Genomic DNA, 576,716 nt, shown 5'->3' with positions numbered 1-576,716 from the left:
GAGGGAACTGAGAAAACCTTATATGAGAAAGAGGGGGAACTGAATCTGAAATTGGAATTATACATAGAAGGGCAAGAGCAGGAAGTTGAACCACCAGACTTAGGCGAAGTTATGAAACGCAGTTAAAAACTTAAAGAAGAGTATAGCAACAGAGGAAGACGGCATAGAGCCCAAAATATTAAAATTAGAGTGAAATAAGTTGGAGATGGCTGTTAATGAACTTATAAAGGAAATATGAGTAAAGGAAGAAAGCCTAAGGATTGGAGCATAGGAATAATCGGCCCATTACATAAGAAAGGTAATAAGGCAGAGCGCAACAATTACCACGGGATCACTGTCTCAAACACAATGTATAAAGTGTTTATTAAGATTTAAGACTCTCTGTTGAAATACGGGGAGATTACCAGGATGGATCTAGGAGAGACAGATCATTGAGACAATTTCTAGAGATATTTTACGAATACAGAAATTAACTGCATAAGTTTTACATTGATTTTAAACAAACTTACGACAGCCTAGTCGGGAAAAGATTCTTCAAAGTATGAAGGATTTTAGAATATCTCCTAAATTAGTGAGGATGCCCGAGATGACAACGAAAGCAACAATGAAAGCAGCAGTTTGCAAGGTCAGAATAACGCAAGAGTTGTCAGAGGAGTTCCACATGGGGACGGGACTGCGGCAGGGTCTTGCAGATGTGATCACTGCGCAGCTCTTTAATTTAGCACTAGAAAAGGTAATCCGCAAAACGCCAGTAAGCCAAGGATCAAAAATATTTAATTGGCAGGTTCAGGTGGTGGTATACGCTGATGATGCAGCTTTAATTGCGAGGAATAACAGAGCTTCGAGGTATAATTATGTTGCACTGGAAGAAGCAGCTCGGAATATAAGGCCGAAAGTGAATATATAGAAAACAAAGCAGATGACGATGAGAGGGCCTAGTGGGGATAGAGGAGGGACCTTAATAAAAATAAATGGGAAATAATACCAAAGACTGGAAAAGTTTCAATATCTAGGATCGATAAGAGCAGAATATAGGACAGCAAGACAGCAGCAGAGACTCAAGATAGGGTAGCAGGTGTAAACTACTACTGTTACCTCTTACAGAATACATTCAAGTCCGGACATGTTAGTTGGGATACGAAAATTAAAATTTATTTTACTTTATTACTATCTATAGTAGTGTATGTATCGGAAAGCTAGGTGATGACCACAAAGGAGGAATACTGGTTATTGAGATGGGGGGGGGGGCGGATTCTGAGATAGATATTTCTGGCAGTGAGAGAGAAAGGAAGCTGGAAAATAAGGACCAGGGCAGAATTATAGACACTTTTTGGACAGGTTAATATAGATGCAAAAATCAAGCAAGGAAGAACAAATGGGCTCGCCATATGAATGACAGAAAGTAGAAGCGTTAAAAACTGGAACGAAGACGGAAAGCAGGAAGACCCACGAAGATAAGGAGGAGGATCCCAAAACAGTGAGAGTCAGGAACTGGAGGAGGAAAGCGATATACAGAGAGGAATGGAGACCAGGACTGGACAAGGGCTGCAGCGCCAACCAGTATTTAAGTAAATAGCAAGAACGAATAAACATTTATTAACCAACGAAGACAGAAAAGATACTTGGTCAGACGTGGGATTAATTAGCATTAGAGAAGAATTTGACAAGAACTGTCTGCAGTTGCCAAGATATTGTCATCATGTTTGACATTCACGGAATAGCGCACTGCACGGGGAGAAGAAAAAAAGCACCTCTGATGGCCGGTACACGAACTCTCTGACAGATGAGTAGTGCTTTCCATGGAATTAATGGTTCCACAGCAACAGGGCTATTGTTTGCCGTAGAGGGTATCTGCGCAGTCTAGGGCACCTTGCCACGGTTCGCGCGGCTCCACCCGTCGGAGGTTCGAGTCCTCCCTCGGGCATGGGTATGTGTGCTGTCCTTAGCGTAAGTTAAGTCGTGTATAAGCCTTGGGACAGATGACCTCAGCAGTTTGGTCCCACAGGAACTTACCATCACCACCACCACCACCACCACCATCACAGCTAATGCATCTTTATATACGAGTATACGAGGTGTTTCCAGTGAGTAATGCAACACGTTTTTTTCTAGGCAAATTTCGGTTAAGAAACTCGGGAATTGTTATCGTGCATCGTGGATTATTTCCGCTTCAGACTCTACAGCTTCATGAAGTTCCGACAGGTGGCGGCGCTATACGTAGCTTTGAAAATGGCGAGTGTAACGGCTGTGTGTTCCACGCAGAGGGCTGTCATTGAGCCCAACAGAACGTTTAAAAACCTGGCACTGAACAAAAGCACGGTGAGTCGTTGGGGGAGGCGTCTGTCATCATCGCAACAAACTCGCACAGACTGCTTCTAACACCCGTGTGCCGGCCGGTCTCACACAGCTGTGACTTCTGCAACGCTGGAAAGTGCATGCACTCATTCAACATGATCGACGGGCCACAATAACCTCGCTACTGAACTGTACGACTCTGTTGGTAGTGCTGACACACTCGTCCATCAGCTGAGGTACTCGATGGTTTGTGCCCCGCGGAATTGCTTGCGTGTTGTGAGGTTGATACAGGCGATGAAACATGGATTCATCGCTTCGAAACGGAACTAAAAAGCCAGTTGGCAAAATGACGTCACACTATCTTTTCTCCGAAGCCGGTAATGTCATGGCGACGATCTTCCAGGACTCTGAAGGGATTATTTGGTTTGATTTACTCCCCCTTGGTGCAACGATCAACACTAAAGTGAACTGTCCTACCCTCAGGAGCTTGAACAAAGACTTCATCGTGTTCGTCGCAGTGGCGGATACAGAAGAACCTCAAGGAGGAGGCGCTAAAGATGTCTTGAGCAGCCGGCCGCAGTGACCGTGCGGTTCTAGGCGCTGCAGTCTGGAACCGCGAGACCTCTGCGGTCGCAGGTTCGAATCCTGCCTCGGGCATGGATGTGTGTGATGTCCTTAGGTTAGTTAGGTTTAACTAGTTCTAAGTTCTATGGGACTAATAACCTCAGAAGTTGAGTCCCACCGTGCTCAGAGCCATTTCAACCATTTGTCTTGAGCTACATTTACTTTTGCCGTAATAAAAAATAATCAAGTCACATACAAAGTTAAAGAAAGTTTTATTTAAACTGATTATACACATATACAAGACAATGCCATTTGATGATATAAAAAAGTTACAATTGTGGCTCTCTTCCTTAAATGATGAATTCTGTGAGCCTATTCTTCCTGGCAAAATGGTTAACTACGTCGTCAATAGGGCAATCAATGTGAAGGTGAGTGTTCAGCAGAGCTAAGAGATTAAGTCGATCCTCCTTCATTGTCGACCTGAGCCATGTCTTTGTACGCCGCAATGTAGAAAAAACTTCTTTCTACTGTAGCAATAGACGCAGTTACACAAGCAAATATTTTGTACAGCGTGTGCAAAGTAGGATAGTCGGATCTAGAACAAACAGACAACGCTTTCATAATAGAATCACGATTACTATGGGCGTTCATGCTCGTTTGGTTGTATGGAAGATTCTCTCCCATTAGTCTCTTTCTAATCACAAAACAGTAGAATATTCGCGACTTTTTTCGTACAAATTCCTGACAGAATAACGTATCGAGTTCACTAGAATGGTCTCAACTTTCGTCGTAGGTATGTGTTAGCTATCTTTGTGCCAGACAGAAACGTATAAAAGATGAAGACGCCGACGGGTGTGCTACACAGGAAAGTGCAACTACTCGATAACTCGATTCAGTCGAATCGACTGACGAAAGAAACGCGTGCGGACTGACTGGCGGGGGCGGCGCGGATGGCAATGCTGGCGGCCCCCCTAAGAGGTGAGGGGGTCGCACCCCCCCCCTCCACCCCTTGCGTCAGCATATGTATCCGGTGCCGGTTTGTCGACACAAAAATGAAAACGAACTATTCCTTTTCTATGACAACTTACGTTCTCACGCAAGTCTTCACTCCAGAGAGAGCTCACAGTACTTCCTTGGACTGTTCTTCCTCATTAACCCTACAGCCCGGATCCCGCTCCTTCGGTCTTCCATGTGTTTGGCCTAATGAAGGATGGACCCCGCGAGAAGCACTACGCGGATAATGGGCAGGTTACTGATGCAGCGCGACGCTGGCTCCGACGCCAGCCAGTAGAGTGGTACCATGCTGGTATACAGCCCCTCCACCCTCAGTAAGATGGATTAAGCCCGTCGCGAAGAACGAAGATTATGTTCAAAAATAGCGTTCTGTAACCAAACGAGTGGTGTATTGCAATTCTCAATAAAACCAACCTGCCTTGAGGGGAACAAAAATGTTGCATTACTTACTGAACACACCTCGTACCTGCTTTTCTAGCTTAAATTGTGGGTCCCTCTCTGAACCGCTCGTTCTCTTTCAAAATACAGTAACCAAAAAAAGTTTTCCGTCACCCCACTTCCCAGAACTCATGAAGATACACGTTGACTGTGGATATCGTGTAACAGACACAGTTCCTTTGACTGTTTAGAGATATCACTAAACTCACCCAAAGATGTAAACAGCCATGCATGAGCAGCGCCTATTAGACATAGGGGGTCCGACAGCCGATGAGTACCAGTCATTCCACCAGCAAGGAGGTACACGGCTCGTGTTGTCTGTAGTTGAACCACGCCTAAACGGTCGTTACCACGGTTCGACTGCGTCCACATTGTTACTTCGTTCCAGGAAGGGCTCTCAACCAAGGAAGTGTGCAGGCGTCTCGGAGTGAACCAAAGCAATGTTGTTCGGACATGGAAAAGATACAGAGAGACAGGAATTGTCGATGACATGTCTCGCTCAGACCGCCCAAGAGCTACTACTGCAGTAGATGACCGCTACCTACGGATTATGGCTCTGAGGAAGCCTGACAGCAACACCACCTTGTTGAATAATGCTTTTCGTGGAGCCATAGGACGTCGTGTTACGACTCAAACTGTGCGCAATAGGCTGCATGATGCGTAGCTTTACTCCCGACGTCCATGGCGAGGTCCATCTCTGCGACCACGATACCATGCATCGCGGTACAAATGGGCCCAACAACATGCCGAATGGACCGCTCAGGATTGGTATCACGTTCTCTTCACAGATTAGTGTACCATATGCCTTCAACCAAACAATCGTGGGAGACGTATTTGGAGACAACTCGGTCGGGCTGAACGCCACAGACACAATGTCCAGCGAATGCAACAAGGTGGAGAGTCCCTGCTGTTTTGGGGTAGCATTATATGGGGCCAACGTACGCCGCTGGTGGTCATGGAAGGCGCCGTAACGGCTGTACGATACGTGAATGCTATTCTCCGACCGATAGCGCAACCATATCGGCATTAAGATTTTAAACATGGCTGGAACAGCAACTGTTGAAATTCTTCACGGTAAATGATAACAGCTAAACAGTTGTAGGATAAAGATTTATTAAAATTCTTGACCACGGTTTCGGTATACCTAAATACACTAAAATCACATCCTGCAGTGGAGATATATAAAACAATTGTGCGAAAGGCGTCGTCGTAGTTAACCGTGAAAAATATCGGCAAGATATTGGCGAGGCATTCGTCTTCATGGGTGACAATTCGCGCCCCCATCACGCACATCTAGAGAATGACTTCCTTCACGATAACGACATCGCTCGACAAGAGGGGTCAGCATGTTCTCCAGAGATGAACCCTATCGAACATGCCTGGGATCGATTGAAAAGGGCTGTTTATGGACGACGACATCCACCACCACTATGTGGGATCTACGCCGAATCGCCGTTGAGGAGTGGGACAATCTGGACCTACAGTGTCTTGATGAACTTGTGGATAGTATGCCACGACGAATACAGGCATGCATCACTGCAAGAGGACGTGCTACTGGGTATTAGAGGTACCGGTGTGTACAACGGTCTGGGCCAATACCTCTGAAGGTCTCACTGCATGGTGGTACCACATGCAATATCTGGTTTTCATGAGCAATAAAAAGGGTGGAAAGGGTGTTTATGTTGATCTTTGTTCCAATTTTCTGTACAGGTTCCGGAACTCTCGGAACCGAGGTGATGCAAAACTTTTTTGATGTATGAAGCTAATTTGTCGTGCTACAACCTCACACCACCACTGCGCTCATAATTATCTAAAAATTTAACTTGTCTATCTAATTCAAATCGACTGCGCGATTTAGCCGCGCAGTGTGAATCCTGCTCTGGATAGTCGATGGGGACTAGATCCTGAGATTCGCTTCTCTGACAGTGATAAACGGCTGCACCATCCCACCCAGCGGACGAAGCAGCCGGCTGCTTGGGCGAGGGATCTGTAGGCAGATGGGTTCGAATTCGCAGAACTAATGACGTCCGTTCTCCAGCAACCCCGAGCCGACGTCCCTGCGGTCTCCTGTTTCCTGGAATCCGATAAGGCAGCGGCCGCGACTGAAAATACGATCCCTGGTTTCGCTGACGAAAAATAAAGAATCCTACCTCTCTCTTTCAGTCGCTACCGCAGAATTTCCAGCGCCGGAGCTCTGTTTTCTTCACCAAAAATAGAATAAAAGACTGTCTGCAAGCGCTGTTCGCCACAGGCGTGCCGTTTTGTAATTTATGCCTTCTCGAATTCGGCCAACAGGCGTACGCTTACTGCCTTTTCATCATATCGCAGAGGGTCTGTGGACTGTCGTAGAATGAAGGTATGTATGGATTTAATAACAGCTATTAAATGTCTGGAATATTTGATGAACTTACAGTTGTTTTAACTCTCATGACCCTTTTAAAACAAAAGCTGATCCCTCTAGATGGATGCTCTACACATAATAAAAGTCTATCTAATAACCGGAACCTTAGGCGTATGATTTGAAATATCAGGGTGCCATGTAATTTTCTGTAAAAGAAATAGCCGGCAATATGAATGTAGCTTAAAGATATTCACGGCAAATTAAACATATAACTCAGGGAACTATATTGAAATCTTTCCTCAAATGAACAATATTCTGCATCGGACACACGTATAATCATATGAAACGCCAACTTTCACAGTTCACAATACAACAGTGGTTGGATTTTTTTGTACTCACTGACGATGGCCAGACGGGAAGAAATGATAATTTAACGAAGAGCCTGTAGGTCGAGGATGGATTAAGTGATCATTATGCTCAATAGTAAACTAATTTCTTATCGAAAATAGCAAATCACTGGGACCCCGAATGATCAAATGTATTCATTATCATGTAAATTCCACAGGGAAATACATTGCGTACGTTAGAAAAGAAATCCATTTTCTTATAAGGTCGTTGTGGTAAAACTCGCTATATGTCTGTCCTTAGACAGGGAAGTCGATATAAGCTGACGAAAACTTCACATGCGCCGCGTAAGATGTGGTCGCAAGCAGACACATGGGCTTGGCCCGTATAGGTACAACTTAATGCTTTATCCTTTCTCTCCCGCCGCAACCTCAACAGATTCTCACGCGGCAACGATGAGATCCGTTTCGAAATGCAGCTCTCATTCCAAACATAAGCATAATGTTCCATCCCACACCAGCCTTGCATTCATTTCCTTGTCCTTCCCCCCCTCGCCCACTTACTCGACTTCACTGACTTTCGGCCGCTACATGCTGTTCCACAGGACGCCATAGTAGTACTTATCATTCCACCTCCACCATGACCAGGATCATTTTCATGGACCTCAGGCACTCCTGCTACACTATAACATCATTTGCGTTATCATTACTGCTCATATTTTTACTGAAATACAAAATTGTCAAAATAGTTTTAAAATTCATAAATATTGTTCACTAACGTCTTTATCTTTTTAAATCATTTAATATCATGTATTTTTAAGTAAAAATCTTAAATATTGCCCTCCATTCTGTTCTTTAAGAGAAACGATCCATTATTGTAATCTCTGTTGATGTATTTTAAAAAATCTTTTCGATTTATCTTTCCTTCGTCTGAACGGTTTTATCCGATGCCACCGGCTCCTCTTTGGGAAATTTAATTACGACGAAAACTCTACTTCGTATCGTGCTGTTCTTTAGTGTATACCTCATTGACACTCTGTATATCGGACCGGGCTGCTTATTGGATTTCACTTGAACAACTCTTTGGAATACAAATACACGGAAGCTGAAGGACTTGCGTGACTACAGAATATGTATTCACTTGATGTGTGTCTTTGACCTTAAGACGACGCAGTGCGAAACTTTCTTGTGAACTGTCAATCAATAACAGAGTCAATGCTTACTGTTTAATAAAGAGCTTTTATTGCGCTTTAGCAGGTGAAATAAAATCCAATGAAAAAAAATGGCTCCGAGCATTATGAGACTTAACATCTGAGGTCATCAGTTCCCTAGAACTTAGAACTACTTAAACCTAACTAACCTAAGGTCATCACACACATCCATGCCCGAGGCAGGATTCTAACCTGCGAACGTAGCGGTCGCGCGGTTCCAGACTGAAGCGCCTAGATCCGCTCGGCCACTCTGGCCAGCAAAATCCAATGTAATCACGGTTCCTTTTCAAAAAGTGAACTTTCTCAACTTTTAAAGTAAACCAAAAATGTATGATGTTTCTTTCTTGTTGCCTAAACATGTAGTAGCAACATCTTTGACTGGTATAATAAGTTTTAGTGCTCAGTCATATTTTACTGAAAGCTGGGTCGATTATCGTCTAGTACCTCCCGCCGCGGAAGTCTAACACGCGCCAGAACAAATGGACGTGGCCAGCCCATAGAGGGCTCCACGTTCGCGGCAGCTCTTCCGCGCAGCAGCTCTGGCGAAGCAAGGGCGTCACCGCTACACCATGTACAGACCATGGCCTATAGCCGCTTCCTCCGCTTTCGTATATAGGGACCCACTCTGCCGTAGTCCAGTCATCTCCGGCGGTACCTCGCAATGAGTACCGCCCTTCGATTCGTGCCTGTCACTAATCGAAGTGTTAGGATTGCAGATGCCAGCCAGCCAGCCAGCAGCAGTCCAGCAAGCCAGCGGCGGTCAAGCTGAGCAGCAACAGCAGCGGTAGCAGCGGTCCAACCAGCCATCCAGCCAGCAGCAGCGGTCCAGCCAGCCAGCCAGCAGTGGTCCGGCCAGCCAGCAACATCGGTCCAGCCAGCAGCAGCAGCCCAGCCAGCAGCAGTGGTCCAGCCAGCAGCAGCGATAGCAGCAGCAGTAGCAGCAGCGGCCCCAGCCCCGTCCGTAGCAGCAGCAGCAGCTGCGGCGTTCCTGCCAGCAGTCGCCAGCGCCAGCGCCGGCAGCGTGGGACTTCGGCCCCCGTCTTGTCCGTTTTCGTCCGCCTTCGTCCGTCTTCGTCTGTCCCCGTTTTTCCTCCCTCGTTTATCGTCCTGTACTGTATTAGTTCCTACCTGTCATCATGTGGCCCCCCGCCCCCACCCCCACCACCGCCACTACCACTACTACAACCACTGCCATAGTTTATACTTCCCCCTCCGCCGCCGCCGCCACCACCATTACCTGGTGTGCCCAGTCCCTCCCCCTTTCCATCCCTCCTCTTCTAACTCTCCCTTCGCCCTCGCTCTTCATCGGCCCCACTGCAGCTTCTTCCTCCAACTCCACCACCTCTGATCCTTTCCCCCCACTCCCCCAGCCTGTCACTGCAGCTCCAGCTAGGGTGGTGGCCCGACAGACTGCTGCCCATTCCCAGCTCTCCCCATCGCCATCGCTATCGCTTTCGCCATCACCGCCATCGCTGTCGCTGTCACCTTCACCATCACCATCTCTGGCGCCGACTACTGTGTCCACACCGGGACCTGCCACTTCCCGCCACCTCACTGTAGCTCCCGTCCCTCATGTCACCATTCACACTTCCACTGCCCTTAAACGCCCTAGTGGCACCACCACCTCCTCCGCTCCCAAAAAAGGCCCCACCCCATCATTCCTCCCCCCTCCAGGATGCCATGGATGTCTCCCTGCCTGGCCCTGCTCGCTACACCTCCTCCTCCTCCTCCCCTCCCTCTTCCCACAAATACCTCCCCTCTCATCCCGATCCTTCCCTCCTCGAGGCCCAGAACCTCTCCCTCCTTCTCCGCCAGCTCTTTCCTGGAGCCCCCATCTCCCTCCTCACTCCCAGAAGAGACTCAGTACTCATCTCCTCCCCCAGACCCACCCTCCATACTGACATCCTCTCCCACATCCCCATCACCCGGTTTGGCCCTAATGCCTCCCTCACCCCTGCTACTTCCCCATCTCCTACCCACCAACCCCAACCCCCGCATCACCCAACGACCCTCACCGCCGTGATCACTCGGCTTAGTCCGACGATCACGGAGGAGGAGGTGTTGGCGGAGTTCAAGGCGCATCCCTCGCTGGAGGTGTGGGCGGTCCGCCGCATCTTTAACTCTGCCGGCCCCAGCCGCCTTATGCGGGTTTTCTCAGGGGACGCCCCCTCCATTGACCACCTCCTGAAGGAGGGTGCCCTCCTCTTCAACCAGCGATACAAGGTCGACCCCTCCAGTTCCCCTCCTCAATCTCTCCACTGCCAGATGTGTCTGCACTACAATGCACACACTACAGCTGAGTGCGGCGAGGCCCCCACCTGCCTGCATTGTAAGCAAGTGCACTTACTCTAGCAGTGCCCTAACCTTCAGTCCCCCTCCATCTTGTAATACCTGCAATCTCCCGCATCCCGCCTACTCCCAAAAATGTAAAGCCCGACCCCCCCTGACTACTCCGGAACTCACCATCCCTGTCCATCCTCTGGATGCCCCAACTGCTCCTGGCAATTCCCTTCGTCCCCCCCCACCACTGAGGACATCATCAGGTTCCTCAGAATTGTCCTGCAAAATGGCCACCCTTTCCAGCGCCCTCACACCCCCATCTCTCGAACCCCCTTCTGTCTTCCACCTAAAAATGTATGCCACCTACTCCCACAGCCTGGCCCATTTCACCTTCTCCCGTCTCGACACCCTTGTCTAAATCCTGTCATGGCACAACAGCACCGTATCCTGATCAAAAACATCCGTTCCCTTCCTGCCAGATAGAACCTCTTCATGCACACCCTAGCCACCCACCATGTGGATGCCTTCCTCCTCAATGAAACCTTTTTCCAGCCCCACCACATCATCCACACTTCACCCTACCTCCTTCACCGCTCCGACAATCCCTTCCTGATAGCGCATGGCGGAGTTGCCATTGGTCACCACCACCAGATCCCAGTTCGGCTCCAACCCCTCCTTCCTGACCTCACCAAACACCTGATCCTTAGTCTCTTCTTCCCTGGCCTTGCCATCACCTGCGCCACCATCTATGTCCGCCCTAACACCCCTATTCCTTTTGACTTCCTCTCCCACATTGACTGTACCTTCTCCTCCTATGTGATTGCCGCCGACCTCAACATCCATAGTCGTTCCACCACCCAGTTACAGCAGTGGCATCGGTTCCTCTCCTCCCTCCAAGACGACCTCGTCCCCATTCTCCAGCACACCCACCCTGAATCCAACTCCACTCCTGATGTCGTCCTCTCCTCCCTTAACCTCCTTGGCCACATAACGGTGGATGTCCTGGACCCCATTGGTAGTGACCATCTCCCTGTCCTCATTTCAGACAGTCATCGCCCCTGCCCGGACCCCCATCATGACGCTCCCCCAAAGTACATCGATGATTATTTCCGTGCTGACTTGAGTGCCTACCAGGATACCCTCTCCACCCAGGTCGATGGCCACCCCTTCACCTACAACCACCCTGACGATATTACCCATGCCACCTCCTTTCTCCAGCAGACCTTGTTTGAGGCTGTGGAGGCCCATGTCCCTTCTGTCGCCATCCACCCCCACCATCCTACCATACCCCCACAGGCCATACTCCTACTCAGTGAATCTCGCCATCTCTACCGTGCCTTTGTGACCCGGACACACTACGACGCCACCGGCAACTCCAGAGACACATCCGTAACTTGCTTGCGGCTAAGAAACACCGGGACTGGCGACAGACATGCACCCGTTTAAACGCTACCCTTCCTATCATCTCGTCCAAGTACTGGTCAGCCTTCCTCCGCCTTACCGGATCTAAACCCCACCCCTACTATCCTCTCCTTCATGACAACCAACCCTTCCCTGACGCCATTAGTAGGCCCAATCACTTTGCCTCCTACCTCTCTGATGTCTTTACCATCCCTGACGATCCACAGTTCGATTACTCCCACTTCCCAGATGTCTGCAATCGAGCCGACACCTCTGTCCCTCCCCTCGCACCTGGTTTCCAGTACTTGGACAACATTGCACACCCAGAACTCAATGCCCCTGTCACTACACAGGATCTCATCGCTACACTCCGCATGAAATGCAACACCGCTCCTGGTCACGATTGTGTCACCTATCGCCACCTTCATGAAGCTCCTGCCTCATTCCTCTCCACCCTGGCCAGGCTCTACAATGTAGTCCGTCCACTGGCTACTACCCCAACCTGTGCAAAACCTCTCATATCCTGATGTTCTTTAAACATGGTAAACTGCCATCCTCTGTCACGTCCTTCTGTCGGTCTTACCTCGGTCTTCAGCAAGGTCCTGGAATCCATCCTCACCCGACGCATCCACCAGCATCTCTGCCAGCACCGCCTCCTTCTCATTACCCAGTGTGGCTTTTGGCCGTCCTTCTCTTCTGATGACCTTCTTCACCTCACTCATCTCCTTTCCAAAAAGCTTAATTCGCATCGTTCCGCTATCTTCCTCTCCCTTGACCTTGAACGAGCCTATGACTGTGTGTGGCATGCCAGTCTCCTCTTCAAGCTCCAAACCTTCGCCCTTCCTATTAACTACGTCCGTCTGATTGGCTCCTTTCTTTCCCAACATCCTTCCTACATCACCATCCACAACACAGATTCCTATACCAGCTGGCTGCGATGGTCTCGCGGTTGTAGGTGCTCAGTCTGGAGCCGTGCGACTGCAACGGTCGCAGGTTCGAATCCTGCTTCGGGCATGGATGTGTGTGATGTCCTTAGATTAGTTAGGTTTAAGTGGTTCTAAGTTCTAGGGGACTGATGACCACAGATGTTAAGTACCATAGTGCTCAGAGCCATTTGAACCAGCCATTTCCTACAGCTTTTTCCCCTCCACTGGAGTGCCCCAGGGTTCCGTCCTCTCCCCTCTTCTGTACCTCTTGTATACGGCGGACATGCCGCAGCCTTCACCCCCCATTCACCTTCTCCAGTACGCCGATGACACTGCCTTCCTTGCCTTTGCCCCCACCCTGCAGCGCTCCAAACACCTTCTCTAATCCCATCTTGACCGATTCACCGCTTGGTGCAACCAGTGGTTGCTTAAGGTCAATCCTGCCAAAACCCAGGCGATCATAGTAGGCAAAACCTCCCCTTCCTTCCACCTCTTCGATTTCTACATCATCATCTATGGCCGTCCTATCACCCTCACCCCCACCCTTAACCCTTTCATGGATAAAATTCATTTTTTACAGATTTTTAAAATATTAAGGTGATAACAGTTTCTTTTCAGTCCCATTATTATATTTTCACCACCAAAATATTTTTTTGTGTTCTCCATTTTTTCACAACAGGAAGTGGGACACACATGTCCCATGAACCAATGCAAGATACCTTTTCTGCTGACTGACTGATTTTATAATTTAGTTTTATAGCCATAAACAGGATTTTGCAGAGAATAAAATAACTACAAATTATACATGGATGTAATATTTTTATTTGTGTAGAGCCAATGTAAAAAATATTCATTACATTTCAGTTTTCATGATATGTGATCAATACTTACAAAACTTTACATGCCATGAAACTTGGAAAAACATGGTGTGGCACAGAGTGGTACACCACAAGCAGTGCAAACAACTTTTGTTCTCTTCTCTTTAGAGTTTGTGCTGCAGAATCTGTATAGCTTCCTAGTGCCACTGTCTTTCGGTACATGTTTGCCTACATTCACGAGCCGGACGTCATCTGGCACACTAGAGACTCCTCTCTTTGCTGGGAAGAAAGTGGGCACTGCTCCCCTCTTTTTCCTGGATGAATACACATTAATCAATTGTCTTGATAATCTTTATGTCTGCTGGGACACATGTGTCCCACTAATTTTATTTCGATTATAAGATAGTAGAGTCGCTGAGAAGTACATTCCACACTGTATTTGTACTAAAAAATGATTATTAAGTTAATAATAAGATGAATTACTTACTTCAAACATCGCTGGAAAGTGAAAAATGATGAAAACTGAAGAATGATACAAATAAGTGGCGTTGCAGCGACCATATATACACGCCAGTCAACAGAAGTAGTCACCGCTTCTCTATTGCCTTTGCAGTGCAGTCCCGATTTTTTTCTTAGGTTCAGTACAGTCGTCCCTAGATGACAGCACTGTGCAGAGCTGGGTAATATGTATCCCGACACTCGAACTGGCGCTCAAAGTTAGTGGGACATATATGACCCATCAACCACGAAAGGGTTAAGTACCTTGGTGTCATCGTCGACCGTCGCCTCTCCTGGACCCCCCACCTCCGGACAATTCAAGCCAAGGCACGCTCCCGCCTCTGTCTCCTCAAACTCCTTACCGCCGAACTTGGGGTCTGGACCCCTCCACCATCTTCCATACCTATAAATTCCTCACTCGCCCTATCCTTTGCTACGCCCACACTGCCTCCCCCGCTCCCCGCTCCCCCTACCTTTTACAAATCCCTTCATATCCTAGACTACCGTGTTCTTCGCCTCGCCTATCACATCCGTCTCCCCTCCCACACGCGGATTCTGTATGACCTAATTCCTTTCCCCCACCTCCTCCTTTTCCTCGAACAGATACGGATCCTCTACACCTCCCGCAAACTCGATCCTCCTCATCCGCTTGTCTCTCCCATCCTCTCCCGCCCCCGACCGCTGCCGTGCCTGTACTTCCATGTCCCACCTGCTCTCCATCTCTCCACTCTCCATACCCTCTCCCAAGGTGGCTTCCGCCAGCTACCCCTCCCTGATGATGCCCTCCTCCCCTCCATCTACCCCTCCTACCAACTTTGATCCTCCCTCCCTCGTCCTGTGTTTTATTCCTATGTGCACCCTCTCTCCCTTCTCTCCCTCCTCCCTCTCTCCCCACTCCTCCCCCGGGCTTCCCCTACCCCCATTCCTCCGCTCCTACTCCCGTCTCCTCTGCCATTGGCATCTTTGCTCACCCCTCTCCCTCCCCTTCCCGCTTCTTCCCCTCTTGGCAGGTCCCCGGACTCGTACACGCTACGTAGACATTCGCGCGTCAAAGATCACCGCCGTCAGTTTCTCGTGTGTGTGCCGTCGTGTTTATGTTAGTGTTCACCGTCACACTCCAACGTTCACCTGTGCCAACGAATCATCAGTGTTTGTGCGCCGTGCCAACGTGTTTCAGTGTAATTTTAATCGAGTGTGAACGGCTCTGTGTTTTGTATTTCTGTGTCTACTGTTTTTTACCCGTCAGTATATCTATTATGTATCTTCTTCATGTTTTTCTCATTGTCCACTCGAAGGCTGAAGAGCAGCGTAGGTTGCTGCTGCCAGCCTACCTATGTATAGGTATAAAAATTACAATAAAGGAAAAAAAACCTAGTCCAGTCAGTCTGGTACTCGCTCTGGATGGCGTGTGTATCTCGGCGGTACTGCGTTCTGGTCGTTGCTCGTTGTTGACATTTGTCTGGCTCTGGTTCCGAGTGGATTTAGTGTTGGTGTTTGGTGTCGTGGTTTCTACAAGCCTCCGTTGTTTATCTCTTCCTTGTTTTGTCGGTCATAGTCGGTCGTTGTCGGTTGTTGTCGGTTGTCGTTGGTCTGTCGTCCGACTCGTCCTTGTGTTTACCCAGTGGTGCGTGCTCCACCACCTCCGGCTTCCCCGCCTGGCGGCTCCGATCCGCAGCCCAAGGCTTTCCCGCGGTTGGTTTTGGTTATTACATATCGTTTCCTATTTGCACGATCTACAAAAATACAAATAAAAGGACGGTGTTTGTTCTGGCCAGAATTTCGCTGATATTATAGTCAACATCCAAATGTCTCCTTTAGAAAGAAAGACAAACTTGTACTACGAACCAAGGAATTGATATGTTTAGAGCTAAAAAATGGCGAAATGAGATAGTATGACAATGCTGTACGCCTCATGTCATAGCATATTCCTCAAAATGGTGGTAAATATTAACGTCAGATAATCTGCTATTTTAGGGCGTGGGAACACTACAAGAAACGTTAGTTTTCTAGGCGAACTTTGTTTGTTTGAACCTAAAAGTGGTAGCTACTATTTGATGGCTTGTGTATCTAGTAGCCAAGCACTAGGGATTTTCTGTAAGCACTCCACAAATATCGAGAGGGTGTAACACATTTAATGAAATATTCGTGTTCTGTGAGTATGAGTTAACAATTGGTTATGCTGTAATATGTTGGGTAGCGACCGCCTGTTGCCATATTACAATGGAGCTCTCCCTGTATATGGTAAAGCGCCAGTCGTTCATACATGAATCAATGTACGCACCTCTCCTGCAAAGGGAATCCTTTTCCCTGTTGTTTGCACCGACAGACCAGACTGCTTCCATATCACGAAACAACAGCAGTCGTATTCTTTCTTTGCAGCCGAGCGGGATTAGCCGAGCGGTCTCAGGAGCTGTAGTAATGGACTGTGCGGCTGATCCCGGCGGAGGTTCGAATCCTCCCTCGGGCATGGGTGTGTGTGTTTGTCCTTAGGGTAGTTTAGGTTAAGTAGTGTGTAAGCTTAGGGACTGATGACCTTAGCAGTTAAGTTCAAATGGTTCAAATGGCTCTGAGCACTATGGGACTCAACTGCTGAGGTCATTAGTCCCCTAGAACTTAGAACTAGTTAAACCTAACTAACCTAAGGACATCACAAACATCCATGCCCGAGGCAGGATTCGAACCTGCGACCGTAACGGTCTTGCGGTTCCAGGCTGCAGCGCCTTTAACCGCACGGCCACTTCGGCCGGCAGCAGTTAAGTCCCATAAGATTTCAGACATTTGAACAACATCTTTCTTTGCAGGACTCGGTGAGACAATGCAATAATTGGTATGCGCAAGCTGACGATTGCATTATCTGCACGAGTAGGGTGGGACATGCATGCCGATGCTGGATATAAATAAGTCATATACTGGGTGATCAAAAAGTCAGTATAAATTTGAAAACTTAGTAAACCACGGAATAATGTAGATAGAGAGGTAAAAATTGACACACGTGCTTGGAACGACATGGGACTTTATTAGAACAAAAAAAACAAAGTTCACAAAATGTCCGACAGATGACGCTGGACAGCAAAACGTCAGTGACTGCGCATGACAATCGTGCATAAAAGGAGCTGTAATGAGAGAGAGAGAATCAGATGCGCCAGCAGTCGCAGAATGTTGACGTTACCTGAAAAGGCGCTTTTAGTGAAGCTGTATTATCAGAATGGGAATGTGCTAGTTCAGCGTTACGATCCTATCGCCATAGGAAGGTGAATCGAACGGGTAAGCTGTGACGAGAATGATTTCGAATTTCGAGGCCACTGGGTGTTTAGATGATAGACCCCGTAGTGGCCGACCGAGCACAAGGCGTAATGCTGCTGAGACAGTTCAGGAAGAAATGGAGACAGTACCGGGTTCGTCGACGCACGGGGAAGTCAGTGCTCGTACAATCACACCGGCATTTCATACACTACTGTTTGGTTGGCAATGAGGCGTACCCTCCGATTCTATCTGTACAAAATCCATCGGCATCATGAACTGTTATCTGGCGATTTAGTGAAGCGGAGGGCATTTGCGGTGTAGGCGTTTCAAAAGATGGCGGAAGATGACGATTGGTTGAGTAACGTGTTGTGGACCCACGAAGCTCATTTCGCGCCCCGAGGGGTCTGTCAGCGCCTGCAACTGCAGAATTTGGGCTACCGAAATTCGTAGAACTGTCGTGGAAACTCCATGCACGACGAGAGTCACGGTATGGGTTGGATTTACCACATCTGCCGTTATCGGGCCTTTTTTCTTCGAGGAAATGGGTAATTCTGTTTTGTAACTGCTACCGTGACGGGTGAGAGGTACGCCGATATGTTACAGAATCGCATCATCCCCAGCCTAGCTGATAAACACCTGCAGGAATGTACGATGTTTATGCAGGATGGCTCTCCACCCAGGTGAAAGATCCCTTGCGCGCGTCGTTTGGTGATGATCGTGTGCTCAGCCGCCACTTTCGTCATGCTTGGCCTCCCAGGTCCCCAGACCTCAGTCCGTGCGATTATTTGCTTTGAGATTACCTGCAGTCTCAAGTGTATCGCGATCGACCGACATCTCTAGGGATGCTGAAAGACAACATCCGACGCCAATGCCTCACCATTACTCCGGACATGCTTTACAGTGCTGTTCACAACATTATTCCTCGACTGCAGCTATTGTTGAGGAATGATGGTGGACATATTGAGCGTTTCCTGTAAAGAGCATCATCTTTGCTTTGTCTTACTTTATGGTGCTAATTATTGCTATTCCGATCAGTTGAAGCGCCATTTGTCGGACATTTTTTGAACTTTTGTATTTTTTCGGTTCTAATAAAACCCCATGTCATTCCAAGCATGTGTGTCAATTTTTACCTCTCTGTCTACATTATTCTGTGATTTATTCAGTTTTCAAATTTATACGGACTTTTTGATCACCCGGTATATATGAAGATGGTCCGAAAGAACAGGTACGATCTTCATATATAGTTAGGCTCACCGGCCATTGACCATCTTCTTCTGTGCGGATGCATCAGCAGTAAAGACGCGAGTAATGAGTGTAATGGGCAGGGGCACTATGACTACAGTGCGGGACAATAAGTTGCGAATGTGGGTCTCACGGGAGGCGTGCCAGAGATAAGTTCCTGCAGTTGCGCTATCCTCTGTGTCCTCGGTAGCTGAGCTGGATAGAGCGTCTGCCATGTAAGCGGGAGATCCCGGTTTCGAGTCCCGGTCGTGGCACACTTTTTCAACCGTCTCCGTTGACTTATATCAACGCCTGTAAACAGCACATCCAGGCTGGGCGGCACACCGGCCTTTGTCGTTAATCCGCCGGGCGGATTCGATCTGGGGTCGGCGCGCCTACCCGAGACCAGGAAGCAGCGCGTTAGCGCGCTCGGCTAACATGGTGGGTCCATGATTTTCCAATCGTCTAGGGTAAAATTAAAGTAGGCACGAGCCCAGGCGAATCGCTGCAGGCGACGTCGTGCAATTAACAAAGGCATTCTCGTCGGCCGTCTGCTGCCACAGTCCATTAACGCCAATTTTCGCCGCACTGTCCTAACGGATTCGTTCCTTCCCACATTCATTTCTGCGGTTATTCACGAAGTGCTGCTTGCCTGTTAGCAATGACAACTCGACACAAATGCCGCTGCTGTTGATCGTTAAATGAAGCGTCGACCATTGCGTTGTACGTGGTGTGAGGTAATGCCCGAAATTTGATATTCCCGGCACATTCCTGACACTTTGGATTTCGTAATATTCAATTCCCTAACGATTTCCGAATTGGAATCTCCATGTGTCTAGCCCCAACAACCACTCTACATCTACATTATACTCCGCAAGCCATCTAATGGTGTTGCGAATAGTACGTGGGAAGAATGATTGTCGGTAAGCCTCTGTATTGGCTCTAATTTCTCGAATTTTCTCATCGCGGTCCTTACACGAGATATATAGGGGGGGGGGGGGGGGGGGAATAATATGTTGTTTGAATTCTCCTTAAAAGTGTTGCCCCAAAATTTCAATAGTAAATCTCTCCATGATGCACAACGAGTCTCTTGTAGCGTCTGCCAGTGGAGTTTGTTTAGCGTCTCCGTAACGCTCTCTCGCCAGCTAAACGATCCCGTGACGAAACGCGCCGCTCTTCGTTGGATCTTCTCTATCTCCTCTACCAGTCCCACCAGATAGATGAACAATACTCACGAATCGGGCGAACAAGCGCCTTATAAGCCACTTCTTTCGTGGATGAGTTACATTTCCTTAAGATTTTTCCTATGAATCTGAGTCTTGTGTCTGCTTTTTCCACTATCTGTTTTATATGGTCATTCCACTTAAGATCGCTCTGGATAGTTAGGTCCAGATATTTTACGGCAGACGCTGTCTTCAGCTTTTTGTCATCAGTAGTGTAGCTACATAGTAGTGGATTTCTTTCCCTATGTATCCGCAATAATATTTCCTTTCAGGGTCAACTGCCAGAGTCTGCAGCATTCATCAATTCACTGCAGGTCGTTCTGCAAATTCTTACAATCTTTTGGCATTGCAACTTTGGTACAAACAACTGCATCATTTACGAATAGCCTTAAAGAACATCCAAAGCTTTCTACTAGATCATTTATATATATTGTGAACAGCAACGGTCCTACCACACTTCCCTGTGGTACTCCGGATGTTACCTCTACATATGTCGATTTAGTTCCGTTAAGAGCAACGTGTCAGTACTATCTGCAAGAAAGTCTCGAATCCAATTTCAGGTCTGCTCCGATACTCCGTAAGCTCGTATTTATTTCATTAAGTGGCAATACGGGCCTTACTGAAATCAAGGAACACGGCATCAACGTGAGCGCCGTTGTGCACTGCTCTGTGGATTTCATGGAGGAACAGAGCGAGATGAGTTTCGCAGGATATCTGTTTGCGGAATCCACGTTTATTTTTATGGATGTGATGTTCGTTTCCCAAAAACGTCATAATTCTTGAGCATGTTCCGTAATTCTACTACAGACTGACGTCAACGATATAAGTCTATAGTTGTGTGGTTCTGTCTTAGGCCTTTCTTGAAAACGGGAATGACATGCGCTTTTTCCCAGCCGTTGGGGACCTTACGTTGCTCAAGCGATCTATGTTAAATTACTTCTAGAAGGGGAGCAAGTTCTTTCGCATAATCTGTATAGAATCTTGTAGGTATCTCATCTGGTCCTGAAGCCTTTCCGCTACTAAGCTATTGTAGCTACTTTTAAATTCCGCGATCGGTTATCTCAATATTTGCCATTTCGATGCTCGCACGACGATTGAAAGGAGGGACAGTTTTACGATCTCCCGCGGTGAAACAACTTCGGAGGACAGAATTCAGTATTAACTTCCGTTTCGTTGCCGGTATGGTCGCTGGGAGAATGAATACACGATTTTGACCCACTTACTGATTTTACATACGACCAAAAGTCTCAGGATTTTTGCTTAGATCGGTTGACAACGTCTTACTTTCGAAATCATAGACCACTTCTCTCAATGCTCTCCTTACGCTCATTTTCGCTTCGTTCAGCTTTTGTTTGTCAGCTACGTTTTTACTTGTCTTGAATCTGAGATGATGTGCTCTTTGTTTATGTAGCGGTTTCCTATCACGTGTATTAAACCATGGTTGGTTTTTCCCACCCCTTAAAACCTTGCTCAGAACATACTTGTCTAGGGCATATTGAATGATGGCTTTGAATTTTTTCCATTTGTACTCCACATCTTCCACCCCAACAAAGAATATTTGATTCTGACTGGTGAGATATTCTGAAATATGTATCCTATCACCGTTTCTGAGCAAACGTAACTTCCTACCTTTCTTAACTTTCCTTGTAGGACGTAATCATAGATGCTGTCACAGCCTTATGATCACTGATACGTTCCTCTATGTTAACTGATTCGATAAGTTCAGGTCTGTCTGTTGCTAGGAGGTCTAACACGCTACCCTCACGAGTTGATTTTCTAACTATCTGCTCAAATGGTTCAAATGGCTCTGAGCACTATGGGACTCAACTGCTGAGGTCATTAGTCCCCTAGAACATAGAACTAGTTAAACCTAACTAACCTAAGGACATCACAAACATCCATGCCCGAGGCAGGATTCGAACCTGCGACCGTAGCGGTCTAGAGGTTCCAGACTGCAGCGCCTTTAACCGCACGGCCACTTCGGCCGGCTAACTATCTGCTTAAGGTAATTTCTGGACAAGATATCCAGAACAGTGCCACACGATTGCCTGTCTCTGGCACCAGTTTTTATGGCATAACACTCCCAATCTATACCTGGCAAGTTGAAGTGACCCTCTATTACAACGACGTGATGAGGAAAATTACTAACGATATTCTGCAGGCTCTGTCTGAAGCACTCTACAACTACAGATCCTGACCCAGGTGGTCTCTAAAAGCATCCCAACACCATTTTTGACCGTTCTTTGATATTCAATTTCAAGCGGATTAATTCACATACGGAATCCGTGATAATCTCGCTAGATTTTATCGAATTTTTTACTGCAATAAACACGCCGTCACCATTGGCGACTGACCTATCCTTACGATAAACATTCCAGTCTGAACATAGGATTTCGTTGTCATTGACTTCCGGTTTCAACCAGCTGTCTATTCCCAATACTATCTTTGCAGTAGAATCTTCAATAAGCGATACTAATTCCGGGGCCTTTCCTTGGATGCTTCTACTGTTCACTACAATCATATTAATCTTTTCTGTATCTGATCTGCGAGTACCTAGATTCTCTGAGGTCGCTGTGGCCGATTTAACAGGCAAATCGTGTTTGCTCCCGAGGGAGGGTCCTCTAACTTACTCTGCCACCGCAGTAGCCGCTTCCTCCGTATAGTGAACAACTGACCTATTAAGGGGAACCCTACAATTCTGAACCCGGTAGGGGAGGTCGATAAATTCGCATCGGATGCCATCGCAGAGCCATCTGAACCTCTGGTTTAGACCTTCCACTCTGCTCCAAACCAGAGGACCGCGATCAAACCTGGGTACGATGCTACAAATAAACAATGTAGCCTGCAAACCCCGTCCGTTGCTACTTGCCTTCACCAAATCAGCCAGCCGCCGAAAGGAGCTGATGATGGCCTCAGAACCCAAGCGGCAGGCGTCATTCGTGCCGACATGTGCCACTGCATGCAGCCAGTTCGTTCGCATTAGAAGTCTGTTAAGTCGTCTCCTGAAGCCATACTAAAGTCGGAAATCTTTTCACATGAATCACCTGAGTACAAATGACAGCTCCGCCAATGCACTGCCCTTTTATATCTTGTGTACTTGATAAGCCGGCCGGAGTGGCCGTGCGGTTCTAGGCGCTACAGTCTGGAGCCGAGCGACCGCTACGGTCGCAGGTTCGAATCCTGCCTCGGGCATGGATGTGTGTGATGTCCTTAGGTTAGTTAGGTTTAATTAGTTCTAAGTTCTAGGCGCCTGATGACCTCAGAAGTTAAGTCGCATAGTGCTCAGAGCCATTTTGTACTTGATACTACCGCCATCTGTGTATGTGCATATCGCTATCGCATAACTCTTTCACCTCACTAATAAGTTATTGGTTCAGCGTGGCTATACTCATCTCCATGCAGGACGTCAGCAGCTCCGGACGATTAGTGCCACAAGAGACAGAAGTGCAGTTCAGTCGGCCGTGGATTATACGCCAAAGTACCTTGAGTCAGGAAATTGGTTGTTTTCAGCAAGATAAGCTATCAACACTCACCGTGCGATGAAGTCTCGAGCACCCCGCACTGTCCGCAAGGTGAACGTTGCTTCGACTTCCCTTGATGTAGCAGCAGAAAAAGGTGCTCCGACAGTGGCACACCTAATGACAACACAGGGCTGGCAACATGCCGCCTCTTCAACGAGTAACGGTTTGGTGTACAGCATGACGGTGGACCTGGATGTGTGCGGATCCTTTGAGGAGTAGAATCGTTGGCGGATTGAGTACGTCGAATGGTTCAAATGGCTCAAAGCACTATGGAACTTAACTTCTGTGGTCATCAGTCCCCTAGACTTAGAACTACTTAAACCTAACTAACCTAAGGACATCACACACATCCATGCCCGAGGCAGGATTCGAACCTGCGACCGTAGCAGCAGCGCGGTTCCGGACTGAAGCGCCTAGAGCCGCACGGCCACAGCGACCGGCTCACCTCTTGTTGGCATAGTGTTTAATTAGGACGGCTGCCATTACATTTCTGATAGGTTACGGTTATGCCGTATCTCCGACGTCTCTGTAAGTTATTATTATTATTAACATTATTACTTCCACAAGTTAACGACAGGCTGCGTGTTACATCCTGTCCTGCCTCGATACAGAGGCTGTTCGACAGCTGCCCCATCCTACACTTTCTCCAGATCTCTTACCTGCTGTAATTATCTGGTCATGGGCTGCCATCACTAGTGATGAAATCTGGCATTGAAATGGAGTATAAGGTTACCCAACCTAAGTGTGACCGAGCGAGTTGGCGCGGTGGTTACCACACTGGACTCGCATTTAGGAGGACCACGGTTCAAACACACGTCCGGCTATCCCGATTTAGGTTTTCCGTGATTTCCCTAAATCGCTTCAGGCAAATGCCGTGATGGTTCCTTTGAAAGGGCATTGCCGACTTCCTTCAGAATCCTTGCCTAATCCCATGGGACCGATGACCTCGCTGTTTGTCCCCTCCCCCAAATCAACCACTCAACCTGAGTTTGATGACCATCCGGACTAAAACCATTTTGCTGGCAGCGATGATAGCTCTGTATGGTAAATTTGGCATCATGTAGTTTCACAAATCACCTAAAAATTTAAACTAGCTTTCCTACAACTTTTCCATACGTACACAATTAAAATTTCGTTATTTGCTATCCATGGGCTCTTAGTGCTCATAATAATTGGTTGCGGGTGAAATGTGGCAGGCCTTAGCCAGTATGACGTTTCATTCTATTTCACTCACCACACGATAGGTCCAATTAATCGATAAATTTCGATGTACGCGCAAAGAACGGTACTATCCGTAAGAGTGTGTGATGACTGTAAAGAATTTCCTTCAGTTTCTATTAATGCTGAAATGTATGTCAAATTTATTCTTCTGGTATTTAGCGGGGAGTGAAAGAAAGGCCTGTGCAGCTTCAACTCACCTCGGCCTGCCCTCAGCGAGCGAGGCGGGTGACCGGACGTGCACGCCAGCGGGTAAAGACTGGACGCCAAAGCCAGTGTAAGCAGCCGCTCCTATCGCATTCATTGCGGCAGACTATGGCGTGCGCCTTTGACAAGATTAGGTACGCTCGAGGAAATAAACAGTTGTGTGCTGAGTTCCCTGAAATCGCCCAGTCCTCACCGTAGTGGCGAAAATGAACGCTGTGTATTCTTCGACGGGACAGACCACTAATTCAAATAGCGTGTCCCATACAATAGTATCGCACTTTTCTGAAGTGGCCACGGGTTGCTTTCACAGACCAGTTTTTGTCTCTTGTGACGGGCCTCTGGCGCCGCGAGCGTAAACATTAAGGAGGCAAAGTAACAGAAAGCTTTGGCGGGACGCTCTTTGATAGTTCGGGGCTCGCAATCTTTGGGAGTGACGATTTGCCATAGGGTGGCTTTTCGAACCAAGAGTCGGGATGATCGGTATTGGAAATCTTCCGAAAAGCAACGCCAAAATTTTCAGAAGGAAATTTGTACGCGTTTCTGGATAGGAGAAATAAAGTACACGATCTCAGATTGGCCAAAATGGCAGTTTTGGCTAGCTCACACCGCGATGGAGCAGCAGACCGTAGTAGCAGACATTTATTCACCGGGAGCCGTAAAAAGGACACTTCATCTTCGCGTGGAGGAGGCAGAGAACTTCTTGGCAGGCATTAGTAGGGGAGGAATGGATTTTGGATTTAGAGAGGAGCTGTCGATGCACGAATGGACGAATCGCGCCACGATATCGTCCTCCTCGGTCTGCAGCTTTGCCATGCCTTATCTCCTGCAACTGATGTACGTTTCGCAGCTAGACAGCATACGAGTTTGTACAGGATGGTAGGCGTGTGGTATCAAATTATTCAGTCACTGTATGGTGATCTCTGGGCCATGATTTTACTCTTTGAGATTTTGTCTCTTTATTCACATACCTCCCAATGCAATCACCACCACCAGTTGAGTTTCACGGTAAGCAGTCAGCTGATATTTCTTGTCCGTTTGATCTATAATATCAGAAATTTTCCGATCATTGGTTTCCGACGTTCCACAGTTATCACAAGTTCACATGTTTCTGTTTATTCATTCTCCCATGAGAGTATTTAATCCCATATGTTCTCAGTAATCATTGAATTTGGAACCAATAAATGTGCGTGATTTGTAAATCACGATACATTACAATAACTGACAATCCCCCATCACTATTTAGTAACATTAATGTTTAATTAGATAATATAACTATGGCCCAATTATCACAGTGGACAATTTCCTTGCACACAATTCCTTTCAATACAACTGGATTGTAGCGATGGACTTGCACCTTGAGCGGGGATACTCAGTGCACGACAGTGACAAATCAGATTGACTAAGTCAAGCCCAGTGGCGTCTTTCAATTGTTGTAGTGTACTCTTAGAGTCTTCATTCAAATCTGGTTCTTGAAATTTTTTAGTAGGCTTCCTCGGGTTATTTTCCGTCGATCTTCGGCAGTGTGACTATTTCTTTCAAGGCTTCCGTGTCACTCTCCCTAGGGCTAGACAAACCTGTGACCATTCGTCGTGCCCCTATCTATATACGTTCAGTATCTCCTGTTAGTCCTGTTTCGTATGGGTCTCATCCATTCGAACAATATTCTAGAATGGACCGCACGAGTGATTTGGTTTGCAATCTTCTTTGCAGACTGATTGCACTTTCATAGCATCCTACAGATAAACCGAAGTCTGTCACCTGCTTTACCTACCACAAAGAATATATGATCCTACCTTTCATGTCCATAATACCACCCAGTCATTTGTATGAGTTTACCGATTCCAACTGTGATTTGCTGCTATCATATTCACACTACCCATAGGATACTATATGTTTTCGTTTTGTGAAGTGAACAGTTTTACATTTCTGACGTGATAGTAACGTGACAGGGGCTGTCATTAACTTACTTTACATGCTGTATTAATGTTCACGTTAAAACTAATTGTATATAGTGCTGAATCATAACTTAATTTTTGTAGTTGTTATACTTCACAGTTGCAAAAAAAAGTTGATACAAATCTTAATACCTAGTACAGAAACAATTCCGACTTTTTAAATTTCTATTTTTCAGAGCTTTCACAGTGAAGCTCCGTTAATTCCCCAGCAAGTAAACAGTGGTAAGTCAGCGCTAACACATGTTAAGTACACTCAATTTGCAAGTAAGCAATGCTATGTACCTATTTACAAATGTTTAAGAACGAAATTTTTTGTTGAACGTATCATTTCAAAAATACATCGTTATTGTACACATACTTGTGAATACAATGACTTAACTGAATTTTTAAAAAAGGGCACAGACATTGAATATACTAGAAATACCTTATTTCTGAGATTTTATTAAATCTTCACTCCGCAATTTCTCAAAACGAACCTCAGCTGTTCACAACTGAGGTCTTCATGTATGTTTAAGGCACATTCAGAGCATCAGGATGTAACAGAATTTTCTTTCCTTTATTTGTCAACTCCATTTAGTGGTTCAGTTTGAAACATTTCGCCGTATACGCAAAAGTTCTGTAATCGTAACTAGCAGCACTCTCTGACCTATAAAAAGTAGAGTGAGTATGAAGAAAGGAAATATATGTGTACATATTTTTTTAACATGTCAAAGAGAACTGCATTGGATAAACTAAAGAGATTAATTACTGTTAAAACGATAGAGCAGTAGCAGTCTGTGACTGACTGTCAGTGTGTGTGTGTGTGTGTGTGTGTGTGTGTGTGAATACGGCTGTGAACTCTCGTGTTGTTCGGAGGAAGGCAAGTGACCTAGTGCAGGTCTGGTGGCTGTATGTACTGAGACGTCGGAAGAAGAGATTTACCACTATGAATTATTTCACGTAAAACAACCAGGGAAAGACTGAGGGAGGAAGTGACAAATGCAAATCTGCCACCGAACTGGTGATGTCAAGTACAACAAGCTTAATATGTGTAAGGTTTCTCAACGACTTTTTTCATACTCTTTTTGACTTTGCATACTTAAAAGTCAGTTCAACGAACTAGCTTTTTTCTTATCATTTCGTTTACAACCTATCATCATAAAGGAAAGGTAATTATTATTTGAACTGAAAAGATAAGTTTGATACAATGGTAAAATTGTGGCTAAGGTATTACATGTTGTTTCACGAAAATCTCTCAGGTAATATTTCAAAAGCTATTGCAGTAAACAATAGGTTTATTTCAGCTTGCACAGTATCTTTTATATGATGAACTCCAATGTTGTTTAGTGCTTGATAAGTAATGTAGTTTGCACGTGTGGGTGTGTAAGTACTCGATTCTTATTATGGCATATTCTTACCTCGTGATAAAGTGCTTTACGGTATTACACCATTAGCAATACCTATCTTGGCCTTCAGTTATCACCAATATTTTCTTTCTTTGTAATTTCAGTTTCTCGATTTATGCACATAGAGGTAAAATACTATTACCACGTATTCGTTATTAATTTTTGTTGTAACATGGCGTTGGGCGTGCGATGCTCAAAGTAATTTTTCCATATTAGAAGGGTAATTAAACAGTATATCCAGACGGCCGCGAAGCAACTGCCACGAGAAATACTTCAAAACATCATGGACTTTCTTTCATAATCATATACGTCCATTGTTAGACTGAAATGGAAATGGTAACGAACCTATTTTCGTTGCTATTTATTGTTATGGTTTCCTCCCTATGTCTCTTGTATCGTGAAAAAAATGAACGACGGGTGTTACAACGAAAAACAGTCGCCCAGCCTTATTTGCGGATCAACGATAAGTGTTTAAGGATATACACGTGTAAGGATACATTTGTCAGTTTAATATATACCTGCTTTTCTTTTGATTTGTTGGAATGAAAGGAAAGTAGAAGAAGCCCACAAGCTTCTGGTGCCGGACGTAGCCAGCTATGTTGAAATCATGTGGATGCGATGGTCATACTGCGAGTGCGAAGCCGACCGCTGCACGCTTCGCCGAAGGTCATCTAATAAAGTAATTACCTCCTTGAAAATACTAGTAGTGCTGTTCCTTGGTTGAATTTTAATTGTTTCTGATGTACGGAACGGATTTAACGGCAGTTGCATGACGTTGTTGCACAAGGTCGTTGATTAAGACCAGTTGCATAAGAGAGTTATGAGTAAACTGGCTTTACAGAACTGATTAAAGTCGTAACTGAAAGGTTGTCACGTCAGTTACAGGCATTTTCTCGACTGCAAATATTACTGTTCTAACGAGTAATCTAAATATTATATTCTCCATTCACGAGGCAGTAGTAGATGAACAGTATTCGACTTACTTGACCCTTTAAGGGTCACGTAATAGGAAGGGCACTCGGTTGAGAAACCGGTGTTGCTCTTAAACTGACCATTCCATCGGCAACAACTCGAATTCAGTTATCAGTTGGGTGTGGAATAGAAAAAAAAAATTGTGGTCGGTGCTAGTTACGATTAATTTCCGATGCGAAGTAGTTGGCCTGTGTGGAATCGCATCGATTGAGACATGTTTCTGTCTTTTGGGAGGCATTTGTTGAGTAGCCTTGAGTGCTCATGGTAGATTCGAAAAGGAAATTCATTGGTGTTACAAGGCCTACTGTTGATCGACAAGGGAGGTTGCGTTATTAACCGACTATACTTTCCATTAAACTAAAATTTTAGTCGACGTAATACTTTATTAATTTGGTGCTTATATCGAACCAGCGTTGGTAGCCATTTACTACTAAGATGACTGATGTTTTCATCCCTATTGTAACATATACTGGGAGGAGTATTTAGCTAGAAGCCAATTCCTGAAGGTGGGGGAGGGGGGAGGGGGTGGAGGGATTTGTTTTAATAGTTTAATTCACAAGGATGAAGTGGCAGTGGCGTTGGTACATTTTAATGTAGGCAATGTCATGTTAGGATTGTATCTCAATGCTAAAGATATGAGAGTTTTTAACTAAGCTTTCAGTTAGTTAGGAAACCCATTCGGAATCTTAAATTAGACATTATCCGATAAAGGAATATATTGAGTCATGTAAAATAAAACCATATTGTTATATACATCAAAAAGTTGATCAATCTACATCTACATCTACGTGATTACTCTGCTATTCACAATAAAGTGCCTGGCAGAGGGTTCAACGAACCACCTTCAAGCTGTCTCTCTACCGTTCCACTCCCGAACGGCGCGCGGGAAAAGCTAGCACTTAAATTTTTCTGTGCGAGCCCTGATTTCTCTTGTTTTTCATGATGATCATTTATCCCTACGTAGGTGGGTGCCAACAAAATGTTTTCGCAATCTGAGGAGAAAACTGGTGATTGAAATTTCATGAGAAGATCCCTTCGCAACGAAAAACGCCTTTGTTTTAATGATTGCCACTTCAATTCACGTATCATGTCTGTGACACTATCTCCTCTATTTCGCGATTATACAAAACGAGCTGCTCTTCTTTATACTTTTTCGATGTCGTCCGTCAGTCCCACCTGATGCGGATCCCACACCGCACAGCAGTATTCCGGATTAGGGAGGACAAGCGTGGTGTAAGCAGTCTCTTTAGTAGACCTGTTGCACCTTCTAAGTGTTCTGGCAATGAATCGCAGTATGTGGTTTGCTCTACCCACAATATTATTTGTGATCGTTCCAATTTCGGTTATTTGTAATTGTAATCCCTAAGTATTTAGCTGAATTTATAGCCTTCAGATTTGTGTGACTTATCGCGTAATCGAAATTTAGCTGATTCAGGGTCAATTGCCACTTTTCGCACCACACAGATATCTTATCTAAATCATTTTGTAAGTCGTTTTGATCATCTGATCAAGGCGGTAAATGGCAGCATCATCTGCAAACAATCTAAGATGACTAATCAGGTTGTCTCCTACGTTGTTAATATAGATCACGACCGGCCGGCCGAAGTGGCCGTGCGGTTAAAGGCGCTGCAGTCTGGAACGGCAAGACCACTACGGTCGCAGGTTCGAATCCTGCCTCGGGCATGGATGTTTGTGATGTCCTTAGGTTAGTTAGGTTTAACTAGTTCTAAGTTCTAGGGGATTAATGGCCTCAGCAGTTGAATCCCATAGTGCTCAGAGCCATCACGACCAATAGAGGGCCTGTAACACTTCCTTGGGGAACACCGGATATTACTTATGTTTTATTCGATGACTTTCCGTCTATTACTACGAACTGTGACCTTTCTGACAGGAAATCACGAATCCAGTCGCACCACTGAGGCGGAACGGTGTCGAAAGCTTTCTGGAAATCTAAAAATATGGAATCAATTTGACATCCCCTGTCGATAGCACTTATTACTTCAGGAGTATAAAGAGCTAGTTGTGTTTCACAAGAACGATATTTTCTGAAACCGTGCTGACTATAAGTCAATAAATCGTTTTCTTCGAGGTACTTCACAATGTTCGAATACAGTATATGTTCCCAAACCCAACTGCAAATCGACATTAGTGATATAGGCCTGTAATTCAGCGGATTACTCCTACTTCCCTTTTTCGGTATTGGTGTGACTTGAGCAATTTTCCAGTCTTTAGGTACGGATCTTTCTGTCAGCGAGTGGTTGCATACAATTGCTAAATATGGAGCTATTTTTTCAGCATACTCTGAGAGAAACCTGACTGGTATGCAATCTGGACTGGAGGTCTTGCTTTTATTAAGTGATTTAAGCTGCTTCGTTACTCCGAGGATATCTACTTCTATGTTTCTCATCTTGGCAGTTGTTCTTGATTGGAATTCAGGAATGTTTACTTCGTCTTCTTTGGTGAAGGAGTTTCGGAAAACCGTGTTTAATAACTCTGCTTTAGTGGCAGCGTCATCAGTGGCTTCACCGTTGTTTCGCGCAGTGAAGCTATTGATTGCGTCTTGCCACTGGCGTGCTGTATGTATGACCAGAATCTCTTTGGGTTTCTGCCAGATTTCGAGACAGTTGTGGAAATTATTAAAAGCATCTTGCATTGAAGTACGCGCTATATTTCGAACTTCTGTAAAATTTTGTTAATCTTGGGGATTTTGCGTTCTTTTAAATTTGGCATCCTTTTTTCGTTGCTTCTGCAACAACGATCTGACCCGTTTTGTGTACCATGGGGGATCAGCACCATCACTTATTAATTTATGTGGCATATATGGTATATATCTCTCAATTGCTGTCGATACTATCTCTCTGAAACATTCCACAACTTTTCTACAGTTACATGATCAGATGGGAAGGAGTGAAGACTGTCTCTTAAAAAGGCGTTAAGAGCATTTTTATCAGCTTTTTTAAACAGATATACTTTGCGTTTCTTCTTGATGGTTGTAGGTGTTACGGTAATCAGCCTAGCAGCAACTGCCTTGTGGTTGCTAAGCCCTGTATTCGGCACAATACTCGCTATTTGTCCAGGATTATTTGTTCCTAAAAGGTCAAGTATACTTTCGCAAACATTTACGCTTCGAGTGGGCTCATGAACTAATTGTTCAGATCTTATGTTAGTAGTTATCTCTGACCTTTTTTGGCCAATACTGAGCCCACTCGATAGCTCTTTCTTAGCCTAATTCGTACTGAAACGAAAAAAAGGGTAAATACCAATATTTCTTAAATTTCGTATTTTTATAGGGAAAAGGTTTGGTGTAACTTCATTAACAGGACAATGCTATACGATAAAACAAAATATACACCGTTGAACCAAAACATTACGACCACCTGTTTAGTGGCGTGTTGGTCCACTTTTCGAACACAGTAGAGCAGTGATTCTGCTTGGAAAGGATTCTACAAGTGCTTGATGGCGTTCCATAAGTACATAGCACCAAATGTCTACGCACAGGTCAAGCAATTCCCACAAGCTACGGGTTGGTTGTTTACGGGCACGCAGCTGGCGCACGATACGCGTTCCAGTAGGTACAGATGAGGCACTTTGCTGGCCAAGACATCAAAGTCCACTACAATGCCCCTCAAATCCCTGTAGCACTTTTCTGACCTTGTAACATGGACAGTTATCCTGCAGGAAGATATTCCCATGGGACACACTTCGAGCGTGAAGCGATGCAGGCTGTCCGCAATAATGTTCACATAGTTCACTGATATCATGTTGCCTTCGATTACCACTACAGATCCCATGGAAGGGCAACTCACTCATGGCATAAATCTGGCCTCACTAGCCTGCACCTGTGTCGCGATGCATGTTTCCTGCAGCAGTTTGCCTGAATGACGGCTTGTAAGGACCCAACCTTCGACCAGCTGCGTGTCCGTAAACCCGATTCATTCAACAGGCGATACGATTCTACTGATCCACGGTGAAGTAGTGTCCACTGCTAAAATGAAATGATCGTGTGGCTTTGAAGGCCGGGCGGCCCCAACCGGTAAATTTCGGTCGCCGAGTTGGAAGTCGTATTTCAGACGACGGCTCGGTGGGCGACTTGCGTGTCGGTGATGATGATGAAAGGTTGATGAAGATATCACAACACCCACTACACGAGCGGAGAAATTCTCCAACCTAGCCGGGAATCGAATCCCGGCCCGGGCAGACTCAGCTAAGAATGCGGATTGTGCCCAATGCAATCATAAATGACGATGCCGATGGGTCAAGAAAGGAACACGTAGGGGTCGTGTGATGTGGAGCTCCATATTTAACACTTTTGTTTGCACGAACATAATACCCTGTTGTCAGATCTGTCACAAATGGCAGTCTATCGTGCATTAAACAGGTGGTGATCTTCCGACCGCTACGTTTTGTGATGAGACGTGGACGACCAAAACAATACGATCTAATCGTAATTTCACCATCTTCAACCACTTTCAATGGGTGCTCACGATAGTGGAAGGCGAGTTACCGATCAGCTCCGCCGTGTCAGAGATTCTCGTTTCCAACTGCAGCGTCACAGGTATGTGCCCTTTCTCAAAACTGCTTATATCAGTGGATTTCCGAATGTGCGGCCCGTATCTCCGCTATAACGACTACCAGTTCCTCTCTTTTTCGGTAATATTCTTTTTCCTTTCCTAGCCAAGTGCCACCAGCACCATCAAGTGCCATTCAACCTTGCGGCTGGCAGTGGTCATAACGTTTTGGCTCATCACTGTATACAATTTATAATAAGAGAATCAGAACTACTAGCTATTCTGATTTCATTTAATATACGATACGCGATCATTACGCAAATACAATTAATCTTCTTTTGCTTTTGTGCAACCCTGCAACGATTATAGATAAGCAAATTGAATAGAGGTCGATTTCAGTTCATATCTATATCAGACAGTCTAATATAGCAATACGACACCATCATTGAGTGTGACAAGCCAGAATTTGCTACGTATAGATTGCTTCTATCCTATATACAACAACTGTATACTGTTATGTGAAAAAATTTTGGTAAGTCGTGCCAGGGCTTACCACGGACCAATACACGCTCTGTTATAATTTTTATGTTTTTCTTTTATAATGTTAAGCGAACGGAATTGCTGACGAGCCTCTTTTGATAACGTTAACCCATGTTTATTTTTCCAATTTTCTCTGTCCATCTCTTTTCTTATTGTTAAGCTTATCCTATTATTCTTTTAGTGCGCAAACATATTTTAGATGTGGAATCACATACAAAATACAATATATGTGTAAGATAGTGCAAACACATTTAGGATTATACGGGAAAGACCTGCTCAGGAAAGGAAAAAAGGAGCTCCCTGCATAATAAATAGTTACGTTAAGTTATGGTACCCGCCGGAGTGGCCGAGTGGTTCTAGGCGCTACAGTCTGGATCCGCGCGACCGCTACGGTCGCAGGTTCGAATCCTGCCTCGGGCATGGATGTGTGTGATGTCCTTAGGTTAGTTAGGTTTAAGTAGTTCTAAGTTCTAGGGGACTGATGACCTCAGACGTTAAGTCCCATAGTGCTCAGAGCCATTTTTTAAGTTATGGTCATATATCTAGAAAAGAGAGAATGGTATTTATCCTCCTATGCTCCTGAAAGTGTGAAATTAGTATTTAAGCTTTCATTTTGAAACACATAGCTGCTTCTCATTGTTTTGTACTTGTATTTTACACTGTACGGTCTTCTGATACGTCAGTTCCATTGTAGTCTCTAAGACAAGAAAAACGACGCACACGAAGAATTTATCCGAATGGAACGGAAATCGATAGATGTGCTTTATGTGTACAGATAAAAATATCATTACAGTTTCAGAAAAATTTGATGATTTATTGAAGAGAAAGAGATTCACAAACTGAGCAAGTCAATAAAGCGTTGATCCACCTCTGGCCTTTACGCAAGGTGTTATTCGTCTTGGTATTGATTGATAGACTTGTTGGTTGTCCTCCTGAGGGATATAGTGTAAAATTCTGTCCAGTTGTTGCGTTATAGCGTCAGAAATTACTGTTTTCTGGAGAGCCCCGCACATGGTGCTCCAAACGTTCTGAATTTGGGAGAGTTCGCCGACTTGCTGGTCAATGTAAGGATTGACAATCACAAAGACAAGCTGTAGAAACTCTCGTGGTGTGCGGACGGGCATTTTGACGCTGAAACGTAAGCGCAAGATAGCTTGCTATGAAGGGCACCAAAACGGGGCATAGAATATTGTCGTACCGCTGTGTTGTAAGGGCGCCACAGATGACAATCAGAGGGGTCCTGCTATCAAAAGAAACGGCATCCCACACCATCACTACCTGTCGTCGGGCGTTGGCGTTCGACAGCCAGGGTGGTATCCAACCTCTGCCTGGGGCATCTTCGCCTTGGAAGCACGTTGACGGGAGTCGAGTCCCACTTCGAACTGAGTCGCAATGACCAGCAAAAAAGTGATTGGAGACCACCTGGACAGCAGTGAGATACCAACCTGACTGTCGCAGGCTTATAGCTTGACAATCAGGTGTGATGGTCTGGGGTGCCATTTCATTCCATAGCAGGACACCTTTGGTTGTCATCCGAGGCATCTTTACCACACAGCGGCTCGTCGACGGTATTCTACGCTCCGTTGTGTTGCCTTTCATGGCGAGCTCTCCTGGGCTTACATATCTGCAAGGTAATCTACACCCACATACGGCGACAGTTTCTACCACTTGCTTCGTGATAGCCAGACCCTACTTTGACCACCAAGGTTGACGGTTCTCTCCTGAGTTGAGAACATTGGGAACGTTATGGACATGGCCCTCCAACCAACTTGGGATTTTGATGATGCAACTCACAACAACAGTTGGTCAGAATTTGGCACGATATCCCTCAGGAGAACATCCAACAAATCTGTCAATCAGTGTCAAGCTGAATAGCTGCTTGCATAAGACCTAGAGGTGGACCAACACGTTGGTGACTTTCTCAATTTGTGAAGCTCTTTCTCTTCATTAAATCATCCAGTTCTTCTGAAACTGTAATCATTTGTTTGTCCTTACACATATATCATATCTACCTATTTTAGAGTGAATCGAATAATACCTTTGTGGTGCGTAGTCTTTTTTTTCCCTTAGTGTGCATATACTCGTAGCCTCTACAGCATTACGCGTTAAGCGACGACCAAAATCCTCGCACTGTGTGCGTTCGTGCAGTACAAATAGTCCGTCCCATCGTTAGAGCAATTGTGAGCGGCGCATGTGAAAGGCAGAACAGCTCTGTGCGTTGTTTATTACTGTTGCGTGTGTCTGACACTCAGCTTGACAGGAACGAATGACTCGTCAACAGTCTCATCACCCTCTGCGCGATCTGTCAACTGGGTTACCCTGCGCGGCAGTCTCCGTCGAGCTTGAAATTGTCCTTGTTAAACGTGAGAACGGTTCACATGAATGGAACCTTTAACTACAAAACGTCTGGTAGGTTAGAAGTAGGAACTATTTCCGACTGACTAACTGTATTGCATGTAAATTAGTGGCAATTCGTTGATAGATACACATGTATGGTTTCAGCTAACTATGGAGACGAAACAGGGCATTTACTTTACGTTAAGTTGCCTGGATCTGCTACAACGTTCATGGTATGTTACATGTTGCCACACATCGTAAGATTGAAAGCTAACTTTCATTAGTTTTCTCCACACTGATAAATATTAAATACAATAAAATTTCCACTTTTTATTTCAATTTGCATTATTGATGAGATTCGAGAACATAACAGTTTTCAAATAGAAGCATGCACACACACCATGATAAGCCGCCTCCATAGTTCAGAGTCCTGGACTTACACAATTTACACATATAGCAGATTAAATATGAAGAGTCAATTATATAATCACACATCTATTTTTACATTAAAACTGGTAACAGCACTTTCTATCACTGAATAAAATTTTGTAACAAACTGCCCAAGGTGATGAAAAAACTTATTACAGTTTGTCTGTTTCAAAGGCGGCTAAAACATACTTCATATGTAATCCATTCTACACAGTTAAAGTTTACTTAGAGAACTCAGCGTACAGGTTAATAACAGTAAGGGGCGAAGTGCAACAAACTGTCACATTACAATACAAGATCACAATATAACCTTTTTTTTTCAAAAAAGTCATTTACTTAAGATCTGTAGCACGTAATACTGATATGCAGTCATTACTTAAGCTTAACATCTCACTCATAGTGGGGGAGTACTGACTCAGTTTTACCAGGAGGACTGAAGGTGGGACACGCAGATATTTAGGGTGCACAGCAAAAAATAAGGACGTGGAGACAGTTTCCCAGACAGACTGAAATCAGTGCTAGGAACACAGCAACACGTTCTTCATCCTGGATTCAACAGAGAGTGTTTGTAGTATGTGCTGTGATAGTTCAGAGAGATGGGAGCAAACAGTCCAAAACCATTTTTAAATTTTTTTTGTGTAAATTGTACACAAACACAAGAACATTATACAATAAGGACCAATCGAGAGAGGCAGTACAATTCTTAAGACGCTGACCTCATATTTAGGAGGATGGAAATTGTTGCTATTGGCTGTCCTGATTTACCATGTCTGTTGTTTTCCTAAATCATTTGAGGCAAATGCTACGATGATTCCCTGAGCAAGACCACGTCCGACCATCTGTCCTATCCTCGCAAGAACAATCTTTATTCGTAGAATGAGAATTTCACTCTGCAGCGGAGTGTGCGCTGATATGAAACTTCCTGGTAGATTAAAAGTGTGTGCCGGACCGAGACTCGAACTCGGAACCTTTCGCGGGCAAGTCCTATACCATCTGAGATACCCAAGCACGACTCACGGCCCCTCCTCACCGATTCACTTCTGCCAGTATCTCGTCTCCTACCTTCCAAACTTCACAGAAGCTCTCCTGCGAAGTTTCAATCTTTATTTCTTCTACGTGAAAGTACAGTTAACCTATTTATTGTCATTGCATTGAGACGAGAAATCCTGCATCATTATTATGCTTATCTTGGATCAATAAATAAATGAAATAAACAAATAAGTAAATAAATAAAGATTCATTCCCTGCCTGGTGAAAAGTATTTTCAATACCGCTGTAATTCAACTCCCCCCCCACCCTCCTTTAGTTAACGATGAGTGGGGAGTGGGAGGAAATTTGGTTATGGTGGTGTGACGGACTGTCCAGATGGCTTGGAGTAGGCGAGGTACGGGTGCAGCAGAAAAAGGCAGCCCGTGGATACAAATGCCCATCATTGTTTACTAGCTGTTACCGCAGCAGCTTTCGCGTATCAGCAGCACTGTCACGATGAGTGATAGTGAATAAGTAAGGCATTGTACGTACTTTTTATGTAGTTTCTTAACAGTATAACTTCTTTGAAAGTATTATTCAACTAAGTAACATTAACTGAGATACAATTAAAATCGGTTGTTTCATAAGAAATTACAGTTATAGTTTTGAAGATAATAAATGACTGATTACACCAAATGTGATTTGTGATTCTTTTCAGATTCAGTATCAAAATTCCGCTTGAGAAATGTAGTTAGCAGTACTTGATAGCAAATCATTGCTATCTTGTTAATTACAACAGGAATTTTGACGCTAACATATTTTTGAATACTTCACATAAAGTGGAAACAGATATTGAGTTTCAAATTTTGCATAATAATCTCTTGTTTAGTAAATGATCGAAATGATAGTTTGTATATGACAGAAGGTTCTAGAACTCGTATTTACAGAATTAACAGCAATGATTTGAGTTTTTATAGAAAAATAATCTCTTCAGAGTGAACGTAACTTTCAGTGCATAAGTTAGCCAGAAGTCTACCCAAAACATTAATTTTCACATTTTATGAACTAACTGAATTTTGATAATTTTCCGTTTAGTGACTGAAATGATCTTAATGCTGACGCTTCTACGTACTATTGTCTGATAGCTACACAAATGAAATAATTAGCTTTTCTGTAAATTTCGTAAAACTGATGATCACAGTAAGAATTTTCCACTAATTAGAAATTGCAGTTACATGAACTGTAAATGACTAGATGGGTGTGTTACATTTTCTATACCTCGTGTATAATGCTACTTGGTACAATACAGAACACCAACAGCTGTATTTTAACATTTTCTATAATGTTAAATACGTATCATATAATACGTAACAGAGTGGTACCGAATACGTCGTATAAGGGTCCCCATAGTATGTCCTATTACAGGGGGCTATTTAAGTAACTATACATTACACAACGTGCACAATACGCACCAAATCTAATAATTTTTAATATGGTTTATGTTCACTGGTTAAAAAAGTAAATACACTCCTGGAAATGGAAAAAAGAACACATTGACACCGGTGTGTCAGACCCACCATACTTGCTCCGGACACTGCGAGAGGGCTGTACAAGCAATGATCACACGCACGGCACAGCGGACACACCAGGAACCGCGGTGTTGGCCGTCGAATGGCGCTAGCTGCGCAGCATTTGTGCACCGCCGCCGTCAGTGTGAGCCAGTTTGCCGTGGCATACGGAGCTCCATTGCAGTCTTTAACACTGGTAGCATGCCGCGACAGCGTGGACGTGAACCGTATGTGCAGTTGACGGACTTTGAGCGAGGGCGTATAGTGGGCATGCGGGAGGCCGGGTGGACGTACCGCCGAATTGCTCAACACGTGGGGCGTGAGGTCTCCACAGTACATCGATGTTGTCGCCAGTGGTCGGCGGAAGGTGCACGTGCCCGTCGACCTGGGACCGGACCGCAGCGACGCACGGATGCACGCCAAGACCGTAGGATCCTACGCAGTGCCGTAGGGGACCGCACCGCCACTTCCCAGCAAATTAGGGACACTGTTGCTCCTGGGGTATTGGCGAGGACCATTCGCAACCGTCTCCATGAAGCTGGGCTACGGTCCCTCACACTGTTAGGCCGTCTTCCGCTCACGCCCCAACATCGTGCAGCCCGCCTCCAGTGGTGTCGCGACAGGCGTGAATGGAGGGACGAATGGAGACGTGTCGTCTTCAGCGATGAGAGTCGCTTCTGCCTTGGTGCCAATGATGGTCGTATGCGTGTTTGGCGCCGTGCAGGTGAGCGCCACAATCAGGACTGCATACGACCGAGGCACACAGGGCCAACACCCGGCATCATGGTGTGGGGAGCGATCTCCTACACTGGCCGTACACCACTGGTGATCGTCGAGGGGACACTGAATAGTGCACGGTACACCAAACCGTCATCGAACCCATAGTTCTACCGTTCCTAAACCGGCAAGGGAACTTGCTGTTCCAACAGGACAATGCACGTCCGCATGTATCCCGTGCCACCCAACGTGCTCTAGAAGGTGTAAGTCAACTACCCTGGACAGCAAGATCTCCGGATCTGTCCCCCATTGAGCATGTTTGGGACTGGATGAAGCGTCGTCTCACGCGGTCTGCACGTCCAGTACGAACGCTGGTCCAACTGAGGCGCCAGGTGGAAATGGCATGGCAAGCCGTTCCACAGGACTACATACAGCATCTCTACGATCGTCTCCATGGGAGAATAGCAGCCTGCATTGCTGCGAAAGGTGGATATACACTGTACTAGTGCCGACATTGTGCATGCTCTGTTGCCTGTGTCTATGTGCCTGTGGTTCTGTCAGTGTGATCATGTGATGTATCTGACCCCAGGAATGTGTCAATAAAGTTTCCCCTTCCTGGGACAATGAATTCACGGTGTTCTTATTTCAATTTCCAGGAGTGTACATTCCTTACTTCACCCTCTTACGTGTCAGATTTATTCTTTCCTCTTTTCTTTCGTTTTTTTTTCTTTTTTTCTACTAATTAGCCTATGCTTCGGGCTACCTCCATGCCACGTTTCATCGAAGTCGTTTCAGCGGTTTAGAAAACGTAACAGACAGAGTCACGTCAGCATATGTAATATTAATATGGATTATTTACAAATTATCTGGTCTCTTTGAATATAAATATAGCCAAGTCTAAGTCCTCGCAATCCTGGCAAATGGGCGTCCCAACGACTCCCGGCACGCTATCCTCGTAGCGCCGTCTTGGTCAGCAACAGCGCATATCGAGCTCCGTTGATGCTGTGTCAAGTCCCGTAGACGTATCGTTTAACCGAATCTGTAGGAGACGTGGCCGCGGCGCCTGTTATGGCCAAGTGACGGTAAGACGACCCACATCTTAAACCCCGCGCTGAAGGATAGGCGGCTACTGCAGGCTGTGTAAGGCACCAGCGGCGAAAGCCAACGCCCCCCCCCCCCCCCCCCCCCGCCCCCTACCAGCTTAGTTTGAGAGAGAACTGAATTTCAGATAGCAGGCCAGCGATTGAGGCAGATCTCATGACCCCCTAGGGCATAGGCGCTCAGACAACAGTCGAGGGTTTGCAGCTGCCTCATAGGTGCGTAGTTGTCTTCATGGCACTGTTGGCCACAGGTTGGGCATCGTAACGAATCCCAGCTGTCCAATGAGTACTCGCTAGCCCCGCGAAGCATAAATACTCTTGTAAGGAGGCTGATTAGCCGGAATAGATAGCACTGCCGAATTCTTCCGTAACGTGGAAGCTCCATTTGGAGAGTGTTCAGTGACTTAGGACTTGGTCAAGACCTGACGAAAGCAGGTGCGAGCGCTGAAGAGTCTCGCTGCTGAGGTTGCTGTGTCAGCACGTGTCGTTGACTGCGGCAGCCAGTGCCCACGAAGCTGTGGCTACGGACACTGTGTGATTAATTATAGTCGGTAGCCTTCGCACAAGCTTCAATTTCTCTGGTATTCTTATTTTGGTCATTTCATCACGTTTAAGTGGCAGGAAGTTCCAGCTGTCCGAACATTGTTCGACCTGTGCTATTAGATTATAATAATATACCTGAGCCGTGGCTGGCTCGCGTCATGTCTTTTTTTTTAACTATCATGGTTGCAGTCCTGCCGGATCTTATTTCTTCTTCGGTTACCACCATAAACTTGCTGTCTTCTCTCCGTGAGTGGCAGCAGCAGTGTGTATCGATACTAATACTGCTGTACTATCTTTGGGGTGGCGTATATATTTTCCGGGCAGTCTTAGCTGTAACGTGTTGGGTGAAATTCCTCTTTTGCTTAATGATGTCACGCAGCATCAGGATCAGGACCCTATGTGGCGCCCGATTAAGCAACGCCTTTTGACTGGGGGACTGTCGGGTGACAATATTATTAAGAGTGACATTCTGTGTAACAGGGTGCATGCGAAGCAGCTCAAGATCTGTTTGCCAGTAGCTCTGGTGCGTCCGGTTTTTCGTTACTTTCATGATTCATTGGTGGGTGGTCACTTAGGAACTTACAAGGTTCGGCAAAATATCAAGCAGCATTTGACTTGGCCCTCCATGAACCGGGATGTCAGAGAGATGGTATCCCAATGTCAGTTGTGTAATGTAGCCAAACCCAAGAATGCTCTTCAACAGAGTTTACTGAGCTCTGAGCGCGAGTCCCGTCCTATGCACAAACTCTATATCGATTACCTAGGACCCTTACCTCGTACTAAGAAAGGTCACCGATACGTGTTAGTTATTATTGATGCGTTCTCCAGAGTCACTTGCTCCATCCAAGCCGTAACGTCACTGCTACCACCACTATTGCTCATTTAACTAATGTTTCCAGTGTTTTTGGCCCACCTAAACAAAGTGTTAGTGATAATGCGCCAGCCTTTCTTTCGGCTCCTTTTAAGGCGTTCTATTTTGAGAACGGTCCCAAGCATATCACGACTATGCCGTATTATCCGCAGGGATTCTTTGCGGGGAGAGTTAACCGAAATCTTCAATCCGCTTTGATTATTTATCATCAGAAAACGTCTAGTAAGTGGAACTCGTCTTCCTTGGATTAGTTTTGTCTTTAATACTGCCAATCATGAAGCTTTGAGAGCTACTCCCGCCTCTTTGATGTTTCCCTATCCTGTTAATTCCCCTCTTTCGAACTTGTGGAGGATTCAAGATCTAGTTCCGGCGGATATTACTCCTCAAGTCATCAAGGAAAACTGGAACCGTGCCAGATGTAATATACTCAGAGCCCATAATAAACAAGCTAAGCGTTAAATCGTAATCGGCGAACCTTTACAGGGAGGCCAGGAGATCAGGTTTATATCTGTAATTACCCCAGGAGGCAGGTGCCTGTCGGAAATCTGAGTAAATTTACTCCTCGTTTTCCCGGGCCTTGCACCATTGTACGCATTTTAGACCGGGTAAATCTCCTGGTTACGGATAACCGCTACGGTAAGCAGTACCAGTTTCACCTTCGCGAGTTTAAATCCAGTTAGTCTGATGAGTGAGTCACCCCCCCCCCCCCTCGCCGCCCACGGCATTGTGTTTGAGGGGGGCGGGGGGTGGAGGTTGAGCCGTGGCTTTCTCGCGTCATGTATTTTTTTTAATTGGTTGCAGTCATGTCGTATCTTATTTCTTCTTCGGTTACCACCATAAACTTGCTGTCTTCTCTCCGTGAGTGGCAGCAGCAGCGTGTATTGATACTACTACTGCTGTACTATCTTTGGAGTGGCGGATATATTTTGCAGGTGCGTTAGTGTTACTTCCCAGTCCGATCCTTGGAACCTTCTGAGCGCCGCTCCTTGTGTTTCACATAGTGACTTCGTTTTAGTCTTCTCTGTGTGGCCTGCAGCTGAGTCTTAGCTTATTAAAATTTTTTTTTTTCTCTTTAGGCCTTAAGCCGTGAAATTGTTTTCTCGATGGTGTGTGGCCTTCAGCCGAGTTTTAAGCTCTGTTGAACTGAAAATTCGAAATCTTGCTCTTGCCCTTAAGTCACAACATTGTTATGTTTTTGAGTATGGGGCATTCAGCCGAGTTTGCATGAAATTTTTTAAACTAAGGTCCTCAGCCTTTTCAATTTGAAAGCTCTTCTTTCTAGGCCTTAAGCCGTAAAATTGTTTTGTCATGGTGTGTGGTTTTCAGCGGAGTTTTAATTTCTCTTAAATTAAAATTTCAAAATTTTTGTCTTTCCCTTAGGTCGTAATATTGGTATTCTTTAGTATATGGCCTTCAGCCGAGTTTAAACTCTCTTAAATTAAAAATTCCAAATTTCTTCTTGCCCTTAAGTCATAAGATTGTTATTCTTTAGTATGAGGCCTTCAGACGAGTTTTAATCTCTCTTAAACTAAAAATTTAAAATCTTGGTCTTGTCATAAGTCATAACATTGTTAATCTTTAGTATGAGGCCTTCAGCAGAGTTTGCATGAAATGTTTTAAGCTAAGGCCCTCATCCTGTTAAATTGAAAGCTCTTCTTCCTAGGCTTTAAGCCGTTAAATTGTTTGGTTGATATGCGGCGTTTAGCCGGGTTACAGCCTATTTAGAATTGACATTCAAAATCTTTGTTTTGACCTTAAGCCGTAACACTGTTATTGCTTAATGTGTGGCCTTCAGCCTATTTTTATTGAAGTAAAAATATTTTCTTTGGAAAGATGTGAAACTTTCAGAAGAACTCTTGTACCTCAATTCCTTGCTTAGGCCTTGGCACCGGATTTTCGTATGTGGCATTCAGCCGATTTAAATCAAATCAAATTAACTCTTTCGTTAAAACCTTGAGAGTTTTAAATTCTTGTTCATGTTATTGTGTGTTTTAACTAATAAAATTTATATGTTGAGTGTAACTGACAGCAACTTATTTTAGCCCCTTTCCACAAATACAACCACAGCCGCTCCGTCGTGCTAGTCCAGGAATTACAATACCTGCATGTGTGGGGTGCACAACGCCTCTGTTGTATCGTCTGACAATGGCATTCGTTCAACTTCTCCGTCATGTCCTCGTGTTTACGAAAGTAATCCAACTTGGTAACGCTCCAAAACTGATGAGCAGTGCTCCCGTGTATGTAGACGAAGTGTTTCTAAACTATACCTTTTGTGGATGAATAGCATTTCTTTAAGTGTTACGATCCATATCCGCAGTCAGTACCCGCGAATTTCAATTCCGGCTCAGCGAGTCCAGGGTGGTGCGCGTGCGACGTTAAGTAAAGGTGGATTCACACTTCATAGAACTTCACCATCACGTTCGTTATGTCAAAAGTTTCTCCTCTGTGGTTCACATGGTGACACTCTCATACGCCGTTGACGGAACGTTATCGACAGGTCACGTAACATCAAAATTTCTCGGGAAGAATGTTTCGACGGGCCATAGTGTAGCCTACTAGAGTGAACTTACACGAAAGTATTCCCCACTGATTGCTATTGCGGAAAGGTCTTATTATGCACTGGAAGCCCATAATAATGCCTTTCATATGATATTCTGAAAGAGAACATTGCAAAATAAACGATACGTACCTTGTTCAGTATGCTTTACACACGATTTTCCAGTGGAATAGAAAAAAAGGAAAGCTGGGAGTAAAGCTGATGCGACATGCAGAAGTTTAAAATAAGATTCGCAATAAATGAACTACGAAGAGCGGGTAGCAGGAATATATGGAAACGTAGTTCAAGTATACCAAAACGGCCCATTTACAGATAACGTAAGCAAACCATATTGGACGCCTAAATCTTGAATTTATCTTCGTGTTTTTAGTTTGTATCCTGCTTAGCAGGAAAAAAGTAGTTGTTTAGACATTGTCAAACATTTATAGAACAAAAACTTCTCTTCCAGCTCCTTGTAAAGAGGATGGAACTCTCCTTCACTGTCCCAAGTTTTCAACATTTTTCTAATACAGACCCTTTTTGCTCTCCGTTCCTCATCATCAGGTGCAAAGGCAGCAAACGCCTTTAAACTAAATTTCGGCATTTTATAACGATCTATCATGAACTACTAAATAGCGCCTCTGATGAGTATTTTATGAATCAGCTGTAGCGTCACGACGTTCTTTCGACGCTGACGTATCTAATAGTGTGATTGCTCAGGAGTTCCCCTCGCCGTTGACGTTCGAAAACGTGACGGTCACATTCCGGCTACTGCGAATCCACCATAATGGACACGGCGGTCACAAGTGCTGGGAGGGCACTTTGCGGACTGGACGAGCACCATTGCACTGACGTGGACGGAAGCATGTTATCTATGGACCGATCAACTTCGACATATCGCCAGAATTAGGACGACGGCGCGCCCACACCTGGCTATATGTTGGTTTCCGACAGCGAGTGGGTCCGGTACATTTTATTGTGAGAAAGGCTTGGGAGCAGATTCAGTGCAACATTCTGATTTACTGACATTGTGTTTAATCAGGAGGTGAACGTACTACGTTCCATTTTTTGCTATTTATGAGCAAGTGAAGTTATAACATTTTGTAATCTAGCTGGTGAGACATGCTCAGTTCAGTTAATATTCTCCAGTCCCAGTACCGGCTAAAGATGATTTATTTTTAAGAATACTTATGCGTGTGAAACTATTTTCTTTATGAGTAGGAAGTTCTCTATCTCCCAGTTGGCCAATTTTTAAGAACGTTCTTTGACGCCATTTCAATGACTCTGGGCCCTTTGTTTTTTAATTATTGATACAGTACAAGGTTAATCTGGAGTTCACGCCTCCTGGTAGAGAACGTGCGTTTAAGATTGTTGGGAGCAAACAAGGAAATGTTAAATTATTGTCAAACACACCTCTTGACTCTACTACCGCCACTCCTAAAACCGGTACATTAAGAATCTGATCTATCTGGTATTTCGTAAAATATAAAGTATGAGATTTAATAAACAAATATTATACTAAATTTAGTCCTTTTGACGTTATTATTATGACCGCGACTGCTGAAATTACGATATACGACAATTTGCTCTCTCCTCAACATTGCCACTGTCCAGCATTTTATTCTTCGAACAAGGAAGTCTGAGAGGATTAGTAGTGAATATTAATGATAGTTTATTTACCTTTTCTTTATTATTCTTCTGAGGACTCAAAACTGTCGATTGCGAACACACTCATATACGGTGCTCTTCTAAGCTAAATACTTTAGAAGCCGCAGTAATAATAAATCGTATTATCCCTGACCGAAATGATGTCTGAGCTTATTGAAAAATACTTCAATGTGCTGCGGATAGTTAACCATAACTAATGTCCGATAAAGTACCCGCCTTCCTGGACAGAAAAAAAATTGACCTGTCAGAGAGTTAAAAGAAAAAAATACCTCGATGCCTTGCTTACAATCGCAGAGGGCAGTGTATTAAAATATAGCGCCAAAAAATTCCTTTTTCTACACGCGAGTCTTTAAAATAAACTCGACGTGTTGTACTTTCCTAAATCTACTCGTAGTTTTAAGTGGTCATTGCACTCGCTTAATCATTAATAGCCTCATGGGAAATTTGCGGGTCTCTTTGGCTATTTATGCCCAATACGTTACGTCAATTTTAGTTGAGGATCACCTACATTCACAGCTCCATTCCTCGAGCCTCTGCATTTTCTTATAATATTCTGACTTGCAACCTTCTTAGGGATGTCAGCGTCGTCCGCGAAATGCCTCACAGAGCTTCAGAGAGAACGGCTTAATAACATGTAATGCCTAGTACAGCACTGTGAGATGCATGGACGACTGCTGTGGTGAACATTACTTCAACTGCCTGTGGCTAGCTACCCAAGAAAACCGCTTTCTATAGTAACTGAAAAGAAACGCGATATGATTATTACTGACAATGGTTAATGTATTTTACAACCTCTTTGTATGTTTCTCTTAATCTACCTTCACATGGTGCCACTCAATACTGCTTACCACAACAAAACTGTGTGCGAAACGTTTACTTACAATTTAGGAGCCACAGGATAAGCGTTAGTTATGTTGTCCCGCAAAGCAGCACACATTCACTTCCCTCCGTTTAAAAATCACCTATAAAGAGATTCGTCAAGTACACTGTCTCCGTAGTTTCGTATTTCTTCTGTCCATTATCACACTAATTACGTGTGTTTACATAATCTCTGGTGCAATTCCCGTCTTTCATTCATCCTTCAGATACACAACATTCAGGTGTTGGACATACTTTCGTATCATTATTTCTCACACGCTCAATAATTTTTAGTTTATCATTCACAAAACATAGGTTTCGTTTCTACGACATTGAAATACCAGTCTGAAATATGGACTTTCAATAAATTATCCATTGTGCGCATTACGTTGGTCCTCATTCCAGTCATTATCACGTATTGTTATCTAATCACTTTGTTCACTTCATCACAAAACACAGCCGGACGTGAAGAAAACGGAAGTGGAAATAGCTGATTAAATGCCTGCGGAAATTAAATGCAAATTGTTCACAGTGTGCCAAAAAGATATGCAAGAGATAGTTAAGATGAATAGTGTAAAAAGTAAGAGACTTGTAAAGGTCGAAGTATGGCCCAGCAGCCTCTGCACGGACTACTGCTGCCTGCCTAATACTTATGAGCATTTAAGACTCGTTAACACCCCAGCATATCTTATATCTTTGAAAATAGTGTTTTGCCTCTACGCTCAATGGTTACCCGTGTCAATGAAGAAAACATCCTAGATATGCCGTTAGCTATACTTATCTTTCAAGGTCACCTAACCATAGGGAAGTTATACGACATTAGGAACCTCAAAATGTAAGTTATTTGGAGAATACAGCACTTTTATTTCATTTAATCAGGTTAACAACTGACAATAAATATCACAGAACAGTATTCTGACAATTGTTACAATCTAAAACGTAAAGACTCTAGACTCTGTGGGACCCAAGTTTAATTGGAAAACTACAGGAAGCGAAGATGAGTAAGATATTGCATTTGTGTCGCTTGCGAAAGCAAAGTAAATGAGACAAGTATTCAACACAGAAAACTTAACATAGAATGTGGATAGCTGAATGAGTTAGTTATGAGCTATTCATAAGATGGATTGCGATGTCAAAATCCAGAGCCCCCACAGTTCCCAAGCTCTGCTTGGGAGGCAAATTGCTGCTACCAATGTGACGAAAAATATACAGGGGAAAGGAGCAGGAATCTCCAACTCATACTGTGCAGAAAATATCATTGCAATTCATGAGACAGGTACTGGTTTCGAACAGTTTCCTTACATTAGCCAGCACCGACCAAGCCGTCTCTGGTGGTGGCGGTGTGGTGGAGGAGGGGAGGGGGGGGGGGGATGGGGCTTACAGTCTATAATTTGGGAGGAAAGCAATTAATTCTCACACAAGGGAGGCACCATAAGGTGGTCTCCTCTCTGAAACGCGGACGGGAAAGCAAATTTCACCTCAAGCACACACAGGGGAAAGCTGCGAAAGTTGGGCATTCCTGCGAATTAGCTTCAGGAACTGTCCATAACAAGCATTTCTGTAAACGGGCCCAATTCCGTGAAAACTGGTTACTACCCACGAGGTTCGCGTCTCTGCTTTTGAGACACCGTGGGGAGCCTTCTGCCCATTTCACTAGACTGCAGAGCTACCTGGACTCACTCTCTTTCGACGAGATATCGAATACTTGGCACTCCCAGCAAAAATGTACCAATCTCACGCAATTAAGAATTGTGTAATCGCGACAGAACTAGCAAAGCGCTCTGTGACTCATGTCACAAAATAAATGTTTAGTTTAATTGCACATGTTCCTTTCGGTTATTGTTTCCAGGTTTGGAAGGCTACACAGGTAAGCTATTACTACGTAAAGACTGTATGCAGACCGTCAAAAGGGTTCACTCTGCATTATATCCGAATCTCTTGTATATCGCACTGCGGTGTATCGTGCTTTTAGTGTACTTTATGATATCAAAGGAAACTTTTATAAATTAGCTGACCTAATGATTTACTGAACTTAATCGTAAGTAGGGAGTATTGTGTACGATTTATTGAATCATGTGAGTTGTAAAGGTCCCTCCTCTAAATATGAAGTAAATATTGGTCCTAAATATTGAATTATTTCGTTTGCTATCGTTTTACTTAGACATCGGGCTTTTGCCTGTCACCGCATTGCTAAATAGCTTTACTCCCATGGTACATGAGTCGCAGTAATAAAATCATTAACAGTATGCCTAAGTGACACGAATCCTATGAGCTTCTTAATGTCACTACTCCAAGCAACTACTTACGTAATACCATAAAAATGAAGGAGAAAGGTCTCTTGAAATAAGAAAGAGTTTAAGGGGGACGTATGCAAAATTACGCTCCTGAAATAAATCATTATAACATTAACATATTTTCAGATTAATCAATGAATTTTGGCACACATACCTAGTAATTGGTTCCTTATGTATCAGACAGTTATCAAGTAATCAGTCTTACATTTTCCGATGGCGCGTACCTATCAAATGTACCGTTTATAGAAAACCACCACACCGTGACATAGTAAATTATTCATAAGCAATGTACATAGTGGTTTGAAAACAAGTGGAAAACAAATTTTACACATGTACACTCCAGGAAATTGAAATAAGAACACCGTGAATTTATTGTCCCAGGAAGGGGAAACTTTATTGACACATTCCTGGGGTCAGGTACATCACATGATCACACTGACAGAACCACAGGCACATAGACACAGGCAACAGAGCATGCACAATGTCGGCATAAATTATTCATAAGCAATGTACATAGTGGTTTGAAAACAAGTGGAAAACAAATTTTACACATGTACACTCCAGGAAATTGAAATAAGAACACCGTGAATTTATTGTCCCAGGAAGGGGAAACTTTATTGACACATTCCTGGGGTCAGGTACATCACATGATCACACTGACAGAACCACAGGCACATAGACACAGGCAACAGAGCATGCACAATGTCGACACTAGTACAGTGTATATCCACCTTTCGCAGCAATGCAGGCTGCTATTCTCCCATGGAGACGATCGTAGAGATGCTGGATGTAGTCCTGTGGAACGGCTTGCCATGCCATTTCCACCTGGCGCCTCAGTTGGACCAGCGTTCGTGCTGGACGTGCAGACCGCGTGAGACGACGCTTCATCCAGTCCCAAACATGCTCAATGGGGGACAGATCCGGAGATCTTGCTGGCCAGGGTAGTTGACTTACACCTTCTAGAGCACGTTGGGTGGCACGGGATACATGCGGACGTGCATTGTCCTGTTGGAACAGCAAGTTCCCTTGCCGGTCTAGGAATGGTAGAACGATGGGTTCGATGACGGTTTGGATGTACCGTGCACTATTCAGTGTCCCCTCGACGATCACCAGTGGTGTACGGCCAGTGTAGGAGATCGCTCCCCACACCATGATGCCGGGTGTTGGCCCTGTGTGCCTCGGTCGTATGCAGTCCTGATTGTGGCGCTCACCTGCACGGCGCCAAACACGCATACGACCATCATTGGCACCAAGGCAGAAGCGACTCTCATCGCTGAAGACGACACGTCTCCATTCGTCCCTCCATTCACGCCTGTCGCGACACCACTGGAGGCGGGCTGCACGATGTTGGGGCGTGAGCGGAAGACGGCCTAACGGTGTGCGGGACCGTAGCCCAGCTTCATGGAGACGGTTGCGAATGGTCCTCGCCGATACCCCAGGAGCAACAGTGTCCCTAATTTGCTGGGAAGTGGCGGTGCGGTCCCCTACGGCACTGCGTAGGATCCTACGGTCTTGGCGTGCATCCGTGCGTCGCTACGGTCCGGTCCCAGGTCGACGGGCACGTGCACCTTCCGCTGACCACTGGCGACAACATCAATGTACTGTGGAGACCTCACGCCCCACGTGTTGAGCAATTCGGCGGTACGTCCACCCGGCCTCCCGCATGCCCACTATACGCCCTCGCTCAAAGTCCGTCAACTGCACATACGGTTCACGTCCACGCTGTCGCGGCATGCTACCAGTGTTAAAGACTGCGATGGAGCTCCGTATGCCACGGCAAACTGGCTGACACTGACGGCGGCGGTGCACAAATGCTGCGCAGCTGGCGCCATTCGACGGCCAACACCGCGGTTCCTGGTGTGTCCGCTGTGCCGTGCGTGTGATCATTGCTTGTACAGCCCTCTCGCAGTGTCCGGAGCAAGTATGGTGGGTCTGACACACCGGTGTCAATGTGTTCTTTTTTCCATTTCCAGGAGTGTATTTTTATTCGGTTTAAATATATATTCAAATCTGATAAACAAAATTTTAGATAGTTTTCCTCAACATTTTAGTCACAACGGACCGTCAGTCTAATTTCTCATGCAGCTAAAGTCTTGCTGAGAGTGTTGAATAGAAGGTTATATGGCAAACTGGATAGAGGGATTGGAGAGGAGCAGTTCGGATTTAGAAGAGGAAAAGGAACAGGAGATGCTATTGGCCTGCTAAGAACTATAGGTGAAAGATATATAAAAAAGGGTATAGAAATCTTTGCTGTTTTTACAGATTTAGAAAAGGCTTTTGACAGAGTTCCGTGGAACAGGCTGATGGATATTTTGAAGAGGAAAGGAGTAGATTGGAAAGAGAGACGACTGATACAGAGTCTATATTTACACCAGAAAGTAAGGACAAGGGTTGGAAATGAAATGTCAGAAGGAAGCAGCATTGGAGGTGGTGTTAGACAAGGTTGTTGCCTTTCCCCACTGTTGTTTAACATGTACCTTGAAGAGATTATTGCGAAAAGCTAAGATGGTAAAAGAGGAATATGTATTGGTGGAAAGGGAATAGAATGTATAAGATTTGCTGATGACTTGGTATCAGTGGCAGAAAGTGAGCGGACAGTGAATAACATGCTCAAAGATCTGAATGAAGCTTGTGTGGAACATGGGATGCAAATAAACATAGCAAAAACAAAGAGTACGGTCATCAGTACAAGACGCAGACTGTCCAATATTAAAATAGGACACTGTACCATTAGCCAAGTAAGTGAATTTAAATATCTCTTAAGCACAATAACTGAAGACTTGAGATGTCACCAGGAGGTGAAAACTCGAATTGTCATAGAAAAGGAGGTATTCAACAGAAAGAGGAGACTCTTATTTGGCAAATTTGATAAAGGACTAAGGAAAAGGCTTGGCAAATGTTTTGTCTGGAGTGTGGCACTATATGGGGCAGAAACATGGACGGGAGACGAGGGGATGGAAAAAGGTTAGAAGCATTTGAGATGTGGATGTGGAGGAGAATGGAGAGAATAAGCTGGACGGAAAGAGTGCGTAATGAAAGAGTATTGGAAAGGGTTGGTGGGAGAAGATGTCTGCTGAAGGTTGTAAGAGAAAGAAAAAAGAACTGCTTGGGACATTCATTGAGAAGGGAGTGCTTGCTAGTAGATGCTTTGGCAGGATTGGTTTGTGGGAGAAGACTGAGAGGAAGAGGGAGATACAAGTTGATAGACGACATAAAGGGAAGAGGAAATTATGCAGACCTGAATAGGACGGCAGAAGACCTGGCAGCCTGGAGAACTACCATGTGAAAACCTACCTTTTGGCAGAACACTGATGATGATGATCAGTCACAACGTTTATAGCATAAACTTTCACGAAAAATAGCATCAAAGATGTCGGACGTCGTAGGGCCGTCTGACTGATAAAACGGGACAGGCGGTGAACTGTGATGGAACTAACAGGCTTGATTGCTGGGCACATTACCAGTGTGTTTGAACATAAAATGCACCGGACACTTTCCACTGATATGCCTCCGTAGCCGACGACCCTTACAAGTGCCAATGTTAACGCCACGATATCGGTTACTACAACTGAAATGGGGACGTGACAGTCGGCACTGGATGTTGACCCAGTGGCAAAGCGTTGCATGGTCTGATGAACCCCGATACATTCTTGATAATGCCGATGGGAGGGCGCGAATCCGTCGTCTTCCAGAGGAACAGCTCCTTGACACCTTTGCTGCGGGGCAGAGACAAGCTAGCGCCGGCTCCATTACGCTCTGGGGAAAGTTCACTTGGGCGTCACGTGCAGGGCACCATGATGGCCTAGGAGTATCGTACACTGGTTGCGCAACACGTGCACCACTTCATGACGATCATGTTTCCCGACGACAGCGCCATTTTTCAACAAGATAATGCGCCATGTCACAAGGCCTGGTGTGTGATGGAGTGGTTCGAGGAACACAGTGACGAGCTCCCGTTGATGTTCTGGTCCGCCAGCTCGGCAGATCTGAACCCGATCGAACACGTCTGATACGACTGAAACACTGATATAATCGCAATTTATCATGGTACCTGGAAATATCGAACGGCGGGACGTGATTCTTAATAGGATGTGTGATCACCACAAACGTCAATGCATGCTTTGGAGCGTTCACCCGTGCTGGCCACAAAGTTCGTAATAAGTTTCAGTACTTTCCAATCCTCCACCATCATGACTGACAACTGCTGAATGGTCGTTGGTGCTTGTGAACATGCTTCAATACGTCTCTCCAACGCATTCCACACATGCTCCATGGCACAGAAGTCTCGGGAATGAGCAGCCAGCCCTCTCGCCGAATCTCGTTCCAAGAGCTGCTCTACCTTCGCTGCTCGATGCGGTCGCGCATTATCATCCATAATAATCAGTTCAGGGTCGAATACACCTCTAAAATGACGTACTAGGGGGAGTGTACAGTGTCACAATAGCGTTGATCCGCCAAGATTTGGTCAGAGCACACATGCAACATTATGCCTCCACATCCGATGACCTGGCGTACCAAAACGATCATCTTGGACAACGTTCCTCTGTGTACACTACTGGCCATTAAAATTGCTACACCACGAAGATGACGTTCTACAGACGCGAAATTTAACCGATATGCAAATGATTAGCTCTTCATAGCATTCACACAAGGTTGGCGCCGGTGGTGACACCTACAAAGTGCTGACATGAGGAACGTTTCCAACCGATTTCTCATACACAAACAGCAGTTGACAGGCGTTTCCTGGTGAAACGTTGTTGTTATGCGTCGTGAAAGGAGGAGAAATGCGAACCATCACGTTTCCGACTTTGATAAAGGTCGGACTGGAACCTATCGCGATTGCGGTTTATCGTATCGCGACATTGCTTCTCGCGTTGGTCGAGATCCAATGACTGTTAGCAGAATATGCAATCGGTGCGTTCAGGAGGGTAATTTGGAACGCTGTGCTGGATTCCAACGGCCTCCTATCACTAGTAGTCGAGATGACAGGCATCTTATCCGCATGGCTCTAACGGATCGTGCAGCCACGTCTCCATCCCTGAATCAACAGATGGGGACTTTGACAAGACAACAACCATCTGCACGAACAGTGCGACGACATTTGCAGCAGCATGGACTATCAGTTCGGAGGCCATTGCTGCGGTTACCCTTGACGCTGCATCACAGACAGGAGCGCCTGCGATGGTGTACTCAACGACGAACCTGGGTGCACGAATAGCAAAATTTTATTTTTTCGGACGAATACAGGTTCTGTTAACAGCATCACGATGCTCGCACTCGTGTTTGGCGACATCGCGGTGAACGCACATTGGAAGCGTGTATTCCTCATCCCCATACTGGCGTATCGCCCGGCGTGGTTGTATGGGGTGCCATTGGTTACACGTCTCGGTCACCTCTTGTTCGCACTGATGGCACTTTGAACAGTGGACGTTACATTTCAGATGTGTTACGCCCCGTGGCTCTACCCTTCATTCGATCCCTGCGAATCCCTACATTTCAACAGGATAATGCACGACCGCATGTTGCAGATCCTGTATGGGCCTTTCTGGATACAGAAAATGTTCGACTGCTGCCCTGGCCAGCACATTCTCCAGATCTCTCACCAATTGAAAACGTCTGGTCAATGGTGGCCGAGCAACTGGCTCGTCACTATTCTTGATGAACCGTGGTATCGTGTTGAAGCTGCATGTGCACCTGTACTTGTACACGCCATCCAAACTCTGTTTGACTCAATGCCCAGGCGTATCTAGGCCAGAGGTGGTTGTTATGGATACTGATTTCTCAGGATCTATGCACCCAAATTGCGTGAAAATGTAATCACATGCCAGCTCTAGTATAATATATTTGTCCAATAAATACCCGTTTATTATCTGCATTTCTTCTTGGTGTAGCAATTTTAATGGTCAGTAGTGTATTACGTGTTCCTACCTCTCGCAATATAAGACGTGCAGTCGAAGAACAGATCGGAAACATGGCCATCTTATCAGCACACCCCATCAGAAAGCAGCGTCTGGCAGACAATGGTTCGTAGACTAAACATTTCTTAAATGGACTGGACTTACAAGAGCCACGTCCCTAATGCAACGAAAAACATTTGTGATGAGTTGGAATGTCGACTTCTGTGGTTTGGGCTCGTGAAGAATAGTATCACACCTCTATTGCCATTAAGACATATCACTGAATGTGTCCGCAGCAAAATTCAAGCCACTTTCAAGGCGCATGCCAAGCACTCGCCGCATTAGTGTCCACAGACATTGTCGAACATGGTTGTTTTGGTGGCCCGGGCGTTATGGTCTCGGGAAGATTAATATTGAATGGGTGTATTGGCCTCCAAATCTCTGAACATGGTACACTTACCGGTCAACGTTCTTGTGACACTGTACTCCTACCCCACGTGCGTCTTTGCACGTGTACATTCGGCCCAGACTTTATTTTTATGGATAATAACGAGCGTCCGCATCGAATAGCACAGTTGAAGGAGCTCTTGGAATGATGGGATATTCGAGAAATGGACTGGCCTGCCTGCTTCTCTGACTTAATGCCATCTAGCACGTATGGGCTGCGTTGGGAAGATTTATTAGAAAAAAATGGCTCTGAGCACTATGGGACTTAACATCTGAGGTCATCAGTCCCCTAGACTTAGAACTACTTAAACCTAACTAACCTAAGGACATCACACGCATCCATGCCCGAGGCAGCATTCGAACCTGCGACCGTAGCAGTGGCGCGGTTCCAGACTGAAGCGCCTAGAACCGCTCGGCCACCGCAGCCGGCTGATTTATTAGTACACTTTCATATGTACCGATGACTCATCCCGCTTTTGTTAACCGTGGAGGAAAAGGATGTAATACCATAAGAAATCCTTACCAACATTCTGGCCAGCACTGGAACACGTTGCAAACCATTCGTTGCTGTCCTTTGTGATCGCAGACGCCTCATCAAGATTTATGTCCCATCGTTTTTAATATCCAGGGGATAATCAGGAATCACCGTGACTTCAGTGTAATTATTGACTCTGAATAAAAGCCTCATTTCTATTCGTCTCGTTGCGTATTTCTTTCAATTGCCTTCTATATGGAAAAAAATGGAAATGAGCGAAAGGCATTTCTGGCCGGGAGGCCCCTATTCGGGGAAGTTCGGCCGCCAAGTACAAGTATTATTTCATTCGACGCCACATTGGGCTACTTGCCCGTCGGTAATAAGGATGAAAGGATGATGAAGAGAACACAACACCTAATCCCCGAGCGGAGAAAATCTCCAACCCGCCCGGGAATCGAACCCTGGCCCGCTTGCATGAGAGGCGAGCACGTTACCACCCAGCTAATCAGGCGGACTCTATACTGTATTATACTATACTGTGCTATAGAGGTTCTATATATGGTCCACGTTTAATCGAGCTGTGTAGCTTAAAGTGACACAGCGAGCGGAAACTACTTTCGTTCTCAAGTGCTGCGCACCATTGTAGATAATTAGGGACGAATTTCGTTGTTAGAGTAATTAGAGAGACATGCAGCACTAAAACCAAAAACTTGGAGACTACGTGGAAAGAAGGAGTTGAGTCCACGTTTTAGATTTTACAAGGGAGCACTTTTAAAATATGAAACGTTACGGTTCAAGTGTCTATCGAAATGTGCTTGTGTAATTTATACGGTTGAATAACCATTCCTTGGCATTCCTTATAAGTATTAAAAGTGTTTTGAAAAACTGGACGGTAAGTTTCTGTTTGTTCCAATGTTAGTTTTTATGTTTCTTAGTATAATCCTCAAATCAGATTACGAAATTCAGAAAGTAATTTGATATTGAGGTCATACTTCACTTTATAATCTCCAGACAGCTTCATGTCTGTGCCTAGTCATCTATCACACAGGGTGTTCAGGACTAACTGGGTTTTAGGAATAATCTTGTTTATCAGTTTTATGTCTTTATTTTCAGTGGTCTTTGGTAGATTACAATGAACAACAAGTAAGCAAGGTATTTTAGTGTTTCAGCTTTTTTATCGTTATTAAATCACTTTTTATTACTTCCAATTGCCATTCAGTGTGTGATTACAACACATGATGTTTTGCTATGCTCCTACTAAAAGGTTATGAGCTTGGTTTCTGAGTTTCCCTCGCTTCTCAACTGGAGATATGCATTCTTTTGTTAAGGAATTCCTAATAGCTTCCCATCTTTTCTTTGATATCCTATACAGTGATACGAACCCCTTCTGACGACTGAGCGAGGTGGCGCAGTGGTTAGCACACTGGACTCGCGTTCGGGAGGACGACGGTTCAATCCCGTCTCCAGCCATCCTGATTTAGGTTTTCCGTGATTTCCCTAAATCGTTTCAGGCAAATGCCGGGATGGTTCCTTTGAAAGGGCACGGCCGATTTCCTTCCCAGTCCTTCCCTAACCCGAGCTTGCACTCCGTCTCTAATGACCTCGTTGTCGACGGGACGTTAAACACTAACCACCACCACCACCACCACCCTTCTGACGAAGAGTGAATTCTGTCATAGCATTATCTATAATTACTCTTACCTTATAACGGAATGTGTAATCTCGCAAAGTAGCTACTGTCTCGGCTCTGCGAGGCCTTTGGCATTGATTATTATCGGTATAGATCAGACTTCTCAGATGACAACTTTGTTCATTCCAGTCCTTCAGTAGATTTAAAATAAGCTATGAGTTTAGACTTCCCTGCATCAATTAGCGAATCAGTACATTTCTTCTTGCAGTAGCAATCCTTTTCTTTTTCAGTGATATTGTTCTTGCTTTTTAGACACTTCAGATTGCTTACCATATCTCTGATTTTTTCTTGACTTACCACTCCTGCTTGGTTCTGGGTTTCCCATTATCATTTAAAATACAGACCGCAATTGACCATTACACGAAATTCATTTCCGTCACACTAGAAAACAAAAACGATTTTCTCATCTTTGCTCCCTATTAGCAGAAATCACAAACTTCGATGCTACAAAGCAAAAGTCAGCAATGAGATTGACTAACAGTGTCAACAACGAAACTTTCATAAAATCAGAAAAATAAAAAATACAGCTCAGAAATCCACACCTTGCAGGACTTCCTTCCTGTTGTCCGTGTTTTGGATGGACTTGACCCGTTTTCTCAGTGTACGTCTCTTTTTATCAGACTATAAAGCTGAGACAGAACCTACAATATCAAGTTAACTTGATGCAGCTGAAAGTATGTCTGATGAACCACATAATGACGCAAATAATTCATTTTCGTCAAATTTGGACTTAACACCTTCTTTCCGTTTAGTGTTCAAATACTGTACTAAAAGCAACAAAATGTTCCCTCTGCTGGACAAATGATAAAGCTGAAATGTCGGAGAAAATTATTCCCGAGCAGAACTAAACCTATGCTGGTAGCTGAAATAGGAAAGGAAACTCCAGAAGCAACAGCTAGTTGGGGGCGTGCAACAGTGTAGGAAGACTGCACACTGTGTTAACTCCCTAAGGCAGTGGTTCGTATCCTGGTGATAGCTATTCCCTCGGGGTAAAATTAAATTCGCTGAGGGATAAAAAAGGGTTAGACAGCGTTTTGGTCACGAAAGTAAATTGTTAAAAATCATTATTACTGTCACTGTTTCGTTAGACTGTAATACTGATTATGTAAGTTACCAATAATTATATTTTTTTGAAACACTAGCATTAACTCGTGACACAGTGTGGTGAAAGTTACAGCTTGTAGAACAAATATATGTACAGCTTCTTCCTGACGCAGTCTATCCACTGTAGACATACTCTGTAGTTTGGACCATGTTTCTGTGACAACAAAAGTGAGACATCACACGTCTTATGAAATTCTATGTCCGTGTTACATATAGTTTCTGCACCGGACCAGAAATTAGTTCATTATTTACTTCGCAACACATAAAGGATTAATTGCCAGAAGATCACAACAATAAATATGTAATAACTTCCACATTGTAGTAGTTTTTGTATAGTAATTGCTTTTAATATTATTATCATTAGTGGCAGTAGTTACATACAAAACATTGTCAGTCTTAAATCCTCCAGCTTCTGCCAGTTTAGAAGGAAGGAGTCCAGCAATCAAGTGACTTACTAACTATGTATAGTAAATACACATTAACTTGGCTAATTTGAAATGGGGATATAGGGTCTGGGTGAAAAAAGTGTTTCTGCGGAGAGCAGTGCTGCAGAATAGCATGTTTTGTAAGAAGTGTCTGTTCTCCATGTGGACAGCTAGATTCCTTTCTGAGAAAGAGTTTTACGTAACACTCGCGACACAGTCAGAATTGCTTCATCACTCTATAGAAGAGGGTTGTTGGAAATCCCCAGTAGTAATCATCTCTCTGAGTCATTAGTTCATAGCGTAATGAAACACTATACAAACTAGATGTGATATCTTTTTCATTTTTAAATAATACCTGTCAAAAAAAGTCTTTAGAATATAAAAGTTAGGTACTAATGTTTATTATGGTGGGGCCAGGGAATACCATCTGGCATCTGATTGGTAAAGGTCTCAGAAAAATTGGGTGCCACTGCTCTAAGGCAAAAAAATCTTCGACCCCCAACACTAATTTTGCCACTGGCTATTAAAACTTCAACGTCATGAAGACCGCGTGGAATATACGTGAAATTGGCATGAAATATGCGAAGTGCTTGGACTTGCAGATGATTAGTAAGGGCTTCAGCACATGCACTAAGTAGGTAGCCATAACGCCATCTAGATTCAGCATGTAAGGAAGGATTACGAGGCGAGTTTGTCAGGCAGAAATCGCTTTTGAGTGGTGGTTATTTTTTGAGAAGGAGGAGCATCTACGAGGGTATTAAATTCGTCAGTGGTCGGAATGTGACATATTAGAATTGCGGTTTAACGTTCCGTGACGTTGCTGCTCGCGCTGTTCGGGATCCCACGACTGCCGTATGAATATGGAATCGATGGGTCCAAGGAGGTCACACTGAACGCCATGCACAATGTCATCGTGTCGAATGACCGGAGTACAAGAGCAGTGACGTTCTGATAGCTCGACCATGCACGACAGCAGAGACACGTTAGTAACTTGAGTTAGGAAGTCGATAGGTTTGCAAGGAGGCGAGGGTCCACGCGGGTAGTGAAATGGAAATGAGCGTTTGGCGTCATTGGCCAGGAGGCCCCTTGTTGGGCAGATCCGGCCGCCTTGGTGCAGGTCTTATTATATCCGGCGCCACATTGGGTGACCTGCGCGCCGGATGGGGATGAAATGATGATGAAGACAGCACAACACCCAGTCCCTCAGCGGAGAAAGTCCCCGACCCAGGCGGAGGAGGAGGAGATTAGTGTTTAACGTCCCGTCGACAACGAGGTCATTAGAGACGGAGCACAAGCTCGGATTAGGGAAGGATGGGGAAGGAAATCGGCCGTGCCCTTTCGAAGGAACCATCCCGGTATTTGCCTGAAGTGATCTAGGGAAATCACGGAAAACCGAAATCAGGATGGCCGGACGCGGGACTGAACCGTCGTCCTCCCGAATGCGAGTCCAGTGTGCTAACCACTGCGCCACCTCGCTCGGTCGACCGAGGCGGGAAATGAACCCGTGCCCGCTGGACGGCTATCCGTCACGCTGACCACTCAGCTATGGGGCGGACCACATGGGTAGTGTAGCGACGTCTGGAACACCGCGAACTCTCAGCATAGAGACAGTGGACAGTTGCTACGGCCAGTCCTCATACAACGTAGCGAGGCGCGCCAGCCATGATAATCCCAACGACCCCACTGGGCACAGGAGTTGCACGACGTTGTCTTCCCAGACGATTCCCAGTTGTACGTACACCTTAATGCAGGACATATCTGTGAGTGTTGGCTACAAGGAGAAAGGAAGTTGCTACACTGCATTTGTGAACTTTATTTTGAACCATTTTCTGCCATGATGGTTCGCAAAGCAAGTAATCTGTACAGCTGGCGATACATCTGTGACGTGCTAAGACCGACGGCTGAGACTTGGGTTTCTAGGCGTTCGGCTTTGTACCGAACTGTTCGGTATTTCACGCCCGTGTTAGGTGTTTGGTACCAAAGTATAATACTTTCATTATTTTTAGACTAATCTACGCCGACGGAAAAATATCTCAACACCCAAAGGGAGTCGTGAAACATAAACGAAAGTTGGTAGGCCTGTTTCTACATCTGAAAGATAGTGTCTATCCAGAGTTCGTGCCAGTCGCATAGGAGTAGCTATAGTAGCGGCACGATGAGGACGCAAATCAGGTTAGCTTTAAGTAAATGCTATAACCATCGTGAGCGTTCTTATCCTTGAGATTGGACGTTGTGAGTTGATATTATTCAAGAATGCTCCTAAGGCGACAAAGACGCCGACATCAACAATTCAGTTTGAACGAGGTCGTGTAATAAGGCTACGACGAACTGGATATTGCTTCAGCTATATTGCAGAAAGACCTGACAGCAATGTAGCCACTATACATGACTGCTGGCAGCAGTGGTCACGGCAATATACGGTTGCAAGAAGACCGGGTTCCAGACAGTCTAGCACTACTTAGAAGGAAAACCATCGCGTTCGGTGTATAGCTCTCGTGCATGCAGCAGTGATCTCAGCAGCAGTTGCCACCAGTGACACAACGAACCTTTACAAACCGTTTACTTCAAGGACAGGTCCGAACCAGAGGCCTTGTAGCATGTGTTCCACTGATCCCAAACTACCGCCATTTGCGATTTCAGTGGTGTCAACCGAGAGCTCATTGGAGAACAGGGTGGAGATCTGCTGCGTTTTATGATGAAAGTTGGTTGTGCCTCGGGGCCAGTGATGGCCGTGTGTTGGTTAGAAGAAGGCCAGTTGAGGACCTCGAACTAACCTGTCTTCATTATAGTCACACTTGACCTACACCTGGAGTTATGGTCTGGTTACCGATTTCCTATGACAGCAGGAGCACTCTCGTGGTTATCCCACCCACCTTGACTAGAGATTTGTACGTCAATCTGGTGATTTGACCTGATGTGCGGTCATTCATGAACAGCATTTCAGTGGATCTTTTCCGACAAGATAACTCTCGCCCACGTACCACTGTTGTTAGCCAACATGGCCTACAGAGTGTCGACGTGTTGCCTTTGCTTGTTCGATCACCAGATCTGTCTCCAATCGAGTACATAGGTGATGACATCATGGTATGAAACTTCAGCGTCACCCACAAATAGAATCAACCGGCCCTGTGCTGACCGCCCATGTGCCACAGGCATGGAACTCTATCCGACAAACTGACATCCGGCACTTGTACAACTCAATACATGCACGTTTGCATGCTTACCTTCAACGTGCTGGCGGTTACCTCGGTTATTACTGTACCGGCATTTCGCGTTTGCAATGGCTTACCTCGCGCTTACGTTAACCTGTTACCTTGCGATGTCAATCAGTTAAATACGTTTCCTAAACAAATGCACCGCCTGAAATTTCATTACTCAACATTAATTACTATTTGCTTTTGTGATTTTTTCCGTCACGGTATTTTTGATTTGCATAATCAAGTCAATAAGAAATCAGTGCGCTGTTTATAGCCGGCGAGTGCTGCATTCGTGCCCTTGTCTGATCGTTGTCCGTGTCTCTCCTACGCATTCGGCTGCTTCCGTCCCCAACCGCTAGTCTATACCGCGTACCGGTTAACAAGCTGTAGCTCAGAGTTGAACACAGTTACGTTTTGACTTTATTGTGTGCTGTGTTTCGCGCGTCTAATCAATTTGTGAATAAATAAAACATAATAGAAAGGAAGATTTCTACAGATTTATTTAGTTAAAAATAGTGTATTACAATACCATTTTAATCGTATATATTCCTACTTTACGGCCAACAATTGTTTAGGTATATCTACCGCCTTAGAAACATATTGTTGTGGTACGCTACGTTTTATTAGTTTGATTCTCACAGAAATATTTCAAAGAATATTACGTACTGAACATAAAATGTCGATTCCCTGTCCAGGACAATAAAACGTCTTCGTGTTTCTTGTGGTTTTAAGCAGAACTGGTTACAAGGTGAAGGGTTCACCAGCTGGATTAGTCAAGCACACGGCGAACACCAAGACAGATGTATGGTTTGTTCGTCTTCTCTCAATGTAAAGAATAATGGGGTGAAGGTTCTCATTCAGTACAGTAATGGCAAGAAACATCTTTCAGCGATGCGATCAAAAAATGTTTCTATCAGTGCTGAAAGACTGGAGATGCTTAATGAATGCGTGGCTTTTGTTGATCAAGATTAACGTATTATGCTTCTACATAAAAAATTTTGGTCGAAGTTCACTGTCAGCTGTGGAAGGGCTTTTCCTTGATTGGAAGGCGATCAAGATATTACCGTCGGTAGTGTAAGAAAGAGTACAATAAGCTTACTTGTTTTTTTGTCGCCAATGAAGGAAGTGGATTGCTGGAGCGCTACCTTTATCTCGAACGTCATTCCTTAAATTTATTTCACAAACGTATTAAAGTTGAGGAATATGAATACATAAAACCTACAGTATTATCCAGTTTTACGATCACCTTAAAAGAGGCTATTCAGTCAGACTAAAATGATTTGGTCTTCGGAGCAAAAGATAACCAAGAAATGCTAAAACTAAATGAGACTGAGCGACATACATTCAAGAACGAACTTCTCATTGCATACCAATGAACAAACGAGTATCTTAAAAAGTAGTTTGCCTAGGAAAGTCTTCCTTTTAAGATTTTCAGTGACATGGATGTAGGTAAAGTAACTCCTACACACGCAAAATATGCACAAGCATCAGAGGTGGTGGGAATTGAGGAAGACATTGATAAAGGCATTTCATTAGAAGAGATCCTTATACTTAATAAAACTCTGGAATGATTGCAAAGTTAGGGTTCTACGTTGACAAACTCATTTTCGTGGAAAACGTTTTTAAAAGGAGCGGAATAGCCAAACATAATGAATTACCAAAGTGATAGTGGCGGTTCCATGCAGCAATGGCTTTGTGGAAAGAGTCTTCAGTCACGTGAATGATTTAAGGTCTGACGCTAGAAACAAAGTGAATGTCCATATGATAAAAGGAGAGTTATGCATTAATTGTAATATGATGTTTTTAACGTGCTACGACTGCACCAAAAAGTTAAAGGTAGAAAAATGTTAAGATGTGTAACTAGCAATAACAAATGTAATTCTTTATGTTTAACAAGTGTTTTATTGCATTCATCCTCAGCTTTTACCTCAGGGAATGTTTGGTAGTTTTGTCAATTTAATCTGGCAAATCTATATGTGCCCTGCTTACAAGACTTTCGTGACGTTTTCAACAAGTTAACACAAACACACATGTTATCTGTGCTGCTTTGAACTACATTGATAAAGAGAGTTTTCGAATGTTGCCCTACCTAGCCCATTCCCCACATTTTCACATATTCAAAACATCAGATCACGAGCTACCGAGCAGCTGATAAGCCACTATTCGCCAGCCACTACGATCGTTGAACTCTGGCGTGAACATGAAATTGCACGGAATATTCTCGCTTCTGTCATCGAAGCTCATTTCGACTCGATGTCCAGCTATGTTAATATCTTTGCTGCTGCCAGAGGTCATACCTCTGTCTACCACATCCTGTACACCTCCAAACCACTGACAAGTTTAATCGCATATTCTTCCAACTATTCTGTACGTGAATAACTACTTCGTTATTGGTTATTCTTCCTGGTGATGCCATTTTGTTTACCATCTGTGCATATGGATTTTATGGGACAGAGAAAGCGATAGAAAAATCAACAACAACAAAATAGTTTCTTATTATATGGATGCTGGTGGCCACATAGTTACTGAAAGCCATGGAGTAAACGTCTTTCTTTTTGGTGGTGGGGGGGAGGGGGGGTGGGAGTATCATCAGCCTTCTGACTGGTTTGAGACGGCCCGCCACTAATTCGTCTCCTGTGTCAACGTCTTCATCTCAGAGTAGCACTTGCAACATACGTCCTAATTATTTTCCAGATGTATTCTCTACAGTTTTTGCCCTCAACAGCTCCGTCTGGTGCCATGAATGTCATCCCCCTGTCCCTTCTCGTTGTCAATATTTTCCACATATTCCTTTCCCCTCCGACTCTGCGGAGAACCTCATTCCTTACCTTATCACTCCACCTAATTTTCAACATTCGCCTATAGCACCACATCTCAAATGCTTCGATTGTCTTCTGTTCCGGTTTCACTACCATACAATGCTGTTTTCCAGACCACATTCTCAAAATTTCTTTCTCAAATTAAGGCCTATATTTGATACTAAAAGACTTCTCTTGGCTAGGAATGCCCTTCTTTGCCAGTGCTAGTCTGCTCTTGATGTCCTCCGCGCTCCGTCCGTCAGTGGTTGTTTTGTTTATTAGCAGATTTCCTTAACTTCATTACTTCCTGACCATCAATCTTGATGTTAAGTCTTTCGGTGTTCTCATTTCTGCTACGCTCGTAACTTTCGTCTTTCTTCGATTTAATCTCAATCCATATTCTGTACTCGTTAGATTGTACGTTCCATTCACTGTATCTTGTAATTCTTCTACATTTTCAATCAGGATTGCAATGCCATCAGGGAATCGTATCATTGATATTATTTCACGTTGAATTTTAGTTCCACTCCTGAACCTTGCTTTTATTTCTATCACTGCTTCTTCGATGTACGTGTTGAACATTAGGGGGGAAAGACTACATTCCAGGCCGGCCGGTGTGGCCGAGCCGTTCTAGGCGCTTCAGTCTGGAACCGCGCGACCGCTACGGTCGCAGGTTCGAATCCTGCCTCGGGCATAGATGTGTGTGATGTCCTTAGGTTATTTAGGTTTAAGTAGTTCTAAGTTCTAGGGGACTGATGATCCCAGACGTTAAGTCCCATAGCGCTCAGAGCCATTTTTGAACTACTTTCCTGCCTTACATCCTTTTTAACCCTAGCGCTTCGTTCTTATTATTATTCCCTCTTGGCTCTTGTGCATATTTATACTATCCGTCTCTCTCAATAGCTTACCCCTATGTTCCTCAGAATTTCGAACATCTGTCACCATTTTACATTGTCGAGCGCTTTTTTCTAGGTTGACAAAGCTTGTGAACGTGTCTTGATTTTTCTTTAGTCTTGCTCCCATTATCAACCGCAACGTCAGAATTGCCTCTCTAGTGCTCTTACCTTCTAAAAGCCAAACTGATCGTAACCTAGCACATCCTCAATTTTCTTTTCCATTCTCCTGCATATTATTATTGTCAGCATCTTGGGTGCATGAGCAGCTAAGCTGACGGTGCGATAACTCTCTCACTTGCCAGCTCTTGCAGTATTCGGTACTGTATGGATGATATGATCCCTAAAGTCAGATCCTATGTCGTGAGAGTCACACATTCTATACACAAACGTGAATAGTCGTTTTGTTGACACTTCCCCCCCCCCCCTCCCCCCCCCCCCCCCCATGATTTTAAAGATGCTAACGGAATGTTATCTATCCCTTCTGCCTTATTTGATTTTAAATCCTCCATAGCTCTCTTACATTCTGATTCTAATTCTGGATCCCCTATCTCTTCTAAATCGACTCCTGTTTCTTCTTCTATCACATCGCACCAATCTGCCTCCTCACTGAGGCCTTCAATGTACTATTTCCACCTATGTGCACTCTCCTCGGCATTTAACAGTGGAATCCCACTGGGCTACGAATCTGTAATCACTGCAAGAATGCGCCTGTGGCGTGGTGGCGGCGACATCAGACATTGATGCACCGACAACCAGATGTTACATCATCTGTAACACGCAGCCGCCAGTGGAGGAGCAGTGAAGGAAATACGAAGAAATTGCACACTCCTGTTACGAGTGCGTCAGGTGACACTGGTTTTGACTTGTGAGAAGTTTCAGCTGGCCAAGAAGAAGCTTCTGCATGGTAGTAGCTTTCGGCGCACAGTGTCTGTCGAAGTGTCTGAGTGCTGACCGTGTGCGAAATGCCGACAAGTTTACGACAATGGTCGCTCGTAAACTCCGAGGCCTTCCAGAGATCTCCATTTACGACCTGTCAGAAAGTTCGGCGTGTTTTGCTGGTTCGTCCATTTGTACTACTTATCAGTTCCAGACACAAGAACCCGGAAACAGTGGAACGCAATAAAACGTTCGTGATAGCTCCGAAACTTCCAGCAGGAAAACATATCTGAATTTACGGTTCTTCGTTATTTGATGCCCTTACACGGCGCAGAAGCATCACAAGTCTTGTTGAAACCTGCGCATAGGTAATAATTTTCAGTTTCCTAGGGCATATCATTCAAAACCTCTCCAGTTGTGTACAAACATAAAGTATGTCGAATAGGATGTGTGGCTTGCTAGTCTGATAAATAAGCAAGAAGAAATGTTTGTGGAGGTATGTTGCGTCTTTATTGCCATACACGTTTCGCTTCTTTTATCTGTGAAACATCTTCAATGGCCTGTAATACATATTTTTCTTTACACTATTATGCAACTAAAGCTACTAAGGAACGTCGTAAAACAGAAAAAAATTTTACGGGTAATGTTTGTTTTAAGCAGCTCACCGTACTTCTCGACACAACTTCCTGTGAGGCCTATACTCGCACGCTTGATTCAGAAATCCTGCAGCTTCTTTATCCCACAGGAAAAATAGGTTCTGTCAAAACTCTGCAAAATACTCGTTCTCTTCCACCATGACTTCTTAATTTGATGAAAATTTCTTCCGACAAGCCAACTTTTCAATTTCGGGAACAGGAAGAAGTCACTTAGGGAAAGTCTGGTTAATAGGATGGATGAGAAACCAAATCAAAGCCCAGTTCACCCACATTCGATATTTTTATCGCTGATGTGTGGGATGGTGCATTATCCTGGTGAAAGATCCCCTTTTTGCGTGCCAATTTCGGTCTTTTTTCAGTCAATGAAAGTTTCAAACGATCCAGCAATGAAGCATAATAGTTATAGTGTTTTGGAAGGAATCTGTGAGTATTATTCCTTGAGATTCGCAAAAACATTGGCCATCGCCTTACCAGCTCACAAAGTGATCTTTGCTCTCTTCGGTGGACCTTCACCAGGCTTTTTCCCATGTTTTGACTGCCGGTTTGAATCTGGCATGTAATGATGGTTCCAGGTTGCACTAAATCACAAATCAGCCCAAAATGTCTTGCCGATTGCGATTAAACGTCACTAGGCATTGTGTTCAAATGTTGTGCCGGAAGCGCTTTCTGTCGACTGTCGTCAATCACGTCACCATCTCGCCCACAGCTTCTTCATAGTCAATTCTCTGTGCAGGATATTATGCAATCGCTCATTTAAGATGCCTACGCTCCAGGCAATCTCACTAATTCGTATTCGGCGGTCTCGCATTACCGTATCATGGATATCCTTAATGGTTTCCTTTGTGGTGGCGTCAATTGGACGACCAGATCGCGCCTCGTCTTCGGTGCTTGTGTGACGATGTTTAAATTCATTAACCCATGGTCTTGAGTCATGGTGCAGAGGCGGCGAAAGAGGTGTTTTCATTTGTGCGGCAGTCCAACCCTTCAAATAAAAATCTGTAACAAGAACTCGAAACTCAGTTTTGTCTATCTCACCAATTCAGATGGATTACAACAATGAACTGTACGCTGCATATTGTTGAATTTCTTTAGATCATCGTTGAATAATTAAGCTTAACAACCCTGAAAGTGCAACAAAAAGGTTGCATCCCTTCATGGAAATTTAGCACGCTTATAAGACAACCTCGTAAAGACTGTAGTGATCTCACAGTTAAAGAGTAATATAGTATTACAGAAGCGATGTTGAGAACGGTTTTCAAAATATGCGCTCATCAAGAAAAACTTAGAAGAAATCATGGTTCGCTGAAAGATCGAAATTTGTGTCAGAAAAACCTGGACGGTGTGCCAACGTGTTATATGTTTTCTTTTCTGAATATTCTTTACTTCATATCGACAACGTACCACATGTAGAACACGCACTGGCAGTTAGTTAAAAAGTTGCCAAAGACTATCTAATTACGAGCTTCCGGAATGCACGAGCTCCGACATTACAATGCGCAAAACGCATTCTCTGGAAATTATTTCGAGCAGTTAGTTCATGAGCCCACGCGAATAGTAAACGAATGTGAAAACACACTTGACCTCTTAGCAACAAATAATCCTGAGTTAGTAACGAGCATCAAAACCGATTCAGGGATTAGTGAACACAGGGTTGTCGTAGCAAGACTGAATATTGTAATCCCCAAATCCTAGAAAAACAAGCGAAAAGTATACCTATTCAAAAAAGCAAATAAAAATTCACTTGACGCATCCCTGAGAGACAACCTCCACTCATTCCAAATTAGTAATATAAGTGTAGACCAGATGTGGCTTAAATTCAAAGAAATAGTCTCGGCAGCAATTGAGAGATTTATACCAAATAAATTAACAAACGAAAGAGCTGATCCTCCTTGGTACACAAAACGGGTTAGAACACTGTTGCAGAAACAACGAAACAAACATGCGAAATTTAAACAGGCGCAAAATCCCCAAGATTGGCGATCTTTTACAGAAGCTCGAAATTTAGCGCGGACTTCAATGCGAGATGCCTGTAACAGTTTCCACAGCAAAATTTTGTCTCGAAACCTGGCAGAAAATCCAAAGAGACTCTGGTCGTATGTGAAGTATGTTAACGGCCATAAACAATCAATGCCTTCTCTGCGCTATAGCAATGTATTATCGAAGACAGTGCTGCCAAAGCAGAGTTTCTAAACACAGCCTTCAGAAATGCCTTCACAAAAGAAGACGAAGCAAATATTCCAGAATTCGAATCGAGAACAGCTGCCAACATGAATAACGTAAGAGTAAATATCCTCGGAGTAGTGAAGCAACTTAAATCACTTAATAAAAGCAAGTCTTCTGGTCCAGACTGTATACCAATTAGGTTCCTTACGGAGTAAGCTGATGCATTAGCTCCATACTTAACAATCATATACAACCGTTCGCTCGACGAAAGATTCGTACCCAAAGACTGTAATGTTGCACAGGTCACACCAACATTGAAGAAAGGTAGTATGAGTAACCCACTAAATTACAAGTCCATATCGTTAATGTCGATATGTAGCAGGATTTTAGAACATACATTGTGTTCTAACATTATGAATTACCTCGAAGAAAACTGTCTATTGACACACAGTCAACATGGGTTTAGAAAGTAACGTTCCTCCGAAACACAACTAGCACTTCATTCACATGAAGTGTTGAGTGCTGTTGACAAGGGATTTTAGATCGATTCTATATATCTGGATTTCCGGACGGCTTTTGACACTGTACTACACAAGCAGCTCATAGTGAAATTGCGTGCTTATGGAATATCGTCTGAGTTATGTGACTGGACATGTGATTTCCTGTCAGGTAGGTCACAGTTCGTGGTAATTGGCGGAAAGTCATCGAGTAAAATAGGAGTGATTTCTGGCGTTCCCCAAGGTAGTGTTATAGGCCCTTTGCTGTTATTTATCTATATAAATGATTTGGGAGACGATCTGAGCAGCCGTCTTCAGTTGTTTGCAGATGACGCTGTCGTTTATCGTCTAATAAAGTAATCAGAAGATCAAAACAAACTGCAAAACGATTTAGAAAAAATATCTGAATGGTGCGAAAAGTGACAGTTGACACTGAATAATGAAAAGTGTGAGGTCATCCACATGAGTGCTAAAAGGAACTCGTTAAACTTCGGTTACACGATAAATCAGTCTAATCTAAAAGTCGTAAACTCAACTAAATACCTATGTATTACAATTACGAACAACTTAAATTGGAAGAAACACATAGAAAATGTTGTGGGGAAGGCTAACCAAAGACTGTGTTTTATTGGCAGGACACTTAGAAAATGTAACAGACCTACTAAGGAGACTGCCTACACTACGCTTGTCCGTCCTCTTTTAGAATACTGCTCCGCGGTGTGGGATCCTTACCAGATAGGACTTATGGAGTACATCGAAAAAGTTCAAAGAAAGGCCGCACGTTTTGTATTATCGCTAAATTTGGGAGAGAGTGTCACTGGCATGATACAGGATTTGGGCTGGAAATCGTTAAAAGAAAGGCGTTTTTCTTTGCGACGGAATCTTCTCACGAAATTCCAATCACCAATTATCTCCTCCGAATGCGAACATATTTTGTTGACACCGACCTACATAGGGAGGAACGATCACAACGATAAAATAAGGGAAATCAGAGCTCGTACGGAAAGATATAGGTGTTCATTCTTTCCGCACGCTATACGATATTGGAAAAATAGAGACTTGTGAAGGTGGTTCGATGAACCCTCTGCCAGGCACTTAAATGTGTTTTGCAGAGTATCCATATAGATGTAGATGTAGAAAAGTACTACCTACGGGAAGTTCAGTTTTGTGGTCCGATCAAGCACGCAATTTTTATTTGCCTCCAAGATGCTTTACACCATACGGTATAAAACGTAGTGAGGATTCGATGTGGAAACCACGCATCGGTTGTGGTTCGGCTATTGTGAGTCACTTCGTATCGTCTACGCTATTTGGGGATCACTTTCTTTAGAACTTGTAGAAAACGTACTGTCAATTTCAAATCGGCTGTAGTGCCTGCTCTTACACATAGTAGTGACGATATTAAAGCAGGTGTACTTCGCAGTAGAACAAATTACCATACAATGCAGGCTTGCAACGATTGCGTACGCATTACAAGTGCGTTTTGTTATTGAGAAATTTGTGGGGATAGAAGACGTGTTTCTGTGCGTACGTACCAAGGACCAGCGCTTACCACAGCAAAAATAATAGTTCATATGGCTCTGAGCACTATGGGACTTAACTTCTAAGGTCATCAGTCCCCTAGAACTTAGAACTACTTAAAGCTAACTAACCTGAGGACGTCACACACATCCATGCCCGAGGCAGGATTCGAACGTGCGACCGTAGCTGTCGCGCGGTTCCAGACTGTAGCGCCTAGAACCGCTCGGCCACTCTGGCCGGCTTACCACAGCAGGAGGAAACAAAGTCCCTTACGTATGCGGTCAAGTGTACATTGAAAGAACTAAAGACGCATTATCAGCCGGCCTCAAGGAAACAGCAGCAGACTGCCAATCTGGACTAAACGGGTAACTGGTAGTAAGAAATCATGCACTGGAGAAGAACAGCATCAAAACCATTTCTCTGACACTGTGGTTGTATCAAAGCCTGTCATTCAAAAATACAAAGACAAACAAAATGGATTGAAATTAATCATCCTGTTGGCCCTAGTGCTAAACAAAGCACTTTCTTCCACTTCCACATACACTCTAGGACAGGCATGGCCCAGTTTTGCTCTCCCGGGGAGCGCTCGCGGTCCTTGAGTGCAACCGAGTCTGCTCAGGACTCCGGTTTTCCCCACCACTGCGATATTCGGAGCACGTGTGCGAGTGAGACGGCTATCACGCAGGAAATTGAGGTAAACGTGTTTGCCACACAGTCTAACTACTCCTAGCAGGCGAATATTGCACCACACCTTTATAACGATGATTTTATCACTAATGTTCTTTTTCAAATTTTTATTTTTGTATCGAAGCAAAAACTTTACTACTTAATTGAAAAAGTTAATTAGACAATGCTAATACAGTGATCAGAACTACGAATGCTCTACGTACAGGTATCTGACATTATGTTAAGATGTCTATGAATTTACAGACATTTCAATTTTAGGGTACGTAATGTACAGCGTGGTCCATTGATAGTAACCGGACCAAATATTTCACGAAATAAGCATCAAACGAAAAAACTACAAAGAACGAAACTCATCTAGCTTGAAGGGGGAAACCAGATGGCGCTATGATTGACCCGCTATATGGCACTGCCACAGTTCAAACAGGTATCAATTGCGATTTTTGAAAATAGTAACCCCCATTTTTATTACATATTCGTGTAGTACGTAAAGAAATATGAATGTTTTAGTTGGATCACTTTTTTCGCTTTCTCATAGATGGCGCTGTAACAGTCACAAACGTATAAGTACGTGGTATCACGTAACATTCCGCCAGTGCGGGCGGTACTTGTTTCGTGATACATTACCCGTGTTAAAATATTGTTGTTGATGTTGTTCAAAATTGGCTCCTAGCACTATGGGACTTAACATCTGAGGTCATCAGTCCCCTACAACTTAGAACTACTTAAACCTAACTAACCTAAGGACATCACACACATCCATGCCCGAGGCAGGATTCGAACCTGCGACCGTAGCAGTCGCGCGGTTCCGGACTGATGCGCCTAGAACCGCTCGGCCACACCGGCCGGCTGTTGATGTTGTTGTGGTCTTCAGTCCCGAGACTGGTTTGATACAGCTCTCCATGCTGTGCAAGCTTCTTCATCTCCCAGTACCTACTGCAACCTACATCCTTCTCGATCTGCTTAGTGCATTCATGTCTTGGTCTCCCTCTACGATTTTTACCCTCCACGCTGCCCTCCAATACTAAATTGATGATCCATTAATGCCTAAGAACATTTCCTACCAACTGATCCCTTCTTCTAGTCAAGTTGTGCCACAATCTCCCGAATTCTAATCAATACCTCCTCACTATTTATGTGATCTACCCATCTAATCTTCTTAATGAAACTGAAATTACATTCAGTTTTATTAATCATTTGCAGCTAGTAATTGTTTAAATGTCGTGGAAATGACATTTATTTTGTGTAATTTTTTAAAGAAGCTCTTAACTTTACTTGATATTTTGGGATACGGATGTAAGTTGCTAAAAGCATCCATATATATTATAAACACAGATGTACGAAAAATACATGTATGTATGTACGTATGTATATATGTTCGCATACCTCCCTAAACTACATGAACGATTTCGACCAAACGTGGTACACGTCTAGCGAGTATCGTGTTGGGGGTGAGAACCATGTGTCTACGAAAGGGGCATGGGTGGAGGTAAAAAGCAGTCTAGCTTCATCCACTATTTGAGACTGAGAATACTTAATGATTGCAACACACTTTACCCATAATTTCAAATCATTACGAGACTTTTTGTCGCTGACAAACCCCCAAAATGATGAAACGAAAAAAGTTTTCGCTTCTACACTTTCAGTCTTCATGCAGTAAAACTGCCAGATCAGGTATGACATTTTAATTGATTACTTCTTTACTACTACTTATATTCACGATATATTTTCCATAGAGTATTCACGTATACCACTGAATGTATCTGTAAAATTGTACCATTGTGCGCTAAGCAGTCCAGTAGATATTACTTCACGAACAATGAGATGTGTGAATACTGCCGCATCATGCATGCCGATAAATCTTGTTACTTCTTTCCTGCTAATACTATTCACAACAAAATTCGAAGTAGTATCCACATATACCTCTGAATGTACCCGCAAAATTGTAACATTGTACGCCACACACTCCAGGAGGCATGACAGCATAGAAACTGGAGAAGAAATTCGCTACAAATTCAGATGAAATGTGTTAAATATAAGTAAAATGTGACATGTGAGCACTCTGGCACAGACGAAGCTAAAAATCACCTCCTAAACCCGTGGATCGATTTTTGCCAAGCATGTTACACGTATTACTATCTGGGACGAAGTACTGTGGGGGTGGTGGTGATAATGTGGTGAGAGAAGAGATGAGGAAGAAGCGGATGGACAGAGAGGGAGAAGAAGAACATGGATGCAAATATGAGGTAAGAGGGGATGGGTACAGTGAGAGAGGGGGGAGAGGCAGGACTGAGAAAGGGAAGAATAGGAGATGTAAGGAGAGAGACAGAGGAGGGGGGGGGGGGAAATCAGGTAAGAAAGGAAAGAAGAGGAGTCAGTGAGGGGGAAGGAGAAGATGGGCAGAGAGCTCTGGAAGAAGAAATAAACAGAGACAGGTAAGAGGAGATGGACAGTGTGAGAGCGGAGGAGGATATGGATGGAGGGAGGAGTAAATGGACAGAAAGAAGGTGGACAAAGAGAAAAATGAAGAGGAGATGGAAGGGCAGGAGGAGATTGACTCAGAAGTAGGGGGGGGGGGGTGAAAGAGATGGAAAGAGAGGGCAGGAGTAGATGGACAAAGAGTGTGAGGAGTAGCAGATGGAGAGAAAGAGAGGCACAGGAGTCGATAGACGGTGGGGGTGGAGTGGAGGGGGTGGCACGAGAGAGGGGGAGGTGCGAAGGAGATGGACAAAGAGAGGAGAGAGGAGGAGATGAGTAATGGAATTGGAGTACATACCTGTCAGGACAATGCGGTTTACTCAGCTAGTATTATGACTGAGAATCATAGGCTGCATGAACACCTGATTCGAGCCTCATGTGTTCCGACGATCACTGTGCTAGATGGAATGTCGACGACCGCTCTCTGTTGGCTCCCAAAGACTATAGACGTTGACTCGAATACACCTGCATCCCGCATCGTCATACTTGTAGATGTTACCCGTTTGACCCTGTACGTGGACAGTTACACTGACCCTGGACGAACTTTAGATTGCTGCGAAAGCTAGAGACCTCTCGCCCTCCACAGACTTTCTAGCGAACTCTGTGTTCCTATGACGACGATCCCTCAACACTTTTCTCTTATAGCGACGTCCTCTGCAAGTTTATCTTCGCGATGAGATGGTCCGTTCTGTCACTTGCTGTGATAACCTCTTCAACAGGTAGCGTGTTCTTTCCTTAATACAACCTTAATAATTAAAAAGCCTCTGTATCTTCAGTATTTCGCAGAGCCAAGCCGCTGTATTCAGGTTATAATAAAACGTTGCACTTTTCTGTCAGAGGTATCAACACTTAATTAAATTTCTTCACAACTCTTTCCAGTAACATAAATGATTGGGTGTATTGGAGGGACCGTATTCACACGAAAATTTCTTCGAAGGTGATATGATATGTCTCTTTATTATGTTCCTATTTTTTTCTATCTTAATTATACTGCTATTTCTGTTTACAAGTACATATCAGATTCGTTTAGTCTGCCTAGTTCAGAAGGGACTGGCCGGCCTGAGTGGCCGTGCGGTTCTAGGCGCTTCAGTCTGGTACCGCGCGACCGCTACGGTCGCAGGTTCGAATCCTGCTTCGGGCATGGATGGTGTGATGTCCTTAGGTTGGTTAGGTTTAAGTAGTTCTAAGTTCTAGGGGACTGATGACCTCAGATGTTAAGTCCCATAGTGCTCAGAGCCATTTGAACCATTTGAGAAGGGACAGTCTTTTAAATTTGTAGTAAATCGTTTCGTCTTGAAAGAATTGTTGTTTCGTTTCACTGAAACAGTGACACATCAACTTGATAAAATTCTATCGACCACAGAAATTCTTTAATAGTTCTGGTGCGTATCGCTAAAATACATCCCGTTCGATTACTTTCTTCTTAAATGTCAACTGAAAAATGAAATGATCGTATGGCATTTTTGGCCGTGATGTCCCATTCAGGTACGACACCCACGCGCAAGCCTTATTTCAATCTGCGCCACATCGGGCGACTTGCGGCCCATAATGAGGGTGAAATGATGAGGACAACACAACACCCAGTCCCCAAGCGGAAAAAACCTGAGCTTGGGGGGGGGGGGGGGGCACTCACGTTACCAGTGAGCTAAGCAGGCGGACAATGTCAACTGATGACTGATAAGAAACTGTAAGAATCATTGCTCTTCTAAATTCCTACGTTCACTTTCCCGTCAAGTACTTCTTTAATCTAAAATGGTTATCGCTAAATCTCACAGATTTTAACACAAGGTGAAAGTTTGCTAAGATGTTGCAGTGACCACCAAGACGAAATTTGAAGTCAAATAATAACAATAACGGAAATTATTTCGTGCACAGTTAAAAGTACGTCAGTTTAAAGGAAGACAATGTTCTCAGTGAGATATCACTTCCCAAATCTGATTCAGGCACTTTTCGCAAATCTTAAAATCTTTTACTATATTATCGATCGCGCGTTAATTTACAAAATTATCTCATCCGTTAATAACTTGAAAATTGGTTTCAGTAGCCACCACCAGATTAAGTATCAATCAGATTATCTTGAAAGAAGTCCAACTTCATTAACATCAGTAGGGTTTATTGGTACAATTACCACGCTTATCAATAAACGTAACTGAGACATCTTCAATTAACATTCGGTTTATTTTACAAACGTTGGTGACATACAATCGTCATACAAGCTCAAGACTTGATGTAGAACTGATACATTTTCCCGTATTCATTCACCATTGTACAAGTCCGCCCCCGGAAGCTGAGTGGTTAGCGCGACAGAATGTCATTCCTAAGGGCCCGGGTTCCATTCCCCTGATGGGTCGGAGATTTTCTCCGCTCAGGGATGGGGTGTTGTATTGTCCTAATCATCATCATTTCATCCCCATCAACGCGCACGTCGCTGAAGTGGTGTCAAATCGAAAGACTTGCATCTGGCGAACGGTCTGCCCGACGGGAGGCCCTAGTCACACAACATTTACATTTACCATTGTACAAAGGTGATGCTGACAATGGTCACCCGATGGTCTTGCCACCGTGCGTTTTCGACGCTCTTGTGATTACTGACCTACACCGCCAATTTGCTGCGCCTCTAAAACACCGATGAACATCTGCCAGGATATCGTTAGTGCAACAGACAAAAAGATAGCATCATTTTAGTGCACAAATCATGTAAGTATATTTACATAGCTGAAGCATATACAATCAGGTATGGTTTACTGATGCTCAAGCGGAGAATAAAGACGGTGCTGCTTACTACATTTAGAGCAAATGGTTCAAATCGTTCAAATGGATCTGGGCACTATGGGACTTAACATCTGAGGTCATCAGTCCCCTATAACTTAGAACTACTTAAACATAACTAGTCTAACGACATCACACACATCCATGCCCGAGGCAGGATTCGAACCTGCGAACGTAGCGGTCGCGCGATTCCAGACTGAAGCACCTAGAACCGCTCGGCCACAGCGGCCGGTACATTTGCAGCACCATAGGTTTAGAATGTAGACACCAAAAAGTCACAGACCATCGTTTTCAGTTTCGTCACAGGCCATTCTTCGCCTTATGCATACACAAGGTGTTTCTTAAAGAATGGACTGATTTTCGAATTAGAAACTTGGCAGGGAAATGTGTGTTGTTTGAATGGACGTGGCAGAGAGTTTCAGAAAATCACCGTTAGATGTCAGTCAATCCGTCTTCTCATCTTTCAGTCAGTCAGAAGTAAGATGAAGTCCACTCAGCAGAAGACATTTTTTGTGCTTCAGTTTGCAAAGAGTCAGTGATTTTGTTCCAGCGTGCTTTTGGTTAGCGTTCTGCATTGAACCGCCTGCACCCAAAAACATTCGTCGTTGGTAATGCCACTTTGATGAGACACGATGCGGTTAATTTTCAATGATGAAGCACAATTTCCTGTTTACGTTAAAGTACGCGAACATATCGTATGCATACGTCGACTCTAGAACCCTGATGACATTATTGAGTATGTAAGAGCCTCATCTTAAGTGAACGTTTTTGTGTCATTTCTCGTAAAAAAAAGTGCATGTTCCCTGGAATTAGCTATCTTGCAATACTGCAGAACTGGCTTTTTCCACAACTTTAGGAGGACTCCGATGACTTATTCTCGAACAGGATGGAGCTCCGCCGCACTGGCACAACAACGTACGTCATTTTGTCGATAGGGCGTACGGGAACCCGACCCAGTGCCCTGTATTCTTGGCCTGCAATATCGCCAGGCCTGAACCCATGTGATTTTTTCATCTGGGGTTATGTATAGGGGCGTGTTTTCATCTCTCCTATAATTCATGACATAGAAGAAGTGAAGAACAGAATAAGAGCCGCTATAACGTCTGGATAGGATATACATAGTGTAAAGTTCGTGACGAGTTTAGCTATCGTTGAAAGGTATGTGCTAAGGTCTGACCAGGGTAGATACAGAAAATAAAGTCGGTAGTTGCACACCGCAAGGTGGAATGAGAATAATATCTTTTACTAGGAGGATCTTTGATGGTTAAGAGAGCCGGGCGCGCGCAGTAAAAAACTCGTGGGTCGCAGCTAGGTGCCCGGAGGAAGCAGACGTGTGGTGACAGCTTTTACACTACTGGCCATTAAAATTGCTACACCAAGAGGAAATGCAGATGATAAACGGGTATTCATTGGACAAATATACTAGAACTGACATGTGATTACATTTTCACGCTATTTGGGTGCATAGATACTGAGAAATCAGTACCAAGAACAACCACCTCTGGCCGTAATAAAGGCCTCGATACGTCTGGGCATTGAGTCAAACAGAGCTTGGATGGCGTGTACAGGTACAGCTGCCCATGCAGCTTCAACACGATACCACAGATCATCAAGAGTAGTGACCGGCGTATTGTGACGAGCCGGTAGCTCGGCCACCATTGACCAGACGTTTTCAATTCGTGAGAGATCTGGAGAATGTGCTGACCAGGGCAGCAGTCGAACATTTTCTGTATCCAGAAAGGCCCGTACAGAGCCGGCAACATGCGGTCCTGCATTATCCTGCTGAAATGTAGGGTTACGCAGGGATCGAATGAAGGGTAGAGCCACGGGGCGTAACACATCTGAAATGTAACGTCCACCGTTCAAAGTGCCGTCAATGCGACCATGAGGTGACCGAGACGTGTAACCAATGGCACCCCATACCATCACGCCGGGTGATACGCCAGTATGGCGATGACGAATACATGCTTCCAATGTGCATTCATCGCGATGTCGCCAAAAATGGATGCGACCATCATGATGCTGTAAACATAATCTGGATTCATCCGAAAAAATGTTGTTTTGCCATTCGTGCACCCAGGTTCGTCGTTGAGTACACCATCGCAGGCGCTCCTGTCTGTGATGCAGCGTCAAGGAAAACCGCAGCCACGGTCTCTGAGCTGATAGCACATGCTGCTGCAAACGTCGTCGAACTGTTCGTGCAGATGGTTGTTGTCTTGAAAACGTCCCCATCTGTAGACTCAGGGATCGAGACGTGGCTGCACGATTCGTTACAGCCATGCGGATAAGACGCCTGTCATCTCGACTGCTAGTGATACGAGGCCGTTGGGATCCAGCACGGTGTTGCGTATTACCCTCCTGAACCCACCGATTCCATATTCTGGTAATAGTCATTGGATCTCGACCAACGCGAGCAGCAATGTCGCAATACGATAAAACGCAATCGCGATAGGCTACAATCCGACCTTCATCAAAGTCGGAAACGTGATGGTACGCATTTCTCCTCCTTAGATGAGGCATCACAACAACGTTTCACCAGGCAACGCCGGTCAACTGGTGTTTGTGAATGAGAAATCGGTTGGAAACTTTCCTCATGTCAGCACGTTGTAGGTGTCGCCACCGGCGCCTACCTTGTGTGAATGCTCTGAAAAGCTAATCATTTGCATATCACAGCATCTTCTTCCTGTCGTTTAAATTTCGCGTCTGTAGCACGTCATCTTCGTGGTGTAGCAATTTAAAGGTCAGTAGTGTATATGTATTTCAACAAAGAGAATAATTTCGTCACATTCTCTACTAGTCAAGATTCAACGTGCGAAAACAGCCATGTAACATCTGGTTGCAGTGGATGTTTACATTAGTGAGAATACTTGCCTAGGTAGCGTGCCGGATTCGACCTCTCTGAGAGTCAGGTTGTGGTATCGGCGTGGCGGTGGACCACATTACAGAAGAACCAATCCCTTCCCAGGGTGCAGCAAACTTTGGTGTATTCGCAGTCGGAATCCGGCACGCAGCACCTGCCTCGATAGCTGCGGGGCGTAATTTGTAATCCGGACTGCGGTAGCACATCGGTTTCTGTTTCAAGTGTCTGGCACCGGTTAGGGCGTCTCAGGCAGAGATAAGCAATTATACGGGATGCCGGGCAGCTGAACTGCGCTGCGGTCGGCCCTGTTTCAGAGCAGAAATACGTTTCCTCGCGAGCAGCCATTTCCATTACTGCAGCTACATGAGAATCTGCGTTACTGGGCAGCTGCCGCACGCCTGCGGGGCTACGCGTCCCAAAAGAAATGGCTGCCGATCACGAGAGGAAAATTACTGAACGAATATTTATGTAAGTTTCGATATACAGTACAGCACCAGCTAAACAGAAGTTACAAAGGAAGGTATGAAAAAAACAACAGAAAATGCTGCAGCTCCGGAAAAAGCAGCACAGAGGATCAGCTGATAGAATCTACTGCAATTTGCTGAGCTAAATATACCAGTTCGATACTGTCGACCAGAGATTATAACAAAGAACAGTGAATATTATTCGCCAATATATTGCGCTGAAAAGAAACACTCTTTTGTAACCCCATAGTTAACTCCCATTGAGACGCGTAAGTTTGATATATGGCTATAAACATTTGCCTACCACCTTCCTTTGCTTCAATCAGCAAGGTGTCGACACCTCCGAAAAAGCCGAAACAGATAAAAAAGTTCATATGAGATGTGCCACTGGCACCAAATGTCACCACAATTCTGCTGAACGCCATCGTGGACGTTTCATACGATGGACGGTCTTCACACCCCCTCTTACTCACATTTCACCCCGCCTTTTGACGCCTGAAATGGTGGTCAGAACCGTGACACCTAGCGCTGAAATGGGTGGCTGAGGACACCATTTCAAATTCTAGGCGACTGATGACCTCACAATTTAAGTCGCATAGTGCTCAGAGCTATTTGAACCATTTTTGAAACCATTTCAGATACACCGCTGAAAGAATCGACACGAAAAACGTTCTGGAGGTGTCCTACAGTGCGTCATGAAAACTAACACTTTAGCTGGGGCGTTGGTTCCCCCACAGTTAGTGGTCGAAAACGGCAGTTCGCAATGCGATGTCCAAGAGGACGACATTCCTGAGAACGTTGGAACTGCTGACAAGCAAAAGACGACAATCATTCTCTAAGGACATCGTGGCGCTGCTGTCACACTGGACATGATGTGGCCCCTTTGGGGTGTAGTGCGACCACAGTTTTTGCTGTGGCTTACAGAGTAGAGCCGCCAGCAATCGACGAGTTCTAGACGTAATCTGAAGCAGCAAAGATTGTTTATGCGTTTTCAGATATCCTGTTGCATGCACTTCTATAGTGTGAATAAAACGGCAAAGGGCCCACTAAGAACTCCGAGTTCAGCGGCAGCTTCGATGCCACTAACCCACCTTCGTTGAGCACGTAATAGGTCTACCTGTCAGGGCCTTTGACCACCATTCAGCTAGGTAGTGTTCCACTGCTTCTCCAGCATCTGAGCCAGGCAACTCCAACTAACGGATATCGATGGAGTTTCACCATCTTAGTGCTATTAAATTCCTGGAAAAGCAGTTGACTACTCACTATCCAACGTTCTATGATAAAATACAGGCCTAATATCTACAAAGAGCAGCCCAGCTACACATACATAACAAGAACATTATTTTCAAAGTTGTTAAGCAAATGCAACCTACCTGTATATACACGGCAATGCTGCAAATCCCATCAACGTAGCGCAAATTTCAGAACTGAAGAGATACTCCATATATCCCAAAACAACTCTCAGCACTCCTAGAGGGAGTTTACAGAATTTAAGCTGTGGAACAAAAGAAAACCTTTCAATGAAACACGTCTGAACAGTCAACGTTTCTCCTCTTCTATACATACCGCTCTCTTCGAGTAAACGTAACATTCAGTAAGAAACGTTGCAAAGTAGTAGTGAGATTTTCAAAAGAATCGTTGACAGTCAATTTTACGAAGGCTGTTGCTTAGAGATCCATGAAACATTGAATAGAAGAAAAAATTGGTACAAATGTTCAGCATGTTCTTGTAATCAAGAACGAATTTTCACTCTGTGGCGGTGTTGGGGGATGGGGGGCGGAAGGTGTTGCGAGAGCGCGTAAAATGAGTCGGCAAAAAAATTACCCATGAAACGCAAATGTTTGTGTTCGTGTCACAATCCAGCACACTGTTTCAGTCGTCACTATATTTGTCTTGAAAGTTTATGATTTTATACATGGCTTCGAACTAGATTTGGAAAGGTTTCTCACTTCAGTGGTACCTCCAACACTTACTTTTGTAATGATTCAACAGCCTCTTCATGTGGAAAAAATTAAGGTAAATACGGGTAATAAGACAATAATGCTATATTTTTTTCATAAAATCATCAACTGCTCAAATATACTGTGTGATATCCAACTTCGTCATGATAAAAAATCTGGCCACCCTTTCGGTTGTCTACTTGATTTCATTGGATGAGTTATGGCAAAAGAAAAATAGATGTATGTGCTGCTTAAAGTTTTCCCGATGAGACAGTTGTAATGAACTGACCGATATCTTCAGGTGACCAACAGACAGCTTAGGCAGTCCTACAGTCTCCTGTTTGGGCTGATAATTATACAGATGACCATCACGCTACAATTCACAAACGCACTACGGTATATCGTAAGATGCTAGTAATATACTGAATAAGATATTTTCTGTAACATAATACTGTGTTCTGTTTTGTTTTATTTCAAGAATTGCCCCCATTTGATTGTTAATTGTTCATTTATTTCACACAACCATGATTTCTCAGGTGCATGTTGAACTGGAAATTAATGAAGCAGGGCATAAATGGAGGCTGTTATTGCATATCAGAAGAAAAAAATGGTTCAAATGGCTCTGAGCACTATGGGACTTAACATATGTGCTCATCAGTCCCCTAGAACTTAGAACTACTTAAACCTAACCAACCTAAAGACATCACACACATCCATGCCCGAGGCAGGATTCGAACCTGCGACCGTAGTGGTCACGCAGTTCCAGACTGAAGCGCCTAGAACCGCACGGCCACACCGGCCGGCATATCAGAAGAAAATTACTGGCATGTTAAAATATGTCTGTCCTGTCTGCGGCATGTTATCGTCGAAAAGAAACGTTGTGATATTACAGGAGGGGGGTGGGGGAGAGAAGTTGGCGGTGAGGGGAGTGACAGGTGACAGAGTGGCAGGGTTATGGGTTGGGGGGAGAGAGGACAGTTGAGGGCGAGTGGGAAGTGTTGGGACGGCTTAGGGATGGAATACATTTGGGAATGTGCGTGAGGAGAAGTTGTAGTGGGCGAGGTGGATAGGCAGAGCATGATACTTCTGTGTGTAATGTTAGATGCCTGACCATCTACTTCAGTATTACACGAATGTCCATTTAATTGGTACTGATGTACTCCCACCACTTATAGCATAAGAAGACCTGAGATAAACATAATAGATTCTACATACATTTCCAAAATGATACATCATTATGCTATGTTATGTACCTAAACTATACACTGTAATATTACATGAATATTATTAGTTACATATTACTGCAGTCGAGCAAGAAGCCCGAAGTCATTTTCACTCAATCGACAGCCACGCATGGGGCGGAGTAGATGTTGACATTGTAGCCATTTCCTGTGCATATTATTAAAATATGAAATTGCATCGTTGTTACTGAAACGAAAGATGTTCAGTATGTAAAATGAAGGCAGTCTATGTTCGTATTCAGTCACAAACACCGAATGTCAATGTGAATGGTTGACACAAGTGGGCATCTGTAATGGAACACAACTGTAGGCATATTAAACATCGTGACGGATTCGTTGTTGGTAATGAATACACCTGGGTTCATATGCATCTACATCTACATCTAGATCGATACTCAGCAAATCACACTTAGGTGAAGGGCAGAGGGTTCATCGACCACCTTCACAATAATTCTCTGTTATTCCACTCTCAAACAGTGCGCGGATGAAACGAACACTCGTATCTTTCCTGTATCTTTCCACGCGAGCTCCGATTTCCCTTATTTTTATTGTGATGATCGTTTCTCCCTATGTAGGCTGGCGTCAAGAAAATATTTTCGCATTCCGAGGAGAAAGTCGGTGATTGAAATTTCGTGAGAAGTTCCCGCCACAACGACAAACGTCTTTGTTTTAACGATGCCTGCCACAAATTGTATATCATGTCCGTGACATGATCCTTTCTCTGAACTTTCTCGAACGACTCCGTTAATCTTATTTGGCAACGATCCCACGCCGGGCAGCAGTACTCCAAAAGAGGACGGAAAAGCATAGTTTCGACAGTCTTCTTAGCAGAACTTTTGCATCTTCTAAGCGTTCTAACAGCCTTCCTGACAACATTTTCTATGTGTTCTGTCCAGTTTAAGTTGTTCGTAAATGTAATCCTAGGTATTTAGTTGAATTTACGGCCTTTTGTGAACTTAATTACCAAAGTACTGTAACGTAGCAAGTTATAGCGAGATGACATTTTTTAAAACCATGTTAGGAACGAATACAGATTGACTTGCATTATCGTTTGTAGCCATTCCCAAGTTATCAGTGCATAGCAAATCAGTTAATTAGAATTTTGTTTTTTAACACTTTTGTCACTGTGCATTACGTAATACAAAAATCGATCAAAATTATTATTTGATTATATTTTGTTGTGTGAGGGCGTGAGAATGATTGAGAGGATGTACGTGGCACATACGTTAAAACTTAATACATCATTTTTCATAAAACCTTGCACAAATAGACCGTGGGAAAGTTATGGTGCAACCGTGATTCAGATGGCGTATGGCGGTGTGAGCTTGCTTTTGTATAAAAGCAGCAAGAATGAAAGTTAGAGTTTGGAGAATAATTCGTATTTCGCTTATTTTGATTATACAATAGACTAGAAATTGAAATTTTAATTACGTTAATTACTAACAGATTATTGATTGCATAAGAGAATGATCTGGAAGCAACGTTCTCGTTGGTCGTTTGGATCAACAGCCAATCAGAATAAAGCTGTTCCCGCATGAATATAGTGGAATGGGCAGTGAGTAGAATAGTTCGAGATAGTCGCTTGCTAACCGGCCTACGGATAGATAGCTCCGTACAAATATTCTGAAAAATGAAAAAGTTGTGAGTTAATTGCGGTTCGAATACCTCGTGACTGAAGCAACTGGAGTTTCTAAACTTTTAATGAAAGTTTGGTGTTTCTAAATTAAATAGTTTGAAAGTTATGAGCATGTTAACTTTCTGGTCGTAGTAACAATTCAAATCTACATCTACATCTACATACTTACTCTGCAATCCACCATACGATGCGTGGCGGAGGGTACCTCGTACCACAACTGGCATCTTCTCTCCCTGTTCCACTCCCAAACAGAACGAGGGAAAAATGACCGCCTATATGCCTCTGTACGAGCCCTCTCTTATCTTATCTTTGTGGTCTTTATGCGAAATGTAAGTTGGCGGCAGTAAAATTGAACTGCAGTCAGCCTCAAATGCTGGTTCTCTAAATTTCCTCAGTAGCGATTCTCGAAAAGAACGCCTCCTTTCCTCTAGAGACTCCCACCCGAGTTTCTGAAGCATTTCCGTAACACTCGCGTGATGATCAAACCTACCAGTAACAAATCTAGCAGCCCGTCTCTGAATTGCTTCTATGGCCTCCCTCAATCCGACCTGATAAGGATCACAAAAGCTCGATGTGTGTGAAATCATAAGGTCATCAGTCCCTAAGCTTACACACTAATTAACCTAAATCATCCTAAGGACAAACACACACAGCCATGCCCGAGGGAGGACTCGAACCTCCGCCGGGATCAGCCGCACAGTCCATGACTGCAGCGCATGAGATCGCTCGGCTAGTCCCGCGTGGCGAAACGTTTAGTATTACGTTAGGTTAGGTACACATGGTATATTTTGACACAGAGCTTTATGTCTACGTTGTATAGCTCACGAGCACCCTCCACGTAGAAAGGTTTACCTTATACACGGCAACCAGTTTTCTTTCCGCCGTCGGGATGGCTCAGATGTGTTGTCCTCATTGCCACTGCTGATATTAAATACACCAGTGCGCTGGTTTTCAACTTGCTGCCGCAAGTAGGTGAAGAATATCTTAAGGACGTGTTGCTTAAATCTGGCTATGCTAAAGCGTTTCCCTGGGAATGCTGGTATTGCCAACATCGACTTCAGTGCTATAGTGGTATAGGTTCCGTAGAGGTATACATTAAAATGAACAGCCCGTCCATCTTCAGATTTGTGGTTATTGGGTCCATGTTACTTATTGTGGTCAGGTGGGGAAATGCTTCTTGTGTAATGAGAGTGGTCACCAGCCTCTCGATTTCCCGAATTGGGTATTTGTTCCCAAATATTCTCTTGAACAGTGACATAAATTGAAGGTAGCAGATCCCGTTGGGCCTGATGCTAACTGTAGTGGCAATCTGCAGTTTGATTTCAGTTAATCCGCTGGTAATTTTTCGCCGTTAAAACCGAAGACGGATTCTGAGCCGTCTGCTGCCCGTTCCGATGCTCTCAGATACTCAGCTGCTGCAACGTAAGTGACGTCTTACCCAGGCTGCAGATGTTTCAGGCGTGACAGCTCCCGTATAGTTTTCTTCCGTGTCAAGTGTCTCACTTGGTAATACAGAATGCGTAGTAGCCTCCCGGTCTTCCGTGGAGGCTGGGGGGGGGGGGCTTCGTTCGGCCTCTGGCATCGGTCATATACAGTCTGACGAGAGTGACGACTCCCTCTCTCCTTGTCGACTACTGTCGACTATGCTGCGGTTTCGCAATCTTCGTAGCTTCCGCCATTTAATCTTGTAGTGTCAAAAGTGGCCCCAGCTCGTTTGTCTTGTCGCCTGCTCTTCCTGTTGTTCCCGCCCTATCTGTCATGCCGGATTACCATGTGTAAACTTACTCCCTTGCTTTTTCCTGACTCAGTGTACCTTCTACGTTACTCTCCGACTCAGTGTACCTTCTACGTTATTCTCCGAAAGAGCAGAAAAAAATGTAAAAATATAAACTCTCTCAGTAAAATGTTCGTAGGAGGAGGGTTCACGACTCCCATGATCACCCATCTCTCCTTCCATGCGTTCTGCCCTGCACTGTAGAACCGGTAAATGTAAAGAGCCTCATCTACTCATTCATTCGTCACAACTGACTCAGTCCACAATCATGACCCTCCTGTATAACATCGCACAAATTATAGTAAATCTGAAGAGCATTTTTTGGATATGTACCATAGTTCTACAGGCATTAACACTGACAAAATTCGTGAATGCAAAAACAGCGCGCCACACAAACTAATAATTTCACAGAACAATCACATACAAAGAGCCAAAACACAAGCAAGGAGAATAAATTAATACACAGCTCTCAGTACTAGATCTCTGTTGTGTGACCTCAAAGACCTTTCAGAACATCAGAACACAAATAATATCAAATATAAATAAAGTTATCGCTTTCTCTCTCCCTGTCTCAAAGCCTGCTGCAAACCAAAGGTCGAAATACACGCCTACAACACACAAAACTGAGAACAGCTGATTGTTCAGCAAACGGTGCTTGTGTTGATGGTTTCGAATAAAGATTAGAGTAACCTGACAATGTGGCAAACACGAAAGGTAAGAAAATTCATTAACATGCACCTCCCACTCCGATGAATTTACAAAGGCCGTCACGAGTACTGTGTTTCCAACAAAGAGGTACACTCATTTCATAAACATGTAAAATAAGCTAGTAAAAAGTGGTAAGCATAATTAATATGCCAGTAGTGATAGCATAAATTAATAATCAAACGCTACTAATACGGAAAATAACATTAAAGAAACGCATTTTTACTAAAACATTATTCACTCCATATGAAGCACGATGCTTTAGAGAAATCCTTACTGGCTGCAAATGACAAACCGTACCGAAATATCAGCTTTACTGCAGCGTCAGGAACAGTAGTGTGTTGTCATGAGTTATCTTCTCATATATATTTATTAAAACGTTTTGAGCATAATGACTAAAATTCCTAAATTATGTTATCTCATATAACATTTTACTCTTTTTGGGACAGAAAAATAAAGGAAACGCGCTAATGATGATGAGTTCTGACCTAAACATGTGTGAGAGGAATAAGAAAAAAAATTGCTTAGCTCAATGCAGAAACTTTCCATATCGGTGTTGCCAACAACTGACAGTAGCCACCCTATGTATAGGGCTACATATGAAACAATCGAAAACCGATATTCTAATAGCGCATAGAAAATGCTTTAAACAAATTTGTGCTTTTTTCTGTTCGTGAAAGCTCAACATAGTGAGATGTTGCCTGTTACTACACAGGTCATCAAAGTGAACCATAAAGCGGACATTTTAGTGCTACTTCCCAGTTAAGGTACACAAACTATAATATTTACTTCAGCAAAATCTCCAAATATTGTCATGTAGCCTCCTAGTGTTAAATAAAACATGCATCACGGATCCCTGTAAGTGTATTTTATATGATGCACTATATGTTTGTATGTGAAAAGTAATAGTTGTAAATAATGCAGATAATTACACGAGTATACGTCTATATGACGTGCATTTCCGTTCATGGCGATTGAAACAATTGTTTGCACATAGCTCTTTGACGTTTATTTGGTTCCAATACTACTTTTTGAAACATCACCTTCAAAATTTACATTGCAAAACAACAAAATTTACAAAACGTGTAACTTATGAATCTATCCTCACTTGATCAAACATTTAAAGTAAATGAGAACATTTATTCTACTTAGTACAACTTTTTAATGAAGACTTCAGTGAAAACAAATAATACATATTTGGAACCTGTAATTTTAATACTTTAGTAGCCAAGATTTTATGTTTTAATTGGATTTAAATTTAAAATCTGTCATCCTAGAGTTTGTAGGTTTGTTTACTTTAAAATTTTTGTGACTGTCCAATTAATAACACATTTTTCAAGGAAAATAGTTATCTTATTTCATAAAGTAAAAATAGTTTCAGTTTGAATAATAAACATTATCAAAAGAGTTAGATTCACTAATCAAAATAAAACTAAATTTCACTCAAAATATGGAATACTTAATCCTCTTTTAGTAGTGAAAAAAATAAAAGATGTACCCATTCCACGTAGTGCAAAACTGGTCTCTTTTTATGTTAGTAGTCTGTTTTCTAATATTCCTGTTCCAGAGGCAACGGAAAATTTAATAGAAGTTGATACATAAGACAAGAACAAATTCAGCGGAAACACGCATAATGCAAAACCGTTTCCAATTCAACAAGCTCTGTAGAATCAGATGGGTGAGCAAAGAGGTCACCACCGAGTCCATTATTAGCTGAATTTTTTTTTTGATAAGTTTGAGCAAACATTTTAGGTAAATATACCCTAAGCTCCAAAATACAATATTGGACTAGGTATGTGGATAATGTACTTTGCCTCTGGACGGGTTCCCACAAAATAAGTAAATACCTTTTTTTCAACATTTGAATTCACGCCACAGTAACATCAAGTTTACACTGGAGTAGGCAGGAGGCTCTACAAACTTTTTAGGCCTCATATTGAGATACTCAGGAAACTAGCCTCAACAGAAATGGTAATACTGCTCTGTTCCTGCCAGCCCATCACACGAAAACATACCATTTCCACTCCATAGTGCACCATCTACTATCTGTATCACACACCAAACCAGACTTCAAAAATGATTAGAAAATAATTGGGAAAATAGGATACAGAAATGGTTATAGACCTACATTAATTGACAACACACTCAGGAAAATGAAGAAACATAGGATAACGGCAGTTCTGTATCCACCTCAGACAGCACAAAACCACACTGACAACAAATGGGCCCTCATGGTATACTTGGGTTCTTGCCAGAAAACTAAGCTCCAGGAAATATACTACAGCTGTTTACACTAGGAATATTGTTGCCCTCCTTCTGTTCAGTAGCAGAGATAAGATTCCACCTTTAGAATAGAGTGGAAATTATAGAATTTCTGGCAGTCAGGTAGGGTTGGTTGGTTGGTTCAAAAGAGGGCAGGGAGGGGGAGGGGGGGGAAGAGACCAAACTGAGAAGTCATCGGTCCCAGTCAGGTAGGGGTATAGCTACTAGACTGACAGAGCACTGAAGGAGCTGAAGACTGAAAAAGAAACATTCCACCTTTGATGAACAAGCTCTGAATGAATGTCATTCATAAGATGTGAAATCTGATGTCCTCCATGAAGAAACTTAAGGCAGAAAACTGGCGTTATTTGAAATTCTGGCCCTTAATAAACACCAATCGAAAAATCCTGATTTGGTCCTTCATCACCAAATGCAGTTACATTACTCATGCTTGTGAAAGTAACAGCCAGTTATTATTTCTCTCACCATTAGATAATAAGCTCGTTATAAATGTCCCACACCCACATTCCACACACTATTTTCTCCCCCTCCCTTTATTATATCTATTTGTCACAGTCAACAGTTTGTCCATATAACATAGTAGCCTGTGCCATTACTCAATTGTACAGCATTTTTGGCTTATACATTCACATAATTTTAATATTTGAATATATTATAACATATTTGTTCAGAGTCTCTTTAGGTATTACATTACGCTTATGTTTTGTATCAACAAAGCCACAAAATGTCACATATCTTTGTACAACAATCTTTGTACAGCTATAAATTCCCTCTGAAGTTACGTGAACTATGTGTTAAGTGTTAATTTAGCTGAAATCTGCTTCAGAACAAATAAATATTGTTGAGGAACATTAATACTTTTTATTCAAGTTGTTGTTGTTGTTGTTGTTATGGTCTTCAGTCCTGAGACTGGTTTGATGCAGCTCTCCATGCTACTCTATCCTGTGCAAGCTTCTTCATCTCCCAGTACCTACTGCAACCTACATCCTTCTGAATCTGCTTAGTGTATTCATCTCTTGGTCTCCCTCTACGATTTTTACCCTCCACGCTGCCCTCCAACGCTAAATTTGTGATCCCTTGATGCCTCAAAACATGTCCTACCAACCGATCCCTTCTTCTAGTCAAGTTGTGCCACAAACTTCTCTTCTCCCCAATCCTATTCAATACCTCCTCATTAGATACGTGATCTACCCACCTTATCTTCAGCATTCTTCTGTAGCACCACATTTCAAAAGCTTGTATTCTCTTCTTGTCCAAACTGGTTATCGTCCATGTTTCACTTCCATACATGGCTACACTCCATACAAATACTTTCAGAAACGACTTCCTGACACTTAAATCTATACTCGATGTTAACAAATTCCTTTTCTTCAGAAACGATTTCCTTGCCATTGCCAGTCTACATTTTATATCCTCTCTACTTCGACCATCATCAGTTATTTTACTCCCTAAATAGCAAAACTCCTTTACTACTTTAAGTGTCTCATTTCCTAATCTAATCCCCTCAGCATCACCCGATTTAATTTGACTACATTCCATTATCCTCGTTTTCTTTTGTTGATGTTCATCTTATATCCTCCTTTCAAGACACTGTCCATTCCGTTCAACTGCTCTTCCAAGTCCTTTGCTGTCTCTGACAGAATTACAATGTCATCAGCGAACCTCAAAGTTTTTATTTCTTCTCTATGGACTTTAATACCTACTCCGAACTTTTCTTTTGTTTCCTTTACTGCTTGCTCAATATACAGATTGAATAACATCGGGGAGAGGCTACAACCATGTCTTACTCCCTTCCCAACCACTGCTTCCCTTTCATGCCCCTCGACTCTTATAACTGCCATCTGGTTTCTGTACAAATTGTAAATAGCCTTTCGCTCCCTGTATTTCACCCCTGCCACCTTCAGAATTTGAAAGAGATTATTCCAGTCAACGTTGTCAAAAGCTTTCTCTAAGTCTACAAATGCTAGAAACGTAGGTTTGCCTTTTCTTAATCTTTCTTCTAAGATAAGTCGTAAGGTTAGTATTGCCTCACGTGTTCCAACATTTCTGCGGAATCCAAACTGATCTTCCCCGAGGTCGGCTTCCACCAGTTTATCCATTCGTCTGTAAAGAATTCGCGTTAGTATTTTGCAGCTGTGACTTATTAAACTGATAGTTCGGTAATTTTCACATCTGTCAACACCTGCTTTCTTTGGGATTGGAATTATTATATTCTTCTTGAAGTCTGTGGGTATTTCGCCTGTCTCATACATCTTGCTCACCAGATGGTAGAGTTTTGTCATGACTGGCTCTCCCAAGGCCATCAGTAGTTCTAATGGAATGTTGTCTACTCCCGGGGCCTTGTTTCGACTCAGGTCTTTCAGTGCTCTGTCAAACTCTTCACGCAGTATTTTATCTCCCATTTCGTCTTCATCTACATCCTCATCCATTTCCATAATATTGTCCTCAAGTACATCGCCCTTGTATAAACCCTCTATATACTCCTTCCACCTTTCTGCCTTCCCTTCTTTGCTTAGAACTGGGTTTCCATCCGAGCTCTTGATATTCATACAAGTGGTTATCTTCTCTCCAAAGGTGTCTTTAATTTTCCTGTAGGCAGTATCAATCTTACCCCTAGTGAGACAAGCCTCTACATCCTTACATTTTTCCTCTAGCCATCCCTGCTTAGCCATTTTGCACTTCCTGTCGATCTCATTTTTGAGACGTTTGTATTCCTTTTTGCCTGCTTCATTTACTGCATTTTTATATTTTCTCCTTTCATCAATTAAATTCAGTATTTCTTCTGTTACCCAAGGGTTTCTATTAGCCCTCGTCTTTTTACCTACTTGATCCTCTGCTGCCTTCACTACTTCATCCCTCAGAGCTACCCATTCATCTTCTACTGTATTTCTTTCCCCCATTCCTGTCAATTGTTCCCTTATGCTCTCCCTGAAACTCTCTACAACCTCTGGTTCTTTCAGTTTATCCAGGTCCCATCTCCTTAAATTCCCACCTTTTTGCAGTTTCTTCATTTTCAATCTGCAGTTCATAACCAATAGATTGTGGTCAGAATCCACATCTGCCCCTGGAAATGTCTTACACTTTAAAACCTGGTTCCTAAATCTCTGTCTTACCATTATATAATCTATCTGATACCTTTTACTATCTCCAGGATTCTTCCAGGTATACAACCTTCCTTCATGATTCTTGAACCAAGTGTTAGCTATGATTAAGTTATGCTCTGTGCAAAATTCTACAAGGCGGCTTCCTCTTTCATTTCTTCCCCCCAATCCATATTCACCTACTATGTTTCCTTCTCTCCCTTTTCCTACTGACGAATTCCAGTCACCCATGACTATTAAATTTTCGTCTCCCTTCACTAGCTGAATCATTTCTTTTATTTCGTCATACATTTCATCAATTTCTTCATCATCTGCAGAGCTAGTTGGCATATAAACTTGTACTACTGTAGTAGGTGTGGGCTTTGTGTCTATCTTGGCCACAATAATGCGTTCACTATGCTGTTTGTAGTAGCTAACCCGCACTCCTATTCTTTTATTCATTATTAAACCTACTCCTGCATTACCCCTATTTGATTTTGTATTTATAACCCTGTAATCACCTGACCAAAAGTCTTGTTCCTCCTGCCACCGAACTTCACTAATTCCCACTATATCTAACTTTAACCTATCCATTTCCCTTTTTAAATTTTCTAACCTACCTGCCCGATTAAGGGATCTGACATTCCACGCTCCGATCCGTAGAATGCCAGTTTTCTTTCTCCTGATAACGACGTCCCCTTGAGTAGTCCCCGCCCGGAGATCCGAATGGGGGACGATTTTACCTCCAGAATATTTTACCCAAGAGGACGCCATCATCATTTAATCATACAGTAAAGCTGCATGTCCTCGGGAAAAATTACGGCTGTAGTTTCCCCTTGCTTTCAGCCGTTCGCAGTACCAGCACAGCAAGGCCGTTTTGGTTAATGTTACAAGGCCAGATCAGTCAATCATCCAGACTGTTGCCCCTGCAACTACTGAAAAGGCTGCTGCCCCTCTTCAGGAACCACATGTTTGTCTGGCCTCTCAACAGATACCCCTCCGTTGTGGTTGCACCTACGGTACGGCCATCTGTATCGCTGAGGCACGCAAGCCTCCCCACCAACGGCAAGGTCCATGGTTCATGGGGGGTTATTCAAGTTACAATAATAATATTAATCCGAATCATTTTAAATAAAATGTTTACAGTTTTGTAAATTTGCACATTATTCATTTACTCACTGCATATTTTACAGACTGTATACTACGAAAATAGGGTGTTAAAATGTTAAATAAATCTCTTTGTTTTAAGAACCTCTTGCACTTAAAATAAAAGGTAAAATGACGCAAATTTAATTGGAATATATTATCCATAAATACACAGGGTGATTCAAAAAGAATACCAAAACTTTAAAAATGTGTATTTAATGAAAGAAACATAATATAACCTTCTGTTATACATCATTACAAAGAGTATTTAAAAAGGTTTTTTTTTTCACTCAAAAACAAGTTCAGAGATGTTCAATATGGCCCCCTCCAGACACACGAGCAATATCAACCCAATACTCCAACTCGTTCCACACTCTCTGTAGCATATCAGGCGTAACAGTTTGGATACCTGTTGTTATTTCTCGTTTCAAATCATCAATGGTGGCTGGGAGAGGCCGAAACACCATATCCTGTTTCCATTTTAGCAAGGATAAAATCACAGAAATCGATTCTTTTAATCTTATCAGCTGCAGACAGTGCTTGAACCAATCTCAGACGATAAGGTTTCATAACTAACCTTTTTCGTAGGACTCTCCATACAGTTGATTGTTGAATTTGCAGCTCTCTGCTAGCACTGTGAGTCGATTTTCCTGGGCTGCGAACAAATGCTTGCTGGATGCATGCTACATTTCCATCACTCGTTCTCGGCCGTCCAGAACTTTTCCCTTTGCACAAACACCCATTCTCTGTAAACTGTTTATACCAACGTTTAATACACTACCTATCAGGAGGTTTAACACCATACTTCGTTCGAAATGCACGCTGAACAACTGTCGTCGATTCACTTCTGCCGTACTCAATAATACAAAAAGCTTTCTGTTGAGCGGTCGCCATCTTAGCATCAACTGACGCTGACGCCTAGTCAACAGCGCCTCAAGCGAACAAATGTACAACTAAATGAAACTTTATAGCTCCCTTAATTCGCCGACAGATAGTGCTTAGTTCTGCCTTTTGTCGTTGCAGAGTTTTAAATTCCTAAAGTTGTGGTATTCTTTTTGAATCACCCTGTATTATGCATAACAATATACCCAAGAGATATGCTTCTGTTAACTCCGATTCATAATACTGAAGTGATTTCTTTTATATTATTAAAAGTATCACGTTTAACACCTATACCTTTGTATGGTTATGTCTAGAGGAAACCTGTATCGATTGTTTCATTAGTGGGATTTTACCCCCACAATGATATATGTTAAGCTACACTCATCAGTTTAGAGAAGAATTTATGTGAAAGATTCATATTTATGCATACTTAAGTGTTTGCATCAATAACAGTGACACTTCTGACTTGCAACAGACATCAGCGCTGCACAGATATTACAGTCGGTTCCTTTCATCCCCAAAATCTGTGCCAGCCTGCACTTAATAAGCTGTCTTAGACATGATGTACACTGCATCAGAAACACCTTGGAGACGTGTTAGTTTTGTAGATAGGCTTACCACAGTTCCGAGTGTTACCCATTCACAGACGCCCATGCAGTTCGAAGGATAGAAGAGGATTCTATTGTGTCTCGCGCTCACCTGCTCTCCCTATATGAAAACGATGAGTTTTTGTTATGGCTAAGAATGCATACCTGGGCACTCATTGTAGTTTACTTATAAATAAGGCTTGTTTATAAAGAGTGGCGTTTTTCGTCTTTGGATAAAATAATTTTTTTTTGCCTGAGGCGTTGATTTTAGCAGTTGAATTCCGGATGCTAATTAGTCTGTCACTGAGCAAGCAGTCAAGGAAACTTAGGCAGTATTTGGAAAGGGAATGAACGGTTCGCTGTCTTCACATTATAATTTTGCAGAGCGACAGTAAATAATTTGGAAGTACAACTGAAGGGAGCGGTTAGTCTCTTCAAAAGGGACTATAAGCCAAACATCAACAAGAGTAAAATAAGGGTAACGGAATGTAGACAAACTAAATCAGACAATACCAACGAAATTAGAGTGGGAAAACAAAAATTAAAAGTAGTAGACCAAATTTGCAGTTTGGGCAGTTGAGTAACTGATGATGGCCAAAGTAGAAAAGTTATTAAATGCAGCCTGAGAATTGCAATAAAAGCGTTTCCAAAATGAGAAATTTTTTAACATTGAAAATAAATTTGTAAGTGAAACGTCCCCTTTGTACAATTATACAGGACTATGCTTAAACTGACACACAATATTTTTTTAGCGCAACGCAATCTGACTTTCAACTTTCAAAAATCCCGGCAGGATCGCCATATGAAACGTCCCCTTTGTACAATTATACAGGACTATGCTTAAACTGACACACAATATTTTTTTAGCGCAACCCAATCTGACTTTCAAAAATCCCTACAAAAGAATGGCCCTGACTCACATTAACCTATACCTTTCACAAATCACTTACCTCACAAAAATCGTTACTCGAACTACTGCAATACAGCGAGCGCCACTACTGCCAGCTAAATAAAAGATTCAAACTACTGAAGGCACTAACTACTGATAGGCATAGTTAGCAAATGAAAGATTTTAATAGAGAACAAACAATGTATTTACCTTAATAGTCATCAAAAGTCATAATATATACAGCAGTTCATGACATCCATTTTTACAAATTTCAAAACTCCGCCATTTCTCTCCCCACATCCACCACTGCTGGCGGCTCACCTCCAACTGCGCAACGCTACGCGCTGTTCACATCCAGCTGCCGCTGCCCAACACTACAATGGCAGACAACAATGCAAACTAGCCACAGACTGCACACAGCACAGCCAGTGATTTTCATACAGAGCGCTACGTAACGTTGCCAATAAGAAAACATAAACAGCCTACTTACATAAGGAAATTTTTTCTGAAGCAATTTGTCAAGAGTGTAGAACAGTATGGAAATGAAAGATGGACAAAAAGATGGAGAATTAACAATAGGAGAAAGTCGACGATTAGGTGGGTAGTTCAAATAACAAATGAGGAGTACACAGCTGAATTAGTGAAATGCGAAATTTATGTAACAGCTGAACTAAAAGAAGTTATCACATGATACGTCACATCCTGAGACATCAACAAATTGTCAGTTTGGTAATAGAAGCAAGTGTGAGTGGTAAAACTTTTAGAGAGGCCAAGGGTTGATAGCAGTAAGCAGGTCCAAATGGATGTAGGGTGCGATAGTTATGTACAGCTAAAGTAGTTTGTACAGGACAGATTAGGGTGATGAGCTACGTAAAACTAGTTTTCGGAAAGAAAACCATAAGAGCAACCACGCTTTATAGATGGGAGGAAAGCCTGTGTTAATCACTTCTTATGAACAAAGAGTAATAGATTTGCTAATAATTGTTAAATGAGTTATAGGGACGAGCATGCCCAATAAATTTATTGCTTCTATCCGAATTGTATTTACGACTGCAGACCCCTAAGATAAATCTGCAGTATGGGCACCACTAATAAAGTTTTACTGTGATGAAAGAGTAAACTCGTTAGAGAAATTTTCGAAATGTAAGTGAGTAGTAAGATATCACTTCAGATTTATAAATTAAACTAATAACATGTGAATATGCAATGTATGATTTAATTAACTGATATTAAAAAAATCAGAAAAATTGAAATCATCTAGTACTGAGCACAACATATTAAATCGTTAAGAACTACTGTATTTTATAAAATAGAGAACAAAAGATTTATATTCCTGCTCATGCAAAAATCAGTCTTGCAATTAAAAAATAAAAAGTAAGTTTTTAATGTTTTTATACAAACACAATGCGTTCCACCATTACCTGAGTAAACAATGAAGATACTTGAAAGTGTGTGTCACCAGCATCAAGAGATCAAAACTCTGTGCACTTCAACAGGAAGTAAAATGATTCTAAGATTTCTTGCTTGGCTTAAACGAGGTACGGAAGAAATCAAATTTCCAGGATATGAAATCCTCTTGAAACTGCCAAAATTCCCTTAACATTTTCTTTAAAAAATCTTCGTGATTTTGTCAACTGACATGCCACGTCCTTGATCGTTCGCCAAAGAAAAATTAAGGTGAGGAGACACGGGCTTTGAAAGGTGAATGTTGACTTAATTAATATCAGCCTGAAAAGAATCAATTGAATAAGCCAGTACCAAATAATTAGCTCCACGTCTTTTACGTTTATAAGAGAACGTCATTGAAAGTACTTAAACAAGGTTTTTTATATTAAATTTTTGTGACACGGGCCTCTGGTGTGCACGTAAATTCTGCCCTTCTCCTACTTATTCCGTTACCAGACTAGACTGAAAACCCAGTGGCGATGGATTGTGGCTAGATACGGTAACCTTATTTCCTTTTTACGTAAAATAAGAAGCTTATCTGCAGACATCCATATTAAGTTATATGCGTCTCAAATCACGTAAAAATAATGGACGTCAATTTTACGATGCAAATAAAAATACTGCTCTACATGCTAGTTTAACCATCACGTACCACTTAAACTAGTCGTGAAATTACATTAAGAGACAGCGGTTGTGACCTGTGAAATGATATCATTTCAGTGAATACAAGTAATTAGCGTAATTGCAAGAGTACACGCGACCCATTTAAAACGAAACACAACAACAACGGAGAGGTCTACGTCACTCACACACATGGAACTCAAACTGCAGATTGACCCATGATACTACGAATCTGTTCCCGTATTGGGAGCAGTGGCAAGGGCTTTCCTCTTCTTCCTTCGGGAACTGAGGAGCTGTCTAAATGGGGAACAGCGCATGCGATATTAACTGGTGTGAATCAGCGTAGTTGCTTACTGTTGGCGAAACTAAAGCGTGAAGGAAACCGACAGTCTAAACGAGCCCTCACATCGGAGATTTAGGGGTGATTCTAAGAAATTTATTATATCACATGAAAATCGTCAAAGTATCATGATAACGGTTAAGAAAACATTCTCAATGCAAACATGATTGTATACGAATAGAAAGTACAAATTCTGAAATCAAAACCACTTGAAGGAGATGACAGTGAGAGCAGCTCTTAATCTCACCATTCGCTTACCAACTATTCCTATTCTTGTTTGTATTCATTTTCTACGTTTTCGCATGAGGGATTCCTTAATTCTGTAAAGGTATGCATGCTCGTTCTTCTTCGAGCTCGAATTCCCAGCTGAACGTATTTCTCGTAAATATCGTATATTTGTTTGATGCTTCTGCTCCCTGTTTTCCTTCCTAAAACAAAGAGCCATACAATTCTCACGAACGCCCTCCTTATTTGTGTTTGGTTGATGGTAATCTCATTCAAATCATACCTGTTGCCACGCGCTGTTTACGCCTCGCGTTACCACATAACACTTGAATACATGGACACCTGCACAACACTCCCACACAGCCCTCAACTTCCGCTTAAGAACAAGCAGAGAAAGAAACCTGATACCCCGATCACTCGGATATAATCACGTGTTAACCTATTCTCCCTTGCATGGAAACAGCATCGTTGGCAGTGAATCCTCAGCTACGTTAACGACTCATATTTACCCTTTGAAAAGTCTCTTTAAAATGCATCCCAGATTCGGCACTAAACATCAAAATGTCCTTTAAATCCGCGACAACAGTCTGTAAAATTTTACGTAAAACCTAAACCGGACTAAAATCGACTCAAGAGTTCATCACTTGTCCCAACTGCTTAAATCTGTAGCAGTTACATCCTGTTTTCTTTCGCAGCTAAAATATTAATTACAAGTTTAAACCTAGCACGAATAATTTTTAACGTTTTCTGAGTAATCGGAGTAGGACGGCACGTACCAATAAAATCGTTTATTGAAAATCTGTTGGAAGCACGAAACATCGCATCCCATAGGACGGAGCACCTTGAAGACCAAAATATATGTAGCGAAAACGCAGAGTAGTGGTCGCGGAACAAGAGATACGGCGACCAAAGACAGTCCTTGTCTTTTGAGGAACGAAGACTAAAAAGTAATTGTACTGAGTCAGTCGTTGTATTGTATTCTTTCACAGTTGTCCAGATTATCATTTCGCCAAGCTTCTGTACATATAAATAATCTATCAAATTTCAGTTACTATTTAAATAATACAAGGCGCACTTCCTGTAACTTTTATCCAGAGTATAGTCGATATCATTTTCCTCAGACTTTCGTTTCTTTCAGCAGGTGTTTATACGAGAAAATTGGTTTGTCTTATGCGATATGTTACAAAAACAGCTACCAGCCACTAAATTAAAAAATGAAATTATAATGAAATCCAGCTCTTTAGCTGCTTACAAACGTTGATAAATATCATAGGAGACAGTTGAAAAATGTGTGCCACTACCGGGACCCTAACCCGGGACTTTCTGGTTACATGGCAGACGCTCTGTCCGGCTGAGCCATTGAGGACACAAACAATAGTGCGACTGTAGGAATTTATCTCTGTCACTCTCCCAGTGAGACCCACACTTTACAAGTTTCTGTCGACACACTGCTGAATCCCGTGAGAGTTCGGGCAATGTGAGTGCATCCGCACTGAAGATCATTGGCCGGTTAGCCTTACCGATATGAAGCAACAACAGCTAAAGGTCTGGATTTCATTACAATTTCATTCTTCGAGAGCTGCAAGATCACCAATGGTATCTTTACAGATACCAGCTTCATACTAAATTAAAGAGTTGTAGTTTCATACATGTTATTCTTCCTTACCATTACAGTTTCGAACTTCTGTTCTTCATCAGATTTTAAATTACAGAACGCAGTCTTCATCAGATGTTGCGCGTTTGTCGTGGCATGGTGACCTACAGTAAAAATTTAGTAACTGATAAATGTTCAGAACGGAAATGAAGATAAATGAAAGTTGGCAACTGCAAAATTTGTGTACAGCACAAATATGTAAAGTGAACGTGTCGTAATTGCTTTGAATTTTTTGCGTTTTTATTACTTATCGTGTACCGCGCAACATTATCGAGAAAAACGTATCCCACTGCTATAAACACAAACTAGAAATCAAAAAGTTAAAGGTAAAGGTAAAGTGTCACCACAGGCATTTTTATAGCGGATAATGTGATTTCACATTAATTTCAAGTGGTGTACATGCACTGATGTTTCACAAAGATACTACAAAGCCGAGATACATTGTTTGCGTTATCTGTCACAAATGTTTCAGACAACAACAAACAAATAATGCAATGTGCAGCAAAAAATTATGAAACATAGTAGCTCTTTAAAAGTTAATGTGATAATCTTTTTGCTTCGAGAAATAGTTCTTATTATTTTCAAGTATTACATGCAGAACTTCATACAAATAAGTGAGACATTTATTTGTGTTAGCGCCTGGCGAAATTTATTTTATTTCCTGTAGGAGAGTAACTCTTGGAAGTTGTTAAGAAAAGTGTTGTTAGATAGTTAAGTCTGTTATTGAGGACGTTGAGATATGCTACGACTTTATTTGCAAATATCTCTGTTTCTTCAAGAATATTTATAATAATGGCCTTATCTGTGTAGTGATGGATTCTATTTTGTTTTCAGTGTTTTTAACAGAACGTTTCTCTTCAGAAGTATGAGCAACATAAGGGGACTTGTTTAAATTGTTTAACCCAATTGCACTGAGGTGCTCCCTAAATTTTATCTTGAAGCTTCAGTCTGTCTGCACAATGTAGAATTTTGGGCAAGAATATCGTACTAGTTTGTATATGCCCGATTTATTATAGGGGTGGATATTGTATTATAAATAGCTCACTGTTGCAGTTTGCTATTTGTGAAGTATAGAACAGACACCGCTCATTCACATATTTGATTCATCTTGATGATGAACAATGAACCCACCAACCTCCATGCGGATGCTCATTTACGTTCAACCTCCAGAGGGAGCGTAAAATTAGCGACACTGAGAGCATGGACGGCCACTGCGGACACGTAGCACCAGGTTGGAATGTGAGTCAGCTGGGGAGCGTGACGAGATAGTCCGCGCATTTGCGATAAACACTGTGTCTGGGTGGCATACTGGTTAACGCAGCTGCCTTGTAAGCGGGAGATTCCTGTTTCAATTCCCAGTCCAACGCGCATTATCACTCGTCGACGCTGATTCCGCACAAGGTCCCTATGCAGCTGATATCATTAGTTCTTCCCCTGTCCTTTTCTTTCTACCCCCTTCTCCTTCAACTTACACAATATTATTCTATTTGTGCATTTTCTCTGGTGTTTCGGCAAATATTTTAAATTTCGTCTTCTTATAGGACAGGCTTCCCAGAAAGGGCGTAGCAGCATATTTGGTGGTGGATTTAGTGGCTTGCGTTGGCAACAAGGAGATGATAAACGTACTGAGTTTAGTACTTCTCAATGCTAGTAACGGGCATAATATTAATTTCTTTTAGTTTCTCTGTTTTATCAACTCTGAAATATACTGTTTTATACCGATCTGTGTGACAAGAAATATTCTTCATGCTTCAGTCAGAGGTTTTTGGTTTACTTTATGTATCAAACTATTGTTCGATTAATTTCTATAATTGCAACGTCAAGGTAATTCCTTTTCCTTTTGTTTTTATTAACTTTTCCGTTTCAGTAATAAATTTTACAAACAGTAGAATGCCTGGCCATGGGTAATAGACTAACTCTATTTTATGATGGTATGCATACAAACAGAGCAGCAATTTTTTCAGCTAATTGACAGCTTAATGAAAAGGATTCTCCTAAGAGTCTTCATTATTATTTTCTCTGATGTCTCGTCATGTATTATGAATTCCGTTTTTGCAACGTTTCGCTGAAGTCATCCCAAACAAATACTGCTCTTCACGTCATTCAAGCGACGCCGGTGTCGACGAAAGGTGTCGATTTGTATCTCTTCAAGAATAAAATGGTTTTTAAAACTAAATGTTATGTGCCTATTCGATAGAGCAGCCCCGAATTAATATAGTGCGACATTCGTTGTATCCATATGAACTAACATGAACAGCAAAATACGATGAATAAACGAGCACTTCCGAAGCTACCGAGCAGCGACGCTGCGTGGCAGTAGCAGATAGTGCAGGTCAGGCTGTTGCCGTCGCTACTGCAGTACAGGTTATTCTTCGTATTTTATTGTCCTTGTTAACACATATCGATAAAACGGATATGGCACTAGACTAATATGGGACTGCTCTATCAAACAGGTGCGTAAAATTACACTTTAAAAATAATTTTATTCGTACCAGGAAACGAACCAATGATTTGTGTCGACACTGGGGTGTCGTAATGACATTATGAGCAGTACTTATTTGGGTTGACTCCAGCTACACGTTGCATAAGCCAAATTTCGAGTGTCTGGCGAAGCACCAGAGAATATGTGCCTGACGACTCTCAGGAGAGACACGCTGTATATACAGGAAATATGTGGCTGATACAATCATTCTCTTCAATAGTTCAAGTTAAGAAATAAACGTGCTTGCAAATAATCTCAGCAACACCCACAAACATACCACCCACACCGTATAACATGAAAATAAGAAAACCAAAAATTTCCTCGAGATTACAAGCAACAATTAGAAACGCCGGTTTCGCCCTGGTAGTGTCAACTACTGACAAAACATCTTCGTTTGTTTTAGTTTCAGTCAGTTTAAGTGATACACAATTTTTAATTCCAGTGACTGAAATTGTGAGAACTATTTACTCTTAGCTTTATTACGGACTATCCTTTTGTATTCGCAGCAAGCGGATCATTAATTATACAGTCAGATTCGTATTCTATAGTCCCAGACATAACTTTTAGGTTCGTTAAAAAATACCTCTAGAGATATTATTTTAAGATACTAATAGTTTACTTAGAAGATAAGCTTTAGCTGTCTGCTATATCCTAAGAGACTGAAGTTTGATGTACACTCAATTAAGCTTAATCATTCTTACAATGAGAAGAACCGCCACAAACTGTGTGATAAATAACGACCTTCTGATATGTTACTAGCGTGGAAATTTTCTAACCTAAACACAATTCTCTCTTTTAAGCGTCCAGAATCATCAACACCAGAATCCTGACATGAAATCTGCTAAAACTTTCAAGTACGAAATTATCGATGCTGTCTTTATAAATGTTTTCTTCGTCTCAAGCGCAATTTTTCGACTGATTTGCTTAAACAATTACAACATAATAAAATAATAAAAAACTATGTGTTCATGCGGTGCATCGTGACTTGTGTTAACACTTTGTGCTGCATTTTAATCACAACTACAACTTGCGTTTATTTGTTTGGTTTGCATCGAAGTTAATTAGGGGTTCAATCGTCTATTAAAATACTGTTATGTTCTTTCTATTGACAGTGAGCAAATTATTATAATTTCGGCGTTTGTACAAGTGTCATCTGATAGCGCTACTTGCCCTGCTTTATACCTTATAACGTTTACCGGTAACGAATTTTCTACTTATTATTTTTCGATCTTTCGACTCTCAGATCTCCTAACTATAGTAATGTAGGTTGTCGGCTGTATTTAACAGTCGATGCATTATCGTTATAATACATCAACGTGTTCGTTTGTAATATGTAATGCCGAGGTTGAATCATCGTTGTGCAAAACGTATTGACTTTGTAGCCCTCTCCAGAGCAGTAATTCGCAGTATTATTCGTATGTCCGTGTTTCGATAGCGTTGCGGCTTTGCACCCGTGTACTGATTTAATGAGTAACCGCTCTAGTTGCTAAATAAATCTTAGCGTTTATACTAAAGTCTTTTTCTAGTGGAATTTGAAAATGAGACTGTAAATACCACAAAACGTTAATGAATATCACATTAATGTAGATAATTGGAATGCAGGAGTTTCTACACGAAAAATCTTTAAGTTTACACATAGTTTACAAATAGTGTAGTTTACATTGTGCTGTGGGGAATCAAAGTCAAATCATTAAGAAAGTAAAACTGTCTTCGGAAAAACCGGATTGACACGATTATAAAAGCTGCACATTTCGACAAATTAGAAGTCATGGCGTGCTTCAGCATTGGAAGGACTGTATTTTGACTTGCTAGATATTTTAAATTGCGTGCCTTGCTAATCAAAAAGGAGAGGAATTCGTTTTGGTTTAACGAAATTGTAATATATGGGGGGCAGTCAAATAAAAACCGAATACCTTTCACAATGGGATCGTAGAACGGTTCTCTTTGAAAGTAAGAACCTTACACGTTAAGACATTTATCCCACTGGGAGACAAAGACAATCAATTCCCGTTTCCTATAGCAGTACCCGAGATCCAGGAGTAGTACCTTTGATTAGTAACCTAAACAATCTTGGTCGCGGTTTCGAAACCCGCTGCTGCTTAATTTTGATTAATAATCAGCTTCACAAAAGCTGGAAAGAAAAACATACGTTCAAGGAAGGTAACTGCGAAGAAACAATGGGTAACAGAAGACATATTTCAGATTATCGATGAAAGAAGGAAATACCAAAATGTTCAGGGAAATTCAGGAATACAGAAATACAAGTAGCTGAGGAATGAAATAAATAAGAAGTGCAGGGAAGCTAAGACGGAATGGCTCCATGAGAAATGTAAAGAAATCGAAAAAGAAATGATTGTCGAAAGGACTGGCTCAGCATATAGGAAAGTCAAAACAACGTTCTGTGAAATTAAAAGCAAGGGTGGTAACATTAAAAGTGTAACGGGAAAACCGCTGTTAAATGGAGAGGAGAGAGCGGACAGGTGGAAAGTGTACACTGAAGGCCGCTGTGAGAGGGAAGATTTCTCTGATGTGATATAAGAGGAAGCAGGAGTCGATATAGAGGAGACTGGGGATCCAATTTTAGAATCAGAATTTAAAAGAGCTTTGGGGAAATTACGATCGCATAAGGCAGAAGGGATAGATAACATTCCATCAGAATTTCTAAGATCATTGGGGAAAGTGTCAACATAACTACCATTCACGTTGGTGTGTAGAATGTATGAGTTTGGCGACATACGACCTTCCTTTTGAAAAAATTTCATCCACACAATACTGAAGACTGCAAAAACTGACAAGTGCGAGAATTATCGCACAGTCAGCATAACAGCTCATGCAGCCAAGTTTCTGACAAGAATAATATCCAGAAGAACTGAAAAGAAAATTGAGTGTGTGTTACATGACGATCAGTTTAGCTTTAGGAAAGGTAAACTCACCAGAGAGGCAGTTCTGTCACCACGGCTGATAATGGAAGAAAGACTAAAGAGAAATGAAGACACATACATAGGATCTGTCGACCTGGAGAAAGCATTCGACAATGTAAAATGGTGGAAGATGTTCGAAATTCTAGAAAAGTAGGGATAAGCTATAAGGAGAGGCGGGTAATGTAGAATATGTACAAGAGCAAAGAGAGAATAATAAGAGTGTACGACCAAGAATAGGGCGCTCGGATTAAAAAGGGTGTAAGACAGGGATGCAGACTTTCGCCCCTACTGTACAATCTGTACTTGAAAGAAGCAATGATGGAAATAAAAGAAAGGGTCAGCGGTGGAATTAAAATTCAAGGTGAACGAATATCAGTGATACGATTTGCCCTTGACGTTGCTGTCCTGAGTGGAAGTAAAGAAGAATTACTGGATCTACTAAATGGAATGAACAGCGCAATGAGAACAGAATACTGATTGAGAGTAAATCGAAGAAATATAAAAGTAATGAGAGGTAGCAGAAGTGAGTACAGCGAGAAACTTAACATCCGGATCGATGGTCACGAAGTAGATCGAAATTAAGGAATTCAACTACCTAGGCAGCAAAATAACCAGAGATGAACGGAGCAAGGAGACATCAAAAGCAGACTGGCACTGGAAAAACGGGCATTCCTGGGCAAGAGAAGTCTACTAGTATCAAACACAGGCCTTAATTTGAGAAAGACATTTCTGAGAATGTACGTTTGGAGCACAGCGTTGTATGGCAGTGAAACATGGACTGTGGGAAAACTGGAAAAGATTACTTGAGTTGTGGTGCTACAGACTAATGTCGAAAATTTGGTGGACTGATAAGGAAAGGAATGAGAAGATTCTACGCAGAATCAGAGAGGAAAGGAATAAGTGGGAAACACTGACAAGGGGAAAGGACAGGATGATAGGGTATCTATTAAGGCACCAGGGAATCACTCCCATGTTACTAGAGGGAGCCGGAGAGGACAAAAACTGGACAGGTAGGCAGAGATCGGAATACATAGAGCAGATAATTGAGGATGTAGGTTGAAAGTGCTATTCTGAGATGAAGAGGTTTGCACAGGGGATGAACCGCACGAAACCAGTCTCTAACACCGATTACTCAGAATAAACCAACGCGGACGGTCGCTGACGTATCCTAACTACACCCCCCTCTGCACTCCCTCATCTGACTGAAACCGAAGTCCATGCATATATTTCTTAAGATAGCAAACGATGCAAGCAGTGAACGATCCGGGCAGCACATACGATTGTCTCATGTTTCCCAACCAAATTACTGAAGTGTATCCCTGGTCCAGTTGGCTGTGTGCGGGGCGGATGTATCATACAACAGGATTTTTGCGTCCGACAGCATTATGGTAACCCCAGAGCAAACGGAGCTGCCTTAAGGCAAACTGAAAAGCCAACAGTGGAAACATCCTACCGCTCACCCCGCCAAAGAAATTCAAAGCTGTTCACATACGTTCCAGTAAGTTTACGATGATCTCCTTCTACTTCAGGGGCTCTTTCCACGTCGAGTTCCTTGAATGTGAAACCACAAACATTGTGCAGCGCTATGAAGACACACTTCAGAAATTGCGACGCGCCATCAAGTCAATACATCCAGGAATCTGTCGGGCGGAATTATCCCGCTACATGATAATGGCCGCCCCACACTGTACACCGGACGAAGGCAGCGTTTCAGCGATTTGATTGGGAGACTCTGCAACATCCTTCGTACAGCCCCGATATTTCGCCGTGTGGTCTTCACTTTGTTAGCGGTCTGAAGAAAGACATGTGAAGACTTCGGTTTCAGTGGGACAAAGAAGTGCAGGAGTGGGTGAGGTTTTGGATCCGTCAGCGGCTGACCGCTTTGTATGAAACAGGCACTGATCTTGCCGTCTCCCGGTGGGATAAATGTCTTAACACGTGTGGTAATTACTTTTGAATGGAAACATTTCGCGGTCCCGTTGTGGTGGGTGTTCGGTTTTCATTTTACTGCCCATCATTGTTACAGTGGACGTTCCGTTCAGGTCAAGCATAAAGTTACGTCCTCTAGCATGGGTGAGCGTAAGTTATAAAACAAGGAAACGTAGAGTCCACTGGCGTTATGACGCAGCGTGGACTGCTTGCAAGGTAAGGGTGTGTTTACTAACACCTGAGAGCAGTGAGGAAATTGCGGAGTGACCTTAATGGAAGCTGGAAGTTACGATACGTCATGAAACCATCCAGGAAAAGCTCGTTGGCTGTCTTTTCTCTGGATTTTTACAGCTGGGTGAGAATTTCTATTTCTATTCATATGTCCAAAAAGCTTCCTTTTTACGCCGTTTGAAGGATTACGAGGTTAAACTTTACTAGATCAATGTTAGAATAAGGAAATGCTCAAATGCATCATGCTTAACACAGAGAGGATGTGACGCACCTCGGGTAAGAAATGAATGTATACGAAAAAATAAAACTGGAAGCTGTTAGGCAGTAAAACAAGTAATTTCTAGGCATAAAAAACTTATTAGTTCTGAAATACAGCCTGCAAGTATATAGGAGAATATCGTTCAAAATAACTTTAAATTCTACGTCGGAGTCGTTAACAGTACCAAAAACACTACTTGTTTCAAACACAGTCTTTGTTTTCTGCGCCGACCGGGGTGGCCGAGCGGTTCTAGGTGCTACAGTCTGGAACCGCGTGGCCGCTACGGTCGCAGGTTCGAATCCTGCCTCGGGCGTGGATGTGTGTGATGTGCTTAGGTTAGTTAGGTTTAAGTAGTTCTAAGTTCTAGGGAACCGATGACCTCAGAAGTTAAGTCACACAGTGCTCAGAGCCATTTTTCATTTTCTGCACTCAGCCCGTATTGCGAAATAAATAAACTAAAAAAGATCATACTAAAATGAATGCCTTCATGTAACAGATATTACAAACGTATTGTTTTTATTCTTGTATTATTCTGTGACTCACAACAAGATATCGACCAATTCGAACATTCCTTTAGTAAAATGCACATTACCATTACTTTTACTGTTGAACACCATGTGGATAACAGCATTACATTTTTACATCGTTTTATTGCCATGAATAAAAGAAAATGTTTTTTAGTTTATCATAAACCTACGTCCTCCAACATTATTCAGTCTCATCGTGCGTTCTGATCAATAAGAAAAACCTTTCCTTCGATCGGCAACAAACAGACTCCTTAATGTTCTACCGTAAGCTGATAAAGTTGAAAAGGAATTTAACCTGCTGCGAAATGTCAGTCAGAGTAACGAATTTTCGTAATTTCACGAAATCTACCTGCGGCTAGGTTTCACATATATAGAGCAATCATTTTTTTAAAAGTGATATGGACGCGTGGCATAAACTGCAAACATTACTGCAACGTCGTTTCTAGACGTGTCTGGACAAAATCACACAATAGTACACCGTCTCACTGTCTGGATGATGAAAATCAGTCCTTACAACTGTCGAGTAATTCACTTACCTACCACCGTCAAGAAGCAAATGTGCCAACTCATTATTGGAGACAAGTAATTTACTTGGTGTGAATGTCAGATAGCTTGGACATCTTCTAGATAAGAGATTAACTTCGATATCGCACACAAGCAGTGTCGCCAAGAAGACTTGTGACCTGATTTATTAACTGTACCTGCTCTTTAAGAATGACTGACAATCTGGTGCGCCAGCATACTTCTGGTCAAGTTTGGTGGTACTGAAGTAAGGTTACTTGCTACCGACTCTTATATGTAACTTTTGAAAACCATCATCATCATCATCATCATCGTCATCATCATCATTTAAGACTAATTATGCATTTCAGCGTTCAGTCTGGAGCATAGTGCCCCTTATAAAATTCCTTCATGATCCTCTAATTCAGTGCTAACATCGGTGCCTCTTCTGATGTTAAGCCTATTACTTCAAAATTATTCTTAACCGAATCCAGGTACCTTCTCCTTGGTCTACCCCGACTCCGCCTACCCCCTACTGCTGAACCCATGAGTCTCTTGGGTAACCTTGCTTCTCCCATGCGTGTAACATGACCCCACCATCTAAGCCTGTTCGCCCTGACTGCTACATCTATAGAGTTCATTCCCAGTCTTTCTTTGATTTCCTCATTGTGGACACCCTCCTGCCATTGTTTCCATCTACTAGTACCTGCAATCATCCTAGCTACTTTCATATCCGTAACCTCAACCTTATTGATAAGGTAACCTGAATCCACCCAGCTTTCGCTCCCATACAACAAAGTTGGTCAAAAGATTGAACGGTGCACAGATAACTTATTCTTGGTACTGACTTCCTTCTTGCAGAAGAGAGTAGATCGTAGCTGAGCGCTCACTGCATTAGCTTTGCTACACCTCGCTTCCAGTTCTTTCACTATGTTGCCATCCTGTGATAATATGCATCCTAAGTACTTGAAACCGTCCACCTGTTCTTTGTTCTTCCTATTTGGCACTCAATCCGTTTATATCTCTTTCCCACTGACATTGCTTTTGATGTTGAGATGCTAATCCTCATACCATAGTCCTTACATTTCTGATCTAGCTGTGAAATATTACTTCGCAAACTTTCAATAGAATCTGCAATCACAAGTAAGTCATCCGTATATGCGAGACTGCTTATTTTGTGTTCACCTATCTTAATCTCACCCAGCCAGTCTATTGTTTTCAACATTTGATCCACAAATAATATGAACAACAGTGGAGACAGGTTTCAGCCTTGTCTTACCCCTGAAACTACTCCGAACCATGGACTCAATTTACCGTCAACTCTAACTGCTGCCTGACTATCTATGCAAAGACCTTTAATTGCTTGCAAAAGTTTGCCTCCTATTCCATAATCACGTAGAACAGACAATAACTTCCTCCTAGGAACCCGGTCATATGCCTTTTCTAGATCAATAAAACATAGATAAAATTCCCTATTCCACTCGTAACACTTCTCCATTATTTGCCGTAAGCTAAAGACCTGGTCCTGACAACCTCTAAGACGCCTAAACCCACACTGATTTTCATCCAATTGGTCCTCAACTAATACTCGCACTTTCCTTTCAACAATACCTGAGAAGATTTTACCCACAACGCTGATCAAAGAGATACCTCTGTAGTTGTTACAATCTTTTCTGTTTCCATGTTTAAAGATTGGTGTGATTACTGCTTTCGTCCAGTCTGGTGGAACCTGTCCCGACTCCCACGCCATTTCATTTATCCTGTGTAGCCATTTAAGACCTGACATTCCACTGTATTTGATGAGTTCCGATTTAATTTCATCCACCCCAGCCGCTTTATTGCACTGCAATCTATTGACCATTTTCTCCACTTCATCAAATGTGATCCTATTTCCATCGTTCCTATCCCATTGTACATCGAAATCTGAAACATTACTGATCGTATTTTCACCTACATTGAGCAACTCTTCAAAATATTCCCTCCATCTGCCCAAGGCATCAACAGGATTCACCAGCAGTTTTCCTGACCTGTCCAAAATACTTGTCATTTCCTTCTTACCTCCCTTTCGAAGACTGCTAACTACACTCCAGAACCGTTTTCCGGCAGCTTGGCCCAAGGTCTCCAACCTGTTTCCAAAGTCTTCCCAAGATTTCTTCTTGGATGCTGTAATTATCTGTTTGGCTTTGTTTCTTTCTTCAACATAACTTTCTCTGTCTACCTGAGTTCTAGTATGTAGCCATTTTTTATATGCCTTCTTTTTCCTTTTACAGGCTGCCTTGACTGTGTCATTCCACCAAGCTGTTTGCTTCATCCTACCTTTACACACTACTGTTCCAAGACATTCTTTGGCCACTTCTAGTGTTGTGTCCCTGTACCTTGTCCATTCCTTTTCCAGTGACTGCAATTGACTACATTCAACTAACTGGTACCTTTCTGAGATCACTGTAATGTACTTGTGTCTGATTTCCTTATCCTGAAGTTTCTCGACTCTTACCCTCCTATACATGGACCTGACCTCCTGCACTTTCGGCCTCACAATACCAATTTCACTGCAGATTAAATAGTGATCAGTGTCATCAAAGAACCCCCTGAACACACGTGTGTCCCTCACAGCCTTCCTGAATTCCAAAAAAAGTGATTCATGTTACAACTAAGGCTGCCAGCCATATTCTCAACACTGCCATTAGGCATTACTTAGAGGCAGCGTCGATCTACCAAACACTCAGGAAAAATTCATTCTACATTGCATGAAAACAAATTTTTCGGCTACTAAACGGCTAAGCGGTCACCCAGGCACCTACTTTCCGTCGCCAGTTGCCTACACAGCACCACACCTCTTTTCTGTTCAGCATTGCAGAAGTCATAGGCACCAAGCGAGTGCAGGATGCAACCATACCGATTACAGCTACATCGTTGTTTATCCATTGGCAGACAGACCAGGCTCGGTACCACGAAGCTGGCAGTGCAGCAGTATAGCAGGAGCCTCACACAACGACTCAAGCGGTTTCTCCACCGACAGGTCGCGGAAGTTTCACGAAAGTTGCTAGAAACGGGGCATCGCTATAACAGACGAGCTGTGACTTTTTAGCAGAGCGAGCCGTGCTGCGGCTCGCGTTGGTTCCGTTTGTAGGTTTCCGCCCTCTGTTGGAGGCCAGACCGTATCATTTAGTTGGCATGGTTGCGGTTCCAGATTGAGATTTTCACTATGCAGTGGAGTGTGCGCTGATATGACACTTCCTGGCAGATTAAAACTGTGTACCGGACCGAGACTCGAACTCAGGACCTTTGCCTTTCGCGGGCAAGTGCTCTACCATCTGAGCTACCCAAGCACGACTCACACCTCGTCGTCACAGTTTAGAAAGTAGGAGACGAGATACTGGCGGAAGTAAAGCTGTGAGGACAGGGCGTGAGTCGTGCTTGAGTAGCTCAGAAGGTAGAGCACTGGCCTGTGAAAGGCAAAGGTCCCGAGTTCGAGTCTGGGTCCGGCACACAGTTTTAACCTGCCAGGAAGTTTCATGGTTGCGGTTGTTTGTCTTCTTCTCGTCTTGACTGGCGCCATTCATTTCGCAAGCGTTGCCTGTCTGATAGTGGCAGTAGCGGCGGTTATCGATATGTAGTAACTGTTGCCCGATCCTTGGGCCGACGTCCTTGTTTTTCCGTGTCTTGTGAGTGTGGTAGTTCGGCTGGGGACTCAGGAGGAGCCATGTCCGCGCAGTGCGCGGACACACCGGGACTGCTGGCGGCGCTCATGCACTGATGGATGGAAGGTCTGTGGTCACGACGGTGCACGACCTCGTCGTAAACGAGATCCTGCAGGCTTTAAGATGAGTTCATTTCAATTCAAGTAGATAAACCTCCACCATAGTGACATCTCGCGATTCTCCAGTGACTTAGGTTCGTGTTGCTGCTCGCAGTGTCGCCGACGCGAAGAGCAGCGAGTGGAGTGCTTGCGGAAAGAGGATCTGATTAGCTTTCCTCGACTTCTCATTACTGTTTACTGCGTTCAGCTTGTTACAATGTCTTACGTTCAACCAGCGGTACCTTTTGCCTGCTTGGTGGCAGCTAACGCCTCACTTACCTGCCCTGGGGGTTAGTGTATGTAACGGTAGTCTACGTTTCCTCGCATTGCCGCTGCTGTCCGGTAAGGCGCGTAGTTTTGACAGCTTTCTTGATTGTAGGCCGTTTGTGATTCTTCTACTCTGGTGATAGTGATTCCTTTCTCGTTCCAGGCGTCTAAGCACAGTATTTTGGGGGCATAGTGAAGCCTGCCAGTTCCGGCTTTGGCGTGTTGTTTGCATTTGGTTATTGGACGTCAGGTAGCTTCAGCAAGATTATCATTGGTCATTCGTTAGACTGCCAGTGGTCTGAGTTACCATCTCGTCAAGTGAATGCAACTCGTAGCTGCCTATCTCAATACTCGCGAAAGTATTTGTTGCCGGACATTCTCAGAGGTCGATTCCTGGAGCACTGTCTGTGACTGGTCCTTGTGTTTTATTATTGTATTATTTATTGCCATACCTTGTAATGCCTACATCAAAGGTTATGTACGTCTAGTTAATAGTTCCAGTCACCTCCTGGAATAAATGTAGCAGTGTAAGGGTTGTCTTGCAAGGTTTCTATCATCTTATTTCACCGGTTTGGTGGCCAGTTGCTTGTTTCTTTTAATTAACCTTTGCTTGTATTTGCTGGTTTACAGAAGATTTCTAATTTTTTTTATATAATTGCCGTCCCTGTCGTGTAAGGCCTTCAGCCGTAATTGCGGTCACTTGCTTTAAAAAAATAATTCGATATTTGTATTTTAGCACGCCTTAAACCCTTATTTACTGACATTCCTGGAGTCTGATACCTTCTGCTGTGTTTGTGGCCACTTACGTTTTAATATTTCAACATATGTAAGTTGTAATTGCAGCGAGTTCTTAAACATTCTTAATTTATTTGCCATTCTTGGCGTGTAAGGCCTTCAGGCGTGATCACAGTTGCGTGTTTTTTTATCATTATCTGTAACTGTATTTTATGGTGATTTGCTAAATTGTAGCCGGCCGGTGTGGCCGAGCGGTTCTAGGTGCTTCAGTCTGCATCAGCGTGGGTGCTACGGTCTCAGGCTCGAATCCTGCCTCGGGCATGGATGTGTGTGATGTCCTTAGGTTAGTTAGGCTTAAGTAGTTCTAAGTTCTAGGGGACTGATGACCTCAGATATTAAGTCATATAGTGCTCAGAGCCATTTGAACATTTTTTTTTTTTTTTGCTAAATTGTAACGCACTGAAAACACTATTATTTACACAGTTCTTTATTCCTTCATTAATAACGTGTCGTATTTTTTATTTATTGTTGAGCCTCGAATTACTGTTTTAAAAATAAATGTGTGTAACTGTAAAAATCAACCAATAGTAACTGACTACGGCCCCGTCCACAATCATAGCCGAATCCTGCCTTCCCTTGGTTACCTGGTTTCACAGAGATATATACCGCCTGGAAGACCTAGGATAACGGGGGTTTTACGACGAGCACTGCTGCACCTTTTCACCATTGGTCCGAATGAAAGCACCATGAGCCCGGTCAATTGCCACTGCTGCAATATCTTCCAGCACCTAGCCCTCCTTCTGGGACTCAGTGCTTTTCCGTTCATGCGCAACTTCCATGCTCTCTCCAGCAGCAGCTCCTCTGCTGTCCAGGATGCAGGGGGTCAGCACTGAGTTGATAAAGGCACTCTCACTTCTACGTTGTTGTGGGTGCCGTTGCACCTCACACCTGCCGCTCGTAGAGACGGGACATCCCACAGGGAAGCTGGCTCCCTCTACATGTGTTCTGGTACCATTCACACGCAGTGCGGCATTCCTAACTGAGTAAAGTGCTGCTGTCTGGATGCAGGTGTCAGCAGTCTGGGGTGCATTTGTTAGCACCTGCTGGCTGGCCTGCAGCCAACACCAGATGCGCGCCTACTATGCCACAAGTCACGAGGGGCATGGCCATCACATTCCGACTGCAGGGTGTATATGCATGGCTTGTAATAAAGTGATTGCCTTGTTAATGTTGTTTTACTAAGCTGCCACTGGTCTGCATCATCGCCACGACCACCGACCCACTGCCTACTGCCCAGTCTTGTGTAGAAGCGGCCTAGCACTCCTGGGTTGACTTCATTCCTATAGGTTTCCATGGAAATGAAAAATAACTGGTTTTCATCACTTCATATTATTGCTGACTTGGCGTAAAAGTTAAAGTCCTGTCATAATCTGTTTAACAGAGATACAACCTTACGTTAAAAGTTTAACAAAATAAGTCAAATGTTAAAGTTTACAACTGTATATATGTCTTGAGGCATGGAAACCCATGGGACGCAAATTATCCCCAATATATTCATCCAGTATTTGAGTATGAGAACACTTGGCGACTTCCAACAAACTTTACACACCTTTTCAATCATTTCAGATTTTTTTTCCTTGCATACACCCCCACAAAACCTATGAACAGAAAATGAAAAATTCGCCTACTCCATTTTTCCTGTTCAGGAAGTAAAACTTCAGCATCAGGAATGACATTTTAATTCATCACTTTTTTAGTACTAAATGTATTTGATTCACGTTTTGCAGACGGTATATGTTATAACGGTACAGCCTCCCCCAGGACACATATGAAATGGTCGATACCACATTTTTTATGCACCCGGATAGTTATCGGACAATTCAGTGCTTCCTAAGGCCTTGTATGTGTGTCTTTATGTATATCATTCTGCCCTGTTTGATAAAAAACTTGATATTCATTGTGAAGGCATGTGGAATGTTCTAGAAGGACGTGCGTTGTCGTAATTATCAGTGGATTGTTGTCACTAATAAAATTATGTACATATACTAAATTAAGTAACTAATCAAGAAATTGAAGTAATAAGTCCTTAGCAATAAGTAACTAGAGACTGCAGAGATGTTAGCATGAAAAATCAATGCTTCTAAGTAACAAAATGGTAATCTAATAATCCAGTAACAGAAGACCTCACTGTCTTGAGAAATAGCTTAAAAGCTTTTACCAAGCGATGTGTTTTCATTTGTTATTTATTTTTATATCTTCATCTGTAATTAATATTCTTTGTAATTACATTTCTAATTAACTCTCCAGTTGTTTACATCTCACAGTTTTCCGATTTCCATAACTTGAGGCCTTATTTATGTATTTTATGTATGTAATTGGATAAAGCACGAGCTCTGTACTACCATTAAATATTAGCAACCAAATCCAAAGTGTAATTAATTACATAACTAAAATAATACAAGAGTCATTATTGTAATTAAAGTTCAGAATGATTTTCTTATGGAAAACTAAAGATATTACTATAAAAGATTGTCATTCAGTATTGTATTTTATACCTTGTTTGATTGTAACATCAGTTTTTCTTACGTTTTGTAAATTTTAGTTGTAACAACAAAATTGTACAAAATTAATAATGCGTTATTTTGGAAGTTATTGTTACAGTTCTATGCAAAGTAATGCAGCAATGCTGCAAGGTGTCAGTTCTGAAGTTACTTTTGGAAGTCAAAGTGATCAGTGAAGTCTGTATGTGTTTTGTTTTCATGACGAGTGTGCAGTTCGGAGCCGACCGGATTGGCCGAGCGGTTCTAGGCGCTACAGTCCGGAACCGCGCGACCGCTATTGTCGCAGGTACGAATCCTACCTCGGGCATTGATGTGTGTGATGTCCTTAGGTTAGTTAGGTTTAAGTAGTTCTAAGCTCTAGGGGACTGATGACCTCAGAAGTTAAGTCCCATAGTGCTCAGAGCCATTTGAACCATTTTGTGCAGTTCGGATGTCAATTAACGCGAATAAATTTTGTGAAGCATGAAAATTTCCCATTCATTCATCGATGAACCAGGTAGAAGAAATTTAAGTAACGTTCTACATGAATCATTACAATGTACTGAATAGTAGCATTGTATAGACATATATCTCAGGAGATGTGACGTCATCATCTGTGAGATGTGTGAAAAATTAGTGGTTCTTGAAACAGAGTAGAAAAGTGCACTGACTGTATCAATATAATGTAAGAAGCTGTTTTAATATACACTGAACCACCAAAGAAATCGGTATAGACATGCGTATTCAAATGCAGAGGTACGTAGACAGGCAGAATACGGAGCTGCGGTCGGCAACGCCAATATAAGACAACACGTTGCTGGCGCAGGTATTAGATCGCATACTGCTGCTACAATCGCAGGTCATCAGAATTTAATTGAGTTTGAACGTGTTGTTATAGTCTATGCACGAGCGATGGGATGCAGCACCTCCGAGGTGGAAGTGGGGATTTTCCCATGCGGCCATTTCACGAATGTACCATGAATATCAGGAATCCGGTAAATTTCAAATCACCGACATCGCTGCGGCCGGAAAAAGATCCTGCAAGGACAGTACCAACAACGACTGAAGAGAATCGTTCAACGCGACAGAAGTGTAACCCTTCCGCAAACTGCTGCAGGTTTCAACGTTGGGCCATCAGCAAGTGTCAGACAGCGAAACATTCAACGAAACATCAACGATATGGGCTTTCGGAGCCGAAGGCCCACTCGAGTACCCTTGATGACTGCACGACACAAAGCTTTACGCCTCGCCTGGGCCCGTCAATGCCGACATTGCACTGTTGATCACTGGAAACATGTTACCTGATCGGACGAGTCTCATTTAAAATTATATCGAGAGGATGGACGTGTACAGGTATAGAATCAACCTCATGAATCCATGGACCCTGCATGTCAGTGGGGGCTGTTCAGCCTGGTGAAGGCGTGCGCAGATGGAGTGATGTGGGACACCTGATACGTCTAGATACGACTCTAACAAGTGACAAGTACGTAAGCATCCTTTCTGATCACCTGCATCCATTCATGTCAATTGTGCATTCGGACGGAGTCGGGCAATTCCAGCAGGACTATGCGACACTCCACACGTCCAGAATTCCTGCAGAGCGGCTCCAGGAACACTCTTCTAAGTTTAAACACTTGCGCCGGCCATCAAACTCCCCAGACATGATCATTATTGAACATATCTGGGATGCCTTTAATGTGCTGATGAGAAGAGAACTCCACCCTCTAGTACTCATACGGGTTTATGGACAGCCCTGCAGGATTCATGGTGTCAGTTCCCTCCAGCACCATTTTAGACATTAGTCTGACGTGTTGTTGCGGCACTTCTACATGCTCGCGGGTGCCCTGCACGATACGAGGCAGGTGTACCAGTTTCTTTGGCCCTTCAGTGTATATACTCTATGACAAAAAATAAAATAAAATAAAACACGCACAAGAGAGGAATCATCTAAATGAGATGGAAATCATTAGGCGTGATGTACATGTACAGACAAAGAGATCATTACAATTTCAGAAAGACTGAATGATTCTTTCAAGAGAAAGAGTTTCCCAAATTGAGCAAATCAATAATACGCTGGTCCACCTTACACAAGCAGTTAATCATACTGGCACTGAATAACAGAGTTGTTGTATGCCCTTCTGCGGGATATCGTGCGAAGTTCTGTCAGACTGACGGGTTTGATCGCCATAATCCCGAGCTGGCTGGAGGGCCCTGCTTATGATGCTGCAAATGCTCTCAATTTGGGAGACATCCAGCAACCTTGCTGGCAAAATTAAGGTTTGGCAAGAATGAAGAAGGCAGTAGAAACTCTTGCCATTTGCAGGCTGCATTGTAATGCTGAATTGTAAGCCCACGTTGGATTCCGACGAATGGTAACATAACAGGGTGTAGAAATTCGTCGACGCACCACTGCTATAAGGGTGTCATGGATGTCAAACATCATTCCTGGTTGTTGGGCTATATGGCAAGTAACAGTCAGGTTTGTATCCCACCGCTGTACGTGGGGTCTCCAGACACGCCTTCAGCCAGGAATCTCATTGACTGGAGTCGAACTGTCTTCAGTGACGAGTCCTGCTTTGCACTGAGCTCTGATGATTAGTGAGGACGAGATTGGAGACGCCCAGGACAGCGGTGGGGTAGCAACGTGACTCTCGCTGGCCATATGGCCCGTCAGCCATGAGTGATGGGCTGGGGTGCCACTTCACTTCGTAGCAAGACTTCTTTGGTTGTCGTCTGAGACATCCTTACAGCACAGCGGTCCGTCGACGATATTCAATGCATCGTTCTGTTGTCCTTCATGACAAGCGATCCTGGGCTTACATTTCAGAAGGTAATGCCCGCCTGCAGACGGCGAGAACCTCTGCTGCTTGTCTTCGTGATTGCGAAACCATACTTTGGATTAGAAGACTGACGGATCTCCCTCAGTTGAGAACGTTCCAAGCACTATGGGCAGGGCTCTCCGACATCTCTATAAATCAATGCCAAGCCGAATAACTGCTTGCCTAAGAGTCAGAGATGGACCAACGCGTTATGAAATTGCGCAATTTCAAAAGCTCTTTGGATTAAATAAATCATGCAGTTTTTCTGAAATTGTTAGCGTTTATTTATCTGTATACGTGCAATACATCTAGCGGTTTACACCCCCTTCGGATAATTCCTTCCTGGTGCGTTGTTTTTCGTATTGGATAGTATATACAGCAGTTTCATAAAATTCCAAAGATGATCGTCATAACACACTTTAGGGACTGATACTCATTTACAGGTTACACAAATCGTATCCTCTCATTTTTCTTATCAACTATAGCACAGAGAGAAGTTATCAGGGGCAATTCCTTATGGAGCTTTCATTAAAAGTACTAACATATCCCTTTTAGCTCGCTCAGCAATTTTGCTTCGTATTGGAAGATGGAAAGCAGCTGGAAAATCGAAATATTGTTCGAGATTGATTTGGAGATCAGCCTCCAGAAACAACAAACACACCACGCATGGATTCATATTTCATTTTATCTTTAGCCATATATTCCGGCAGTCACTGCAACTGTGAAAATTTGTTTTCCACGCTGCAGTTTCCCTCATTCAACCGTCCTGTACCTGAGTGTTCGAAGCGCTGAGCTCGTCCGGGCACCTTCGCTGTCGTTACGTCCTCTTGGCAGCTCCGAGCTCCGCTGCCAGATTGTTCGCTCCATTCCGCACAGCCCGCTACCTCGTCGCCTCACACTTGGCGCTATGAGCTACGTGCTGAGTTCTCTGTGCTAGGTAATCCTCTACCAGTCATAAAGGGAGACCGATATCGTGTAAGCTAGTATTTTGTTCACTACGCGACTGTACGGATATATGCTATTTTGTCTAAAACTGACATGCTGAGACCGTGGCTGTGTACAATTAATTGTACGGAAATACATACAATTCTACATCTACACCTTCATCTACATGATTACTCTACAATTCACATTTAAGTGCTTGGCAGAGGGTTCATCGAACCACCATCATACTATCTCTCTACCATTCCACTCCCGAACAGCGAGCGGGAAAAACGAACACCTAAACCTTTCTGTTCGAGGTCTGATTTCTCTTATTTTATTTTGATGAACATTCCCATCTATGTAGGTTGGGCTCAACAAAATAGTTTCGCATTCGGAAGAGAAAATTGGTGACTGAAATTTCGTAAATAGATTTCGCCGCGACGAAAAACGTCTTTGCTTTAATGACTTCCAACCCAGCTCGCGTATCATATCTGCCACACTCTCTCCCCTATTACGTGATAATACAAAACGAGCTGCCCTTTTTTGCATCCTTTCGATGTCCTCCGTCAATCCCACCTGGTAAGGATCCCACACCGCGCAGCAATATTCTAACAGAGGACGAACGAGTGTAGTGTAAGCTGTCCCTTTAGTGGACTTGTTGCATCTTCTAAGTGTCCTGCCAATGAAACGCAACCTTTGGCTCGCCTTCCCCACAATATTATTTATGTAGTCTTTCCAACTGAAGTTGTTCGTAATTTTAACACCCAGGTACTTAGTTGAATTGACAGCCTCGAGAATTGTACTATTTATCGAGTAATCGAATTCCAACGGATGTTTTTTTGGAACTCATGTGGATCACCTCACACTTTTCGTTATTTAGCGTCAACTGCCACCTGCCACACCATACAGCAATCTTTTCTAAATCGCTTTGCAACTGATACTGGTCTTCGGATGACCTTCCTAGACGGTAAATTACAGCATCATCTGCGAATAACCTAAGAGAACTGCTCACATTGTCACCCAGGTCATTCATATAGATCAGGAACAGCAGAGGTCCCAAGACGCTTCCATGGGGAACACCTGATATCACTTTAGTTTTACTCGATGATTTGCCGTCTATTACTACGAACGGCGACCTTCCTGACAGGAAATCACGAATCCAGTCGCACAACTGAGACGTTACCATAGGCCCGCAGCTTGATTAGATGTCGCTTGTGAGGAACGGGGTCAAAAGCTTTCCGGAAATCTAGAAATACAGAATCAACTTGAGATCCCCTGTCGATAGCGGCCATTACTTCGTGGGAATAAAGAGCTAGCTGCGTTGCACAAGAACGATGTTTTCTGAAACCATGCTGATTACATATCAATAGAGCGTTCCCTTCGAGGTGGTTCATAATGTTTGAATACAGTATATGCTCCAAAACCCTACTGCAAACCGACCTCAATAATATAGGTCTGTATTTCGATGGATTACTCCTACTACCCTTCTTAAACACTGGTGCGACCTGCGCAATTTTCCAATCCGTAGGTACAGATCTATCGGTGAGCGAGCGGTTGTATATGATTGCTAAGTTCTAAGGACTTCCGGAAGTCGTGGAATGCTGCGTCAACCTGGGCACCGCTGCCCTCCGCTTTCTGAATATTATTTACGAAGAGAACAAGATACGTTCTCACAACTGCTCATCAGCCGCAATGTCAGTCTGACGCAAATCTCCATTTGTGTCGCTTGCCAGCTGTCCTCCAAAAAAATTTCAGCATAATAGCTGTATTTTACGGTATCCACGATATACTTTAGATATTAGTATCTAAGAAGATCATAACGCGTGATCCTAGAACGTGTCCCATAATTCCACAATCTGCTGACGACACCGATATGTAACTACAGTTACGCGTTGTCCACGTCCACTCTTAGTAACTAGAATGACCTTTGTCCTTTTTTTCTTAAACGTTCTTTATTTCAGTGAACTAAACCTGCTAATGGAAATGGATCATATCTACTCATATAATCGATACAGAGATGGTCACGGATACCACGTGGTCGAGTTTCTTGTTGTTTACTGAGTGATTATATTTGATTTTCTGCTCCGCGATACATATCTCAGTATATCTCTTATTTCGCCATCATACGTCGACGACTGAAAGAATGAACTGCACTACCATATTATTCACCGAAGAAATTTTTAAATAACGTAACGAATATGCACCACTTCTTCCCAGTGTCTGAATACCTAATTTTCATTCTTTTACTGTCTTTATGTTGCAATCAAAAATTATTGTAATTTTTTTGTCACATCAGGAAGCATTTTATTGCTTTTAAATTCATTGAACACATCTTGCATTCGATTCCTTACGCCCCTTCTGACATTTCTCAGCTTTTGTTTCTCAACAAGAGTTTGTTAAAATATTTGATGAAGTTCTCCTTGTTGTCGAAGCAACATCGAATGTTTCTTATTCTCCAAAATCTTCATAAGTGTGCATTAGTTTTGGATTGCCAATCTAAGAATGTTTTAAACTCTATTGTCATGTAAGAATATTTATTTACAGAAGTAAAAATATACCTGTGGGATAAGCTTAAGGAAGAAAACCTTACAAACACGCTGTAACTGCATCACACTACAGGATCCGTTTCATAATTAGTTGAAAGTAGATTATACGCAACATGAGTAAGATGTCTAGTGATAGGTTTTTTGAGCCCTTTAGTAACGTTTTCTTTGGCATTTAAAACAATATTGCCAAGAGTTTCAAAAGGATATTATTCTCGTTGTCTCCTTTGTTTTACGGCCTCTTGTTTCCACAGTCGCAATATTACAAGTTATATAGGTTATACCGTCTTTTGCTACTGTAAGTACAAATCTTATTAAGATCTAACGCGTTTCGCGTTATTCTGAGACGTCTTCTGTAGTAACACTACAGCTTTACTTACTATTTCGATTGCTGGCATAATGAACAGTTTTCATTCTTTCACCTACCTTTATAAACAATATGATATTATTATATTTAGTTATTGTTTTTTGGTTTCTTACGTCATTCTGCAAGTTCTTCTGCATATATCTTATACACTTTTAAACACACAGCACTTTTTCTAACACTAAGCCTACTCATGATTTTTGTTGTAAAGCTCCACTGCCATCCCGCCGTTTCGTGTATTTTGTTTTGATATTGCGGGATGCGCTCGTCTTTCTTTTTTCGTAGCAGGAGGAGCGTCTGCTACTTTTATGTGTGCGTTTACAGAAAAGCCATATTGTTACAGTGACAACTGAAGATGATTTAGAATAAAGCGAAACGCGTTTGATCTTAATAAGAATTATTTACAGTCGCAAATGCGGTGAACATCTATAACTCGGATATTTTTCTGTTCGTCATTTAAAAATATATATGACTATTAGAAATTAATCACTAAATTATTAATCATGTTGTGACAATTGTGTACAAAACGTATAATCATAAGTTACAAAAATTAAAACAACAGTGCAATATCCGCAGGCGAACATTTGCAAATTTCAGTACTTGTAGCTCTCACTACTTTGTCCACAAAGAACTGTGAGAGACGCAGAATATTACGATGTGCGACGGCTTAACAGAATCATGATCAAATTCTTTACGTCCCTCTGTGGAACCATAGTGGTCATTTCTTATAACAGGATGCAAGGTGATATACCATATAAATGACACAATTTATATTCTTGTAGATGTTTAGATGTTATTACATCAGTTCACATGTCTTTGTCCACACGGTGTGATGGGTTGCAGCAATAACAATAATTCTACAGACAAAAACTTTGTAAAAGCAGCGTAGCGTTCGGAAAGCCAAACAGAGCGACATCGATACGTTGCCGTAATTCAGCGTAATGTTACGGTTGCCGTAACGGGGCACTGCAGGCAAACTCATTAGGAGAGCCAGCGCAAAAAAACTGTCCGAGTGCCTCTCGTTCAACAGCAAAGCGCATTACTGAGCTACTGCAACTCCGACCATCTCAGGATGAAGTGACTGACCAGCACACGAGTGGCTAGCCAGCGGAATCATAAAGTGACTGACCAGCAATAGCCAAGGCTCGTACGTCATCCGGTCAGCCTTGCGTGTAACGGCGCCGACACTGACCGCACAAGCGCAACGAGAGCTGACCTCGAAACGCTTGGGTCACGCGCGGTGTAAACGTAGACTCGGCAGTTCAGTTCAGGTACCCATGCTGACCATTAACATTGAATACCATTAGGGCGCGTTGCAGCGAGCTTAAAATTGGTCTACGCAAATAATTAGCACTTCAGCACAACCACACAAGTCACGTAAGAGAAACACCGTCTACGTTCTGTATGTAAGGAATTATTACGCTGCTCGTTTCTCTTGGTATGTGAAAAGATCGAGTGAAAACTCAGAGAAAAGGGAGAAATTTCCTGCAGCACAAGTCGGAATTCAGCAGAGGCAGGGTCATGGCTTATGGACCCTTTGGTTCATAGGTCCACAATGTTACTGCTTGCACTGGTCAGGATCTAACAACTAACACACCTGTATCGAATATATGCATTCTGCAGGGCCCTCATGACGTATGTGGTGCCACGAAATTGGCTTCATTACAGCAATATTGTCACGGGCTGTGAGATGACGCGTGGAACATCCATGACTGTCAGCATTATCACAATTGTCGCAGCTTCTATTGATGTGGAAGCAGGGTGGACGACTATCGACATTGGTATGCTCAGCGAATGTAGGACAGACACAAGTCAAATTTCACTTCTATATATAGCATATCTACGATATATTTGTTTGTGGAAGCTCAGAGGAGAGCCAACAGCATGAGACTGCATCGAACGTTGTTACACTGGTCCAGAACCTGTTGTGATTGTGTGAGTTCCACAGAGTACATATAACGAACATTTCTGGTTGTCATAGCTGGTAATTCGCACAGCAGCCATCATACTTTTGACGTGTTCATGTACGGTGATGCGTCTTATCTTTGAGGTCTTCACGAAGTTATTTTCCAACAAGACAACGCCATACCGAACTTTTCCCACGCTGCCCTGATCTACCTTATTACAAGGGTTATGTTACCGTTTCCCTGCCGGCCGTTGTGGCCGAGCTGTTCTAGGCGATTCTGTCCGGAATCGAGCTTCTACTACTGTCGAAGGTTCGAATCCTGCCTCGGGCATGGATGTGTGTGATGTCCTTCAGTTAGTTAGATTTAAGTAGTTCTAAGTCTAGGGGACCTAGGGGACTTATAACTTCAGATGTTAAGTCCCATAGTGCTCAGAGCCATTTGAACCATTTGAACCGTTGCCCTGGCAAAAATGTTCTACCACCAATTGAAGCATGCCAAGACTAACCAGTGCCTACAATTGATGCAAACTGGCACAGAATGACTCATCTATCTGAAATCAAGCTCAGATAATACTGAGATGTCTAAGAGTCATGTTTGCTACAAAAGGTGGCAGGCCTGTGAATTAAATTTTACGTTTTACACACCCCAAATCACCAAACAAATTGAATCCTGTTGAAATGGGGCAATTAAAGCCACTTTATAAAAGAGTAGGCTTGGAGGGTGAGCGCACGAGAGATTTAATACCAACTGTTACTTAGTTGAGACGGTAACAAGTCAAGCTGTAATATAGAATCATTTGTGTTCGCGTATTGTCTACTAGTTCTACTTTTTCTTCTGACTGATTTCGTGAGAAGCTATGAGCACTTGGTCATCTTCGCTACTGTGAAACACATCTCCTCTATTGAACAACTGCTCATAGCTCTTAAGGTATGCATTTAGAGCCCATGTATACCACACTTTTTGTTTTGTTTTGGTCTTTACAACAACTCCTGAAAATTGTCTACCCTACAATTCTGGCAACAACAACACCGGTACATGTATTCCACTGCAGAGGTATCAGAGCCATTTTCGCTAATAACTTTTGACAGTTTTGTTTGCGGACCAGGTTCCCTTACCTCAGATTCATACAGTTATACTTCCATGTCGTCCCTGAATGTTTATACGAGATCCCCTGTATATACAGACATATACAGGCGCCTAGTACTTCGACGCTCTGTAGCGTCGTTGGATGATGTTTCTGGTCACGGGTTCCTATCCGCATTTTGTTCCTCAAGGCACTTTCTACATCCCCTAGAGTTTCGTCGGTGTAATTTTGAAACACTCTGTATATCCTATCGTAATTAATATTAATTAACCAGATTTAGAATGTGATAGCAATTCAGAGCTTCGTCCGTTAGCCCATACCCCCACATGCTGCTAATGTGGGACTGAGACTCCCCACAGATAATATATGTGCGCTCTGCCCTTGTTTCTTATCCCTTCGCAGCCCTCCTTTTCGAATCTTAAACGAGATGTGTCTTCTGAATATAGAAGGTGTGCTTGAACCATAGCATGTCTTCTGTCTCTGTTAGTTGTTGCGTTACAAACTTATTCACATCGTAGTACATAAATCGTTATTCAGACTGAATGCCTGTATCCGTGGAGAACTCTCCTATTGCTAATTTTTAACATACTTTACATAGGCTACAATCCGACCTTTATCAAAGACGGAAACGTGATGGTACGCATTTCTCCTCGTTACACGAGGGATCACAACAACGTTTCACCAGGCAACGCAGGTCAACTGCTGTATGTGTATGAGAAATCGATTCGAAACTTTCCTCACGTCATCACGTTGTAGGTGTCACCACCGGCGCCTACCTTCTGTGAATGCTCTGAAAAGCCAATCATTTGCATATCACAGCATATTCTTCCTGTCGGTTAAATTTCGCGTCTGTAGCACGTCCTCTTCGTGCTGTACCAATTTTAATGGAATGTAGTGTAGTTTGCATTCAAACGCGCATCAGAAACACCAAGATTCCAAAATAGGACGCAAAAGGATCTCTCTCTCTCTCTCTCTCTCTCTCAATCTCTGAGTGTACGTATGTGTGACGTAATTCAAGTAAATTCGTTCAATGGAAAGACGGGCAACAGTTTCATCTACCACTTACTGCCACTACGATATACACTGAGGTGATAAAAGTCATGCGATACCTACTAATTCGTGTCGGACCTCCTTTTGTCCGGCGTAGTACAGCAACACAATGTGACATGGACTCAACAAGTCGTTGGAAGTCTCCCGTAAAAATATTGAGCCATACTGCCTTTACAGCCTCCCATAACTGCGAAAGCGTTTCCGGTGCAGAATTTAGTGCACGGACTGACCTCTCGATTAAGTAGCATAAATTCTCGATGGGATTCATGTCGTGCGATCTGGATGACCAAATCATTCGGAAGTTCTTCAAACCAACCGCGCACAACTGTGGCTCAGCGACGTGGTGCGTTGTCATCCATGAAAATTCCATCGTTATTTGGGAACATGAAGTCCATGACTGGCTGAAAATGGTCTCTAAGTAGTCGAACACAGCGGTTTGCAGTCAGAGGACCCACTCGATTACATGGAAACACAGCCCATACCAGTATTGAGCCACCACCAGCCTGCACAACTTGGGTCCATGGCTTCGTGGGGTCTGCTCAACACTCGAACCCTACCACCAGCTCTTACCAAGTGAAATCGGGACTCATCCGATCAGGCCACGATTATCCAGTCGTCTAGAGTCCAACCGGTACGGTAACGACCGCTGGAGAGGCGCTGCAGGCGATGTCGTGCTGTTAGTAAAGGAACTCGCGTCCCTCGTTGGCTGCCATAGGCCATTAACGGCAAATATCACCGCACTGTCCTAACGCATACGTTCATCGTACATCGCAGCGGGTATTTTACAGATTTTTGCTTGTCTGTTAGCCCTGACAACTCTGCGCAAACGCCGCTGCTCTCGGACGTTAAGTGGAAGCCGTCGGGCACTGTGTTGTCTGTAGTGAGAAGTAATGCCTGAAATTTGGTATTATCGACACACTATTGACACTGTGGATCTCGAAATATTGAATTCCCTGACTATTTCCGAAACACAATGTGTCCCATGTGTCTAGTTCCAAGTACTATTTCGTATTTAAAATCTGGTAATTCCCGTCGTGCGGCCATAAACACGTCAGACTCCTTTTCACATTAATCACCCGAGTACAAATGACAGCTCCGCCAATGCACTCCCATTTTCTACCTCGTGCACTCGATACTCCCGCCATCTGTTTATGTGCATATCGCTATCCCATGACGTCTGTCACCTAAGTGATGAGAGAGCGAATGAATAGCCTCCGTTACCTCAAGCCATGGTGCTGTCAAGCATTTTCTGAAAAATGAGGAAGGTGGCTTGCAGACAATATTTCTCCATGGATACAGGGATTCGTTTGGAGACAGAACCTTAATACACTACAAAATGCATAGCAGCGATGCGTAAAAGCTGCAAATTCAGGGCCATGTGGATATAAAATGGTCGAAGGTGGCCATGTAAAACGCAATGTATTCACTCAACACAAAGTTGTCCACACATTACTTGGATTGTTAAGTCAATTCATTTAATAAATGACTGAGCTCACAGTGCTGAAATCAACGGAATCTGGCCATGTGGGTGATGATTCAAGTCTGAACATTCTAATGACCACAGACTTACTATACACTGCCCTCCATAAAGTCTGGAAACACCATGCTGCGTATTACAACGGAGCAAGATGGAAGTGATTTATGTCAGTTATTGCTTAGAAAACGGAATAGCAAGCTCAATTAACGGTTAATAATGACACAATATTGTACAGTTAGTTATTGTACATATACATACATATTGTAACATACTAGTACAGCTCCGTTTTATGTAAACCGACGTACCTGTCCAAGCAGTTCTACTAAACATCCCCCGGATGGCGCGAGTAGACCACATGACTATGTAGACGTACGATGTTTACATTTCTGTTCACTTGCACTTGCGTTTGCGTAAAGGTACAACACGCCGCGAAAGTAATTGAAAATGGCCACAAAGTGACAGATTATTTATGAATCACGGGTAATGATAATCACTTTGCACTAAGAAGGCAACAGTGTCCGACAAATAAGAAAGAAACTGATGATTTCCATCAGCGGAGTTGTCACAACCATACACCAGCATCGAGAAACAGGCTGATATGGAGTTCGTCCTCGCTTCGGAGCACTCAGGAAAAGATCAGAACGCCAGGAAAAGTGTTTGGTAGTGACCAGTAGACGTAACAGATTAAAAACTGTCCGTGAATTGACTGCTGAACTAAACGCAACGAGGGATACACCGGTGAGTGAGTCAACAGTGAGACGACGCCTGGCAGACAACAACCTCCGAGGTTATGTAGCAACAAGGAAACCACTGTTGCGCCCTGTTAAGAAGAATAAAAGGCTTCAGTGGGCTGAGACACACCAACATTGGACGGCGGCGGACTGGGAAAGAGTCTTATTCACTGATGAATCCAAGTTCGAAATATTTGGAAGTAAACGCCGTCAATTTGTACGCCGTTTACCCCATGAACGCTTGAATCCTCAGCGCGAAATTCTAACTGTAAAGCATGGAGGGGGTTCTGTGATGTTATGGGGATTCTTTGGAGGGAATAAAGTCGGAGATTTGGTGAAAACAGATGGAAAACTGAACCAAAATAATTATCATGCCATTCTCCAGGGACATGCTAAGACATCTTGTTTGCGTCTGATTAGGAAAGAGTTCGCCTTGCAGCAAGACAACGACCCGAAACATACGTCTCGCTTGTGTCAGAACTATGTGAAGTCTCTAGAGATTCGTAAAATATTGAAAAACATGGAATGGCCGCCCCAATCCCCTGATTGTAACCCAATCGAGCTTTTATGGGATGAATTGGACTGGAGGATCCAAAAACGGGAAATCATGAGAGGGTCACAATTGTGGGAGGGTCTGCAGCAAGAATGGAGATTAATTCCAACTGAAACCTTGGCAAAACTGAAGCAGCGCATGCCGAGAGTGTGCAAGGCAGTGATGAAAGCAAAGGGTGACTATTTTGAGGAATCGAAAATTTAATTGTTCCTTCCTCCTGTGTATTATTTGAGCTTAATAAAAGTTTGGCAAACAACAAAATGATTTTTATACTATATTTCCTTTCCATTGTCTATAATTACTAGGTGTTTCCAAACTTATGGAGAGTAGTATATGTCACAAAATTATACAAATGGACCATTATATGAGATATCTAGTTTCCCTAACGTAACTAATGCTGCAACAGACCAGACTGAAGGCTCCTGAAAGTTAAATTAGTGCACTGAAATACCTCTATCCGTACACGAACCCCACAGCTCAGCAGAGCATAACGTTCACGTGCCCAGGGGCATTCAGAGTGATGAGAATGGCGCTTAACCGAAAAACGGCTCCGTTTTCAAAGCAAGTGGAGAGGAGAGAAGTTCCACTGTGTCTGCCAAACAGCCACGTGACAAAGATATTGTTTACTATTGGCTCTGCTCTTAACTCACGTTTTGTGCTAAACTACTCCACCAGGTTAGGTTGGAATGACTCCACGCCAGACATTCCTGTGAAAACACTTCAATTCCACACACACATATTCACTCATTCATGATCAGTTGTGGGATACATAGGAACTGGAAACAAAATTTATAAGCAAAATAAATGAAGAAACTGGCTCCTCCCTTCTTCAGAGGCCAACCACAAACACAATAAAGTAGCGCGTCCGTTACAGCTACAGCGCTATAAGGGATTATTCAGGGATCAAATTTTGTTATAAAACCTAGAAGGAAGGTTTTTTGAATTTAAAAATGACATTTTAATTTTAAATAGGAATGAATTTGTCGTAGGCACACACGTCAGGATGAGACGATAACACGTGGTTCATTATTTGATACTCTCTTGTGGTAATAAATTAAACGTGTGGTACCTCCTCACAAGAGAAATTATTTATACTGAAATCACATATAGATTTAAAGTCGGGTCTAGCCTCATGTATGGATCTGAGATACAATGTGGATGCTAAGACGAAAATCAGGTTAGTGAATCGCTCATTCTATAAATCCTAGACACGTCGAGGAAAGAGGCAGCATTCATTTCCACAACCCACTAAACTATTCAGAAAACAAGTAGTTAGGGCAAGGACGTGTATCACGTATCACTAGCGGTCGAGATGACAGGCATCTTATCCGCATGGCTGTAACGGATCGTGCAGCCACGTCTCGATCCCTGAGTCAACAGATGGGGACGTTTGCAAGACAACAACAATCTGCATGAACAGTTCGACGACGTTTGCAGCAGCATGGACTATCAGTTCGGAGACCATGGCTGCGGTTACCCTTGACGCTGCATCACAAACAGGAGCGCCTGTGATGGTGTACTTAATGCACGAATGGCAAAACGTCATTTTTTCGGATGAATTCAGGTTCTGTTTACAACATCATGACGGTCGCATTCGTGTTTGGCGACATCGCGGTGAACACATATTGGAAGCGTGTATTCGTCATCGCCATACTGGCGTATCATCCGGCGTGATGGCATGGCGTGCCATTGGTTACACGTCTCGGTCACCTCTTGTTCGCACTGAAGGCACTTCGAACAGTGGACGTTACATTTAAGATATGTTACGACCCGTGACTCTACCCTTCATTCTATCCCTGCAGAACCCTACATTTCAACAGGATAATGCACGACTGCATGTTGCAGGTCCTCTACGGGCCTTTCTGAATACGGAAACTGTTCGACTGCTGCCCTGGCCAGCACATTCTCCAGATCTCTCACCAATTGAAAACGTCTGGTCAATGGTGGCCGAGCAACTGGCTCATCAAAATACGCCAGTTACCACTTTTGATGAACTGTGGTATCGTGTTGAAGCTGCATGGGCAACTGTAGCAGTACACGCTATCCAAGCTCTGTTTCACTCAATGCCCAGGCGTATCAAGGCTGTTATTACGGCCAGAGGTGGTTGTTCTGGATACTGATTTCTCAGGATCTATGCACCCAAATTGCGTGAAAATGTAATCACATGTCAGTTCTAGTATAATATATTTGTCCAATTAATATCCGTTATCATCTGCATTTCTTCTTGTTGTAGCAATTTCAATGGTCAGTAGTGTAAATCCAGATAGCCCCTCGTTAATGTTATATCAAGGGACTTCTATATGATAATCATTTATTATCATTCACTCTTATTTACACTATTAAATTTGTTTAATTGACCTATTTCAGAGAACTGTTGATGACAATCCTATGTGTCACTTTAATAAATCACCTCGGTTCATAATGAAATGATCTCAGTGATTCCGTGAACAGTTTGCGACCATTCATTCCGTTTTCCATTCTCGCATATGCATTTCCTTCTGAAGGATCAATGGGCAGGAAATATTACAGATGATTTAAATAAAGAATTGAGGACAGTGAGAAATGTAGAGTATGATATACAGGGTGTTTCACAGTTCATGTCACGCACTTCTAGAGGGTGTAGAGGGGCTTCGTAGTTCAAGGTTTACATGGAAACGTGTATATATAGGGTGATTGCCTGACGATGTTACGAACTTTCAGGTATGATGGAGACAAATAAATGTACCAATCTGAGGCAAGGGTGCCTGGTTCGGAAACGAATCAATCAAAGTTACAAGTGAAAATCATTCTGATACCTCTGTCAGAGGAATACATGTATCGGTACTGTTTTTCCCAAGAATGTAGAGTAGGCAACTTTCAGAGGTGACAGTATGGACCAAAAAAAAGGTTCAAATAAACATGGACTCTAAAAATGGTCCAAATGGCTCTGAGCACTATGGGACTTAACAGCTGAGGTCATCAGTCCCCTAGGACTTAGGACTACTTAAACCTAACTAACCTAAGGACATCACACACATCCATGCCCGAGGCAGGATTAGAACCTGCGACCGTAGCGGTCATGCGGTTCCAGACTGAAGCGCCTAGAACCGCTCGGCCACTCCGGCCGGCTATGGACTCTAAAACGCATATCAGAGGAATTATAAGTACTTGTTCATCTTCCCCATAGTGCGAAACACATCTCCTCTATTGAAAAAGTGGTCATAGCTCTTAACGTACGCATTTGAGCCCATATTTGCTAGATATTTTGTCTTGTCTTAATCAATATCTCTGAAAGTTGGCTATCCTTCACTCTTAGCAACAACACTACCGTTACATGTGTTTCACTGTCAGTGGTATCAGAATGAGATTCGCTTGTAACGCTCGACTCGTTCGTTCCCGAACCACGGACCCTTACATCAAATTAAAACATTTATTCGACAACGCCATCCTTGAACGTTTGCGTGATCACGGAATCACCCAATAGATACATATTTCTATGTAAAACTTGATTACTAAGTTCCCCATACAACCTCTAGAAGTGTGTGATATGAACTGTGAAATACCCTGTACATCATACTCTTACATTTCTCGCACTTCTGTTTTCTTTCTTTACATCTTCTATAATATTTCCTGCGCATTGACCCTTCGGAAGGAAGAGCGTATGCGAGGATGGAACACAAGCTTTAATAAAAACGTTTTGGTTAGCGTTAGTGTTTTTAACGTCCCCTCGACAACGAGGTCATTAGAGACGGAGCACAAGCTCGGGTTAGGGAAGGATAAGGAAGGAAATCGGCCGTGTCCTTTCAAAGGAACCATCCCGGCATTTGCCTGAAACGATTTAGGGAAATCACGGAAAACCTAAATCAGGATGCCTGGAGACGGGATTGAACTGTCGTCCTCCCGAATGCGAGTCCAGTGTGCTAACCACTGCGCCACCTCGCTCGGTGCAAATTTAGTATTACAGTCGAATTAGGAGGTCAAAATGAATCGAATAACATAACTACACTGCTCTGAAAAAATTAAAGATCAGACAGATAAAGTAACATAATATGTACTCCCCAAGGGACACCGCCTTGTCGAAGTACTTACCACGCGCATGGAGAGGGTAGCATGTTCGTGTGAAACTAGGGGTATGCTAGTTGTAGCACAGCTACTGGCACCGTCTCCAGTGATGGACAGGCCTCAGCGGATGAGTCAGACGAAGTGTGTCCTACAACGACACATCTCTCCCATATGTACCTCCAAATGTCCTTCCCCAATGCCTCAGATACCCATCGCAAGGTGTAATACAACCTGGGGCTAGGGATGGTGTCATATGGGTAGATGTGCAATTGACGGAGCCTTGGGGATACCAGGCGACCTCCCTGAGTAATTAGCCTTGGGAAGCGTGGGGTTCTGTGGTAGCGACTGAACAGATTCCCATTTCTCATTGGGCAAAAATGGAGAACACGGAAAATAAAACATAAACTTGGTGATTTGATGAGGCCTCAAACACTCAAACATCGGGGTTTGAGCCATTGGGGCAGTCTCTGCAAATGGGTCGGACGACAGGCCAGTCCAAAAGCGGAAACTTTTGCTGAGAAGTTGGACCACGTCAAGAATAAACCCTCAGAGGAGGATAAAAAAGGAAGGTACGGAATGGTTTCTTAAACATAAATGGAGGGAAATAACAGATCTTGAACCTAACTATACCAAAATAAGACTCTCTGAAATTGAAGGGAGTAATCAGATACTTTCTACAAGAGACCATGAAAGTGGTCTCCCACTTCTCAGGATAAAGCGATCCAGTGAAAACTGAGATAGAAAATAAGAAAACAGACCTATAGTAATGCAGTCTCGATTTTCAAGGTGGAGATTACCCAACAGTGACATCCACTGGTCTACATCGCTTCGCACCAGTGGAACTTCTTCAGTTACCTCTGTTTGAGAAGACTGATGGTACCAGAGTCTGGGACCAAGTTTCTCTTACCTTTGGCTGTGAAGAGATGGGAATACCTGATTTCCTTAAAGGAGATGGTGCCCAAGTTATCTCTGTGGGAAGAGGCGAAGCTGCTGGTCCAGACAGCAGTTGAGCTCTTCAAAGCCGCAAAGGTTTCAATTTGGCTACACAAACTTCTTAAGGATATTCGTCCAAAGAGAGAAGATAAGGGCTAGCAACAAGAATGTTTCGACAGATGATTGGAGAGTAATAAACTGAAGAATGTGCTATATGGCCAAACTGTTGTGGCGGAAAGTGAAGAAAAGTTCTTGATGGCAGTGCGAGAACGGGACCTGATATTGTACATGGCGTTCTAGTAGGTTGCCATCAGGATAACCAAAGACGTTGGAAGTGACCATGGCGGCAAGTTGGAGGCTGCAAGTGTTGCAGATAAATGTGGAACGCGGTAAAGGGGCGACAGCCACCAAAAGTCGTCTTCTAGGAAGACAGAGGGTGGCTATGGCCCTGATCCACGAATCCTACTTTTATAGAGGATGCGTCTCAGATCTCGGAGGAACAGAGGTAGTTTTGTTTGTGCTATAATTCTAAGGAAGGTAGCTTACTGGCTAACGCGCCGGCGTGGTTGAATTCCCAGACTTCATTCAAATTTTCACTCGGCGTTTCAGTCTGTCTATATATCATATCTGTATGAGAACAGTAAACTCTCTGAAATTGTGTCATTTTATTATTATAAGTACTTGCACCTGGGTTTCAGGCTTGATCCCCGTATTTACGTTCGATGCTATTCCAGAATATAGAGAGCCTCAGCAATTCTTTCATGTGTAATGGCGAATTCAGAGTAGACTGGAGTGGCAACGAGAATTATGATCGTGGAGGGTGGCGTGCCAGGGTTATGAGTGCAGTTGTACGAACCGCTGTGCCAAAGCAGTTTAGTGGCTAGCGCATCTGCCGTCCAATTCCCGGCCTTGGTACAAATTTTCACTCGCCACTTCAGACTATATACATAAAATCATATTTGTACCAGACCAGTAAAGTCTCTAATACTGTGTCATTTCATTTCCACAAGATATATTTACGCTAATAACGGAATTTCATTCAAGCCGATGGCAGACTACTGTTCCAGGGACTTACATGACTGTCAGGAACAAACTACATGAGGAAGAAGGCACTAGAGAGAATTTCATTAGCCTCAGCGTACCTTTCTTATGAGCACAGTACTCCTTCTTCGCAGCAGAATAAACAACAACTGGTGGTTGTGACGCCAGTCCCCTTAGCCTGGTGTGGGAAAGCAGCGGCACCAACAGCAGAGGTGAGCACCTATTTGAATATCTGCTAGGTACTGACTGAACAGGCGTAGGAAATCTACCTTCAGTAGAAGACGGGAAGAAGAAGGGTTTGACGTAACTTGCGGATCCCCTCTAATGGGTAGTTACGTCAAGCTGTAGCATGTGGCGATGGAGCCATCGTTATCGGCCTACATGTATATTAAATTAGAGATTGAAACATATGTTAAACGGATCATGGCCTTAGGAACCCTAGGAATACAGACTAGGACTCATTTAGGAAAGAGCTAAAAATCACGCTTGTCTGAACTCACAACTTAGATAAGAAATCCAGTAGATTTTGAGGAAATAGTGGACGCAATGGCATCTGCATTTATGCTCTGATATTCATAAAATAGCACAATCACCAGGAAGTGCACAAACAGAAATGTATCATGGTGGAACAACTATCAGGAATTTCAGGGGAAAATGTTCAAACGTGTGTGAATTCCTAAGGGACCAGACTGCTCAGGTCATCAGTACCTAAACTCACACACTAGTTAAACTAACTTAAATCGACTTATGCGAAGAACAGCACACACCCCCAAGTCCGGGGGAGGACTCGAACCTCCGGCAGGAGGGGCTGCGCAATCTGTGACACAGCGCCTCAAACCACGCGGCCACTCCTCCCGGCTCCAAGTTCAAGGGAAACTGGGATAAAGACCATTCAAAAAAGGAAGGAAAATGTGAAAAATATCGGGAGGCTCTTGCTATCAAGTAAGCGAAGCTATCTTCCTGGAAGGTATTCTGCAAGGAAGTATGAAATACATATACTTGCGCTAGACTTAATAAAATCCTCACCAGAATACCAACTACTCCCGGAGGTATTCTAAGAAAAGAAGATGGGGGTACACAAGGACAGCGAGTGAGACACTGGACGCGATCCTCAAAACTGGCTTCCCTCAGTGCACTCTGGCAGATAACACTGACCAAGAGGCAGTCCCTCAGAGATACTCGTTTATAGGTAACCAAAGGGAAAACTCGCTATCCGACAGAGAATATGTTGATTTAAAAAAAATCCATTTGGCTGAAGAAATGTTTAAACCATTCAAGAAACCAGGCCGAGATACTATCTTCCCAGTTCTTTAGCGACAAGCAGGAGACGATTTAGTTGGATTCCTACGTAGAATGTTTGGCGTCTTCATAGCAACAGGAATTATTGCTAATGCTTTGAGGACAGTGAGAGTAGCCGAGCGATTCCAGGCGCTACAGTCTGGAACCGCGCGACCGCTACGGTCGCAGGTTCGAATCCTACCTCGGGCATGGATGTGTGTGATGTCCTTAGCTTAGTTAGGTTTAAGTAGTCCTAAGTTCTAGGGGACTGATGACCTTAGAAGTTCAGTCCCATAGTGCTCAAAGCCATTTAAACCATTTGAATAGTCAGAGTTGTTTTCATTCTGAAGCCAGGGAGAACCGATCATGTAATGGTTAAAGAGAGGAGACCGATCAGGGTGTCCTCCTTTCTTGTAAAGACATTACAAAAACTGGTTAATGAGCACGTTAGGGAGGAAATGTTAGCTCAGGTTCCTTTACATGTAAACCGACATGAATATCAACCACGTAAATCAAGTAATACAGCAGTTCACCAACTTGCTGGGAAGTTGGGAAACGCTCTCAACTTTCAGAAAATTAATCTCTTCATCTTCCTGCTTATCAAGAGGGCTTCTAGCAATACGATCTTCAAATCCATGGTTAAAGCTGCAGAAGAGAATGACACGGATACCACCATATGCAGATGGATTAAGACTCTTTTAAGTCGAAGAAAGCTAGAAGCGAGCATGAGAACGAGAAAGTGACGATCAACACCACATGGCGATGACTGCAATTAGACGTAACGTTAGCAACAGCCCCGGACGGTGCACAAGTCACGCCCAATCACCCCCCTCCACACCAATCCATATCCTAAGCTCCGCCCATGGTCTGCTGCATGTTCCAACATCAAAGTTTTTCGTATCACAGATATGCCAGTCATAACAAAGAAGAAAATCAGTAGTTAGTACAAAAAACAGTTTTTCCGGTACCATTGTGAAAAGAATTAAAAATATGTTCATTGAATATGCGAGCTGAAAAATCATCAATAAGAAAGAAAAATAACAATGGCATCCACACTGTCTTTTTTATTTCATGAGCTTTCATGTGCACTATATCAAAAAATCTGATATTTGTTAACTGCAGTGGGCGCAAATTTCCGTCACCTCGCGTAGTGTAAGAAATTCTGTTGGGAAATATTAATTGGTAGTATTGCCAAGGATGCTGTCCATTATCTCGATTGTCTAAAGTCAATGCTGTGCATAAAAAGGGCAAAGTCGATGTCTTGGTTTGTTTCTGATTACCGCATTAAGACTAAAGAATGTAAGAGTGGGATAATGTAGAAATGCGTAACGCAAGCAGGCAGATATTTATACACTGACATTCTTCATTAATATTTGCCTGTGTAATGGGTGAATTTTTAATTGCGAACTCTTATGATTGCTTGCTTATAGCAGACACGAGATTACTTTGAGTTCTTCTACAGTGTTTGAGAGCTTTAGAGCTGCCTATTGTTAAACATATGTACACAATTTCGTCAGTGTCATTCTAACACATCTTATCGTACTTTAATGTCTGTTAGATATCAGTTTTGACAGCAGTTGGCCACAGCAGTCAAGATTAAGTACCTTGTGTATGATAATTTTTTTGAGAGTGCATATCTATGTTTCATATTGACAGTATCACACAAACTGCTAAGAAGTACTAACAGCACAAGACTGCTAAAATGAGCAACCGCGGTAAAACAAAAACCGACGAACAAAAACACGACAGCGACGAGGACTGCCAAAGACCATATTGATGCGCTCTTGGTTGGTGTGGCTGGGGGTAGGTGTGGAGGGGGGTAAATGGACGGGACTTGTGCAAATGTTTGGGGCTGTCGCTAACGTTTCCTGCAATTAGATGATTTCTCCCACTACTAAGGAACCAACTGGTGAACGAACTCATTGAAGAGTGAAATAGCAGAGGCTACTTTTGCCTACAATATGCGAATGATTTAGGCACAGTAATATGTGACAAATTTGCTAGTAATGTTAGATAGATGCACAGTATGCACTAGACTTTGTTGAAAACTGGTGCAGAAAACAAGATCTAGGGGCCAGTCCCAGGAAATGTGTTGTAGGATCATATACAAGAAAGCAAATCCAGCACAGATACTGGACTCTGAAGCTACCCAATGAAACTCTACCAATAGAGGGGGTAGTGAAGTATCTACAGGCAGCGGTGGATGCAGAAAAACCTTAAGGGTGGGGCGCTAAAGATACCTTGGGCTACCCTTACTTTTACCTTAATAAAACATAATTAAGTCACACGCAAAGTTTAAGAAAGTTTTATTTAAACTGATTATGCACATTTACAAGACAATGCTATCTTAAGATAAAAAAGTTATAATTGTGGTTCTCTTCCTTAAACGATGAATTATATGCGCCTATTCTTCCTGGCAAATTGGTTAATTACATCGTCACTAGGGCAAATAATGTCAGGGTGAGTGTTCAACAGAGCTAAGCCATTAAGTCGATCCTCCTTCATTGTCGACCTCAGCCCTGTATTTGTACGCCGCTATGTTGAATTCATTTTACTGTAGCAATAGATGCAGGTTGACAAGCAAATGTTTTGTACAACGTGTGCAAAGTAGGATAGTTATATCTTTTGTCGTAGGTATGTATTAGCTATCTATGTGCCTGAAGGAAACGTATAAAATACGATGACGCTACATAGGAAAGTACAACTACTCGATTAACTCGATTCAGTCGAGTCGACTGACGGAAGAATGAACGAAGAGCGTGCGGGATGACTGGCGGGGGCGGCGCGCGTGGCAATGCGGTTGGCCCCCAGGGAGGGGGGGGGGGGGTGGAAGTGGGGCAGGCGGGGCGCGCCCCCCATGCGTATTCGCTACTGTCTACAGGTAATCCAAAATGTGAAAGTACTATGGACCCCGCGTTTAAATAATATATGTTCCTAGACAAACAGTACTTTTATCCTGTAGAACGGCCTGCGGTGATAACCCGAGGAGTATGTACACGCATACACCACTGTGATAAGATCTGTGATAATTTATGGGGCTACAGTATGGTGGAATAAAGGAAAACAGAATGCGGCTTTTACGGTGCTTGGCAAGGTGCAAAGTCTTGCCTGGTTAGCCATAACAATCAGAATTAGTAGCATACGACTGCTAGACGGGGCCCCATCACACCTTTAAGGCCGGCCGCGGTGGTCTAGCGGTTCTAGGCGCTCAGTCCAGAACCGCGTGACTGCTACGGTCGCAGGTTCCAATCCTGCCTCGGGCATGGGTGTGTGTGATGTTCTTAGGTTAGTTAGGTTTAAGTAGTTCTAAGTTCTAGGGGACTGATGACCACAGATGTTAAGTCCCATAGTGCTCAGAGCCATTTGAACCACCTTTGGGCTAGAATAGATGCAGTGGCAGGAGCAAACAGGCTAAAAACTGGAAATAACTGGATTCCTTTAGCAAATATGATGTACCCCGATGAAGTCAGTGTGGTAAATACAGAAATGGTCGCCAGCCGGAGTGGCCGTGCGGTTCTAGGCGCTACAGTCTGGAGCCGAGCGACCGCTACGGTCGCAGGTTCGAGTCCTGCCTCGGGCATGGATGTGTGTGATGTCCTTAGGTTAGTTAGGTTCAATTAGTTCTAAGTTCTAGGCGACTGATGACCTCAGAAGTTAAGTCGCATAGTGCTCAGAGCCATTTGAACCATTTGAACAGAAATGGTCGGTAAAATATCGGCTAACCACACAATAAACCTTTCAGTGTAATATTTAGAAGGATGGAGCAGTGGAAGAAGGAATCATAACACCATTCAGGAGATAAAGTCAGGTTTACTGACAGGCTGATAACAGATGAGAGCTCTGGGGCCGGATTATACATGATACAGCCTAGACTAGAAAGAGCAGTCTGAATGGGAAAGTTGGCTGTAGTATTTCAGGCGGAAGTAACCACAGAGAGTACAACAAGGAGAACATTGTAACGTATTACAAAGATGGTAGTATCTAAATTTATTCAGACAGCCAAGCAGCTCAGAAATCTTTACCAGCCCTTCAACGAGGTCAAGGCCCGTTGCAGACTGCCATGCACCTGTGGAAGGTTTAACTCGACTAACATCCATGTCCTACATTTTCGTTGATAATCGTAATTTGACATTGTCGGGTGAAGCCATCTCTTCTAGCTGGTGCGGTTCTTGAATTGTCAATAATTGCTTAGATTTAGACTATGTGGTATACAGATATCCTAAGAGAACCAATCGTCCTACTCAGTACTGAAGTAATTTACTTGTACCCTGCCCAACTCACTCTTGAGGTTCCAATGCCTTTGTGATTCCACGTTCCACTCGTTGTCAAACTTCTTTTAAGTTCTCGCGAGTTGCTTCGCATGTTCGCCCTGTGTTCAAATTTTTTGCTGTACTAAATCAAAAGGTGACGGCATCTTTCACCCATACACTACTTCGTTCAGTGAAAAACGACTACTTGGGTGGCATTTGTACGCACTCACCTTGTAGCCGAAATAGTCATCCAATTCTAAATGTTGACTGTACAGAAAGTGGCTTATCATGTTCACTGTTGTACGGTGGACTCATTTCCATTAAGAACTTTCAGCATTGCAGCGCGTCAGCAATCGTAAGTGTCGAAATAATTATGAAAAATCCACCTCTATTGCACAAACTACCTGTTGTTTACCTAGGTTGAGATAAGTAATATTATTGACTTGGTGCATATGAACCGTGTATTTGTAAAAAAAAAATTATGGGGCCTTGCCACTGTAGGGGTTGATTTTAGCCTTTGACTATGCCTATTTAGGCAAGCAGTTTTATATTTGTTCTGAAGAAGGCGTTGAAAGGTGGCTATACTGAGCCACAGCGCCAGAGATTGCGCCAAAGAGTATTATTCAGCCGCCTCCACTGGCAGTTCTGGTCGAGATGTGGTAGTAGTCAGTGCTTGCTGAGATGTCGTAGTGAAAAGTTCTTGTCGAGAAGTCGTGGTGGAGAGTGCTTGTCGAGATGTGGCAGTAGTCAGTGCTTGTGGAATAGTAGGAGTGAGTCGGTGTTGAGATGTTGTGGCAGGGAGTGCTTGTTCCATGTTTTATGCAGTTGTTTAATGGGCAGATGTTGTTCGAATGGAGATATTGTAATGATCAGAGTGCTTTTCGTCAATATATATGAAGGTAAAAAAAAATCCCTTTTCTTTTTATTATTTCAATGTCTTAAATAATGCGTCATTACAGGTTCAGTCAACAAAGCATCTGGCTTGTGTTCTTGTATTAGAGTGTAATTCTGGTTTCCTTACGCAATTATAGTATTTATATTTTTAATTACTTCAGTATAAATGGTATTTAAAATTTCTTGTCTTATTGACGAAGAACCGTGCCAGATGTGTACGTTGAATCACACTTCCACACACAGAACAATGACACTTGTGTTTTGGTTTCGTAGGTTTTATAGTTGCTGGGGACTTAATTAATTAATTGTGTTAACGGAAATTTCATTTCATTCTTTGTTGTTATTCTATGCAGTTAGATTGCGTACTAAAACTAGTCAGGGCCAACCGTTGACGAGACAGCGTAACCGGACAGACAACTACTAAAAATTAAAAATATTTGCATTAAATTTATAATTAAGCCCTCATGCACGTGGCGACCGCTGCTTCGGATCGTCCCTTCGAATTCTTCTGATTGTAAAAATAACAGACAGTAGTATTGTTGTACTAATTTGTAGTTTAGTAATTGTAGTCTATATTGCATGTGTAGATTTGGTAATTGTCTTTCTTCTGATGGTATTTTTTTGCATAATTTAATTTTTGTTGCCTTGTCTACGGGTTTGACAATTTAGTGCAATTATTTCAATTGTTCGTTAATCGTGTTTGAGGGAAACATTTCGTGTGAATGGTATTGTTGGAGATAAAGAGTCATTGTGTGTAATTTGCGTACAGTGACGAGTTTTGTATGTTTTGAAAATGATTACGCGATCGATGAAAAAGGCAAAAATGATGAATAGTGAGAATGACGAAATTGTTAACATGGCGAACTCGCCAACACAGGAGAACAGGATGATGAATAATGAAGTTGAAGACAATCTAATAAGTCGGGAAGATAGTCCGGAACCATTTCAAAATTTTTCTCAATCAGAAAATTCACAGAATACGAGATTAACGATAGAAGATTCTGGAATAGTATCGAACACAGATAGCTTTACAGCTATGACGAAGGAAACTGGTTTTGCGGGAAATGTTAGGGGCGAAAAGAATTTCGAACAAGTTAATATGGAGCAGTTGATGAATGCAATATTAAATTTTCGATCTGAAATTAAAACTGGTATGGGAACAATGGAAACACGGTTAGACTCACTGGGATCACAAATAGGAACAATTAAAACTGGTATGGGAACTTTGGCAACACGCTTAGACTCACAAATAGGAACAATTAAAACATAGATGGGAACTTTGGCAACACGTTTAGAAACTGATATGGGAACAATGGAAATACGGTTAGACTCACTTGGATCACAGTTAGCATCTGAATTAAAAACAGAGATAGGAACAATTAAAACTGAGATGGGAACAATGGAAACACGGTTAGACTCATGAATAGGGACATGTTTCAAAAATATGAAAGATGAATTAAAGAAAGAAATCAGAGAAGAAGTACAACCGATTTTGAATTCTCACAATAATAGATTAATTGCAGTATAGATTAGACAAAAGGAACAGGATAGAGAACAGGAAGAAAGAGATCGCGTGATAGTACAAAAATTTTCAGAGTTAAATTTACAACGTGCTCACGATAAGGAAGAAATATTTGAGAGAATCGAGGAATCCGTACCAAATGACAGAATAAATAACCTAACACAACAATATGAACAGTTAACTACCAAATGTGTTAATACCGAAACCCGAGTCGCGACACTTACGGAAGACGTAAATAAACAGAAAGAACAAATAGGTGATTTATCGGAAAGAGTTGAGAAGATTTCAGACAAATTGGCAAGTCTTAGTTTAATTGGGGACAGAGATTCAGATGATACAGCACCATTGCCATTTGCAGAAACCGAAGAGTACCAGAACATAAATAAGCATGTTGAAAATCAGGGAAAATTTAATGAACGCGTCAAAAGGGAATTTGAGGCATTATGAAAGCAAGTCAAACAAATTGAAGGCGAAATCGTAGGTAAAGACAGCAGAAGAAATTTAGAATCACAGATAGCAGAGGGGTTTGAAGAAAATAATTTGTTTCATTTACGGGATGCAACAAGAGAGCGCCATGCGCGCGAACCTGACAATAATCGACAATCGGACTGGGACAGACGCGGTAGGTCTTTGTCGCCACGAGGAGAAAACTTTGACTATAAACACTTCTTAACTGTTCGGAAATTTAAGATCTTTCGCAATTCTAAGAATGACATACATCCATGTTCATGGTTAGATCAATTTATGTACGCACTTCCACCAAATTGGCCACTAAGTCACAAACTGGAATTTATGTGTGGATATTTAGAAAACGAACCGGCGACGCGCATGCGCACATTAATTAGAGATTGTAATAATCTAAATGATTTTTATCATGCATTTCTATCGGCATATTGGTCCGAAAACACGCAAGACAGAGTCAAACACAGTCTTATTATGCAGCGTAATTTTAAACAGTCTGAGTTCCGCACGCCAGCAGATTACTTTGAAGACATGATTCGAAAGAATCAGTTCCTGTCCAACCCTTATAGCCCGACTGAATTAATTCGCATTTGTTTAACCAAGCTGCCACAATCAATAAGACAAACTGCTTTAGCCAGAAGATGTAAAGACGACATTGAGACTTTTAAGACTTTGCTACAAGAACTTGAGTATGACAATAGATTTTCAGAGAAAAGGGATAGTGATCGGAACGGACCTTATAGCGGTAATTTTGAGAATGACAGACGAAACAGACAGGACAATAGATACCAGCCTTATGACAATAACAGACGTTCTAACAGAAATTACACAGACTATTATAATAACGGTAATTCCTACCGGAATGATCAATCATACGGAAACAGTAATCGGTATCATCAAGACAGAAATTATTCATACAATAATAGAAATTCTTATTACAGAAATAACCAGGGTAGTAGGTCTAACAGTAACTTCAGAAGTGACAGTCGAAATTACACAAGAAGTAGTCGTTCAGATAGACAGGAAAATAGAAATTTTAATAACAGACACAACCAAGAATTTACATCTAACAGACAGGAGAGACCTAATTGGCATCCTCCACGTGACAGAACTTCAGAAAGACACGTGCAAATCGTAGAAATTGATCCGCAAAATGACGCGAATAATTAATGTCCTCAGGGGATTCACTACACTAAGTGAATATGTGCCATAGAGTGCATAGGGCCCCGAGCTGTAGTGGTGCTATTTCCCTTTTAGTTTTCTGCACCGATGCCTACTCTCTTTGCATCTGTCAAAACAACTCTTCGACTATCAATCTATCTAGAGAGACGGTAAACAATAACCGGATATGACTATTTTACCTAAAAGTGATTTCGGAAATTACCATTTGGACTTACTATATCTTCTGCAGAATTCATTCGTAGTTTAAACGAAATTTTACCTGTTTATCTTCGTGACAATATTACTTCATATGTTGACGATATTCTTATTGCGAAACGTTCTTGGAGTGAGCATAACAAAATTTTGGATTCATTATTACGTATTTTTGCAAGAGTTGGCATTACAGTGAACTTGGAAAAATCTGAATTTGGCCGTTCTCAGGTGAAATTTCTCGGTCACATTATTTCTACAGAAGGTATTCTTCCTGATCCAGAGAAACTAGATGCTATTCGTAATTATGCTGTACCTACCACAAAACGTGACGTTCGTAGTTTCCTTTTTGTCTCTAATTTTCCTAGACGCTTTGTTAGATTGGACAATTTGGCCATACCTCGTTTTTGCGAACTATCTGGAAAGTTCTTTCTAAAACGAAAATCGGTGACAACTCTGTTTGGTTAGTTTGTATTCCTGATGAGTGTGTCAATAAATTGATTTGGTACACACATTTCAGTTATGCACACTTTGATCCCAGAAAATGCTTCCATAAATTACGAGAAAATTGCTACTTCAGTAATATGGAAAAACGCATTCGATCTGTTCTTGCCAAATGCAGATTATGTCAAAAGGCTAAGCCGCCAACTATTTCTCACAGAGCACCGTTGTTTCCTATCATTCCAGCGAAATTAAAGGACATGGCTGCAGTCGATTTGTTCGGTCCAGTGGTTCGTTCTACTAATGGTTTTGCGTACATTTTAGTAGCAGTGGAATTGACATCAAAATATGTATGTTTTACACCTTTACGCAAAGCAACAGCTCGTTCAGTATCTAACGCTTTCATCAAACATTTTCTTAAAAAAGTGGGTCATGTTGATAAAGTTATATCAGATAATGGATCACAGTTTCGCTCTAAAATTTGGCTTCGTACTCTACGGCGTCGTAAGATTAAACCAATTTGCATTTCACTTTTTCACCCTCAATCTAACGCTTCAGAGAGATGGATGAAGGAAATCAATAAATTGTGTCGTCTTTATTGTCATCAGAATCACAGAACGTGGGATCAGTATCTTCATATTTTTCAAAACATTCTGAATGAACTTCCTAATGACTCAACTTCTTTACCGCATATACTGATATTAAAAAACAAATCGCATTTCTGAAATCGCTCCTTTTCCACCATCACGAAAACTGCGGCATTCTGAAGTTGTCAACCTGGTTCTACGAAATATTGCATCTGCGGCTGCTAGAAGAGAGAAATTAGCTAAACGTCCCGGTCGTTTAAAAATCTTGTCAGTTGGTAAAAAGGTGTTAATTAAGTCCCACCGTTTGTCTCACAAAGGAAAGGGATTGTGTCGCAAGTTTTTTCTGCTTTATAACGGTCCATAGGGGGTTCGCAAATTATTCATGATAACACTGTCGAAGTAGAAACTCTTAAATCTCGGCGCTCTAAGGGAATACATCATATATCGAACGTTAAAATTTTTGTGGAATGACATGCTTTTGAGACATCAACAGTTATACGTAAACACACGGAGAGTATAAGGATACCGCGCCGTGTTTTGGCGGCGGCACATACACAAAGCAACAATCAAGTCTGCGCGCCGCACAAGGCAGTCGTTGACCACAAACAATTACTTCCTACGTCACGCGCCTACAGCTGATCGAGCGCTCAGTGCGAATGCGCTGACAGCCGTAAACAAATACACAGTTTAATTTCTCTGATTAAATTCAGCATAAAGCTACAGTGACTTGATGAATTATGTTATTAACGTTCAGTATTTTTCAGGATACGGTTGTATAAAATATTTAAGAACTTCAGGTAAATTCTGTGTGTGTCCGACGTTAAGACGACTTGCTATAGAGAAAATTTCAGGAAGAATGTAATTTCGAAGAAGAAACTAATAAACTAAAAAGGTAACTGTTAATTGAGTTTATTTTTCAGGTAACATATTTCCACTTAGGTACGTACTTTAGACGTAATTTGCTGCTCGCGATTACGTGATTTATACTTTGTGCTAAATTTTATGTTCTATGAATTTACTTGTGAAGCGACGTGCTTGCGTACATTAACTGATTTTGACAATGTTTTATTAATGAACAGTGTTATTACTTGCGTATATTATGCATCGCTTGGCTGCTATGCTTTTTCACTGCTGTCATATTTTTTTATTATGTGCCTGATGTGCTTATTTATTTAAATTGTAATTGTCAACTGATTAATTGTGCTGACTGTGGTTATGTATGTAGGTTATACTTTGTGATTTATCTGCTTGATCCTTCATGTTTACTTATTAAGATGACACACGAACATTTATTTGCTTATGCTGATATGATGATAATTACCTGTTTATTATGTGAGATATATATTTGTTGCTTTGCGTATGGATTGCATATTTATACATTTCTGTTTGTTGTCATAACTACTCTTTAATTTGGTATATAGAAATGCTGATATACTGTCTACAAACATAGAGTTTAGGTCACACTATGGTATTAATTATAGATTGTTTGCTTGGCAGAGTCTCGTTGTAGGAATTGTGCTGCATCCACTTGTTGACATTCTGTTCTCTACTGATATACTTACTCGCTATTGCATGTTTTGCTTACGCTCAGTGCCTGATATTTTTAAGATAAGAAAATGAACTGCTATAATTCGACGAACGACATTAGTACAAGAAACTTCATTGAAGTCACATGAGCTGGAGGTTTTATGGAAGCTGTATAAATTTATGCTAATAGGAAGGAAGCTAAAGACATGACATACCAACACTAGGTGTAGACCATTTACAGTTGTTACACTGCATTCTTCGTGAACAACTGAAATAGGAAGTGACACTTGACACAAAAAATACTCCACATGTTTGCTTCTGCCATGATTCTTGATGTGCTGTACACACTGTGAAATATTATGATCATTCACACTCCATAATCGTACTTAATTACTGAGAGTTATTCGAACTAAAGTCTGTTAGAGGTCATGTATGCATTTCTTTTATTTAATGATGGGCAAGGTAACCAAAATGTATTTTATAATTCATAATGAGTAGAAGATATGGGTCAGATGGATTACACAGAGGTTGTGTGTGGACATTGTGTCTACGGATTGTATGGGATGATGAAGTTTGCACTAGGATTTTATCTGTACTTGTTCGAGGAGACTGACTAGAGGAAAGAGTTGTTATGGAAGTGAAATGATATTGGTAATAAGGTTTATATGTATCGACGTATTGAAGAGGTATTATTGAGGTATTGAGATTATGTGAAGTTGATGATTATTGGAGTTTTGGTGGACAAGAGGTAAGGTAAATGATATTGATCATAAGGTTTATATGTATCGACGTAAGAGGTATTATTGAAGTATTAATATTATGTGATGCTGAAGATTATAGGAGTTTTGATGGATAAGAGGCAAAGTAAGTGAGGAGCATTTTTTTTTTTGTTGGTTTATATGGAACAAGGAAGATGAAGTTGGCAGACTAGAACACTCAAGTAGAAGGAAGACAGTCTACACACACACTTTGTTAAATCACTAAGCAGTATATACTTTTTTTTTGAGAGAGGAAGCATTTGCATATCTTGGCTCACTGACAATTGTTCAGCAACCATACATTTGATCTGGCTTGGCAAACATTGGTCTTGACATGATGACTATGACGTTGACTAACTATTATTGACTGTTATACATTGCTGCCACTACTACTTGATACACATGATGAACATCAAATTTTGACAGAACTGCATTTACACAGTTAACACTATTCAATTACACAGTAGTACTTAAATGTGGAGGAAAGATGAGTGAGTGTGTTTTGTGTGTTTTCCCTTCCTAGACCCAGATAAGTGGTACCGACTTGTCTCCTAAATATTATTTTACTTGTTTGTTGTGGCTTGCACTGACACCCATAAATATTATAGGTTTACTGATATTTGTGTGTTTGTAATAGTTAATATGACAATTATCTGACATCATTTGTGTGTTTGTTATAATTTGTATGTTTAGTGTAAGAGCATTGATAATAATTTTGTAAAAGCAATTGTGTGTGCATTCAAACTGTTGTTCATGCCTGCACTTGTTCAACATTGATGTGTGACACTTAGAAATGTTTAATTTCTGCTGATGAACTGTCTGATTAGTGATGGTGAATATTATGGACTGTTACCTGCATTTGTTCAACATAATGCATGCCACTTAGAAATGTTTAATTTCTGCTGATGAACTGTGTGATTAGTGATAGTGAATATTATGGACTGTTACTTGCACCTTTTCTACATGATTGGTGCCACTAGGACATGTTTAATTTCTGCTTATAAACTCTGATGAACAGTGTGATTAGTGATAGTGAATATTATGGACTGCTGTCTGGACCTGCTCATCATTGCTAGGTGCCACTGATGAACTGCTTCTACTGACATGATGTCACTTGTTGGTGTCTGCACCTGCTCAACATTACTGGGTGCCACTGATGGACTGCTTCTACTGAAATGATGTCACTTGTTGGTGTCTGCACCTGCTCAACATTACTGGGTGCCACTGATGGACTGCTTCTACTGAAATGATGTCACTTGTTGGTGTCTGCACCTGCTCAACATTGCTGGGTGCCACTGATGGACTGCTTCTACTGAAATGATGTCACTTGCTGGTGTATGCACCTGTCAACATTACTGGGTGCCACTGATGGAACTGCTTCTACTGAAATGATGTCACTTGTTGGTGTCTGCACCTGGTCAACATTGCTGGGTGCCACTGCTGGACTGCTTCTACTGAAAAGATGTCACCTGTTGGAACTGTTTCTACTGAAATGATATTACTTCTTGCTGTTTGCACCTGTTGACCATTGCTGGGTGCTACTGCTGGAACTAGCAACTACTTGTTTTTTTTTTTAATAATTAAAAGCATTTTATGTGAACATTTGTATAAACTGATTTTTTGTGTATTGTGTAAACTATTATGTAAAGTCACATGTATGAAAGAAATTGTATTGCTTACTCTATTTTATATATTAGGTTATTGAAAGGTCAGTACAAAGCCAAAATTTTATCTAATTATGTGATATTTACGTATTAATATTGTCTTTTATTTTTGTCTGTATTTTTGTGGACGAATTTGGTGGTATTTTCACCACCAATGCTGGCAAAACTACCATCAAATTCTGGCCCGTGGAGGAAGGGCATATTAAAGGTGGCTATACTGAGCCACAGCGCCAGAGATTGCGCCAAAGAGTATTATTCAGCCGCCTGCACTGGCAGTTCTGGTCGAGATGTGGTAGTAGTCAGTGCTTGCTGAGATGTCGTAGTGAAAAGTTCTTGTCGAGAAGTCGTGGTGGCGAGTGCTTGTCGAGATGTGGCAGTAGTCAGTGCTTGTGGAACAGTAGGAGTGAGTCGGTGTTGAGATGTTGTAGTAGGGAGCGCTTGTTCCACGTTTTATGCAGTTGTTTGATGGGCTAGACAGCAGATGTTGTTCGAATGGAGATATTGTAATGATCAGAGTGCTTTTCGTCAATATATATGAAGGTAAAAAAAATTCCCTTTTCTTTTTATTAATTCAATGTCTTAAATAATGCGTCATTACAGGTTCAGTCAACAAAGCATCTGGCTTGTGTTCTTGTATTAGAGTGTAATTCTGGTTTCCTTACGCAATTATAGCATTTATATTTTTTTAATTACTTCAGTATAAATGGTATTTAAAATTTCTTGTCTTATTGACGAAGAACCGTGCCAGATGTGTACGTTGAATCACACTTCCACACACAGAACAATGACACTTGTGTTTTGGTTTCGTAGGTTTTATAGTTGCTGGGGACTTAATTAATTAATTGTGTTAACGGAAATTTCATTTCATTCTTTGTTGTTATTCTATGCAGTCAGATTGCGTACTAAAACTAATCAGCGCCAACCGTTTACGAGACAGCGTAACCGGACAGACAACTACTAAAAAAAAATGAAAAGTATTTGCATTTCATATCTATATAATTAAGCCCCCATGCTGCGTGCTTACCCACGCTGAAACCTAGGTAAACACCATGTAGATTGTGCAATCGAGGCAGATTTTTCGTAATTATTTCATTTCCATTAGTTTGTTGGTGGAATGAACTGGTACCCAATTTCTTTATTTTCAGTTGGTGACATGACTGTTTCATCAGATCGAACATGCCGCTTCGGGTAGCCGCGCGGTCTGGAGCGTCTTATGACGGTCCGCGCGGTTTCCCCCATCGGAGGTTCGAGTCCTCCCTCGGGCGTGTGTGTGTGTGTGTGTGTGTGTGTGTGTGTGTGTGTGTGTGTGTGTGTGTGTGTGTCGTCCTTAGCATAAGTTAGTTTAAGTTAGATTAAGTAGTGTGTAAGCTTCGGGACCGACGACCTCAGCAGTTTGGTCCCATAAGACCTTACCACAAGTTTCCAAATTTCAGATCGAACGCCGTGCGGAGTGACCGTGAGGTTCGAGGCGTCATGCCTCCCTCGGGCATAGGTGTGTGTGTTTGGACCGATGACCTAAGCAGTTTGGTCCCTTAGGAATTCACTCCCACTTGAACACTTCAGATCGAACATGAAATTTTTTCCTTTATCTGTGACTATAGTTTCTGGTGCACCAGACTTTAGTACCCAGTTGTTAATCATAGCTTCAGCTATAAGGCTCCCATTTTGATATGTTATTATTGTCATTACAACGTATCTTGAAAGACGATCCATCATCATCAGTTCATATTTACCCGCTGAAATTCTATTAAAGGATCCCAGTTCCTATCACCTGAAAAGGTATTTCTGATTCTGGTATCTCTGAAGTGTATGAGGAGCGTTTAAACAATAAGTAATCTGACACTTATTTCTGACAATTGCGTATAAAAGAGTGCGGAATTTGTTGTGTGACATCGTTGTATATCATGGCATAAGCCCCCGCAGTTTTGTGAAGATCCGGTAGGAACTGACGCTATATGTCGACTTCAAAGTGTCTCTGTAGCGGAGCAGGGTTCTAAGCAGAGCTGTCATTGAATTTATTTTGACACAAAACCAAATCATCACAGTTATTTTAGGCACTTCCAGAAGATCGCGTAAATTTGTCCGGTCTCTTGCATGCTGGCCTGCTGCACACAGTTGTGACTCCTGCGACATCGGAACGTGAGGGCACTCTCAGTCAGGGTTCTCAACAGATCGCGGTCAAACACCTCTCTGCACAACTGCTCATCTATACTGGTGGTGCTGACACAGATATCTGCCTGATAGGGTACTGGAAGGCATGTACCCGCTGATTTCCTCATCGGCTAACAGAAGACCGTAAAGTGCAACCTGTTTGAGGTTTCTTGTGCGTTACGAGGCTAACTGAGACACTGTAGACAATCCGGCTGGAAAAAGTAGTATAGCCATTAACAAGAGACGTCGATCTAGTGACGGCAGTAGCACAGATGAAGACGATATCAACCTGTCGCTGAAAGCTGTAGGTGAACTTCAGAAAACAGTACTGGAAACTACTGTTTCAGACAATATTGTCAGCATAGATTCAAACTCTGAGTCAAGTACATCAGTAGACAAATCTAATACGCCACCATCACCCGAACAGGTCGAAGTGACATCACAGTCCCATTCTGTAGCGCTGTACGCGCCAGTAGATGGCAATGCGCAGCTCTTGGTGACGCCACAACCCCGCGCTGCAGTACCCGTACGTCAATCAATGCAGTCAGATTCACTCGCGGATGCAACTGAAAGCAAACATGACGAGGTAGCGAGTGATTGTTAACAACAGACCACGTCACAGCCCAAATCCCAAGAAGCGGAGTTTTACAGCAATAACACAAAAACTGCAAAAGAAAGTGATCATAGAAGTGACGGGGCACTGGACGAATGTTTGCAAACTGCGTCTGCGCCGCCTTTGGCAGACAAGATGGTGCCACACGACTGCCTCTCAGATTCACCGACGCCGCCCTCGGTGGAAAACTACTCAGGGGGTGGGCGGAGCAGACATTCGGTGAAGGCCAGTGTCAATGCAAACCGCAAGAAAAGTAAAAAGAAAGGTTCTAATGCAAACCAGGACGGTGGTCGCCAGTTAGATTCTCAGGAAGTATCCGGCATGGATTGGCATGAAATGATAGACTAGCGAGAAAAAAGGTCACTCCACTATGTTGCAGTCATATACGATTACCACGTTAAACATTAATCGGATATAGTTGGATGTTAAAATAGCTGCTTTGAAACAATTTCTGTATGAGCCTGCGACGGATATTGCTCTCCTACAGGAACTGGTATTCCCGTAATTAAATTTTTCTAATTGCGTTGATTTTTACAATATTTCCACTGAAACGAGTGTTGGCACGGCCATTTTGGTTAGAGAAGGCATCCCCGTACATAACGTTGATAAATTAGAATCGGGGCTAGGTATTGGCATAAATGTAGCAGGAGTTACTATAGTCCATTTATATGCTCCTTCTCGCAGCAGTAACAGAGCTGCAAGAGCCACATTCTTTAATGAAAGCGTTATTTATTTACTGAGGAAAAACCCCCTCCAACTTATAATAGGGGGAGATATTAATTGTGTATTGAGTCGAAAGGATCAAATCCCCAACCTCAATTACTCAACTGACTTGGGACGCCTTGTTGTTGATTTAAAAATAAAAGATGCGTGGGAAATAAAATACCCAAGAATGGTGAACTTCACTCATATTGTTGCGAATTCCTGTAGTAGAATTGACAGAATTTACGTATCGGAAAATTTTGCGGATAGAGTACTGAAAACAGAAACTGTTCCCGTTAGTTTTTCCGATCACAGTGCGCTGTTGACCTGCGTAAATTTAACACCACAACGTACCCGAAGAGTAAGAAGCCAGTGGAATCTAAATATGTTGTTATTATCAGAAGAAGACTTAGAAGCTGCCCTAACCAGAGCGTCAGGGGAAACAAACGAAGAAGAATATGATGAGCTCTTTGGTACATGTCTTCCACGAATGTCGCGAGATGATGATGAGAACATTTCTTCGGACATCACCAAGGAAGGTGCATTAGAAATCGTGTGCAGCTCCCCGGTAGGAAATCTCCGGCCCTGACGGACTGCCCATTGAATTCTATAAACGATTTTGGACCCTATAGGAGAAAAGTTCACAAAAATTGTCAATGAAGTCTTACAGGGAAAGCCAGTGCCTGCAGAGTTCAAACAATGCAAAATCGTGTTGATCCCGAAGAACAGAGACTGCAAAAAAATAAACAACCTACGGCCGATTTCGCTTTTAAATTTGGATTATAAAATTATAGCTCGAGTAATTAACAAGCGCTTTACACCATGCACCGCTGATATCACAGGCCAACAGCAGACTTGTGCTTTTAGAAGGACGATTTTACAAACTGCGGCTTTGTATCGCGATGTCATTGCGATAGCGCAGGCCAGTAACATAAAATGTGGAATGCTTTTCATAGACTTCCATAAGGCATTTGATCAAATTAATCACATATACCTATTAGAGACAATGCGCCGAATGGACTTCCTGCCAAAAATCAGTGACATCATCAAGAACGTGGCAATGGGTGTTAGTGCACAAATCTCCGTTAACTGTCAACTGACAAAGCAAATTGAAATAAAGAGGGGTGTTACCCAAGGAAGCCCCTTATCCATGCTCCTGTTCGTTATATCGCTGGAACCTTTCCTGAGACAGCTACAGCACAGGCTGACAGGCATTATCATTCAAGGAACAAAGACCGTGGTAGGTGCTTACGCGGACGATGTAGGCGTAATCATCAGAGACCAAACAGATGTGACACAACTAGAGACGGTACTTGCAAAATACTGTTCCGCATCAGGTGCAAGGGTAAATGAAAACAAAAGTAAATTTTTAAATATGAAGTGGCTTGCTAACTTGCGCATTGAGTGGGCGAACCATGTTAATGAACACAAAGCTCTTGGAATGGCATTGACAACTCCCCTTTTAAAAATGATAGCAATAAATTGGCGGGAGGTGGCAAGAAAAATCAAGGGAGCTTTGATTGAAAACTGTCAACGTAGCATAGACCAGTTCCAGAGAATACTGTTTATCAACACGTATACTTTATCCAAGGCCTACTACATAGCACAGGTTCTCCCATCAATGGTGGCAAAGACGATCACGTCCACCTTAGCAAAGTTCTTGTGGAAAGGGGAATTGTTTCGAGTGCCGGTGAAGAGAGCAATTTTGGATCCAAGCACTGGAGGAATGGGTCTAAGCCACATCAAGTCTAAAGCGATGGCATTGTATGTCAAACGAACATGGAGCATAATGTGTAATGATCCAGGGTGCCTTACAGCAAAACTATACGATATTCCCAGGCCTGAAAGTGTAGAGCCGCCGATAAATATACAAAAAATAAGTTTTAAGCTAAAACACATTGGGGAATATTATCTTGAACTAAGTCATCTCAGCAAAAACCTTTTAAATTCCAAAAATGTTACAGCAAAGGCGATTTTAGCTGAAAGACGGAAATATGAAAGGAAAAATAACATAGAAACTAAATATTCTGGAATAGCATGGAATGTGGTCTGGAAAAACATCAGTAGTGATGTTCCTTCGTCTGACATGAGAACAGCGTGGTACAAAGAAAGTCAATAACATCATCAGCACTAATTAGCGTCTCTTTGCCATCGGTTTAAGTGACACTAACCTCTGTAGTAGATGCAACCTCGTTGATAGTGTGCCTCATTGTTACACATGTGGAGATCGGATTATCAACTGGAGGTGGACCAGGGAAAAAAATGCTCAAATAACAAGACCTTCAACAAACAATGTACCGACTAACATTTTCTTCAGACCAGAGGAAAGTTACTACCCTCAGCCAAAAAATAACACAGTGATTTGGTTAATGGGCAAATATAGAAGTTATGTTTTTAACAATATTGGGAAAGATTAACATATTGAATACAAGATGTATATGGAAAATTAATTCGAGAAAATACTCAAATATCAGAATCACAATAAGAAATATGGTAACATGTTCCGAATTGTCTTCAACAGAATGGGTATAGGTTAGGAACTTGATTCCTAGTAGAGAGGGAATGTGTTGGATCACGTTCCCGACCCTAACCTCACCTGCACGTCACACATGAAAAATAAATCAGTAGTACAGCAGATAAAAGAGTATGGCGACAAACATCTGGTGTCTGATATAAAGAAAGATCTTGAACTTCCTATGGATGCGTTTAGAAGGATGGAACTGACAAAAATAACAAGGCAGTGAAGGATTTTGTGATGTCTCCTTTCGAGACTGCTCTTCTGTCCACATAATTTACCCTGGAAGGAACATACATCAAGGATTTACTGAATGAGTAATTTGGGTCTGGGAAATGATGATGAGGAACCTTAGGCTGATGAAGAAGGAAAAGTGCATGCTGAACTGCCACCGGTTGAAGGTGACAGTGAAGGTGCTAAATTGTGCTACTGCTTGTAAGTAGGCTGTTTAGATTTTTTTATTGGTAACGCCATCTCTGTATAAAAATCACAGGCTGTGCTGTGTGCAGTCTGTGGCTAGTTTGCATTGTTGTCTGCCATTGTAGTGTTGGGCAGATGGATGTGAACAGCGCATAGCGTTGCGCAGTTGGAGGTGAGCCGCCGGCAGTGGTGGATGTGGGGAGAGAGTTGGCGGAGTTTTGTAATTTGTCATGAACTGCTATGTATATTATGACTATTAAGGTAAATACATTGTTTGTTCTCTATTAAAATCTTTCATTTGCTAACTATCCCTATCAGTAGTTAGTGCCTTCCGTAGTTTGAATCTTTTATTTAGCTGGCAGTAGTGGCGCTCGCTGTATTGCTGTAGCTTGAGTAACGAAGATTTTTGTGAGGTAAGTGATTTGTGAAAGGTATAGGTTAATGTTAGTCAGGGCCATTCTTTTGTAGGGATTTTTGAAAGTCAGATTGCGTTGCGCTAAAAATATTGTGTGTCAGTTTAAGCACAGTCTTGTATAAATTGTTCAAAGGGGACGTTTCATATGGTACCATATTTCTCTAACACACAAATTACACAGCTATCTGATCATTTAACTGAGAGATAAACATTTTTTTTACTACATCAGTGACACATGTTTACGCAATTACACAGTTGGATAACTTCACACTTACGAAATTGTATTTTGTCTGTACTTTGTGAACTGTTCATATTTTTTTGGAACCACTGTGATACTATGAGAGCTTTGAATGATGTATTTGGTAAGGGAGCATGATTTTAAAGTACGTTTGAGGTAGATGACACTATTGAAATGAGCAGAGAATATTTTTTAGGGTTTGAAATTATTGCATAAAGCTACGACGTTTTTGAGATTTGACTGAGGTGTTTTGATGTTATTTTTACGACGACGAATATGTATATGTGTAATAAGGTAAGAAATAATGAGTAGTGGTTAGGGACGCTGATTTGTGAAAAAGGTTGTTGGAAACCAAGAATCGTACTTTAAGAGTTATGAAACGTGTGTAAATGCATGAATGTATCACAATGCCGACGAAAACGTTTTGAACACTGTTATATTCATAGGATTTTGTTTCTACACATTTGCAACGCAAATTCTCGACCGGTGAAATTTTTTATATGACACTGTCACTGTAATCCAAACTGGTGTCGTAAATATTTCGGTAAGAAAGTTAAGTGACAACCTGCACGTAATGCGTCGTGGGCACCCAGCTGGGCGACAGTCGCCTGAAAAAAAAAAAAAGCCGTTAGCGTGTGTCTTTCAGAGGTACAGGTGGAGAAAAAAAAAGGGAGGCTATTATCCTCGCTATCAACATTCCTTTGTAGAAAGCATCGTAAATACGACAGCCTCAAACTTGAAAACATGATTACACTGTAGAGTTCTTAATTTATGATATTTACTGAAATGAAATGATGAGAAACATTTTATGTCTATTGTCTTGTTAGTTGAAAGATTGTTTACTGCATTATGAAATGCCATATGGCTAGTGAATGACGTTTGACGCCTTGCTTTGCCTATTTTTTTTATATCTAGTTTCTAGTTGCACTGCAGCATTTTTTAAAATAGAATTTTATAGATGTACTAATATAAATATTTTCTGTCTACAGATCCAGTAAATACTAATTTTGTAATACATTTCCCAAAAATGGGGGAGCACAAAGACATTTCCCTTCACAGGAATTGCATACGGAATTTTCTTTTCAACTACTTGGTAACTTTTTTGGTAGAATAACATCTTGTGGTGCACCACTTTAATTACTTAGATATTAAGATGTGATTATACATTTCCCTTATCTGCATTGTTATCTTTAGTGTACTATTTTTTTCTGCTTGAGCTTTGTCATGCTGAGGTATATGTTATAGCATTTACTGCTGCTGTTTGCCAGGCATAGTGTTACTAAATTTCACTTTGTATTACTCTGTTAATCTAGTTTTACTATTGCTTTATTTTTCTTGTTGCTGCACATTGGCTCATATTAGTTGTAATGTTACATTGATGGTAATTTAGATTTACTGCAGCTTGCTTTGACAATTTCCATTTTTTTTCATTGCTGTTTGTATTAATTGTTTTATGTGCTGCTGCATTGCCTCGTCCCTTGTTATATATATCTGAGCTCAGTAGATTTAAGTTAGCTTAAGAGGGGGTAGACTATATAAGAAACTAACTATGATGAATTGGAAGAAATGCATTGAGAAGATATAAGAAACAGATTTGGCGAAAATGAGTATTTTGCACTGAGAAATAATTATTTTGAAAGAAATATGAATAGAATACAGAAAGCAGGTATAGGTAGGATTTTCTTGGAAATAAATAATGAGGTAAGAAATATGTGAAATAAATACAGAAAGCATGCTTGAATGGAATTTTTTGGTGGAAACAAATGTTGAAATAAGAGGAAAGATATATAGAATGAAGTTCTGGGTTGGACTGCAGTACCAAATGTTACACTGAAAACAAACCCTGTCCTTTCCTTTTGTGTTATCCCACTATGTGTTTGTGTTCCCTTGTGTATTTGTGTTCTTCCTGTCTTTATGTGTTTAGCTAATACGATTTATGTTGTGGAATTTTTTTAGTACTAAGGTACATTCACTGTGATAAGGAATACTGTTATCCTCAAATATAATTTGCATGAATAATATGTTATTCACTTTCTAAAGATGAATAGACATTATTAATTCTGTTCTGTTTCTATGCTCAAGTGTGAAATTAATGTTTCGAAAACTATTCTCATTATTTTATATATTTACTTATGTCATAATTCCTGTAACACTGATGTATATGTTATTTCGATTCTTTTGTAAAGCCTGTGTTACTACAAATGTTATCTGTATTGTTATGTTCTTTAATGATGTATTTTGTACCTTTGTTATTGTATTCTTATGTTATAAAATTGTAATTGGTACCAGGTCATCAAACTAAGTAACTTGTAAGTTCCATTTCACTGCACACATTTCTGTTGCTCATAGTACATGGACAATATGTGAGAAGTTGGGACTGTTAGTGTTTGCACGTGTGTTAATAATTCAGCAAGCGACTGGATAACAGCATTGCTGGTTCTAAGGACAATTCCAAAAACTTTGTGAGTGCACAAGTGGTGGTTATGGACTTGCTATTTTGTCCGCAAGACTCTTCGATGGTGATTGTGCACCTGCACATTTGCAACAGACAGCTGCTGGCCGTCTCTACAAGGACTACAGTGGGTTTGCATCTTTGATGGCCCACCAATTTCTACAAGGACTGCAGTGGATCTGCACCTTTGATGACCCACCAATACCATTATTTCTACAAGGACTGCAGTGGGTCTGCACCTCTGGTGGCCCGCTAGTACCGTAATCTCTACCAGGACTACAGTGGGTCTGCTCTGTGATGACCTATCTACCAATTTTCTTCAAAACGTCGACTGACTGTGCTGTGGGTTTACTCTGTTGTGGACCAATACCTGTCTGCATGTCAAGAGTCAGCACTGTCTTTCCATTGGAAGGACAACACTACTTCTTCAAGATTGCATGGAAATCCACTAATTCCGTGTGCATTTTCTTTTACTGCTCAGACTTTGAGAAAAACACTGCAACGTTACTGTGATGAACGATTAGGACTGTCCTTATGGACTGTGAGAAAGTTTAGCTTTTGACCAACATTGTATCATTAAGTGTGTGCATTTGATATCTTTGTTATTGTAATTATGAAAAATTTTATCAAATCATTATTGGCCACTGCCCAAAACAATTTGTAAAATTTTTTGTGGGGAGCATGGGGGCTATGTAAGTGGGCTGTTTAGGTTTTTTTATTGGTAACACCACCTCTGTATAAAAATCACTGGCTGTGCTGTGTGCAGTCTGTGGCTAGTTTGCATTGTTGTCTGCCATTGTAGTGTTGGGCAGCTGGATGTGAACAGCGCGTAGCGTTGTGCACTTGGAGGTGAGCCGCCAGCAGTGGTGGATGTGGGGAGAGAGATGGCGGAGTTTTGTAATTTGTCATGAACTGCTATGTATATTATGACTATTAAGGTAAATACATTGTTTGTTCTCTATTAAAATCTTTCATTTGCTAGCTATCCCTATCAGTAGTTAGTGCCTTCCGTAGTTTGAATCTTTTATTTAGCTGGCAGTAGTGGCGCTCGCTGTATTGCTGTAGCTTGAGTAACGAAGATTTTTGTGAGGTAAGTGATTCGTGAAAGGTATAGGTTAATGTTAGTCAGGGCCATTCTTTTGTAGGGATTTTTGAAAGTCAGATTGCGTTGCGCTAAAAATATTGTGTGTCAGTTTAAGCACAGTCATGTATAATTTTCCTAAAGGGGACGTTTCATGCTAAAGACTCATTCTTTGAATGCTGTAATTTATGACTTCAATTATCTGTCACTTATTTATGTCATTTCATTGTAGCCATTTTTGTTACTGTTTTTTTGGAATAAAAAAAAATGTGGTCAGCGCGGCAGAACGTCAATCCTAAGGGCTCAGTTTCGATTCCCGGCTGGGTCGGAGATTTTCTCCGCTCAGGGACTGGGTGTTGAGTTGTCCTGTTCATCATCATTTCTTCCCCATCGACGAGCAAGTCCCAGAAGTGACGTCAAATCGGAAGACTTGCACCCGGCGATTGGTCTACCCGACGGGAGGCCCTAGTCACACGACATTTTGTTTTATTAACCTCAACGGGTAATGTTATAGCGATGGTCTTCTGGGATTCTGGAGGGGTTATTCTGCTTGATATTCTCCTTCATGGGTGTGGGTTTTCACATTAAAAATGAGTCTGGTGTGATGTGGCCCTCAGCTAAGTACCCTCTGACTGAGAGTTCAAATATTAAAAGTTTTGGCTGGTTTCGTTGTGTAGGGGCTAGGATAAGTAGTTGCCAGATTACAGGGCAAATAGCAGTATACAATATGAATACACACATGAATCAAATGGTCGAAGGTTCCTATCACTCGGCAATTGCCAATTAATATAGAAATATGTACATGAAAGATTGGATTTAAATAAAATCTGCAGGTACTATTTTAAAGACTTTAAATGATGAGTACAATAGCAGAAGCACTTTTGAGAATGCCATATATTTCTGAAAAACACTTATTGGTGTCGATGGTCCAGCAATTATATAAAATATAAGTTGAATAACAGGGAAACAATAGATTCCTACTGCACGTAATTAGTTATGAACAACAACATAGCTCGCGAGATATTCACTTCTGAACGCACACTACGTCTCCACTGTAGAAGCCACGGAAATCTCACAAGTACAAAATTCGCACTCCAAAGTATTTCTATCCGTTGTGACCGTGCGCAAACCGCTCCACACTCTCCCAGTCTCTTCGCGTCTCTGCGTCCGTCACGCCGTCGCGTCCAGTCTCCCCGTGTCCTGTGCGACTGTCCCTTTGGTAGTCGCCTCCCTTAGTAACGAACGCTGTGATTGGCAATAAGGCTCCCGTCATGTCTTCAAGCCAACACATTCTCACAAACATTTTGAAACACTTTAAAAATAATGGATTTATATTTAAATAACTTGAAATTAATTAAATATTCCTACAGCTGGACCATAAACGCGCTCTAACACACAATATTAAATACATAAACGAATTAAATAAACACGTATGAAAGGAATAGAACAGAAGTAACCCAGTAGCCAGTGTCTCAGTGCTTTCTAAAACACAGTAAATAATTGACCACTTTCTTCATGAACAGCATATATCGGATATAAAGAAAGACATAGATGAATAAATATATTTGTAAGCATGCTGCTACCGTTTCTGCGTGTAACAGTGGAGTACTTACGGCCTGACGCGATCGATAGTAATCGGCTACTTTGACCTCCAATAACTCATGTACTATTCAAGGTACATGCCTGTAATTTATACCAATGTAGGTCTACACTAATAACTTTTTAAAAACACGTCGATCGACAAAATCTGAGGAACCGTTTAGATTTTGGAAATTCGTTGCTGGGTGTTACTTTTATAATTTGTCAGATACTAGACTTTAAACTAATAAAGATATTGAAATCTGATTGCACCATCATAATCGTCGTGCAAATAATGGCAGTGTACATGTTTCTTTTTGAGGTATCATGATTCATCTGGCTGCTATTAATTTCTATACGAACTGTGAAATGTCTGCCATAAAGGTTTCACAAAGTCCACCATCTTTGGCACTCCCGGCGTCTCTCCTTCATCAACTCTACGTCGCCATGTAAGTCCCAGCCACGCGGCTGGACCGGCCGTTGAGCAGCATCCTGCGGTTGCTAAGCTAACGTTCGGCACCACGTGGCTGCTGCCGGGCCGCGACCCGCCGAGAGGTCTCAGCTCGGCAACGCCAACTCCCAACTTAGAATATTTTCAGGGTGCCACGACTCGGCCGTTACCTCACATGGTGCAACGATCAGCTCGGAAGTGTATTGTGCTACCCTCAGGAAATTGAATAAACAACATCAGGGTGTTTAACGCCAGAAAAATGCAGACGGATTTCTCGTTCTCCATGACAAAGCAGAGCCTCATAGCAGTCTGCACGTCAGAAGTCTGCTCACGAAACAGCACTGGGATGTTCCTCCTCATCAACCCTACAACACGGATTTGCAACTTCCGAATTCCACGTTCGGCCCGAGGGAGGATGCACTCCGCAGGAAGCGATACGTGGATGATGTGGAGGTTACTGATGCATTAGTACGTTGGCTCTACAGTCGACCATTAGAGTCGTGCCATGTGGGCGTACAGACCCTCCAAGTAAGTTGGCTTAAGGCCGTCGCATTGACCGGATATTATGTTGAAAAATAGGATTTTGTAGCCAAAATGGTGAGGAATAATAGGGTGTAGTGGAATCCTGAATATAACGACACTACTTTCAGAAAAAGGTGCTGCATTACTTATTGAATGCGCCTCGTACCTTTGGGTGACTCAAATCTGTTGTCCACAAGGAATGCCATTTTCTACATATTGCTCCACGTCACCACATCATGTTCACCACCAAAATCGTTTTGCGACTCATCTGTCAGCAGCTCTCCTTCCTACATATCCTGATCCAAAATGTTCATTCAGTTGTCGCAACTCTTTGGTTCGTAGCGCCATAGGAACAACGATGTGTGGTCCACATTTAGCAGACTTATACAGGGTGTTACAAAAAGGTACGGCCAAACATTCAGGAAACATTCCTCACACACAAATAAAAAAAAAGATGTTATGTAGACATGTGTCCGGAAACGCTTAATTTCCATGTTGGAGCTCATTTTAGTTTCGTCACTATGTACTGTACTTCCTCGATTCACCGCCAGTAGGCCCAACTGAAAAAAGGTAATGTTGACTTCGGTGCTTGTGTTGACATGCGACTCATTGCTGTACAGTACTAGCATCAAGCACATCAGTACGTAGCATCAACAGGTTAGTGTTCATCACGAACGTAGTTTTGCAGTCAGTGCAATGTTTACAAATGCGGAGCTGGCAGATGCCCATTTGATGTACGGATTAGCACGCGGCAATAGCCGTGGCGCGGTACGTTCGTATCGAGACAGATTTCCAGAACGAAAGTGTCCCGACAGAAAGACGTTCGAAGCAATTGATCGGCGCCTTAGGGAGCACGGAACATTTCAGCCTATGACTCGCGACTGAGGAAGACCTAGACCGACGAGGACACGTGCAATGGACGAGGCAATTCTTCGTGCAGTTGACGATAAACCTAATGTCAGTGTCATAGAAGTTGCTGATGTACAAGGTAACGTTGACCACGTCACTGTATGGAGAGTGCTACGGGAGAACCAGTTGTTTCCGTACCGTGTACAGCATGTGCAGCCACTATCAGCAGCTGATTGGCCTCCAAGGCTACACTTCTGCGAATGGTTCATCCAACAATGTATCAATCCTTATTTCAGTGTAAATGTTCTCTTTACGGATGAGGCTTCATTCCAACGTGATCAGATCGTAAATTTTCACAATCGACATGTGTGGGCTGACGAGAATCCGCACGCAATTGTGCAATCACCGCATCAACACAGATTTTCTGTGAACGTTTGGGCAGGCATTGTTGGTGATGTCTTGATTGGGCCCCATGTTCTTCCACCTACGCTCAATGGAGCACGTTATCATGATTTCATACGGGATACTCTACCTGTGCTGCTAGAACATGTGCCTTTACAAGTATGACACAACATGTGGTTCATGCACGATGGAGCTCCTGCACATTTCAGTCGAAGTGTTCGTACACTTCTCTACAACAATTTCGGTGACCGATGGATTGGTAGAGGCGGACCAATTCCGTGGCCTCCACGCTCTCCTGACCTCAACCCCCTTGACTTTCATTTATGGGGGCATTTGAAAGCTCTTGTCTATGCAACCCCGGTACCAAATGTAGAGACTCTTCGTGCTCGTATTGTGGACGGCTGTGATACAATACGCCATTCTCCAGGGCTGCATCAGCGCATCAGGGATTCCATGCGACGGAGGGTGGATGCATGTATTCTCGCTAACGGAGGACATTTTGAACATTTCCTGTAACAAAGTGTTTGAAGTCACGCTGGTACGTTCTGTTGCTGTGTGTTTCCATTCCATGATTAATTTGATTTGAAGAGAAGTAATAAAATGAGCTCTATCATGGAAAGTAAGCGTTTCCGGACACATGTCCACGTAACATATTTTCTTTCTTTGTGTGTGAGGAATGTTTCCTGAAACTTTGGCCGTACCTTTTTGTAACACCCTGTGTAGTACACCTTCTTGCATAAGATACTATGGTTGTTTACTGTACACTTAGTATTATGTATCCACTGCTTGTGTATTTTTATAGTCTAGAACTTGCAACACTGCAGTTTCCCACTAAACGTGTCCGAATTTGTGTGCTCGGCACCAGCCTTCTGAACTACTTCATATTGAAATTCAGTTTCAGTACCCAGATTTTAATCGACTATGGGATTAAAAAACCTAATAACCACTTAAAGGATGGAAGATCCAGAACGACTTTAAAATTATGGTCTTATAAGTAGCAACGGAAATGTTCATTCCATATATCAAAGCAAACATTTCCATAGCTGTAGTAGAATAATTGTGCTAAGCTTTATTCAGCTTGTGAGACATACAAGCTACCAGGAGTTGTTGTTAATTTAAATTATGACTTAAAATGAGCCCAAAGTTGTATTACTTGGATCACTTGATTGTATAATTTCTTTAGCAAAATCAGGAGAAATTAATAGAGGATCTTAGGTCAGTATATGTTGCAAATTTTGAAACGCTGGTTAATATTCTGATATCTACTGAAACATAAACTCCTTATTCAATAATTTAGTCAACGGTTGTGCAATTTCTACAAAGGCTTTGACGAATTTTCGGTAATAGTTCGCCAGTCCAAAAAGTGATTGTAACTGCCTAAGTGTTTATGGAACTGAAAAATCATATATAACCGAAATGAGACAAGGATCCATTCTACAATAAGGCATACAATTCGCTATCTTCAAACATTCTCGATGGCTTCCCGCTCTCGTCATTTCTCACGTGAAAATCACGACTTTGGAATTTTTTAACCACTCTAAACACTGCTTTTTCCCAAGAGCATGTTCGCCTAAAGCATTCGATGCGATTCTGCAGCAGTTTTATTCAAATGATAATAGAAAACCAGTGCTGTTCGCAAATCGTAGTTCGCAGGCACAAAACTCGACATGTTTACAGGTTTGGAACAGACACCGGTGTATGGAAATTGCGTTACTGTATGTTGACATCCGTCGTCAGCCGGAAAGCAGATGGCGCTGTAGACGCGGTCTCACGGGCTCTACACTGCCAGCTAGCGCCATCTATAGGGAAATTCAGGTTTCACACTTCTACACGGGTAATAACTGTTTTCAGCCTAACTTCTGGACACACTTCAGTCTGGTAATACCTACTCTTTTCATATATCACAGGAAATACATTACAGTGCCCCAGTTTATTCAAAGTTTCAATTATATTTGGAATCAGATACGCATCAGTTACTATATGTTCATTTAGAAGCCTAATATTGCAACATAATCTATATTTACGTGTTCTGTCAGATGACCTTTTCGATATGATTACTGCATTTGCTGATCAAGGACTATCACTATGCTCTTTTATCTCTGTTATGCATTCTTTAAGCTATTGATATACACGTTCTGTTAACAGATGGGCATGATTTGGTAACCTACACTGTTTATAGTGCACGGCTGCTTATTTGAATGTGATGCTGTGTTACGTGTGTGGCTGTTAAAGGACCTTCTGAATCAAACAAATCTCTTTACTGATCTAACAATGACTCCATCACAGATCGAGCATTACCCTTTAAGTGAAAAACCCTGTTATGTAATGCAGACAAGCTGACGTGTTGCTTGACATTGACCTCTATCTCTGACTCACAAATGTCTCCTTTATTAAGTACCTATAGTGTAGCTAATACCAAGTATTAGGAAGACGTAATTCCTTCGTTCTGAATTAAATGGAACTTTTGCCGCCATAACCTGGCCATTTATTTCCCTAGCATGTGCTCTACTTCTTCGTGTAAACCATTGCTGCTCATCCAACTTGTGATGATTCGACAGATATTCTATCAAACATAAAGCTTGTTGAGGAACATCGACATCTGTCATAACCCAAATTAACTCTCCTCTACCTGCTGGTATTCTGTGATACAAAACAACTTATACTGTACTTGCAGACAGTTTGGTTGGTACTACCTTAGCAACGGCTATAACTTTTGACACAGAAACATTTGCTATTGTTGGACCTATTGGTATCGAATCCCCACTGAGTTCCACTGTTCGTTGCCAAAGGTAGATTTTAGCGTGATGCCTAAACCAGAAAGTTTAATCTGAGAGTATTGCAGAAAATGCATGCCCCGCAGTTGGTAACACTTCCAGTTGTTCATGGAAGCACCTGTATCCTACCCTAAAATTGAGTTATGCTGTCCCCACTGAGTCTATTTTGTTATCTCCTATTGCCTGCAGTCTTTATCTCAGTGTCTTCAGTGTCGTCTTGTCCATGAGATCCAGAGTCACAAATGTTACGTTTGCCGCAGGATCTACTAAAATCTTATACTCCCTTTCATTTATACAAGCTCTCAAGCAAAAATCTGCTCTGTGTATGTTTTTACAGTGCTACGGTTTATAAAATGCTTCCCGACGGAAACAACATTCCAATTGCAGTTTAACAGTTTCTTTCTTGCACTGTACTTGCCCTGATTTCTAAATTCTCAACCAGAACCTTATGCTCGAACAGTTGACAATTATAGCACTTTGGTTGGCGACACTGTGGTTAAATGCCCCTGCTGACCACAACGGTAACATTCCTTAACAGATCTGAATATCTTAGGTTCAGTACACTTCCTAGTTGCAACATACGCATCTTGTAAATCCGTAGCAACACGAAGTGCTGCAACTAAATCCTCACTGTTTCCCATTCGCACCTGTCGTGAAAAATCTGGATGGATTTCTGTGAGAAATAAGATCGACACTCTATTTTCCGCTTATTTGAGCAAGACTTACTGCATCTTGTTTGTATGTCAGGTCATACATCTTTACATTGCTTTTGCGTTTCCTGTCGGAAAATGATTCCATTGCTTTATTCGCGCTCCGTGTTAAGCTATTGAGTTTCTCCCTAAAAAACCGTGTACCGTTCTGTTTTCTACGTCTCTGAAGCAAACTCTCCGCTAATTCGCTGAATGTGGATAGCTTATTAAGCGCTTCATGATAGGCCATACAGGTTATTGCACCATACGCAACTTGGTCACCCACAAGCATGTTTCATCTGACCAGCCACATAAGACGGCCCTGACTAACACATCGTCTATATTTATCGACTCTTCCATTACTTCTTGGTTGAACAATTCCATATTTAAGGTTGAATAACAAATACACTGTTTCCGTTCTCTTGATTTTTGTTATTTTCGAAACAGTTTTCGGGTTGTTTGAGCATCTTCAAGAAACAACTTACTATCGACTGGAAGGAACACTGGTTCTTGGTAACCAAACATTGTAGGCGAAGATACAGTCACTTGCAAAGATTGTGGTGCTTCACGTTTGTTTCTTAATGTTGAAATTTCACTTTACGCAATAGCTAGTGTTAAGTACAATAAATAATTAACTTACACAATATCACACGTTAAATCAACTTTTCTTTTATGTATTTATTTTTTTGAGATACTGTTAAACTGAGTACTCTTCATTTGTGTTGTGTAACAAACATATTTTTTAACATAGTAAACTACACTTCAGGTAATGGACGTACTATAAACAATAACTAGAATACATAATCTTGCATCGTGACAGGCTATATGGTTATGATATCACAGATTGTAAGGTTCAGGTTGTGACACTGGTTGAGAACTATCTAAAACAGCACTAATAACATAAGAAGAGAAACAAACATGTTTTACATTGTAAATAACTTTTTTATGCAGTGGGCAATATCGAATATAGGGAGTGGTTAAAATATTCAATATTGAAGTATTACAAGTTACATTGTTAAAGTTTGTCTGATAAGGAATACGAAATTCTGTTGTGTTTTGTTCTAGTTCGAAGTAAACAAAGAAACAGTAGAACAAAAACCGGGTACGTGTGTAACCACGCCAAAGTCCTCTGTGGCTTTTCCTCAAGGTTCGCGGCTGAAGGATCAAGAGATGAAGGGGGGGGGGGGGGGGGGAGACATTTACAACTTTTTTAGCTTCATTAACACCTGAGTGTGGCTGCTGTTCTGCCAATAAAGATTGAAACTGATGACTTAGCTATTTATTAAGTGCTTCCTGTTGCTCATTATCTTCTAGCAATTTGGAAACTTGTTCAGCAAGAGCGTCTATCGTCTCGTTAGTGCCATTTTTCTGCAATTTTTCTTTCTCTCTTCTACACTAATCAATCTAGTATGACGATAACTTAGTAGCCACAGTCGCAAAATCTGATTCCTATGCATAATCATTAAACCACGACGCTCTGAACAATCGTCTGCTAGCCGGCCAGAGTAGTCGGGCGGATCTAGGCGCTACAGTCTGGAACCGCGCGACCACTACGGGCGCAGGTTCGAATCCTGCCTCGGGCATGGATGTGTGCTATGTTCTTAGGTTGGACCTCAAATCATCGAGTAAAACTGAAGTGATATCAGGTGTTCCCCAGGGAAGCGTCCTGAGACCTCTGCCGTTCCTGATCTATATAAATGACCTGGTTGACAATCAGAGCTGTTCTCTTAGGTTGTTCGCAGATGATGCTGTAATTTACCGTCTAGTAAGGTCATCCGAAGACCAGTATCAGTTGCAAATCGATTTAGAAAAGATTGCTGTATGGTGTGGCAGGTGGCAGTTGACGCTAAATAACGAAAAGTGTGAGGTGATCCACATGAGTTCCAAAAAAAGTCCGTTGGAATTCGATACTCGATAAATAGTACAATCGTCAAGGCTGTCAATTCTACTAAGTACCTGGGTGTTAAAATTACAAACAACTTCAGTTCGAAAGACCACATAGATAATGTTGCGGGAAGGTGAGCCAAAGGTTGCGTTTCATTGGCAGGACGCTTAGAAGATGCAACAAGTCCACTAAAGGGACAGCTTACAGTACACTCGTTCGTTCTCTGTTAGTATATTGCTGCGCGGTGTGGGATCCTTACCAGGTGGGATTGACGGAGGACATCGAAAGGGTGCAAAAAAGAGCAGCTCGATTTGTATTATCACGTAATACGGGAGAGAGTGTGGCAGATATGATACGCGAGTTGGGATGGAAGTCATTAAAGCAAAGACGTTTTTCGTCGCGGCGAGATCTATTTACGAAATTTCTGTCACCAACTTTCTCTTCCGAATGCGAAAATATTTTGTTGAGTCCAACCTACATAGGTAGGAATGATCATGAAAATAAAATAAGAGAAATCAGACCTCGAACAGAAAGGTTTAGGTGTTCGTTTTTCCCGCGCACTGTTCGGGAGTGGAATGGTAGAGAGATAGTATAACTGTGGTTCGATGAACCCTCTGCCAAGCACTTAAATGTGAATTGCAGAGTACTCATGAAGATGCAGATGTAGTTAGGTTTAAGTGGTTCTAAGTTCTAGGGGACTGATGACCTCAGAAGTTAAGTCCCATAGTGCTCAGAGCCATTTGATACAGCCGTCTTCTATGTGACCGTATTTTCTACACGCAGTACATGTTGCTGGTACAAATTTCTCACATCGTGCCCTATGTCCTGTTCAGTTACATTTCACAAAGTGTCGGAACATGATACTCTTTCTAACTATTATCCTTGGCTGCTATAAATCTGTCGATTCACTTGGTATTTACAAGTTCAAAGTCTGTAAGTCCTCTCCTGGCTGTAGTAAAGACTACCTTATTTTTCTTTTGAGAACAAGTAATAATGCCTTCTCTTTCACTCAGCCTCTGTGACATTTGTCGATGTTGGTGTGCCGGATCGTTCCCCTCCGACTCTTAACTGGTGTTGGGCTGGAGCACTTCTGATCATCTATTTGTAGGGGTTGCCCACTATCCGGCTGGAAACCCTTAGAGGTATGTCAGGATGCAGATCGAGCACTGGTGTGGCGTCGATAGACACAGTAAAACGGTATTCAAAATTGTTCCAAGCCATTTCTGTAGCTTCTGTGAGGGCTGGTGTCTACGTAATCAGTAGAGGAATAAGCTGAACCCAACAGCGGACTCACGCCTGATGAGTACGTTGCAACAGCTCGGAACGGGAGTCGATGACACACTGGTGCGACAGATTGCCACCTGTTGGCAAGGTGGGCACGCACCATCGGTAGCCCTTCTTGGATATGGCAGAGACTGTAATGTGTGTGTGTATGATTCAAATGCTGTTTCGGGGAGCACTTAATCCCTCCCAGATCACTACTCCTGCTGTCCCCTCAGTTGGACCACGATGTCAGATGTGGTCATGTGCTGAATGCTGAACCATTACGGTAGATATGCCCTCTAGCATTACAGCTGACTGTAAAATATTTCTGTTTGCTGATGACTCTAATTGGTAGTAAATGATGTTGTACGCAACACTGGCACAGTTTCAAATAGTGCTGCTCACGACATAAATTCATGGCTTGTAGAAATTAAACTACCGCTAAATCACAGTAAGATTCAGTTTTTACAGTTTCTAACACACAATTCAACAGAACCTGACGTTTCAATTTCACAGAATGGCCATATGATTAGTGAAATTGAACAGCTATATTTCTAGGTGTTCACACAGATAGTAAACTGTCGTGGAGATCCCACATTCAGGGTCTTGTTCAAACAGTTAATGTTGCCATTTTTACTGTTCGAACAGCATCTGAAGTAAGTGATAGTTCGACACGAAAAGTAGTCTACTTTTCTTATTTTCATTCGCTTATGACGTATGGTGTCATGTATTTTGAGGTAACCATTCACATTCCAAAAAGGATATTTTTGGCTGCGAAACAGGCGGTTCGGGCAATAAGTGTTGTAAGTTCCCGAACCTCTCGTCGACCTCTGTTCATCAGCCTCAGTATTCTGACACTAGTCTCTCAATATATATATTCTTTACGGTCGTTTCTTGTTAACAATATTAGCTTATTCCCAAGAATTAGCAGCGTTCACTCAGTTAATATTACGTAGAAATCCAATCTGAATTTGGATAGCACTTCCTGATTCTTGTGCAGAAAGGTGTGCAGCATGGTGCTTCATCCATTTTCAGTAAGCTAGCACAAGAATTCAAAAAGTTATCAATAACCCACAAGCTTTCAAATCGAAACTGAAGAGTTTTCTCGTGCGTCACTCCTTTTATTATGTTATTACTTTTATGTTGTAATTTCATGTGCTGACATGTTCCATGACCGTGAAGATTTAATCTTCAATGTGGTCCAACGGAACTAGACATGTAAACTAAAACAAAACAAAAATAGTGCGACTCGGAGTCTCAGGGTAGCTTCTGTTCTGGCTCGGAGCCATGCTGGTAGACATCTGGACTATCCATCAGTGCTGGCTACTACGCTGACTTCAGTGCTGGATGCTGGAGTTCATTACCCACACCTATAGATGTCTGATCTTCTGTGAGACAGAAAGTGTAAGACCAACACTACAAGATTCTCTAACACAAGATGTTACCATATCATAAGCACAGAACTGAGTGTAAACGGAACGAACGTCATCGATCACACAAATCGAGTGCTCTTAATCTGTGAGAGAGGAGTATTTATGACGTCAATGTGAGACTCCGCTCTACATCATTCTTAATGACCGAATCGATTTTGCTCTTCTCAATTTGTCAGCAGTCTTCCGTTCCGTTACATTTGCTTAACTAATTTGTTCCTGTGTCTTTACTGCTCATTTAAACTCCTGCTTACCGTCACTGGAGTAACGAAGGCAGCTGGATCTGTGCTCTTCTATGTTCTGTTGAGCTCGCTTAGTCGCACACAAGAGTGTCGAGGTTACTGTCTTTCTGACCGAGTAACGGCGCTGAAAACTCTACGCTTCCCGGCTGACGGCTACTTCAGCGTGGTTGAGTAACACCGGGCAGTCAAACTCAGAAAATTATACTCTCCCATTTCGTTACTAATTTGTCGCCTAACATAATGAACAAAAAAGAGGAGGAATCCGTGTACATGTTATAGACTTTCAGGGATGGATAAACGGAAATGCCGTGCGGCTAGGGCCTCCCGTCGGGTAGACCGGTCGCCTGGTGCAAGTTTTCAAGTTGACGCCTCTTCAGCGTACGGCGTGTCGATGGGGATAAATGATGATAAGGACAATAAAACACCCAGTCCCTGAACGGAGAGACTCTCCGGTCCAGCCGGGAATCGAACCTGGGCCGTTAGGTATAACATTCCGTCGCGCTGACCACTCAGCTACCAGGTGCGGACGCGTTCAAGGATGATGGATAAGGTTAACTGTATCAATATGAGGTAAAAAACCCTGCTCCGGAAACGACCGTGTCGAAAGTTAGAAGAGAAAATCTTTCTGATACCTCTGACAGTGGAATACATATACCCGTATTTGTGCTAAGACTGTAATGTAGGCAATCTCGTCGAGCATCAAGCCAGTGTAGATGGCGTACTGTGTACTGACATGAGCAGTCCTGATGTATTACGTGTGTACCGTAGTAGCATACAGTCTGTGCTTGCAAGATGAAGTACTAACGTCGACTAGCACTAACAAACTAACATGTACCTTATGAAGGGAGGCATGGCAGACCAATTAAACTTCCATAGATGGCACATGTGAGCCTAGTAACTGCTGAGTTTTAGTTGGATTACTCATATCATTACACAGAAACATCTAATACTTTCCAGTATTTCTTAAAGGAAAATTATATAAAAAAGTGACAACACGATGCAACGGTCAGCTGTATTCTAAGGCAGACTAATTAATGCACATACCACAGTGGCAAAAGGAGACAGAAAGAGGACCACTTGCACTACTGGATTGTTCTGTCTCAACTTGATACCCATTGGGCTGAGAAATGCCACACAATCCTGGAATACATTTATCCACCTCGTGGCTTCAGAATGAAAACAAATCTCACTGTTCTCAAAGCATTAACAATAATTCCTGTTGCTATGAAGACAGCAAACATTCTACATAGGAATCCAATTAAACAGTCTCCTGCTTGTCGCTAAAACTGGAAACATACCATCTCCGTCATGGTGACTTGAATGGTTGAAACAAACCTACGGCCAACTGGATTTCTTCTTTTTTTTTTTAAATCAACACATTCTCTGTCGGTTACCGAGTTTTCCCTTTGGTTACCTGTAAACCAGTACCTCTCAGGGACTGACTCTTGGTCAGTGTTATCGTCCAGTGTCTCACTCACTGTACCCGCTGTCCTCGTGTACCCCCCCCCCCCCCTTTTTCTCCGGCATTTGTTGGTATTCTGGTGAGGATTTTATAAAGTCTAACTTCCTTGCAGAATACCTTCCAGGATGATAGCTTCGCTTCCTTGATCGCAATGGCCTCCCGATATCTTGCACATTTTCCTTTCTTTTTTGAATAGTCTTTATACCTGTTTCACCTGAACCTGAAGCCGCGCGGAGTGGCCGCGTGGTTTGAGGCGCTGTGTCACAGATTGCGCGGCCCCTCCGCCGGACGTTAGAGTCCTCCCTCCGGCATGGGTGTGTGTGCTGTTCTTCGCATAAGTTAGTTTAAGTCAGTCTAACAAGTGTGTAAGTCTAGGGACCGATGACCTCAGCAGTTTGGTCCCTCAGGAATTCACACACATTTCAACATTTACCCCCGAACTTCCTGTTTGTTGTTCGACCAAGGTAGATTTCTATTTTTGCTCTTCCTGGTGATTGGGCTATTTTATGAATTTCAGGGCATAAGTGCAGATGCCATTGCGACCACTATTTCCTCAAAATCTACTGGATTCCTTATCGAAGTTATGACTTCAGACAAGCGTGTTTTTAGCTCTTTCCTAAATGAGTCCTAGTCTGTATTCCTAGCATTCCTATAGGCCATGGTCCGTTTAACATATGTTTCAACTTAGAATTTAATATACACATAGTAAGATAACGATGGCTCCATCGCCACATGCTACAGTTTGACGTAACTACCCATTATAGTGGATCCGCAAGTTACGTTAAATCCTTCTCCTTCCCGTCTTCTACTCCTGAATGTATATTTCCTATGCCTGTTCAGTCAGTCCCTAGCTGAAATTCAAATAGGTGCTCCCCTCTGCTATTAGTGCTGCTGCTTTCCCACACCAGGCTAAGGGGATTGGCATCACAACCAACAATACTTGTTTATTCTGCTGTGAAGTAGGAGTACTGTGCTCATAAGAAAGGTACGCTGAGGCTAATGAATTCCCCCCCCCCCCCCCCGCCTTCTTCCTCACGTAGTTTCTTCCTGATAGTCATGTAAGTCCCTGGAAGAGTAGTCTGCCATTGCCTTGAATGAAATCCATTATTAGCGTAAATATATGTTGTGGAAATGAAATGACACAATATTAGAGACTTTACTGATCTGGTACAGATATGGTTTTATGTATATAGTCTGAAACGGCGAGTGAAAATTTGTACCAAGGCCGGGACTTGGATGGCAGGTGCGTTAGCCACTAAACTGCTTTGCCGGCCGGGGTGGCCAGCCGGTTCTAGGCGCTACAGTCTGGAACCGCGCGACTAGTACGGTCGCAGGTTCGAATCCTGCCTCGGGCATGAATGTGTGTGATGTCCTTAGATTAGTTAAGTTTAAGTAGTTCTAAGTTCTAGGGGACTGATGACCTCAGAAGTTGAGTCCCATAGTGCTCAGAGCCACTAAACTGCTTTGGCACAGTGGTTCGTACGACTGCACTCATAACCCTGGCACGCCAACCTCCGCGGTCCTAATTCTCATTGCCGCCGCAGTCTACTATGTATTCGCGCTTACACATGAAAGAACCACCGAGGCTCTCTATGTTCTGGAATAGCACCTCAGCATCGACGTAAATGGGGGATCAGGGCTGAAACCCAGGTGCACGTACTTATAATAATAAAATGCGTCAGCCAGTAAGCTACCTTCCTTAGAATTCTAGCATAAACCAAGCTACCTCCTGTTCCTCCGAGGCCTGAGAGCATCCTCTATAAAGATATGGTCCCTGTAGGTAGGCACATGTGAGCCTAGCAATTGCTGAGTTTTAGCTGTATTACTCATATCATTACGCAGAAACATCTAATACTTTCCAGCATTTCTTAAAATAAAAATTACACAAAAAAGTGAGAGCACGATGAAACGGTCAGCTGTATTCTAAGGCAGACTAATTAATGCACAGGCCCCTTGTGGTAAAAGGGGACAGAAAGAGGACCGCTTTCACTATTGGATTGTTCTATCTCAACTTTATTCCCATTGGGCTGAGAAATGCCACACAGTCCTCGAAAACGTTTATCCACCACGTGCTAAGAGGCCAGCCTTTTTTATTCTGCTATGTGGATGAGATTCACGTTTTATCGGCTACCCCTGAAGAATATGAGGCAAATCTACGAACGCTCCAGTGATGTCCAGAGGCTTAAGGATTTTGGGGCGGTGATTAACGAAGACAAATCTCTTTTTGGCAAAGGTAGCATAAGGTTTCAGGATTTCACCATTTTGTCAGAAGGTCAGACTCCAAACCCTGGCAGGGTAGACACTATTCACGAATTTCCTGTTCCTATATGCTTCAAGAAATCGCAACAATATTTGAGAAAAGTAAAATTTTACCGCCGCTATCTTCATCTTCCAGAAGCAGCTGCGAAACAGACGTCGTTGACAGCACTTCTGAGACGCATATTCGCCTCAGGAGACAGAAAGCTACCTAGGTCTGAGAGACTGTTGGAGGTCTTCAACGAAGTAAAAGATGCCATGACCATTGCAGTACTGTTACATCATCCTGTTCATAACACCATATGCACAGTCATGGTCACTGCATGTTAGGAGGCAGCTGTGGTGGCCTTACAGCAGAGGGTCCACGACCATTGGCAACATTAATAATTTTTTTCTCGTCTCCTCACGAACGCACAGCGTAAGTGAAGTGCCACCGATCCAGAATAGCCTGTCATACATGCAGCAGTAAATTTCTTCTAAGAGTCTCTAGAGGGTAAGCATTCTACTGTCCACGCTGACCATGTATCGCTTAAGAAATTTCTTTTTTTTTTTTTTTCAGAAGTATCAACTTGATTTCGTCACGACAGTGTCGTTTGGTAGAATGTGTTGCGCAATACTACACGTGTGTCAGACACATTTGTGATATCAACAACATGGTGACTGATTAATTATCATTTAGTTGCGTCAGTATTAAAGCAGTCTTCTGGGCATGGATAGCGCAGGACCAAGAAAAGGACGCGATGTCATCACACTATGAGCACTATTCCGAACGAAAATGAATGAAATAAATGAATGAATGAAAACGGAAATGCATAGTGAAAAAATAAGACTTACGTTTTGCTGTTTTGCAAGTGACAAGTTATAGATTGTGTAGCAGACTCACATCTACCAGCATAAACTTTTAATAGCTTCATGTAATGTATGTAAACAAATGTACACATCTACCCTTTTTCCAAATAAGCTATAAAACCAGAACTATGGACATAATGTAATAAACAACATTCACTGAAGAGCCAAAGAAACTGGTACACCTGCTTAACATCGTGTATGGCCCCCGCGAGCACGCAGAAGTGCCACGAAACGATGTGGCATGGACTCGACTAATTTCTGAAGTGGTACCGGAGGGAGGTGACACCATGAATCCTGCAGAGCTGTCAATAAATCCATAAGAGTACGAGTGGGTAGATAATCTCTTCTGAACAGCACGTTGCAAGAGGTGGGCAGTGGAAGTGTTTATCTCAGAAGTGTGTTCGTGAAGCCACTTTGTAGCAATTCTGGATGTGTGGGGTGTTGCAGTTTCCTGCTGGAATTACGCATGTCCGTCGAAACGTACCATGAACATGAACGAATGCCAGTGATCAGACAGGATGCTTACGTACGTCGCACCAGTCACAGTCGTATCTAGACGTATCAGGGGTCCCACATCACTCCAGCTGTACACGCTCCACACCATTACAGACCCTCCAACATCTTAAACGGTCTCCTGATGACATGTAGGGTCCATGGATTCTTGAGGTTGTCTCCATACCCGTACACATCCATTCACTCGATACAAATTGAAACGGGACTCGTCCGACGAGTTTCTAGTCGTCAACAGACCAATGTCGGTGTTGACGGGCCCAGGCGAGGCCTACAGCTTTGTGTCGTGCAGTCATCAAGAGCACACGAGTGGGCCTTCGGCTCCGAAAGTATATATGGATGATGTTTCATTCAATGGTTCGCACGCTGACACTTATTGATGGCCCAGCACTGAAACCTGCAGCAACTGGCGGAAGGTCTGCACTTCTGTCACGTTGAACGATTCTATTCGGTTGTTGTTTATCCCGTTCTTGCACGATCTTTTTCCTACCGCAGCGATGTCGGAGATCTTCACCGGATTCCTGATATTCACGGTATACACTCGTGAATTGGTCGTACGGCAAAATTCCCACTTCATTGCTCTCTCGGAGATGCTGCACCCATCGCTCGTACGCCAACAATAACAACACATCAAACTCAGTTAATGCTTGATAACTTACCATTGCAGCAGCAGTAACCGACCTAAAAACTTCGCAAGGCACTTGTTGTCTTATGTAGGCGCAGTCCACCGCAGCGCCGTATTCTGCCTGTTTACATACTCTGCATTTGAATACGAGTACCTACATCAGTTTCTTTAGCGCTTTAGTGTCCACTGCATCAGCCCAGTAATACACATCTCAGCTGTGAACTATATATAAACCACGTCTAACATTTGAAAACAATCATTTCATTGACAAATGTAAATATTTTGTACCAAATGTTTTCTCTGAACGTTAATATGCAATAACAATTTTACAGAAATGAAATAAAGTAACCCACCAAAGAGAGCACTAAAAAGTGCTGAAACATGTCTTGGTAAAACAAAACTCCAGAAGTGTGTTGCCTAAGGCGGGATTCCTCATCCAGTATTTTTTAGCAAGCACAGAAATAAAAATATCTGCTACAGAACGAGATGACTACTGATTGACATTTTGAAAATACCGCGTGGGTGCTTCCGGCACTTACAGGTAGACCTTGTGAGACTGCTGCCAGAGATGGAGGTCCACAAATACCTTCTCTCCAAAGTCAACAGTTTTTCATGCTGGGTAGAGGCTATCTCGCTGGATTCCGCAGCTAAGGCATAATCACGGTCTGGATTTCTCTTTCCTGTTGTCCGGATACTAAAGCTATTGACCAGGAATGCCAATTTTAAGTAAGCACTTCTTACTGCCTTTTGTAACCTGTATGGCATTTCTCGTCATCGGACAACAACGTACCACACTCGAAGCAATAGCTTAACAGAGAGATGGCACTGCATAATGAAGACGATCATAGAGGCACTTGGAGCGAAGTTCTCCTGTGGGTAACCTTGGTAAACAAGCAGTGAGAAAACAAGTTCTACAGGCGTCGTTGGCAGAGATTATGGTGAGACTCTAACGCTGCCAGCCGCATTTGTACTACCAGCATCCTTGACAGACCCTTCGGATCTCCTGACAATAGTACAATGTGTCATGAACCATATATACAATTTGCATGTACTGCCTCCAGTGCCATATACTTCACTCAAATAATTCGTACATCAATTCCACACAAGTCACTCTCCTTGACTATACGAACCAAATGACTTAACAATCACCATACAAGGGCCAGTTCCGTGCCCAACGAGGGAACGCATACCTTTGATACTGATATCAACGGAAACACCACAACGATCTCAATCGATAGACTGATGCTAGCATGAACACATATCACTAACGATGACACAAATACCCTACAGAATTACGATGACCCAGCTGCCTCTCGCCATCGTACAATAGTACACCACCCTCAAAGCGATGGCTTGACAGAGATGGCACTGCGTAATGAAGAAAGGCATGAAGGCATTTGGATCGAAGCTCTCCTGTGGGTAACATTGTCATACAAGCAGTATGTAAAGAGAAACAATCACGATCAACGTACAAGGGTTTCATTCAGATGAAATTACAGTCAAGTTAGAAGACGACGACGTATGCATTGGAGCGAAACAATCGCTCTGGAGATCACGACAAAGACGATCGGCACGAGTCATATACGGATTTTCCACGTTCCGCCGATGGTAGATTTCGCAGCAGTGTCTTCCCACTTCTTGCTCATGGGTGAACTAACAGTCTGCCTGCTACCACTACAAACAACGCGATTATACTGGATGTCCATACCGACCACTCCACAACAATGTACAATTTAACCCAGATGTCAGCAATCTAAGAGCCAAAGCCAACGGTGCCCCCTTCTTGCTATGGTCTACCAATACGTCATCTCCATGATTCTCGCCGTAACAGATGTATGCCATCACCACGCTCCAACAAACACCATCGATCAACATATCACACACTTCACAGGCGACGATCTTCACCACACTCTCTGTTCCTGTGCATACTCCGGCAGGGTGGGACGGGACGGGTGGTAGGGCGCGGGGGGGGGGGGGGGGCTGGTGCTCTGCGGGCACATTAGGAAATCGATACAGTAGAAGTCCGATAGTCCTGCACGTTTGGCACCGAGTTCGTTGTTGCTTGGCATGAAAGTTATTTCTAATGCTACGTAAATAAATAATTTCAGAGGCACTATAATTAGCATTACATTCAGCAACAGTGATGAATTTATTCAGGGACGCTGCTGCTTCTGCTCAGGTGATTCTATCCTTTCCTTCCGTTTCTTCATCTGAGTGTCTCTCTTCAAGACTGAGTATGTGTTGAGGGCTCACTACACTTTACATAATGGCCGCATCGCGCATCGGTTAGCTCGTGGTCAATAGGTTCAATGTTATTCACTTGCATCCTCTCTGCAAATTCTTCTTCAGATACGTATTCCAGACAATAGTTGTTGGTCACACTTCTTACCACATCCAAAACTTCGCACACTGATTCGAGATGTTCTTCCTTCTCAACAGTCTGTGGTGTTGAATTAAATGTAGGATCTGCACTTGGCCAAAATTTTCTCCGACACCGTTGTAAAGTAACTTTCTGTACTTGAGCCAAAAACAGTGCGTCATCACTGAAGGCGAATTGCACATTAACCTTTTTTTAAAGTCAGTTTCATTACACTCAGCGTTTAACAAGCCGTGAACGAAAGGGCCCCTTCTCCATTAGTTGAATCAGCGTCGTAACTTCAGGTTTTACGAGTGTAACAAGCATTAAAATTGTAGAACTGCGGCAAGTCACATGTAGCTTTTTCCAGAAAATGGCTCAGCTACTGGCGAATGTACTTTACATTTGTCCAAAAGAAGGATGGACTTCTTGTCTTCTGTTAGACAACGGGGTATCAGGCTTGTTTTGATTTGTGGCACAAAATTATGAAAAAAAATTAAATGAGTGGCGGTCTCCCATGCGTTTGAATGGCAGTCGTAACGAACAGGCAAATTCGCAACACTCTTAAATGTCCGAGGTTTTAAAAATTTACCAATCGCAAAAGGAGTTATTCGGTCTCTTCCAGATCCATTAGCACTTAGAAAAACAGTAAATCATTGTTTTAACCTGTAGCCGCCTTTTCGCCTCCCCCAGATGTTGGCAAGCAGCGCTATAGTAGATCAGCTTCATCGGAACTTTGAATCTGATCAGCTGTGGCCTTATTGTCTGCGATTCTGAGCCAACCATCAGCAAAATTGCATTCACTTTCTGCAACACCAAAATCTTCTCCAAATTCGTTTGCCTTTTCCATAACCAGGGACCCCGTTCCTGCCTTTCCTTTGGAGCGCACTGCGCTGAACAATTTGTACAATAAGATATCTATTCGTTCCAGTACTCGTTCATTTTAAGTTTGTCTGGAAACCAATTTTTCATTTGTTACCGACTGGGAAGGAAATTTCATTATTCCATCTTTTTGTATTTTTATGACGTAAAGTGTTGAGGAGCCATTTTTAAATTCATTCATCAAAATATTTCTATTGTCACCTCTCTCTTGGCGTTCGATAATTTCTAGTTTCTGCTGCTACGTGCTCCAGTCTCTCTCCTTTTTTTGAACTTGAGGAATGTTCCGGTTTCGGGAACATTGTCACTGTCAAAATATCAGTAAAACTCCGACAGGTTAGCATCCTAGTTCGCAAGAAAAGATGGCTAAAACGGCTCTCAATCTAAACAATGAATTGAATCTGTGTGTACTGACAGCCGAGATCTGGCGAATGAAGTATGAATACTTCCGATTGATTCCGAAGAATTCCGATTGTGTCCAGCAATGAAAGGCACGTAGTGGACGCCTCCGAGTAATTCCGAAATTGGGATGGTGCCGGACCATCGGGTGTTCCGGACTGTTGGATGCCGGCCTAATGGAAGTCTACTGTACAAAGAGAATCGCTGACCAGGTCAGCGGATTGGGGATGGGGAACCTCTGCGACGAAGACGCCAGTTCGGACGGAGCGATCGTGATGGTAGTCACCTCGTGTATTCTCCTGTGCCGAATAAACGTTTATGTCGGATTAACATTGTTTGTATATTATTCTCACGTCACCTGTTACAATATGGAGGTGGACTTCCAGAATCCAGATGACCTATGGGACGCCTTATTACTTCGTAATAAAGAATCCAGGATTTTCTGAAAATAATAGCCAACACTTCCCTTTTGAATATAAATCGGCTTGCATTCTTCAGACAATTCTTTCCCTGCATAAACAGGAACACATTCTGGCTTTCATTGTGTAGTATTAATGACCCAGATTTCCCTGAGATCAAAATTTCTGGAATGACGAATTACAACAATGCCTTGATTTTACAAAGACTCTCTCTTTAACAAATCGATTCAATACTCCGACGTCTCGCACAAAAGTGTCCACTTCATTCCAGCGAGCTCCTAACATTAGTAATTCACTGAATACCGCTGCAAGTCTAAGAACGCTGAGCAGGCGTTTCTCTTTGATTGTGAGCTAGCTAAAAGCTCAATGACCTTCAGCTACAGTGAAAACATCTCTTTTTTAAGCTGATTTTTGCCTCGCTACGCGAGAATGAACGTCATTTTTAATTTCAAGATGACAAAAAAAACAACATTCTAAATTACCGTCTTATTTTTAAACTCTTCACTCGCTCCAACAAGTTACCGGTATAAGCGAATAGTAATTCCCTTTTCTTTATGTAAGCTTCATAGTTTTATGCTGCCACTAAATTATACTTTATTAACATAACTAGCCATTAATACTGATAATTTTTCTCCAATGTAATTAATAACTCGAATCATGTAATGTGCAGGGGTTCACTGGCTTTCATATCTTTTTACTACATTACTTGCGAGTCTAGTTTCTGAATACCCCTTCAAAATTTGTTATAGTTCTCTGTGTTCTGTCGCCCAACGTCAACTATTTCTTGTTCCTCCTCTTTCCTTCAACATTCTTTTCCAACTTCATATACACGTAGTTTGTGAGCTCCGCTTCCTTCTGCAAGCTTTCCGCCAAATAATTGATTCTAGGGTGGGCATTTCCTGTAGTAAGATTTATTTTGTCTTGCCAACCTCCAATAGCATTCGTTTCTCGAACGCTTTATCCGTAGCAGTTCCACACTGCAATGGGAACGTCCTCATTCTGTAGTGAGATATCCACAAAATAGTCAAAGACACATTTTAATGTCCTGTCCAGATCTTAACACACTGCGCCTCGATCTTAACCTGCCTAATACTTTAGATGCCATTTTAGCGGATGACCCACGAGCAGCTGCTCGTGTTCTTTGTTTTATCAATTTGACAAACCTTGCTAAGGACATTTGATGTTTTTTAATCCTATGCCTGTCAGTCTGTCTTTTATTGTGTTTTCCCTTTTAGTTGTTGTTGTCAACTTGTGCCTCGCGGTGCATTCTTAGAGTAGTCAGGGCGCTAATGACCATTGAAGTTGTGCGCCCGAAAACCACAAAAAAAAAAAAAAAAAAAAAATAGTCAAAAAACTGAGATCTAGTCGTTAGTTACCAGGAGCGTGGACGTGAATCTCGAACTATCCGTTATTTACATACTCTGGTTTTAAAAATGACAGCGCAGCGCACATACTGACGGCATATCTTCGTTCTGTCTTTGTTCTTAGGGAGTAGGACAAATACAACAGGAAGAACTTTTGTTTCGTCGCTCGGGCCTCCTCAGTCAGCATGTATGGTGTAGATTTTTGTAAACCGCCTGCATCATCTCTTAAATTTTCCGTCCATAAAAAGAGAAAGAAATTGGAAGACGTTTTCAAGCCTTCTTTTTCTTTGCTTCCACCAAGAATAACCATCCCTTCCTCTAATCTGTCGTCTTCTAGAAGAAACAACAGCAGTTTTTGAGCTCTCGTTGGTTCCCACATGCTTGACTCTGCTGACAACGGTAGTTGCTCTTCCTGTTACCTTAACGAGATCATGCTCTCCCCATTTCATATACGTGTATCTCGGATAACGTGCAACACTTTATCAGCGTTGAATTATGTGTCCGTATTAACAATGCGAGTTCAATCTCTCAGGTCACTTGAGAGCCCACGTGTATTTGTGCGCATTCGTTAGGCGGGTGCGACCACTCTAGGCAACTAGCTGTTTGTAGCTTAAATCGTACCACTTATGCCGCTACCGCCCTGCATATTGTTACGTAAGATGTCCGAAAATGTCAACTGTCTACAGTCTCCCTGTCTGTAATTCCCGCGACCTCTTGTTTCTGGACAGCGAACGGAGTACTCCTATTACGAGGGGTCTTACAAATAATGTGATCTCTCTCACTGGCTTTTTAATGCGTGCATCGAAGAAGCATTGACGGAAACAAAGGTTTAGGAGTGAGACTAAAATTCAAGATTAAAGACCATCAGTGATAAGACACGCTATAAGAAATTGCTATCCACATTGGAAGTGAGGAAAAAATTAGATGACCTGTTGAGTGGAATGAACAGTTTAATTGATACAGCATTTGGATTGAGAGTAGCCTGTAGAAAAACGAAAGGCGTGAGGAACAGCAGGCATGATATTAGCGATGAAACTCTGGAACACGATATGCCGGCCGGTGTGGCCGTGCGGTTCTAGGTGCTTCAGTCTGGAACCGCGTGACCGCTACGGTCGCAGGTTCGCATCCTGCCTGGCGCATGGATGTGTGTGATGTCCTTAAGTTAGTTAGGTTTAAGTAGTTCTAAGTTCTAGGGGACTGATGTCCATAGATGTTAAGTCCCATAGTACTCAAGAGCCATTTGAACCATGTTTTTTGAACACGATATAGACCAAGTGACAGAATTAAGCTGCTTTGGATGGCAAATAACAAATGATGGTCAAAGTAATGGAGAGCTACGCTGTAGGCTAGAATAAGCAAAGAGGCTATTTATTACTTGCTAAAGTAAGTCTACTAGTGTAGAGCATGAGTCTTAATTTGAGAAGGAGATACTCGTATAAAATGCGACAAATTTCTGCGAATGTACGTTTGGAGCACAGCACTGTATGAAAGTGAATCACCGACTGGGGGAAACCGAAGAAAAACGAGAGTCGAAGTCTTTGAGGCGTGAAGTAACTCAAATATGTTGGAAGTTAGTAAGAAATGAAGAGGTTCTTCGCAGAATCGGTAAGGAAAGGAACATGTGGAAAGTAGTGACAAGAAGATAGAGCAGGAGGATAGGAAAGATGTAAGGCGTAGGTGAATAACAACTACGGCACTAGAAGGAGCTGTAGATGATAAAAACAAGAGATGAAGGAATGGAGGAAGTTGTGTGTAAATGATAGTGATGGTAGTTGTAGTAGGAGGAGTAGGAATAATAGATATTGCGGGCCGCATCAAACAAGTCTTGACTAACGACTAAAAAAATGGAAATTGAGAACCAAATTCGTAAAGAGAATTTAGACGGCAGAATATCAACCACAGCTCCGAACTAGTCCTCACTACTTGCAAATGACACGTGCTATGAGACACTCTGCAAAGATCCTCAACAACTACGTAGCGACGTCGAGACTCGCCTTAACCGAACCACATCCATCCGCCATAAATTTACAACAGAAAATTTTTCTAAGAAATAAGTACTAACACAAAATGCTATCAGTCGTCACTGTGTATCCATCACAAAACGTAAAGAAACGTGGACTATGTTTCTACATTATAAATGCTTATGATCACGACAAAGATCAATTTAATTCAAGAGTAAAACTTGACGAAGTAGAGAATAGAATCGATATATTCATATCAATCAAATTTTCACTGACAGTAATAAATAGTTCAAAACTAATTCACTGTCATTGAAGTTTTGAAAGACCAACAGTATGCAGTTCAGGATCTGCAAGAGATTTCCTTCCAGCATTTGTATAACATATGAAGGCATGCAAATAGAAGAGGTTGACAGTGTTAAATATCTGGAATTTCAAATCGATAATAAAGTCAACTTTTAGGGCATACAACAGAACTGATGAAGCCCCATAACAAGTCTGTATTTGCAATGTGAGTGAAGTCAGGTGGAGGAGATATAAATATAAAAAAAAACTTACATGATTTGCGTACCATCATTCTGCTATGTCATACAGGAACATATTCTTGGGTAACTCATCAAACGGAACAAAAGTTTTTGGAGTGCAAAATTGTGTAATAATACTCATTTGTGGTGTAAATTCAGGAACGTCATGTAGAAACCTGTTCAAAGCACTAGGTGTTATAACCACTGCTTCTCAGTGTGCTTATTCCTTAATGACATTTGTTGCAAATAATGTGTCTCAGTTTCGAACCAATAGTTCAATACGTAGTATCAATACTAGGAATAAGAACAATCTACATGAAGACCTAAAATACTAGAAATAAGAACTATCTACATAAAGACCTAAAACCACTTACCTTGTTCCAAAAAGTGGTCCAAAATTCAGGAGCAAATATTTTCGATGAACTGCCAGCAACCGTCGAAAACTTGGTCCAGATAAAGGATAGTTTAAAAAGAGTTTGAAATACTTTTCGTCTCCATCACCTCCACAGATCTATCTCCTTAACAGGAAGTGTTAGACCAACTTGAGTATAATTGTCTGTTAGCTTTCAGTTTTCACAGCACTTGTTCGCAACTGTCAAGTTCGGGTATTCTGAGTATGATAAATTTATTAAAAGTGCGTTACTATGTTTCATTCTGACACTTATTAATTCAGTAATTATTAGCAGTTCCAGGTTGCTGCAATTTATTTATGTATCTTGACAGTCTCTTGACAAATGATCAGGGAAATGACTATTATATTTAAATGTTCTATGTTTTTATGAGATATTTTCTAACATGTTCCACACCCACGAAAATCGTATCTTTTTTGGGTCTATGGAATGAAAACTGAATCTAATCTAATCTAATATTATCCAACTACACAATGACAATAAGAAATTAGCGCACGGGTGTACACGGATATAGGACCAACGTAGCTCAGTCCTGCCTTACTTTAATTCCTTTCCAGGTACACGTATACACGTCTGATTTATTTCTGGAAAAAACATCTAATTTCACTTCCCTGTTTCATTATACAGTATTCTTACGATGTTATGTTACCTCCCTAGGACGAGACATTGTTTCTGATACTTGACACAGAAGGTTATCGCAGACAAAAACATTTCTCCGAGGATACTGTATTGTGAAGTGGAAACCGCGTTGCCAGCACTCAACAGGTTCTCTGCACGCTCCCTTAGCGATTCATTTACGTAGAGGACGCGGCGACGAGACGGGGTGGCTGGCGGCCCCTTTATTCTTTTTTAGACTAAGCGTTTGTGTTCAGCGGGCTGTGTTATTTCAGGGGACCTCCGCTTCCACCACCCCTCCCCTTTTCCGTCCAACCAACCACAAAGAGCGACGTTTGCGTGCGCCCGGAGCACCTCTTTTTTCCTCATAAAAGCGAACCGCACCTTTTCTTCTGGTGGCTCAAAGAGAGCAGTGAAAATTATGGCGCCACCAACAGACGCTTTTATCATAGAATGTGTATTGTCTAGAACAGTCGTTTCTCGCTGCGTGTGTGAAGCGTGAGTTACAAGAGCCGCCGGCATATTTGGTTGCATAATTGAAAGTACGCGATGCAGGCGTACATATGTCGGTGATACGAAAGAGACATTTACAAAAACGTAACGACGTTTCTTACCCGCCCGGAGAGCGGTGAGTTTTAAACCGGTGCTTCCGGGACGGGGAATTGCATGATCGGACCAGCCCGGCGGATTGCCAATGGGGGTCGGTGTGTGGGCAATCTTGGATGTGGTTTTCAGGCGGCTTACCACGACCGTCTTGATGAATATCAGGTTGGTGTCCAAGTCCCACGTCAGTTACACGATTTGCAAACATTCTGAAAACTTTCACACTCCTTCACATCAGTAACACACTACGCAGACGGTTGGGGTACCCATATATTCTGTCACTGGGGTAACGGGGTGCCAACAAGAAGGTCATCTGGCCTCCGCTTAGATTAATCATGCCAAGTTCGATAGCCGGCCGGAGTAGCCGAGCGGTTCTAGGGGCTACAGTTTGGAACCGCGCGACCGCTACAGTCGCAGGTTCGAATCCTGCCTCGGGCATGGATGTGTGTGTTGTCCTTAGGTTAGTTAGGTTTAAGTGGTTCTAAGTTCTAGGGAACTGATGACCAAAGCAGTTAAGTCCCATAGTGCTCAGAGCCATTTTTGAACCAAATCCGATAATGACTATGCTGACCCTGCTCAGATGTGGGAGAAAGGCACAGGAAAAAGAAAAATAGATCGTTGTACTATTATTACCATCCTGTACGGTAAGGTAGCAATGCTTATAAATATTTACTTACTTACCATGCACTTCTCCTGAACGCTACAGCCCGCGAAGGCCTTTGCCTCCTGGACAATCTCCGCCTACTCTTCTCTGCTGGCTGCCTTGGCTCTCCATCTTCTAATTCCCGTTCTTCTCAAGTCCTCCTCCACGTTGTCTAGCCATCTGGTCATTGGTCGGCCCCTTATAAGGCCTCCACCTGGTTTTTCTTGGAAAACTTTCTTGATTGTGCTGCTCTCCACCGTTCTGTCCATATGTCCCAACCAACGTAGTCACTTACTTTTGATTTCTGTCACGATATCTGGTTTGTTGTGCAACTGCCTGATCTCCTTATTGTTTCTGATTCGTCAAAAACCCCTGCCGTTGACCGGCCCGATGATTTTCGTAAGTATTCCTTTCCCATCTCTGCAACAACTCCTCATCATTTTGAGTCATTGTTCAAGCCCCCGAACCTTACCGCACGACAGGTCTCACTATTGTACGATACACTGCCAGCTTAAAATTTCTACTATGGGTTCTTCATTATATACTTTAATCAGTGTGACTCTGAATAGGAAAGAATTGAAAAGCTATGAGAGCTTGAACTTTCTTGGGTCACTGGTAGCTGAAAACAATGATACGAGAGAAGAAATGTTTATCAATGCCATGTAGAAATTAATGGAATGTCAGAATTCAGGTATCCCAGCCGATACCATACGGATTCGAAATTAATTAATTAACCAACGTGAAACCTGTAATTTTTGCTTTTTGCTGACTATCACTTTGCTCGAGATATACTGCTGTTTCTGATTTTCATATGAATGTAATTATCAATAAAGCAATTCCTAGCTCAAGGAGACAATGCTTGGTCACAAAATTAGTTACGCATATGGCATGAAAGGTGCATGAATTTAATCTGATCAACTGTCAAACATATAACTTGTTGTACTGATCTCACAGAGCGACAATCAAAGATACGTACTCGAAGGTAGTCGAAAAAGAGTGCCTCCTAAGCTACGCTTTCCCCATCGTCTACGAAGGAAAGACATAGGCAAAACGTACAGAAGACAGAGAAAGAAGCCTTAAGATTCGTAACATTTCAGTTGTTTGGTTGAAAATGCCTCCTGACCCTCTCGGCTATAGTAAAATTTTGATTGTGGGCGGCAGTATCCTGTGTGCTGGTAGCTGTCACTTTTGTGAAATGTCCCGGCATTGCCTAATCTCTCTCCCCAGAACTGATCAGGAGAGAGTTGTTACTCATTATAGCAGTTATTGGGCACTGTTCCGTCGCGGCTTCAATCTTTCTTCACTGAAGCGCCAATGAAACGGGTATACGCATGCGTATTCAAATACAGAGATATGTAAACAGGCAGAACACGGCGCAGCGGTCGGCAACGCCTATGTGAGAAAACAAGCGTCTGGCGCAGTTGCTAGATCGGTTACTGCTGCTACAGTGGTAGGATATAAAGATTTAAGTCAGTCTGAACGAGGTGTTACAATCGGCGCACGAGAGATGGGCTACACCATCTCGGGGGTAGCGATGAAGTGTCTATTTTTCCGGTCGACCATTTCACGAGTGTGCCGTGAATATGAGAAATCCGGTAAAACGTCAAATCTCCGACACCGCTGAGGCCGGAAAAAGATCCTGGAAGATCAGGACCAACGATGACTGAAGAGAATCGTTCAACGTGACAGAAGTGCAACCCTTCCAGAAATTGGTGCATGTTTCAGTGCTTGGCCAGTAATAAGTGTCATCGTGCGAACCATTCAACTAAACATCACCGTTATGGTCTTTCGCAGCCAAAGGCCCCCTCGTGTACCCTTGATGACTGCGCGACGCAAAGCTTTACACCTTGCCTGGGCCCGTGAACACCGACATCGGGCTGTTGATGATTGGAAATATGTTCCCTGGTCGGACGAGTCTCATTTCAAGTTGTATCAAGCAGATGGATGTGTACGTGTATGCAGACAACCTAATGAATCCATGGATCCTGCACGTCAATGGGTTCTATTCAAGCTGGTGGAGCCTCTGGAATGGTGTGGGGTGTGTGCAGTAGGAGTGATATGGGACCGCTGATACGTCTAGATACGACTGACAGGTGACGCGTACGTAAGCATCCTGTCTGATCATCTGCATCCATTCACGACCATTGTGCATTCCAGAGGTCTTGGGCAATTCCAGCAGCACAATGCCACACCCCACACGTCCAGAACTACTACAAGGTGATTCCAGGATCAACACTTCCGCTGGCCACCAAACTCCCCAGACATGTATATTACTGAGTGTATCTGGGATGCGTTGCAACGTGCAGTTCAGAAGAGACCTGGACCCCCATGTACTCTTACGGATTTATGGACAGCCCTGCAGGATTCGTATCCTCAATTCTCTCCAGCATTTCTTCACACATCAGTCCATGCCGCGTCGTGTTGCGACACTTCTGCATGCTCACGGGAGCCCTACGCGATATTAGGCAGTTTCTTTCGCTCTTCAGTGTAATATCCCACTGTGGAGAGTAGAGAACTAGCGGCTCCTCGCCACAGAGAGCGCAACTAGTTGTCAGCGGTGGTGTGGATTGCGGCGTTAATTCGGCGTCGGCCCCGCTCAGAGTGGTGCTCTGTATGGAGACCGTGTTTGGTCACGTTGGCCGTTATTAATGGTACGACGCCCGTTGAACAACGGCTCTCCGGTGTTACTGCCCAGTGCTCACTAGTGTAGCATTTCCTCTCATTTCGGCATTCAGTTTGTATCGATTAATTTAAGGAGAGCCTGGTATTTCGGAGAGTCTGGTATTTCGGAGAGTCTGATTCATCAGATGACTTGGCCTGTGGGTTAAGAGATCACTGTGCTGTGCCTTGATCCATTGAGCCTGTAGTTGGTTAAGCACGTTGTAGGTAAGCAGCCTACTCACGCTGTAGTAAATTCACATCAGTTTCCATTGTGTGCCAGCCAGTCTGCTGTAACTAGCTCTGACGTCATAAATGTTGCGCAATACCTTAAAAATCAAGCAAATGAACTAAAACTCTTCTAGCATGTCAAAAATAATACTAAATTAATGTGTGTTAAATATCAGTTCGATAACTTCAGCCATTTCCGAAATTTGGACGTTTCTCTGGAAAAATCATTGGCGCAACAGAAAAGAGCTAGAGACTTCAAAATTTATATTTAGATTCATTTTTCATAATGATTTAATAAAAACAGTACTTTGGATTTCACATATTAAGATTTTAGTGGAAATTCATGATTTTGTGGTTTTCATCTCAAAACTGAAGGAAGCAAGATAGATTAAGTAGGCTAGTAAATAAGGCTAGGATGTTTAGATTTAAATAGGTTGGAGGTCCGCTATGATTATGAAGATGTGTAAAGTTTCTTTTTAATACCTATAAAATTATAGCGATAGCGGATCTCAAAAGGGACAGTTCAGAGCTCATCTGCTGCGTGCAGGGTAATTTAATTAATTCTCTCGCCCAAAGTATTTAACTTAGCCACGTCAAAATTTTATTATCAATACTTACCTGCGTGCTGAATGCACGTTTAAATTAAGAGCTTCTTCGGCCATCAGCCAAAGAAGCTATAAATTATTATGTAACTTGGTGTGGTGCGTTACTAGCCCAGCGGCTAGTCGAGAGAGCCGGAAAGATCAGGCGTTCCCTTCGCCGTCCGCACCGCGGCTTTATATATAAGAACACTGCGCGAGGAAGCAAGGCCCCAGTTCTCTCCAGACGCTGAATGACACGCCATCTTTGTCGGTAGTCTCGTCGCATCAGTGTATCTGCTACAAACGGCCTCGGGTGCCGTATTAAGTTACTAGAGATACGCGGAACCATGAAGACATTTTATGTGAAGTGTTAATTCTGGGATGATTTTCATTAACTAGCTTCAGTTTGCGTATTGTCGTATTTTCACGTGCCGTCGCGGGACAGACATTCTACCAAATATTTAGCGTGGCGTTTGATGAAATATTTTCATCAAATTATGGCGAGCATTCTTTTTAACATTTAATTCGGACATTTATAGTTGCATCAGCGTATTAGACTCTGAACTGCTCTGTTAGTTAGGTTGTAGGGATACTTGTGTTTTTTATCAGTGAATTTCAGAATATACTCAACTATTTTGGAAAACCGTTTTTGATTAGAAATCCCGGACAATCTCCTAATTCCTCAGAGCTATAAGCTGCAGCTATAAGAACATTCTCAGGTAAAGTGGGCACTAGGATATCTATTTACAGGCTCCAAGTTTTATTAAATCACTTTCTGGGGGCCACGAAGTAAATAGAGAGCCAGTGTTGAGAACGGCAAAAGACAGCATTAACAACATTCTAAAAGCTAGAAACTGATTCAACACGCAAGCATATATCCAGCAATAGATTAATTAGATTTTGTACAAACTCATCCGCCGCCCCACATATGGTGCATCGGCCGGGAAACAACTAAGTGAAAGTGATTTTTAACTATTCGGATTCGCGAGTGAAATGCGACACGCAACTGAGTATAGAACAGTGAATGTGTTACGTGTGCATGTGGACGACGCAATTGGATTAACAACGCATCTGGATTGACGGAGCTGGCACTGAGTCTAGCGGTGCTGCCGGCATCGCGAGAAGCCAGTCTCGCCGCACCGCAGTCGTCCCCTGGAGCAGCCGGCGCAGAGCCTGCTTTTGCGGGCCACGCACTCACACAACATTCGTCGGAGAGCTGTCTGCAGTTCAACGTGCCACGTCGCATCAGGAATCCTGGTACGCCGCGCCGGCAACGCCATACGTCGTGCAGAAGGAACTAAGTTAAGTGAAAAGCTGTTAAAAATTTTACTAACCTGCACTAAAAGACTGTCGGCGATGGAACCGTCAAAAGAAACTGAGGTTAAACTTAAATCAGAACCTATGTCTGTTGAGGGAACTGTAAATCCAGACAACGGTTCGAGTGTAAATATGCATGAAAGCAGTAATGTTAAAGTGAAATATGAAGTATTGTCTCCTGACAGTAGTGTGCGAAGAGGCAATGATTCAATAATAGAGACTCCTGTAGTAAAGCGGAAAGTAGAAATGGTAAATTTATTGGATGACAGTTTCTCTGATGAATTAAAAATGAAACAGTCTTCAGAGATGGTAGAGTTTAAGAAGGAGAAGTTAGATATGACTAATCAATCAGAAGTTTCAGTTAGTTTTGATGATTCTGGTGTTGGAGCTAGTTTTTCGTCACCTGAGTGTGATAAAAAGCCAGCTAGTGAGCAACCCAAAAATGCTGGGGCTGTTGATTTAAATGTTATATTACAAGCAATAGCTGCCAGCAATGCTGAATTAAAGTCTGAAATGGTGGCCAGTCAAACAAATTTTAATAAACGGTTTGAGGCAATGGACAATAAATTAGAATCCAATAATGCTGAATTGAAGTCTGAAATAAGTGAACAGGTCAAAAGCAGTAATGCTGAATTAAAGTCTGAGATTGTGGCCAGCCAAACAAATTTTAATAAACGATTGGAGGTAATGGACGATACTTTCAAGGCTGGTTGCAATAAGTTGAAAGAGGATCTAGACAGTTTGAATTATAAAATTGATTGCAATCATGAGGATATTAAGAAAAAGGTTGCTCAACAATTTTCTGAAATGTATAAGACAATAAAATCCGAAGTCGCTGAGGTTCGCAAAGACTTCCAAATGGAAGATGTGAAGCTGGAGCACAAGTTAACAGAAAAGATCGAGGCGGAGTCTGAACTGTGCTCAGATAGATTTAAAGATGTTAATATAAAAGTAAACATATGTCAAGCAGAAGTAGAAGCAATCAAAACTGACACTACTCATATTGTGCAAAGAGTAGATAATGTTGAAATGAAAGTAGAAAATATAAGTACTAACATTGCTAACATTGAGAGTAAAGTAGCTTCAGTAACTTCTGGTAATGGTAATGTACAACAAGTTGTAGCTGCAAACGCCGCTTTTATCGGGTGTCGGCAGTTCTTGCGGTTCGATCCAGATAAAAATATCCACCCGCTAGATTTCTGGAACGATTTTGAAGATGTGATTCCACCAACTTGGTCTGAGCGAGAGAAAATCTCATTTATTAGAAGCCATTTAGCAGGTGACGCCATGCGTTGGTCAGCTGATGTTATGTTGAAATGTAAAACATTAGCGGAATTTAAAACAGCTTTTATTAATGAATATTGGTCTAGCAATAAGCAAAATGAAGTGTTGAGAGAATTTTGGAGTGGAAAACGCTTCAATGCAGGCAAGGAATCTATTAAAGAATTTGCTAGTTCATGGATTTCACGTTTGTCACATTTGGCGGAAAAGCTAAAACCAGATATGATTATACTAGGTCTGGAAGCCAAACTGCCATGGTACTGGCAAACTAGAATTATATCAGCCCCTAGAGACAATCTGGATCGTTTCATTGAATATTTGGAACGTGTAGAACGTGTTGCTGCCAATGAGGAGCAAGCACGTAATAACCGTAATGCCAATAATAATAATAGTAATTTTAGGAACGAGCAAAATGGCAATGTAAACATCAGAACAGTAGGTGTTCGTCATCCTAAGAGAGATAGGAATTGGGGAAATAATTATCAGAACCAACAATGGCGTCCAAGGGATAATAATTTTGTTCCAAACAGAAATATGCATGTAAACAACAGTACGGAAAGTAAGGCTATGCCAGCTAACTATAATGAAAATAAAGGAAACAGTAGTAGACCTAGGCAGGAAAACTAGTTCCCGTCTATGAGGACACTGGCGCTCACCAGGCGGTTACTTTTCCTAAGCCAGTAGTTAAGGGAATTGGTAAGACAGATCAGAATACTCAAACTGAACAGATGGATGAAATGTCGGTAGCACCTAAGGATACAACAGAAATATTAGATCACTCACAGTATTTGATAGATACCGTGTTAGAGACGCTTTCTAAGTGGGAAGAGAAAGAAAAGGCGCAGCAGTGTAACGATAGGGACGAGCTACAAAATACTGAATTGACAGGTGAAGAAGCAGAAGAAATTCATGCTTATATTTACGATGAGGATGATGTGCTCTTATCTAAAGTGCCTGTGCAGGATGTTGATAATGTACTAATAGATTTAGGACAGGAGATAAGTGAGAATGTAGAGGGTAGGTTGTTGAGGGTCGATGAACCTAGTAGCTGTGACCAGTTGTCACTTGAGAAGGAAACCGACGATAATGGTAAAAGTGGTTTAGCTGTAACTAGTATTATGCCCTGTCTGGAGGCGCAGAATCGCTCAGACTACAGTAATTTGGGTTATGTTCAGCAAACTAAATGTAATGAAGTCGTGCGGTGTTTCGATTTAAAATTAATAGACCGACTGGAAAAGGCAGCTGAAAATGTAATTCAGGAAACCCCTACACACTGTGACCTAAATGTAATGAAGACAGATGTCGATCACTTTAGTTGGAGACAAATCCAAAAGGAACTACTAGATGAATCTGAGGAACCACCTGTACAACCTAGAATAAGCCACCCTATAATAATAGTGAATATGTTGGGTATCAATGTACGTTGTCTCTTAGACAGTGGAAGTGAGGTGAGTGCAATATCTCAATCCTTCTTTGATGCATTACCTGGTAAAGACAAACTTACTGTAATGAGGGTATCAGGACTAAGAATAATTGGTGCTACTGGCAAGGTGTCAAAAACGGTAAAGCAAGAAGCTTTACTACCCTTTAACATTAATGGTAATTTAATTGATCATCCATGTTTAATTGTAAACAATCTCAGTATTGAGGTTTTAATTGGCATAGATTTCTTGTCAAAATATCAGAGTGTTGTTGACTTTGTAAGAAGCCAGTTAAAAATGGTCTTGCCAATAACCGGAGTAATTATAGTACCTTTTAGTGATAAACATGTAGTAACTGATCATGAAACTTGGGAGCTGCCTATACGAGTTCTGAAAAATAGGAGGTATTGGGACGAAGGTGTTAATCTTAATAACAATAAGCTGAATACAGAAGAAGAAGAAGAAGCAATTATTTTAGACAAAATAGAAACTAAATTGCAGGAAATCGATAGGATTTCAGCCAATCAAAAGGAAGAACTGAGACAGGTTCTAAAAAGGCATCACAAAGTATTTTCGGATCGACCTGGCATAGTCAAGGGTTATGAATGTAAATTACAAGTGAAACCCGGCCAAGTGTTTTTCAGGAAGCCATACCAAATACATGTAGCAAGGAAGGAGGCGGTTCGAAAGGAGATACAGAGAATGCTGGAGTGGGGTGTGATTGAGAAAGCGGTCAGTGAATACAATAATCCTCTTATTGTTGTACCAAAAAGAGACGGGAGTGTCAGATTGGTCTTGGACGCTCGTTGGTTGAATGAAATAGTGGTTAGGGAAAGTGATAGACCGCAGAACATGGACGAGTTACTGCAAAAATTCCGGGGAGTAAAATTCTTAACGTCTATGGACATCACGTGTGGGTATTGGAATTTGCCACTGGCGGAAAGTTCAAGGAAGTACACAGCTTTCTTGTACGAAGGAGTTTGTTACCAATACCGTGTGGTACCTTTCGGACTTAATATCTCTGTTTGTGCCTTCGTACGTGTGATGTGCCATGTTTTAGGACCTGCTTTAAGCAATAAAATAACAGTTTACGTAGATGATCTGTTAATAGCAACTCCTACCTGGGAAGAACACATAGCTTTATTAGAGGAAGTGTTAGAAGCTATTGAGAAAGGTGGCATGAAACTAAAGATTGAAAAGACAGAGTGCGTTAAAGAGGAAATAGGTTTCTTGGGATATAGGATAAGTGGAAAAGGTATTCTGCCTGACCCAGGCAAGCTAGCAGTAATTGAAAAATTTGAGGCTCCCAGAAACAAGAAGCAGTTGAGATCAATGTTCGGTCTTTTCGGCTTCTATAGGCGTTTTGTTAGTAATCAGGCTTTTAATGCTCCCTGTCTTCACCTCCTGCTGAAAAAGAATACCCCTTGGGTTTGGACAGCAGAATGTCAACAGGCGTTTGAGGTGCTTAAACAATCGTTAATTAATAGTCCAATTTTGCATCATCCTGACTTTGAAAAACCTTTCTGTATCTCTGTTGATGCTAGTGGCTATGGTATAGCTGTGGAGATATTCCAAGTAGAAATAGAGAACGAACAAGAAGTGCACAAGACTATAGCTTTCGCCAGTCGATCTTTACAGGCAGCAGAGAGAAATTACGGCATCTCAGAACTGGAAACATTAGCAATTGTATTTGGGGTACAGAAGTTTGAGCAGTATCTATTAGGTCACAAGATAATAGTTTACAGTGACCATAAGGCATTGACCTTTTTAAAGACCTGTAAATTGAGGAATGCTCGTTTGATAAGATGGTTATTGTATCTCCAGCAGTTTGACCTTGAGGTTAAATATATTCAAGGGAAAGACAATCTAGTAGCTGATGGGTTATCTAGGAGTGCGGAGCTCTGTGATGACGCAGGAATTACAGCAACAGACCCAAATGAAATTCGAATGTTTGCATTGCACGAAGTAAAGGAAGAAAGTGCATTAAAGAGGGTGATTTAGAACTTGAGACGTGAGCAGAATGCAGATGACCAACTGAAATTAGTGAAGAGCTATTTAGGAAATGCGAGCTATCCTAAGGTTTCGCAATACTATTGTTTGCATAAAGGTATTCTGTTTAGGAGGAAAAAGGTAGGTGTTTCTGAGTGGAAGCTGTGCTTTCCCTCACAACATGTAGACTTACTAATCGACTATGTACACCTGAGGTATGGGCACTACGGTGCAAAGAAGTGCATTGCAAAATTACAAGAGAAGGTTGTATTTGACAACATGTACCGCCGTGTGGCCAAGCGTCTAGCATCGTGTGTAGTGTGCCAAAAGGTCCGTGCTGCCAACACCAGAATACAAGGGGATATGCATTCAGTAGAGCCAACTGAAACCCTAGAATTACTGGCTTGTGATTTGTTTGGCCCTCTTCCTGTTTCGAGAGGTGGTTGCACCCATGTTTTTGTTGTGGTGGATGGATTCGGTAAATATGTTAAGCTATACCCAATTAAAAGAGCAAATGCAAAAACATTGGTTGAAAAGTTGGAAAAAGATTTCTTCGTGAACGTTGGCGTTCCGAAGAATTTGCTGTCTGACAATGGACCTCAATTTACTTCTGATAGATTTAAGGAATGTCTAGATAAGGCAGGCGTGAAACATCTGAAAATATCTGCTTATTTCCCCCAAGGAAATATGAGTGAACGTATTATGAGGGAATTGAATAGGCTTTGCAGAACTTATTGTGCTCGGAAACACTCAAGTTGGGCAGAGCACATTAAGTATTTTGAGAATGTAATTAACAACCTAAGACATGATGCAACTGGTTTTGCACCTTGTGAATTGATGTTTGGCCAAGAACCGCACAATGTGATTGCAGATATGGTAGAATTCCCTATTCTAACGCAAATATCCACAGACGAGAAGAAACTAAAGGCTAGGGCTAATATGAGAAAAAGAGCGTTGGAAAGGAAGAAGCGTCATGACACAAAAGCTGTACCTACTAGCTTTGAAATAGGTCAATTAGTCCTGGTCAAAACCAAAGAAAAATCAAAGAAAGTAAATGCGGAAACAAAGAAATTCATGTTTGTATACCAAGGACCTTTCAGGATAATAGGAAAACCACATGCCAATGCATATAGGCTAGAGTACCCTAAAAGTAAGAAGCACTTAGGTCTCAGGAACGTGATTGACCTAAAGAAATTCATAGGTAGCCAATGAATGCGGTAAGGAGGAGGTTGTTCTTTAACCTCTACACAGTGTGGCAGCTGTGCAGTCCCAGCTGTGTGAGATCTTCTTTCCATTTCAGGTCTCACTCATTCTTCCTCTTTCCTGTCCACAAAAATTTCGACCTCTTCTTTCCAGACATGAAAATTTTCTGTCATGGCTATGAAGCCATGAGTTATGTAACCATTCTATCTACCGATTAGTGAAGAAAAATACCTAATGTGACAAACCTAATAGTGACAAACAATAGAGAAGTATGACGTAATGAAGATACAAATGTATTTGAGTAACAATTATGTATAGTACCCTGGTAATATAATAAATACAATGTGTTGTTTTATTGGAAATGGTCCACCAACAGTAATTTAAAAAGATATATGAATTCATGTACAAGCAGGATCGGAAGTGGTAGTGAAACCTAGTGTATGCTGTAGAGCTAACTAATTAATAATAAAAGAGATTGCTTAGTGTTATGAAAAATATGCAGATAAGTTGTAAGGATAAACTCACCTGGTATAGCAAGGAAAGGCAGTGTATGGAATTGAGCAGTGTTTGTGGTTGAGACGTGAAAGACACGTCCCTGAAGTATTTATACGATTGGAGTTGGCCATTATTTTTAGTGTAGTGTGTGACAGGATACACCTACACATATTGAGGTTATGAGTTGGAGGCGTGAATGCGACCATAGGTACCCTTATGTTAGATGAGACAGAGCAGCTCATGGTGTCCTATAGGTTTAAGGAATTTAGCCTTACGCTCGTCCATAATTATTTGATGCAGTTTAGTGGTAGGTCTGAGAGAGACTACCTGAGGTTTCAGCGTCCGATCGAGTGGAAATGGATTGCCACGTGAGCAAACTAATCAGCTGCAATACACTATGAATATGAGATAAATGTGCTTTCCTATGCTTTAAATATTAATAGAGTGAGTGTTAAATAAGTACCTACACTAGCAAAATAAATAAATAACATACTGACAGAAGTGAAACATTATTTTAGCTCAGCATAAATACACTTCAAAGTAAGTAAGTACCTAATTGCAGATGTGGAACTGGCAACAGCAGAGGACCAATAAGTGGATTTTATAGTCAACTAAACGTAGTGTGTTTTGAACACTCACAACTGTACTATTACCAAAAGTTACTCACATGTACATGGAAGCTGAGAAAACAAACACTAATCATACTCATACTATCTCTAAGAATAAAGTAATCAAAGATGAGTCAGTTAAGTAAATAAGATGCAGATTTGTCAGGAATGTACCGAGCATTGGTTCAGTGTTCCGGCCCAGAACTAATAAATTCAGATTAAATAGGATTTATGATTATATGCCTTGAGCATAAAATTTTTTCTAATACATGACTAAAGGCGTTTTGAGCCATTTGTTTAACGATTTTATGACAGTTAAGTAACCGCGAGAGTAATACTGAAAAAGTTCTGTTAACTTTGTTCCAGCAACATACTGAAGGATAAAATGTATATATCCCCATTTCATTGTGACCCACCCTTAGATATTAAGTGAACAGAGTCTGAGGCACTCTTTTTGTTTGTTCTACAGGACAAACCAGATAATGGCAGCCTGGTAGCTGCGTGAAAGCGTGGAGTGATTTGGACACAACTCACAGTGACCCCTCCCCTTTCTCCCATGTAATTTAGAGTGAACGTGAAGGACGCACACCATAGCAACTTCCCCTCCTCTACCCTTGTGAATGGAAGTGTAGGACGCCAGCCAAAGCGGCTACAACCACGTGTGTAAAAAAAATTATTTGTGAACTTTTCTTTCAGGTTTAGAAAAGACTGCTAAGAGATAATCATCTGTTTATGTATCATGTTAATTTCTTTGAATTTGTGTATGTAAAAATGTATTTAATGGATCTAAGATTTTCATAATTTTTCAATTTTTTATGTGTTTGTTTGTCTAAGGCAATATGTATGCCAAAATATTTCATTGACTTTGCTTAAAATTTTGAGTAATGACATTGTTTAAAAGGCAGTGAACATGCCTACAATTTAAATAATTAATGTAGGTAATCAGTTTTTTTTCAATGTTTCTACAGGTTTATATTTCAATTTTGATTTTTCATAGAGAGTTAAACTGTACTCTTGCTTCCCTTTTTGTAATTAAATTTTTTTTTCATTCATTAACATTCATAAACAAAAAAAAAATTTAAGTAGAGGGTGATGTAGGGAAGCAGCCTACTCACGCTGTAGTAAATTCACATCAGTTTCCATTGTGTGCCAGCCAGTCTGCTGTAACTAGCTCTGACGTCATAAATGTTGCGCAATACCTTAAAAATCAAGCAAATGAACTAAAACTCTTCTAGCATGTCAAAAATAATACTAAATTAATGTGTGTTAAATATCAGTTCGATAACTTCAGCCATTTCCGAAATTTGGACGTTTCTCTGGAAAAATCATTGGCGCAACAGAAAAGAGCTAGAGACTTCAAAATTTATATTTAGATTCATTTTTCATAATGATTTAATAAAAACAGTACTTTGGATTTCACATATTAAGATTTTAGTGGAAATTCATGATTTTGTGGTTTTCATCTCAAAACTGAAGGAAGCAAGATAGATTAAGTAGGCTAGTAAATAAGGCTAGGATGTTTAGATTTAAATAGGTTGGAGGTCCGCTATGATTATGAAGATGTGTAAAGTTTCTTTTTAATACCTATAAAATTATAGCGATAGCGGATCTCAAAAGGGACAGTTCAGAGCTCATCTGCTGCGTGCAGGGTAATTTAATTAATTCTCTCGCCCAAAGTATTTAACTTAGCCACGTCAAAATTTTATTATCAATACTTACCTGCGTGCTGAATGCACATTTAAATTAAGAGCTTCTTCGGCCATCAGCCAAAGAAGCTATAAATTATTATGTAACTTGGTGTGGTGCGTTACTAGCCCAGCGGCTAGTCGAGAGAGCCGGAAAGATCAGGCGTTCCCTTCGCCGTCCGCACCGCGGCTTTATATATAAGAACACTGCGCGAGGAAGCAAGGCCCCAGTTCTCTCCAGACGCTGAATGACACGCCATCTTTGTCGGTAGTCGCGTCGCATCAGTGTATCTGCTACAAACGGCCTCGGGTGCCGTATTAAGTTACTAGAGATACGCGGAACCATGAAGACATTTTATGTGAAGTGCTAATTCTGGGATGATTTTCATTAACTAGCTTCAGTTTGCGTATTGTCGTATTTTCACGTGCCGTCGCGGGACAGACATTCTACCAAATATTTAGTGTGGCGTTTGATGAAATATTTTCATCAAATTATGGCGAGCATTCTTTTTAACATTTAATTCGGACATTTATAGTTGCATCAGCGTATTAGACTCTGAACTGCTCTGTTAGTTAGGTTGTAGGGATACTTGTGTTTTTTATCAGTGAATTTCAGAATATACTCAACTATTTTGGAAAACCGTTTTTGATTAGAAATCCCGGACAATCTCCTAATTCCTCAGAGCTATAAGCTGCAGCTATAAGAACATTCTCAGGTAAAGTGGGCACTAGGATATCTATTTACTGGCTCCAAGTTTTATTAAATCACTTTCTGGGGGCCACGAAGTAAATAGAGAGCCAGTGTTGAGAACGGCAAAAGACAGCATTAACAACATTCTAAAAGCTAGAAACTGATTCAACACGCAAGCATATATCCAGCAATAGATTAATTAGATTTTGTACAAACTCATCCGCCGCCCCACAACGTTAAATGGGATAAGTGAGGAGAAGGCGATATTGGTGTATGGGTTTGTTTCCTGTCCCGGTATCTTGCCTGATGGTTCTGAGCAGAATCAGGAGGCCCCGATGCCAAAGATGTTGTCCTAGCAAGCGAATGTTCACCAAGAAACATGACAGGGAAAGTAGGCCTTAAAACTGTATAACTTACTGGTGATTCAGTGGGCGGAGCACCACTATCGTGTAGGTCGCGCCTGCTAAGGGAACCTCTTCCAGACTGAAAACCCGACCAAGGGAGATCGTGAAAGGGGCTAGGGGTGCTGCGTCTTAGGCGATCCTTTAGTTCGTTCCTGTCTTACGCTTGTTGTGACACACTCAGAGGACATCGAACCTGATGACCTCATAGTTCTCTTGTGGACCTGCAGACTGTGTGGGTCGACTGCCGACATTGTCTTCGCCGAGCCTACCGCCACCTGCATCACTTCACGTGCAAGGAATGAAGCTATGGACCCTTATTAGAGGCTACTGCTGTTACAATTGTAATATTCTGTTTTATTCTCCTGTTTTACGAATGAGACATCATCCTATCTCTTCTTTTAATTAACGTAAGTTTAAAGAGTTTCACTCTATTGGGATAGTGCTTTGCGGGGCCTGAACGGCCGTTGCCCAAGTTGTTAAATTACGTTAAAATTTCTCGTTTTGCGCTGACTAGGTTCAAATTTCTGAACAGTTGTGATTGGCCGTTTCTCAATTTTTAAAGTTTTTGTTAAAGTTTTGTTATCTGGCTCTGTCCAAGTTTTAATTAAAGGGGATTTTAGATGTAGGGGTAGAATGTTAATATGGATGTATTTGTAAATAATTGTCTTTATTATCCATCATGTCCCTGGTTTCATGTTTTTTTTTTCTTTATTGTGATTTCATTCCCCTGCCCCATATGGGCAGGGGAGGGCTGTCAGCAGCACAATCCGCCGCTCTTCAGCCGAGTGACATGACAACTAAAACAAGAATAAAATAATACATACATAAGGAGGTAAAAAAGGGGAACATAAAACAGACTAAGGGGAGAAAATGGAGGTAAAAATTCACTGACATGTAGACGTTCATTGGGGACAGTTAAAAAAGTCACCAGAAAGTTAAAAAACACAGTTGGCGGTTCTTAAAACACAGAGAAGACACTGGATGCGCATGCACAGGTTAAAAGTTGGCCACAGTATTAAAAACACTCCGAAACAACACACTTAAAACTCACTTGGAGCACACACGACGAAGAATAAAACTACCGGGTGGGACCTGCCGAGGGAAAGGTCAGAGAGGATGGAAAAGGAGGGGAGAGCATGGGGCAGCTGGGGAAGCGGCGGGATGAAGAGAGGAGGGGCAACCATGGGTTCACGAAGAGGCAGGAGACACATGGGGCGGCAGAGGAAAAGGGAAGACAGGGCAGGAGGGAGCACAGAGACACTGAAAGAAGGCACAAGAGATGGAGGGGGAGTAGGAGGGGAAATCCGCACAGAAGGAGGGAGGGGGAGGAGAGGGAGCCCTGAGGAGGAGGCAGGAAGAGGGGGTTAGAGTTGGTAGGAAGGGTGGATGTCAGGGCGAAGCTCATCATCCGGGAGTGGTAGACGGTGGAAGTTATGTTGGGAAAGGAGATGGAGGGTGTGGAGATGGAGAGAGGGAGGGACACAACGGTAAAGGCGCGGCAACTGGTTGGGAGTGGAGAGGAAGGGAGACACCAGGGGGTGATGGGGATCAAGGCGGTGGACAATATATAGTGTGTGGATGTGTTCAAGGAAAAGGAGAAGGTGGGGGAAAGGGATGAGGTCATAGAGGATGCGCGTGGGGGACGGAAGGCGGATGCGGAAGGCGAGGCGGAGTGCATGGCGTTCGAGGATTTGGAGGGCGTTATAGAAACGGGCAGGGGCGGAAATCCAAGCGATGCTGGCATAACAAAGGATGAGGCGGATCATGTATTTGTAGGTGTGGAGGATGGTGGAAGGATGCAGACCCCACGTCCAGCCAGACAGGAGTTTCAAGAGGCGGAGGCGGTTGTGAGCTTTGTTTTGGATGGTAAGGAGATGGGGAGTCCAGGTGAGGTGGCGGTCGAGGGTGAGTTTCATGTTCGTTCGGATCCCGTTTGTAGATTTCAATTGCAATATAAGACGCAAGAACACCAGCTGGTCCTCTTTATCAGAATAGTTTCGCCACACTATGGCATTGATATTCTATTTACTTTCGCTGTTATTTCTTGTACAAGTTTTATTTAATGGGTCTGTGGGCTTGTTTTTAAAATGTTAACGAACTGTGGTATCGATAGCAATGATGCCACGGCTTAGGTGCAAGATATTGAGTTGGCACTACGACACCGACACCGAGACAGCGCCCTCTAGCCAGTGCTGTGGAGCTCTACGAGCGCCGCTCCAGATTCAGCCCCTTTTCATCTAGAGCAGACGGCCGGGATACTTCGCACCTCATTGCAAAGTTACGTATTCTCCTTGCTAGAGTAAAGGTGATTTAAATTCATACTGCAGTATCGGCGTGTTTTGCCTTTTCCTGCGCCTCCTCACTTCCTTCATTTGCCCAACCTTTCAGTTTACCGGAGCAGACCCACGCACCACCTTCCAGACTGGATACAAAAAGAACCTTTTGAATTAACTCTATTTTAAATTTATTAGGCAGCGATAGCTGTTGGGTATATGCTGAAAGTTTACTTAATCTGAAACTGGCCATTCGCACCTTATAATCAGTTTACTTAATGTGATACTGGAAATTTTCACCTTATATTCTTTGGTAATAAATGTTTTACAACTGGTAAACGATGTTTACCCGAAACACGGTCCAGTCCTTCCGCGTAATTTTCACTGAGCACCTGGATGGCATTTGACGCACCTCCTGACTTTCCAGACATAAAACTTTTCGTAGCTCATTGACTGTGGCAATTAAGTATTTTGAAAAAGCATGCTTGTACCTCCAATTGTACAGCTGTACTTTTATTTCTACCGGTGCCAATTACAACTGTTGTCCATAAAGTAATGCACCGTCTTTTTTTCTTCAACAACTCTTTACTGAATATAATGAGAATTACACACACGAAAGAATCGTGTTTTATCTACACACCGTATTTTTCCACGCAATCTCCATCCCGTTCTACGGCCTTCCGCCAACCCGAAACAAGGGCTTGTATGCCCTGTCGGTACCAGTCCTTGTCCTGGTGGCGGGGCCAGTGGTTCACTCTGTGAATCACCTCCTCATTGTCCTCAAAATATCTTCCACGAATGGCATCCTTTAATGACCCAAACAAGTCCGAGAGGGCTAGGTCAGGGCCGTCAGGTGTGACAGCCGTGGATGGTCTCCCCGCCTTCTGAAAACCTCACTCTCTGCGCCCAGCGAAAACTGTACTTCTGTCGACAACTGATGCTTCTTAGACTTTGCACAAGCACTTGTGAATATTTCCCACAGTTTCTTCCTCGGCAGTGAGAAATTCAATGACGGCACGTTGCTTGTAACGTACGTCACCTACAGATGCCATTTTGAAACTGCCCTGCAGCTACGCTATCTGTTGTCAGTGACGGAAACTTGACGAGCTCACTCAGGAGACTTCAAATAATACATACGTAAAGTCTCGCATTCGTCGCTTTGGTCTAGGCTGAGAAAAGAAATAGGGTGCATTACTTTCTGGGCAATCCTGTTATTACAGACATCTTCACAGGAGAAAAATGGTGTACACTAATAGAACAAAATTACATTTTCGTCAAATATACCGCAACCAAATGTATAGCATACATAACTGTCGAAACAATCTGACTAAAACAGTCCACGTAAACGAGCTGTACCATGACACAATTACTGTAATGTAGACTTCGTGACACGTCCACTCCCTGTCCTCTCGGGGGTGGTCCTTTCTAACTGGTCTTTATACCCTCAGTACAGTGACGCCACCTACCTTGAATTACTAAGTGTGGAGTCAACACACAGTGTAAACCACTGTATAGCTGTACAGCACGTTTATGTAGACTGTGTTCAGACAGACTGTTATGACAGTTAAAAGTATAAGGAAAAAATAGACTGCTGCTCACCGTAAAGATGACACGTCGAGTTGCAGACAGGTACAACGAAAAGACATTTCACCATTTACCTTTTGGCCGAAGTCTTCTTCAGAAATGGAAACACACAGAGACACACACACACGCACATACACACACACACACACACACACACACACACACACACACACACACGCCCTCACGCACACACTTTCATTCACACGAACAAGCGCACCTCACGCGTATGGTACATGGCCGCCATTTCTGGTAGCTCGGAGAGCTACGGTACTCTGAAGACGTTTGTAATAATTGAAATAGATAGAGAATAAACGTACAATTGTACAGCTGATGGCACTAATTAGCTTTCTCTTCCCGAAATATTTCTGGGGTCTCCTATACTAATGTCGTTTCTGACTTTCTTGCTCTCTTTAATTGTTTGGCGAAATTTCGTCCTCACTATCGGAAAGACTACTAGGTTCTCTTCAACACGCGTGACCTTGACTCCCTCATTCCTTTAGGGGACTTGTGGTCGCCGAGCTTCATCGGATGTCTCTGGAATAGGTGCAGCTGCATTTTGGTCGCTTGCAATAGTAATGTGATTCACGAACTCCTGGTCAATGTCACGATGATTAAATACAAGCAGTTGGCTGTACAACGATCATTTGGTCTTGCTGAGAAACCATTCGGCCGTCTTCTCGACATGCAATGCGCTACTCAGTATGCTCGTGCTTCCGAAGCAAGCAGTGACCGCTGCAACCCATAGTGATGATCACCTCGCAGTAAATTGTATCTGCGAAGTCTTGAGGGCGTATTGAAAGATGGCTGACGCATATCATTCATATATGTCTCCGTTACGAATACCTAATCATTCTCTTTGTTTGAGGTTCTTAATGTGTCTACCCAGTGGACCTGTAAGTCGGATCCTCATAGCACATTGGGTGCTTTTAGTTCTTCACAGTTGAGAAATTGTTGGGGAGCCTTTGTTGTAAGATTGTCGAGACTCTCGATGCCTAGACTTCCCGCGCATAAAGAGCATGTTGTCACTGTATACGCTAAATGCACTGTTACAGCTACAGTTTGTAAGCACATGTGCAAGATGAGAGTTAAAGAGATTCATTTTCCACATGTCTAAGCTGAAGTGCTCAGTGATACAAATTTACGTCTCCAACGATAGAAATGTGGTGGAAATGCATTCAGTAACAAATCTGAAGCACTCAGTTATGCAAGTGTATGTGTGCAATGATGTGAAGGCGGCGAAGACTACAAACGTTCTCTGCTGGACGAAAACTATGAAAACAAGTACTCCAAACCGACATTTCACGATAAATAATCAGTAAAAAACGCAGCACATGTTGTAATAAGAGCATCAAAGCCGTTTGACGATGAATCGTAATGATTCGGAACCGGAAACAGTAACCTTTGAACAAAGGAACTTAAAATAGATTTGTGGCTGGTTGCTGTCTCAACACCATCAACATTTGTCTTCAAATAACAGCCACGGTCTCCAACCATGTCATCATATGACAAAATCGCATAGTGTTTCTTATATCCTTTACAATTTCGCGGAAATCCATTATATATATATATATATATATATATATATATATATATATATATATATATATATATACACTCCTGGAAATTGAAATCAAAACACCGTGAATTCATTGTCCCAGGAAGGGGAAACTTTATTGACACATTCCTGGGGTCAGATACATCACATGATCACACTGACAGAACCACAGGCACATAGACACAGGCAACAGAGCATGCACAATGTCGGCGCTAGTACAGTGTATATCCACCTTTCGCAGCAATGCAGGCTGCTATTCTCCCATGGAGACGATCGTAGAGACGCTGGATGTAGTCCTGTGGAACGGCTTGCCATGCCATTTCCACCTGGCGCCTCAGTTGGACCAGCGTTCGTGCTGGACGTGCAGACCGCGTGAGACGACGCTTCATCCAGTCCCAAACATGCTCAATGGGGGACAGATCCGGAGATCTTGCTGGCCAGGGTAGTTGACTTACACCTTCTAGAGCACGTTGGGTGGCACGGGATACATGCGGACGTGCATTGTCCTGTTGGAACAGCAAGTTCCCTTGCCGGTCTAGGAATGGTAGAACGATGGGTGCACCTTCCGCCGACCACTGGCGCAACATCGATGTACTGTGGAGACCTCACGCCCCACGTGTTGAGCAATTCGGCGGTACGTCCACCCGGCCTCCCGCATGCCCACTATACGCCCTCGCTCAAAGTCCGTCAACTGCACATACGGTTCACGTCCACGCTGTCGCGGCATGCTACCAGTGTTAAAGACTGCGATGGAGCTCCGTATGCCACGGCAAACTGGCTGACACTGACGGCGGCGGTGCACAAATGCTGCGCAGCTAGCGCCATCCGACGGCCAACACCGCGGTTCCTGGTGTGTCCGCTGTGCCGTGCGTGTGATCATTGCTTGTACAGCCCTCTCGCAGTGTCCGGAGCAAGTATGGTGGGTCTGACACACCGGTGTCAATGTGTTCTTTTTTCCGTTTCCAGGAGTGTATATTGTGTGGATTTACAGTTATACTTGGCAGCGTAGATATTCGTACTGGTGTTAGTTATTTGAGTCTGAGCGGAGCGTCATATTCCGGTGCCATTTACTTTTGCAAAAATAGGAGGCAGCAGTTAATTAAGCGTTTCAATCTAAACACTTTAACTGTTTCATGCTTGTCATATGGCTTTACTCCAAAGGCTGTTTGAATGCAGCTCTCCTCGCTAGTCAAGCCTATTCAAACCTCTCTGCATAAGAACTGAAACGTCCCCTTTGAACAATTTATACAGGACTGACCTTAAACTGACACACAATATTTTGTTAGCGCAACGCAATCTGACTTTCAAAATTCCCTACAAAAGAATGGCCCTGACTAGCATTAAACTATACCTTTTACAAATCACTTACCTCACAAAATCTTCGCTGCTCAAGCTACTGCAATACAGCGAGCGCCACTACTGCCAGCTAAATAAAAGATTCAAACTACTGAAGGCACTAACTACTGATAGGGATAGTTAGCAAATGAAAGATATTAATAGAGAACAAACAATGTATTTACCTTGATATCATCATATATAAATATACCAGTTCATGAAAAATTACAAAACTCCGCCATCTCTCTCCACACATCCACCACTGCTGGCGGCTCACCTCCAACTGCGCAACGCTACGCGCTGTTCACAGCCAGCTGCCTAACACTACAATGGCGAGTATTACAACAATGCAAAGCAGCCACAGACTGCACACAGCACAGCCAGTGATTTTCATACAGAGGTGGCGTTACCAATAAGAAATCCTAAACAGCCTACTTACATAAGAACCTCAACAGCCTACTTACATAAAGATAACATAAACAGCCTACTTACATAGCCCCCATGCTCCCCACAAAAATTTTACAAATTTTTTTTGGGCAGTGGCCAATAACGATTTGAAAAAATTTTTCATAATTACAATAACAAAGATATCAAATGCACACACTTATTGATATTATGTTGGTCAAAAGCTCAAATTTTCTCACAGTCCATAAAGACAGTCCTAATCGTACATAACAGAAGAATAGCAGTGTTTTTCTCAAAGTCTGAGCAGTAAAAGAAAATGCACACAGAAGTAGTGGATTTCCATGCAGTCTTGAAGAAGTAGTGTTGTCCTTCCAATGGAAAGACAGTGCTGACTCTCGACATGCATGCAGGTAATGGGCCACAACAGAGCAAACCCACAGCAGAGTCAGTCGTAGTTTGGAAGAATATTGGAGGTAGGTCATCACAGAGCAGACCCACCGTAGTCCTGGTAGAGATTACGATACTGGTGGGCCACCAGAGGTGCAGACCCACTGCAGTCCTTGTAGAAATAATGGTATTGATGGATCATCAAAGATGTAGACCCACTGTAGTCCTTGAAGAGATGGCCAGCAGCCATCTGTTGTGACTGTGCAGGTGCACAATCACCACTGAAGAGTCTTGCGGATAATGTAGCAAGTCCATAAACCACCACTTGTGCACTCACAAAGTTTCTGGAATTGTCCTTAGAACCAGCAATGCTGTTATCCAGTCCCTTGCTGAATTATTAATACACTTGCAAACACTGACAGTCCCTACTTCTCACATATTGTCCATATACTATGACCAACAGAAACGTGTGCAGTGAAATGTAACTTACAAGTTAATAATATCATGAACTGGTGACAATTACAATTTTATAACATAAGAATACAATTACAAAGGTACAAAATACATCATTAAAGAACATAATAATACAGATAACATTTGTAGTACAGGCTTTACAAAAGAATCGAACTAACATATACATCAGTGGAATTATGACATGAGTACATACATAAAAGATCACAATAACTTTTGAAACATCAACTTTACACATGAGCATTAAACAGAATAAATAATGTGTAAGCATATTTATAAGGTAAATAACATATTATTAATGCCAATTATATTTGAGGATAACAGTATTCCTCATCATAGTGAATGTAGCTTAATATTAAAAGAAGAAAAAAATTCTATGAAACTACACAGAGACAGGAAGAAAACAAATACACAAGGGTACACAAACATATAGTGGGATAACACCAATAGGAAAGGACAGGGTTCGTTTTCAGTGTAACATTTGGTACTGCAGTCCAACCCAAAACTTCATATATCTTTCCTCTTATTTCATCCTTTGTTTCCACCAAAAAAATTCGATCTAAGCATGCTTTCTGTATTTATATGTTCACACATTTCTTACCTCATTTTTATTTTCCATTATCTTACCTCATCATTTATTTCCTAGAAAATCCTACCTATACCTGCTTTCTGTACGTTTTTCGTATAGATTCTCAATGCATTTCTTCCAATTCATCGCAACTCATTCTCTTCTATAGTCTACCCCCTCTTAAGCTAACTTAAATCTACTGAGCTCAGATGCTAAACTAAGGGACGAGGCAATGCAGCAGCACAAAACAATTAACACAAACATCAATGACGAAAAAAATTCAAATTTGCAAAGCAAGCAGCATTAAACCTGGCTTAGCAGAGTAACACAAATTAAAATTCAGTAGCACTACGCCTGGCAAACAGCAGCAACTTATACCTAAACATGACATAGCTCAAGCAGAAAAAATATTACACTAAAATGGCCATGTCTAAAACCTATGTCACATCTTAACACTAGAGTGATGCATCACGAGAACTTACACTAGCAGATAAGTTACCAAATCGTAAAGAAATTATTTATGCAATTCCTGTGAAGGGAAATGTCTATTTATGTGCCCTCGTTTTCTTGTAAGTAGATCATAAATTTCTTATTGACTGGATCTGTAGGCATAAAATAACTATATTAGTACATATATTAAATTTTATTTTAACCAATGCTGCAGTGCAGCTAGAAACTTGATATTAAACAAAATGTGTAAATAAATACATAAAGCAAGCCATATGGCATTTTTCTTAACTAGCAAGACAATAGCTGTGAAATGTTTCTCATCGTTTCATTAGGCATTTCAGTAAAATATCATAAATTACGAGCTCCACAGTATGCTTTCAACAAGGAGATGTCAGTAGCGCGGACAATGGCCTTCCCTTTCTTTTTTTTTTTTCTACCTGTGCTTCTGACGAGGCACTCACACTAATGGCTTGTTCTCCAGGCGTCTGACACAGCTGGGTGCCCGCGACGCATTACGTGCAGGTGGTCACTTAACTTTCGTACGGAAATATTTACGACAGCAGTTTCTGCTACCGTCTCACATAGAAATATTTCACAGGTCAAGAATTAGCGTTGCAAATCTGTAGAAACAAAATGCTATTGATATAACAGTGTCCAAAAAAATGTTCAGTGGCATTGTGATACATTCACACATGATTCACACATGTCATAACTCTTAAAGTACGATTCTTGGTTTCCAACATCCTTTTTCACAAGTCAAGAGTCCCTACCCACTATTCATTACTCCTTACCTTATTACACATATACTTTTTGTGGGGAGCATGGGGGCTATGTAAGTAGGCTGTTTATGTTATCTTTATGTAAGTAGGCTGTTGAGGTTCTTATGTAAGTAGGCTGTTTAGGATTTCTTATTGGGAACGCCACCTCTGTATGAAAATCACTGGCTGTGCTGTGTGCAGTCTGTGGCTGCTTTGCATTGTTGTAATACTCGCCATTGTAGTGTTAGGCAGCTGGCTGTGAACAGCGCGTAGCGTTGCGCAGTTGGAGGTGAGCCGCCAGCAGTGGTGGATGTGTGGAGAGAGATGGCGGAGTTTTGTAATTTTTCATGAACTGGTATATTTATATATGATGATATCAAGGTAAATACATTGTTTGTTCTCTATTAATATCTTTCATTTGCTAACTATCCCTATCAGTAGTTAGTGCCTTCAGTAGTTTGAATCTTTTATTTAGCTGGCAGTAGTGGCGCTCGCTGTATTGCAGTAGCTTGAGCAACGAAGATTTTGTGAGGTAAGTGATTTGTAAAAGGTATAGTTTAATGCTAGTCAGGGCCATTCTTTTGTAGGGAATTTTGAAAGTCAGATTGCGTTGCGCTAACAAAATATTGTGTGTCAGTTTAAGGTCAGTCCTGTATAAATTGTTCAAAGGGGACGCTTCAGAACTGCATCCTATATCCATTTAAACGTGCAATTTTTAACCCTACACAGTTACTTTAATTAACAATTTGACGATTCCTTGGTGCCTCTGGACGTGTTCAACCGATCACTTCTTTTAATCAAGTTGTGCTACAAGTTTTTTTGCCCAATTCAATGCATTACTTCGTCATAAGTTATTCTATCTAATTATATAATTTTCAGCATTTGTCGGTAGCACCTATTTTTTTCTTGTAAGAACTGTTTATTATCCAAGTTACGCTTCCGTACAAGGCATACACTTTCAGAACAGGCTTCCTAAAATTTAATTTTATCTTCAAAGTTGACAAATTTCTCGTTTTTTGAAATGCTTCTCTTGCTGCTGTCAGTCTGCATTTTACATCCTCTCTCCTTCGACCACCATCAGTTACTTTGCTGCCCAAAAAGCATAACTCCCCAACCATTCTCAGTGTCTCATTTCCTAATTTATCTGCTTCAACATCGCCTGATTTAATTCGACTACATTCTATCATCGTTGTTTTATTATTGTTGACATCAATCTTACAACCTTTTTTCACGACACTATCCAGTCGTTTCAACTCCTCTTGAAACCCACTTCAAAATGTTTCTCAATATTTTAACGTCGGTTTTAGACCATTCATTTTGTAGTCCACTTACATCAATCCACATTATGTCACAGCATGACGTGACACTTTTGTTATAGTTAAGCACTTGGTGATTTCCAACATCGACGTTGTATTTTCCCAGCCATATCTGTTACTATTCAAATATGTCATTTGACTTCTACCATGGTTTGGCCTGTTAGCTACGCGCTCTCCCTCTGCTGGCTTGCTGTGAATGCTTTGTCAGTGGTCCATTTGACCAACAGAGAGCGGATTTTGTATAATTATTGGGCTGTTATCAACCAGCTACAAGCTAGGGAAGTAAAGGTCACCCCACACATAGTCCGGCATTTTACAACTGAGATTTTGCAGGTTCTTGTGAGGTTGCCCGCTAATGACTGTTTCGCCTCATCAGCCGTCCAAACAGTCTGCAAGTAGGAAACCGTGAAGTGAGGGCTTTTTTTCTTTAAGGTTTGTACCATCCTTGAGATTTGGGGGACTAAGGCAGTATCTCCACTCCCTGTGACACATAACATTCCACGGCCGCGTCGCATGGTATTCAATGAGGCATGCACCCAGTGCCGACGGTTACTGAGGACTAACAGTTCGCATCAGTCTCCAGCTGAGGAACACCAGATTTGCCCAACAGGTACCTGGATACGGAACTCCCTCGTATTTTCGCCAGTTGACACTACCCTAGGGTACTAGCCGTTTGGCAGCTACACAGGCTCCATTTTATCTCGTAACGACACCGAAGATAGCATTCAAACAGTGGCTGAATTCCATAAGAATAATATGACCGACTGTAGTCACTATTGCGCAACAACGGATAAGGCTAGTAGTCATTTTCATTATAGAAACATTGATAATTAAGAAACATCATCTGGAGCTGGAATTAGCACAGGCCACTGCTCGTGATGCTACGCTGGTAACGTAATGTAGGCTAAAACACTCGAATCTGTAGTAAAAGGAAATAATTCTTCAGCTTTCCAATGAAATCTTCTTTAAATTTTACAAAATTAGATGCAGATAATTTATTTCTTCCTGTTTTTACATAGGTACGCGACAAGTTTGTTTCGCCATTTGTGCATTTTTCAAGTATTCCTGTCAACATTAGATTTATAAAGCATTTTATCCTACGTCTATGCAATAATGCTATGAGATTTTTTTTATCTTATAATATACTAACGTCTAGATGGAGTGATGTCCATAAAACGCTTTCTAACGTTCCAATATGTAAGGTCAATAAAAAGACTTGAATGGCGCAACAGGTCTGTTGTATATCTATGTAAAAACTGGAGGAAAAGAACTGTTTCCAGCTAATTTTGTAACATTAAAAAGTAGATGTTATATTATGACCTTGCGCAAGCTGCGGGCCCACTAGAGAAGAAGTTATTTTATTTTAGATGAAAGACGCATGCAGGAATATTTATCAGTACCTGCAAATATTTTACTACTTTTGAAATTAGAAAAGCACCCTATCTGTCCCACAGTTATACTAGCGTCAGTATTACTGCACAGGAAACAGTGTAGAGAGATCTTCTGCTTAGTATGGGTTTCAAAACCAGGTTATTATTACGTATTTTCCATTGACGTTTCAGTAGGTATCTTGGCTTAATGGACAACGTGATGCAGTTGGAAGCTAATATCTAGTAGACTTCCTTACAATGGCAAAGGACGGAGTATTGTTTGACCTGGGGAAACCTTACTGTATTGCCTGGACACAACATTTTAAACTCCTCAAATGAGATTTCCGTATATATATCGCCGACTTCATTCATCCCTTTCTCTCGGTTAGTTTGTGTGGGTACTGAAACAAGACGCCCTGTTGGAACGTTTTAAGGAAGAGTACGGCGTCCCTTAACGAAGTATTTTGTTATGGCTTTGTCATAGTAATGAACAGTATAACGACCACAATAAGGAAGGATATGTACAGTAGTTCGTGTAAGGTACTCGGTGATTTCTGCTTCTGTATTTTGAAATTGTGTGACATGTATCAAGAGGCAAGAGGAAGAGGCGAATACTACAAGTTTGAAGTTCTCTTTGGAGGAAACTGTAATTTTCAGTCACTCTCGCTTCTTAGTTTTAGAAAAAAATTTGAAATTTGTGGGCCTAATGTTTGATGAAAATTTCCTACATCTCAAATACCAAGGAGTAAGATGAAAAATGGTTTTAAGTTATTTTAAATATATTGTTCATGCGTTTTGAGGACCAGACTAAGCACGTTCCATCCTACTTTATAAACCCTTCTGTTCGAATATTGATGCCAGTGTTAAGAATCGGCACGGCCTTCACTCATTAAAATACTGGACCCGGTGCATCTCCCCAATTGCTAGCATGTAAAGTATGTGATGGTTTCTCCTCACTGTGAACCAAGCCTTCAGAGACTGGTCTGTTCCGAAACTACTATCATCCATTTCGATTGTTCTTTTGTGTTCCTGGAACTTTTGCTCCAGACAAGTATGAGAAGAGACCATTTAGGATCCATACAAGGTGCAGAAGATTTTAAAGGCTAATGGAATTAGAGGTAGAGAAGGAGAACCTCGCGGCTTCTAACATGTCAGTTTCAGATTCAATGGTTTGCAGGGAAATCTGTGACCCAGGTTACATTTTCTGAATAACTTTTACAGAGCTTTAGATAGACAACTTCAGTTTATTAGTGTTCGCAGAGATGACAGTAAGCATAGGAACTTCAGGGGCTACTCAGTTGTGTTCCCACAATTGTTCTTGATGATAGTGCTGCTAGAGAAGCTTCAGAGTTACCTTTCAATTGATAGCGCGTAGCAACGTGTCGTCCTTTTCTTTCAGATTTCATTAGGCAGATCTAGATTTCGGCTAGTGCCAAGACATTATCGGTGCACTATTTCATAGTATCAATGCAAGTCCTGTTTCATCAGCCCCTGTTATTCAGGCTTCTGTCACAGTCAGCTCAAGAGTCCTGAAAGAAATACGCGCTGGACTGATCTTTGGACGTGGATACTGCTGCTAAAATTACGTAAACACATTTTTATGTTGATTAAAACTGATGCTATAGCACAAAATGCATTTTTAACGGCACTCAATGTAAGAAAATACACAATATATCTCGACACATGCTCCAATCTTGAGACAAAGAATATGTTAAATTTTAGTACGATATGTCTGAAACTAAGAACTCAAGTCGAATTCGTCTGACACATATGATATTACTCAGACACAAAGAAAATACCGGAAGTTTGGTAGTATGAGGACGTATAAGTAACTAAGCGTTCGAGTGGCATGCAATTTGCTCTTAGTTGTTTTCGTGACTCCTTTTACACTAGTGTACCAGAGATAAACAATGTAGCCTCAGTATATCTTACGAAAACATCGTAAAACGTGGACCGCAAAAAAACACTTCGTCTGCCGGGGACGGCTGACAGTACTATCTCCACAAACAGCGGTTCCACTGACACTCGTGCTGCCCAGGGCAGGATGTGGCAACTCCGCTGCGCGCCTCCTCGTATATCTGCCTGAGTGTCAATCTCCTAAAGTGACTTCGAGAAGATTATAGAACGTGTTTACTCGCCGTTCATCTAACGACCTAAGTTCGAAACGGCAAACTTTCGTTTCTAAAGTGATCACCCCTCGGTCCCGCTGACATTCTGGCTTCCTTGCAAACTAACTTGAGCCCAACTCTAACTCGTACCACGCGTAAATTCCTTATTGTTCATGGGAGACAATTTTGACTGCCCATAAAAGGTGCAACTCTGGACCGCACATTAATCTTTTGCTAGCTTTTCTCAGGCATTTATTAAGTGATGCGACATCCTGGCCGAATATCCTTTTCTGTTCCGATTCCTTTCTTACGATCAGATATATAGCGGATAGGATGGTTCAGCACAGCCAGAGCGCTCTCTTCGTCTTTCAAAGGCGAGAGAACGTCTCTATCTGCGTGTCAGGGCACATGATATTCTGAGGAAGTAAAACTCCTGACGCGGTAGAGATGGAGGGTGCCTCTATCCCCTCTGCTAGTTGCTCAGTACCCCTGCGAATAATCATCGCACGTGGCACAAAAATGATCTACGGTACTCTTATTATTACCACTAGTGCTATCTGATAATGACAGTGAAGTACGTCTGTTTTATATAGGTATTAATTTCTAAAACGAAGCAGCCGAGAGAAGTTCATCTGATGCAAATTATGCACCAGCAACGGAGCTGGCCGTTAAATGATCGAATCTGATGAGTCTGCAGTCGCAATAAGGTCGGCTTGAGCTGACTACGATATCATTGCAGATCAGGTGTTGTGCGCCTCTCAGGTGACCACTTAGTGGGTGTTCTGTCTTTCTGATATTGTAGTTAAAGTTTTCAAAGTCCAGTATTCAGAGAATTAGTGTAAGGGAGCGTATACAAGAATCGTTTGGTTTGCCGTTGACGTAATTTGGAGTTGCTTTCCTCCAACATGTTACGAAGTGTCAGGTGCGTATCTGTGACGTGTGGATGACTGCAGTAAGTTCTGGTACGGTGAAACGTTGTGTTTGCGTCGTTACGGACGAAAGGAAGGGAGAGGATGCACCCCGGTGCCGGCGCATAGCCTGCTTCTCTCTAACAGCACCAGGCGCGGCCAAGGTTAACGACGTTATCCGATGTGCGGATCGCTATCGACAGTGTCACATGCACTCATTTCATGACACACTTCAGAGAGGTTCGGAATTTAATCCAGGACATTGTCACAAAGGCTAATAGGGACGAACTTCACACTACCACAGTTAACAGTGGAATATTCTTCCTGACAGATGTTTATCTCCTACAATGGGTCGCTATATTTTAATTGTGTGTGTTTTATTTTCTGATCTAAGGGCTGCTATGTTATTTCACAGGATCTTTCCACTACTTTTAATTAAAAGAAAATGTGTGTATTACGGATTTGAAGATTTTATGAGTAGCATGGCCTTGTTCCCAAAGTACTGCGACGGAGACATTATGGTGCTACAAAGCGGCTATGGTACTTATTACGTGTTACTAAGTGCTTACCCCAGAACAGTAGTACACTCCCTCTCTCTACCTTCTAGTTCTGCCATTTGCTCCTAGATTCCTTTGTTAATGTCTACGTAGTTTCTCTCTGCTTTAGAACTAATACTTCATGGCGTGCCTTAGGTTACTTCTCTAGTTAAGTTTTTAAAAGGGCGTTAACCTGTATAGTGGAGATGAATTTGAAGGTGCATTTCCCTATACAATTGGAAATTACCGTAAACGGTAACGGGTCAGTGTATAAATTACCTCACATTGCTGAGTGGAGGTGTGTGTGTGTGTGTGTGTGTGTGTGTGTGTGTGTGTGTGTGTGTGTGAGTGTGTGTACCGTCCAAAGACGATGACCTTTGACGAGGGGGACGGAGGGTCTTAATAAAAATATTTTAACGTCACATACAAGTCATTAAACTTCCCGGCATTTTAAAACCGTGTGCGGGACCGGAGCTCGTACGTGGAACCTTCGCCTTACAGTGGGCAAGTGCTCTATCGCCTGAGCTACCAAGCACGGATCACAACGTTCTCCGCCTCCTGCCCAGTCACAGCCATAGATCCGCCAGTTCTCATCTCCTAACTTACTCATTTCACAGAAATTCTTCAGCATTCTTTGTGGCTCCACGTCACGGCAGAAGCCTTTCCTCCAGGAGTGCTAGTCCCATAAGTTTTGCGGGAGAACTATCGTGAAGTTTTGACGGTAGAAGACCAGGTACTGGCGGAAGTACGATGTGAAGACCAATCATCAGGCCTTCTAGGAAAACTCAGACAGTGGAGCACTTGCCTACGAAAGGCAGAGGTCCTAGTTTCGAGTCCCAGTCCTAACCTATTTTTAATGTGCCGGGAAGTAACAAATCAGCACACACTCCGCTGCATATTCAAAATTCGTTCTGGTGTAAATCTTGTTTTAACCATCAGAGAATTAGAAATGACAAAATATTTTTATTTAATCCTCCTATTTCTCAAACGCCTTTTATCGTACTTCTCCTTATTCCATATTAGGAACGTGACTCGTCGACGGATGCTATCAGTGAAAGGGTGCTCACTGTATCACCTCATTGAAAATAACTTTTACAACAAGGCTTGGAAATATGATTGTTTTCCTGAGACCCATATTCGTCTCGATAGTAGTATTATATTGGAGTTTACATCGTCTGCTGGCATATCCGACGGTCCTACGTTTCAAATAGAATCCCTCACTTTTATGTCCTCATATCTCTCTTAAGAAAATTCGTATTGTACTCGCACAGACAATATGAAATGACTGCTGGTAGTATCATTATTATAGCTCTTCATGTATGCTGTGTGTGTAAAACCTGTTTACGGTTATTTACCTGTTAAGAGACATTGTTACAGTACTCTCTTTCTTTGCCTTTTGGGAAGAATTCTCAGCACAAGAAAAAAATTAAGGGTTAATTTGTTAAAGAAATACCAAAACCGTTTTTGTAATTTTTGAGAGGCTCTTCATTCAAAATTAACTCTTCCTCACTTACCGATTTCGGAAGAGAAGTACAAAAATGTCTGTAGATACATTTATTGCTTGTGCTATATAAATCACACTTACCTGCATTGCAGGCTTTTGTATACTACGGCTGACGTCCATACCTTACCTTCAGCAACACTAAAACTGTCACAGACCGACAATATAAGGTGATATGATGTCGTCTTCAGTAACTGCACGCTACATAAGAAATGGAACTTGTCTAAAAGCTCCCCGATACAGTTATGCACAGGTGAAGTTGTACATGTTTGATTGCAGGGTGCGTACCACCACGCAACATATTTCTATGGTGTGTTGTTAGAGACAGTGTTTTCAGTTATCTTCATAGCAGTTTTACTACACGATCCAGTCACTTTAATGTGACCACAGCTTATGTTCAACGTTAACGTTCAATAACCAGTCTGAGACGGTAGGTGGCAGCATTATTAGTGTAGGGTAAATACAGCGTGTCACGAAAATTTGGAAATTTGCTGTAAGTCTTATAGGAACAAATTGCAGAGGTCTTCAGTCCCTAAGCTTACACACTACTTAATCTAACTTACGCTATGGACAACACACACCCATGCCCGAAGTAGGGAGGACTCGAACCTCCGACGGGGCGAGCCACGCGGACCGCGACAAGGCGCCCCTGACCGCTCGGCTACCCTGCGCAGCGCGTGTCAGGGAAGAGGGAAAGAGTGCAGTCGTGCGGAGCGATTTATCCAATGTCCAAAAGAGCAAGATGACTAATGTCCGGCCAAAGATGGAAACATTTTCGAAACGGCTAAGTTTGTGAACTATTCATCTGTCGCCGAGGTTATAGTAAACCGCGCATGGCAGAACGGCACTATCCAAAACTAGCGCTGAGGCAACTGCGCTGCAGCGCAGGCCTTGGATGACTGGGGTGAACAACGGCTGCCGAGATGTGTACTGGCTAAGAGACGTGCGACTGTTGAGCAACTGACCAACCAGATGAACCAAGGAATACCAAAACTGTCTGCCTGCAATGCTCGAGCCCTTGCACATTCTGCCAGCTTTATATTTTCTCCATGTCTGAACCACTACACTAAATGACACAGCAGTCGATGTATTTATTAATATCGCTTTTGGAAGAATCAAAACACAGTGTTCTAGTGACGAACCGGTACTCAACGACTGTTCAGCGAACGTTGCTACGAATGAGCCGCCGCAGTACGCCACAAGTTCATGCATGCATGCTGATTGCTGTTCACGGCGGCGAAGGCGGGAATCTGCACGCCAACTGGACGCTCACTGAGTTGTGACAAATGGCCTTTTCTAGATGAATCACGTTATGTTCTCCATCGGACAGACAGCCGTTGGCATGTACGGCGTGAAACGTTTGAAAGCAAGGGATAAGGGAGCGCGTGGTCTAGAGAATGCTTGCGTGGCACTCTATGGGTGTTTTCTTCATTATTGAAGGCACAGTGAATCAACGTTAAGTATGCATCTATCATTGGGGGGGCCACGCTCGCTCCTATATGCTGTTTGTTTTTCCTTGGCGTGATTGAATCAACCAGCTGAACAATGCAACGTATCACATAGCTCGCAATGTGAGAGCAGCAGGATAAATTTACCGTACTCCTCTGGCCACGAAACTCCCCAGGTTTAAGCCCTGCCAGGAATCTTTGGGACTACCTCGACTGGGCTGATCGTGCCACAGATCCTCAACCGAGAAACCTAGCGCACGTCACTGGAGTCGGCATGGCTCCTGATCCCTCTCGTTACCTTCCAGAGCCACTGACTCCGTTTTTGCACCTCGTGCAGCTGTCTGTGGTGCAAAATGAGACTATTCAGACTTTTGACAAGTGTTCACATAAACGTGACTCGACAGTGTATTCTCGAATTTATTGTTATGAATATGGTTTTATCATTATTCTTAATCTTAATATAAAGATTTTAGTAGCTGTAGTTGTTGTCATAAATGTTACTGTAGTAACACAGCCAACAAACTTACAACGGTGTACAATTAACTAAAACTGTGCTAAACAAAGTTCACTGAGCATTGTTTGTATAGGTCTTACAAAGTTTGTGAGGGCCTGAAGTCTTGAATAAAACCGGGCTAAACGGACTAATGCAAAAACAACGAAAATATCATTACAGATGACCGTTGTTGTTGTTGTTGTAGTTTTATGCAGCTCTCCGTGCTGCTCTATACCGTGCGAGCCTCTTCATCTCTGAATCATTACTGCAACCTGTATCCTTCTGAATCTGTTCACTCTTGCTCTCCCTCTACGATTTTTACTTCCCACACTTCCCTCATATAATGAACTGGTAATCACTTGATATCCCAGAATGAGTCTTATTTTGCCCGCATCTCGTGGTCGTGCGGTAGCGTTCTCGCTTCCCACGCCCGGGTTCCCGGGTTCGATTCCCGGCGGGGTCAGGGATTTTCTCTGCCTCGTGATGGCTGGGTGTTGTGTGCTGTCCTTAGGTTAGTTAGGTTTAAGTAGTTCTAAGTTCTAGGGGACTGATGACCATAGATGTTAAGTCCCATAGTGCTCAGAGCCATTTTTTGAGTCTTATTAGCCGAACACTTCTTTTGATCAAATTGTGCGTCAAATTTATTGTCTTTCCAGTTCTGTTCAGTATCTCATTAGTTAGGTGATCGACCCATCTAATCTTCAACATTCTTCTGTAGCAACACATTGAGAGGCGGAATGAGCCCCCTCTCACATTCCTATCTTACTCTGAGTAATTCGATTTGGGGAAGTATAGCCGAGTATGGTCATTACAAGGCTAGTATTGAGAACTCAGAAGATATGAATATTTTCCTCTCTAATTGCATGTGGTGAAAAGTTGCTATTCCTTCACACATGGACTTCCCACACAGCGTCTCTCATCACCCGGGTGGTCCGGTGACAGGCGGGATCTGCTGATCGTGAAAGGGTTAAGCTGACGGGTGTGAGGGAGTCGAATGGATGCTGTCCAGACGCCAACATTGTCATAAGAGCGGGGGCGACACGCCCACAGGGGCCTGAAGGAGCGGCTGCGGCTAAAGGTTCCGTTACTTCGCAGAAACTTAGTGAAAACACTTTCTGACGGGCTACCAGCGAGGCGTGGAAATGACTTGTGTTCCCAGGCAGTCTTGGCGGGCAAATTCCCGCGTTTTCTGCAAAATCATAGCTCTGATTGGCTTGCTCAAGGAATAGCTCTGTGACGTAGCAAAGTCGGCGCAGAAATTGGCGCCAGGTATCTCCATCGGTGGAATAGCATTGCTTCGGCAATAGAGTGGAACTTTCCAGCAGTTTTCGAATTGCTGATTGGCACGTTTAACCATGGCCACTGTTGTGGGGGCGAGAATGTTCTGTGTTCGGCTTGTACGGGTGCTCTTGAGGGAGCCAGCTCTCACCTTTTGGACAGAGTTGGCTACAAGACTGAGCTCTCGCTGCTCTGGACAGCCTGCCTTCCATTGGCTGTCTAATATACTTTCATTCTGTTTGACGAAGTTGCTGAAGTTTCGACTTCAACGTAACTTTCCGAGTACAGTTGGCAATTGAGCGTTCTGCGTACCAGCGGCCTATGTTGTCCGTCTTGAGCAGTTTTGGCTAAAGTTGACTGTATCGGAGTTACTGTGTGACTTCGCTAGTTAAAATCAATCACTGTACCGTCAGTGATTGTGTGGCGAGCATTCTTCGTCTCCCTAAGAGGCACATTTGTATTGATAGGAAATCTTTAGTCTGGAACACCCAGACCAGGATAATTTGTTCCAGGTTATACTCGCGACATTATCATCACCATGACTGGACGTCGAAGCTACCAGCCATCGCTTCCGGCATGCAAGATCGTGACCTTGCAGTTAAGAAGACAGCTAGGTAATGTATGTCCGCAGCATCGGCAGATTAGGGACTTTTGATCTGTCATAATCAGAGCTCAGCAGAGCTCGCCTGTTCCCATTTTTTCTTACGTGGTTTTGTCTTGAGTGTTTATTGTCTGAGTTCTCACTGCTGTAACAGCAATTAATGTTGGGTTGGCTGGTTGTTTCTCTTAATATTTGAGTTGCAAGGAATTGGCTCCACATACCACTTAGTCATACACGTCACAAGCTAGTTTACGGACAACTTCACCCTCACAGCATTTATTTGAGTACCCAATTTGACGTATTGTAAATGTTTCATGTGTGGTGTTTATTATTTTGAGTTTAGTCATAATAAATCAAATTGTTATTTTGGACAGAACTTTCATTCTGTATATCGGTAGAGCAACCCTTTCATTTCTCACCACGTTAATGAAACTTATTTATCAAATTAATTTCTATCAAATTAAATTATTGCAGATGCCAAACTCTTTTCTACTCCACTTGCAGGGTCGATTAGAATCAGTTCGCATTTCTTCTTAATCCATGTGCCACAGCAAAAGTCGGAGTTAGAAAAGGGGGGGGGGGGCTTAGAGCATCATTTCCAAATGAAGATTCTAGAAGAATTTAGTGTTAAATACAATGCTACCCCCGGCACTTCGCAACATTTCAAAAGCTTCCATTCTCTTTTTGTCCAGACTGTCTGTCACTCATGTTTCACTTCCACACAAGGCTACACTCCAGGCAGATACCTTCAGAAAAGGCTTCCTAACATTTAAATCTGTGCTTCACATTAACAAATTTTTCTTCTTCAGAAATGCATTTCTTCTCATTGCAATCTACATTTAATCTTTACTTCGGCCATCATCACTTATTTTGCTGCCTAAATAGCAAAACTTATCGACTACTGTAACTGTCTCATTTAATAGTCTAATTCCCTTGGAACCACGTGATTTAATTCAACTACATTCGATAATACTTGTTCTGTTTTTCTTGATATTCATCTTATATCTTCAAGACAATGTCCATTCCGTTCAACTGCTCTTCCAAGTCCTTTACTCTTTCTAAGAGAATTGCAATATCATCCATAAATCACAATGTTTTTATTTCTTCTTCCTGTACTTAATTACTTCCCCATTTTTTCATTTTTTTTTTTCGTTGCCTTTACTGTTAGCTCAGTGTTCAGACTGAATAACATCGGAGATAGGTAACTATCCTGTTTTACTTCTTTCTCAACCACTGTTTTCGTTGCACGCCTCTCGTTTCTTATAACTGCCGTCTAGTTTCTGTACAAGTTGTCAATAGCCTGATGGAAAACATGTAAGTGACGTAATAGAACATTTAGAAGCAACATGTATGTGGCAAGTCGAACTTCACAGTTCACAGCTTCTATGAAAAGCATCAAATCATTCCCAGCCTGACATTTCATTTTTATGCAAATAACATGTGATGCCAATAGAAGTCATGTGTAGACTGACAAGCATGTTATTTTTTATTAAATCACGAGGATTTAGACGGTGGTGGAGGAGGAGGAGGAGGAGATTAATGTTAAACGTCCCGTCCACAGCGAGGTCATTAGAGACGGAGCAGCCGGCCAGGGTGGCCGAGCGGTTCTAGGCGCTTCAGTACGGAACCGCGCCACCGCTACGGTCGCAGGTTCGAATCCTGCCTCGGGCATGGATGTGTGTGCTGTCCTTAGGTTGGTTAGGTTTAAGTAGTTCTAAGTTCTAGGGGACTGATGACCTCAGAAGTTGGGGCCCATCGTGCTCAGAGCCATTTGAATCATTTGAACCAAGAGACGGAGCACAAGCTAGGATGGGGAAGGAAATCGGCCGTGCCCTTTCAAAGTAACCATCCAGGCATTCGCCTGAAGCGACTTAGGGCAATCACGGAAAACCTAAACCAGGATGGTCGGGCTCTGGTTTGAACCGTCGTCCTCCCGAATGCGATTCCAGTCTGCTAACCACTGCGGCAACTCGATCGATGATTAAGACGGTTACTGTCTAGCTCAAGCCATCTTTATTAATGTCCTTTCTATCTGGCAACTGGGAATTGTATGGAGAATACTCGCTTGCACATTGAAGCCGTGAACAGCCTGCCCTAAGAGAAAGGGAAGTGCAGTGACCGGCACGCTCTGACGCACCGCTCCCAGGGGGCCCTTGGAGCAACTTACGAGCGGAACACCGACTGAAGGCTGAGGTGCTCCTAGCCGATCACAAGGCAGGCAGCGCTGCAAGCGTATTGTTCCATGGGGCGCCGCGTTTGCGGCCACGGCAGTCAGTTACTGAGGAATTTGGAAGGAGAATAAACGCACGTGGTCCTGGCAAATACGCTAAAAAGGTAACCTGTGGAGGCTCACATCCCACGCCATGGGCATTTCACGGTATGTCATTTCGAGCAGTGCTTTTTACACAGAGGGTAAGGGACACTGTGCATTGGCGAACAAGTTTGTGGAAGGCGGGTGAAACTTTCCCATCAGACAGTCCTGAAAGCTACGACTTGCTTCTTATGAAAAAGACACTTACGAAACAGAGTTTCAATTTCTTTTCTTTTTTTTTAACCTTGGATTGATAGTGAAACACATGAGGCTGTGAAGTAGGCCCGCTTCCATATTATTCTCTGAAGGGTGCGAGCGGGAGAAAAGACGATTGGAGATCGAAATTTTCGCAGTCTATAGTGGGAGAATTTAACAGCATAAAAAAATTAAACGATTAGATAGCAGCAAGCGAACTGTGTGTTCATTGATGCGTAGTGTATATTCGAGGGAGACCGTGAGTGAAGCAATCACGGGAGAAGTGTGCTCTAGGAATTCGGTTGGCAGATTTCATTTGAGTAGCAGCTTTTCTTCCCGGCGGCGGACTGCAGCTCTGGCAGCAGATGGCTCTTGGACGGAAGACTTAGACGCAGAGAAATACATTCAGAGCAGACTGGGGTAAAGCATCTACTGCAACACTCAGTAGTCACGTCTACATGCACGTAATGGTGAGAAGGTCTAGCGGTATTAGGAGGTTAGGTTGAAACAAAGTTAAATATTTCCTAACTTTCAGTAAATTCACTCTGACGTTTCGTGACTAGGCGGACAGCCAAGCTCCTCTTTCCGATACGACAATAAAATCACTGTTTCATTTCGCAATTATTTTGTACTGTATTAATACGCCAGGAAGTTGATTTGGACGAATCCCGTTTCCCTGTTAAATTATCTTTCTCAACCGCACCATTGCTCATCGTAACTTAGTTTCATATCTCATTTTTCATGTTTTTGCTGTGTGCTCTATTAGACGTCTCGTAATGTCCTTCGTTAATTCGTGTATGCTAAGAATTGTAATACATATGTTGATTAACTTTGGCAAAGCTTTTGATTTGCAATTAGTAAATACGGGCAAATTATGTAAAACTCCTACCTGGAATTCAGTGTTGCGGCCACTGTTTTACGTTAATAACGTCAGCCAGATCCGTTGCGTAACTTTTAGTTAGCACAGAGTTTTAGGGGAAATCTTCCACTCAGTACTCCTAGACTGGTGTACTTCCATTGGAGGCTCAGATCGGTACTTTGCTATAATTTGGTGTTCTTTTCAAATTGTAGGAGAATCATGTATCGTTGACCTATTTCAGGACAAACAATAATGTTAAACAATTAACCACGACAGTTGTGTTCCGTTTAAAGTATCTTCTGTATTTCTGCCTCTCGTCACAATCGTCTATAACCCATCTCAAGCAATAATCTTATTATCATTACATAATGATGAGAATGTTCTCAAGAAATGAATTCTCGCAGATGTATGTTTCTTGGACACGAACAGCTGCTATATCTCATAGTTTGCCCTCAGAAATATGTTCCAAACGGGAAATTAATTATTAGACAAGGAAGCACTTCCGTTACGTATTTGGGTGTATACGGTGTACATCGGTGTTTTTCGTAGAGCTTGACAGAGATTACTATTTTTTCTATCTTTCTCTTTCCGATTCCTTCTACGTTCTCACGATGAGAACATATGAGTAACAGTAGGATCCAAGATTATGGGTAACAAGTACGAGTCATTATGCTGTTGTTCCTGAGACTGTATACATTTTCTTCCCAACGTCATTGTCGTATCATATTTCATGAATGTTCTTCATTAGTCCTATTCCGATTTCTTCTATATTCGAAATCAGGCTAAAAGTAATTGCATGGGAGGAATGTATTTTCAGAGGTTCAGTACAAGTAAGTATTAGGAATTGTTTGTATCTATCTTTGGATAATATCGTTTCCTTCGTCTACCATACTGCTAGCAGCTAGAAACGTAAGTGTTGGGAAGATGTTTCTTGAGTCTACTGGGATAAAAATACAGATGACGATAGTGAAACGGCAACAAATTGGTGGTACGGCCGTCGCAAAGAGTACTTTATAACTTCATTTGGTACGACTGCGTACTTTCATGTAAAATTTCAGGATACGCAATAAACTAGAGGGTCTCTGAAGAGGAGTCATAGACATGCAGTGCACGTACGGCTGTTAATGGGAGCTCGATAAATAGTTTGGTAGTGTGACAGTCTTAAAATTTTCATCCTTCAGAAACTTTTATATTTATTAAAACACACAGAAGTAGAATATAGAAAAGATTACAAAGAAATGAAACATACATGATCACTCACAACAGACTTAGACACAGTCTCTCGTACGTAGTTACACAAAGTCGTTAATAGAAAATAAGTTATAACATTTGTGTCGCTGTAATACTGCATCCAGACGTGAAGTAATGAACGTGGAAAAACAGCCATCCAATCCAAACTAGTTTCGCTGAATGCACTTCTCAAAGACGTCTCTTCTCCCTGAAAATGAGGAGACTCATAAGTAAATTGATCAAGGAGCGTTTTAAAACTTCCTGTCAGATTAAAACTCGGGACCTTTGCCTTTCCTGGACAAGTGCTGTACCATCTAAGCTGAGCTACCCACGCCCCCCGCTCACAGCTTTACTTCCGAAAGTACCTAGTCTCCTACCTTCCAAATTGGTATTGCCGGAAGTACAGCTGTGAGGACGGGACGTAAGTCGTGCTTTGGTAGCTCAGATGGTTTGTCAATCCTCTGGGCCCGGGTTCGATTCCCGGATGGGTCGGGGAATTTTCTCCGTCCAGGGATTGGGTGTTGTGCTGTCCTCATAATCATCTTACGATCCTCATCGACTGCGGGTCGCCGAAATGGCGTCAAACTGAAAGACCGGCACCCGGCGAACGGCCTGCCCGACGGGGGGCCCTAGCCATACGATTAAATAAATAAATACTAATATATTTCAAAAGCCGGTACGGTAGCTCAGCGTGCTCGGTCAGAGGACTGTGTGCTCTCTGTAGTAAAAAAACTGAGTCAAGGAATCAACGATCAATTTGAACGGATGTCTTGTGACGTCCGCCCAGACCAAACGCAACGAATTATAGCGAAAAGAAAAAAATGTCCAGAGTTCTAGTCTCATTCCGGCACACAGTTTTAATCTGCCAACTGCCAGGAAGTTTCATATAAGCGCATACTCCACTGCAAAGTGAAAATCTCATTCTGGAAAGGTACGTTTTACTTGGTAGTACTATTAAAAGAAGAAGTTTTTCTGGCTACGTTACTTGAAATGGTGGATACTACTTATGCAGTAATTATCGGCTACTTCAGTTGTTCAGTTCCCCACAGCACGTTCAACAATGCACATGTGCTAGTTGCAGTATTATTCGTCGCTCTACGCGACTCTGAAATGATACGGAAACACGTAATAGAATAGCTCGCGCCACAAGCACGTTTTTACAGCCTGACAGAACATGATGTACTCGGTAACACATTGGACAAAGAAAGACTTCCACAATCCATCATTCCATATGTGTTATGTCCTGTACTAATTTCAGTACCGTAAACTGATACATTAGTTCGAAAAGAGTTACTGCTATTAATATTCCGTATTTTACAAAATGCAATTTGTCGTCGACGAGATATCGTTATGTTTCGCGTATTTTTCATTGTTGACAGACAAGTCGGTTCAGCACTTTTCTACAGAGTAATCCCTATACAAAAAGTGTGGCTCCTGAGAGGACATTTCATAGCCTACACCTTAGTGTCATTTACACTGCTGCTCATCACTACTGGGGCACCTTAAAGACGGAAAATAAGGATAAGTTACTTATTGTACGTATACAGCATAATAGGAAGAATAAACGGTTAAATTTGTGGGTGTTTTAGCTTGTGCATTTAGTGCGCAGAGCTAACACCTATTGCAGAGCGACTGGTATAACAGCTGGGTATCGAGTCGAATTAGAGCTTGGATGGGAGATACTGGCACATCAACCCATGCCGCTTTAACTCTATGACAGATTGGTGAATTATAGTGGCTCCCAATTGGTATTGTACGAGGTAAGTAATGCAACATTTTATTTGTCAGTCAGTTTCGTTTGAAAAATTTCGCCTATAGTTTCATGTAGTTGTGGCAGCATATTGTTGTTGTTGTGGTCTTCAGTCCTGGGACTGGTTGGATGCAGCTCTCCATGCTACTCTATCCTGTGCAAGATTCTCCATCTCCCAGTACTTACTGCAACCTACATCCTTATGAATCTGCTTAGTGTATTCATCTCTTGGCCTCCCTCTACGATTTTTACCCTCCACGCTGCCCTCCAACGCTAAATTTGTGATCCCCTGTTGCCTCAGAACATGTCCTACCGACCGGTCCCTTCTTCTTGTCAGGTTGTGCCACAAACTCCTCTTCTCCCCAATTCTATTCAATACCTCCCCATTAGTTATATGATCTACCCACCTCATTTTCAGCATTCTTCTGTAGCACCACATTTCGAAAGCTTCTATTCTCTTCTTGTCCAAACTATTTATCGTCCACGTTTCACTTCCATACATGGCTACATTCCACACAAATACTTTCACAAACGACTTCCTGACACTTAAATCTATATTCGATGTTAACAAGTTTCTCTTCTTCAGAAACGCTTTCCTTGCCATTGCCAGTCTACATTTTATATCTTCTCTACTTCGACCATCATCAGTTATTTTGCTCCCCATATAGCAAAACTCCTTTACTACATTAAGCCTCTCATTTCCTAATCTAATTCCCTCAGCATCACCAGACTAAATTCGAGTACATTCCATTATCCTCGTTTTGCTTTTGTTGATGTTCATCTTGTATCCTCCTTTCAAGACACTGTCCATTCCGTTCAACTGCTCTTCCAAGTCCTTTGCTGTCTCTGTCAGAATTACAATGTCATCGGAAAACCTCAAAGTTTTTATTTCTTCTCCATGGAAATTAATACCTACTCCGAATTTTTCTTTTGTTTCCTTTACTGATTGCTCAATATTGACTAACATCGCGGAGTGGCTACAACCCTGCCTCACTCCCTTCCCAACCACTGCTTCCCTTTCGTGCCCCTCGACTCTTATAACTGCCATCTGGTTTCTGTACAAATTGTAAATAGCCTTTCGCTCCCTGTATTTTACCCCTGCCACCTTAGAATTTGAAAGAGAGTATTCCAGTCAACATTGTCAAAAACTTTCTCTAAGTCTACGAATGCTAGAAACGTAGGTTTGCCTTTTCTTAATCTTTCTTTTAAGATAAGTCGTAAGATCAGTATTGCCTCACGTGTTCCAACATTGCTACGGAATCCAAACTGATCTTCCCCGAGGTCGGCTTCTAACAGTTTTTCCATTCGTCTGTAAAGAATTCGCGTTAGTATTTTGCAGCTGTGACTTATTAAACTGATAGTTCGGTAATTTTCACATCTGTCAACACCTGCTTTCTTTGAGATTGAAATTATTATATTCTTCTGAAAGTCTGATGGTATTTCGCCTGTCTCATACATCTTGCTCAACAGATGGTAGAGGTTTGTCATGACTGGCTGGCCCAAGGCCGTCAGTAGTTCTAAGGGAATGTTGTCTACTCCCGGGGCCTTGTTTCGACTCAGGCGGCGTATACGTATCCTAAAATGAGGTTTGTAATGGAGGTGCGTTCCAAGCAGAGAGCCGCCATTGGGTTTCTTTTGGTGGAAAACCAGAGCATAGTAAATATTCGTAGGCGCTTGCCGAATGTCTACGCAGACCCGACAGTGAACAAAAGCACGGTGAGTCGCAATAAGGTCGCTCAGACCTGGCCGATCTCCCGCGTGCCGACCGGCCGCACAAAGCTGTGACTCCTACAACGGTGGAACGTGCGGACACTCTTATTCGTGGTGTGTCAACGGATCACAATGAAACACAAAACTGCACAAGTGTACGTCTACGTTGGAAGTAGGGATACACTCGTTCCCCAGCTGCACTCAAAGATGTGTACCTACGGATTGCGGCTCGGAGGAACCCTGACAGCAATGCCACCATGCAGCCACAGGACGTCGTGTTGCGACTCAAACTGTGCGCAATAGGCTGCATGATGCGCAACTTCACTCCTGATGTCCATGGCGAGGTCCATCTTTGCAACCACGACACCATGCAGCGCCGTAGATGGGCCGAACAACATACCGAATGGACGGTTCAGGATTGGCATCATTCTCTTCACCGATGAGTGTCACATATGCCTTCAACCAGACAATCGTGGGAGACGTGTTTGGAGGCAACACAGTCAGGCTGAACCCCTTAGACACACTGTCCAGCGAGTGTAGCAACGTGGAGGATCCCTGATGTTTTGGCGTGGCATTATGCGGGGGCGACGTATGCCGCTGGTGGTCATGGATGGCGCCGTAACGGCTGTACGATACGTGAAAAGCATCCTCCGACCAATAGTGCAACCATATCGGCAGCACATTGGCGAGGTGTTCTTCTTCATGGTCGACAGTTCGCGCCCCCATCGTGCACATCCTGTGAATGACTTCCTTCACGATAACGATCTCGCTCGATTAGAGTGGTCAGAATGTTCTCCAGACATGAGCCATATCGTACATGCCTGGAATAAATTGAAAAGGGCTGTTTATGTACGACGTGACCAACCAACCACTCTGAGGGATCTACGCCGAACCACCGTTGGAGAGTGGGACAATCTGGACCAACAGTGCCTTTATAAACTTTTGGATAATATGCCACGTCGAATAGAGGCATGCATCAATGCAAGGAGACGTGCTACTGGTATTAGAAGTATCGGTGTGCACAGCAAACTGGACCATCATCCCTCCATACGGAGGTACAACATGCAATGTATGGTTTTCATGAGCAATAAAAAGGGCGGAAATGATGTTTATGTTGATCTCTGTTCCAATTTTCTGTACAGTTTCCGAAACTCTGGGAACCGAGGTGACGCAAATCTCTATTTGATGTGTGTATGTTTGGATCATGCGACAGAGGTGGCCTCGAAACAGAACAATTATTATACTTCTATTCACCATTGTACTTGGCGCAGATCACGAGAAACATGTGCAGATTGGTTCTGACCCATCATGTTGAAGGTATGTCAAGACAGTTATTTACAACATCACGGGAAATACGCGGGAAGCTATAAAGTTAAGCCGTCCCGTAAGTACACTGGAAAGCTCTGTCAATGGTTCTCCACTACTACAGTGTAGCAGCTCTCATTGGCTGAAGCATGACTAAGTTCTCCATCTATGGTGAAACAGACAAATTCAAGGAAAATCACATACGCAAGAAGGAAAGTATCAACCATACAACGCAGTTTCACCCACTGACTCGACGCAACGCTGAAGATAGCAGGAAGAGGAGCTTGAACTTGGTGTGAATTGTTTCCTTATTATTTTCTACACATTGTTATGTCTACCATATGCGTTAGCTGCTATATGAATGCATTACACTGTACAAACAATGATTCCTAACGTCTCGCATCCGAGTGGCAGTGGTATATCAAAGTTCTTTTAGCTTCGTAACTTCCAAATCCTTCCTTTACGAGTCAAGTACTTTTTTTTCTAACTGATACTGTTCTCATCCCTGAGTGATTACATATAAATGGGAAACAGCCGCTATCTTACAAATGTCAGCAGGGAATAGAAATAAAGTGTGAGGAATCTACGTGAGACAGCGTGGAGTCATCTGCTACACGTGTGGTTCGTATGTGTTGCTGGGCTAGGTATACCCACCATAAATGTTTTTCATGCAAAATTATCATATTTGGTTTTTTTTCAATCAAAAGAGCTATTTCATCTAATAAACCGATGCTAGCGATTCTCATGCATATGACGTGCACTCAGATTTATTAGTCAGTGCTACCGAAAGTTTGAAATTCAATGTTCTTGCACTGCAACATCTCTCAAAAGACGCAGTATTTCTGTGATAAGGAACAACCTCACTGTTCATTGGAAAAATTCGTTAGTCGTTTCAGGGTTGTGCTTAATTTACAACAGCAGAAGATCTTAAAATTTTCGTGTGACACTACGTTGAGTGAAGATGAAACTCACCTCTTTAGGAATATGTTGAGGTTCTCCAGCCAGTGATTTACTCGAATATTATCGCCGCTCTGTCCGATGGTAGTTCAAAAATCCACCACACATTTCCAGTGGTTTATTTGTGGTGGGATGATTGGTGGAAGGACGCACTCAGATCACGTTCACAGATTTAGTGACAACAGCCCTCCCAAACTGTGGCCAGCACCTCCGATGCTACGAGGGCTTGCACTGTCGTGAATTGGCGTCATCGACTAAGTTCCCTCAAGATGGCAATTATTATACTAGCGGCAAGATGCCTAACCGGCGACGGATGAAACCCGGAGGATGCTTCTTGCTTCTGTATGGCTGCTGTGTTGTCACCTGCAAAAGAAATAATAATTAGTGCAAAGTATGATGGAACAGTAAGGGAACTGTTATTCATTTGGAATTCAGCAGCAAGTAACTAGCTTCGCGACAGCAAATATTACTGGTTCACCATACAGAAAAAAACCAGTACACAGATGTACAAACAGAACTGATTCGCTATGTTCTGATCTGCACATCTACATTTACATCCACATCTACGTGATCACTCTGCTATTCAAAATAAAGTGCTTGGCAAAGGGTTCAATGAACCATCTTCAAGCTGTGTCTCTACCGTTCCTCTCTCGTACGGCTTGCCCGAAAAAAACGAGCACTTAAATTTTTCTGTGCGAGCCCTGATTTCTCTTATTTTATCTTGATGATCATTTCTCCCTAAGTAGGTGGGTGCCAACAGTATGTTTTCGCAATCGGAGGAGAAAACTGGTGATTGAATTTTCATGAGAAGATCCCGTCGCAACGGAAAACGCCTTTGTTTTCATGATCGCCACTCCAATTCACGTATCATATCTGTGACACTATCTCCCCTGATTCGTGACAATACAGAACGAGTTGCCCTTCTTTGTACTTTTTCGATGTCATCTGTCAGTCCCACCTGATGCGGATCATACACCGGACAGCAATACTCCAGAACAGGGCGGACAAGCGTGGTGTACGCAGTCTCTTTAGTAGACCTGTTCCACCATCAAAGTGTTCTGCCAATGGATCGCAGTCTTTGGTTTGCAATACCCACAACATTATCTGTGTGATTATTCTAATATAAGTTATTTGTAATTGTAAGCCCTATATATGTAGTTTAATTTAAAGCCTTCAGATCTGAGTGACTTATCGCGTAATCGAAATTTAGCGGATTTCTTTTAGTACTCATGTGATAACCTGACACTTTTCTTTATTCAGGGTCAATTACCATTTTTCGCACCACACAGATATCTTATCTAAATCATTTTGCAATTCGTTTTGGACATCTATTGGCTTTACAAGACGGTAAATGACAGCATCATCTGCAAACAATCTAAGACGGCTACTCAGGTTGTCTCCTATGTCGTTAATATAGATCAGGAAAAGTAGAGGGCCTATAACACTTCATTGGGGAACGCCGGATATTACTTCTGTTTTACTCGATGACTTTCCGTCTATTACTACGCACTGTGACCTTTGTAACAGGAAATTTCGAATCCAGTCGACAACTGAGGCGATATTCCATAGGCACGCAGTTTGGTTAGAAGTCGCTTGTGAGGAACGGTGTCGAAAGCCTTATGGAAATCTAAAAAATGGAATCAATTTGATATCCCCTGTTGAGAGCACTCATTACTTCACGAATATAAAGAGCTAGTTGTGTTTCACAAGAACGACGTTTTCTGAATCCGTGGAGACTATGTGTCAATAAACCGTTTTCTTCGTGGTATTTCATATGTTCCAAAACCCTACTGCAAATCGATGTTAGTGATATGGCTTAGGAACCAGTACAGAAAATTGGAATCGAGATCAACGTAAGCATCATTTCCACCCTTTTTATTGCTCAGTAAAACCACACATTGCATGTTGTACCACCATACAGCGAGACCTTCAGAGGTGGTGGTCTAGGTTGCTGTACACACCGGTACCTGTAGTACCCAGTAGCACTTCCTCTTGCGTTGATGCATGCCTGTAATCGTCGTGGCATGCTATCCACAAGTTCATCAAGGCACTGTTGGCCCACATTATCCCACTCCTCAATGGCAATTCGTCGCAGATCCCACAGAGTGGTTGGTGGGTCACGTCGTGTTCCATTGATAGCTTCGTTTTTTAATCAACTAAATGACTATTTGCCTTGGTGTTCGAGGCATCTAACCCACGCTTGTGCCATGGAAACACGTTAGAATCCTTAACGTACAAGAAATTTTCACTTCCAATGTTTGGCGAGAAAGGAGAAGAGTGTGGCAGCATAGTGTTACTGATTACCAGATCTCAGTACCCTAGGTAAAATCCTAATCTCCCTGTAACTGAGGGTATATGACGCTGTTGACAGTAATCCGTTCGTCTGTTAAGGACGTTAAGTTCGGAGGACTTTGATGTTAGTCAACAGGAATACGATCTTGTTTGTTGGCACTGGATACTCATTCTTCCTCTTTGTTCAGACAAACATGACACCTAATGTCTACACTGTATAACTACACTTAAAAATGAGTTTGCACGAGTCATATTTTACGGCAGTGTGTGGCAACAATCGTGTTGTCGTGTGTTGCTGCATAGCCGGGCAATACTCCTGATGAGCAGGCTGTTGCAGGTAGTTGCGAGGTACAATCGACGTGCTGGCGGTTTTTTCCACCAAGGTTGGAAAAAGAAGAGATGAAGATTACTGTTTAACGTACCGTCGATAACGTTAGAACACAGCTCGGATTAGAGTAGAATGTACGAGAGTAGGAAATGGGCTGTGTCCATTCAAAGTAAATATTCTGGCATTTCCCTGGCGTGATTTCAGGAAATCAGGGAAAACATAAATCTGGCTGGACGGATGGGGATTTGAACCGTCGTCCTTCTGAATGAGAGTCCATTGTGCTAACCACTGCGCCAACTCGCTCGATGCGAAAGTTGGAGAATATTTTGCATGGCCAGATCATATCAACCTCTATTCTTGCCTCTAAATGATTCCTTCTCCACAGTCTGCCTGCTTAGCTGAGTGCTTGTGTGCTTGCCCACTATGCAGCGAGCCCGGGTTCGATTTCCGGTCGGGTTGGAGATTTTCTCCGCTCGTAGACTGGATGTTGTGTTGGCCACATCATCACTTTATCTTTAGCGGCACGAAAGTCGCCCAGTTTGGCGTCATCTCAAAGAAGTCTTGCAAAACGGCGGCCGAACTTCAGAAGAGAACCTCCCGGTCAGCAATGCCACACTATTATTTCATTGAATTTTCCTCTCCACATTCCTGCTTCCCTACTCTCGTGCCAACACTGCTGCATTATGACGTCACGCGTAGTAAGCTTTGAAACAATGTTATTTCGCTTCAGTTCGAAAGATGGCGCACACACGTAGATGCATTCGAGTTCTTCGTTCTTTATGGAAATGTAAAAGCAGATAAACGAAAGAATCGTGAATACGAGGAATGTGATACGTACACAAACGACCAGAGCTGTGGGACATAGAAAGTAATAGATACAAAGCCCGAAATCAGAAAGACGACATTCTCGCTACTCCCTTCGGGTTAAAAGAGCTGCAGCAGTGCATCGTAACTGTTTTCTACACGAGTTATTAAAACTTCGAAGCTTTTTTGGTGCTGCTGTGTTTCTGACAAGAAACTTGCAAACTGTTGTATTTATATCGAATCTTTGTACACTCTAAGTCAAAAAAACGATGCACCACGAAAGAATTATTCTAATGGGACGGAGACAGATAGATCTCATGTACAAACAAATTATCATAATTTCAGAAAAATTGTATGATTTTTTCAAGAGAAAGAGCTTCACACATTGAGCAAGTCAGTAACGCGTTGATCCACCTCTGGTGCTTATGCATACGCTTACTCGCATACGCTTGACATTGATTGAAAGAGTTGTTGGGTGTCTTTATCAGGGATATAGTGCCAAATTCTGTCCAACTAGGGTGTTAGATGGCCAAACCCCCGAGCTCGTTGTAGGGCCCTCCCTATAATGCTCCGCCGGCCGGAGTAGCCGTGCGGTTCTAGGCGCTACAGTCTGGAGCCGAGCGACCGCTACGGTCGCAGGTTCGAATCCTGCCTCGGGCATGGATGTGTGTGATGTCCTTAGGTTAGTTTGGATTAATTAGGTCTTAGTTCTAGGCGACTGATGACCTCAGAAATTAAGTCGCATAGTGCTCAGAGCCATTTGAGCCTATAATGCTTCAAACTTTCTCAACTAGGGAGAGATACGGCGACCGTGCTGGCCAAGGTAGGGTTTGGGAAGCATAAAGACGAGCAGCAGAAACTCTTGCCGTGTTTGGGCCGGCATTATCTTGATGAAATGTAAGTCCAGGATGGCTTGCTATGAAGATATGTCTGAACACCCCCCTGACAACGGTGGGATAGCAACCTGACTTTCGCCTACCATACGGCCCGACAACCAAGAGTGATGATCTAGGGTGCAATTGAGTTTCATAGCGGGACACCTTTGGTTATCATCCGCTGCAGTCTTACAGTACCGAGATACGTCGACGATGTTCTGCGCCCCGTTTTGTTGCCTTTCATGACAAACCATCCTAGGCTTACATTTCAGCAAGATAACGCCCGTCCGCACACGGCGAGAGTTTCTGCAGCTTGTCTTCGTGCTTCTCAATCCGTACCTTGGCCAGCAATGTTACCGGATCTCTTCGTAATGGAGAACGTTTGGAGCATTATTGGCAGGGCCCTCCAACCAGCTTGGGATTTTGACGATCTAACACGCCAATTGAACAGAATTTGGCACGACATCCCTCAGCAGAACATCCAATAACTCTGTTAATCAATGCCAAGCCGAATATCTACTTGCGTAAGGGCCAGAGGCGGCCCAATGCATGACTTGCTCAATTTTTGAAGCTCGTTCTCTTGAATAAATTATCCAACTTTTCTGAAATTGTAATTATTTTTTCGTCTGCACATGTGCATACATCACATCTACCGACTTCCTTACCATTCGGATATTTCTCTCGTCGTCAACCATTTCTTTTCTCTTTTGTCTTACAGTGTATATATAGGTTTTCACGTCCGTTATCGCTGGTCGCAGATGTATCTCATTTATAGGATTCGTAGTTCTTTTTGTTCATCCGCGGACCACAATCAGATATTAGCAACGATATTTGAGTGCTATTTCAAACTAACTGAATGAATTCCTCAAGTATTTTCACCACATTTTCGGCTATACTGATACAAGAAGGAGCTGTGTTGTGCAGACCTCTTTAATCCTCCATTCCGTAACGTCTTTTTAATTTTTGGACCATCATTTTTACAGGGTGACAATTATTTGACTATATGCAATACAATCGTCATAACTTCTGAACGGTTTGGGTTATGACATTCAAACTGTACAGTTAGCCACGGGGCACGATGGGAATCAGTATGAGAATTGTTGTTTGGTTTAACGACGAAGCCCACTTTTATTTGGATGGGTTCGTCTGTATGCAAAATTGGTGCAATTGTGGGAATGAGAATCTGCATTTCGCTATCGTGAAGAGTCTTCACCCTCAACGGCTGACTGTGTGGTGTGCAATGTCCAGTCACGGAATAATCGGTGCGATATTTCGTGATTGCACGGTGACTACCGAACGATTCGTGAAGGTTTTCTCATCCCATTATTCAAAGTGGCCCTGTTTTCGACAAGATGTGCTTCATGCAAGATGAAGCTCGACCCCATCGAAGCAGAGAGTCTTTGATGTCGTGGAGGAGCACTGGGGACTGAATTCTGTTTCTGGAGTACCCAGAGGCAGCTGGCATGGGCCTCGATTGGCAGCCAATCCTCCGGTTCTGAGGAGCTATATTAAAGACAAGGTGTACAGCAAGAACCCCAAAACGATTGCTGAGCTGAAAATAGCCATTAGCTGAAAATAGCCATTACGAGGTCATCGAATGCACCGATGTTCCGACACTTGATGGATCTGTGCCACATCATCGTCAATGATGGCGGGCATGTCGAACATGTCATAACCTAAATCCGAATATCCATAGTGACGTTTACATGTTGAATTAAGTGTTGCCCCGCCGTAGTTTGTAACCAATTTACTTTTTTTTCATATAATACAGCAATTCTCATTTTGTATGTATGTTTTTTGATCAGCGGCGGTCTGCAACGAAGCAAACACAGACAGTTCTCGAAAATTATCTGTTCACTCAGTAATAAAACCTCGGATATGTCCTCTACAAATAAGTTACAAATATATACAGGGTGAGTCACTAACTAGTGCCACCTAGAATAACTCCGGAAGTGTGATGGTAGCTGAAACGTTTGTGGGACATACGTTGTGTGGGACAAGGGGGCCATAATATCACGTTGGTTTTTTGTTGCTAGGTGGGGGTCGCGTCACAGATATGAAGCTCAATTTGGTTTTCTAAAATGGGATGCTATAGTTTGGTACTTATTTTCTGATAGCGGCTATCGAGACGAATTCAATTATGTGTAACAGTAAGGTCTTTGAAGGTCAACGAAGGTCAAAATGATGGCATGAACGTCCATTTACGGAGGGTGTTCGAAGTGTGACCACTGGTATCAATGAAATGCTGCAATCTTCTCATCATGGATTGAGTGGTATTCCTTATTATTTCGGCACTTATCGAAGCACATGCACTAACAGTTCTCTCTCGTATATCGTGCAAATAGTAAATTATCGCTGAAAACGGCGTATCCATCTAACGTGCCGTTGACATATAAACACCATTCGACGGTTTCGCAATACAACACAAATAGGAACGATAATACTAGTATCGTAGCGTCAAGCGATTGTGAATGATGTATTCCTTCGAAGAACAAGTCGATATGCTTCTCATTTACGGAGAATGCCAACGAAATTCAGTGAGAACTAGCGACTTAAACGCTGCAAGATGTCCTCAACGTACTCACCCTACACGTCGTACATTTAAATATCTGTTTGATAAATTGAGAAAAACTTTAACGCATCAGAAACATATTCGTCAAAGGAAAGTTCCTAACGCGGAAACGGAAATTGGTACTCTTGCCACTATGGTTCGAGACCCTTTCCTTAGTTCGCGTCAAATCGCAAGGGAATCTGGCATGAGCCAGAATAGTGTTGTTCGTGTTCTGCCTCGCCATAAATGTCATCCTTTCCATATCAGTCTTCACCAAGAATTAACTGGTACTGGATGTATGCGTCGCATTGCATTCTGCCGATGGGCTGAACTTCAGATTCAGAAGGATGAAACACTTATTAATTTGATTTTATTTACTAACGAGGCTACATTCACGAACCATGGGAATGTTAATTTGCATAACATGCATTATTGGGCAACTGAAAATCCATGTTAGCTGCGGAAAGTTGCACACCGTGGTCGGTGAATGTATGGTGTGAGATTCTGGAGAACAGAATTATAGGCCCGTATTTCATGGAAGGAAATCTTAATGGTAGAAAGTACACCACATTCTTGCAAGAAACATTAGGTCTGTTATTGGAAGAAATATCTTCAGGAACAAGGAACAGAGTGTGGTATCAACACGATAAGTGTCCGGCACATTTTTCGCTGATGGCTAGAAATGAGTTGCAGACACAATTCCCAAATCGTTGGATTGGATGCGGAGGAAATGTGTCGTGACCGGCTCGTTAGCCAGCCTTGAAGTCTCTGGATTTTTTCTTGTGGGGATTCGTAAAAGACGTTGTTTATAAAGACGTTCCAACTACACTTGAAGATATACGAGAGAGAATTGTCAGAGCATGTGATTCGAGAAGTGGAGATGTGATAAGGAATAGCACTCCATCCTTGATAAAAGACTGCAGCATTGCATCGATACCAATGGTCATCACTTCGAACAGCTTCTGTAAAAGGAGGTCCATGCCACCTTTGTGACCTTCGTTGACCTTCAAAGACCTTACTGTTACACATCATTGAATTCGTCTCGATAGCCGCTATCAGATAATAAGCACCAAACTATAGCATCCCATTTAAAAAAACAAAGTTGACCTTCATATCTCTGAAACTACCCCACCTAGCAACAAAAAACCAACGTCGCTGTCCCATGCAACTTTCGTCCCACAAAACTTTTCAGTTCCTATCATATTTTCGGAATTATTCTTGGTAGCAATAGTTAGTGACTCACCTGTATATACAGTATACATAGTCATCAATGTGAGTACGAAGTGACCCGTTCACTAGTTTCTATATTACTCGAACAAAATACCCACCCTCTATGAAAGCGTAGCATTTACTGATAAATAGCTGTGAGTTGTGTTTCTGTGTTTGTTAGCTAGGACACTATGAAGGGCGCCTCAGCCACCTTGTAGGAATGGATTTCCTTCTTCATCCAAATCCACCTTCGTGAATTTTGTCGTAAGTGTGTCTAGTCTAAGTGAATGTGATGAATTCGTACAGAATTTTATGTCATGCTTGTATTGCTGATGCTGAAAATACAGAAAGGAAAGAACGAAACGCGGTCTCGTCACATAACCAGCTCCTCTCGAATAATGTCTACTTTTCAATAGAGATTAACTTCCCCATCCAATGGAGGGATGACGATCAATAGTGTCACATACCCTCAACCCATCAGGCCCTGTGGAAACGTTTCTGACACTACCGCTGACAGGTTCGATGTGGGAAAACTGAAACCCAGGTAGATTGTGAATAACAGGTTTATAGATAAAAAAATAAAACCTCCTCTTTTCCTTCTTTGAAAATTAATCAAACACATGGAACATTTCTCAATCAATCCTCTGTCGTGAACAATGATTACGATATGTACTGTGTGCAAAGGAATGCTGAGGTACAAATGGTAAAATCAATGTTACCGTCTTACACTGCGCACTAGTTGTCTCCCACTGCGCGAACACCACCGTATCCAAACACCTAACACCACACAATTGTCGAATGTCAGTGCACATCGAGTTGTCTATGGACGCGTTTTCTGGGCTGTCAACGTCCGTCTATGAAAGTCTCTCCTGGAACCTCAAATAACCTGCACTCTGACAGCAGCTACTCTGTCGATCTCGGATCTTCACCTTCGACGTCACTTGCAGCTGTCCGCAGTCTTTTTTGTTCTGCATCGAACTAGACACAGCGGACCTCCAGGACTTTAGTTTGAGGGCTGATACTAGTGCAAAAGCACTTGGAAATTAATCATAGAAGACTTAGAGGACAGAGAGAGTGGTGCGAGAACACACTGGAAAGAACACAGTACAAACACTGCACCCAGAGGGTAGATATGTGTGTGTGAAGACTGGAGCAGTAAGATTATTGAGGCCGGAGAGCGTATGTGATTGCAAGAGCACTTGGAAAGTAGCCATGTTACGGCCGCAGGGAGTATATGAATGAGAGAGAGTTTTAGAAGTAACGGACGCCTGTATGTCGTGTAGGTGTGTGTAAGTATTGCAAATAGCAACATGTGAAAAGGAAGGACGAATAGAATAGAGTCGTGGCATGTTGACAGCAATGCCTCCAGTGACTAAACGTTTGGCCGAACATGAAGCAGTGTAGCGGAAAGAAGCATAGGGTTTACCAACAATGATAGCCCTTTGGTGGGTGTTGCTAGTGAAAGGTTTATGCATGGTAAAGTGCTGCTCCAAGCCTACAGCAGAGAAATTCTACGGAGCTGCTTCTGAGTCAGCAGAGACAAGCTGCGTGGAGCCATCCACAATCCACGGACCATGGAGGCACTTCGGGGAAGGTGGCTAACTCCCTTTGAAACTGTGGAGAAGCTGAATATTGTCTCCAACCACAGTGCTTCTTGCGTGAGGTGTTGTATCTGCTGCATGCCTTGTAACAGAGATAGAACGTGGGGATGACAGTGATGAGTATACTGCGAAGAAAACCGGAAGTTAGCACATCAAGGTGAGGAAAATGTAGCTGATAGGCTCCGAACACACGGAGGGTAGTAGACACGTCCACAAAAAAAAAAAAAAAAAAAAAAAAAAAAAGTGAAAACAGTGACGTCCAGGTGGCCTGTCAGTGGTGGGTCAAAATGCGAAATCTTTCTGCTTTCGCCAATCGTAGGATGAAACTTGGGGGCCGCCACCAATGTTGGGGCGGAACCGGAAACCATCGCCCATGGTGGGACAAAATGTGAAAATTTATCATTGTCGCCAATTGAGGGGACGAAGCTGGAAGCCATCGCTAATGGTGGAACGAACCGTAAATCTTTGAAGCCGTCACCAATGATGGGAAGAAACTGGAGTGGTGACGCTGGAGGTTAGCGGTAGCACTGGAGCCAGTGAAAATGTTTATCCTCTTCGCCTATTGTTTGGATTAAATTTTTTAAGCATGGCTGCTTGGTTCAGTGACCGTTTCTAAATTAAAATTGAAACAAATGAGCCCTCGGTCACTATTATTTTTAGTCTTATTGACCAGGTTTCAACACTTCTAAGAGTGCCTTTATCAGAATTAAAAACTATTAAAATGGACTATAACATAGTTACAAATTTATAGGAGATGATATTTTTATACAAGAAATACTGACTAACAATAAAAGACAGTGGCAGTACTTACATGTCACATATAAAACAATTAACAGGCCAGAATCGCTCTAGTCACAAAATATATAAAAAGGAATGCGTAAAGGCGCGCCACTATGGGGTGCTCGCACCTGTACAGCCGCCAGTTCTGATGAAGGCACTCTTAGAAGTGTTGCAACCTGGTCAATAAGACTAAAAATAAAAGTGACCGAAGGCTCATTTGTTTCAGTTTTAGTTTGGACTAAACTTTGAATGGTGGCACTGTAGGCAGTGAAAAATATCTACTGTAGTCGCCAATTTTTGGGATGACACTTCGAATAGAGACGTTGGAATCTTCACTGATGTGGTCCCCATTGGGCTCGACGTCAGAAAATTGATGCCTTATGTGGACTGTGAACAAAAGGATTAATGATAAAAACATTAAAGCTTCTCTTCTCTTTCTTTGCAGCTTAATTACAGAAACACAAAGAAGAGTTCTCAGTTAAATCTCTGTATTGAACAATGATTATGATGCGTTGAGTTCTATGCGCCAAGGAATACTGAGGCACAAATGGTTAACTCAGCATTACTGCCTAGTGCACTAGTTGTTTCTGACTGCATGAACCCACAACGCACCATAGTACCTAAGTAAGTGAGGTCCATTGTGGTAGAGGCTCAAACTCAGTACAGCACGACAAAGACTGCTGGTAATCGCACATAGTGTCGGAAGCGAAGATCCGAGGTCGGTAGACTGGCTGGCATCGGAGAGCAGGCCACAGCAGCAGACGGCGTAGAGCCCAGAGAACTCGTCCGTGGAGAGAGCGATATGAAATGCCTTTCTGTGACTGTGTGCTGGTATGATATGATCACGACTCACCGATAAGGTGCGAACTATTTGCTGGCACGTGACACACGAAGGAGATATATTGCCTGGGATAGCAACAGTGCTGTTGCGGATGCACACGCTGCTGTTGGTGCCTGGCGCCTCTCATGGCTACCGCTGAAAATTTTACGGACAACAAATCAAAGTGTTTGGTTGTTTTCTGGGATATTTGCTAACACAGACGAGAAGCGCTGGTCTGTGATGGGCCCTCCGCCGTGTAAACATGCTGTAGAGTTTGACGTCCGACGGTTGCTCACCGACGGAACGTATGTGAGTGTCTGGCTTCCGCGTGGAAGGCATGTAGCCACAGGCATAGCAGTATAGATCTCATCCGATGATTAGAAACTAGTGCGCAGGTGATCAGAAACTTTACGCTATGACATCTCCTGTCATTCCTGGTCAACTACTGATAAAATTTTCTTCCACCACTAAAATTCAAATCGCTTACCACCAGCTGAGCGTCACCTTAGTAACCTCGGCTATGGAGGTTGTTCTTTTGCGAATCACAAATGGCCGGCCGGAGTGGCCGTGCGGTCCTAGGCGCTACAGTCTGGAACCAAGCGACCGCTACGGTCGCAGGTTCGAATCCTGCCTCGGGCATGGATGTGTGTGATGTCCTTAGGTTAGTTAGGTTTAAGTGGCTCTAAGTTCTAGGCGACTGATGACATAAGAAGTTAAGTCGCATAGTGCTCAGAGCCATTTGAACCAATAACAAATGAATCGTTTGTGACGTTTTAACACGGTAATATTATGACAGTATTGAAGAGTCAAGAAAGTCTATTCTTCTGAAAATAATTTATTATCCTGCACAATCGCAATAGTTTCAAGACGAAACTACTGGGTTTGGCCCTTAGTAGCTTTCTTCAGATCACAAGAAAAACTTTGGATCGGTTGTACCTCTGAGGAAACCAAATAGTCAATGTGGCACTGCTCTGTTCCGTCAATGGTTGCACTGAAACATGCAATGTTGAATTAATATCCGAAGGTGATTTGCGATGGCCCAACCCGGTAAACTTATACTGACATTGCAGTGATTGTGAGGGATCATAAATGATTTTCGAAACAAGTCTTTCATCAATCATGAGTGTCTCCAGTACGGTTGAAATGTTATTTCCAAATTTGTTATATATCCTTTCACTATGGATTCATTTTTTATCCTTTGCTTGCTTTCAGGAATAATGTCGGGCAGTGTAGCAAAGATTCTTAAATATTTTGGAAAAGAAAATTTGAACAACGGTATATGGTTCATAGGCCTGCTAGAGAGCAGTTTGATGTCACCTTACCCCAGTAAAATTCTAGCTATCAATAGATTCATGCTCTAGAACTAACATAGCCCCTGCAGCTGATTACAATTTGGATTTCTTTTTCTTTTCAGTCATTGAGAAGCATTTTCACACCGCCACATCTCGTCACATAAAACACTGATTTGAGTAACGAAAGAGGCCATGAGCCATTTATTTGCCAATGTATAATATTTAACTACGCATTGTAATGATGTATTTTGAGGATTTACAAGGAGAAATGAATCCAGCGTCACTGACGCGCCTAAGAAACTGTAGACTAATTCAACGAGCATGTAAAAACATCGAAATTAAAGACAAACTCAGAAGACATTTGAATATTAAAAAGCAAGCGCACAACCCATCCTCCACTGCCAGACGATATCACTCTCTTTTTATCTCCTGTATAATATGGACGCACCATTACCTAGGCGTCATTATTAGACTAGTAATTTGTTAAACCCTACAGATAAATACTGTCATTTTGTTGCATGTGGGACTAGCATATGTGAAAGACGCAGAGTGGTTAATGAATGGACATTTCTACGTGATTTCTGAACTTTTCAGACCACTCAAGCTCTGTCATTGTATTTAACGTAAGTCTTAACACGTTATATGGACTTAACGTCCAAGTTCGTAATTATAGCGTCAATTACTCTAAATTTGTTTTTGATTAATCATTTACTTTCTATGTGCCAATTTTTTTTTTTTTCCAGAGCCAATCGTGTCAGACGTGTCAGTCGAGGCCGACGTTAACATACTACTTATATTCACCCCTTGTAATATTCTTCAAACTGAGTTTTAAACTGGCCCTTAGGTACATTTTCAGTGAGAGTGACGTCCGGGAGTTCCTTAGCAAACTTTACTTCTCCAACTGCACATCGCTCGCACAAAACCTCACTGTTCCACAATGGTACGCAGCACTTTCTAAACGGGAAAGGGAGCCATGCAAGTATATGTTGCTTCCCCTCCTCAATCTGATGCTTAATAATAATAATATTTCCTTACATCAGATCATCTGTCTTCTGACTGGTTTTATACATTCTTACAGTAGCACTTACACTCAGCTTCCTCAGTGGCCGGCTGTATTTAGTCCAATCTCACATTTCGGTTAGAATTTTTGCCGTCTACGTTTAGCTTCAGTGACAGGAAAGTTATTTACAGACTACTTAACACATCCTAATGTCCAGTGCCATCTTGCACTTAATTTTTTCCACACATACCTGTGTTTGCTGAATCTGTTGAGACCCCCCGATTCCTTATTTTAATGGTGCACTGAATTTTCAACGTCCTTCTGTACCACCGCTGTTTTGGACTGCCAAGACTGCTTCTTTCGTAGTCTCTCCTCCCGTTCGTAACCCATTACTTCTTTCCAGAGCAATAGAATTCCTTCATTTCATGTACTACATGGTCCCCAGTTTCGATGTTAAGTTGGTTGCTAATCTCTTCTGGTGCTCTCAATGCTTTCGCATTCTTTGATTTACTCTAAATGCATGAATTGTATTGTATTCTATTGTATGTTAACTGGGCGCCTAGAAACGACGGAGAGGCTCCGTCCCCGCCTCAGCTGCAGTAGTCCACAACACCACGGCGACTACCGCAATCCACTCCTCCACCGCCCCACAGCGAACCCAGGGTTAGTGAGCAATTCGGCCCCCGGTGGACCCACCCCCACCACCTCCCCCCACGCCCCCACCCCCCACCCCCCCCACCCCACCCAGGGAACGTTTCACACCAGACGAGAATAACCCCTATGATTGCGTGGTAGAGTAATGGTGGTGTATGCAGCAATCGCCGACATAGTGTAGCTGAGGCGGAATAAGGGGAACCAGCCCGCATTCGCCGAGGCAGATGGAAAACCGCCTAAAAACCATCCACAGACTGGCCCGCTCACCGGACCTCCACACAAGTCCGCCGGGCGGATTCGTGCCGAGGGCCAGGCGCTCCTTCCCAATCTGGAAAGCCGTGCATTAGACCGCATGGCTAACAGGGCGGGCTAAAGGTATGTACAGTCGATGGACAAAAAAAATAACACATTGCCACGCCTAATACGGTGTGGGAAACGTTTGGCATTTAAAACAGCTTACAGTCGTCTCCCAATGCATAAATTAAGGTCTTGTTTGATTTGCAAGGGAATCTTATACTATTCTTTCAGCAAAATAGTGGGATGTTGAGGTAACGAAGATACAGGTGGACAGCGGTCATGTAACCTTCCCTCCAAAGCAAACCACAAAGTCTGAATAATATCAAGATCTGGTGTCTGTGGGGGCCAGGGAGGATATGACGGTTCGTACTCAGATCCAGTCGTGGACGACGCGAACTGCGTGAGCAGGGGCGTTGCCGTCTTGAAACACGGCATCACCACAGAGGAATAAACATTGTTCCACGCGATGTACCTGATCAGCCAAAATGGAATGCGACTTTGTAGAACACTCGCGGGGCCCAAGGAATACCATGATATGAGTAGCGAAATCAACTCCTACCATGTTTCGCTCTTGCGACGTAACTCGACAAGAAGTGGGAGACAGTGTGCAAGAAGACTCATCCGACCCAATGGCATTCTACTATTGTTCCATAGTCAAGGTTTATCGGCTTCTGCATCTCGTTTGCCAGTTACCGACATTTTCATCACTGATTGGTGATTTTGGAATTCCAGCTCTCCCTGCAAAATAATGCTTCAAATGGCTCTAAGCACTATGGGGCTTAACATCTGAGGTCATCAGTCTCCTAGACGTAGAACTACTTAAACCTAACTAACCTAAGGACATCACACAAATCCATGCCCGAGGCAAGATTCGAACCTGCGACCGTAGCAGCAGCGCGGTTCCTGACTGAAGCGCCTAGATCTGCTCATCCACAGCGCCCGGCGTTCTCCCTGCTGTTCCATGCTTGTGGACCTCCTTTCGTGTTGTTTAGTCCCAACAGAATTCGCCAGTACGACATTCAGCTCTGTTGTCAGTTTTGCATATGTCATCCTCTTACTTCTCGTTGTTGTGACTTAGCGTACGGTGTTCTTCTGCTTTCCCTATATGCGGTTTATATCTCGGATTCGATGCGTTTTGAAACAGCCACCACTTCAGGTACGTTCTTAACGGAAGCTGCGACCATACGAGCACCAACAAATTGTCCTCGTTCGAATTCACTTAGCTCCGATGTCGTGCGACTAGGGCCCGTCGGGTAGACTGTTCGCCGGGTGCAAGTCTTTTGATTTCACGCCACTTCGGCGACTTGTGAATCGAACTTAGCTCCGATATAGTGCACTCACAGCTGCACATAACGCTGTTCTGACTGCGACTGACACTCGCAACATATTTACCACATCGCACAGGTGACATGTGTGGTGAAATAAAACAGCGCAACTTGCAGGCTTGGCCAGCATCTTCATTCATATTTAAGTGTGCTTTTGTTACGTAGTTTCTATAATTTTGTCCAAATCCTGTACATCAGTTTGTTCGTCTCAACTTCACCGATATCACCGTGGTTTGTCGTAAACAGTTATCGTGTACTTCCTGTATCAGCGGTCGTTGAACAGTGGCCCTCGGGAATCAAGTGTTCGTGCGGCCCGCGGTTCTCAGCTGTATTCTGTGACAACAGGAATCAAGCAGCTAACAGACGAATCCAAATACGTCAGCTTCCGTTAATATATTTTTAAGAGTAGTTTTCTCGCTCAGTAACAAACAAAAATACTAACAGAGACAGTAATATTTTAAGAAGTACATAATTTTAATTGGTGTTGGTAAATTCGGCCAAAGTGGTATGTAACGTGGCCACTGCAGAATTAATAGAAGCGAGAGATGAAATATTTTATTGTTTGCCTTCCAATGCTGACAATTCACGAGCGTGTGCAGCTATCACCGATTAGCTGCTGTGGTATAAATACCAAACAAAAGTAACATGGATTCGTGAATGTGGATAACAGAGATGGTCCTCTTCAAACGTGGTACATGTTTACAGCAAGTAATACTCAATCAAGGCTGTTGGCAAGTAAAGCTGTTGCAGTACAATGCAATGAGCAAAGGAAAAATGTAATTTAAAACATTTCTGATCCTCCAGAATGAGATTTTCACTCTGCAGCGGAGTGTGCGCTGATATGAAACTTCCTGGCAGATTAAAACTGTTTTCTCATTCTGGAAACATCCCCCAGGCTGTGGCTAAGCCATGTCTCCGGTATATCCTTTCTTTCAGGATTGCTAGTTCTGCAAGGTTCGCAGAAGAGCTTCTGTAACGTTTGGAAGGTAGGAGACGAGATACTGGCAGAAGTAAAGCTGTGAGTACCGGCCGTGAGTCGTGCTTCGGTAGCTCAGATGGTAGAGCACTTGCCCGCGAAAGGCAAAGGTCCCGAGTTCGAGTCTCGGTCGGCCACACAGTTTTAATCTGCCAGGAAGTTTCATTTCTGATCCTGTCCCATATAGCAGTTACTCTTATTAATTAATATAAAATCCTAATTTATCGAAGTTAGCGGTCAATAGTAAGATCGGGAGAGTAAGGTGTGGTAAAGTGACCAGGATGACAAAAGAGACCATTGCACATTTTTTGCCCTGAATAGCGCTCCTGCCTCTTCTCAGGATCACCAATGACGACATGGCGTCCGACCGGGAACAGTAGCCACATTACTCGTTGGGAAAAGTGTCCTAGGCGTTCACCCCAAGAAGAGTTAGTTACGTCAGGAAAACACGCATAATACAACAGATAAAGCTCATCTCTAAACCTTTTCATATGCAAAGCTTTCACCCGGCTTTCTATCATTTTGTGACAATTTTGAATTAAAGTATATTATTTAAAACTGCCTCTATTGTGTTATATTTGGCCCAGTACAATAAGTCGATTGTAAACGGTGTGCTGTAGCCGCTTGGTATTCTTTCAGATACTAGGGTGTGAAGACTACTAGAAAACGTCCCTCGAGATCGGAAAAACAAACATGGGATGCTTCTGCGATGGAAGTGGCCATAGTATTCGATTGGTTACGAAAAATGGGTCATTGCGTAAGACTTCAGAAAAACACATGTAATATTTTATACTTCACTTAAAAATTTAATGTGTTACCTTATACACTGAAGAGCCAAAGAAACTGGTGTACCTGCCTAATATCGTGTATGGCCCCGCGAGCACGTAGAAGTGCTGCAACACGATGTGGCATGCACTCGACTAATTTCTGAAGTGGTGCTGAAGGAAATTGACGCTATGAATCCTTCAGGGCTGTCCGTAAATCAGAAAGAGTACGAGGGGGTGGAGATTTCTGAAAAGCACGTTGCAATGCATCCCAGTTATGCTCAATAATGTTCATGTGTGGAGAGTCTGGTGGCCAGCGGAAGTGTTTCAACTCAGAAGAGTGTTCCTGGTGACACTCTGTAACAATTCTGGACGTGTGGGAATGCACAATGGACGTGAATGCATTCAGGTGATCAGACGGGATGCTTACGTGCTTGTCACCTGTCAGAGGCGTACTTAGACGCATCAGAGGTCTCATATCACTCCGACTGCACACGCCTCACACCATTACAGAGCCTCCACCAGCTTGAACAGTCCCTTGCTGACATGTAGGGTCCATGGATTCAGGAGGCTGTCTCTACAACCGTACACTGCCATCAGCTCGATACAATCTGAAACTAGACTTGTCGAACTAGGTAACATGTTTCCAGTCATCAATAGTATAACCTCGGTGTTGATGGGCCCAGGCGAGGCGTAAAGTTTAGTGTCGTGCAGTCATCAAGGGTACACGAGTGGGCTTTCGGCTCCGAAAGCCCAAATCGATTATGTTTCATTGAATAGTTCGCACGCTGACAATTGTTGATGGTTCAAAATGGTTGAAATGGCTCTGAGCACTATGGGACTTAACACCTGCGGTCATCAGTCCCCTAGAACGTAGAACTACTTAGAACTAACTAACCTAAGTACATCACCACATTCATGCCCAAGATTCGAACCTGCGACCGTAGCGGTCGCGCGGTTCCAGACTGAAGCGCCTAGAACCGCTCGGCCACACACCGGCCGGCACTTGTTGTAGGCCCAGCACTGAATTCTGCAGCAATTTTCGGGAGGGTTGCACTTTTGTCACATTGAATGACGTTCTTCATTCGTTATACCGGATTCTTGATATCCACGGTACATTAGTGAAATGGTCGTACGGGAAAATCCCCACGTCATCCCTGCCTCTGAGATGCTGTGTTCCATCGCTCGTGTGACGACTCTAACACCACGTTCAGAGTCACTAAAATCTTGATAACATGCCGTTGTACCAGCAGTAACCGATCTAACAACTGCGCCAGACGCTTGTTGTCTTATACAGGGTGGTCCATTGATATTTACCGGGTCAAATATCTCACGAAATAAGCATCAAACGAAAAAACTACAAAGAACGAAACTTGTCTAGCTTAAATGGGGAAACCAGATGGCGCTATGGTTGGCCCGCTAGATGGCGCTGCCATAGGTGAAAAGGATATCAACTGCGTTTTTAAAAAATAGGAACTCTCATTTTTTTTACATATTCGTTTAGTACGTAAAGAAATATGAATGTTTTAGTTGGACCACTTTTTTCGCTTTGTGACAGATGGCGCTGTAATAGTCACAAACGTGTAAGTACGTGGCATCAAGTAACATTCCGCCAGTGCGGACGGTATTTGCTTCGTGATACATTACCCGTGTTAAAATGGACCGTTTACCAATTGCGAAAAAGGTAGATATCGTGTTGATGTATGGCTATTGTGATCAGAATGGCCGCCAAGCGTGTGCTATGTATGCTGCTCGGTATCCTGGATAACATCATCCAAGTGTCCATACGGTTCACCGGATAGTTACGTTATTTAAGGAAACATGAAGTGTGCAGCCACATTTGAAGCGTCAACCACGACGACCTGCAACAAATGATGATGCCCAAGTAGGTGTTTTAGCTGCTGTCGCGGCTAATCCGCACATCAGTATCAGACAAACTGCGCGAGAATCGGGAATCTCAAAAACGTCGGTGTTGAGAGGAATGTCGTTACACGCATTGCCAAATGCAATGTGGTTGATGGACATCATTTTGAGCATTTATTGCATTATTGTGGTATTTACAGGTGATCACGCTGTAACAGCACGCGTTCTCAGAAATGATAAGCTCACAAAGGTACATGTATCACATTGGAACAACCGAAATAAATGTTCAAACGTACCTACTTTCTGTGTTTTAATTTAAAGAACGTACCTATTAGTAACTGTTCGCCTAAATTTATGAGCCATATGTTTGTGACTATTACAGCATCATCTATCACAAAGCGAAAAAAGTGGCCCAAGTAAAACATTCATTTTTCTTTACGTACTAGAGGAATATGTAATTAAAAATGGGGGTTGCTATTGAATAAAACGCAGTTGATATCCGTTTGACCTATGGCAACGCCATCTAGCGGGCCAACCATAGCGCCATCTGGTTTCCCCCTTAAAGTTAGACAAGTTTCGTTCTTTGTAGTTTTTTTCTTTTGACGCTTATTTCGTGAGATATTTGGCCCGGTCACGATCAATGGACCACCCTGTGTAGGCGTTGTCGACCTCTGCGCTGTATTTTGCCTATTTACATATCTCTGTACTTCAATGCGCATGCCTATACCAATTTCTTTGGCGCCTCAGGGTAACATGTAAATTCAAAACGTGTAAGTTGTAAGCTTCTATCAGTCACCATGGGTTGGTAAATATTGAATTTCCATTTGAGTGACCACTTTATCCTCCCCCCGTCCCCCTCCTTTCTATTCAGCGCGAGGAGCCGTTTTACTGTGTCAATACTGGTTCTTATTAAAGAATTTTGACGACCACTGCCCTATATCGTCTCACGCACATACATCTCACAGCCTGTAACGAGGAGCAGCGTCCAGTTGGGGAGAGAGCAAGAGAGGTGAAGAGCAGAGTTCGGTCCCGGCCGCTTGGAGTGGCCGGGGACTCACCTTGCGAGACGTACACGTTGATGGTGTCGGGCTGGGTGTCGGGCGCGGCGCACGTGTAGTTGCCGGAGTGGGCGCGCGTCGCGTGCGACACGACGAGCCGCGAGTGCGTGCGCGGGCCCGGCTCCGTCATCACCGACACGCCGGCCACGCCGCTCTGGTCGAGCGGCCGCTCGTTGTGCCACCACAGCACCGGCCGCGGCGCCGTCTCGCTCTGCCACAGAACGCGCCACGGTGCCCAATTACCGTGAGGCATAACCAAACAAGTCTACGTCTACACGTGCACTCCGAAAGCTACTGCGCAGTGCGTCACTTCGTTGGTAGGGGTTGGGTTGTTTTGGGGAAGCAGACCAGACAGCGAGGTCATCGGTCTCATCGGATTAGGGAAGGACGGGGAAGGACGTCGGCCGTGCCCTTTGATAGGAACCATCCCGGCATTTTGCCTGGAGCGATTTAGGGAGATCATGGGAAACCTAAATCAGGATGGCAGGAAGCGGTATTGAACCGTCGTCTTCCCGAATGCGAGTCCACTGTCTAACCACTCCGCCACCTCGCTCGGGGCGTCACTTCGTGATGAGCAAGGAACGGGTGGAAGGAGTGGGGATGCGGCGGTGGGAAGGAGGAAGAGGGAGGGGGGAACTGGGTATTCTTAACGTCAAGAATAGCAAATTTTTATCTTATTCCATTCGCTAACCCTTTAACTGCTCTGGACGTGTTAACGCGCGCGCCTTTGTACCTGTACCTGTGTACTCTGAACGTGTTTACGTGCGCCACCACACATTCAGAGAACCCGGTAGAAGGATTGGTGGCGCGCGTAAACACGTTCAGAGTACACAGGGACAGGTACAACGGCGTGCTTGTTAACACGTCCAGAGCAGTTAAAGGATTAAGTGACCAAGTGTTCCCTTAAGCACATTTATGTTCTTGGCATAATTAGGGCTGTTGCGTATCGTATGTATTCGTTAAGGAATATTTGACGAGACCCAGAGTACCGTTTAGTTTTCTGTTTCAAACGTTTTGTTACTCTCATGTTTTGTTCCCGCGCAAAGTTTGTTTTGAGTAGTCTGTTGTCAGTAGAAAACCAGTAACAACAGAATAGGTCGGACTCGCAGTAACATAAACGTTTCATCGCTCGCCTGTCTCCATTCCCGCATGCCTTTTGCAGACTCGATAGTTTCGTATTTCTGCGATTTCTCATTCTCACCAATGTCGCTAGATACGCGGAATACCGAATTGTCAGTTGCCATGTTGTCTTTCCTGCGCGCAATTCCTACCCTCTTCAGTTACAGTCTGCAATGTTTGTAATTCTCCAATTCCTTACTCCAAGATACGTATTAAGGCATGTCATAGACCGAATGTGGAAACTGTATGTATCCAAGATAACCGGCCGAACGCGGCAGCCACGACGCTTTTTGAAGCGTCTTCGAAGGCTCCATACTCTTGCACCATTACAGAAAAAGTTTGTAAGCAGCTTTCTGCCAGATTTCAAACTTCTGGGCTGCAGAAGGAGACACTTTTTGAGTTTCCAAAACATGAAGCTTTCTATTGCAGTGCAGTCTCCGGATACTTTTGATCAGGTAGATAGTGTACGTGATTTTTTATTTATGTTAAGGACTGGAAGCGCATGAAGTCAAGATCGTACATAAAATCATCTTCCGTTGTGTTGATTACGAATTACTGCTAACAACCTAGCCATCTTCACATCATAAAACATTCTTGATTAGTGTTGCTGCCATTACGGCTCCACATATCGTTAGAATCTTCCTTACAATGTCAACATCCACAAATAATTAAAAACAGCGTTACGTGACGAATAGCTGTTCCTCACTGCTCTAGATACCCAACATCGGCGAGTATGGCGGAAATAGGGGAGAGATGTTACCATTCCAACGTTCTGGAGAGAAACAGCTATGTTACTCCAACATCAGACATGACTTCAGGTCACAGATAGTTGTTAATTAGGGAATTCTAGTGGCACAACAGTACGTCCTCATGTGTTTACCGGTAATGTGACAGCAGCACTGTAGCAGGTTTAAAAAGGACAAAGCTCGCCCAGGCACTTGTCTCTATGAATTGCGTGCAAGCTCTCCAAATCTGTCCCTGATGGTTCATCTGGGACCAGTTCGCGTTTTAACTACATCCTAGTTTCAGTAACCAGGATATCAAGGACCAGTTACAGCAGTTATGGGCTAGCTTGACTCAACAGAAATACAACGGCTCTATATATCCTTCCAAACCAAATCATGCATATATCTCGGCCAGAGAGGGTGAAACATTAAATTAACAAGTGGGTTCACACTGCCAAGTTCTTTGTAAATTTGACATGATTTTCAATTTTACACAGTATCTTTTATAGCTGAGCTATAGTGTAAGTGGGCAACGCCCTTGCCGCAATGGATACACCGGTTCCCGTCAGATCATCGAAGATAAGCACTGTCGGGTGAGGCCGGCACTTGGATGGGTGACCATCCGGACCGCCATGCGTTGTTGCCGTTTTTCGGGGTGCACTCAGCCTCGTGATGCCGATGGAGAAGCTATTCGACCGAACAGTAACGGCTCCAGCCACAGAAAACCATCGTAACGACCGGGAGAGCGGTGTGCTGTCTACACGCCCCTCCTATCCCATTCGTCATCTGAGGATGACGTGGCGGTCGTATGGTCCGATGAGCCACTTGTGGCCTGAACACGGAGCGCTTTTATAGTTTAAGTACAAATGGGTAAAAGGACGAACAGGTGAAACGATGAACGGTAAACAACAACGGTAAATGGTGGGCAACATATTAAACGTCATTGCCCTCATGTGATGTTACTAAGTTCAGTGTCATTGATGGTATCACAACAAAACTTCCCTCACTGGATCTTGAAGCCAGGACCTCTTGATCCACATCCTGGGTAAACAGTAAGTGGTAAACAGTGCCTGTTACCCACTACCCATTTACTGTGCGCCATTTATCATTATCCATTTACTTTTACTCATTAACCATTATTGGTTTAACTTTTTCCATTTATCCATTACTTGTTACCCATTACTGGGTACCCGTTACCTGTTATCTGTTAAGTTGTTACTTATTTACCCATTACTCGTTAACTAATTACCCAAGAGATTTTTGCCAATTACCTGTTACGTGTTATCCATTTACCATTTACTGTTGACAGTCTACTCTTCAGTTATTCGCTCGCTCACCCATTTACCACTTACCAGTTTGTGCTTGCAGAGTGTTGCGCAAAGGTATGGAAAATCATGTTTTTTTGTGTTGCTGACATGTTTTTTCAGGTGTTTCTTTCGTGGATAGAGCACTGAGGCACTTGTCAAATGTCGTATCACAATTCCGATGTGGAAAATAATTAAATCGAGGGCCTGTTGTCTTTACACCGAGCATGGTTCACTATGTAAAGTGTAGAAATTTACGACTGATGTGTAAAAAAACAAGAGCATAAAGCAACAGTTGAATTACTTTATCATATTGAAGTTTTCGAAAATATTAGCTGAAGTAAACAACCTACTTTTAATATGTTAATTACATTGCCTGAGTGAACATTCGGTTTTAACTATTTATGGAGAATATGTTTTATACTCATTGTGATGACAAATGGAATTCGTCACAGAACATACAGGGCTATTACAAATGATTGAAGCGATTTCATAAATTCACTGTAGCTCCATTCATTGACATATGGTCACGACACACTACAGATACGTAGAAAAACTCATAAAGTTTTGTTTGGCTGAAGCCGCACTTCAGGTTTCTGCCGCCAGAGCGCTCGAGAGTGCAGTGAGACAAAATGGCGACAGGAGCCGAGAAAGCGTATGTCGTGCTTAAAATGCATTCACTTCATTCAGTCATAACAGTGCAACGACACTTCAGGACGAAGTTCAACAAAGATCCAACAACTGCTAACTCCATTCGGCGATGGTATGCGCAGTTTAAAGCTTCTGGATTCCTCTGTAAGGGGAAATCAACGGGTCGGCCTGCAGTGAGCAAAGAAAGGTTGAACGCGTGCAGGCAAATTTCACGCGTAGCCCGCGGAAGTCGACGAATAAAGCAAGCAGGGAGCTAAACGTACCACAGGATGGTGCTCCACCGCACTTCCATCATGATGTTCGGCATTTCTTAAACAGGAGATTGGAAAACCGATGGATCGGTCGTGGTGGAGATCATGATCAGCAATTCATGTCATGGCCTCCACGCTCTCCCGACTTAACCCCATGCAATTTCTTTCTGTGGGGTTATGTGAAAGATTCAGTGTTTAAACCTCCTCTACCAAGAAATGTGCCAGAACTGCGAGCTCGCTTCAACGATGCTTTCGAACTCATTGATGGGGACATGCTGCGCCGAGTGTGGGAGGAACTTGATTATCGGCTTGATGTCTGCCAAATCACTAAAGGGGCACACATCGAACATTTGTGAATGCCTAAAAAAACTTTTTGAGTTTTTGTATGTGTGTGCAAAGCATTGTGAAAATATCTCAAATAATAAAGTTATTGTAGAGCTGTGAAATCGCTTCAATCATTTGTAATAACCCTGTACATGTTCTCAAGCATCAATTTGTTTCGGCAACAGCCTTGCATAATGGATAGGCTCTAAACATGAAATTGTGTTTCAACAAGAGAAATTACTATTAATTCTGAAAATCCAATGTAATTTGCTCTGGTCTGCTGTTCTCAAGACCTATCTGAAACAAAATCGCGTTATCAAGATTCACCGACACGATGCGTGTTTCTGTGTTCAAATCTTGTTTAAAATTTGCTATCGTAAGTTCCATACAAAGTGGTTTGAAATTTACTAAAGTTTGGTGTAGTTTGACCTGTGTTTCGACAGCTACTCTTTTCGCTTCTGAGTTTGATATAAGTATCGTAATTTTTTTTCCCTTTTAAGCATAACACTAATTGAGATCAATATGGTTATGGAAAGACTGTAGTAAAACTGCATACTTTAGAACATAACAGAAAAACAAAAATAAAATATACTGTGTGTGCGAAAAATAAGTGTGTGTGTATGTATGTGCGTGTGTGTGTGTGTGTGTGTGTGTGTGTGTGTGTGTGTGTGTGTGTGGACGGTGGGAGGGCTTGCATGTGCGTGTGTGTGTTTACGAAAGTTGTTTCGTAAATAGCACTGTGCAAAATTACTGTACATACTTTTAAGCATGGCAGGCTTTAAAAATAATATGCTACGCTGTGACTGGCCTGAGAAATATATCTGCCAGTAACATCACAGTTTTTGTTTTTACTTTAGCACCATCTACCACTTTTAATTTTTAAATTTATCCTACGTTTATCACTATCTGCCACCTTTAATTTTTTTGACTACTTCCATCTTTCTTTAGTTTTTAAATTTCCTAGCAGCTTTAATTTTTAAATTTATCCTACTACCTTTAATTTTTTGAATATCCCACCATCTGCCGTCTTGGATTTTTGAATTTTCTGCCAGTAATATCTTAGTGACATCAATATGTTCAATGTCACTGATGGCATCAGACGGAGAGTGTCTCCTCTCTTGCGCTAGGCGCATGGAAAGTGGCCCAGAATACCCATAGATTTCCTACTCACATCCTGTTAACACATTAAGTGTTAGTTCGTTTCCTCCTTACCTTTTGGGTGCTTCACTTTTCTTGTCAGGTAGTCTATTAAACGGCCTGACTGCTGCTAATCTTGTATTGGATATTACAATGTAGTTTGTCTTTGTTATGAGATTTATTTTGTACTTATCTACATTTCTCTACATCAGCCCCAGAGCAAATTTTGAGTAAGTCTTTCGACATTTCCAGATGATCGTCCAGGGAATATCCTTTCTCGTAGTCCATAGTACTGTCAGTGAAAAATCTCATAGTCGAAAGATTCCTCCCTAGATTTCTTGGCTAGCGCAAGGGCAATGTGGATCGTAACAGATAAGTGTAGCTGTTGAATATTTTCTTTTTTATGCGTAGTAAGATGTTTGTGTATTTGGTGTCTACAAATGATGTTTCCTTTCCTGTGTTGCATGAGTGATGTAGGAAGGAATCGACGTTAAGAATATCCGGTCAACTTCACCATTTGGTTGACGACCACAGGGAAGACTCTCGAGTGCGAAAATTTTTGAAGCAATGAAGACGTCGCATAATTTTGAATTGTATACAGTTAGTAAGCCATAGTGTTAGTCAAGATGGTTACGATATAATGTAATGTATGCCACGAGTAGTCTTTACCTACGTTACGTGGTTCATGTTGTATGAGGAGAAAGAAATAAAATTAGTAAGAACTGTATAAAGTTTCTATGAGGAGTTTTGAGTGCTCTTAAAGAAAAGGTGTTTGGTGTCGTCTGAAATATTTGGATTTAGTAAGAGGTAACAAGATTTGTCTCAGCTGTGAAGAAACTGCGGAAAAGTAAAGTCAATTCGTTCGCCATACAGTCGACAACGAGAAGCATCTGAGAAATGTCACAGTTCATTTACATGACCTCTTATTACTGCAGCCTGTGAAAATAGGTTGCACCAGAGTACCTATGTGCTGACATTTTTATTTGGAAGTGACACCGCTAGTGAAATTGGGAGACGTTTTTGATGTATGATAATTTTGACATTTTCTGTAAACATGATTAACTTAAGGTCCAGAGAAAAGGTAACTTGCCGGTTCAACCAGGAAAAGAATCTTTGGCCAAAGGAGCTTACGTAGATGTTTGTGAAAGTGGGATATAAATTAACTGAAATGGACTTCGGCAACATGTACACCAAGCGAAAATTAAAGAGAAGAAATCAGTGTAAACTGATGTGCCAAAATAACGAGAGATAGGACTAGTAATGTACACTTATTAGCGTTGATAACTCGCTGCCAAATATATAAATATCGATTTCGATGTAACCACAGCAGCGAGAGGCACACAGGTGAAAATTCGACATAAGTGGCTCAAATTAACATCGCCGTACTAAGCTGGAACACTTATCTCTATATCTGCTCAGACACAAATTGCAGTCTGTATAATTTAGGTAAAAATTTATACGGAGCTAATGGACAGCAACCTTGTGTAGATGTGTACTGCTAGCGAAGGAGTACTGCAATGCGTCGCTACTAGACTTATAGAGCACGTACCACCACAGCACAGGTCCTGTCACTGCGTAGTGGGGCTGACGCTATTTAATAAATCGTTTATGCATATTGAGAATAAAATGTAACACTCTAAAATGAAATGAGACGCTGATGGCTGTAATTGTTTATTTCCTTATTTAAATGAATACATTTCACATTACAACAACGAACACGAGCTCACAGCAACTTTTTAATCTATAATCGCCAATCTCGATACACAGTTCATGCAATGAGCCGGTTGCACTGCCCGTCGTTGAGATGTGGGGTAGCATTGCTTTAGCTTGACGGGTGTAGCCGCTTTCCCACTCAGGCGCTGCGGGTCCAATCAGTTATGGGAGGGAGACAGGAACCGGCGAAGGGTGAGTGTGACCGCGTCAAGACACGGATTGCAGTAAAAGTCTTTGTTGCTACACCAAGTGTGAGCAGACATAGGTATGCTCTCTGTTCTCCGATTACTCGTTCTTTTGTATCCGCCCCATGTTTTATAGGGATTTGTCATGGTTCACGTGGGTGATCAAATGATCCTCGAGTAGCCGCCTTTATTTTTCACCATGATCTTCGCCCATTGAATTATATAAGCTTTTATACACAACATAATACTGTCTTCATCATCATTCCTTTTAGAATGCAATGATTTCCACTTGATGAATTCTTAAGGTGTACTGAGTTTAGTGTCAAGAATTAAAAATCGAGGAGAGAGGTAAATAACGGAATAACCGGAGACAGTGATAAAACCTTAGCTGCAAGGAAGCTACGAAATACCGTAGTGACGTAACATACGCGACAGTAAATTACACACTGGTGATAAGCTAACCCTCTGCAGGCATGACACAACAGATCCAAGAATTTTGAGAACATAAGGCGACGATTTCAGTAACTTTTGTCATAGAATGCCTGTTCTAAAGGTGAAAGTCCAAAGCAGTTCGGTAATTAATGTTCATATGGAGCTACTATGACAACAGGTTTAAAAATTCGGCATAGTTGTTCACACAAAACTCTTTTCGTCTCATGGGTATTCACAAAACTGAATGATCAGAACAACTAATTTATTGAAAACTGTTTAAATATGACATGGTAGCAATACACTGTCGACTGTAACAGCGACCAACACAATCAGAAAAAATTATTTGTTATAGTCGCAATTTTTATTTTGCCTACTGGCTACAGGTTTTGGTGCCAAGCACCATCACCAGGCCACTCCTCAACTCTCTTCCCAAGCAGGTGTATCATACACTCGCACACCTATTCGGAAAGGGAACACAACAATCGCGCGTCAGAGGATTGTCTGACGATGATACTTGGTACCAAACTTGCAGTCGGTACGCAAAATAAAATTTGCGACAGTAGGCTACAGCAAATAATTTTTGCAGTTAACATGTTTATTTAATTTCTTTTACGAAATTGAATTTTGAACTCTTTATTGGCGATACTGTAAAAATCAACCAAAAGAAGACTGCGTCAACGTACATTTTCGATTATGCAGACGAGAGAGATGGTGCTACCCTCCCCGATGTGGTACTCCCCGTTACCCAGGATGAACGCTGTTGGCACCGTCACATGTAGGTTGAAGTAGTGCGACATCAGGCCGTTGTCCGTCGCCACCTGGAAAACAAACAGATCAAAACTGCGTCTCGAAAGCTAAAGTAAGATATATTTGTCTTTTTACGCTACAAATAATCCTGTTTCTCAACTAAGGCTCACTATAATTAGTTTCAATTGTAAACTGATTATCAGATTTCTGTGTAATCGCCAACATATGTTTGCACAAAATATCAGTGACCATAACTTCTAACCCGTCAATAACAAGTCACATAGCTTAGTTCAAATGGCTCTAAGCACTATGGGACTTCACATCTGAGGTCATCAGTCCCCTAGACTTAGAACTACTTAAACCTAACTAACCTAAGGACATCACACACACCCATGCTCGAGGCAGGATACAAACGTGCGACCGTAGCAGCAGCGCGGTTTCGGGCTGAAGCTCCTAGAACCGCTCGGCCAAAGCGGCCGGCTCCATTGCTTAGTGTCTCTGTTTCTCTACACCTGTAAACTTTCTCTGTACCGTCAGCTCTGCACACAAATAGCGACATCTTCACATGCATCGGCTACAGCGTGATGACGACATGACCCATCCAAAACTGATCTGTCTATTTCCTAGAAGTACAAAATACCAACCAAACTGTTGTATGAACAAATCCCTGCATTATTCTTGACACTCATAATGCCTTACGCCAGCCCGTTCTCTCCTATACAAATGAATGTTGCCTACATGTCCGTTCTTCCCAAAATTTTAATGTTTCTTCCAAATATTTAAATGGAAAACTGTCTGACGTAAATGTTTATCCTCCCAGACAGTGACTAGTTATCAGCTCACTACATTTATTATTACCGGATGAACAGTGAATCAGAAACCAACATTACAGATTTCCTTATGTACTGAAGCACTAAAGAAACTGTTATAGGGCCGGCCTGTGTGGCTGAGCGGTTCTAGGCGTTTCAGTTTGGAACCGCGCGACCGATACGGTCTCACGTTCGAATACTGCCTCGGGCATGGTTGTGTGTGATGTCCTTAGTTTCGTTAGGTTTAAGTAGTTCTAAGTTCTAGGGGACTGATGATCTCAGATGTTGAGTCCCATAGTGCTCAGAGCCATTTGAACCAAACTGGTATAGGCATGTGTATTCAAATACAGAGTTATGTAACCAGGAAGAACACGTCGCTCCGGTCGGCAATGCCTATATAAGACAAGTGTCTGGTTCATTTCTTTGATCGGTTACTGCTGTCATAATGGCAGGTTATCAAGATTTAAGTGAATCTGAACGTGGTATTATAGCCGGCGTACGAGCGATAGGATACAGCATCTCCGAGGTAGCGACGAAGTGGGGATTTTTCCTTACGACTATTTCACGAGTGTACCGTGAATACGAGTATGAGGAATCCGGTAAACCATCAAATCTCCGACATCGCTGCTGCCGGAAATGATCCCGCAAGGACGGGGACCAACGACGACTCAAAGTTCTTTCAAAGTGACAGAGGTTCCATCCTTCAACTCTTCCGCAAACTGCCACAGATTTCAATGCAAGGCACGCAACAAGTGTCAGCGTGCGAATAATTCAATGAAACATCATCGATATGGCCTTTCGGAGCCGATGGCCCACTTGTGTATCCTTGATGACTGCACGACACAGCCGGCCGGGGTGGCCGAGCGGTTCTAGGCGCTACAGTTTGGGACCGCGCGACCGCTGCGGTCGCAGGTTCGAATCCTGCCTCGGGCATGGATGTTTGTGACGTCCTTAGGTTAGTTAGGTTTAAGTAGTTCTAAGTTCTAGAGGGCTGATGACCTTAGAAGTTAAGTCCCATAGTGCTCAGAGCCATTTGAACCACTTTTGCACGACACAAAGCTCTCCGCTTCGCCTGGGCACCTCAACACCGATATTGGACTATTGATGACTGGAAACATGTTATCTCGTTGGACTAGTCTCGTTTCAGACTGTATCGAGTGAATGGACGTGTTCGGGCATGTAGACAACCTCATGAATCCATGAACCAAGCATGTCATCAGGGTACAGTTCAAGCTGGTGGGTAATTATGTGGGGCGTGTGCGGTTGGAGTGATATGGGCTCCTGATACGTCTAGATACGATTCTGACAGGTGACACATACGTGAGCACCCTGTCTTATCACCTGCATCCATTCATGTCCATTGTGCATTCCGCCAGGCCTGGGCAATTCCAGCACGACAATGCGACACCCCACACGTCCAGAATTGCTACAGAGCGGCTCCAGGAACACTCTTCTGAGTTTTAACACTCTCACTGGCCACCAAACTCCCCAGACATGAACATTTTTTAGCTTGTCTGGGATGCCTTGCAACGTTCTGTTCAAAAGGGATCTCCACCCCCTCTTACTCTTACGGATTTATGGACTACCCTGCAGGATTCATAGTGTCAGTTCCCTCCAGTACTACTTCAGACATTAGTTGAGGCCATGCCACGTCGTGATGTGGCACTTCTGCGTGGGCCCTACACGATATTAGACAGGTGTACAAGTTTCCTTGGTTCTTCAGAGTATACCTTAAAGTATTACTCTGTCGTCCCTTTAAAAGCATACCTCTTCACATCACTCGATTCTAACTCATGAGTCTATGAAGTGGTGGATCTTTTTTGTCATCGGTGATTCGAAGTGTTAGCTCTCCCATAGATGAAATCCATGTTAACCATAACCACACAGAAAATTATTTTGCATAGATTTAAAAATTATGAGTGTTTAATGTGACATTTTTCCGGAAAAACGAATGTGTTGCGAGGTTACTCTACACAATGAGAATGACAGAAGGCATAACTTGGCCTGAGAAAAATAAAATTGGGTTTATTTATCACAATTCGACATTTTAATTATTGTCTTTATATAATTACATTTTGATAAAAAAGGTTAATATGTATCAACGCTTGTCCTGATGTAAGACATAGTTTAAGAGCGCTAATCTAATCATGTTAAATAAATACAATAAAAATGTTAATATGGCTTGCTCCAGCCCATTCTCGCCTATACAAATAATTGTTACCTACATATGCGTTCTTCCAAAACTTAATATTTCTTCCAAATATTTAAATGGAAAAGTGTCTGACTAGATGCCTTGCTGCAGCCCATTAAATTTATTTATATAGCATCACAGTTCGAGATTATAATTATTGTCTTTACATAATTTCATAAAATAGATTACTATGTATAAGCCCTTCTAGACAACGAATCTCCTTTGTACAGTATTACATCCACACAATACCACTGAGATAATCAACTTTAAGGACTAAGTACTTTAAAAAAAATGGCATAACCCTTTAATGAAGCTTAAAATTTTTACGATTTTTGTAAACTTTAAAACATAGTTTTTAATTACATTTGTTCATATTATGTTACTGTTAAGTACATTTGAATGAGTACTTATTTATTTTGTGTGATTTTAATAATCTATAACACATGAAAATATCACAGAGTATTCTCCAATTTGAATTACTCGCGTATTATCGCAATGCAATATTCAATTATGGTTGGTATTGCTAAAACTGGAAATATAATTAACGTGAATTTAACACTCTATAATGACTGAAAATATCACGCAGTACTCTCCAGTTTGAATTACTCGCGTTTTTTTCTCCCCACAATATACAAGTATGATTGGTATTGAAAAATTTGAAAATGCGTTCTATGCTTTATAACGTTCACCTCTGTAGAGATGGCTTAATGAGTGCCTGTCAGTTACGAGTAATAACGTTTTTAACGTATGTTAAAATGTGGCAAATAATTGTTGAACTAGTTCATACAGTTATGTTATTTTCCAAATATAGTCATTTAATTTTAGTTATTTTAAAATCTGTACTGACTGCCTTCATTGCACTTCTTGTGAATGCTCGCCACACGAGCTAACGGACTGTCCGTCACCATTATGAGAACAGAGAGTTCATGTGACATGCGTGATTAGGGAGATATCTTGATTGTTATTACGCTGGCCATACTCTAGATCACTAGACAGCTATCTAGAACTGTCATGCTTTTTTACAGACCAATCTTGGGCAGCATCAAGTAAACATAGATAAATAAATCGTTACATAGAATATGTAAACATTATTTACCTCCGAATCCTCAAGATCCCAAGACCAGACGAAGGAAAAAAAATTACAGAAAACAGTTTTTCTTGAAGGGACTTGCTAAAATCCTTGAAAATTTTAGAGGATAAATGGCCGATAACTGTTCAGTTTAGCGCAAAGTCACGAACGCAGGACCTTCAAAATAATTTGCTTGCATATGTTGTCGGGTGTGGCCTATCTATGTCTGTGTCCGAAAGGACAACAGTGCACAATGTTTGAAATCCAATGAGGACGTTGCACCTTAGTTCATTCTCTTCTAAGCTTTATTAAAGAAATAGAAGTACAAGTTTTTCTGCTTATATTTACACGAGTGCATGATTATTTCCAGCAATCTGCAACGCTCCGAGATTTCTGTACTCACAGAACGAATATTCTTTCGAGATCGAAGAAATTTAATCTCTGGCATTCAGAGAAAGTATGCATGATTTTGGTTTCCAAACAATGATATGATAATATTGATAGTGGTTTTCGGCTTAGTGTGGCGGTGTGGGTCGTGCGGCACGCAGCTAGAAAAACAAAACAGTAGATACCAACACGCAGCTGCCAGACCTCTGCCAGCCAGCTACGCAGACATCTTCTTAAATCTCTCACTTTCCAAGCATTTATCCCTACCTGCGGGGTCTGCTTTGTAAATACTGATTTGGCATGGTTAGCTTGCAACGGGTGGCCAGATGCCCTTCCTGTGGCCACCCTATACCTCCCAGGGGCGGAAATAGTGTACCCCAACTGTCTATGTCTAGTGTAAATCATGAAATAGTTCGAATGTGTTTCAGTTGTCTGCGAGTCGTGTAACTGAGTCGGGACGTGGGGACCAGCCCAGTATTCACCTAGGGGTGTGTGGAAACCGCCTAAAACCCACATCCAGACTGGCCAGCACATTGACCCTCGTTGTTAATCCGCTGGGCGGATTCGACCCGGGGCCGGCGCGCCTACCTGAGTCCAGGAAGGAGCGCGTTAGCGCTCTCGGCCACTCTGGAGGGTTCAGACACCTTCTTAAATCACCGAGGAAAAATACGTGGTATGTACGATTCCGGCTATTGATGACACAGCTGAACAGTAGGTGCCCTGATACGTTTACCTGAGCTTTGTCCACTCTCACCCGACCCAGATGGAGCCTAGTTGAATCATCAAGGAATAAATGTGTGCTGTTTACGACTACGTTCAGTAACGTCACACAAAAGACGGCTATGAGTTCGTATGGGAAGCAATACCCAGTTAGGTACGCTCTTCAGCTGTCATGCCGCAGTAGCAGCTCATTCTTTATAGTGCTTGTGATTACTATTATTGATGTGGTCTCCAGTCCGAAGACTGGTTTCAAACCGCTCCCGACGCCAGTCCAACCTGTGTCATCCTCTTCATCTCTACAGAACTACTACAACATGCATTCATTTGAACCTGTTTACTGTATTCACACGATGGTCTTCTCCTTCAGTTCTACCCCCCCCCCCCCTCCCCCCCCGCCACATACACACACACTTCTAGAAATTGCTGAACTGAATAGTCAATATTGCCTCAGAATATCTCCATGTCCATTCAACCGACCCCTTCTTTCAGTCAATTTGTGTCACAAATTTCCTGTCGCTATAAACCTAAGGTAATGGATCAGTGTGACTTGAGCAGACGTGCAGGATGCCTCGAAGACGTATACGCGGACCGTACCGTCATATTAGTGAGTTTGAAAGAGACGCGTTATTGGCTTGAGAGTATGTGATACGTACATCCGGGAAATTGCTGCTCGTGTGGGACGGAATGCTTCAGCAGTGCAAGGGGTGTGTACCGAATGGTTCACGGAAGGTCGTAGAACATGACGATACCACATCCGAATGGCATTGCTGGATAGATCTGCGTCCTCCTCGGCTATGACGAATGTGCAGAGGGCAATGGTGTATAGACAGAGGTCACTGGGACCGTAATCGCAAAAGATAGTGTTTTCGGACGAATCCAGATTCTGTTTGTTTGAAAATGAAGGCCGCATTTTGGTTCGCCGCAGACAGTGGGAACGACATCACAGTGACTGCCTTTGCACAAGACATATAGCACCAGCTTAAGGCCTTATGGCGTGGGGCGCTACTGGGTAAACCACAAATCACAGGTGGCACCTGTCCAGGGCACTGTGACCAGTGTGACCTACGTGAATGACGTCCTGCGACCCGTAGCCAAACCCTTTCTGCACAACACCACAGTAGCCATATTTCAGCAAGATAATGCACGACCACATATTGCTGCACGAACACGTCACAGGATGTCAGCCTTTTGCCCTGGCCCGCCAGATCGCCAGACTTGTTGCCAGTCGAAACTGTGTGATATGGCGAAACGACGAGTGTAGCGCTCTGACCCAATGCCAACCACCGCCAATGAACTTTGTAACCATGTGAATGCAGCATGGATGGTTATACCACAGGATGACATTCGCGCCTTATACGCCCCGATGCAATCACGTGTGGAACAAGTCATCAGGGCCTATGGCGGACTCCGTGCTTACTAGGCAGCAGGCCACATGCTTCTGCAGGACAAGCTAACTTACATATCCTGTAAGAATGAACGTCCTGTCTCTAGTCGTTCAAGGTATTCTGTTTTTTCTGGATATGAGTGTACCGTGGAGATTTTGAATCATTTTGGAGAATTTCGATAATGGTACCTTACGCCATTCTTACGTATATTTAATTATCGTTCACTGTTGTTGTAAATATAATGCTCCTGCAACACAAGAGAATTAAACGGTAGGAAACCTTAATATGTGGTACAATGGTGAGTACTATATGCTGTGTACTGGTTTCCAGTGTTTTGATGCAATTGTCGATAGCCACCATCTCTGAATGATGCTATTTACATGGTATGTTTCGTGATATGCTGCCTCAATTTTTTCCCTCAAGGGAAAAAAGCTTAGGGTTCAACATTTCCTCAGTGACAAAGTGAATAGAGACGAAACAGAAGTTCTGGCTGTGGGAAGATGGAGATAGATGCTTCCCCGCAGATTAGAAATGTATTTGACTGGGACTCGAATCTGGAGGACCTTCGCCTTTCTTTGCCAAGTGCTCTACCAACAAAGCTACTCACACATGACACACGGCCCCGCTTCAGAGCTTTATTTCTGCCAGTATCTCATATCCTACCTAACAAACTTCATGGCAGTTCTATTGAGAAACTTGAGGGATTATCACTGCTGAAAGAAAGGACACAGCAGTGACATGACTTAACTATAGCCGGGGAGAGCTTTCCAAAATGAAATGGGGTACTGACGTACTACAGCTGTGAGGACGTTTAGTAAGTAGTGCTTGGGTAGCTCAGTTGGTAGAGCAGTTACATGTAAAAGAGACAGGTCACGGTTTAGAGTCTCGGTTCGGCACACAATTTTAATCTACCAAGAAGTTGCACCCAGAGCACAGTCCGCAAAAAAGTGAAATATTCATTCTGGATTGGAAAAGACATCGGGGCGTCCTTTTCAAACGGATATTACAGGCGTTTGTTTTGTAGTTTTATAAAACAACGGGAAACTTAAACCCGGATAGACGATCGGAATTTGAAGATCAGTCCTGTTGAATGCGAGTCGAGTGTCTGATGATCGCGCCATCTGGTTCGATTTATGCAACTTGGATGACAGAAAGGATGGCCAGGTCAAAGAAGACGTTGACTACCGGAATGCTGACAACTTGAAATTGTGTAACACCCAATCGCGTGGGGGCCTATATCGCACCCATAAAGCAGTCCGAGTTGTGCCACAAGCTGTTGTAGACTGGAAACGGGAAAGCTGAAAGTGTGAAATGTCAAAATGTCAGAAGCCAGGAAACATCCCTGACATCTTCACATTATGAAAAATTTTAACTGAATAAATGCTAGTTATGCTAATTTCACGTCATATGTAACGTCAGAGTGAAAGAGTGTTATAAAAATTTAATAAGTATTGAATTAAAAAATATAAAAATTAAATTTTTGTAGATGCGTAAATGAGATGCTCCGTGCCCAAGGAATCACTGAGTGTGTACGCATCACCTCACTTACTTCTGAGTAATAACTATGAACACAGTATTGACATCATTGACGCAACGAGAAATAAAATTCCAGTATTTCATTTCAAGAAGTCGACCAAAGCAGATAGATCGTCATCTCTTTACCACCCACTTTGTTGGTCAAGGGAAGACAACGAATACTTCCTAGAATGGAAAGAGCATACGGTTTGAACATGAAAGTTACACGACACTATTTTTTATTTCATTTTGCTGCACGATGTGCAGATAAGTACTATTACAACAGTTGTCCATTGGGTTGTAACACACAGCTTCCGATGAATTTTTAGGTCAATACTCTTCTTTACGTTCCTAATATTTCATTTCCATACCATTACAAAGCTCTGAGCATCAAGGATTCACGTCAAAAATAACTGGAATGAAGTTAAATGCACTATTGTTCATTGTTTGCAGGAAAGCGAACGGATAACGGATTGTAACATGTTTACCACCGCGATCAGACATGCTCGGCACATTCTGCGTCTCTCGCCCCACAAGCAAAGGAATTTACACACTACTAAAACTAATGGAGGTTGTGATGTAACAGTTTAAATTTGACTAAAAATTTACTAAAAGCAAAGGAATTTACACACTACTAAAACTAATGGAGGTTGTGATGTAACAGTTTAAATTTGACTAAAAATTTACTAAAACTTTTTGCTTAAACTGCAACCATGAAAATCGATACCTGAGGTACCGATTTTACGAATTATATTAAATCTCTCTTACTGCCTATTAAAAGAAAATGAATGAATACTTATTGATTGAAGAAATTAAGAGCGATTGCTTACTGTAGTCGTAACGACTGTAATATTTAGAAGGCATCTGGAAATATCTTAAACTGCTGAGAAATCTCATAAAAATGTTGGGTATACTCTATGGGGTTTCAGCTCGAGTTGTGTGGAAGATCTTGGCGCCTAGTGACGAGGACAGAAAGAAAAGGTGACTGTCACAGGTAGGGTAGCGTGGTGTGCTGAAGTCGCTGTGTCTTGTCTGGCGACGTTAATGTTTCGTGTGTGCTGCAGCTACATAGATTCGACTGGAAATTGGTGTGGTTGTGGCATTCGTGTCGCAAAGTCATCTCCGGAAATTGCGGGTTTTGGAAAGCAAGATTATCCCACATCAGTCTCCATCTCTTAGGAGATGTGAAGAGCTTAGCCAGTTATCATTCTACAAACTTTAACTACAGCACCACAATATATACCACAAATGAGGCAAGAACTTTTATTAAATGAATATTACAATCCACACTTCATGTGACTTTGTGCAGTAAACTGGTAGCTAAAATTCTGCTTTAAATTTTTTCGCAGAAGTCATAAACATAGTAGTATTTCCCTGTAACTCCTTGTTCAAATAATTTTATGTAAATCTAAACCATCAAAATCGTAATTTTTGAAGTATCATGACAGTCGAAGATTGTGGTGATTCCAACTAATGCTGTTGTTGCTGGAAAAGGTACGTTTAAATCTATTTGTATTTCTCTGAAGTTTACTGGTTGAATCGCTAACTCAATAATTCATATTAGACTTAAAGGTTAATTTCATATTTTTGCTGGTTTTTAATATTCATTAATGTGTAACTGCATGTAGCAAGGTGGCGCAGTCGTTAGCACACTGGCCTCGAATTTGGAAGGACGGCGGTTCAAACACGCGTCAGGCCATCCAGATACAGGTTTTCAATGATTTCCCAAACTCGCTCCAGGCAAATTCCGAAACCGTTCCTGTGAAAAAGTCAGCCTATTTCCTTCCCGATCCATGACACACTCCGACATTGTGCTCTCTCTCTTATGACTTCGATGTCGACGGGACGTTAAACCCAGTCTTCCTTCCTTTTGCAACTACAAATCTTAAAGCTTGTAACTATTGAGCTACATCGTAAACTCACAGTTGTATCCATCTTGATTCAGTGTTCGAAAATAATTACAGCAAAATAACTGCATTTTAGTGACAGTAAAGTAGCTTTTGGAATATTCAAACCAAATTGCTCCTTCAGAGCTGGCGACCGAAAACTTCGTAGATAACTATCTTTCACGGAGGGACTGTCATATGGTAAGATTTTATCAGTCTACAATCCATTCGGTGCTGTGATTAGCGTGAAAGTACAAGGCATGCAGCGGAGTGATCATTCAGTGAAATCTTCTTTTATGTGCCGAAATTATTGCAAATCGTGCCCTGTTATCCTTATCGAGGTTTGCAGAGAGGTCCATGATAAAACCAACTGCCTAAAAATTGACACTTTACGAAGTGATTATAATTAACGTTCTAGCTTAAAAACGCCGCAAAAAACGAGACACTGCTCAGAATGACGTCTAATTTCAATGGAATATTATCGAAGCAGGGGGAAACGTTATGGAAACAAAATAAACGTAACAATGATTTTAACACTAGAAGTGACAGAATACGCGAAATAAACGACAGCGAAATAAACGACACAGCGTACGTAGCTGTTCCTGTTTGCGTCTGAGACGCTCAGCGTGACCGTCTCAATGCAGGATCACGCGCTGTTAGTAAATCACATCTGCAAGAACCGTTACTGTGGACCTGTAGCTCAACAGAACTTGAGAACACTCAAGGATATAAAAACAGGCGTTGATCCGATGTCTTCCAAGGGTCTAGAGAGAATGATAACGAAATTCTAAAAGACAGGGGGAGAAAAACAACTTTTCCAACGTCTGTAGATGTGGTACAGGATTGCAGCAGGTTTCGAGTGGTGGTGTGCAAACATGCAGTGCACAGGGAATCGCCCAGTGTCTGGACATATCTGTGAGAACGACGCATAGAATTCTACGAAGCATCTTGCATTGTTATCAATACAAAATTATCCACGTTCAGTTGTTGCTTCATGCTGACCTGCCAATAAGGGAAACATTTGCTCTAGAATTTCTTGCTCGCACCTAAGTGAATAATTAATCACCATAGAACATTCTGTGGACAGACGAAGCCCATTTCCATCTCCAACGACGTGTTAATACACAGAATTGCAGACTATGGGCAATGGAAAACTCTCTCGTACATCAAGTGGCACTGCGTCATTCTCCAAAGGGAACTGTTCTCCGGGTTGCCAGCATCATGTATCGTAGGACCATATTTTTCTAAGAGATGGGTCCTGTCGGTTCTGATGTCTGTACCATCATTGCTGAACACTATCACACTCTTTTGTGCACCAACGTCATCACATCTCTTCAACAGCGCGGATACATGGAGAGGATCATTTTTATGCAAGATGGCTTTCTCCTGTACATTTCACAGCCAGTGAAGCAGCTCCTGCAGAGGAATTTTGGAAATGTTAAAATTATCAGCAGTCATTTCCCTACAATCTGGCCGTCCAAATCACCTGATCTTAATACGCGTGACTTTTAGCTGTTGGATTATCTAAAAGACTCTGCGTTAAGTGCTCTGATTACAAACGTAGTTGAACTGAAGGCATACATTCAGCAATGCATTCTCAACGTGACCCCTGAAACATTCAGATCTGTTGTGGCAGAAAACGGACAGTACGTTAACATGCTTTGTGCCAGTCTCTAGACTTAAAAAATCGTTGTCAGTGTTGCTTTTTATGCGGTTTTGACTTCAGTACACTTAAAATACGATGTCACAGTTGCTTTTTATGCGGGTTTTCGCCTCAGGACGATTAAAAACCGATTTTTCCCATCCAATGCGTTACGACCTTGCCGTGACGTATGGGCTTACCTAACTGCCAATACCACAACTGCTGAATGCGAAACTTGTGAGCTCATGCACATAGCACAGTACGGTTGGTTTAAAGTGCAGGTCACACCACATCTGTCACTTGTAACCGACCCCATTACGTTACGATCGAGCAGTGGCCGGTTTTTTACAGCCTCTTGCAACTGGGGCTTCAATTATAACGACCCTGTATTCCATTAGGTTACATATGGTCAAATATTTTGAAGGCCGCTAGAATAGTAAGAGTTTTTAAATGCAGAATAAATGTCAGCGTTCCACTGACTGACAAAAAGCGGCAGTCTTTCTGAAAAGAGAGAGGGTGACGTGTTTGATGGTTTTTCGTAACTATGCGAGGCAGCAGGCGGCTAGCGCGCCACGCGCCACTGTAAAAGCGTAATGCAGCGGCGTGTTCTACGTAGCGTCTAGTCGTCGAAATATTGTTTTCCAATAACCAAAAATCGTACTCTGTACCAAGTACAATACCTCTGAGAGGATACACAGTTAATACAATAACTAAAAATCACTATTTTCAAAGTTAAAAGGAAATTCTTTCCGTATTACAGAAATATTAAAAAGTTCGGTTAAACGTGATTTGTGAACTTCAAAAGTCAGATGAATCGGTCACACGTGGAGTCGGCGCGTTTGGTTAAAAGGTATTCTGAAGTACAACGATGCTTCTCTGGTGCTTACAACACATCTCACGGTACACGGCCAAGATATCAAGAGTTTTTACGCACACTGCGCCACGCTCTCACGCTACACAGGACCTCACCACGCCACATTGCACAATGCCTTTACAGCATAGCACAGTACCGTGCGACATAAATTTTAGATTGTTGCTAATGTCTGAAATGGTAATTTACTCAATGAATAAATATCCCCTAAATCAGCATCGTTCTGACAAGTTCCAAAAGAATGTCACAAATATCGATTGCTATTTAAGGGTATGAATAGCTCGTGATGTTCTCAGTCGCGATGAAACGGTGTGGCAGAATGAAAACTACCTATAACAATTGAAAGAGAAAAGTTAAGAGGAAGCGAAACACATGTGAGTGTACAATAAGATGTCTTCCGAATTTTATTGACTTCCGCAAGTCGTACGGAACTAACGCTTCTGTCGTATTTTTAAATAGTCGTCCAGCAATAGTTCGTTCCGGGTATAACTACTTCATAAGGAGTGAAAAAACAATTCAAACTGTGGGGCGGCACTTCAGTTAACTGCTCAGAAGTTAGAACAGCCTGGTAAGCAACCTTTTTATCGATTTGTAGGGATATTTTTCACACTAATTTATCATACTTGATCGCATACAGGATTGTCCGCAAAAGCGTATAGCCGGCCGTTGTGGCCGAGCGGTTCCAGGCGCTTCAGTCCGGAACCACGCTGCTGCTACAGTCGCAGGTTCGAATCCTCCCTTGGGCATGGATTTGTGTGATGTTCTTAGGTTCGTTAGGTTTAAGTAGTTCTAAGTCTAGGGGACTGATGAGCTCAGAAGTTTTTATACAAAAGAGTACAGGTAGAGAATACAAAAATAATAACTACTTACGTCTATACATGAGAAACTCCATAAGCGATTTATATTATTTGTCACAAAAATTCTGCGGAGGGTGTCAAATGTCAACATTCCTATCATTTGCCGGCCTGAGTGGCCGAGCGGTTCTAGGCGCTACAGTCTGGAACCGCGCAACCGCTACGGTCGCAGGTTCGAATCCTGCCTCGGGCATGGATGTGTGTGATGTCCTTAGTTTAGTTACGTTTAAGTAGTTCTAAGTTCTAGGCGACTGATGACCACAGAAGTTAAGTCCCATACTGCTCAGAGCCATTTTTTTTGTGTATTAACGTTCGTAACCATGGGTGGTATAATGACAACATAATCCCTAATGCCCCTTTACATAGTGACATTCTGGATAAAATCCGGCCTATTTGTAATTAAAAGATCTAAGATATTTCCATTGCGTGTGGGCTGCCGACCTAGCTGCTCAAGACAGCTTTCAGAAAATGTCTTAAGAAATATTACCCTCTCCAATGAATCCCTAAACATCCCAGTCTCTACTCGGTAAGTTAAAGTCGTCCCCAACTAGTATTGCATGATCTGGGTATTTATACGCTTCTGACCGTAGACTTTCCTTGAATGACTCGAACTGTCACAGAGGAATCGGGCGGCCGGTAAGAAACATCGAACAGTTAACTTGGTTTCACCTACACCCGTTATATGTGACAACATAACTTCACTGTCACACTCAACTTCGACCTCAAAAGGGACAATATTTTGTGAACTGCCATGACCACTCCCTATCTATGGTCTGTAACTTGTCTTTCCAAGATACTTTCCAAGACTCGCTAAATATCTCAGAGCTTTTCGCTTACAGTTTCAGCCACATCTCGGTCCCAAGAATAATTAGAGCTGGAGATCTTTCCTGGTGAGCAATAAATTCGGGAACTTTATTACGAATACTTTGACAGTTTACTGATAAAATTTTACAGTCGAAGCATCTTTACTCTGAATGCTGTCTGACTTCCATTGCTGGGTATCGACTGGCGAGTGTTCATCAGAGCGCCTCAAACTACCGCCAAGGCTAAAAAATACTTCACGTTCACTCCACACGTACTCTGTACCCGAGAAGCTACTTCGTTTGTTTAGTGCCCTCCTGACCTATCAAGGGGTCCTGAATGGAACGGGGGAAGAAAGAAATTTATGGCAGCACTCTGCTAAAAGAAGAGATCGTAAATAGAACACATCTTAAGGCGTTAAAGAATAGTCGATTTGGTAATAGAGGGAATTGTGGGGGGTTAAATCTGTAAGGCGAGACCGTGGCTTTGCAGGTTCCGGCGGCTGTAGGTCGCAGTATTTATGCAGGAATGAAGTTGCTTTCGCAGGGTAGAGTGGAGAGCTCCATCAAATCAGCCTTCAGACTGACGACTACAGCAGCCACATTAAACTGATGGAGTGTACCTGGAACTTCATCGAGAGGGATTTGTCACGATGTTTACTCCATATCGAGGACACAGTTGAAGAGGAGGATAAGTTGCTTTTCACCAACTACGAGGAAGTATCGGAAGACGTTCGGCGTCGTCGGTCCGGAGCTGCTTCCATTACTGTAATGACTTAGTGCTGCAGTTCTGCGACCAGGCAACTTAGAGAGTGGCCCTTTGTTGTCGTCCTGCAACGTCTAATGGAACAGCGGTGTCACTTCTGCCCGCCTGCCTGCCTGCCCTCAGCGGCACAGCAGCTACCCTCCCTCCTGCCACCTACAATTTCTCTTGGCAGAGGCCGAAATCACGAGTCGTTCCGGTCTGTAACAGCTGGACGGATAATTTATTCCGAACTGAGTGACAACATTCTGTCACACTGGCTGTCATCGGACAGATTAAAATCATCCAGTATTTTGAAGTCATTACTGCGCCGAGTCACCCGTGAAACCATTTCCAAATATTTGTATAGCACAACCCATCAATTGTAATTTTATCAGAGACGACAAGGGACTTGCAGTAGATAGTGGGGTTGGGTTGTTTGGGGGAAGAGACCAAACAGCGAGGTCATCGGTCTCAGCGGATTAGGGAAGGATGGGGAAGGAAGTCGGCCGTGCCCTTTCAAAGGAACCATCCCGGCATTTGCCTGGAGCGATTTAGGGAAATCACGGAAAACCTAAATCACGATGGCCGGACGCGGTATTGAATCGTCGCCCTCCCGAATGCGAGTCCAGTGAGTAGATTGTGTCTGGAAAACAGTTCCGTCATGAGCATAACTAAAAAGAAAACAAAGCTGTTGGAATACATTCCAATTAAACCTATCGATACCGGGGGGAATGTGGAAATGAAGCGTTAGGAGTGGTAAATTAATTTTCCTATCTGAGCAGCAAAGTAACTGATGATGATAGTAGCACAGAGCATTAAAAATGCAGCCTATCAACAGAAAGAACCAACGATGAGGTACTGATAGGAACCGGGAAGAAAAGAATGACGTAACATGACTAAATTAACGGATCAGTTGATAGAACACATCCTGAGGCATCGAGGACTTGTTAATTTGGTAAAGCATAATAACAAATATTGTAGTAATAATAATACTAACGGTCACGGGCGCCTTGACACGGTTCGCGCGGCTCCCCCCGTCTGAGGTTCGCGTCCTCCCTCGGGAATGGGTGTGTTGTTGTCCTTAGTGTAACCGGCCGGAGTGGCCGAGCGGTTCTAGGCGCTACAGTATGGAACCGCGCTACCGCTACGGTCGCAGGTTCGAATCCTGCCTCTGGCGTGGATGTGTGTGATGTCTTTAGGTTGGTTAGGTTTAAGTAGTTCTAAGTTCTAGGGGACTGATGACCTCAGAAGTTAAGTCCCATAGTGCTCAGAGCCATTTGAACCATTTTGTTCTTAGTGTAAGTTAGTTTAAGATAGATTAAGTAGCGTGTAACTTTAGGAACCGATGACCCCCAGCGGTTTGATCCCATAAGATCTTACCACAAATTTCCAATAATACTAAGCCAGACAGTGGTTCAACTGGCTCTAGGCACTATGGGACTTAACAACTGAGGTCATCAGTCCCCTATACTTAAAACAACTTAAACCTAACTAACCTAAGGACATCACACATATCCATGCCCGAGGCAGGATTCGAACCTGCGACTGCAGCAGTAGCGCGGTTTTGGACTGAAGCACCTAGAACTGCTCGGTCACAACGGCCGGCCCCGACAGTGTAAGCAGTCAAAATAATAGACGGAGACCAAGTTTTGTCTACAGTAAACAGATTCAAAATGGATGTAGACTGCAGTAGTTGTGGAGATTCCTGTTGCGCTTAGGGGCAATATAATACCATCTGTAAACCTTCCAGACTTTATAGTAATTTAAACAACTGTTTTCTCAAAGATATGTTTTACATGTCCACAGCACCAGATATATAAAATTGGATTATCGCTTATAGAATTACGCTTCCCATACGTCTTCTATCTTTCTCTGAAGTAGCCTGTTTTAAGGCATCGAGCATAGAACACAATTTCCGTCATTGTATGTAGGCTATTTACTATTATACAATGAGGTGACAAAAGTCATGAGACGCCTCCTAATATCGTCTCACACTCCTTTGGCCGGGCATAGTGCAGCAGTTCGACGTGACAGGAACTCAACAAGTCGTTGGAAGTCCCCTGCAGAAATAATGAGCAATGCTGAATCTCTATAGACGTCCATAATTGCAGAAGTGTTGCCAGTGCAGAATTTTGCGCACGAACTGACCTCTCGATTACGTCCCATAAATGTCCGATGAGATTCACCTTGGGCGATCTGAGTGGCCAAATCATTCGGTCAAACTGTCTAGAATGTCCTTCAAACCAGTCGAAAACAAATTGTGGTCATGTGACGTGGCACATTTTCGTTCATAAAAATTGTACCGTTGTTTGGGAACATGAAGTCTACAAGTAGCTGAACATAACCATTTCCACTCAATGATCGCTCCACTTGGACAAGAGAACCCAGTGCATTCCACGTAAACACAGCCCACACCATTGTGGAGCAACCATCAGTTTGCACAGGCCTTGTTGACAATTTGGGTCCCGCGATTTGATGTTACGAACTGAAATCGGGTCTTATCTGACCATGTCGTGGTTTTCCAGTCGTCTAAGATGTAACCCATACCGCCATGAGGCCAGGAGAGGCGCGGCAGGTGATGCTGTGCAAAGGCACCCTCGACGGTGGTGTGCTGCCATAGCTCATTGACGCCATATTTCGCCACAGTGCCCTGACAAATACTATCGTCGTACGTCCTACATTGATTTCCGCGGTTATTTCACGCAGTGTTGCTTGTCAGTTAGCACCGACAACTCTACGCAAACGCCATTGCTCTCGGTCCTTAAATGAAGGCCGTCGACCGCTGCGTTGTTCATGGTAAAGCCTGAAATATATTCTTCTTGGCACATTCTTGAGACTTTGGGACTCAAAATACTGAATTCAAATGTGTGTGAAATCTTATGGGACTTACCTGCTAAGGCCATCAGTCCCTAAGCTTGCACTCTACTTAACCTAAATTATCCTAAGGACAAACACACACACCCATTCCCGAGGGAGGACTCGAGCCTCCGCCGGGACCAACCGCACAGTCCATGACTGCAGCGCCTGAGACCGCCTGGCTAATCCCGCGCGGCTACTGAATTCCCTAACGCTTTCCGAAATGGGATGTCCCATGCGTCTACCTCTAACTACCATTCCCCGTTAAAAATCTGTTGATTTCCGTCGTTTGGTCATAATCACGTGGAAACCATTCAACACGAATCACCTGAGTACAAATGACAGCTTCATTCATGCATTACCCTTTCATAACTTGTACACGCGATAGTATCGGCATTTCTATGTTTAGATGTCGCTGTCCCATGACTTTTGTGACCTCGGTGCTCAGATAAATACTAGGACTGCAGCGTAGACACTGTTGCATTGTACTTATCACGCAAACAGAGAAAAAATGTGTGGAGAATGTAAAAGTTTTTTTCTTGTTGTTCTTATTTATTCTTAGCAACCTAATTGCATTCTGTAATTAGCCTTAAATTTATGAATGTTTAAGGGAAAATTCCTATGTTTGAAAGAGTAACATGCTGGATGTCCCTGACTGTTTTTTCCAGCGGAGGGCAACAATTTTTACTTAAATACTATTGCCTCCACGCACAAAAAGCAGATATGTGGGAGAGAACCTGTACTTCGGATTTAAGTTGTTCAAAGTTAGTTCTGAATAATTTACCTTCTATTGGTACGTTATATAAAAAACAAAGTGTAGATAATTATTAAAATAAATAATACTAATATTTTGTGTGAAACGAATATAAAATTGCTTTTGCAGACTCCGTACACATGTAAAGGCTTGGACAGTGTAGCATTGTGAGCTGCATCAAAGCTGTCATCGCACTGAACAACACAACATACAAAAGCCTCCAATATGGACAGACTTCGGTTAGAGTGAAAGCACTCACTAGAAAAACTGTAGAGAGAGAGTCAGACACTACGATTAAAACTATGCGTGCCTAGATCAAAAGCGATGTACGCTATGTGATCAAACGTATCCCGACACCTGGCTGAAAACGACTTACAAGTTCGTGGCCACCTCTATCGGTAATGCTCGAATTCAATATGGTGTTGACCCACCCTTAGTCTTGATGACAGCTTCCACTCTCGCAGTCATATTTTCAATCATGTGCTGGAAAGTTTCTTGGGGAACGGCTGCCCATTCTTCACGGAGTGCTAAACTGAGGAATCTTATGTCGGTCGGTGAGGCCTGGCACGAAGTCGGCGTTACAAAACATCCCAAAGGTGTTCCATAGGATTCAGGTCAGGGCTCTGCGCAGGCCAGTCAGTTACAAGGATGTTATTGTCGTATAATCACTCCGCCACAAGCAGTGCATTATGAACAGATGCTCGATAGAATTGAAGGATGTAATCGCCATCCCCGTATAGCTCTTCACTAGTGGGAACCAAGGAAGTGCTTAAAACTTCAATGTAGGCCTGTCCTGTCCTGTCCTGTGAAAGTGCCACGCAAAACAACAAGAGGTGCAAGCCTCCTCCATGAAAAACACGACAACACCATAGCACCACCGCCTCGGAATTTTAGTGTTGGCACTACACACGCTGGCAGATGACGTTTACCGGGCATTCGCCATACCCACGCCCTGCCATCGGATCGCGACATTGTGTACCGTGATTCTTCACTCCACACAACGTTTTTCCACTGTTCACTCGTCCAATGTTTACGCTCCTTACACCAAGCGAATCGTCGTTTGGCATTTACCGGCGTGGTGTGTGGCTTATGAGCAGGCGCTCGACCATGAAATCCAAGTTTTCTCACTTCCCACTGTTATAGTACTTGCAGTGGATCCTGATGCAGCTTGAAATTCCTTTGCGATGATCTGGAAAGTAGTCTGCCTATTACACATGACGACCCTCTTCAATTGTCGGCGGTCTCTGTCAGTCAAGAGACGAGATCGGCCTGTACGCTTTCGTGCTGTACGTGTTTCTTCACATTTCCACTTCACTATCACATCGTAAACAATGGACCTAGGGATGGTTAGTAGTGAGGAAATCTCGCATACAGACGTGTGACACAAGCGACACCCAGTCACCTGATCACGTTCGAAGTCCGTCAGTTCTGCGGAGCGCCCCATTCTGCTCTCTTACGATGTCTAATGGCTACTAAGGTCGCTGATATGGAGTACCTGGCGGTAGGTGGCAACACAATGCACCTAATATGAGAAACGTATGTTTTAGGGGGTGTCCGGATACTTTTGATCACATAGTGTAGCATGCCATTTGCGCGAGATGCGTCACCACCGTTATGCACTTAGGTAACAAGTCATGGAATAGCTACATGCACATATGCTGTTGGTGCTAGTATCGTTTACACAAAGTATAAAATGGCAGTGCTTTGGATATGCTGTCATTTTTACTCAGGTGATTCATGTAAGGATATGTGCGATGTGATTATGGCCGCTCGTTGGGAATGAACAGACTTTGAATGTAGAATGGCAGTTGGAGATAGACGCACTAGGCGCTCCATTTCGGAAATCATAAGGGATTACAGTATTCCGAGATACACAGTGTCAAGACTGTGCCGATAAACAAATTTCGGGCATCAACTATCACCAAGTACAATGCAATGGCCAATGGCCTTCATCTAACGACTGGGCGCGGCAGCGTTTGTGTTGTCAAATTTGACGTTAATGGGTTATGGCAGTAGACGTCCGACGCCATTGCCTTTGCTTACAGCATGATATCGCCTGCAGCGCCTCTCCTGGGCTTTTGATCATATCGGCTGGATCCTAGACGACTAGAAATCTGTGTCCTGATTAGATGAGTGTCTATTTTAGTTCGTAAGATCTAACGGTAGGGTTCGATGGTGGCGCGGACCTCAAGAAGCCATGGACCCAAACTGTCAAGAAGGCACTGTGCAAGCTGGTGGTGGCTACACAATGACGTGGGCTGTGTTTACAGGGAATGCACTGGGTTCTCTTATTCAAATGAACGATCATTAACTGGAAATGGTTATATTTGGCTACTTGGAGACCATTTACAGCCATGCATGGACTTCACGTTCCCAAAAATCATGGAATTTTTACCGAAGACAATGCGCCATGAATTTGTTTGAGATTGGTTTGAAGGACATTCTGGACATTTTGAGCGAATTATTTGGCCACCCAGATCGCCCGTGATGGATCCCGTCGAGCATTTATGGGATATAATCGAGAGGTCTGTGCACAAAATGCTGCTCCAGCAACACTTTCGCAACAGGGTACTTGACTCTTTTCCGGAAATTGCCTTAAATAATTATGTCATTTAACGCTCTTAACACGCTTTCTTTCGTCTTGAATTACGGTATTCTTTCATAAAAACGGAAATGCTATTCAAACAATTTGAAAGACCGTTAAAACGCTCCATTCCGGACACGTGATGCCCGTGACATCACTGGCTAGCTCGCTGCTCCTAGTGCCATAACGCTAATTCACGGTGATGTATTGTTTTAGAATTTACGTTTCGGAAAATGGGATACTAATGATGTTTAGTACCATACTGCACAAATACGTATATAAAAACTCCCGGAAAGTTGCTTTTGAGTGTTCCAGAGAATGATAAAATGCGTAAAATGTGGTTGCACTGTAGCCACAAATTGCGACCGCATCGACGCACAAGTTCACTGACTTAATTAAAAATACGTTGCACTATGAAGTTAACATTTAATTACTTCCGAGATATTCTCTCCCACAGCTACAACGAAGGACAGCGTCATTCGACGACATTAAACTCCTAGTGAAAACTGTTTTTTTTTTATCCAACTACATCTGAATTATTCGGTAGCTCAGTTGTTAAAAGCGGTAGACCGCCGAATTTTATAAGATGATGCCCATACATCGCTGGCTCGAATTTAACCCGAAAGAACATTTTAACTCGTATGGAAACTAAATCACAATTACAAAACATCACCATACCCATCAGAAACAGAATATTATTGTGTTTTCCTTGCTTTTTTACATACACTCACGTTCGCACACGACACGTCCAGAAAGATATTTTCTAGTTAATGTGGCGACACTCTTTTTACTTCATTAGAAACAATGTTTTTCTCTTTGTAATGTCCATCTAGGATCGTTAATGTTTCGACTTTTGCAGTGTCATCATCTTCCATGAAGATGAGGTAAGTCTGCTTCAGATTTTAACGTTAGTTTACGCTCCCAAACATCGCAGCCCTTTGTGTCACCTGCATGTTGTGCATACAAGATGAGGTAAGTCTGCTTCAGATTCTAACGTTAGTTTACGCTCACAAACATCGCAGCCCTTTGTGTCACCTGCATGTTGTGCATACTCTATACTCGTATTTCTCCGTATAACCTCATCGTCTTCCACTTCGCTGTATTTTGGGCGTATGGTGGTATCTTCACTTCTGGCAATGCTTTCCCAAAAAATGAATTGTTTGTTTGCAAAGCAAATGCGTTTATCCTCTGTTGTCCATTTGTCAGACTGAGACTAATGTGAAGCTATACATAATACATCCCACAATCGAAACAACTACTAGAATCAGTTCTTGCTAACGCTATTTTCGTATTTGATGTAAAACTTTTAAAAATATGTGACACTTCTAGGGCTTGGAGATGTGACCTCTTCGGATGCACTATCTGTTGCGCCACCGAACACCTACTGTATGTAGCACCTCTGCTGAGTGTCTTCTACAAGTTTTGCCAAGAATAATTTTATAATACTTTGCGTCGTAGATCATGACTCATAGCCAACAATCTAGTTGTAATACACGGATCCATTTACAAAAGATCTACAATTCCTTAGCTTTGAATGAGTTTAATGATGTTGCAGGGAGCAGTGAAAAAAACGTCCGTCGTTCCACATATCACAGCTCTAAATGGATGGAGCATGAATGCACTAACATTCCTAACGATACTACTGTCAGCGCTCAAGAAACTCATTTCTATTGTTACTTAAAAGATGCAATTACATTTTACATCACAAAACAGCTAAACTGTTTTGCAGAGAAAGTACATAAAAACCTCCTAACTTCGGTTAACGCTCCTACAACACACGTATAGCTCCGTCTTACTCATAGCTTGTGACATCACAAGGGCATCAGGCAATAACAGATCGTTTTCGATCATGTGACTATATCTCAATATTTAATAATTTTTGAGCTTCAGTTACATAAAAGTAACGAATATTTGGTGAGAATATTGACTTTAAATGTTATTTAAATGTTATAATCAATAAGAATAACAACAGTCCGAACCAATTTTTTAACATATGAAAACGACCTATTATGGTCGGATATAGAAGGAGCATGGCTCTATATTTCTCCAGGAGACTTCCAACGACTTGTTGAGTCGATGCCACGCCGAGTTACTGCACGACGCCGAACAAAAGCGATACTGGGAGGAATCCCATGGCTTTTAAAGTCTCAGTGTGTATAGCATAATGTGCTTTATAGCCTGTCTGTAATTATACAGTCCGACCAACTGCATTCGTTTCTACCGTTTTATGACATGTCAATTAATTGGAATCTAACGTAACTACGTCACATTTGAAAACTGCTTTATTGCCGACACTAGGCAGTAATGAAAACAAAATATAAGGATGAAATTATGATGCAATCTAGACCTTTAGCTGTTAACAGAGCGTCTGCCATGTAAGCAGAATGTCCCGGGTTCGAGTCCCGGTCGGGGCCCACATTTTGCAACTTTCCCCATTGATATTTATCGACGCCAGTAAGCAGCTAAAGGTCTGTATTTCATTATAATTTCATTCTTCTAGAGCTACAGGATCACCAATGGTATCTGTACAAATACTAGCTCCATGTAAATATAGTATATTTCTATCCATCCACTGGCTACCGGTCCTCCCGAATGTTATTATTCAGACAATTCGTGATGCCTGTGCTCCCTTTCCATTGTTTTCATAATCGATAACATCACTATACGTTAGAATGGCGATTATACAAAGAATTTTTTATTCTGTAGCTTTAACGCACTCCAAGCCATTTAACTGATCAAAGATTATCAAATCTTTCACTCATCAGAGATACCTCCAGATTTACCCGTAGAAGGTATTAACATTTAGGGCGCGCATGATCATTTCAGTGGTATATACAGCACCATCAAATCAGTTCATAAACTTAAATATGCAATGGAACATATATTTCTTGGAAGAACGCTCATTCAGTTTTATAGCAGCACGATAAGTACCAACAATTATTTGTCCAAAACAATGATTCCGAATGCGCTTTATATTGCTACGAGTTCTGTGAACGCTGTCACGTATTTCATGCAGATAAAATTCATAGAAAGAAAAGTGCAGATGATTAGAGTCACGTAAAATCTGCAACGTATCGAGGCTCATAAAAACATTTCAGTGTTACTTTTAACCAGTTTCAGCAACAGACTGGAGCACATTCAAAGAACGATGGCTGTCAGAATGACTGGAATAAACCACAGCACAGCCACAGGACAAGGATGCTTTTTTAGGTGGCAGCAGCGAGCATCCTCACACTGTGATTTTCAGTTGTTACAGTAGTGATGGAAGTGGATCTAAAATACGTATCAGCCAGTTAGATTTTTTATTTTTATTACTTACTTTTGTTTAATTCAGTAGCACATCTGTGTGGGTGACTTGTCAAATGTTACACCAGAACATACCTAGAATTAACTAAAGAAAACTGCAAAGAGCGTATAAACATGGAAGTACGGAATCTCAGAACAAAAATAGTTCTGGGAACGATAGTAGAAGAAATACAGCAAGACCACAGTCTGTACTTTATTGTGACGCTATATTCCATCCCTTGGTCAGTGAGGTCTGCAGCCAGCTGGTCAGTGTAGAAAATACTAGAACAGGTATCAGTAGTCAGTTGCCAATTGTGGCGCGCCATTTATGTGATACCTTCTTGTTTTCTCATTCATATTACAGTGAATCGAGGTGTCTTCGACATCCGCGGAATTTAAATCCCTGACGAAAATTGTTCTATTGATGAGTTTCTTTTCAACGTTTCGTATGGTTTCCATTTCAAGATTAAATGCAGTTGACACCTCATCTTCATATGTATAAGAATCAGTAAACATTTAGGGCACACACCCGAATTGAGCACAGTTTTATCCCATGATTGTGACAAAGTTTTTTTCAAGGTTGGTTCAAATGGCTCTGAGCACTAGGAGACTTAACTTCTGAGATCATCAGTCCCCTAGAACTAGGAACTACTTAAACCTAACTAACCTACGGACATCACACACATCCATGCCCGAGGCAGGATTCGAACCTGCGACGGTAGCGGTCGCGCGGTACCAGACTGTAGCGCCTAGAACAGCTCGGCCACCCTGGCCAGCTTTCTTCAAGGCATGAGATGAGGTGTAACCCAGAAGGTATCACGAGATACCATTATTGTGTCAACAGCCAGCACGGGACATTAAGTTTCTAATTACTAATGTCGCGTTACAAGAACAAATTTTTGGAAGAAGAAAATAAATCAATCGTTTGACAACAATTTGCAGCACCGGAAATCTCACAGAGTTACTAAATTTTTTTAAAAAATGTGTTCATCTTTGGAATAACTATCAAAATACATCAAAATAAGTTTTCCATAGAAAATTACCCCTGAAATGTCACTGTCACAGGAGTCATAGCATGAGTGTGTTTATTGACTTGTATGTCATTTTCCCTTAATACCAAAGAAGGTAAGTGATTCCATGGTCTATGTGTAACAATTGTCATGACATCTGTACCTCCTGTAGTGTTGAAAACGTTTTGCTGAACTTACTGCCTGCAACGGCAAGCGATATATGTGTGTTACGCATTATTACAAGTTTTACTATGTATTGAAATAGATATAAATATACTATACAACTACAGAAACTATGCTTCATTTACATGTAAACAGAGCCATGATGTCGAGTGCCCGATCGTCCCAAACACCATCGTTTATCAGAGAAGAACTAACCTATTCCCGCTCTAACCTTCGATCACTGTCAAAAACCATCTGAATAACTACTATTAATTTCAGTCTATATGATTTCTCGCTTTTTTAGTGCTTTCCAACAGTTAATTGATGTTGAGACTCAGTCTGATTAACTTGAATGTGCAAGTGGGTTCGCTACTCACTGGGCGGAAGGCGGAAGAGGAAGCAGGCCGTGCGGTTGGCTCCCTGCATCTTAGAAACAGTGTTCATAATAACTATGAGCCAGGGCGGGATGCCTCTTCTGTTGGGCCAGATGTCGATTTTCCTACCCAGTCTGGACAAGTACAGATGGTGGGTGTGCTTGTCATTGGGAGCTCCAATGTTAGGCGGGTGATGCAGCCCCTCAAGGAGACAGCAGGCAAGGCGGGAAAGAATTCCAGTGTGCGTTTGGTATGTTTGCCGGAGGTCTCATACGTGGAGGAGGCCCTGCTGGCGGCTATCGAGTGCACTGGGTGCAACCTACTGCATGTAGTGACCCATGTCGGCACGAATGGCGCCTGCCGCTTCGTTCTGAGGTCAACCTTGGCTCCTTTCGGCGGCTGTGGATTTGGCGAAGGCAACCAGCAACGCACGTGGGGTGCAGGCTAAGCTGTCTATTTGTAGCATCGTACCAGCGTTGATCGCGGTCTTCTGGTTTGGAGCAGAGTGGAAGGTCGAAACCAGAGGTACAGAGGGCTCTGGTGAGAATTTCTCGACCGCCGCTATCGGGTGCAGAATCGTAGGGTTCCCCTTAATAGGTCAGGCGTTCACTACACGGAGGAAGCGGCTACTAGGGTAGCGGAGTACATGTGGGGTGCACATAGGCCTTTCTTAGGTTAGAGAATCCCCCCACCCCTCCTCCTTGGGATCAAAGAAGATTGCCTGTCAAATCAGCCACAGAGACCTCAGAGAATCTTGGTCCTCGCAGATCAGAGACAGAAAAGGTTAATATGATTTTAGTAAACTGCAGGAGCATCCAAGAAAAGGTTCCAGATTTAGTATCGCTTACTGAAGGTTATAATGCACCAACATTATTGGGAACCGACAGCTGGATGAAACCAGACGTCAGTGACAACGAAATCCTAAGTTCAGATTGGAGTGGTTATCGTAAGGATGGGTTAGTCACCAATGGTAGCGGCGTGTTTATTGCTGTACAAAATTCGATAAAATCTAGCGACGTTATCACGGACTCCGAAAGTGAATTAATCTGGGGGAAATTGAATATCAAAGACTGTCAAAAATGGTGATCGGATGCTGTTATATATCACCTGGGTCAGGATCTGTAGTTGTAGAGCGCTTCAGACAGAACCTGCAGAATATCATTAGTAATTTTCTTGATCATACCGTTGCAATAGGGGATGACTTCAACCTTCCAGGTATAGGTTGGGAGTGTTATGCCATCAAAACGGGTGCCAGAGACAGCGAATCGTGTGGCATTGTTCTGAATGTCTTGTCCGAAAATTACGTTGAGAAGATAGTTAGAGAACCAACTCGTGAGGGTAACGTCTTAGCCCTCCTGGCAACAAACAAACCTGAACTTATCGAATCAGTTAATGCAGAGGAAGGTATCAGTGATCATAAGGCTGTGACAGCATCTATGAGGACAGGTACTGCAATGAATGTTAAAAAATGTAGGAAGATATATTTGCTCAGCAAGGGTGACAGGATACAAGTTTCAGAACATATCAGCAGTCAGCATCAAATATTCGGTGATGAGGACGAAAATGCGGAGAGCAAATAGAAAAAATTCAAATGAATCGTTTAATATGCCCTAGACAAGTATGTTCCGAGTAAGATTTTAAGGGATGGGAAAGATCGACCATGGTTTAATAGCCGTGTTAGAAAAGTGCTATGTAAACAAAGACCACTTCAAGAGAAGTAAAAACCTAGCTGTAAAACAAAAGCTGAACGTAGCGAAAATGAGCGTTAGCAGAGCAATGAGAGAACGGTTTAATGATTCTGAAAGAAAGACGTCAACCGACCCGAGTAAAAACCCTAAGCGATTTTGGTCGTATGTAAAATCATCAAGTGGGCAAAATCATCTATTCATTCTCTCAGCGACCACACCGGCATCGAAACGGAAGATAACAGAGAGAAGGCCGAAATACTGAACTCGGTCTTCCGAAGTTGTTTCACCACGGAAGATCGTAATACTGTCTCTCCTTTGAATCGTCGTACGAACATCGAAATGGCAGTACTGAGATAACCGATCGCGGAAATGAAAAGCAGCTACAATCGCTTAGTAGTGGAAAGGCTTTACGACCAGATGAGATACCTATAAGATTCTAAAAATATTATGCAAAAGAACTTTCTCCCTTCTAGCAGTAATTTAACGTAGATCGCTTGAGCAACGTAAGGTCCCTAACGATTGTCATTCTTGTTTTCAAGAAAGGCCGTAAAACAGATCTACACAATTATAGACCTACATCGTTGACGTGAATCTGTTGTAGAATTATGGAACATGTTTTATGCTCAAGAATTATGACGTTCTTGGAAAATGAACAGCTCCTCTATAAAAATCAACATGGGTTCAGCAAACAGAGCTACTGCAAAACTCAGCTCGCTCTGTTCCTCCATGAGATCCACAGCGCAGTTAACAACGGCGCTCAGGTTGATGCCGTGTTCCTTGATTTCAGTAAGGCATTTGACACCGTCCCGCATTGCCGTTTAATGAGAAAAGTACGAGTTTACGGAGTATCAGAGCAGTCCTGCGATTGGATTCAAGACTTTCATGCAGATAAATCTCAACACATCGCTCTTAACGGTACTAAATCGACAGATGTAAAGATAATATCCGGAGTACCACAGGGAAGTGTGATAAGACCGTTTCTGTTTACAGTATATATAAATGATCTAGTAGAAAGCTTCGGATGCTGTTCAGGGCTATTCGTAAATTATGCAGTTATTTGTACCAAAGTAGCAACGCCAGAAGATTGTAAGAATTTGCAGAACGACCTGCAGAGAATTGATGAATGGTGCAGACTCTGGCAGTTGATCCTGAACGTAAATAAATGTAACATATTGCGCATATATAGAAAAAGAAATCCACCACTGTGCAGCTACACCAGGCGTAACTATCCAGAGCGACGTAAAGTGGAATAACCATATAAAACAGATAGTGGGAAAAGCAGACACCAGACTCAGATTCGTCGGAAGAATCTTAAAGAAATGTAACTTCCACATGAAAGAAGTGGCTTATAAGGAGCTTGTTCGCCCGATTCTTGAGTATTGTTCGTCTGTCTGGGATCCCTATCAGGTAGGACTGATAGAGGAGATAGAGAAGATCCAACGAAGAGCGGCGCGTTTCGTCACGGGATCGTTTAGCTGGGGAGAGAGCGTTACGGAAATGCTAAACAAACTCCACTGACAGACGTTACAAGAGAGGCTTTGTGCATCATTGAGAGATTTAGTATTGAAATTTCGGGGGCAGCACTTTTCAGGAGGAGTCAGAAAATAGATTACTTCCCCCAGCATACATCTCGCGTAATGACCACGATCAAAAAATTCGAGAAATTAGAGCTAATACAGAGGCTTACCGACGATCATTCTTCCCACGCACCGTCAGCGAGTGGAACAGGATTGGAGGTATCAGACAGTAGTATCGAAAGTACCGTCCGCCACGCACCATAGGAGTATGATATAGATGCAGATGTACATATGACATCCGCATGACGCTGTAGAGGCAGAGGATCTCGCAGCGGGCGGTAGACATTCCTTGGGACTTGACAACCTGGACGAGGAACTGAACGTGTTTTTGAATGCCACTAGCCCGAATGTAAGTCTTAAGCACTGTATCCATGTTCCAGTTCGCCATGGTCCGACCTGGTGACGATACAACCATATGTTCTGTCGCACTTCAACCACAGTAGGACATTGCGCCTCAAATATCAGCATTCTTCGTGGTCGCTTGTGCGTAGATCCACCACCGCTTGAATGGCTGGCTTTCGTTACAGTGGGCGTCTTCCTAACACATCTGTAGCGTGTTCCTTTCACATTTATTACAGATCAGGAGCTAAATCCGCAACGGTTCTAAGACTACTCCGGAACTCGGTTAAAAACCTGTTCCCTTGGTGGAGGAGAATGGAAGACTTTACTTCTCTTATTGCCAAGTACGCACCTGACATTCGTAAGTGCCGTTGTCCCTCTTCTGGACGTATTGTATCTGCAGCGTCCAGTCTTCTCGGTTGTTGAAGCTGGTTACCTGGAAGCGGTCGTCGTTGGTGTACGTGTAGAGTCCCGAGGACAGGATGTGCCAGTCTCGCCTCCTCACCCACGAGACCTGTAACACACGCGGACGGGTCTAGGAACGTTACGTCCTATCCTAAGGCTAAGGACTAGGCAACGATGCAAATAGTGAGTATTATGGTCGGCGTTCAGAAGAAATATCGAAAGAATAAACAACAATGCTCAGATAGCACAGATAGGTATCTGAAGTAGTTAGACCCTGTTAAGTTAAAGGTAAATACAGATCAGAACTCTGGGGTCGTTTTCTTATTATGTACATTACATCCAGCTTCTACCTTGAGCACAAAGGTTTAAGTGGTGCCTCACAGCTGATAAGTATTTCATGAACATTAAGATCACCAGAATAAACTACTGCCTGAAGACACACTTTTCTTGAACTACCAGTTTCAATCACAGGGATCGTAATGGGGCACCCGAATAACAATGGAAAATCGTAAACAATATTTGTTTTTGTTATGAAAATAAACAAAATGAGATATACCTCCAACATAAATATGGTGCATTTACATAAACAATAAAGGGATAAGAAAAGATCGTACTGAGTTGATATGCTTGTATGTGAACAGGTAGAATACTTGATCCTTAACATACACAGACGGAAAAAAATCGCAGCATCAAGAAGGAGTTGTGTAACATAGACGAAAGTTGGTAGGCGTGTTTGTACGTCTGAAAGTTGATGACTATTGTAATTTCTCGCCTGTCGCATGAGGGTAGCGCTAGTAGCACCACTATGAGGATACAAATCAGGTTTGCTTTAAATACACACTGTAACGTTACTTACTACCTTTGAGATTGGGCGTGGTGAGTTGATGCCTTTAAGGCGAAACAGACGCCATTTATCAGCACCTCATTGAGTTTGAATGAGGTCCTGTAAGAGGGCTACGAGAAGATAGATGTTCCTTCTGCAATACTGCAGAAAGACTTCATAGGAATGTAGCCACTGTACATGATTCCTGGCAGAGGTGGTCGCGAGAATGTACCGTCACGAGAAGACTGGGCTCCGAGCGGCCATGTGGGGCTATCGAGAGGCAAGACTTTCGTGTTTGGAGCGTGGCTGTGGCGCATCGTACTGCATCTGCCGCAGCAACTGAGTAGCAGCTGGTACCACAGTGACACAACTAACTGCTACAATCCGGTTACATCGAGGACAGCTCCGAGCCCTCCGAGGCACACGCCCAGTAGCGCGCGTTCCACTCCACCATTTTTGACTTGAGTGGTGTCATACGAGAGATCACTGAAGGGCAGAGTGAGGATCTGTTGTGTTTTCTGATGAAATCTGGTTCCGCTTCGGTGCCAGTGGTGACCGTGCTTCGTTAGGAAGCCAGTTGAGGGTCAGCAACCAACCTGTTTATATGCTAGGCACACTGGGCCTATCCCGTGGAGTTATTGTCTGGAAAGCACTCTCGTTGTTATTCCACGCTTCCTGACTACAAATTTGTACGTCAATCTGGTGATTCGATCTTGTGCTGCCATTCATGAACGGCATTCCAGAGGGTTTTCCAACAGGATAACGCTCGCTGTTTCAACCTGAAATGATCTCCAGGGTGTCGAAATGTTCCCTTTGCCTGCTCTGTCACCAGATCTGACTCCTAACGAGCACATATGGGACATCAACGGACAACAACTCCAGCGTCATTCACAAACAGCGTTTACCGTCCCTGTACTGACCGACCAAATGCAACAGGCATGGAACTCCATCCCACAAAGTGATATCCGGCACGTTTACATACTTGCAGTCAACACTATGGCTGTTAATGTACCGGCATGTGACATTTGCAATGGCTTATCTCGCGTGTACATTAACTTGTGGTCCTATAACGTAAGTCACTTAACTATATTATTAGACGAACGTATTCCAAAAATATCTTTACTCTACATTTTTTAGTGTTGCACTTTTTTTCCCGTCAGTGGAGTTGGTAAGAGGGATTGACGTATAATCTGTCCTTTATACGTAATTTTTCATTGTGCTTCTCGTATTCCTGGTGTCAGCTTGGGGGGCATGTTTTCGAGAACCCCATCGTTTCGCATTTTTCTGACGATTATGGTAGAACCGCATTGAGTAGAATGGGTAGAATGAGGAATGAGTCGGCAAGAGATACAGTGAAAGAGAAATGCATGCAGGAGGCCATAGAAAAGATAAGTTTGAGATGTTACGGGCATGTTAGAAGAATGGGTGTATGCAGGATACCGATAGAAGCCCATGAAATGACATTAAGAGGCAGCAGACCTAGAGGAAGTTCTAGAAACAGATGGATCTTTGGATTGAAGGAGTGTGTGATGAAGAGGGGAGAAGATAAAGACGTAGTGGAGAAACAAACGTGGTGTTAGGACAGGAAAAATGGAGATGATTACGTTCTAAACAAACCCAACCAGAGATTGTGGAAAACGACTATGAAAGCCGTGATGCGATACCCAGGTGTACGTTAAATATGGATTCGTGATTTGTCGTAAATACACACAAGTTTCAACTCTGCAGCGGAATGTGCACTGATGTCAAACGTCCCAGGAGATTAAAACTTTGCACGGGACCTTTGAATTACGCGGACAAGAACTTCACCGAATTTCTTATTTTTTTAAGTGCATTCGTACTAATTGCGCTTGGCCAAAATATTACATAACTCGGGGAACAGTATAAAATCGTTTCTTTATTTTCGTCTGACGTACACAAGCACTGTCTACCCGTCCTCATAGGTTGTGGTTAAGTCATGTGTCCGCAATATCATTTCTTCCAGGAATGTTAGTATCGAACGTTTCGCCAGAGAATTTCTGTGAAGTTTGGAAGGCTGGAGATGTGGTATTGGCGGAAGCAAAGCTGTGAGGACGGGAAGGGTAGTCGTGCTTGGGACTGTTAGTCGGTGGAGCACCTACCCGCGAAAGGCAAAGGTTCCGAGTTCGAGTCTCGGTCCAACATGCAGTTTCAATCTGCCCGGAAGTTACACAGTCATTGCATGCCCAGTAGAGATACAGTGTCGTATAATGATTATAGGAGCTAAAATGTTTAATTTAGCCATGACCACAGAGTACAGGTCATTGACATCGGGAGTAGTAACTACTAGTTACTTTGAAACAGGCTGTTGACTTCACGGTATGTACAGAACAACCTTCCTTCACTGCGTTGCTTTGGGGGGGGGGGGCGGGGGGGGGGGGGGGGGCGAGGGGTGGCAAGTTCAGCGGAGAGGTCGCGTTTCAGAGGAACTGTATCGAGGAAAAATCTCTGCCCCTATCGGGGACTGAAACCGGGACTTCCAGCGCCGGAATTTAGTGTTCTAAACACTGTACCATCACGGCCAGTACTTACGTGTTTTTATATATCACGTTTTTAGTTCTTTTCCAGTGTACTCCACAATGCCCCTCCGTTGACTTATTAAAAGTAAATGGATGATTTACGTTCTTCATATGTTCAGTTCACTTAAAATAAAATGTGTTGGTTATTAACCTCATCAGTTTTGGGAGCAACATGAAAGAAGTTTATACGTTTACGTCCTCGTATCTTGCGCATCCCGCTTAAAAGAACTATACGGACTACTATTTTACAGGCGTCGTAGTATTACGTATGTCAAGTACATTGGCGTAATTTATCACGCAAGTACATTGTTAATCGCGTTAGAGTGACGTCGCATTTCGGTTAATTTCATGAAAATGCGATAAAAATACTGTTCACACTTTACCGCACTTGTGCAAAGATATACGTGGTAAGAGAAAATTGATGAATTTAGATCGGGATTACCGAAGTCTCCGATTCCACCCACCTCTTTTACCAATGACGTCATCAATATAGCGGAAATTGCTGTTCTAAGCGTTTCCAATACGGCGCCTATGATCTCACTACATACACACGATTACAAAGACAAAAATACGTACAAATAAGACAGTAATATCTGCCGCCAAAAATACAATCAAACTAACGGGGCAGCTGCGGGATATTTTGGGTTTTAAGGAGGGGACAAGCTAAAAATAACAGTAAAAAAAGACACACCACGATCCCAAAACACAAAATGAACAAAAAAAATTACAAAATGTTCAGGAATCAGACACTTCCCTTGACCTATATAGGTCAACCATAACTATTGATAGGAAAAAACTACCACCTACAACTACGAGAAACAAAACCAAAACCACAACACTTCAAAAATTCAAAAGCCACACATCCCTACGTAAATTAAAACACATTCGTTACACAATAAATACACAAAAAGCACAACAAGACGACATCTAGAAACACAACCAACTCATAAGCTCCGCGCTGTAGTGACGTCATACACCACAACACCCTTATGTCGTGGGTCAAAGCAGACGGGTGGTATCGGACGCTTCCGTTGACCCTTTAGATCTTATTTATAAAAGAGTCACATGAAAACTGTTGTGACGTCTACGAGTAAACGACATGCTTCGGTGATGCACCTGTGCTGTCTTTCAGAAGCGGATATTCGTGCTTGTGTTTAGTGTGGTACCACGTTGTGGGGCCTTCGGTGGCGGTACTCACCGCGTGCTCACCCAGGTTCTTGACGCGGCAGTGCAGGTAGGCCGTGGCTCCCAGCTGCGCCGTCACGTTTGTCACCAGCCCGGAGTCGAACTCCGGCTCCGGAGGACCGGAGGGCTGTCTCAGCAGAGGCCGTGGTGTCGAGTGGAACTCGCCCAGGAAGTCACCTGTTCATTACGAGAAAGTAACCAGTACTGCCGACTGTGGTACCACATAGCGCTGCACTTGCGAGATAAAGAACCAACATGTATGGAACGTTTCGCTATCCTTCAAGAGACCACAAGCATCTTGCAACTACATTCATACTACGAACGTAGCCACAAAAGAAAGAACGAAATTACTTGCAGAACACATGGCTGCCGGTGAGACTGTTGCGAGTAATGTTATGAGACATCCGTCTGCCATGTTTAACAACAGGTTATATACATACTGTCTTTGTTTACGTATTTCGTGAATCCTTACAAAAATTGAAATGAAGGAAAGAGAGAAAGGTAGATATTGTTCATCGTTCATGCATTTTAGGGACAGAAACATACCACTGACGACATTTACAGCGTAATAAAGTAAGTATAGCAATATAAAAGTAGGCCTAGAGTAACGAAACAGGCAAATGCGATGAAACAAGCCAGTTCTCGAGTAGTATTTGGGATTTCCGGCCGTTGTGGCCGAGCGGTTCTAGCCGCATCAGTCCGGAACCATGCTGCAGCTACGGTCGCGGGTTCGACTCCTGCCTCGGGCATAGATGTGTGTGATGACCTTAGGTGAGTCAGGTTTCAGTAGTTCTAAGTCTAGGGGACTGAAGTCCTCAGATGTTAAGTCCCATAGTGCTTAGAGCCATTTGAACCATTTTTTGGGACTGGTTGCGGTCTCCCTCAGCAATTTTTCTTTGAACTACGAGTACTGAATTCAACAACATTCTAAATGAATAAAATCAGTTATCGTCTTTTATACTCTGCGTGTAAGTGCATGTATAAACTACGACGAGAAGTAGTGCCTTTTTCGTATGGAAATTCGAGTTGCGTGGGAAAAATAACGAGACTGATGTTTTATCCACCTAAGTTTTTATTTTATTTTTTCAAACAACAATAATATCACCTTCAAATTAGTTTCCTCCGGCAGCTATACTCCAACGGAGGTGTTCTTCCTATTCTCTGCTTCAACTGGTAAGGCCTTTAAAACGTCGGTCACATTCTTTTGATTGTCATCCAGAGTCTCAAAATGACGCTCTTTTAAGACATTTTCCACCTAGGGAAATGAAAACGTCGCAAGGACTGAGATCAGGTGAACAGGGGGCCTGCGGAAAAACACGAACGCCTTTTGAGGTCAAAATTTCCCTGATGAAATTGACCGTGTGGCGTGGTCATATTGCGGCATCCACTTGACTGCACTGACCGGTCTCACCTGATTCAACCATTTTCCGAGCCTTTCCAGCACCTCTTTGTAAAACACTTGGTAGGAGGTTATGCACAATTTCCCTGCCGGCCGGGGTGGCCGAACAGTTCTAGGCGCTACAGTCTGGGACCGCGCGACCGCTACGGTCGCATGTTCGAATTCTGCCTCGGGCATGGATGTGTGTGACGTCCTTAGGTTAGTTAGGTTTAAGTAGTTCTAAGTTCTAGGGACTGATGACCACAGCAGTCCCATAGTGCTCAGAGCCATTTGAACAATTTCCCTACTGTCAAAGAACCAACTCAGCATTGTTTCCATCCTTGATTTGCTTATTGGATTTTTTTTTTTTTTTTTTGTTTTCGTTCGAGTAGATGCCCCAGTGTGCCAGTCCTCACTTTGTCACAGAGTCGTACTCGAAATTCAGGATTCATGACCTGTGACCACACGACTGAGCCAATCGTGGTCATTGACAACCTTTCAAGACCACCAACGCAAACGTATCTTCTATGGTCCTTCCGCTCAGTTGTGGGGTTTTCCGGGCCATTTAGACACAAACCTTTTGCATGTGCAAATTTTCTATCAAAGTTTGGTGTACGGTAAAAGTGTATGAGCTCAACAAAAATGGTTCAAATGGCTCTGAGCACTATGGGACTTAACTTCTGAGGTCATCAGTCCCCTAGACTTAGAACTACTTAAACCTAACTAACCTAAGGACATCACACACATCCACACCCGACGCAGGATTCGAACCTGCGACCGTAGCGGTAGCGCGGTTCCATACTGTAGCGCCTTGAACCGCTCGCCCACTTCGGCCGGCTATGAGCTCAACAGGTCACCCATCATCCTCATTGTAAAAAGCCAGCCTGTTCTCACAAGAGCGCGCACAAGTTTGGCATTTTCGTCTCGTTTTTGAAGTTCAAGGTCTCCCTGAACGAAGTTCATCTTCAACATGTTCCTGGCCTTCCAAAAGTAATTTATGCCGTGGAAAAGCTTGTGCTCTTGACGTGGTATAATCCCTGTAGTGCTGTATTAGCATTTTGAAGGTCACAGTCACGGATACCCTAAGTTTAACACAAAACTTCAGATTGCAGAACGTTGTTCTAAACTCCGCTGTTCCATTCTTGTAACACACAACAAAAACAAAACTTCACTGATGGCTTCTCAAAAATCACGTGATGCTTGTACAGAACTGAAACTCGGACTGAGCATCTGAAAGGGATGAGCACACAGGTCTACACAAGTACGTGAAACAACATATCGTTGCCAGATCGCCCGCAGCGTAGTCAGTCTCATTACCTTTCGCCCGTAGATGTTCATCTACATAAATACTCTGCTAACTACTATGAAGCGTGTAACAGATTGTACTGACCATTGTACTGCTTGTTACAGCTTCTTTCTGGTCCGATCACGTATAGATTTCAACGAGAATGACTGTGACTTTGTGCGCTGCTATTAGTCCAATGTGGCCTTCGCGGTCGCTACGGTATCTGTACTTACTAGGCTGTAGCACACTCTAAGACAAGAAAAGACTCACCAAGAAGTGATTATTATTATCAGAATCCCACTGACTGGAGTAGAACCGACTTCAGCAGTGAGTCCCGCTTCAAGTTGAGAGCTGATAGCCGGTGAAGACGTGACTGGCGATGCCCCGGACAACGGTAGGATATTAACCCAGCTGTCGCCCCCCCCCCCCCCCCCCATACGTCCGGACAAACAGCAAATGGTTCAAATGGCTCTGAGCACTATGGGACGTAACATCTGAGGTCATCAGCCCCTAGAGCTTAGAACTACTTAAACCTAACTAAACACACATCCATGCCCGAGGCAGGATTCGAACCAGCGACTGTAGCGGTTGCGTGGTTCCAGACTGAAGCGCCTAGAACCGCTCGGCCACTCCGGCCGGCGACAAATAGCAGTGGTGGTCTGGGGTGCCATTTATTTCCATCGTAGCATCCATTTGGTTGTCATCAGTGGATTATTACAGCACAGCGATAAATCGAAGATACTCTACACCCCGTTTTGTTGCCCTCCATGGCAACCCAACCTGCGCTTACATTTCAGCAAGATAACTCCCGCGAGCATACGGCATTTCTACTGCTTGTTCTAGCGCTTCCCAGACCATTCCTTGGCCAACAAGGTTGCCAAATCCTTACCCAACTGAGAACGTCCGGAGCATTATGGGTGTGGCCCTCCAACCAGTACGGGATTTGACAATCTAACGCGCCAATTAGACAGAATTTGGCACATCCAAAAATTCTATAAATAAATGACAAGGTGAATAACTGCTTGCATAACTACCAGACATCGACCAACCCCTTACTGATTTGCACAGTTTGTGAAGTTCTTTCTCTGGAATGAATCATCCAATTTTTCTGAATTGTCATCATTTGTATGTCTGTACATTCACATCACATCTACCGATTTCCGTCCCATTCTGATAATTACTTCGTGCTGAGTCTTTTTTTTCTTTCTTAGAGTGTATGTTCCACGATTCCTTAATTGTGGTTTCTGAAACATTGTAAGCAGGCCTGAGGCGTAACTACGGTCTATGTTCAAACCTCTACCAATTTAGATTTCTCAGCATTTCCGTGATGCTCTCTCCTGAGTCAAACATTGCCCGCCAGTCATACTTGGCATGGATCCCATTCACCTAAGCAGAATATTACGCTGGAATGTACAAGTCTGTTCTAAGCAGTTTTCTTTGTAGACTGACTGCATGTTCCCAGTCACCTGCCAATGAATCCAAATCTGCCTCCAGCTTTGTCCAAAACTGAGCATTCCATTTGATTGTTTGTTATCCTCTCTAATACTGCTGTGCGAAGATCGCCAGTATCAACCGCACTCCGTCATCGGTATAACCTCTTCCTTGGTGGCTTACGGCTTGCCGCCAGAAGTCAACTCCTCTCCAAGTGCCGGGATAAATGCTCTGGCAGTATGACATCGCTATGCTTAGCGTCAGAGCTAGAAGATACCTCGCACTTGCTGACATCTTTTCCCGTCATTGCATTTGTGGTAATTTTAATCAATATGCCAGAGTCCCACTGCACCAATTATTGCTGATCGTTACGTTAAATATTATTTGCTCCCCTTTGTTCCTGGATGTTGTCTTTTAATCTTAGCCTCAAGACGAAATCTCTTTTCATCCAATTTGTGCACAGATAGCTTCCATATCTAAATTCTACTTAACGAAACAGCATTACTGTTCGAAGTCCCTGGCAGATGAAAACTATGTGCCGGACCGAGACTCGAACTCAGGAGCTTTGCCTTTTGTGGGCAAGTGCTCTAACACTGAGCTACCCAAGCACGACTCAGGAACCGTCCTCACAGCCTTAATTCCGCCAGTACTTAGTCTCCTACCTTCAATTCTGGAAGTATTACTGTTACATTCATGTAGTATGTTGTCGATATATGACCTCGTTTGGTAATGATTAATTAATGGTTATTGTCGGGAAAAATTGTAATGGAACCATTGTAAAAGTAAACTCTGATTAGTAACTACACTTTGATTTCGATGTTAAATACATACAGATTTCAAACATTCATATTTGTAAAATCCGAGCTTTTTCTAAGGATGCTATATTTCATTACTATGAAGAAAACGAGTATTGTGTCAAAGAAGTAGGGAAGCCATTAACCCTGAGAACGGTCAAGTTATTTTCCCTAGTCGTTAACTTTTGTGAACTTTTCTACGAGGAGTAGATTGACCAAGCAATCACTGCCGAGATAGCGTTGCTAGGCGTCTCTTGTGGGTTCCGTTCTGTGTTCCCCACGTATGTGGAACAAAGTATACCGCAAACAGACTGGATTGTAGAAAGAAGCCAGCGAACAGTGGTCAGTGAAGACATCTATTGGCGCACTGAAGATATTATATATTTTATGCTAAAACTGGAGAAATTCGTGAAAGAGGGTGATAAATAGCACTTCTCCGACAGTAAGTCATCCCTAGTAAGTTGTAACAGTGGGCGCAGGACTTTTCCAGGTCACAGTATATGCAGCAAAAATTACACCATCTGCCTCCAAGAAAGTTCCTCAAAGGCAGACATTATGGCATTTTTGATCTGTGTAATTAATAATAGAGGTAACGAATCTGTGGAAGTATTTTTCTACCACATTCTCCACTGCACTGCTTCTGACAAGGCTAGCTGCACGAAATTTAATTCATTATCAATGAACGGGAGGTAGGACTTATGTTAACAATATGTGTTAAAACAAGTGCTTTTGGTTCAACGTATTGACAGTTAACTATAGCCAGTTTACCATCTTATTTCAATTACCTTCCATTATTTTACTTAAATCCTATCACAGAATTATTATTTAGTGCGTGGGAAAGTAACAACAGTGAATGCCATGCTTGTACGGATTATTAAAGTAAGACAGTGGAGATCTTTTGATGGACATTCTTAAATTTCCTTAGTTTAAATTCAGTAACTAAAACGCTCAAATTTTGAGTAACTTCACCCTAACAACAGTTATAGATTTCGTTTTTGCGTTCAAAGTTCTTAATGTGCAAAAAGGAAGTCATTTAAGATCGTGTGAGTTTCAAAAAAATGGTTCAAATGGCTCTGAGCACTATGGGACTCAACTGCTGAGGTCATTAGTCCCCTAGAACTTAGAGCTAGTTAAACCTAACTAACCTAAGGACATCACAAACATCCATGCCCGAGGCAGGATTCGAACCTGCGACAGTAGCGGTCTTGCGGTTCCAGACTGCAGCGCCTTTAACCGCACGACCACTTCGGCCGGCGTGTGAGTTTCACTCTAGTACTAAGTGCAATAGTTGCATTTATTAAACTATAAATACAGTATGTGCTTTAAGTTTAATGAACAGATTTACTTTCGAATTTCGGCCGTTCAGAACGTGCTGACCGGTATTAGTCGGAAGAACTAACGATTTTCAGGAGGAAAGTGTCCAATGTGAGTTAGCATTGGTTCTTAGCCCAGTTATAAATGCAGTCACTATTATTTAGTAGGAAACGCTAATAAACAGGTAATAGCGCTGTGAAGTGTATACTTCGTTTATGGATACAACAACCCTCTAGTTTGCCCGCTAAATTCTCCGAAAGTAGTACGAAATCCTAATTAATATTCAGTATAAACGAGGCTGAAATAGTAAGGAAGTTCAGCTTTCTCTACAATAGTGTTCAAAGTGTTAATATTATTGGTTTTGGTTACGCATCCGACGTTATACACTATGATTGACAGCCAAGGTTCTAGCAAGGTCACGCAGCTTGACGGGAGCAACCAGATACGCGTAATAAAAGACGATAAGGGAACACTGCAATTACGATGAGGAAAAGAGGTTGTACGATTGTTATAACTTCCTCTCTACGGCCTGCAATTCCTTTAGTGGGTACTCGTGTGATGAACAGTTATGTCATTTGTTTCTAAATAATTAGAAAGTGCATTTATACAATTTATGATTGAAGATGAATTTCATGAAGATTAAATGAAAAACTTGTAATGTTGAGATCTGTTTCGTCCGTGTTGAGAATTTGAAAGAATTCGAGAAAATCTCTGACAGTGTCAAGCAATTTGTGAGTGCTCCAAGCTCGCTTAAAGAGAGAGTAGTGCACGTTCGGTCAAATGTGAATATCTGATATCGAATCCAGTTCTTGTACACAGTTGTAAAGGTTCACATACAGTTAACTTTAAAAGCTGTTTCCTTGCGTTTAGGTACGAGAAAATTGCAACGCAAATGATACAGTGAGTCAGATCCAACACAAACATTACATTAACGTACAGACAATGCGGCGCATGTCGCGTGTTATTTGATTTATTGAGTAGGTTCTCTCATCACGCGCAAGCATCCTCAGATATTCATTGCCCTATCCGCGACAAGTTAGAGGTTTCACGTACAGGTCGGCATCATAGCCAACATTATGGTGGGGATGACACAGAGCGGTACGTTAAACCACTAACGTTTCGCAACCAGGGCAATGAATATCTGAGGATGCTGGCACCGATGAGAGAAACACTCAATAAATCAAACAGCACGCGATCTTCGCCGGTTTACCTCTACAGAGCGTTCCATTTATCTTGACCACATCAAATAACTTGTTGACCAGAAGCAAAATAAAACTGACTCAAGTAAATCCTCTTTAGCTACCAGGGGGACATTAACCAGCATGATTGCCTTTCTAGTAACTTTTACGCAGGTACAAACAGCAATACATTTTTTTAAAAATAGAACCCTGTATTTTTTATTCGGTAACCCTCTACTCAAGATCCATTTACAAAATATATCGCAGTGTCCCTTTTACGTAAACATGACGTTTTTAAAATCTTAACACAAAACTTACTTTCATATTAGTTTGTTTTGGCTTTTGGCAGCAATGATCATACAGCCAGCAGCAATTACAACTTAGCCATTTTAATACGATTGCAAATTTCACACTAGAACAGTAATAAGAGTTTGAGATATAAACATAAGTTCTTAATGCAAAATAAAAACAAAGTAACAAACACCTTACAGCCAGCAGTAGTTACAATAATGCCAACTTATAATTGTAAATTTCACGTAGCACAATGAAAGTACGAATTACAAATATAAATTCTTAACGTAATATAAAAACACAAAATTCCGACCCAGTTTTCGAATCGGGCTGGTTCCATGGAAGAACGATGTCCACAGCAACTTATAGTTTAAGGCCGGACGACAGAGACCGGTTACAAATATAAGTTCGTAACTCAAAATAAAACACAAAATTGGCGGCCGGGGTGGCCGAGCGGTTCTAGGCGCTACAGTCTGGAACCGCGCGACCACTACGGTCGCAGGTTCGAATCCTGCCTCGTGCATGGATGTGTGTGATGTCCTTAGGTTAGTTAGGTTTAAGTAGTTCTAAGTTCTAGGAGACTGATGACCTCAGAAGTTATGTCCCATAGTGCTCAGAGCCATTTGAACCAAAAACACAAAATTATGATCCAGTTGTCGATGAGAGGACGAGAGCCACAGCAATTTACAGTTTGTAGCTGAATACTAGCGTCTTATAAATTGTCCGCAAGCAAATTGTGCTATATATGAAATCGGTAATGAAAGCAGCTACACTTGTGGGGAAGGGAGTAGTACCTCGCACTAAATTTCCTGTACAAGATCGCTTGATTGGCTATGTTATTGATATACGCCAATATGACTTGGTTCAGATCTGCCATCGACGTTAGGTCCTTATCGCATTGTCCAGAATCGATAATTTTGAACCAGTGTAGGTGGGCAGCGTAAACACTTGTTCCTTAGTTTCATGCGAATGATAGATGTCGTATGACGTCTACTAAGCTTTACCGAGGCTAACCGTGATGGAAAAGTGAAGTTCCGTTGTATGTCTGGTAGGTGGCCGTCTTTATAGTGCTCGGATATGTGCTGTTCACAGTTCCAGTTGTGATAAGCAGCTGTCTTAATCGTCGACCTGAGATCCGTATAAGGGATCGGTGTTGGGCGTATCTGTCTTCCCGTAATCTTCTTGGCGAGGCGGATGCCACTATGCTCCTTTATCCAGCGTAATTGGACGTCTATGCCCAATGTTCGTTTGTCTGTTGCGGCATCCATGACGTCCAATACATATATGTTAGTTTTGTCATCAATTCCCGGATTTTGCAGTTTCTGCAACACGTCTTGGGAGTCCGTAAGCATCAGTACCAGACTGAACGCGTGTGTGCCATAGTAAATGGCCTCCCTGATTGCCAGTAACTCAGCCGTGTAGATAGAGGATTCAGGCGGAAATGCAAACACTTGGTAAGTGCTATTAGAGGGGCTGAATAGGGCGTATCGTACATCCCCCTCAATTTTAGAGCCATCCGTATAGATGCAAGCGCACAATGGTCAGTGTCGCATAATGAAGTGCTCTAAGTCAAGAATGATGTTCGTCCTCGTCCAAGCAAACACGAAATCGGGGCTTGATCGAGGAAAATATCAAATGAAGAGCGAAAGCAAATAAGTTTCGTGTCTTGTAGAACTAGTGGAAAGGTATCTCGCCTCATAACTGCGAGCTATTAAAATGAGTTCGGTTCGGTGTTCTTCTATGAGGTACCTGTGTGAGTCACCCAAATTGAACCATAGTCCTGAAAGAGGCCGTAGAGAAAATAAAATGACGACGTCTGCATTGCAGACACTTCCACTAACAGTAGAACAAGACGATTCACTCTACAATGGAGAGCATCGAGTTGGCGCAAAGCCGATTTCGTTGCGTTGCCGTAGGCGATGCTGCCATAATCGCAGACAGAGCGGATCAAGAACAAAGTGAAGAGGACTGTCGGTTTCTCTCCCACCGAACTATAGCAGGCACCTGCAATATATTCGCAGCGTACTCCACCTTGCCTACGAGGTAAGCAACTTGACGCTTCCACGTCAGTTTGCGATCGAAGTAGACGCCAAATAGCTTAGCATGTAACTCAAAGGGAAGCTTGTACGGATCAAGCTGAAATTCTGGAGGGACGTAACTGCGCATTTTGCTCGTACACATCACCGCGTCAGATTATTTGGGCGACAGAGTGAGTGCATTTCGAAACTCCCATGTGGCCAGCATTTTGCATGCATCGTTAATCCGTAATTTTATCACACAAAAGCAGGCGAGTGCACGTATATACGTGCGCCGTTCGCGTACAGAACTTTGATGTTGGGGCTAAATAGAGTTTCTATGTCGGCGACATACAGGGCGTGTAGCGACTCCGTATCGTACCCTACGGAAGGCCACGGGACAGGATACGACGGCCATATAACACGTCGTCTTGGCCACTGACGTAAACTGTACGAGAGCAGAGCAAACTATATATAATTCGTAAATACGTCACCGGGAGGTGTAGCAGTTTCAGTTTGTTAATATGTTCACGTATAATGAAATTGTAATAAACCCTCGAGAAATCAATAAATAAAGCAGTTTCAGTTTGTTAATATGTTCACGTATAATGACATTGTAATAAACCCTCGAGAAATCACTAAATAAAGCCATGAGATACCAGTTACTCAGGAATGTTTTTTTCGTTGTGCGTCATTACGAGAGGTGTAATACACTGTCAGAAGCACTTCCGCCCTCACGAAAACCGTATTGCGTCTACGGGAGCAAGTCTTTATTTTCTAACCAACATTTTGAGCGGAGCTTGAGAAGACGTTCAGAGGTCTTACACGTAACTGACGACAGTGTAATCGGACGGTATGATGTTGCTTGACCAGGATCTTCCCCAGGTTACAGTACGGGCACTAATATTTGAATCGTCAACTCTGCTGGAATGTTCCGGTCCTTCCAAGTGTCACTAATGCTCACAAGAACACGTTTTGCGTTGTCCGACAAACTGCTGATCATGGAGTAATGGATGTGGTCACATCCGAGCAAAGTGTCCGTATCATATGTAAGAGTCTTGTGGCGTTCTGAGAAAGAGAATCATGTTGTTAAATTTGGTTAAACTATCATGAAGTGCGATGATGAAGGGCGATCCGAACCTCATATCATATAAGATGTCGACACAGAGCCATTTGAAAAGAGGATCGCTTTGCTGCGGCTTATGTTTCAATGCGTCGGCTTCAAGTGATAAGCCGTTAGGGTCACAGTAATGGCTGACTCGCTGGTCACCTGATGCAGCAGCTGTTGTTGATGACGATGATGTTGTTGTCGTCTTTGATTTTTGTTGTTGTTGTTGCTGTAGTGGCAGTAGCTGAAACCGTTGCTGCTGGGCTAGTTGTAGCTGCTGAAATTCTAGCTGTTGTTGATGATATTGCAGAATCTGCTGTCCCTGTTTGTGCTGTAGTCCCTGTTGTTGTAGAAATTGTTGGTTCTGAACTGGCAGTTGACCCTGCTGGACCTCACAACGAATTTGATTTCGGACATCGCCGGCAGTGAGATATGTGTCGGAACATATTGATGGCAGATTTGCAGTGCCGATGAACAACAACTTGACCAGTGTCAGGGCGAGCGGCCATTTGTGAGGCTAACTGTGTAGCGCTTTCGTCGCAAGCGTGTGGCTAGGAAAACACACACAATTCCAGCGTGCATTACTCTGCAAGTAATCGATTCTCCTCTGTGGGAACGACGGTATTAGTATATAAACACTTACAAGAATGCGAAGACTACGAATCGCCTCACTCGTCCGCGGAAGGTTAACAAATAACGACCGCGCGGAGCGGATCAGCTAATACACTCCTGGAAATGGAAAAAAGAACACATTGACACCGGTGTGTCAGACCCACCATACTTGCTCCGGACACTGCGAGAGGGCTGTACAAGCAATGATCACAAGCACGGCACAGCGGACACACCAGGAACCGCGGTGTTGGCCGTCGAATGGCGCTAGCTGCGCAGCATTTGTGCACCGCCGCCGTCAGTGTCAGCCAGTTTGCCGTGGCATACGGAGCTCCATCGCAGTCTTTAACACTGGTAGCATGCCGCGACAGCGTGGACGTGAACCGTATGTGCAGTTGACGGACTTTGAGCGAGGGCGTATAGTGGGCATGCGGGAGGCCGGGTGGACGTACCGCCGAATTGCTCAACACGTGGGGCGTTAGGTCTCCACAGTACATCGATGTTGTCGCCAGTGGTCGGCGGAAGGTGCACGTGCCCGTCGACCTGGGACCGGACCGCAGCGACGCACGGATGCACGCCAAGACCGTAGGATCCTACGCAGTGCCGTAGGGGACCGCACCGCCACTTCCCAGCAAATTAGGGACACTGTTGCTCCTGGGGTATCGGTGAGGACCATTCGCAACCGTCTCCATGAAGCTGGGCTACGGTCCCGCACACCGTTAGGCCGTCTTCCGCTCACGCCCCAACATCGTGCAGCCCGCCTCCAGTGGTGTCGCGACAGGCGTGAATGGAGGGACGAATGGAGACGTGTCGTCTTCAGCGATGAGAGTCGCTTCTGCCTTGGTGCCAATGATGGTCGTATGCGTGTTTGGCGCCGTGCAGGTGAGCGCCACAATCAGGACTGCATACGACCGAGGCACACAGAGCCAACACCCGGCATCATGGTGTGGGGAGCGATCTCCTACACTGGCCGTACACCACTGGTGATCGTCGAGGGGACACTGAATAGTGCACGGTACATCCAAACCGTCATCGAACCCATCGTTCTACCATTCCTAGACCGGCAAGGGAACTTGCTGTTCCAACAGGACAATGCACGTCCGCATGTATCCCGTGCCACCCAACGTGCTCTAGAAGGTGTAAGTCAACTACCCTGGCCAGCAAGATCTCCGGATCTGTCCCCCATTGAGCATGTTTGGGACTGGATGAAGCGTCGTCTCACGCGGTCTGCACGTCCAGCACGAACGCTGGTCCAACTGAGGCGCCAGGTGGAAATGGCATGGCAAGCCGTTCCACAGGACTACATCTAGCATCTCTACGATCGTCTCCATGGGAGAATAGCAGCCTGCATTGCTGCGAAAGGTGGATATACACTGTACTAGTGCCGACATTGTGCATGCTCTGTTGCCTGTGTCTATGTGCCTGTGGTTCTGTCAGTGTGATCATGTGATGTATCTGACCCCAGGAATGTGTCAATAAAGTTTCCCCTTCCTGGGACAATGAATTCACGGTGTTCTTATTTCAATTTCCAGAAGTGTATGTCCGTACTCCGCGACCGATGGTAGCAGCCTGCAAAATTAGCTTTCACTCTTTTGTACGAATACAAAGTGCTGGTTTGCGTGTTTAACATCACTCGTCCACTTGCTGAAGTCAACAGCAAACAAATGGAAATACAACTAAATGGCACACCGGGTCTTTCAGTCAACCGTCTGCAGTCGAAGGTTTGTGTGAGTCCAAAGTGCACCAACGACGAGAGGCCAGAAACGCAACTCACTTCGCACATTGTTAGTTATCGGAACTGTAACTGCAATTATGTCTTCTTATTTACAATACGGATACACGTAGAATAGCACTGCAGTATCTCTAAACGATATATTGTGTACAGTAAAGGCAGTTATTGATTAAAAACTGAGTCATCATTACGTTTATTTTTTATGGTTGAAAGTAAGCGTAATGCTACTCAGGTAGACGATCTCTAGAACAGCATAGAGACAAGAATCCACCTTCTCCGCGGATGTTCTCTTATCTTGTCTTGACGAATCAGGGAACACGGAGTTTCAACCAAAGGCAACGATATCGTATTAGAAATCCCAAAGATGAAGCCGCCCAAGTTCTCACTTTTGGTGCAATGAATCTGCAGCTGTGCAAACGAAAGCTTGGAAAGGTCGCCAGATCCGACGTTGTCATGTACACTGGTACAGAGAACTGCGTGGGAATGATTTCCAGAATGGTGTACTCTTCTGTGAGTGGACACAGCAGTAAACGCTTGACAACCAGATCTTCATCTCCCATCTTCCAGTTATCGGTGTTGTTTCTTAAACAAAGGACTGGAAAATACGCTCTAAGACAAATAAGAGGAACCACGAAGGAATTATCTGAATAAGGAAATTGGTAGACGTGATGCACACGTATGAAGCAGATGTACAGATAAAAGAATGATTAAAGTTTCAGAAAAATTGAGTGATTTATTCAAGAGGAAGACCGTCTTAAATTGTGCAAGTCAATAACGCTTTGGTGTACCCAGGGCCCCTATGCAAGAATTTGTTCGGCTCGGCACTGGTTGATACAGTTTTTGGCTCTTCTGAGGGATATCGTCCCAAAATCTGTCCAATTGGAGTGTTAGATCGTCAAAATACCGACCTGATTGTAGGGACCTGCCTACAATGCTCCGTAAGTTCTCAATCGGGGAGAAATACGGTGACACTGGTGGCCAAGGTAGGGTTTTGTAAGCAGGAAGACAAGCAGTAGAAACTCTCATCGTTTGTGGATGGGTATTATGTTGCTGAAATGCAAGCTTGCCATGAATGGCAACAAAACGGGGAGCAGAATATCGTGGACGTACTGCAATGCTTAAGGCTGCCATGGATGACAACGAAAGAGGTCCTGCTGTGAAAAGAAGAGAATCGTTCCTGATTGTCGGGCCGCACGACGGGCGACAGTCAGATGAGTATCCCACCGCCTTCCGGGGAGCGTCTCCAGACGCGTCTTTGCTGGTCATCGCGACCCACTTCGAAGGGGGGCTCATCAGTGAAGAAAATTCTATTCCAGCCAAGGAGACTGCAGACCGAAGACGTGCCTGGAGACGTCTCGGGCAACGGTGGGATACCAACCTAAATGTCATCCGCCATTCTCTGGGTAACCAGGAATACTGGTCTATAGTCGCATTTCTCTTCATACCAAGACCCCTTTGGTTGTTGTCCGCAGCACCCATACATCACACCGGTACGCCCATGATTTTCTACGCCCCGTTTGTCTGTCCTTCATGGCAAGCCATCCTGGGCGCACATTTCAGTAAAACAACGCCCGCCCGCACACGGCGAGAGTTTCTGCTGCTTGTCTTCGTGCTTTTCAAACCCTATCTTTGGCCAGCAAGGTCTCCGGATCTCGCCCAACTGATAACGACTGAAGCATTGTAAACAGGGCCCTCCAACTAGCTCGGTATTTTGACGATCTAACGCACCAGTTTGACAAATTTTGCGCACGACGTCCATCTGTAAGACATCCAACAATTTTATCAACTAATGCAAAGCCAAATAACTACTTTCATAAGAGCCAGTGGTAATCAATGCATTATTGACTTACTTAACTTATGAAACTCTTGCTCTTGAGTAAATCATCAAATTTCTCGAAAATTATAATCATTGGTTTATTCGTACATGTACATTACATCTGCCGACTTCCGTCCCTTTCGGATAAATCCTTCGCGCTGTGCCTCTGTCTTTGTCTTACAAAGTACCCTTCAAGTACGAGGTGGCAAAAGGCCAACGATGTTTACGGCATTCAGTGTCCCATATATCGTTAACCACGCAACCAAAGTATTGGCTGTTAATGGCAATACGGGGTGGGATTGGAGATATCCCATGGTGAGCAGAGCGTGAGTGTATGCAGCGTCGTTGAACTGCTTAGTCGACGAGTAACTCACAGCTATGCCACAGTGTTAGTGGTGTTGATACAGATCAGAGAATAGCAATGATTAACAAGGAGAACTTGGATTATATTTACAGCAATAGTTGTCGAAGTTGACAAAGTGACGGACTAAATCTTCGTGTTTCTGCAAGATGAGCCAGTGGAATATGTGGTATCGTATACGCACAAGTGTGCGGACAATGTAGATGAGGAGTACAATGACGGCGACATGTGCTTTAAAACTCAAAGTGATATTTAAACAGGTGTCCGGCCATGTAGTTAATCATCCTTGTCGAGCAGGGAACGACAAATCCCATCTCCAGTGAAACAGTAAAGAACAGTCGTTTCCCAACGAGCGGGTACTAAACATAATTCTGTACATGGAAGATCTTCCTCAGAATAATAAAGAAAACATTTACGAACAGATCTCGAATAAGTGAGCGGCAATATGACCGTGTAATGCGTAAGAAAAATCACGGATATGCAAGGGGGGGACAAGGTACATTTGTTACAAAAACTGGTGTTTGCGCTTTCTAAAATGCTCGAAACAATTTACAGGATGTGCCTAATAGTAAGCCACAACGTCATGCACATCAAATTGTGGGTGACATAGATTATAGTAATTTCAAGGAAATCAGTGGATGGTTCCATATGTTCAAACAGTGGTACAGAATTGGAAAACGTAAGATTATGAAATTTTAAACAAAACATCAACTTGACTATGCACAACAAACTGCGGAATCAGATAAAAATTTGTAGATGAAATAAAGAAACGTATCCCATCTTTCAATAAGGAATTTGTTTTCAACTCGAGCCAATCTGGATTTGAAGAGGAGATGTATATGAAAGTGCCTAGAGAGCTGTATCAAGGTCAAGTAACATCAGTGCGTTAACCCATTCGTATACAATTATGCCGTTATTTATCTGGATGGTAAATTGGCTAGAAAGTTGTTTATTAGGCTCCGAGAAGTTGGAGGTGCTCTGCCCCCTACGATTCTTTCTGGTGTGCGTGATGTTGCAAGTCACATCAAGCGAGAGTGGGAAAATGGACGTAAGAGAACTACAACTATGGTATGAGCACTGTTTTTGGCCAACAGCAGGTCAAAATACCTAGCTTTTGCTTCATTTCTGGACTGCGTAAAAAAAAAAGGACTACGTTAGAGCGAACTATCACTCCTGAAAAGTACGTGACATTGCAATTCGTACCAGCTGGAACCACTGTATAAATTCAGCCTCTGGATGTTGGTTTTTTCCGTGCCTATAAAACACATTATCGCAGTATCTGCAGCTACGCCTCGAGGAATAGCTAGTTTCACGATAAGCATCACGACAAACTGTTTAGCATTCGGCTGTATGCCTCACACATTTCATCAGTGCTCATCATCCCATTAGACCAATATATCTCTATATACATTCTTTAAGAATGCATATCTAGCTGAACGTCCTGCACGCCTTCAATCTTAATGTTGCGAACTCCCAACTTTGTGATCACTGCGGCGCGCCATTTTTCATTCAGTGTTCACGGTGCACGTTAATAGTTTGTTTTGAACATTTCTTGAATGTCGACGATATCCATTTTGTGAAGTACATACACCCCATAGAAAGTTGATCTCTTTATCTCTCGGACACTCATTTTTTGTCACCCTCCCGAAGCACGTGGTGAGTCATTAGCAGCTAATATTTTTCCTGTCATAACTGTTAATACAACACTTTCAAATGAGCCTTTCTAAAGATTAAACTTACGACCTCGCACTTACGAGGTTCCTTGTCAGAGTGTACAAAGAACATGCATTACTGGTCCATTGAAAACCAAAAAGAGACTTACGCAGGTGGAACATCACCGTAGATGATGAGTTAACGTCTGATTCACGATACTTGATACTAAGATTGTTTCAGAAATGGCAACATGATAGCAGAAGATGTACTAACTATTTCACACGAACTATTGTTCACCTTCTAGATGAAATATATCTAAGTAGCAGAATCCTTATGCTACCAGTAAGATGGGTGTGCAGTACATATTAATTTGCGTTTTCGTTGTGTTCTAGACCAAATGTATACTGCCAGACGGACTGCTCATGGAGGTATAGAGGATTGGCCTTCTCGGTCTCTAGACGCATATCTTCTGCGGATCAATAAAAAATGATGTCTATCGTGATATTCCAACAACTCCAGAAAACATGCCGTTGCTTGCTTCTAATTCACTTCAACAGGTTACGCTGGAAGCAGCCATGAAAGACTTTGAGCACCTTTGAATGTTCTACCATTTTTAACGCACAATGGTTTGCAGTACTCCGTTTCCGTTTCTTTTAGAGTTCAACTTTATGTTTACGTGAAAACATGGTACTTTTTTGACAGTTCTCGAGGATGTGATGTGTGTTACTAATTAACAATGTAGGGTGATATTCGAAAATGACGTACTGATCTTTATATCTTCGTAACAAACAAAGTAACAAGAAAGGCACTCATGTAGGTTAATGTCCCCCCTGGCAGCTAAATAACATTTGCTTGATATATCTTTTATTTTCATTCTGGCCAAAAAGTTAATTGGTGTAGCCTGGATATTAATTACAAAGGTCGCTGCGTTGCCTGTGGGCGATGCCTTCGTTTGCAACAAATATGACATACAAACCTTCCAAACATTTAGACAATGGCCGTTCATTCAATAAATTACATGTAACTGTTACAACCAAATGCTCCCAAATTCCAAACTTACCATCAGCGGCATCTTCCTAGTTTTTATCATTATCAAACAGATTAAATAGGAATTCATGTTATTCGTTTCGGTGAATGATACCAGACACCTCTGTGAGTCGCAAAATTATGTATTCGTATACCAAATTTTAAAAAAAGGAACAAATTAAAAGAAAAACGAGCGTTTGTAGCTGTCCCTAGCATAAAGCGAAAATGCAGGGACAATAATTAAAAAGAATAAGGTCAGAAAGGGATAGGCAGACGATGACAAAGTAGATGTAAAGGATAACGTATGGAAATGTTGAGATAAATTTAGGCAGTGGCTACTGATAACTGCTTACCGATGAGGTGTCCATCCTCTGCGCCATCGAAGCCAGCGAGCTGCCACGAGTCGTTAAGTGGCCAGTAGAGATCTCTCAGGTAGGGCGAGTCGTCATCCATGGACAGCGGAATGGACGCGGACCTGCCAAGTGCCGTCAGGTTGATGTAGGCACTCTGCCCTGTGTACGAAACGTTCCAGAAGAAACGGGCGCAGTGCAAAACATCATATTTAAAACTAAGGCACTTTGATATCTTCACTCACTGTCGGAAAACCATGGCAGTTTTACGAAATTTGAGAACTCCCACGACTTTCACTGCAATACCAAGCACTAATGACGTTTATTATATATCAAAAGCAAATCCAAAACTCTAAACGAATCTTTCAACTACTAAGTATCCAATCACAAGAGCTAAAAAAAAAAAAATCAACTGAAACAGCTAACAAGTTCTGTATAGCGATTGTATTCTATCACCATTCTCCATGTAAGACAGCCTTAACTTTATGATAGTTGTATCGACCAAACCAAACCTCCACTAGCCCATCCCTGCTTCTGAATGCCATACCAGGTGCCTCACTTTCAACATCGAGTTACCTTTCTGGACATGAATTACTTAGCAGCTTATCTAGTTCCCTTCATCCTAACCCAAATCAGCATATGAACTTTAGACCACCAAGCAAACAGGGCTCTACAAATTCTGTCATTTTGGGTCTTATTTTAAGTTTCATTTGGACAGTGCTTCAGAGCTTTTAACGTTTCACTTTCGATAACCTGGCCTCAGTCAGACCTATTGTGTATTTGTGATTTACATCTACATAGAATTGTCTAAACACAGCTGCTTCTTTCCCTCTCATGACACAGCGAAACTTCTCTCCACGATGTTATGCCATCAACTTTGTATTACGTTTTGTAATCTAGCTACCCGACTGATGGATCTAAAAATCAAAACTCCGACTTTTCGAATCCCAAAGTTGATTTCTGTGATGACAACATCTTCATTATTGGTTTCCTGTTGGATATTTGAATGGGAGACTACCTTTATCCAACGTGATGCCGTAATCATTGAATCATACAGTGGAGTTCCATGTCGTTAGGAAATATAATGTCAGCAGTTTCGCGTTGCATTCAGCCGTTCGCGGTACCTCTGAAGCAAGCTCATGTTCGCTCACGTTACGGAAATATGTTAGTCAACCATCCAGACTCTGCTACTACTGAAAAGCTTGCTCGCTCTCTCCTGGAACTACATGTTAATATATTAGTATGGCCTCTTCACGCACTCCCCTCTGATGTGATTGCACCTTCTGTATCGCTATCTGTGACGTTAAGGCACGCAAGCCATCGCACGTCAACAAGTTCCGTGGGATGTGTGGGTACGGAGCTGTAGCAAATTATCAGTTGAAACCGGTGTGAATGTTGAGACATCTTTTGAGACGACACATAGTCCGGACACAACCAAGTTGTCTTCAACTGGGTGTTCTCCATCAGTTACTCTACAGTTCATGATTGAGGAAACTTAATAACAACATACAGAGCGTGGTTTTCTTCACAGGCCCATCAAATTTGCTATAGCACTACCAACAAATCCAAGTCTACTATACACCAATCCGCCCGAACAGGCCATGAAGGCCCAACCGTACCGACCGGCCGCCGTGTCACCCTCAGCCACAGGCGTCACTGGATGCGGATATGGAGGGGCATGTGGTCAGCACAAAACTCTCCCGGCCGTATGTCAGTTTACGAGACAGGAGCCGCCACTTCTCAATCAAGTAGCTCCTCAGTTTGACTCACAAGGGCTGAGTGCACCCCGCTTGCCAACAGCGCTGGGTAAACCGGATGGTCACCCATCCACGCACTATCCCAGCCCGACATCGCTTAACTTCGGTGATCTGACGGGAACCGGAGTTACCACTGCGCAAGGATGTTGACACTATTCACTACCCCTACTATTTATTTATGGATTCGTCCCATTTCTTATCTACGTTACTCGTAAATACAAGGTCCTGATGCCAGTGCCATTCTAATACAGCGTCTTGAACGTACTGTATGATGAGGCTCCTAATCGTAAACTTATGAATAAGTCCACAAACACCCAGTTTTTGTGAGACAGTGGGGAAGCGGCATAATATTTACAAAACATGGCAAAAAAGAATAATCTACTATGTTATTTAAAAAAAGAAAATGAGTACAATGAGCTACACCCAGAACCCGTCAGAAATTCCTTGACAGTCTATCGCGACATCGATACATGCGTTTGTCACAGCTAACTCCCTGAGCTCAAAATCTATCCACACACGTGCTGACCTCGCCGTGTGATCGACAGTGGTTTCTCATCTGTTGCGGTATTCCAGTCGCGTATCCGTACACGACTCTCAGTTCATCCACGCTTTGCTTGGTCTACCTGCAGAACACTGACGCACAACTGACGCCTCACGTCCAATGGGCGGGGCATTTCATCCCTGGAAAGGCCAGCCGGCCACATGCCAACAACATTCTCGCTTGCATTTAGTCAACTGCGCGTGCTGTGCTTGTCAACACTGTTCTGGCATGTGTACAATGTTATACAAATCGACGTGCGAAATAAATTGGGCTACTCCTTCGGCAAGTCCAATAAAGTAGTAGGGATTCAGTGTTATCGTTGCATTTGCAGCAAGATGCGTTGAATCGTGACTTTTTCCTCCCTCCCCTAATGATCCATTAGAATATTGTAACGTTTAACATAAATTAAGCACCAGCAAGTATTTTCTGAAAGTACTTGTTTGTAATATAGCCTCTGAAACGCTGACGATAAACGGCATCGACAAGAAAAGTCTGAAAGCTTTTGAAATGTGGCACCACAGAAGAATACTGAAAACTACACTCATGCTCATAAATTAAGGATAATGCTGATACATGGTGAAACAACGCTCTGGTGGGCGGTTTGCGGGTTTAAATCACCTCGGGGTATGACCATGAGGTGCATTTGACCTGCGGTCGTCGCACTGTGGCGCTGACAGCAGTCCACATACGCAGAGGTGTGTTGGTGCATGTCAGAGTACGGTGCAGCGAGTAAGTGTGTAGACGTTTTGAAAGTGCTAATGGTGACTGTGTGTAGAAAATGGCTCAAAGAACACATATTGATGACGTTATGAGGAGTCGAATACTAGGGCGACTTGAGGTTGGTGAACTCAGCAGGTCAAAGAACGGCCACTACGTGTGCCACAAAGTGTGACCTCAAGATTATGGCAACGATTCCAGCAGACAGAAAACGTGTCCAGGCGCTACTGTACGGGACGTCCACAGCGTACTACACCACAAGAAGACCGATATCAAACCATCAGTGCCCGCAGACGGCCATGGAGTACTGCAGGTAGCCTTGCTCGGGACCTTACTGCAGCCACTGGAACAGTCTACAGACGACTGAACAGACATGTTTTATTCGCCCGGAGACTTGAAAGGTGCATTCCACTTACCCCTGGTCACAGGAGGGTCCGTAAAGCCTGGTGTCAAGAACACACTACATGGTCATTGGAACAGTGGTCCCATATTGTATGAGTCCAGGTATAGTCTGAACAGTGATTCTCACCGAGTTTTCATCTGGCTTAAACCAGGAACCAGATACCAACCCCTTAATGTCCTTGAAATGGACCTGTATGGAGGTCGTGGTTTGATGATGTGGGGTGGGGTTATGATTGGTGCACGTACACCCCTACATGTCTTTGACAGAGGAACTGTAACAGTTCATGAGTATTGGGACGTCATTTTCCACCAGTATGTCCGCCTTTTCAGTGGCACAGTGGATCCCACCTTCCTCCTGATGGATGATAACGCACGGCCCCACCGAGCTGCCATCGTGGAGGAGTACCTTGAAACAGAAGATATCAGGTGAATGGATTGGCCCGCCTGTTCTCTAAACCTAAACCCCATCGAGCACATCCGGAATGCTCTCGGTCAACGTATCGCTGCACGTCTTCAAACCCCTACGACGCTTCAGGAGTTCCGACAGGCACTGGTGCAAGAATGGAAGGCTATACCCCAGCAGCTGCTTGACCTCCTGATCCAGAGTATGCCAACACGTTGTGCAGCCTGTGTACGTGCGCATGATGATCATATTCCATACTGATGTCGGGGTACATGCGCAGGAAACATGGCGTTTTGTAGCACATGCGTTTCGGTACGGTTTTCTCAACTTATCACCAATACCATGGTCTTACAGATCTGTGTCGTGAATGTTCCCTATGTGCCCATGCTATTGGCGCCAGTTTTGTGTAGTGCACGTTGTGTGGCACCACATTCTGCAGTCATCCTTAATTTATGAGCATGAGTGTGGATGGGGAAACCGGAAAACTAAGAAGGAATAGGCAGGAAAAGAAACAGATGACACAGTTTGACTAACTGAAGGAAGCTGATGAAATAGTTACACAGATGAAGCAAAACATTATGACCACCCTGCTTAATAGCGAGTTCGTCCTCATTTGGAACGCAAAGCAGCAGCGATTCTGCGTGGCTTGGACACTGTAAGCCCTTGGTAGCTTTCCGAAGGTATGTGCCATCCGATGTACACAGATAAGCCAAGGCCTTCCAGTTAATTAAGGGTCCAGTAAAGTGTGGGCCCGAAGCTGACGCCCGATTGCGGCACAGATGTGTTCCATCTCGTTAAGATAAGGCGAATCTGGTGGTCAAAACATCAACCTTAATTTACTGTCATGCTCGTCAAACTACTATAACACTATTCAGGCGCTGTGAAGCAAACAGTTGTCCTGCTGGCAAATACCATAAAAATGGGGGAAGGTATAAAGGACTACAGATGATCTGCAGTATTAGTCACACAGTCCAAAATTGTCATCTTTTCTTCTGTTACTTCCACAGCTTCCTTGGAGGTCAGATGAAGTTCTCCGTAGAATAATATTGTCCCCAAAAGTCTGTCTCCATGGCACGATGGCTGATTCGGACGACACACTTCTATTAACCCACTGTCTAATCTTGATGATCCCGTGCCCATTGTAATCGTAGCTGACGACTTGATTGGGTCAGCAGGGGAAAACTAAGGTTTGCTGCGGAGCTGAACAGTGAGCTCCGAAACATGTCTGCTTCAGCATTGTACTCCGTCATCAGATACGCCACCAGTTCGCTGTCTGTCCACCAGTTCGCTGTTTATCCCGCTATACAGAACTGGCAGACCTCTGGCCTCTACGTTCTGCGACAAGGTGTGAGCGTACAACACTTTGTAACGTTTCCGAGATTCTCATTTCCACAAACCGGGCCATAACAATCTGCCCTTTGTCAAAGTCGCTATTGTCACTACATTTTCGCATCTGCAGCCTCTACCATTATTAGAATCAGGTGGGGTATGGCGGCTTCCCGGCTGTCAGCCAGGGTTGCCTCGGGGCCAATGAGATGTACGGGCCCTGCATCGAGCTTGCGACGTCACCCTAGTCTACGGTCGCAGGTTCGAATCCTGCCTTGGGCATTTATGTGTGTGATGTCCTTAGGTTAGTTAGGTTTAAGTAGTTCTAAGTCCTAGGGGACTGATGACCTCAGAAGTTAAATCCCATAGTGCTCAGATCCATTTGAACCATTTCACCCTAGTCGGCTTGTCCGCCACACTTCGCGAAAGCTCGGCCCCGAGTAGGGTCCATAGGAAATCAATATGTAATTGAAAAGGTGCTCACTAAAAGGTCTTAAATTTCTCATGTGCTATAGAGAGCTTACATGCATTTAAACGAGCAGTCAAGAATTATTAAACTCGTCTGACATAGTTACTCGCTGCCTGTCATTGACGACTGTTTGCACTCTTAAGACCTGCAGTGTCACGTGCTGTGACGTGCACGCCACGACCTGTCTCTCTCGTGGGTCTCGGGTTGCCTGCTGTGACTTCACTGAGGGAATATGGAGACGGTCCGGACATAGTCGCCAGCTGCAGTCTCCTAATAGTATGATTTCATGTGTGGCAAGTGCTTCGTTGCTACTTTTCTTGTGAGAACTGAATTTCCGGTGTAATAAATAAGAGCAGGCATAATAAAATTGTGGAGTAACTTATTCTGGAGAGATGACCCTAAGCCATGGGATGTTATGTTTCACCACTTTCCGAAAAGATGTAATTTATTCCATCTTAGAGACATTAGTAAGGCATTAGTATAATGGGGACCTCAGGAAGCAAATTTTAACAATAAAATTATGGGTAAAATGAAACATAAGATAGTTAGTCAAGAGAGGGGACCACGGAAGGAGCCTCCAAGTGTGCATTGTCACTCGAATCCACCATAAGAGTAGAAAATTCTGGCGCTCCTAAGGAATGATGACCATGAGAGAATCGGCTAATGCTTCAGCCACCCGAGAAAAACAAATAAGAGGCGCTTTCCAAAGCCATCTCTGGCGATTGGTAGCCTGAATGTCAAGGGAATAACAAAGAACAAACAAGAAAATTTCGCAGCTATGCCAAGCGCATCAATGAGATGTAATGTGTCTGTGGGAAAGGCACAGAGAAGAATCATCACTTAGGCCTCAAGGAGGTATTTAACAATAGAGGTACCACACACTTAACGTGGTAGTGTAGTTGTCGTTAGACCTAACCTGGCCTTTACTTCCACAGGAAAAACACTAGAAAATGGCACTTAGATCTGAACTATCGAATGCCGAACCCTCACAGTAATCCATATACAATCCGCCATAAATTTTACTCTTATTATGCCAGACAACTTCAAACATCAGAAAAAGCAATTTATCGTAGGTGACTTCAGCTGCCGTAGAGTAAATTGGAGATACAACGAAACGATGGCAATGGTCAGTTGCTATAAGAATGAATGGAAATAAATAACTCCTTTCTCCTAGATGACTCAAAGCTGCCCTACTTCTTCACGAACAAAATTTGGAAACGAGGTTACAATCCTGATAACTGCTTTGTCAGCAGCAAAATCCAAGATAGCTGTGTTAAAAATGTATATGGAGCTCTTCCAGAAACTCAGCATAGGCCCATTGCAATACAAGTCTTCTCAGCAGTCAATTCTGTTAACATGCAATTTCAAAGAAGTTTCAGTTTTAAAAAGGCAGCACGGACGGATTTCTCAAGGAAATTAGGTGAGGAAATCAGCAACATAAATTCCGACCCGAAAAATATACATTCTCCGTAAAGTGTCAAAGAAGCACTTCCCGAGAGGCCGTAGACAGAACTGCACACCAGGACACTCTGAGGGTACCAAAAAACCTTCGAGAAATATGAAGAATTGTACTCAAAAGGCCCTTTCAGTGACCAGACAATAGCTCGTGGCACACCCCTCGTAAGAGCATTAAGTGAAACAAGGCAAAAGAAATGGGTCGAAACCTTGGAGAAAATGAACATGCCACATAGCATGAAAACTGCATGGAATCTGATCATAAATCTCAAGGGGACCCAAAAGAAAGCAAGGAAATAATTAGATTAAGTAACATCTAATCAAACTGCGCACCAGCTACTACTGAACGGTAATCATAACAAAAAATGTGACAAAAGCAAGTCGCAACGCGATATCCACATAGACATCCATAACTTGTCCCCTCCTTTCATAATGAGGAAGCTCAATGAGGGTACAAACCCTATAAAAAAGGGTAAGACGGCTGGTGTTGATGGCGTGTGCCTCATTTCGGACCGACTGCCAAAAAATAGGGTGTTGAGCCTATTGAAGCACTGTCGAGACACCCTTTAAATCCCTAAACAATGGAGGAATTCCAAGCTAATAGCACTCATAAAACCTGGAAAACATCGGGATCATCATGCATTTATCGGCCTATATCTCTTCTCTGACATCTCTCCGAACTGCATGAAAGGCTGATCCTTAATCGAATCAATGACATCGTTGATTCAAAGCTAAGCGTGCAACAAGCTGACTTCAGTCCAAGTAAATCTTATACCTGCCAGATCTTGGCACTCACAGAGCATACAGAGGAGCGAAATGGAAATAAATTAATAAGGTTCTTGACACTGGTTAATCTAAGTACCGCCGGCCGAAGTGGCCGTGCGGTTAAAGGCGCTGCAGTCTGGAACCGCAAGACCGCTACGGTCGCAGGTTCGAATCCTGCCTCGGGCATGGATGTTTGTGATGTCCTTAGGTTAGTTAGGTTTAACTAGTTCTAAGTTCTAGGGGACTAATGACCTCAGCAGTTCAGTCCCATAGTGCTCAGAGCCATTTGAACCATTTGAATCTAAGTACCGCCTACGATACAGGAACCCACCTAAAACTATTGCTCAAAATCTGTGAAACTGTTAGGGAACATCGGCTAGTAGAAATCATAGTATCCTTTGTCCAGAGACGACTATTCTACGTCATTTTAGAGGGGAAAATCAGTCGCTGGAGAAATCAGAAAAGCGACATTTCTCAAGGAATTGTTCTACATCCCATGATGTTCAACATACATAGGATCAACATTTTCTCTATATTGATGATCTGCGCATCACAGTACATGGAAGAACCTTTGAAGAAGTAGAGGTAAAATTGGAGAATTTTGCCTGTGTCTGTTCTTTCGGACATGTACGAAAGAGCAGACACCACGCATTGACATAACTGATTCACCTCGACGGGCGATGGATCCACCTTCTTCAGTGCCGACGCACAGGTACGTCTGACCCACTGGCGGGAATTTCAGAGGAGCGAACATTGAGGACGTGGAGAGGGACTGTGGATAGGTGGCGCATGGGAGTGTGGGTCGGCCGTCAGGCATGCCGAGAAAGGCCGAGCAGTTGCGATGAACACTGCGGCCTGGTGGTACAGTAGTTAACGCAACTGCGTAGTAAGCAGGAAATCCTGGGTTCGAACAGCAGTCCAGATAGCATTTTCACTCGTCGCCACTGATGCTGCACAAAGTCCTGATGCAGCTGATATCAATATTCCCTTCCCTTTTCATCCCTTTCTCCCCCCCCCCTCCTCCTCCAATTCAAATCACATCACTAATTGTTTATCTGGGGGTCCAATGCGTATGATCGAGGAACTAACCACAAAACATTGATATAAAGCAGTCGCTGAGTGGTCATCAATCTACTCTATCCAGCGCTTGCCTCTGCATCTCTGTATAACTACTACAGACTACATCCATTTAATCTTTTTCACTGTAGTCATGCATTACCCGCCAGGGTAGCAGAGATCGCTAATGCGCTGCTTCCTGGACTCGGGTAGGCGCGCCGGCCCCGGATCGAATCCGCCCAGCGGATTAATGACGAGGGCCGGTATGCCGGCCAGCCTGGATGTGGTTTTTAGGCGATTTTCCACATCCTGCTAGGCGAATACCGGGCTGGTCCCCACGTTGCGCCTCAGTTACACGACTCACAGACATTTGAAAACGTTCGCACTATTTCATGACTTACACTGGACGCAGACAGCTGGGGTACTCTAATTCCGTCCCGGGGGGTTTGGGGTGGCAGCAGGAAGGGCATCTCGCCACCCTCTGCACGTACCACTGCCAAATCCCTCATAACAAAGCCGACCCCGCGTTGGCGCGGGACGAAGGCCAGAGAAAGAAGAAAAGACTGTAGTCAAGCATTGACTCACACTTTCCTCCATTACCAAATTTATAATTCGTTGCCGCCTCATGAGACCACAAATTTCTTTTTATCAATTCGATTTAATACCTCCTCGTTAGTGATCCGATCTACCCATCTAATCTTCAGCATTCTCCTGCAGCACTACATTTCAAAAGCTTTGGTTTGTTTTTGTCTAAACTGTTTGTCGTCCAGGTTTCACTTCCGTGCAAGGCTACGCTCCAGACCTCGACCTTCAGTTAAGTTATCCCAACACTGAAATCGTTTTTGATGTTAACAAAATTTCTTTCTTTGAAACCTTTTTCTTGCATCTGCCAGTCTATATTATATACCCTCTGTAAATCGATCATCATGCATTAATTTGCAACCCAATTAGCAAAATTCATCTGCTACTTTCAGTGCATCATTTGTTAGTCCAATTGCCTCAGCGTCATCCGATTTAATTCTACTATTGCAATGCCATTGTTCTGCTTTTGCTGTCATTCATCTTACAACCTCTTTTCAGCCCATCATTCGATCCTCTTGGTGCATATCAAAGAATTTTACTTCTTCTCCCTGAACTTTTATTCCTTTTTCCTAATTTCTCCTTGGTTCCCTTTACTGCTTACTCAATGTAGAGATTGAATAACACAGACGATAACCCCAGTCACAATCCTGTCTCAAATACTATTTCTGTTTCATGCCTTCTACTCTTAAAACTCTAATCCGGTTTCTGTACAAGTTGCAAATAACCTTTCGCTCCCTGTATTTTATCCATGCCAACGTCAGAATTTCAAGCACTGTATTCCTCTGAAGACTTCCAGATTTACTAATACTACACGTATAGGTTTTGTTGTTCTTGTCTGCCTTGTAAGATAGGTCGTAGTACTGTCTCGTATTTTCATGCATTTTCTTGGAACCGAAAGTGGTCGTATTCGATGTCGGTTTTTACTAGTTTTTCCATTCTCTTAATTAATATCGTTATTTTGAAACCATGTTTCTTAAGACTGGCGGTTCTGTAATATTCTCACCTGCAGCACCTTCCTTGGAATCGGAATTATTACGTTGTTCTTTAAGTTTGACCTGCCTCATGGTTCTTACAGACCAGGTGGAATAGTTTTGTCGTGGTAAGTAATCATAAAGATCTCAATAATTCTTCCGTAAATCAATTGTGGTCAAACACCTGACAAACAAAAAACGTTCTTAAACATTTTCCTCTATTCATGCATGAGTTTTGTGCAGTTATGAAGCTTTTACTTGTTGTTATTCATCCCTCTAGGTGCTCCACCACACATATTACCTCGTACATAAGCCACATTGTTTAGGCCCCTGTAAGGTAATGACTTAGCCCAGAGGTAAGTTCCTGAAACCAAACTCCATTAACAGCCACCGCCTCTAATGGGTCACGACCAGACTACTACGTCTAGAATTAACGTTAACCTTCGGGTTTATCAACATGATTCATATGACTTAGCTAGTAAGCAGATGTCCTATGCATTATTATGACTGAGGTTTTATTCCGTCGGCGTTTTGGGTGAGTTGTATTCAAGCGTATAACACATCGACTATACACGAGGGTTGGAACTTTAATAGTGGCAACTATTTATTTACAGCTCGTACAAAATAGATACGTGTTTCAAAGTTTCACTGACCTTTAAAGTAGTCACCAGCATGTTGTATATCCCGTTGACAGCGATGTGGAAGTCGTAGGATACTCTTAGCAGTGCCAGCTGTGTTGACAGTTCGAGCGGCGCGATATTGACCGACGAATTTGTAGCAGTTCTGAAGCGAATGTCGTGAAGTGTTTCCTTCAGTTTAGAAATCGATTTGAACTTCGAGGGCTTGTCAGGGGAGTGCAGTAGGTGGTATAACACTTAGCAGCCCCATCAGTCAAACAAATCAGTAACAGCTTGCACTGTACGTGCTTCAGCATTGTCCTGCAGAATGATGGTCAGGTTGTAAGAGGTATGCACTATATGCGCTGCCTGCAATAGGCAAGGCATAGGAGAGTCTCTGACCAGAGAGCGGTATGTAGTTAGTTGTCGCTTGTCGCTTGTCGCTTGTGTGCGCTAGTCGGCATTAGTCTTCAGTAGTAGTCTGCGTGAGTCGGCAGTAGTCGGCGGTAGTCTGCGCGTGTCTGTGCGTGTCGGCAGTCTGCTCTGGTCGGGACTCTGGAGGATGAGTATTATTCTAGAAGGTAAAGAAGCAACCTTGCGCATATCTAGTAATGTATGTTAACTGTCATCCAATTTCTTTTAAAAAAACGCCCCAATAATAATTTTTATAATATAAAGTAATTTTTTTAAAAAAAAACATTCATTTCAATTTAAAGATTTTATCCAATGCATGATTATTCCTTTGACGAATCACAAAGCATAGGCCAGCATTGCACGGAGCTGTGCCGAAAATTTTTTTAGCTAAGAGCAGATATATTCGCAGTTTTTATTGAGGTAAGAATTTTTGCTTTTTTTATTCGGAGTACAGAGCCGTGGCGCAGCGCTGCTGTCGTCATAAAATTTACCAGGTTACTGAATTTTTTTATTATTTTGGTGTTTAGGAATTTTTCTGTTTCGAACTTAACATTAAATGATAAAAGTATTTTGTGGGTACATTAAATGTGAATGTATTTCTGCACAGAGATTATGGATGGGAACCAATTTTGTTCAGAGGTTACAATATTTAAAATTCATTTAATTATTATTTCCATGGGGAGGTTACACTTGGTTCTTGGTTCATTTTAATTATTATTATTGTGGGGAGGTTTCAAGGTCCTGCAGAAAGTGTCATCACTTCTGTCTCTGTGCTGTTCATTTTTGGAACACAGTCTAAGACCAGCTTAGAGACAGAAGTGTTGACACTTTCTGCAGGACCTGACCATCATTTTGCAGGACAATACTCAAGCACGTACAGTGCAAGCTGTTACTGATCTGCTTGACTGATGGGGCTGCTAAGTGCTATAACACCTACTGCAATCCCGTGACTCAAGCCCTCGTGAGTTCAACTCGATTTCTAAATTGAAGGAAACACTTCAAGGCATTCGATTCAGAACTGCAAGAAATTTGTCGGGCAATAGACCGCGCCTCTCGAACTGTCAACGTAACTGGCACTGGTAAGAGTATCCTACGACTTCCACATCGCTGGCAACGGGTTATACACAATGCTGGTGACTACTTTGAAGGTCAGTAAAACTTTAGAACACGTATCTATTTTGTACGAGCTGTAAATAAATAGTTGCCACTATTAAAGTTCCAAACCTCGTATAATGCTTCATTAGTCTAATTAGTGTTGTATTAATGAAGTCATCAATTCTGCCCTCGCTGTAGAAGTCAGCAATCAATACGATTTTCAGCGGTTCTGATCCACATCTTACCAAATACATACTATATCACTGCAAGCTAAATGCAGACATCTAGCTCATTGGCCAGTTCTTCATGTAACGAGCGAGATTAGGACCCTGTGAACATTTCCTCGTTGTTGTACGAGGTAGAGCAATTGTGGCCAACGGCCAGCCTAATTCTGTGGCGGTCACTCAGACTTCGTTAACAGTGGACGCTGATTCGCACGCAATTCGCGCACTTTGATCGTCCTTGTGCAGAGCATGACTGAGGTCCCTTTACTCTGCTTGCTACAGGTGTGAGGAATGGGTGGATTTGTACGTCAAATGCAGCTTCGCCTTTTCCAGTCAGCCCATGGCATGTGAAAATTTCGTACCTTTTCGCACGCCAGTAAAGTCATGGTCCTGCAGAGTAATTAATAACTGGTTTTTTCACTCGTAATCCTCTTGCCTCTATAGTCTGATTGAGGTTAGTTGCAATCTGGCGTTTAAGGAAAGAAGTTTCGACGTTGCCGTGACACAGTCTGCAGACAGCCATCGCAACAGTCCGCTCTCCGCGGCGACAGAAAACTTCCGCCTCCTACAAAATCCACACACAAATTCAGAAATTCACGTATAGTGCGGACCTCTGTAGCAAGTCACAGGATCTATTCCTAATCGTAATTATGGACGAGGTTTGTTTATTCATGAAATACGCCAGATTTTCGTGCCCAGAAATTTTTCCTTCGCAGACTACTTGGATAGTAGAGAGCGCTAAGTTGTACGCTTGTGAAACACAGGGAGACTAACTATCTCCGGATCGACGAGGGCTGATGAACCAGCAAGCCTAGATGTGGTTTTTAGGTGTTATCCCACATCCAGCTAGGTAAATACGGGTGTGGTATTCATGTAGCGCCTAAGTTACACGCTAAACAAACACTTACGAAACGTTATCACCCTTGAACATGAGATCTACACTAGACGCAGACAGCTAGGGTACAAATATTTCCCTTTTGTAGATAGTGGTGGCATCATAACTGCACCCGGTCACCAAATGTCGCTAATACTGCCAAAAACGATGTATACATGGTGTGATTCAAAGGTTTCAAGACTTAACTCAGAACTAGAAATTTATTGAGCGTTTAAGTGCAAGTTCATGGTGTGGGTTTCTGTTGTCATGTCCTAGTTCATGAACCATGGGCATCCAATGAGTGGCCAAGTAAGTGGTCCTGACAGTAGGGATACCAGTTACTTTGGAAAAAGGCTGGGCATCTCGGACATATTCTGAGTCGTGGTCATCTTTGTGCTCAGACGACAAAGACTACCAAATCAACCGGTTAGTCCCTCAACCGTTAGGGGTAAAACTCAATGGGACCCGGGGCAAGTAAGGCTAGCAACCAGCTTCCCTGGTACTTTAAATATGATGCTGGTAACATTCAGAGCAAAATACCTCGGACCTTTGGAGGTGACGGAGTCCCACCTCTAATTGACAAACCAGGGACTCGTAAGATACGATTCGGCAAACGAATGGTAACGAGATGGGGAGCTATCAATATCAATGGGGGAAGAAGGTAGAGCTGGCACAGGTTGCAAATAAGATGGGGTTGGACGCTTTAGCTGTTAGTGACATTCGGGTAAGGGGTGAGAAAGAAGAGGAAGTGGGAGAATACAAGGTCTACCTGTCGGAGTCAAAGCAGGAATAGCACAATGGGGTGTAGGAAAGAAATGGAACCCAGCGTAGTTTGCATTAAGGTATGTAAACGAACGACTGATGTGGATAGATTTGACAGTGTCTAGCAAGAAAATTAGGATTGTGTCAGTATATTCGCATTGTGAAGGGACAGATCAATATAAGATGGATAATTTTTATAACGCACTCAGTGATGTAGTTGTTAGAATAAAGGGCAAGGGCAGTGTTCTGCTCGTGGGTGATTTTAATGCCCGGATTGTAAATCGAACAGGAGAGTATGAAAATGTTATGGATAAATTTGGAGAGGATATGGAGGCCAACAGGAACGGGAAATAACTCTTGGATTTCTGTGCCAGTATGGGCTTAGTAATCACAAACTCCTTTTTTAAACATAAGAACGTTCACCGGTATACTTGGGAAGGCAGGGGAACGAGATCTGTCTTTGACTATATAATAACAGATCAGGAATTCAGGAAGGCTGTGAGGGACACACGTGTAATCAGGGGATTCTTTGATGACACTGATCACTATTTAATCTGCAGTGAAATTGGTATTGTGAGGCCGAAAGTGCAGGAGGTCAGGTCCATATGTAGGTGGATAAGAGTGGAGAAACTTCAGGATAAGAAAATCAGGCACAAGTACATATCAGTGATTTCAGAAAGGTACCAGTTAGTTGAATATAGTCAATTACGGTCATTGAAAAAGGAATGGACAAGGTACAGGGACACAGTACTAGAAATGGCTAAAGAATGTTTTGTAACAGTAGTGTGTAAAGGTAGGATGAAGCAAACAGCTTGGTGGAATGACACAGTCAAGGCAGCCTGTAAAAGGAAAAAAAAGGCGTATCAAACATGGATACATACTACAACTCAGGTAGACAGAGAAAGTTATGTTGAAGAAAGAAACAAAGCCAAACAGATAATTGCAGCATCTTGGGAAGACTTTGGAAGCAGGTTGGAGACTTTGGGTCAACCTGCTGGAAAACCATTCTGGAGTGTGATTAGCAGTCTTCGAAAGGCAGGTAAAAAGGAAATGACAAGTATTTTGGACAGGTCAGGACAACTGCTGGTGAATCCTGTTGATGCCTTGGGCAGATGGAGGGAATATTTTGAAAAGTTGCTCATTGTAGGTGAAAATACGATCAGTAATGTTTCAGATTTCGATGTACAATGGGATAGGAATGATGATGGAAATAGGATCACATTTGAGGAAGTGGAGAAAATGGTCAATAGATTGCAGTGCAACAAAGCGGCTGGGGTGGATGAAATTAAGTCGGAACTCATCAAATACAGTGAAATGTCAGGTCTTAAATGGTAACACAGGATAACTGAAATGGGAGTCGGGACAAGTTCCATCAGCCTGGACGAAAGCAGTAATCACACCAATCTTTAAACATGGAAACAGAAAAGGTTGTAACAACTACAGAGGCATCTCTGTAATCATCGTTGCGCGTAAAATCTTCTCAGGTATTGTTGAAAGGAAAGTGCGAGTATTAGTTGAGGACAATTTGGATGATAATCAGTGTGGGTTTAGTCCTCTTAGAGGTTGTCAGAACTTGATCTTTAGCTTACGGCAAATAATGGAGAAGTGTTACGAGTGGAACAGGGAATTGTATCTATGCTTTATAGATCTAGAAAAGGCATATGACCGGGTTCCTAGGAGGAAGTTATTGTCTGTTCTACGAGATTATGGAATAGGAGGCAAACTGTTGCAGGCAATTAAAGGTCTTTACATAGATAGTCAGGCAGCAGTTAGAGTTGACGGTAAATTGAGTTCATGGTTCAGAGTAGTTTCAGGGGTAAGACAAGGCTGCAACCTGTCTCCACTGTTGTTCATATTATTTATGGATCATATGTTGAAAACAATAGACTGGCTGGGTGAGATTAAGATAAGTGAACACAAAATAAGCAGTCTCGCATATGCGGATGACTTAGTTGTGATGGCAGATTCGTTTGAAAGATTGCAAAGTAATATTTCAGAGCTAGATCAGAAATGTAAGGACTATGGTATGAAGATTAGCATCTCCAAAACGAAAGTAATGTCAGTGGGAAAGAGATATAAACGGATTGAGTTCCAAACAGGAGGAACAAAGTTAGAACAGGTGGACGGTTTCAAGTATTTAGGATGCATATTCTCACAGGATGACAACATAGTGAAAGAATTGTAAGCGAGGCGTAGCAAAGCTAATGCAGTGAGCGCTCAGCTACGATCTACTCTCTTCTGCAAGAAGGAAGTCAGTACCAAGACTAAGTTATCTGTTCACCGTTCAAACTTTCGACCAACTTTGTTGTATGGGAGCGAAAGCTGGGTGGATTAAGGTTACCTTATCAATAAAGTTGAGGTTACGGATATGAAAGTAGTTAGGATGATTGCAGGTACTAGTAGATGGGAACAATGGCAGGAGGTTGTCCACAATGAGGAAATCAAAGAAAAACTGGGAATGATCTCTACAGACGTAGCAGTCAGGGCGAACAGGTTTAGATGGTGGGGTCATGTTACACGCATGAGAGAAGCAAGGTTACCCAAGAGACTCATGGGTTCAGCAGTAGAGGGTAGGAGGAGTCGGGGTAGACCAAGGAGAAGGTACCTGGATTCGGTTAAGAATGATTTTGAAGTAATAGGCTTAACATCAGAAGAGGCACCAACGTTAGCACTGAATAGGGGATCATGGAGGAGACTGAACGCTGAAAGGCATAATCAGTCTTAAATGATGATGATGATGATGATAATTTAGGTACAACGGACTAAAATTATTCAAAATATGATCCCTCAGCATCAACACAGAGCTGCCAGCGCGTCTTCCTCTGTTCATAGCGCTTCTGGATGGCCTCGGGCGTCATGCTGTCAAGAGCTCTCGTCGAAGCCTGTAGGGTGGCTGCGGCAGTGTTGTCACGTCGAACTTGACCAAAACTTCGGCGGCGGCCCGCGACGTGTGAGCGGGCGCGTTGTCGTGGTGGAGAATCCAATCGCCCTTGATTGCCGGGCGGACACGGCGAACTCGATCCCTCAAGCGTCGGAGCGCTCACACTAAGGCACAGGTCATTGTTTAAAAGTTCCCGCACTCTCCCCACATTTTTATCCGTTCGGCTTGATAATGGCCTCCCAGAGCGGTCATCGTCTTCAACATTCCCGCGGTCATCTTTGAAAGGTTTGTGCCACATAAAAACCGTTACACAGGACATGGCTGCTTCCTTAAAGGTTTCTTGAATCATACCGAGAGTCTCCGTGGGGATTTTGTTCAGTCGCAAGCAAAACTGAATCGCAAAACGCTGCTCCAAGTGCTGCTCCATTTCTGCCTCTCCTACTTTCCGAGCGATGTCAATGACACACACTCACGCTGCAAACGATGTGCACTCACTAGGTTTCCAGAAGCAACTGCCGTAGCGTCAGTTCGTTCCCTAAGACCCCCCCCCCCCTTCCCCGACTACTTCCCCAACCCGGCGGAACCGGTCCGCACGCTGCGCTACTCAGAAATGAATCAGTCTTGAAACTTGTGAATGCTGACCTCATAAGGAAACGGGAAAAGGCAAAAGGGAAAGGAAAAGAAGAAAGGTTTCCTTCGTGGAGACATATTGCTTTGTTCCCGGGAAGTGTCAATACGATGGGAACCGGCAATAGTAGAGTCTTATTGTTGTACGAGTACTATTGACGGGAGGAGTCCAGCCCCTCTATACGTAATTCGGACTACATATAGACCCCTGTCGCGTTTTGCGACTCATCCTCGCCACGTCACCTCATCTTCTGGTCACTTCACACCTTAGCTGTGATAGTTAATTTGACGTAACAGGCATCCTCTCTCAGCAGAAATGTAGAAAGAGGTTTGTCTGCGGCTTTCAACAAAACGGTTGTGATACCATATAAAAGGACTCGGTGGAAGGTCTGTGTCGTTTCCTTGACTCTACAGTTCGCGGAAAGCTTTTGTGGTTTCAGCGACTTAGGACGCGAGCGTCACTTTGCGAGGACAGGTGTAGGCAGAGGCGCCACTCACCTGCCTGCGGAAGGTCCCCGGCGAGCAGCAGCAGTGTGCAGAGGCAGGTCAGCCCGGCACCGCACCTCCGGCCAGCGGCGGCGTTGGCAGCCCGCATCCACGTACAGCGCGCCAACCAGCCTGCGGCACACAAGCGAGAGGAGCGCTCGTAAATCACGTGGCGCCCAGTAGGGGAGCAGCACTTGCAACAGCGATCTCGGGTTGTGATATATACTTGTATTTGTGTATCGTATACATTCTGACACAAAAGGAAAAAACAGAACGCACTGTGAACGAATTATCCGAGCGAGACGGAAATCGGTAGCGTGATGTACATGTACAGATAAACAAATGATTAATATCTCAGAAAAATGGGTGATTTATTCATGAGAAAGAACTTCATAATTTGAGTAAGACAACAGTGCGTTGGTCCACCTCTCCCCCTTTATGTAAACATTTATTCTGCTTGGCATTGCATGATAAGAGTTGTTGGATACCCTCTTGGGGGAATTTGTGCCAATTTCGTACCAACTGGTGCGTTGTTATTTTTGTTGTGGTCTTCAGTCCTGAGACTGGGTTGATTCAGCTCTCCATGTTACTCTGTACTGTGCAAGCCTCTTCATCTCCCAGTACCTACTGCAGACTACATCCTTTTGAATCTGCTTAGTGTATTCATCTCTTGGGCTCCCTCTACGATTTTTACCCTCCACGCTGCCCTCCAGTATTAAATTGGTGATCCCTTGATGCCTCAGAACACGTCCTACCAACCGATCCCTTATTCTAGTCAAGTTGTGCCACAAACTCCTCTTCTCCCCAATTCTATTACCTCCTCATTAGTTATGTGATCCGCCCATCTATCTTCAGCATTCTTCTGTAGCACCACATTTCGAAAGCTTCTATTCTCTTCTTGTCCAAACTAGTTATCGTCCATGTTTCACTTCCATACATGGCTACACTCCATACAAATACTTTCATAAACGACTTCCTGACACTTATATCTATACTCGATGTTAACAAATGTCTCTTCTTCAGAAACACTTTCTTTGGCATTGCCAGTCTACATTTTATATCCTCGCTACTTCGACCATCGTCAGTTATTTTGCTCCCCAAATAGCAAAACTCCTTTACTACTTTAAGTGTCTCATTTCCTAATCTAATTCCCTCAGCATCATCCGACTTAATTCGACTACATTCCATTATCCTCGTTTTCCTTTTGTTGATGTTCATCTTATATCCTCCTTTCAAGACACTGTCCATTCCGTTCAACTGCTCTTCCAAGTCCTTCGCTGTCTCTGACAGAATTACAATGTCAACGGCGAACCTCAAAGTTTTTATTTCTTCTCCATGGATTTTAATACCTACTCCGAACTTTTCTTTTGTTTCCTTCACTGCTTGCTCAATATACAGATTGAATAACATCGGGGAGAGGCTACAACCCTGTCTCACTCCCTTCCCAACCACTGCTTCCCTTTCATGTCCCTTGACTCTTATAACTGCCATCTGCTTTCTGTACAAATCGTAAATAGCCTTTCGCTCCCTGTATTTTACCCCTGCTACCTTCAGAATTTGAAAGAGAGTATTTCAGTCAACATTGTCAAAAGCTTCCTCTAAGTCTACAAATGCTAGAAACGTAGGTTTGCCTTTTCTTAATGTAGCTTCTAAGATAAGTCGTAGGGTCAGTATTGCCTCACGTGTTCCAATATTTCTACGGAATCCAAACTGATCTTCCCCGAGGTCGGCTTCTACCAGTTTTTCCATTCGTCTCTAAAGAATTCGCGTTAGTATTTTGCAGCCGTGACTTATTAAACTGATAGTTCGGTAATTTTCACATCTGTCAGCACCTGCTTTCTTTAGGATTGGAATTATTATATTCTTCTTGAAGTCTGAGGGTATTTCGCCTGTCTCATACATCTTGCTCACCAGATGGTAGAGTTTTGTCAGGACTGGCTCTCCCAAGGCTGTCAGTGTTTCTAATGGAATGTTGTCTACTCCCGGGGCATTGTTTTGACTCAGGTCTTTCAGTTCCCTGTCAAACTCTTCACGCACTATCATATCTCCCATTTCATCTTCATCTACATCATCTTCCATTTCCATAATATTGTCCTCAAGTACATCGCCCTTGTATAGACCCTCTATATATTCCTTCCACCTTTCTGCTTTCCCTTCTTTGCTTAGAACTGGGTTTCCATCTGAACTTTTGATATTCATACAAGTGGTTCTCTTTTCTCCAAAGGTCTCTTTAATTTTCCTGTAGGCAGTACCTATCTTACCCCTAGTGAGATAAGCCTCTAGTCATCCCTGCTTAGCCATTTTGCACTTCCGATTACTATCTCAGAAAAAATGGGTGATTTATTCAAGAGAAAAGAGCTTCGCTATTGGAGTAAGGCAATAGTGCGTTGGTCCACCTCTCCCCCTTATGTAAAGATGTATTCGGCTTGACGTTGCATGATAGAGTTGTTGGGTACCCTCTTGAGGGAAACTGTGGCAAGTTCTTTCCAACTGGTGCGTTAGATCGTCAAAGTTCCGAGATGGTTGGAGGGGTCTGCCATAATACTTCAAATTTTGTCAACTAGGGAGAGATCTGGCGACCTTACGGTCAAGGTAGGGTTTGGCAAACACGAAAACAAGCAGTAGAAACTCTCGCCGTGTGCGAGAGAGAATTATCTTGCTAAAATGGAAGCCTATGATGCCTTGCCACGAAAAGCAACAAACAGAGCATAGAACATCGTCGACGTATTGCTGTGCTGCGAGGGTGCCGTGGATGACCACCTAAAGGGTCCTGATACGATAATAAATTGCACCCAAACCATTACTCCGGGTATGGCGGGTGACAGAGAGGTTGTTACCCTAACACAGCCCGAGGTGTCTCCAGAAACGTCTTCAGACTGGAATCTCATGACTGGAACACAAACGCCTTCAGTGATGAGTCCTCCTTCGAAATGAGACCTAATGACCAGACACGATGCACTGGACAGAGACGGAATACTAACCTGACTATTGCCCACCATAAGGGCCAACAATCAAGAATGATGTTGAGAGGTGTCGTTTCATTTCATATCAGGACCCTGTAGCGTCGCAAGTTGTTCCGAGCGAAAGTTCGTTTTAGGATAGCTTGCTGCATGTAGATTCGGGGACTAACATCTAGCGGCCTAACAGAGAGACCCATGAGCATCTGTCACTGCCTGTCGTGGGAAAGCTATTCAAGGTCTCTTACTGAACGCGTACATTCACCAGCTATAAGAACCTAAATAAATGACAATATATATTATTCAATCATTTTCAAAATCGGTATACTACCTTTTGTTATTCAGGAAAAGACGTATAAAAATTTCAGCATTGTAAATATCATAGTTTCGGAGATAAAAAAATTACTAAAAAGTAAAAAAACCAACACTTAGGGAAATAAATTCAGTTAGAAAACAGGGTAGTTTATCTTTTGGTATAATTGGAAAACACAAACCGAACTCTCAGTGTGCAGAAATAATTAATTGAGATTTTCATATTAAAACATAAATTATTTTTCGTTTTCGTAATATAAAAATCAGACAAAGTTATTATTTGTGTCTAATATGGTTGTGGGAATAAATGTGAGTAAATGAGAGTGTGTTTGTGGGACATTCGTTTAATTTCAGTGTTGCATTATATACCATCTTAAGTAACCTGCAAGAGTTACACAAGCCTGTCGTGGGAAAATGATCCTAGGGGATTTACTCACTTTGCAGATGACGTATGTCTAGGTGTGATTGCTATTGTAACAGAGCAGCCAGAAAGTCAGTTGGAGTAAAATATGTATCTAAAGAATATTAGTAGAATTATTGCATTTTCGTTTTCGTTTATTAAACATTACTTTAATATTTGCACATCAGATAGGCGCAAATGCGTCTGTGTGTAAGGATTGGTGCAGGTCAGTTTTGGTGCGAGTATGATCATGAGTGAGAATTCTGATTGGTAACGAGTATGGTGAGCCAATCAGAATTGAGACGATTCCCGCTCGTTACCTAATAGTTTTACTGGGAATGAGGCGGGAAATAGGAGTCGCTCGCTAGCTTTGAACGCGGACGGTCATGTTACTAGTGACAGTAAAAATAATGTGTAAAATGAAAAAATAATAGGCATCTCGCATCCAGAATGAGTGGCCGTAATAGCAGTTGCATTTACGGACAGTTTTGAGAAGTTTGGAAGTTTTGGGATTGTTTTGCTGGAATGATATTCGCTTGTGAAAATTCTGCCTTCATGGTATCTGCGTGGCATGTTTCAGTATTCAACCACAGAGCATTTTTGGCGAGCAGTTTCTTTTTCTAGAAATCCACAAGAAGGACCGAGTGTAATAACTCATGTTAGTGGTGGAATTAATGACTGTGAAAGCGTGGTTTAATTCTGGTCGGGTTCGGACAGATTTCTGGCTGCTGTGCGTGTGAAATGTGCGTATGAGTTGTGAACTGGAAGAAGATAGCCAATAGTTTAAATGTGGACTGAATAGTACCGTTTCTTTGGCTATAAGGACAAAATAAACATTTTGTGTGGAAATTTCGGACATTATTTTCCAGAAGCCAATCCATTTTCTTACTTCCCGATAAAATTGAATGGCAGTTTTTTGTACACATCTTTCTTTCATAACTACAGTTGCGCGCCCTCAGTAACTGTAGATATTAGATAGCGTTTTTCGTCAGCGCTGCTTTCACATGATCATGTAAGTATCTACGTTACCGAGTGAAGGGACATTGAGCAGACGCCGTTCTGAAGTAGGTGAATTTTGATTTGCAGCCTGCTCAGACAAAAACAATCCCCACCCCGCCGCAACCCTTTAGTTTGTCATCCGCGGCACCCTTACAGCACAGTGGTACGTCGACGAAATTCCACGTTCCGTTTTGTAGCCCTTCATGACAAGCAGTCCTGGGGTTACATTTCAATAAGATATCGCCCGCTCACTCACGGCGAGAGCTGCTACCGCTCGTCTTGTTGCTTACCAAACCCTACTTTGTCCATCAAGGTCGCCGGATCTCTTCCTAGTCGAGAACGTTTGGAGCGTTATGAGCTGGCCCCTCCAACGGTCTCGGAATTTTGACGATCCAACGCGCCAGTTGGAAAGAATTTGGCACAATATATTACGAGAGGGCATCCAACAAATTGGGTCAGTCAGTCTCAATCCGAATAAATATTTGCTTTGGGGCCATAGGTGGGCCAACGTGTTATTGACTTGCTCAATTTGTGACGTTCTTTTCCTTGAATGAATCAAAGTTTCCTGAATTTGGAATTTTTGTTACTTGTTTCTCTGTTTATGTACAGCACATCAACCAATATGCGCCCCATTCGGATAATTCCTTCGTGTTGCACCAGCTCTTAGTTTTTTAGTGTAATAACTGTCCTCCTTCATATAGATCAATAACGCTAACATGCATCCGTTGGAAGACTCTGTAACGTATTCTAACAACAAATGTTAGGCGTTCCTGGAGGAAAATAAGCATTTCTCAAAACATGATGACGAACTGAGAAAAAACACACTTTATTCATACACATCTTTCAAATGCTGGATGATATTAGTTTATGACTTTCCAGATTTCGAAAGGTTGTAAGCGTATTTTCATATCGCTGGTTTAGTTGTGGAGTATCTTTGCGGGCAGCCGCGTCTGTAGTGAGTCGAGCGCAGGACACGATACTGCTATGTTGTGTAGTGCGTAGCTCTGCATGTGAGAGGCTTTTTTTAGTATTCAGGTTGAAGTGTTGCTACAAGTGCTATTATAGTAAAGTGATGACATATGGAAATAGTCCAGAGGAAAGTGCGTCAAGAAGTAATTGAAAGTGAGCAGTGGCGTTAATAACGTATTTATGTATCCTTTCGTTGCGTGTCGCATAGCATCTATCAGCCGCACCGTGTTCGGTCTCCAAGAATGAACAAATGTGAATCAGTAATACTACTTACCACAAAAGAGTGCAATCGAGTGCCAGTGATTTGTAGCGAGCGTGAGAACGTGCGTTCGATCGTCGCGTTCCGCATCATCAACAATCACCCGCGCCGCGACGGTTACGCGCATGCTCGTACAAGTGAGAACTGAGAACTGAAAAATTAACTTTACGAACAGTGTTATATCATTACTAGTGACAAGGAGGACTATTACCAGATATCTGTATGTGTGACGAGAGTAAGAACTTTCGTTCGATCATTCGACTTCCGCATCATCAACAATCACCCGCGTCGTGTCGGTTACGCGTATGCTCGTCTGAATTATGTTTTTGAACTGGTAATCATCAAGATTGTTAATTGGGACAAACATTTACGATTTAGAGTGTAAACAGTGCAACCTGTGGTTTCCATATAGTCTCAGAATATAGATGTCCATACAAGACATAGGACAGTGTTGTGTTTAAACGTTGAGTGGCTCTCCTAAACCCGCTTGCATTTTTTCGATAGATAATTTCAGGCAAGCCAACAGCCAGCTGTGGAGCAGAACAGTACGACCGCCGCGGGATTACCAGGTACGTGGTGTGGACAGGGCGCACTGTCACGAAACAAGAAGTCGGTATAAGGTACCCACCCCACCCATTCGTACTCCCGGGCGTGTTACAAGGTGTCACCTGTTAACCAAGATACGATCGTGTGGAGTCTCTGTGTAAATATACGACTGCCTGCGAAATTTTTCACTGGCGGAAACCAGTAGTTTATATCGGACGATGAATGATGTACAGAAAATAAAGTAGCATCCGATATGCTCCAAGAAAGAGTAGTAGGATCCGTCATGCTTTACATGTAAATAAACGATTTGTCACGTAGGATAAAGAGCGCTAAAAGATTTTTCAGAATTAGATTCTTTAATTTTATCAAATGACTATCGTTTTCGGTCCACAGTGACCGTCTTAGGATATGATTAAGAGATACAAATCATAATACGAGGGTTGTTCAGAAAGTAAGTTCCGATCTGTCGCGAAATAGAAACCACTGGGAAAATCTCTTACAGGTTTACAGAGATGTGTTGGGCAGTGTCTCTAGTATGCCCGTCGATTTTGTCGCGTCGCCCTTTTCAGTTTTGAGTGAACAGTGAGCACGTAAAGATGCGTAGGGAATAGCGTCTCCTGCCAAGTATGAGAGCGTGGTTAGAGATTTCGCCTGTGTCGTGCAGCCCACATAACACAACTGTCGAGCACTTCCTTGTTCATGCAAATTCTCGGCCGCACACTGCAGGGGCAATAAGACGCACCTGCAGCGTTTCCGATGAGAAGTGTTTGATCACTCACAATACAGTCCGTAATTGGCTCCCCCTGAGTTTCATCTCTGCTCACAAGAACCGCTGGCTATGAAGACAAAATTTTTCCACAGACAACGAGCTGCAGACCAGTGCAGATAACCGGCCGAAATCACAGGCAGCTGCTTTCTATGACGAGGATGTTGGAAAGTTGATACAACACTACGACAAAACTCGAAGTTGGAGCGGCGACTATGTAGAGAAGTATGTGGAAGGTGTACCTAACTGTTTCAAATAAAATATTTGTGGTTTTCACTGTGGTTTCCATTTCGCGACCGATCGGAACTTACTTTCTGGACATCTCTCATATAATCCTAAAATAAATAGGCCATACTGGCGTCGTCAATAATGTAGTCCTGTACTACTATCTTTATTTGGGACCAGGTCGCAGCTTCACTAAGACTGTTCGCTGGCGATGCAATCGTGGTGCAAGAAAGCACAGCCGATGGATGATCCTCACGATTTTCTGAAAAAGTTGGACACATATTCACTTAGCGTGATGAATGGCAGCAATCCTTAAATGTTGGTAAACTTAACATAACGCCAATAACAGCGGAAAAGAACAGTGTAGCATCTGATTACAATATATTCATCATTTTGATTTGCTCCTTGTGTTTTACGTGTTTGCAGTTAAAATTGTGGGATATAAGGTCCGCCAGTTATGCAAAACACCGTTTCTTCCAAGTTCCCAAACATGTTTCACCATTTTCACCATGTTTCATCATTTGGTTTCTGTTTTATTTAATCTGTAATGTGAACATTTTTACTAAATGATTAAGTATATTTGCCTATGTCACAAGCACAAAATGAAGAGACAGAGGAAGTAGGGGAAGGAGGGGCACGTTGCGACAAAGGTACATTGCAACATCCGAATTTCTTCTTGAAGTATCCTATCAGGTGCTGCCATCATGTGGAGCTCTGCGTGATGTCTTCGCCGTGATTGTCGGAGCTGGCACTAGAAGATGTCTTCTTTATGTTCTCTTTCTTTGATCGGAATCGTCATTGGTGAGTAACTGTTTATAGTTTTAAATACGTTTTATGTAAATTAACACCTTCGGTGACATTAAATTTTACAAGTGATAAATAGTTCCATTTTGTAGTTTAATAATGTAATACCTGGTTTTAGTTCAAAGTGATTGTCAAAAAGTTTACTTGTGTTTCGTATGGCGATGCAAAGTGGGGCACGTAAACCACTCTTCGGTAGACGGACTTTTTATGCGTGTTGGATAATGTAATGTTTTTATTTTCCTTGTTCTTGTATTTAGCGTTCACTCAGTATAAATTTTTACTGTCTGGTAAACAAAATGCGTCATACAATCAAAAAGAGGAAAAGGTTTAACATTTTCAGATGTGATGCAGAAGGGAGCCACTCAAGTTGTGGAAAATGGAAGAAAGAGCCATCATTCCACTAGAAAAATTGCAAAAGAATTTAACATTTTTTACTGTAATCTCTCTCGACTCATCAAAAAGAAAAAAGATACTGACGGAAAAGTTACATGTGGCTAATCGAAACACACCAAAGGATCTTCAAACAATCATGCAGTAATACCAGAGGTTAAATTGTGAGATCCAGAGAAATTATGTTCGAATTGACCAAAGTGGATGTATGAAAAATGGGATATCCTTGTGCAGCATACTTTAACTTGGAAATGCTGTTATCTTGGGAACAAAAGGACATAGCTGGAGTCAATTGAATTTCATGATTTTTTGGTAAAACTATGATTTTCTTATCAGACAACCCGAGAACACAAGTCTGGGAAAAATGATAGAATTAAATAAAAATTATTGGGGAGTTCTTCAAAAGGTTGGGAGATGTTTATTATCGTCATCCTCCTTCCCCTTCTAGAATATGGAACGTCAGCGAAACGGGTGTAATTATAATGTTAAAGCCAAACAGGATAGTTGCGTAGAATGATGTGAACCAAGTTGGAATTATAAGCTATGCTTAACGGGGAGAAATGGTAACAGATGCAGCTGCTGTGTGTGCTCAAGGGACCTTCATTCCGCCCATGATAATTTTTCTAAGAAAAAATTTTAAAGATTTTATCCGGTCGAGCCCACCTGAGGCATCGGTTCTGCCACAGTTTCTAGATGAATAATGGAGCTATCTTTTTTAAATATTTCTCGATCATTTTATTAGAGAAATCTGACCAACAAAAGAAGATCCTGTCCTACTACTGCTAGATAACCATTTGTTCCACACCAGCACAGAAGCTCTTAACAAATGTTAGAACAATTGAGTAGCGCTACTGTCATTTCATCCGCACTGTTCTCACAGATTACAGCCCTGTTCAAGAAAATGTGCAGCGGGAGAATCGATGCCTGGTTGAAAGCAAATCCAGGAAAGACACTAACAGTTTATGATTTGACTTTCATTATAAACAAAGAGCTTCTGCCACTTTCGCACCATCAAACATCACTTTGATTCTCAGCAAAAGGCATATTCCCATTTCACATTACAAATTCCAAGGAACTGATTTTCACGAAACTTTTGTGACCGATAGGTCTGCTCCAGATGAAATATTTTCATATCGTCAGAATAACTCCGAGAATGTGGCGAGTGCAGTTAATGCTGCTCCAGAAACTTCAGCGGAGAAACGTTTTTCCACTGAGGACATTCGCCTTTTCCGTGAAGGTGGTCGAAGGAAAGAGAGTGACCATGGAAAAAGGAAAAGGAAGTGTGCTATTTTAACAGTTACACTTGAAAAACAGGCACTGTAAGATGAAAGATAGGAAAGAGGACACTAAAGAATGGAAACAAAGGTAAAAGGAATCCAGGAAGTAACAACTAGCAGCAAAAAAAAATTGCAATTCTATCCCTCTTACGAAGAAGAAGAAGAATATTATTGTTTGATTTGTGGGGCTGTTTATAGAAAGGGAGAGGAATGGGTACAATGTATGGTATCATTGTTACTGGGCGAATAATGATCCATTCTAGATGTCCACACATCTAAAATGGACACAATGAAGACACCTCTGACATTTCAGACATTTCAAACTGAATAGGCTGTTTTCAGTGAAATTTTGGCATGTGTCAATTTGCCCCGTTGGAGGAGTAAATTGAAACATGCATCGACTTCTCTTCTGTATTTAGTTGTAGTTATTCTAATGGTAGAATCGGACGTATGTTTGTGATTCCTATGTGTAAAAGTATGAACTTCCTCAGTATCGTTTCAAATTTAATCAGTTTAAAGTAAAAAACAATATAAATAAAAAACTGTTTTTTCTTGCAACGTGCCCCTCCCTCTCTTTTGTGGGTATAATGAACGCATAAGTGAGTAAGGAACGGGTGATGAATATCTAATGATCATGGTTAATTCCAACGCTGTAGTGAGGAATGGAATAGAAGACAGAGATTCAGGAAAATATGGTGTCGGTAATAGGAAGGAGCAAACAGGAAGGCTAATAGAGTCGTGCAACAAATTTCAGTTACTAATAGCAAAGACACTGTTACAATCTCACGAAAAGGGGAGCTACTCTTGAAAATGGCCTGTAAATACAGAATATTCCAGCTGGATCAGTGACGAACAGATAGAAATGCAATAATCATCTTGTGGTGCAGGTTCTTCTTGTTGTCTCCGTGCTTGCGAAGAAAATGGGATGAGAAGTTCCGCCTCATGCAAGACACCTTTTTTCTTTTTGTTTCACCCATACATGTTTCAGCACTTTTGTGCTATCGTCAGTGGGTTCTATTTTTATTTTTAACTTACGTTATGTTATTGTCCTCTTGTTTTGGTAGCTGTTATGCTACACAATATACAACTTGTCATAGTTTTGAAGTTGTGGTACGTTTTCCTGTGTTGTTGGCGAAGTAAATAGGCTTACTTCTTTGCCTATGTTCGCGTGGCAAAGCAGTTTTTCGATTACTCAAAACATAGGAGGAATTTTCGCTGCCATTACGTGCCATTACGTGACAACAACACGTAATGGCAGCGAAAACTCCGCCTATGTTTTGAGTAATAGAAAAACTCCATTGCTACGCGAACACAGGCAAAGAAGTAAGCCTATTTACTTCGCCAACAACACAGGAAAACGTACCACAACTTCAAAACTATGACAAGTTGTATATTGTGTAGCATAACAGCTACCAAAACAAGAGGACAATAACATAACGTAAGTTAAAAATAAAAATAGAACCCACTGACGATAGCACAAAAGTGCTGAAACATGTATGGGTGAGACAAAGAAAAAAGGTGTCTTGCGTAAGGCGGAACTTCTCATCCCGATAGAAATGCAGACAACACGTACTGGATTGTAAGACGTACCCAAGAGTAAATATAGGGGTCCACAATTTAGTAATCATGGACAGTCGTTCGGAAGAAAGAATATATAAAGAAGTGGAAGACTGAGAACAGAGGATGAAGATACTGCGATAGCTAATATGACAATAGGCCGATCTATTTAAGAGGAAGGAAAATTTATAAATTGGATATCACAGAAATACGACATACAAACAGAGGTATAAGGAAGGCGACTGCGAAGAAACCATAGGTAACAGAAGATATATTTCAAAGGATCAACAAAAGAATAAAGTATAAATATCATTCACAAGAGACAAATGCAAATTATGGTATCAGCACCTGGAAAAGGACCCAAATAGTATTGCACTGCAAATCCTGAAATCTAGTTTCAACCATGACTCTTGTTATAAACAGTCTAAAACTTTTTTACTCCGCAGATATGTATTCCCCTTGGCTACTTTCTCCGAAATAAGTTTCATGCCGCCGAGCGGTTCTAGGCGCTGCAGTCTGGAACCGCGCGACCGCTACGGTCGCAGGTTCGAATCCTGCCTTGGGCATGGATGTGTTTGATGTCCTTAGGTTAGTTAGGTTTAAGTAGTTCTAAGTTCTAGTGGACTGATGACCTCAGAAGTTAAGTCCCATAGTGCTCAGAGCCATTTTTTTAAGTTTCATGCCACTTCTGTTATTATTAAAACACTTTACGTGAAATGAGAGGAAACGTAGTTTATGACTTTTCAGTGAGTTCCATTTTCAATACAGAACAGTAAGCCTGGTTTCGATCTTAATTACGCACTTCTATAATATAATTTATACTTAAGTTCCAATAACTGAAAAATTTTGTACGGTAGTATGTAGTTCTCTAAACTGTAAAATAAAGGTAGTGTTGTTCGATCAAACATTGTTGTCCATTTTCGGCGAAAGCCTTGAATTACGTGTCGATTTAGGACCATTAGCATTGGCGTGTAACAAAATGGCTCAGAAAACTCTGCGCTGCCATAGCTGCATCATGCGATGACTTAAGTGTAGAGTCACAGCAAGAAGCGGTGCAGCCTCACGTCTTCGTTAAGCGGAGTGGCAGCGAACAATAGAGTTTCTTCTGAGAGGCGTCCTCACCCGCGTTGAGGAGAGTGGCCCGCCAAGCGGACAAGTAGAAGGAACGGGCTGCTGTACATCGCAATTAACTCGCTGTCCGACCCGTGCTGTAGATACTAGTTAGCCGAGTCTCCTAGCCTCGTAGTACCACAACTCCGGCTGGCGTGGCCCAAAGACACTGAGTTAGGACAGGCCACAGAGAGTGCGGTGAGGCGCTCTGGCTCTTCACCGAACACTGTATATCAGCTCTATTTGCATCACCACCTTCAGCTGGAAAACGTCTTTCTTGTTGCTGTTGCTCATCTATAATTTGTACTTTATCGGAGATGCAAGCTCAAGGATCTGAAATCCGTCACTGATGGAGCAATGGTGACCATGTAACACCGATGTTTCTTCTGAATAAAATGAGTTAATATGAAATATTTCCCTCTCCGTACGTGAGGGAGAACTGCAAAATTTCCATCACTTGAAACACAGTTCGAGAAACCCGATACACACTCTTAATGAAGTGAAGATTTCTTTCGCATAAGAACAATTAGGAAGTACTGATCCTGTCGATTACGAAATACTGGAGAAATACGAGTCATCACATAAATAATAAAGAAATTTTCAGCTCCGAGGAATGACAAAGAAAGAATAGTCTACTGCTATTCGTTTACTGTAGAAGAATGAACTATTTGCATTTTGCACGTTACTTAAGACAAACACTAGTGAGTAAAAGACGGCGTATATCCGATACGCAGCGGTACTGTAGATAAAGCTGAGATTTCTAATACACTACTGGCCATTAAAATTACTACACCAAAAAGAAAAAAGCAGATGATAAACGGGCATTCACTTATACTAGAACTGACATGTGATTACATTTTCATGCAATTTGGGTGCATAGATCCTGAGAAATCAGTACCCAGAACAACCACCTCTGGCCATAATAACGGACTTGATACGCCTGGGCATTGAGTCAAACAGAGCTTGGATGGCGTATACAGGTACAGCTGCCCATGTAGCTTCAACACGATACCACAGTTCATCAAAAGTAGTGACTGGCGTATTACAACGAGCCAGTTGCACGGCCACCATTGACCAGACGTTTTCAATTTGTGAGAGATCTGGAGAATGTGCTGGCCAGGGCAGCAGTTGAACATTTTCTGTATCCAGAAAGGCCCGTACAGGACCTGCAACATGCAGTAGTGCATTCTCTTGACAAATGTAGGGTTTCACAGGGATCGAATGAAAGGTAGAGTCACGGGTAGTAAAACATCTGAAATGTAACGACCACTGTTCAAAGTGCCGTCAATGCGAACAAGAGGTGACCGTGACGTGTAACCAATGGCACCCCATACCATCACGCCGGGTGATACACCAGTATGGCGATGACGAATACACGCTTCCAATGTGCTTTCACCGCGATGTCGCCAGTCACGGATGCGACCATCATGACGCTGTAAGCAAAACCTGGATTCATCCGAAAAAATGACGTTTTGCCATTCGTGCACCCAGGTTCGTCGTTGAGTACACCATCGCAGGCGCTCCTGTCTGTGACGCAGCGCCAAGGGTAACCGCAGCCATGGTCTCCGAGCTGATAGTCCTTGCTGCTGTAAACGTCGTCGAACTGTTCGTGCACATGGTTGTTGTCTTGCAAACGTCCCCATCTGTTCACTCAGGGATCGAGACGTGGCTGCACGATCCGTTACAGCCATGCGGATAACATGCCTGTCATCTCGCATAGTGATACGAGACCGTTGGTATCCAGCACGGCGTTCCGTATTACCCTCCTGAACCCACCGATTCCATGTTCTGCTAACAGTCATTGGATCTCGACCAACGCGAGCAGCAATGTCGCGATACGATAAGCCGCAATGGCGATAGCCTACAATCCGACCTTTATCGAAGACGGAAACGTAATGGTAGGTATTTCTCCTCCTTACTTGAGGCATCACAATAACATTTCACCAGGCAACGCCGGTCAACTGCTGTTTGTGTATGAGAAATCGGTTGGAAACTTTCCTCATGTCAGCACGTTGTAGGTGTCGCCACCGGCGCCAACCTTGTGTTAATGCTCTGAAAAGCTAATCATTTGCATATCACAGCATCTTCTTCTTGTCGGTAAAATTTTGCGTCTGTAGCGCGTCATCTTCGTGGTGTGGCAATTTTAATGGCCAGTAGTGTAATATCTCCAAGCGTATGTTTACTCTACATCCAGGCCGGCAGAAATGGCCGTGCGGTTACAGGCGCTGCAGTCTGGAACCGCAAGACCGCTACGGTCGCAGGTTCGAATCCTGCCTCGGGCATGGATGTTTGTGATGTCCTTAGGTTAGTTAGGTTTAACTAGTTCTAAGTTCTAGGGGACTAATGACCTCAGCAGTTGAGTCCCATAGTGCTCAGAGCCATTTGAACCATTCTGCACCCAGACAATAAAAGCATGTAGGATGTTTAAAACCTGGTATAGAATACCGTTGCGTCCGATTGAAATTGTAGTGGAACTGTGTTCGTTGATAAATCTACCATAGTTAAGTCAATTAAGGGTTTGGATCAGGCTTTGGCTAAAAAACATCAGTTATTCTATAAATCGATGGGTTAAATATGATTCGCAGCTGCTGTTAGTCGACTGAATGGAAAGAAACAGTTAATACGACAATGAAACTCTTGTTGTCGCAGAATAATGAATTCATAAAATCGGTAGGCACGAACTGCCAATTCATTTAAAGAAACTTTCTGACAGCGGCTAAATTATTCCGAAAAAACAGTATATGGACCTCTACAGCCGCACCAAGAGGTTATTTTACTTTAAACCTAATGATCTACCGAGTTTATCATAGATGCAACGGGTCACGGATTTATCTCGTCTTTTCCACGGTTGTAATACATAATGGGTATCCGGGAAGTAAGAAGGGATTTGAATTTTGCACCATTTTATCATATGACTGTTGGCAGCTGTGGTTTTATCATGTTTGATATCTGCGCTCCTTTCATTTAATAGCCTGACAGATTTTGCATGGTGAGAATTGTTGTTTGATGTTTATTTCCGTCACGGAGCAGATGACAACTGAGCAACATATCCAAGTAATAAAAAGTTATCACAAAAACAGTGAAAGTCCCACAGCCACCATTCGTGAATTGCGTGTGACACTGACGTAATTCTACTCCAAGCGAATCATTAGTCCGGAAGTTGATCCGGATGTTTGAGACCACGGGTTCTATGTCATAGGTTAAGATAACACAAGTATTCGAACACACGAACACATTGCTGTAGTGCGTGACAATGTGACGGTACACCCCAAATGGTTCAAATGGCTCTAACCATTATGGGACTTAACATCTGTGGTCTTCAGTCCATTAGACTTAGAACTATTTAAACTAACTAACCTAAGGACATCACACAATCCATGCCCGAGGCAGGATTCGAACCTGCGACCGTAGTAGCAGCGCGGTTCCGGACTGAAGAGCATAGAAGCGCTTGGCCACAGCGGCCGGTCGGTACGCCCCAGAAAAACGGTTCGCCGACGAGCTCAACAATTGAATTTATCACCAACTTCAGTGCATGAAATCCATTCAAAAGATCTGAAAATGCATGCGTACAAGATTTAACTTACGTAAGACTTCAAGCCTGCAGATCGTGGAAAGAGTCATCGATTTGCTCTATGGGTCTCGGCTCGAGAAGCGAAGAACGAGAACTTCACAAAAAGAATAATTTTCCCAGATGAGGCGCACTTCCACCTCAATGGGTGCGTCAGTAAACAGAACTGCAGTATATGAGGTAACGAAAATCCGCGAGAGACTGTGGAAGGTTTCTTTTATTTAATCGTGTGGTGATTTTATACAATATACATTTGATACAAGGCAAGTGATTTTATACAATATACACACGATATAAGACAAGATTAAACCTTAAAGTCCGTGTTTTTCAACAAATTAATTAAGCTGGGTGTGAGAGTGAACAAGTAGTCAGGAATTCCATGGTATGAATGAAGTGGACAGCGTTGAACTAAATGTTCAGTTGTCTGCTCTTCTTGATTACATTCACAAATTGGTGAACTGCTCCAGCACATTTGTACCTGAAGTACCTACAACAACCATGTCCAGTCCTTAACCTGTTGAGGTGGCACCAGAGCTTCCTCGGTAGGTCAAAACCTTTTGGCTTCTTTGTAGGATCAAGGTGATGGGCTCTTGTTCCCAATGTTTTTGTTGTCCTTTCATGCTTCTAGCTTTCATTTAGATCAAAACCATCCGCGATGACTTGCCCCGCAGTAACACTTACTGGTCTTCTTGATCGCAATCGTTGCTGTGGAGGATGACAGTGCAGTGGTAGAGAGGGTGATGCAGAGATTTTCTTGGCCTCCCTCAGTAGAGTTTGTTTCTGCCTTAAGCCAGGTAGAGGTATGTGACTCAGTACAGGTAAACAGTAACATGGTGTTGGTTTGATGGAACCAGTAATACAGCGCATTGTGTCATTAAGTTTTGTGCACACTTTCCAACCAGACAGGTGCACAGTACTCAGCAGCAGAGTACACAAGACTGATGCCAGTTAAACGCAGACAGTCAGCAGAGGTTCCCCAGGTTGTACCACTGAGCTTATGTAATATGTTGTTCCTTGCAGCAACTTTATGAGAAAGCTGGGTGATGTGCTCTTTGTAGCTCAGGGTTCTATCTAGAGTGATTCCGAGATATTTTGAGAAAGGATTGTGCCTCAACGTTTGTCCATTGATCAGAACTCTTGGTTTGTAGTTCGCAGCACGATTCGCTAGATGGAAACAAGAGACTTCAGTTTGTGATGTGTTTGGGATCAATCTCCAGGTCTTAAAGAAAGTTGACATCTTCTCCAGATCCTCCGTAAGAATTCGTTCACCATCTTCGAAATTACTGCTCTGTGCTACCAGTGCGATGTCATCAGCATAGATGAGTTTAGTTGATATTGTGGTTGGTAAATCATTAATGTATAAATTGAATAGTGATGGGGCTAAGACAGATCCCTGTGGTAGTCCATTACTTAGTTTCCGTTTGTGGCTTTTAGAGCTGCCTAGAAGCACTTCAAATTGCCTTTCACTACGCATGCCGGATATTAGATCCACAATTTCTCGACTTGGTACGACTCGCAGTAGCTTGTAGATCAGTCCCCGTCGCCAGACAGTGTCATACGTGGCTGTAATGTCGATGAAGACAGCTGTTGATTTCAGATGGCCTTGAAAACTTGCTTCAATATGGGTAGTTAGGGCAAGAACTTGATCGGTGCAGCTGCGTCCTTGTCTGAAGCCAGCTTGTTCAGGAGGGGTAGCAGCCTCGACGAACGGTGCTATTCTGGTTAGAAGGACTCGTTCCAAAAATTTGAATGTACAACTGAGCAGTGCTATAGGGCGGTAGCTTTCAGGGCTTGCCAGGTTTGAGAGTGGCTACAACTTTCGACAGTTTGAATTGTCTGGGAAGTTTGTTCTCTTTGAGTATGTAAGTAAAGAGCGAAGTGAGCCAGCGTATGCAGTGTGGGCCCATGTTCTTAATAAATTAATTATAGATGTTTTCAGGGTCAGCAGCTTTACCGACTTTCAGTTGCTTGACAGCACTTTCTACTTCCGCTATGGAGAAGGGCCTAGAAAGCGGCTCGTTTCTTAGGGCACTGCGCTTGAGGTTAGAGAGGTTACATTTTACTGCTCTTGTATGATTCTTGTCTCTCTTTGCCCTTGTGAGGTCTGAGATCTGGTTGGCAATGAGGTCGGGACTCAATTTAGGATACGGCGTTTTGAGGTGTTGCTTGCCAGTTAGCGCATTCAAGACTCTCCATGCTTTCCTACTTCACTTGGCAAAGTTCATTTCTTTGAGTGTTGCTTCCCATTTCTCTCGTCTGTTCTTGTTTAAAGAGTGGAGTAGCTGTGAGCCCACTGTTTGATTTCTAGAACTTTGGTATTCTTGATGTAAAGCCTCACTTTCTTTGTTCCAGGCAGGAACATATTCCTTTCTGTAACCCCTAGCAATGTTTGACTTAGCAGCTTTGATAACTAGTCTAACGAATTCATCGTAGTTGTTTGCTGTAGCCTGTAAGTTCTTCGCAGCTAAGTTGGAGTCAAGGTCTTTTGAGAATCCATCCCAGTTAGCTCGTTGAAAATTCCATCTGGATAGGGGCATTAACTTTACAAGGGGAATTTTTAAACCAATTTCTGTCATAACAGGACGGTGTTTGCAGTTTGGGAAGTTAGACAGGACCGTACGAGTGGCGTTAAGTGGTTGATCTAGCTGATCTTTGGATACAAATACCAAGTCTGCGTTGTAATCCTTATTCCAGCGTGCAGAGTGGAAGGTTCCCTTGTCTTTTACATCAAAGACCAAGTGCATGTTGGTAGTTTCTGCCCATTGAGCTAGTATCTCCCCAATTGACATCGACGGTGTCGTACCGCCAATCCGTGTGATGGCTGTTAAAGTCTCCAGTGTATATACAAGGGTGATCGAAAGCCGGCACAACTGTGGAGGTCCAATTCACACTTGGAGGCTTATACAGGTTTATAATTTTTAAGTCGTTTATCTGGATTACTATTGTGTAGATGTGGTTAATGTCTGTAGAATCACTTACATGCAGTCCGTTTAGGCATGACTTCACATAAGTGGCTATTCCATATTGTGGATATTCGTCCTCTACGCTGAAGATCTTGCTCATCTTTGATATGTGTTTCTTGAATGTTGACAACATCAATGTTAAGTTCATGCAGCTGTTTCTGTACATACATTTGGCAGAGCTTATGCCTTCAATATTAAGCTGCATAATACGAACTAGGTGTTTCTCGTCTCTAGTTGGATGATCCTGAAAAGGACGGTTATTATTTATGTTTCTGGACACATTGTATATCACCTATGACACTGTTGCTCGTTTAGCACCACACAGGGGTCATGTGTAGGGTAATTTAGGTTATACCTACGGACGTGAGCAACGATGGACCCCCCTGTGGATGGTGACTTGCATCCACAACGTACGACTGTGTGGTGTGGGTTCTGGGCAGGAAGAGTGATCGACTCGTAATGAGGGAGGTGCTGTCACTGTGAACGGCGACCGTTATCGAAACATACTTTCCGATTGGTTTTCCCCTCTTATTGATGAAAATGATGATTTTTTTTTCAATAAGGTGGTGCGATATATCACACATCCCTTGAAACGATTGCTATGCTGAATGAAAAGACTCATCAAAAAATTATCTCTTTGCGTGACAACCAGAAATGACGTGCCAGATCATGCGATCTTACGCCTTGTGAATTTTTGTGGGGATTTGTTAAATCAAAAGTATAGCTGAACAAACCAGAAACAAGATACCAATTGAAGGACGAAATTAAAAAGTTTATTAACGGTATCCCACCAGATGTTTGTGAACCAGTCATTGAGAACTTAAATGAACGCGTTGCTCGTTGACGTGCAGCCTTGGGTGGTTTTATGGAGGGTGTAAATTTTCATACATAAATGGGATAAGCTATTTAATGGGTTTGAATAAACATTACATTTTCAATAAACTTCGTGTGTTCTACAGCACTTAATATTGGTCCCTACTTCCCGGACACACTCTACTTAGCTGTAAGAAAGAACGCTCTAGTGCGATGTTCTTCTTAAGGGCGTTCCATAAATCGAAATTAGAAATTTTACGAGCCTGTTAAGTGCAATACGAGAGCGCCAGCCGTCGAGCAGAGACGCGGCGCAGCCGGCTACGTGTGAAATCTCGTCGTTCACTTTTTCTGATCTTCCACCAAACACATACTTCACTACAAGTAATCAAGTTTCTCCAGAAATGACTGGTAATAATAATGACAAATATACCGGCACATCCGTAATGAGGTACAATGGGCTGTAATGAAGAATCTTGACATGAGAAATGCATCGTCCAGTAACATCATTTGTCACATCCAAGTATGTACAGGACTGGTGCGAAAGATGAGCAAAACAGGTGATCCGCTGTGTGTACGTTTCTCTTGTAACTAATAATATTCATCTAACGTAACACACTTATTTTGAGATGAAACAAAGCTACTCACAACTACTATACATTAGGGTCCATTGATCGTGACCGGGCCAAATATCTCACGAAATAAGGGTCAAACGAAAAAACTACAAAGAACGAAACTCGTCTAGCTTGAAGAGGGAAACCAGATGGCGCTATGGTTGGCCCGCTAGATGGCACTGCCATAGGTCATACGGATATCAACTGCGTTTTTTTTAAGTAGGAACCGCCATTTTTATTACATATTCGTGTAGTACGTAAAGAAATATGAATGTTTTAGTTGGCCAACTTTTTTCGCTTTGTGATAGATGGCGCTGTAATAGTCACAAACATATGGCTCACAATTTTAGACGAACAGTTAGTAGCAAAAAAATGGTTCAAATGGCTCTGAGCACTATGGGACTTAACATCTTGGGTCATCAGTCCCCTAGAACTTAAAACAACTTAAACCTAACTAACCTAAGGACATCACACACATCCATGCACGAGGCAGGATTCGAACCTGCGACCGTAGCAGTCCCGCGGTTCCGGACTGTAGCGCCTAGAACCGCACGGCCACCATGGCCGGCAGTTGGTAACAGGTAAGTTTATTAAATTAAAATACAGAACCTAGGTACGTCTGAACTTTTTATTTCGGTTGTTAAGATGTGATACATGTACCTTCGTGAACTTATCATTTCTGAGAACGCATGCTGTTACAACTTGATTACTTGTAAATATCACATTAATGCAATGAATGCTCAAAATCCTGTCCGTCAATCTCAGCGCATTTGGCAATACGTGTAACGACATTCCTCTCAACAGCGAGTAGTTCACTTTCTGTAATGGTCGCACATGCATTGACAATGCGCTGACGCATGTTGTCAGGTGTTGTCGGTGGCTCACGATAGCAAATATCCTTCAACTTTCCCCACAGAAATAAATCCGGGAACGTCAGATCCGGCGAACATGCGGGCCATGTGCATCGACGACCAATCCACCTGTCATGAAATATGCTATTCACTAAAGCTTCAACCGCACGCGAGCTATGTGCCGGACATCCATCATGTTGGAAGTACAACCCCTTTCTGTCATGCAGTGAAACATCTTGTACTAACATTGGTAGAACATTACGTAGGAGATCAGCATACATTGCACCATTTAGATTGCCATCGATAAAATGGGGACCAGTTATCCTTCCTTCCATAATGCCGCACCATACATTAACCTGCCAAGATCGCTGATGTTCCACTTGTCACAGCCATCGTGGATTTTCTGTTGCGCAATAGTGCATATTATGCCGGTTTACGTTAGCACTGTTGATGAATGACGCTTTGTCGCTAAATAGAACGCGTGTAAAAAATCTGTCATCGTCCCGTAATTTCTCTTGTGCCCAGTGGCAGAACTGTACACGATTTTCAAAGTCGTCGTCATGCAATTCCTTGTGCATAGAAATTTGGAACGCGTGCAATCGATGCTTGATGTAGCATTCTGAACACCGTCGTTTTTGAGATTCCCGGTTCTCGCGCAATTTTGTCTGCCACTGATGTGCGGATTAACCGAGACAGCAGCTAAAAATACCTACTTGGGCATCAACATTTGTTGCAGGTCATGGCTGAACGCTTCCTGTTTTCTTAAATAACGTAACTATCCGGCGAACGATCCGGACACTTGGATGATGTCGTCCAAGATACCGAGCAGCATACATAGCACACGCCCGTTGGGCATTTTGATCACAATAGCCATACATCAACACGATATCGACCTTTCCCGCACTTATTAAACGGTCTATTTTAACACGGGTAATGTATTACGAAGCAAATGCCGACCGCAATGGAGGAATTTTACGTGATACCACGTACTCATACGTTTGTGAGTATTGCAGCGGCATCTACCCCAAACGAAAAAAGTGGTACAACTAAAACATTCATATTTCTTTACGTACTACACGAATACGTATTAAAAATGGGGGTTCCTATTCAAAAGAACGCAGTTGATTTCCGTTTGACCTATGGCAGCGCCATCTAGTGGCCCAAACATAGCGCCATCTCGTTTCGCCCTTCAAACTAGACGAGTTTCGTTCTTTGTAGTTTTTCAAAATGGTTCAGATGGCTCGTAGCACTATGGGACTTAGCTTCTGAGGTCATCAGTCCCATAGAACTTAGAACTACTTAAACCTAACTAACGTAAGGACATCACACACATCCATGCCCGAGGCAGGATTCGAACCTGCGACCGTAGCGGTAGCGCGGTTCCAGACCGTAGCGCCTAGAAACGCTAGGCCACCCCGGCCGGCGTAGTTTTTTCGTTTGATGCTTATTTCGTGAGATATTTGGCCCGGTCACTATCAGTGGACCACCCTGTAGATGGTGATTCTTGACACCTTTAATATTGGCACTGTGACGGAGTCAGATCTGGTCTAATACGTGTTCCATCGGCGACAGACCTGCAAATCTTTGTGGTGACATGAGTACCTCGGCGTCACGCAAACAGTTCATAGAGACACGTACTACCTGTTGACAAGCATTCTACTGCTGCTAAATGATATCACGATACCGTTACATGATAGGTAACATGAGGACACAGGATATCCATGACGTACCGTTGCGCTGTCAGAGTTCCCTCCGTCATTACCTGCCGTTACGTGAAGTCATGACCGGAGGCTCTTCACACAGTGACACCAGGAGGAACACCGCTGTGCCGCTTCAAACCACTGGAAGGGCAGACCAGTCAACAGTTTGCCTCCGTACTCGTCGAGGACGGTTATCCACGATAGGGCATAACTGTAAGCAACCGCTGAACACACTGCAAAATCATTCGGCAGCGCACCATACTTGGAGGTCACGGGACCACCCCAAAGACTACCGCTCGTGTTGTGTTAACGGCTGTCCACATATGGGACGGCAGTTCCCTAGTGCGGTTTCTGCTAGTCTCCTACGAACGGTCCGAGATGACGCAGAACGTTGCAGCGAGTCCATCAGTTGTTCTCGAATGCCATGCGCAGATGTAAAGCGGTTAAGATGCGGTTGGTACACTATACGGCAATCCTTACGTTCGGTGGTCAGATGTGGTCGACCGGAATTTTGACCTGTCCTCACTTTCCCACGTAGTCCAACGCGGGGCCACTATCACATCCACATGACGTACAAATTTGAATATTGCATTATCCGGCCCGCACCCACACTGAGGCACCTTTCTAATTCTGTCAGATGATGATAACAATGTATCACACGAGTACGCGGAACCTTTGTGCCATGAACAGTGACCATTCTACACCTGACGCCGTTTTAACCCCTTTTTAAACTACACCAGGCCTGAAAACAACTTTAATCGCGAGCAACCTTAACGCAATCTAGCGGCCATTCTACCTGTCACCAGAACTGTGGCGTACATTTCCATACTGTCCTACGGTGTACAGGTGCACAGAATAACATTAACAACCGACCCCTATTTCTGGGTGCTTACTGATCAGTTTACATGCATGACTGTGAGAACTGCAAAGAGTGAGGTATTCCATATTCCATAGCGGTGGTAAGTAGGCTGCGAGAGAAGTTATTCCGCAGACCAAAACTATGTGATCAAAAGTATCCGGACACCTGGCTGAAAACGACTTACAAGTTCGTCGCTCCCTCCACTGGTAATGATGAAATTTAATATGGTGTTGCCCCACCCTTAGCCTTGATGACAGCTTCCACTCTCGCAGGCACACGTTCAATCAGGTGCTGGAATGTTCCTAGGGGAATAGCAGCCCATTCTTCACAGAGCGCTGCACTGAGGAGCGGTAATGATGTCGGTCGATGAGGTCTGGAACGAAGTCGGCGTTCCAGTATATCCCAAAGGTTCAAAAATGGTGAAAATGGCTCTGAGCGCTATGGGACTTAACATCTATGGTCATCAGTCCCCTAGAACAGAACTACTTAAACCTAACTAACCTAAGGACATCACACACATCCATGCCCACGGCAGGATTCGAACCTGCGACCGTAGCGCTCACGCGGTTCCGGACTGAAGCGCCTAGAACCGCACGGCCACACCAGCCGGCCATCCGAAAGGTGTTCAGTAGGATTCAGATCAGGACTCTGTGCAGGCCAGTGCATTACAGGGGTGTTATTGTCGTGTAACCACTCCGCCAAAGGCCGTGCATTAAGAACAGGTGCTCGATCGTGTTGAAAGATGCAGTCGCCATCCCCGAATTGCCCTTCAACAGTTGGAAGCAAGAAAGTGCTTAAAACATCAATGTATGCATGTGCTGTGATAGTACCACGCAAAACAATAAGGGGTGCAAGCCCCCTCCATGAAAAACACGACCACAACATAACAACACCGCCTCCCAATTTTACTGTTGCCACTACACACGCTGACAGATGACGTTCACCGGGCATTCGCCATCCCCACCCCCTGCCATCGGATTGCCACATTGTGTACCGCGATTCGTCGCTCCACACAGCGTTCTTCCTCTGTCCTATCGTCCAATGTTTACGCTGCTTTCACCAAGCGAGGTGTCGTTTGGCATTTACCGGCTTATATGTGGCTTATGAACAGCTGCTCGACCATGAAATCCAAGTTTTCTCACTTCCCACCTAACTGCCATAGTACTTGTAGTGGATCCTGACGCAGTTTGAAATTCCTGTGTGATGGTCTGGATACATTTCTGCCAATTACACATTACGACACCCTTCAACTGCCGGCGGTCTCTGTCATTCAACAGACGAGGTCGGCCTGTACGTTTCTTCACATTTCCACTTCACTATCACATCTGAAACAATGGAGCTAGGGATGTTTAGTAGAGTGGAAATCCCGCGTACAGACATATGACACAAGTGACACCCAGTCACCTGACCACATTCGAAGTGGGAATTTCGTACTGTAAATGTGACTGTTACTATTTGAAAGTGCGTATGTTTCGACAGATTTGGAGTGCGACTCGAATGAGTCAGCAGGTTGTCTCGTGAGTGGGAAGTACCAATTACTTTGAATGTCAGTGAAGATTTAAGTGAACTGTCCAATACAGGTAAAAAGTGTAAATACGCCGAGATGAATATTAATAAGAAGAATGAAAAGAAAAATTTGTCGATTACAAGTTATGAAGAAAGTTGCTTTCCAAAGCACGCGGGGATTACAAAAAGTAAGTTACACTCTATTATAGCAAATCAAGTAGGTTTCATTGAATGCTGCACAACACTTCAAAGTGAACAGGTACGTGATACTATTTTTCTACATTGTCACCACGTCTCTGTAAACAACGGACGGAACGTTATATCAATCGTTCGATTTTTCGACGATACAAACCTGCTCCTAGGTCACGGAGCCATTCGAGAACCGCTTTGTCAACGTCCTCATCGCTGGGAAGTCTCTTTCTCCCATATGTTCCTTTTAGCTTTCCGAGAAGATGGATACTGCATGGTGCAAGTCATGGACTCTATAGCAGTTGCTTCTGAAATTCCCATCGAAAACATTGAAGCAAAGCTTAATTTTCCACACCTCTAGCACTTTACGACCATAAAGCTTCCTCCTTTGTGTGCAGCTGACAGAAATCACGGAGCCAGGTGTGAGCACAATTTGCGATACTGCAGACGATCTCGGATGATGGAATGAGCAATGCTTATTGAGATGCGCATCAGCTCAGCAATGTTCGCGATAGTCACTCTGCGATTGCTGCGAATCAGTTCCTCGATTACCTAGACTTAATTGTCAGTGTTTGGTGTGGATGGCTTTCCTTGCCAATCAGTATCACTCATGTCTGTGGGGCCTTCGTCCGAATGTTGGCAACATTTCTCTGTGGCCATATGCGACATTGCTTTTCGTCCATATAGGGTACAGCGGCGATATTCTGCTCACGGAAATAATTCGCCAGAAATAAGAAAAGTTACAACAGTGCACTAGTTCCTCATTGAGCCAGAGTCGTTTTGCCTTCAGTGTTCCATTATCTCTGTGTCGTCGCAAGTGATTGCAGTAAGGGTGTTTTCTGTAACATTACTGACAAGTCAGAAGAACGAACTGCCAGAGTTAAAGAATACAACGTAACAAATTAAGGTGTACGATCCACAATAACGTGAATTTTTAATTGCATAAGACCACAGATTATGCAGTGTGTGCATCAACAAATACTGCTGGCCTCTTTCACAAAGGTCCAACTTGCCGTGTCTTTCGAAATGTCTGCACATTGGGCTACTTCATTGCGTGCGCGAGCGGCTATTTCCGCTCAGTCATGCGTATTCTAATACAAAAATAATTATATAAACAGGCAGAATACGGCGCTGAGGTCGGCAACCCCTATGTAAGACAACAAGTGTCTGGCGCAGTTGTTAGATCGGTTACTGCCTCTACAATGGCATGTTATCAAGATTTAAGTGAGTTTGATCATGGTGTTATAGTTGGCGTACGAGCGATGGGACACAGCATCTCCGAGATAGTGATGAAGCGGGGATTTTTCCGTACGAGCATTTCACGAGTGTACCGCGAATATCAGGAATCAGGTAAAACATCAGATCTCCAACATCGCTGCGGCCGGAAGAAGATCCTGCACCGACGGGGCCAACGACTACTGAAGAGAATTGATCAACGTGACAGAACTGCAACCCTCCCACAAACTGCTGCAGGTTTCAGTGTTGGGAAATCAACAAGTGTCAGCGTGTGAGTCATCGGAAGAAATATCATCGATACGGGCTTTCGGAGCCGAAGGCCCACTCTGTACCCTCGATGACTGCACGAGATAAAGCTTTACACCTCGCTTGGGCAAGTCAACACTGATACTGGAGTGTTGACGATTGGAAAAGGTGTTGCCTGGTCGAACGAGTCTCGTTTCAAGTTGTATCAAGAGGGTGGACGTGTACGGATATGAAGATAACTTAATGAATCCATAGACCCTGCATGTCATTATTAGTTTAATTGATGTTTTACTGCAAAAGTCTAGGGCACACGTTCCGTTGATTTGTTTTCAGATGATCCGTACATACAAAAGGGAAAAGGCGAGTCCTTCATGGTCCGAGAAAGATGAGAAATAAGCAATAACAAGAGTTGTAGGGAGCTCCTCTGGGTACTGTGCCAGCAATGTCCTGCCTGGTTTCTCGAAGTATACGTGCTGGAAAGAGACGAAAAATGTTTACTTGAGGCAAATGTTTTGATTTTGACACTTAAATACACCTGGGCGTAATAGCCTTTTTTATGTATTGCAATTTCTACCTTCTTCTGATGTTTCGTTAATACTCTGTTCGCGTAAAGGAATTTCGATCTTTTATATAATGGATATACACACATCAAAAAAGTTTTGCATCACCTCGGTTTTGAGAGTTCCGGAACCTGTACAGATAATTGGAATAGAGATCAACATAAACATCATTTCCGCCCTTTTGATTGCTCATGAAAACCACACATTGCTTGTTGTACCACCATACAGCGAGACCTTCAGAGGTGGTGGTCTAGATTGCTGTACACGTCGGTACCTCTAATACCCAGTAGCACGTCCTCTTGCATTGATGCAGGCCTGTATTCGTCGTGGCATACTAGCCACAAGTTCATCAAGACACTGTTGATCCAGATTCTCCAACTTCTCAACGACGATTCGGCGTAGATCCCTCAAAGTGCTTAGTGGGTCACGTATTCCCCAAATACCCCTTTTCAATCTATCCTAGGCATGATCGATAGGGTTCGTGTCTGGAGAACATGCTGGTCACTCCAGACGAGCGATGTCGTTATCCTCAAAGACATCATTCACAAGATGTGCACGATCGGGGCGCGACTTTTCGTCCATGAAGACGAATGCCACGCAAATACGCTGCCGATATGGTTACACTATCGGTCGGGGGATGGATTTCATGTATCGTACAGCCGTAATGGCGGTTCCACGACCACCAGCGGCGTACGTCGGCCCCACATAATGCCACCCCAAAGCAGTAGGGAACATCCACATAATTGCACTCGCTGGAGATTGTGTCTAAGGCGTTCAGCCTGACCGAGTTGCCTCCAACCCCGTCTCCGACGATTGTCTGGTTGAAGGCGTATGCGATACTCATCGGTGAAGAGAACGTGAGGCCAGTCCTGAGAGATCCATTCGGCATGTTGTCGGGCCCATCTGTACCGCGTTGCATGAGGGACTGTGTCTGTGACATCATATCCACAGTCAACGTCTATTTTCAGAAGTTCTGTGAACCGGAGTGATGAAAAACTTTATTTACAATTAACATACCATAATTCTACCACATTGACAGATTTCTTTAAAATCTCATGTCATTTTATATAGGACTTACAGTTGGAAGGAACAGGATAGCCCCGCTGTACCCTACTACGAAAATATCGCGTTGAAACTGCGTGCAATATAAATCTTTTTCCCACAAGAATCGTGATACCTGCGTACTCCAGCTCGGGAGAGGGTTTTCAGTTGCTGCGCCATTTCATTCGCACATTGTGATGCACACGTTATCCCTATAGCTGCAAAAAAACCTCCAACATGTACTCTCTTCTAGTGATGTACAACTCTTGTTGTTCAATGGTCTTAGCTTCAGACGCCATGTTTAACTTACTCTGTGAAGTCCGTTCATAAGTAGTTCAAGTATTGCAGATTAACTATCGCTCGTGCAGGATACGCCCACGTGATTGCACTACACGATATTTGAATTAAGATTCAGTAATTTCCACGAGGAAGAATTCAAAATAGTATTAGCCAGTATTGTGAAGGAGTGACGTATGTGAGAGCGACCTGAAACTTATTATGGTTGCAGTCTTTTTCTAATTAACGGTGACTATAATTACAAGTGTTCTTTCTTAATCCAGACATATTATAAAAGTGGATGTATGTGTATGTGTGGGTATATGCATGTGTGAGTGTGTATGTTCTACATCTGCTCTTAAGCCACTGGACCGATGTCCACCAAATTAAGTAGACATATCCCTCATTTTCAGAGAACAATTGCTTTGGGTGTAAGAACGAGTTAGCTATAATGGTTCAGAAGATATGACGTCATAAACAACGAAATGCGTTAAAAATTGCCACGTCATAAATGAGGTTTAAATTTATTACTTCTTTGCTACTACCCCTACTCGCAACATATTTCGCTGACAATATCCACATATGCCTCTGAATGTACCAACAGAAACACATCATTGCACGACACATAGTTCAAACGATATTATAAACACCGAGATCGTGATAAATGTCGCATCATGCATGAAGTTTTAACACATTTATTCTTTACTACTAACACACTCTTACAGTCGAATCAACTTAAGGAAATCCCTGGCACCTGGCAACGCTTTCGACAGCTTTCTAGTGCGAAGTGCAAATGGCTGAAGGCGAAAACGATAGCCGTCTTAGAACAAAGAAGAGGCGTTACCGTTTACAGAATCACATTGTAGACATGCGAAGCAGCTGCTCCCAGCGTATAGAAACTGTGTGTTTCTTTATTCTCATACTGAACTTATACATTTGTACATTACGCATATTTCTTTGTACGACTGTTTCATAATTCCAAAGGTGTTTGCGAAAATACATGGGAATGATATTTTTTCAGTAGTTCACTACAAACACAGTTGATTATTTTGTTTCGTTTCTAATACAAAATTTACAAAATGAATACCTGGGCATTGTCGGGTACGTCAGTTAGTGAAATATAAACAAGGCCACCCTTTTAGTTGTTTAAATGAACAATTCAACACACTGTATTAAAAGAGCGAAACAAGGACATTGGATGGGTATTAGGGATGGGATGCCAGCCCTTAGCCTTCCCATGTTTATCTGTACGAGAGATCTTTACCCTCTCTTCTCCACCCCACTACAAAAAAAGAAAAGATTTCCAACTGCCTTTAATTTCGTTTGTTCTCTCTCTGATAACATTGAAATATAGCGAGCGGTTGTGCAGGCTGATAAATGGTCACCAACTCGGAAGGAAACCCCAAAGGTCTTTTACGCTAAAGTAGTTAAATTAATCATTGTTAGTTACGGAAAGGCTGTATCATAAAGCAAGAACAGAGAAAAAAACGTCTACGGTCAGAAACTTATTTGGATGTTCAGCGCACCTATTGCCTCCTTTAGAGATCATATTTAAATCGTGAATGCTAATTTTAGCAACTGTCAACAACAACACTGTAGACAGATTTCCATACACCGTATACTCGTGTGTAAACTGTTCCAGTCATTATAAGCATTGTACATCATTTTGTCAGTTGCGTCACCTGTGCAGATTGACAACAATATGAATCGATCATTTTGAAGCTTTGATTTCAAATAAATGTTTATGTTCCAAAATACAATGGGTCTTGCTTGTAATCGAAATCTATTGACCAACGAGTTAACAATCCGCTCATCGAGAGGCCGTTAGGCAGAAATAAAAATGAACTATATTCGTCACTGGTCACCTTCTTCGTCCCAGCTTATCACAGTGAAACGGCCTGAAGCGATTTAAGTAAAGCAAAGTGGGTGGATTGGCGACATTCCAAGTTCTATTTTAAACCCTGATTTCTTTCTTTCTTTCTCGGCCTTTGTCCCGCTCCAACGCGGGGTCGGATTTGGCAGTGTTAATTGCAGAGGGTGGCCAGATGCCCTTCCTGACGCCACCCCGAACCCCCAAGGACGGAACTAGTGTACCCCAGCTGTTTGCGTCGAGTGTAAGTCATGAAATAGTGCGAACGTTTCCAAATGTCTGTGAGTCGTGTAACTGAGGCGGAACTTGGGGACCAGCCCGGAATTCACCTACCGGGATGTGGAAAACCGCTGAAAAACCACATCCAGGCTGGGCCCTCGTCGTTAATCCGTCGGGCGGATTCGATCCGAGGCCGGCGCGCCTACCCGAGTCCATGAAGCAGCACATTAGCGCTCTCGGCTACCCTGACGGGTCCTATTTCAAACCCTGATGGCCTGGCCAAACACCGCTCCGAACGCAGTGGTTAGTGCGGTTGAGGAGTGAGGAGGAAAAGGATAACGAAGGCTGCAGCCGCACGCCGCCATATCAAAGCAGTCACCTTGTCAGGCGCCAAGTAGTTTGCTGACTAATACTGGTAGTGTGCGTTCTTCGTTAGGAATACTATGGTGTCCACACAGTTAGCCAGAAAAGAAAAAGCGAGGAAGCCAAATCGAGAAATTGTCTTACTTTTCGCATCGTTTAAAAGCCATAGACTGTGTGTAATATATCACACTATTATGAGTTGGAAAAACGTATATTAGGACGTTGTAAGGGGTTTACCACCCTGCTGCATTAAATGTAATCTCGATGTATTGCTCACTTGCTAGAACGACAATTCACAGGCGCTGCCTGAGACATATAATATCTTTGCCCCTGTTAAAAGAGAGCTGCAATAGAGTCGCAGGTCAGAGCAATCTCTGCCGCAGTTGCAGTCGCTCGCTGGTACAGTGTTGTTGTAGTCTGTCACTGGTACAGCGCAGTTCATAGTTAGTAGTCGTTAAAGTCACAGTGCAGAACAAATTGTAAAATTTTATTATATGGAACTGAATAATAATTGTAATCAGCCGCAGAGCTAAATGATACCATGGAATGAGATGATGATGAACAAATGAATAATTGTTAATATAATTAAAAATAAACAGTGTAATTATGTCAACCATCTATTGTAAGGTAATTTTTTTTTTATTTTTATTGGCATGCGCATTATTAAGTCACTTGTCTGAGATATTAATATGAATTTGTTTCAATCTTTTCTTTTGTGATTCGTCAGCACCAGTTGACCCAGATGTGTAATATATTCAATTTTCCCGTGTAACGCATTGTAGATCAATAACGTAAAAAAATTTCAGAATATAATTGTTTTTACCAGTCAACTATAAAAGTATAATTTCCCTTTAAGTCATTGCCAGTCCCGATCCAGTCATTTATCTAAATTAAAATATTCCAGTTTTTTTGTCAGATCATAGTCATGTGCTCCTTAGTAATCAGATGACCAGCTGTGCAGCTGTGTCACTAAGTAAAGTCAGTTTTTCTAGTAGTTCAGATCTCAGACAAATATTATCCAGTATTAGCAGACAGTCCAGCATTGCACTAAGCTGTGTCATTTACGAGCAGATATATGGAGAGCGTTATCCTGCGACACCATCACGAGCTAAGAATTTTTCATTTTATTTCTCACGGACAGATTCAGATTGATTTCAAAGGACCATGGCGTAGCGCTCCTTACGTCAAAATTTATCAGATTTTCACGAGTTAAGATTTATTAGTTTTCATACGTTACAACTTAATTATCCAAATTTCATTATTTTATATTTTTTATTTATACCGGAAGGTTACAACGTCACTACAATGGCAGCGGCTCGTACAAATACAATATGATACACTCATCACTTGACGAATAACTGTGATTGCTGCACGAACTGAAGCTGTCCATTAGGGAACAAACTGAGTTAAGGCTACGGAGAACGGTGACAAAATCTTTTATGGTCGACATTAGCAGTTCTTTAAATTCATTAAATCTCGTAGTGAAAGGTGAGAATCATTTGCTAAAGGATGTGGCGGAGCACTAATGCGATCAAACTAAAAGTAATCCGACTTAAAGATCAGTATCACGTTCATAATATGAAACATTTCCAGTAGCTCGACGCAATCATTTGTGGGCCAGACATGACTGAGTATGTTTCAATAACTGAAATAACTCGTCATTAGTTCCCAAAGAGACTGCAAGGCACTGCACTACTGAAGACAGATTTTGATTTACTTGTCAGACCGTCTCGCTTTTGGCTGCTAACGTACCTCACTACTTCTAGATTGAGCTGACAGACTTACAGAATAGCATCCAGCTCAACAACCTGTTTGTTGGAGCCACGAATTTACAAAACTTTTATAAAATGCTACCCCAAGGGCAACATACTCGGTTGCACAGATCAACCGTCGAAGTTATTTCAGAGCTTGTTTTAGTGCATGTGGGAACGATTTTTTTTCTATGAAATTGGCGAAGTTCCGCCAACGTTCACGTTTAACAGATTTTAATCAGCGTAACTCCATGTGTGTGACTATATCGCGAAGCATGTCTCCTGATATATTACGTATTCTAAATTCGAAATGTGTCTAAATTTATAAATATCAGAAATAAATGTTAAACGTCTATATTTGAAGCTTTTTGTAGCTCTGCTTACCGTATTAGCTCTGTCTAATGTATTTATTTAATCAGGTAAAAAAGCTGTTGCTTTTTATTTTTGGCTGGAAAATAAAAAGCTGAAATTAACACCCACGATAAAACTCTGCTTACAGAAGCACTCTGCAATATATTCACGTCTTAGAAGTACAAATACAAGTTTCACAACACGTCGTGCAAGCAAAAACCTTACTGACAGATGGCTTACTAGTCCTTGTATATTCGTTTAACTGCTCGCTGTCTACTCTTAGGCGCTCATACATAAACTAATCTGTAATAAACCTTGGAAAACACGCGTAATCCAAAGAGTATGCTAAGACCTGTCATTCTGCAGAGACAAAGTAATCACCAGAGGGAGCTGTAGTCATGTGATCACAAACCTACGTACATGTCGTTAATTCTTATTAAAATTCTCACATAAGGGACTTTGACATTACCTACAACAATTACAGGCGTAATCAAACACTTCTTACTTCTGTAACATTATTAAATGTTTCAAAAACTGTCCTTTGCTTGAAGTTCCATTTCTGAAACACACTCTCTATGCTCGTCGTCATTACTAAAACTATAAAGTGGCACAACATTAGTCTCTTGCCACTGTAGTGGAAACCTAAGCAAAGATGACTGCTTTGCATCTTATCTCTCCGACACCTTCTCCATTCCTGATGATCCCCATTTTCATTATTCCGTGTTCCCTCTCATCCACCAACACACAAACACCGCTGTTCCGCCCATGGCCCTTACGTTAGCTTCCAGTACTAGGACAACATACCACAAACAAAATTAAAATACTCCAATCACAGCACACGACATGACACAGGTACTCCACAAAAAAACGCAAAACTTCTCTCGATCACGACTGCATTACTTATCGACACCTCAAACTGGCTAGTAAAGAAACATAAAAGCATGGAGGATTAAAGGAATAAAACTGACTGCCCACGGTGATTAAAATGGTTCCCTCATGTGTATCTGAACATGGGGAACATCGGTAGGTTAGAAAACTTGCCCCAGTCTCGCAGACTATCCTTCACAAATACTGGAAGAATGGATTTACTCAGCCTTGATATGCTTAATTTACGAGGGCAGCCTATAAAATAATGCCTTCGAATTTTTTACCTTAAATAAAATAGACTTTATTAACGTTCTACATCTTTATTCTTGACGTGTAAGTATTTATTTCTCAACAGTGTCTCCCTAGTCAAGAACACATTTATCCCAAGAAGAGACCATCGCTATCAAAGTGAAGTTCACGTAGATGAAAATTGGATGGGACTATATGGTGGGATGACCCATGACAGTAACCCCAAGGCGTCGTGTTGCTGCAGATGTTGCAGCGCTTATGTGTCGTCTGGCATTGTCATACTGAAGGACACGGTGCACAAAGTGTGAACGAATTCTTCGAATTCTTACTGTTTTCTAAGGGTTTCTCATGCACAGACATAGTAATACTACACACAGCTATGTTACACGCCACAATTCGGAGACCTCTAGTGGCAGAGGGATACAACTTCCGTAAGCGAAGCGCGAAAGTCGAACGAGCATTATGTATGACACGTAATACTTCCATCGATGTTAGAAAATAATAAAAAATTCAGAGGAATAACTTTTCATCACGCCCTCGTAAATGCATATCGGGAAAGATCTGGCACTCCTCAAATGCTTTTAAAGTAGCTGAGAAGAACATTTGTAAGTGGGCTGTTTAGTATGTAGCCTGTTTAGGTTTTTTATTGGTAACGCCACGTAGCGCTCTGTATGAAAATCACTGGCTGTGCTGTGTGCAGTCTGTGGCTGGTTTGCATTGTTGTTTGCTATTGTAGTGTTGGGCTGTTGGCTGTTAACAGCGCGTAGCGTTGCGCAGTTGGAGGTGAGCCGCCAGCAGTGGTGGATGTGGGGAAGTGAGATGGCGGATTTTTTAGAGCAGATGATCTGGACGAGTGTCCATCAGAAACAGTACATTTGTAAGAATGGAGGTCATGAACTGCTATATATATTATGGCTTTTGAACACTATTAAGGTAAATACATTGTTTGTTCTCTATCAAAATCTGTCATTTGCTAACTATGCCTATCCGTAGTTAGTGCCTTCAGTAGTTTGAATCTTTTATTTATCTGGCAGCAGTGGCGCTCGCTGTATTGCAGTAGTTCGAGTAACGAAGATTTTTGTAAGGTAAGTGATCTGTGAAACGTATAGGTTAATGTTAATCAGAGCCATTCTTCTGTAGGGATTTTTGAAAGTCAGATTGCGTTGCGCTAAAAATATTGTGTGTCGGTTTAAACACAGTCATGTATAATTTTTCTAAGGGGACGTTTCATATGTCGACCCTTAGCCGAGGATACCTCACTGGAATCTTCTGATTTTTTTCTTGAAGGTAAGTACATTGACTTCTGCAGAACTTAGTTTTCGGAGGACGATAACTACGACACTTCCACAGAATTATCTTACAGCAAGACTCACATTTAGCGCTACAGGACACGCATTTGAGTGATTAATTTTGTACTTAAAACATTTATTTTTTAAAGATTTTTGAATTACAAAGAAAGTTTTCCGTGATACATTTCATTCCATTGCTGTAATCTGTAATACCTGAGGGTATAATTACATTAATCCTCAGTGGGGTACACGCCTACTTTATGTACCATGTGTTTGGCAAGCACAAGAAGCCCTAGCTAATATGGTATGTGCTTATACAACTTTACACATCGGTACCATATTCCTCTAACACAGAACACAGCTATCTGATTATTTAACAGAGAAAGAAACATTTCTTTTACTACATCAGTGTTACATGTCTACACAATTACACAGTTGGATAACTTCACACTTATGAAACTGTATTTTGCCTGTACTTTGTGAACTGTTCATATTTTTTTGGAACCATTATGATACTATGAGAGCTTTAAATGATGTATTTGGTATGGGATCATGATTTTTAAAGTACGTTTGAGGTAGATGACACTACTGAAATGAGCAGAGAAAATTTTTTAGGTTTTGAAATTATTGGAGAAAGATACGACGTTTCTGAGATTTGACTGAGGTGTTATGATGTTATTATTATGACGACGATGTGTATTATGCTGCTGAGGTATGTTTATGATCAATAAGCTGATGCTATATGAGGAATTTGATTATGCTACGTATCTGTTATGATGAAAGATTGAAGAAGTGTCAACGAATATTTATATGTGTAATAAGGTAAGGAATAATGAGTAGTGGTTAGGGAATCCGGTTTGTGAAAAAGGTTGTTGGAAACCAAGAATCGTACTTTAAGAGTTATGGAATGTATGTAAATGCGTGAAAGTATTACAATGCCGGCGAAAATTTTTTGGACACTGTTCTATTAATAGGATTTTGTTTCTACACATTCGTAACGCAAATTTTCGACCTGTAAATTTTTTTTTATATGAGACTGCCACTGCTGTCGTAAATATTTCGGTAAGAAAGTTAAGTGACCTTCACATAATGCGTCTTGGACGCCCAGCTGTGCCACCTGCCTGGAGAAAAATCCATTAGGTGGAAGAAAATGAGGGACCATTAACCTCGCTATTGACATTCCTTTGTAGAAAGCATCGCAAATACGATACGCTCATTACTTGGAAACATATGATTATATTGTGGAGCGCATACTTTGTGCTACTTACTGAAATGCTTATAAAGTGATGGGAAATATTCTTACAACTGCACACCTGATTATGACAAGTGTCTTTCTATGAGACTTGAGTGAATATCTACTAACTTATGAAATGCCACATGACTATTCAATATTATTTTTATGCTTTACTTCGTACATAGTTGCTTATTTTATTTGATATCTGTTTTCCAGGTGTGTTGCATTATTGGTTTTATAAAATAAAATTAAATGCATCTGCTAATGTGAACATTTTCTGTCAACATATCTATTAAATAATAATTTTATGATCCTTATTCTTCTAAAAAGGAGCACTTGGAAAGGAAAGAACAATAAGAAGGGATTAATAACAGTTACTGCATAAATAATTTTCTTTTCAACTACTTGGTAATTTTTTTGGTAGAATAACTTCTTTTGGTGGACCACTTTAATGACATAGATATTAAGATGTGAATAGACATTTCCCTTATCTGCATTGTTGTCTTTAGTGTACTATTTTTTCTGCTTGAGCTATGTCATATTTAGGTATAAGTTATTCCATTTGTTGCTGCTGTTTGCCAGGCATAGTGCTACTGAATTTCACTTCATATTACTCTGTTAAGCTAGTTTTACTACTGATTTATTTTTCTTGTTTGATGCACATTGCCTTATATTAGTTGTAATATTGCAATTGCTTTGCTAATTTATATTTTTTTGCTGCTTGCCTTGCCAATTTGCATTTTTTCTTATTACTGTTTGCATTAATTGTTTTGTGCTGCTGCATTGCCTCATCCCTTCATTAATGTATCTGAGCTCAGTAGATTTAAGTTAGCTTAAGATGGGGTAGGCTATATAAGAGAACGAGTAGTGATGAATTGGAAGAAATGCATTGAGAAGCTATAAGAAAATGGTTTGGCCAAAAAAGTAGTGTACAGTGGAGAATAACTATTTTCAAAGAGGATATGAATAGAATACAGAAAGCAGGTATAGATAAGACTTTTTGGGAATAATGATGAATGAGGACAGATCACAAGAAGTAAAGAAAGTTTTGTTTGCAAAATACTGCAGTAAAAGAAACCCTGTCCTTTCCTTTTGTATTATTTCGCTATGTGTTTCTGTACCCTTGTGTATTTGTGTTCTTCCTGTCTTTATATGTTTATCTGATAAGACTTATGTTGTAGAATTTTTCTAATACTGAGCTACATTCACTATGATGAGAAATACTGGTATCCTCAAATATAATTTGCATTAACAATATGTTATTTACTTTGTAAAGATGTTTAGACTTTATTTATTCTGTTCTATTTTAATGCTCATGTGTGAAATTAACGTTTCGAAAACTATTCTCATTATTTTATATATTTACTTATGTCATAATTCCTGTAACACTGATGTATATGTCTATTTCTATTATTTTGTAAAGCCTGTATTACTACAAATGTTATCTGTATTATTATGTTTTCATGATGTTTTCAGTATCTCTGTAATGGACACCAGTTCATCAAATTAAGTAATTTGTACACATACATTTCACTGCACACATTTCTGTTGGTCATAGTATATGCACAATATGTGAAAAAAGAGGACTGTTAGTGCTAACATGTGTGTTGATAATTCAGCAAGGGACTGGTTAACAGAATTGCTGGTTCTAGGGACAATTCCAAAAACTGTGTGAGTGCACAAGTGGTGGTTTATGGACTTGCTATACTCTCTGCAAGACTCTTCGATGGTGATTGTGCACCTGCACAGTCGCAACAGATGACTGCTGGCCGTCTCTACAAGTTCTACAGTGGGTCTGCGCCTTTAATGATCCACCAATACCATTATTTCTACAAGGACTACAGTGGGTCTGCACCTTTGATGACCCACCAATACCATTATTTCTACAAGGACTGCGGTGGTTCTGCACCTCTGGTGGCCCACCAATACCATACTCTCTACCAGGACTACAGTGGGTCTGCTCAGTGATGACCTACCTACCGATATTCTTCAAAACTTCGACTGACTCTGCTGTGGGTTTGCTCTGTTGTGGCCGATTACCTGTCTGCATGTCAAGAGTCAGCACTGTCTTTCCGTTGGAAGGACAACACTACTTCTTCAAGACTGCATGGAAATCCACTACTTCCGTGTGCATTTTCTTTTACTGCTCAGACTTTGAGAAAAACACTGCAGTTTTACTGTGATGAACGATCAGGACTGTATTTATGAACTGCGAGAAAATTTTAGCTTTTGACCAACATTGTATCAATAAGTGTGTGCATTTGATTTATTTCTAATTGTAATTATGAAAAATTTTTTAACAAATATGTATTGGCCAGTGCTAAAAACAAATTGTAAAATATTTTGTGGGGAGCATGGGGGCTATGTAAGTAGGCTGTTTAGTAAGTAAGCTGTTTAGGTTTTTTTATTGGTAACGCCATGTAGCGCTCTGTATGAAAATCACTGGCTGTGCCGTGTGCAGTCCGTGGCTGGTTTGCATTGTTGTTTGCTATTGTAGTGTTGGGCTGTTGGCTGTTAACAGCGCGTAGCGTTGCGCAGTTGGAGGTGAGCCGCCAGCAGTGGTGGATGTGGGGAAGTGAGATGGCGGATTTTTGAGAGCGGATGATCTGGACGAGTGTCCATCAGAAACAGTACATTTGTAAGAATGGATGTCATGAACTGCTATATATATTATGACTTTTGAACACTATTAAGGTAAATACATTGTTTGTTCTCTATCAAAATCTGTCATTTGCTAACTATGCCTATCCATAGTTAGTGCCTTCAGTAGTTTGAATCTTTTATTTAGCTGGCAGTAGTGGCGCTCGCTGTATTGCAGTAGTTCGAGTAACGAAGATTTTTGTGAGGTAAGTGATTTGTGAAACGTATAGGTTAATGTTAGTCATCATCATCATCATCATCATTTAAGACTGATTATGCCTTTCATCGTTCAGTCTGGAGCATAGCCCCCCTTATAAAATTCCTCCATGATCCCCTATTCAGTGCTAACATTGGTGCCTCTTCTGATGTTAAACCTATTACTTCAAAATCATTCTTAACCGAATCCAGGTACCTTCTCCTTGGTCTGCCCCGACTCCTCCTACCCTCTACTGCTGAACCCATGAGTCTCTTGGGTAACCTTGTTTCTCCCATACGTGTAACATGACCCCACCATCTAAGCCTGTTCGCCCTGACTGCTACATCTATAGAGTTCATTCCCAGTTTTTCTTTGATTTCCTCATTGTGGACGCCCTCCTGCCATTGTTCCCATCTACTAGTACCTGCAATCATCCTAGCTACTTTCATATCCGTAACCTCAACTTTATTGATAAGGTAACCTGAATCCACCCAGCTTTCGCTCCCATACAACAAAGTTAGTCGAAAGATTAAACGGTGCACAGATAACTTAGTCTTGGTACTGACTTCCTTCTTGCAGAAGAGAGTAGATCGTAGCTGAGCGCTCACTGCATTAGGCTTGCTACACCTCGCTTCCAGTTCTTTCACTATGTTGCCATCCTGTGAGAATATGCATCCTAAGTACTTAAAACCATCCACCTGTTCTAACTTTGTTCCTCCTATTGGGCACTCAATCCGTTTATATTTCTTTCCCACTGACATTACTTTCGTTTTGGAGATGCTAATCTTCATACTATAGTCCTTACATTTCTGATCTAGCTCTGAAATATTACTCTGCAAACTTTCAATCGAATCTGCCATCACAACTAAGTCATCCGAATATGCAAGACTGCTTATTTTGTGTTCACATAGCTTAATCTCACCCAGCCAGTCTATTGTTTTCAACATATGATCCATAAATAATATGAACAACAGTGGAGACAGGTTGCAGCCTTGTCTTACCCCTGAAACTACTCTGAACCATGAACTCAGTTTACCGTCAACTCTAACTGCTGCCTGACTATCCATGTAAAGACCTTTAATTGCTTGCAAAAGTTTGCCTCCTATTCCATAATCTCGTAGAACAGACAATAACTACCTCCTAGGAACCCGGTCATATGCCTTTTCTAGATCTATAAAGCATAGATACAATTCCCTGTTCCACTCTTAACACTTCTCCATTATTTGTCGTAAGCTAAAGATCTGGTCCTGACAACCTCTAAGAGGCCTAAACCCACACTGATTTTCATCCAATTGCTCCTCAACTAATACTCGCACTTTCCTTTCAACAATACCTGAGAAGATTTTACCCACAACGCTGATTAAAGAGATACCTCTGTAGTTGTTACAATCTTTTCTGTTTCCATGTTTAGAGATTGGTGTGATTACTGCTTTCGTCCAGTCTGGTGGAACCTGTCCCGAGTCCCACGCCATTTCATTTATCCTGTGTAGCCATTTAAGACCTGACATTCCACTGTATTTGATGAGTTCCGACTTAATTTCATCCACCCCAGCTGCTTTATTGCACTGCAATCTATTGACCATTTTCTCCACTTCCTCAAACGTGATCCTATTTCCATCATCATTCCTATCCCATTCTACCCCGAAATCTGAAACATTACTGATCGTATTTTCACCTACATTGAGCAACTCCTCAAAATATTCCCTCCATCTGCCCAGGGCATCCACAGGATTCACCAGCAGTTTTCCTGACCTGTCCAAAATACTTGTCATTTCCTTCTTACCTCCCTTTCGAAGACTGCTAATTACACTCCCGAATGGTTTTCCAGCAGCTTGACCCAATGTCTCCAACCTGTTTCCAAAGTCTTCCCAAGATTTCTTCTTGGATGCTGCAATTATCTGTTTGGCTTTGTTTCTTTCTTCAACATAACTTTCTCTGTCTACCTGAGTTCTAGTATGTAGCCATTTTTTATACACCTTCTTTTTCCTTTTACAGGCTGCCTTGACTGTGTCATTCCACCAAGCTGTTTGCTTCCTCCTACTTTTACACACTACTGTTCCAAGACATTCTTTAGCCACTTGTAGTACTGTGTCCCTGTACCTTGTCCATTCCTTTTCCAATGACTGTAATTGACTACATTCAACTAACTGGTACCTTTCTGAGATCGCTGTTATGTACTTGTGCCTGATTTCCTTATCCTGAAGTTTCTCCACTCTTATCCTCCTACATATGGACCTGACCTCCTGCACTTTCGGCCTCGCAATCCCAATTTCACTGCAGATTAAATAATGATCAGTGTCATCAAAGAATCCCCTGAATACACGTGTGTCCCTCACAGCCTTCCTGAATTCCTGATCTGTTATTATATTGTCAATGACAGATCTGGTTCCCCTGCTTTCCCAAGTATACCGGTGAATGTTCTTATGTTTAAAAAAGGAGTTTGTGATTACTATGCCCATACTGGCACAGAAATACAAGAGTTGCTGCCCGTTCCTGTTGGCCTCCATATCCTCTCCAAATTTACCCATAACCTTTTCATACCCTTCTGTTCGATTTCCAATCCTGGCGTTAAAATCACCCATGAACAGAACACTGTCCTTGTCCTTTACTCTAACAACTTCATCACTGAGTGCCTCATAAAAACTATCCATCTTATCTTGATCAGTCCCTTCAGAATGCAAATATACTGACACAATCCTAATTTTCTTGCTAGACACTGTCAAATCTATCCACATCAGTCGTTCGTTTATATACCTTATTGCAACTACGCTGGGTTCCATTTCTTTCCTGATGTAAAGCCCTACACCCCATTGTGTTATTCCTGCTTTGACTCCTGACAAGTAGACCTTGTATTCTCCCATTTCTTCTTCTTTCTCATCCCTTACCCGAATGTCACTAACAGCTAAATCGTCCAGTCCCATCTTACTTGCAGCCTCTGCCAGCTCTACCTTCTTCCAAGAGTAGCCCCCATTGATATTAATAGCTCCCCATCTCATTACTATTTGTTTGCCAAGTCGTATCTTAGGAGTCCCTGGTTTGTCAGTTAGAGGTGGGACTCCGTCACCTCCAGAGGTCCGAGGCATTTTGCTCTGATTGTTGCCAGCATCATATTTAAAGTACCAGGGAAGCAGGTTGCTAGCCTTACTTGCCCCGAGTCCCATTGGGTTTTACCCCTAACGGCTGAGGGACTAGCCGGTGGATTTGATAGTCTTTGCCGTATGAGCACAAAGGTGACCACGACTCAAAATATATCCGAGATGCCCAGCCTTATTCCAAAGTAACTGGTATCCCGACTGTCGGGACCACTTACTTGGCCACTCATACGTTGCCCGTGGTTCATGAACTAGGACATGACTACAGGAACCCACACCATGAACCAATGTTAGTCTGTAGGGATTTTTGAAAGTCAGATTGCGTTGCGCTAAAAATATTGTGTGTCAGTTTAAACACAGTCATGTACAATTTTTCTAAGGGGACGTTTCACATTCTTATGATCTTACATATTTGAATTATTTCGACATTTAATATTCTAGGGAGAGTTACAAAACTGACATGAGGAAAGGTGTGCAATAATCTTGAACTTCTATATCTGTCGCAGCAGCTATGTACCAGGTGATCAAAAAATTTGAAAACTGAATAAATCATGGAATAATGTAGATACAGAGGTACAAATTGACACACATGCTTGGAATGACATGGGATTTTATTAGAACCAAAAAAATACAAATGTTCAAAAAATGTCTGACAGATGGCACTTCATCTGATCAGAATAGCAATAATTAGCATAACAAAGTAAGACAAAGCAAAGATGATGTTCATTACAGGAAATGATCAATATGTCCGCCATCATTCCTCAACAATAGCTGTAGTCGAGGAATAATGTTGTGAATAGCAGTGTACAGCATGTCCGGAGCTATGGTGAGACATTGGCGTCGGATGTTGTCTTTCAGCATCCCTAGAGATGTGGGTCGATCACGATACACTTGCGACTTCAGGTAACGCCAAAGCCAGTAATTGCACGGACTGAGGTCTGGGGACCTGGAAGGCCAAGCATGACGAAAGTGGCGGCTGAGCACACGATCACCACCAAAAGACGTGCGCAAGAGATCTTTCACGCGTCTAGCAATATGGGGTGGTTCTAATAAAACCCCATACCATTCGAAGCATGTGTGTCAATTTTTACCTCTCTATCTACATTATCCCGTGGTTTATTAAGTTTTCAAATTTATACTGACTTTTTGATCACCCGGTACTTCTATGAATGAATCGGATTTCATAAACTCATTAAATTTTGTTGATTTTCAGTCAAAACAACTTCCAAATGTCTCGTTTATCGATATTATTGAGTAAAAATTTCAGCAGTGCGGCTGATCCCGGTAGAGGTTCGAGTCCTCCCTCGGGAATAGGTGTGTGTGTGTGTGTGTGTGTGTGTGTGTGTGTGTGTGTGTGTGTGTGTGTTTATCCTTATGATAATTTATGTTAGGTAGTGTATAAGCTTAGGGACTGATTACCTTAGCAGTTAAGTCCCACAAGATTTCACACACATTTGAACATCTTGAATATTTTCAGCAGTGTTGTTTTATTAGCTTCTGTTTGATGTCGATCAATAGTTTTATGTTTTACCATAATTATTCGTTGAGTTCTACCCTCAGTTACAATAACTTTTAGATATCCTCAAATTTAATGAAACTATAGCTGATAGAAGTATAGCATACTTTGGTCTTAGTGGTGCAGCGAGAGAGATATATCATCAAACAGTGACCATCAAATTTTGTTTCTATACCACACCAATTCACCAAAGATGGTATCATAAGTGTGGAGTAGTAGAAAATTTATTGCCTCACTTTACACTCAGTATACTTTTAGCACAGAAACTATGTACAGATGACTGAATAATATTTATTATTTTGCAGTTACTGTTTTAGTACTGCAGTTAGGCTGGTCATGGTAAGAGAAACGTTTTAGACGTTGACAGTTCTTGAGAAACGAAGAGAAAAGTTACTCTCAAATATAGAAACTTAATATACGGATAAAGTGAAACACAGAATTCTCGTGCAGTGTACAGAGGAATCTTAAGAGCTCGAGCTTGTGGCTCAAGAAGAAAGGGTAGCAGAGAGAAGCTGTTGAGGTCCCTCGTTCCTTAATTACATTTGCCCGAGAATTACGCCACCCAAAACAAGGTCAACTGCGCCAGCCCTGGGGCAGGCTTCACACGGAGACCTTTTCGGTTGATTTTCAGCGTCCACCTCATAAACTTGATCAACAAAATTGCATCTATTCGTCATCTATTTTTCAGTCATCACTATTACTTCATCCTCGCATTTGTAACTAGTTAGAAGCACGCGCTTCGCAACAGAAGTTGTCTAGGATTCCGTATCTCAATTGGTAAATAAGGAACCCTTGTTGGATCTCTTTGTCAATAAATTCTTTTTTCCTAGTCAAGAAGTCAAATATAAATTAAACTTTTCAAAAGAAGCAAAGCTATTTCTTTAACATTTTTATACCTAAAGCGAATTCAGTAAATCTGTGTTGTGACGCCTCTAATTTGTAGTAAAAGTAATGACAGTGATATACGCTTCACAAAGAATATTTATCACAGATAGGGTATTGAACGTTTAGATATCTCGGTGACATATGAAGATTCCATGAACAACTATATAAAGGAAAGATGACGTGTTATCATTGTCTTATCAGTTGTCTTTCTGATTTTGTTGCTTAGCTCTTGTCTTGAGCTCGTGGTTCTGTATGGAATTCGAGGTATAGAAACTTGCTGCCTATTCATGTAAGTTGAATTACCCTTAAATAATAATTATCAATTTTAAAAATTTGTTTTAGCTGTCCAAAGGAGACGTTGTCCTCTCCTTACCATTTACGTCAATGTGGCCAGAGCTTTGTACGAATCGAAGCTCGTGTGGTATTTTATTTTAATTCCCAAAAGTAACTTAAAATTAGTTTTCTTTGAATTCTCGCGCTCCATATACTGAACAACCGGCATTTTAAGTTATTTGAGAAGTCCGATTTTGAGTTAACACAGCACGGTTATCTTAGATTGTTGAAAATTGATCTTTTCGTAAAACCACACTAGCAGAAGCTCGCATTAACTTTGGCTTGAGCCTTACGAGGTAATATATCAGAATTAAAATAATTTTCAATTTATTCTGAGTCAGAAAAAAGATTTAATATCCATATCAGAGATAATTTTTCGTAGCAGTAAGATGTATCTATGATCTAAGAATAATAATTCCTAATATGACAATATTTTCACTGTACGTGAAGTACATTTGTTTGCAGTGTAATTTCCATTATTAAATGTAGGAAGAGAAGTTCATTATAATGAAAGGTATTTGTTCTTGCTTCCCTATTAATTGATAAGGGAGATACCTTCTCCGGTTGCAGTAATAAAATCAGCCACAGCCTAGTTTAGTTTATCTTAGCCAAAGTAAATTCAAAGTTCGTCTGTATTCATGAAGACAAGTTGTGTGACACTTGATTCTCTCACTATCGTAAACTTCCTAAAATTTCTGTCAATGGGATAAGAAAACAAACAGCGCTCTCTAGTGGATATTTGATGTGCTGCAAAATTAACAGCACCGTCTATTGGTTATTTGGTGTACTACGCCGTCACTAAGGTAAACATGCGAAATACTTAGCTGAGAAGACTCCTAAAACTTTAAATTAAGAGATGTTCTTCTTCCGTCATTTTCATGGAATAAAGCCTTTACGTTGCACCCAGTTAAACTGAAGTTATCTGTGAAAGTCCAATGAAAATTCGTCTAGTAGTTTTCGGAGATCATCGTGTTCCAACAGACAGACCGAAACGATAGTTTTCGCTATAACTTTAATAATGATATCCTTTTTTACGTCACCCGATTTTGATGAAATAAAGCCTTTATGTTGCTGGAAACTATGCTCAAGTTACCACTGAAAACTCCATGAAAACTGGTCTAGCAATTTTGGAGATTTGCGTGTTGAAACAGACAACTCAAATCACGATTATTTTCCCTCGTGATCCGATTTTGATGAAATAAAGCCTATACGTTGGCCTAAGCTAATATCGAAACATCATGATAATTCGTGTAGTAGTTTTGCAGGTTAGTGAGTTCAAACAGAGAGACTCGACGATTTTACGATTTTTTTATTAATATATACAGGTTCTTCGGACGTTATCTCGACAGCACGAATTTCTTCTATTCAGTTTAACCTCATTTTTTTTAAATTGAGATATTTGGAAGTGCGGCTACCCAAGCATTGTTTTAAATGTGAATTTTCTTACATTCACACGTCTAGTGTGGCACCAAACTCGAATGAAATATATCTGTACCGTAATTTATGCTGAATGGAATTCAATATTTCAGTTTTGGTGGTAGCAGGAATAAAATATATGGAGGGAAACAGGGAGAGAAACGAGATTGCAATCATAAAAGACGGACATGAAAGGGAGCAGTATTCAAGAAGGGAGACGGAGTCGTAATCTGTGATCTCTCAGGTCTTTTCGGAGCGATTGATCAGTAGTAAGCTTCCGGATATTCTGCCGAGTTGCTGTTTCCATTTTCTGCGCAATATCTGGACGACCGACCCATCCGTCTACTTCAGGTGCTGAGAGTTTGCTACTGTGTGTGTCCGCTGCCTGAGCTCCACCCAGACTGTGAACTATATTATTGGTGTCACACCGCTGTTTATAGCTGACATGAGTTCGATTCCCGACGCCCATTGCGCCCTTGGATGACCTTTTGTTTTTCAGACCACGCACTGACACTCCATGAAACGCAAATTCCCTCAGTGTTTTCCAACTCTGATGGTTACCGAGACTTTAAGAAATTGAGTGCCAGACCCCAGGTCCATTTAAATTGAAACCGCGGTACCTGTTTATTAGGTTTTCTGACATCTTTGTTTCGACAGACTCCATACTTATTCTGTTCCAAAAACTTGGCGTTCGCACCACTTATCGTATTTCATTTCATGATTACATTCGAGACAGTGCTCGGCGACAGCTGCGTTTTTTTGGTCCTTTTAGTCGGGTGTTTCGCTAATTTCCTTGCATCTCTCCTCGACTGTTCTGATAGTGTGCCGAACGTAAGACATACAATGTCCATATGGAATGCAATACACACCCAGCTTTCGGTCACCTGAATCGCCTTTAACATTACAGAGAATAGCTTTTATCTTAGATGAAGAGAGCGAAATACAATGGATGCCGTCTTTCCTGAGCAATTCTACCGATCTTTCCGGATATTGGCCCAGCATAAGGCAGCTAAGCGATTTTTGGCTTTTTCTCTTCCTCGGTCTCAGTCACAAACTCAGGTGTTCTTCATTTTGTATGCATCGCCCTTTCAATTTGGTGCTCTGAATACCCCTTCCTTCGGAACACCAGCCGTAGGTGTTGGAATTCACCACAGACGCTCTCCTTGCCTGTAAGTGTCGGGCTCTATGGACTGGAGTCCTCAGCCGGATGTGTATCGCTATCCATGCGAATGTGGCGTGTCTTATTTTGGGCACACAATCAGAAGAGTCGGGTAAAGATGCGAGCAACATCAGCGACACACTCGAACAAACAGCTGCCGCCGAGCACTGCGTCGAATATAATCATGAAATGAAATACGGTGAGACCAGTATTGTGGTGCGAACATCAAGTTTCTGGGACACCATAATTAAGGAGGCTATCGGAATAGAGATGTCAGAAAACCTAATAAAGGAGGGTGGATATTTCATTATAAATACGTGTGAGATCCGGCTCTCGATTTAATAATATGTCTCCGACCATCACATTCAACGGAGTGGCAAAACACTGAGGAAATCTGCGTTTCACGGAGCACCAATGCGTGCTCTGTAAAAGAGCTTCAAAGTGTGCAGCGGACCTCGCGAATAGAACTCGGCTATAAATAGCGACGTGAGACTAACAACAGCTCACAGTTAGTTCGGAGTCGAGGCAGCGAATGATACAGCAGAGCTCGCAGCATCTGAAGAAGACGGATGGGTTGGTCGTCGAAATATTGTTCAGAAAATGGAAACAGCAACTCGGCAGAACACCCAGACGTTTAGTATTAAGGACCGTAGCCTATCCCCGACATGATTCAATATGCACATTGAGAAAGCCATTGAAGTAAGCCAAGTAGAATCAGTAGAGGGAATTAAAGTTTAAAGGGAAGAAATGAAACTTTATTAACATTTGCCGAGGACAGCGCAAATCTGACGAAGACTTCAAACAGATTGGATGATCTCTTATACAGAATGGATAGTGTCTTATAAATACGTTACAAAATTAATTTCAAGAAAAGTAAAAGAATGGTACTGGAAAGTAATCGAATTACGTCAGGCGATCTTGAGGGAATTAAATTAGAAAATGAGACACTAAAAGCTGTGATGAGCTTTATTATTCGGGCATAAAAATAACTGATGACGACCAAAGTAGAACTGACAATACCAAGAATACCGCTGCTGAAAAAGATAAATATTTTAATTCGAATAGAAATTGTAGTATTGTGAAGTCACTTCTGAAAATATTCGTCTGCAGTGTAGTCTCGTAAGATCATGAAACGTGGAACGATACACAGTGGGACAAGAAGAGAATCGAATCTTGCAAATGTGATCCTAAAGAAAAATGTTGAAGATCGGAGGGGTAGCTCGAACAACTAATGAGGATGTACTGAATCTAACTGGGCAGAAAATAAATTTGTGACACGACTTCACTAAAATAGTGCAAAGTAGACTGCACATTTAGACGCGTCATGGAATCGTGAATTTGTGACCTGTCAGGTTTTATCGGCTTTTTGTTTACTATTGTGGTTCCGGGTGTTACGCACAAAATGAGAACAGCCTAGTTTTGCATTAGAAGGAAACAACCTGTTTCTTTGAGTACGGCAAGACTTTCATCTTTAATCGATGGAAAGATCTGTGGAGTTGGCTAGCAGAAGTGCGCGTTCCTGATCATCTTGTTACCCTCATCAGATATCTGTGCTCTGACAGTAAGGCAATAATCAGACTGTTGTTGTTGTGGTCTTTAGTCCAGAGACTGGTTTGATGCAGCTTTCCATGCTACTACTGCCGGCCGGTGTGGCCGAGCGGTTCTGGGCGCTTCAGTCTGGAACCGCGTGACCGCTACGGTCGCAGGTGCGAATCCTGCCTCGGGCATGGATGTGTGTGATGTCCTTAGGTTAGTTAGGTTTAAGTAGTTCTAAGTTCTAGGGGACTGATGACCTCAGAAGTTAAGTCCCATAGTGCTCAGAGCCATTTGACCCATTTCTCCATGCTTCTCTATCCTGTGGAAGCTTCTTCATCTCCCAGTACCTACTGCAACCTACATCCATCTGAATCTGTTTAGTGTATTCATGTCTTGGTCTCCCTCTACGATTTTTACCCTCCGCGCTGCCCTCCAATACTAAAATGGTGATCCCTTGATGCCTCAAAATATGTCCTACCAAGCGATCCCTTCTTCTAGTCAGGTTGTGCCACAAATTTCTCTTCTCTCCAATTCTGTTCAATACCTCCTCATTAGTTATGTGATCTACCCATCTAACCTTCAGCATTCTTCTGTAGCACCACATTTCGGAAGCGACTATTCTCTTTTTGTCTAAACTATTTATCGACCACGTTTCACTTCAATACATGGCCACACTCCATACAAATACTTTCAGTAACGACTTCCTGATACTTAAATCTATACTAATGTTAACAAATTTCTCTTCTTCAGAAACGCTTTCCTTGCCATTGCTAGTCTACATTTTATATCCTGTCTACTTCGACCATCATCAGACTAGATAAAACTATTTCAAGGCATTTGGAACATTGTAAATGAGTCAGACACTGGTGCATTCTATCAGCCGTTCTATTTAACATCTTTGGAGAATATGCTATGGTGGATCCGAATTGGAGGACGAAGAATCAGTAATTTAACAGTTAATTATGACACCATATTGAGCACAAAATCACAAATGGAAATGGAAGAATTACTGGATAGAGTTTTATAGTCAATTAATAAGAAAATGACCAAGATAATGCTTACTTAGAGAAGTAAGTCACTACCAGCTACTGATGTACTATCAGTTGGTCGCTTTACCTACCTGTGATCGGTGATGCAGAAAGAGGATGGCTCTATAAACGAAATACGACGTAAAATGGCTCTGGACAGGAATGCTGCAATGCAGCTGACAGTGATTTGGAAAGACCGAGTCCAAACCAGAAATGTCGGCCGCTGGTGACCGAGCGGTTCTAGGAGCTTCAGTCTGGAACCGCGCGACCGCTACAGTCGCAGGTTCGAATGCTGCCTCGGGAATGGATGTGTGTGATGCCCTTAGGTTAGTTAGGTTTACGTAGTTCTAAGTTCTAGGGGACTGATGACCTGAGATGCTAAGTCCCACAGTGCTCAGAGCCATTTGAAGCAAACCAGAAATATCACAATGAGTGTTCTGACATCTCTGGTGTTTCCAGTTTTCCTTTATGCCACCGAAACGTGGACAATAACTGAAGGGGACCTCAACAGAATTGATGCTTTTGAGATGTGGGGATATAAGAGGGTGCTGACAATGTCATGGATGGACCAACGAATCAATCCTTCAAGAACTCAAGGTGGAGAAGTCGTCCAGTATTTGTTTCCAGTGAATCCTGCAGCTCTTTGGTCACATAGTTAGACGACAGGAGGATAACTCGGAAAAGATGATCATCTAAGACGAAGTTGAAGGGGAAAGTTTTCAGGGAAGACCACTGAGACGATGGACGGACTAGATAAAAGAGAACACACACCAAATATGGCTCCAGGTACTCCGAAATTGAGAAGACCGGGAAAAATAGAGACAGACTGTTTAGAGGAGTACGTGGTAGCTCACCAGCTTTCAACTAAGAAACAGCTCAGCTGAATATCCGGAAGCAAGCCACTGACTTTCTGTTCGGTAATGAGATGACTTGGGGGAGGGGGCGGGGGGTAGGGCCTAATAAAAACTGCATAGAGAAGTCAAGGCCGGATTACAGTAACCACTTTCAAAAGGATGTAGTTTGGTACAGTTACACAGATGTGAAGAGACTTGCACAGAATAGGATACTTTGGTGTGAGGCATCAAACAAATCATTGGACTCAACAACGCAACATAAAAATTTCGGTGCACGAACTTTTCGCAAATACCGCGTACTAAATGAAGACTTAGTGGCTGTAGTCGCCTTGCACTTTACGCCATCGGAGAATTATAACACTGGAGAAATCTTTCGAGCGATGCACCGCACTACCTGCGACACATTTCTGGCCTTTTACCCTCCACTTGTTCGCACCAGCCGCATGTGACGGCAATAACGACGCGGGCGCAATAAATCTCGTGGGCGCTGTTTGTGTCACAGTGGCGAGAAATGAGGCCGCAGCAAGGGCGGCGGACGGTCGGGGGGGGGGGGGGGGGGGGCGCCTAGTCTCGCAGCTAGCGGCAAATGGAAATGCGTCACAGCGGGGGCTCTTTTAAGATGGGAAACGAATAACATGCCAGAATTATAATTAGTGGCTAAAGTGAAATAAATTGCGCTGCTTCTTTCCTAAAGCTGTCAGATCCAGTTTTGGGAAACGCAAAAATGTTATTAAATTGTCGTCGGAAAGCAAGCTATATGTTGCCTGGGATTAAATATTAAATGTAAATACTACCTCAAAGCCGGCTAACGCCCTTAATTCACATGGTTACTTCTTTAACCCAATCTTTTATTGCACAGGTAAACGGATTTAAATTTCTGGTTACTGTAGAATCTAACCTATTTAATTTGCATGTTTCGCAAATACAGTGCACGAGCTATAATGTAAAATGCACTATAATATCGGTTTATTACAAAATGTGCTTTTAAACAATGTTCTTAGCAATTAATGTACAATGTAAGACAAAGAATTCAGGCATTTTATTGATGCATCAGTGCCATCGATGAAACAGCTGTTCATGTCATTGATTTCGACACTATATACAATTTCATCTTCAGAATTTCTTATAGCAGTTCATCTCAAGCGAAACACTGAAGTACATACAGCGATCGAAAAGGTAACCAAAAGTAGGTACTTCAGTGTTTCCGTTGAGCTGGACTACCGTAAGCAAGTCTGAAGATGAAATTGTGCAATTTAGAAACTGATCGTGTGGTTTAAATACCGTAAATGAAACAGCTGAATGGTAATTCCGTAACAGTATATTAATGAAACTCAACTGGAAGCTTCTAATGTGAATCGCAAAAAAATCTTTTTAGCTTCGCATTAGGGAGAAAAGCCACATGAAGTTGTTCCTGTTGCAAAGAAGGTGTCTTAAACGCACTCCACAGTGCAGCGTGTTTCACGTGTGACGTGAGAGCGGCGTCTCACGGAAACCAGTATCGCTTTAGGTAGGCTTCTATCGCCACATGTCTCACTGGTCCGTTGCTTGCATGGTGTGACAAGTTGAGTACTGTTTTAATCCGAATATTTGACCAGACTAGTTACGAGCGGTCTTGGAAAGAAGTCTCAGAACATCATTGGCCCGTTCAACATTTCATATTGGAGTACCTGTAGGATCTGCTGGCGGAGTGGAACAGGGAAAGGAATGACTGGCAGTGGTTCAATGTACCCTCCGCAGTGCACCATGTGGAGGGTTGTGGAGTATGATGCGGATGTAGATGTCGTAAAGTTTCAGTGTGGGTCTGCGTACGGCCTTCCCTTTAATAAAGCACCTTTTATCACTGTTAGTCATGCCTTCTCCCGTTCCGCTGGTAAATGTACAAAACAAGAGAAAACATCTGATAAACACAGGCTCTAAAACGCCTTACATACTATGAGCACTTGTTCATCTTCTTTAATGTGAAAGACATCTCTTCTATTGAACAAGTGCTCATGGCTCTAAAGGTATGCGTCTTAGAGCCATATTTATTGGACACTTTTTTCTTGTTTTGATCCACACTACCTCCTCCAAAAACTGTGGGAAGCAAAGAGTTTGCCGTAGAAGAGATGTGTTTCAACGTGTCAAAGATGAACAACAGCTCACAGCTCTTTAGGTTTTCGCTTTATGTACCATGATTACTAGACTTCTTTCTGGTTTTGTACCATCCTCTAGACTGTCAATAATAATGAGCATTATTTTCTGATGCACAATTACACTGCACTTGTAGGGGTGAGACTGAGAGATTGCTTAATAATATAGAGCAGATCAGAAACTCTCGAAATCTATTACGGTACCTGGAAATATTGTGCCGTCTTTGGGCAGTATTAACAATATCCTCGAGTGTGTCTCAGAATGCTATGGTCTGTGGGCATATTTGTATTCGCTGCTTGTTGTTGTTGTTGTTGTTGTTGTTGTCGTCAAATAGTGTGGGAAGTTGAAAATGAGCACAAAACGTGAACAACAAGATTTTTAATAAGATTAGTTTGAGATCTACAAATCAATGCCGGCTTTTTGGGATGTCAGGACATATGAATACAAAAACACAATGTTTTAAAAATGATAAATCGTTTGATTTGTTGCTCAGAAAATATAGAGAAAGGCCACGAACGATGATGTTTTATAAATATAATTAATGTGACGTTATGAATAAAACTATACTGGGTGGTAACAAACAATCAGCAAAGCTTGTTAGGGTGTTGCAGGGTAGGTTCTGCTTAGGAAGGACTGTTAAGAAAAAAATTCCATACATTGCGCCGTTTCCGAGTTAATTAGCATTGAAGTAAGCCAATCAGGCAGTTGCGTACGCAAGTTGAAGCAGCCCGCCAGATACAATTAGTGTCAGTTCCTCTCACTCCGTACACGATAGCGTACGTCTTTGGTTCATATTCGATCCTTGTGATCGTCCCATGTCGCATTTTTGTATCACTCTCTTGTTCGATTTTAGGAAAACAAACGACAAACGAAGTACACATTTTGCGGCATCGTCGCTGGAGCGCCGCCTGAATTTGCGCGCACATTGGCCTGACTGGCTAGCTTCGATGCTAATTACCTCAGGAAAGGTGCAATGTATCGAATTCTTTTCTTAATAATTATTTCTCAGCACAAACTACCGTGCAGTACCCTCACAAGCTTTTCAGACTATTTCTGACCGCCCGGTGTATCGATATTTATATCTGTGAATGCATTACTTACCCGAAAATCTTGTAATCTTGTACTTATCCACTGGGTTACTCATTTTCGTCTTTATTGGAATATGTGGGCCTGTAATTATATTTGTACTTTGAAAGAATACATTAATTAGCACATTCAACTTTCACCTAAGGAGATCATTAACGCTCTTTGGCTTTCAGTGAGAATGAACGCTCAAGCAACGTCTTTCCTTAACTAACAAATCAAAACAGCCGCTCCTTGTTCCATTCAACATTTTCACCGCTCTCTGTTCGCAGGCCGAGTGAAACAAGTATGGATACAGCTTTCTATAATTTTCTCTTTCAGTTAAATAACAAGTTCTGAACACAATAATATAATGAAACGTAGACAACACTGCAATTACCTCATTTGCCAACAAAAGCACAAATTCAGGCAAAGTTGGCAGGTGTGGCCGAGCGGTTCTAGGCGCTACAGTCTGGAACCGCGCGACCGCTACGGTCGCAGGTTCGAATCCTACCTCGGGCATGGATGTGTGTGATGTCCTTAGGTTAGTTAGGTTTAAGTAGTTCTAAGTTCTAGGGGACTGATGACCTAAGACGTTCAAGTCCCATAGTGCTCAGAGCCAATTCAGGCAAAGACGACTGAGTGCTGGTGATGACAGGCCTGACAAAATGAAACTGATAAATAATAGAACATTTATCCTTTCCATTATATCAATGAATCCCAGTCAATGCTGATTCCATCAACTTACGAATCTTTGAGACAATTTCTGGGTTCTGCTACTGTTCTGCGAGAGCTTTTGAGGAATTCTGCATTTGCTCTAAAACGACTCCCGTGGATGGATCTCGTGTAACATATTGTATTTTTGGATCTATAATTTCCCTCTTTTGGGTTAGAGTTTAGTGCTACCCGCTGATCCTGTGCTTCATGGCTTCAGAATCTGACAGATCTGATTTCGGTACCTTTGATGCATTAAGATGGCTTTGCCAGCCTTTTGCTTTGCCTGCAGGATTTTGCCTTTGCTTATCCAACGTCGAATAAACTTGGTGGATTCGGTTCAAGACATTTATCGCAGTGTATGAGACACAAGTCAAAAGCAGCAAGTTTCGGATAACATGAAGAAAAGTCGTTGTAAAATTCTGGATTATCAGAATTCCGCTTTATTGCCTCTGAATAATAGCTATCAGCTTCTCCATAATCGCCATTTATGAAGACTTCTTTCCTTCTTCCTCTTCTTCAGTATTACAGTATTAGCTCGACCAGTGTAAAACCATTCGTGTTACTTCTGTACCTGTTTGTCTACAATAGTGAGCAAAGCCGTCACTGTACGAGTCCCCAGAAGTTGTGTGTGCATCTCCAGTTACGGTAGGAGCTTTGGAAAATCAGCATAAACTCAACAGTAACATCTTCATTTATCCTTTCTTAGTATTTCTGAATTGAGACGTGTTTATCAGTCGCCATTTTACTGCTTCTTCCTGGCAGAACAAAACCATATACCGGACCGAGACTCCAACCTCGGATCTTTGTCTTTCGCGGGCATTGCTCTTATCGACTGACCTACGCATTTTCTTCTATGTTACCTTTGAAAATTCTAAGGAGTTTGTGACGAAGCAAACTGGGATATTTTTACTTCCTCTCTGTTTTGCCATCTGCCTCCTAAAAATTCAGTTTTTCCATGTGTAATTACCATTAACATACTCGTATAAATAAGGATACCACAACTGGGATCTTTGAAGTTGAGTCCTTCAGATCTGTTAGTGAGTTTCGATGTGGTATCCCTATTTACACGAGTTCCTCTGGAAGAGTCCCTTAGTCTGATCAGTGAAAAAACTGGATGAAGAGCTGGTGAAGCTTTGTCGGCATGTGCTGACGTCCACGTATTTTTTATTTAACAATAACATTTTTGAACAGAATGACGGAGTGGCTATGGGTAGTCCCCTGTCACCCATAGTTGCCAATTTATTTATGGAGGACTTCGAGGACATGGCACTGAGGACTTCAGCTTTGCAACCAACGTGCTTCTGGAGATACGTGGATGATACCTTCTTTCTCTGGCCGCATGGACGTGATGCTCTTAACAGATTTTTGGACCACTTTAACTGTCTTCATCCCCGTATCAAATTTACTATGGAGGTTGAAAATGATGGGATGCTTCCATTTTTAGACGTTATGCTTTATAAAAAACCAGATGGTACTTTGGGACACAGGGTTCACCGAAAGCCGACACACAGAGATTGGTATCTGCATCCTAAGAGTTGTCATCCACCACACCAACGCAGTGGCGTCCTTAGGACATTGGTGCGGAGAGCACATGCCATTTCAGACGCAGCTAGCTTACTTATTTGTTACATAGTTTAATTCTTAATTTCTTTGCGTGTTTTTGGGTACTTGCATTGTTTAATTCATAAATTTCGGACGTATTATAGTATTTGAGAGTTGTAGCATCGCGCTTTAGTGTTTAATTCGTAGATTCTTACTTAAATTGCATGTGAGCTTCGTATAGGAGGTGTAATTTCGAGTTTTAGTTACTGTAATCGTAAATTCAGGCAGATTGTAGCGCAGTCGTTAGGCATTTGTACAGGTTAGTTCATACATTCTTTGCGTGTTTCCCTTGCGTTATCTAGGCACGGATTCGTGTTTCAGTAACTGTTGTTCAACATCGATTAGAATGGACAGGGACTGTGATTGCTGTGTTCGGATGAGGGCTGAGTTGGCATCCCTTCGCTCACAGCTGCAAGCGGCGTTGACTTCGGTCGCGCAGCTTGAGGCTGTTGCCAATGGGCACCACTGTAGGGAGCCGGACTTGGGTATCACGGGGATGTCAACCTCGTCCCGTCTGTCCCCAGATCGGTCTTCCGCTGTGGTTGCCCCGGTTGCTGCCCGAAGTGGGGCTGGGACCTCGCCTGTGGTTGACTGGGAGGTCGTTCCAAGGCGTGGCAAGCAGCGAAAGACGTCCCCGGAGGCTGATCAGAAAGCCTCCCCGGTGCATCTGACAAACAGGTTTCAGGCACTGTCTCTGGCTGAGCCAGATGCAGCTGCCTGCCCTGTTTCAGAGGATGATTCTCAGCCTTCAAGGTCCGGGCAATCACAGAGAGTGGGCTTATTGGTAGTTGGGAGCTCCAATGCTAGGCGCGTAATGGGGCCCCTTAGGGATATGGCGGCTAAGGAGGGGAAGAAATCCAGTGTGCACTCCGGGTGGAGTCATTCCTGATGTGGAAAGGGTCCTTCCGGATACCATGAAGAGCACAGGGTGCAGCCAGCTGCAGGTGGTTGCACATGTCGGCACTAATGACGTGTGTCGCTTTGGATCTGAGGAAATTCTCTCTGGATTCCAGCGGTTATCTGATTTGGTGAAGGCTGCCGGTCTTGCTTACGAGATGAAGGTAGGTGGGGTTTCGGGTTCCGCTGAATAGGTCAGGAGTTCACTACACTCAGCTGACGGCTACGCGGGTAGCGGAGGCTGTGTGGCGTGGACTGGGCGGTTTTTTAGGTTAGAAGGCCTCGGGAAAGTACGGGGTGGGCTGCCATCTCAAAGGGTGCATGGCAAATACAGGACGTGCTTGGATCAAGGAACAGTCGGAATTGTAGTTGTAAATTATTGTGCTGAGAAAGTCCCTGAGCTTCAAGCGCTAATAGAAAGCACAGAAGCTGAAATCGTTACAGGTACAGAAAGCTGGCTAAAGCCTGAAATAAGTTCTGCAGAAATTTTTACGAAGTCTCAGACGGTGTTCAGGAAAGATAGATTAGGCAGAATTGGTGGTGGAGTGTTTGTGTCTGTCAGTAGTGGTTTATCTTGTAGTGAAGTCGAAGTAGATACTCCGTGCAAATTGGTATGGGTGGAGGTTATACTTCTACCGACCCCCAGACTCCGATGATATAGTTGCTGAACAGTTAAGAGAAAATTTGATCTCGTAACAAATAAATACCCCACTCATACGGTTATAGTTGGTGGGGACTTCAACCTTCCCTCGATATGTTGGCAAAAATACTTGTTCAAAACCGGTGGTAGGCAGAAAACAGCTTCCGACATTGTCCTAAATGCTTTCTCCGAAAATTATTTCGAGCAGTTAGTCCACGAACCCACGCGAATTGTAAATGGTTGCGAAAACACACTTGACCTCTTAGCCACAAACAATCCAGAGCTAATAGAGAGTATCATGACTGATACAGGGATTAGTGATCACAAGGTCGTTGTAGCTAGGCTCAATAACGTTTCTTCCCAATCCACCAGAAACAAACGCAAAATAATATTATTTAAAAAAGCGGATAAAGTGTCACTAGAAGCCTTCCTAAGGGACAATCTCCATTCCTTCCGAACTGACTATGCAAATGTAGACGAGATGTGGCTCAAATTCAAAGATATAGTAGCAACACCAATTAAGAGATTCATATCTCATAAATTGGTAAGAGATGGAACTGATCACCCATGGTACACAAAACAGGTCCGAACGCTGTTGCAGAGGCAACGGAAAGGGCCAAAATTTACAGACGCGCGAAATTTGGCACGGACTTCAATGCGAGATGACTTTAATAGGTTCCACAACGAAACATTGTCTCGAAATTTGGTAGAAAATCCGTAGAAATTCTGGTCGTATGTAAAGTACACAAGCGGCAAGACGCAGTCAATACCTTCGCTGCGCAGTGCCGATGGTACTGTTACCGACGACTGTGCCGCTAAAGCGGAGTTATTGAACGCAGTTTTCCGAAATTCCTTCACCAGGGAAGACGAATGGAATATTCCAGAATTTGAAACACGAACAGCTGCTAGCATGAGTTTCTTAGAAGTAGATACCTTAGGGGTTGCGAAGCAACTCAAATCGCTTGATACGGGCAAGTCTTCAGGTCCAGATTGTATACCGATTAGGTTTCTTTCAGATTACGCTGATACTATAGCTCCCTACTTAGCAATCATATACAACCGCTCGCTCACCGATAGATCTGTACCTACAGATTGGAAAATTGCGCAGATCGCACCAGTGTTTAAGAAGGGTAGTAGGAGTAATCCATCGAACTAAAGACCTATACCACTGACATCGGTTTACAGTAGGGTTTTGGAGCATATACTGTATTCAGACATTATGAATCACCTCGAAGGGAACGATCTATTGATACGTAATCAGCATGGTTTCAGAAAACATCGTTCTTGTGCAACGCAGCTATTCGCGCGAAGTAATGGCCGCTATCGACAGGGGATCTCAAGTTGATTCCGTATTTCTAGATTTCCGGAAAGCTTTTGACACCGTTCCTCACAAGCGACTTCTAATCAAGCTGCGGGCTTATGGGGTATCGTCTCAGTTGTGCGACTGGATTCGTGATTTCCTGTCAGGAAGGTCGCAGTTTGTAGTAATAGATGGCAAATCATCGAGTAAAACTGAAGTGATATCAGGTGTTCCCCAGGGAAGCGTCCTGAGACCTCTGCTGTTCCTGATCTACATAAATGACCTGGGTGACAATCTGAGCAGTTCTCTTAGGCTGTTCGCAGATGATGCTGTAATTTACCGTCTAGGAAGGTCATCCGAAGACTAGTATCAGTTGCAAAGCGATTTAGAAAAGATTGCTGTATGGTGTGGCAGGTGGCAGTTGACGCTAAATAACGAAAAGTGTGAGGTGATCTACATGAGTTCCAAAAGAAATCCGTTGGAATTCGATTACTTGATAAATAGTACAATTCTCAAGGCTGTCAATTCAACTAAGTACCTGGGTGTTAAAATTACGAACAACTTCAGTTGGAAAGATCACATAGATAAAATTGTGGGGAAGGCGAGCCAAAGGTTGTGTTTCATTGGCAGGACACTTAGAAGATGCAACAAGTCTACTAAAGAGACAGCTTACACTACACTCGTTCGTCCTCTGTTAGAATATTGCTGCGCGGTGTGGGATCCTTTCCAGGTGGGATTGACGGAGGACATCGAAATGGTGCAAAAAAAGGGCAGCTCGTTTTGTTTATTACGTAATAGGGGAGAGAGTGTGGCAGATATGACACGCGAGTTGGGATGGAAGTCATTAAAGCAAAGACGTTTTTCGTCTCGGCGAGATCTGTTTACGAAATTTCAGTTACCAACTTTCTATTCCGAATGCGAAAGTATTTTGTTGAGCCCAACCTACATAGGTAGGAATGATCATCAAAATAAAATAAGAGTAATCAGACCTCGAACAGTAAAGTTTAGGTGTTCGGTTTCCCGCGCGCTGTTCGGGAGTGGAATGGTAGAGAGATAGTATGATTGTGGTTCGATGAACCCTCTGCCAAGCACTTAAATGTGAATTGCAGAGTAGTCATGTAGATGAAGACAGCTTAACCCAAGAACTTGAGCATTTGATGGCTGTTTTTAAGGGAAATGGATATACCGAGAAGCAGATTCGTCGAGCTATGGAGTTTGGACCATCTCCGGAGGTGTATGAAGAGGAACATAGATCTGTGGCCTTTCTTCCTTATGCTGGAGGCTTATCGTTTAAGATTGGACGAATTTTAAGGAATTTTAACAGTAAGAGAGTGTTCCGTCCACCTTCTAAGATTAGGGCTCTGCTCGGCTCTGAGAAAGATGATTTGGGGCTTACGAAACCCGGTGTGTACAAAATTCCATGTCTATGTGGGAATGCTTACATTGGCCGTTCAATTCGCACAGTGCATGACAGGTGTGTGGAACATCGCCGTCATACGAGGCTACAACAGCCGGAAAAATCGGCAGTAGCAGAACACTGCCTAAATGAGGGACACAGTACGAAATTTGATGAAACTGTGGTAGTTGCCAACATTTCCGGTTTTTGGAACAGTGTCTATAACGAGGCGATTGAAATTAGGTTGGCTGATAATTTAATCAACAGAGACAATGGGTTTCCTCTTAGCAAGACGTGGAATCCTGTATTATCTCGCATCAAAACTGAACGTTCTTTGGTGCGGCCTTGATTGCGATATATCGTTGTCAGCAGTGTTTCACTAAGGGCGGCGCCACCTCCCTGTCTTGGAAGGCAGAAACATTGATGCGCGGCGCATGCGCCGTGTACTGAACGGTACCTATGTAGGACGTCGATTTGCAACCTGGCGTCAGTTCTCAGCGGGACTCATCAGCAGAAGCAGAATTTTCCTGAAGATGGCCACCGGTTGGATCGCCGAAATATCGAGTCAAGTTGATTTTAGGATCCGGCAGCAAACCCGAAGAGACTTTCAAGTGGCAACTATTTATTCACAACCGATACAAAAGTGTTACATGTTTTCACCTGTTACTGGCCTTCAAGGTAGTCACCATCGTTGTGTAGAACCCTTCTCAGCGATGTAGAAGTCGTAGTATACCGTTAGCAGAGCCTATTCTGTTGATGGTGAAAATGGTCAAAAGTTATAGTGATTCTCGTGTACGACTGCGATGGTTTTATCCTAACGCATTACGTTCGACCATGGCAGACCGTCAATGCACAGTATTACTGTTCGTTTTTGGCGCATTACCTGCGACCGGCTTTGTGAAAGAAGCGGCGACACTTTGGCTCTGAGCACTATGGGACTTAACAAAATGGTTCAAATGGCTCTGAGTACTATGGGACTTAACATCAGTGATCATCAATCCCCTAGAACTTAGAACTACTTAAACCTAACTAACCTGACATCACACACATCCATGCACGAGGCAGGTTTCGAACCTGCGACCGTAGCGGTCGTTTGGTTATAGACTGTAGCGCCTAGAACCACTCGACCACCTCGGCCGGCGGCGACACTTTCTGCGCAACACGCCCATCATTTTGCACGACCATGCGCGGGTGCATACTGCGCAAGCTGTGGCTGCTCTGTTCGGTCGATGGGACTGGGAAGTACTGTACCATCCACCATACTCCCAGGACTTAAGTCCATGTGACTTTGATTTGATTCCGAAGATGAAGGAACCACTTCGTGGCATTCGCTTCAGAACTGTTCCAGAGACTCTACAGGCAGTTGACTCCATTCGTACCATCAACAGAACAGACTCTGCTAACGATATTCTACGCCTTCCACATCACTGGCAATGAGTTCTACACAAAGCTGGTGACTACTTTGAAGGACAGTAACAGGTGCAAACATGTAGCTCTTTTGTACCGGTTGTGAATAAATAGTTGTCACTATTTAAGTTCCAACCCTCGTACACTGAGGTCCGTCAGCGCATGAAATATATTATCATTTGGTTTCTTCTCCGTTGAGTTTTGGGTCAAGTGCAGCAATAAACTGCATCTTTAATGAGAATCGGCGTCATTGTTCAGGCTAGTAATTTCAGCCACCTGGCCTTCCCTGATATTGTAGTCCTGAATAGTTGTACCACCAAAATAATATTGAATCAGCCATGCTTTGGATCATAAATACATGTAGTTATCGAACGTGTCAGACAGTGGTGCAAATGGTTTCATTCACGAACTTGGTTTGGCTGCTTTCCACTTCACACTGCGTTATCCGTTGCCTTAAGCTGTTCAGTTCAGGACTTATCAAATTAATTGGTTTAGTAAATATTCGAACCGTGCCCCAACTGTTATCAACCGCAGGTATTGAATCAGAGAGTAGCATGAGTGTTAGCCGCTACAGAAACTTTAATGCCGGGCATCAGGTAACGAATTCATGTACTCGGCGATTAACAATAAAACTGTGTGATTAGAATTCTACCCATGTAGAAACAAGAGCAACAAAAACGGAGGCTTTCAACGATATGAAAGGTGACTATTTTTGCGCAAAGCTTTTTAATTGTTTCATTGGGCTTAGCGTGTTGTACGGAGATATTTCTCTTGCCCTTCACAGCAGCCACCTTACCAATTTCATTGTTTCCTTGCAGTCGATTTTCACAGGCATCGAAACTCCTAGTAGGCCCACTATGTACCAAGCAAACAAGTGCAATTAGAAGATAAAACAACCGAGTCACCCCTATGGGTATTATGGAGCAAAACAGCTCTGAAATAAGTGCTCGAAAAAGTAAAAGGTTTGATCAAAAATAAACTAACTCAACAAGTACATGATTATCTCTATACACTGCGTTCTGTCGCTGACGCGTGAGAACGATAGACGGAAGCGAACCGCAACAGGAGAACGACAAACCGTGTCAGAAGAATAGCCAGTAAAATACGGACAAAATTTTCGGAATATAGCTTGCATTGCCTTTCGCTTCAGTATGAGAGCGTAAAGTTTCAAACGCATTAACCCAGAAACAATACTTCCAAATCAAAGCATTCTCGAATAAACTCTTCTACTAGCGTAATATTTTGTGGCTATTCCTCCTGTTTGCAACGCCACGGCTGTCAGAGAGAAAGCGATGAAAGCTACTAGCACAGAGGCCAACATGTATTTCTGCACCGCCGAGTTACAAAAGGAAAGTTACCGCTGGATACATTAATTTGGTGGCTGTGTAAGAGTTAAGGTTCCGTAGTTCGCTACAGCAGGCACGGAGGGGAATCAACAGCACGTTCACTGAACAAAAGACCAACCAGCTGGCCATGCTACTGTCTCTCATAGAACTGTAACTCCAGACGATGTCTTCTAAAGGCAGACATTGATGAAACAGTAAGCTGGAGATAAAGTTAACTACAAAGGCACAAATCCAAATACTTCAACATAAACAACATATTCGTCTAAAATGTAATTTTTTAAAATGAAGAAATAAAATAATATAAAATAAAAATTAAATGTGGTCTGAATTAAGGAACGAAAGTACACTGGCGGAAACAATATCGCAACAGTAAAATGTAGTTAAAGTAGAGTAATGAAATTTCGAGAAAACAATAGTCTAGGTAACACATTTAAGTGATTAACATTGCAAGAGATACGCCGTTGCAAATATGAAATAGTGGTACATTAATAGTCGATGGAACCGACAGAACGTTGAATGCAAGCGTACAAACGCGCATACATTGTGTTCTAGAGGTGCCGGATATCAGTTTGTGGGATGGAGTTCCATGCCTGTTGCACTTAGTCGGTCTATACAGGAGCGGATAACGTTAGTTGTGAACCAGAATGAGATTTTCACTCTGCAGCGGAGTGTGCGCTGATATGAAACTTCCTGGCAGATTAAAACTGTGTGCCCGACCGAGACTCGAACTCGGGACCTTTGCCTTTCACGGGCAAGTGCTCTACCAACTGAGCTACCGAAGCACGACTCACGCCCGGTACTCACAGCTTTACTTCTGCCAGTACCTCGTCTCCTACCTTCCAAACTTTACAGAAGCTCTCCTGCGAACCTTGCAGAACTAGCACTCCTGCAAGAAAGGATATTGCGGAGACATGGCTTAGCCACAGCCTGGGGGATGTTTCCAGAATGAGATTTTCACTCTGCAGCGGAGTGTGCGCTGATATGAAACTTCCTGGCAGATTAAAACTGTGTGCCCTACCAAGACTCGAACTCGGGACCTTTGCCTTTCGCGGACAAGTGCCCGCGAAAGGCAAAGGTCCCGAGTTCGAGTCCCGGTCGGGCACACAGTTTTAATCTGCCAGGAAGTTTCAACGTTAGTTGTGGATGACGCTTTAGTTATTGTCCCATGAAGTCCCATATGTGTTCGATTAGAGACTGATCTTCTGATCGAGAAGGCAACATGTCGATACTCTGTAGAGCATATTGAGTTATAGGAGCGCCGTGTGGGCGAGCGTTATCCTGTCAGAAAATACCCCTGAAAAGCTGTTCATCAGCGGCAACATGACAGGTAGAATCACGAGCCTGACGTACAAATTTACAGTCAGTAAACCACATTGGACAACGACGAGAGTGCTCCTGCTGTAATATGAAATCGCACTCCAGACCTTAGCTCCAGGTGTCGTTCCAGTGCGTCTAGCAGGCAGACAGTTGGTTACAGGCCCTCAGCGGAGTCCTATATAACACACGGCCGTTACTGACACCGAGGGAGAACTAGCTTTCATCAGAAAGTTAACAAATCTCCTCCTTGCCCTCCTATAAGCTCTCGTTTCACACAACTTAGATCGCAGATGGCGGTGGTTTGGGGTCAGCGGAATGCACGCTACAGGACAATTGGCTTAAAATGGTTCAAATGGCTCTGAGCACTATGGGACTTTACATCTGAGGTCATCAGTCCCCTAGAACTTAGAACTACTTAAACCTAACTAACCAAGAACATCACACACATGCATGCCCGAGGCAGGATTCGAACCTGCGACCGTAGCAGTCACGCGATTCTGGACTGAAGCGTCTAGAACCACTAGGCCACCGCGGCCGGCAAACTGGCTAGAAACTATCCTTGGAGTAACCGATTTGCAGCAGTTCGTTGTGTCGCTGTGGTGTACCACCGCTGCCACCAATAACATACAGTGGCTTCATTGCTGCCAAGACTTTCTGCAATATCGCAGAAGCGACATCCAGGTTCACGTAGCCCTATTACAAGACCTCGTTCAAACTCTTTGAAGTGTTGATAATGCAGCTTTGTCGCCTCAAAAACATTCTCAACTAACATCAACTCACAGCGACCAATCTCAAAGGTAACTAACGCCCTCGACCGTTAAAGCGTGTATGTAAGTCTGATTTGCATCCTCATAGTGGCGCTACTAGCGCCATTATTATCCGACTGGAGTGATATCTTTCAGAAGTAACACGACTACAAACTTCCGTTTATATTGCAAAACTCCTTTTTCATGCTGAGGTTTTTTTCCTCAATCTATTAACTACTACCGATCCGCAAATTATTTTTCGAGCTGATTAAACCATGCAGTGTTACAAATGTCAGCATCAGTTGACACACTAATAACTGAGAATTTGTAGTCTTCTACTATCGAAAAAACTGTTCTCCACCTGCAGTAAAATGTCTCTAAGGCCTAGTTGCGTCCTAACGTGATCTTGTTCCTTTCATGACAAATATCGCGTTTCGTTCTTCTTTAAATCCTGATTGTTTCAAGTTGAACATATTTCTATTCCTTGGTCTATTACACTACTGGACATTAAAATTGCTACACCAAGAAGAAATGCAGATGATAGGCGGGTATTCATTGAAAAGATACATGATACTGGAACTGACATGTGATTACATTTTCACGCAATTTGGAAGTATAGATCCTGAGAAATCAGTACCCAGAACAACCACCTCTGGCCGTAATAACGGCCTTGATACGCCTGGGCATTGAGTGCAACAGAGCTTCGATGGAGTGTACAGGTACAGCTGCCCATGCAGCTTCAACATGATACCACAGTTCATCAAGAGTACTGACTGGCGCATTGTGACGAGCCAGTTGCTCGGCCACCATTGACCAGACGTTTTCAATTGGTGAGAGATCTGGAGAATTTCCTGACCAGGGCAGCAGTCGAACATTTTCTGTACCCAGAATGGCCCGTACAGGACCTGCAATATGCGGTTGTGCATCATCCTTCTGAAATGTAGGGTTTCGCAGGAATCGAATAAAGGGTAGAGCCATCGGCCGTAACACATCTGAAATGTGACGTCCACTGTTCAAAGTGCCGTCAATGCGAACAAGAGGTGACCCAGACGTGTAACCAGAGGCACCCCATACCATCTCGCCGGGTGATACGCCAGTATGGCGACGACGAATACACGCTTCCAATGTGCGTTCACACTATGTCACCAAACACGAATGCGACCATCATGATGCTGTAAACAGAACCTGGATTCATCCGAGAAAATGACATTTTGCCATTCGTGCACCCAGGTTTGTCGTTGAGTACACTATCGCAGGAGCTCCTGTCTGTGATGCAGCGTCAGGGGTAACCGCAGCCATGATCTCGGCGCTGACAGTCCATGCTGCTGCAAACGTCGTCGAAATGTTCGTGCAGATGGTTGTTGTCTTGTAAACGTCCCCATCTGTTGACTCAGGGATCGAGACGTGGCTGCACGATACGTTACAGCCATGCGGATAAGACGCCTGTCATCTCAACTGCTAGTGATACGAGGCCGTTGGGATCCAGCACGGCGTTCCGTATTATCCTCCTGAACCCACCGATTCCATATTCTGCTAACAGTCATTGGATCTCGACCAACGATAAACCGCAATCGCGATAGGCTACAATCAGACCTTTATCAAAGTCGGAAACGTGATGGTACGCATTTGTCCTCCTTACACGAGGCATCACAACAACGTTTCACCAGGTAACGTCGGTCAACTGCCGTTTGTGTATGAGAAATCTGTTGGAAAGTTTCCTCATGTCAGCACGTCGGAGGTGTCGCCACGGGCGCGAACCTTGTGTGAATGCTCTGAAAATTTGCATATCACAGCATCTTCTTCCTGTCGGTTACATTTCCCATCTGTAGCACGGCATCTTTGTGGTGTAGCAATTTTAATGGCCAGTAGTATACCTATCACTACTTTCATCTGCCTTTTGCTGCTTCTTCACCAAAAATCATCATTCATCGGTTATTTTGCTTCTTCGGTAGCAGAATTCTGTAACTTGATCAACTTCGTGATCACCAATTTTCTTCCCAAGTTTCTCACTATTCTGATAGTTCTCAATATTTCCTTTTCTTTCGGTTTACTCTCCATCCATATTATGTACTCATTAGACTGTTCATTCCATTCAACAGATTCCATACTTCATCTTCACATCATCACTGAGGATAGCAACGTAATAGCGGATCGTCATTGATATCCGTTCACCCTGAATTTTAATCACATACTTGAACCTTTATTTTACTTTCGTCATTACTTCTCAGTGTAAAGATTAAGCAGTAGCGGCGAAAGGCCACATTCTTGTCTTCCATCATTTTTAATCCGAGCACTTTGTTCTTGGTGTTCCAAGATAATAGTTCCCTCCTGGTTCTTGAACATACTGTATATTATCAATCTATCCTTATAGCTTACTCCTATTTTTTTTTTTTTTTATAATTGCGAACACTGAGCACCATTTTACATTGTCGATCGCTCTCTCTAGTTCGATAAGTCCTATGAGCGCATCTTGATTTTTTTCAGCCTTGCTTCCATTATCAACTGCAACGTACGAACTGTCTCTCTGGTGCCTTTACCTTTCCTAACTTATCGAATCTGAAAGTCTCTCAATTTTCTTTTCCACTTTTCTGTTTATTATTCTTGTCAGTAGTTTGTATGTATGTGATCTTACGATGACTGTACGACATTCCTCGTACTCATCTGCCTTTCAATGTAAGAAAGATTAAAGGTGTCATGGCAGAGCATGATTACCTTATGTGTTACTAATGTGACAACTGATGCAGTGGCAGGAAGGTATAACCAATACTTTCTGGCAAGTAAAGCTTCTCCTAACTAATGGTTGTATCTTCTACACGTTTGCTTCCGAACATTACATGCTGTGTGGTTATAGTTAAACTGAAAGCGTTCCGAATTCTGCAGAGTCAGTTGTATACATCGCAGGATGCTGAAACATTGTAGGTATGTTCGTTAAACGATGCGCTCTTAAGGTAAGCTGAAAAAATAATAGTTCCACTTTCTGCCAGCAGTAGAAAATATCACGCTGTAAAAAGTCTGAAGATGAAGTGTTTGCTGTTTTGACGTTGGTATGTTGTTTGTCGCTTGGTGACGCATGTATTCTCTGAAGTGTCTGTTGGTATAAGGGTTAAGAAGATTGAAGTGTCCCCTGCTAAACGCAATGGCTATTGAGATAAAAGACCGTGCACTGCTGGTAATGTTGTTTTATCAAAAGGTAATAATGTCAGCGGTGCATTGCAGGAATATCGTCGTTAGGAACAGTTGCGAAGAGGTCCCATGTCAATAGATAGGCTAAAGAAGATGATGAAGAAATTTGAAGAAACGAGTGAATTAGATGGTATATCAGAAAGAGAAAGTCGGCCCATTCCGATGGCAGTTGTTGATGAAGTTGCAGTAGCTACAGCCGACACTGCAGCACACAACAAATTATGCAGCCAGTGCTCGAGCGGTGTCATGCAGATTGTCTCTCCCCTGGTCAACAGCTCAAAAGATTTTGCAGTGTATTTTACACTGGCATCCTCACAAGGTTGAGAACTTCCCAAGATAGGCTACAACGCCGTGACTTTGACCCTTTTTCTTTCATTTTGCATGAGTGGAAATGGTTGACACGTGACAGGGAATATTCTTTGGTCCTACGAGGCACATGTTACTCTGTACGGAGTCACGAATGCACAGAAGCGTCGCACACGGGTTTCTACTCCGTCACATGCTGTGCAGGAACATCCGCTGCACTTAGCTTATGCGACTGTGAGAAGTCTCACAAGCCCCTTCATTCTTGGGCCGATCTTCTTCAAGAGGGCGACACCTCGCGTGGGCCTGTTAGTTTTACAGCATAAGGACCTCCTTGTGTAACATGTGTACCAAATAAAGCAGATATACTTTGTTGTGATGTATGAATTCACACATCACATATGCGTTACTGATACTCAAAAATGTGTTTCTGTCATACGTTACGCTTAGTTTGTGGACTAGATTCGAAGTGGTGTGGTTTCTCAGGAGTCTAGAGTGTCAGTACATGGCATCTACAATCCCAACACAAATACGAGGATGGAAGTGCTCACATCACGTGAAACTCTGTAGTATCTGTATGACACGTGTGTACAGTTTTGACGTGCGACTAGATCCCACTACGTGTGTGTTTTGAAGAGCAAAGAGTGACCTCTCAGCTACGAGTAACAGGGGTGGAAAATTTCATTAGATTAACTCGTGAACACAGACCGGGGCTATATTAATGAAATGTATTGCTGCCGTGGGCACTAAGCTGAATGGGAAGAGATTTCATCAGAAATTAACATGCGCAGTGTGTTAATGACCTAATCTGTAAGTTGAAACAATAGGCAGGAGTGTGGATCTTAATGCGTGGCCTCAGGTTATACACAGACACAGTAATTCAGTGGTGTTTTGGTATATTTAAAGCGAAAAACACTAAGCATTTGTAGAAACACATCACAAAGCTCTACTTTTTTATTACTATTACTATTCACGTTGGGGACCTAACGGACCACACGTAGTAAAACACGGGGCTTTTTTAGTACTTTGTTGTAGCTTTCCTTTGTGCTCACGTCAGTTTCATTCTCTCAAAATGGCCCCCTTTCCTTTCGCTTGACAAAGTTTTTCCAGACTTCTTGCCAGGTGAACTGTCCAATCGTGAGTTTTATGCCTAAATATCCTCCTGTCTTGTGCATGAAGATGTGTTAATCCCGTTTCTTTCGGATATTCTGTTGCTGCACCAATCCATTTTCTTGCTTCAATTTTTGCTTTTCTGCGAGACTCACAGAATTCCACAACGTGCCTAATTAATCTGGTTGATACCATTCTCTTTATATGCCCATAGAATTTTTGCCTGCGGTTTTCCTTATCTGGATGCAAATGGAATATTTTTCAATCTCTTCATTAGCTCCTAGACGTTCCTTCTTTAGTATTATCTGGATCTAAAAATTTTCTGATTATTCTTCGTTCTCACTTTTTAATTTCTTTGTGTTTAAAATGAGTTTTGTGTTTAAAATGAGTGTCTCATCCCCTCAAACACTCTCCGATTTGATGAATGTGTTGTAGTGTCTCTGACGAATTTCATAACCAGACATTTCCAGGACAGTCTGCTGAATGGTTGCATCGAAAAGCTTGTACTGAGAAACTCTCTCGATTTTTCTATATTTAGTTGTAAGAATTTCAGGTGCTGTGTTGTTGCTGGACATGATTTTTTTTTTTTTTTTTTTTTTTTTTTTGCGAAAGATGTTTGGAGCTCTTCTTCTTCTGCTGTTTGTTTCTTTCCGATTTCTATCTCCATTGTGCTGATTGAATGTCCTGACATCGAGTCGTCAGATTGTTGGGAAATATGAAGCGGTCTTTTCCGGTATCTCTTATACCTAATTTGATTGGTTTGTCAATTTCTGCTTTTAATGTCCACCACTCATGTATTATTTTTTATAATAGGCATTTGAAAAGTAATGGAGAAATTCCATCATGTTCTCTAACTCCTATAATAATTTCCGAAACTTGTCCTCTGAGTTTGAAATTTAGGAGAGAGATTTGTGGTCTTTTTGAAATGTATGAAGGCATGGACTGTTTCCTGCCTGTAATTTTTTTCATTTAGTTTCAGAAATTTTGTCTTGGGCAGGATCTATTTGGCATGAAACCTGCTTGATACTTACCAGTTTTGCATTCAAGTTGTTGAAATTGACCCAACAGACATTTAAATACCATTTTATATGGAATAGGATGATCAGAATTTGCATCCGTTCTGTCTCACGTTTTATATAGAGATTGTATCAGTGCAGTTTTCCAGTCACCCGGAATTTTTTAAGTTTGCCAGATCTTTTACATGATCAATGTAAATTCTTTTACGGAATTTGGGCCACCTGATTTCAAGTGTTCTGCAACAGTTCCGTCTTCACCAGATTGTATGTTATTTTTTGGTTTTGTAATTTATCTTGCAATTTCCTTTTCATTTTGTGCTTCTGAACCTGCATTAGGTTTTAGGGGATTTTCTGGTGGAAATCTTTACACTGTCTCAGGGTAATTTGGAGGTTTTCAAATTCACTCGCAAAGTCCGCTACAATGCTTTTGGTTGTTAAGTACCAACCTTCGTAAAGATAACCATTCCCTTTTGGTTTTAAATGATTATTACACTACTGGCCATTAAAATTGCTACACCACGAAGATGACGTGCTACAGACGCGAAATTTAACAGACAGGAAGAAGATGCTGTGATATGCAAATGATTAGCGTTCCAGAGCATTCACACTAGGTTGGCTCCGGTGGTGACACCTACAACGTGCTGACATGAGGAAAGTTTCCAACCGATTTCTCATACACAAACAGCAGTTGACCGAAGTTGCCTGGTGAACCGTTCTTGTGATGCCTCGTGTAAGGAGGACAAATGCATACCATCACTTTTCAGAGTTTGATAACGGTCGGATCGTAGCATATCGCGATTGCGGTTTATCGTATCGAGACATTGCTGCTCGTGTTGGTCGAGATCCAATGACTGTTAGCAGAATATGGAATCGGTGGGTTCAGGAGAGTAATACGGAACGCCGTGCTGGATCCCAACGTCCTCGTATCACTAGCAGTCGAGATGACAGGCATCTTATCCGCATGGCTGTAACGGATCGTGCAGCCACGTCTCGATCCCTGAGTCAACAGATGGGGACGTTTGCAAGACAACAACCATCTGCACGAACATTTCGACGACGTTTGCAGCAGCATGGACTGTCAGCTCGGAGACTATGGCTGCGGTTACCCATAACGCTGCATCACAGACAGGAGCGCCTGCGATGGTGTACTCAAAGACGAACCTGGGTGCACGAATGGCAAAACGTCATTTTTTCTGATGAATCCAGGTTCTGTTTACAGTATCATGTGGTCGCATCCGTGTTTGGCGACATCGCGGTGAACGCACATTGGAAGCGTGTATTCGTCATCGCCATACTGCCGTGTCACCCGGCGCGGCGTGATGGTATGAGGGGCATTGGTTACACGTCTCGGCCACCTCTTGTTCACATTGACGGCACTTTGAACAGTGGACGTTACATTTCAGATGTGTTACGACACGTGGCTCTACCCTTCATTCGATCCCTGCGAAACCCTACATTTCAGCAGGATAATGCACGACCGCATGTTGCAGGTCCTGTACGAGCCTTTCTGGATACAGGTAATGTTCGACTACTGCCCTGGCCAGCACTTTGTCCAGATCTCTCAGCAACTGAAAACGTCTGATCAATGGTAGCCGAGCAACTGGCTCGTCACAATACGCCAGTCACTATTCTTGATGAACTGTGGTATCGTGTTGAAGCTGCATGGGCAGCTGTACCTGTACACGCCAGCCAAGCTCTGTATGACGCAATGCCCAGGCGTATCCAGGCCGTTATTAAGGCCAGAGGTGGTTGTTCTGGGTCCTGATTTCTGAGGATGTCTGCACCCAAATTGCGTGAAAATGTAATCACATGTCAGTTATAGTATAATATATTCGTCCAATGAATACCCATTTATCATCTGCATTTCTTCTTGGCGTAGCAATTTTAATGCTCAGTAGTGTAATATGTCATGTTAGTTTCAGAAAACGGCTGTCTGTGATTCAAGCTGTACCCGCTGGAATCAATCGTCCCGTTTAGCATTTCGAAAGAAAGTGTGGTAGCTGAGCTTTTTCACCATAGTCTTGTGTGCGCTGAGACGACCGCCTGCTGTACTAAGCTGCTTGGTATACAATGCGTCCGGTTGCACGTTCCAAGATAATGGGCGGTCAAAAAAGTTCCTTTCGAAAGCCGTGCAGTCCAGAATAGGTATTTCGATCAGGCAGAATCGGCGTGAGCATTGAAGCAATCCTGCCACCGGCGCACCAGGATGAAGGTACTCTTTTGGTAAAACAGCGTGTCCTGCTGCTTCAAGAAGTCCGTAACTGCCTGTAACACATCCTCGTCTGACAGGAGTCGTCGACACTTGACGCCAATTTTGAAGGAACCAAGACGTGATAATTGCGTGGTGAGACTTCAGGCCTACATGACGGATGCTCGAGTGTCTCCCACTCGAATTGGTGTAATTTCTGCGTTACCACATTTGCTATGTGGGGACGTGCGTTGTCATGAAGCAGCAGCTCCCATTGTTGCAGTTTTTCCGGAAGTTTCGCTTTAATTGCAGGCTGTAATTTCTCCAGCGTTATGTGTGCTGTTCCCCAGTGATTCACACACCACGTTCGTGGAAATCAGTAAGCAATGGGCGCCTTGTGTCGAACAGCGACCAGCACGGAACTAGGCGCACCATTCCACAACTGTGGATTTCGACAGATATGCTCCCCTTACAAATTCTCCGATGGATATCTACCGGTGTTTGTACTTTAGCAGCCAAGAAAAGAATGACAGCACGTTAGTCATGTTTGCACGAATTAGGTAATAACGTCGCCAAAGTTCACATTTCCTTACTTATGGAACGCACGTCGAAAAGACACGAATTCCACACCGGTCCCTTGCTCTTACATGTTGGTGCTTATAAATCCACATCGGGGTCTCGTTACGCATATATGCTGCACCAACGCACTTAAACTGAAACTTTTTGATCGTCCTTTCTATACAGTGTGGTCCATTGATAGTGACCGGGCCAAATGTCTCACGAAATAAGCGTCAAACGAAAAAATACAAAGTACGAAACTTGTCCAGCTTGAAGGCAGAAACCAGATGGCGCTATGGTTGCCCGCTAAATGGCGCTGCCATAGGTCAAACGGATATCAACTACGTTTTTTTTTAATAGGAACCCTTTTATTACATATTCGTGTAGTACGTAAAGAAATATGAATGTTTTAGTTGGACCACTTTTTTCGCTTTGCGATAGATGGCGCTGTAATTGTCACAAACACATGGCTCACAATTTTAGGCGAATAGTTGGTAACAGGTAGGTTTTTTAAATTAAAATACAGAACGTAGGTACTTTTGAACATTTTATTTCGGTTGTTCCAATGTGATACAAGTACCATTGTGAACTTATCATTTCTGAGAACGCATGCTGTTACAGCGTGATTACGTGTAAGTACCACATTAATGCATTAAATACTCAAAATGATGTCCATCAACCTCAATGCATTTGGCAATACATGTAACGACATTCCTCTCAACAGCGAGTAGTTCGCCTTCCGTAATGTTCGCACATGAATTGACAATGCGCTGACGCATGTTCTCAGGCGTTGTCGGTGGATCACGATAGCAAATATCCTTCAACTTTCCCTACGGAAAGAGATCCGGGGACGTCAGATCCGGTGAACTTGCGGGCCATGGTATGGTGCTTCGACGACCAATCCACCTGTCATGAAATATGCTATTCAATACCGCTTCAACCGCACGCCAGCTATGTGCCGGACATTCATCATGTTGGAAGTACATCGCCATTCTGTCATGCAGTGAAACATCTTGTAGTAACATCGGTAGAACATTACGTAGGAGATCAACATACACTGCACCATTTAGACTGCCATCGATAAAAGGGAGCCAATTATCCTTCCTCCCATAATACCGCACCATACATTAAACCGCCAAGGACGCCGTTGTTCCACTTGTCACAGCCATCGTGGATTTTCCGTTGCCCAGTAGTGCATATTATGCCGGATTACGTTACCGCTGTTAGTGAATGACGCTTCGTCACTAAATAGAACGCGTGCAAAAAATCTGTCATCGTCCCGTAATTTCTCTTGTGCCAGTGGCAGAACTGTACACGACGTTTAAAGCCGTCGCCATGCAATTCCTGGTGCATAGAAATATGGTACGGGTGCAATCGATGTTGATGTAGCATTCTCAACATCGACGCTTTTGAGATTCCCGATTCTCGCGCAATTTGTCTGCTACTAATGTGCGGATTAGCCACGACAACAGCTAAAACACCTACTTGGGCATCATCATTTGTTGCAGGTCGTGGTTGACGGTTCACATGTGGCTGAACGCTACCTATTTCCTTAAATAACGTAACTATCCAGCGAACGGTCCGGACACTTGGATGATGTCGGCCGGGATACCGAGCAGCATACATGGCACACGCCCATTGGGCACTTTGATTACAATAGCCATACATCAACACCATATCGACCTTTTCAGCAATTGGTGAACGGTCCATTTTAACACGGGCAACGTATCACAAAGCAAATACCGTCCGCACTGGCGGAATGTTACGTGATACCACGTACTTATACGTTTGTGACTATTACAGCGCCATCTATCACAAAGCTAAAAAATTAGTCCAACTAAAACATTGATATTTCTTTACGTAGTACACGAAAATGTAATAAAAATGGGTTTTCCTGTTTAAAAAAACGCACTTGAAATCAGTTTGACCTATGGGAGCGCCATCTAGCGGGCCAACCATAGCGCCATCTAGTTTCCCCCTTCAAGCTAGACAAGTTTCGTTCTTTGTAGTTTTTTCGTTTGACGCTTATTTCGGGAGATATTTGGGTCTGTCACTATCAATGGACTACCCTGTATACCATCTGTTTACAGTGGTGTAAATATTACATCCAGGAAAAGGAACAATCAAGTCATTTACTTTGTTTTTCGTTGACGTTTAAAAATCGTCATTTTACGAAATGCATGGTTTGCACAAAAATATGTAAATACCAAAAATGCAACACACTACCTTGCCCAAGACGCTGTAGAAAAACCTTTGGCTTTCAAAAGAGGTTCCAGTCACCTCGGAATGGATAAACAGAAGTCCTGTGATGGTTTTCAAGAGAATCTTATACCGTTCTTCCCACAAAATAGTAGCAAGTCCAGATAACAATGATGGTAGTGGATTGTGATCACGTGCCCTTCTCTCCACAGCAGACCACAAAGGCTCAATAAAACTGAGATCAGATGACTGTCGTGGCTAGAAGAGATTAGACGATTCATCCTCACGTCCACAGAACCAGCTGTGCACGTTGCAAGGTGCATGAATAGGGGCCGTGTCCTCCCGAATGCAGCATCACTACTGGGGAACACACTGTACTAAGGGATGGACATGATCAACTAAAATGGTCACATAATTTTCGGCAGTAACGCGAGCTTGCGGGGTAACTATAGGGACCATGGAATACAACGATACAGTTGCCCAAATCATCACTGATCTCGGCCATGTTTCACTCTTGGCAACAAGTAGGCTGCATCGTAGGCACGGGACGGCGTACTCCAGACGTAACCTAGGCCGGAAGTTGGAAGCAAGACTGAACCTATCAAATGACTTTGCTTCATTGCTCTACCGTCCAAGTTTTATGGCTTCGGCATCACGTCTTCCTGTTACGGTATTTGCCCTGCAATTCCCTGTTTATGTAGCTCCCTTCTTGTTGTATGGGCACTGTCAGGGCTCGCAACGATACGTTTTGCAGTGACTTTTCCAGGTGTCGTCTTCTTATTTTTCCTCACAATCATCTTCAATGACCGTCTGTCACGACCACTGAACAAACACTTTCATCCGCGTTGTGACTTAGCAGACGATGTTTAGGTTATGGACTCACCCACCGACGAGCACCAACAGTTTGCTCACGTTCAAATTCACTTAGTTCCGACATAATGCACTCACAACTACACAGAACGCTGTTCTGTCCACGACGTATTGAGGTCACTGCGCAGGTGCCTCTTGGGATCTGTTGTATAACAGCGTATACATTCCTCGCGAGGCTTCCATATCTTTCTCCGATCCCTGTATGTAATGTTACCTGTAACCTGTTTCTAAATCACCCAATTTTGTTTTGTTATTACGAAATTCATTACCTAGAAGACTATTATAACAGTTCTACGCCAAAATTAAGAACACTAGTCAAAGAAAATATAATATGCGTCTGTGTTGTAGAAGAATAATTTAATAAATAGTGACGTATGTTCTTATGGAGAAACTACATACTAATAACTCCAAATTACATTCTGTATTCAGTCATAATCGCACAAAGTAATAGACACATTTTTGGGTTCTGTGAATAATGGCTGTCTTCTGACCGAGATAAGTGTTGCGGCGGGGCGGCGTTTTGTACTTTCGTACTGCTCACTTGCTATATCCACCTATCTCAGTATGACGTCAGTTCACCATCCCATTTCTCTGCAAACGTAGGTACTATTGGTACGTTGAAAAAGCAGCGTTGATAAAACGACGCCTATACTTACGTTGTAAAGTCCCCGTAACTCTAGTAGCCAACTATCCTGTAAATATCTTATAATAATTTTCGGGCAGAAGGTGGTTGATTCATTGCTTTAGTAAAATGTCAAAATTGTAATACAAGTCTTTTTATTTCCTTTAGCTCAAATGAAAGAAACCTGCCATCAAGTCCAAATGTACTTAACTAACAAGACCACTGTTCTCAGTTAACAGTTCATGCACTCCAGACCACATGCAAAGCAGCCAGAATATACGTATGTCCGACCCGAATAATTACGCGATTTCGTGGTTACAGTTCCGCTACTAATAGTGAGTTTCACTCTCGATCCTTTTCAGTGGATTCCTTTAACAGAAACTTCTCGAGAATATTCCATATATGAATACGAAACATGCCACGCAGAATTTACACACAGGCCGAAGGTTCACACGCGGCTAACTTCCCAACAAAACAATTATAGAATATCCAACTTTCAACAAGCTGTTCGAAAATGAAATTGCTCTCATGGCAACACAATCTAGACGCAAGAAACCAATTACTTCTTCATTTTACATATAATGAAGACTGAAACGTTCAACATGACCTCCACGTCTAATAGCTGACTAGCGACTGCCCCGGGTGCTGCTTCTACCACAGCATATCTATCTAGCAGTGCGCGGGAACTGCTTAACTCTGAGTGGCCAATCATTTTGGCTGGCTAATCAGAAGAATTGTTCGAGATCATTCTCGCGCCAAAACTGGCCTGCGCCAATCATTATTCACAGATGCATTTACGTCATTCCAACATGCAAATACTAATATAAAATTTAATAAAACCAAACGAGAAGAAAATTACTCTTGGAATAAATTTAGAAAATGATTATACTTTCAACTGTTTTTCTGGCTGCCTCCTTACAGAAGCAAGTACACTTAGATATACGTCATCAGTAATGTGGGTACAAAAATATCTTTCCCACTCTATGATTACGTAATGTATTACATAAATTTAATCTTGACATTTAACGTATGTCCCACTTACACACTCTCGTTTACTCCCACAACAAAATTAGACACAAATAATAATTTTGTTTGATTTCTATATTAGGACAATGTAAAGAAGTTAAAGTTTTTTTGATTAAATCTTAATTAAATAACTCTGCCCATTGAGAGTTCTGGTTATGTTTTCAAATGATAAAAAAAGGTAAACTGTTATAGTTCCTAACTGAATTTAATTCCCTAAGTGTTGGTTTTTTACTTTTTGTAATTTTTCTATGTCCAAAACTATGATAGTTAATGGTTGAAATTTTTATAGAATCTTCTCCTGAATCACAAAAACTAGTGTATGGATTTTGAGAATGATTGAATAATATTTAATAGATTAGATGAGTAGATCACATAACTAATGAGGAGGTATTGAACAGAATTGAGAAGGAGTTTGTGGTGCAACTTGACTAGATGAAGGGATCGGTTGGTAGGACATGTTCTGAGGCATCAAGGGATCACCAATTTAATAGTTGAGGGCAGCGTGGAGGGTAAAAATCGTAGGGGGAGACCAAGAGATGAATACACTAATCAGATTCAGAAGGATGTAGGTTCCAGTAGGTACTGGGAGATGAAGAAGCTTGCACAGGATAGAGCAGTATGGAAAGCTGCATCAAACCAGTCTCAGGACTGAAGACTACAACAACAACAGGGGTCTGAATATTCAGTCGCTCGAAGTGACACAGATATCCCTTCCCACGGCTAGCATAGCGACATGTGTGATTGAGTCATTGCAAAGACACAACTGGCTGTCTCCTTCACAGCCAATGGCTCCAAAGCTACGGGTTATTCTGCAAAAACCGAGCGAGGTGGCGCAGTCGTTAGCACACTGGACTCGCATTCGGGAGGACGACGGTTCAATCCCGCGTCCGGCCATCCTGATTTACGTTTTCCATGATTTCCCTAAATCGCTCCAGGCAAATGCCGGGATGGTTCCTTTGAAAGGGCACGGCCGACTTCATTCCCCGTCCTTCCCTAATCCCATGAGACCGATGACCTCGCTGTTTGGTCTCTTCCCCCAAACAACCCAACCCTATTCTGCAAACTAGCTTACTGAAATAAAGTTATCGCATACTGACTCGCGACGTTACAGTGTCACAACATGATTCAAGAAAGTAAAAACTGAAACAACATTTAATATTCATCAACTCTGCAATACATATCGATACCTCTGAAACAGCAACTACATCAAACTGGTAAGAAGATAAGCTGACATCTGTGCACAATAGCGAACTATATTTAAACTAACATATTTCAGTCTACTCATTTTGTTAAAATAGTGAACTTAGCATCTTCATCGAGGTGTTCAAATGTGTGTGAAATCTTAATTTTGTCAGAAGTTAGAATAACCACCTTTTTGTAGTGGGGACTGCTGCGAGACTTGCAGGAAGCGAGTCTGTGAGGTTCTGGCAGGTACCGACAGGGATCTGGAACCGTGCTGATTCCAGTGCCGTGGCCAGCTGCAGTAGGTTCCTCAGTTGAGGTTCCATGTCGTCAACAGCCCGATCGACGTGGTCCCACAGATTATCTCGATGGAGTTTACAACTTGCAGCATGCAGGGGTGGACATGATCCACAACGATGGATGCATATCTGGATTGATTCAGTGTTCATTCCAGAATGACGAGATGACCCATAGAATGCCACGAAAACATTCCCCAGACCATATCGCTCCATTCTCCGCCCTGGACCCTTCCGGCGGCTATCCGATGTTCACAAGTGAACATCACACAAACAGCGAAACAGTGTGTGTTAGGAAGCTGCACTGAAACACCCTATAGAGCACGAATACGCGACGTTTGCAGAAAATTAAATACTGGAAGGCAATAATTGTAGCTGTGGTACAGATACCAAACAGACTTGTGAACACCAACATGTAATAGTAAGAAATAAAACCCACTGATCACGGAGGAACTTCTCCGAAATATGTGTGGGAAGAAAAACAAGAAACGCTCGCAGTCTACTTCGAGACACACTTGTAATACTGCTCTGTCTTATATACAGACTGCCCAGGAAACTGTGAGCAAGTGTGTGACAATTTAATACTGAAATATCAGTCCCTATATCTTTTAGAGACTCTTGGCCCTCTACCTGGCCTAGGAAAAATGTGACGCATATTATGTCTGCTCGGTCCCAGCCACTCGGCCTCGTGGTAATATATCGTCCCATAACTCTGCAATGAGGGAACAGCTTCCAGCGGAAAGACTCAAAATTCCTCACACGCCGCTGCATCGCTCTCTTGGAGCTATGGCGCTATACATCGAGACAGGGAAAGGTGGGGGTGGGGAAAAGTATTGTGGGCGGTTTACCCACTTGTCAAACCTGGAGGTAAATTGAATATTGTTTAACTTCACCGAAATTATAAATTAGTGTACCATGTCGATAACGCGAATGACACCTGCATTACTCACGGTTTAGCTTGAGTGCGCGGCTCCTCTACAGTAATCTATTGGGTTCTGAAAAGTGAAAGCACTCATTCGAAGAGTTCGTCCACAAATGAAGCACCCACTCCTCCTGCATGACAATGCTAGACCACATACATTTTAAAAGGTCAACCATTCAATACACGAAACTGAAATTTGTACAGTCTTCTTGCGGTTCCTTGCTTACGTCCGCCGACTATACTTCCTGTACACAACAGCAACGTCAGCAAACTAACATTCACAGCTGCTGGTCCTGTCTAATGAAAACTACTAGTACATTGAAAAAATTAGAGGTTCTATTAGGCTTCCATTGTGCACACCAGGTGTCACTTCCGTTTTCGTGGAACATTCGCGTGCAGTTTATAAGGTACTAGGACCTATTTCTCAAATAGTATTCGTGTTCAGAATGAGACTTTCACTCTGCAGTGGAGTGTGCGCTGATATGAAACTTCCTGGCAGATTAAAACTGTGTACCGGACCGAGACTCGAGTCTCGAGTCTCGGCCCGGCACAAAGATTTAATCTGCCAGGAAGTTTCAATATTCGTGTTGATCGCATATTTGCAAAACACTTGAGACATACGGACCTCAACCAAGCGACAAAATATGCAGTTGTGGTAAACTGCGTACCTATAGGGGAATCACTGCACAGCCGGAACTGGTAAGACAGACCTCGTCGTTTTGTTACTGTTTTCTAAAGGAGGCCGCTGAAATGCGACTATCTGACGACCTGATAGACAGAGGCAGTGCCTTCACTCTCAGTTAAGAGTGGGACCGAATGTCCAGCCAACTGAAGTCACAACGTCGGCTAAGAGCGACCATCACGCCCGATTCAGGTCACAAGAGCACTGAGCAGCTAGGCTAGAGTTGGTGCCCGGTATTCGGCGATCACATTCTCCTACCACTCCACCTGACGCGGCGTCCGGCCAGTTAGAGGGGGAAAGGGTGGAGAGTGATAAACATATAAAGGATACGCAAAGTAGTAAATTCGGAAACGGCGGCACGTTAAGCTACTGAAATATCGTGTTTCAAAGACTACTGCGCCTAGCTCAACGCCTGAGAGAGGAAGTTGATTTGGCAGGAAAGCTTAAGACCATACAGTAATTACAGTTACCTCATGTGGAATTGTACCACAGTTTATTATCAATTGGCTTAATCTGAAGAAAACGTGAACTACAGTAAACTGACTGACGAATGTCTGTCCTAGGCTCCACGTCCTAATTTACAAATAGGGACTTCACAGTCAGATAGTGGAGCTCGTATACTGAATGATGAACAACTGGTCAAAGAATGATCTCAACAGGATGTTCTGCAGCTACATCTACATGACTACTCTGCAGTTCACACATAAGAGGCAGGCGCAAGAGGATCCTTCAAAGCAAGTATGGAATATTTTTCTACCATTCCACTCTAACAACGCGTGGGAAAAGTGAACACTTAAATATTTCTGTACGAGCTCTGATTTCTCTTATTTTACTATGATGATCATTTCTCAGTATATAGGCTGCTGACAAAATATTTTCGTATTCAGAGGAGGTAGTAGATGATTGAAATTTCTTGAAAAGATACCGCTGCAAAGAAAGACGACTTTATTTTAATGGTTGCCATCCTAACTCGCTTATTATCTCCGTGACACCATCTACCCTATTTCGAATTAATACAAAAATAGCTGCCCTTATTTGAACTTTCTCGATCTCTTCTGTCAATCCTATCTGGTAAGGGTCCAATACTATACAGCAGTATTCTAGCAGAGGACGAACAAGCGTAGTGTAAGCAGTTTCTTCACTATACCTGTTGTATCTTCTAAGTGTTCTGTCAGTAAAACGTAGTCTTTGTTTTGCCTTGCCCACAACCATATATGTGATCTTTCCAACTTAAGTTGCTCCTAATTATAATTCGTAGGAATTTAGTCGAATTGACAGCCTTTAGATTTGTGTGATTTATCGTGTAGTCGTAATTTAAAGGATTTCTTTTTATATGAATGTGGAATCCGCAGCTGTGAAACATGTTATGTAGTTGAAGGTGTAGTGGGAGAAAGAGAAGGGAAGGAACTGATGTTATCAACGGCATCGGGCCTTTGTGTGGAATCAGCGGCGAAGTGTGATTTCTTTTTGTACTTATGCAGATGACCTCACACTTTTCTTTATTGAGAGACAAATGTCATTTTCGCACCATTCAAATATCGTGTCATTTTGCAATTGGTTGTCGTCCTTTGGTGACCTTATTAGATGGAAAACGACAGCATCATCTGCAAACAATCTGAGAAGGCTGCTCAGACTACCTCTTAAATCGTTTACGTACGTTATGAACACCAGAGCGCCTCTAAAATGTCCATGGGGAATGCTGTATTTCATTTCTGCTTTACTCGATGACTTTCCGTCGATTACTACATGTTTAACTGTACGTAATGCTGAAATAGTCCGAGACTCGATGAAAGCCATACATTCAGTATGAATGTTTATCATCAATCGAGGCCTGAATATTGTTTTCATTTTTATCTTTTTTATTTTCTATGTAGATGTCGCAATTCCGAGGGAAAAGAATGAAATATGGTGAAGCAATATTTATTTTTTCTATATCTTGTCATTTGCAGTCGTAAAACATAGACAGATACAGAATTTTTGAAATTGTTTTGCCTACAGCTGTGCTACAATCTCATAGTAAGGGTTACATTTAGAATCTACAACCGCATCAGCGGAGAAATTAGAGCCAACTGCTTGCACTTAGCGATGTATCGCATACTTTGATATTGCGAAGGTGGACGAGGCGAGGCTTCTTGCACCAGACCCTCTGAATTAATGAGCCATTCGTTTCCTCTTGAGCCGGAGAATCTGAGTCTCACTCGGCAGGAATTCGTAAATTACCAAAACCGGTGGCATTACCTTCAAACGCCGTCAGACTAGATATGTTGTCGTTGTTAGAGGCTACACACCAGCATGAAAAAATTGAAATAGTTCCTGAAAGATGAGATTTTACAGTTAAAAGGTTTCTCAGGCACACCAAGAAAAGGATTCTTCTTATGAGTTCGTGAAAGCATAATATTTTATAACGAAATTGCACAGCTTGAATAGCGAGAAATCTTTACTCACAGAATGTATCTGATTCATAGAAGTGATATTTTTCAGGCGTCTTTTGAAGCAGAAGCTTTTATAAAGCAGTAGTGCAGCTCGTATATCGAGATATGTTTACTTATAGTGCGTACCGATTCTACTGACGTGAAATACGCCCTAAAACAACGTGGATCTCCGTGGCAACTCCACTCTAGCTACACATTTTAACGAGAAAAATTATGTGGCAAAAATATCATTTTGATTACTACTGAAGCAGAGTTAGAAAAAAATTAAAGAAACGTAATTTCATTTTCCGAACGTAGCTGTTTTTAACTAGCACTACGAAGCATTTATTATCGACTGTAGCCAGAATAATGCCTTCGGACTCATTACTTGAGTATAAATATCTGGAAATTACTGTCGATCTTATGCAGCTGTCAGATATCACCTTTCTCGTCTGTATAGGATTCTCTTTTCAAAATGGCCAGCGGCGACTTGCCGCTAGGAAAGAGCAGTCTTTTGGACCTGTGTGAGGCACTTTTTCAGTTTGTGCAAAACAATATAATTTCAAGTCAAATAGGAGACTTCACTTATGTACAGACACGGAGTAAAGAAACTACGCATACAAAATTTTAGTTTGTGTAGAGGACATAAAAAGAAGTAGTACGTTTATGTGACAAAAATGTCACAGGAATACTCTTTCCTCGATGAAACGGATTCCGAACTTCTGTGTTACGCATGTAGATTTAGAGATGTTGCTGAAAATGTCGTCCGTATAAATTAATGCACAACTGGTTCCTGTGTTCTAATGATTGTCTATCACACTTAAACAAACCAGATTCATCAAGAAGAATACACATATCAAAAAAGTTATGGATCACCTCGGTTCTGAGAGTTCCATAACCTGTACAGAAAATCGGAAGAGAGATCAACATAAACAACATTTCCGCCTTTTTTATTGCTCATGAAAACCAAACAATGCATATTGTACCACCCTACAGCGAGACCTTGAGATGTGATGGTCCAGATTGCTGTACACACCGGTACATCTGCTACCCAGTAGTATGTTCTCTTGCATAATATCCAGAAGTTCATGAAGGCAGTGTCGGTCCGGACTGTCCCACTCCTCAATGGCGATTCGGCGTAAACACCTCAGAGTGGTTGGTGGGTAACGTCCTCCATAAACAGCCCTTTTCAATTCATCACAGGCATGTTCGATAGAGTTCATGCCTGGAGAACGTGCTGGCCGCTCTAGTCGAGCGATGTCGTTTTCCTCAAGGAAGTCATTCACAAGATGTGCACGACGGGAGCGCGAATTATCGTCCATGAAGACGAATACCTCACCAATATGCTGCCGATATGATTGCACTATAGGTCTGAGGATGGCATTCATGTATCGTACACCCGTTACGGCACCTTCCATGACTACCAGCGGCGTACGTCGGCCCCACATGATGCCACCCCAAAACAGGAACCCAAACCTTGCTGCGCTCGCTGGACAGTGTGTCTTAGGAGTTCAGCCCGACCAGGTTGCCTTCCAACACGTCTCCGACCATTGTCTGGTTTAAGGCATATGCGACACTCGTCGCTGAAGAGAACGTGATGCCGGTCTTGAGCGGTCCATTCGACATGTTGGGCCCATCTGTACCGCGCTGCGTGCTGCCGTGATTGCAAAGATGGACCCCGCCATGGGCGTCGGAAGTGAAGCTGCGCTTCATGTAGCCTATTGCGCACAGTTTGAGTCGTAACACGACGTCCTGTGGCTGCACGAAAAACATTATTCAACACAGTGGCTGTCAGGGTTCCTCCGAGCCATAATCCGTAGGTAGCGGTCATCCACTGCAGTAGTAGCTGTTGGGAAGCCTGAGCGAGGCATGGCATTGACGGTTCCTGTCTCTCTGTATCTTCTCCACGTCCAAAGAACATGCTTTGGTTCAGTCCGAGACGCCTGGGCACTTCCCCTGTTGAGAGCCCTTCCTGGCACAAAGTAACAATGCGGACGCGATCGAACCGCGGTATTGACCGTCTAGGCATGGCTGAACTACAGACAAGACGATCCGTGTACGTCCTTCCTGATGGAGTGACTGGAACTGATCGCCTGTCGGACCCCCTTCGTCTAATGGGCGCTGATCATTCATGGTTGTTTACATCTTTGGGTGGGTTTAGTGACATCTCTAAGCAGTCAAAGGGACTTTGTCTGTGATACAGCATCCACAGTCAACGTCTATCTCCAGGAGTTCTGGGAATCGGAGTGATACAAAACTTTCTTGATGTGTGTAGATGCAGCTGCACTCACACGGGCAACTAGCTCTTCTAGAATACCTACCGATGACTCGTAGACCAAACGCTTCGTCTTCCCCACTAAATGATGTCCACAGAATTCAGGTCGGGACGACTAACATGTAAACACAGCATAAAACAAACAATAATTACGCAATTATTTACCATTCGACTGTGGAAACAGCTAACAGTAATGGAAACTTACCTTTCTTAACAGTATAATGTAATTATGTAGCACATCAGCGTCCCATGTCAACGTGTGGCAAACGAACTATTCTAAAACTACTGTGAACGTTGGCCTATGAGAAGACCAGAATCGAATTCTTCAAGGATCCTTAGCCGGCAGATGCCGCACCCATGGCATTTGTGTCACATAACAAAAGTGTTTTTTTCTCCTCTAAATATCTGAGACAATATGCATCACACAGCAGTTTGAATAACATCTCTGAAAATCACCAGCGTCAAACCATTGTAGGATACCTAGCGGTGAAACGGTGCACCTGAACAGTTTTGTCACGTATAAAATGTTTTTCTTCTTATCTACGCCAAACACTCTGCCATCGAATCGCCACATTGTGTACCGTGATTCGCCACACCACACAACGTTCTTCCTCTGCTGTATCGTCAAATGTTTACGCTCCTTACACCAAGTAAGGCGTCGTTTGACGTTTACCGGCATGATGTGTGGCCTATGAACAGTCGCTCGACCATGAAATCCGAGTTTTCTCACGTCCCGCTTAACTGTCATAGTACTTGCCGAGGGTCCTGTTGCAGTTTGAAATTCCTGTGTGATGGTCAGGACAGATGTCTGCCTATTACACATTACGACCCTCTTCAACTGTCGGCGGTCGCTGCCACCCAACAGAAGAGGTCAGCCTGTACGCGTCAGTTCCACATCGGGAACAGTGGACCTAGGGATGCTTAGGAGTGTAGAAATCTCGCGTACAGACGTATGACACAAGTGACACTCAGCCACCTAACCATGTTCGAAGTCCGTGAGTTCCGTGGAACGCCCCATTCTGCTCTCTCGATGTCTAATGACTACTGAGGTCCTGATATGGAGTACCTGGTAGTAGGTGACAGCACAATTCACCTAATATGAAAACACGTTTTTGGGGGTTTCCGGATACTTTTGATCAGATAGTGTAGCTGCGAACACGGAAATAAATGAAATGGAACCGGAGGTAAATCAGCCATTACACGGACATGAAATGCACGCGAGAAGACTGAAATCCAGGGAGAGCTTTCTCAGAACATCGGTCGTACTCACAACCACAGATGAAATAGCCAGGTACTATTGTGAAAAGATAAGGACAACCACCCACCTGGTTGGAAAATAGTATCGGAATTTCTGTCACGTGGTTATGACAAAGAATGGTTCACATGGAAGTCCGGTTAGGCAGATCCAGGATTAACGTATCATGTGCGACTGTGGAAACAATGAAACAGTTAAACATATGCTTCTGTGTCGACTGCATCCAAATACCTGCACGGAAGATCGCTTGTGCCAAGCCTCGGTGAATCCACCATCAGTGGTTAAGTTATAGTCAAATTTTATACTTTTTAATGTTTGTAGACTGTGTAAATGTGCATGTTTCTGATACGAGAATAACTAAAACCTTAAGAATTTCATTGGTACTGTAAAAATTATTACCACTACATGGCCGGCCGATGTGGCCGAGCGGTTCTAGGCGCTTCAGTCTGGAACCGCGCGACCGCTACGGTCACAGGTTCGAATCCTGCCTCGGGCATGGATGTGTGCGATGTCCTTAGGTTAGTTAGGTTTAAGTAGTTCTAGGGGACTGATGACCTTAGATGTTATGTCCCATAGTGCTCAGAGCCATTTGAACCATTTTTTTTGAACCGCTACATGAGGAACGTGACTTCATCTCCTGCGACGGCAAATATGGATCTATTCTGAGAGCCCTTATATACTCGTAAACAACCTTATCAGATATGACACACTACGACGTGACATTTTATGGAGTATCTGTCAGACTGCTGCAGTCGATCGATGGAGTCGCCATTTTTCTGTCGTGCACAGGTAGGTCGGATTTGGATAATGCCCCATAGGGAAATGTTTGAGGCTTCTGTTCGGCTGTAAAAATTTTAATTTTAATCTTTCTTTAATTGCAATCCATTCTGTATGATCTCCTAGATACAGCGAAATCTCTAATGCTGTCTGACTGATTTCTCTTTTACAATCAGGTGTGATTTGTGTTCTCAGAGAAAAAAAATTGTGATACTGCAAACGGGTAGAAGAAAAGTGCGTCCCTTTGCGATGCAAATGATGCACCAGTGCCGCCTCTCAAGGCACCGCTGTTATCTCAAACACGCACTTTGTTTCACTTTCCTTCAGAGCTAAATCAAACGTATCATCATGATGTAACACGTTTGTTGTACCAGTTTTCGATAGCAATAGAAGAAATATAAGGATTGCGACCACATCGAACACGAAGTATGCGCAAAAGATAAACGTGTGTAAGATACACCGAGGTGTCAAAATATTATTTCCACTGCCCACCGCTAGATTGAGTACTAGCTAGTGGCGTTGAGGGCACGTGACATAGTGATGAAGGTATAAAGGGGAACAAAAAATTTCCTTCTGGTGCCATTGCTGCAGCGTAAACGCAAAGTAGCGTTGACTCCGACGGGGGTACACAGGCAATGGACTAGTGCGGCATCTTTCCGATGTGCGCGAGGTAAATGCGGAAGCAAACTATGGCGACGTTATTACCAAATGGTTCTTAGCTGCCGAAGGAGAAACCCTGGTAGGCAGGCCGGAGGAGCCGAGCGATTCCAGGCGCTACAGTCTGGAACCGCAAGACCGCTGCGGTCGCAGGTTCGAATCCTGCCTCGAGCATGGATGTATGTGATGTCTTTAGGTTAGTTAGGTTTAAGTAGTTCTAAGTTTTAGGGGGCTGATGACCTCAGCGGTTAAGTCCCATAGTGCTCAGAGCCATTTGAACCATTTGAGAAGCACTGGAGCACTGGTAGACAGCTATCGGAAGCGAAGAAATTGTATAGGGCAAAATGTCTATCGAAAACCACCATTGTAGAATGATGCTTCAAGATGCCTGCTGGTCGCGGATTGACAAAAGACGCCGGTCGATCTGGGAGGTAGTGCCATTCAAGCGGGAGACGCTCGAGCACCCGCCCTGTGGTTCCTGTATCTCCACATGCAACTGTAACACCAACGGTCACTTAAAAATATCCTTGAAGGGTCGACGATTCCTTTCGGACGAGGATGTGCAGCAGGCAGTTACGGAATTCTTCACACAGCAGACGGGTATCTTCAACTTGGTTTGTCCTTGGGACGATTGCCCCAATGCTGACGGCAATTTTGCCTGATTGCCATAACGATCCGCGACTGTACGACCTTCGAATGGAAACATTTTGATCGCTCATTAGATGTAAGCACGGCAGAGACGGATTGAGTATCTTTGTGGCGGCGTTACGGCCACAAATGAGGAAATCCACTGTCATAATCGACCTTCATAAAGGGTAGACCGTTATTGCCCGACGCGTGGAATGAGTATCTCAGAAATGGCAAAACATGTCGTCTGTTCCCCCTTCATTTGTCCCGAGCATCTATGTAATGCGGTTGAAGGACGGTGAAACCACGAGTAGTCAACACTTCGATGGACCTCCACGCCCCATTACGTAATATGCAGGGCGTAGGTTTGCCCGTTCAGTAAATGACAGGCAGGCATCTGTAGCATTTCTATTGACAGAGTACAATGCTCTCAGGAAGGCTGTTTCGGAGCACACAGTTCATCGCAAATCATTGAGTCCCTCAGCAGACGACTCCTATGTGTTTCCCTGTTGCCCTACGACATCATAAAATACGATATTGTTAGAAGCTGAAGAAAAGAATCAAAATATGTGTCACGGCCGGGGCTTGAACCCAGGTCTCCTTGCTTACTGGGTAGGTGCGCTAAGTTAACACAGCTACACGGACTACACTACTCCAGTGCCCTCCCTAACACAAACTTCAATTCACGTCTTCAGCTTGAATCGTCACTATCGCCGAGGCGCTCTATTATTGGAATAGCGCACCAGTTTTGGACTAATGGGGAATCCTTTCCGTAGCTCAGTTTGTAGTATTATCAAAATTGTTCCAATCCATATCCACATGTGGTATACAACAAACCAGTGCTTAACAGTATTGGTTAAAAACAGTCTTGGTTGCAATTTTAGTTTTTTATTTTTCAACTACGAATTTCGCCTTATTTAGGCTTCTTGAGGTTATCTACATATCTGTCTAAAGGATCCTTCTAAGAAAAACCAAATTAAGGTATTTGCTCTTTCAGTGTTTGATCTGTTTATACATGCTTTTAGATTATCCAAGTCCGCACAACGCGATCGCGAACTTTAAATAGATGTATTTGTTCTCTGTTTTCTATGTAGATAACCTGAAGATGCCTAAATAAGGCGAAACGCGTAGTTGAAAAATAAAAAACTAAAACTGCAACCAGGACTGTTTTTAACCAATACTGTAGTATTATCGTAGATAAATTTGAGACTCATATATCTAAAGGCCCCCCCATGGACCATGGACCTTGCCGTTGGTGGGGAGGCTTGCATGCCTCAGCGATACAGATAGCCGTACTGTAGTTGCAACCACAACGGAGGGGTATCTGTTGAGAGGCCTGACAAACGTGTGGTTTCTGAAGAGGGGCAGCAGCCCTTTCAGTAGTTGCAGGGGCAACAGTCTGGATGATTGACTGATCTGGCCTTGTAACACTAACCAAAACGGCCTTGCTGTGCTGGCACTGCGAACGGCTGAAAGCAAGGGGAAACTACAGCCGTAATTTTTCCCGGGGGCATGCAGCTTTACTGTATGATTAAATGATGATGGCGTCCTCTTGGGTAAAATATTCCGGAGGTAAAATAGTCCCCCATTCGGATCTCCGGGCGGGGACTACTCAGGAGGACGTCGTTATCAGGAGAAAGAAAACTGGCGTTCTACGGATCGGAGCGTGGAATGTCAGATCCCTTAATCGGGCAGGTAGGTTAGAAAATTTAAAAAGGGAAATGGATAGGTTAAAGTTAGATAAAGTGGGAATTAGTGAAGTTCGGTGGCAGGAGGAACAAGACTTTTGGTCAGGCGAATACAGGGTTATAAATACAAAATCAAAACGGGGGAATGCAGGAGTAGGTTTAATAATGAATAAAAAAATAGGAGTGCGGGTAAGCTACTACAGACAGTATAGTGAACGCATTATTGTGGCCAAGATAGACACGAAGCCCACGCCTACCACAGTAATACAAGTTTATATGCCAACTAGCTCTGCAGATGACGAAGAAATTGAAGAAATGTATGATGAAATAAAAGAAATTATTCAGATAGTGAAGGGAGACGAAAATTTAATAGTCATGGGTGACTGGAATTCGGTAGTATGAAAAGGAAGAGAAGGAAACGTAGTAGGTGAATATGGATTGGGTGGAAGAAATGAAAGAGGAAGCCGTCTGGTAGAATTTTGCACAGAGCACAACTTAATGATAGCTAACACTTGGTTGAAGAATCATAAAAGAATCATAAAAGAAATACATGGAAGAAGCCTGGAGATACTGACAGGTTTCAGATAGATTATATAATGGTAAGACAGAGATTTAGGAACCAGGTTTTAAATTGTAAGACGTTTCCAGGGGCAGATGTGGACTCTGACCACAATCTATTGGTTATGAACGGTAGATTAAAACTGAAGAAACTGCAAAAAGGTGGGAATTTAAGGATTTGGGACTGGATAAACTGAAAGAACCAGATGTTGTACAGAGTTTCAAGGAGGGCATAAGGGAACAATTGACAGGAAAGTAGGAAAGAAATACAGTAGAAGAAGAATGGGTAGCTTTGAGGGATGAAGTAGTGAAGGCAGCAGAGGATGAAGTAGGTAAAAAGACGAGGACTAGTAGAAATCCTTGGGTAGCAGAAGAAATATTGAATTTAATTGATGAAAGGAGAAAATATAAAAATTCAGTAAATGAAGTAGGCAAAAAGGAATACAAACGTCTCAAAAATGAGATCGACAGGAAGTGCAAAACGGCTAAGCAGGGATGGCTAGAGGACACATGTAAGGATGTAGAGGCTTGTCTCACCAGGGGTAAGATAGATACTGCCTACAGGAAAATTAAAGAGACCTTTGGAGAAAAGAGAACCACTTGTATGAATATCAAGAGCTCACATGGAAACCCAGTTGTAAGCAAAGAAGGGAAAGCAGAAAGGTGGAAGGAGTATATAGAGGGTCTATACAAGGGCGATGTACTTGAGAACAATATTATGGAAATGGAAGAGCATGTAGATGAAGATGAAATGGGAGATATGATAGTGCGTGAAGAGTTTGACAGAGCACTGAGAGACCTGAGTCGAAACAAGGCCCCGGGAGTAGACAACATTCCATTAGAACTACTCACAGCCTTGGGAGAGCCAGTCCTGACAAAACTCTATCATCTGGTGAGCAAGATATATGAGACAGGCGAAATACCCTCAGACTTCAAGAAGAATGTAATAACTCCAATCCCAAAGAAAGCAGGTGTTGACAGATGTGAAAATTACCGAACTATCAGTTTAATAAGTCACGGCTGCAAAATACTAACACGAATTCTTTACAGATGAATGGAAAAACTAGTAGAAGCCGACCTCGGGGAAGATCAGTTTGGATTCCGTAGAAATATAGGAACACGTGAGGCAATATTGACCCTACGACTTACCTTAGAAGCTAGATTAAAGAAAGGCAAACCTAAGTTTCTAGCATTTGCAGACTTAGAGAAAGCTTTTGACAATGTTGACTGAAATACTCTCTTTCAAATTCTGAAGGTGGCAGGGGTAAAATACAGAGAGCGAAAGGCTATTTACAACTTGTACAGAAACCGGATGGCAGTTATAAGAGCCGAGGCACATGAAAGGGAAGCAGTGATTGGGAAGGGAGTGAGACAGGGTTGTAGCCTCTCCCCTGTGTATTGAGCAAGCAGTGAAGGAAACAAAAGAAAAGTTTGGAGTAGGTATTAAAATCCATGGAGGAGAAATAAAAAGTTTGAGGTTCGCCGATGACATTGTAATTCTGTCAGAGACAGCAAAGGACTTGGAAGAGCAGTTGAACGGAGTGGACCGTGTCTTGAAAGGAGGATATAAGACGAACATTAACAAAAGTAAAACGAGGATAATGGAATGTAGTTGAATCAAGTCGGGTGATGCTGAGGGAATTATATTAGGAAATGAGACACTTAAAGTAGTACAGGAGTTTTGCTATTTGGGGAGCAAAATAACTGATGATGGTCGAAGTAGAGAGGATATAAAATGTAGACTGGCAATGGGAAGGAAAACGTTTCTGATGAAGAGAAATTTGTTAACATCGAGTATAGATTTAAATGTCAGGAAGTCGTTTGTGAAAGTATTTGTATGGAGTGTAGCCATGTATGGAAGTGAAACATGGACGATAAATAGTTTGGACAAGAAGAGAATAGAAGCTTTTGAAATGTGGTGCTACAGGAGAATGCTGAAGATTAGATGGGTTGTGGCACAACTTGACTAGTAGAAGGGATCGGTTGGTAGGACATGTTGTGAGGCATCAAGGGATCACCAATTTAGTATTGGAGGGCAGCGTGGAGGGTAAAAATCGTAGAGGGAGACCAAGAGATGAATACACTAAGCAGATTCAGAAGGATTTAGGTTGCAGTAGTTACTGGGAGATGAAGCAGCTTGCACAGGATAGAGTAGCACAGAGAGCTGCATCAAACCAGTCTCAGGACTGAGGACCACAACAACAACAACAACAACAACGATATCTCAAGGAGTATATCCGATTTTTCGTCCAATGCCATTGCAGTAAGCATCGACTCATCGAGATTGGATCGTTTATGAATGGACATTTATGGCTTAGTCGGTGTTCGGGCCTGCATACTGCGCCGTCCAGGCGAACAACTGTTTAAAACAAACATCGCGCCGTGGATGCAATCTCGAGGGGGCACTATTATGTAATGACGAACACTTATTTTGGCTTCTGTGGGACCACCGGTGCTAACAGACTACAGCTGAGGACTATGTGAATATTATTGCGGACCATCTGCATCCCTTCATACAGCTCTCCAAGGCAGTTGCAATAAAGAAGACAGGTGACAGGGATCCATCAGATCCCAAGTCACATAGGCCTGCAGGTCTTATAAATACAAGGTCCAGGAAAACCTCCTGTGCAGGCGTTTTACGGCGCACAGAGCTCTCCATGGCCTAAGGAAACATCAGTTCGCTTGAGAGAGGTAAAGTCGATTGATGAAGCCATCAACCAAGCGTTACAATTTGCCAACAACACCAGGGATAAGTATGCAGAGGCAGTTATGATCCACATTGCATGTGCCTTCGATAATCTCTTGTGGCCCGCAATGTTCAAGAGACTAAAACAAATAGAGGTACCCGAAACAGTATACAACAGTCTACTAGACTACTGTCAGAACAGAGTAGTCGAATGGCAAATGGACGACCTAAAAGTAATCAAACGAGTTACAAAAGGCTGACCCCAAGGGTCTGTATGTGACCCCATCTCATGAGACACCACTACTGAACCCTTCCTGCAACTACTGGAGAGAAAAACAACGACGTTTTGGGCGTAGTGTCTGCTAACAGTAGGTCCGCGCTAGAAGAAAGAGCAAATGGGACACTCAAAACAATAATACAATAGTGTCACAACAACAAACCCAAGATAGCCGATAGCAAAACAACGCACGTTTTCCTGAAAGGTTTTCTCCAAACAAACCCTAATGTTAATATAGTGGACACAATGAGCAGTCACCACGCGCTGCGTTGGGGAACGAGAAGCAAAATTTCTATGAACACATGCGCATTGTCACAAATAAAGCAGACAAAATACTACACAAACTGGCAAAACTAAATTCATAACAATTTAAGCTACCCTTGTCAGTTACACGGATATACCATTGGGCTCTCGTCGAGTCAGCCGGCCGTTGTGGCAGAGCGGTTCCAGGCGCTCCAGTCTGGAACCGCGCGGCCGCTAGGGTAGCAGGTTCGAATCCTGCCTCGGGCATGGATGTGTGTGATGTCCTTAGGTTAGTTAGGTTTATGTAGTTCTAAGTTCTAGGGGACTGATGACCTCAGAAGTTAAGTCTCACCGTGCTCAGAGCCAACTCGTCGAGTCGGTACTTAGCTTCGCCGCCCGCTCACGGCCTCGCAGGTTGAACTTATCAACAAACCTGACGCTCGTCAGACGAGGACAAAGGAACGGCTTAGTTAAACTATCGCGAGCTTTCGGCACCATCCCAATGGAATCACTCTGTGTGGTGCTCGGAATCTACCCAATGGACATCACGGTAATATATAGAACGGCTATATACTGGCTTAAGATGGGAAGGCACGACCAGGCTGGAAAGCTGGCTGGGGTACCCATTGACACAAAACACCATTAAAAAATTGGAGGATAGATGCCTGACAACGTGCGTGGGACACAACTGATAAGCGCCACAGGTTACACGATTTCTTTCTCGATGTACGGCGGACACTAAAACTCAAACATATCGACCTCAGCCGCGGTATGGCCCACTTCTTAACAGGACACGGTCCTTATCCCACGCAGTTAAACCGCGTGAGTCTGAGGCAGACACAACCATGCGCATGTGGGAAAGAAGGCTCTCCGGAACACATCGTCTTTTTCTGCAGATGATACACCAACATCAGACACGCATTACACTTAAACCTCAACTATATTCAGGACACGATACACGCGGTGCTCAGAGGCGAAGACCAATGGATCATCTCAAATACATTCACTGGACGATATACCAAAAGCGACCTATAGAAAATACACTCCTGGAAATTGAAATAAGAACACCGTGAATTCATTGTCCCAGGAAGGGGAAACTTTATTGGCACATTCCTGGGGTCAGATACATCACATGATCACACTGACAGAACCACAGGCACATAGACACAGGCAACAGAGCATGCGCAATATCGGCACTAGTACAGCGTATATCCACCTTTCGCAGCAATGCAGGCTGCTATTCTCCCATGGAGACGATCGTAGAGATGCTGGATGTAGTCCTGTGGAACGGCTTGCCATGCCATTTCCACCTGGCGCCTCAGTTGGACCAGCGTTCGTGCTGGACGTGCAGACCGCGTGAGACGACGCTTCATCCAGTCCCAAGCATGCTCAATGGGGGACAGATCCGGAGATCTTGCTGGCCAGGGTAGTTGACTTACACCTTCTAGAGCACGTTGGGTGGCACGGGATACATGCGGACGTGCATTGTCCTGTTGGAACAGCAAGTTCCCTTGCCGGTCTAGGAATGGTAGAACGATGGGTTCGATGACGGTTTGGATGTACCGTGCACTATTCAGTGTCCCCTCGACGATCACCAGTGGTGTACGGCCAGTGTAGGAGATCGCTCCCCACACCATGATGCCGGGTGTTGGCCCTGTGTGCCTCAGTCGTATGCAGTCCTGATTGTGGCGCTCACCTGCACGGCGCCAAACACGCATACGACCATCATTGGCACCAAGGCAGAAGCGACTCTCATCGCTGAAGACGACACGTTTCCATTCGTCCCTCCATTCACGCCTGTCGCGACACCACTGGAGGCGGGCTGCACGATGTTGGGGCGTGAGCAGAAGACGGCGTAACGGTGTGCGGGACCGTAGCCCAGCTTCATGGAGACGGTTGCGAATGGTCCTCGCCGATACCCCAGGAGCAACAGTGTCCCTAATTTGCTGGGAAGTGGCGGTGCGGTCCCTTACGGCACTGCGTAGGATCCTACGGTCTTGGCGTGCATCCGTGCGTCGCTGCGGTCCGGTCCCAGGTCGACGGGCACGTGCACCTTCCGCCGACCACTGGCGACAACATCGATGTACTGTGGAGACCTCACGCCCCACGTGTTGAGCAATTCGGCGGTACGTCCACCCGGCCTCCCGCATGCCCACTATACGCCCTCGCTCAAAGTCCGTCAACTGCACATACGGTTCACGTCCACGCTGTCGCGGCATGCTACCAGTGTTAAAGACTGCGATGGAGCTCCGTATGCCACGGCAAACTGGCTGACACTGACGGCGGCGCTGCACAAATGCTGCGCAGCTAGCGCCATTCGACGGCCAACACCGCGGTTCCTGGTGTGTCCGCTGTGCCGTGCTTGTGATCATTGCTTGTACAGCCCTCTCGCAGTGTCCGGAGCAAGTATGGTGGGTCTGACACACCGGTGTCAATGTGTTCTTTTTTCCATTTCCAGGAGTGTATGTGTGAGTCAGACAACGAGCCTATATGCACAGGCAAGAAGGAATTCACATGGCGGAAAACCAGCACTGATTCCGACGTGGAATCAGGTGATGATACTGATCCCGACACGACCGTAAAATAAAATGAAGAAATACCCCAAATAACCAACACAACAGCCTATAAAAAACATTAGTCTCAGCAACTCTATATCCAAGAAGAATAAGAACATACTGACACCATATTGTAAATACAATTATTAGAGGTTAAAATTTAGTTATTAGGAAGTCGAGAGTAGATGTTAGATTTACTTGAAGAGCTGTGATTGGCAGTCGCCGGCTTGATGGACAATTCCAAGACACTCATCTTCACATCACTTGGTGAAGGGACGGTCTTCCACTATCATGTTCGTATCTTCTGCTTTTATTCTTCCTGAAAATATGGTTATGGTTCACACTTCGGTTCTGCAAAATTTTGTTAACTTCATGAATGTTATATTATCTTTCATTTATCCATCTTAAATTCAAGAATCTTGTTCATTTTGGACAAAAATATTCCAATTTTATAATATATCTTAAAGTTAAAATACGTGATAACATCTTCTCTATCTTTATAAATTGCTGTCTTCTATTCATAAATCGTTAATTTTAATATTTTCGTTTTTTAAATACTTTTAAGTTTTAAGTATTTAAAGAGGCAATATTATTAATCCTTATTAAAAATAAGAATAAGTTTCACTTCCTGTACATGTACAACTTCGTATTGTGGAAGTACGACCTGTTTTAGTAACTAGGTGGCAGATCATTTGTAAATGGCAGCAAATAAATAAATAATAAATCCCTTCATGCATGTCGTCGTTCCAGATGGCGATGGCCCCTTCCGGCTAGGTAACTGTCCGTGTCATAAGGCACGATAGTGAAATCGCGTCAAGCTTTTGGCAACGAAGTTCAGCTGATCTGAACTTGATGGAAAACACCTGTCACTATGAGGCGCCACCTCCACGCACACAAACAACAGGACCATAATTTAAGGGAACGGCGTGACCTGAGTGTAGAAAACTGGAGTCACAACCTCAGGACACCTACGAAGAACTTGTCAGATGCATACCATGCAGAAGTTCTGCTATATTGTATTCTGAAGTTGGCGCACACGCTATTCATCAGGTGGTCCTAATGATTCGGTTCATCACTGTGTAACTTAGTGTGTACGAGGAGTAATAAAGTTCTGTTGTCGTCTCGAACAACTGAAGATAGATAATTTTTTTTTTTATTTGCACGTATGTGGTAGATGTTAAAATCTCTGCACCATAGTACAAAATGGCACTGGCATGTACCTGCAACTAACAAAAATTCATAACGTAACTTTATTTTTTCTAGGCGACAGTTTAAACTTCATGGCTATCTTCGCACTGTATACGCACAATAAGCAAAATTCAGTTATTTTCTACCCTTTCCTGGCATGTCCGCAGGCTGTGGGTAAGTTGTTTGGATTTCTACATTCATATGCTTAGTAGGCGAGTTCATAAAGAAGCAGCAATCCTTCATGGATAAATGTGACGAACGTATTGTAGCGAGTGATGAGCTTGCTGTCTTAGGAAGTGCATACCCCCCCTCCCCCCTCCCCCTGAAAAGATGGTCAATAGGACTTTGGTTTCCGCTTACCACAGCAGTCTGGCACACATACAGCAAACACACTGAGACAGACTGAAATCTGTCGAAATATATGTGATGCTACTGATCCCGACTATATATATATATATATATATATATATATATATATATATATATATATGTGTGTGTGTGTGTGTGTGTGTGTGTGTGTGTGTGTGTGTGTATGTGTGTGTGTGTGTAGTCTGTCATTCAGTATGGCATGCAAGGCTTCCACTTGCTTTTAGTACAGCCCACGATGGACGGCATTAAACAGTCTTGGCGCACAGTTCGGATACGGTGGGAGATATCTGTGCTATTCGTATGGACGCATGTACCTCATAGTGAAATATCTTTGCACTGTAATCACGGAATTACTTTTCGCAGACTGAAGAACACGAAATGATTTCTGCTGTGGATTAGTCATTTCGCAACAACTGACGTAACCAAACCTTCATCGAATAACCGAGTCGTGGAGCAGCGATAGAGAGCTTTGATAACATAATACCTTGTAATACCCATAGTCTATCTGAAACACCCTGTATTTATTGTGCAATAATATTGTGTCAAAGTGCGAGGGCAACAATGACACAATTTTACTACGCAATATTTATGTCCGGGACGTGTCATTTAGAAATTGGACTTCGTAGCGAAAATGTCGGCGCTCAACGATGTAGAACTCATATTTACTGCGGTAGTGAGTTGCTTGCCTTGCAAAACACAAGCAGAAACTATGCAGTTGGGACCTATTAAGTCAGGAAGTTGCCGGTAAACATTTAAATGGAGCAGGGGCTTATTCACTGTGTTACAGATTTGTAAACGACAACATTAACTGATTACAAATTAAACATTCACTGTGTAAATTATCGTGTACATCAGTTGTTTTATGCGTATTTCTGTACCCTAACAGATGGTGCAAACGAAATAGAACAATTATTTACTGATTAAAAGTTTACACGATTTTTTGCCAATAGTATGACAAGTGTTGCAATAAAAGCAACATGCATGCTCATTGAAGAGCTAACTAACTAATTTGATCTCATTTGCGAATTCTGAGAACTGCTACAAGCACAACGAACATTTCTCTTTACTGTCATGACATCATGTTCTTCAGGTGCCTTTGCTACTTTGGGCAACGGGATATCTGGCCTTATCTAAACAATCAGGAATTTCATTTCTCTAAGTACCGCATGGTGCTTTAATGTAAAACCTCCAGCACATTCGCTGGTCTGTTGTCACTTCCATTTTTCAGTTTTTTTGCGGAAATTCGTTCGCAGCGAATTGAATCTGGCTCTCTCTCGATAGGAACTGTCGTTTGTTGCTAAATACTACCGTTACATAGAACAGTACATTGCGCGATATATCGAGCGAACGTCAGTATTTTTAAAGCTCTCTAGTCTCCTTCAGTACATTTCACAAACCATCAGAACAGTTCTGAGACGATCATTATTATTGTAGCATTACGCAATAAATATTGAGCGTTTGAGAGCTATTAACATACAGCGTGTTTCAAAAACGTTTATCCGCTTCTCATAGGAACTAGCAGTGCGAGCTGTAAGTTTCCAGGTCATAGGGTAACCGACTGCGTGAAATATCTTGCTCGGTTTACCGCTCGCTCGTTCGTTACCCTATGTGCGTCGAAATGAGATGGCTAAAGCACAGCAGCAAAAGGCGTTTTTCGAACTGCGTTTCAGTTGGTGCAAATGAGTAGCATCTGTGCAGCGCCATTTTCATCGATAGTATCTCATCGCATCCACGCAAAGGCTGGGATGGTTTCTTTGCAAGGGCACGGTCGCTCTGCTTCGCCACCATTGAAATAACCGGAGCTTGTGCTCAGTCTATAATGACCTCGATGTCGACGGGACGTTAAACCCTAAACTCTCCTTCCTTTACCTTCTACACTGCAAAGCAGTTTAAAACCGCTGGTTGTTTATGTAAGGGCAAATTCACTAAATTTGCAAGAAGTTCACAGAAGTTCACTCGTCGTACCAAATGAGGCTTAGCCCTTTTTCTGTCTGGCGTGTTTCGGAGCGACGTTTTTGTTTCAAACCATACAGCATTCATTTGCTACAAGTTCTTGGTGATTCAGATAAGAAATTATGTGAAGAGATTTCTGGATGCACTCTCGGCTTGCAGATGAAAAATAAAGTCTTTCGTGTTTACTCTACAGTGATGAAGCTATGTTCCATTCGCCTGGAAAAGTGTGTCACCACAACGTACAGTTACCATATACCACAGTCGAGAACGAGATACAAAAACTTTAGTAAAGTACGTAAGGCGTTAACGGTCAATGATCCCATTAGTGCAGATGCACACCAAACCCAAGCTCTCGCGGGAATCGGCGAGATACCGCGAGTAATGAGGATTATGCGTGTGTGTGTGTGTGTGTGTGAATTCCTATGGGAATTACTTACACTACCTTATGCGAAGAACAACACAAACGCCCATGCCCGAGAGAGGACACGAAACTCCGGCGGGAGGGGCCGTGCAATTCGTGACATGGCGCCTCGAGCCGCGTGGCCATTCCGCGCAGCAGGATAATGAGTAGAGGCACTGTAACATTAGTGTGTGATGTAAGTTGAGAATTTGGGTCTGATAGGGGACTTGCTAGGTCGGTCCGTGCAATTACAACGACAACTGTCTACGGATGGCTTAATGGTCAGCGCATCTGCTTAATAACCAGGAGACCTGGATTTTATCCTGGTCCGGCATTAATTTTCAACATCCCCCATAGATCTAATCAATGCCGACTCGAAGCTAACGTCATTAATTCATTTGTGTCATGATTGATTCGTAATGGTGCGGGATCGAAATTGTATTTGTTGTATAGGACATGTCCGAAAGAAGTCACCACATACATAACTACAGGAAGAGTTTGTGGACTCATTCTTGGCTTTCAGATGAAAGATAACAATTTCCTTTCATATTTACTGTACGGTGACGAAGCTATGTTCCATTTGCCTGGAAAAATGAGTTACCACAAGGTACAGCCGCCACATACCACAGTCGAGACGAGCGAGAAAGTGCTTAGAAGAGGTTTGAAATCGTGATTAAATTTTGTTGGAAGTAGCTAATTGATCTCATTATCAAACATTGGTTGAATATATTCCGGTGATATGCGCTCCACTTTTACGAAAAACTACTTTCCCACGCATCTCAATGATTATGACGTTACGTCTCCAGAACCATGTGTGGCACCGTGACATAATTTTGCAGGCACGTTCAGTGCTGTCTATGGGCACTGTCTGCAAAATGTGTTGCGAATGCAGTTACTAGTAAAGAAGAAATAAATAAAACCGGCATGTCTGCTGCGGCGTTTTTACTGCACGAACAGTGAAAATGTTGTCAGTGGTAATCTCTTTACTTCTCATCACTTTGCGGGGGATGTCAGCGAGAAAGACATTTTTGCAAAGGTTTGAAAATAAGTGTAAACTTTTTTGCAAGTCTTTTGTTCTCAAATATTGGATGAATAAAGTCTTCTGTCTCAAGAAATACACAGTTTGTAAACGTGATACTTGTCTTGCTATGTTCAAGATTTCACAAAAATTAGACATCTTATTGAGTAGGTTATGTCAGCGTTTCACATTTTTAAATCGTCAATTTTTAGATGAAATAAAATTTAATTTTTTTGCCTTGAAAGCGATTAGACAGGCAACCTGCAACTTGGTATGGGTTCCGTGCTCAGGAATAGTCGCTTAGTCATATACGACAGCGTGCTGAAAAGTAATTTCTCAGAATTATTTACTTTCTTCTGCATATTGGTCGCGGTATTACATGATATGCATATTACACGGTCGACTTTTTTTTTTGTGAGTATTGTACGCTGAAGGGATCATCCTTGATGACTTATTCTTCTACGATGGAATGTAAGGATAAAAGGAAAACACTTTATTTATTATACACTCCTGGAAATTGAAATAAGAACACCGTGAATCCATTGTCCCAGGAAGGGGAAACTTTATTGACACATTCCTGGGGTCAGATACATCACATGATCACACTGACAGAATCACAGGCACATAGACACAGGCAACAGAGCATGCACAATGTCGGCACTAGTACAGTGTATATCCACCTTTCGCAGCAATGCAGGCTGCTATTCTCCCATGGAGACGATCGTAGAGATGCTGCATGTAGTCCTGTGGAACGGCTTGCCATGCCATTTCCACCTGGCGCCTCAGTTGGACCAGCGTTCGTGCTGGACGTGCAGACCGCGTGAGACGACGCTTCATCCAGTCCCAAACATGCTCAATGGGGGACAGATCCGGAGATCTTGCTGGCCAGGGTAGTTGACTTACACCTTCTAGAGCACGTTGGGTGGCACGGGATACATGCGGACGTGCATTGTCCTGTTGGAACAGCAAGTTCCCTTGCCGGTCTAGGAATGGTAGAACGATGGGTTCGATGACGGTTTGGATGTACCGTGCACTATTCAGTGTCCCCTCGACGATCACCAGTGGTGTACGGCCAGTGTAGGAGATCGCTCCCCACACCATGATGCCGGGTGTTGGCCCTGTGTGCTTCGGTCGTATGCAGTCCTGATTGTGGCGCTCATCTGCACGGCGCCAAACACGCATACGACCATCATTGGCACCAAGGCAGAAGCGACTCTCATCGCTGAAGACGACACGTCTCCATTCGTCCCTCCATTCACGCCTGTCGCGACACCACTGGAGGCGGGCTGCACGATGTTGGGGCGTGAGCGGAAGACGGCCTAACGGTGTGCGTGACCGTAGCCCAGCTTCATGGAGACGGTTGCGAATGGTCCTCGCCGATACCCCAGGAGCAACATTGTCCATAATTTGCTGGGAAGTGGCGGTGCGGTCCCCTACGGCACTGCGTAGGATCCTACGGTCTTGGCGTGCATCCGTGCGTCGCTGCGGTCCGGTCCCAGGTCGACGGGCACGTGCACCTTCCGCCGACCACTGGCGACAACATCGATGTACTGTGGAGACCTCACGCCCCACGTGTTGAGCAATTCGGCGGTACGTCCACCCTGCCTCCCGCATGCCCACTATACGCCCTCGCTCAAAGTCCGTCAACTGCACATACGGTTCACGTCCACGCTGTCGCGGCATGCTACCAGTGTTAAAGACTGCGATGGAGCTCCGTATGCCACGGCAAACTGGCTGACACTGACGGCGGCGGTGCACAAATGCTGCGCAGCTAGCGCCATTCGACGGCCAACACCGCGGTTCCTGGTGTGTCCGCTGTGCCGTGCTTGTGATCATTGCTTGTACAGCCCTCTCGCAGTGTCCGGAGCAAGTATGGTGGGTCTGACACACCGGTGTCAATGTGTTATTTTTTCCATTTCCAGGAGTGTACATTCAGTTAGGCTTGGGCACTCAATGGGTCCTTTAGCCTGCTGTCTTTTGTGATGTCTATCTCCTGTGTACGGTGAGATGTGTCTAGTCTGTTATGTGTAACTGTTTCCTCGTGTTATGACAGATCGCCTATGGAGGAAAAACGTTACTGACTTCGGTACTCGATACTTGTGACATCTTGCATGGTCTACTGTTCCTACTGATTCTAAATGTCGAACTTCATCCTAAGGGCATCGATTTTGTCAAAACTCGTAGAGTATTGTCATGGACCTTGAAAGGTGGCTACACTGAGCCACAGCGCCAGAGATTGCGTCAAAGAGTTTTTTTCCGCCGCCTCCACTGGCAGTGCTTGTCGAGAACTCGTAGTAGTCAGTGTTTGTTGAGATGTGCTAGTGGAGAGTTCTTGTCGAGAAGTCGTGGTGGAGAGTGCTTATCGAGAGGTGGTAGTAGTGAGTCGGTGTTGAGATGTTGTAGTAGGGAGTGCTTGTTCCATGTTTTATGCAGTTTTTTGATGGGCTAGACAGCAGATGTTGTTAGAATGGAGATATTGTAATGATCAGAGTGCTTTTCGTCAATATATATGAAGGTAAAAAAAATTCCCTTTTCTTTTCATTATTTCAATGTCTTAAATAATGCGTCATTACAGGTTCAGTCAACAAAGCATCTGGCTTGTGTTCTTGTATGAGAGTGTAATTCTGGTTTTCTTGCGCAATTATAGTATTTCTAATTTTTTCAATTACTTCAGTTTAAATGGTATTTAAAATTTCTTGTCTTATTGAAGAAGAACCGTGCCAGATGTGTACGTTGAATCACACTTCCACACACAGAACAGTTACACTTGTGCTTTGGTTTCGTACGTTTTATAGTTGCTGGGGACTTAATTAATTAATTGTGTTAACGGAAAATTTCATTCCATTCTTTGTTGTTTTTCTATGTAGTCAGATTGCGTACTAAAACTAGTCAGGGCCAACCGTTTACGAGACTTCGTAATCGGACATACAGCTACTAAACGAAAGTTAAAAAGTATTTGCATTTCATATTTATTTAATTAAGCCCCCATGCAACCTTCTCTTGTATAGTGGTCTCGTGGAGTGATGTGCGGTTGTCGACGTTTCTTGTCCAACATGGAGCTCCCATGATCCATCGGTAGCAAATCTTTTGCTGAGCTTCGAGTTTGTTGTAGTTGGAGACGCACGTAGTTCCCCACGAGGTGGAGCCATATAACATACAATTGGAGTTTAGTCTTAGGGTTGAGATCCTTACTCTTCAGTAACGGAATCAATGACCTGGCCAACTTCTGGACTGCCGTCTTCTTGTCGTCAATATGTTGCGTAAAGAGCAATTTTTTGCCAAGGTGGACACCGAGGTATTTCACTCCCGGCGACCATGGGATAAATTGATCAGATTTTAGGAGTCTGCCGTTCAGAACTGGTTTGCTCCGTGTCAACATAACCGCTTCGTCGGTCGACTCTCCCGTTTCGATGAAGCAAGCTGCAACGGTCTGCCGCCCGAGGGCTCCGAACTGTAGCGTGTGACATGGCGGTATGAAACGTGCCTTTGCTAGTGCGCGAGAAAGAGCGTGCTGAAATCAAGTTTCTAACCGCAGAAGAGATCATCGACGCTTAGAGTGCCATCTCCTTCAGCATGACAATTCAAGACAAGACACGAGCACCGCAACAGCAAATATCCGACGCCTCGGGTTCACTGTCATCGATCATCCTCCAAACAGCCCCGAGTAGCCAAATCGGATTTCCATCTATTTCCTAAAGTTGAAGTACACCGCCAAGGGCTTCACTTTGATAGTGATGAAGCCGTACAAGCAGAGGTGACCTGGTAGCTGCGTCAACAAAATAAAACATTCTAAAGTGATGTTTAGAGGGGTATTAGTCACAAACAAATGGGTCCAAAGGAACCGTTCACTAACGTCAACGAAAAAACCAAGGAACGACTACACAACCGTTCACTTCGTCCACAGTCTATCTCGTTCCCGGAAATGGTCGTCCACAGTTCACTGCGGTCACGGTCAGTGTCGTTCCGCGAATGGTCGTTCACAGCTCACTTTAGCCGGTGTAGTTCCTCCGTTCCTCGCCCTCGCCTTGGTCTCACTCGGTCGTTTTCGCTTTTCTGAGTAGTCGCTTGTTACATTTCAACTTTTTCCTCAATATACACTGAAGTGCCAGAGAAAGTGGTATAGGCATGCGTATTCAAATACATATATATGCAAACAGGCAGAATAAGGCGCTGTGGTTGGCAATGCTTGACAACAAGTGTCTGCGCAGTTGTTAGATCGGTTACTGCTGCTACAATGGCAGGCTATCAAGATTTAAGTGAGTTTGAACGTGGTGTTATAGTCGGCGCACGAGCGATGGGACACAGCATCTCTGAGGTAGCGATGAAATGGGGATTTTCCCGTACGACCATTTCACGAGTGTGCCGTGAATATCAGGCGTCTCGGACATCGCTGCGGTCTGGAAAAGATCCTGCAAGAACGGGACCAACGACGACGGAAGATAAATCGTTCAACGTGACAGAAGTGCAACCTTTCCACAAATTGCTGCAGATTTCAATGCTGGGCCGCCAACAAGTGTCAGCGTGCGAACTATTCAACGAAACATAATCGATAAGGGCTTTCGGAGCCGAAGGCGCTCTCGTGTATCCTTGCACAGCTCAAAGCGTTAAATCTAGCCTGGTCGGATGATTTTTTTTTTTTTTCAAATTGTGTCGAGAGAATGGACGTGTATGGGTTGTGAAGGCATTGCTAATCACGCATATAAAAATTTTTTTTTCGTGATTTTCTTTAGATTTCTATTCTTTTTCTTTTGTTCATATGGGCATTTCTAATTGTGATTATGTAACATTCTACTGTGGTTTTTAAATGTAAAGATGTAATTGTGATTATTTCGTTTGCCAATGGGTAAATATGTTTCTTGCTTTGTGCCTGTGGTAAAGTTTCTAAAGCTCTCTTTTGGAATATTATTAATTGTGGAAAATGCAGTCAATAACATTTATAAAGGTTTATGTAATTTACGATAACGATATAAGATCTATAGACAGGGGACAGCAATAGTGATATCGAGAGTTGAAAGGTTGTTGCGTACTAGAGGAGATGGTGGATGGCGTGTCTGTGAAGCGTGCGCAGGAAAAACAGAAGTGTTCCATGAAAAGCATACGTAATTGTATGGACAGTGATACCGAACTATCAGATTGTTAATTCTCTTTACCAATGCGGTATGTAATGCCATCGCCAGCAAACTTTAATAGCAAATAAACCGGACTGTGAAAGTGCCGCTAACATTACTTTGTTGTGGCCGACACGAACTGTGCCTTTATTCGAATGAACTTTGCTGGTATTGGTTTTGGGTGGTGGAACTGTTGTATATGACATTCTATCAAGCCATGAAAGTGAAGACTAATTAACTGTGCAATATAAATGGCTTTCAGTGACGTTGTCGAAGTTTGAAATGCGAGAACAGAGTGGACATTGTTTACGGTGTTCTTCACATACATGAACAATTCTACGAACTGTGTATTTGTGGCTAAGACTATATGAATGTGACGAACCGTGTAATTGTGGACGATAGCGTCACGGACAGTGCATAAAGTGTAAAAAGGAGCGATGTCTACGTCATGTACTTTGAAAGAGAGGACATGTCAACAACGTTCGTATACTGGCGTCTTGTGGTTTGTTAATCACCACGGGGTTAATGATACAGCTGTGCCGGAACTTTATTTGCGTTTCGCCGGAGAAGATTAACCAGCGGAACTGTCTGTATCCTGCTCTCATCATCGTAACCCGCCGACATCGTTCTGCCTAACGCAACGCTTCGTATGCAACCAAAAGTTAAGAGATTTCGCTGAACGCTATCCCCTGACCTAGAAACTTTCTTTCTCTATTAAAAGTATAAGAATTACAGACTCTGTTTAATTAAATTCTTTGTTTAGTTTGTTTGCTTTCTGCTAACGAAAATAAAATTACAATCAGTGAATTAAAAGTTGCCTGGTAGTAATTGTTGAAACACCAGTAAATATAAACTTCTTCCTCTCATTAGGACTAATTCTCCTTGCATGTCAAAATTATTGTAGTTATTTTATTTAGTTTTATGTATTGTTATGAGACTAGATATATGACAGTAACTAATAAGAGTATTTTGTCGCGAAATATGGCTTCGCGCGAAAATTACGGCGACTGCCATAATTGCTTGCGTTCTGACCAATAATGGAAAAGCTGCTATTCCCGTATTGGTGCTTTTCCTGACGTGAGCGGGAATTATAAATGTCAGCTGTCAAATCACGTAGTGACTCTTTACCCAGTAATAAAAGTTTTTTGATATTGTATTGTTACGAGTCGTAGTATTAAGAGACACCGGTTATACTCAAAAGTGGGTAGATGTATGGTGAAACCCCCAGTGTTCATGCGATTGTTAACAGTATTGTGTGTGATTCACGAAATTTTGTCACTTTTTCTAATTCCTTTGAAGTTTCAGAGAATATATACACAATTTTGTCGGTTCAGGTTAATTTCAGAGCAGTTTCTCGTGAATATTAGAGTTTTCAGTTCATAAACAAAGTGGGATCGTGACCAATTGAGAAGTATAACAAAGAGTGTGGTTTTCCAACTAGAATTTTGGATGACTTCACAGTTCAGATTTTGATAATTATTTTTCCTGTGGGTTGAGGTCATCACAGGGTATGGAGACAACCTAATGAATCATGGACTCTACATGTCAGCAGGGGACTGTTCAAGCTGATGGAGATTCTATAATGGTGTGGGGCGTGTGCTGTTGGAGTGATATGGAACCCCTGATACGTCTAGACACGACTCTGGCAGGCATCCTGTCTGTCTGCATCCATTCATGTCCATTGTGCATTCCGACAGACCTCGGCAATTCCAGCAGGACAACGCGACATCCCACACGTCCAGAATTGCTACAGAGTGTCTCCAGCAACACTCCTCTGAGCTTAAACACTGTCGCTAGCCACCAAACGCCCCAGACTTGAAAATTATTGAGCATATCTGGGATGTCTTGCAACGTGCTATTCAGAAGAGATCTCTAGCCTCTCGTACTCTTACGGATTTATGGACAATCCGGCAAGATTCGTGGTGTCAGTTCCCTCCAGTTCAGATATTAGTCGAGTCCATGCCAAGTCGTGTTGTGGCACTTGTGCGTGCTCGCCGGGGCTCTACTAGATATTAGGGAGGTGTACCAGTTTGTTTGGCTCTTCACTGTACTTTGTTTCATATTGATTTACCTCTTACTAATGTTCAGTAGGCACTCTAGAGGATGCTTGACGAACACCTAAATAACAATCGAGCATGTCTGGAGTTAATGCATTCCCTGCTGTACCTATATGAGCCGCAGTTCACTCAAACGTGTTAGAACGGGGGGCACACAGACAGAGCCTTTCCGAAACCCCTACAAAAGAAAATCACATTTCGAAAGTCAAGGCAATCTTGGAGGTCAACGTTTCAGTGCAAAACGCGTACACTCTGTACGGCCAATACATAGTTGAGGCAGCTCATTCACGAGGGCGTGCCTAAAAGTAATGCCTCCGCATTTTTAATGTGAAAACTCTTAAATCTATTTAAATGGTACATACCTTATTAAAATTCTGCATCTTGTTCTTGATGTCTACATATTTATTTCTCAGCATAGTCAGCCTGGCGACGAACGTATTCCCCCAACGAGAGACCAGTTTGTTAATACCTTCATTAGATATGGGCAAACTCGTTCACTAGTTCACTGGTGACCATTCATTATATGGAAACATTTCATTTTTACTCGTTCACCGTACCATTTTCATCTAATTGCGCAAGTTGCATGGATTTTAGAGATATTTCCAGAAACATTATCAAGTGCGCGCAGTTATTACTTCCGCATGATAAATTCATTGATTGTCTTATGTAGACATGTGGTTTACCTCGATTTCCTTAACTGAATGCTTCCGTAGAAAGTATCACATTAGTCGGCTGGAGCGACGGACAAGTGATCCCAAGTCAGTAAAGGGAGGCCAGAACAGGCTGAATGGAATTACGGGTGACGGAACCTGTTTATGACCTAGCGCGGATCACCACACTTTATAGAGAAACTCGTAGTCATATCAAGTACAGTGTCTTCGTTTTCCTTTCGTTTACAGAAAATAATATAAACTCTTGTCTGCTTTACTAGCATGAAATAATTGAAAGTAAACTGTCATCTACCAATCCTACACTAATAATTTTCTTTTACTGTGTGGGTGTATAAATTAAGTTCATTTTTAAAGTGCAAGACTATGTGTGTGGGAAGTGAAGATTTATTTGGAAAAATCTCTACAGAGGAGTAAAGAAATTGCAGACTAAAATTAGAAGCTTTCTGTCACCAACGGGGTCAATTACATAAATATGCTCGGAGATCGTCAAAACTTCATATGTGAATAGAAACCAATTTTTGCCGGACATTCACGACGTAGCACATACCATTCCTTTAAGGATTATTACAGCCAAAAAAGATAACCAGTTTTTAATCGGTCACCAGTAGATTCATTGAATCAATCATCAATTCTTTGAGATAGAGAACTTTTGAGCAAGCGCTCGCAGCCATTAAAAAAGTCAAACAAACGTGAAATTCAACGAATGTTTAAACTCGTATTAATGTATTTAAAATATAAATTTTCACACAAATATATTTGAAAATAAAAGGAAATTTGAGGTCACCACTAGCTCATAGCTAACAATGTTACGCATATGTCGATCAATTAACTTACTATGGAAAAGTGTAGGAAAAAGATGTTCATGAAGCTCGTGCAGAAGGGCTTTCAAATTCAAGCATTGGTTTCTTTCACAACAGCATGAATTACGACCACTTTTCGAGATGCGTGTATTTTGACTGGAAACATTTTGGGAAAGATCTGATGTATTTACTTTGCACGTATAAGATATATGAGACGGTTGTGCTGTTAGTTTTTGAATTAACTGAAAACTCTGTTGTCGAAGAACCATCTCATGGAGTATCTTTCCGTGCTCCGAGGGGATCAATCACGCAAGGATGGCGAAAGCCGTATACGTTTCGAAAAAGTTTTTGTTCCGTAATGAAGTTAAATTACGACCACAAGAAGAGACGGCACTATGTTCTGCTCGTATTTTCCTTACCTACGTAAGTCGAAGCATGGTCTTGTGCCGCTTCAAAAATCAAAGCACCATACTTGGATTGTAGAATTCTTTTAACACTTTATGTATGTATTCATATCGCCGATAATGATACGCCGCATGTGGCTTTACAGAAATTGAAAAACCGTTTATGTTCCATTCTCCTGCTCTGTCGCCTTAGTCTTATGAATCAATAATAAAAAATACACTACAATGAATCGTTAAACAGACCCCACAGGTGAAAATACATAAGAATTCAAGTGGGAATCGTTCAAATGCCAAAAATTCTGTCTAATGTGAGTGTACCGTTCCTTTCCAATACAAATATTTTTAGTAGATTTGATCTGAGTGACAAGTTCTGTAAGCCAGATTTTTCACAGTGGCATGAAAATAAAGATCTCATCAATTTCCTACATTTAGTTACTAAAGTAAAGGTTGCAAATGATATGGACCAGGCAGGAGCTAAACTCATGGAATAAACGTATAAAAATAAGGAACAGGAACTGTATAAATTTTAGGTTGTGCGAGATTATTCCCATAAGGTTCCACGGCAGAAAAGATTCGATGCTTAAAATAAAATGTGACTTTCTCGTCATATTTGCTTCATACGGTTAGTAAATTGTAGGTTCATACGTTGTATTATTAAAATTAATGCAGCAACACAGTAATAAAAATTAAAATGAAAATAAAAAAATATTTTGTTAAGACGCTACTTCTGAATAATATCTTCGAGCTAAAAAGTACAAATGATTTTGTGCCACGCTATGATTTTTTAAATTCTGTCTTACAGCTTCACCTTTTACTACAACTATTTTTTGAGCAAAGAAACAAGGCTATGGACTTCCACAAAGAAAAAATCAAACTTGAAAAATAAGGACCTCCCTAAATGCGATTTTTTATTTTTGGAAGAAATGCGCAAAATCATAGGTTTTGTATAACGTTTCGTAAACTGCAAATAACAAATATATTAAAAGTTTTCATAAACTAGTTATTAAATCCATCAGATGCAATTTGATTTATTAATTAAAAAAGCAATAGCTGCTCCTTTAATTGGTAGAAAAAGGACCTGCCTTGAGATAAGTACGTGTTGTACAGTTGATCAAAACGACGAAAGGATAAACAGACTTCTCTTCTTGTCGCCTGAAAAATATGTACTTACTACAACTTAATATTTTATACACTGAAAAGCCACCGTGTTTCTGTCTTCATTCATGTAGAAGATAAGCGTGAAGGTTTCAAAAATCGGTTACACATTATCCCAGAAGGCAAAGCTACATTTATTTAAAACCGCATTGTGCTTCAGAGTGGCCTAGATACATGATACTAATTATCAGCATAGGCACCAAGTCTCTGTGAACAACGGCCGGAACTTCCTAGCAATCGTTCAGCTCCTTGACGATAGAAGCGCACTCCTTGGTCACGGAGACATTCTAGAACCGCTGAGACGATGTTCACAGCTTTGTAAAATTGGGGCATTACTTACTGAACGACCCTCGTATTTGAGTTCTTACCACATGGACTGGGATCTCGTTGTGTGAGTGTCTTCCGAGCGCTTTCAATGACAAACATTTCAGGATTCCGCTCGTAGGTGGCAGTGGGAGAAGCAGAGGACAGTCACGGCGGGAAAACCAGGTACGTGAGGTTTAGGTACGCTGTCATGAAATATCTGACCTCCGACCCTGCGTTTACGTGTAAATCGCACGTGTGATGGGACCTGATTTATGTAGTTATACCTCCTGGGCGTGTTACAACAGCCATCTTAGAAGAGGGGGCCCCAACACTTTCTGTTGGCTATACGAGTATGAAGAGTAGCTGGATATCGAGCGACTACCGCAAGTGGTTCGAGAGTCACACTGCCGTTTGCTGACAACAGAACGCCGGGGAGCTGACCGGAAGGAATCTACCGATTCCCTAAGCAAGTATTAAAGTGATGAACAGAGATCGGTGATGTCCGACTAATGACAGGATCACCGCGCTTAGTGGAGTTTAAACGCAGACAACTGGTGCTTAGAAGAAAAAGCGAACTCTAGAACGACAGAGATTCGCCATAAACTACGTCAAGCGCAGGAGCTACACTTAGATATGTACCAACACTTCGGATTGGAAAAGAATCGTTACATTTTCTACTAATAAATTATAAGTTCTGCGCCAGAGGAAGCCTCTATTCTCTTCTCGCTTTCACTTTCACTTCTTAACGGAAATTCCTGACAGATTAATAATACTGCGTGCCAGAACGGGACTCGAACCCGGAACCACATCTTTTGCGGGCAGAGCTCTTGCGCTCAGAGTATTCAAGGCAGACATACTATCCATCCTTAACAGCTTCATTTATGCCTGTAGCTCTCCAATATTTTTGAAACTTGGCATACGTTAGACCAGTTTCTCGATTCGGATGCTGTTATGGTATAGAGTGTTATGTTTATGTTTCCGCAAAACTAGGAAGAGATATGGAGGCAGGTTAGGCGTCAGGGGCTGTTAGGTTTGTTGGGTTAGTCTCGTAGGTCGAACAGCATCTCAGCCCTCCTCTCCGAAGTCCGCACATGTAGCAGTGGTAAACCACACGCCGTCTGTCGCAATAATAAAGACAACAAAAGCCGCAGTCTCAGACGTGTCTCATTAGTTGCGCGGAACCGCTATGAAACACACCATACTTGGATTGTAGAATTCTTTTAACACTTTATGTATGTATTCATATCGCCGATAATGATACGCCGCATGTGGCTTTACAGAAATTGAAAAACCGTTTATGTTCCATTCTCCTGCTCTGTCGCCTTAGTCTTATGAATCAATAATAAAAAATACACTACAATGAATCGTTAAACAGACCCCACAGGTGAAAATACATAAGAATTCAAGTGGGAATCGTTCAAATGCCAAAAATTCTGTCTAATGTGAGTGTACCGTTCCTTTCCAATACAAATATTTTTAGTAGATTTGATCTGAGTGACAAGTTCTGTAAGCCAGATTTTTCACAGTGGCATGAAAATAAAGATCTCATCAATTTCCTACATTTAGTTACTAAAGTAAAGGTTGCAAATGATATGGACCAGGCAGGAGCTAAACTCATGGAATAAACGTATAAAAATAAGGAACAGGAACTGTATAAATTTTAGGTTGTGCGAGATTATTCCCATAAGGTTCCACGGCAGAAAAGATTCGATGCTTAAAATAAAATGTGACTTTCTCGTCATATTTGCTTCATACGGTTAGTAAATTGTAGGTTCATACGTTGTATTATTAAAATTAATGCAGCAACACAGTAATAAAAATTAAAATGAAAATAAAAAAATATTTTGTTAAGACGCTACTTCTGAATAATATCTTCGAGCTAAAAAGTACAAATGATTTTGTGCCACGCTATGATTTTTTAAATTCTGTCTTACAGCTTCACCTTTTACTACAACTATTTTTTGAGCAAAGAAACAAGGCTATGGACTTCCACAAAGAAAAAATCAAACTTGAAAAATAAGGACCTCCCTAAATGCGATTTTTTATTTTTGGAAGAAATGCGCAAAATCATAGGTTTTGTATAACGTTTCGTAAACTGCAAATAACAAATATATTAAAAGTTTTCATAAACTAGTTATTAAATCCATCAGATGCAATTTGATTTATTAATTAAAAAAGCAATAGCTGCTCCTTTAATTGGTAGAAAAAGGACCTGCCTTGAGATAAGTACGTGTTGTACAGTTGATCAAAACGACGAAAGGATAAACAGACTTCTCTTCTTGTCGCCTGAAAAATATGTACTTACTACAACTTAATATTTTATACACTGAAAAGCCACCGTGTTTCTGTCTTCATTCATGTAGAAGATAAGCGTGAAGGTTTCAAAAATCGGTTACACATTATCCCAGAAGGCAAAGCTACATTTATTTAAAACCGCATTGTGCTTCAGAGTGGCCTAGATACATGATACTAATTATCAGCATAGGCACCAAGTCTCTGTGAACAACGGCCGGAACTTCCTAGCAATCGTTCAGCTCCTTGACGATAGAAGCGCACTCCTTGGTCACGGAGACATTCTAGAACCGCTGAGACGATGTTCACAGCTTTGTAAAATTGGGGCATTACTTACTGAACGACCCTCGTATTTGAGTTCTTACCACATGGACTGGGATCTCGTTGTGTGAGTGTCTTCCGAGCGCTTTCAATGACAAACATTTCAGGATTCCGCTCGTAGGTGGCAGTGGGAGAAGCAGAGGACAGTCACGGCGGGAAAACCAGGTACGTGAGGTTTAGGTACGCTGTCATGAAATATCTGACCTCCGACCCTGCGTTTACGTGTAAATCGCACGTGTGATGGGACCTGATTTATGTAGTTATACCTCCTGGGCGTGTTACAACAGCCATCTTAGAAGAGGGGGCCCCAACACTTTCTGTTGGCTATACGAGTATGAAGAGTAGCTGGATATCGAGCGACTACCGCAAGTGGTTCGAGAGTCACACTGCCGTTTGCTGACAACAGAACGCCGGGGAGCTGACCGGAAGGAATCTACCGATTCCCTAAGCAAGTATTAAAGTGATGAACAGAGATCGGTGATGTCCGACTAATGACAGGATCACCGCGCTTAGTGGAGTTTAAACGCAGACAACTGGTGCTTAGAAGAAAAAGCGAACTCTAGAACGACAGAGATTCGCCATAAACTACGTCAAGCGCAGGAGCTACACTTAGATATGTACCAACACTTCGGATTGGAAAAGAATCGTTACATTTTCTACTAATAAATTATAAGTTCTGCGCCAGAGGAAGCCTCTATTCTCTTCTCGCTTTCACTTTCACTTCTTAACGGAAATTCCTGACAGATTAATAATACTGCGTGCCAGAACGGGACTCGAACCCGGAACCACATCTTTTGCGGGCAGAGCTCTTGCGCTCAGAGTATTCAAGGCAGACATACTATCCATCCTTAACAGCTTCATTTATGCCTGTAGCTCTCCAATATTTTTGAAACTTGGCATACGTTAGACCAGTTTCTCGATTCGGATGCTGTTATGGTATAGAGTGTTATGTTTATGTTTCCGCAAAACTAGGAAGAGATATGGAGGCAGGTTAGGCGTCAGGGGCTGTTAGGTTTGTTGGGTTAGTCTCGTAGGTCGAACAGCATCTCAGCCCTCCTCTCCGAAGTCCGCACATGTAGCAGTGGTAAACCACACGCCGTCTGTCGCAATAATAAAGACAACAAAAGCCGCAGTCTCAGACGTGTCTCATTAGTTGCGCGGAACCGCTATGAAACACGTCCGGAGAGGTTTACTTTGGCCGGCCTAAGTGGCCGAGCGGTTCTAGGTGCTACAGTCAAGAACCGCGCGACCGCTACGGTCGCAGGTTCGTATCTTGCCTCGAGCATGGATGTGTGTGATGTCCTTAGGTTAGTTAGGTTTAAGTAGTTCTAAGTTCTAGGGAACTGATGACCTCAGAAGTTAAGTCCCATAGTGCTCAGAGCCATTTGAACCATATGAGGTTTACTTTCAGAATCTCTTGTGATAATACACTGAAGTGACAAAGAGACTGGTATAGGCATGCGTATTCAAATACAGAGATATGTAAACAGGCAGAATACGGCGCTGCGGTGGGGAACGATTATATTAGACAACAAGTATCTCGCGAAGTTGTTAGATCGGTTACTGCTGCTAGAATGGCAAGTTATCAAGATGTAAGTGAGTTTGAACGTGCTGTTATAATAAGCGCACGAGCGATGGGACTCAGCTTCTCCGAGGCAGCAATGAAGTGGGCATTTTCCCGTAGACCATTTTACGAGTGTACCGTGAGTATCAGGACTCCGGTAAAACATCAGGTCTCCGACGTGGCTGGCGCCGGAAAAACATCCTGTAAGAACGGGACCAACGACGACTGAGGGCAATCCTTCAACGTGACAGAAGTGCAACGCTTCCGCAAATTACAGCAGATTTCAATGCTGGGCATTCATCAAGTGTCAGCGTGCGAAGCACTGAACGAACCATCGTCGATATGGGTTTTCGGAGCCGAAGGCCCACTCGTATACCCTTCGTAACTTGTCGACACAAAGATTTACGTCTCGCCTGGGCCCGTCAACAACGACATTGGACTACTGATGACTGGAAACATGTAGCCTGGTCGGACGAGTCTTTTTTTTTTTTTCAAATTGTATCGAGCGGATGGAAGTGTACGTGTATGGGGACGACCTCATGAATCCATGGACACTGTATGTCAGCAGGGGACTGTTCACTCTGGCGGAGGCTCTGTAATGGTGTGCCGGCCGGTGTGGCCGTGCGGTTCTAGGTGCCTCAGTCTGGAAACGCGTGACCTCTACGGTCGCAGGTTCGAATCCTGCCTCGGGCATGGATGTGTGTGATGTCCATAGGTTAGTTAGGTTTAAGTAGTTCTAAGTTCTAGGGGACTGATGACCACAGATGTTAAGTCCCATAGTGCTCAGAGCCATTTTTTGTAATGGTGTGGAGCGTGGGCAGTTGGAGTGATATGGGAGCCCTGATACGTCCAGATATGACTGACAGGTGACATTTATGTAAGCATCCTGTGTGATGACCTGCAGCCATTCATGTCCATTGTGCATTCCGACGGACTTGGCCGATTCCAGCAGGACAATGCGACACCCCACACGTCCAGAATTGCTAAAGAGTGGCTCCAGAAACACACTTCTGATTTTAAGCACATTCGCTGGCCACCAAACTCCCTTGAAATGAACATTATTGAGCATATGTGGGATTCCTTGCAACGTGCTGTTCAGAAGAAACCTATACCCCCTCTTATTCTTACGGTTTTATGGACAGCCCCACATGTTTCCTGGTGTCAGTTCCGTCCGGCACTACTTCAGACATTAGTTGAGTCCATTCCACGTCGTCTTGCGGCACTTCTGCTTGCTCGCGGAGGTCCTACACAATATTAGGCAGGTGTACCAGTTTCCTCCCTCTGACGGAATGCCAGTTCGCCTACTTATTGGCTGTAACGAACTGCAATTCTGCAATGGGTCGAATCTGAAACAACCCACTCTTTTTAGTGGAGAATTATAAGCATTTATATTAGAAGACGAACTAGAGTTTCAAGCAATGAAATTTATTCGTGAAATACATCTTCACTATAATGGGTGTAGATGCACTGTCTTACCACCTAAAGTGACATATGAAAATTCGTGCCGGACCGGGACTCGACCCGATTTTCCCGCTTACCGCGAGCGGTCGTCCTACCACTAAGGCATGTAACACATGGCAGATTAGGTCAGTCCGGGCCGCGTATTTGGATAGACTAAGTGGAAAGGCCACGGCTCGCAATAAGCATCCCGGTCAGGCACAAATTTTCATATGTCGCTTTAGGTAGTACATGTATCCCTATTACAGTTTAGTCGAATTTCATGAATAAATGTCAAGAATTACAAGTGAAAAAAACAACTTCTGGATAAAATATTAGTTACACCCCCTTAAAAGATCAAACTGGTCGCTTCAGAGCACTCCAAATGATGTGAAACCGGCATCAAGAGCTTACGCGACCTTCCCTCGAGTTTATTTTTCTATCTGTGCTGCAGGTTCAGTTTGTCTACATGAATGGTGTAGCGCTAGTAGACATGTAACACGGCGTAAGACGTAAGAGACCATTAACATGCTTTGTCTATGGCAGTCGGTGACAAAGCTGACGTAAGTCCAGCTACGCCATTTTCCAAACGAACCTTGCGAAGATATCTGCATGCATTTGACGTCTAAGGTCGGGTACCTCGCAAAAGCTCGTTGCTCACAGTGGCACGACTTCAATGGGACAGCTTAGAAACTTGATAGCAGCTGACGAGGTGTGTAGTGTGGTGCGACGAGTCACCATTTGAAACGATGCAAGACGACCGGTACACAAACTGCCTGAAGAAGGTCTAAACGAGCAGTGTGTAAATCAGGCTGGTGATGTGATGTTTTGGATTTCTTTCCTGCAATGATTCTGGCTCCCTGATTCAGGTTGCCCTGAAGGTGAACTAGCATGCTTTGTCCAACATTTCCGTTAGCAAATGTTGCCCATTATTCTACAGACTAGCGGAGAAACCCGGCGTCACTTATTATTTATAGCTGTGCGTCCACGCAGCTTCCGTCCCTGTGCTAAATATTTTTGACGCCATATCTCCTGATCTATATGTCGTACAATGATATAATTTTGTAAGTATGTTCAGCGCCATATGTCGATACTCTCTGCAAAATGTGTTTCGAATCGAGTTCTCAGCAACGAAGTAATCAATGTAAACGCTATGCCCGCTGCAGCACTTTTCCACGCATTCCACAGTTTATGACGTCATATAACTTTACCTTTGTGTAGTACAATGATATAATATTGTAGGTACATTCAGCCGCATTGGTTTATACTGTGTCAAACATGATGCAGCAGTTTGTCACACATCTCGTTTATGGCGTCACATCTCCTGAACTATGTAACATGTAATCCTATAATTTTGCACTTATATTCATTGGTATATGTGCATACTGTCTGTAAAATATGTTACGACTAAAGTTAATGGTAAAGAAGTAATAAATTAAAACGTCATGGGGGTTGTCAGCAAGAAAAGGCTTCGCGGAGGTTTGAAATTACGTGTAATGTTCGTTGTAACTCATAAGTGCTCTCATTCCCAAATTTTTGGTGAATGAAGTCTGGCAACTCACGCGTCGCCGGCTACGCTTATCTTCACAGAAATGACTCAAATGGCTCTGAGCACTATGGGACTTAACATCTGAGGTCATCAGTCCCATAGACTTAGAATTACTTAAACCTAACTAACGTAAGGACATCACACACATCCATGCACGAGGCAGGATTCGATCCTGCGACCGTAAAGGCCGCGTGGTTCCTGACTGAAGCGTCTAGAACCGCTCGGTAACATCGGCCGGCTTTATGTTCACACCCGCTCCCACCCCTATGATAGACAGTTAGTTACCAACAAAGTGACTGTCTCCTCACAATGCATCTGTGTAGCAAACTGGTTCAAATGGCTCTGAGCACTATGGGACTTAACATCTGTGGTCATCAGTCCCCTAGAACTTAGAACTACTTAAACTTAACTAACCTAAGGACATCACACACATCCATGCCCGAGGCAGGATTCGAACCTGCGAGCGTAGCGGTCACGCGGTTCCAGACTGAAGCGCCTAGAACCGCACGGCCACACCGACCGGCTCTGTGTAGCAAGTTTGGTTGAACTCGGTCCACTGGTTTAGGAGGACATGTGGAGCACACACTCGCACACACACACACACACACACACACACACACACACACACACACACACACACACACACATCAATTTTTGTAATACGAATGGATTTATGATGGGTATGCTGCGGACACTCCTTTCTTCCAAGACGACAACTGCTCTGTTCACAGAGCTACACGCATGTCTCGAGTTTGAAGAACGCTAAGGCACCGCAATGCGCCTGAAATGCCCCGTTAAATCGCATGGAAATATCTGGAACGCTTTGGAACAATTTGTGACGCGTTGCTATCAGCATGTCCGTAGTTTGGTAGGTTTACAAAACGGCATCTAATAATCGACACAGTATTGATGAGGTGTCTCCTGGGGGTAAGCTTACATGACTTGCCATTCTAATATCTGATATTTTGTATAATGCTTCATCACAGTACCATTTGCTCTGCAGGCATAGTCTCCAAACACATATTCTGCTAATTCTGGAACATGGTAATGTTGAATCCCAACGTTTAATTTGACCACCACGCTAGCTAAGATCAGGTCAGCTACACTTTTTTTCTTTCTACGCAAATCTCTGGTTTCCTCATTTATCTACATGGATTTATTCTCCTATGTCAAAGTATTTCTGCATAGCGTTTAGGGTCAAAAATCGTGACTGCTTTTCTTATCACTGTGTGAAATTTCCAAACATGTAATAGGGCTTATGTCTCATTTTCTGAACGGTTTCGTTGTGAAAAGTGGCTGTTCAAGGGGTTGATGCTTTGACAAAAAAGTCTCACAAAAATTTTACATGTGTGAAGGATTTGCTCTATTACCTGTTTTAACTGTTTCAATCTTTTCCTACGTTGCGACGGCGTTTTTGAGTGTTAGGTGTTTCGTGACTCCGTATCATTCCACATCTACACACACATCCCGCTAGCCATCTTATGGTGTATGGCGGAGGCTACCGTGTACCAATATTTGTCATTTCCTCTCATATTCCACGTGATAATGGAGCGAGGGAGAAACGACTGTTTGCATATGCCTCCCTACCAGCATGAAAATCATGCTGCTTAAACTTATTAGGTCCATCTATAACATAGGAGAGATACCGTCAGACTTCCAGAAATGTATCATTGTTCCTATACCAAGAAGGCAGCAGCTGCAAAATGCGAACAGTACCGAACTCTAAGCCTAATGTTACATGCATCAAAAATTCTCATAAAAATAGCTCTGAAGAGAATTGAAAAGCAGGTGGAGGACATGCTGACTGAAGATCAGTTTGGCTTGAGAAGGGGATTGGGAACAAGAGAGGCGATTCTGGCACTGAGACTCGTTATCGAAAAGCAATTACAGAAAAATGAACCAAATTATATTGCCTTTGCAGACATGGAAAAGGTATCTGATAACGTTATTTGGCAAGAGATGTTCAGAGTGCTGAAGAAAAGTGGAATAAAGTACAAAGACATCCGTGTGATACTCAGTTTCTATAAGAATGAGGTGACAGTGATTAGGAACTGTCACCATGAACAAGAAGCAAATATTAGAAAAGGGGCAAGGCAAGGATGTGCTCTCTCTCCTCTTATATTCAGTGCTTGCATCCAGGAAGCTACAGACCAAGTTACAGAAACTACTGAGGTGGGGATCAAAATTAATGGGCAGAAAATAGACATCCGACGTCATGCAGATGATATTGCTATAGTCACGGAGACAAAAGAAGATCTAGAGGAAGTCCTCAGAACAATGGAAAAAATCCTAAGCAATCAGTATGGAATGAGAATAAACAAGAAAAAGACTAAAGTGATGGTATGCAATACAGGAGCAGAATATGAACCTTTGAGAATGAGAATTGGAAGAGAGGAGCTGGAACTGATAGGGGATTTTACTTACCTGGGAAGCAGAATCACACTAGATGGTAGAAGCCGGAAAGAAATTGCGACCAGAATACAAAAGGCCAACAATGCATTTAATCGGAGAAGGAACTTACTCACCAGCAACAACATCAGTATGAAAATAAGGAAACGTATCATGATAGCTTTCGTTTGGAGTGTGGCCCTATACGGATGTGAAACTTGGACGATTGCAACAGAAGAGGGAAGACGGTTAGAGACCCTGGAGATGTGGTGCTATAGAAGGATGATGATCAGCTAGTGAGACAAAGTAACAAATGAAGAGGTCCTTACAAGAGTACAGTAAACCAGATCTCTGTGGAGGCACAACAAAACAAGAAGAGACAAACTGTAAGGCACATCCCACGACACAATAACATCGTTGGGACAATAGCAGATGGAGCTATTGAGGGACGGAATCGGCGGGGAGACCAAGGATATCATAAATGCAACAGATCATTGAATTACGTTGGAAATGAAGAGAAAGGCAGACAGAAAAGAGGAATGGCGCTCTGCTGCAAACCAACCTCAGGCTTGAACACAAAAGAAGACGACCCCTAATTTCTCTTACCTTGCCTTCATGGCCCCTTAGCGAAATGTACGTTGGCTGCGGTAGAATCGTTTTGTAGCCAGTTGCAGGTGTCTGTTCTCCAAACTTTGTAAACAGTGTTTGTGGATAAAACGTAATATTTCTATCAGAAATTCTCATCTGAATTCACGAAACATCCCCGTAATAATCGCATTTTGATCGAATCTACTGGTGGCAAAAATGGCAGCACACTTCTTAACTGCTTCGATGTCTTCCTTTAATTCGACTTGGTGGGGGTTCCAAATACAAGAACAGTACTCAAGAATGGGTCACACAAGCGTTCTATACGATGTGTCCTTTGCAGCCGAGGTGCACTTTTCTAAAACTCTCTCAAGAGACTGAAATCGATCATTCGCCTTTCCTGCCACCGTCCTTGGGTGCTCGCTCCATTTGCTGTCGCTTTCCAACTGAAGGCTAACATTTTTAATAGATGTGACTTTGTCGAGCAGCACACCACTCTTACTGTGTTCGAGCATTGCAGGACAGTATTTCCTGTTCATCTGCATCAACTTACATTTCTCTACGTTTAGGACAAGCTGTCATTCATTACAACAAACAGAAAATCTGTTTAATTCACCCTCTATCCCTCTATATTCACTAAACGAAGAAACATTCCCGTATACTACAGTGTTATTAGAAAACAGTCGTAGCTTGCTGGTCACCCAGTACGTCAGATTATTTATGCATCGGTGGAAAAAGCTCCTGTTGGAACACATAAAAGGCAAACATATCCCTCTTTAAGAGACTCCGACAGAAAAGCGAGGAACCAGCTGCCTCAGTTCCCAATCCGCCTTCCTCACCAAAAATTTTGGAACGCAAACGTATTCACGGTCTTTCAACACAGAACATTCAAAATCCTTTTATCTTCATACTCAGTCTTCTCATCATACTAAGCATCTCCCTTTCATTGTCACTTTCTTTTTTTTAATTACAGAATTTGGCCAATTATAGTCCACTTAGAATCCAAGGCCAAGGTACAATCTTTTCATCTTCCCAGAACTTCTTCATGCGTGGGCTGGTGGCCTGCCTGTGTTCATTTGAGATCACCTTCTCAGATTGTGAAATTCGTTATTGGACAGGAAGTTTTGCAGTACTGATCAGTAGCCTGAAACATTCCCTGTTATTTATGGTGTTTTGTGCGACATTAGTTTTCTCAAGTACATTCTTATCTCTTCCAGCCATCCCGTGGTGTTTTTTAATTTGGAAACGAAGTTAAAAATTTTCTTCGTTACCTATTGTCATTCATTCTGTACATATGACCGTAAAATTTTAACCTCCTTTTCCTTATTGTGTCTGTGGTTGTTTCTATGTTCATGTATACACTACTGGCAATTAAAATTGCTACACCAAGAAGAAATGCAGATGATAAACGGGTATTCATTGGACAAATATATTATACTATAACTGACATGTGATTACATTTTCACGCAATTTGGGTGCATAGATTCTGACAAATCAGTACCCAGAACAGCCACCTCTGGCCTTAATAACGGCCTTGATACACCTGGGCATTGAGTCAAACAGAGCTTGGATGGCGTGTACAGGTACAGCTGCCCATGCAGCTTCAAAACGATACAACAGTTCGTCAAGAGTAGTGACTGGCGTATTGCGACGAGCCAGTTGCTCGGCCACCATTGACCAGACGTTTTCAATTGGTGAGAGGTCTGGAGAATGTGCTGGCCAGGGCAGCAGTCGAACATTTTCTGTATCCAGAAAGGCCCGTACAGGACCTGCAACATGCAGTCGTGCATTATCCTGCTGAAATGTAGGGTTTCGCAGGGATCGAGTGAAGGGTAGAGCCACGGGTCGTAACACATCTGAAATGTATCGTCCACTGTTCAAAGAGCCGTCAATGCGAATAAGAGGTGACCGAGACGTGTAACCAATGGCACCCCATACCATCACACCTGGTGATACGCCAGTATGGCGGTGACGAATACACGCTTCCAATGTGCGTTCACCGCGATATCGCCAAACACGGATGCGACCATCATGATGCTGTAAACAGAACCTGGATTTATCAGAAAAAATGACGTTTTGCCATTCGTGAACCCAGGTTCGTCGTTGAGTATAGCATCGCAGTGCTCCTGTCTGTGATGCAGCGTCAAGGGTAACCGCAGCCATGGTCTCCGAGCTGATAGTACATGCTGCTGCAAACGTCGCCGAACTGTTCGTACAGATGGTTGTTGTCCTACAAACGTCCCCAACTGTTGACTCAGGGATCGATACGTGGCTGCACGATCCGTTACAGCCAAACGGATAAGATGCTTGTCATCTCGACTGCTAGTGATACGAGGCCGTTGGGATCCAGCACGGCGTTCCCTATTTCCCTCCTGAACCTACCGATTCCATATTCTGCTAACAGTCATTGGATCTCGACCAACGCGAGCAGCAATGTCACGATACGATAAACCGCAATCGCGATAAGCTACAATCCGACTTTTATCAAAGTCGGAAACGTGATGGTACGCATTTCTCCTCGTTACACGAAGCATCACAACAACGTTTCACCAGGCAACGCCGGTCAACTACTGTTTGTGTACGAGAAATCGGTTGGAAACTTTCCTCATGTCAGCACGTTGTAGGTGTCGCTACCGGTGCGAACCTTTTGTGAATGCTCTTGCATATCACAGCATCTTCTTCCTGTCGGTTAAATTTCGCGTCTGTAGCACGTCATCTTCGTGGTGTAGCAATTTTAATGGCCAGCAGTGTAGATCTTCATTTTTCCTCTTCGCCCAATTGTTATCTTTATTTTTTCGTGGTCCTAAAATTTTTCTCGCTATTTTCCTTTCTTTCTTTTCCAATTCTTGTTGTTCACCTCTTTTATTCAGTGTTACGCATTCGGACCCGTAAAGTGCTTCCAGTTTAATTATTGTTGTGTAGTGTTTAATTTTTGCTTGGAATGATACTGATCTGTTGTTATATAGGTTTCGGGTGAGTTTGTAAGCTTATTCCATTTTCTTAGCTCTTGCCTTACTTGCGGTGTTATCTAACCCATATGATTGTATTCATTATACCAAAGACTTAAATTTATCAATTCTTTTGATGTTTCCGGTTTTCTAATGTGATATTAGTAGGATTTTGTGAAGTGTTACTTTCATTATCTTTGCATCCGTTTTGTCGTTACAAATCACTGCAAATCGTTGGCAAAAACGAGACATTTCACCTCTAATCTTCCTCTTCCTTGTCCTAGTTGGATTCCTTCGATTTTTTTCTCTCATCACCTTGCCTTAGACCATAGTGCCACTTTCTATATATATCTATCTTCCACTGTCTCCTTTTTCTCCCATTGATTTACGATACAGTCCACTGCCATTTTATCCGACTGTTATTTTTTCTTTCTTTCTCACCACCACTGTCTCGACAACGCCTCTGCAGCTCAAAAATTCTCGGTGGTTCAACTTATGTTTTCCCTATACTCAAACGTTTAAAATTTTTGTCCAAAATGCACCCTCCCCTATACATACGTGTTAAAGTATGCCGGTCTGTGAGGATAGAGACACCCCAAGCGTAAGAATGGTCTCCACTCATCTGTACTTTTCATTTCCGCTGTCTCCTCATTCTTCTGCTCCCACTGCTTCTACATTCATCCATTTCTCTTTGTATTTCACTGCCATCGTCTCTCACTGACAACAATAGCTGCTGTCTCTACGACTCCCACTTGTATTGTCTTTCTGCACCTCTCTCTCTATCACTGCCGCTTTATCTCTCGCATCATCACTGTCTCCTGTCCCTTTCTGTCCCTGTGGCACTCTCTCCTCCGTCTTCCATCGCCACTGTCTCTCTGGTACTCTCTTTCAACTCAAAAAAAGAGCGAATATGTTCACGTGCCAAAGTCTTTCGCGAAGAAGGAGGAATGACGATTGAGGCATCTGTTCAGCGTCTTTCAAATAGGAACATATTGTAACATATTCGCCTTTTTTACGCTGGTTCCCTTCTTTTCCTTGCTACAGTAGCGTGTATTGCTTGTATAAAACTAATTCTATGGATCAGTAAAGTTTTGACGGTTTATTTACATACTTCGACACAGTTATATATTTTGACACAAACGAAGAAGAAATAAGTACGCGGAATGTATGGTTAATACAAAACCGTGTGCCTCACATTTTTTTCTGGATGCTTTCTCATCGATTGCGGTTCATCGAAAACGTCCAGCTTATGATTTGTTTATCAAACGAAGAGAACTGTTATTAGAAATAGTTCACTGAATTTACAGTCTTCACAGTTTTACTTAATATTTATCAGTCATCATAAGTACTTTTCAGGAATGTCAAGACCCTTTCAGTCAATATATTACCAATTGGGGCACGTTTTTATAGCCGTAAACTACCATTCATACAGAGACAGCGCGTCATAAAGTTCTGTTGATCAGAAATGCAAACGAAAACATTGTTTAGTCACCTCAGAACCCTTGAGATGACCGTAGGATTTTTGCCACATGTTCACAAGTAAGTTAAAACTACATTTATACCTCAGATCAGATATTATGTGCGTATTTTAAATCCATAACTACGGTAAATTTGAACCTCTGGATCTCGGTAAAGGTTAACGATATAGAAAAAATATTTAAAGTTGCCCCGGGCACATCATCTTAAGAACATATGGTAAAAATTTCGAATATCTGCCGTGAATAGAACTTATAGAAGTGGCCATCCCCACAACTGGTGCTTTTGGTATCCAAAAATCAAGGGTTTTCGGGATTTTATTAGGAACCGCATATCAACAAATGGTGATTTTCCAGGCTGCCTAAGGTTCACCCTACATGGCGCTTAATGCAAAAAAAATCGATTTGCTCAATTTGCTTGAGCCAGAGCTAGTGTGAAGTGTTTAAATGTTAGACTGTACTGTGGGATCGATGCAGCATGACCGTTCGTCCAATAGGTATTCAGATGGTCGCTAGGTCAATGGCTCTCCAATAGACCATTTGTCTCGGTGATCAGCAGAACACCAGATACAACAACCTGAAAAATCGCCTTTTCGCGTGCAGCTTTCTGCAACGTATTGGTACCGTGCACAAAACTGCCATAGGCAGTGAACATTCATTCAGCGAACATTCAGCATTGTTCAAGATATCTAAGAATAAAGTACTCACATTTTAATGTGGAAAACGAGGTGTGGCAAAATTTGCTATTTTGTGTACATTTTTCTGCAAACAGGAAAGATGGCCTCTATCAATGAAGTGTCGGATTTGATTGACAGACCTATAACATTCGTGATATCACAGGAAATAAATATGTCAGTAGTCAAGTCTGATAAAATTATCACTATTTGTAAATCTGAATGGTGAATACGCAAGTTCTCAGCAGTTGACAGCTGTCTCAAATATAAACCAGGGCAACGAGCAGTTTGAAATCCTAGGACTTACGGACGATTTGGACCAATAATGATGGAATAAAGTAGTGTGAATTCCAGTAGAACTCTAAACTGTTACCCTGCAGTATATGGATTTACAGAAAGAAATAATTACATAAATAGGAAAGTTACTCAAAAAGCTGAATCTCCTATTGGTTAACGATGCAGAGATTGACAATAACCTGTTTTAGCATATACTGTCAGATCTGAATGTGAAAACGTCAAACTTGTCAGGTAATAGGTCGCAGAAGTTTGTGCATATTAATGAAAAACATTGAAATTAAGGAAATTTGTGGAAGACCCTAGAACGTTTCTCAAGTGTAAACAAAAGGGTTAAAATGACGACCAAGCATATCTTGGAAAACATGGCCATTCAGAAAATTTCAGTGGGCTGCGGGAATATGCAAGTCAGCAGCTGCAGAAAGACAATCTGCATTAAAGACACTGGCACATACACGCGTTGTGTTAGAAGCCATGGCTTCAGTTACGCGATTTGTCGTGAGATATGACCGCAACAGAAATGCCAATCCTGTGGTTTTCTAGAGAGACTGTGATACAAACATACGAATTAAAGTCGTTTCCGAAATAAGTAAGTTTTTGGTCAGGGAACAGATATTAAATCATAAAGAAGAGGAATACTTTGCTGCATAATTACAGAATTACCGAGATTAAAAATAATCAGAATGAGTTGGTGATGTATTGCAACATTGTTGGAAAAACTTCAGCGGTACTTGAAAATTTCAGGAAGCGCTATCCCGTGTAAGCAAAATAGCAGAAAGCAGCGTGCGGTGTCAGCTTCGGAGCCCCTAGACAATGCAGTTAGTTTAGGATTAGTGAGACGCTCTCATTGCACATTTCCCAATATATATTCAAAGACCTTTAATTAGCCTTCACACGAAAGATAATTGTCGCAAAGAGCTTACGTTGCTTGACGATATCGAAAACAGAGAGTACTCGAAAGGTGGTAATTAGCGCCGAAGTAATAAAGCAGTGCTGCAGCGACCATTCCTCTGGAATAATTACCGTTTTGAAAGCGAATTGCCGCGATTCAACGGACGAAAAATTTTCCAACAAAAGCTGCGTGGCCGTAATTACCTCCGCAGCCAATTTAATGGGCCACCACCACAACGGTCTAAGTGTGTGAATGAAGTGCAGAGGTCACGTAATAACAGCAGAATAAGCAAGGTCTCACGAATAGGACATGTGCCAAAATCAGATCTTGAGTAGAACTGCTGGCGCACAGACGATGGTAGCTCGAAGCTGACCAAGGCAAAAATTGGAATCACGAGCGTTAATTCTTGTACGAGTATTAATTCTTGTAACAACTAGTCGACATGAAAATGAAAAACAGGAAGTCTCTTTCACTGCGTCCCACTGTTGAAGTAAGAATTGAGGTCATAGGGTGCAGTATCCCGGTTCAAAAGCACGACTTCACAAGCGTAATCACTAAATTAAGAAAAAAAACTTCTTAGGCGCCTCCCCTCCCCCTTCTTAGGTGCCCCCATTCCCCCGCACACACCCCCCCACCCCACCCCACCCCACCCCACCCCCATAAGAGGTTCGAGTCCTCCCTCGGGCATGGGTGTGTGTGTTGTCCTTAGCGTGAGTTAGTTTGAAGCGTCCCCTTAGAAAAATTAATGAATTACTGTGCTGATTAAGCTCTTACATTGTTTGATTTTCAAACATCTGAGCAGAACTGAACGTACTCAGACATTTCGCTCTTTACCTATTCTGATCAACATTAACCTGACAGCCAATATTTTTAGGGCAACGCAATCTGACTTTCAATAATCCCTACAAGAGAATGACCCTGACTAACAATAACCTATACCTTTCATGAATTCTTACCTCACAAAAATGTTCGTTACTCGACCTACTGCAATACAGCGAGCGCCAATACTGCCAGCTAAATAAAAGATTCTAACTACTGTAGACACTAACTACTGATAGGCATAGTTAGAAAATGAAAGATTTTGATGAAGAACAAACAATGTATTTACCTTAACAGTGTTCAAAAGTCATAATATATATATATCAGTCCATGATATCCAATATTATAAATTTACTCTTTCTGATGGACACACGTCCATATCATCCGCTCTCAAAATTCTACCATCTCTCTCCCTACATCCACCACTGCTGGCGGCTCACCTCCAGCTGCGCAACGCTACGCGCTGGTAATAGCCAGCTGTCCAACACTACAATAGCAAACAACAATGCAAACCAGCCACAGACTGCACACAGCACAGCCAGTGATTTTCATACAGAGCGCTACGAGGCGTTATCAATAAAAAAAACCTAAACAGCCTACTTACATAGCCCCCATGCTCCCCACAAAAAGTTTTACAAATTGTTTTGGGCAGTGGCCAATAATGATTTGATAGAAGTTTTCATAATTACATTATCAAAGAAATCAAATGCTCACACTTATTGATACAATGTTGGTTTTCATACAGAGCGCTACGTGGCGTTACCAATAAAAAAACCTAAACAGCCTACTTACAAGTTTAGGTTAGATTAAGTAGATTGTAAGCTTAGAGACCGATGACCTCAGCGGTTTGCTCCTATAGGAACTTAATACAAATTTCCAATTCTACGAACCAGTACATCGAAGTAGCTACTGTAATAGGATAGGACTGATATTTGTTCTGACGCGATAGGTGTGATATAGAAGGCAACTAATGGTGACACCAAACGACAGGAATGGCATCTGATTAATATATTCAACGCTTATCAGTGGGCTACGTTTATACGGAGACGTAAAATTCTGCGTTGGAAACTGGCAGAAAGCAAAAGCCTCAGCTACACTGTTGGTCATCAAAATTGCATCATCAGAAAGCATAACAGATAAAAACATTTCATTTATCGCTCGTATGCACTACGGGTGGGCAACCTGCAGTGTGCGGGTCGGGAACAGATCGCGATTGTTTTCCTTGGGGCCCATCGAAGAAATTCGTGGGAGAGAGAGCGACACGCTCGCATTGTACTCCGCCTTGGATGTATTTTCGAGTATTCGCCTTTCTCTTGTTCGCGTTTTTCCAGTTTGGCTTCTCTGTTACACAATTTTTTTAAGTTGAAACGATTTAGGCTTTAAACTTTTTAAAATGAATAAAGAAATATCCTCTAAGACAAAAAAAAAGATGCACCACGAAGGAATTATCTGAACGGGACGGAAATCGGTAAATGTGATTTCCATGAATACACAAACAAATGATTACAGTTTCATAAAAATTTGATCATTTATTCGGGAGAAAGAACGTCACAAATTGGGTAAGTAACTAAAACGTTTGCCAACACCTGACCCTTATGCAAGCAGTTATTCGGCTTGGTATTGATTGATAGCTGTGGCCGAGCGGTTCTAGGCGCTTCAGTCCAGAACCGCGTTGCTGCTGCGGTCGCAGGTTCGAATCCTGCCTCGGGCGTGGATGTGTGTGACGTCCTTAGGCTAGTTATACTTACATGGATATGGTGTCTGTTCTTTCGGACCTGCAGCAGTCTGGAACGAAATTAGAATTATACATTAATACCTTCAGCTGCTGATGGGCGTTGATATATATCAACGGGGACAGGTGAAAATGTGTTCCCCGACCGGGACTCGAACCCGCCATCTCTTGCTTACTGGCAGACGCCCTATCCATCTTTTTTTTCGGTATTGTTCGCTGTGTTTGGTCTGGGCGGACGTCACAAGACATCCGTTCAAGTTGATCGTTGATTCCTTTACTCAGATTTTTTATTACGGAAAAAAGATGGATAGAGCGTCTGCCAGTAAGCAGGAGATCGCGGTTCGAGTCCCGGTCGGGGCAGAGATTTTCACTGTCCCCGTTGATATATATCAACGCCCGTCAGCAGCTGAAGGTATTAATATATAATTCTAATTAGGTTAGTTAGGTTTAAGTATTTCTAAGTCTAGGGGACTGATGACCTCAGATGTTAAGTCCCATAGTGCTCAGAGTCATTTGAACCATTTGACAGAGTTGTAGGATGTCCTGCTGAGGGATATCGCCGCACGGGATTAGCCGAGCGGTCTGGGGCGCTGCAGTTATGGACTGTGCGGCTGGTCCCGGTGGAGGTTCGAATCCTCCCTCGGGTATGGGTGTGTGTGTTTGTCCTTAGGATAATTTAGGTTAAGTGGACTGTAGGCTTGGGGATTGGTGACCTTGGCAGTTGTGTTCCACAGGATTTCACACACATTTGAACTTTTTTTTTCTGGGGCCATACACAGTCAAACTCCCGAGCTAGATGAAGGGCCCTACCCATAATGTTACAAACGTTCTCATCTTAAGAAAGAGACATTGCATGCCAAGATAGCATTTAGCAAGCTCTAAGACAAGCAGTAGAAACTCTGGCCACGCGCGGGCGAGCATTATCTGTCTGAAATCAAAGTCGAAAATGACTTGCCATGAAGGGAAACAAAGCGGGGCATAAATATCGGGTGCCGCGAATGTTAACCAAAAGGACGCTGCTGTGAAATGAAATGGTGTCCCTAGCTCATCTCTCCTGGCTGTCGGCGTATGGCGGGTGGCAGTCAGGAAGGTATCCCATCGCTCTCTTTGGGATCTCCAGACACGACTTTGGCTTAGAACGTGCTTGACCGCAGTAGAACCGTAATGAATCCTGCTTCGAATTCAGTCTCGATGAGCAGAGAAGACGTGTCTGGAGATGCACTGGACATCGGTGGGATACGAAGCTGACTGTCGCCCGCTATACTGCTGGCAACCAGGAGGGATGGTCTGGGTTGCCATTTCTTTTCATAGCAATACCATTTTGTCATCCGCGGTATCCTTACAGTGTAGCGGTGCGTTGACGATAGCCTACGCCCCGCTTTGTTGCTTTTCATGGCAAGTCGTCTTGGACTTACATTTTGGGAAGAAAATGCCTGTCCATACACAGCAAGGGTTTCTACTACTTTTCTCCACGCTTGCCAAACCCTACGTTGGCCTGTAAAGTCTCCGGATCTGTCCCCAGTTGTGAACGTCTGGGGCATTACGGGCAGAGCCCTCCAACCATCTCGGGATTTTGACGATCTAATGCGACAATTGGACCGAATTGGGTAGATATCCTTCAGGAGGAAATCGAACAATTCTAACAACAAAGCCAAGTGAAGTAACTGCTTGCGTAAAGACCAGAGATGGAGCAACTCGCCATTGACTTGCTCCAATTGTGAAACTCTGTCTGTTGAAAAAAAAAATTATCCAATCTTTTCTAAAGTTTTAATGATTTGTTTGTTTGTACTTGTACATCACATCTACCGATTAACGAGCTATTCGGATAGTTAGTTTGAGTTAGTCGTTTCCCTTTTTTTAATTTAATTTAATTTTTTTGTCTTAGAATATAACTGGTCGTCGACAGGGATTACTTGTCTCACTGTCGCATTTTCTTTTCGCATTCTATCTCGTATTAACGTTAAAAAATAACTTCTATCCGTTCTGATCGTATTGAAACACTACAACTTTTGAAACTGTAAGTAATCTATACTGAGTTAGCTGAACCAGTTGCTTTTGTAGGCGTTAATTTTTCCATCAGGACACTTTAAAATTTATGGTGTCCCATCTTGAAATACTTACATTTATTCACGTGTGTGAACATTGTTTATTTACCAATGATGTTGTAGTATTTTACAGTCGAAGTTTTTAAGACAGCTACTGTAAAACGTCGTAAGAAAAGAAAGAAAGAAATTCGTGTCAGTTGCTGAGTGCTGAATGTAGACGGCTGCCAAGTGGAAGACCTTGGTTCAATTCCTGGTAATGCCAAGGATTTTTCCTTGGCAGGAGGATTGGATCGTGTTGTACTCGGCCTCCTGTTGCCAACAGAGGTGTTACCTGATTGAGAGGCTGCGCCTCCAATATCTAAACGTCGACAAAGGAAATGTTACGGTACGCAAGGTTTGCTTCCAAATTGTCGGAAGAAAGAGGAAATTTTTGAACTGTCAACGAGCTTTGTTTTTCAGTAGAAGCTCGGAGGACTCACTGTCCGTGCGGCAAAATTGGATTCATTCGATGTAGTAGATGCCGTTTTAATTTATGTTTTTCGTGCCTGCATGAGAAAAGTCATTTTACAACTTGTAAGGTCGAAAGCACAGCCGACGATTAATCGTACATTATCCGAATATTCTGGCATATTGTAACTCATTGAATTATTGAAAAAAATTCTTTACGTCTTCATTCATCGATTTTTGACCACGGGTTTCAAGTCTGTCCCTCGACCATAAAACCTGTGACTGCAGATCTAAGCCGCACGGAGTACCCGAGCGGTTTGAGGTGCCATGACACGAACAGCGCGGCCCCTCCCGCCGGAGGTTCGACTCCTCCCTCGGGCATTGGTGTGGGTGTTGTTCTTAGCATAAGTTAATTTAAGTAGTGTGTAAGACTAGGGACCGATGACCTCAGCAATTCGGTCCCTTAGGAATTCACATACATTTGAACATTTTTTGCATATCTAAGCGGCTGGGTGCAAAGTAGTTCTCGGTACCTTAATCGATTATACGTAGGCCTATAAAGGATTTCGGAAATCACGACAGGCACACATTTTCAGTAAAACTTTAAGTGTTCGGTCCTGAACTTTTCTATAATTGTAAAAATAATATTTGTTGTGATGTTACAAATAGCAAACAACCAAATAACATTGTAAATGAGTATTGCAAAAAGTATAAATGAAAACAGGATGAACGGGTCTCGTTCCTGTGATCCACCGATTACAGAGCCTGAACGCTCGCTAACCATGTGACTGCCGCTAGCTTGTTGTCAGGATCGCAACGCACCGGCGTATCAGTAACGCGTAAAACTTCTATTGCGATTTTCTAGAAAATACCTAATTGAAACTAGTACGACTTACTACTTGCACATTATGTTGTCCCAATGACTCTTATAACCGTGCAATGTTTGTAGTAAATCTGTGATGCTAACGTCGTGGCATCCCCTTGTGAGCCTAAATGACAGACATTGGTTCGCCATTCAGTGCTACTTTTGCCCCATGCCACAGTTCATCAATCGTTTTATTCGGCGAGTGGTGACGTCCCAGTCCCTGAACAACCCTTGACCAATTGATTTCGACGGGTGAGGGATGTGGAGAACGTTCAGCCAAGGCCAACAGTCCAACAGCCTCTATATAGAGACAAGTCAGGACAGTGGAGTAAGCCCACAGTCTTGCATTATCTTGTTGAAAGGTAACGTCATGGCAACCTCGAAGACAGGGCACAGACACTGACATTAAGATGTCAGAAATGTAACGGCTGCTGTCAGAATTACAGGCTATGTGAACTAGTGCCGATCGTGTTGTGTACACGGTGGCGTACCAGACATAACCTTTCGTCTATAAAATTGCCAATAACATAACTGTTCGTTGGCATTTCACGAAGGAAATCTCCCGAAAGGCTTTATAACAATATTACTTCATACCAGTGGTTCCCAACATTTCTGACAAAATTGATACTGAACACATTTATTTATAAAATGAAGAAATATAAATGACATTTACTTTTTGTAGATGTTGTATTAAACCGCAAACTAATAAGTAAGCTAGTGAGGTAGTTACATGTTCCATTGATCATTACAAGGATTCTTTTATCGAAACGATGTTCGCTACTTGCCAGACATTTTATGTTATTGGGCAAATGATTAAACATTTTTGTTGCTGCATACTGAACTTCATGAGCGTCTAACAGCTTTAAAAATAGGTAAAAAAAGTCATTATTTTATCTAGTGTTGTAGGTATGGACATCAATGTTCTTGTCAAACTGTGATAGACTATTTAAGACGAATTTCATCAGTGAAAGAGTTAAAATGCTTAGCTCCTTGAAGAGGCGCGTGCCTGATGTGCGTGACTGAACAACACATATTATTCTTATTACTCTCTTTTATGCAATCAGTACTTTCTTTCTAAGTGATAACTTACCCCACAAAATTATTCAGTAAGACATCATGTAGTAGAAATATAAAAAATACATCAGGATATTAATACGTTTGCTTCCAAGATAGGCAATTATACGAAGAGCAAAAGTTGTAAGGTGGCAGAATAAATGGTCAGATTCGCACCTTACATGAGACCTTTACAAATCGCAATGAGAAGGTGAAGATGACACCTAACGTAAATCGACAGTTATGAGAACATTTGCCTATCAATATGTAACACAAAAAGGGATGGGAGTCAATTGACGGTAATTAACACACCATTCCTATACAAGGCATGTCTTTGAGCGGAAGGTATAACAGGGAACGCGAGTCGAGTCGTTTTTAGTTTTGAAAAGCCAGCTCCACAACGCCGTAGAAAAACCGCGCTGTGGGAGTTAAGCAGGCGACCACTTAAAGGGGTGACAGGAAAGAGGACAGCGATCCCGGGCCAGATGATTCAAGCTGGAGGGCCGTCTGCAGTGAGGGCATCGGTACAAGAGCAGAGAAGAAGCTTTAGAAAACTCCCTCGGGCTTGGGTGTGTGTGTTTGTCCTTAGGATAATTTAGATTAAGTAGTGTGTAAGCTTAGGGACTGATGATCTTAGCAGTTAAGTCCCATAAGATTTCACACATTTTTTGAGACGAACAAAAGCAAGTGACGCATTTTCGTCCAGCAAGTGTAACACACAGAAATGTCAATGTGCTTCAGGTGTCTAGAATGGGCACAAAATTTCCGATTGGCAGAAACTCACTGGGAAGGAGAAAACTACTAAAGTTTCGATGCAGTTTGATAGAAGGGACGTTGCGATTGGTAGAGGGTATTTCTACAAAATAAGAGGAACGCTCCTAATGGTCGAAAAAGGCCATGACGTGAAAAAGAAACAAAGTGGAGGGAGGCAGTTCTGCCACGAGAAGACAAGACAGAAAGTTTTGGGGAGGACTCTTCTCTGAACTAGCGTCAAGTGCAGAATGGAGCACTTAGTGCTCCGTACGCCGCAGAGAAGAAATTGTTGTGGACACTGCGTTCACAGCGGCTGCACTCCAGCTAAAATTAGCTGTAGCAACGTTTAGCTCCAACTGTGGAGAAACGAACTGAGAGGGCACTATAATATGCATGCTGCTCCAACCACGCGCGTGTACATCGCCACATAATAATACTAGGGCTGAGTACATGTTTTCTCGCATAAAGAGAAACATAGGGAAAGTTTCTGTTGGAAAGTTCAGTAAAGGCCAGATTAGTTTAGCAGGAATTTCAGTGGGAGAGAGCGGCCTTGCAGACAGCAGCACGTCGCAGATTAAGATAAATACCGCATACAGAGGCGTAAACTTCGTTGGTTCACCAGCTTGCGTCCACTGTAAACTCCAGCGGCCTTGAGTAATCTTGCGCCAAATTTGTCACTTGACTAACCACCCTCCGTAGACTTGATTATCATCCTAAATAGTACCGAACTTTGAACCGGAATCGGACGATTTTCGTAGTACTGACCAACATCATAACGTATGTGTAGGAGCAATTTTGTAAAGAAACGTCCAGTTAAACTTTCATATTATTGTGCGTGGGATTAATGTAAAGAAACTTCCAATTAAACTTTCATAATATTGTGCTTAAGATTAACGTTCTTTCAGAGAATTAATATTTAACATTATGTGTTTAAACTTATTTCACTCTTTGATGTTGGCAAGATGCCGCTATTTTTATGTTGATGAGTTGAAAACTGTGTGAAAAGCTGTAATTTGGTGAGAAATATTGCGACATTAAACTTGTCATTTTACCTCACACAGTGCTCTCAATCCAAGAATAAGCAAGCAAGCAGAAATAAAAACCCTACAACCTTACAGAGTATATAAACTTAATTGTTTGAGAAGCTCAGTAATATGCTTCTTCTACTTGAAGTTTTCATCAGTATGTACACACAAAAATTTTTAGCATTCCTTCCTATTTACTAATTCATTTTCAATTGCTACTACAATTGTTGGTATGTTTCAAATTGATGTACCGAAATGAATGTAGTGTCTTTTGTTTTAAAAATTTGGGATGAATCCATTTTCAGAGCACCATTTAACGATTCTTTGAAAAATATTCTGTTGTCTGCCTATGTAGCGCAGCAACGGCAACCTTACCATCTACCACGCAAGGGGGCCCGGGTTCGATTCCCGGCAGGGGACTGGGTGTTGTGTTTCCTTCATCATCAAATTCATCATCATTGACACGCTAGTCGCCCAAGTGGCGTCAACTTAAAAAGACTTGCAATACGGCAGCCGAACCCCAAAGGGGATATCCTGGCCACTAAATGCCATGTACGGTCATTTCATTACTATTCTGCCGCTTTCTCTCTAAAGGAATTTGCTATAATACTAATGTCACTTGCAAAAACTACCAATTTTACTTGTTGAGTGTTAAGTGTAAAGCCATTCACATCTATAAGGAATAGAAGTGGACCCGAAATTAAACTCTTTGGGACTCTTTTTGTGATTTTTTTCTCCAATTAACTGGAATTTCCTACCTTTCCGACATTGTCTGAATTATTCAGGACAACCTTTAGCATTCTGTTTGTTAGGTATCATTCAAACCAGGTGTCCATAAAGCCACCAATTCCATCAGATTTGACTTTTTCTAAGGGAGTAACACGATCTGTACAATCAGACGGCTTGGAAAGATCACAAAAATACCAACTGGCGGTATATTATATTTTTAAAGATTGTACTATTTGACAAGTAGATGTATAAATAGTATTCTCACTCGAGCAACCCGCCTGTAATCCAACTCGTGATATGTTAATTGTTTCCACTTAACTGAATGACTACTTTTAAGTACATTACTTTTCGAATATTTTGGGAAAATGTCAGTACGGAAACTCGATGATAATAACACAATTGGTCTATATCTAGCAACCTATTTTATACAATATGAAGCAATGCTCAGTTCGTCACAAGTACATTCTCAGAAAAGAAAGGTAATTTTCCACATTGAGGGCAGACAATTACAAAACATGATTCTTCTACAACAGTCCTCTCCATAACAACACTAGCTTCACCTATAGCCTGTACCCCCGTTTAAAATCAATCAAATTAAAATATGTGCACATTACTTAGACTTACTACACTCCTGGAAATTGAAAAAAGAACACCGTGAATTCATTGTCCCAGGAAGGGGAAACTTTATTGACACATTCCTGGGGTCAGATACATCACTCCTTCTAGAGGACGTTGGGTGGCACGGGATACATGCGGACGTGCATTGTCCTGTTGGAACAGCAAGTTCCCTTGCCGGTCTAGGAATGGTAGAACGATGGGTTCGATGACAGTTTGGATGTACCGTGCACTATTCAGTGTCCCCTCGACGATCACCAGTGGTGTACGGCCAGTGTAGGAGATCGCTCCCCACACCATGATGCCGGGTGTTGGCCCTGTGTGCCTCGGTCGTATGCAGTCCTGATTGTGGCGCTCACCTGCACGGCGCCAAACACGCATACGACCATCATTGGCACCAAGGCAGAAGCGACTCTCATCGCTGAAGACGACACGTCTCCATTCGTCCCTCCATTCACGCCTGTCGCGACACCACTGGAGGCGGGCTGCATGATGTTGGGGCGTGAGCGGAAGACGGCCTAACGGTGTGCGGGACCGTAGCCCAGCTTCATGGAGACGGTTGCGAATGGAGCAACAGTGTCCCTAATTTGCTGGGAAGTGGCGGTGCGGTCCCCTACGGCACTGCGTAGGATCCTACGGTCTTGGCGTGCATCCGTGCGTCGCTGCGGTCCGGTCCCAGGTCGACGGGCACGTGCACCTTCCGCCGACCACTGGCGACAACATCGATGTACTGTGGATACCTCACGCCCCACGTGTTGAGCAATTCGGCGGTACGTCCACCCGGCCTCCCGCATGCCCACTATACGCCCTCGCTCAAAGTCCGTCAACTGCACATACGGTTCACGTCCACGCTGTCGCGGCATGCTACCAGTGTTAAAGACTGCGATGGAGCTCCGTATGCCACGGCAAACTGGCTGACACTGACGGCGGCGGTGCATAAATGCTGCGCAGCTAGCGCCATTCGACGGCTAACACCGCGGTTCCTGGTGTGTCCGCTGTGCCGTGCGTGTGATCATTGCTTGTACAGCCCTCTCGCAGTGTCCGGAGCAAGTATGGTGGGTCTGACACACCGGTGTCAATGTGTTCTTTTTTCCATTTCCAGGAGTGTATTTGTAAATCATTTGACTGATGGACTCCTTACTTCTCAACTGGCAGAAAGTAGAAGACTTCAGGATGTCAGTGTTTTTGTCTCACCCCTGGCACTAATAATAATAATAATAAAAACAGAGTCTGTTCGCCTAGATGGTGCGGCTGCAGCAACCTTCTTGATCTAAACAATCAAGTCGTATTCCTCGTGATCTTTCCTTAGAAGGACCACCACCAAGTTAGTTTTCAACTTGAAAACCAAACATGACGATAACACAAGGAATGAATCCACTACCCCGGGCACCAGTCGCAAGGCTGGCTTTACCTGGTCATCGGATTCCGGGGGACCAGGAGCATCATGTTACACCTAAGGTTGAGAACCAGACGACGTCCAAATTATTACACACAAAACAAAGACACTTCATCGGTACACTTAATACTAATCCTCTTTTCAAACTGGGCAAGATCAAACAACTTACAGACGTGCTGCAAAAATTCCAGATCAAAATCCTTGCAATCCAGGAAACACGATTTACGGACGAAAACCATTTTGATACAGACAACTACAGGATCTACCAAGGAAAACCAGTAGTTAAAACTAATGAGAAAGGACTCAAACAGTTTGGCACAGCATTTGCAGTCCACAAATCTATCAGCGACTCTGTCATTGACTTCCAGTCTGCCTCAGAACGTATATCAACGCTCTCCGTCAAATCGGCCAACAAAGCATATACCTTGGTCAACGCACACGCACCCACAAATAACTATAACAAGAAGAACCGCCAGAAAGTGAATGACTTCTGGAATGACCTTGAAGAGACGTCAAACAAAATTGCCAAACACCATGTAATAATCTTGTTAGGCGACTATAACGCACAATTAGGTAAAGAGAAAGAATACAGGAAAATCACCGGAATCCATACAGCTCACAAGAGAACTAACAAGAATGGGGAAAGATTGATAAGCTTTTGCGAAAATTTCGGCCTCGTAATTATGTCAACACAATTCAAAATACCCAACAAGAAACTGTATACTTGGAAGTCGCCCAACACAATGTTGGGTGAATTCCAGATAGACCATGTGGCCATCTCCAAGAGTAACACAGCAAAAATTCTGAATGTGAAAACGAGAAGACGATTTTTTGACTCAGACCACCATCTTCTACAGATAAAGACCAGATTACAACCCAATAGAAAAAAGCCAAAACTAAACAAACTGCTGAGACCAGACCCCGAATACATAAAACTCAACAAGGAAAACATGTTACAGGAAGTTAGTCAGACAAACACCACAAACTGGACAGAACTTGTGGACGTCCTCAAATCCACGATGTAATTGGGTCAACCCCCGAGAAGGAGAAAACACAGGTGGTGGAATATATATAATATGTGACCAAGCAACAGAAGAAAGGACCAATGCCTGGAAAAACTTCAATAGTCACAAAACATCAGAAAAATGGCAACAATTTTTAGTAATCCGAAAATAAACATCGAAAACTACTTGGAGGGGAAAAAAATCATAACAAACGGCGACTAGATGAGATAGAACAAGACTTTAAGAAGAACAACACCAGGAATTTTTATAAGACGTTTAAAGAACATATTGCAGGATACCAACCACCCAATCTTTGCTTCAAGAAACCGGATGGTTCACTAGAAACTAACACGAAGAATAACTGCCAAATCCTCGCAGACTATTTCAACAAACTTCTCAACTGCGAAAGACCTACAGAGGATATTCACTACGAGACGTCTACACCAAATCCTGACGCTAAACCGCTAACCATCAACGAAATAGTAGAAATTATCAAGACACTGAAAAACAATAGAGCCCCAGGAGAAGATGGAATTATTGCAGAACTATGGAAACTAAATGATGAAAGATTAACAGGAAAAATTTCCAAAATCATATTAAACATTTGGGAAACAGAACAGATCCCTTCTGAATGGAAATGCGCACTCATCCATCCACTCCACAAAAAAGGAGACAAAACTGAACCAAATAATTACAGGGGTATCTCACTCGTACCGGTCACATATAAAATCCTATCAAAAGTTCTCATGAATAGATTAGAAGAACAAGCTGACCCACAAATAGGAGAATACCAGGCTGGTTTTCGCAAGGGACGATCATGCATAGAGCATATCTGGAATCTGAAAATGATTCTCCAGATGAGACACACCCGAAACACAGAGGTTACTTTTGTAGATTTTAAAAAAGCCTAGGACTCAATAGACAGAGTAGCGCTCTGCAAGACTCTGGAAGAATTCTGCATTGACAGAAAGACAAGAGTAATCATTCGGGAAACATTAGCTGACACAAGGTTAAATTTATGGGGGATATCTCGGAACCATTTGAAATCCAAACTGGAGTGCGGCAGGGTGACAAACTTTCACCATTACTCTTTAATAGAATTCTTGAAAAAATTATCAGGACATGGGAAAAAGAAGTCAAAGGAATCCAAATTGGCATTAGAAAAGATAATAGATTCAATGTGAAGTGTTTAGCTTTTGCGGATGACCTTGCAATCCTCACAAATAATAGAAAAGAAGCCACTAACGCCATGGAGAAGTTACACGAAATTGCACAAAGAACTGGCCTGCAAATCTCATATGAGAAAACCCACTACATAGAAAGAGTGCCACAAGACAAATTGCCTATTTTGACAACCCATGGGAAAATCGTACAAGTACCACATTTTAAGTACCTGAGAGAAATCATCCAGCCATCAGGGATCAACCTAAAGGCCAATGAGGAAAGAATAAAAAAACTACAGAAAGCATATAAATTCACGTGGAACTATTGTAACAAAAAGTTCATATCCATTAACGCAAAATTGAGGCACTACAACAGTGTCGTACTTCCGGAGGCACTGTATGCATCTGAAACAACACAAATAGGTGGGCAAACTAAAATCAAAGAAATAGAGAAAAAAGAAAGGAAAATTCTCAGGAAAATTTTTGGCCCGATACAAGAGCAAGGAATCTGGAAGAAGAGACCAACATCAGAATTATATAAATACACAGACAAGATTACGGATACAATAAGGAAAAGAAGAATGCAGTTCTACGGACATATCCACAGGATGAATGAAAACAGAATTTCAAAGCGAATTCTTAAAGCCATCAACTCAGGCAGGGGAAAAACAAAATGTATAAAAGAAGTTGAAGAGGACCTCAGACAAGCACACATAACAGTAAACGATGCAGAAAATAGAACTGAATTCAGGAACATCATCAAAAAACATAAATTTGGCACCACAACACAGAAGAGACCAGGATGCAAATGGACAGCGGAGCGAAAGAACAACACAGTGAACACATGAAGAAAATCTGGGCTCAGAAAAAACATAAACAATCATCATAAAGGAGTTCAAACCCTCGCTTAAACGGGAATAATCGAAAATAATAATAATAATAAAAACAAGGTATCGGCCCTGTAGCATTTTAGTAACTACGGGTATTACATAGTCACTTTTGTGTTTTGCACTAAATTAATGATAAGGGCATTCAATAAGTAATGCTCCACATCTTTTTAAAAAGCCTTTAATATACATAGACTAACGTCCTTGTTGGTGCTTCACAATCTCATGTTTGTTCTGCCCGCCGGTGAAGTTCCGAACCGTTCTGGCCGATGGCAGAGCCGTAGTACAGCGTCAAAATAGCGTTTACGTACGACTTACGTTACGAGCAGCGTGCTGTTATTGAATTCTTCTGTGCAGAAAAAGCAACCGTCACGTACATCCATAAATGTTTGTGGGTAGTGTGTGACGATTCTGCAGTTGAGGAGTACAGTTGGGCGATGGGTAAAGAAAGTTGCAGCCTCAGGAAATGCAGGAAGAGAGCTCCACGATCAGCCACGCTCGGGAAGTCCTGTCACAGCCACTGCTCCAGACATACTGATCGTGCCGACCGGCGCATCACAACTCGACAGCATTGGAAGTGCATCTGTAATAACCGAGACTCCCGGATATTCAAAGAGGTGCTCACGATGGGTTCCACGAATGTTCACAGCGGGCCACCAGATTCAAAGGAAGGTCATTTCATCTGAATTCTTGGAGCGTTTTGAGACCGACAGAGAAGTTTTTTTTGTCATGGATCGTTACGGGGGACTAAAGCTGAGTGCACCACTTTGCGCCGGAAACAAATAGGCAGTCAATGGAGTGGCATCAGCCTCCTGCACCACAAAAGAAGAAATTCAAGACAACCCCCTCTACCGGAAAGGTGACGGTGACAGTCTTGTGGGATTGTGATGGGGTTATTCTCGTGGATGTGATACCAAGAGGGTCAACTACCAATTCAGAGGCATACATAAGCCTCTGAATAAAGTCACGAACCGTTTCCGATATGTTCGATCGGACAAGAATCCAGCAGAAATCTTGCTCCAACACGATAATGTGTCTGAGAACCAAGGAACACATCGCCAGACTGGGTTGGACATCATTGTCCCATCCACCCTACAGTCCAGACCTGGAACCCTCGACTTCCATCTCTTTAAGCTGCTTAAAGGTTCTCTATGGGGAACACACGTTGAAGATGACGAGAGTGTCAGTCATGCAGTGAAAACATGGCTACGCCTACAGGCTAGAGCTTTTACCAGCAGGGAATACATGCTCATCCACAACGTTTGCATACGGCCATAGAACGTGATGGAGACTTCGTTGAAAAATAGGACATGGCCAAGACATGTTGATGTATATTGTCACCAAATTCTGACTCTTAACTATAAATATGTTCTGAGAAAAAAATGTGGGACATTACTTATTGAAAGACCATCGTAGTTTATTGTTGTGAAGTGAATAATGGAAAAAATTCTGATCTATTGCGGTAACTTGGTACAAACATTTTCATCACGTATTTAAGCATATGTGGTTGTATATGTGCCAATTTTACCGTAACAGATACATAATAAAAGTAAAAAGTGTATGTATGACGAGTGGACTAGGTGAGGAAGATGAAATTCACACATTAGTTTCATGAAACGTAGCATCGCCACAATGCTTTACGAGTTAATGATATTAGTTGGGACAAAATGTAATTATTGTTAACTTTAGCAATCGGTATTACATCCTTAAAGGCACAGTGATAATAGGAGGGGCGTTCAATAAATATAGCGACACATATTCTTTTCGGCCAATTTTGGCTAAAAACAATGCAGAATTTGTTGTAGGACATCGCTTAATATTCGGGTTTCAGCCCCTACATTTTTATGAAGTTCAGATAGGTAGCGGAGCTATACATAGCCATCAAAATGGCGTCTGTAAATGGGGTGAGTTCCAAGCGAAGAGCTGTCACTGAGTTTCTGTTGGCGAAAAGCCGCAGCATCGCAGATATTCACAGACGCTTGCGGAATGTCTACGGAGACTTGACAGTGATCAAAAGCACGGTGAATCGTTGGGCGAGGCGTCTGTCATCATCGTAACAAGGTGAGGCAAACCTGTTCGATCACCTGCGTGTCGGCCTGTCGACGGATCACAATCAAACACCTCGCTGTTCAACTGGACGTCTGTGTTGGTAGTGCTGACACACTGTAAGTAGGCTGTTTATGTTTTCTTATTGGCAACGTTACGTAGCGCTCTGGCTGTGCTGTGTGCAGTCTGTGGCTAGTTTGCATTGTTGTCTGCCATTGTAGTGTTGGGCAGCGGCAGCTGGATGTGAACAGCGCGTAGCGTTGCGCAGTTGGAGGTGAGCCGCCAGCAGTGGTGGATGTGGGGAGAGAGATGGCGGAGTTTCGAAATTTTTAAAACTGGATGTCATGAACTGATATGTATATTATGAGTTTTAAACATTATTAAGGTAAATACATCGTTTGTTCTCTATTAAAATCTTTCATTTCCTAACTATGCCTGTTAGTAGTTAGTGCCTTCCGTAGTTTGAATCTTTTATTTAGCTGGCAGTAGTGGTGCTCGCTGTTTTGCAGTAGTTCGAGTAATGAAGATTTTTGGTGAGGTAAGTGATTTGTGAAAGGTATAGGTTAATGTTCGTCAGGGCCATTCTTTTGTAGGGATTTTTGAAAGTCAGATTGCGTTGCGCTAAAAAAATATTGTGTGTCAGTTTAAACACAGTCATGTATAATTTTTCAAAGGGGACTTAGCCGAGGATACCTCACTGGAATCTTCTGATTTTTTCTTGTAGTTTGTGTAATTCGTGTAGCTTTTGTTTATTGCCAGCGCGTAATTATAGAGAGAATTTCCTTTGTAGTTGTAGTTTTTCATTGTTGTACAGTAAAACAGTTGTGGCATGCATGTAGATTTGCAGCAAGTATTTCGCAGCTGCGCTTGCAATTAACTAGATATTATTTTCAGTGCTATGTTAATGTGTTCTCTTATTTTTTGCTCTTTAAATTGTGCTTTCATGTGTTATCGTGTGAAATATTGTGACAATAATGGCGTGTGAAAAACGTAACACTAGGCTCCAAAGTAAACTGAGAAATAGTAGTGACGACGAGCGTAGCTTACCAGCACCACTGTGTAATGAATTAACAGACATTCAAAGTAGTAATTTGGTAACTGTGCATAGGGAAATGGAGCGGGCGTCAAATAATGGTGTAGACAGTGAAACAAGTAGTGAACAGGGAAGCATTATCGATCGATCGGTCGGCAACAGCTCGCCTCAGGAATACGAAATGACAGGACACAGTCTTGCAAATACTGCAGATTCAGGTTTTGGGTCCTCACCGTTCTCTCAAATAAGTCAAGACACATTTTCTGTTCGTCAAAATGTAAATGTTGCCGGTGCAAATGCAGTGCCGAAAAGCATAGAGGAACCGATTCCAGACACTAACACATTACTATTTCAATTAATGCAGCAAATGAAACAACACCAGAGACAAACACAGCAACAGTTAGACACAATGGAACAAAATCTTCAAAAGTTAGACACAGTGGAACAAAATCTTAAAAAGTTAGACACAATGGAACAAAATCTTCAAAAGTTAGACACCACGCTTGAACAAACACGTGAAGATTTAACTACTGAGTTACATAACATCGAATCGAAATGTCAAAAAGTCTGTAATGACGTAAAAACACAAATTTGTGAGCATTTCCAACCTATTTTTTCGCGTCATGAAAATGCATTACAGAATCACGAAGCAGCCATAAAAGAACTGCAAACTATTGTTCATGAAAATCACGACACCTTACAAGCTAAAATTGACCCAGTTGCATCTACCGATTCGGTTACGCAACTTGCAAAAACTCCGCCATTTCTCTCCCCACATCCACTACTGCTGGCGGCTCACCTTCAACTGCGCAACGCTACGCACTGTTCGCATCTAACGGCTCAACACTACAATGGCAGACAACAATGCAAACTAGCCACAGACTGCACACAGCACTGCCAGAGCGCTACGTAACGTTGCCAATAAGAAAACATAAACAGCCTACTTACAACACTTATCCACCAGTTGGGGTACTGAAAGGTGAGTGCTCACTCAGCTCCTCACTGCCTAACAGAAGCTAGTAAAGAGCAACGAAGGAACATCTATGCGAAATCGTTTGCGCTTTACGAGGCTGATCTTGACAATTTTTTGCCGAACATTTTCATAGGCGACTTCACATCGGAATCGAAACGGCGATCCACGGCGTGGCGCCACACCACTTCTCCACCGAAGTAAGAGTTCAAAGCCGCGATCTCAGTCGGCAAAGTCAAGGCAACGGTCTTCTGGGATTCTGAAGGGGTTATTCTGTTTGATGTCCTCCCTCATGGTGCAACAATTACCTCTGAACTGTGCTGTGCCATCCTCAGGAATTTGAAAAAAGGACTCCAGTGTGTTCATCGTCACGGAAATGCGAACGGACTTCTCCATGACAACGCAAGGCCTCACACAGGTCTACACAGCAGAGAGGAGTTCACAGAACTTTATTGAACTATTTTTGTTTAGCCACATTACAGGCCGGATCTCGCAACTTCCGACTTCTGTTTGGCTCCATGAATCAGTATATGGATGACGGGAGGTTACTAATGCAGCAAGACGTTGGCTCCAAAATTGACCGGTGGAGTGGTACCTAGCGGGCATACAAGCCATCCCATTGAATGGAAATTATGTTCAAAAGTGGGGTTTTCTAGCCAACAGGATGTGGAATAGTATGGCATATTAGTGTCGTGAATAAAACCAACCTGCTTTCAGAAAAAAATGTATTGGATTACCTAATGAATGACCCTTATAATAGTGATCTTTTAAAGATGAGTTAATTTCATGACCGAAATATACATGGACCTTTTCCTTTTTACCCCTTGGAAAAATATATTTCATCCATCAGGATGAGACACCACTGCTCTATACGATCCAGATATCTTCTGTAGCACTTTGTGTTGTTTGAGTGCAATTTCCATATAGACCTATACATATGAGGTGCGACAATAAAGTAATGAGACTGATTTTCTTTGCAAGATGTGGCAACCCTGCAGACTTGCACAGGTACAATATCTTTGACGTTGGTCTATAAGCTGCCTCCAGTCCAAGTGGCACATCGATGCAACTGCTTAGTCGTGAGTTGTGCTGTAATAAATTAACACGTGTTTGTGTCTCTCGTCACGGAAATGGAACTGCATAATATTGCGCAACAGTATGCCATTTCTTTTTGCGTTAAATTGGGTGAAAACGCGACGACAACTTACGGTATGCTTCATAAGGCTTTTGGAGAGGAGGTCATGTCAAGAGCTCAAGTTGGCATAAAATGTTTAGTGAAGGCAGGACGAATGTTGAAGATTAAGATCGCAATGGACGACCATCAACCTCAAGGACGGATGGCCACTTGCCAGAGTGCGTGAATTCGTACGATCTAATCGAAGATTATCCGTTAAGTGATTGCAGAAGAACTGAACATCAATCGAGAAACATTTCGTCTAATAATAACTGAAGATCTTGGTATGAGAAAGATTTGTACAAATATGATCCCCAAAAATCTCACACCACAACAGTGAGAAACAGTGCCGATCTGTTGGTTTTTTTCAGTACGATTCAGAGACAAAACACCAAAGTTCGCAATGGTGCTCAAAGGGATCACATAGACCAAAAAAAGCTCGCATGTCAAATTCAAAAGTGAAATGCATGCTTGTCCGCTTCTTTGATTCCAAGGGAATTGTTTATATTGAGTGGGTGCCTCTTGGACAAACAGTTAACCAATATTACTACAAAGAAATTTTAGAAAGGCTTCCTAAAAGAGTTCTTCGTGTCTGTGCCAACATTGCTGATAATTAGATTCTGCATTACGATAATGCGCCATCCCACACTGCTCTGTCAGTACAGCAATTTTTAACTTCAAAACAAATCTCAGTACTACCACAACCACCTTACTCACTAGATATCCCTCTGTGTGACTTTTTTCTATTTCTAAGAGTCAAAACTGCGGTCAAGGGACACCATTTTCAAACAACACAAGATGTCCAAAAAGCTGTGACGAGGTTCTTGGAGGATATTACAGAAAATGAGTTCCAGAAATGTCAACATCAATGGCAGAAGCGCTGGAAAAACTGTGTGCAATCAGAAGGGAACTACTTTGAAGGAGGCAACACTAAACGTGACTAAAATGCTAAGCAACATTTTTTTTTCACATCAGTCTCATTACTTTATTGCCGCACCTCGTAGATCCTTTTCACCAATAATGAACTAAACTACGGTGTAGTGAAAAACTGATCGTCGTGCTTCTGTTTGTTTTATTACGTATTTGCGGTTGGGAGTGCCCAGGGGGTTTTTCAGTTCCTACAAAGATAATTACAAATTTTCGTTCTTGGGCTGGCTTTTTATATCCAAGTATTGGAGTTAACAGGGTATTTCCTTATTCTTATAAAGTCGGTTTTACACATTTTCCTGATTAACGATTCCAAACTGCAGGAAATAAAATAATATTCTCCTGCTGGCTCTTGGGCAACTTAGCATCAGTATTCTTGACTAGTGACTGCGAATGAAATGATGCAGAATTTCTAGGATACACATAAACAAAATAACTTAGCAACTAACAAGTTTTCTGGAAAACACTCCCGCAATATAAGATAGTGTTTGCGCAGTAGTAATTATTACTAGGACAGCAGATTGAATTTCAGCATAGCAGTGCACTAGTCCCTTTAAGCGAGAAAACTGTGGCTATGTTGATATGCGACGTGACGGGATCCGAAACCGTGGTTGCAAAGTGAGCCTGCTAAAGTTGCGAGTATGTCAAATGCAGTGGGCTGTGCAGCATTGCACACTTCAGGACGAATTGTCAATGCCCACGCTTGCCCTTGAACTAAATACATGTGGCTGCCGAATGAAAACGAGACAGATGGAAAGCAGTAAGTTAACCACATATAAATCCGAATGTCACCAGCAAAATAACACATTTATCCCATTATGAGTTAAAGGAAAAGTGTATGCGGTTGCCTATAGAAACGTACCCATGCGTGAGCATCTTCATCCGACGAAAATCAACAGCGAGGAATGTCTTTTTTCATGGCACTAAAACTATGAAAATCGCAAGGGATATTTCGTGACTGTGGGATGCTCAGAATCGGGAACTTTTAATAAGCACAAGAAGGGTCTCGGAAGAGAGCCAGTTAAACCCTCACTCGATTTCAGCAACTCTGCACTCAGGTAGTCGAAGAGCTGGACTCTCTGAAATGAGTCATCAGGCATGGGATTTCTGGCCGTAAATATACCTCGCCAGTTCCGTGGTTGTCATAATCTGGCTAGCATTTCTGCAAGCTTATATAAAGAAAGGAAAATATGGCAAATAGACATACAGGGCTATTACAAATGATTGAAGCGATTTCATAAATTCACCGTAGCTCCATTCATTGACATATGGTCACGACACACTACAGATACGTAGAAAAACTCATAAAGTTTTGTTCGGCTGAAGCCGCACTTCAGGTTTCTGCCGCCAGAGCGCTCGAGAGCGCAGTGAGACAAAATGGTGACAGGAGCCGAGAAAGCGTATGTCGTGCTTGAAATGCACTCACATCAGTCAGTCATATCAGTGCAACGACACTTCAGGATGAAGTTCAACAAAGATCCACCAACTGCTAACTCCATTCGGCGATGGTATGCGCAGTTTAAAGCTTCTGGATGCCTCTGTAAGGGGAAATCAGCGGGTCGGCCTGCAGTGAGCGAAGAAACGGTTGAACGCGTGCGGGCAAGTTTCACGCGTAGCCCGCGGAAGTCGACGAATAAAGCAAGCAGGGAGCTAAACGTACCACAGCCGACGGTTTGGAAAATCTTACGGAAAGGCTAAAGCAGAAGCCTTACCGTTTACAATTGCTACAAGCCCTGACACCCGATGACAAAGTCAAACGCTTTGAATTTTCGGCGCGGTTGCAACAGCTCATGGAAGAGGATGCGTTCAGTGCGGAACTTGTTTTCAGTGATGAAGCAACATTTTTTCTTAATGGTGAAGTGAACAGACACAATGTGCGAATCTGGGTGGTAGAGAATCCTCACGCATTTGTGCAGCAAATTCGCAACTCACCAAAAGTTAACGTGTTTCGTGCAATCTCACGGTTTAATGTTTACGGTCCCTTTTTCTTCTGCGAAAAAACGTTACAGAACACGTGTATCTGGACATGCTGGAAAATTAGCTCATGCCACAACTGGAAACCGACAGCGCCGACTTCATCTTTCAACAGGATGGTGCTCCACCGCACTTCCATCATGATGTTCGGCATTTCTTAAACAGGAGATTGGAAAACCGATGGATCGGTCGTGGTGGAGATCATGATCAGCAATTCATGTCATGGCCTCCACGCTCTCCCGACTTAACCCCATGCGATTTCTTTCTGTGGGGTTATGTGAAAGATTCAGTGTTTAAACTTCTTCTACCAAGAAACGTGCCAGAACTGCGAGCTCGCATCAATGATGCTTTCGAACTCATTGATGGGAACACGCTGCGCCGAGTGTGGGAGGAACTTGATTATCGGCTTGATGTCTGCCGAATCACTAAAGGGGCACATATCGAACATTTGTGAATGCCTAAAAAAACTTTTTGAGTTTTTGAATGTGTGTGCAAAGCATTGTGAAAATATCTCAAATAATAAAGTTATTGTAGAGCTGTGAAATTGCTTCAATCACTTGTAATAACCCTGTATTTTGCGACCCATTTACATAAAGGGTACTAGGAAAGGTTTTGCAATAATAAGTCGCAGGAGGCTGATTGTTTCTGTGTTCTGAGAATACTTCATGCTTGCATTGTAGCCGCTGTACCAAGTCTGTGGGCGCAGTAGTTCACTAGCAGGGTTAGTTTGAAGCGCACGGTCGGCACGATGTGAGATTCGGACAGTTCCGCGGTACAACTTCGCGAGAGGTTTAAACATAGACCAGTGCTTTGAATAAACGACTCTTGCACTCAGTGATGCGTGTCCAGATCCTACAACTATATTCAGGTAGTACAGAGAATTTCAAACAGGAAATTTCTCTCTGGAGGACGCTGAGAGGACGGGAAGGCAACGATCACCAGTTACGGAGGTAAACGTCGATGCTGTGAGGAAAGCTTAGACGAAGACAGGCGAGTGACCTATAAGCTGATAGAGGATACCTTAGGGCTAAATGCGCCAGCAATTCGTTCCATTCTGCATTGCGATTAAGGAAACTTTGTTGTCTCCGAGTGCCGCACAGACTGACGGAAGAGCAGATGACACGACGTGTGACTTGTTGCCGGGGCCGGCCGAAGTGGCCGTGCGGTTAAAGGCGCTGCAGTCTGGAACCGCAAGACCGCTACGGTCGCAGGTTCGAATCCTGCCTCGGGCATGGATGTTTGTGATGTCCTTAGGTTAGTTAGGTTTAACTAGTTATAAGTTCTAGGGGACTAATGACCGCAGCAGTTGAGTCCCATAGTGCTCAGAGCCACTTGTTGCCGGGAGATGTTAAAGAAGTTTCCTCAGGGACAATCTCAGTATGTGAATTACATCGTGACATGTGACGAGAATCGGCTGTACTATTATGACGTGCCGACTACGACTCAAAACAAACTTCCAGTCTTTGAAGATGACGACACACCCGTAGCTGTCAGAAAATACCGATACTAAAGAAGAAAATGGTAGCTTCTTTGTTCAAATCGGGTGGAACTGTGGGGCGTGTTGTTTTGGACACACAGAAGACAGTCACAGCTAAGTGGTACACTGAGCAGTGCCTGCCCAAAGTCATCCGATCTTTGAAGAACCTGCGACCGAATTCAAGAACGGACACTTGGTTCCTCCATCACGACAACGCTCCAGCTCATCGCACCAAAGCATCCACCGAATATTTGTGGGGTACAGGACTGAAAATTCTAGAGCGCCCTCCTCACTGTCCAGACCTTGCCCTTGCGACTTTGCACTGTTCGTGCATGATCAAAAAACGGTTCAAATGGCTCTGAGCACTATGGGACTCAACTGCTGTGGTCATAAGTCCCCTAGAACTTAGAACTACTTAAACCTAACCAACCTAAGGACATCACACACATCCATGCCCGAGGCAGGATTCGAACCTGCGACCGTAGCGGTCGTGCGTTTCCAGACTGTAGCGCCTTTAACCGCTCGGCCACTCCGGCCGGCTTCGTGCATGTGAAAGCGAAACTGAAAGGACTGTAGTTTTCGAGTGGTGAGCACCTCCTGAGGACTTGGGACTGGTGTGCCTTACTCCTAACAAAAACTTGGGGGAACTGATTTATTGAGTTGCTTCGGGGGATGGAGAAGTGTGCTCAATGTGGCGAAAATTACTTCGAAAAAACTAAATAAATAAAGCTGTATTTGCAAACTTTCCTAGTACCCCATTGTAATAATCGAGGCATTCTACATTTAGATTGCGCTGTCTATAATTCAAACGTCATAGAAGCGTTTTAGGGTCTGAAGAATACGGAATGTGTGGGTGCAATAATAATTCGTGGTGCTCCTTGAAATGTTCACTATAGGCAGCGAAGACTTACTTTCGCGTTAGGAAGGCCAACATGATCACACACCAGTTCTAGACCACTTAATAAACAGAAGAATGTTATTAAATTCTATTAAGAAGAAAGGAACAGATTTGGAAGCAAAACCATCAAAGCCTGTTTGTGAAGAATTAGGTGACAATCCATCAAATCAATCAATAGAAAACACTTTAGTCACAAAGGATGTAGAGTATATACGCAACAATATTATTCACGCTTATTTGAAGAGTATGCCGAAACTGCCAAAATCCGAGGCAGAAGTTCAGATTGCCTTATCCCAGGTGGAGGTAACAACTACAAAAGGCGAAACCTTTATCCTCAGTGATGGTATACAAAATGGCATGCTATTTTTTCTAACGAATCAAAACTGGAAGTTCTATGTCAGTAGGAAATTATATTGATGGACAGAACTTTTCAATATGCAGCAAAATACCTTCTTGAGCTGTTTCCAGTAGACTGTTACTCTGAAAGTTCTTACATACCACTAGTATTCAGCCTTACGAAAGACAAGAAAAAGGAAACTTATCTCAAGATTTTGAAACCTATCTCACGATGAATGCAGGAAGAGACAACTGTCTTTTAAACCAAAAATGTTGGCCATTGATTTCAAAGAATCTATCCATGAAAGCCTGAAGGTTTCTTTCCCATCAGTCAAGACTGTTGGTTGTCGTTTTCATCCAGCTCAAGCTTGGTAAGTACAATTATATCTATCCATGAGAGCGTGAAGATTTCTTTCCCGTCAGTCAAGGTTGTTGGTTGTCAATTCCATGAAGCTCAAGTTTGGTAAGTACAATTATAAGTGTTGTTTTATGAAAGATAAACTTTTGTTGAAAATAAACGGCCATAAATTACAAAAAAACTTTATGGAATCTTCTGTTGGTAGTTGGAAGAACATAAACATATTATGGATCGAAATACACAGTACTGATGTTTGTGGAACATTAGTATTGTGTATCTCAATTCGTAATATAGAATGTTATTTTGCCCTTATAACTCCTGACATAAAAATAAGGGTGTTGCAAATTTGATGTGTCTGTGTGTGTGTCTGGTATCAGAGCTTGCAAAGCAATGGAGCGATTTTAATGCATGGGGTGGCTCTCAGCTATATTTTATGACAATCTGTTCATCCGTCTAATGATCATCGGCTATACGAAGTAAAAAAGTGTGCTGACCTCGTATTCTCTTGCAATACCCTGCGTAGATAATGAGAGATTCACCAAACTGTGTAGTGTCAAATTGTAGATCTCAAAACTACCTAAATAAACGTAAGGAACTGCATATATTTAACTTTTATGGTGAGAGCATCGGTGACAAACTTCCTGACTGATTCGCTTTTATCGCCATGCATATTCTTAATTTTGCGAAATTGGAAAAATATATATAGCAAGAAAATGATCGTATGAAGTAAAAAAACCAAACGTATAAAATGGACAACTGATTCTCGAGTACAACGACTGTACACATGGTTCTGAATTCTCTCATCGCAGATCTACCTCCGCCACATAGAACTGAACTTCAAGTTAGTGTCTCCATCATGCTTCGGGTAGCTAGTGTTGGTTTCTTTTATAAATTTCGAACAAATTTCTCTTTTTATTCCTAAAAATATCAAAAACAACGCGACTTCGGTGCCCTTTCTGCTCAGGGCTACCAGGGATAGCGAACATTGCGTATGTCACAGACCTTACCTTTAAAAAAATTGTCTTTTAAGTTTCCAGAAATAGATTTTTACTCTATACGTTTCAGATCAAGGTCTGTCGTCGTTGTACAAAGACCATAACAATGAAAAAAGGACCGTGGCAGCATCACAGCATTGCACTCAATCAGGCTCCAAAAATCTTCCTGACGTTTCGGCAATCTGGTCAGCACGCAGCCAAAAGATGAAAAACTCACTAAGTTTTTAGATTACATTGTGAAAAACTACGTCGATGGGGAAGAATATGAACTGTCTCTTCCATGCATTTGGGCAACACATTCTGCTTCCTTGTGGCTGACTACTAACGCTTGTGAGAGTTTTCATTCTCGATTCAATGCTGCATACGAGACCTCTCAACGAAATATCTTCAAATTATTCAAAAGTTTGAAACACGCATAAACCGGTACATACATAAGAATTACTTCTGTCAAAAATGGCCACATCAGCACAACGGATGCTAATACCAAATAGAGGCAAGCTTTCATACAAAAAAAACTAGAGTTACTAAAAATGTCGGTCTAAGTCGCTGCAGTCATGGACTGTGCGGCTGGTCCCGGCGGAGGTTCGAGTCCTCCCTCGGGCATGGGTTTGTGTGTTTGTCCTTAGGATAATTTATGTTAAATAGTGTGCAAGCTTAGGAACTGATGACCTTAGCAGTTAAGTCCCATAAGATTTCACACATATTTGAACATTTTTTGAACTAAAAATGTGGTGAACTTAACAAAATAAATTTTGTAAAGTTGTATCATAAAAAGCAGCAGCAAGTTGAGCATTAGCATATAAAATAAATTAAATTGTTTTAATGAAATATGTTTGTGTGTGTAACTTTAAATAAGATCTTTATTTTTGTATATATTTTGTTTTCATTTATATCTGTCGTTAATGTTGTTTTGAAACCACTGCAGATAACCGCAGCAGGTAGAAATTGTCGAATTCGTGTGTTCCATTCGGGGAATGATTTAGTTGGGCTGCCGAATTCAAGTGTTAGGTCTTCCACCAGCAGGTAGAAGTTGCCGAATTCATGTGAGCCGGTGACTCCGTGGAGGATGTGTAAGGGCTTCCCAGCGAAACTTCTGCAGCGTTTTCGAAATAACCTTGGCAACATCCTACAACAGAATAGCGCCGCTAGTCGACATTCCTCACCATTCGGAGCTGATGGCGCACTTCTGTTTTTTAAAAGTGTCCGTGTACAACTGCGTGTTTATTGTGGCGCCATGTTACAGAAAGTCAACAAACAGTAGCCCCTTGCAGTCAAAGAAGAAGGACACTATGACTTGCTCGGAGCTGGTGTGCCTATTGTTTCAACCGCGCTGCAAACGTCTCGCTGGATTCCCTTACGCCTCCTTCATACAGTCCAGATCTCTCCCCATGCTATTTCCTTATTTTTAGAGAACTGACAGATGTTCGTGGTCGCCGATTTGTTCTCCCACGAATGTCTTGACCGTTTTGCCTCACAGTGGGATAAATGTATTAACAGTTATGACGATTTCTTTTAAAATTTGAAATAATAAACAGTTAACAAACTTTTTTTTCACCTGGCTCGTCTTCATTCGGCTACTCCTTATATCTATGACAAAATCTTTACATAGAGATGAGCTTTGCTGCAGTTTCCATAGTGACAAAACCTGTCAAATTTCTGGATTCAATGCATGTTAATGACCATAAATGGAGGAAATAGCACCTAAAAATCTCACTCTCATAAATCTATCCTGAAACAAAAAATGAAAGATTGATTCACTGTTGTATATCGCGTAATACTGCGATAGAGAAACCGACAAATATTTGAGGACGTTCGGTATAGTTGCTACTATGAGATGAAAAAGTGCCACAAAATCGTAGTGATCTGCGTTAAATCAGTCAGAATACTGATGATTCAGAATACAGATACCGTTAACAGAGTACGTGGCCAGAACATGATTCCGAGGCACATTCGGACTGATATTATGTCCTATTGCTATGGACGTTCAGTTGCTAATATTATGATATACCTCATACCAATTTCGAACATACTTACCGCATGGCGCAAAAACTACCCTTGTATTTGAGAGGAGATGTTTAATCACGGCGTCAGGTCTCTAAATGAGGTAAATCCATTATTTTTCTAAATGGCCTGCAGGATTTTATTTGCTTTTATAGCCGAGGTACGTTTTGGAACCGATGCCATCCTTAAAATTAGTGCATTCAAAAATGTTTCTACAACATAACGAAAACCTCAAAAATAATTAACTAGTATATACACTGAAACGGCGTGGAGTGTCTAAAATCAGGAAACACTTAATTTATTGTTACGTGAAATCATTTAACGATTTCTAAAAGGTATGTTGGAGTGAACACCAATTCGACACATAGAAAACAGGAAAATTAACCACTTTTTAAAAAAAATCAACCAAGAAATCCTCAAGACAATAATTATTACGTTACACAAAAAAATTAAAGTGACAGTACTTTACAATTTAAAAAATATAATATTAGTTTATTCGCTTAACAATCGTATTATTTCAGAATGGAGGAGAACAGAGTTTATTACCCAGAAAGAAGGTAAATATTGGCGTATTATGTAAAAGAAACAAGTGTTAGAAGAAGATATCTAAGGCAAAGGCGCCAGGTAGACGCTACTACTAGATACGAATGGAAATATCATATTAAAATTACATTATACGTCCAGCAAGTGACAGGATGCGCATCCGTTGTCGCAGATAAGCAGCCAGCAAAGTAGTTTTTACCAGTGGTGTAAAAGTAACAACATTCGAAGTATTCATCACGTGTAGGCGCACGGTAAAGATACGGAACTCAATAAGACGTCAGGACAAAACTCCTCTGAATTCTGTGTGAAAAACACCTTATCGTTCTTAATTTGTTCAGGACTAAAACAGTTGCACATGCGTCTGCATCATTTAAATGTATGGTTAGTTTTTAGGAAACAGAATGAATGCCGCTGTGACATTAGTGATTATTCGAATAGAGATCGTCATAAATACTTAGATTTCAAAAAGGAAGAACCAGCCACATTACTCTCCAATTAATTGATTACACACATGATTCATGTAATATATGTGTCGCTTATGAGTTGATGTACTACTGTAGAAGCTAGTTAGCGAGCGCATGCAGCACATAACTTGATTAAAGACATTTACTCCTATAGTTACCTTGAAGTGAAATAATCATTTCATCTGCTAACAGTGTCGCAGAGAACGAGTAAGTTCTGTCGACTACTTCTCTGGTTGCTCGAAGTCCAAGAGCGTCGTCCGTAAATAAGCTGCAACCCCGCTACGAATGGCCCCGACGTATCGTAGACACAGTGCGGAGAACGCGCCACCACGGACGCTGCTCAGCAATTACCGACGTCTACGGTAGACGCGCAACAACTGACAGTGCGCGCAGCCCGTTTTCGGCGATGGGCCGCCAGAAGGGTCTGCGCATGCGCGGAAGCACTTAAAGCTCGCTGGCGCCACAGAGATGTGCGCAGGAGTGGTGACCCGTCATTGTTGAGCGTGAATCCTGTCGTTCCCATGTCAATATTTTTTTCTAAGTATTTCTGATTCCTAGACTATACAAACGATTAAGGACACAATCTGAGCAACCCTCTTATACTGTTTGCTGATGATGCTGTCGTTTACCATGCCGTGAAGTCATCAATGATCACAAGCAATTGCACAACGATTGAGACAAGACATACCTTTATGGTGCGAAAAGTGACAACTGGCTCCAAATAATGAAAAGTGTGAACTCACCCACGTAACAAAAGGAATCCACCCAATTTTGGTTACACAATAAATTACACGTATCTAAATGCTGTGAATTTAACTAAATACTTGGGAAAAATTTTGGATATTTGTGTTAGGGTCTCATGGGAACAAACTGCTGAGGTCATCGGTCCCTAAGCTTACATACTACTTAATCTAACATAAACTAACTTACGCTAAGGACGACACACACACCCATACCCGAGGGAGGACTCGAACCTCGGACGGGGGGAGTCGCACGGACCGTGACAAGGCGCCATAGACCGCGCGGCTATCCCGCACGGCCTACATACTTAGGAATTACGATTACTAATAACTTGAAATGGAACAGTCACATAGATAATGTTCTGGAGAAAGCTAATCGAGGACTGCGATTTATTGGCAGAAGAACTGATTGGCAGATGCAGCAGGTCTGCATAATAGGCTGCCTAATTACGCTTGTCCTTCCTCTTCTTGAGTACTGCCGTGCGGTCTGGGAATCGCATACGGTAGGATTGATGGAGGACATCGGAGAAGTTCAAAGAAGGGCAGCTCGTTTTGTTTTATCATATCAAGAATATGACCCTTGAGATGCGTTGGCGATCACTAAAACAAAGGTGTGTTTCGTCGCAGCAGGACCCTTTCACGAAATTTCGATCACCAACTTCCTCTTCCGAATGCTGAAACATTTTGTTGGCACCCATGTACCTAGGAAGAACCGGTCATTGTAGGAAGTGTATTCGGAAAGTAAGGTCTGATTAGACGCGAAATGGAAACCACTCTGAAAATCGGATGGAACTTTGCACAAATATCTTGTGCAGTGTCTTTAGTGTGCTTGTCGACCGCTTCACATCGCTCTTTACAGTCAAAACGCGAAGTGATCACGTAGAAATGCCTAAAATAACAGTGTCTCCCGTCAAATATGTAGGCCTCGTAAGATTTCACTGAAGTTATGCAACCCACATAACATAAATGTCATGCGTTTCTTTCTTCAAGACCTTTTCAGCCGCATTCTGCAGGAGCAATGAAGACGACGCTCCTGCAGCGTTTTCGATGGGAAGTGATTGATCACCCACAATACAGCCCTTAATTGGCTCCCTCCGTTGTTCATCTCTGCTCACATGAACCACTGGCTATGAAGACAACACCTTGGCAGGAACAACGAAAGGCAGACCAGCGTAGATAACTGGCGGAAAGCACAGGCGGGGGCTTTCTGTGACGAGGGTATTGGAAAGTTTGCAGAACGCCACGACAGATGTCTAAGTCCGAGCGGCGACTTTTTAGAGTGGTAGCTGGAAGACGTGGCTAACTGTTGCGAAAAAAAAAAGTTTTGCTCTCCACTGTGGTTTTCATTTAGCGAGCGATCGGACCTTACTTTCCGAACAGCCCTCGTAATAAAATGAGAGAAATCGTTTGAATTGAAGAGTAGTCATATACATTTAGATATACGTTTTGATTATACGAGTGGTATAAAATGAGACAAATTGTAATCTTAAGCTGCAGTAGCACAGCAAGCAACCATCTTTTGCATTACTCTATCACGTTTTTTGGTTTATATGTAACGCCTCATATGCTCTTCAGAAGCAATACACTCATATGTAGAGGTTGCTGAACAACTTAGGTTACGGCGAAAATGCAGTTGAATCCCATTAATCCCTATAAACAGGAACAGAAACGTGAGTGACTATGTCCGAGGACTCCAGTTCGCTACGTCGTTTGATATGTGCATAATATACGAGGGATATTAGGAAAGAAAGTTTCGATCGGTCAAGAAATGGAAACCACTATGAAAATCTAACAAAGCTTTGCACATATGTGGTCGGCTGTGTCTCTAGTATCCCTGTCGATTGCATCACTTCGCCCATTTCCGTTCTGGCCGCATGGTGAGCACATAAAGATGCTTACAAAATAATGTCTCCCGTCAAGTATGAGGTGCTGGTGAATGATTTCGTCTGATGTTACGCAGCATACATTAGAGAACTCTCATACGGTTCCTACTTCGTGACAATTCTCGGTCGCAATCTGCAGGGGCAGTGAAAATGCTCCTGCAGTGTTTTCGATGGGAAGTGTTTGATCACCTGCACTACAGCCAGTAATTGGCTCCCTCTGTGTTTCACCTCTGCTCACATTAACTACTGGCTTTGAAGACAACATTTTTGCACAGACAACGAGCTATAGATGAGCGTAGGGAACTGGCGGGAAGCGCAGGCAGCTGCCTTCTATGACGAGGCTCTTGGAAATTTGGTATAACGGTGCGACAGACGTCCTAGCTGGAGCGGCGACTATGTAGAGAAGTAGCTGGAAGGTGGAGCCAGCTGTCGCAAATCAAATATTTCTGATTTTAAATGTAGTTTCCATTTTGCGACTGATCGGAACTTACTTTCTGGACAAGCCTTGCAATATCGGAGTTGGACATAAAATGGCGTGTGTCAACGATACAAAATATGAGGAGTGATGGAGAAGAGTAAATGTATCTACTTCAGATAGGCTGTCGCTTTTCTACTGAAACGTGACAATTTTAAAATTTGTTGCTGTTACCTACAGCGACTGACGGTCACAGTACGGGGAACAATGTTGACGGAACTTGCCGATACTTGTAGCTAGACATAATATAAACAATGTCAAAATTATTTCTCATAGCTCATGGGACGTGTATACGCCTGCATTAGAGATCAATATGAAAACAAACTTCTCGTAACCTACGTACAGTATAATAAATAATCGCTGTGGCTCCCAGAGGTCGGCACTATAATTTATAAGGTGGATATTGTACGAAGTCCCCCGCCCCCCCCCCCCCCCCCCCCATAAACCACAGACTTTCTTGTTCATGGGGACGCTTGCATGCCTCAGAGCGATAGCCGTACCGTAGATGCAACGGAAGGGTATTCACAGAAAGGCCAGACAATCGTGTAGTTCCTGAAGAGGGGCAGCAGCCTTTTCAGTACATTCAGGAGCAATAGTCTGGATGACTGGCTGATCTGGCCCTGTGAGCCTTGAGCAGCCGCTGGTGAAGTATCAGTACAGCAATAGTGCAGCAGCAGTTCAGTAGGGATTCGCATATTTAGCTTTCATATTTGTTTTGTAGTTTGATTCTTAATTTCTTTCCGAGTGTTTGTGCGCTTGCATATTTAATAACATAAAATCTTTGCGTATTCTCGTATTTGAGAGGAGTTATATTGCTTATTGATAACTGTAAAGTATAAATTCGAGGAGTCGTTGTTTGTTTTGGACAGCCAGTGCTTTCTGTTTATTTCGTAGAGTCAGTTAACAGCAGACAGAGGCCAGTGCAGTTTCATCTGTGCTTGCAGAGTGACGTGTGCGAGCAGCTATATCATGCTATATTAGTCGGAGGCGTCTTCAACCTACCTAGCATAGACTGGGACGTCTATGGATTCATTACAGGTGGTACAGACAAACCGTCGTGTGAATTACTTTTGAACACATTATCCGAAAACTGTCTTGAGCAGCTAAATCGACAGCCAACGCGTAATGGAAATATTTTAGATCTGGTAGCCACGAACAGACCAGACCTCGTCGGCGGTGTTACTGTTGAGACAGGATTAGTGATCATGATGTTGTCATTACGACTACGGTTACGAGAGTTAAGAAGTCGGTCAAGAAGGCTAGGAGAGTATTCTTACTAGAAAGAGCAGATAAGCAGTTGCCAGCATCCCACTTAGTAAATGAATCGACTTCATTTACTTCCGGTACGATGGACGTGGAAGAATTATGGACAAATTTTAAACACATTGTAAATCACGCATTGGAGAAGTATGTGCCGAAATGTGGGTTACGGACGGGAAAGACCGACCGTGGTTTAGCAGTGCAATTCGGAGAATGCTCAGGAAGCAAAGACAGTCGCACTCGCGGTACAAGAAAGATCGGGAGAAAGAGGACAGGCAAAAGTTAGTAGAGATTCGTGCTGCTGTAAAAAGAGCGATGCGCGAAGCATACAACCCCTACCACCGTCATACCTTAGCAAAAGATCTTGCAGAAAATCCTAGGAAATTCTGGTCTTACGTAAAATCGCTAAGCGGGTCGAAGGCTTCCATCCAGTCACTCACTGATCAGTCTGGCCTGGCAACGGAAGACAGCAAAACGAAAGCTGAAATTTTAAATTTAGCATTTGAGAAATCTTTCACGCAGAAGGATCGTACAAACATACCGCCGTTTGAGTCTCGTACAGATTCCCGTATGGAGGACATAGTGATAGACATCCCTGGGGTTGTGAAGCAGCTGAATGGGTAGAAAATAAATAAATCGCCAGGTCCTGATGGGATTCAAATTCGGTTTTACAGAGAGTACTCCACTGCATTGGCTCCTTACTTAGCTTGCATTTGTCGCGAATCTCTTGCCCAACGTAAAGTCCCGAGCGACTGGAAAAAAGCGCAGGTGACGCCTGTATATAAGAAGGGTAGAAGGACGGATCCTCAAAATTACAGACCAATATCCTTAACATCGGTTTCGTGCAGGATTCTCGAACATATTCTCAGTTCGAATATAATGAATTTCCTTGAGACAGAGAAGTTGCTGTCCATGCATCAGCACGTCTTTAGAAAGCATCGCTCCTGCGAAACGCAACTCGCTCTTTTTTCACGTGATATCTTGCGAACCATGGATGATGGGTATCATACGGATGCCATATTCCTTGACTTCCGGAAAGCGTTTGACTCGGTGCCCCACTGCAGACTCCTAACTAAGGTACGAGCATATGGGATTGGTTCCCAAATATGTGAGTGGCGCGAAGACTTCTTAAGTAATAGAACCCAGTACGTTGTCCTCGATGGTGAGTGTTCATCGGAGGTGAGGGTGCCATCTGGAGGGCCCCAAGGAACTGTGGTAGGTCCGCTGTTGTTTTCTTTCTACAAAAAAAAAAAAAAAAAAAAAAAAAAAAAAAAAAAAAAAAATGGTTCAAATGGCTCTGAGCACTATGGGACTCAACTTCTGTGGTCATTAGTCCCCTAGAATTCAGAACTAGTTAAACCTAACTAACCTAAGAACACTACGCACATCCATGCCCGAGGCAGGATTCGAACCTGCGTCCGTAGCGGTCTCGCGGTTCCAGACTGCAGCGCCTAGAACCGCACGGCCACTTCGGCCGGCTTTCTATCTACATAAATGAGCTTTCGGATAGGGTGGATAGCAATGTGCGGCTGTTTGCTGATGATGCTGTGATGTACGGGAAGATGTCGTCGTTCAGTGACTGTAGGAGGATACAAGATGACTTGGACAGGATTTGTGATTGATGTAAAGAATGGCAGCTAACTCTAAATATAGATAAATGTAAATTAATGCAGATGAATAGGAAAAAGAATCCCGTAATGCTTGAATACACCATTAGTAGTGTAGCGTTTGACACAGTCACGTCGATTGAATGTTTGGCGGTAACATTGCAGAGCGATATGAAGCGGGACAAGCATGTAATGGCAGTTGTGGGGAAGGCGGTTAGTCGTCTTCGGTTCATTGGTAGAATTTTGGGAAGATGTGGTTCATCTGTAAAGAAGACCGCTTGTAAAACACTAATACGACCTACTCTTGAGTACTGCTCAAGCGTTTGGGATCCCTATCAGGTCGGATTGAGGGAGGACATAGAAGCAATTCAGAGGCGGGCTGCTAGATTTGTTACACTGCCGCCAACTTATATTTCACAGAAAGACCACAAAGATAAGAGAGATCAGGGCTCGTACAGAGGCATATAGGCAGTAGTTTTTCCCTCGTTCTGTTTGGGAGTGGAACAAGGAGAGAAGATGCTAGTTGTGGTACGAGGTACCCTCCGCCACGCACCGTATGGTGGATTGCGGATTATGTATGTATCTGTAGATGTAACCTCAATCCAAACGGCGTTGTTATGCTGGTACTGCGAACGGCTGACAGCAAGGGGAAGGTAGAGCTGCAATTTTTCCCTAGGGCATGCAGCTTTACTTTATGGTTAAATGATGGTGGAATCCTTTTGGATAAAATATTCCTGAAGTAAAATAGTCCCCCATTCGGACATCCGGGCGTGGACTACTCAGGAGGACGTCGTTATCAGGAGAAACAAATCTGGCGTTCTACGCACTGGAGTGTGGAATGTCAGATCCCTTAATCGAGCAGGTAGGTTAGAAAATTTAATAAGGGAAATGGATAGGCTACAGTGTGGGAGTTAGTGAAGTTCAGTGGCAGAAGCAACAGTACTTCAGATCACGTGAATACAATGTTATAAATACAAAATCAAATAGGAGTAATTCAGGAATAGGTTTAATAACGAAAAAAATAGGAATGCGGATAAGCTACTATGAATATCATAGTGAATGCATTATTGTAGCCAAGATAGTCACGAAGCCCACACCCACCACATTAGTACAGGTTTATATGTGAAGTAGCTCCGCACATGATAAAGAGATTGAGTAAATGTATGATGAAATAAAAGAAATTGTTCAGATAATTAAGGGAGACGAAAATGTAATAGTGATGGGTGACTGGAATTCGAGAGTAGAAAAAGGAAAAGAAGGAAAAATTGTAGGAGAATATGGGTTGGTAGAAAGGAATAAAAGAGGAAGCTCCCAGGTAGAATTTGGCACAGAGCACAAATTAACTATCACTAACAGCTTGTTTAAGGAAGTCGTACACGTGGAGGAGACCTGGAGACACTGGAAGCTTTCGGACTGATTATCTAATGGTACGAAAAGATTTATTAACCATATTTTAAAGTGTAAGTCGTTTCCAGCTGCGAATGTGGACTCTGACCACAATTTACTGGATATAACCTATACATTAAAACTGAAAAAACTGCAAAGAGGTAGGAAAGTGAGGGATGGGACCTGGATAAGTTGAAAGAACCAGAGGTGGCTGAGAGCTTCAAAGGAAGCATTACGCCATGATTTACAAGAACAGGATAAGAGGTACAATACAAAACTAATGGGTAACTTTGATAGATGAAACACTGAAAGCAATAGAGGAGCCAATACGTAAAAAATAAGGCCAAGTAGAAATCCTTGAATAACACAGAATATACTGATTGTAACTTATGAAAGGATAAAATATGAACATGCAGTGAAGGAAGCAGGTGATAAGGAATACAAAAGTCTAAAAAATGAAATTATCAGGAAGTACAAATTTGCTAAGCAGGAATGGGTAGAGGACAAATGTAAGGATCTAAAAGCCCATTTAACTAGGGGAAAGATAGATATCACTTACAGGAAAACTAAACAGGCCTGTGCAGAAAAGAGAAGCAGTTGTACGCACAACAAGAGCTTAAATGGGAAACCAGTCCTTAGCAAAGAAGGGAAGTCTGAAAGTAGGAAGGAGTATATAGAAGATCTGTGCAAGGAAGATGTACTTGCAGACAATATTGTGGAAACAGAAGAGGGTGTAGATGAAGATGAAATGGTTGACACGATACTGCGAGAAAAATTCGAAAGAGCTGGGAAATACCTAAGTCGAAACAAGGCTCCGGGAGTAGACGACATTCCGTCACAGCTATTGATACCTTGGGAGATCCAGCCATGACAAAACTCTTTCATTTGATGTGCAAGGTGTGTGAGACAGGCAATATGCACTCAGACTTCAAGAAGGATATAATTATTCCAATTCCAAAGAAAGTTAATTAAGTGATGATTGCAAAATGCAAACACTAATTCTTTTCAGAATAATGTAAAAATTGGTAGACACCGATCTCGGGGAAGATCAGTTTGGATTCCCGAGAATCGCGAGGAAATACTGACTCTATAATTTACCTTAGAAGACAGGTTAAGGAAAGCTTTTGACAATGTTCACTGGGATACTCTCTTTGAAATTCTGAAGGTAGCAGGGATACAATATAGGGAGCGAAACGCTCTTTACAGCTTGTACAGAAACCAGACGGCAGTTATTGGCATGAAAAGGAAACAGTGGTTAAGAAGGGAGTGAGACAGGCGTGTAGCATATCCCCGACGCTATTTAATCTGTACATTGAGCAAGCAGAGAGGGAAAACAAAGAAAAATTTGTGATAGATGTTAAAGTCCAGGGAGAAGAAATAAAAAACTTTGAGGTTTGCCGACGACATTTTAATTCTGTCAGAGGCAACAAAGTGCTTGGAAGATCCTTTGAACGGAATGGACAGTGCCTTTAAAGAAGGATATGAGATTAACAAGCAAAACGAAGATAAGGGAATGCAGTCGAATTAAATCAGGTGATGCTTATGGAATTACACTACTGGCCATTAAAATTGCTACACCACGAAGTTGACGTGCAACAGACGCGAAATTTAACCGACATGCAAATGATTAGCTTTTCAGAGCATTCACACAAGTTCGGCGCCGGTGGCGACACCTACAACGTGCTGACATGAGGAAAGTTTCCAACGGATTTCTCATACACAAACAGCAGTTGACCGGCGCTGCCTGGAGAAACGTTGTTGTGATGCCTCGTGTGAGGAGGAGAAATGCGTACCATCACGTTTTTGACTTTGATAAAAGTCGGATTGTAGCCTATCGCGATTGCGGTTTATCGTATCGCGACATTGTTGCTCGCCTTGGTCGAGATCCAATGGCTGTTAGCAGAATATGGAATCGGTGGGTTCAGGAGGGTAATACGGAACGCCGTGCTGGATCCCAACGGCCTCGTATCACTAGCAGTCGAGATGACGGTCATCTTATCCGCGTGGCTGTAACGGATCGTGCAGCCGCGTCTCGATCCCTGAGTTAACAGATGGGGACGTTTGCAAGACGACAACCATCTGCACGAACAGTTCGACAACGTTTGCAGCAGCATGGACTATCAGCTCGGAGACCTTGGCTGCGGTAACCCTTGACGCTGCATCACAGACAGGAGCGCCTGCGTTGGTGTACTCAACGATGAACCTGGGTGCACGAATGGCAAAACGTCATTTTCTCGGATGAATTCAGGTTCAGTTTACAGCATCATGATGGTCGCATCCGTGTTTGGCGACATAGCGGTAACGCACATTGGAAGCGTGTATTCATCATCGCCGTACTGGCGTATCACCCGGCGTGGTGGTATGGGGTGCCATAGGTTACACGTCTCGGCCACCTCTTGTTCGCATTGACGACACTTTGAACAGTGGACGCTACATTTCAGATGTGTTACGATCCGTGGCTCTACCCTTCATTCGATCCCAATTGCGTGAAAATGTAATCCCATGTCAGTTCTAGTATAATATATTTGTCCAATGAATACCCGCTTATCATTTGCATTTCTTCTTGGTGTAGCAATTTTAATGGCCAGTAGTGTAGATTAGGATGAAAGTTATCTTAAGAAAAGTTGCTATTTATTAAAAGTTTTGTTTGATGGCAGCGGAAGCTATCTGTAAGCTTACGTAAGCTTTGAACTTAGGAATTCGTAAACTTTGAAAATAAGAATCCGACTGTGATAATGTATTGTTAAATTCTGAATTCGAGAGAGTAACATGAAACTGCCTGTCTGCTTCCCTGTCTGATTTAACATTCGCAGTGGGAAGAATACTGTCTGAATTCAACACTATGAATCATTAAACTTTTAAACCCTAGAAAAACTCAAATGTGTTTGAATTTCTAAGGGACCAAACTGCATAGGTCATCGGTCCTACTTAAACTAACTTATGCTAAGAACAACACTCACACCCATGCGCGAGGGAAGACTCGAACGTCCGGCGGGTGGGGCCGCGCCGTCCTGGACACGACGCCTCAAACCGCACGGCTGGAAAAACTCACTACTCCCTTTCTCTTATTATTTAATTTTGTCTTATCTGTTGCACAATGGAAACACCGTGGCGCTGCACTTGTCTTGAAAGTGCGTAACATTTTCTGTACTACATCTAACTACTGAGATGTGCCTGTTGCAGTGCGCTCTCTTTCTCTTTTTTTTTTTTCTAAAAAAAAAAAAGGCAAAAGTATACTTGCTTCATAACAAATCTGAATAAGTAAATATGATAACTCACGTTTTAACATGGACTTTGGATGCGGACAACGACTTGGGATAAATTATAACATCAAATGTAATTAGTTTTCTGATTAGAAAAGTTCTATGTTGTTCAGTTAACTCTTTGTTGGCTTCACAAACATTAATAAACAAAAAACTTACAGTTCTTGAGTGAACTAAAGTAAGTAGTCTTTAACATCAAATGAGATCTTTTCAAAAATGCAACTCGTAAAAATAACATTAGATATTCAACAGTTATTCCTACCACCAAATCAAATTAAAAATTATGCATGACTGTTTGCTTTCCATATGCTCAAGTAGCTTGATGGCTGAACCAAAAATGAGTCAAACAAGCTGTCTCAATAAAGTACAAAATCTGAAGCCAATTACCTTAAATTAAATCATCTTCTATTACTCATCAAAATTATCATAATAAAATATTCTTCTCAACTTGCTTCAATTTCGTTCCTCATATGAAATAATTAATCAGTTAATTAACATGATCCACTTCCTCAGAATATTGCTGTAACCACAGCACTCGGCCCACGCCGTAATATTCGTCATCTCACGGTTAACAGTGCGCATCATCTCTCGCGCATCTTGCAAAGCAGAGATGGACCAAGTAAGCCTCCAGGCGACACAGCATCTCTGATGACACTGCACGCTTATAATTTCTAAAAGTACAAAGACGCTTACTCGTTCATATCATCCAGATACTACAGAAATGCCCAAGAAATTATCTGCAGCCACCTATCACAACCCTTTGACCTCTCCAGATAGAATTTTGTAGAGTAAGGTTTCTAAATGATAAAGGTTAATCTCCAAAATTCGTTAATAAAGTTAAAATTTTCTGACTAAGCATTACATTCATGACGAAAAAGTACGTAAGTCCGAAGAATACAATAATAATAATGATTAGAAAAGGAACAAATCTTTGTGCAGGCACATAAACATAGTCATAAAAATCTGTGTCCATGAGATGCAACTTAACAAATCTGTAGAGTCTTGTACTAGCTGTGCAGTATACTGCTGCATCCCTAATCAATAAGCTACCACTCGTATTCAAAAATCTTAGCAGTAATCCACGCGCTTTGAAATCGGAACTGAAGAGTTTCCTCATGGGTCACTCCTATTCTGTCGAGGAGTTCCTTGAAAAATTAAGCTGATTCTTATTGTACTGTTGAGTGCGTTTACTTAAACTTATGGAATGACTTTTTTCGGGTCCATAAACATTTATTGTTATCTGTTGTCACCTTTATGTTGTAATTTCATGTACTGACATTTTACATGACCTTGGAGATTTTCTCCTCAATTTGGTCCTACGGAATTTGACGTGTAAATAAAATAAAATAAATATAGAATCAAGGAAGAGGATGTTATTTGGTGGCCGGTACCCTCTTTCTGCAACACAACTGCACACATGTGTTAACAGGGTTCTTTATTTACAATACCAGGAAGCTACTTATCTTTAAGAGAGTCCATATGTTGTGGCTCACTGCTGGTGCTGTACAAGTCCCGTTATGTGCTCTGATCTGGTCGCAATGTACTGAAAGACACCGACTAGAATAGTGACTGAGCTAGTGACTACGACTGAGCCCTCCGGTCAGAGGTGGCGACCTAAATACTTGCAGTCGAGAGGGCGTTGGAGGTCTGTTGCTTGTAAGTCTGTCTTTGGCCTCTCTCCTGATAGGCGCGCATTGATCAAGGACCTGCTATCGAACTTCCTGCGGCATTTTTGCCGACCGGTGTACTGGCGACAGCTTACGGCAGCATAAAACGTGAAAGTCTTATGACACAGAAATTCCAGAATTCCTCTTTTATCTTTTCTTGTTATAAGTTCTTCCTAGTTTGTTTTCATAACATTAGCTACTGCAAGAAAATATGCTGCATGTAGGCTGTGAAATTTCTTGCTAAAAACTGGTAACAGTAAAATTGTTGTGTCATTTAATAAAAGATTAGTTTTTTCACAAATGTTAGATCAGCAGTGCACTAATTCTTGTAGTTTCCTTAGTGAAGTGCACTGTCGTCTGTAAAATGAATGCAATAGAAATCGGTAATAACATGACTGTAACAGTACTGCACAAAAGTCTTCTATAATAATTTCTGAAGTAATCATTGTCGAAGACTGAGTGTAAAATAAAAATTGTTTTTATTCCACTGACATCGACAACCGTAGTGGAATCAGCTTAGTTCTTGTGTAAGTAGGCTAGGAGCAGTCTCAGAGGAAATTGTATCAGTTTATTACAGGGGTCGGCAACCTTTTGAGTCAGAAATTACAATTTATAAAATTTCAAAGTTTTTAAAGAACCACATAAATTTTTCTTGCCAACAATAAAATAATACTTGCTTAAATAAAGTTTTTTGACGATAAAAGCTAATCTATTCATTCATAAGTAAAATATATATTTATTCATATACTATAAGTAGTGTTTTTCACAAGAAATTAGATTTTATATATATATATATATATATATATATATATATATATATATATATATATGGTATTATTACATAATCACTTATTATTCAAGTAAAATATTAAAACAAATAAACATTCACTTACAACACTAACTTGTACTTCAATAACAAACAATTAAGCAAACAAATTCAGTGGGAGCGTTGGCTTTGCATATTTTCAGAAAGTTTGGATAAATTTGGCTCATAACTTGTTGTTTTAAGTTTCAAATACGACTCTAAATTTTCACTCGTTAGTTGGCTCCTTACTTTACTTTTAATTATATTCATGCAAGAGAACGCTTGCTCACACGAATGAGTCGATCCGAAGAAAGTCAGCACTCCAAATGCCAACTTCTTCACCTCACTGTAGCAATCTGGAAGACTATTCCATGTGTCGAGTACAAGTGCCTCAACTCGCGGCATTTCTTTTCAAGCTGTCCACATTTGTTGCGTTACATACAAACATTTCTGGACTTCCAACTCTTCCAATTTGTTTTTCAACTCTGTGAATTTTCCACTCCACAAAGCTTTACTTTTTAAATCAATCAATTACAGATATCCACTATCAACTCCAAATAGCTCAATGTGGTTTTCGTTACTATTTGTGTTTAGAGGATTTACTATGAATGCTAGAGTGGATTTGTTGGCTTTGAACTACTGAAATCTCTCAGCAAATTCACATTTCATTATTTTAATAACTGTGCTGAAGTAACTCGGGTCAACAGTTGCACTGGTTTTATCGCGATATTGCTTTAGAAATTTAACGCTCTGAATATCTTCTGCAAAAATAATTAATTCTTCTTCGAAACAAACCAATTCTTCTACCAAAACATAGGCTGGGTTTTCCTTTCCTTGCAGTTTTAGATTCAGCTCATTTAATTTCGGAGGCATATCCACGATAAAGAAAAATTTTTGCAGCCATTCGCTGTTCTCTAATTGAGGGTGATTAACGCCTTTTTCATAGAGGAATGTATTAACTTCATTCAAGCACAAAGCAAAACGTTTCGACACCTTACCCTTGGAAAGCCATCGCACTTTATTGTGAAGGAGGAGGTCGGAAAACTGAGTCCCCATTCCGCTTAAGAATTCTTTAAACTGACGATGGTAGAGTGCTTTTGACAAGATGCTGTTAACAATCTTGATTACCAAATTCGTAACCTCAACTATTTCGGCCGGAAATGTTTGCGCACAAAGCGCTTCTTGGTGTATTATGCAGTGAAACGTAAGGATTTCATGGATTCTTCTGCTCTGAAGACTCGTTGTTGTCCTTTTATATTTTCCTGCCATACTTCTGGCACCATCAGTTGCTATTGAAAGGATTTTATTTGAATTGATCTTATTATCGTCGAGGCATTTCTGCACGGCACTCGCTATATCTTCCTCTCTAGTTTGTCCCAAGAGCGGTAGTAATCCTAGAAGTTCTTCTTTCGAACATTGGGAAGACATATGCCTCACAAAAAGGACAACTTGTGCCGTGTCTTTTATCTCGCAAGACTCATCGATAGAAAGCGATAAGGCAGAATCCAGTTGAATGTCTTCCACTTGCAAATGTGTTACATTTGAAGACATTTTACATATTCTGTCTTGTACTGTTTTAGTGCCAGATATTTGATTTTTTTGAAGATTTCTGGTTTGGTTTTGAAATCACGACATAGTTCTTCAGATGCACGTATGAAGCAATCTCTGACATACTCGCCATCTGCGAATGGTTTGCCCTTTTTGCTGTTTCTAATGATACCACAAAGCTTGCCAGATTAACATTACTTGTAGATTGCGTCCAGTTACTTAACATGGAATTTCATTGCTGTACTTGTTTCTGGAGCTCGTCGACAGCTTTTTTTCGTTCTTCACCGGCTGGATATTTACTAGCAAACAGTGTATGTTGTGTAGTGAAGTGTCTCTCTAAATTTGATTTCTTATTGTGTGCGGGTTTTTCGTGGCAAATGAGACAAGTCGGAAGGCCATCTGAGCTGCTTATGAAAGCGAACGACTCCTTCCAATCCCGACTGGATTCTCGATGCTCTTCTTCCGTTTCTCTCTCTCTCTCTCTCCCTCTCTCTCCCTCTCTCTCCCTCTCTCTCCTTTTTTTTCAGGTATCAAAACAGCAGATGAGAAGTTTTGCAATTATTTCCTATGTCAACGTATACCTACGTAAATGCATACGAAAAGCTGGGCTTTAAAATATAATCTATCTAAAAACATTTTACATCGATATTTTCCAATTAAAAATACTTACCTTGAGAGAATAAATAATTCTCAAATAAGTGAATTATTAAAATGAATAATTCAGACACGAAACACCGTTTGTCTCTCTCTGCGGTCGGCTCCCGTGTGCGGTGATCGCCGACTGCCATGAACGGACTTGTCAGAACTCAGAACGTGCTTATCGCGGTGCGACGGTGACGAGTGTCACGGGGGAGGGGTGCGGTGAAAAGCGAGAACAATGGGCTCATTGTGAGGGATAGTAGTGGTGTCTAATCGTAGTCAATCGATTCAAAATGATTAAAAAATTTTATTTCTTATAAAATAAATAATATCTGCGTGTGGAACTAATGGGCCGCAGCTTCACATCCAAAGAGCCGCAAGTGGCTCGCGAGCCGCAGGTTGCCGACCTCGGGTCTGTTACATTCTCCGCTGACAACTCAATGCCAAGTGTACCTCACAACCATGCTGTTGAGCGTAAAGTTCCATATTTGCTACAGAAATATTTTTCTAAGTTCAATTGAAGAGAGCTATGCTGTCTCTGTTGCGAGATCGTACATTTTTTGCTGAGTCCTACAACAGTGGAGGTGTCCTAGCATACGTCATAATCATATGTGCAAGTAGGGAATGTTCCCAGAGGTAAATTTTGTAACATATTACATACGTGGGCAAACATAAAAGTTACAGAATCAGGCAACAGCGCTCAGTCAGAGTTTTACAAATCCTAATGCTAAACAAATGATGCAGCCCTGCATGCAACGCACAGTAAAACATGCGAGTAAGTTCATTATGTAGTGAACTCGAGAAATTACTCTCTCTCTCTCTCTCTCTCTCTCTCTCTCTCTACTGTGGGACGTGAAATAACGAGCAGAACGAGCAGATGGCTGATGAGACTGCCCCACGTTAGGAGCTAACAATTATTTGATATCTATAGTTAAATGAAATCAAACACAAAGGGTAAAAAATTACGGGGTTCTTGCATGAATGTAAAAGATTGCTTATATGACCAAAACATAAAATAAATGTATTTCTTTTCGTGCTGTTCACACAAACCAAAACAAAATTATAAATCTCAGGACCGATTTGACTGGGCGTGGACACGACTTTGTTAGTTATTAAGGGGAAGGGGGAAGGAACGAATCGTCTCAGAGATCTTGTTATCGTTCGTCGTATACTGCTGCGCCCCTAGATACACCATATTTTGCGCCCCCCCCCCCAAAAAAAACATGGTTTAAATAATAAATATTAGCCGATCACTTCACAATTGCTGTTTAGGGTGGGAGCGCTGTAAGCTGTTTCCGTACTCTGCTATTCGTTGTTCTGAAGGACGCGTCAGCGGTCTAGTCGCGCTCAATCAAAATTTAATATGGTTCCTGAACTCTACTTGGTGTAAGGCAACTTAAAACTCCTTTCTGTTAACACATTCCTCTGTCGAAAGACAACTGAAACGAACACAAGGAAAATGACATTTCTTTGATGGCCTAAACATTCAGCAGAGCGTGTAGGAGACAACGGATATTTGTTACACATTCACTTTCACAGGAAACCGTTGAAAGTGAAAATATAAAAAGTTGTGTTACGATCTAAAAATTGAGGCGAACGTGTCATACACTAGAAATTAACAAGTACTTTTACAGAGATGCGTTCAAAATTAAAATTAAACTGTCGTTTTACGATCTAACAACTTGAATGTGTTGCAGATAAAAAAACACGTTCGGTAATAATACATGAATCAACAGGAAAGCGTAAAAAATGAAAATGAAATAGAGATTTCGGTGCACGAACTAATAACTAAGTACAGACGAACAAACACATAACTTGATTTGCTATTGCATAATTTTACAGACTAGTGTGGAAAATCAACAGTTAACGTGTAAAGCATTAGGGTCTGTGTAGCTAGATGCTGCATAATAAGGGTACGCAATACCTTTAATCTATGTAAGGAGTGAACAGTTTTGTACTCTCTCACCGTGGCTCTTTCTAACGGTATTAGCAAAGCTTTTACGTATTTATCGAAAGAACTGAACTAAGGTACACTCCTGGAAATTGAAATAAGAACACCGTGAATTCATTGTCCCAGGAAGGGGAAACTTTATTGACACATTCCTGGGGTCAGATACATCACATGATCACACTGACAGAACCACAGGCACATAGACACAGGCAACAGAGCATGCACAACGTCGGCACTAGTACAGTGTATATCCACCTTTCGCAGCAGTGCAGGCTGCTATTCTCCCATGGAGACGATCGTAGAGATGCTGGATGTAGTCCTGTGGAATGGCTTGCCATGCCATTTCCACCTGGCGCCTCAGTTGGACGAGGTTTAGTTCCGCGTTCTGACATCTGCAATCGTAAAATAAACAGGTAAAACTTCGTTGTAAATCCAATGATGTGCTCTAAGTTTTATTAAAAATCACATTATAATCTTAAATTTTTAAAACTGATATGAATAAATAGACAAATTGACCTGTCAGCAAAGTCTGCATCTGGCTTTAACGGCACAAAACTGGTTGACCATATCTTCACAGTTCAGACGGTTATCAGTTTGGAGGTCAGATTCGATGTGAAGAATGGACAAGGCGTTCAATCTCTTCTCTGACAACGTAGAACGTAGATACGATTTCAGTCAATTATGAGCCGGAACGAGCGTTCTGCTGAATATTTTGTAACTGCCATACATAGAAATATTCCAAAAGCAATGTCAACATTCGGAAACACTGTAACCTCTCTTTTCGTAAAAATTTACTCATTTCGACTGCTATATCACTCATCTCAGAAGATTTCAAACGTTCAGTGAAATGTACACATTCACTGGGGAAGGAAGGCTATAAATCTGTGTTATACGTCGCTTGGAGTTTTTCTGCACGTTCAGCAATATCGTCAGGTGAACTGTTCTTAAGGTTACTGAATACTGAGAAGGAGTCCTACAGTGTTCTATAGCTTTCCTTCCTCCTCACTAATTCGGTGTGCAAGTTGTCGAGTACTGGGAGAAATGTTTAGACTATAAATTTTTCGCTTCCAGTCAGAAAAACTTCTTCGGAGTCATCACGAAGTTTGCGTTTTCGTGATCTTTTATAGGTGCGTTCATAGTCTATATCAGTCACAATCTCCATGGATTGATTTTCATAATAGTCGAACATGCCACGAATAGATGCAATAAATCCTACAAGTGAATCATATAATTCATGCACTATTTTAGTATCAATATTTGCACTTAACAGTTTCAGATTTACACTATTAAATCTCTGGACTATGTCCTTCGAAACTGTCATCATGAATACTGTTTCTAGTCTGCTGAGTTGATTCAGTAAAGCTGAAGCTTTATGTCGCACAAGTGGTTTTTCAAACGTATTATTGGCAATATGTGTGAGGGCATTGACAAAGCTCTCCCAATTTTCTCATAGACTTACACACGCTTCCTCTCTTGCTGACCAACGCGTTTTGATGAACTTTTTACCGTTTTGCTTCCTGGTTTCATGAAAGAAAAGTTTATCCCAGCGCTGTGTAGAAGCAGAGAAAAAATTATAAAGGTATTGCACTACATTGAATGCTTCTCTACAACAGCTTGCACCACAAGTACTGATTAAATTCGAAGAATGTGTTGCACAAGGCACATAAAGCGCTTTCGGATTTCGTTCTTTAATGCGTGCCTGAAAACGAATGTAGATTCCTGACATATTGCTTGCGTTGTCATGTGTATGGCCTCTTCAGTCAGTAATATTCATAGAATTTGTAGACAGGACTTTTAGTATGACCCCAGCTAAGTTTTCGGACTCGTGTCCCGGGTTTGGTATAAACAGAAGGAAACGTTCAACAGGTTAACCATTCTCGTTCACATATCTTAATGTGGAAGATAATTGATCAACATGTGAAATGTCTGCAGTAGAATCTACTATTAGAGAGACATATTTGGCGTGTTTTATTTCACTTATGGTAATTCTTTTTATTTTTTCAGAAAGAAACTCTATTATTGCATCACATATTGTTGAAGAAAGGTAACTTGTATATCCCTGCCATGGATTTCCATATCGTTCAATGTGCTCTGTGAGAAAAGTATCAAACTTGGCTATAAGTTCAAGAGCTTTCATAGATAGACCATTATGTAATGATAGGAATCTTCCGACGCGTCCACGACTTGTTAGCTTCTTCACTACTGCCAACACCGTTTCAACACACTGTGGCAGTACATATTTTGTGTCTTAACATATGACTCTAAATGGTTATCTGGTGTTCCAAGTGACTTCTTTCTTGTTACAAGTGACAACTCAGAATTTTTGTGTTCAAGTGAATTCTAATGATGCGATAAAATATTACAAATATTTATCCAATCTGCAATGTCATTAGTAGCAATCGCAGCCTTACCTCTGAACAATTTACATGGAGCACAAAAACAGCAGTATACCAGAAAATCACTCAAAGTTGATTCACCATTTAAAAGTTTACCGTAAAATACAGTTTTGTTCAAGTATATGGTTTTACCGCCTACTGATTACCTTGAATTAGAAAAATCACAATTACAATTTTGATTAATGCCACGTTGTAAGAGAATTTCGATTGTTGATTCATTGACACACCATTCAGCAGGATCATCACTAATGAGGTTATTTCTGTTTGTTATGTCTGACTCGACACTTAGTTTTTCGTTAAACTCGAAATCAGGAACAATTTGCTTTTCTTCATTTTTAACTTTTGTTTCGTCTTTATTTAATTCTTTCACAACAGCTGCAGTGCCAGAAATATCATCTGTACTACTTGAACTCGAAGTCGAACCAGCAAAATTTTTTGCGAAAAATTTATCTACTCTACCAAGCGTTTTTAGAACATTGGCTTCTCGTTCTCGCCTTTACTTCGATAATTTCCGAATCGCCGCCCCACATAATTCTGCACGTTTGCTTTTTTCACCATTACCCATGTTAAGGCACTTACAAAATTGTCAACCAACAGTGAAAATAAAAGAAAAAATTGTAAAAGGAAAGATAGAAAGACTGTATCCAGTTCCAATCGTACAACCCCGCACATGAGCACAAAGCTTTTTACTTTAAACACGGCACATGAGCACAAAGATTTTTCCTTTAAATGTGGAGTGATGAACTGATCAACCCAGATTACTCGACATAACTGTGCTATGAAAGAACGACAATGCAGAGTAATTTAATTTCATTGTCGCCTATTTCTCTGTTGTCAGTGAACAGTAGAAGCAGAAAACGGTACAGTCCCTTTTTTGGCTTCTGTTTCCCGCGTCGCTGGAATTTTAGCTGGGACGCAAATATGTTCTGAATATTCTTGACACTGTCTTTCTAATTTAAAAAGCAAATAATTTTTGCAATTTCTTGCTGTGAGGTGTGCTGGATCGACTGTTATCCTAATTATTCTTATAACATTTTAGTGGTTTCTGTGGGCAGAGACTACAAAGTTTAAGTAGTCTTGTTGGCAGCTGATTGTGGTGTGTTGTCATTTGTGTGAACACTACTGTTATGTCCAGACGCAGATGCACCTTTTGTTTCAACATAAAATAAAAATAATCTTTCCTCGAAGAAAACAAGCTTAGTTAAGGATACAGTGTACTTTTCTGGCTCAATATTACGTAAAAATCAACACCTATTTCTTTCGGGCACTGTTTATAATGTAAATGTTCCACAGATTTTTTTGTTGATATCAGGTAATGTAGTACACTTTCTAAACAAATGAGAAGTAGTTTGAATATTTTTGAACCTGTTTTAGGTTATTAAAAGAATTACAAAGAAATAGATGCAATTATTTTTCAAATGCTTCCTCAAATTGAGGTACCATTTAATCCAATGTTATACATTTGAAGGAGACCACATTTTTACCAGATATGCATTACATGATGGCTGAGGTACTCGATCTATTTAATTTCGCCTATTACGTATATTACAAGGAAAAAAATCACATTTACGTTGTTATTTTTATAGTTTTTTCCTAATCAAAATGTTAATTTTTCTATAATTTAGTTGATTCTACAATAAAGCTTAGTTCTACTACTTATGTATGGATTATTGGAAGTTACAGAAGAAAATAGAGCAATGATTTATAAACTTTAGGATCTATTTGAACCTGAATTCTGAAAAATACAACTTGAGGGAAATTGCGAATGAAGATATGAATCCAGTTAAACTGTGCCTCAGAACTTTCCTGAAGCATAGTGTTCATCCTGCAGCATTTCATCTTCAAGCTTCCTCTTGGCAATCCTTTTAGCACTTCATGCTTCTTTGGTAACTTGAAGAGCGAGGCTTTGAGCTTCATGCACCCGTCATCTGTCACAGGGAAGCAATTGATCTTCCAAATCAGAGCCACATTTTATGCGTAAATTTCTCAGGACTTCCAACCTTCCTATCCTTTCATCACTGAAACATATCACTGCATCTAGTACACCAACTTTTAATGTATATTGTCCTACAAAAACATTCTTGGTTAATCATTCCCATATGCAATGGTTGAAACTTGCATTTGTATTCTGAGTGCCCCCATGAAGACATTTACTAAGCAAATTAGGCTTACTCAGGTTTCTAAAAATTGATTTTATTTCATTCAAAACGCACTCAGGGAGAGAATGCTTATGATAGTATATTTGACCACTTTCTTTTGCTGTTTGGTAATCACACCAAGAATCTGCTCCTTTAATCTACCACCCATCCTCTTTCGCACATGTCCACAACACTCCAGTTTTGTTACCAAGGTATCACCATAAAAATTGAACTCATTAATGTTATTGAAAGCCTTAGAGTCCCCATCGCCTAGGTATTTCGTATATCTGACGTTATAAACGAGCACCGACCAGTGAAATATTTTTAGAGCTCCATCACACTCCATACCCCCACTGTAACCATCATAATTCTTAGAAAACTGATGTTCAATATGTGCTTCAGTGTTACCATGGCGTGTGTGGCAATACTTAGATAGGCACTCAACATCAACAACTTTTCCATTCTCCAGAAAGCAGCACTTACAACACCATTCAGGTAATCATTTACAGACACTAGAAACCTGCACTGTTACCAACATATACAATGTATCATATGTATAATTGCTGGAAACAGAAAGTTCACAGTTCTTTCCGAAATAATTCTAGTTTCTGTAACAGAAATAAAGGGGGTGTGGCAGCATATATGACCATAACTTTAAAATTCGGTATATATAGATCATTTTTCATTTGAAACCCTATAATGTATATATCAATGTAATCAGGAAAGACTATAGGATTTAACAAAGTTATAAAAATTTCAATTTATCCACCAATTATAAGTACCATGTATCCTCAAGAAGTTTAATATATAATTTGTAATGCTATGTACTATTCGATCGCAGAGAGTAAAAACTTTGATATCATGCAGGCTGCAGCACAATAAATGAGACAAACGAAAGTTAGTGTCTTGTTCTTTTTCGCCAAAAAAGTAACTAAGTAAATAAATAAATGAAATTTTTAAACTATTATGAAGTTCATTTCACACATTATTAGATATTCTGCTTATTTAAACTAGCAAGTTGTTTAATAATATTTAATTTTTTTTCGCTGTGACGATTCATTCCCGTAAATGACTGATGTCTCTGATCTTTTCATTGTATGCAACATGTTTTATGTGTCCCCAAAAGACAAAGTCCAGTGGGGTTAAATCTGGGCTTTGTGATGGCCAAGGTATTGGGCGAGCCCTGCCTATCCACGTTCCTGGAAAGCGAGTGTCAAGAGCTGCACACACATGGGTACTGTGATTATGTGGGGCGCCATCTTGTTGGAAAAACCCAAGCCCCTTTTCCGTCTCAATATCGTCCATTTGAGGAAAGAGGTACACTGTGAAATGTTATGATAAACGTCACCATTTATTGTATTTTCTTCAACAATGAAAGGACCAGTCACACTACCTTCCATCAAACCGCACCAGTCATTAACTTTGGGGGAGTCACGTTGATGCTGAATAACTTAAATTTAGTTGCACTGTTATAACTGACTCAGTTTTCATAAGCCAAATAACACACTGAGCTTTCTGTTGGGGAGTACACATAGTAGCAAAATTGGTCTGCTCTGCTCCGCAAGCACGCCTGGACTGAACTGAGGGAAAAGAGGAAAGAAAGCAGCATTGGTGCCGCCTCAGGGTTAAGCAGGCCTGCCAACTGCAGGGGAGCTGCACTTCGAGAGTTGATGAGTCCAACACCACAAACTAGAACGATGTATGTCAGCTTGTATAGATTCTGGCACACATTAAAACTAGGGCGCTCAGTTTCAAACACACTGTTTAGGAATATTTGAACATTGTTAACAATAACTGAAGTGCGAAAACGTGTTGCGAGAATCTGACTGCGAGAAAGTAGCTCGAAGTGCCTATCTGGTTCTCTGTCTGTTTAAATACTCCTAATGGCAAGAATACTGTCTAAATTCAGAACTGTGAATCAATAAACTTTGCTCTGGAAAAACTCAGTGCTCCCTTTCTCGTATTGTTTACTTTTGGATTAACTGTTGCACAATGGAAACACCGTTACACTGCTCTTGTCTTGAAAGCGCACCGCATTTGTTGAACTACAGGTAACTACTGAGTCGCGCCTGATGTAATGCGCTCTCTTTAAAAATGAAAGGCAAACGCATACTTTGTTCATAACAAATCCGAAAAAGTAGAATGATAACTCGTATTTTGGAATGGGCTTTGGATGCGGACAGTGACTTGAGATAAATTATAACATCAGGTGTTCAGTTTTCTAATTAGAAAAATTCTATATTCCAAAATTAACTATTTCTTTGCTTCACAAACATTAATAAACAAAAAGATTACACTTCTTGAGAGGACAAACGTAAGTAGTCTTTAACGTAAAATGAGATCTTTTCGAAGATGCAACTGGTAAAAATACAATTAAATATTCAACAGTTATTCATATCCCCAAATTCATGTATAATTGTTTATCTTTCTCTATATTCAAGTCACTGGGTGTCTGAACTAAGAATGCGTGCCTACATCCTGCCACAATAAAGTACAAAAGTTTAAATCAATTACCTTAAATTAAATCTTCTTCTGTTAGTCATAAAAATAATCATAATAAAATATTCTTCTCAAAATGCTTCAGTATCCATCCTCATCTCAAACAATTAATCAGTGAGTCGACATGTTCCTCTTCCTCAGAATATAACTGCAACCGTATCACTCTGCCTATGCCTTACTACAACTCACGACACACCACTGAAGACTACTGCGACTCCTCATCTTGCGATTAACAGTGCGCATCATCTCGCGCGCATCTTGCAAGACAGAGATAGTCAAGCAAGTCTCTAGGCGACAAAGCATCCCTAATGTAACTGTGCGCTTGTAATTTCTAAAAGTACAACAGCGCTTACACTTTCATGACATCCAAATATTGGAGAAATACCCAGAAAATTATCTACAGCCAAGGAAACGCGACATTTATAGTAGTAAATGAGTTTTGCTAATTGGGCAGCAAAAGAACTGATCATGGCCGAAGTAGAGAGGATATAAAATGCAGACTGGCAATGAAAAGAGTTTCTGAAGAAGAGAACTTTCTTAACAAGAAGAACAGATTTAAGTATCAGGAAGTCTTTTCTGTGCAGAGTGTTGCCATGTATGCAAGTGAAACATTGACGATAGACAGTTCAAACAATTGAAATAGGGTGCTACAGAAGAATACTGAAGATTATATGGGTAGATCACGTAACTAATGAGGAGGTACTGAACAGAACTGGCGAGAAAAGAAATTTGTGACACGACCTGACTAGAAGAAGGGATAGGTTGATAGGACACATTCTGAGACATCAAGGGATCATCGATTTAGCAGCGGAGATAAGTGTGAGGGATTAAAATCGTAGAGAAAGACCACTAAACAGATTCAGAAATATGTAGGTTGCAGTAGTTATTTGGAGATGAAGAGGTGTGCACAGGATAAGAGTAGCATAGAGAGCTGCATCAAACCTCTCTTCGGACTGAAGACGACAATAACAACAAAAACAACAACAACCTAGTAAGTAGCTCAACACGATAGCAGCAATAAGAAAAGCGTAATCTATCTATGCATACATTGGGAGCTGACAGGTTACCCCGTGGAGTGACAATGGCGCTAGTCCCCTCACTCTTTAAAACGGCAGATAAAAAGGGCTTAAGGGTTTTTTTCTTTAGTACCTCTTCTGTACCAGATCTGTGGTTTCGATAGCTACGACGCCACGGCGTAGGTGGAAGTTCTTAAGTTGGCACTGCGACCGACACTGACGATAGCGCCCTCTAGCAGGCGCTGTGCAGATCTACGAGCTCCGCTGCCCATTTGATCAAGAGCAGACGGCTGGGACACTTCACTTCACTTCAGCTTCGCTTTACTTACGACGGGTCTAAGGCATCGCACCTACGTACAAAGTTGTGCATGCCTCTGTCTATATTCACGTTATGTACTCAGTTAGGTGATATAGTAAAATCATTTCTACCATAAGAGCAGTACCGAGAGATTTTCACCTTTTCCTGCTCCTGCTCACTTCCTGCATTCGGCCAACCTTTCAGTTTTCAGGAGCAGACCCACGCGCCGCCTTCCAAGCGGGATACAAAAAGATCCTCTCCAAACCACCTCTGAATTGAAGTTCATCTTGATCAACTGATTGGTGAGTACTACGCCTGCTTCATGAAAGTATGTTCTAGCCCGGAGCACATTTTTCAATCTGAATACGTGATCAAGTACAAGACGATTGGCAGACACTACATTGATTTTTAAAAAGCTTACGACTCAGTTAATTGTGGGTCGTTATTGAATATTCTGGAGGAATTTGGGGTGAATGAATACATCTACAAATCTATTTAAACAGATTTCTACCGACATGGACTTCAAAGGTGAAATTCGTTGACGAGATTTCGGACCACTTTGAAGTTAAAACTAGCATCAGACGAGGTGATGGACACTCTGCACTGTGTCTTGGAAAAGGAGGAGGATACAGCATCAAAAATATGAATGAAGAACGTTTCGTACTACCTCCGAAACTCAAAGAAGTGTTTGTAGATTGCTTGACCTTTGAGGATGACTTGGCCATTTCTTCCAACAATATTAACTTAGCAGTCATGAAGACTGATCTGTTGACACAAGTAGCTGAGAAAGTATGATTACAGGTCTCCTTTGCGAAGACAAAATACATGACACACATTGGCGATGAATAATAATGGATGATTTTAAACCAAGAGGAGATTGAGCGAGTGAAGAAAATTAGATACGTAGATGAGGTAATCTAACAGAATGGCTTAGAACAGGAAGCGATCACTCTAGGATCTGCAGACTGATCTAAGCCTGTTACGTGCCGAAAAACTTCTACAATAAGAAGCCGCTGGTCAATGGAGCCGTGCTAAGGCACTACGCTATGATTGTCAGACATGAAGGATCATATGCTAGTCGACATATTAGTCAAAAGAGAACGCAGGATATTAAGGAAGATCTGAAGCAACAGATGGGTTAATGGGTAGGTATGTTTGAAATCAAATAAGGAACTGTACAGAGAGATAGAATTGTTTACACGATGAATTCAAAAATAAAAATATTTTGTCTACAGACACGTCTTTGACATGTCCGATGATGGTTTAACAGCGAAAATTTGGAATTTCATGAAGCCAAAGACAAAGCGTTTAGAATCGTTTCATGAATTCATACAGATGTCAAGGGCATCGATATTCCAGAAGACAAAATAATGGATAGGAATGAATTTAGACTAATGGTGAAGAACTAACGGAGTTTTAAGTTGGGAAAGGAACTCAGAAGGCGAAGGAGGACTTTGTCAGGAGAACGCACTGTGCGATGGGCTCAGGAGTGGCAGGACATCGAAGCTGGTAGACAAACAACGGGTAAAAATTAAAAATGATATCGATTTGTTAACTCATAATTGCTCAGTTCGAATGTACAAGAAAGTGCAGCGAAATAAAGATTGTTACATTAACTACAGCACTGCTTTATACGTCCGCCCATGAAAGTGCAATGTGATCAAATTTGTTGCAAACATTCCTGACAGACTGCTGTACAGCTTCAAAGTAACCCGAAAAGAATATCTCTTCAGGTCGATTAAAATTTCCTGATAACTGACACTTTTACGTGTTGTAGTCGATTTCCTTCAACCAGAACGCTCAACGTCACGTCCGAACAGTTCGCCGTTCCCAAACTGCCACAATAATTAGCTCATTTCCGTAAACTCGTCTGGCTTTCTTTCTTGGTGTGTTTGGATCCCAAATTCTGGGTCTGGCCCTTTTATTTCATATTTCATTACACGTGATAACAACACCAAAAACAACACACTCAAACAAATACACACACTCACACACACACACACACACGACGATGTTAACGAATCGCTGCATCCTTCCGCACAAGACGCGATTCAGCGTTATTTAAACGGTTATTATAATCACAGATATCGGCGTACATTAGATAAGATTCACACGAGATTGCGTGAAGCCGAAGTTTTGAAGGTAGTAAATTAATCTTGGCGGCTGGGACACGAGAGTCACAAATACAACAGCGCTTTTTCAGTGTTAACGTTATGGTGTAGTGGTTAGGACGTAAGTTCGAAACTCGTCTAATACAGCTAAATTTTGTATTGTTCCATATCTGATTAGAAGACTTGGAATATGATTTTTATTCCGTTAAATGATTTAAATGTAATTTTTCTATTCCTAATGCTTCGTCGAGTCATTTTCATCATAGCATTGACTTTTTTCTTTCCTCCTATTTTTCTTCCCGTCATTCTATTTTCGTCAGAAATCTGCTTGTATCGCCTGTAATCGGCAACCAAGTGCCAATAAGAACTGCTCATCGGCTACTAACGCGGCATTCCGTGTAGCCAGTGTGAGGATAGTTTCAGGTAACCAATGACAGCGAGAAATTACAATTTGCTTTTGCTGCTAAAACTGAAATTTCGCTGCGGAAGATGGCTACGCAAACAAACAGATAATGACATTTTTCGAGTTTGCTCGTAGAGGTTAGCATTTTATTTATTTATTTATTTATTTATCGTATGGCATCTACAGAGTAAAATTGCACACATACTATTAATTAATATAATATAACAAACGAATTACAAATATATTATTACATGATTGATTGCAAACAACAATATGCGAAAGATTAGGGACACAACCACTGCAGCTATTACATGTCCACATCTAAGCAGGTCATCCACTGAACAGCACGTGGAGTGGTATTCATGATATCCTTCGATTCTCCTTCAAACCTCCTCGCAGGACATTCGAAGATCAGGAGAGGGATTTTTTGTTCTTCTGCACCACAGCCGCATCGTGGGTCATCAGTGAGTTTCCATTTGTGGAGAATGGCCTTACGCCTGCCATGGTTAGTCCCCACACGATTAAGTCTGCACCAAGTTCTTCTGGGCATTTGCATTCCTTCCACCGGTATCGAAGGATCAAAATCAGTGATGAGAGGATGGTGATTATTCAGCTACCAGTATTGCTTCCATTCCCTTGCTATGTCGTACCTTTCTGGGAATTTGAGGACTTCATCTTCCCATATAGGTTTCCTGGATTTTAGGCGGATAGTTGGTAGAAGATCCAATATTTTTCGGATAGGTATATCTTCAGAGACAGAGGGGTCATTAATTTTCTTCCATTCTCGGATAGCTGCTTGTTGCCTTCTGAGGAAGATAGGAGCTATATTGTAAAGGGCATGAAGCCAGGGAAGTGATTGCAGAGTTCCTGAGACAATCCTCATGGTGGTATTAAGCTGGGCGTCTATTTTCTTCGTGTGTGTGACTGGGGCGCAGTATTCTGTCACCGAGTAAATAAGAGATTGTGCTGTGGTGCGTACGGTGTTAGCTTGAGCTCCCCGGGAGGTTCCAGTCAGATTTCAAACCCAGATAACCCTGACGTCCTTCTGGAAGGACAACGACGTCACTCACTGTTGAAATTATTTATTTTTGCGAATAACACATTGTTGCAACGGACTGTGACGCATTGTTATATGAAGTAGGCAGAGTCACTTGCGCGGCGCGACAGTCAGTTTGACGCTGTCGTTCATAGTGAGTGAGAAACTGTGTCTTGAAAATATGGCCGATTTTACAATGGACGAACTGACTGACCTTGTCATCGATGGGTATGTATATTTTCTTTCATATTGCGTCAATAATTCTGAAACTCGTCATATAATATCTTAAAGAATTAACCTAAATTATTTATGGGTTCATATTATGGTTGAAAGTTTTCATCAGTTATAATTCAATAATGTTTTCAACCGTCCTTCCAGAAGGACATCAGGGTAATATGTTGTCATTCTGTAAGAAAGCGATGTACACTGATGGAACTTTTGGACATGTTAGAATCAAAAGATGAGGAAATACCTAATACTGGTGTGAATGGAACATTACACCCTCCTCTAAATTCAACTAATGACGTAACAGATGAAGATTCGGGTGCTGAAGAAAATCCCAGTGTAGATAAATTACCAGCACGTCAGCTCCAGAACCCTCCAGCAGTACAAAAACAGCAACAATAACAACAACAACCACAAACAAACCAGCAAGGCTGTCGAAGAATATAGTTTAAAACCTCAAGAAATGTAGCTGGAAAAGTGGTGAAATAGTTAATCCAACACCTGTATGGCCTCTAATTTTCACAGTTGCAATGAAGAAAGGGCGAACACCGCTTGAATATTTCCAACAGTTTTTTGATAACGAAGTGCTTCAGATGATGGTCTCTTACACACATCATCACTCTGTCGATGAATCGATGGTCCCATACGTCGGAAGTCAGGGGTGCAAACAATTCATAAAAGGGAAACCAATCCGACGCGGATTCAAATTTTGGTGTGGAGGCGTAAGTGGTGGATATACACTCCAGGAAATGGAAAAAAGAACACATTGACACCGGTGTGTCAGACCCACCATACTTGCTCCGGACACTGCGAGAGGGCTGTACAAGCAATGATCACACGCACGGCACAGCGGACACACCAGGAACCGCGGTGTTGGCCGTCGAATGGCGCTAGCTGCGCAGCATTTGTGCACCGCCGCCGTCAGTGTCAGCCAGTTTGCCGTGGCATACGGAGCTCCATCGCAGTCTTTAACACTGGTAGCATGCCGCGACAGCGTGGACGTGAACCGTATGTGCAGTTGACGGACTTTGAGCGAGGGCGTATAGTGGGCATGCGGGAGGCCGGGTGGACGTACCGCCGAATTCCTCAACACGTGGGGCGTGACGTCTCCACAGTACATCGATGTTGTCGCCAGTGGTCGGCGGAAGGTGCACGTGCCCGTCGACCTGGGACCGGACCGCAGCGACGCACGGATGCACGCCAAGACCGTAGGATCCTACGCAGTGCCGTAGGGGGCCGCACCGCCACTTCCCAGCAAATTAGGGACACTGTTGCTCCTGGGGTATCGGCGAGGACCATTCGCAACCGTCTCCATGAAGCTGGGCTACGGTCCCGCACACCGTTAGGCCGTCTTCCGCTCACGCCCCAACATCGTGCAGCCCGCCTCCAGTGGTGTCGCGACAGGCGTGAATGGAGGGACGAATGGAGACGTGTCGTCTTCAGCGATGAGAGTCGCTTCTGTCTTGGTGCCAATGATGGTCGTATGCGTGTTTGGCGCCGTGCAGGTGAGCGCCACAATCAGGACTGCATACGACCGAGACACACAGGGCCAACACCCGGCATCATGGTGTGGGGAGCGATCTCCTACACTGGCCGTACATCACTGGTGATCGTCGAGGGGACACTGAATAGTGCACGGTACATCCAAACCGTCATCGAACCTATCGTTCTACCATTCCTGGACCGGCAAGGGAACTTGCTGTTCCAACAGGACAATGCACGTCCGCATGTATCCCGTGCCACCCAACGTGCTCTAGAAGGTGTAAGTCAACTACCCTGGCCAGCAAGATCTCCGGATCTGTCCCCCATTGAGCATGTTTGGGACTGGATAAAGCGTCGTCTCACGCGGTCTGCACGTCCAGCACGAACGCTGGTCCAACTGAGGCACCAGGTGGAAATGGCATGGCAAGCCGTTCCACAGGACTACATCCAGCATCTCTACGATCGTCTCCATGGGAGAATAGCAGCCTGCATTGCTGCGAAAGGTGGATATACACTGTACTAGTGCCGACATTGTGCATGCTCTGTTGCCTGTGTCTATGTGCCTGTGGTTCTGTCAGTGTGATCATGTGATGTATCTGACCCCAGAAATGTGTCAATAAAGTTTCCCCTTCCTGGGACAATGAATTCACGGTGTTCTTATTTCAATTTCCAGGAGTGTATTATTTCGCTCTAACCCTACCAAGGGGCTGGCACGGGTAGTAAGGATTATGAAACGAAAGGTATGGGGTACGGTGTGGTAATGACTTATGTTGACCAGTTACTTCCAGATGTTCCATATCGAATATACTTTGATAACCTCTTTACCAGCGTTGAACAACTACATGACCTAAAAGAGAGGGTCGTGGAAGCAACTGGAACAATACGAGGAAACATAGTTAAGAATTGTATTGTATCATCTGTAGATAAAATGATAAAAGAAAATAGAGGTTCATATGAAGTTTGTTCTGAATCAGCATCCGGGATTTCCTTTGTACGTTGGAATGACAAGAATGTTGTTACTGTAGCCACCAACTTTGACAGAGTGCAACCACTACGTTCTGTAGCAAGATTTTCCAGAGAACAAAAGAAAAGGATTAGCGTGGCTCCACCTAACTTATTACACTTCTACAATACTCATATGGGAGGCATAGATCGAGCTGACCAAGATGTATTCCTATATAGATGCTCTATAAGAGGGAAAAAGTGGTATTTCCCGATCACTGCACATTTTATAGACATTGCAGAGCAAAATGCCTGGGATCTTTACAAGCACAACAAAGAACCCATAGATCATCTGACATTTCGTCGTCGAATTATCACTGCAATTCTTGAAAGTAACCAAAGTCACTACCAGCAGAAGACGTCCTAGTAAGAGGGCAAAACTAGATTCTAGGTTTGTAGGAAGAGAACATTATGTTGCTGAATTACCAACGGACGAGATAACAAAAATGAAGAAGCAGCTGAAATGTCGAAGTTGCTACAAAAAAACTACTACTATGTGCGTAAAATGTGACGAACCATTTCATGTTTGTTGCTTTTTGTCTTATCATACTAGTGCACAAAATATGTGTATAGGTTATTTCCTTTTTTTGTATTTATTAGCTGTTTTAGCCCATAATTCAAATTTATTTATGTTTATTTGAAAGTATAAAAACAAAATAAGTTAATTGTGCAATGTCATATACATTCAAAACATGTTCCCTTATTGTCCTGACGTCCTTCTGGAAGGACGCCCATTTTTCGAGATACTAAATAAAAATAAATACTCAAAATTGTTTTTACTTTTTTCCTTACAACCCTGTGAATGAATGTAGATGAGATATAAATCAATTTTGAAAAACAAATAATTCACGACTATCTCGGTTAATATATTATTTCGATTTTTTATCTTTTGACTGCTTATTTCTAGGTGTTTTTTATAGGTTAGTGAGCGGTGAAGAGTGATTCCTAGGTATTTTGGATGGCTATTGTGCGTCAACCGCTCATTGCAGAATGTTACTTGCAACTCTCGTCTTGCTTCAAGATTGTTCAGGTGGAATATGCTTACCTCAATTTTATTTGGATTTGGGTAGAGCCTCCATTTCGTAAGAAATTGAAGGTCCGTTGACAGAGTAGCTTCCCCCTCTTCGAATGTCTTGCTCTGAGGTTAGCATTAAACGCCGTGAATAAAGCGATAGTGATTTCAGTTCTGCCACAGATTGTTCATTGCTGTTTTCTCGGAAATTACTGTACATCACGAGGTTATTGTTAGGTTAGTACATGAGTTTAAATTCGGGGCTACAAAGCCCGTCGCCTGCCGCAGTTCAGTCACAAAAACAGCATTTGTGAAGTAACCCGCCATGTTTGTGCGTCGCTTATAACCGAGCCGTAGCCGGCAGCAAACGCGGCAGCGCTATAGCTGGAAGTGGCAGACGTCAATCATCAACAAATTTTAATCGGACTATAATTTCTTTGTACTATTCGTAATGAATGCTTTTGCTGCTTTAACTGACATCTTCTTCATCGGAAATAGATGCCACATCAGTGCAACTAGATGTAAAATATGTATAAAAATTTAAATTTGTCTTCACAATTATAATAAAACAAAGCGTACCATTAAGCATTCAATAATAACTGCAGACATTGACCATTATATTAATGTCATTTACATAAAGAATAAATCTAAAATACATATTATTTATGTGCCAAAGCTAACTTATGTCACATTAACACCCAGTATTATTTGACGTTTTAACATTAGCAGTTCAGTTTTTTCTGTCAGCATATCGTGTTCATTTTTTAAATGTCCATCGGAAACTGAAAACAAAACAAAAGTAATTACATAGTTACACTTAAAATATTTGTTAATTTTTCATAAACTCTAATTTATCAATATATGTTTAATAAGCAGAGAGCTGCTCCGTGAAGACTCAGAGACTTCCGCTTTCAAATAGTAATTCTGAACTGTCTCGAGCACTGCTTTCTGTTGGTGCTAACAACAGTGATTTCGCGTGGCATGCACATCGACAGTTCTCAGAACTTCTGCATAGAGCGCATGCGTGTCCGTAGCAGTGCAACGATTCTCCCGCTAACGAATTGTGAGCCAGATCAGCGATCACCACCTGTTTTCAGTGTTACTGCAATCTGAGATTTGATTGAGATATTCTAATTTGAAGTGGAGGGAGAAAACGTCTCAGATCAAATCTCATGTAGTGAGCAGCAATCTCACATCCAATTTTGAATGTCTGCAGGGAAAAACGCTTACCGAGATATACGGCACAAACCCGCTTATCCAGTACCTTCGGTAACTTGACGATAACACACCACCGAAAATTCCGGATTACCGAGCGACATCTAAAAACAGCACTGTACGGCGCTTGAAACGCAACGTAAATAGTCTGCATGGAAGAACACTGACCAAAATATATAGTAGAAATCCGCTTATCAGATACCTTCGATTCCTTGACGGTACCGGACTACCGAAAATTCCCAATTACCGAGCATCATCTAAAAATAGCGCAGACACAAAGTAAATAATTGGCGACTGGCATTTGATTGTCTATCATACATTTCCCTGCTTCCGTTAAAGTGGTAAAAATGTATAATACTGTATAAAACAGCATTTTAAAGAACAAATGCAAAATACTTTGTTGCAAAACACTAGTATAATTTTAAGATTGTAGGTTAAGTTCATAATTGCAGTATCGTAGCTTAGTACAGTACTGTGTATGTTTTATACTACAGTACATACAGTATTTCTGTACAGTACTTTATTCACTTGAAATAATACATAATTTTCTTATGTTTATTGTGCCCAGTTTTTCCTTCAAAACCACGTTACGTATAGTACAAAAACTTACAAATTTTGGAGTATTGTATGATTAGCTGCTTTCAGCAAATCTTATAGATGTACCAAAAGCGGCATCTGCTTCATCCCAGGTAGCTGGAAGTGTTGAGTTTATTGGTCAGCTCCTCCTAGTTCATCAGATTCCATATCTGGTTGTTAAAGTTCTTGTTTAGGCCCTATCACACTTTCTGTATCAGTTCGTCTGATATTTACTCGACTACAGGTTCTTTATTTTCAGTGCATCTCTAGTCTAAAACTTCATCTCGTGGCAACTTTCTTATTTCATTTTGAGCAACATCTAACAATTTCACAACTGAATCATTTTCGAATGGAATAATAGAGTCTGTTTCGTCTTTGCAGACTTTTGGTCAGAGTTTTCGCCAAGACTTCCGAAGATTAGCAGCCTTAACTTTACTCCACTACAAAGCAGCTTCAAAAATAGCATCTTTAATATTTTTAAATCCACCACTAAACAGTCTGAATCTGAACTGATAAGCCTCGAAGAAATTAAGCTATGCAAAACCGTTTGAAATTTTGAATTATCCTCTGATTCGTTGGCTGATTCAGGGAAATAATGTTTGTTGGAAGATAAGCGGCAAATATATCCCCTAGGGTCAATTCAGATCCCGAAGGGTGGGGTGCACAATTATCTAGCAGCAGTAGAGCAAACCAAGACTTGCTTTAAAAAAAAATCTCTAGCAGAAGGTGCGAAATTATGTAAAAACCACTCCTTAAGCAATTCTGAAGATATCCACGCATTTGAAAGAGCTCCACAAATTACAGGAAAATTTAAAACGCCTTTAAACGTTCTTGGTTTTTGTATTTCCCGTAACATAAGGAGTCAACATGTGGCCACTTGAAAATTTGGACCCGCAATAACACTATCAAGCGATCCTTAGAAGCAGAAGAAAAGAAAAAGTAACTTTGACGCAATTTTCATCTTTACCTGTCAAAGTTGATCTACGGAAACCATACCGAAGTAGGTCTGCATCATCGGATTGTAGATTTCACTAGCAGTTAAGTTATGGAAATAGTTCCTTTGTTATCTTCGGCTATGTTTTGATCTGCCGATAGAAACTTCCCAGCCACATCGAGCTTCCGGATTCCATGACGAGTTTTGAATCGGTATAGCCAATCGTAAGAAAATGCGCATTCAGTTTCTGATGACCCCAAATCATCACGGAACTGTTTACCTTTTCCGATAATAATGGGCCCAATTACAGGTTTTCCTGTAGTCCCTTTCATAGAGAATCACTTCTATAAAATTTCATCCTGCTGATCTACTTAGCGTTTTTTTAAAGTTTTTTGTGATTCAGTGCCTTTTAATGCAACTACCTCTGAAACAATCTTTGGAAGTTAAACTTGGTTTTTTTAAATATGATAAATTGTTGGAGAAAAAACTTTATATTCTTATGTAATCTTATTTCTCTCATCACACTTCTCAGTCCGATGAATAATGCGAAGCTCTTGTTCCATCGTAAACGTAACATATTTACGTTTCACATCAACTTTGTTCTGAGAGGTGCTTGGTTGAGAAAACATTCCCACAATAATAGGTAGCACTACCTTAATTGCGATACAGAACAACAGAAATTGTGATTACACTTTAAAGCACTGATTTTTAGTCACTACAGACAATTGCTGCACGACAGAAGCTATGTGACTGGTATCTGGAACAATTTTTGGCGCTACACGACTCCAAATTCTCGACCGCTGCCGAGGGCGACCAGATCCACCGGACGCGTCCGAAATACTCGGTATGCGTGAAGCGATGCGTGGTTATTGAACATACCGAACTGTCGAACGTGGGTTCAACGGGCTTTTAGTGTACAACGCTCTGGTTGAAGTTCGTGGGGTTAATGGACCGGAGAACAGACTCATGGTGGGCTTCCCTTTCCCGAGAAGTCCGAACAACTACTGAAGATAAGCCAAGGAGTGAGCAACCGGTAACTGCAACTGACTTCACTTAAGCAGTCAGTGTTGACGACATTTTACAAAGACACTGACGCAGAACATGGGGAGAAATTGCCAGTGAAGCGAAGATGCCTGTCTTTTCGGTGTTCAGAAAATCAGTCGCTCTGAGTGAAGTGCTAACAGCAAAGCGCAAGATAATCGTACTACAATGGCCTCAACGGTCTCAGAGAGGGGATGATTAGTTTTGAAACAGGATTGCTGCCATAGATGAAACACGGATTGGAAATATTGAGCGGGAATTGAAATCTCAGTGTTCCTAGTGGGAACACCCTAACTCGCCTCGAGCAAATGAATGGCTTCTGCAACGGTCGAAAGTCAGTCTGGTGATGATTGTGGCTTATGACAAGATTGGAGTGATAGCAACAGGTAGAGTTCCCCAGAGAACAACTGTAACAGGGCTATACTACACAGAGTTCGTGCAATATATTTAGTGCCCAAAATTTCAGCACAGACGGTAAGATACGTTCACAGTTGGAGGGTTCGTTATGCACGATAACGGACGACTGCGTATGCCCACACCAGTACATAGAGTTTCGAAAAATTATTGGTGGGAAATCCTTCTGGTTATCCTACAGTCGCCGCGCAGGATTAGCCGAACGTTCTGAGGCGCTGCAGTCATGGACTGTGCGGCTGGTCCCGGCGGAGGTTCGAGTCCTCCCTCGGGCATGGGTGTGTGTGTTTGTCCTTAGGATGATTTAGGTTAAGTAGTGTGTAAGCTTAGAGACTGATGACCTTAGCAGTTAAGTTCCATAAGAATTCACACACATTTGAACATTTTTTATCCTACAGTCCTCACCTGACCCTATCATATTTTCATTTGTTTCCAAAACTTAAGAAACTAATCAGAAGGAAACCATTTTCAAGTCACTGCGGAGGCTTCTGACGCAGTGGCCTCATTAACCTTAACTGAGAAATTGTCAGAGATGTCATCCTAACGAGAATACGCGACTTGTCAAAAGGCTGAGCCGCTGTTAATGACAAGACTGGAGATTACATTGAAGTTCTGTAAAGCTATTAAGAAAACAAAATTCGAAACATAATTTTACGATGTACAGAATTTTTTAAATGAACCTCGTATCATCATCCTGTTCGTAGGTACGCTTCCCTGACAGAAACTCCTCTTGGCGCTCCACGCCAAAGGAGATACACACAACATAAGCAGAAAAGGAGAATTTCAGACGATTTTTCATGCCTCTCTTACTCTTTGTTAAAATAACTATTTCATTTCGACTTAAGTATTTCATTTATTATGTTCGGAGACATTCACTCGTATTTCATTCACATTTGTAGCAAGACATGTTGAAAGAAGAGTAAAAGAAATAAACAATTACGTTGCGTCGACTTATATCCTGTGTTATGTCAGATGGCCACTTGTTACGACTTCTGCAGTACTTGTTATGGCCGTTTGCCATTTTTTACGACTTCAGCAGTACTCGTTAGTAGCAGACACAGTGGCTGCGCCAAAGACTGAGACGGCGTGGAGTTTTACAATTATTTATTGAGATTTTTTTACAATTTCTCCCTCGTCGTCGCTGCCCAGCCCTGCGGATCCTTCCGGCTGGCTGCTGCTGTGTAGATTCTCCGCCAATGCGCGCAATGCGCGTCACCAGTGCTCCGCTGAAGTCAGGATGTCCTGTGGTTGAGATGAGCTCGTCGCCGCTCGGCAGCCCGGTATGGCACCCCTACGGAGCCGCGTCGGCCTGAGGTCAGCTGCCGTCGCCTGCTGCACCGGCGGCTCAGAAGCCGTCAGTCGCAATGTCCGCGAGGTCCCGTCATGTACGGACCACGCGCCGTGGGGTGGGTTGCTGTGAAGTCCGGGCGTCAGTCCCTGGCGGCGCCTGTGACCAAGACCGCGCTGCGGCCGGTCCTGCTGGAAGTTCTCGCTGTAGTTAATCAGCCACGGTGCCGACCGGACTCGGGCCGACCCCCAGAGCTGAAGTAGACATCTGGCGGCGAACGGATGACTCCTGCGAGCTGGAACAGACTTCCGGAATCGTCACCTACGAAGATTGAACATTCGGACACGGACCACGTCCGTCGTCAGATCCGAACTGCTTCCTAATGGCTTCTGTCCGTTGCTGCCTGCGCTCCACTATTTATATCCGGCAGGAGGACGTTTTTTTACCCTCGGTGGCAGCTTCTTGTTATTACTGCCGCAGTATATTGCAGCGTAACTTAGCGTGCTGGCCTCACTTCCCTTACTCAGTACTCTCCAGGCTTCGCTCAGCGCTCGGTCTCTGTGCGTCCTTGCGTCAGCCGGTTGGTAGACTGCAACTGTCAGCAAGGGTATCCGTGCCGCGCCTACTTCGCAATGCCGCGATCGCTGGCTGCCTCTGTTTTGCCATTCTCCACTGCGTGAAGCAACGCTTACTACATGTGGCCGCAACACTTGACAAGAGAGCATCAGTCAGGAAACCGCTGAGTCGAAACATGAGATGATTTTTAACTTTCCCTTGATCTGTTGACGAGGATAAAACATAAAATTCAAAGAGCACACAGTTTTGTAAAAATGTAACGTTTAACCTAACTGTAAAACTTTCTACATTTACGGTAGTGGTTCAATGTGCCTCTCCCTCCCCCCCCCCCCCCCCCCCCCCCGCCCCAGCGTCTATGGAGGTACAACGCCATCGTAAAAAGTACTGCCAGAACAATCCCAACAATCTCAGTCTTGTTCATACAATATCACAGGCATTACGGATTGGTGCGAGCACATTCTGATCACCCATCGCTTGTTGTACCCAGAGTGGCGTTGGTACCGCGACTGTTACAAATATTTTTTTTCTATCTCTCACACTGTTTTCTTATAATCAATCTTTTCTCAAAATGCATCCTTTTAAATTAAACAAGAAAAAGTAATAGGACTGCTAGCAGAACAAAACAGATACTGTTAACAGATTCCCTTTAACTCACACGGCGTTATCCGCACAAGACTTTTCATAAAGCCCACACCAGGAGAACAGGTGGGGTCAGAACAGGTGAGCGCGCGTCCCACAAGACAGTAGATTCGCATCCTATCCATATTTTAAGCAAGTCTTATGAACAAGATCTGCTACTGGCCTGAAGTTCATTCATGTCGAAACAACATACGAGCACCAGTCCACTATCTGATTAATAGTATCTGGACGTCTCTGAGTAGCGGACAATCGACCACTAGACGCCAGGAGAATCGGATCCGCCAGTATAAAAGGAAGTGCAGGGTATTGCGTCGTCAGTTGAGAGGCTGTAACAGCAGACTGGGTCGGTCAGGAAAGGTCAGTGACGTATAATGTGGAGTAATCCTTCGATCTCACCTGAGTAATAAATGTATTAGGGACACTTAACCTTTCGGAAGCTGTCCAACTCGACTGTCAGTGATGCGACTGTAAAGTGGAAACGCGTAGGATCAGCCATTGCTAAACCGAGACTAAGCAGACCTCGTGTACTGACGGGCAGGGACCGTCGAGCATTGTGGAGGGTGGCTGCAAAAAATCGCATGAAATCATCGTATGGAATCACTCGTGAGTTCCGTATGATACCAGTAGTCCATGAGCACGATGACGGTGCGCCAGAAGTTAAAAGGGCACTGGTGCTACGAAAATGGATGACTGAAAACGAGAGAATTGGAGTGATGACTCAAGCTATGCCCTTTGGTTATGCGATAGAAAAGACCGGGTTCGGCAATGCCCGAATAAATCTACCATATCATCAAGTGAAGTGCCAATACTGAAGTACAGAGGAGGCCGTGTTACAGTATGGGAATATTTATCCTGGTTATGGTGTGGTCGCCTTATTTTGATAAAAAAATGCTACATTTTGAAAGATATGGGCACATTTTACAGCATTGTGTACTGCGTACAACAGAGCAGCTGTTCCGTTTCGATGACTGTATGAGTGTGACCATGTACCCTGTCATAAAGCAGTATTTGTGAGACAGTGGTTTGTGGACAGTCTGTACTGCAATGGACTGCCCTGCCAGAGCCCCTACGGCATCCAACAGAACACATCTGGGACGAGTTAGAACGTCGATTTCACTCCGGATCCCAGCGTCTAAAGTCACTACCTTCTCCGGCTTCGATTCTTGATGAAGAATGGACTTCTATTCCTCCACAGACATTTGGACACCTCACTGAAACTGCCCCCACCATTGTTCAAGCCGTCATAAAGGCGAAGGGAGGAAATACCCTATACTCGTATTAATGTCCACTAACAGTTGTCCTAATACTTTTGGATACGTTGTGAGAAGTATGTCACAGTGTACACTTGTGGTTAAGAGGTGAAATGCAAATACTGGCTTTTTAATCAATCACTGACTATGCCCGTACTGCAGTTTATTGTACATTTAAATGATGGCTGGATTGTAGTTACCGCATTCTGCATGGTGAGTTACCATACAACACGTAATTTTCGATTTAGACCTGAATTTTTTATATCCAAACGATATACATTTTCTTTCCCTCACCCCTAAAAACTACCATCAAGCTAATATTGTCTAAATTCTTTAGCAAAGAAATGCAGAATGAGATATTTATAAGCCTTCTTTCGATGGAAGCTTTGATACAGTATCAGAGTCTCTCTCAACAAGTTACCGAGATTTACAAAAAAAAAATAGTTTATCTTTTGCGTCATTAGAAGAGATCGTTGATGGTTTGTTCGTGATGATGTGTTTTGTAACTTAATTGAGTAATTATTGTAGCAAGACATACTGAAAGAAGGAAAAAAAGAAATAAACAATTACATTGTGTCGACTTACGCCCTGACAAGAGAGCACTAGTCAGGAAACCGCTGAGTCGAAACATGAGGTGATTTTTAATTTGCCCTTGATTTCTTGACGAGGATAAAACATAAAATTCGAAGAGCACAAATTTTTGTAAAAATGTGTAACGTTTAACCTAATTGTAAAACTTGCTACATTCACGATAGCGGTTCAATAACTAACCTCCCCCATCCCACTCCCCAACCCACATACATCGATAAATTGCACCTTACACGCCATCCAAAAGAAGTGTTAATTGTTAAACTAACATGTTTCAATGGATAATTGAACATTAATAACGTTTCATAGGTTGGCAATTGAAAATATTGATAATTTTTATTTCCGCATTTAAGCCATCGTTAATAATAAAGATGCGAAATGTTAGGATTAATTTTGCTCTCAGTAGTCTGAAGGAATTCAAAGAATGTTTTAAAGGAATTACTGCATCAACTATTTTTCAGACACTAAAAGTGACTTAAAGACGGTTTATACGCCAACGCTCCATTCATCGAAGAGCCTGCATAAACGGTAAATGTAACTATTACACAATTACTAATGGAGCTAATGGAATATAATCATTATTCAAATTAACTGCATTTAGGTTTACATGTTTATTAAGGATCTAATTATTATTCAAATGAACTGAATTTAGTTTTGCATGTTAATTAAACACTAAGGAATGGCAAACGATGAATGGTACTTTTAACTTTAATACAAAACTTTAAACGTGTACCTGGAATTTATGGGTATTCTGCTGCAAACATCTTTCTGGTTCCCTTGAAAGACTCCAAGCAAAATATTACCCTTCTTAACATACCAGCGGCATTCGTTTTCTTTGCCTCAGCAAAGACTTAATAACATATTCAGAATGTAGCTGATAAGCTGAAACTGTCGAAAATGCTAGTTTTCCTTGCCATAGAGGTGGATTGTAATCAGTTTCTAGAATCGAATCACTTGTACCCGACCACTTACCTGCACCAATATTTGGTGATATGCCTCGGTATCTGTGGCACGTCGCGAAATTGTGATGAGAACCGAGAGCCGTTATGAATTAAACAAAGCTTATTTTGCAATACTCAAATTGTGAAGTGCTGTGTCTGCCAGTAATTATTATTTTCCATGTTTCTACAATCGTGCAATGCTCTATAGGTTACACATTCTACTTGTCATAAAACTAGATACAATTAAATATACGAAACGACTATGTTGATTCGATAGAGAGTTCTCGTGTATTCTCTTATTTCCAAACTCCTAAGGATAAAAAAATCACTTTCTCTTTTCTGGATAAAGATTATGAAATCTGTTACTACAATTAGATGGGAATGAAAAAGACCTACTGACAGCTTGATTCGGTCCAGACACCTCCCGTTTGTGAAACCAAGCGCTTACTAGCTTGGCCGCGGAATCCTTGAGCACAAAAGACCGTATAAAACATATAATCTCACCTAAAATTTTCAAACTCCATTTTCTCCAGAACTGTTGAAATTTGTGTCTTCTTGTTGAGATACGTCCTGGTCGTGTCCTACGCGTGCTGGCAATATGAATCAAATGGGTGAGAAGTTCGTACGGTGCTCTTGTAAGATAACTGCCATCCTGAAACCAGGCGAAGACGGAACCGATGCCTCTCACTACCGACCAGTACCGCTACTCAGCATGTTCTGTAAGCTACTAGAATGGCTAATTCTAAATCACATTCAAGACGCCATTAATCAAATCAATCCATGTCGAACAAGGTGGCTTTAGGAAATGTCGGAGCTGCTGCGAGCAGGTCTTAACATCGACCACTCAAGTAGAAGCGGATGTCAGCAAGGTCTCAAATCTGTTGCAGTTTTTGTGATAACATACTGCACTTTATAACACTTTGTGGCGGGAGAAACTATTGTCAAATTTTACTGAAATCATGTCAAGTCAAAAGCTAGTGTTTCTAGTAAACAATATTCTCTCTGGCAGGAGGTTTAAGGTGTTCCTGAATGGCAAGATGACAGACGGAAAACTCTAAATAATGGTCTATCTCAGGGATCAGTTCTTGCTTCATTATATTTAACCTGTATATCTATGACATGGCAGACATGGACTCCATGAAAATAAATTATGCAGGCGACCTAACATTAGTCTTTCACAGAGCTCTTCTTATGCACTGCGAGAATATGCTGACAAGTGATTTGACGAAACTGAGTGATTAGTTCCATAAATGTTGACTTCATCCTAATCCAAATAAAACTGAGGGTAATGGGTTTCATGTAAATAATACAGAAGCTCAAAGGAAGTTACATGTGACTTGCGACGGTATCCAAGCACCGCATAATTACAGTCCCGTATATCTAGGACTCATTATGCGTCTGTCCTTGACTTTCAAACAACAGTACATCAAGTTAACTAAGAAACTGGGCTCAAGGGTAAATCTAATTCGCAAGATTGGTTCAAATAGCACTGAGCACTATGGGACTTAACTTCTGACGTCGTCAGTCCCCTAGAACTTAGAACTACTAAAACCTACTTAACCTAAGGACATCACACACATCCATGCCCGAGGTAGGATTCGAACCTGCGTCCGCAGCGGTCGCGCGATTCCAGACTGAAGCGCCTAGAACCGCTCGGCCACTCCGACCGGCCCAATTCGCAAGACTGCTAGAAGCAGTTCGGGTGCAGACGCTAATACTCTGGGCGCTTCTGCACTCACCCTTGTGTATTATGCTTGTGAATATTGCACTCCTGTGTTTGACAACATCACCCACACAACGAAGATTCATGTTTAGCTTAATGAATCCACGACAGGTGTCACTGGGACTGTTATATCTATCCTCCCTCAACTGTTACGTAGTTAATATTCCCCCACGAGGTCTAAGAAGGAAAGTGGCTTAGATGAACTTCCTCAAGAGCTCATAAGGACTATCCCTTGTATGACGACCTACTAGACCCACCAACAACTCGTCTGAAATCTCGTGAACCACCTTGGGTTGAGCCAGAAATTATCAGTTCTTTCAGCATGGCCTCCAAGTGGCGACAACGCTGGAATGAACATCCGCCCAGCAATGCTCAGCTGGTTCAAGAAGGCTGAGGGATTTCAACTGCCACACCAAACTTGGTGGACCTGAACCACATAAGAAAGGTTCAAGAAAGCTGTGGATACACCTCGGAAAGTGTGGTTTCCGTTCATCTGCTGAATGCGACTGCGGGGTGGAGGAGCAAACAACTGAATGTTAAGGAGTCCCCACTGCGAGCATTTTACGATGATCTGAGGCCTCTAAACCCCAGATCACGTAAGATCTGGGTCTAAACCAAATGACTCTGAGTGCTCTGGACTGGCTGTCATATTTGGAGATTTTCATTTGACTGTACTTACTGTTGTGTACCTGTAGAACCATTTTATTAATAAAAAACTAGTTACAACTGCAGCCTGCAATTTCTTAAATACCTATAAGCTGTCCAACGCTACCTCCGCAGAATATTAATATCTGAACAAGAACTTTCGATAAGATATTACTTGGTACAATATAAACTAAATTACTAGCTCAGTAGGGATCAGACCCCGAGGATGCAGACGGGACGCTGGTAACAGAAGCAAAACTCACTTGAATACAAACGTCATACGTCAACCAACACGCACAAGGCCTTAGTTGGTGTACTGAACGTTGAAATTTATACGAGACGAAAACCTGTACGTTTACACATTCTTAAAGTAGAATTCACTAAATTACTACTAATGACGTGTAATTTGGGAACGTGATCACTGTGTGACAATTACGGTGTCCTTTTAACATTAACATCATTTGTCCAAAAATATTAATGTGAAGGAACACATTAGTAAGAGAAACTGTAGATTCTCGTTTGATACGAATTGGTAGTCTTGCCTGGAAGCGAAGAATATATTTTCGCTGTCATCCCACAGTGATCCAATTATTTCAATGCCGGTATTTTTCGAGGAACGAATGAGGTGTACGCTTTGCGGTAGAAAGACGTGAAATCTTTTTCATTTATGAAATGAGGCAGACCATACGTGTTTACAACGAGATGAAGCCAATAACCGTACAGAAGGGCTGTTAATGAGAAAACCTACTGCGGCTGTTGTGAAATTATTGCTTTCGTCACAAGCTTTATATTGCTTTTGTCTTGGATTCGTTCATTTAAGTAACATGCTGCAAACGTGGAAAGTTAATTACTAGTCTTTAACAGGGGATGTTATTGTGAGCTGCAATATATTATAGCAACTGCTTGTTTTGCCAGCTGTAGGGCACACATGAGCTGTTCCAATACAGAAGAGTAAACTCCGGGAAAAGGAACGTCTACTTTTGTCACTGAGCATCTGAGCCACGAGCAACAATGTGTGAAGTATTAGGTATCCATATTTTTTAATTAAAAACGAATGTCGGTTTTAACACACAAAAATAAGGTTTCTAACGCCTGTAACAAAATAGTTTATGAAACGAGTGTGATTAGGGGTGTTAAAGGAATTACAGATTCCATGAAACAATATAACAATGGGACAGAAATTCCACCTCATACAAGACACAGTTGGTTTTGTTTTGCTTCAGTCAAATATGTTTCTGTCTTTGTGAGTTATCTTCAGTGGGTTTTATGTATTATACTTTATGAAAACTATTATGGCACCTTAACATATTTTGGAGTATATATAAAGCTATTTACATTTACAAAAGAACGGTAAGCATCTCTGAGCCGTTACCTGTACAAATACACCTCTATTTTCTACCGATTTCGGTTAAATAAACATCTTCTAAGGAGGAAAAGCTGTACAACGATGAGCCGCAAGTACATTATTTACTTATTTGACTCATCGTCGTACAGCGTACAGCGTTTCCTCCTGTGAAGACGGTTATTTATCAGAAATCGGTAGAGAATAAAGGCATATTTGTACAGCTGATGTCTCAGAGACGCATTTATTCAAACATTTGAAAGCTGTAATCAGTTACCTTATGAAATATCTGAACGATAAACATACGTCAGAGTATACGCTAGTTTCCTAAGGACACAAGGACACATGCCACAGACCTAAGACACTGTATGTTCTACGTTAATGCTCTGGTGGAAATTAGGTCTACGATAGTAATTTGAAAATGTGATAATTATATAGCTGTTGACATACCTCACATGATCCCATTAATTATTCATGTTAACAGCTTTACATATATCAAAACATCATCCTTAAAATACGAGCATAAGAACTCCCTGAACGCCATATGCCTAAACGCACACATTGATTTTTCGTAGCTTTTCCTGTCTAGTTTGAGAATGTCAGAGAACGGACATATAACAATAGGTAATGATAATAGTATGTGATTATTTCACACACACTTTGGGCGCTTGACAATGGCATTTTGCGTAAGGTCCGTTCATTGTAAGTTTGACAGTGAGTGATTTTTCTGAAAATATTCCTTTATCAGACTTCGTAGATTGAATAATTCCGAAGATTTGGCTCGTGCTGGACAATTTATAATACAGAACCTATAGCCATGCCAAGACGCCGTTTAATTGGAACAATAGTTTGCAGCATAAATGAAACACAACAATAAACAATATCACTGTATTCACAAAATATTATACTTAATTAAATTACATAGACACTTACATTAATTCTGTTGCTGTGTATAACTATGAGTATGCCTAGTGAGTTCGCGTCTCAATAAAATCGAATAATGGCGGTGTGCCAAGTAATTATCTGCAGCGATAACACATATGCGTCCTATCTGGACGGCTTAATCAACAAAAAAGATGCTGTCCTCTCGGCAAGACAACTGAACTGCATAATTATTCTAATGTTTCAGCGGTTGCACGCCACAGTCGATACAACCGCTTATACTAATTAATAATATCTTTAAGTAATTCTTTATTTATATTCTGAGTTTATATCTACGTTTTTGCAATATATATCCACGTCCATCCTGTAAATGTGCTTTCAAAACACGCACACATACGCGCGCTCAAACACACACACACACACACACACACACACACACACACACACACACACACATAGAGAGATAGAGAAATGTACTAAAATACACTCATCAAAAAATGTTTTCCATCATCCCGGTTCCCAGAACTCCTGAAGATAAGCGTTGACTGTGGATATTGTATTATAGACACGGTCCCTTTAACTGTACAGAGATGTCACTAAACCCGCCGAAAGATGCAAAAAACCATGCGTGAGCAGCGCCTACTAGACGGAGTGGGTCCGAAAGCCGATTAGTTCCAGTCATTTCAACAGGAAAGAAGACATTCCTCGTGTTGCCTGTAGTTCAACCACGCCTACACGGTCAGTAGCGCGGTTCGATCGCGTCCGCATTGTTACTTTGTGACAGGAAGGGCTCTCAACAAGGGAAGTATTCAGGCATCTCGAAGTGATCCAAAGCGATGTTGTTCTGACATGGAGGAGATACAGAGAGACACAAACTGTCGATGACATGCCTCGCTCAGGCCGCCCAAGGGCTACAGCGCGGTCCAGATGGGTCCAACAACATGTCGAATGGACCGCTCTTCATCGATGAGTGTCGCATATGCCTACAACCATACAATCGTCGGAGACGTGTTTGGAGGCAACCCGGTCATGCTGAACGCCTTAGACTCACTGTCCAGGTGGAGGTTCCCTGCTGTTTTGGGGTGGCATTATGTGGGGCCGACTACGCCGCTGGTGCTCATGGAAGGCTCCGTAACGGCTGTACAATACGTGAATGCCATCCTCCGACCGATAGTGCAACTATGTCGGTAGCATATTGACAGGGCATTCGTCTTCATGGACGACAACTCGCGCTTCCATCGTACACATGTTGTGAATGGCTTCCTTCAGGATAACGACATCACTCGACTACAGTGACCAGTACATTAGCCCTATCGAACATGCCTGGGATAGACTGAAAAGGGCTGTTTATGCACTACGTGACCCACCAACAACTCTGAGGGATCTACGCCGAATCGCCGTTGAGGAGTGGGACACCATGGACCAGCAGTGGCTTAATGAACTTGTGGAGAGTATGCCACAACGAATACAGGCATGCATCAGTGCAAGAGGACTTGCTACTGGGTATTATAGGTGACGGTGTGTACATCAATCTCGACCACAACCTCTGAAGGTCTCTCTGAATGGTGGTAAAATACGCAATGTGTGGTTCTCATAAGCAATAAAAACGGTGGAAATGATGTTTATGTTGATCTCTATTCCAATTTTCTTCACAGGTTCCGGAACTCTCGGAACTGAGGCGATTCAAACATATTTTTGATGTGTGTATGTTTACCATTAGTTCTAAAATACTACTGCAAATAATCATTGGATGGAAACAATATGAGCTCTTGAAGGTACATGATTCACAATATCAATCTTAACAGTAACTGAATATGGCGCCTTGCTAGGTCGTAGAAAATGACGTAGCTGAAGGCTAAGCTAAACTGTCGTCTCGGCAAATGAAAGCGTATGTAGACAGTGAACCATCGCTAGCAAAGTCGGCTGTACAACAGGGGCGAGTGCTAGGGAGTCCCTCTAGACTAGACCTGCCGTGTGGCGGCGCTTGGTCTGCAATCACTGATAGTGGCGACACGCGGGTCCGACGTATACTAACGGACCGCGGCCGATTTCAAGGTTACCACCTAGCAAGTGTGGTGTCTGGCGGTGACACCACATATTAACTCTCTTCCTTTTCTGGTGTGTGACAGAGAGTAGGTACTTGGCGTACCACTGGTGTTTCCCTGTTTTCTTGTTCCACTCGCTAATGTTTCGCACTTAAGAACGATTTCTGCAAAGGTTCCCTGTCAGCACGATTCTCTCTAGTTTTTGCATGTGTGGTCTTCTTGCGAGATATGCCTATGAGGAAGCGATATATTGGCTGACTCATTTGAAGGGGAACCGAAGTGAACCTGAAGTGTATTCCATATCCTGCTGCAATCTCATCAAAAGGTTTGAAAGCAACTGAAAAATTTCACACACGCAAGACTAAGCTGCAGAAAATAACTATTTAAATAGAAAAACTATTAAATATAACAAAGTTTTAAAACGGACTAGTACATATTAAATAATCTCTCCTAGCCCCATACAGTTTTCGTAACGCCATATAGATCCCAAACGTCATACAGATAATCCTGAAAATTTGTGCTTGTGAATTTTTAATAGCTATGACATACCTGCAAAACTGAAAACGTGAGGCGTACGTAAGTAGCTGGTGGCGTAGTTTTCTGTACAAAATATTCAGCTTCCGCAGAAATAAATGGCTGAATATTGAAATGAGTTTGCATTTGTGGACATCGTCATACACTGCCTATAAAACGGAATTCAAACTGTCTCTAAAACGAGGCAAGGTTCCTTTCTTCTTCATATATCCCTAAGGGAACCATTTCGCTCACCTTAGCACCCCAAACTATGGCTGCAATACACCAGGATTTCCACGGATTGGTCCTAATTGAGGGAGTAAAGAGTGAAACGCCCCCTTTGAAAAATTATGCGTGACTGTGTTTAAACTGACACACAATATTTTTAGCGCAACGCAATCTGACTTTCAAAAATCCCTACAAAAGAATGGCCCTGACTAACACTAAACTATACCTTTCACATATCACTTACCTCACCAAAAATCTTCGTTACTCGAACTACTGCAATACAGCGAGCGCCACTACTGCCAGCTAAATAAAAGATTCAAACTACTGAAGGTACTAACTACTGATAGGCACAGTTAGCAAAAGAAAGATTTTTTATAGAGAACAAACAATGTATTTACCTTAATATTGTTCAAAAGTCATATTATATATAGCAGTTCATGACATCCTGTCTTACAAATTTCAAAACTCCGCCATTTCCCTCCCCACATCCACCACTGCTGGCGGCTCACCTCCAACTGCGCAACGCTACGCGCTGTTAACATCCAGCTGCCCAATACTACAATGGCAGACAACAATGCAAACTATCCACAGACTGCACACAGCACAGAGCGCTACGTGGCATTACCAATAAGAAAACCTAAACAGCCTACTTACATAGCCCCCATGCCCCCCACAAAAAAATTTACAAATTGTTTTGGGCAGTGGCCAATACACTTTTGAAAAACAATTTTTATAATTACAATAACAAAGAAATCAAATGAACACACTTATTGATACAATGTTGGTCAAAAGCTAAAATTTTCTCACAGTCCATTAAGACAGTCCTGATCGTTCATCACAGTAAAATCGCAGTGTTTTTCTCAAAGTCTGAGCAGTAAAAGAAAATGCAAACGGAAGTAGTGGATTTCCATGCAGTCTTGAAGAAGTAGTGTTGTCCTTTCAACGAAAAGACAGTGCTGACACTTGACATGCAGTCAGGTAATGGGCCATCTACATCTACATCTACATGACTACTCTGCAATTCACATTTAAGTGCTTGGCAGAGCGTTCGTCGAACCACAATCATACTATCTCTTTATCATTCCACTTCCGAACAGCGCGCGGGAAAAACGAACACCTAAACCTTACTGTTCGAGCTCTGATTTCTCTTATCTTATTTTGATGATCATTCCTTCCTATGTAGGTTGGGCTCAACAAAATATTTTCGCATTCGGAAGAGAAAGTTGGTGACTGAAATTTCGTAAGTAGATCTCGCCGCGACGAAAAACGTCTTTGCTTTAATGACTTCCATCCCAATTCGCGTATCATATCTGCCACACTCTCTCCCTACTACGTGATAATACAAAACGAGCTGCCCTTTTTTGCATGCTTTCGATGTCCTCCGTCAATCCCACCTGGTAAAGATCCCACATCGCGCAGCAATATTCTAACAGAGGACGAACGAGTGTAGTGTAAGCTGTCTCTTTAGTGGACTTGTTGCATCTTCTAAGTGTCCTGCCTATGAAACGCAACCTTTGACTCGCCTTCCCCACAATATTATCTATGTGGTCTTTCCAACTGAAGTTTTTCGTAATTTTAACACCCAGGTACTTAGTTGAATTGACAGCCTTGAGAATTGTACTATTTATCGAGTAATCGAATTCCAACGGATTTCTTTTGGAACTCATGTGGATCACCTCACACTTTTCGTTATTTAGCGTCATCTGCCACCTGCCACACCATACAGCAATCTTTTCTAAATCGCTTTGCAACTGATACTGGTCTTCGGATGACCTTACTAGACGGTAAATTACAGCATCATCTTCGAGCAACCTAAGAGAACTCCTCAGATTGTCACCCAGGTCATTTATATAGATCAGGAACAGCAGAGGTCCCAGGACGCTTCCCTGGGGAACACCTGATATCACTTCAGTTTTACTCGATGATTTGCCGTCTGTTACTACGAACTGCGACCTGCCTGATAGGAAATCACGAATCCAGTCGCACAACTGAGACGATACCCCATAGGCCCGCAGCTTGATTAGAAGTCGCTTGTGAGGAACGGTGTCAAAAGCTTTCCGGAAATCTAGAAATACGGAATCAACTTGAGATCCCCTGTCGATAATGGCCATTACTTCGTGCGAATAAAGAGCTAGCTGCGTTGCACAAGAACGATGTTTTCTGAAACCATGCTGATTATGTATCAATATATCGTTCCCTTCGAGGTGATTCATATTGTTTGAACACAATGTATGCTCCAAAACCCTACTGCAAACCGACGTCAATGATATAAGTCTGTAGTTCGATGGATTACTTCTACTACCCTTCTTAAACACTGGTGCGACCTGCGCAATTTTCCAATCTGTAGGTACAGATCTATCGGTGAGCGAGCGGTTGTATATGAGTGCTAAGTAGGGAGCTATTGTATCGGTATACAATCTGGACCTGAAGACTTGCCCGTATCAAGCGATTTGAGTTGCTTCGCAACCCCTAAGGTATCTACTTCTAAGAAACTCATGCTAGCAGCTGTTCGTGTTTCAAATTCTGGAATATTCCATTCATCTTCCCTGGTGAAGGTATTTCGGAAAACTGCGTTCAATAACTCCGCTTTAGCGGCACAGTCGTCGGTAACTGTACCATCGGCACTGCGCAGCGAAGGTATTGACTGCGTCTTGCCGCTTGTGTACTTTACATACGACCAGAATTTCTTCGGATTTTCTACCACATTTCGAGACAATGTTTCGTTGTGGAACCTATTAGAGCCTTCTCTCATTGAAGTCCGTGCCAAATTTCGCGCGTCTGTAAATTTTAGCCAATCTTCAGGATTTCGCGTTCTTCTGAACTTCGCATGCTTTTCCCGTGGCCTCTGCAACAGCGTTCGGACCTGTTTTGTGTTCCATGCGGGATCAGTTCCATCTCTTACCAATTTATGAGGTATGAATCTCTCAATTGCTGTTGCTACTATATCTTTGAATTTGAGCCACATCTCGTCTACATTTGCATAGTCAGTTCGGAAGGAATGGAGATTGTCTTTTAGGAAGGCTTCTAATGACACTTTATCCGCTTTTTTAAATAAAATTATTTTGCGTTTGTTTCTGGTGGATTTGGAAGAAACGGTATTGAGCCTAGCTGCAACGACCTTGTGATCACTAATCCCTGTATCAGTCATGATGCTCTCTATCAGCTCTGTGTTGTTTGTGGCTAAGAGGTCAAGTGTGTTTTCGCAACCATTTACAATTCGCGTGGGTTCGTGGACTAACTGCTCGAAATAATTTTCGGAGAAAGCATTTAGGACAATCTCGGAAGATGCTTTCTGCCTACCACCGGTTTTGAACAAGTATTTTTGCCAACATATCGAGGGAAGGTTGAAGTCCCCACCAACTATAACCGTATGAGTGGGGTATTTATTTGTTATGAGACTCAAATTTTCTCTGAACTGTTCCGCAACTATATCATCGGAGTCTGGGGTCGGTAGAAGCAGCCAATTATTAACTTAGTTCGGCTGTTAAGTATAACCTCCACCCATACCACTTCGCACGGAGTATCTACTTCGACTTCACTACAAGATAAACCACTACTGACAGACACAAACACTCCACCACCAATTCTGCCTAATCTATCTTTCCTGAACACCGTCTGAGACTTCGTAAAAATTTCTGCAGAACTTATTTCAGGCTTTAGCCAGCTTTCTGTACCTATAACGATTTCAGCTTCTGTGCTTTCCCAGCACAACTACAACAATTTACAACTACAATACCGACTGTTCCTTGATTCAAGCACGTCCTGTATTTGCCATGCACCCTTTGAGAAGGCAGCCCACCTCGTACTTTCCCGAGGCCTTCTAACCTAAAAAACCGCCCAGACCACGCCACAAAGCCTCCGCTACCCGTGTAGCCGCCAGCTGAGTGTAGTGAACTCCTGACCTATTCAGCGGAACCCGAAACCCCACCACCCTATGGCGCAAGTCAAGGAATCTGCAGCCAACACGGTCACAAAACCGTCTGAGTCTCTTATTCAGACCCTCCACCCAGCTCTGCACCAAAGGTCCGCAGTCGGTTCTGTCAACGATGCTGCAGATGGTGAGCTCTGCCTTCATCTCGCAAGCAAGACCGGCAGCCTTCACCAAATCAGATAGCCGCTGGAATCCAGAGAGAATTTCCGCATATCCATAGCGACACACGTCATTAGTGCCGACATGTGCCACCACCTGCAGCTGGCTGCACCCTGTGTTCTTCATGACACCCGGAAGGACCCTTTCCACATCAGGAATGACTCCACACGGAATGCACACGGAGTGCACACTGGATTTCTTCCCCTCCTTAGCCGCCATATCCCTAAGGGGCCCCATTACCCGCCTAACATTGGAGCTCCCAACTACCAAGATGCCCACTCTCTGTGATTGCCTGGAGCTTGAAGACTGAGAATAATCCTCTGAAACAGGGCAGGCAGCTGCATCTGGCTCAGCCAGAGACATTGCCTGAAACCTGTTTGTCAGACGCACCGGTGAGGCTTTCTGATCAGCCTCTGGGGATGTCTTTCGCTGCCTGCCACGTCTTGGAACGACCTCCCAATCAACCACAGGCGAGGGCTCAGCCCCACTGCGGGCTGCAACCGGGGCAACCACAGCGGCAGACCGATCTGGGGACAGACGGGACGAGGTTGATATCCCCGTGATACCCAAGTCCGGCTCCCCACAGTGGTGCCCATTGGCAACAGCCTCAAGCTGCGTGACCGAAGTCAGCGCCGCTTGCAGCTGTGAGCGAAGGGATGCCAACTCAGCCCTCATCCGAACATAGCAATCACAGTCCATGTCCATTCTAATCGATGTTGAACAACAACTACTGAAACACGAGTCAGTGCCTAGATAACGCAAGGGAAACACGCAAAGAATGTATTAACTAACCTCTACAAATGCCTAACGACTGCGCTACAATCTGCCTGAATTTACGATTACAGTAACTAAAACTCGAAATTACACCTCCTATACGAAACTCACACGCAATTTAAGTAAGAATCTACGAAGTAAACACTAAAGCGCGATGCTACAACTCTCAAATACTATAATACGCCCAAAATTTATGAATTAAACAATGCAAGTACCCAAAAACACGCAAAGAAATTAAGAATTAAACTATGTAACAAATAAGTAAGCTAGGGGTATACGACTTACTGCTGCAGCTGCTTATCCAACGGCGGCAGGGAGCACACTCAACTCAACTCGTTCTCACATATAGCCTACCCCATCTTAAGCTAACTTAAATCTACTGAGCTCAGATGCTAAACTAAGGGACGAGGCAATGCAGCAGCACAAAACAATTAATACTAACAGCAATGAAAAACGGAAATTGTCAAAGCAAGCAGCAATATATATATATATATATATATATATATATATATATATATATATATATATATATATATATATATATATATAAATTAGCAAAGCAACAGAGCAAACCCACAGCACTGTCATTCGAAGTTTTGAAGAATATTGGTAGGTAGGTTATCACAGAGCAGACCCACTGTAGTCCTGTAGAGACGGCCAGCAGCCATTTGTTGCGACTGTGCAGGTGCACAATCACCATCGAAGAGTCTTGCGGACAATATAGCAAGTCCATAAACCACCACTTGTGCACTCACAAAATTTTGTTTTGAAATGTCCTTAGAACCAGCAATGCTGTTATCCAGTCCCTTGCTGAATTATTAACACACGTGCAAGCACTAACAGTCCCTACTTCTCACATATTGTCCAAATACTATGACCAACAGAAATGTGTGCAAGGAAATGTAACTTACAAGTTACTTAATTTAATGAACTGGTGTCAATTACAATTTTATAACATAAGAATACAATAACAAAGGTACAAAATACATCATTAAAGAACATAACAGTACAGATAACATTTGTAGTAATACAGACTTTACAAAAGAATAGAAATAAACATATACATCAGTGTTACAGGAATTATGAAATAAGTAAATATATAAAATAATGGGAATAGTTTTCGAAACATTAATTTCACACATGAGCATTGAAACAGAACAGAATTAATGATGTCTAAACATCTTTACAAAGTAAATAACATAGTATTTGAAAAATTCTACAACATAAATCTTATTAGCTAAACACATAAAGACAGGAAAAACACAAATACACAAGGGTACATAAACACATGGCGGAATAATACAAAAGGAAAGACAGGGTTCGTTTTCTGTGTGACATTTGGTACTGCAGTCCAACCCAAAACTTCGTTCTGTAGATCTTTCCCCTTATTTCAACATTTGTTTCCACCAAAAAAAAAATCCTATCCAATCATGCTTTCTGTATTCTGTTCACATCCTCTTTCAAAATTCTTTTTTTTTTTTTGGCCTAACAGTCTTCATATAGCTTCCCAATATATTTCTTCCAATTCATCACAACTCGTTCTCACATATAGCCTACCCCTTCTTAAGCTAACTTAAATCTACTGAGCTCAGATGCTAAACTAATGGACGAGTCAATGCAGCAGCACAAAACAATTAATACAAACAGCAATGAATAAAATGGAAATTGTCAAAGCAAGCAGCTAAAAAAATATATAAATTGGCAAAGCAATTGCAATATTACAACTAATATAAGGCAATGTGCAGCAAACAAGAAAAATTAATCAGTAGTAAAACTGGCTTAACAGAGTAATACAGTGAAATTTAGTAGCACTATGACTGGCAAACCACAGCAGCAAATGCTATAACTTATATCTAAACATGACAAAGCTCAAGCAGAAAAAATATTACAGTAAAAACTAGAGTGATGCATCACTAAAAAGTTACCAGTCATTGACAAAAATTATGTATGCAATTCCAGTAAAGGGAAATGTCTTTTTGTGCTCCCTCGTTTTTTTGGAAGCAGATCATAACATTACTGTTTACTGGATCTGTAGGCATAAAATATCTATATTAGTACATCTATTAAATTTTATTTTAACCAATGCTGCAGTGCAGCTAGAAACTAGATATTAAACAAATTGAGCAGTCTCTCAACCAGAAAGACAATAGATGTAAAATGTTTCTCATCATTTCGTTAGGCATTTTAGTAAATATGATAAATTAAGAGCTCCACAGTATAATCATATGTTTTCAAGTTTGAGCGTGTCATATTTGCGATGCTTTCTACAAAGAAATGTCAATAGCGAGGATAATGGCCTCTTTTTTTTTTCTCCACCTGTGCCTCTGAAAGGCACACACTAATGGCTTTTTTCCAGGCGACTATCGCGCAGCTGGGCACCCACGACACATTATGTGCAGGTGGTCACTTAACTTTCTTACCGAAATATTTACGACACCAGTTTGCACTACAGTGACAGTCTCATATAAAAATTTCACAGGTCTAGAATTTGCGTTTCAAATCTGTAGAAACAAAATCCTGTAAATATAACAGTGTCCAAAAAATTGTCGCCAGCATAGTGATACATTCACGAATATACACACATTTCATAACTCTTAAAGTACGATTCTCGGTTTCCAACATCCTTTTTCACAAACTAGAGGCCCTAACCACTACTTATTGCTCCTTGCTTTATTACATATATACATATTCGTAGACACTTCTTCAATATTTCATCATAATAAATATGTAGCATAATTAAATTCCTCATATAGCATCAGCTTATTGATCATAAACATACCGCAACAGCGTAATACACATCGTCATCATAACATCATAAAACCTCAGCCAAATCTCAAAATCGTCGTAGCTTCCTCCAATAATTTCAAAACCTAAAAAAAATCTCTGCCACTTCAGTAGTGTCATCTATCTGAAATGTACTTTAAAAATCATGATCCCATACCAAATACATCATTCAAAGCTCTCATAGCATTACAATGGTTCTGAAAAAATATGAACAGTTCACAAAGTTCAGACAAAATACAGTTTCATAAGTGTGAAGTTATCCAACTGTGTAATTATGTAAACATCTGTCACTGATGTAGTAAGATAAATGTTTGTCTCTCCCAGTTAAATGATCAGATAGCTGTGTAATTCTGTGTTAGAGAAATATGGTACCGATGTGTAAAGTTGTATAAACAAATACCATATTAGCTAGGGCTCCTTGTGCTTGCCAAACACATGGTACACAAAGTAGGCGTGTACCCCCTGAGGATAAATGTAATTATACCCTCAGGTGTTACAGATTACAGCAATGGAATGAAATGTATCACGGAAAACTTTCTTTGTAATTCAAAAATCTTGAAAAATAAATGGTTTAAGTACAAAATTAATCACTCAAATGCGTGTCCTGTAGCGCTAAATGTGCGTCTTGCTGTAAGATAATTCTGTGGAACTGTCGTAGTTATCGTCCTCTGTAAGCAAAGTTCTGCTGAAGTCAATGTACTTACCTCATCATAAACGAAAGTGAAATGCTTTGCGTATAGATATCGTAGTTATTACGTACCTTACCGTGATCAAGAAAGTACTATAATGTAACGTATTGTTGTGCTACGAAAAAGGCTGTCTCATTGTAGCTATACCACAAAAGTTACTGCTAAAACATGTTTTACTTTCCAGAATAATACAGAAAAACTGTGCAGATATAAAACAGATACAGCGCAAAAGCAATAATATAAATTGTGTCACTCATTAGTAGCGTCGTGATATAATCGTGTAGCTGTCAAATAAACTAACCACTGTGTCATCTGATATCTCTCAGAAAGAACTTTAAATCCAGAATGTATTTTCAAATAAACCAAAATGTTGCATTAAAATCTCATTAGCAGTACCGGTACATGTTCTAAGTATGTGAGCCTTATGGTCGTTACGTAATCGTGCCACTCACAAGCAAGAATGTACACACACAATAACACTGCGTCGTCTGTTCACTATAACAATGCATTCGTAATTACTGTCTAAGTATGTTCCCTAGGTTATAGACTGGATAGTTTATTTTAAAACATAGTTACATGTTAACAGTTTCTAAGTGTGACAAAGAATACTAGTAACGTGAAGTGAAAAATTTTATAGTAAAGCCTAAATTAAAAAAAAACAGATTATCTCTCAATAAACGGTTTTACATGTGAAATGTGGTGCAATCCTTTACTCTTCCTAGTACGCAGAGTTTCAACTTCAACGCAATTATCATGTGGTATACGTCGCATTCTGTAAGGTCCATTGTAAATCAGAAAGAATTTGTGACTCAAGTGTTTCTTCTTATGTGACAATGAATGAGCCTTAATGAGAACTTTCTGACCAATATACAATTTCTTTGCATTTGCTTTACCGTGTAGTCTTTTTCTTTTGTCTGCTGCAGATTTTATGTTTTTAATAGCCAAATCAATTATGTCTTTGTGTCGAAGTTTACGTGTATTCGGGAAAGGTACAAGCTATCTGATTCTGTTCGGTGGTTCTTCATTCTTCAGTACAAGAGTAGGTGGTAAAGCAGTGGAGTCATGAGGCATGAGGCATTTCATTCAGCACATTTTGAAATAAGTGTAAATATCTGTCTCAATGCTGATGCTTTCTGTGACAATAAAGTCTGCAAAGCTTATTGATTTCTTTCATAATCCATTCAGACGGGTTACAATGTGGTGAGTACAATGAAATAAAAACAGGTTTGATTTTATGGTTCCGAAGCATGCGTGACCAAACAGCAGATCTTAATTGCGGTCCGTTATCTGAAATGACTTTAGCAACGTGGCCAACTTCACGTAAGAAATTTTTAACAAAGATGTTGAATACAGACCGTCCAGTGGCTTTACGTAATGGAGTGAAAGAAACAAATTTTGAAGTAAGTTCAACAGCGACTAGAACGTACGAAAATCCATTCGATGTCTCACAAGGGGTCCCAAGAGATCAACTGCAGCAAATTCTTTTAATTTAGAAGGAATGATAGGAAACAACGGAGCACGATGTGAGATAGTAGATGGTTTCGTCTTTAGACAAAGTTTACAAATGGACAAGACTCTTCGAATTCTCTTTTTCATATTGTTAAAATAACAAGTCGTTCGAAGAGTATGATAACATTTTCGTGGAGCAAAATGTGCGTAGCTGAAATGAATGTACCAAATGAGCTTATTAACAAAATCATCTGGGATGCAAAGTACCCATAGCTTGTCATCAACAGTGCAGCGTTTGAACAGTATGTTGTTTCTAACCAGATAATAATGCCGAATCTGTGTGTGTGCCTTTTCATGCCATTTACTTTTGATGTCTTTCCAAATCGGATCTTTGTCTTGTTCATGAGCAATGTCCTTTAAAGATGTGGTGATGAAGTTTTCAAAGGCGACTTTCTGAATGTAAAGAATACTGAAATTTTTCTCGAGGTTGCCTTCTGTGTTACTTTTCTCAAGCCCAGCCGGTGGCGCGTGACACTGCGTCCGCAACAATGTTCTCCTTGCCGGGAATGTAGACTATTGTGAAGTGGAATTCTTGCAGAAACAACGCCCAACGTTTCAACCTGCCATGATTTAATTTTGAAGACATAAGAAATTGTAATGCACGATGATCACTGTATACTTTTACGTGCTTACCAGAAAGAAAGAAACGGAATTTGTTAAATGCCCAAACGATAGCTAAACCTTATTCAGTGACGGAATAATTTTTTTCCAGATTTTGTTACCACTCGGCTAGCAAAAGCAATGGTTTTCTGAACAGTAGTGTCATTTTCTATGGCTTCTTGAAACAAATAGGCACCAAGACCGACTTTAGAAGAATCCGTGCTAAGGCAGAAATCTTGTGACAGATCTGGATGAGCTAGTATTGGCGCATTAAGTAGCGATTCTTTCAAAGAATTGAATTCCAGCTGTGCTTATTCGTCCCAGTTCCAAATAGTATTTTTTCCAGTGAGAGAACAAAGTTTTGGTGTAACTAGAATTTGCATAGTCAGAAAACGACGGCAAAAATTTACGAGACCTAGAAACTGCAGACTTATTTTTTTTTTTGTGGATGGAACTGGAATGGCTCTGATTGCTTCTAACTTTTCGGGATCCGGCTGAATGCCTTCAGAAGAATTAATATGTCCCAAAAACCTCACCTTTGACCTACCGAATTCAGACAGTACAAGTTAACTGTAATTCCAGATTCTTCAAAAATACGTAACAAACTGTTGAGGATGCGATTATGTTGTTCCCATGAGGCTTCTGCTATCAGAATATCGTCCACATATAAGATGATGTGACGTTTTAAGAACTCAGGTAATATGGAATTTAGCCCGTGAATGAATGCTGCCGAAGAAATGTTGTAACCAAAGGAAGTTTCCGAAATTGATAACAAACGCCGAAACAAAGAAAAGGTGTGTATTTTCTACATTCTGGATGAAGTTCGATCTGATAAAAGCTGGATCTGAGATCAATAGAAGACAACACTTTTACTCCATTAAAATTTTGAAGAAGTTCTTCCAACGTTTGCGGCCTGTCTGTTTCAGGAATGATGATAGTATTGATTTGTCTCGAATCTAAGACAAGCCTGATCGATCCATTTTTCTTCTCAACAACATGTAATGGATTGTTGTATGAGCTTACTGCAGGCTCAATAATGCCGTCGTCAAGCATAGATTGTATTTCTGTTCTAACTCATTAGTATCAAATGCGCCGTCGATATCATCCCTGTCAGTACTTGCAGAGTCATTGTTAGTGTCAAATTCCGTCGAAAATTCCGAATGTTGTCTAACAGGAGGTAAGGCCGATTAATTTCTTCGTCATGGTTTGAGAGCCAATCATCAAATTTCAAAGCTATTGACTTACCTTCTTTCTCTAAACTTATTTCAGCATCGTGAAAGTTTAAGATTGCTTTGTATTCATTCAAAAAGTCTACTCCCAATATAATTTCCATCGACAATAATGGAACAATAAGAAAGTACATAGAGAAGCTGTGGATTTGACAAAAGGATTCTAAGTTGGTTTCTTGGCGTACATCTACACTTTTTCCAAAGATTGCACCTTGTAATTTAATCGTACGTAACAAAAGTTTGGGGCAATCGTTCAATTTGTTGCATTTGCTAAAGGCTGTTTCACTAATTACTGAAATGGGACTGCCAGAGTCAAGTACTGCCATAAATTTTACGTCATTTACTGTAATGTGAATCACAGGATATACAATGTTGTTATGTTTTACGTCGTGTTCCTGGAGTAAGATGTCTCTAATGTCTTCCATTTTTACGTAATTACTAGCTACGGCAGCTGCGTCGTCAGTTTCATAAGTACGTTTTGTGGCTGCCAGCGGTGTGAGTCATTGCCTATTGTCTCTTCGTTGGTGCGCGTCGTTATTGGGATTTGGAGACCTAACTTCTACAAATTCACCTTGTCGAGAGGGCGCTGCCCTGTTTGAATCCCACCAGTTCTGATGCAATTCAGGTCTGTCGTTACGATCATATCGTCTGTCGTCATGTCGGTAGATTCTATAGTTTCTTTCAAATGGTTCAAATGGCTCTGAGCACTATGGGACTTAACATCTTAGGTCATCAGTCCCCTAGAACTTAGAACTACTTAAACCTAACTAACCTAAGGACATCACACACATCCATGCCCGAGGCAGGATTCGAACCTGCGACCATAGCAGTCCTGTGGTTCTGGACTGCAGCGCTAGAACTGCACGACCACCGCGACCGGCATAGTTTCTTTCTTGTCGGTCACATGGTGGAGAATTTCTCCCTGAATCGTAACAGCGCGCTGGACCATTGCGTCTAAAGTTATTTTGTCTCCCTTGATAATAATTATTTTGGTTCCCATATTGTCTGTTTCTCTGATTGTCTCTGTGATAGTCACTACCACGGAGAGGTGATCTTTCCCTCTAATTATTACTACACTGCCAACGGTTGTCATACGGGTGATGTCTGTCACGATTTGTGTTGTGAGAATAGCCTTGTCGTGTCCAGTTATTATTTCTTTCATCGCGGAATTGCGACGGATGTGACCTGTAATTGTTGTGTTCCTGTTTTCGCGTTCCGCGATTGTCAGTGTCAATTTCTAATTCTTGTAAGAGTCCCTGAAAAGCTTCATTGTCGTCTTTGCAACGTCCTGCCAAAATAATATGTCGTAAATGTTCAGGTAATTTGATTAAGCAAATGCGGATGAGTTCTGAGGGGCTGTATGGGTTTGACAGGTACTGATTCTTGTGCAACATGTCTTAAAATATTTCACAAGACTGGAAAATTCAGATTGTTCGAAATGTTTCATCATTATTTTGCTATGTTTTACTCGGTCTTGTGTAGCTTGAGACCAATATGATGAGAGGAAGGCATGATAAAATTCTCCTTCCCTGTGGCAATCGTGAATGACCGATCGCTGTGTTATTATTTTCCGGCTTTTCCGTATTTCTAAGTCCCTCTTCCCGTGATGGAGCGCGAGTGTCATCTGAAATATGTAATTCTTGTATTACCTGTGTCAGCTGATCTTGTACTTCCCGGATTTCTCTTTGGTGTTGCGTATTAATTTGATTCTGATTTTGTTTGAATTTCCTAATTTGTTCGTACTCTTCTGTGTCATTAAAAACTACCGGTCCTGCGTCATTCAGAGTATAATCTACCTTCGTAGATAAATTATTTAGCTGATCCGAAAGTTCGACTACTTTCTCTGATAGTGAACTAATTTCCTTCATGTGTCTTTCTGAACCAATTTTCAGAGTATCTACTGTGTCCTTTAAGTTTTCCTGAGTTTTTGCAAGTTGCATAACCATATCGGTAGATGCAACTGTGTCAGTTTTAGATTGCAAGGTCTCATGACTTTCATGAACAATAGTTTGCAGTTCTTTTATGGCTGCTTCGTGATTCTGTAATGCATTTTCATGCCGCGAAAAAATAGGTTGAAAATGCTCACAATTTTGACATTTCGATTCAGTGTTATGTAACTCAGTAGTTAAATCTTCATGTGTTTGTTCAAGTGTGGTGTCTAACTTTTGAAGCTTTTGCTGTGTTTGTCTCTGGTGTTGTTCCATTGTGTCTAACTTTTGAAGATTTTGTTACATTGTGTCTAACTTTTGAAGATTTTGTTCCATTGTGTCTAATTTTTGAAGATTTTGTCCCATTTGTTTCTGATTTTGTTCAAACGTTGTGTCAAACTTTTGTAGCCTTTGTCCCATTTGTTGCATTAACTGTAATAACAATGCACTGGTGTCTGAAACATGTTGCTCAGTGCTATTCGGCAGTGAAGTTGCACCGGCAACATTCACATTTTGACAAGCAGAAAATGTGTCTTGACTTATTTGAGAAAATGGTGAGGCGATTCCCGATTCCTGAGGCGGGCTGTTGTCGACCGATCGATCGATAATGCTTCCCTGTTCACTAATTGTTTCACTGTCTACACCATTGTTTGCCGCCCGCTCCATTTCCCTATGCACAATTACCAAATTACTATGTTGAACATTAGTTAATTCATTACACGGTGGCGCTAACACACTGCTTTCGTCTTCACAGTCATTTCTCAGTTTACTTTGGAGCCTAGTATTACGTTTACGCCATTATTGTCACAATATTTCACACGACAACAGAGGAAAGCACAATTTGAAGAGCAAAAATAAGAAAACACATTAACATAGCACTGAAAATAATATCTAGTTAATTGCAAGTGCAGCTGCGAAATACTTGGTGCAAATCTACATGCATGCCACAACTGTTTTACTATACAGGAATGAAAGACTGCAACTATAAAGGAGATGCTCTCTACAATTACGCGCTAGCAACAAACAAAATCCTCACTAATTACACAAACTACAAGAAAAAATCAGAAGATTCCAGTGAGGTATCCTCGGCTAAGGGTCGACATATGAAACGTCCCCTTTGAAAAATTATACATGGATGTGTTTAAACTGACACACAATATTTTTAGCGCAACGCAGTCTGGCTTTCAAAGATCCCTACAAAAGAATGGCCCTGACTAACACTAACATATACCTTTCACAAATCACTTACCTCACCAAAAATCTTCGTTACTCGAACTACTGCAATACAGCGAGCGCCACTACTGCCAGCTAAATAAAAGATTCAAACTACTGAAGGTACTAACTACTGATAGGCACAGTTAGCAAAAGAAAGATTTTGATGGAGAACAAACAATGTATTTACCTTAAAATTGTTCAAAAGTCATATTATATATAGCAGTTCATGACATCCTGTCTTACAAATTTCAAAACTCCGCCATTTCTCTCCCCACATCCACCCCTGCTGGCGGCTCACCTCCAACTGCGCAACGCTACGCGCTGTTAACATCCAGCTGCCTAACACTACAATGGCAGACAACAATGCAAACTAGCCACAGACTGAACACAGCACAGAGCGCTACGTGGCGTTACCCATAAGAAAACCTAAACAGCCTACTTACAAGAGGCGTACTGGAGTGATTTAAAGCGCTTGGCCGCTCTCCTATGCACACACAATGTGTTCCAAAATTTTCTTTACAACGTTGATAATGTATATTTTAGAAACAGGAATACGTAGAAAGGTCTGGTGTGCGGAACAATGTTCACCCACACCTAAATATGTGTTTTTTTTTCTTATTTTCCCATGTTGGTTATTGACTGGCCACCCTCCAGCAGTTGGCATAGTGTGTGCTGTGGTTGATACAGACCAGAATGGACAGCCAGGTCCTGCCAAACCTCATTACATTTTCTTCTTCGGGCTGTACTTGCACGAACTGTGAGATCGCTTCAGAACGGCAATAACATACTTTAATGAGATCAACCTAGGGCGGAAACGGAACTGGGAAATTGCCTTGAAAATATATGTGCTATAGACGGCGCACGCTTTTAAGTTAACCATCCATCCTCGTGTCCCCCCTTTCTTCGTGACAGTCACGATTTTCTAGCTCTGTCTCGAATTTTTCGGAAAGTAATTCGGGATACCTATCTGTCATGGATTTAATAATTATGAAACGATTTGTCCCGAATTCTAAGTTCATTTCACCTGTATCGGTATGCTGTTACTGAAAGGGTTTTTTCCTAGTTGAGTAATGCATGGAGCAGTGACAAAACAGAATTTGGTGTAGAAACTCCGAAAGCAATTTTAGAGGCTGGAGGAGTGAATTATGAGGAAACTTGAGCTGAATGTCTTCGTAATGCTGCTGAATAAAATTTACAGCATTGGTAAATACTGTGTGCCTGTTCGCACTCCATCTTAGAAGGTACATAAAATATAAATTAATATATTTTTGTTACAAATTAAAGTGATGGTTTGCATTTATTACGATGAATTCAGACTTTTTTCTAATATTACGGTATATTGATAATTTTTCCTTATGGACCGTCTGACAGCAACTGAATAGAACACAATTTAGTGCCATAGGCGTTTCGCCTTTATTGGATCATCAAGGATCATCAGTGGCCTGGAATATGTACATATGTTTGCTATTTAATTTACATTTTTGTCATTGTACCTATAGTTTATAAACAGTTCTGGTGGTTGGTATTTCCTGTTAAGTAGTAATGTTTTTAAGTGTACTTACAGGCTGCGTGGACAATTTCTTACATATTACGCTCCTGTTGCATTTTTGGTGTTGTTCTGCTTCTTATGAATGCCAATTTGCGTTTTTTTCCCCACATTCCACAGCACTATGAACTGAACGCTTGTTGAATGCAGTGTTTTGGTTTCTGTTGCCGACTGTAAAATGTTTTTGCCAAAGATCGAATGTTATTGCCAAACTTTCGAGTGTAATTATTGAAGTATCTGTGATCTGTTTTTCTAATATCAGAATTGCTTGATTTACCCATAATTTGGCTCTACGGTCACCTTAACTTGAACTTTGTTAAGCAGCTCCTAAAATCTTAGGTGTATATTAACATTGTGCCGCAAACAGTGCTTTTCTACCTATCTCCACTTCTGAATTATGTGTGGTAAAAGATATAAAGTCAAATTTGGAACATACTGTATTTTCCATACTTCTTTACTGAGACAATGTGAAGCCGCCAACAATGAGCGATCGCATACACCGTGACGCCGCCACGTCCGCCAGACAGCTGAGTGTCTTAAATGTCATTTGCCTCCTACTCATTGAGCTGAATAAAACTAAATATTTATATTTATTTTCCTTGCCGAAAATTAGTACTACATCTAGTTATGAACGCCACTATAATGTGCTTCCACAAATGCTTGTTATTATCATGTGTAATTTACATCTACTGGTCGGTAGGAGGTGTGCGCCCACTGGCATTGTTAGCTCTGAAGCGCAAGTGAGGAAACATTTGCCCTATCATGTCCCCGCTCCCCGCAGAACGTCGTGGCTATTGGCCGACTTATCATCTACAGACTGCTTGTGTCCGGGAAAATAATCCGATTTGACCCACATGTCGGGGGTTTTCAAAGTTCTTGTGTGGGTCGGCAGGTTACGTGATGGCAGGCCTACCCCAGTGATACATCATGTTAATTAGTTACGCCTTAATTCCACCTGGACCAGTATAATCCACAACAGTATATGTATCAGCTTTAAATGATGAAAAGAAAAATTACTCCATTCAGTTCATAATTAAATAAACGTGTATACTGCTTGTGTTAACTTTGGCATACCCCTGAGATACGTCTTGACTTAGGACCACCCTCTGTTAGTATGAAGTAGCACTGACTTAGTTCAGCTAATTAAAGTATTGCAGGCTGGTTTCACTCGGAAGAATGAATGGATAGCTCGGTCAGCTATAACATTAAAGAGTGGTTTGAGTTAAAAGTTGAGTACATGGTTCGACCGAAAGAAAAACTACTAGTGGCTTTAATTTGAAGAGAAAGAAAGAATAATGCAGTCAATATGCAAAGCTACAACGGTTCGAATCTTTTAGTTCGATTGTTCGCACTGAGTGCTTTCACTAGACAAAAGAAATGAATAATAATCCAACAAGCAGGTAAAACTACAAGTGACGGATAAGATTGTTTTCATTCGCACAGGACTTTCATTCAGAAGTATGTATGAGGAGTCCGACCAGCTGAATGATTGTTTTCATTCGGTTATTCCCACAGACTAGTTTCAATGAAAAGAATAAATGAATAATTGAATCGAAACGTATAACTACAACCGAATGAGTCGATTGCTTTTCAACAACCGAATGAAGCGACTGTTTTCATTCAGTTGTTCCCATCACTACCTTCATTGTAAAAGAAAACTACTGAAGAACTGAACGCAACAGATTTCGATTTACCTCACAGACCCAATATGACCAGTGGAATGAGCTTATCAGCATGTGGCCGACTTTTATCTCAATATGCAAATGTTTTGTGAAGGAACTAATTTAAATGCAAAGGAGATTAATTGTACCATCTATATCACGAATAACTACATACTGGGTGCCAAGCATGCAAATAGCTGCCCGAGGAGCGGGAGAATTTGACTCTACTGTGAGAAGACGCGTGCAAATGCACGGCGACAAATAATTTGATGACATAAAGTAGGAAAGTAAATATAACTCCACTTGTATTACCATTATAAAAAGATATGATGTTTTTCACACATAACTATTAACGTACATGAGAAATTGACACCTAATTAAATGCTATTTACTCAGAGTGTTACGCCAAGTAATATTGGGGCTGTATTCCAGCGAGACGTACAGGTTTCCAAACAATGTATCTGTGAGACCAGCTAACCTCACCCCATCGTTGTTTGGTAACTAACCAAACTATGGAGTCCCTCTGACCAAGGTATGGCAGATTTGCGTATGATCTAGCGGATATTGATTAGCTGTCGAAAGTCGATTAATGTGGGCCACTGAACCTCGCTCAGTGAAAAATCGCCAATTGGCCTCTTTTATGTAGTCGATCTTACACTGTTATGAAGTTCATATATGAGTATAGTAAAGAAAAGATCACCCGAATCTCGTTTTTAATACTGCTAGGATTTTAACACTGGAAGGCAGGATCCAGCATTAAAAAACATTCAAAAGACAATTCAAGGTATATGAATGCGTGGTGTCTGTTCTTTCGGAGGTGTCCGAAAGAACAGATACCACACGTAATCAGCAGTTGTTACACATTTTATGTAAATTGAAGATGGTGGAGAGAGAAAGGAAACTGGAGGAACTACTGGTGCCAGTGGTATCGGGAATTAATGCGGAATCAGCGGCGACGAGAGAAAATGTGTGCTAGAGCGGGATTCGAGCATAGAGTATTCTGCTTCCTTTTTTTAATTATCTGTTTAGTGCTCTACCAACTTGTTTTCCTTTTATTTTTCATTTATTATCATTTTCATTTATTTATTATTGTTATTATTATTTGTTGTTGTTGTTTTGACCACTAGATCACCTTCTTTATGGCCCGGCTTCATTGCCTTTAAATAAAGCATTTTCCAAGTATAAATTAAAAAATTATGACTTCTACATCAAATGAAAAATGTTCCTCTTCTTCTGACATTTTGTGTTATTGTTTTACCAGAAAAGACTGAAACTGAGTGCTACACATGTTGCATGAAATTGTGGGTTACGTGTATGAAGAGTACTGATCGAAAGTAGTATGTAGCTATTGCCGCAGGAAATGCGCTGGATTGGAATTAGAATTTAGTCTGGATCCTTTCTCAGTTAAGATGAAAAACAAAAAGGTGGCGCATACCGCAGCACAGTACAAAGCGTCATGACGGGACTCTCCCATAGCTTAATCATCCAAGTATGACTTCTCGTACTGGTTACGGTGCATCCCACGTTGAATCTTGCTTTGTTGTGTCACCGCCTTTTAATTCCAACTGCTGCTACACTGGACGATCCAGCTGCGCGGAGGGTCTTGAATGATAAATATGACGGTTGGAACTTTAATAGTAGCAACTATTTATTTACAGCTCGTACAAAATAGATACTTATTTCAAAGTTTTACTGACCATCAAAGTAGTCACCAGCATTGTGTATAAGCCGTTGCCAGCGATGTGGAAGTCGTAGGATACTCTTAGCAATGCCAGTTGTGTTGACAGTTCGAGCGGCGCGGTCTATTGCCGACGAGACCAGTCGGCAGTAACAGCTTGCACTGTACGTGCTTCAGCATTGTCCTGCAAAATGATGGTCAGGTCCTTCAGAAAGTGTCATCACTTCTGTCCCTAAGCTGGTCGTAGGTTGTGTCCCAAAATGAACAGCATGCTCTTACTGATTTTTTTGACTGATGTGGCTGCTAAGTGCTATACCACCTACTGCACTCCCCTGACTTAAGCCCTCGTAAGTTCAACTCGATTTCCAAACTGAAGGAAACGCTTCACGGTATTCGCTTCAGAACTGCTACAAATTCATCGGGCAATAGACCGCGCCACTCGAACTATCAGCACAAATGGCATCGCTAAGAGTATCCTATGACTTCCACATCGCTGGCATCGGGTTATACACAATGCTGGTGACTACTTTGAAGGTCAGTAAAACATTGAAACGCGTATCAATTTTGTACGAACGGTAAATAAATAGTTGCCACTATTGAAGTCTGAGCGGCGAGAGTATGTGAAACGCAGATCCGGTCACTGCGACTGGAAGGGTGATTCGTGTAGTGTGTAAACTAAGGTTGATGGCCGTGAATATTTTCCCAAGTGTTCACCATCTGCAGGTCCCGGACTGGCGTCCTGAGTTCCGAACATGGATTACGTTGAGGGAGTGGTCTTCGGGTCCAGGACGCAATTGAAGTCACCCTCGAACATTAAACGGTCGTGACCGCTTTGGAACAACGGCGCGACTTCTTATACATAGAAACGTGAACTTTCGGAAGTCTGTCCGCGCCAGAAAGTGCGTAAATATTAATAAGCGCCATTCTTCGAGCCCCGGGGAGCTAGTGAATATCATCCGCCACTATTTACATCCACTTCCACCTCTACACTCTGCAAATCATCGTGAGGCCCCTGGCAGAGGGTACGTTCCCTGGTACTAGTTATTAGTGTTACTTCCCATTCCATTCAGGTATGGAACGTTCAAGGAATGATTGTTTAAATGGCTCTGTAAGTGCAGTAATTATTCTAATCTTACCCTCATGATCCCTATGGGAGCTATACGTAAAGGATTTTAGTTTATTCCATGAGTCATTGTTTAAAGCTAGTTCTTGAAAATTTGTTAACGAACTTCCTCGAGAGAGCGTACATCTATCTTCAAGAGTCTTCTACGAGGTGCATTCGAGTTCTAAGGCCTCCGATTTTTTTTCTAATTAACTACTCACCCGAAATCGATGAAACTGGCGTTACTTCTCGACGTAATCGCCCTGCAGACGTACACATTTTTCACAACGCTGACGCCATGATTCCATGGCAGCGGCGAAGGCTTCTTTAGGAGTCTGTTTTGACCACTGGAAAATCGCTGAGGCAATAGCAGCACGGCTGGTGAATGTGCAGCCACGGAGAGTGTCTTTCATTGTTGGAAAAAGCCAAAAGTCACTAGGAGCCAGGTCAGGTGAGTAGGGAGCATGAGGAATCACTTCAAAGTTGTTATCACGAAGAAACTGTGGCATAACGTTAGCTCGATGTGCAGGTGCGTTGTCTTGGTGAAACAGCACACGCGCAGCCCTTCCCGGACGTTTTTGCTGCAGTGCAGGAAGGAATTTGTTCTTCAAAACATTTTTGTAGGATGCACCTGTTACCATAGTGCCCTTTGGAACGCAATGGGTAAGGATTACGCCCTCGCTGTCCCAGAACATGGACACCATAATTTTTTCAGCACTGGCGGTTACCCGAAATTTTTTTGGTGGCGGTGAATCTGTGTGCTTCCATTGAGCTGACTGGGGCTTTGTTTCTGGATTGAAAAATGGCATCCACGTCTCATCCATTGTTACAACCGACGAAAAGAAAGTCCCATTCATGCTGTCGTTGCGTGTCAACATTGCTTGGCAACATGCCACAAGGGCAGCCATGTGGTCGTCTGTCAGCATTCATGGCACCCACCTGGATGATACTTTTCGAATTTTCTGGTCGTCATGCAGGATTGTGTGCACAGAACCCACAGAAGTGCCAATTCTGGAGGCGATCTGTTCAACAGTCATTCGGCGACCCCCCAAAACAATTCTCTCCACTTTCTCGATCATGTCGTCAGAACGGCTTGTGCGAGCTCGAGGTTGTTTCGGTTTGTTGTCACACGATGTTCTGCCTTCATTAAACTGTCGCACCCACGAACGCACTTTCGACACATCCATAACTCCATCACCACATGTCTCCTTCAACTGTCGATGAATTTCAATTGGTTTCACACCACGCAAATTCAGAAAACGAATGATTGCACGCTGTTCAAGTAAGGAAAACGTCGCCATTTTAAGTATTTAAAACGGTTCTCATTCTCGCCACTGGCGGTAAAATTCCATCTGCCGTACGGTGCTGCCATCTCTGGGACATATTGACAATGAACGCGGCCTCATTTTAAAACAATTCACATTTTTCTCTTTCCAGTCCAGAGAAAAAAAATCGGAGGCCTTAGAACTTGAATGCACCTCGTAGTTCAGTTCCTTCAGTATCTCTGTGACGCTCTCCCATGGATTAAACAAACCTGCGGTAATTCGTGCTGCCCATCCGTATACGTACAATATTCCCTGTTAGTTCTATCTGGTGCGGGTCCCACAAACTTGAGTGATATACTAGAACCAGTCGCCCGAGTGATTTGTAAGCAATCTCCTTTGTACACTGATCGCGCTTCCCCAGTGTTCTACCAATAAACCGAAGTGTACCACCTGCTTTACTCACGACTGAGCCTATGTGATCATTCTATTTCATATCCCTACAACAAAGTGTTATACCCAAGTATTTGTATGAATTGATCGATTCCAGCAGTGGCTTATTCATGTTGTAGTCATAGGATGCTACGTTTTTTCGTTTTGTGAAGTGCACAGTTTTACATTTCAGAATATTTAAAACAGGTTGTCAGTCTTTGTACCACTTTGAAGTCTTATCAAGAACTGACTAAATATTTATGCATTTTCTTTCAGGTAGTAGTTCACTGTAGATAACTGCATTATCTGAAAAAAGTCCGAAGTTATTATAAATATTGTCTGCAAGGTCATTAAGATACATCATGAATAGCAAGGGTACCAACACACTTCTCTGGGGCACACTTGAAGTTATTTATATACCTTACGATGACTGTCCATCCATGCTACGTCTTCACTACCAAGTAGACCTCAGTCCAGGCACAAATTTCACTTCATAGCTATATGATCGTACCTTTGACAATAAGTATAGTTGTGGCACAGAGTGAAATGATTTTCGGAAATCAAGAAATATTACCTCTACCTTCCCATATAAATATAAGGACACCGTTGCGTGTGGGAGAGGCGTGGGATATACATGTGTCATATCCATACATGATTGGGAAGTCGTATACTTCCTAGAGAAAGGCTTTATCTATGGCAGCATCGTTCAGCATGTTCTGCAGCAAAGATAACTTGGTGCGCGTCAGTAGAGTGTTAATTTTAATAGTTGTGACACAGTACGTATTTAGTCTGTGCATCGCACCCATGTTAGCCATCAGTACCACCGTAAGTGTTGTGGGCGCATTACGTCATGGTGTCCCATCGCAGTCACCGACAGCGGCAAGGAACACTGATGGGATGAAATCCATGGCGTGGTGTCCAACACTACGTGCAATGAGCCTGGTTCACAATATCCGCCCAATATCCATTAGATACCGGCAACTGTTGACGAGATATCTGCGCTGCACCTCTTGGGGATGACTCCGCCGTCACTATAGCTTGGTAATCTCCAGTGGATATCACCATGTGATCCTTTCTTACAGAGGGGTCTGAAGGAGTGAAGCCCCCGCCATTGCGAACTACATGGCGCAATGCTACTGCGACATCTGTATCGCCGTCACTACCGTCAGACTCTGAAGAACACTTTTCAGACGTTTACAGGAGGCTGTCCTCGGATGGAGCACGCAGCCGTTTCTTGTGTCTTTGCGGGTAACTCTGTATGTGGACGTGTGTTTCAGTTTCAGAGAGGGGATAGATCTCTTCTACCGCTCTTTTGTTGACAAGGAAGGCTGTAGCCACCGTCAGCCATGCAGCAATCTCCATCCACACCCTCCTGCGAGGTCGGCCATTGACTGTCTTCTGAGTAGGGCGCCGTCCTAATGAATGGATCCAGTACTTCTGACTCCACCATGTTCGGCCTACCAGGAGCATCTGTATGACGAGTGTGGTCGACTTCAGATGGGGCGGTCGTCCGTGCAACCTCTGCATAAGTGAGGGCGAGGGTCGTAATCACAGGTGGAATCAAATTTTCAGCTGTCGGGATTTGAGCAAGTCGCCGTTATAGACACCTGACGTGTCCTTCTTGGCCGCAACCAGAGAAAATACGTGGTTGTTCGTCATACCTAATAACCACCCTACAGCCACCGATGACAAGGTGGGATGGTATGTGTTTCGTCAACTCAATTTTAAATTTCATGCACCGTTGAGGAGCGGGTACGCTGTAAAAGTGGTCCATTTTTCGGTCACGTGGTTGACCACTTTTCCATAAGGTTGAAAGATGCGGTAACGATGTCCATTGGTACTTCGAACCGGAGTTCGAAAGCTCGTAGTCTACCGAAGTCGAGTCTCATTTGATCGATAGAGTCTGCTTCAATATGGCCATCGGTGAGTTTGAATATCAGGTTGTTTGCATTTCCGCGCGCGACTTTGTTGCACACCTCGCCCTGACTAACTTGCAGTAGACGACACTACTCATAAAAGAAGGTTCGATACTGACTAAGTGCCATGGATCTATTCTAACGTCGGCACATTTGAAAACTGATCTTTATAGTGATTTGCCTGGATACGTGCACCACGTTATGTCATCTGTGAGGGACTCAACTAGCGGAGATGAAGTGGTATACAAATACGTGCACACGCGACTCCGTAGACGTCATCTAAACAGCCGCTACACTGCCGAAGGCTGACTGGCATTGGACAGTCGCGTTAGCCACTGCATCATCCGGACACAGTGTGTATCACAATTGCGTGGACTGTCTCGGCACGCTTCCCGGCTGACCAACCTTCTCACCAAGCTCCTCCCATTCGCAATCGCCGTCTGTGTCGTCTGTGTTCGCTATTGTGAGATTCCCACAGGATATCGAACATAATGGTGCATTCGCACTGAAGGCGGTCGATTCATTGCTCATCGAGGCGATCAACTATATGAATCCATGGTGCCTGTTCTTTTGGACATGTCAGACACCATGCGGAATCCAGAGTTGGGGTATTATGTATTTAATGGTAGAGGGTGAAGAAAGGAAAGGAAACGGAAGGAATATTGATATCAGCTGCATCGGGACTTTATGCGGAATCAGCGACGACGAGTGAAAATGTGTGCCAAACTGCGATTTGCACCCACGATCTTCTGTTTACTAGGCAGTGGTGTTATCCACTGCGCCATCGGGATACAACGTTTATCGCTATTGCATGGACTATCTCTCACGCTTCCCGGCCTACCCATATTCCCACCTAGCGCCAACTATCCGCAGTCAGCTTCCATGCCCTCCATGCTCACTACTTTGAGATTCCTGAGGAAAGACGAACGTAATTGTGCATCCGCAATGAAAGTCGTGGATTCATTGCCCATTGAGCAGAATCAATTAAATGAATGAAAGAGCAGACACAATCAACGGTGTCGCATGCACTCACTTCATGAGACACTGCGGAGAGGTTTGGCTTTTAATCTAGAACTTTGGCGCAAAGACTGTTGTTGCTGTTGCGGTCTTCAGTCCAAAGATTAGTTTTGTGCAGCTTTCCATGCTACTCTATCCTGTGCAAGCCTCTTCATCTCCGAGTAACTATTGCAACCTACATCCTTCTGAATCTGCTTACTGTATTCATCTCTTGGTCTACCTCTACGATTTTTACCCTCTACGCTTCCCTCCAGTGCTGAATTTGTGATCCTGTGACCTTCCCTCTCCTTCTTTCTCTCTCTTGCTCCATCATCGTCGTTTTCTTCTTTTCTCCTCGGCTGCCCAAACCGTCTTCCTTTTTCATTCGCCGTACCGCTTGTTTTTCACAAAAGGATGGGAGGAGGGGGCTCATATGTGGTTAATCGCGATGACGTAGGGCTATGTGTGTCACCCTTATCTCCGTTTTGGGAAGATTAATGACTAAAGCTGCAAAATTTCTCTAAACGGTAAGTGCTCTCTTTTTCAAAAGCTGAAAATTGTAGTCTAGACTATAATTTTTATCGATCTACTAAACTGAAGCAACACGGCACAGTTTACAAAGTTCTAAATTCAGATGAAGTTTATTGATCCCAAGGAGCTGAAAAAAAACTCATCCGTTCCAAATGTCATTCACAACGAGAGTAGTTAGTTTTCTGGTGTGCGTGTAGTGGCCACCAATGATTGAAATGATCGCTCCGCTAATTCCATTACAATCTGTTTATTGGTTGCTAACGAACGTATCGATCAATCTTCTATTACGTGATTAATCTATGTCGTATTCAAACAGTAAAACAAACGCCATTTACTGTAAGCACAAAGAACGATTACTATAACCTCCAATAATTCTTTAATAATTATTGCCAAGTTAATGTCAAGAAATTACGGAGAGTATCAACTAATCCTTCACGCGACTATAACGCGCCATAGCCTACCGCGTATCTCAAACTTCGCACCGTTATTTCAAAGTCCGCTCGCGATCTGTTTGTAACAAAGTTTGGCCAAGGCTCTCTAGAATGTTTCCCAAACGAGCTCCGGATTATGGATTATCAGTTTTAGGTCAATTCTTTAAAATTAAGGAGGACTCAGCAAAGATTGCACTGCAAAAAAATCTCGACTTGAGATGACGTCACGCGTTACTACCCGTTTTGACTCTCCTACTCTCACGTGACACAAAGTATATGTGACTTTAATGAACATCCAGACAAGATTATTGCTTAAAAATTTCGTGGGCTACTTGGACGATTACCCAAGTAATCCTACAATCCCTTGATGCATCAAAACGTGACCAACCAACCGATCCCTTCTTCTGGTCAAGTTGTGGCACAAACTCCTCTTCTCCTCAATTCTGTTCAGTACCTCCTCGTTAGTTATGTGATCTACCCCTCCAATCTTCAGCATTTTTTTTTCGGTAGCACCACATTTCAAAAGCTTCTGTTCTCTTCTTGTCCTAACTGTTTATCGTCCATGTTTCACTTAGGTTAGGTTCATGGCTACAATCCATACAAATAATTTCAGAAAGGCCTTCCTGACACTGAGATCTATACTCGATGTTAACAAATTTCTCTTCTACAGAAACGCTTTCCTTGCCATCGCCAGTCTATGTTTTATATCCCCTCTACTTCGAGCATCATCAGTTATTTTGCTGCCTAAATAGCAAAACTCAACTACTCTGTCTCATTTCCTAACCAATTTCAGCATCACCTGATTTAATTCGACAAAATTCCATTGTTCACGTTTTGCTTTTGTTGATGTTCATCTTATATCCTCCTTTCAAGACACTGTCCATTCCGTTCAGCTGTATTTTCCAAGTCCTTTGCTGTCTCTGACAGAATTACAATCTCATTGCCGAACCTCAAAGTTTTTATTTCTTCTCCCTGTCTTTTAATTTCTACTCCAAATTTTTCTTTTGTGTCATTTACTACTTGCTCAGTTAACAAATTGAATAACATCGGGGATAGGCTACAGCCCTGACTCACTCCCTTCTCAACCACTGCTTGCCCTGCGATTCTCGTAACTGCCATCTGGTTTCTGTACAAATTGTAAGTAGTCTTCTGCTCTCTGTATTTTATCCCTGCCGAATCCCTTCAAAATTTGAAAGACATTGTTCCAGTTGACATTGTCAAAAACTTTCTCTAAATCTTCAAGTGATATAAACGTAGGTTTACCTTCCCTTAACCTATCTCCTACGACAAATTGTAGGGCCAGTATTGCCTCACGTGTTCCTACCTTTCTACGGAATCCAAACTGATCTTCCCCGAGGTCGGCTTCTACTAGTTTTTCCATTCGTCTGTAAAGAATTCGTGTAAGTATTTTGCAGCCGTGACTTATTAAACTGACATTTCGGTAATTTTCACACCTGTCAACACCTGCTTTCTTTGGGATTGTAATTATTATACTCTTCTTGAAGTATGAGGGTATTTCACCTACCTCATAGACCTTTCTCACCAGGTGGAAGAGTTTTGTCATGGCTGGCTCTCCCAAGGCTATCAGTAGTTCTAACGGAATGTTGTCTACTCCCAGGGCCTTGTTTTAACTTAGGTCTTACGGTGCTCTACCGAATTCTTCACGCAGTATCATATCTCCCATCTGACCTTCATCTACGTCCTCTTCCATTTCTATAATATTGTCCTAAAGTGCATTGCCCTTGTATAGATGCTCTATATACTCCTTCCACCTTTCTCCATTCCCTTCTTTGCTTAGGACTGTTTTTCCATCTGAGGTCCTGATATCCTTGCAAGTGGTTCTTTTTTCTCCAAAGGCCTCTTTTAATTTTCCTGTAGGCAGTATATATCTTACGCCTAGTGATATCTGCCTCTGCATCCTTACATTTGTCCTCCAGCCATCCCTGGTTAGCCATTTTTCACATCCTGTCTATCTGATTTTTGAGACGTTTGTGATCCTTTTCGCCTGCTTCATTTGCTATATTTTTATATTTTCTCCTTTCATCAGCTAGATCCAATATCTGTTCTGTTACCCAAGGATTTATATTAGCCTTCGTCTTTTTACCTATTTGATCCTCTGCTTCCTTTCTATTTGATCTCTCAAAACTACCCATTTTTCTTCTACTGCTTTTGTTTCCCGTGTTCTTGTCAGTCGTTCCTTAATCCTCCCTCTGAAACCCTGTGCAACGTCTGGTTCTTTCAGTTTAGCCAGGTGTCATCTCGTTAAATTCCTACCTTTTTGCCGATTCTTCAGTTTTAATCTACAGTTAATAACCAATAAATTGTGGTCAGTCCATATCTGCCCCCAGGAATGTATTACAATTTAAACCATACAGTCAAGCCGCATGCCATCAGGAAAAGTTGCGGCTGTAGTTTCCCCTTGCTTTCAGCCGTTCGCAGACCAGCACAGCGACGCTGTTTTGGTTGATGTTAAAAGGCCAGTTCAATCAATCATTCAGACTGCTGCCCCTGGAACTACTGAGAAGGCTGCTGCCCCTGTTCAGGAATACACTTTTGTCTGGCCTCTCAACAGATACCCCTCCGTTGTGGTTGCAGTACGGTACGGCTATCTGTATCGCTGAGGCACGCAAGCCTCCCTACAAACGGCAAGGTCCATGGCTCAGGGGTGGAGGGGAAGGGAGGGGGGC

General features: G+C 42.5%; 1 protein-coding gene and 1 non-coding gene across 2 annotated transcripts; both read right to left on the bottom strand.

Annotated features, from left to right (window-relative positions):
- Positions 1-231,921: 231,921 nt before the first annotated feature.
- Positions 231,922-498,409, bottom strand: LOC124799099. The gene is made up of 10 exons (XM_047262637.1): positions 498,360-498,409; positions 498,136-498,245; positions 337,849-337,968; positions 319,416-319,574; positions 301,085-301,248; positions 296,474-296,635; positions 266,555-266,689; positions 258,031-258,241; positions 237,557-237,904; positions 231,922-232,027 (listed from the first exon to the last, which is right to left on the bottom strand). The coding sequence occupies exons 1-9, from the start codon at positions 498,407-498,409 to the stop codon at positions 237,789-237,791; spliced, it is 1,227 nt and encodes a 408-aa protein (XP_047118593.1). The 3' UTR covers positions 231,922-232,027; positions 237,557-237,788.
- Trnas-uga lies at positions 402,880-402,954 on the bottom strand. Its single transcript has one exon. It is a non-coding gene; the product is annotated as a tRNA-Ser (tRNA).
- Positions 498,410-576,716: the final 78,307 nt, after the last annotated feature.

This window comes from Schistocerca piceifrons, chromosome 5 (genome assembly GCF_021461385.2).
Source record: "Schistocerca piceifrons isolate TAMUIC-IGC-003096 chromosome 5, iqSchPice1.1, whole genome shotgun sequence".
Lineage (NCBI taxonomy): Eukaryota > Metazoa > Arthropoda > Insecta > Orthoptera > Acrididae > Schistocerca > Schistocerca piceifrons.
Note: the sequence above shows the minus strand (reverse complement) of the source record. Positions and strands in the feature narration are given on the sequence as shown.

Bases quoted from the DNA above. Each gene is read 5' to 3' on its own strand.
- LOC124799099 (XM_047262637.1), bottom strand. From the start codon at position 498,409: ATGCGCAGACCCTTCTGGCGGCCCATCGCCGAAAACGGGCTGCGCGCA. The intron at 337,969-498,135 runs GTAACTATAGGA...TGTGTGCCGCAG, and splicing joins AATGATTATTTCACTTCAAG to GCTGGTTGGCGCGCTGTACG. The intron at 258,242-266,554 runs GTACGTTGACGC...GTTCTGTGGCAG, and splicing joins TCGTCTGCATAATCGAAAAT to AGCGAGACGGCGCCGCGGCC.